Source organism: Rattus norvegicus, chromosome 16, assembly GCF_036323735.1.
Source record: "Rattus norvegicus strain BN/NHsdMcwi chromosome 16, GRCr8, whole genome shotgun sequence".
NCBI lineage: Eukaryota > Metazoa > Chordata > Mammalia > Rodentia > Muridae > Rattus > Rattus norvegicus.
Genome location: NC_086034.1, coordinates 20,977,781 through 21,554,496, shown reverse-complemented (window position 1 = coordinate 21,554,496; position 576,716 = coordinate 20,977,781). Strand labels below are relative to the sequence as shown.

The 576,716-nt window shown below is 40.7% G+C and overlaps 7 protein-coding genes and 1 long non-coding RNA gene across 10 annotated transcripts; 2 read left to right on the top strand and 6 right to left on the bottom strand.

Moving 5' to 3' along the window:
• Positions 1-123,466: 123,466 nt before the first annotated feature.
• LOC134482475 (mucin-16-like) lies at positions 123,467-360,335 on the bottom strand. Of its 2 annotated transcripts, none has more exons than XM_063275942.1 (6): positions 360,066-360,335; positions 146,684-160,033; positions 143,362-143,895; positions 141,499-141,627; positions 124,154-130,595; positions 123,467-123,594 (listed from the first exon to the last, which is right to left on the bottom strand). In XM_063275942.1, exons 4-6 carry the CDS (start codon positions 141,499-141,501, stop codon positions 123,572-123,574), a joined length of 6,468 nt encoding a protein of 2,155 aa, XP_063132012.1. In that variant the 5' UTR covers positions 141,502-141,627; positions 143,362-143,895; positions 146,684-160,033; positions 360,066-360,335; the 3' UTR covers positions 123,467-123,571. The 2 variants fall into 2 exon arrangements, with proteins under 2 accessions (XP_063132012.1, XP_063132013.1); XM_063275943.1 differs by lacking the exon at positions 360,066-360,335 and having other exon boundaries at positions 124,154-126,082; positions 127,148-130,595; positions 146,684-146,821.
• LOC134482478 (ankyrin repeat domain-containing protein 7-like) lies at positions 168,471-177,896 on the bottom strand. Its single transcript, XM_063275948.1, has 4 exons — positions 176,584-177,896; positions 171,979-172,093; positions 171,077-171,250; positions 168,471-170,066 (listed from the first exon to the last, which is right to left on the bottom strand). Exons 1-4 carry the CDS (start codon positions 176,838-176,840, stop codon positions 169,902-169,904), a joined length of 711 nt encoding a protein of 236 aa, XP_063132018.1. The 5' UTR covers positions 176,841-177,896; the 3' UTR covers positions 168,471-169,901.
• Positions 189,145-189,577, top strand: LOC134482480 (elongin-C-like). The gene has a single exon (XM_063275950.1). The coding sequence runs from the start codon at positions 189,212-189,214 to the stop codon at positions 189,548-189,550; it is 339 nt and encodes a 112-aa protein (XP_063132020.1). The 5' UTR covers positions 189,145-189,211; the 3' UTR covers positions 189,551-189,577.
• Positions 341,692-348,064, bottom strand: LOC134482476 (mucin-16-like). 2 transcript variants are annotated; one of them, XM_063275944.1, is made up of 3 exons: positions 342,819-348,064; positions 342,394-342,716; positions 341,692-341,834 (listed from the first exon to the last, which is right to left on the bottom strand). In XM_063275944.1, the coding sequence occupies exons 1-3, from the start codon at positions 347,429-347,431 to the stop codon at positions 341,812-341,814; spliced, it is 4,959 nt and encodes a 1,652-aa protein (XP_063132014.1). In that variant the 5' UTR covers positions 347,432-348,064; the 3' UTR covers positions 341,692-341,811. The 2 variants fall into 2 exon arrangements, with proteins under 2 accessions (XP_063132014.1, XP_063132015.1); XM_063275945.1 differs by having other exon boundaries at positions 342,394-344,322; positions 345,388-347,430.
• A 1,593-nt stretch (positions 360,336-361,928) lies between the features above and the next one.
• Positions 361,929-375,676, bottom strand: LOC134482482 (uncharacterized). Its single transcript, XR_010058652.1, has 3 exons — positions 365,245-375,676; positions 362,430-362,463; positions 361,929-361,972 (listed from the first exon to the last, which is right to left on the bottom strand). It is a non-coding gene; the product is annotated as an uncharacterized LOC134482482 (long non-coding RNA).
• Positions 375,677-381,263: 5,587 nt separating this feature from the next.
• LOC134482479 (elongin-C-like) lies at positions 381,264-381,697 on the top strand. The gene has a single exon (XM_063275949.1). It carries the CDS (start codon positions 381,332-381,334, stop codon positions 381,668-381,670), a length of 339 nt encoding a protein of 112 aa, XP_063132019.1. The 5' UTR covers positions 381,264-381,331; the 3' UTR covers positions 381,671-381,697.
• Positions 381,698-526,435: 144,738 nt separating this feature from the next.
• Positions 526,436-534,017, bottom strand: LOC134482474 (uncharacterized). Its single transcript, XM_063275940.1, has 3 exons — positions 527,562-534,017; positions 527,137-527,459; positions 526,436-526,577 (listed from the first exon to the last, which is right to left on the bottom strand). Exons 1-3 carry the CDS (start codon positions 533,330-533,332, stop codon positions 526,555-526,557), a joined length of 6,117 nt encoding a protein of 2,038 aa, XP_063132010.1. The 5' UTR covers positions 533,333-534,017; the 3' UTR covers positions 526,436-526,554.
• A 10,371-nt stretch (positions 534,018-544,388) lies between these two features.
• Potem (POTE ankyrin domain family member M) lies at positions 544,389-568,655 on the bottom strand. The gene is made up of 8 exons (XM_063275939.1): positions 567,176-568,655; positions 562,581-562,695; positions 561,681-561,854; positions 560,624-560,730; positions 558,549-558,601; positions 546,886-546,919; positions 546,386-546,428; positions 544,389-544,649 (listed from the first exon to the last, which is right to left on the bottom strand). The coding sequence occupies exons 1-8, from the start codon at positions 567,430-567,432 to the stop codon at positions 544,404-544,406; spliced, it is 1,029 nt and encodes a 342-aa protein (XP_063132009.1). The 5' UTR covers positions 567,433-568,655; the 3' UTR covers positions 544,389-544,403.
• Positions 568,656-576,716: the final 8,061 nt, after the last annotated feature.

Here is a 576,716-nt window from a genome sequence, read left to right as displayed (position 1 = left end):
GGGAAATGACACCCTTCATAATAGTCCGAATTGATATAAAATAACTCGGTGTGACTTTAACCAAGCAAGAGAAAGATCTGTATGATAAGAACTTCAAGCTTCTGAAGAAAGAAATTAAAGATGAGCGATGCTCTACTCAATGATATCCTAGAAAAGGCAGAAATAAAGAATTAAAGACTTCTTAGAATTTAATGAAAATGAGGGTACAACATACCCAAACTTATGGGACAAAACGAAAGTTGTGCTAAGAGGAAAACTCATAGCTCTGAGTGCCTGCAGAAAGACACAGGAGAGAGCATAGGTCAACAGCTTGACAACACACCTAAAAGCTCTAGAACAAATAGGAGCAAATACACCCAGGAGGAGTAGAACGCAGGAAATAATGAAACTCAGAGCTGAAATCAGCCAAGTAGAAACAAAAAGGACTATACAAAGAATCAACAGAGCCAAAAGCTGGTTCTTTGAGAAAATGAACAAGATAGATAAACCCTTAGCCACACTAACAAGAGGACACAGAGAGTGTGTCCAAATTAACAAAATCAGGAATGAAAAGGGAAACATAACAACAGAATCAGAGGAAATTCAAAAAATCGTCAGATCTTACTACAAAATCCTATATTCAACAAAACTTGAAAATCTGCACGTAATGGACAATTTCCTAGACAGATACCAGTTACCAAAGTTAAATCAGGAACAAATAAACCATTGAAACAACCCCATAACTCCTAAAGTAGTAGAAACAGTCATTAAAAGTCTCCCAACCAAAAAGAGCCCAGGTCCAGACGGGTTTAGTGCAGAATTCTATCAGACCTTCATAGAAGACCTCATACCAATACTATCCAAATATTCCAGAAATTTGAAACAGACATAGCGCTACCGAATTCCTTCTGTGAAGACAGAATTACTATTATACCTAAACCACACAAAGACCCAACAAAGAAAGAGAACTTCAGATCAATTTCCCTTACGAATATCGACGCAAAGATACTTAATAAAATTCTTGAAAACCAAATCCAAGAGCACATCAAAACAATCATCCATCATGATCAAATCAGCTTCATCACAGAAATGCAGGGATGGTTTAATATACGAAAAACCATCACCGTAATCCACTATATAAACAAATTGAAAGATAAAAACCACATGATCATTTCATTAGATGTTGAGAAAGAATTTGACAAAATTCAACACCCCTTCATGATAAGAGACCTGGAAAGAACAGAAATTCAAGGCCCATATCTAAACATAGTAAAATTCATATACACCAAACCAGTAGCTAATATTAAACTAAACGGAAATAAACATGAAGCAATCCCACTAAAATCAGGGACTAGACAAGGCTCGCCACTCTTTCCCTACTTCTTCAATATAGTTCTTGAAGTTCTACCCAGAGCAATCAGACAAGAAAATAATATAAACGGGATACGGATTGGAAAGGAAGAAGTCAAAATATCACTATTTGCACACGATAAGATTGTATATTTAAGTGATCCCAAAAGTTCAACCAGACAACTACTAAACCTAATAAACACCTTCAGAAAAGTGACTGGGTATAAATTTAACTCGAATAAATCAATAGCCTTCCTCTAACACAAAAGAGATACAAGCCAAGAAAGAAATTAGGGAAATGACACCCTTCAAAATCGTCCCAAATGATATAAAATAACTTGGTGTGACTTTATCCAAGCAAGTGAAAAACCTGTATGATAAAAACTTCTAGCCTCTGAAGAAAGGAATAGAAGAAGATCTCAGAAGATGGAAAGATCTCCCAGGCTCATAGATTGGCAGGATTAATATAGTAAAAATGGCCATTTTACTAAAAGCAATCTACAGATTCAATGCAATCCCCATTAAAATACCAATCCAATTCTTCAGAGAGTTAGACAGAACAATTTGCAAATTCATCTGGAATTACAAAAAACCCAGGATAGCTAAAACTATCCTCAACAATAAAAGGACTTCCAGGGGAATCACTTTCGTGAACTCAAGCAGTATTACAGAGCAATAATGATAAAAACTGTATGGTATTGGTACAGAGACAGACAGATAGACCAGAGGAATAGAATTGAAGACCCAGAAATGAACCCACACACATATGGTCACTTGATTTTTGACAAAGGAGCCAAAACCATCCAATGGAAAAAAGCATTTTTCAGCTAATGGTACAGGTTCAACTGGACGTCAGCATGTAGAAGAATGCAGATCAATCCATGCTAATCACCCTGTACAAAGCTTAAGTCCAAGTGGATCAAGGACCTCCACATCAAACCAGATACACTCAAACTAATAGAAGAAAAAGTGGGGAAGCATCTTGAACACATGGGCACTGGAGAAGATTTCCTGAACAAAACACCAATGGCTTATGCTCTAAGATCAAGAATGGATAAATGGGACCTCATAAAACTGCAAAAACTCAATAAAACTCTTACAAACTTAATCTAAGAAAACATCCATCATCATCAAGTAGGCTTCATCCCAGGCATGCAGGGATGGTTTAATATACGGAAAACCATCAATGTAACCCACTATATAAACAAATTCAAAGATAAGAAGCACATGGTCATTTCATTAAATACTGAGAAAGCATTTGACAAAATTCCACACTCCTTCATTATAAAATTCCTGGAAAGATCAGGAATTCAAGGCCCATATCTAAACATAGTAAAAGCAACATACAGCAAACCAGTAGCTAACATCAAACTAAATGGAGAGAAACTTGAAGCCATCCCACTAAAATCAGGGACTACACAAGGCTGCCCACGCTCTCCCTACTTATTCAATATAGTACCGGAAATCCTAGTCAGAGCAATCAGACAGCAAAAGCAGGTCAAAGGGATACAAATTGGAAGGGAAGAAATCAAAATATCACTATTTGCAGATGATATGATAGTGTACTTAAGCGAACACAAAAGATCCACCAGAGAACTCCTTAACCTGATAAACAACTTCAGCAAAGTGCCGGGGTGTAAAATTAACTCAAACAAATCAGTAGCCTTACTCTACCCAAAGGATAAACAGGCTGAGAGAGAAATTAGGGAATGGCTCCCTTAACAATAGTCCCAAATAACATAAAATGCCTTGGTGTGACGTTAACCAAGCAAGTGAGAGATCTGTATGACAAGAATTTCAAATCTCTGAAGAAATTGGAGAAGATCTCAGAAGATGACAAGATCTTCCATGCTCAAGGATTAGCAGGATTAATATGCTAAAGTTGGCCATTTTGCCAAAATCAATCTTCAGGTCAATGCAATCCCCATCAAATTTCCTACTCAATTCTTTACAGAGATAGAGAGAGCAATTTGCAAATTCATTTGGAATAACAAAACCCCAGGATGGCGAAAACTATACTCAACAATAAAAGAAATTCTGGGGGAATCACCATCCCTGACTTCAAGCAGTATTACAGAGCAATAATCTTCAAAACTTTATGGTATTGGTACAGAGACAGGCAGGTAGATCAGTGCAACAGAATTGACGATCCAGCAATGAACCACACACCTGTAGCCTCTTGATCTTTGACAAAGGAGCTAAAACTGTCCAATGGAAGAAAGATAGCATTTTCAACAGATGGTGCTGGTTCAACTGGAGGTCAGCATATAGAAGAATGGAAATGGATCCATTCTTATCACCCTGTACAAAGCTTAAATCCAAGTGGATCAAGAACCTCCACATCAAACCAGATACACTCAAATTGATAGAAGAAAAATTGGAGAAGAGTCTCAAACACATGGGCACTGGGGAAAATTTCCTGAACAAAACAAAAATGGCTTATGCTCTAAGATCAAGAATCAACAAATGGGACCTCACAAAACTACAAAGCTTTTGTAAAGCAAAAGACAATGTCATTAGGACAAAACAGCAACCAGCAGATTGGGAAAAGATCTTTACCAATCCTACATCTGATAGAGAGCTATTATTAATCCAAAATATACAAAGAACTCAGGAAGTAGACTCCAGAGAGCCAAATCACTCTATCAAAAAATAGGGTACAGAGCTAAAGAAAACATTCTCAGCTGAGGATTTTCAAATGGCCAAAAAGCATCTAAAGAAATGTTCAACATTCTTAGTCATCACGTGAATGCAAATCAAACAGCCCTGAGATAAAAAAAAAACTCAGGTGACAGCAGAAGCTGGTGAGGATGTGGAGAAAGAGGAACACTCCTCCATTGTTGGTGGGATTGCAAACTTCTACAACCTCTCTGGAAATCAGGCTGGAGGTTTCTCAGAAAATTGGACATTACACTACCTCAGGACCCAGCTCTACCACCCTTGGGCACATACCCAAAAGATGCTCAAACATACAACAAAGACACATGCTCCACTATGTTCATAGCAGCCTTATTTATAATAGCCAGGAGCTGGAAAGAACCCAGATGCCCTTCAACAGAAGAAAGGATTCAAAAAAATGTGGTAAATCTACACAATGAAGTATTACTCAGCTATCAAAAACAATGACTTCATGAAATTCATAGGCAAATGGAATGAACTAGAAAATATCATGCTGAGTGAGGTTACTCAATGACAAAAAACACACTTGGTATGCACTCATTGATAAGTGGATATTAGTCAAAAACCCAATTTCCCAAGACACAATCTACAGACCACAGGAAGCTCAAGAAGAAGGATGACCAAAATGCAGATGCTCCTACATTTTCTTAAAATTGGGGAAAATATTCATGTGATGGGATATGGAAACGAAGTTTAGAGCAGCGACTCAGGAAATGGCTGTTCAGAGCCTGACACACATATGGCCCATGTATATACAACCACCAAAACTAGATAAGATTGATGAAGCTAAAAAGGGACCGGATATAGATCTCTCCTGAGAGACAATCCAGAGCATGTCTAATACAGAGGTCAATGCTAGCAGCAAAGCACCAAACTGAGAAGAGGACCCTGTTGGGCAGAATTAGAGGAAGTATTGAAAGATTTGAAGGAGCTTGCAACCCCATAAAAACAAGAATGCCAACCAACCAGAGCCTCCAGGGACTAAACCATCACCTAAAGACTATACATGGACTGACCCAGGTCTCCAGCTGCATATGTAGCAGAGAATAGCCTTGTTGGGGCATTAGTGGAAGGGAAAGCCCTTGGTCTTGCCACGGTTGGACCGCCAGTTCAGGGGAATATGGGGGAGGGCAATGAGGGGGATGTATAGGAGGAATACTTGTATAGGGGAGAAGGAGGGGAAGGAATGTGGGCTTATGGACAGGAAACCAGGAAGGGGAATAACCTTTGAAATGTAAGTAAAGAAACATATAATAAAAAATTAAAAATAAATAAATTTAAAAATAAGTAAATAAATAAATAAATAAATAAATAAATAAATAAATAAATAAGGCTGCTATGGAACATAGTGGATCATGTGTCCTTGTTAAATGTTGGGGAATCTTTGTAGGTATATGCCCAGGGTTATATATCTGGTTCTGAGGCACGGTGTCCAGTTTTCTGAAGAACCTCCAGCCTGATTTCCGGAGTGATTGAACAAGCCTGCAATGCTACCAGCAATGTTCCTCTTTTTCCAAATGTTGGCCAGCATATGCTGTCACATGAGTTTTTACTCTTTGCCATTCAGACTGATATGAGGTAGAATCTCATGGTCATTTTGAGTTTCATTTCACTCATGACTAAGGATTTTGAACACTTCTTTAGATGCTTCTTGGACATTTGAAATTCATCAGTTGAGAATTCTTTACCTCTGTACCCCATTTTTAATAGGGTTATTTTTCTCTCAGGAGTTTAACTTCTGGGAATTCCATGAAGCCACAGTTATGTTGATAACTAAACCACACAAAGACTCAAAAAAGAAAGAGAACTTCAGACCAATTTTTCCTATGAATATCGAGGCAAAAATACTCAATAAATTTCTAACAAACCTATTTCAAGAACGCTTTAAAATAACCATTCATCATGATAAAGCAGAGTTCTGCCCAGAGACGCAGGGATGGTTCAATATATGAATATCAATCAACATAATCTAGTATATAAACAAACTAAAAAATACATTATCATTAAAAGCCTTGGGCAAAATACACCACCCCTTAATGTTAAAAGTCTTCAATAATCAGGAATTCACGGTCCAAATCCAAACATAATAAAAGCAAGGAACAGCAAACCAATGGGCAATATCAAACTGACAGAACGTTCACATATTCATGGAAGTTGAACAACTCTATCCTCAATGACAACTTGGTCAAGGAAGAATTAAAGAAATAAAGACTTCTTAGAATTTAATGAATATGAAGATACAACATATCGAAATATAAGGGACACAATGAAAGCAGTGCTAAGAGTAAAACTCATAGCTCTGAGTGCCTGCAAAAGAAACAGGAGAGAGCATACTCAGCTACTTGACAGCACACCTAAAAGCTCTAGAACAAAAGAAACAGATACAACCAAGTGGTGTATTTGTAGAAGGCAGCAAATAATCAAACTCCCGGCTAAAATTAAGCAAGTAGAAACAAAAAAGGATTACATAAAGATTCAACAAAACCTGGAGCTGTTTCTTTGAGAAATCAACAAGATAGATAAACACTTAGACAGACTAACCAGAGATCACAGAGAAGTGTAGCCAAATCAAAAAAAAATCATAAATGAAAAGAGAGACATAGCAAAATCTGAGTAAATTAAAAAAATCATTAGATCATCCAACAAAAGCCTATATTCAGCATAACTGGAAAATCTGGAGGAAATGGACAATTTTCTAGACAAATACCATTTACCAATGTTAAATGAGGAACACATAAACCATCTAAACAATCCTGTAACTCCTAAAGAAATAGAAGCAGTGATTAAGAGTCGCCTAACCAAAAAGAGCCCAGGACGAGATGGATTTAGTGCAGAATTCTATCAGAATAGAAGATATCACAGCAATACTATCCCGATTATTCCCCCAAAAAGAAACAGATGGAGCACTCCCAAATTCCTTCTATGAAGCTACAATTACTCTTATACAGAAACCACACAAAGACCCCATGAAGAAAGAGAAGTTCAGACCAATTTCTTTTATGAATATTGACACAAAAATACTCAATAAAATTCTTGTAAATGGCAAACAGAATCAAAGAACACATCAAAACCATCATCCATCATGATCAAGTAGGCTTCATCCCAGGCATGCAGGGATGGTTTAATATACAGAAAACCATCAACATAATCCACTATATAAACAAACCGAAAGAACAAAACCACATGATCATTTCATTAGATGCTGAGAAAGCATTTGACAAAATTTCAACACCCCTTCATAATCAAAGTTCTGGAAAGAATAGGAATTGAAGTCCCATACCTAAACATAGTAAAAGCCATATACAGCAAACCAGTTGCTAACATTAAACTAAATAGACAGTAACTTGAAGCAATCCCACGAAAATCCCAGGGACTACACACTCTCCCTACTTATTCAATATAGTTCTTGAAGTTCTGACCAGAGCAATCAGACAACAAAAGGAGATCGAAGGGATAAAGATTGGAAAAGAGGAAGTCAAAATATCACTATTTGCAGATGATATGATAGTATATCTAAGTGAACCCAAAAGTCCCACCAGAGAACTACTAAAACTGATAAACACCTTATGCAAAGTGGCTGGGTCTAAAATTACTCAAATAAATCAGTAGCCTTCCTCTACACAAAAGAGAAACAAGCCAAGAAAGAAATAGGGAAATGACACCCGTCCTAATAGTCCCAAATAATAAAAAATACCTCGGTGTGACTCTAGCCAAGCAAGTGAAAGATCTGTATGATAATAACTTTAAGCCTCTGAAGAAAGAAATTGAAGAAGACCTCAGAAGATGGAAAGATCTCCCATGCTCATGGATTGGCAGGATTAATATAGTAAAAATGGCCATTTTACCAAAAGCGATCTACAGATTCAATGCAATCCCCATCAAAATACCAATCCAATTCTCCAGAGAGTTAGACAGAACAATTTGCAAATTCATCTGGAATAACAAAAAACCCAGGATAGCTAAAACTATCCTCAAAAATGAAATCACTTCCAGGGGAATCACTATCCCTGAACTCAAGCAGTAATACAGAGCAATAGTGATAAAAAAAAAAAAAAAAACTGCATGGTATTGGTACACAGACAGACAGATAGACAAGTGGAATAGAAGTGAAGACGCAGAAATGAACCCATACACCTATGGTCACTTGATTTTTGACAAAGGAGCCAAAACCATCCAATGGAAAAAAGAGCATTTTCAGCAAATGGTGCTGGTTCAACTGGTGGTCAGCCTGTAGAAGAATGCAGATCGATCCATTTTTTTTTTATTAACTTGAGTATTTCTTATATACATTTCAAGTGTAATTCCCTTTCCCGGTATCCGGGCAAACATCCCCCTCCCCCCTCCCCTTCCTTATGGTTGTTCCCCTCCCAACCCTCCCCGCATTGCCGCCCTCCCCCCACCAGTCTAGTTCACTGGGGGTTCAGTCTTAGCAGGACCCAGGGCTTCCCTTCCACTGGTGCTCTTACTAGGATATTCATTGCTACCTATGAGGTCAGAGTCCAGGGTCAGTCCATGTATAGTCTTTAGGTAGTGGCTTAGTCCCTGGAAGCTCTGGTTGCTTGGCATTGTTGTACATATGGGGTCTGGAGCCCCTTCAAGCTCTTCCAGTTCTTTCTCTGATTCCTTCAATGGGGGTCCTATTCTCAGTTCAGTGGTTTGCTGCTGGCATTCGCCTCTGTATTTGCTGTATTCTGGCTGTGTCTCTCAGGAGCGATCTACATCCGGCTCCTGTCGGTCTGCACTTCTTTGCTTCATCCATCTTGTCTAATTCGGTGGCTGTATATGTATGGGCCACATGTGGGGCAGGATCTGAATGGGTGTTCCTTCAGTCTCTGTTTTAATCTTTGCCTCTCTCTTCCCTGCCAAGGGTATTCTTGGTCCCCTTTTAAAGAAGGAGTGAAGCATTCACATTTTGATCATCCGTCTTGAGTTTCATTTGTTCTAGGCATCTAGGGTAATTCAAGCATTTGGGCTAATAGCCACTTATCAATGAGTACATACCATGTATGTCTTTCTGTGATTAGGTTAGCTCACTCAGGATGATATTTTCCAGTTCCAACCATTTGCCTACGAATTTCATAAAATCGTTGTTTTTGATAGCTGAGTAATATTCCATTGTGTAGATGTACCACATTTTCTGTATCCATTCCTCTGTTGAAGGGCATCCGGGTTCTTTCCAGCTTCTGGCTATTATAAATAAGGCTGCAATGAACATAGTGGAGCACATGTCTTTTTTATATGTTGGGGCATCTTTTGGGTATATGCCCAAGAGAGGTATAGCTGGATCCTCAGGCAGTTCAATGTCCAATTTTCTGAGGAACCTCCAGACTGATTTCCAGAATGGTTGTACCAGTCTGCAATCCCACCAACAATGGAGGAGTGTTCCTCTTTCTCCACATCCTCGCCAGCATCTGCTGTCACCTGAGTTTTTGATCTTAGCCATTCTCACTGGTGTGAGGTGAAATCTCAGGGTTGTTTTGATTTGCATTTCCCTTATGGCTAAAGATGTTGAACATTTCTTTAGGTGTTTCTCAGCCATTCGGCATTCCTCAGCTGTGAATTCTTTGTTTAGCTCTGAACCCCATTTTTAATAGGCTTATTTGTTTCCCTGTGGTCTAACTTCTTGAGTTCTTTGTATATTTTGGATATAAGGCCTCTATCTGTTGTAGGATTGGTTAAGATCTTTTCCCAATCTGTTGGTTGCCGTTTTGTCCTAACCACAGTGTCCTTTGCCTTACAGAAGCTTGGCAGTTTTATGAGATCCCATTTGTCGATTCTTGATCTTAGATCGATCCATTCTTATCACCCTGTACAAAGCTTAAGTCCACATGGATCAAGGACCACCACATCAAACCACATACACTGGAAGTTATAGAATAAATAGTGGGGAACTGTGTCAAACATGTAGGGACTGAGAAAAATTTCCTGAAAAAATGCCAATTGCTTATGCTCTAAGATCAAGAATCAAGACATGGGAGCTTATAAAACTGCAAAGCTTCTGTAAGGCAATGTACACTGTCATTAGGACAAAACAGCAACCTATAAATTGGGAAAAAATCTTTACCAATACTACATCCGATACAAAGCTAGTATCAAAAATAGATGAACTCAAGAACTTAGGCTCCAGAGAGCCAAATAACACTATTTAAAAATGTGGGGCAGGCTCTGAACGGCCATTCCTTGAGTGTCTGTTGTAAAGATTGCCTCCATATCCCCTCCTATGAGTACTTTTTCCCCCCATTTTAAGAAGGATTGCAAGCGTCTGCATTTTGGTCATCCTTCTTCTTGAGCTTCATGGGGTCTGGGGATTGCATCTTGGGTAATTTGAGCTTTTGGGCTAACATACAATAATTACTGAGTGTAGAACATGTGTGTTTTCCTGTGAATGGGTTAACTCACTCAGGTTGATATTTTCTAGTTCTTTCCATTTGCCTCCGAGTTTCATGAAGTCATTGTTTTTGATAGTTGAGTAGTACTCCATTGTGTCGATGTACCACATTTTCTGAATCAATTTCTCTGTTGAAGGCATCTGAATCCTTTCCAGTTTCTGGCTATTATAAATAAGGTTGCTATGAAAATAATGGAGCATGTTTTCTTGTTGCATGTTGGAGCATCATTTGGGTCTACGCCCAGGAGAGGTATAGCTGGGTCTTTAGGTAATGCAATGTCCAATTTTCTGAGGAACCTCCAGAATGATTTCCAAAGTGGTTATACCAGTTTGCAATTCCACCAACAATGGAGGAGTGTTCCTCTTTCTCCACATCCTCACCAGCATCTGCTGTCACCTGAGATTTTTATCCTAGCCTTTCTGACTCGTGTGAGGTGGAATCTCAGGGATTTTTTGATTTGCATTTCCCTGATGTCTAAGAATATTGAACTAAGAATATTTCCTAAGGTGCTTCTCGCCCATTCGATATTCCTCACCTTTTAATTTGTTTGTGTGTGTGTGTGTGTGTGTGTGTGTGTGTATCCACCAAAACTAGGTAAGATTGATGAAGCTAAGAAGAGCATGCTGACAGGAACCAGATATAGGTCTCTACTACAGACACAACCAGAGCATGTCAAATACATAGGTAAACACTAGCACCAACCCACTCAACTGAGAACGGGACTCCCTTGGGGAAATTCCAGAAGGAATTGAAAGATCTGAAGGTTCTTGCCACCCCATAAGAATACCAAGGCCTACCATCCAGAGCTTCCAGGGACTAAACCACTACCCAAAGACCATACATGGACTGACCCAGGACTCCAAATGCATATGTTGCAGAGTTGGAATATCATTTCTTAGGCACCAGTGGAAGGGGAAGTCCTTGGTCCTGCCAAGGTTGGACCCCAGAGCGGGGGAATGTCTGGGGGTGTAGAACGGGAGAATGAATGGGAGGGCCTCAGTTATGGTGAAGGAGGAGGGGATAGGAGGCTTATGGATAGGAAAATAGAAAAGGAATGTACATCTGAAATGTGAATGAAGAAATATATCCCATCAAAAAAAAGAGAAGAAGAAGAAGAAGAAGAAGAAGAAGAAGAAGAAGAAGAAGAAGAAGAAGAAGAAGAAGAAGAACAAGAACAAGAAGAACAAGAAGAACAAGAAGAACAAGAACAAGAACAAGAACAAGAAGAAGAAGAAGAAGAACAAGAACAAGAACAAGAAGAAGAAGAAGAAGAAGAACAAGAAGAACAAGAAGAACAAGAAGAAGAAGAAGAAGAAGAACAAGAAGAAGAACAAGAAGAACAAGAACAAGAAGAACAAGAAGAAGAACAAGAAGAAGAACAAGAACAAGAAGAAGAAGAACAAGAAGAACAAGAAGAAGAAGAAGAAAAAGAAGAAGAAGAAGAACAAGAAGAACAAGAAGAAGAAGAAAAGAAGAAGAAGAACAAGAAGAAGAAGAAGTAGAAGAAGAAGAAGAAGAAAAAGAAGAAGAAGAAAAGAAGAAGAAGAAGAAGAAGAAGAAAAAGAAGAAGAAGAAGAAAAAGAAGAAGAAGAAGAACAAGAACAAGAAGAACAAGAAGAAGAAGAAGAAGAAGAAGAAGAAGAACAAGAAGAAGAAGAAGAAGAAGAACAAGAAGAAGAAGAAGAAGAACAAGAACAAGAACAAGAACAAGAAGAAGAACAAGAACAAGAAGAAGAAGAAGAAGAAGAAGAAGAAGAAGAAGAAGAAGAAAAGAAGAAGAACAAGAAGAAGAAGAAGAACAAGAAGAAGAAGAAGAAGAAGAAGAAGAAGAAGAAGAAGAAGAAGAAGAAGAAGAAGAAGAAGAAGAAGAAGAAGAAGAAGAAGAAGAAAAAGAAAACGGACTGGAGGAGCTGAAGGGGTTTCAACCCCATAAGATTAATTACGACATCAACCATTCAGACCCTCCAGAGCTCCCAAAGACTAAACCAGCAACCAAAGAGAAGCTTGACACCCGTGTGTTGCTTTTCTAGGTATCACACTATTTATTTACTGACTAACTCATTTATGAGATTTTGCTTTCTTTGTTTGTTTTGAATACGGGCACTGTAGGATAGGCTGGAAGCCTCCAACAGGGCTTCTAGCTGACCCTCTTGACACACTAAACCTGTCTAGCTCCACATGGCTCCTGGCACTTAGAGAACTTTAATTAGTCCAGTAATGCCACTGTGTGCTCACAGTTAGTGAATGATTCGAAATTGACAACAATGTCTGTGGAGCCTGTTAAATTACAACAGTCAACACAAATCTAAGTAATCTTCCATCCAATAAAATCTATAATATATGTAAAGTAAAAAGTGAGCGCTAGCCTTCATTTTAAAATTCTTGGATTGATCAGGAATTCAGGGCCCATACCTAAACATAGTAAAAACAATATACAGCAATCTAGTGGCCAATATCAAACTAAATGGAGAAAACCTTGAAGAATTAGCACTAAAGTCCACGGCCTTCCTCTATTCAAAGGATAAACAGGCTCAGAAAGGAATTAGGGAAATGACACCCTTCACAACAGTAACAAATGATATAAAATACCTCGCTGTGACTCTAATCAAACAAGTGAATGATCTCTTTGACAAGAACTTTAAATTTCTAAAGAAAGAACTTGAACAAGATCTCATAAGATGGAAAGATTTCCCATGCTCACATATTGGCAGGATTAAAATTGTAAAAATGGAAATCTGACCAAAAGCAATCTAAGATTCAATGTAATTCCCATGAAAGTTCCAACTCTATTCCTCATTTAGGTAGAAAGAGGAATGTGCAGATTCATTTGGAATAATAAAAAATCCAGGGTAGTGAGAACTGTCCTCAAAAATGAAAGAACTTCTGGGAGACTCATCATCCCAGGCGTCAGGCTGTATTACATATCAATAGTGATAAAAACTGCATGGTTTGGTACACAGACAGGCAGGTTGATCAAGGGAGTAGAATTGGAGACAGAGAAATGAACCCACACAACTTTGGTCACTTGATGTTTGACAAAGACACTGAAATCATCCAGTGGAAAAAAGACAGCATTTCCAGCAAATGCTGTTGAATCAACTGGCAGTCAGCATGTAGAATGCAAATCAAACTTTTCTTGTCACCCTGTACACAGCTAAAGTCCACGTGAATTGAGGATCTCCACATAGAAGCAGATACACTCAAAATAATAAAAGGAAAATTGGGGAAGAGCCTGGACCACATGGGCACTGGGGAAATTTTCCTGAATAGAACACCAATAGCTTAGGCTCCAATTTCAAGTATCAAAAAATGAGACCTCAAAAAATTGCAAAGATTATGCAAGGAAAAGGACACTGTCATTAGGACAAAATGGAAACTAACAAATTAGAAAAAGATCTTTACGACTCCTACATCTGATAGAAGGCTAATATGCAACGTATACAAAGAAATCTATGTTTAGACTCCAGAGAATCAAATAGCTCTATTACAAAATGAGGAGGTGCAAACTTAAACAAAGAATTCTAAACTGAGGAATATCAAATGTCCCAGAAACTCCTAAGGAACTATTGAACATCCTTAATCATCAGGGAAATGTAAATCAAGAAAATGAAGAGATTCCACCTCACACCAGTAGAATGACTAAGAACAAAATCTCAGGTGACAACAGATGTTGGTGAGGATGTGGAGAAAGAGGAACACTCCTCCTTGTAGGTGGGAGAGCAAGCTGGTACAACTCTAGAAATTACTTAGCATGTTCCTCAGAAAATTGGGCATAGTACTACCTGAGGACCCAGCTATACCCCATCCTGGGCATACATCTAAAAGGGGCACCAACATATAACAAAGACACATGCTCAAATTATGATCATAGCACCCTTTTTGTAATTGCCTGGAACTGGAAAGAACCCAGATGTCCCTCCATGTACAAAGTACACATTGACACACTCATGTCTTCAGGTCATATGTAGCAGAGGATGACCTTTTTGGGAACCAATGAGAGGAGAAGCCCTTGGTCTTGCCAAGGCTCCACCTCCCAGTGTAAGGGAATGCTAAGACAGGGAGGTGGGAAGGGGTGAGTGGATGGGTGGGAAAACACCCTAATAGAAGAGGGGGAGGGGCAAGGTGATAGGCGGTTCATGGATGGGAAACTAGGAAAGGGGATAACATTTGAAATGGGAACCAAAAATATCAAATAAAAATCCCCCCACCCCCAGAATAGGGAGGCTAAGTTTAGAATAGACGCAGAAGGAACATCCATTCAGAGCCTGCCCCACATGTGGCCCATACATATACAGCCACCAAACTAGATAAGATGGATGAAGCAAAGAAGTGCAGGCTGACAGGAACCAGATGTAGATCTCTCCTGAGAAACACAGCCAGAATACAGCAAATACATAAGTGGATGCCAGCAGCGAACCACTGAACTGAGAACGGGACCCCCGTTGAAGGAATCAGAGAAAGGATTGAAAGAGCTTGAAGGGGCTCAAGACCCCATATGTACAACAATGCCAAGCAACCTGAGCTTCCAGGGACTAAGCCACTACCCAAAGACTATACATGGACTGACCCTGGGCTCCAACATCATAGGTAGCAATGAATAGCCTAGTAAGGTCATCAGTGGAAGGGGAAGCCATTGGTCCTGCCAAGGCTGGACCCTTAAATAATGGGATTCTTGGGGTGAGTTAATGGGCGGAGAATGGGGAGGGGAACGCCCATATAGAAGAGGAGGAGGACGGGTTCGGGGGATGTTGGCCTGGAAACCGGGAAAGGGAATAACAATTGAAATGTAAATAAGATACATCCCATTTAATATTGACCGAGAAAATAAAAGAAAAGGAAAAAATCGCCCCCCCCCCGAAAAATAATGAAGCGCTTTTGCGGTTGGTAAACCTCACTTGGTAAAACATTTGCCCTGAAAACCCGACTGTAGATGTGGGGATAAGGGGAGCCCCAAGGCTTACTTGCCTGCAAGTGTGAATATCAATGTGCTCCAAGATAGTAAATCAATCACACGAGGGACGTGGCTGGGTGAGGTTTGTCTCTAGAACAGAGGGACCAGGGGTGGAACCCACAGGGAGGCCTGATGGCCTGAGTTCAGTCCTCAGAAGCCAGAACAGAACCGTCAGTTGGCTCTGTCCTCTGACCACTACACACTTAGCTCCACATGTGTGGGGCACTGGAAAGTGAGAGAAAGACAATGGCAATCTCTAACCTTCACATGTATATCAGTGCAAAATCAACAGAACAGAAGGTCCTCACTCCACTTCTGTGAGGGGGACATGGTCACAGTTCCTGTTCAAAATGTCTTTTATCCATTAGCAAACAGGTAATGTTGATCTAATATTCATTATTGATATTGCCCTAAAGTTGACAATTTGTCTTATGATAACTTTTTGAGTGCTGTCTATTATAATTAATGCTCTATATTTTAAGAAAGTCTTCATAGAATCAGGGGTTATGGAGGGGGAATGGGGATAACATTTGAAATGTAAATACATAAAATATCTAAGAAAAAAGAAAAAAGAACACAAAGAACAAAAATAGGAAAAACAAAAAGAAAATCTACATGGGGGCTTGGCAGTGACCAGCTCTAGTTTTGGTTTGAATAACACTCAGTTCTGATTGCTAGAACACACAGGGCAGCTCACAACTGTTTATGGCTGCAGCCCCAGGGGAACCAGCACCATATTCTACCACACATGGTACACAGAAAATACACAGAGGTAAAACGATTGTGTGTGTGTGTGTGTGTGTGTGTGTGTGTGTGTGTTTGCCCGCGTGCATGTGTGTCTGTATCTGTGTGCCTTTTTGTATGTTTACACAACTTAAGTTATACATAAAAACCAAATTAGGTAGTTTCATTAAGGCCTAGGACCTGCTGTCACACAGGGTGGAGGTCTCATATGACTAAGAGCATTCAGCAGGTATAGACTCAGGAGTCCCCAGGCTTGGGCTCTGTCTTCAAATCATGGGTCGCCTGGTACCCATCATGAAAAGGATGCTTAGGGATCCTGAAGAGAGACAAGCAGCTAGGGAGAGCAGCAGAACGCCTTGACTTGCTGTTTGGCAAATGGTGCTGCAGAGACTTGTGAGATTGCCTGGGCTCTGTTAATGTTTTGGGGGTTTTACTTTGGTTTGGTGTTTTGAGCCAGGGTTTCTCTGTAGACCAGGCTGCCCACAAAGTGAGATTCTATCTCAGAAGTAGTAAGTTACCTTCCCAGAGACGGTGTCATCTGCTTCAGATGTCTTCTGGGAGCCCTTGTAGAAAGGTTGCTGACTGATTTATGTGATGCTCCAGAGCTGTTTGTAATGAGGCAGGAAAACAGGGGATGTATGTGAGGGCTGCCTTTGCTCCTTGTGTATCACAGGCCAAATCCTTCCTTCCTAAACTCCAGACTTGCGCGCTGCCCCTTTACCTCTTGAGCAGATGAAGTCCTTGTGGAGATGACCGCAGCTCCATCCTGCAGTTGTTGGTTCTGACAGACAGCCCCGAGAGACCACAAAGCCCTTAAGGATAGGGCGTGTTCTGGAAGTCCGCTGATGTGGGGTTCACCCACACTGGACAGCCCAGACGGAGCAAGTCTCACATACGCCATCTTGGTGAATGCCCACAACAGCTCCAGGAAGCAGAAGTACATGGATGGGGGGAGGAGTCCTCCAGCACTGGTTAGAATGGACAGTCTCAAAACGGCCAGGGAGGTAAACGCCCCAAGCCTGTCCAGGATCGAGGCCACTTCTCTTTTCATCACCGAGAAGTCTCTGTGACCTCTGTCTCAGTACTTTTCTCCCTGACAGGATTTATTAATACATGTATGTTATTTTGTGGTTATTTATTTTTCCACTACTGTCAATGCCAGTCACCTTAAAAGGCAATCATTCACCTATTCCAAAAACACTGTGGGTTTATTCTACATTTCTCTCAGCGAACAAAAGCAAAAAGTGCCAAGTATAACAGTTTAATATTTGTCACCAAGTTAAAAAAACAAATTAAAAAATTACATATATAAATACATATATATATATATATACACATATATATTTTTATATATATATGCATGCATGCGCCAAGGGAATACATACGGAGCCAAAAACTAACAGAGGACACAAGGCTCCACCTAGACATCTTGTGTCACACAATTTCACCTCCAGTAACAAGAATGGGTAACAAACTGCTGAGTCATTAACCATAGGGTCCTATAGGAAGCCTCAACTGTCACAGGCTTGTGTCAAGACTATTGGTTGGTCTACACAATCTGATATTCAGGACTGATTTCTGATGGTAACACTTCTGTCATCACAGTGGGAGAGGTTGACCCGGGGTCTAACTAGACTCTTCACCCTACTAACCAGAGTTCATAATACTGGAAGGTACCCTGTCTGCTACTGGAGGGCAAAGGTAATCCTCAATATCTGTCACCTACAAACCCTGCAACCTACAATGACACCTACGTGGAAGCCCAAAAGCATCTTCAAATCTAATTCCAGGTGATCTAGACCCCTCTTATGTCTTCACAGGCCCAGACATGCATGTAGTGCACCGACAGACACATAGGCAAAACTTTCACACATAGGAAATAAGCATAATGTTTCAATAATAATAGGTTCACAGGTATGTAGTAAACTTATGTGCTAAGTTCATTACTTACAAGCATACAATGTAGTAGTGCTTTCTTAGTATTTTATTAAAGTCATGCTCCCATCACCCTATTGTTTTAAAAACATTCTCATCTTTGACAGGAAACCCTGGGCCATTACAAGTTACTCTTTTTTACTCCACAGCCTACCCCCTATCAACTTTTTAGGCACCAGTTCCAACTATCCCTCTTTGATGATAGAAGTATGACCTTCAAATATAGAACCTTAAAACCAGGTTGTGTACAGCTCCAATGCCATTGCAATAGCCCATAATATGAATGGTTTTCTGAGGGGCCCTTTGATTAATGAGGAAACAAGCTGGTACCCAATCTAACTTCTGCTTTACGTTTCTCATTCTGTTAGTGTTTGTTGTTGCTGTTGTTGCTGCTGCTGCTGCTGCTGCAGTTGTTGTGTTTAATTGATTGATTTCTTTTTGTTGTCTTGTTTTTGAGGTGTTTGATTGATTTATTGATTGATTGATTGATTGAGTGAGTGAGTGCGTGTATGTCCGTGTGTGTGTGTGTGTGTGTGTGTGTGTGTGTGTGTGTGTGTGTGTGTAGCATCCCTGGCTGTCCGATACCTAACTCTGTAGACCAGGCTGGCTTTAAACTCATGGAGAACTACATGTCTCAGCCTCTTGAGTGCTGGGATTAAAGGCATATGTCACCACCAACCAGTTCATTCTAGGTATTTAATAGAAATTAATGATCTAATATAAAAATAAAGCTTTTTGGTCATTAAAAATGCTATTTTTACTGAGTTTACGGATTGTAATGTGTTTTCATGTTTTAGGATTATTATGAATACCTCTTGTCATTGCTAGATACTAGTCCATTGTATTGATATGCCACACTTTGTTTACCTATTCATCATGCTATACTTCTTGGGGTTCCTCCCTTTTGTCATTTATAAGTTCTGTGCACATTCAGCTGCTTGAGGCTGAACCATTTTATATTTATAGTTCCAACAGTAATATAGAAGGTTGCTATTTCTCAGTTCCTTTACAGTCTCACATGTGCCATACAAGTGCTCCACCACTGACCTACACACTCAGCATATGAATATATATATATATATCATTTTATTATACTATATGTTATATATAAATGAGAAACTTATAAGAGTATTTATAAAATGTATGTGTCAACTACACTCCAGTGCTCTGTGAACTGAGCTATCGAAGTCTCTTCAAAACAACTACAGAAAATACTTGCAAAGTAAGTTTTATACCAGGAAAGCAGGGATGGTTCAGTTACAAACACTCAACAAGTCATCTGCCATATAAACAAACTGAAAGAAAAAATCAGCAATTGATGACAGAGTGGAGACTGAGGGATACTAGCCAAACTTGCTACCCATCCGTGGGCAAGCACCAATCCTTGACATTTCATAATACTCTATAACAGAGTATTTTATAACAATTATAACAATTACAGACAAGTGTTTAGCATGGCTGTCCTCTGAGAGGCTCCACTGAACAGCTTACTCAGACAGATGCAGACATCCACAGCTAAACACTGGGTAGAACTTAAGGACTCATATACAAGATTCAGAAGAAGGATTGCAGCCCTCAAGGGGAATGAAACTCCATAGGCCGTCCAGCAGAGTTAACTAAACTTGACACTTTGGGCTCTCAGCATCTGAACCACCAGCAAAAGAACATACAGGGGTTGGAGACAGGCCTCCCAGTACATGTGTAGAAGATATGCAGCTCGATATTCATGTGTGGCCTGAGCAACTGGAGCAGGGGCTGGACCAAAAGTTGTTGCTTTTCTGGTTGGTATGTTCTTCTAGCTAGGTATCTAGCTGGAAATCTCTGGAGAAAGGTCTTGAAATCCATTGCCCATGCTGACCTTTTACTGTTGAGATTTTAGACATCTTTATATATTTTGGACAAAAAATTGCTATAAGCCTATACCTTTACATAAACTTCTGGAAATATTTCAAACAGCAGGAAAAACACACTGACTTCTTCTGGACACAAATGAATTAAAAAAATCAGGAACTTGAGTGTCAGGCCCTGGTGTCTTATACAATTATTTACTGTACTAAAAATTACTTACTTCCCTTAAAATGTTGTGCTTGTCTTCACAGTTCGAGAGCTGCCTTCCATGTGTGAAGCAAACTCGCACTGCCTCTAAAGTACTTGCACATCCTTACGTGTTCCTTAATATTGTCTAAGATTTGATGTACTTAGAAAGTGACAGAAATATTAGAAATGCTTCTGCTTTTTAAATGAAAAGAATGTCAATGGGAAGAAATTTGTAGGAAAGCAACCATTGAGATGACACAGCACCTAAGATCATTTTCCATTCAAGCCTGATGACCTGCAATCTTGGTAGGAGGATCAAACCAATTCTAAGACATTGCAGTCTCACCTCTACATATGGACTTTGTCACTTACACACACACACACACACACACACACACACACACACACACTCAGAGAGAGAGAGAGAGAGTGAGAGAGAGAGAGAGAGTGGGGAGGGGCAGAGATTACTGCCTTGTTCACATGATTTGCTCAACCTGTTTTCTTTTTTTTTTTTTTTTTCTTTTTTCCGGAGCTGGGGACCGAACCCAGGGCCTTGCGCTTCCTAGGCAAGCGCTCTACCACTGAGCTAAATCCCCAGCCCCTCAACCTGTTTTCTTATACAACGAGGCCCATCCACCCAGAAGTACCAACATCTAGTATCACCACCTACAATTACAGGGGACATTCTACATTAACCACAGAAAATGACCCACAGACTTCCTTCAAGACAATGTGATGGAGAAGATACCTCTACTCTGATTCAGTCTTCCCAGATTATATGTAGATTTATGGAAAGTTCATTAAAATCAAACAGCACAACATCCTCCAAGGCTCAGGTACTGTTGTGGAAGAGGGAGTCAGAAAAGATATAAGGACAAAATGTGGGGAGACGTGCTGTGAAACTAGGTCTTCTGGATGTGACAAAGTAATGACAGTCATGAATATAATAAGGGTGTTTTCCTCAAAACGCCCTACACGAGAATGGAGCATCACCATCATCTCAGGTATTTGGAATGGCTCATAAAGACACCATTAATGGCCACTTGTGGAGGGAGCAGAATAAACGTTTTACAAAAGAAAGAAAAAAAGGAAAGAAAGGAGGAAGGAAAGGAAAGAAAGAAAATTCAGAGAAGCCACATTTCAACTGTCTTCTCTTTGCCAACTAATAACAAATGACTTGATAATATGAGAAGTAAGAGTAGGGTTAAAGATTGTTTTCCCTTGAAAATACACTAAAAAAGCTACTGATGCAATAAAAATTTTAAAATGCAAGACTTTCACTTTGAACATTTTAATGGGAAACTCTTACAAGTAAGAGGCAAGCAGTTTAATTCAAAACTCATATGCTAAGTCCCTTGGACAAACAATACAGTCTGTGACACCAAGGTGTTCTATTTAGCAACTTTATGATATATCCTCACAAATCAGAGGGACAGGCAATGTACACTCCCTTCACATATTAAGTGCATGTAGTATATATCGGGAAGAGATTTAACTGAAAGACGGAGTTAGAGGTCAGTGTTTGGTCAAACTATAGGCTCTATGGTGGAGGGTTACAGTGAAGACAGCACAAACCAGAAACCTAGAAGCACTACATACAAACAGCTAAAGGCAAGAAGGCACATGTGTGATGGGAAGCTACAAAGGAGTGGACTGAGAGTCTCTGAGAGATTAAAATGAATACTGAACAGTGGCCTGATTGATAAGGTTGGCTTAGTGCAGGCTGTGGACACTGACAACTAACCCAAAGGAAGGGCTAAGTCCTGAGGAAGCAGTGCATGAGCCTAAGTGGCATCTGATTTTGTGCAAAGGGGGACAGAGCTGCCATCTCAACAATGCAACACATTGACCTCTGTTGAAACCCTGGGCAGATAGCTACAGGGTTACACATCTGGGTCCATTGATCTCCTTGGACTGTTTTTCTCACAATGCTCTGCTGCCTTTCCTTTACAACTTTATAACATGTGAAGACCTGACTCCATAAATTACCATTTCTCAAATTGTCATCTGCTGTTCATGATGTCACTTATCTCTGAAAAAATTTAATTCAATTGGATATATATATTCATTCTTGTTACTGGCCTGCTACCTGCCTAATCACGAAAAAGAAGAAGAAATGAGTCATTTTCAGGATAATGTGGTCTCACAGAGACATGGATTCTCCTTGATCGGGGGTCAAGTCTCCTGGATTGCGTCATCTGGTAAGTGCGTGAGAAGTATTTGTTCTTTTCACACATAAAATCCTGTTCACCAAAATCAGTGAGTGCACAGTGCACCCTTCAGGTGCAGACCTGACCTATTAGACTGAGAATAAATTTTAACAAACATCCATGCTCAGTGGAATCCAAACATCACATCTGTCTTCCCAAGTGGAGGATATTTATACTCATTAAATTGCAGATATTACTAAAATACCTAAATACTGAAGGGAAACCCAGGGTGGCTGGTGCCATTGTGCCGTCCTTAGGTGATGCTCCCACAGGTCCTCTGAATGCACGAAAGGGAAAGTAGTGACCTCTACCTTCATCCACTCAGCAATTCCTTGTTTGAATCCTATTGACTTCTTAGTATTACTTCTCAGATTCCATGTTGTTTTTTCTTCTCTTTTACTAGGGACTTGGTATTATGTCGGTAAGTCACTCACTACAGTAATCTATCACCCCAATCTCTTAGAATCTCTACGTTTATTTGCTATAGAGATAATGAAGTCTTGAGGGAGAGACGTAAAGGAGTCATCCCATTTAAAATGGAGTTACCACCTTCTCTGTACACTTTCCAGGTTGGGGTCTCTGTGTTAGTGTCTATAGCCTACAAGAAGATGATGCTTTTCTAATGAGGGTTCCAAACACAGATCTATAGCTATGACAGTCATTTCATTGATACGGATAAGATTACTGAGTTTTCCTCTTGGCTCAGGACATATCTACTCTTAGGATTTTGGCTGCTTTAGCAGTTTCAGGCCTGGCTTCCATCACATAGAGTGTGTCTGAAATAGAATCAGGAAAGAGAATTATTTCCATAATATGTGTTCCACTACTGTACCAGAACATCTTACGAGCCAGTAACTGGTTTACTTTGCAGTATTTGTAGCTTTGGGATAACCATGTTTGCATTTCTGTTCTGAAATCATGCAGACTACTTTACGTATCATGAATGCTACTTGGTAGGTGTGAAGCTTAATAGATAAGGTTTATCTTGGTTTGTATTGTAAATATACTTATTTTTATAAGAATCTATTAAGATTTTTACGAATGGCAGAGGCATCATATTCAGTCAAATGATGATGATCATTGATTTATGCCATGTTTTAAATTTCAGGAGGTATGATTTATGAATGGTTGCTTTTATTCTCTGTGCTATAGGACTAATGTTCAGGAAGTACCATTCTGTACAGTAAAGTCAAACATATTTCCTACTTTCTCCTCTGCCACATTTGTTGTGTGAAGTATTATGCAGATCCGTATGTATGTGATGTATGTGGCATTGACTTCTGTGCTTGGTGTAGAAATGGACTAAGTTTCTGTCTTCTGCATGCAGTTATCTCTATGGATCAGTGTAATTTGATAAAGTGCTGTCAATTCCCCATATACTGTGAATGTTTTCTTTATTTTTATTTTGATTTTTTAAATTTATTTATTTATTTATACTTTCCTTCAATCTCTTCTCCAAATTTTGGCTTCATATTTCCTACTATAAATATTTTTGTTCCCCCTTCTAAGAAATACTGACACATAAACATTTTGGTTGTCCTTCTTCTTGAGCTTTATGTGATCTGTGGATTGCACCTTGGCTCATCTGAGCTTCAGGGCTACTATTCACTTATCAGTGAGTGCACACCATCTGTGTTATTTTCTGGGGTCACCTCACTCAAGATGATATTTTCTAGTTCCATCCTTTTCCCTATGAATTTCATGAAGTCATTGTCTTTTTAATAGCTGAGTAGTACTGCGTTTCTGTAATTGAACCACATTTTCTGTATCCATTCTTTTGTTGATGGACTTCTGGGTTCTTTCCAGATTCTAGCTATTAAAAATAAGGCTTCTATGGACTTACTGGAGCATGTTTGTCTGTTATATGTTGGAGCATCTATTGATTCTATGCCCAGGAATGAGTATACCTGGGTCCTCAGGTAGTTCTATGTCCAATTTTCTGAGGAAACTCTCAACTGATTTCCAGAGCAGTTGTACTGGCTTGCTATCCAAGTAACAGTGGAGGAGTGTTCCTCTTTCTCCACATCCTTGCCAGCATCTGTCATCACCTGAGTTTTTGTTCTTAGCCATGCTGAGGGGTGTGAGGAGGAGTCTCAGCATTGTTTTGATTTGCATTCCCCTGATGACTAAGGTTGTTGAACATTTCTATAGGTACTTCACAGCCATTCAATATTCCTCAGCTTAGGACTTTAGTTGTGTGAACAGACACCATGGCCAAGGCAACTCTTAAAAGGACACCATTTCATTAGGGCTGGTTTACAACTTCAGAGGTTCAGACCTGTTATCATCACAGCAGGATCACTGCAGCCACCAATCAGACATGGTGAAGGAGGATCTGAGAGCTGTAGATCTTCATCTGGATGGTCCTACAGAATACTGCCTTCTAGGCAGCTAGGATGAGTGTGTTAAACCCCTTACACACAGTCGCCCACCTACTCCAACAGGGCCACACCTACTCCAACAGGACCATGCTTCTAATAGTGCCACCCCTGAGCCAAGGATATATAAACCATCACATCCAACTCCACCATATTAATCCTTCTGACCTAGGAGCGTGGGGCATTTCCATGTTACTGTATCTTCTTCTGTTAATTTACATTAAGTTTAGAGTTTTTAACTGTACAAGTCATTCAATTCCTTGGTTATATTTAATCTATAATATCTGTGAGAATCTGTTAGTTTGCTTATTTGCAGAGTGTGCTGGGTATTTGGATTTAGGAAACTAACTTGGTTTTATGCATTGCTTTTCCTCTAATACAATGCTGAACAATTGAATAGCTGCAGGGGAATTTTGGTGGAGGCTTTAGAGTCTTTTGTGTATATCAACCACCCAGGCCTAAATAAAGTGACATTGGCTTCATTCTTTCAAGGGTGTACATCTATCTCATTCACTTGTGCTCTTATTCTAGCTAAGACTTCAATGATTTTATTGAACAGGGGAAGATCAAATATACTTTTCACATTTCTGATTTCTGATTTAGTGTGAATGCTTGGGCATATATATTTTAGAATGATATTTGCTGAGTACCATTCTTATCTTGTCTTTATTATATTGATCTGTATCCTGGGTCTGATGGTTTATATGTGTGAAGCCGAGGGAATAGCAATATTCCAAGTTGTGACCATGTTGGAATAGGCATGTCACTGTGGGTGTGGGCTTTAAGACCCTGATCCTAGCTGCATGGGAGTCAGTCTTAAACTAACAGCCTTCACATAAAGATGTAGTCTCTCAGCTCCTCCTGCACCATGTCTCCCTGGATGCCACCATACCCCTACCTTGATGATAATCAAGTGAACCTCTGAACACATAAACCAGCCCCAATTAAACGTTGTCCTTCATAAGATTTGTCTTGGTCATGGTGTCTATTCACAGCAGTAATACCCTAACTGGGACACTGGGTATCCCTATTCTCTCAAGGATGTCTTTCAATACTAACGCTGAATAATTTCAAAACCATTTTACCTCTCCTCAGTTGGTCATATAGACTCTGGCTTTAATAATGCAATAAATAATATTTAATCCTCTAGATAGACAAGATCTTATCTGCATCTCTAGGATCATGAGAGCTTTATAATGGTGAATTATCATTTTGATGTAGATATGAATAATTTCTTAAAGGGTTATACTGACAATTTTACATCTACAAAGATCCAAAGAATTTTTAATTAGTAAATAAATTAATCAATTTTACACTCTAGATATTATTCCCCTCCTGGCCCATTCCCCAAGAATTCTGGATCCCATAACCCCCCGCCAATTCTACTGGGGATATCCACACCCACAAAACGTCTAAACTTCCTGGGGCCTCCAATCTCTTGAGGATTAGTGGCATCTTCTGTGACAGAAGCCTGACCAAGGGGTCCTCTGCTATATATTACATATACTTTTGTTTTATTTTTTATATTTTTATTCACTTTATATCTCAATCATTGCCCCCTCTGAGACCATCCTAACACCATTCTTCCTTCCATCCCACCTCTCCTCCTCCTCTAAGAGGTTGAACTCCCCAGCCCCGTGAGTATTCCTGCACCTTGCCACATCAAGAAACAGCAGGATTATGTTCATCCACTCCTACTGAGTCTAGGAAAAGTATCAGATTTCACAGACAAGAAACGGCTTTAAAAAGAGCTCCAACCCCACTTTTAGCACTCGAAATAAAGAGTGAGCTGCACATCTTCAACAAATGTGTGTCAGACAAGGTCTGCTTCATGTACTACATTGTTCAGTCTCTGAGAGGTCCCAAAGGTTCAGTTTAGATGACTCTGTTGGTATTCTGTGTAGTTGATGTTCTGTTCCAGGCCCTCACTCATTCCCCTAAATCTCCCATAAGAGTCTGTAGGCATGATACAATGTTTCACTATGGGTTTCTGAATCTGTTTCAGTCAGCTGCTAGGTAGAACCTGTCAGCGGAGGGTTAAGTGATTCCTTTGTCTTCTAGTATAACAAAGTATCATTAATATTGTCAGGAACTTGTACTTGCCTGTGGATGGGTCTAAACTTAGGACCTTTATAGGTTGTCCATTCCCATAGTCTCTGCTCCACATTTCTCTCTGCATTTCTTGTAGGAAGGATAAACTTGGGGTCAAAAGTTTTGTGTCTTCTTGTGGGTTGTTGTCCTTATATTCCCACTGGAGTTCCTGTGTGGCTACAGAAGTGGCATCTTCAGTTTCCATATCCCCACTGCCAGGAGTATCAGCTAATGTCACCACTATTTACTGTGGGAAATGTCCCACTCCAGGTGTCTGGTATATCCTCAAGATGTTCCCACCTTCCGCACCCCCCAACTCTGTCTCTCTCTGCCTCTGTCTGTCTCTCTCTCTGTCTCTCTGTCTCGGTCTCTGTCTCTCTCCTCTCTCTCTCTTATTCTCTCTCTCTCTCTCTCTCTCTCTCTCTCTCTCTCTCTCTCTCTCTCTCTCTCTCCTCTCTCCAGCTATAGGTTTTCATTTACACTTCTGGTTCTCCAGCCCTCTCTTCTGTCTCTCCTCAAACTTCATACTCAACTCATTCCCTATTCCTCTTCCTTTCCCTCTCTTACTCAGTCCTCTCCCTACATATTTCTCCTATGACTATTTTATTCCCCCTCCTAAGTGAGAATCAGGTATTTTATGTTGAGCTTTCCTTCATATTCAGTATCTTTCTGTATATATGGTATATTATGATTACACTGTAATTTTGACAAATAAGCACTTATAAGTCAGTACATTCAATGCATGTTTTTGGGTGTGGGTTACCTAACTCAGGATGATATTCTCAATTTCCACTTATTTGCTTGCAAAATTCAAGATGTCTTTGTTTTTCATAGCTGAATAGTATTCTACAGTGCAAATGTACCACATTATTTTTTATCCATCCTTGTTTTAGGGGCAATTGAATTGTTTCTAGTTTATGGGTATTATGAACAAAGCTACTATGATCATAGTTGAGCAAGTGTCCCTGTTGTATAGTAGGTAACCTTTTGTGTAAATACCTAGGAGTGGTATAGCTAGGTCTTGAGGTAAAATTATTTTGAGTATTCAGAGAAAAAACCAAATTAATTTTCCAAATTGATTGTACAAATTTCTACTCCAGCAACAATGAAAAAATCTTTTCTGTGCTCCACATCCTTACCAGCATGTACTATCACTTGAAATTATGGACTTAGCCTTTCTAACAGTGTATATGAAATCTCAGCATCATTTTGATTCTCATTTCAAAGATGGTTAAGGACTTTGAAGATTTCTTTAAGTGCTTCTTGGCCATTTGAAATTCCTTTGTTGAGAATTCTCTGCTTATCTTTGTACCCCAATTTTAATTGATAAACCCAGGGACCCGAAAGCCTGACCTGGGAGGGCTTAAGAAGCAGTGCTCTCTTGAAGCGCACCAACTGCCATGGACAAAAACAAAGCAAAATTACACCATAAAATAGGGAAAATCAATGTGGGGCTTAGAGGAATGACTCAATATTGATAAGGGTTGGTTGCATTTTCCAACAACCTATTTCTATTCTCAGAATCATCCAGTGCCTAAGAGCACTTACATCTCTGGGACCTGAACCTCTCTTCTGGACACTATAGGTGCAACATAGGTGGTAAAAACAGACACCCATGGGTAAGTATGTATTATTTTGATATTTGACCTGTATAGATACTTAGCATGTATTTCTGTGCACCAAATGAATGTAGTGTCTGTAGCATCAAGAATAGAATTCCACATCCCCTTCAAACTGTAGTTACACACAGTTGAAGGCCAAAATGTACAGCTGCATATTAGACTCAGGTCTCCTAGAAGTGCAGTTAGCCACTGCTCTTAACGACTGAGCCATATCTCTAGACCTAAAAATATTCCAAAGGATAAAATACTATAGAATCAATTTTTAAAGTGCACTGAAAATCTCAGAGTTGCAACAGAGTGTAGGGGGATGCAATTGTTGCAACCAAAGTAACAACAAAGAAGTTCTAGACTCATAAACAGTGAATTTAGAAGGAGAGAACTATTTTCTTGATCGGTAAGCATGAAAGAGTAGGAATTAGGTGGACCTCGCTCTCCTACAGGATTAAGAATGGAAAAAGAGTCAGTTTTAGAATTCAGAAGACAAAATTCTCTTCAACATAGAACATGGAATGTTTTGAGGTCACTTACCATCTTCTAAATTTCGAAAGACATTTTCTTCTTTAAACTGCCCTCAGAAAATATTTAGTTCCATTGATTTCCAGTTTTTATAGGAATAGCCCTCTACTCTTTTTCATTTCATTCGTAAGATTTTTTATTTACATATGAAATGATTCCCCTCCAGAAAACCTCAGCCCATCACATCACCCCACACCATGCCTCCATAAGGGCACTCCCCACACTCACACCCACTCCCACCTGCTTCCCTGCCCTGGCATTCTCCTTCACTGGGGCATTGTGTCTTCACAGGACCACAGGCCTCCCTTCCCATTGATTCCCAACAAGGTCCATCTTCTGCTCCATATTCTGCTGGAGCCAGGGGTTGCTCCATGTGTATGCTTTACTTGGAGCTTTAGTCCCTGGAAACTCTGCGGTATCTGGTTGGTTGACATTGTTTTTCTTCCTATGGGGTCCTTTCTCTAACTCCTCCATTGTGGTCCCACTTCTCAGTCCAATGGTTTGTTGAGAACATTGCCTCTAAATTTCTCAGGCTCTGGCAGAGCCTCTCAGATGACACCTATATCAGGCTCCTGTCAGCATGCACCTCTTGGCATCCCCAAGGGTGCCTGAGTTTGGTGACTGCATGTGGGATGGATCCCCTTATGTTGCACTCTCTGGATGGCCTTTCCTTCAGTCTCTGCTTCACACTTTGTATTCCCTCCTATGACTATTTTATACTCCCTTTGTGTAGGGGTGTGTGTGTGTAGGTGTCTGTGTGTGTGTGTGTGTGTGTCTTTCATTCAGGAATGTAAACAATTGAGGCACGCTGTAAACCTCTCACTGGGATTTATTAAATAAATATTAATTCTATGTTCATATTGTGTAAACATTTGTGTTTATATCCTTGGTAAACTGTGATCATATTCACAATGAGGCATTTCCTTTCATTTTTCTGACGTTTCTTGTTGCTATTGTCAATATAATTGAAATAAGGTGAGGTTGGACTCTTGAATGGACACACAAGGCAGGGCCTTGTTTTCACACTTTTCTGCTTTATCAGGAGCTCTGAAGAATTAGCTACCGTATGCAGAAAAACCGTGGACTAAACCCTTCTGAAAATGTGCTGTCAACAGAAACAAAATCCTGCGCTTCCTTCACTACATGATTTTTATAAAGCTATTAGAATACATTGATGAAGTTCATCATCACAAACATCTCCCCATTCATTTCAAGCAGGCATGGTAACAGGATCAGCTCTGCATGGCAAACCTGAGGTCTGAATGATGTAGGAGAGGAGCCGGAGGCAGAGATGGATCTTTGCTATCAGCATGATTTATTGTGTGCTGTCTCCCAGGTTTATCACGTCCCTATTTATGTTGTGAGTGTGTGGGGGTTGTGGGTTTTTGAACATTTCTATGTTTAATATTTAATTGAATACTGTTGATATTTACTTTGTATAATTGACAGACTGTGTGAATTTTCTCTTGATAACTGACAGACTGTTGGAAATTCCTATGCACAATTGGCTTGCTGTGGTCATTTCCTATGCATGCATGGCATGCACTTAGTTTTTCCTATGGATGACTCTCAAGCAATGTGTGTGTCCTCTAGATGACTAACAGACTGTGTGTGTTTCCAATAGATGACTGAAAGGCTGTTGACTTTCTCTGTGGATTTTCAGAGGATATGGGCATTTTTTAGAAATGGTTCTAAGGCTGTGGGCAATTCCTATGGGTGTTTGATAGGCTGCAGGTTTTTCCCACAGATGGTTGCCAGGTTGGGGGTCTGCCATGTAGGTGACAAACAGGCTGTAACTCCTTCCTACGGATGATTGACATGTTGTAGGTGTTTCCTATGAATGCCTGACAGGTTGTGGGTACTTTCTATGGATGATTTGCAGGTAGCAGTCAGCTAATATGGATGACTGACTGGAAGGCTGTGCATGTTTGCTATGCATATTGAACAATTGTAGATGTGTACTATGTATGGTTGACAGGCGTTGGGTGTTCCTTATGAATGATGGACAGGGTGTGGGTATTTCCTGTGAATGACTGACATAGTGTGGGCTTGTACTTTGGACAAGTGACAAAGTTGGTATGTGTTTCCTACGGTTGAGAGACAGGCTGTTGACTCTACCTATGAATAATTGACAGGCTCTAAGATATGTTATGAAAGACTGACAAGCTGTGGGTCTCTCCATTGAATGAGAGGCTATGGGAGTTTCTAATGAATGACTAACAGGCTCTGAGGGGTTTGTATATAACTTTGTGGGCATGTCCTGTGGGTGATTAATAGACTATGGCCATTTGTTAGGTCTGATTGACAGACTGTGATAATTTCTTCTGGGTGACTGACAGGTTTTGTGAGTTGCTGATAGATGATTGACAGGATGAGGGGGTTTCCAGTGGATGACTGACAGGACATGGGCAATTCTTATGGATGGTTGCCAGGCTGTGGGCATTTCCTTTGGATAATTAACAGGCTATGTAGGTTTTAGGGACAGATTTTTGATAACCTGTATCACTTGTGGGTTACTGACATGTTGTGGGTCTTATGCTAGATGACTGACACAACATAGGCATGACCTACAGATGCAGATCTACAGACTATTTGTATCTCCGTAAATTTTAGCAACAAATGAAAAATTGAAACCCCCAGTCACCAATACTTTGACTCTTTTCATTTCCAAATTTCATTTTTTTACACCCACGATTAAGGTTTCCATATTTGCTGCCATTAGGATCACCACATACTGCTTAGGTAATAGATAAAGTATCCATGGTAACACAGGGGCTAAAAGGTAGTAAAGCAGGACCTCAGGCTTTGTGGTAAAATGGTCGATGTGTCCCTGGACTTACAACAAATTGGGTAAATATAAATACAAGGAGATAACCTATGGCATCCAATCTCCTATACCTAAGAGTCCAAAAGGTTTCAGCAAAAAGAAACAAGGTTTCCAAATAGCAAAGTTCATTTCATGTTATATTTACATTCATATAATGTAAGGAAGCTTGACTGGGCAGAGGAATGTAAAGGTTGAGGAATGGGAAGATCTTGAGATATATTAGAATGTGTATTATACACAATAGATATTTAAGTTACATGTGGGGAATAAATGGACTGACAGAATGAAAAAGTAAAGTTGGACAAGTCAGAGTTTTAAAGAAAATATTCAATAAGCAAAAGAATATTTTCATTATATTATATCAAATATAATTCATCCTTGCATTATTTACATGAAGCTCTACCTTAACAACTAATTAACACCCTAAAATAACAAAATGATCAAGAAGCATGTGGACTTCAGAAAATATGCTGGTGTATCATCAATTCTCCTTCAAGCAAAAAAATAGGAAATGAGAATGAGAGTGTAGATCCCTAATCTCAAATCCCGTGGGGAAGAGAGCTGAAAACTGAGAAGTGCAGAACATCCTGAAACCGCAGGACACTTCTGCTCACCTCTGCCCAGATCCCTGGTCAGACAGGAAAATGCATAGTTCCTCTGGACACAGTAATATAGGAACTGTTAGCAGCAGGTACCTGCAGTTCTGGTCGGTGCCCAGAACTGAACTGAATGAGTCAAACAGCTCCCTGCTCCCAAATCCTGTGGGGGAGAGAGCTGGACCCTCAGAAGTGAGGACACTCCTGAGAAATCAAAGGAGACTACCCTCTGCCCGCATTCCCAGCCCAAGAGGGAATGGTCTAGTGTCATCTCTGCCTGCTGGGTGCAGGGACATAGGAGCAGTCGGGGGTGGGGGATCCTTCCAATTCCTACCTGTGCCAAGAGCTCAAAGACAGTCACCAGGAGCACCTCCATACCTGAGAGCAGAGCACCTCTTCCCAGAAATGGCTGAAAGAAAACAGGAAAACAATTCCACCTGAGTGCTGACACAGAGGCCCGTTGAAAGAACAAAAAAACAAGAATAGCAAAAACTATACTCAACAATGAAAGAACTTCCTGGGGAATCACCATCCCTCACCACAAACAGTATTACAGAGCAATAGTCATAAAAACTGTATGGTATTGGTACAGAGACCTGCAGATAGATCAGCGAAATAAAACTGAAAATCCAGAAATGTTTCCACACACCGTTGGTCACTTAATCTTTGAAAAAGGAGCTAAAATCATCCAATGGAAAAAAAAGCGTTTTCAACATATGGTTCTAGATCAATGGAGGACAGCATGTAGAAGAATGCAAATAGTTACGTTCTTTTTTATTAATCTTTTATTAGATATGTTTCTTTATTTACATTTTAAAAGTTATTCCCCTTCCCAGTTTCCGGTCCATCTGCCCCCATCCCCTCCAATATCCTCCCCCATATGGGTATTACCCCATACATTCCCCTTACTGCCCCCCCACATACCCCTGCACTGGGAGTCCAACCTTCGGAGGACCAAGGGCTTTGGGTCCATTCTTATCTCCCTATACAAACCTTAAGTCCACATGGATCAAGGACCTCCAAATCAAACCACATGCACTGAAAGTAACAGAAGAAAAAGTAGGGAACTGTCTCAAACACGTGAGAACTGGGAAAAATTTCCTGAACAAAACACCAATGGTTTATGCTCTAAGATCAAGAATCAACAAATGGGATCTCATAAAACTACAAAGCTTCTATGAGGCAAAGGACACTGTTGTTAGGACAAAATAGAAATTGACAAATTGGGAAAAGATCTTTACCAATACTACATCTGATACAGGGCTAATATCAAAAATATAGAAAGAACTCAAGAACTTTTGTTCCAGAGAGCCAAATAACACTATCAAAAACTGGGGTACAGAGCTAAACAAAAATTCAAAGGTGAGGAATATCGAATGGGTGAGAAGCACCTTAGGAAATGTTCAACATCCTTAATCATCAGGGCAATGCAAATCAAAACAACCCTACAATTTCACCTCACACTAGTCAGAATGGCTAGGATAAAATCTCAGGTGACAGTAGATGCTGGTGAGGATGTGGACAAAGAGGAACACTCCTCCATTGTTGGTAGGATTGCAAACTGGTACAACCAATTTGAAAATCAGTCTGGAGGTTCCTCAGAAAATTGAACATTCCACTACCTGAGGACCCAGCTACACCTCTCCTGGGCAAAGACCCAAATGGTGCTCCAACATATAACAAAGACACATGCTCCACTATTTTCATAGCAGACTTATTTATAATAGCCAGAAGCTGGAAAGAACCCAGATGCCCTTCAACAGAGGAATGGATACAGAAAATGTGGTACATCTACACAATGGAGTACTACTCAACTATATGATTTCATGAAATTCAGAGGCAAATGGATGGAACTGGAAAATATCAACCTGAGTGAGGGAACCCATTCACAGGAAAACACACATGGTCTACACTCACTGATAATTGTATGTTAGCCCAAAAGCTCAAATTACCCAAGATGCAATCCCCAGACTCCATGAAGTTCAAGAAGGATGACCAAAATTCAGATGCTTGCAATCCTTCTTAAAATGGGGAACAAAAATATTCATAGGAGGGTATATGGAGGCAAACTTTACAGCAGACACTCAAGAAACTGCCATTCAGAGCCTGCCCAGCATGTGCCCCATATATATATACAGAAATACACACATACACACACACACACAGAGAGAGAGAGAGAGAGAGAGAGAGAGAGAGAGAGAGAGAAAGAGAGAGAGAGACTGAGAGCGCCACCAAAACTAGGTGAGACTGATGAAGCTAAGAAGAGCATGATGACAGGAACCGGATATAGGTCTCCCCTGAGAGACACGAGCTGAGCATGTCAAATACATAGGTAAACACTAGCAGCAACCTACTCAACTGAGAATGGGGCACCCTTGGGGAAATTACAGAAGGGACTGAAAGATCTGAAGGTTCTTGAAACCTCATAACAATACCAAGGCCTACCATCCAGAGCTTCCAGGGACTAAATCACTACCCAAAGACTTTACATAGACTGTCCCAGGACTCCAACTGCATATGTTGCAGAGTTGGAATATCATTTTTGGGCACCAGTGGAAGGGGACGTCCTTGGTCCTGCCAAGGATGGACCCCAGAGCGGGGAAATGTTGGGGGCATAGAAAGGGGGAGTGAATGGGATGGCCACAGTTATGATGAAGGAGGAGGGGATAGGAGGCTTACGGACAGGAAAATGGGAAAGGAATGTACATTTGAACATAAATAAATATATCCAATTAAAAAGAAGAAAAATAAAACAGACTGAAGGAGCTGAAGGGGCTTTCAATCCCATAGGAATAACAACAACATCAACCATCCAGACCCTCCAGAGACTAAACCATCAACCACTAAGCCACTACCCAAAGACTATACATGGACTGACCCTGGTCTCCAACTGCATAGGTAGCAATGAATAGCCTAGTAGGGCACCGGTGGAAGGGGAAGCCCTTGGTGCTGCCAAGACCTAATGCCCAGTGAACAGGATTGTTGTGGGGAGGGTTGTAAGGTGAGGAGGATAGAAAGGGGAACACCCATATAGAAGGGGAGGGGAAGGGGTTAGGGGGATGTTTGCTTGGAAACCAGGAAAGGTAATAACAATTGAAATGTAAATAAGAAATACTCAAGTTGAAGAAACAGACCAGATAAACAGTTCTCTGCACCCAAATCCCGAGGGAGGGAGAGCTAAAACTACAGAGAGGCAGACACGCCTGGGAAACCAAACGCCAGAGGAAAACACCAAACGCCATCTGGAACCCTGGTGCACGGAGGCTCCCGGAAAGAGCGGCGCAGATCTCCTCGGATGCTGCCGCCGCAGAGAGGACTTAGGCAGTACCCCACGAGCACACTTGAGCCTCGGAACCTCAGGTAGGACCAACTTTTCCCCTGCAAGTGACCTGCCTGCTGAACTCAAGACACAGGCCCACAGGAACAGCTGAAGACCTATAGAGAGGAAAAACTACATGCCCGAAAGCAGAAAACTCTGTCCCCGTAACTGGCTGAAAGAAAACAGGAAAACCGGTCTACAGCACTCCTGAAAAACAGGCTTATAGGACAGTCTAGCCACTGTCAGAAATAGCAGAACAAAGTAACACTAGAGATAATCTGATGGCGAGAGGCAAGCGCAGGAACCCAAGCAACAGAAACCAAGACTACATGCCATCATCGGAGCCCAATTCTCCCACCAAAATAAACATGGAATATCCAAACACACCAGAAAAGCAAGATCTAGTTTCAAAATCATATTTGATCATGATGCTGGAGGACTTCAAGAAAGACGTGAAGAACTCCCTTAGAGAACAAGTAGAAGCCTACAGAGAGGAATCGCAAAAATGCCTGAAAGAATTCCAGGAAAAAACAATCAAACAGTTGAAGGAATTAAAAATGGAAATAGAAGCAATCAAGAAAGAACACATGGAAAAAGCCCTGGATATAGAAAATCAAAAAAAGAGACAAGGAGCTGTAGATACGAGCTTCACCAACAGAATACAAGAGATGGAAGAGAGAATCTTGGGAGCAGAAGATTCCCTAGAAATCATTGACTCAACTGTCAAAGATAATGTAAAGCGGAAAAAGCTACTGGTCCAAAACATATAGGAAATCCAGGACTCAATGAGAAGATCAAACCTAAGGAAAATAGGTATAGAAGAGAGTGAAGGCTCCCAGCTCAAAGGACCAGTTAATATCTTCAACAAAATCATAGAAGAAAACTTCCCTAACCTAAAAAAAGAGATACCCATAGGCATACAAGAAGCCTACAGAACTCCAAATTGATTGGACCAGAAAAGAAACACCTCCCGTCACATAATTGTCAAAACACCAAACGCACAAAATAAAGAAAGAATATTAAAAGCAGTAAGGGAAAAAGATCAAGTAACATATAAAGGGAGACCTATCAGAATCACACCAGACTTCTCGCCAGAAACTATGAAGGCCAGAAGATCCTGGACAGATGTCATACAGACCCTAAGAGAACACAAGTGCCAGCCCAGGTTACTGTATCCTGCAAAACTCTCAATTAACATAGATGGAGAAACCAAGATATTCCATGACAAAACCAAATTTACACAATATCTTTCTACAAATCCAGCACTACAAAGGATAATAAATGGTAAAGCCCAACATAAGGAGGCAAGAGATATCCTAGACGAAGCAAGAAACTAATCGTCTTGGCAACAAAACAAAGAGAAGAAAAGCACACAAACATAACCTCATATCCAAATATGAATATAACAGGAAGCAATAATCACTATTCCTTAATATCTCTCAACATCAATGGCCACATCTCCCCAATAAAAAGACATAGATTAACAAACTGGATACGCAACGAGGACCCTGCATTCTGCTGCCTACAGGAAACACACCTCAGAGACAAAGACAGACACTACCTCAGAGTGAAAGGCTGGAAAACAACTTTCCAAGCAAATGGTCAGAAGAAGCAAGCTGGAGTAGCCATTCTAATATCAAAAAAAATCAATTTTCAATTAAAAGTCATCAAAAAAGATAAGGAAGGACACTTCATATTCATCAAAGGAAAAATCCACCAAGATGAACTCTCAATCCTAAATAACTATGCCCCAAATACAAGGGCACCTACATACATAAAAGAAACCTTACTAAAGCTCAAAACACACATTGCACATCACACAATAATAGTGGGAGATTTCAACACCCCACTCTCATCAATGGACAGATCATGGAAACAGAAATTACACAGAGACGTAGACAGACTAAGAGAAGTCATGAGCCAAATGGACTTAACAGATATTTATAGAACATTCTATCCTAAAGCAAAAGGATATACCTTCTTCTCAGCTCCTCATGGTACTTTCTCCAAAATTGACCATATAGTTGGTCAAAAAACGGGCCTCAACAGGTACAGAAAGATAGAAATAATCCCATGCGTGCTATCAGACCACCACGGCCTAAAACTGGTCTTCAATAACAATAAGGGAAGAATTACCACATATACGTGGAAATTGAACAATGCTCTACTCAATGATAACCTAGTAAAGGAAGAAATAAAGAAAGAAATTAAAAACTTTTTAGAATTTAATGAAAATGAAGATACAACATACCCAAACTTATGGGACACAATGAAAGCTGTGCTAAGAGAAAAACTCATAGCGCTGAGTGCCTGCAGAAAGAAACAGGAAAGAGCATATGTCAGCAGCTTGACAGCACACCTAAAAGCTCTAGAGCAAAAAGAAGCAAATACACCCAGGAGGAGTAGAAGGCAGGAAATAATCAAACTCAGAGCTGAAATCAACCAAGTAGAAACAAAAAGGACCATAGAAAGTATCAACAGAACCAAAAGTTGGTTCTTTGAGAAAATCAACAAGATAGATAAACCCTTAGCCAGACCAACGAGAGGACCCAGAGAGTGTGTCTAAATTAACAAAATCAGAAACGAAAGGGGAGACATAACTACAGATTCAGAGGAAATTCAAAAAATCATCAGATCTTACTATAAAAGCCTATATTCAACAAAACTTGAAAATCTTCAGGAAATGGACAAGTTCCTAGGCAAATATCAGGTACCGAAGTTTAATCAGGAACAGATAAACCAGTTAAACAACCCCATAACTCCAAAGGAAATAGAAGCAGTCATTAAAGGTCTCCCAACCAAAAACAGCCCAGGTCCAGATGGGTTTAGTGCAGAATTCTATCAAACCTTCATAGAAGACCTCATACCAATATTATCCAAACTATTCCACAAAATTGAAACACATGGATCACTCCCGAATTCCTTCTATGAAGCCACAATTACTCTTATACCTAAACCACACAAAGACCCAACAAAGAAAGAGAACTTCAGACCAATTTCCCTTATGAATATCGACGCAAAAATACTCAATAAAATTCTGACAAACCGAATCCAAGAGCACATCAAAACAATCATCCACCATGATCAAGTAGGCTTCATCCCAGGCATGCAGGCATGGTTTAATATATGGAAAACCATCAACGTGATCCATTATATAAACAAACTGAAAGAACAAAAACCACATGATCATTTCATTAGATGCTGAGAAAGCATTTGACAAAATTCAACACCCCTTCATGATAAAAGTCATGGAAAGAATAGGAATTCAAGGCCCATACCTAAACATAGTAAAAGCCATATACAGCAAACCAGTTGCTAACATTAAACTAAATGGAGAGAAACTTGAAGCAATCCCACTAAAATCAGGGACTAGACAAGGCTCCCCACTCTCTCACTACTTATTAAATATAGTTCTTGAAGTTCTAGTCAGAGCAATCAGACAACAAAAGGAGGTCAAGGGGATACAGATAGGAAAAGAAGAAGTCAAAATATCACTATTTGCAGATGATATGATAGTTTATTTAAGTGATCCCAAAAGTTCCACCAGAGAACTACTAAAGCTGATAAACAACTTCAGTAAAGTGGCTGGGTATAAAATTAACTCAAAGAAATCAGTAGCCTTCCTCTACACAAAAGAGAAACAAGCCGAGAAAGAAATTAGGGAAACGACACCCTTCATAATAGACCCAAATACTATAAAGTACCTCGGTGTGACTTTAACAAAGCAAGTAAAAGATCTGTACAATAAGAACTTCAAGACACTGAAGAAAGAAACTGAAGAAGACCTCAGAAGATGGAAAGATCTCCCATGTTCATGGATTGCCAGGATTAATATAGTAAAAATGGCCATTTTACCAAAAGCGATCTACAGATTCAATGCAATCCCCATCAAAATACCAATCCAGTTCTTCAAAGAGTTAGACAGAACAATTTGCAAATTCATCTGGAATAACAAAAAACCCAGGATAGCTAAAACTATCCTCAACAATAAAAGGACTTCATGGGGAATCACTATCCCTGAACTCAAGCAGTATTACAGAGCAATAGTAATAAAAACTGCATGGTATTGGTACAGAGACAGACAGATAGACCAATGGAACGGAATTGAAGACCCAGAAATGAACCCACACACCTATGGGCACTTGATTTTTGACAAAGGAGCCAAAACCATCCAATGGAAAAAAGATAGCATTTTCAGCAAATGGTGCTGGTTCAACTGGAGGTCAACATGTAGAAGAATGCAGATTGATCCATGCTTATCACCCTGTACAAAGCTTAAGTCCAAGTGGACTTAAGGACCTCCACATCAAACCAGATACACTCAAGCTAATAGAAGAAAAACTAGGGAAGCATCTGGAACACATGGGCACTGGAAAAAATTTCCTGAACAAAACACCAATGGCTTATGCTCTAAGATCAAGAATCGACAAATGGGATCTCATAAAACTGCAAAGCTTCTGTAAGGCAAAGGACACTGTGGTTAGGACAAATCGGCAACCAACAAATTGGGAAAAGATCTTTACCAATCCTACAACAGATAGAGGCCTTATATACAAAATATACAAAGAACTCAAGAAGTTAGACCACAGGGAGACAAATAACCCTATTAAAAAATGGGGTTCAGAGCTAAACAAAGAATTCACAGCTGAGGAATGCCGAATGGCTGAGAAACACCTAAAGAAATGTTCAACATCTTTAGTCATGAGGGAAATGCAAATCAAAACAACCCTGAGATTTCACCTCACACCAGTGAGAATGGCTAAGATCAGATGCTGGAGAGGATGTGGAGAAAGAGGAACACTCCTCCATTGTTGGTGGGGTTGCAGACTGGTACAACCATTCTGGAAATCAGTTTGGAGGTTCCTCAGAAAATTGGACATTGAACTGCCTGAGGATCCAGCTATACCTCTCTTGGGCATATACCCAAAAGATGCCCCAACATATAAAAAAGACACGTGCTCCACTATGTTCATCGCAGCCTTATTTATAACAGCCAGAAGCTGGAAATAACTCAGATGCCCTTCAACAGAGGAATGGATACAGAAAATGTGGTACATCTACACAATGGAATATTACTCAGCTATCAAATACAGCGGCTTTATGAAATTCGTAGGCAAATGGTTGGAACTGGATAATATCATCGTGAGTGAGCTAACCCAAACACAGAAAGACATACATGGTATGCACTCACTGATAAGTGGCTATTAGCCCAAATGCTTGAATTACCCTAGATGCCTAGAACAAATGAAACTCAAGACGGATGATCAAAATGTGAATGCTTCACTCCTTCTCTAAAAGGGGAACAAGAATACCCTTGGCAGGGAAGAGAGAGGCAAAGATTAAAACAGAGACTGAAGGAACTCCCATTCAGAGCCTGCCCCACATGTGGCCCATACATATACAGCCACCCAATTAGACAAGATGGATGAAGCAAAGAAGTGCAGACCGACAGGAGCCGGATGTAGATCTCTCCTGAAAGACACAGCCAGAATACAGCAAATACAGAGGCGAATGCCAGCAGCAAACCACTGAACTGAGTATAGGACCCCCGTTGAAGGAATCAGAGAAAGAACTGGAAGAGCTTGAAGGGGCTCGAGACCCCATATATACAACAATGCCAAGCAACCAGAGCTTCCAGGGACTAAGCCACTACCTAAAGACTATACATGGACTGACCCTGGACTCTGACCTCATAGGTAGCAATGAATATCCTAGTAAGAGCACCAGTGGAAGGGGAAGCCCTGGGTCCTGCTAAGACTGAACCCCCAGTGAACTAGACTGTTGGGGGGAGGGCGGAAATGGGGGGGTTGGGAGGGGAACACCCATAAGGAAGGGGAGGGGGGAGGGGGATGTTTGCCCGGAAACCAAAGAATTATTATTAAGTATTAAATAAATTTAAAAAATAATAATTTGACAGATAAAAAAAGCCAGAATCCTATGAATTAAAACGTTGACTAATCGAAAAAAAAAGAAATACTCAAGTTAATAAAGATGAAAAAATTATAAAAACAATTCCAAAAAAAAGTAAATAAGAAATAACCAATTTAATAAAGATGGAGAAAAGGAACAAAAACACACACGATCATTTCCTTATATGCTGAGAAATTATTTGAAATAATTAATCAACCTTGATGATAAATGTCCTGGAAATGTCAGCAATCAAGGTCCATATCTAAACATAGTAAAACCATGTACAGCAAACCAGTAACTAACACCAAACTAAATGGAAAGGAACTTGAAGCAATCCCACCAAAATCAGGGACTAGATAAGGCTGTCTACTCTCTAACTACTTATTCAATATAGTACTGGAAGTCCTAGCCAGAGCAATCAGACAACAAAAGGAGGTCAAAGGGATACAAATTGGAAGGGAAGAAGTCAAAATATCACTATTTGCAGATGATATGATAGTATATTTAAGTGACTCCAAAAGTTCCACCAGAGAACTACTAAACCTGACAACAACTTTAGCAAAGTGTTGGGTATAAATATAATTCGAACGAATCAGTAGCCTTCCTCCACTCAAAGGATAAACAGGCTGAGAAAAAAAATTAGGGAAATGACACCCTTCAAAATTGTTCCAAATAATATAAACTAACTTGGTGTGACTTTAATGAAATAAATGAAAGATCTGTATGACAAGAACTTCAAGTCTCTGAAAAGACATTGAAGAAGATACCAGAAGATGGAACGGCCTCCCATTCTCATGGATTGGCCAGATTAATAGAGTAAAAATGGCCATTTTGCCAAAAGCAATCTACAGATTCACTGCAATCCCCATCAAAAATCCAACTTGATTCTTCAGAGATAGAAAGAGCAATTTACTAATTCATTTGGAATAAAAAAAAAAAAAACCAGGATAGCAAAACCTATACTCAACGATAAAAGAACTTCTGGGGGAATCATCATCCCTGACCTCAAGCAGTATTACAGAGCAATAGTGAATAAAAGCTGTATGGTATAGTTACAGAGACAGTCAGACAGATCAGTGAAATATAATTGAAGACCCAGATCTGGACCCACACACCTTTGGTCACTTGATCTTTGACAAAGAGCAAAAACCATCCAATGGAAAAAAGATAGCATTTTCAACAAATGGTGCTGGTTCAATAAGTTAGCATGTAGAAGATACAAAAAAAAATTCTTATCTCCCTGTACAAAGCTTAAGTCCAAGTGGATCACGAACATCAACTTCAAACCACATACACTGTAACTAATAGAAGAAAATGTGGGGAAGAGGCTCAAACACATGGACATTGGGGAAAATTTCCTGACAAAACAACAATGGTGTATGCTCTAAGATCAAGAATTGACAAATGGAACCTCATAAAACTGCAAAGCTTCTGCAATACAAACGACACTTTCAATAGGACAGAACAGCAACCAACAGATTTGCAAAAGATCTTTATCAATACTACATCTGATACAGGGCTAATATCCAAAATATACAAAAAAAACCCTAATAACTTAGACTCCAGAGAGACAAATAAATCTATTAAACAATAGGGTGCAGATGTAAACAAAGAATTCCCAGCTGAAGAATACTGAATGGCTGAGAATTACCTAAAGAAATGTTCAGCATACTTAGTCATCAGGGAAATGCAAATCAAAAAACACCCTGAGATTTCCACCTCACACTAGTCAGAATGGCTAAGATAAAAAACTCAGATGCTGGCCAGGATTTGGAAGGATTGCAGAATGGTACAACCACTCTGGAAATCAGTCTGGAGGTTCCTGAGAAAATTGGCATTGCATTACCTGAGAACCCAGCTATACCTCTCTTGGGCATATACTCAAAAGATGCCCTAAATATAACAAAGACACGTGCTCCACTATGTTCATAGCAGCCTTATTTATAATAGCTAGAAGCTGGAAAGAACCCAGATGCCCTTCAACAGAGGAATAGATACAGAAAATGTGGTACATTTACACAATGGAATATTACTCAGCAATCAAAAACAATGACTTCATGAAATTTATAGGCAAATGGTTGGAACTGGAAAATATCATCCTGAGTGAGGTAACCCAATCACAGAAAAACACACATGGCATGCACTCATTGATAAGTGGCTATTAGAACAAAACCTTGAATTACTCTAGATGCAATCCACAGACCACATGAAGCTAAAAAAAAGAAACGATGAATAAAATACAGATGCTTCCATTCCTTCTTAAAATGGGATAACAAAAATATCCACAGGAGGAGGCAAAGTTTAGAGCAGAGACTGAAGGAACAGCCATTCAGAGCCTGGCCCACATGTGGCCCATACATATACAGCCACCAAAACTAGATTAGACTGATGAAGCTAAGAAGTGTGTGATGACAGGAACCGGATATAGATGTCCCCTGAGAGACACAACCAGAGCATGTGAAATGCAGAGGTGAACACTAGCAGCAAACTACTGAATTGAGAACAGGACCCCCTTTCACGAATTAGAGAAAGGACTGAAAGAGCTGAACGTGCTTGCAACCCCATAAGAACAACAATGCCAGAGATTCCAGGGACTAAACCACTACCCAAAGACTATATATGGACCCAGGGCTCCAACTGTATATGTATCAGAGAATACACTTGTTGGTCACCAGTGGAAGGGGAAGCCCTTGGTCCTAACCTGGTTGGACCCCCAGCTCAGGGGAATGTAGGGGTGGGTTGTAAGGGGGTGGATTCGTGGAGGGAGACCCTTACAGGGAAGGGGGAGGGCATTGGGTGTTTATGGACAGGAAACTGGGAAAGGGAATAACATTTGAAATGTTAAATAAAGAAATATATCCAATATAAAAGAAGAAGAAAAATAAGAAAAAGTTAAAGGACGGGGAGGAGGAGCAGGAGGAGGAGCAGCAGGAGCAGCAGCAGCAGGAGCAACTTAAGCAGAAGCAGAAGATGCAGCCAAAGCAGCACCTGATGCAGCAGGCCAAGCCACAGCCGAAGAAATCGACACCGAAGCTGTCGATGCAGCTGAAGCCGCCGAAGCCAAGGAAGTCAATGCTGAAACCACCGAAGCCGAAGCTGACCAAGAAGCCAACGCCGAAGCCAAAGCCTAAGCCGAAGCCGAAGCTGAAGACAAAGCCGAGGCAGAGGCCGAGGCCGAGGCCGAAGCCGAAGACAAAGCCTAAGCTGAAGGCGAGGCCGAGGCTGCCAAAGAAGCTGTGGAAGCTGATGCGGCCTAAGCTGATGTGCCGGAAGTCGATGCCGACCAAGCCAGTGCCCACGAAGCCGATGCCGCTGAAGCCGATGGGGCCGAAGCTGCCTAAGTCGAAGCCGAAACTGAAGCTGAAGCCGAAGAAGAAGGGAAAGAAGAAGTGAAAGAAGAAGGCGAAGACAAAGCCAAGAAGAAGGGAAAGAAGCAAAAGAAGCCGAATCCAAGGAGCCAACAAAGCCTAAGAAGCCGACGAAGCCGACAACTTCTAGGAAGAAGACGAAGACAAAGAAGACTGAGGAGGAGTAGGAGGAGGAGTAGGAGGAGGAGGAGGAGGAGGAGGAGGAGGAGGAGGAGGATTAGGAGGAGGAGGATTAGGAGGAGGACGAGGATCACAGGAAGCGGGGGGAGGGGGGAGAGGGGAGGGTGAAGAGGAGAAGGAGGGGTAGGAAGAGACGACAACGATGAAGACAACGAAGACAACGACTAAGAAGAAGGTGAAGGAGAAGACAGAGTATAGAAGGCTAATATGCAATGTGTACAAAGAAACTCAGAAGTTTTGACTGCAGAGAATCAAATAACTCTAGTACAAAATGAGGTGCAGAGCTAAACAAAGAATTCTAAACTGAGGAATATCAAATGGCCCTGAAGTACCTAAGGAACTATTAAACATCCTTAATCATCAGCAAAAATCAAACTAAGAAAATGCTGAGATTTGACCCCACACCAGTCAGAATGGCTAAGAACAAAATCTAAGGTGACAACAAATGTTGACGAGGATGAGGAGAAAGAGGAACACTCCTCCACTGTAGGTGGGATTGCAACTCTGGAAATTAGTTTGTAAGTTCCTCAGAATTCGGACATAGTACTACCTGAGGACCTAGCTATACAGCCTCCTGGGCATATACCCAAAAGGGGCGCCAACATATAACAAGGACACATACTCAGTTACATTCATAGCACCCTTACTTGTAATTGCCAGGGCTGGAAAGAACCCAGATGTCCCGCCATCTACAGAGTACACTGACAGACCCATGTCTTCAGGTGCATATGTAGCAGAGGACGGCCTTGTTGAGCACCAATGGGAGGAGAAGCCCTTGGTCTTGCCAAGGCTCTATCCTCTCCACAATGTAAGGGAATGCTAAGACAGGGAGGTAGGAAGGGGTGAGTATATGGGTGGGGGAAAACCCTCAGGGGGAGGGGCGATGAAATAGGGGTTCATGGATGGCAAACTAGGAAAGGGGATAACATTTGAAATGGAAATGAAAAATATCAAATAAAAATCCCCCCCAAGAAAATAATGAAGGGCTCTGGTGGTTGGTAAAGCTCAATTGGTAAAACTTTTGCCTTGAAAACCCGACTGTAGATGTGGTGATAAGGGGATCCCCAAAGCTACTTGCCTGCAAGTGTGAATATCAGTGCACTCCAAAGTAGTAAATCAATCACACCAGGGATGTGGGTGAGTGAGGTTTGTCTCCAGAACAGAGGGACCAGGGGTGGAACCCACAGGGAGGCCTGATGACCTGACTTCAGTCCTCAGAAGCCACAATGTGGCAGAACAGAACTGTCAGTTGGCTCTGTCCTCTGACCAGTACACACTTAGCTCCACATATGTGGGGGACAAGAAACTGAGAGGAAGACAATGGGAATCTCTGACCTTCACATGTATATCAGTGCAAAATCAACAGAACAGAAGGTCCTCACTCCCCTTCTGTGAGGGGAACATGGTCACAGTTCCTGTTCAATATGTCTTTTATCCATTAGCAAACAGGTAATGTTAATCTAATATTCATTGTTGATATTGCCCTAAAGTTGACAATTTGTCTTATGATTAATTTTCCAGTGCTGTCTATTAACATTAATGCTCTATATATTAAGAAAGTCTTCATAGAATCAGGGGTTGTGGAGGGGGGATGGGAGAGGCAAGAAAGGGGATAACATTTGAAATGTAAATACATAAAATATCCAATAAAGAAGAAAAAAGAACAAAAATAACAAAAACAGGAAAAACAAAAAAAAATCTAGATAGGGGGCTTGGCAGTGACCAGCTCTAGTTTTGGTTTGAATAACACTCAGTTCTGATTGGTAAGACACACAGGGCAGCTCACAACTGTCTATAGCTGCAGTCCCAGGGGAACCAGCACCAGGTTCTACCACACATGGTACACAGAAAATACACAGAGGCAAAACAATTGTGTGTGTGTGTGTGTGTGTGTGTGTGTGTGTGTGTGTGTTTGCCCACCTGCATGTGTGTGTCTGTATCTGTGTACCTTTTTGTATGTTTACACAACTTAAGTTATACATAAAAACAAAATTAGGTAGTTTCATTAAGGCGTAGGAGCTGCTGTCCGACAGGGTGGAGGTCTCATATGACTAAGAGCATTCAGCAGGTATAGACTCAGGAGTCCCCAGGCTTGGGCTCTGTCTTCAAATCATGGGTCACCTGGTACCCATCATGAAAAGGATGCTTAGGGATCCTGAAGAGAGACAAGCAGCTAGGGAGAGCAGCAGAACGCCTTGACTTGCTGTTTGGCAAATGGTGCTGCAGAGACTTGTGAGATTGTCTGGGCTCTGTTAATGTTTTGGGGTTTTGCTTTGGTTTGGTGTTTTGAGCCAGGGTTTCTCTGTAGACCAGGCTGCCCACAAAGTGAGATTCTATCTCAGAAGTAGTAAGTTACCTTGCCAGAGACGTTGTCATCTGCTTCAGATGTCTTCTGTGAGCCCTTGTAGAAAGGTTGATGACTGATTTATGTGATGCTCCAGAGCTGTTTGTAATGAGGCAGGAAAACAGGGGATGTATGTGAGGGCTGCCTTTGCTCCTTGTGTATCACAGGCCAAATCCTTCCTTCCTAAACTCCAGACTTGCGCGCTGCCCCTTTACCTCTTGAGAAGATGAAGTCCTTGTGGAGATGACCGCAGCTCCATCCTGCAGTTGTTGGTTCTGACAGACAGCCCTGTGAGACCACAAAGCCCTTAAGGATCGGGCTTGTTCTGGAAGTCCGCTAATGTGGGGTCCACCCACACTGGACAGACTAGACGGAGCAAGTCTCACAACCGCCATCTTGGTGAATGCCCGCATCAGCTCCAGGAAGCGGAAGTACATGGATGGGGGGGAGGAGTCCTCCAGCACTTGTTAGAATGGACAGTCTCAAAACGCCCCAAGCATGTCCAGGCCACTTCTCTTTACATTTCCATGTGGACTTTGTGACCTCTGTCTCAATACTTTTCTCCTAGGCATGATTTTTTAATACATGTATGTTATTTTATACTTATCTATTTTCCCACTACTGTCACTACCAGTCACCTTAAAAGGCAATAATACACATATTCCAAAAACCCTGTAGGTTTCTTCTACACTTCTCTCAGCCAACAAAAGCATGAATGCCAAGTTTAACAGTTTAACATATGTGGCCAAATTTTAAAAAATGAAAATAATTAAATATATGAATATATAAATATATATATGAATATATGAATATATAAATATATATATAAATCTGTGTGTGTGTGTGTGCACGCGCGCACATGCGCGCGCACAGAGGGAATACATATGGAGCCAAACTAACAGAGGACACAAGGCTCCACCTAGACATCTTGTGTCATACAATTTCACCTCCAGTAACAGGAATGGGTAACAAACTGCTGAGTCCTTAACCATAGGGTCCTATAGGAAGCCTCAACTGTCACAGGCTTGTGTCAAGACTATTGGTTGGTCTACACAATCTGATGTTCAGGACTGATTTCTGATGGTAACACTTCTGTCATCACAGTGGGAGAGGTTGAGCCGGGGTCTAACTAGACTCTTCACCCTACTAACCAGAGTTCAAAATACTGGAAGGTACCCTGTCTGCTACTGGAGGGCAAAGGTAATCCTCAATATCTGTCACCTACAAACCCTGCAACTACAATGACACCTACGTGGAAGCCCAAAACCATCTTCAAATCTAATTCCAGGTGATCTAGACCCCTCTTATGTCTTCACAGGCCTGGACATGCACACAGTGCACACACATATACATAGGCAAATCATTCACACATAGGAAATAACCATAATGTTTCAATAATAATAGGTTCACATGTATGTAGTAAACTTATGTGCTAAGTTCATTACTTACAAGCATACAATCTATTAGTGCTTTCTTAGTATTTTATTAAAATTATGCCCCTATCACCCTATTGGTTTTAAAAAAAAATTTATCTTTCACCAAAAAACCTGTGGCCATTACAAGCTACTCTTTATTCCTCCACAGCCTACCCCCTATTAAATTTTTAGGTACCACTTCCAACTATTGATGATAGAAGTATGACCTTCAAATATAGAACCTTAAAACCAGGTTGTGTACAGCACCAGTGCCTTTGCAATAGCCCATAATATAAATGGTTTTCTGAGGGGCCCTTTGATTAATGAGGAAACAGGCTGGAACCCAATCACTTCTACTTCAGGTTTCTCATTCTGCTAGCGTTTGTTGTTGCTGCTACTGTCTTATTGATTGATTGATTTTTTTTGTGTCTGGTTTTTGAAGTATTTGTTGGATTTGATTGAATGAGTGAGTGAGAGAGAGAGGGTGAGTGAGTTATTTCCAGAATGAATGTGCGTGTGTGCATGTGCGTGCTTGTGTGTGTGTGTGTGTGTGTGTGTGTGTGTGTGTGTGTGTATGTGTGTAGCAGCATTGGCTGTCCTGAATCTAGCTCTGTAGACCAGACTGGCCTTAAACTCATGGAGAACTGCATGCCTCGGCTGCCTGAGTGATGCGATTAAAGGCATATGTCACCACCAACCACTTCATTCTAGGTATTTAATAGAAATGAAATCATCTAATATAACATTAACCCCTTTTTGGTCATTAGAATTTCTTCTTTCACAGAGTTTAATGTTTGTCATTTTTATTAATGTTTTAGGATTAGTATCAATAAGTCTTGTCATTGCTAGATACTACTCCATTGTATTGATATGCCACACTTTGTTTACCTATTCATCACACTGTACTTCTTCGGGTTCCTCCCTTTTGTCATTTATAAGTTCTGTGCACATTCAGGTGCTTAAGACTGAACCATTTTATATTTATACTTCAAACAGTAATATAGAAGGTTGCTATTTCTCAGGTCCTTTACAGTCTCACATGTGCTCTTGCACTTTTAGACACTACACAAGTGCTCTACCACTGACCTACACACTCAGCATATAAATATATATGAATATATATTGTTATATTATACTATATGTTACATAAATGATAAACATATAAAATATATTTCTCAACTGCACTCCCCTGCTCTATGAACTGAGCTACCAAACTCTCTACAAAACAACTAGATAGAATACTTGGAAAATAGGCTTTATACCAGGGAAGCAGCAATGTTCAGTTTACAAACACTCATCAAATTTATCTGCCATATAAAGAAACTGATAGAAAAAAATCAGGAATTGGTGACAGAGTAGAGACTGAGGGAATGGCCAGCTAATTACTAGCCAAACTTGATACCCATCCGTGGGCAAGCACCAATCCTTGACATTTCATAAGACTCTGTAACAGAGTATTTTATAACAATTGTAACAACTGCAGACAAGTGTTTAACATGGCTGTCCTCTGAGAGGCTCCACTGAACAGCTTACTCAGACTGATGCAGATATCCACAGCTAAACAGTGGGTAGAAGTTAAGGACTCATATACAAGATTCAGAAGAAGGATTGCAGCCCTCAAGGGGAATGAAACTCCATAGGCCATACAGCAGAGTTAACTAGACTTGACACTTTGGGCTCTCAGTGTCTGAACCATCAGCAAAAGAACACACAGGGGCTGGAGACAGGCCTCCCAGTACATGTGTGGCAGATGTGCAGCTCGATATTCATGTGTGTCCTGAACAACTGGAACAGGGGCTGGACCAAAAGCTGTTGCTTTTCTGGTTGCTATGTTCTTCTAGCTGGGCATCTTCGAATATATAAATGAAGTACTTGGAAATCTCTGGAGAAGTGTCTTGAAATCCATTGTCCACGCTGTCCTTTTACTGTTGAGTTATTAGACATCTTCGTATATTCTGGACAAAGATTGCTACATCTATACCTTTACATAAACTTCTGGAAATATTTCAAACAGCAGGAAAAACACACTGGCTTCTTCTGGACACAAATGAATAAAGACATCAGGCCCTGGTGTCTTATACAATTATTGATTGTACTAAAAATTATTTACTTGCCTTAAAATATTGTGCTTGTCTTCACTGTTAGAGAGCTGCCTTCCATGTGTGAAGCAAACTCACACTACCTCTAAAGTACATGCACAGCCTTATGTGTTCCTTAATACTTTCTAATGTTTGATGTATTTAGAAAGGGACAGAAATATTAAAAACACTTATGTTTTTGAATGAAAAGAATGTTAATGAGAAGAAATTCGTAAAAAAGCATCCATTTAGATGATGCAGCACATAAGATCATTTTCCATCCAAGCCTGATGAACCTCAATCTTGGTAGGAGGATCAAACCTACTCTAAGACATTGCAGTCTCACCTCTACATATATGCATCATCACTTACACACACACACACACGCACATACACACATGCACACACACACCCACACACACACACACACTCAGAGAGAGAGAGAGAGAGAGAGAGAGAGAGAGAGAGAGAGAGAGAAGTGGGAGGGGCAGTGCTTGCTCCCATGGTTTGCTGAACCTGTTTTCTTATACAATTGAGGCCCATCCACCCTGGAGTACCAACATCTAGGACCACCACCTACAATTACAGGGGACATTCTACATTAATCACAAGAAAATGACCCACAGACTTCCTTCAAGACAATGTGATGGAGAAGATACCTCTACTCTGATTCAGTCTTCCCAGATTATATGTAGATTTATGGAAAGTTCATTAAATTCAACCAGCACAACATCCTCCGAGGCTCAGGTACTGTTGTTGAAGAGGGAGTCAGAAATGATATAAGAACAAAATTTGGGGAGACGTGCTGTGAAACTAGGTCTTCTGGATGTGACAAAGTAATGACAGTCATGAATCCAATACAGGTGTTTTCCTGAAAACACCCTACACAAGAATGGGGCATCATGGGGCTGGGAATTTAGCTCAGTGGTAGAGCGCTTGCCTAGCAAGCACAAGGCCCTGGGTTTGGTCCCCTGCTCTGAAAAAAAAAAAAAAGAATAGGGCATCACCATCATCTCAGGTATTTGGAGTGGTTCATAAAGCCCCCATTAATGGCCACTTCTTGAGGGAGCAGGATAAAAGTTTTACAAAGGAAAGAAAGAAAGAAAGAAAGAAAGAAAGAAAGAAAGAAAGAAAGAAAGAAAGAAAGGGAGAGAGAGAGAGGGAGAGAGAGAGAGAGAGAGAGAGAGAGAGAGAGAGAGAGAGAGAGAGAGGAAGAAAGTTAGTTCAGAAAAGCCAGGTTTCAACTGTCTTTTCTCTTTGGCAACTAATAACACATGACTTGGTAATATGAGTAGTTTTTCAGAGTAGGGTTAAAGAGAGATTGTAGGGCGCCCTCCTGTGGTGAACAACGGTACTGCGCATGCGCAGGTTTTGCACCTGGAGTCAGTTGGCCGGGATGGTACCATGCTAGTGAGGTGATTCATTCTCCGCCAATCCCTGAAGGACAATTAGCCACAGCCTGTTGTGTATATAAGGCGAGTGCTTTGCCGCTCGAGGTCCCAGTATCAGCAAAGAGGTGGTCCTGCAATAAAGGTTGTTGAGAAGAATCCGACCGTGTTGCGTCTTCCTTGCTGGCCGAGGCAGGCAAGACAATTGGTGGCCTGTGCGATGACCCGAGGACAATCTCGTGGATTCAGAACTCTTCAAGTTCAGGACGGTGACGTTGGTAAATTCCCGGATAAGGGACCATAAGGTTCTCTGGAGGTAAGCAGAGAAGATGAAAGCCTTGCTATAGAAACCGAAAGGTTTGTAAACTATGGCAATGTTGTTTCCAATGGATCCTTTGTGGGTAGGGCTTGTACCTCTTTTTGTTTCCTTTTTTCTTTGTGTGGGATAGAGAAGCCACAGAGGGCAAGCTTAAGCCCTGACCAAAACCTCTTTGGCGAATGGTCCGTGCCTGCTTAGAGGATAAACGACGTGAGGAAGCCGTTAGAGCCATTAGGACAGGTCGGAGGGTCCTTGCAGAGCAACAAGAAAGTATGTCGGAGGGAGAAAAGTTCTCGAAAGAAACAAAGAAAAGAAAAGGAGATAAAAGGAACAGAGAGAAGGTAGAGATAAAAAAAAGAGGATAATCAGAACCAGGAAACAAATAAGATATATTCTTCTTTAAAAGCCTTGACCTTAGAAATGTCAGATGATTCAGAGCTTAGTGAGGATGATGAGGCTGATCTCGAGGAAGAGGCTGCTCAGTGTGAGAGGGAGAGCTATGATCCAGACTGGCCACACGCTAGTGCCACATGGCAACAAGGCGGACAATTAGACAAGAAAGCGGTTATACCAACAGCACCTCCGTATAACCCTCAATATAAAAGCATGGTGAAGCCTACAAAAGCTACTTCCTTTTGCCCAGAGGTGTGGAAAGAGATGGGATTAAGTTTTCCAGTGTTTCTGGATGCTAACGGGCATTGATATCATGAACGTGTTGAATTTAAGACTATAAAGAAATTGGCAGAATCGGTCAGAACCTATGGGGTGAGTGCAGCTTTTGTTGTGGCTCAAGTTGAGGCTATTGCTAGGTATTGCCTCACCTCTGGGGATTGGGGGAGTCTGGCTAAAGCCTGCCTCTCCTCAGGTCAATACTTAGATTGGAAATCTTATCTTTTTGAATATGCTAATACTCAGGCCACCATTAATCTAGCCTCAGGAGTAGACCCTCAGAGACATTGGGATGCTGACATTGCTATTGGGTCTAGGGAGATTCACTCTGCACCAGACTGGTTATCCAGAACAAGTCTATAGTCAAATTAATGAAATAGCCATCAAGGCATGGAAAGCACTGCCTAATAGGGGTGCAGTCTTCGGGAACCTTACCAAGGTTCTGCAAGGACCCACAGAGCTGTTTTCAGACTTTGTAGCCTGCATGGTAGAGGCTGCTACCAAGATCTTCGGAGACCCTGATACAGCCATGCCTCTCATTAAGCAGCTAGTGTATGAGCAATGTACAAAAGAATGTAGGACTGCTATAAACCCATACTAACACAAAGGTTTAGAAATTTGGATGAAAGTCTGCAGGGAACTGGGAGGACCATTGACTAATGCTGGCCTAGCGGCAGCTGTGATACAGTTAGGAAAAACTGCCACCACGGATACCTGTTTCAAATGTGGCCATAAAGGGCATTATCGAAGACAGTGTCCTGAAAGGAATAAGGGGAGAATTAGTGATAGACCTAAGCAGCCTGGACTATGTCCACAGTGTAAGAAGGGAAGTCATTGGGCAAATGAGTGTAGATCTGTGAAGGACTTGGATGGCCGACCCCTAGCGACAGGATATGGTGGTGCACGGCCAAAAAACAGACAACGGGGCCCACGTCCCCAGGGCCCTCAAATATATGGGGCTCTGCAAGGCGACAGACAGGGACAGGACAATCAGAGGCCTTGGCCTTTCCTTCGCCACCCAAAGGACCGAGGAGAGCCACTAAAGGCTCCGCAGGACTGGACCTTCACTCCACCACCAGACTCGTACTAACCCCCCAAATGGGAGTGCAGCCTGTAGACACAGATTTTAGAGGACCCCTCCCTAAAGATACAGTTGGGCTATTGTTGGGATGCTCTTCCTCTGCCCTGAAGGGTTTACAGATTGTGCCCGGAGTAATTGACCCTGATTATTTAGGCACAGTAAAAGTCCTGGTAGCCTCCCCCTAGGGAATTACTGCAATTTCCCCTGGAGACAGAATCGCTCAAATGCTGCTTCCGCCTAGCTTGCATAAGTGCTTTCCTGCTGAAAATAGAATCAGAGGGGACAGGGGCTTAGGATCTACAGGCTCCCGATTTGCCTTTATCTCATTGGAACTGGGTGATCATCCAATGTTAACATTGACTGTAGAGAGACAATCATTCCTTGGCCTGTTGGACACTGGAGCAGATCATAGTATTATCTCTGCTCATGACTGGCCACCTAGGTGGCCTACGCAAACATCATCTCAGGCCCTACGTGGTCTAGGGTATGAAATGGCTCCTTTTATAAGCTCCAAAGAATTGACATGGAAGGATACAGAAGGGAGATCAGGAAAGATTACTCCCTATGTTATAGACATTCCCGTGACACTGTGGGGCAGAGATGTTTTGATAAATCTAGACATGAGACTGACTAATGCTTACTCCCTGCAAGTTAAGGATATAATGGCGAAAATGGGCTACATGCCTAGAAAAGGTCTGGGAAAAAATTACAAGGACGAGTTGACCCAGTACTGTCAAAACAAAAACAAAACAGGACGGGTCTGGGTTTTTCCTAGGGGCCATTGAGGGGGGAATACCCATTACGTGGAAAACAGAGGAGCCTGTATGTGTTCCTCAATGGCCTCTATCCTCTGAAAAATTAATTGCTGCTGCCGAATTAGTATTTGAACAATTGCAATTAGGACATATTAAACCATCCAGATCACCTTGGAATACACCCATATTTGTTATTAAGAAAAAGTCAGGAAAATGGCGATTATTGCAGGATTTAAGAGCTATCAATTCTCAGATGCAAACAATGGGTCCCATACAGAGAGGTTTGCCATTACTCTCCAGCATCCCTGCCGATTGGCCTATTATTATTATTGATATTAAAGATTGTTTTTTTCCATCCCTCTTGCTCCACAAGATAGCCTGCTATTTGCCTACTGAGTCTAGAAAAGGGCTGCTGATTCCACAGATAGGCAACAGCTTTAAGAACAGCTCCCACTCCATGTTTGGGGCCCATAATGAAGACTGAGCTACATATCTGCAGCATATGTGTGGGGGCCTAGGACTACTTCATGTATGATCTTAGGTAGGTAGTTCAGTCCCTGAGAGGTTCAGTTTACTTGATTCCTGGTATTCCTGTGTAGTTGCTATCCTCTTCTGGCCCTCAGTCATTCTGCCAAGTGTCCCATAAGAGCCTCTGAACACAATATTTGGCTGTAGGTTTCTAAATCTGCTTCAGTCAGTGCTTGGTGGAACCTATCAGAGGAAAGTTAAGCTATTCTTCTGTCTCCAAGCATAACGAATTATCGTTAATGGTGTCAGAGACTTGTACTTGCCTGTGAGATGGGTCTAAAGTTGGGCCTCTTGTTGGATGCCCATTCTCTCAGTCTCTGTTCCATCTTGTCCCTGCCTTTCTTGCAGGAAGGATAAATTTGGGGTCACAAATTTGTGTCCTCTTGTGTGTTGGTGTCCTTATTCTTCTACTGGAGTTTCTACCTGACTATAGAAGGCAGCTTCTTCATCTTCCATATCCCCACTGCTATGAGTATCAGGTAATGTCACCACTGTTTGTCCTGAGAACTTTTCCACCCCAGGTGTCTGATACATCCTCAGGAGGACCTCATTCAGCAAACACACACACACACAGACACACACACACACACACACACACACACACAAACACACAGGTGCACACACAGAGACATACAAACAGATACACACAAGCGCACACACAGAGACATATAAACAGATACACACACAAACACACCATGTCTGCTGTAGATTTCCATTTATTCTCTGGGCTCTGTGACCCTGTTTTATGTTTCACCTCATATGTGATACTGAATCCCTTCCCCATTCCTTTTTCTATACTTCTCTTACACAGTGCCCTCCCACCATCTTTCTCCTATTACTCTTTTACTCCCCCTCCTTGTGAAAAGCATGCATTCTCTCTTGAGCCTTCCTTGTTGTTTAGCATCTCTGGGTCTATAGAATGCACTGAGAGTGTTTTGTATTTTATTGCTAATATCCACTTATAAATAAGTACATACACTGCATGTCTTTTTAGGTGTGGTTACCTAATTGAGGATGACATCAATTTCCATCCATTAGTTTTTCATACCTGAATAGTATTCTACTGTGTAGATATAACGCATTTTCTTTATCTATTGTTTGTTTGAGGAGCATCTGGGTTATCTCCAGTATCTGGCTATTATGAAGAAAGCTGCTATGAACATAGTTGAGCAAGTGTCTCTGTTCTGTACTAGGTTATCTTTTGGGAATGTACCCTAGGTATTTTTTTTACTAATTATTTATTTTTTATCATTCCATATTTATTCACCTCTTGGTCCTCGACCTCCCAGTGTTCCATATTGCATACCTCCCTCCCCTTGCAATCACCCTCCCTTAACTTCTCCACAAGAACATTCCCATTCCATGCACTCCACCCAACCCGTAAAGTTCCTGGGAATTCTAGTCTTTGAGGATTAGGTGCATCCTCTCTGACTGAACACAGACCTGGGAGTCCTCTGCTGTATGTGTGTTGGAGGCCTCATCTCAGCTGCTGTATACTACCTGGTTGGTGATCCAGTGTCTAAGCAATCTCAGGGGGGCTAGGTAATTGAGACTGCTGGTCCTCCTCCAGGGTTACCCACCTCCTTCACTTCCTCCAGCTTTTCTCCAATTCAACCAGAGGAGTCAGCAGCTTCTGTTCACTGGTTGGGTGCACATAACTGCATCTGACTCTTTCAGCTGCTTGTTGGGTCTTTTGAGGAGCAACCATGATACATCCCTTTTTGTGAAAGCTCCATAGCTTCAGTAATGGTTTCAGGTCTTGGCGCCTCCCCTTGAGCTGGATCTCACTTTGGGCCTTTTGCTTGACCTCCTTTTCCTCAGCTCCTCTCCATTTCCATTCCTGCATTTCCTTCAGACAGGAAGAAATATGGGTCAGAGCTTTGGCTGTGGGATAGCTACTCCATCCCTCACTTGATTCCCTGTCTTCCTGGGGAAAAGACAGGTGGACTCAAAAAGTTCAGTCTTTTCACAGTAGGGCCTTTCATCTAGGGTACCCCATTTGAGACCAGAGAGTCGTTCACTTCCCAGGTCTCTGGTATATTCTAGAGGGTCTTCTCAACCTCCGTCCTCCCAAGTTCATCTGTTTCAATGTTTTCTGCTGTACCTCAGGGCTTCAGATCATGATACCAGATCATGACACTCCCAACCTCATTCCCTCCCAGTACCTCCCTCCCTCCCCCTTGTGATTGCTTTCTGTTCCCTCCCAAGTGGAACTGAGGCTTCCTCACTTGAGCCCTTAGTTTGTTGACCTTTTTGAGTCCTGTGGACTCTATGGGTATTCTGTACTTTTTTATTTTGGCTAATATCCACTTATTAGTGAGGACATATTGTGCATGTCCTTTTGGGTCTGAGTTACTTCACTCAGGATGACATTTTCTAGTTCCATCCACGTGCCCGAAAAATGCAGAATGTCCTCATTTTTAATAGCTGGTTAGTATTCCATTGTGTAAATGAACCACATTTTCTTTATCTATTCTTCTGTCTTGGAACATCTGCGTTGTTTCCAGGTTTCAGCCATCACAAGTGAAGCAATTATGCACATAGTGGAATATGTGTCCCTGTGGCAGGCTGGAGAATCTTGGGTATATTCCCAAGAGTAGTATTTCTGCATCTTTAGGTATGTCTATTTCCAATTTACTGAGCAGCCTCCAAATTGATTTCCAGAGTGGTTGTACCAGTGTGCAATCCCACCAGGAATGGAGGAGAGTTCCTCTTTCACCACATCCTCACAAACATCTCTTGTTAATTGAGGTTTAGATCTTAGATATGCTGAGTGGTGTAAGGTGGAATCTCAGGGTCACTTTGATTTGCATTTCTCTGATCAATAATGAATTTGAACATTATTTAGGTGTTTCTCAGCCATTCGAGGTGGTACAAATTTTCCTTTTAGCACTGCTTTCATTGTGTGCCATAGGTTTGGGTATGATGTGTTCATATTTTCATTAAATTCCAGAAAGTGGTGGTTTTTTCATCCCAGACCAAATGATCATTAAGTAGAGAGTTGTTCAGTTTCCACATGTATGTGGGTTTTCTCTTGCCTTTGCTCTTATTAAAGACCAGCCTCAGGCTATTGTGGCCTGAAAGGGTGCATGGGATTATTTCAATCTTCTTGTATTGGTTAAGAACAGTTTTGTATCCAATTATATGTTCCATTTTGGAGAAGATACCATGAGGTACTGAAAAGAAGGTGTATTCTTTCTTTAGGGTGAAATGTTCTGGATATATCTGTTAAATACTTTTGGTTCATAACCTCTATTAGTTTCACTGTGTCTCTGCTTAGTTTCTCTACCAAAGACCTCTCCATTGATGAGACAGGGGTGTTGAAGTCTACCATGATTATTGTGTGGGTTTCAATGTGTCTTTTGAGCTTTACTAAAGATTTGTTTTTTGTTTTGTTTTGTTTTGTTTTTGTAAACCCAGCAGGTTAACATTTATTTGAAACTGCTATGAGTGTTTTACATTTTCTTAGTAGTTCAACATAGTAAAGACAATGTGGAAAACAGAATACATGGTTTTGTTTGTTTGTTTGTTTGTTTTCATCTTCATTAAAATGGGTATTTTTTTATTTATATTTCAAATGTTATTCCCTTTCCCGGTTTCCATGCCAACATCACCATAACCCCTCCCCTTCCCATTCTATATGGATGTTCCCCTCCCAACCCTCCCCCAACTATACCCTTCTTAGGCATATACCCAAAAGATGCTCCCACATATAACAATGACTCATGCTGCACTATGTTCATAGCAGCCTTATATATAATAGCCAGAAGCTGGAAAGAACCCAGATGCCCTTCAACAGAGGAATGGATACAGAAAATGTGGTACATCTACACAATGGAATATTATTACTCAGCTATCAAAAACAATGACTTTATGAAATTCGTAGGCAAATGGATGGAATTGGAAAATATCATCCTGAGTGAGGTAACCCAATCACAGAAAAACACACATGGTATGCACTCATTGAAAAGTGGCTATTAGCCCTACTGTTTGAATTGCCCTAGATGCACAGAACACATGAAACTCAAGAGGGGTGACCAAAATGCGAATGCTTCACTCCTTCTTTAAAAGGGGAACAAGAATACCCTTGGCAGGGAATAGAGAGGCAAAGTTTAAAACAGAGGCAAAAGGAACACCCATTCAGAGCCTGCCCCACATGTGGCCCATACATATACAGCCAACCATTTAGATAAGATGGATGAAGGAAAGAAGTGCAGGCCGACAGGAACAGGATGTAGATCTTTCCTGAGAGACACAGCCAGAATACAGCAAATACATAGGCGAATGCCAGCAGCAAACCACTGAACTGAGAACAGGACCTCCGTTGAAGGAATCAGAGAAAGGACTGGAAGAGCTTGAAGGGGCTCGAGACCCCATATGAGCAATAATGCCAACCAATCAGAGCTTCCAGGGAGTAAGCCACTACCCAAAGACTATACATGGACTGACCCTGGGCTCCAACCTCATAGGTAGCAATGAATATCCTAGTTAGATCACCAGTGGAAGGGGACTCCCTTGGTCCTGTCAAGACTGAACCCCCAGTGAACATGATTCTTGGGGGGAGGGTAGTAATGGGGGGAGGATGGGGAGGGGAACTCCCATATAGAAGAGGAGGGGGACAGGTTATGGGTCCAGAAACCGGAAAGGGAATAACAATCAAAATGTAAATAAGAAATACTCAAGTTAGTAAAGATAAAAAGTAAAAATCAAAATTGAACAGTGGGAAAAAAACAATAACTTTATGAAAATCATAGGCAAATGGATGGAACTGGAAAATATCATGCTGAGTAAGGTTTTTATTTTTAATGGGAATGCCCTTGCATTCAGGTCATAGATATTCAGAATTCTTAATTTTCTCTTGGGGGATTTTCCCTTTAATGAAATATGAGTGTCTTTGTTCATCATACTTATAACTTTCAGTTGAAAGTCTATTTTATTGTATTTTAGGATGGCAACTCCAGGTTGTTTTTTGAGCCCATTCCCTCGGTAGAACTGTTGCCATCCTTTTATTCTGAAATAGTGTCTGTCTACGTTAATGAGGTGTGCTTCTTATATGCAGCAAAATGCTTGATATTGTTTGTGTAGCCCATCACACAGCTTATGTCGTTTTATAGGTGAGTTGAGTTCATTAATATTGAGAGACATTAAAACCAGATGACTGTTGGTTCCTGTTATATTTGCTATTGTAAGTATTTTTTATGTGTTTGGGGTTTTCTCCTTTAGGCTTTGCTGTGAGATGTTTAATATGTTGTCTTTTCTTTGTTATAGGTATCTTCCTTATATTAAACTTTTCCTTACAGGATTCTCTGTTGTCCTGGATTAGTAGATAGATACTGTTTGAATTTAGTTTTCTCCTTGAATATTCTAGTTTCTCCACCTATATTGATTAAGAGTTTTGCTGGGTACAGTAGCCTGGGCTGGCATTTGTGTTCTCTTAGAGTCTGCATGACCTCTGACCAGGCTCTTCAGGCTTTCATAGTCTCTGTTGAGAAGTCTGGTGTAACTCTGACAGGTCTGCCTTTTTATGTTATGTGGCCCTTTTCCCTTGCAGCTTTTAATATTCTTTCTCTGTTCTTTGCATTTAGTGTGTTGAGGATTATGTGACAAGAAAATTTATGTGAAGAGAGGGAGGTAAGACCGGTCGAATAAGTGTCGTCCCATCGCCGTGGGGAAGGTACTGTCTAAGGAGGCTTGTTTCATAGGAGAGATCAAGCACTCACTCAGGGAGAGAGGATTAAGAGTGAAGAAAAAGGATTTAATCAAGTTCTTTTTTTTTAATTAACTTGAGTATTTCTTGTATACATTTCCAGTGTTATTCCCTTTCCCGGTTTCTGGGCAAACATCCCCCTTCCACTCCCCTTCTTTATGGGCAATCCCCTCCCCTTCCTCCCCCCCTTGTCGCCCTCCCCCCAACAATCTAGTTCACTGGGGGTTCAGTCTTAGCAGGACCTAGGGCTTCCCCTTCCACTGGTGCTCTTACTAGGATATTTATTGCTACCTATGAGGTCAGAGTCCAGGGTCAGTCCATGTATAGTCTTTAGGTAGTGGCTTAGTCCGTGGAAGCTCTGGTTGCTTGGCATTGTTGTACATATGGGGTCTCGAGCCCCTTCAAGCTCTTCCAGTTCTTTCTCTGATTCCTTCAACGGGGGTCCTATTCTCAATTCAGTGGTTTGCTGCTGGCATGCGCCTCTGTGTTTGCTGTATTCTGGCTGTGTCTCTCACGAGAGATCTACATCCGGCTCCTGTCGGCCTGCACTTCTTTACTTCATCCATCTTGTCTAACTAGATGGCTGTATATGTGTGGGCCACAATGGGGCAGGCTCTGAATGGGTGTTCCTTTTGCCTCTGTTTTAAACTTTGCCTCTCTATTCCCTGCCAAGGATATTCTTGTTCCCCTTTTAAAGTAGGAGTGAAGCATTCACATTTTGATCATCCGTCTTGAGTTTCATTTGTTCTAGGCATCTAGGGTAATTCAAGCATTTGGTCTAATAGCCACTTATCAATGAGTGCATGCCATGTGTGTTTTTCTGTGATTGTGTTACCTAACTCAGGATGATATTTTCCAATTCCATCCATTTGCCTACGAATTTCATAAAGTCATTGTTTTTGATAGGTGAGTAATATTCCATTGTGTAGATGTACCACAATTTCTGTATCCATTCCTCTGTTGAAGGGCATCTGGGTTCTTTCCAGCTTCTGGCTATTATACATAAGGCTACGAAGAACATAGTGGAGCACATGTCTTTTTTATATGTTGGGGCATCTTTTGGGTATATGCCCAAGAGAGGTATAGCTGGATCCTCAGGCAGTTCAATGTCCAATTTTCTGAGGAACTTCCAGACTGATTTCCAGAATGGTTGTACCAGTCTGCAATCCCACCAACAATGGAGGAGTGTTCCCCTTCCTCCACATCCTCGCCAGCATTTCCTGTCACCTGAGTTTTTGATATTAGCCATTCTGACTAGTGTGAGGTGAAATCTCAGGGTTGTTTTGATTTGCATTTCCCTTATGACTAAAGATGTTGAACATTTCTTTAGTTGTTTCTCAGCCATTCGGCATTCCTCAGCTGTGAATTCTTTGTTTAGCTCTGAACCACATTTTTTAATAGGGTTATTTGTCTTCCTGCGGTCTAACTTCTTGAGTTCTTTGTCTATTTTGGATATAAGGCCTCTATCTGTTGTAGGATTGGTAAAGATCTTTTCCCAATTTGTTGGTTGCCGATTTGTCCTAACCACAGTGTCCTTTGCCTTACAGAAGCTTTGCAGTTTTATGAGATCCCATTTGTCCATTCTTGATCTTAGAGCATAAGCCATTGGTGTTTTGTTCAGGAAATTTTTTCCAGTGCCCATGTGTTCCAGATGCTTCCCTAGTTTTTCTTCTATTAGTTTGAGTGTATCTGGCTTGATGTGGAGGTCCTTGATCCACTTGGACTTAAGCTTTGTACATGGTGATAAGCATGGATCGATTTGTATTCTTCTACATGTTGACCTCCAGTTGAACCAGCACCATTTGCTGAAAATGCTATCTTTTTTCCATTGGATGGTTTTGGCTCCTCTGTCAAAAATCAAGTGTCCATAGGTGTGTGGGTTCATTTCTGGGTCTTCAATTCTGTTCCATTGGTCTATCTGTCTGTCTCTATACCAATACCATGCAGTTTTTATCACTATTGCTCTGTAATACTGCTTGAGTTCAGGGATAGTGATTCCCCCTGATGTCCTTTTATTGTTGAGGATAGTTTTAGCTATCCTGGGTTTTTTGTTATTCCAGATGAATTTGTAAATTGTTCTGTCTAACTCTTTGAAGAATTGGATTGGTATTTTGATGGGGATTGCATTGAATCTGTAGATCGCTTTTGGTAAAATGGCCATTTTCACTATATTAATCCTGCCAATCCATGAGCATGGGAGATCTTCCCATCTTCTGAGGTCTTCTTCAATTTCTTTCTTCAGAGTCTTGAAGTTCTTATTGTACAAATCTTTTCCTTGCTTGGTTAAAGTCACACCGAGGTACTTTATATTATTTGGGTCTATTATGAAGGGTGTCATTTCCCTAATTTCTTTCTCGGCTTGTTTCTCTTTTGTGTAGAGGAAGGCTACTGATTTATTTGAGTTAATTTTATACCCAGCCACTTTGCTGAAGTTGTTTATCAGCTTTAGTAGTTCTCTGGTGGAACTTTTGGGATCACTTAAATATACTATCATATCATCTGCAAATAGTGATATTTTGACTTCTTCTTTTCCGATCTGTATCCCATTGACCTCCTTTTGTTGTCTGATTGCTCTGGCTAGAACTTCAAGAACTATATTGAATAAGTAGGGAGAGAGGGGGCATCCTTGTCTAGTCCCTGATTTTAGTGGGATTGCTTCAAATTTCTCTCCTTTTAATTTAATGTTAACAACTGGTTTGCTGTATATGGCTTTTACTATATTTAGGTATAGGCCTTGAATTCCTATTCTTTCCCGGACTTTTATCCTGAAGGGGTGTTGAATTTTGTCAAATGCTTTCTCAGCATCTAATGTAATGATCATGTTGTTTTGTTCTTTCAGTTTGTTTATATAATGGATCACATTGATGGTTTTCCGTATATTAAACCATCCCTGCATGCCTGGGATGAAGCCTACTTGATCATGGTGGATTATTGTTTTGATGTGCTCTTGGATTCGGTTTGCCAGAATTTTATTGAGTATTTTTGCGTAGATATTCATAAGGGAAATTGGTCTGAAGTTCTCTTTATTTGTTGTGTCTTTGTGTGGTTTAGGTATAAGAGTAATTGTGGCTTCAAAGAAGGAATTCGGTAGTGCTCCATCTGTTTCAATTTTGTGGAATAGTTTGGATAATATTGGTATGAGGTCTTCTATGAAGGTTTGATAGAATTCTGCACTAAACCCATCTGGACCTGGGCTGTTTTTGGTTGGGAGACCTTTAATGACTGCTTCTATTTCCTTTGGAGTTATGGGGTTGTTTAACTGGTTTATCTGTTCCTGATTTAACTTCGGTACCTGATATACTCTAGGAACTTGTCCATTTCCTGTAGATTTTCAAGTTTTGTTGAATATAGGCTTTTATAGTAAGATCTGATGATTTTTTGAATTTCCTCTGAATCTGTAGTTATGTCTCCCTTTTCATTTCTGATTTTGTTAATTTGGATACACTCTCTGTGTCCTCTCCTTAGTCTGGCTAAGGGTTTATCTATCTTGTTGGTTTTCTCAAAGAACCATCTTTTGGTTCTGTTGATTCTTTCTATGGTCCTTTTTGTTTCTACCTGGTTGATTTCAGCTCTGAGTTTGATTATTTCCTGCCTTCTACTCCTCCTGGGTGTGTTTGCTTCTTTTTGTTCTAGAGCTTTTAGGTGTGCTGTCAAGCTGCTGATATATACTCTTTCCTGTTTCTATCTGCAGGCACTCAGCGCTATGAGTTCTCCTCTTAGCACAGCTTTCATTGTGTCCCATAAGTTTGGGTATGTTGTACCTTCATTTTCAGTAAATTCTCAGAAGTCTTTAATTTCTTTCTTTATTTCTTCCTTTACCAGGTTATCATTGAGTAGAGCATTGTTCAATTTCCACGTACATGTGGGTATTCTTCCCTTATTGTTATTGAAGACCAGTTTTAGGCCGTGGTGGTCCGATAGCATGCATGGGATTATTTCTATCTTTCTGTACCTGTTGAGGCCCGTTTTTTGACCAATTGTATGGTCAATTTTGGAGAAAGTACCATGAGGAGCTGAGAAGAAGGTATATCCTTTTGCTTTAGGGTAGAATGTTCTATAAATATCTGTTAAGCCCATTTGGCTCATGACTTCTCTTAGTCTGTCTACGTCTCTGTTTAATTCCTGTTTCCATGATCTGTCCATTGATGACAGTGGGGTGGTGAAGTCTCCTACTATTATTGTGAGAGGTGCAATGTGTGTTTTGAGCTTTAGTAATGTTTCTTTTACGTATGTAGGTGCCCTTGTATTTGGCGCATAGATATTTAGGATTGAGAGTTCATCTTGGTGGATTTTTCCTTTGATGAATATGAAGTGTCCTTCCTTATCTTTTTTGATGAATTTTAGTTGAAAATTGATTTTATTTGATATTAGAATGGCTACTCCAGCTTGCTTCTTCTGACCATTTGCTTAGAAAGTTGTTTTCCAGCCTTTCACTCTGAGGTAGTGTCTGTCTTTGTCTCTGAGGTGTGTTTCCTGTAGGCAGCAGAATGCAGGGTCCTCATTGCATATCCAGTTCGTTAATCTTTGTCTTTTTATTGGGGAGTTGAGGCCATTGATGTTGAGAGATATTAAGGAATAGTGATTATTACTTCCTGTTATATTCATATTTGGATGTGAGATTATGTTTGTGTGCTTTTCTTCTCTTTGTTTTGTTGCCAAGACGATTAGTTTCTTGCTTCTTCTAGGGTATAGCTTGCCTCCTTATGTTGGGCTTTACCATTTATTATCCTTTGTAGTGCTGGATTTGTAGAAAGATATTGTGTAAATTTGGTTTTGTCATGGATTATCTTGGTTTCTCCATCTATGTTAATTGAGAGTTTTTCAGGATACAGTAACCTGAGCTGGCATTTGTGTTCTCTTAGGGTCTGTATGACATCTGTCCAGGATCTTCTGGCTTTCATAGTTTCTGGCGGAAAGTCTGGTGTAATTCTGATAGGTCTGCCTTTATATGTTACTTGAACTTTTTCCCTTACTGCTTTTAATATTCTTTCTTTATTTTGTGCATTTGGTGTTTTGACTATTATGTGACGGGAGGTGTTTCGTTTCTGGTCCAATCTATTTGGAGTTCTGTAGGCTTCTTGTATGCCTATGGGTATCGCTTTCTTTAGGTTAGGGAAGTTTTCGTCTATGATTTTGTTGAAGATATTTACTGGTCCTTTGAGCTGGGAGTCTTCACTCTCTGCTACACTTATTATCCTTAGGTGTGATCTTCTCATTGAGTCCTGGATTTCCTGTATGTTTTGGACCAGTAGTTTTTTCCACTTTACATTATCTTTGACAGTTGAGTCAATGATTTCTATGGAATCTTCTGCTCCTGAGATTCTCTCTTCCATCTCTTGTATTCTGTAGGTGAAGCTCGTATCTACAGCTCCTTGTCTCTTCTTTTGGTTTTCTATATCCAGGGTTGTTTCCATGTGTTCTTTCTTGATTGCTTCTATTTCCATTTTTAATTCCTTCAACTGTTTGTGTTTTCCTGGAATTCTTTCAGGGATTTTTGTGACTCCTCTCTATGGGCTTCTACTTGTTTATTTATGATTTCCTAGAATTCTTTCATGGATTTTTGTGACTCCTCTCTATGGGCTTCTACTTGTTTATTTATGATTTCCTGGAATTCTTTCAGGGATTTTTGCGATTCCTATCTGTAGGCTTCTACTTGTTCTCTAAGGGAGTTCTTCACGTCTTTCTTGAAGTCCTCCAGCATCCTGATCAAATATGATTTTGAAACTAGATCTTGCTTTTCTGGTGTGTTTGGATATTCCATGTTTATTTTGGTGGGAGAATTGGGCTCCGATGATGCCATGTAGTCTTGGTTTCTGTTGCTTGGGTTCCTGTGCTTGCCTCTTGCTATCAGATTATCTCTAGTGTTATTTTGTTCTGCTATTTCTGACAGTGGCTGGACTGTCCTATAAGCCTGTGTTTCAGGAGTGCTGTAGACCTCTTTTCCTGTTTTCTTTCAGCCAGTTATGGGGACAGAGTGTTCTGCTTTCAGGCGTGTAGTTTTTCCTATCTACAGGCCTTCAACTGTTCCTGTGGGCCTGTGTCTGGAGGACACAGGCAGGTCACTTGCAGCAGAAAAGTTGGTCTTACCTGTGGTCCCGAGGCTCAAGTTTGCTCGTGGGGTGCTGCCTACGAGCTCTCCGCGGTGGCAGCAACCAGGAAGATCTGCGCTGCGGTTTCCGGGAGCCTCAGTGCACCAGGCCTCCAGATGGCGTTTGGTGTTTTCCTCTGGCGTCAGAGATGTGTGCAGAGTGCAGTCTCTTCTGATTTCCCAGGCGTGTCTGCCTCTCTGAAGGTTTAGCTCTCCCGCCCACGGGATTTGGGTGCAGAGAACTGTTTATCCGGTCTGTCCTAAATTCTTTTGTTTTATTGATGAAAAATGTCCCTGGTTAATTTTAAGCAGTGTGGGGCTGAGGGTGACAAGTGTGCAGGCCTGCTAACAAGCAAGCTGCAGGCTGTGCGTGGGCAACAGCACAGCTCAGGCCAAGTCAGCATAAGAAGAGTTTCAAGGTGAGGAAGCCAGCGCAGAAACAGGGATGTATTGGGGTAAGATGGGCTAGAAAAGGCCTCGATGATTTGGGCTAGCTTGAGTAAAACTTGTAATAAAAAAGGGACAAGGTAATGGTAAATTGTTTTTATGTATGCGTTCTTTTAGAGTTATGTTTTAGTCTTTGGACCTGATTAGAGATAGTTTACACCCTAGACATGAGAGAGAATGGGTTTGGGAAAAAAAGTCCTCCCAGACTCTCCATGGATGCTTTGGAGAAAGAGAAAAACTTACAGAGCTCTCCTAGTAACAGAAGAAAGGCAGGAGATGTCCTGCCTCTCTGCTGGCTCCTATTGGAGAAATGCTTCTTTCTGGTTCTGGGTTCCATAGGTAGGATATCTGAGTCCCTTCGGTGGGACACCATCTAGTTTTTCCCCTCTATGTCTATTGTCTGGTGCACCAAGCTGTCCATGTCTGTCAGTTTATGTCTGTGGTTTTTGTTTCTCGTTGTTTAAATGTTTTATGTTTCATGTTCAAAAGAAAAAATGGTAAAAACTTTATCTGCCAGTCATTCACACCTTGATTTGGTTTTAACTCGTTTCAAAAAAAGGGAACAAATGAATAAAAAACAGTTTCAATGGGCCTTTGGAGCCCTGTACCTGTAGCTAGGAGCCTAGGTCAGCTGGAGAAGCTGCCTGGGGGCAGAGCGTCTACAGGAGCTGATCTTAAAGGCGCCAACAGCCCCTCAGCTTCTATGGAATGGGAGCTGATGGCTGTTTCTCTTAGAAAAATCCCTGACTTATTATTAGACTTAGCAGGTGACAAGGTGCTTCTCTGAAAATCACAGCTAGAAAAGTAAAAATGGTGCTTGGTCTAAATATTAAAGACATGTGTAGCCACTTCAATCTTGTTTCTGACTGGTTTTAAATGTATAAATATGCTCTACATGCCTTGGTCATAGATTATTGACTTTTAGGTTATTGGAGATGGTTATAAAATTATAACGTTGGTAACAGAAAGTTGACATAAAACTGGTCATTTGGATACAGTCATTCTAGACAACATGTGGCATGAGCCAACCTAGGGAAACAGGTCTAAATAGAGATAATATTTTTATGGAACTCTTATCCTAGAAACCAGGCTTCTAAAAGAATTTAGGGCAATGTCTCTTTGTTGAGGTATTGGAGACCACACCATCGTGCGTTCATATGTAGGAATTGGCAGTCAAACTTTGTAGCATGAAGGATAGACTCTGTGTCTTGGAGACTAGATCGTTTGTTGGAGGTTGAGTTTTGCTTTCCAAAGTTGTGGTTTGCCCTGAAGTTACCTGTATTTTGATGCTAATTCTACTGCCCCAAGGGAAGCTTCCTAGTCTTACTCAGAACTCAGATGACTTCCAAAGTTGTGGTTGTGCTCTGGTGTTACAAGGAGAACTTAAGGATTGTGATTTAGGATTGCCATTGTTACATTGACTAACTCAAACTTATTTATAATTTAAAAATATGGCTAATACCCTTATTATGTAATTTCGTCACTTCTTCAATGTAAGAAGTTAAAACTTTAAATCTTTCAGTGTATATGGAAATTTTTACTACAAACCTTTGCTCTCAAATTGAGCTTTAACATTTGGGGAATAGCTGTTACACTACTCAAGAACATTTAAGAACTCAAACTGGATTGCCTAGACTCCTTAACAAGGGAGGACAATGATACCAGGCAGATTATAGGCCTTACATAGGAACAATTATTCAAAAAATATTATTCTTTATTATCCAAAACAATAATGCTAGAGACAGTAATTTGATATACAAGTCTATTTATAAATACAAGTGCTCAGTGTCCTCAATTTAATTCTAGAGGACTTGTCTTAATAAATAATATATTAACAATGTCTTAATAAATAAACAGGGGGAATTATATCCCTGTATGCTATGCAATTATTTAAAAATACTCCTTTTATATTAATTATAAATTTGGATGCCAAGGAACACTCTGAGTTTATGGCACCCTACAACTAGGCATACTTCTGCCTAGGTGAAATAGAAAGATCCACATATTGGCATGAACATGTCCAGGTATTTTTATGTGGAAGAGGGAATCTTTGTGTTTTTTTCTACAGGATGCTACAGAAGTGTGCCAGCTGCCTGCGTGTCTGGTGAGACATGCTGATCCTGGGAGCATGAAGATTCAGCTCTCCTGGTTCGGGTCCCTGGAGTCATTCCTGTGCCCTTGAAAGAAGATGGAGACTTTTTAGGATTCACCCTCACCGAGGTATCTGGGGTGGAAAGTTATATTTTGGGAGAACATATGCTCCCTCCTCACCAGCTGTTAGAAATATACAACCATACCTTGGTTGTTAATAAACATCATGAGTACCTGCTCGCCCCAAACCATACTTATCTGGCATGTTCATCAGGGCTGACTACCTATGTAATAATATCTGAGTTCCTGCAGCAGCACGATTATTGTGTATGAGTACAATTACTCCCCAGAATCAGCATACATGAGCCAGAGACTTTTCTTAAATCCTAGGAAAAGGGCTTTCCCCACAAAGTAAAAAGAGAACCAGTAACTGCCATCACTCTCGCGGTTCTCCTAGGACTAGGGGCTGCGGGTGCAGGCACTGGCATCACTTCCCTAGTTACCTCCCATCAATACTATAACCAGCTTAGTGAAGCCATAGATAAGGATATTGCTGAATTAAGAGATGGATTAGCTAACTTAAAAGATTCAGTTGCCTCGTTGTCTGAAGTAGTCTTACAAAATAGAAGAGGCCTAGACTTAATCTTCCTACAACAAGGAGGACTTTGTGCAGCCTTAAAATAGGAATGCTGTGCTTATGTAGATAAGACTGGACTTGTAGAAGACAGTCTAAAAAAGGTGAGAGTTAGCCTAGAAAAACGAAGGAGAAAGAGAGCAACAAGTGTCTTGCTACAAAAACTGGTTTTCTACATCCCCATGGCTCTCTACCCTGTTGCCTTCAATTTTGGGACCCCTTGTGGGCCTACTTTTGTAGATTTCCTTTGGTCCTTGGGCCTTTCAGCGACTTATATGCTTTATTAAATCACAAATAGATTCTGCTTTGCCTAGAAATTCCGATTCAGTACCTTATCATTGCTTGGAGACCAGAATAGCTGAGGAGAACCAGAGAGACAATGAACAAGATGAGGTGCCTACAACATATCAGGAGAGGCTCGATTTCCACAATCTCTTATATTAATGCCATCTGGCCCCTACTCTTTCGCCCCTGGGCTCAAATAAGAGGAATGAGTAGATGACCCAATGTAGCCATCATCAACGACGGGCAACTTCCTCTGACCCTTGACCAATCTAAGACATGGAGCCTTGAGGGCAACAAGGTGATCCTATGACAGATAAGGCTGGGGTTCGAGAGGTAGATCCTAAGACAGAGGTGGCTACACCCTGTTTAAACGTATGGGTTGGTCAAATGCTCCTCGGCCCAGTTTCTCCCCCAATAAACACACACGTATAGCCCAGTACGGTGTGTTACAGCATAAGTTCATTCCTAGCCATTGGGGTGCAGTCCTAACTGCAAGAGTGGCTTGCCATGGCCGAGCTGGGCACTCTGTGAGGCATGTCTAATCTCTCTTAGGCCACTACTTCCAGCTAATGGTCTTTTATAAAGAAAAATGGGGGAAATGTAGGGAGCCGTATTGGATTTGGGCCTGGCCACTTTTTGACTCCATGGCGCAAAGTGGCTAGGTGACTCTGGGCTGTTTGGCCACAGATATTCACCCCTAAGATGACTGCCATGAAGTCTTGAGATTGTTGGACAAAAGCCTCTCCCATGAATTTACAGCACAGGAAGATAACATTCAAGGGATGCCTCAGCTTGAGTAGATACCAGTTATCTCCTGAGTCAACACCCGGTGTCTCCACCGCATGACCTCATCGTCTACCGCCTGACCTCTTTGCCTCCTGCTATCACTGACTATATCCTCATCCCTCCATCCTTTGTGTTTCACAAAGGACACTCCCCCTACCTGAAAGCCTTAAAAGCTGGAACGTTCACCCCAATAAATGAGACCTTGACAATAGAATCTTGCTTGGTCTCCTTCTCCTCTCGCCCCCCATAGGCCTATGAGTAAGCATACATATAAGACTACAACCAGCTGAGTCATTTGTTGATGTTGTTGCTGTTGTTATTGTTGTTATTGATTGTGTGTATATAATTTCAGGTGTGATCACAATGCATTAAATTGCCAATTAGGGGGTTTATTCTTCCAGTAGGCTGATTCTCTGACTTGCAAATGAATGAAAGGACAGTAGGGGAATAACCCTTCTAATGACCTAGCAGCTTTGGAGAGGAAATAAAAAAAAAAAAAACTTGGGATGGAAAACACATGAGCAGCTGAGAACACTGTAGATTTTTTGAGAGCATCCAGGTTTCATTTCCAGCAACATAAGAGTAGCTCACATCTACCTCTAATTCCAGTTTTAGAGGTTCAGAGAAAAGCTGTTCACCTCCCTAGTCAGGCAAAAATTTACCAGGCAGGAATGGGGAAAAGTCACATAAACAGGAAAAAAAAAAACCCATATACATGAAATACAAGTGAAATTCTATTTTGGTGCCCATAATCATTTTCAGTAACGAACATTGCCAAGAACGGTATCACAAATGTTAATGCAAGCACTTAGGAGGCTAAGACAGTCTGATTTCCATGAGTTACAGTGCATTTTAATCTACTTAGTCACTCACATTATAAGACTAACCTCACGAATACCCCCGATTTTTTTAAAGTCAATGTAATTTTCATTTGATTCATTGGTTGACAGTAGATGTCACAAGAACTTTGACTTTGATTTACTTCTTATACTATAATCATAATACATATTGAATCTTTAACAAATTCTCATATACATTTAATCTCAGTGCCTGTGAATTATCATTGCTAGCTTTCCAATCTTCTATAAAAGAGAGAGCTAATGAATAAATTAATATTGCTAACTCTGTTAAGGAGTAGATGAGAATGTTCCTTATGTGGTTGTTCATGGCAGTCTACACTCGTCATCTTCGGATCTCTTCTACCCTCAAGGTCATGGTATTCATGCTACCTGCTCTAGAGCTACAGTTAAAACACACCCCTTCCTGGTTTCCTGTACCTGGATGGAGAGACATCAGTATTCTGATCTTCCACAGAACACTTTCATACAGTTACCCTTCTACTGCTGTGATAAAACATAACATGGCCAAGGCAGGTTTTAAAAGAAAGCAGTAAATTGGGCTTACAAATCCACAGTTAGAGATGGTGCTGGCACAATAAACACAGGGCAGCAGGAAGCACTGAGAGCTTACATCTGGAACCTCAGGTTGAAAGTAGAAAATACACTGGGCATGGCTATAGGAATCCACATCCAAGACTATTAACATGATGCCCCTCCTTTAAAAGGCCACACCTCTCATCTCTCGCAAAGTGTTAAGGCAGCTGGTTAACAATTATTCAAACAGAAAAGAGTATGGGAGCCATTTTCATTTAACCAACACAGTTTTCTGAAATTCTTAGTTAGTGCCAACTTAAATGGCACTGATATGTTTTCAACATACAGTGCCATAAAATATTAACTGCATTCTCTATGACCGTTATATTTTTGTTCTATTGTATGCAATTACCTTCTATTTAACCTAAGGAAAATAGTTTAAGCATCCTATCTATAGCCACCCTGCACTTCTGAAACTACTTTAGAAGTTTTACAACAGGCTCAAGTTTTTCCTTGCTTCATTTCCATATATGCTTTTGAATCATAATCAATAATGTCTCCAGTCCCATTTATATAAAGTTGTTACCTGCTCCTAGTTCATTATCTTTACCTAAAACTGTATGTCATCAACTTAATATATCTTCTCATCTCTTTGTGGGTGACTGACTTTCTGTCTCCATGGCCTAACAAGTCCCTTCTAACAGTTGCCACATTCACAGGCAAAGCACAAGGAAAGGAAGGAAAAGCACAAGAAAGCAGTAAGGAAATATACTTTAGTCACTCAAAGACTTAGCCTTGTATGCCAGGATTCACTATGCAAACTATGTTTCAAAAGGGGATGTTGGAGATGTCCCATGAATTAATGTCCTGGTTATCTTTACTCTGTAAACCAAACACAGAAAAGAGTTTCATCCTCATTCCCATTGAGCTGATTAAGTAACCTGACCCAACGTGAAATACATGGGAAAACAGTCATTTGTATCAAAGTTCTAAATGACAGCTCATCATATACAAGGCTACAAATGCTGAAAAATAGAGTCTAATCACATCTCATTCATAGTCAAATCCAAAACATATTAAACACATACTTGCTTTCCTCTTTCCTGCTTTCTTCACTCATTGACAAGTCATGGCTCAGCCTATTGTCCAGACATATCCAGAGTGGGCTTGGTATTTCATATCAATGAACTGTCACACAGTTTAACACCCATATGCAAACAGGACAACCTGGTCAACTGTCAGACATTTTCCAAGTATATTTGCTTGTGTCAAGTTGACAGTTGAAATTCCACAACTTTTAACTTGAATAACACCCTTCACAAGCTTGCCTGTCCATCCCTATTAACCAAGGAGTCCTGTTTTTCCTAACAAAAAACACTTCTAAATTCTTAAATCCCATGGATTAAATAGGGTTCTAGAGTCCCAGAACTTATGAGTAATCTCTATATAGTAAGAGACTTTGTTGATGACTTATAGTCTGTACTCCAAGTCCCAACAATGGTCAGAAGCAGCTGTGAATAAAAGTCCAAAGATCTAGCTTTGGCTCAGTCCCACAAGGCAGTAGAGAGAAAAAGAGAGATTCTTCCTTCTTCCATTGTCCTTATGTAGGTCTCCAGCAGAAGGTGTGTCCCAGATTAAAGGTGTGTACCACCATGCCTAGATCTGGGACTTGCTTTGCTCCAGGTGACCTTGAACTCAGAGATCTCCTTGCCTTGGTCTCCTGGGATTCATAGCCACTGTGCCCTCAAGATCTCATATCCCAAGATCCATGTCAGAAAACTTGTATCTCCCATCTTCAAGATCAGGATCAGAAGTGAACCTTCCAATGCTGTATTGTAATTTACTCAAGATATATTCAAGTTGACAACCTGGAATAGCCATGATACCCATAGTCTTTAAAAATACCAACATTTAAAAAAAAACTGAAACCCTAAGTTCCCTGTGTAGATTCCTTGAAATTAACAACAACAAATGATTAGTATCCCAATATTTCAAAGTGGAAAAAAGAGAGTAGTGTAATCAATCCTACTTAAAGAGAGCAAAACCGAATAGCTTCTGTTACCACAATGTGCAAATTCGATGAAACATAATGATACTCTGGACTCAAAAAGACGTGGGAAACTCCGTGTTTCAAGCTTGGCCTGTAATACTCACAGCCTCCCTCACATGCCAAATCCATTCCATACCTGCTCTTCTCCTATGTTCTAGAGTATATCATATCTTCAGGTGTCCACTGCAAATAGTGTCCTCTCCAGGGCTCTCTAATGAGACTTCACATATGCCTGAAGGACATTGGCTCTCTTTCATATTCTCAAATATTAGTACCACACAGATGATAATTACTCTTCCTTACTTAACTCATGAAATGGCCTCGTTTCTTTAGATCACACAGTTGCATGAGCTTTTGAGGTAAAACAGAAGATGTCAATTGTGGACTGATACACCAAGTTATTTTTCAGTGACACTGTCCTGTGATAGAAGACCAAGAGACCAAAAGATCAGGCAGATAGTGTTGTTTGGTATTACAATGTCTTATACAAGCTATGTCTTATGCCAAGAGTGATGACTCATAAGTAGAATATTTATTTTTAATAAAGGAATGGGATGAGGTAAGCAGAAATTACCATACAATGCGATGCAGACACCAGGAAGCTAATAAAGCAAGATTGCACAAAGCAACAAAGGATACTTCTGGATCATTATAGACAGAGTACCCAGCAGCCTTGGGGCTGGTGACTATAACCTAGTATGAGAAGAAACAATAGGTTCTTCTGATCCTACGCAAATGATCCACAAAATTGTTGGCCTTGTTCTACAGGCACTGCCAAGCATGCTCCTTGTTATAGAGAAGGAACTTAGTATTTCGCATATAATATACATAAGAGCCTCAGAAAAGGGATGCAAAGACATGCACACACAAATGTTAATGGAACTAATATGTATGTTGATGAAACAACTTTTCTTCTCCATACATTGTAGCCTCAGGGAAAAGCCTGGGAGGACCCCAGACCTCAAGACAAATCTGTAGTGCTGCTCTCTTTCATACTTCCTCCACAGCACCAACAGATTTAGCACACATGAATTGAGTGAAAATACTACAGAAGCCCAGGACAGATAGATGTGTCTGCCCCTTTCCAAACTGTAGAGCCTACATGTTTCCCTGAATATCTGCCATCACCAGGGACACAGGGATGATCCCTATCCCAGTACACATGCCAGCTGGGATCACCACAGAGCCCAGCAGAGGAGACTACTCACCTCTCTGATCAAGTCCCGTCTTCTTTCTGATCTACACTTCCAACCAGAGCAGATTAGACTGCCTGACCTGCTACTACACCCTACATCCTGAGCACCTCCCAGGAGATCTGCCACAAGCTTTTCAGGAGGTCTCCCTTAACCAGGGACACAGGTGAATGGCTCCAATGAGAGACAAACAATCCAGTTAACATTACAGTTAATGAGATAATAAGAGAAAAGCACAAGAATATAAGCAAGAGAAGCCAAGGTAATATGGCACCATGAGAAAACAGTTCTGCTACAACAGCAGGCCCTGGATACCCTAACACACCTGGAAACTAGATTCTGACCTGACATTCCAACTCATAAAGATGAAAGAAGCCTTTAAAAAGGATATAAATAATTCCCTTAAAGAAATACAGGAAAACACAGGCAAACATGTAGAATCCATTAGAGAGAAAACAAGTCAATTCCTTAAAGATATACAGGAAAACATGACCAAGCAGGTAAAGGAATTGAACAAAAATGTTCAAGACACAAAAAATTGAAACAGAAAAAGGAAATCACAAATGGAGGCAACAACCTTGAAGATGGCAACCCTAGGAAACAGTTCAGGAACTACATCACCAGCAGAAGACAAGGGAGGGAAGAGAGAATCACAAGTATAGTATATGAAGATATTACCACATTGGTCAGAAAATACAATATACAAAACGTCCTCATCCAAAACATCCAGAAAATGTGGGATACAATGAGAAGAACAAACCTAAGAATAATAGGAATAGAAGAGGGCAAAGAGTCCCAGGTCAGAGAGCCAGAGAATGTCTTCAACAACATTTAAGAAGAAACTTTCCTAATCTGAAGGAGGAGATGGCCAAAAACATACAAGAAGCCTACAGAACACCAAAAACTTTGGACTAGGAAATAAAATTCTCTTGTCACACAAAAATCAGAACACAAAATGCACAGAACTAAGAAAGAATAATAGAAGCTGTAAGGAGAAAAGGTTAAGTAACATATGAAGGTAGAACTGTGAGAATTACACCACACTCCTCAAAAGAGACACTAAACCGTGAAAATCCAGGACACATGTCATGCAGTCCATAGGAGACCAGAAGTGCCAGCCCAGGCTCCAATACCCAGCACAAATCTCAATCATCATAGATGTAGAAACAAAGATATTTCATGATCAAACCAAATTTAAACAGTATTTTTCTAATATAAAGCACTACAAAGGACACTAGCCCCAATACTCCTACACAAGGTATGTAACTACACCCAAGAAAACAAGAAATTAATCAACTCACAATAAACCTAACATAAGACACACACACACACACACACACACACACACACACACACACTACCATGTCCAACCAAAAAACAATAACAATCTTTGATCTTTAATATTTATAAAAATCAGTGGACTCAAATTCAAAATAAAGACACAAGCTAACAGACTGGATTTGCAAACAGGATTCAGCTTTTGTCTGCATACAAGAATAATACCTCACTGACAAATACAGAAAGAATTCTGAGTAAAGGTCTAGAAAAAAGTTTTCCAAGCAAATGGTCCCAAGAAACAAGCTGTAGTAGCCATTCTAATACCCAATAAAATAGACTTTCAACCAAAAATAACCAACGGAGATGGGGAAGGACACTTCATATTCATCAAAGGAAAAGTCCACCAATATGAACTCTCAATTCTGAATATCTAAGTCCCAATGAAAGGACACCAGCATTCTTAAAAAAAAAAAAAAGCAAAAACATTATTAAAGCTCAAAAAACATATTGAAACTTACACAGTAATAGTGGGAGACTTCAATGGCCCACTCTCACCCATGAACAAGTTATTGAAACAGAAACTAAACAGACACACAGAAAAGCTAGCAGAAGTTATGAACTAAAAGGATTTAACAGATATCCACAAAACATGTCACCATAATACAAAAGAACAAAATTACTCAGGATCTCATGAAATCTCCAAAATTGACCAGTTAATTGGACACAAAACAAGCATCAACAGATACAAGAAGATTGAAATAATCTCATACATTCTATTGGATCACCAGGGTCTAATAATGAACATCCATACCGAAAAAGAAAAAGAAAAAGAAAGAAAGAAAGAAAGAAAGGAAGGAAGAAGGAAGGAAGGAAGGAAAGAAAGAAAGAAAGAAAGAAAGAGAGAGAGAAAGAGAGAGAGAAAGAGAGAAAGAAAGCAAGCAACAGAAAGCACACAGATACTTGAAAACCAAAGAAATGTCTAATCAATGACAACTTGATCAGGGAGGAAATAAAGAAAAAAATAAAAAATTCCCAGAATTCAATGAAAATAAAAGCACAGCATATTCAAAATCAGAGGACACAATGAAAGTAATGTTAAGAGGAAAGTTCATACCACTAAACGACTTTACAAAGAAATTGGAGAGATCTTATACTGAAAACTTAACAGAAAACCTGAAAGCTATAGAAGCAAAAGAAGCAAACATCCCTAAGAGGAATAGACAGCCAGAAATTGTCAAGCACATGACTAAAATCAACCATTTACAAAGAGAACAATACAAAGAATCAAAAAAACCAACAGCTGATTCTTAAAGAAAATTAAAAAGGCAGATAAACTGTTAACCAATCTAACTAAAAATTATGGATACAGTATCCAAATTAAACTATTATTTAGCACCATAATATGGAATAAATTAGGAAACATGAAAAAATAACCCACACAAACGTCGTTTTATATCGATATGAAAACCATTCTCTTTGTACAATAACTGAAACACCACTCTGTCAGTCAGAGCAATCTAACATAAAGGCCCAATTTTCCCACACCTCGCTACAGAACAGTTAAGAACAGGAAAAGTGTACCCTACAGTACAAGGACAGTCTGATCAGTGAAGAACAAAGTTACTACAGAGGAAATATTCATACGGCTTTCCTATTTCTATTAGGATACTGCATTCTGTATACCCACTTCATGATTCAAAAACCATAAATAGCTAAAACAGACAGTGAAATGCTAACTGACTCATATAACAACTGACCTGATAGAGATTATTTACATTATCAGTTTCAAAGTTGTAAAGTTTATAATATTTGATTGTGACAACATATTCAGTCCTTTAAAAACTTACTACTTTCCCTCTACTTTAACTACAACTATGATTTTATTTCTTCCAAGTATTACTCTGAACACCCCTAGTAGTCTGCTAATATGATGCCTGTTGTTTTAACATGACACCTAATTATGAAAAGATAATCCAACTGTTAATACATTGAATTAAAAAATATTTTGCTTTGAAATGCCGAAAGAAAATCATCACAATAAATGAAATCTCAGCATATCCATTAATATGAATATTTTTCTGGAAAAGAGTAAATGAATTATCTTAAGAATGTTAAAAATGTTTTATCTGTAACAGAGGAAACTATTCAGGAAATGTTAAAATAAAGGAAAGTGTCACTTCACAGCATGCCTGGCATGGGCTCAATTCTTAGTGGGTTGCATCCTTGACAAACACAGTGAATGGCCACACTCAGTAGACTCTACTCAAGGCAGTCTCCTCAAAGTTCTCCTCACACTTAACTTTCAATGAATCCGTATATAATCATTAAACTGAAGGAGCCTCCCTTCACAAACGAGTAAGCCAGTCTGTCAGGAGATGTTAAATGCTATTCCGAAGGAAGAGTGTCAACAGGGAGGGTATTATAGAACTGATGTAATTCCAATTATTAAGCCAAATGTAGGTAATTACTGCTTTTTCTTTCTCATTTTATGCTCTTCAACTTGAAGCTCCATTTATATCTTAAAACACTGGTATTTTTAAGAGAGCAAAGTGCATAGCGGAGGAAAAGAGGAAATAAGAAGGAGGCTGCAGAGAGCGGGAGGAATGGGCAGGCTTCTCAGGGCCATGGGACAGGTTTTTTCCCATCTTCATTAACTTGGGTATTCCTTATTTACATTTCAATTGTTATTCCCCTTTCCGGTTTCCAGGCCAACATCCCCCTAAACCCTCCCCTTCTATGTGGGTGTTCCCCTCCCCATCCTCCCCCCATTACTGCCCTCCCCTGCAACAATCCATTCACTGGGGGTTCAGTCTTGGCAGGACCAAGGGCTTCCCCTTCCACTGGTGCCCTTCCTAGGCTATTCATTGCTACCTATGAGGTCAGAGTCCAGGGTCAGTCCATGTATAGTCTTTAGGTAGTGGCTTAGTCCCTGGAAGCTCTGGTTGCTTGGCATTGTTGTTCATATGGGGTCTCAAGCCCCTTCAGCTCTTTCAGTCCTTTCTCTGATTCCTTTAACGGGGGTCCCGTTCTCAGTTCAGTGGTTTGCTGCTGACATTCGCCTATGTATTTGCTGTATTCTGGCTGTGTCTCTCAGCAGACATCTACATCTGGTTCCTGTCAGCCTGCACCTCTTTGCTTCATCCATCTTATCTAGTTTGGTGGCTGTATATGTATGGGCCACATGTGGGGCAGGCTCTGAATGGGCGTTCCTTCAGCCTCTGTTCTAAACTTAGCCTCCCTATTCCCTGCCAAGGGTATTCTTATTCCCCTTTTAAAGAAGGAGTGAAGCATTCGCATTTTCTTCATCCTTCTTGAGTTTCATGTGTACTGTGTATCTGGAATAATTCGAGCATTTGGGCTAATAGTCACTTATCAATGAGTGCATACCATGTGTGTTTTTCTGTGATTGGGTTACCTCACTCAGGATATTTTCATCCAGTTACCTATGAATTTCATGAAGTCATTGTTTTCGTAGCTGAGTAGTATTCCATTGTGTAGATTTACCACATTTTCTGTATCCATTCCTCTGTTGAAGGGCATCTAGGTTCTTTCCAGCTTCTGGCTATTATAAATAAGGCAAGGCAGCTTATCCTTATTAAAGAGAAGAAAGCTTTCTTCTTACATCTGGGTTTAATTCATTTAGCATTAAAAGGGTTGAACCTTTTCCTTTCTTTATGCAATAAAGATTGGAGCTCATTAAAAAAAAAAAAACACTGGTATTTTAAACCATGTTTAAAATATGCCATCTGATAGCATGAAAGGTAAATTAAGCTTTTGAAAAACCTTTGAACAACTTATTCTGACCTAAACTGAGTACTGTAACTTAAGGCCCAGTATGGTATTGACCAACTTAAAAAATGAATAAATGAAAAGAAAAAATTAATTTTAAATAGGAGCTAACAAAATCAGGAGCTAATAAAATGGCTGGCCACACTGATTAGGCACTCACTGTAAAACACAGCAGAATTGATATTTTCTGCTCATCACCACAGCACTGTAGTTTCACTAGCCTAATCAAATATTCATTTTTACATAGAAAACAACCCACTTCAGTGTCTAGTAATTCTTTTTAATGCAACTACCTTTCAAAATGTTGCTGGGACAGGTGTTCAGTCGGTGTGTGAGAGCTCTCAGTAAATCCTGTGGATTTACCTGCTTGAGTCTTTCATCAGTGAGTTTGTCCTGGTTGCCTACTTGGACTTTCTGCAGTAAAGAGCAGTGAGGCATGACCACTATGAGAGAGGTGTCAAGAAGCTGCTTACACCTATATGTTGTATACCTAAGAAGTCCAGGACACTTAAATGCTAGAACACACATCAGACATACTGAGACAACCAGAAATGCTGATCTCAAATATATTCTGAATTCTGGAAGCAATTTTTTTCCAATAATCATCAGTAATCTGCTGATGACTAGTAAGATCCAGCAGCTTCCAAACCTGGAAATCTAAACAAGTCAGCCCAGGACTTGCAAACCAATGATGCAGAAAGGTAACATTATTCAGGGACAAATTCAAAACTATCTTATGGACTGTGGCAGTTGGGTGATAGCTGGGATTTGGGGGAGGCTCTCTGTGACAGAAACAGGAGTTTTTAGGGATGGGCTCCTGAGAGTAAGTTTGGCTACTTTAAGGCTGCTCCTGGGCAGATGAGGGCAGGTGCACCTGGCTCTGACTGCATGCCCCCTCAGCCCCTCCCCCACAATTGCCTCAATCCTGGCACACTCTGTGGCTGGAGAGGCTGGTGCCAGGTAGAGAGGCAGTAAGGGCTGCACAGGGCCTCATAGCAGCTGGTGTTGGGCAGCCACGGAAGTGAGGCACCTCCCTTGCCCCTGCTGCCCTGGCACTTCAGAGGGTCTTTTCCAGCTCTCTGCTTCATACTACCTCAACTGCATTGAAGTTTTTCCTCTAAAGACTTGCGTCTCAGACATTTTCAGAGCAGTTGGTCACTTGGTCCACCATTTCAGACTGTTCAAATCATTTGTTCAAATCAAAGCTTCATTTATACCTGCACTTTCTCAGCACACAAACCCTGGACAATACATGCTACAGCTAACCAGTTTCCTTTTTTATTAATCATTTTATTCACTTGCATTCCAAATGATATCTCCCTTCCGGATAACCCCACACAAACCCCCCATCCCATCTCCTTCTCCCCCCTCCTATTTACCTCTATGAGGGGGCTCCTCCACACACTCAACCACTCACTCTTCACTTCCCTACTCTAGCATCTCCCTATTTTGGGGCATCAAGCCTCCAGAGGACCAAGGGCCTCCCCTTCAAATGAGGCCAGGTAAGGCCATCCTCTGATATATATGTATGTGGAGCCATGGATTCCCTTCATGTATACTCTTTGGTTGGTGGTCTAGTCCTTGGAATCCCCTGGTGTGTAATTACTTGGTATCTTTCTTCCTATGGTGTTGCAGTTCCCTTCAGCTCCTTCAGTCCTTCCCCTAATTCTTCCATGGGGCCCCCATGTCCAGTCTGATGGTTGGCTTTGGGCACCTGAATTTGAATTGGTCAGGTTCTGGCACAGCCTGTCAGGGGAGAGTTATGCAGGCTCCTATCAGCAAGTGTTTCTTGGCATCAGCAATAGTGTCTGTGTTTGGTGTCTGCAGATGGCATGGATCCCCAGGTGGAGTGGTCCCTGGATGGTGTTTCAGTCTTTGCTCCACTCTTTGTCTATATTTCCTTTAGACATGAACAATTCTGGGTTAATATTTTGAAATGGTGGGTGGCCACATCCCTCAGCTGGGGCCATGCTATCAACAGGATATAGTCTCTACTGGTTCTCTCTCCTCTTTGTTGAGTATTTTGCCTAATGTCATTCTGATTGGGTCCTGGGAAACTCTTGCTTCCCTGGCATCTGGGACTATCTAGTAGTTGTCACCAGTACCCATACCCCACTACTGCACACCTCTGTTCATTTTCCTGACCCTTAGTACATCTCCCCTTCTCCTCCCAGACCTCTTCCTGCCACCATTTTTCCCTGTGCCTGCTATCTCCCTCCCAGGTTCCTCCCTCTTCTACCTCCCATAATTATTTTGTTCCCCCCTCCAAGTAGGAATGAAACATCTACATTTTGCTCTTCATTCTTGGGCTTCATATGATCTGTGAATTATATTGTGAGTATTGTGAAATTTGGGCTAATATCCACTTATCAGTGAGATAAGTGATATGTGACCATATGATCAGTGACCATACCCTATGTGACCTTTTTGTGTCTGGGTTACCTTACACAGGAAGATCTTTTCTAGTTCCATCCATTTGTCTGCAAATTTCACATAGACATTTTTTTACAGCTGAAAATTACTTTATTATGCAAATATACCACATTTTCTGTATCCATCACTCTATTGAGGGAGATCTGGTTTGTCTGCAGCTTCTGGCTACTACAAATAAGGTGAACTAATACCATCCCACAGTTCCCTGCACCCAAATCCCGTGGGAAAGAGAGCAGACCACCCAGGCGCGCAGACATCCCGAGGCCCCAGGACAGACTGCCACCTCTGAACACCTCGGCCCACATTCCTGGTCCAAGGGGAAACTGCACAATGCCTCTGGACAGAGGGATATAAGAACAGACAACTGCCAGTACCTGCAGTTCTGGTCTGCGCCCAGGACGGAACTGATCCCCCAAACAGCTCCCTGAAGCCAAATCCCATGGGGGAGAGAGCTGGAATCTCAGAAGTGTGGATACACCTGAGAAGTCAGTGGAGAATACCCTCTGCCCACAGTCCAGACCCAAGAGGGAATTGAATAGTGCCAAGTGTGCCCGCTGGGTGCAAGGACCTACATGAGCAATCAGGGGCAGGACCCTTTGATACCTGCCCATGCCTACAGCTGGAATACAGTCTCCAGGAGTGCTGCCACAGCTGAGAGCAAGCACCTGTTCTCAGGAAAGGCTGAAAGAAAACAGGAAAACAGTTCTACAGGAGTGGGGCCACACAGGTCTCTCACAGGGACAAGACACTCCCAGATATGGCAAGACAAGCAAACACCAGAGACAACCCAATGGCTAGAGGCAAACGCAGGAACATAATAAACAGTAACCAAGACTACTTTGAATCAACAGAGCCCAGTTCTCCAACCAAAGAAAATATTGGATATCCAAACACACCAGAAAAGCAAGATTTGGATTTGAAATTACATTTTTTGATAATGATGGAGGATTTTAAGAAAGACATAAAGAACTCCCTTAGAGAAATGCAGGAATGCACAAGTAAACAAGTAGAAGCCCTTAGAGAGGAAACACAAAAATCACTGAAAGAATTACAGGAAAACACAATGAAACAAAACAGGTGAAAGAGTTGAAAATGAAAATAGAGACAATAAAGAAAGCACCAAGTGAGACAACTCTGGATAAAGAAAACCAAAGGAAAAGACAAGGAGTCGTAGACACAAGCATCACCAATAGAATGCAAGAGATAGAAGAGAGAATCTCAGGGGCAGAAGATACTGTAGAAAACATCGACACAACTGTCAAAGATAATGTAAAACGCAAAAATCTCCTAGCCCAAAACATACAGGAAATCCAGGACACAATGAGAAGATCAAACCTAAGGATAATAGGTATAGAAGAAAGTGAAGACTCACAACTTAAAGGGCCACTAAATTATTCAACAAACTTATAGAAGAAAACTTCCCTAACCTAAAGAAAGATGCCCATAAACATACAAGAAGCCTACAGACCTCCAAATAGATTGGACTAGAAGAGAAATTCCTCCCGTCACATAATAGTTAAAACAGCAAATGCACAAAACAAAGAGAGAATATTAAAAGCAGTAAGGGAAAAAGGTCAAGTGACATACAAAGGCAGACCTATAAGAATTACACCAGACTTCTCACCAGAGACTAGGAAAGATATAAGATCCAGGACAGATGTCATACAGACCCTAAGAGAACACAACTGCCAGCCCTAGTTACTGTATCCAGTAAAACTTTCAATTAACATAGATGGAGAAACCAAGCTATTCCATGACTAAACCAAATTTACACAATATCTTTCTACAAATCCAGGCCTACAAAGGATAAGAGATAGAAAACTCCAAGACAGGGAGAGGAACTACACCATACAGAAAGCAAGAATATAATTTCCTTGCATTGAAACCAAAAGAGAGACAAACAAACATAATTTCACCTCTAACAATGAAAATAACAGGAAGCTACAATCACTATCCCTTAATACCTCTCAACATCAACAGACTCGATTCCCCAATAAAAAGACATAGGCTAACAGACTGAAGACATAAAGAGGACCCAGCATTTTGCAACATGCAGGAAACACACGTCAGAGACAAAGACAGACACTACCTCAGAGTAAATGGCTGGAAAAAATTTTCCAAGCAAATGGCCAAAAAAACAAGCTGGAGTTGCCATTCTAATACCAAATAAAATTGAATTTCAACCAAGAGTCATTAAAAAAGATAAGGAAGGACACTTTATATTCATCAAAGGAAAAATCCACCAAGATGAACTCTCAATCCTAAATATCTATGCTCCTAATGCAAGGTCAACTACATTCATAAAAGAAACCTTACTAAAGCTCAAAGCACACATTGTAACTTACACAATAATACTAGGAGACTTCAACCCCTCACTCTCATCACTGGACAGATCATGGAAACAGAAATTAAACAGAGACATAGAAAAACTAACAGAAGTTATGAACCAATTTGATTTAACAGATATTTACAGAACATTCCATCCTAAAACAAAAGGATATACTTTCTTTTCAGCACCTCATGGAACCTTCTCCAAAACTGACCATATAATCAGTCACAAAACAGGCCTCAACAGATACAGGAAGATAGAAATGATCCCATGCGTCCTATCAGATCACCATGAGCTAAGACTGGTCTTCAGTAACAACAATAATGACAGAAAGCCCACATATACATGGAAGTTGAACAATGTTCTACTCAAGGACAATGTGGTCAAGGGAGAAATAAAGAAAGAAATTAAGACTTCTTAGAATTTAATGAAAATGAAGATGAAACATTCCCTAGCTTATGGGACACAATGAAAGCGGTACTAAGAGGAAAACTCATAGCTCTGAGTACCTACAAATAGAAACAGGAGAGAGCATATGTCAGCAGCTTGACATCACATCTTAAAGCTCTAGAACAAAAGGAAATAAATAAACCCAAGAGGAGTAGAAGGCAGGAAAAAAATCAAACTCAGAGCTGAAATCAACCAAGTAGAAATGGAATGGACTATACAAAGAATCAACAAAATCAGGAGCTGGTTCTTTGAGAAAATCAACAAGATAGATAAAACCTTAGCCAGACTAACCAGTAGTCACAGACAGTATATCCAAATTAACAAAATCAGAAATGAAAAGGGAGACATAACAAAATCTGAGTAAATTTTAAAAAATCATCATATCCTACTACAAAAGCCTATATTAAATAAAACTGGAAAATCTGGAGGAAATGGACAATTTTCTAGGCATATACCAGGTACCAAAGTTAAATCAAGAACAAATAAATCATCTAAACAACCCCGTAACTCTATAGAAATAAAAGCAGTTATTAGAAGTCTCCCAACCAAAAAGAGCCCAGGTCCAGATGGGTTCAGTGCAGAATTCTATCATACCTTCATAGAAGATCTCAACTCAATACTGTCCAAACTATTCCACAAAATTAAAACCGACGGAGCACTACCAAATTCCTTCTATGAAGCCACAATTACTCTTATACCTAAACCACACAAAGACCCAACAAAGAAAGAGAACTTTAGAACAATTTCCCTTAAGAATATCAACGTAAAAATACTCAATAAAATTCTTGCAAACTGAATCTAAGAACACATCAAAACGATCATCCATCATGATCAAGTAGGCTTCATCCCAGGGATGCAGGGATGGTTTAATGTATGAAAATCCATCAATGTAATCCACTACGTAAACAACTCAAAGATAAGAAGCACACGGTCATTTCATTAGATGCTGAGAAAGCATTTGACAAAATTCCACACCCCTTCATGATAAAAGTCCTGAAAAGATCAGGAATTCAAGGCCTATATCTAAACATTCTAAAAGCAATATACAGCAAACCAGTAGCTGACATCAAACTAAATGGAGAGAAACTTGAAGCAATCCCACTAAAATCAGGGACTAGACAAGGCTGCCCACGCTCTCCCTACTTATTCAATATAGTTCTTGAAGTTCTAGCCAGAGCAATCAGACAGCGAAAGGAGGTCAAAGGGATACAAATTGGAAGGGAAGAAATCAAAATATCACTATTTGCAGATGATATGATAGTGTACTTAAGCGAACACAAACGATCCACCAGAGAACTACTTAACCTGATAAACAACTTCAGCAAAGTGCCGGGGCATAAAATTAACTCAAACAAATCAGTAGCCTTACTCTACCCAAAGGATAAACCGGCTGAGAGAGAAATTAGGGAATGACACCCTTAAAAATAGTCCCAAATAACAGAAAATATCTTGATGTGAGAGATCTGTATGACAAGAACTTCAAATCTCTGAAGAAATTGAAGAAGATCTCAGAAGATGACAAGATCTTCCATGGTCATGGATTGGCAGGATTAATATAGTAAAGATGGCCATTTTGCCAAAATCAATCTATAGGTCAATGCAATTCCCATCAAATTTCCTACTCAATTCTTTATAGAGATAGAAAGAGCAATTTGCAAATTCATTTGGAATAACAAAAAACCCAGAATAGCGAAAACTATACTCAACAGTAAAAGAAATTCTGGGGGAATCACCATCCCTGACTTCAAGCAGTATTACAGAGCAATAGTCTTCAAAACTGTATGGTATTGCTACAGAGACAGGCAGGTAGATCAGTGCAACAGAATTGAAGACCCAGCAATGAAACACACACCTATAGCCTCTTGATCTTTGACAAAGGAGCTAAAACCTTCCAATGGAAAAAAGATAACATTTTCAACAAATGGTGCTGGATCAACTGGAGGTCAGCATATAGAAAAAGGCAAATCGATCCATGCTTATCACCCTGTACAAAGAAGTGGATCAAAGACCTCCACATCAAACCAGATACACTCAAATTAATAGAAGAAAAAGTGGGGAAGCATCTCAAACACATGGGCATTGGAGAAAATTTCCTGAACAAAACAATGTCTTATGCTCTAAGATCAAGAATCAACAAATGGGACCTCATAAGACTGCAAAGCTTTTGTAAAGCAAAAGACAATGTCATTAGGACAAAATGGCAACCAACAGATTGGGAAAAGATCTTTACCAATCCTACATCTGACAGAGAGCTAATATTAATCCAAAATATACAAAGAACTCAAGGAGATGGACTCCAGAGAGCCAAATCACCCTATCAAAAAATAGGGTACAGAGCTAAAGAAAACATTCTCAGCTGAGGATTATCAAATGGCCAAAAAGCATCTAAAGAAATGTTCAACATCCTTAGTCATCAGGTAAATGCAAATCAAAGCAGCCCTGAGATAAAAAAAAGCTCAGATGACAGCAGACGCTGGTGAGGATGTGGAGAAAGAGGAACACTCCTCCATTGTTGGTGGGATTGCAAACTTCTACAACCTCTCTGGAAATCAGTCTGGAGGTTCCTCAGAAAATTGGGCATTACACTACCTCAGAACCCAGCTCTACCACCCTTGGGCATACACCCAAAGATGCTCCAACATACAATAAAGACACATGCTCCACTATGTTCATAGCAGCCTTATTTATAATAGCCAGAAGCTGGAAAAAACCCAGGTGCCCTTCAACAGAGGAATGGATACAGAAAATGTGGTACATCTACACAATGGAGTACTACTCAGGTATCAAAAACAATGACTTCATGAGATTCATAGGCAAATGGAATGAACTAGAAAATATCATCCTGAGGGAGGTAACCCACCACAGAAAACACACATGGCACGCACTCATCGATAAGTGGATATTAGCCCAAAACCTCGAATTACCCAAGATGCAATCCACAGACCACTTGAAGCTCAAGAAAAAGATTGAATAAAATACAGATGCTTCCACTACTTATTATAATGGGATAACAGAAATATCCATAGGAAGGGATATAGAGGCAAAGTTTAGAGCAGAGACTGAAGGAACAGCCATTCAGAGCCTGGCCCACATGTGGCCCATACATATACAGCCACCAAAACTAGATTAGACTGATGAAGCTAAGAAGTGCGTCATGTCCGGAACTGGATATAGATATCTCCTGAGAGACACAACCAGAGCATGTGAAATGCAGAGGTTAACACTAGCAGCAAACTACTGAACTGAGAACAGGACGCCCTTTCAGGGATTAGAGAAAGGATTGAAAGAGCTGAAGGGGCTTGCAACCCCATAAGAATAACAATGCCAGAGATTCCAGGGACTAAACCACTACCCAAAGACTATATATGGACCCAGGGCTCCAGCTGTGTATGTAGCAGAGAATACACTTGTTGGTCACCAGTGGAAGGGGAAGCCCTTGATCCTACCCTGGTTGGACCCCCAGTGCAGGGGAATGTAGGGGTGGATTGTAAGGGGGTTGGATTCGGGGAGGGACACCCTTACAGGGAAGGGGGAGGGCATAGGGGTTTAAGGACAGGAAACAGGGAAAGGCAATAACATTTGAAATGTAAATAAAGAAACATATCCAATTAAAAAAAGAAGAAAAATCTCCCGTTGAAGGAATCAGAGAAAGAACTGGAAGAGCTTGAAGGGGCTCGAGACCCCAAAAGTACAACAATGCCAACCAACCAGAGCTTCCAGGGACTAAGCCACTACCTAAATACTATACATGGACTGACCCTGGACTCTGACCTCATAGGTAGCAATGAATATCCTAGTAAGAGCACCAGTGGAAGGGGAAGCCCTGGGTCCTGCTAAGACTGAACCCCCAGTGAACTAGACTGGTGGGGGGAGGGCGGCAATGGGGGGAGGGTTGGGAGGGGAACACCCATAAGGAAGGGGAGGGGGGAGGGGGATGTTTGCCCGGAAACCGGGAAAGGGAATAACACTTGAAATGTATATAAGAAATACTCAAGTTAATAAAAAAAAATAAAAAAAGAAGAAGAAAAATAAGTAGAGGAGGAGGAGGAGGACGAGGAGGAGGAGGAGGAGAAGGACGAGGACAAGGAGGTGGAGGAGAAGTATGAGGACCAGGACGACGAGGAGGAGGAGGAGGAGGACCAAGAGGATGACAAGGTGGAGGAGGAGAAGGACGAGGAGGGGGAGGAGGAGGATGAGGAGGACGAGGAGGAGGAGGAGGGGGAGGAGAAGGAGGATGAGGAGGAGGATGAGGAGGAGGACGAGGACGAGGAGGACGAGGACGAGGAGGATGAGGACGAGGAGGAGGAGGGCGAGGAGGAGGACGAGGACGAGGAGGAGGAGGAGGGGTGGAGGAGGACGAGGACGAGGACAAGGAGCAGCAGCAGCAACAGAAGCAGCAGCAGCAGCAGCAGCAGCAACAGAAGCAGCACCGGAAGCTGCAGCCCAAGCTCCAACAGAAGCAGCCAAAGCCAAAGCAGCTGAAGCCAAAACAGCGGAAGCCTAAGCCACCTAATCCGCTGAAATCCCCGGAGCCACCGAAGCCGCCAAAGCCGCCAAAGCCTCCATAGCCACGGAAGACGCCGAAGCAGCTAAAGCCGATGCCGAAACCGCCAAGCCGAAGCCTAAGCAGAAGCCAAAGAAGAAGCAGAAGGCGAAGCCGAAGCAGAAGAAGCTGGCGAAGCATAAGAAGCCAACAAAGCCAAAGAAGCCAATGAGGACAAGGAAGAAGACAGAGGAGGAGGGGGAGGGGGAGGGGAAGCAAAGGGGAGAAGGCGGGGAAGGAGGAGATGATGACAACCACAAAGATGACTAGGACGAGAAGAAGAAGAAGCCGAAGAAAAGGAAGAAGATGAAGGAGAAGAAGGTGAAGGAGAAGAAGAAGAAGGAGAAGAAGGAGAAGGAGAAGGAGAAGAAGGAGAAGGAGAAGAAGAAGGAGGAGAATTAGCCGGAGTAGAAGGAGAAGCAGGAATAGAAGGAGAAGCCAGAGAATCTGCATCTATATCTATATCTGATAGAGGGCTAATATGCAATATATACAATGAAATCCAGAAGTTTAGACTGCAGAGAAACAAATAACTCTAGCACAAAATGAGGTGCAGAGCTAGACAAAGAATTCTAAGCTGAGGAATATCAAATGGCCCTGAAGCACCTAAGGAACTATTAAACATCCTTAATCATCAGCAAAAATCAAACCAAGAAAATGTTGAGATTTGACCTCACACCACTCAGAATGACTAAGAAAAAAGTCTAAAGTGACAACAAATGTTGAGGAGGATGAGGAGAAAGAGAAACATTCCTCCACTGTAGGTGGGATTGCAAGCTCTTACAGTAACTCTGGAAATTAGTTTGTAAGTTCCTCAGAATTCGGACATAGTACTACCTGAGGACCTAGCTATACACCCTCCTGGGCATATACCCAAAACAGGCGCCAACATGTGGCAAGGAAACATGCTCCATTATGTTCATAGAACCCTTATTTGTAATTGCCAGGAGCTGGAAAGAACCCAGATGTCCAGCCATCTACAGAGTACACTGACAGACCCATGTCTTAGGTGCACATGTAGCAGAGGATGGCCTTGTGGGGAACCAATGGGAGGAGAAGCCCTTGGTCTTGCCAAGGCTCTACCTCCACAGTGTAAAGGAATGCTGAGACAGGGAGGGAGGTGGGAAGGGGTGAGTGGATAGGTGGGGGAACAGCCTCATAGAAGAGGGAAAGGGAAGATGAGATGGGCGTTCATGGGTGGGAAACCAGGAAAGGGGATAACATTTGAAATGGAAATAAAAAAAATCAAATACTCCTCCCCAAAAAAGGATGAGGGGAAGGGGTGGTTGGTAAACCTCACTTGGTAAAACTCTTGCCTTGAAAACCCAACTGCAGATGTGGGGACAAGGGGATCCCCAAAGCTACTTGCCTGCAAGTGTGAATATCAGTGCGCTCCAATACCATGCAGTTTTTATCACTATTACTCTGCAATACTGCTTGAGTTCAGAGATAGTGATTCCCCCTGAAGTCCTTTTATTGTTGAGGATAGTTTTAGCTATCCTGGGTTTTTTGTTATTCCAGAGGAATTTGCAAATTGTTCTAACTCTATGAAGAATTTGATTGGTATTTTGATGGGGATTGCATTGAATCTGTAGATCACTTTTGGTAAAATGGCCATTTTTACTATATTAATCCTGCCAATCCATGAGCATGGGAGATCTTTCCATCTTCTGAGGTCTTCTTCAATTTCTTTCTTCAGAGACTTGAAGTTCTTATTGTACAGATCTTTTACTTGCTTGGTTAAAGTCACACTGAGGTACTTTATATTCTTTGGGACTATTATGAAGGGTGTCGTTTCCCTAATTTCTTTCTCGGCTTGTTTCTCTTTTGTGTAGAGGAAGGCTACTGATTTATTTGAGTTAATTTTATACCCAGCCACTTTGCTGAAGTTTTTTATCAGGTGTAGTAGTTCTCTGGTGGAACTTTTGGGATGAACCATAGAATATGAAGGAGAGAGAATATTACAAAATCGTTATTTAGAGGAGAAGCAGAGCAAAACATCAGAGGCCAAGAAACACATTTTGTCACTTCTTTTTATATATTTCCATCTTAAAAGGTACCATGAGTTTAGATCCCAAAGAGCAGAATAGTGGTAAGTTTAAACCTAAGAATGTCCACATTAAAGATTTTTAAAGACTCTGGGCCGTTTACTCATCCTGAAAGGAAGCAGACGTTACTGAATATCATTGAATGTAGTGCTAAATATCGACGGAATACAGAAATAGTTTGGGGACTATAAATCAAGGTCCTGACTTTATCAGAAGGGTGATGAAATGAATAAAATCAGTGAATTTTAAATCAAAAATAAGAATGATAATTTTCCTTATAGGATGAAAAAACTAAATTGGAAAATTTCCATTCCGTGCCTTCTGAGGCTGCTGCTGATGTTGGACCTTCCACTTCTACTGCTGACAGCCTGGATGCTGCTGAGCCTGCGCAGAATAAGTCCACCAAGGAGGCTGCCAGTCTGACTGCAGTTGAGCCTGAGCCAACTAAGTCCACCATTGCCGCTGACAGTCTGACTGCAGTTGAGCCTGCGCCAACTAAGTCCACCATTGCCACTGACAGTCTGACTGCAGTTGAGCCTGCGCAGACTAAGTCCCCCAAGGAGGCTGCCAGTCTGACTGCAGCTGAGCCTGCACTGACTAAGTCCACCAAGGATGCTGCCAGTCTGACTGCAGCTGAGCCTGCGCCGACTAAGTCCACCACTGCCGCTGACAGTCTGACTGCAGTTGAGCCTGTGCCGACTAAGTCCACCAATGCCGCTGACAGTCTGACTGCCGTTGAGCCTGTGCCGACTAAGTCCACCACTGCCGCTGCCAGTCTGACTGCAGCTGAGCTTGCGCTGACTAAGTCCACCAATTCCGCTGACGGTCTGACTGCAGATGAGCCCTAGCTGTCCCATACAAATGCTGATGACAGTACTGTGTCAGGTGACTCAGGACCAGCTAGTCACATTGGATTGGATTATGTAGTTGATTTACCTCTTTACAAGGAGAGTACAAGGTACAAACCCCATGCTGACCCAGAGCCCACTCCTGGTTCCTGCACTTGTTATTCCCTTGATTCCATTCAAATGACTAACCTGACTCTTTTGATATCCTTTAGTGAAGAAGAAATATTTTATACTGCTTCTTCAGATGAGGAATCTTCTTTTATTCCTGACATAGAAGAAGGTCTGCCTGCTACTCAGGCACCTGTTGATAATTTTGATGCTTCTGCGTCAGCTGAACCAATAAACCACAGCATGAACCCTCTCAGGGTGGGTGGATATCTTTGGGCACCAGCGATAGCACACATCCCCTTTTTGCCTTTTTTATGGCTTGTATCCTCACTTTTCTCTGTCATAACATGGATGAAAATCCAAATTCAACATGCATGGCATGAAGAAAATGGCCAAGGAGCTCCCACTGACAAAAAAGTTGGATCAGATTAGTTAGACAAAAATAGTAGCTTAAAATAGATGAATTTTTTTCCCTTGAAACCTAGGTCTGTTTTGTTAATAAATTTCATGCTTCTATAGGGCTATTCATGAATAACCTAGAACCTGAAACTTTTTTTCAATTTATATATTTTTAGTAACATGATAAATCCAGTTTGGACAAATACAAGTGACATGTAAAACTGTTTTCTGATTGGTTGTTTTCTAGTCTAGAATGAGGAGATTATGGTCACTCCCAGTGAAGACCTTGTGTTTCCTGAATGACTAAGCAGGGGTAACTTCCTGTTAAATGTTATTGTCTATTTAATGCTGTCATTCTGAACTCTGACTTCTGAGGTTAGCATAGCCTTTGACCGCAACATTCCAAAAGAAGCAACTTCTGAGATTAAAAATAACAAGAGAAGCATCCACCTTCTCACTGTTTCTCACTACATTGATCCCGATGATAATGATACTGATGTTGTTGATGCTGGGCATGACAATATCACCAGTGATGTGCCTGATGATGCTGTTGATAATTCTTGTTTTTCTTCTAGTGGCTGCGGCTCCTGATCACTAGACCCTTGATGTTCCTCCAGGATCGATTGGAATGCCACAGCAGTCTGTGTGGGAGAATTGATCATATATATAAATTGTAGAGTTAAAGGTATAATGTGATAGTAGACTGAAGTAAAAATTTATTGTTTCACTGGAGACTAAGTTGTGCCATGTGATGCTTCCTAGAAAAAATGTTCAATTATTTTCAATTTTATTTTTTACTTGTTTACTTTACATCCTGCTCACTGCCCCCTCCCTGTCAGCCTCTCCCACAATCCTTCCCTTGCGCCCCGCCTCCTTCTCCTCTGAGAGGGTAGGGGCCACTTGGTTATCTTCCCACCCTGGAACATGAAGTCTCTGTGAGACTATGCCCTTCCTCTCCCACTGAGTCCAGACAAGGCCGTCTAGATAGAAGGACATATCCCGCATAGGGGCAACAGCTTTAAGGATAGTCCCTGCTGCAGTTTTTTTTGGGACTCACACGAAGATCGAGCTCCATATGTGCTACCTATGTGTGTGGAGGCTTAGGACCAGCCTCTGTATATTCTTTGGTTGGTGGATCAGTCTCTAAGAGCCCTAAGAGTCCAGGTCAATCGATTTTGTTAGTCTTCCTGTTGCGTTCTTATCCTCTGAGGGACTGCAATCCTTCTACTTTTTCTTCCATAAGAGTCTTCAAGATCCATCCAATTTTAGCTGAGGGTGTGTACATCTAAGTCAGCTGCTGGGTGCAACCTCTCCAGACAGCCTGTGCTAGACTCTGTCTGCTAGCATAACAGGGTATCATTCAGAGTCAGGGACTGTCGCTTGTTCAAGGGATCAGTTTCAAGTTGGGTGGGTTATTGGTTGGCTGTTCCCTCAGTCTCCCCTCCAGCCCTATTCCTTCATTTCCTGTAGACAGGAAAAAATTTGGATTTAAAGTTTTGTGGTTGGGTCAATGTTCCAGTTACTCCACTGGGCTTCCTGCATAGCGAGAAGAGCCAGGATCCCCATGCTCTGTATCCCCAGTGCAGTGAGTCACAAGCTCCAGTGATTCTTGTTGCCTCCCCTACCTCAGTCTCTGTCTCTCTCTGAGGTCGCCTCCTCACTCACCACCCCTATCTGTTGCAGATTTCCATTCATTATCATAGTTCCCTCCCCCTCCCCACACTGGACCCTCAGTGACCCTATTCCTTCCTTTCTCCTTTCCCAACTGCTTCCCTTCATCCATATGCCTTCCATGACCCTTCCATATTCTCAATTATCCTTTCTTGTGCCCTTCTTTTGTTCAGTCTTCTTGGCTCTGTGGAGTGTAGCACTGGGCATCCTTTATTTTATAGGCTCCTTACTGAGAGGGGAGAGGTCATGCTTAGCTTCCTTTTCACTGAGCCCCACTGGATTGCATACCTACTTTAGGCTCCTAGGCATATGAGAGCTGCGTACCTGAAGACAGCAGCTCATAGGCCTTCTGTACAGAAAACAGAAACATTGAGTTAGTTTATCAATTCTTTTCCATGGTCTCCTTTAGAGCCCGTTATTGGGCACATGTTTTAGGTCAAGAAGTTAATACATTTTATTTTCTTTGTATATCATTAAATTGATTAGATTTATATGTAGGAGTTTTTACTGCTGTGCGTTTTCTATGCAGTATGTGTGATAGAACCCAGTGCTGGTTCCCCTGGAACTGGATTTACAGATGGTTGGTTTTTAGTGGCCAGCGATGTGCTAGCAATTAAAACTGAGTGCTCTACAAACAAAACTAGAACTCTTAACTGCGTCTCCATCTCTCTAGGCCATATGTGTGTATGTATGTGTGTGTGTGTGTGTGTGTATGTATATGTATGTTAATATTATACAACATGGTAAATTTCACCATAAGATAAATTTTTATCATGAAACTTCAATAAATTTTCTAGTATAGTGCAAAAATTTTCACCAAGAGATATTTACACCAATATGACTTGTGCTTGCAGATGGGTCAAACAAAGACATTTTGAATTGGATCTATAACCCTGAACCCCAGTATAAACCTTGTGTACATCTTGTGTGTGCATTGATCCACATGTGAAGGATAGAGACTGATATTGTCTTCCTCTCTATTTCCTGTACCCCACTCACATGTGTAATTGTGTGGGTCAAAGGACAATGCCACTCTACAGTACTGTTCCGCCACATTGTGGGTTCTAGGGACTGAACTCAGGCCATCATCCCTCTGTATGGGTTCCACCCCTGGTCCCTCAGTTTTGGGGACATGTTCATTCACTCAAATCCTAGTGTCTTGGAGCACACTGATCTTCATCCTTGCAGGAAAGCAAGTTTTGGGGATCCCCTTATTTCCACATCTGCAGTGAGGTTTTCAGGAAACGTGTTTTACCAAACACCTCAGGCTCTAATCCTTATTTCCTATTGTTAGGCTGTACTAGGTTATGAAGGAGAACCATAGCACAGTAGTAGATATTCCATAATCCACATGCTTCTTGATAATTTTGTAGATCTAAAGGCCTTTAGTCTTTAAGTTACAGTTTCATATAAATAATAAATTCTGAATTAGAATTCCAAGATCTTCCTGTTTATTGAATATTTTCTTTAAATACACTGACTTGTCCTACTGTAGTTTTTCATTCTGTCAGTCCATTTACTCCCCACATGTAACTTAGATGTGTACTGAGTACAATACACATTCTACTATCTCTCAAAATCGTCCCATTCTTAACCTTTTGTTTCTGTGCCCAGTCTCAGAGCCTGTAAATCATTCATAGGTAATGTCAACAGCCTGTGAATCAACACCAAGAAACACATACCAACTCTGTCACTTCTCTAAAGGACAAGCCTACAGTCTGTCAGTCATTCATAAGAAATGACTACACCCTGACCATCATTCATAAGAAACACCCAACGCGAATCACTATCCCTGAACTCAAGCAGTATTACAGAGCAATAGTGATAAAAACTGCATGGTATTGGTACAGAGACAGACAGATAGACCAATGGAACAGAATTGAAGACCCAGAAATGAACCCACAGACCTATGGGCAATTGATTTTTGACAAAGGAGCCAAAACTATCAAATGGAAAAAAGATAGCATTTTCAGCAAATGGTGCTGGTTCAACTGGAGGTCAACATGTAGAAGAATGCAGATCGATCCATGCTTATCACCCTGTACAAAGCTTAAGTCCAAGTGGATCAAGGACCTCCACATCAAACCAGATACACTCAAGCTAATAGAAGAAAAACTAGGGCAGCATCTGGAACACATGGGCACTGGAAAAAATTTCCTGAACAAAACACCAATGGCTTATGCTCTAAGATCAAGAATCGACAAATGGGATCTCATAAAACTGCAAAGCTTCTGTAAGGCAAAGGACACTGTTATTAGGACAAAACGGCAACCAACAGATTGGGAAAAGATCTTTACCAATCCTACAACAGATAGAGGGCTTATATCCAAAATAGACAAAGAACTCAAGAAGTTAGACCGCAGGGAGACAAATAACCCTACTAAAAAATGGGGTTCAGAGCGAAACAAAGAATTCACAGCTGGGGAATGCTGAATGGCTGGGAAAAAACCTAAAGAAATGTTCAACATTTTTAGTCATAAGGGAAATGCAAATCAAAACAACCCTTTGATTTCATCTCACACCGGTGAGAATGGCTAAGATCAGAAACTCAGGTGACAGCAAATGCTGGCGAGGATGTGGTGGGATTGCAGACTGGTACAACCATTCTGGAAATCAGTCTGGAGGCTCCTCAGAAAATTGGACATTGAACTACCCGAGGACCCAGCTATACCTCTCTTGGGCATATACCCAAAAGATGCCCCAACTTATAAAAAAGACACGTGCTCCACTATGTTCATAGCAGCCTTATTTATAATAGCCAGAAGCTGGAAAGAACCCAGATGCCCTTCAACAGAGGAATGGATACAGAAAATGTGGTACATCTACACAATGGAATATTACTCAGCTATCAAAAACAATGACTTTATGAAATTCATAGGCAAATGGTTGGAACTGGAAAATATCATCCTGAGTGAGGTAACCCAATCACAGAAAAACACACATGGCATGCACTCATTGATAAGTGGCTATTAGCCCAAATGCTTGAATTACCCTAGATGCCTAGAACAAATGAAACTCAAGATGGATGATCAAAATGTGAATGCTTCACTCCTTCTTTAAAAGGAGAACAAGAATATCCTTGGCAGGGAATAGAGAGGCAAAGTTTAAAACAGAGGCAGAAGGAACACCCATTCAGAGCCTGCCCCACATGTGGCCCACACATATACAGCAGTCCAGTTAGAGAAGATGAATGAAGTAAAGAAGTACAGGCCAACAGGGGCCGAATGTAGATCTCTCCTGAGAGACACAGCCAGAATACAGCAAATACATAGGCGAATGCCAGCATGAAACCACTGAACTGAGAACGGGACCCCCATTGAAGGAATCAGAGAAAGGACTGGAAGAGCATGAAGGGGCTTGAGACCCCATATGAACAACAAGGCCAAGCAACCAGAGCTTCCAGGGACTAAGCCACTACCCAAAGACTATACATGGACTGACCCTGGGCTCCGACCTCATAGGTAGCAATGAATATCCTAGTAAGAGCACCAGTGGAAGGGGAAGCCCTTAGTCCTACTAAGACTGAACTCCCAGTGAACAAGATTGTTAGGGGGAGGGAGGTAATAGGAGGAGGATGGGGAGGGGAACAGGGGGGAGGGGCTAGGGGGACGTTGGCCTGGAAATCGGGAAAGGGAAATACAATCGAAATGTAAATAAGAAATACTCAAGTTAATAAAGAAAAAAAATAAAAATAAAAATAAAAAGTCCCTGAGTTCCATGTCTTTGCTAAGTTCTTCCTAGAATAAAAATTACTCAGGTTCATCACCTGTAGTAGTTAATTGGAAACCAAATTGATCTAGGCATAAACGAAGGCATTTGAGTTTGGTTTCTATAAATTTACAGTTTCTAATGATTCCATTATGTGTAATAATTATATCGGAACTTCCTCTTTCCTAATGATGAAATTAGAGGTCGAGAGGAAGGTAGTTAGCTACGTGTTGACAGTATGCAGTGGAGTAAGGAGTAAGTAGTGTGTGTAAGATCAGCAGACACACCCTTCTGCTTGCTTTGTAACTTCTGAAAGGGGATTTAAACAGGAAAGATGGCTGTTACTTTTGAATTTGTTTCTGTACTTTCTGTGACAAAATATCTGATGGGGAAAACCAGTCACTTATTTCAAGGAAGGAACAGGGAGGCCTGACTTTTGGCAGTACATTATTGGTTCTCACAGGCTGGTAGACCGGGAAGCAGATAACACAGTACTGGTACCACAAGTAGTCACAGCCATTAAAATCTACCACTGAAAACCTTCTGCTAGTGAGGCCAGACCCCAAAAGTTAAACAATCTCCCAAACAGTGGCTAAGTGTTCAAACACATGAACTCCCATCTCTTTGTCTGATCCGCCCATGCACTGCTTAGCATTTCTGTTAATGTTAAATAACCCCGCCCCACACACATGCAGAGTTTATCTACTGTTTGTCTGTTAATGCTAACCAAAGTGTAAATCATGCTACAAATGTGATAAACCTACTTGGAAGCCTGACTGGTAACTTGAATTTGATACCTGAGACTGGAAACAGAGGAAGGGAAAGATTGATTCATACAAGTTATCTTTGGATACCCACAATTCAACTTACATTCTCCTACTCCCCAAATAAATTAAGAACAGGACGTTCTTGAACTGACAGAGACCACCCTGCCTGCTTTATGAGTTCGTGAATTAACTGTGTACTCCAACATACACAGCCACATGTTGTGGGCACCCTGCCTATAAGTACTTTGGACTTCAGTGGGTAAAACCAGAATGCTGAGGTCCTGTCCAGGAAGTTAAGAAATATCAGAAGACTGACTTCTTATTTCCCCTGATGATAATTTTAATCTTTTTGCCTATCAAACATATTAAATCTGTGTGCTGGAAAAGGGGCTGAGGAGTTTAAAACATTCATTGCTCCTCCAGGACACCTGGCTTTGCTTTGTAAAACACATAATATTGGCTGACAAGGTTCTGGAACAACAAGAACAAAGGATGAAATGACCTCTTCTGATTTTTGTGGGAAGCACACGCACATGGTATACAGACAGAATACACGCAAAACATTCACACACATAAAGTCAGTCAATCCAAAGTAAATGAAACACAACTATGGTGGTCGCTTTCATGTTGACTGTACCTATTTCCAGGAGCATGTACTATTTGGTTTCTGTATTTTTATGAGTTCTCCTCAGTGAGTTAAAAACATGATCATTTTCTGTTTTTTCTTCTGTTTCCATAGTCTAATTTACTATTATTACATTTTATGACAGTGATTCTCAACCTGTCTGTCATACCCTATTGGAGGAGGGCATAGAACAGTCTCACACAGGTTGGCAAAGACCTTCTGAAAATACCAATACGACATTACAGTTGATGATATTATCAATCTGACACTGATGCAGTAGCAACAAAACAGTTGTATGGTTGGGAATCACCACAGCATGAGGAACTGTATTAAAGGTCACAGCGTTAGGAAGGTTGAGAAGCACTGCCTAATGCAGTGACTGGCAAGGAGTGAGGATATGGAGAGTGTGAAGGGAATGCTCAAGGCTGATCATTCTCTACTCGTTCACTACTTGCACTAGGAAGGCATAGGCACAAACACCCATCACTCCCCTTCACAAAAGGAAATAGGTTACTTCTCACATCAGTGGGGATTACCGTTGCAGATGTATTTTCTTCCCATACTTCAAGAATTTGGTCTACCCGAGAAGACACATAAACTCCAGATTTTCTAAAACTCTTCTGGCTCTTCTTAGGTTTTATGTGGATCTTTCTCCCTGATTCTCCCTGCAATGCAGAGGGGACAGTTAACTTTTTATTTGGTCCCAAAATTAACTCTTTTCTTTTAGGATGCATGCTTTTAAATCAACTTTATTACTTAGGAATTACAGGATATTGACACATGAAAATTAAAATTCATTATTAAATATAAAATATCTTCTAATATGCCTACTTACAACTTAGCAGAGGAGGACGGTAATGGGGGGAGGATGGGGAGGGGAACACACATAGAGAAGGTGACAGGGAGGGGCTAGGGGTATGGGGAGGGTTTAGGGAGATGTTGGCCAGAAACCCGAAAACAGAATAAGAATCGAAATCTAAATAAGAAATACCCAAGTTAAAAAAGATGAAAAAAATTGCATGCATTTTCCTGAGGGTCAAGTCACTTAGGAGAATCCTGGATTATAGAAATGTCTGGACTTACTAAGAAGTACTTATTATATATAAGTACACTGTAGCTGTCTTCAGACACACCAGGAGAGATCATCAGATCTCATTATAGATGGTTGTGAGCCACCATGTGGTTGCTGGGAATTGGATTCATCAAGACCTCTGGAAGAGCAGTCAGTGCTCTTAACCACTGAGCCATCTCTCCACCCCAGGAAAACCCGTATGGGAGAGGGTGAGGGGGAAGGGATGGGGGCTCATGGACAGGAAACCGGGAAGGGGAAAAACATTGGAAAAGTAAAGAAATATATCTAATAAAGAATTTTTAAAAAAGAAATATTATGGTCTAGTAAGAGTCACATTTTAAAATCAGTCAAATGTGTACTCATCTCTGCAAACAATACTTGTCAAACATCAGACATCTTCTATTGTACAAGGACTGTGCTCAATCTTCCACTCACTATGTCTTTTGAGTCCATTCTCTTATTGGCCACCACTACCCACAAGGACTTACTGCTCACTTGCAGTTTGTAGAAATCTCCACATCTACAATGTAGACTCCCTTGAGCAATCTTTCCATATAAAACTGATCCCAGTTACACTATTGCTGAATTATAACAAAATTCATAAGAAAATTAATTTCACAAAGAAGCATTTTACCTTCACAGAGGAGGTAGAGCTGACATTATCCACATTCACACACCTAGGAACAACAAAGGAGGGCTTGTCAGGGAGCCTTTAGAATAACAGCATGCAACATTCTTCCAACCTCAGTTTTGTGGCTCAATCCCTTCTTCGTGAATAAGAAACCCAGGCAAACTAGCCAGTAAACTTCAGGGGATTCTCTGTCACCACCTCCTGCCTCATCGTACGTGCCCCAGGATTCAGATGCACGTGAGATCATCAGACTTCATGTGGATTCTGAGAATCCAAACTTCCATTCTCACAGACTCATGGCAAGCACTTTATCCACTGAATCATCTCCCTACCTAAGGATGTTTGTCCATATCTCATGCTGTGTGGGAGATAGGTCTAGTAGTTTGAACATGGTTTGCTCTACAAATAATTGTTTAGCTTGTGATTATAGAAGAAATAAAGAAGCTGAAATCGTTGTACACAAAGGCAAAGACAGTGTCATGTTCTGAACATTATACTTTTTACAGATTAATGTATTGTACAATGCACACATTCTTACCACGGTGATCTTCCTGTAAGTTGCATACCAGCTTCTAAATAGGGAAGCAAAATTTGTCACTAAACAACTATAGGAAACATGGCAAAAAGTGCAAAGGCTAATATTTGTGACCCTATATCTTTTGGCACCATTTATGAAAAGCCTTTAAAGTGAATAATTATTTGTAAATAATAAATATATGCAAAAACCTTCCTTCCCATTTCCTAGTATATTTTAAAGACAAAGAGAAAATTTCATCAAAAGTTACTACTTATAAAAATTGTTGTGCAAATTACCTATGATCCTGATCACTATCAGACACAGAAATTACCATCTTAGCCTGAATTGTTGTCCCATAGTGAAGGGTTAAAAGGACAGCGTCATGTTGCCACTGCTGCTTTTTGCCTCTGGACTAGGGATGTTTGCAGCGCTCTAAGTGAGCATGCTCATCTGGTACAGCAGTGAAAGGGGCTGCTACAAAGGTCGACTTGAACTTCCTTCACTGTGGAGGAACATTCATTGCTACCACCGGGAAGCACAGTCTCTGGTGACTGTCATTGCAGGACAGTCAAGTATAGGAGACACAAAGAACTTTACAAAACATTTCCAGCTGCAAGTGTGACAAAGCTCTTGAGAGATCAGTGTGTTACTGTAGTCGAGATCTTCTGAAGAAGATGTTAAGGGCCCTCAGATCTAGCATTGACCCCTAGCTCATTTCCAGCAAAAAGAAGTTCAACATCAACTTCCATTGCCGGCCATGGCAAGAGCAACTGGAAAGACTTCCTTAGTAGTTATGCAACATGAATTATTACTCCAGAGAGAGAAGCATGAAAGAAACTTGCAGATAGAGCAGCAATCTCACATAAAACATTTTTAAAATATATTTCCACATATAAACCATAGTGTGTCTCAAGTTTCACTCTCTGGATAAAGCCTGCCCTCGAAACATGCTTCAGAGAATGAACAACCCTAGTTCATTTCCTTTACAGTATGTAAAACTCCACTGCACACCCCTTGGCATTGCCCATGACCAGAGCAAGTTTTTGTCCTATCAACAAATGGGCTGAGAAAATGTCTCTATGGTGGACCGTATGCTCAGCATGTGTGGGGCCTCTTTCAGTCTTCGACAACACAAACAAAACTCCAGTGCTGAAATACATTTTTAAAAAAGACACCCACATTATGATAATTCTGTTTCCCTCAGGGTTATGTGAAGAGGGTCATTTAGGTTCCTCTACACTATTCTCTGGCTGGCTCTCTCCAAAGGCACAGTAGGTATGAGAGATGCTGTGGTGTAGGTTGCTGAAAGGATAAATTCTGTGGTGCTTCTCCCACTGTTGGAATCTAATCTTATTCAGACTCAATCAAGGGATCATTCAGTGCTGTGTACCGGAGAATGATGTGGTTTTTCAACCTTCCATCTACTGTGTCAATGTTGTTTTTACTGGAAATTTTGTCTTGCAGCATATAAATCAAGTAGCACTATATCTTTTGCTAATTAATAGGACTACAGGGAAAAGGTGCTGTCAGAGTAGCCCATATGGAGGCCGCTTTCATTGAATGCTAAGAATATCAGTTTTTATTCCCCAGCACTACCTACAAATCTCACACACTATTCACTTCTCCAAGGGTTCCTGAGTGAGCCAGATATTTATAATATCAAGATATTTACATTAAATGGAAGACATCTAAAAATAACTATAAGATAATCTATGAATTATCAAGTAAGTATGATTGAAATATTATGAAGGGAAAAATTCCAGATTATGCTAAAAACATTTAGTCTCCAAAACATAATGAAAGTAATTGAATATTGTTTTGGTTTGTTTTTTAACCTTATCATATTTTACAGACACTAACACCTATAATACGTAGCATTAATCATATATATATTATATATAAAAAACTGAAATAAAAATGTATTTTATTACAAAGTCAACTTACTGCTATGTGTCTAGAGAAGACACAAATCATGGAATAGTGTATTTTTTGTATCATAAGACACTACATGCATGAGTAGTTCAATTTGAAGAAGCTAACACATCAGACGGTATAATTTGAATTTGACATTTCTTAGAAACAATACCTTAATAAATCTATAGTCTAAAAATGGTTGCCAGGAAGTGAACAAAGAATATAAATATATTCGTATTTGATTTCCTTATTCTTTTTATAGTAAGGGTAGAATCAGTAGAGGACTTACACTTAATCTTACCTGAATTATGCTGGATAGATGTTTTCAGAATGGAGTTTAGCTGTCTTGGTGATCTTACTCGACTGTGGGGTATTTTAAGAATGTTATGTTAATATTCATATTAAACATTAATCCAATGCATTGAATTACTTCTTGTTTGATTTCCTAACTTATATTACATTACAAGTCTGGGAATACTTTCCTTTCAACTTTTCCCCATGTGGAAAAAAGGGAAGGAATTTAGCAACACAAATGAAACCATTACACAGTTACACACACACACACACACACACACACACACACACACACACACACACCTTTCCAGCTTTTGCTCTCATAGCTATACCAAGTGATATTTTTAATCTGTAGATGCAATGGAATTAGTCCCCTGACTACATTAATCATAACAGTCTCTGCCCCTGATGCAACAAAGCACCTTTTCCCATGATACTTTGTGAATATTTCACTATCTATGATGGTATCACCCAAGTGGTTTGCTTGTCGAACATCAAATAGATTTCTGTTGCTGCTAGAACTCTTCAAAACCCACCACTGCTTTTGTAATGTTCAAGCTGCTCCTTCTTAACTCATGCATGAATGAATCCTGAAGTCACAATATGCCTGTTTCTGTGCCATTTATGCGTTTTTATGAACATAAGAAGGTAATAACAGAAAAAAAGAACAATAAGACTAAGCGCATTGAGACTGTGAAACTGTTTGCACTTCCAAGTATAAGTTAAAATGCATATTTTGCAAGGAGTCTTTGAACAGTTTTAGTATGGAAAAGTTTGAATCTTGATTTTTGACATTAGCTTGTATGATTTAGGAAATTTTAAACATGGAGGAAATAAGTCATTTGATAGTATTTATAAAATGTTTTCCTGATGTAGAGCCCAAATAAAGAGAACAACATAATTGTCTTCTCTTGTGGAGGTAATTACTCTTAATGAGCACAGAATTAGCTTGAAATACACCTTTTAATTTTCTACCAAACCAGTGTCTAACCTAGCATCCTGGACAGGAATGGATGGGCCTTCACCTGTATGTTCATGTCCAACTGATGTGGAAGGCAAAAACCCCTTTTATACAGAGATAAATAATTGTCACACGGTCATTTAGTTCTATACATTCAGCTAACCTATTGAGATTCAAAGGATCTGTTACTGTGGAAAGCAGATCATATGAATGGATAATTGACGGGTGGAACTTTCAGGAAACATGGGACTTGTGGAATAATTAAAAGGTGAATGATTCCCTCGAGTTCCCATGCCAGGTGGAATCACATGCTCTAGATGTTTCTCTGTCCTCCATTTTCACACACTGTCTCCATAAAGGGTTGTTCCCAACCTGAAACCCACATCACGTTCCGTGGGCCATGCTAGTGTGGCCAAATGTCAAGCTAGCCCCAAGCATTCTATAGCCTAGCACGGCTTCCTGTCACAGACTCTTCTCACACTCACAACAACCCAGTGAAGTCATGACTCAACAAACTGTAACCCAGCAACCAGAGTCATATGTTAATTACTTAATGAACAATACATTCGCACAATTAACTCATAACTAACTTATAAGGACATAAACCGCCCACCAAGATAAGATATAGTTTGTTAATCTAGACACACAATATCCTGTACATATCCATCCCTTCAGAATAACAATAACACCCAATAAATGTACAGAGAGAATTCTTAACATCCACCTTCAAATTCTCTCAGCCTGTCATTGGATGGACTGCAACTCATGGTTGTCTTCCAACATCTATGATATATGCTACACCTTTGCATTCATAGCTGGTGCCAAAGGAGGAAAGAAATTGTTGCCATCCTCTAGTAATGACTGACTGAGAATCATTCCAAATTATGTAACATGTCAGACAAGATGAATGACTGAAATGATAACTATGAGTGTGGGTCTTAGTGCACAAGCATTTAGTAAGGCTTTGAAAAGCCAAAGAATCTTAAGTAGACACTAACTTGCACAGTTAATCCTAGCAGGCTCTTTTTAAAAACTGTATAGTTTGTTCTTGGAAATGGTGGGTGATTATAATTTTCATTTTCTTATGAAATACACTGAACAAGTTTTCAACCTAAAATTATATTCAGAATATTGTGGGACCTGTAAGTCACAAGTCTCAAAGTATACCCAAAATAATTTACTTATTATCTTTGCATTTCTCTAGTATTAATGTATTGTTAAACCTTACCGGGACAAAGGCCTTTCATCGTTAAAAACAAATACTTCTGAAAATAAAAACAAAGAATGTATTATTACAAGTATAGAAGAATATTACGAATAATCAGACTCATTATTAGTATCAGTGTCTATAAGAGCAATCTAGAGAGTATTCTAGAGTAAATATTCATTTGTAGCCAATTACTTCTCTTAGAACCAATCCATTCCCTATATATTTCAAATCAAGGATGACAGCAATTTATCAAACATTAATGTCTAGAAATAAATAGCCGTAAACAATTGCGATGATCCTAACTGAACTCTCTCAGAATGACAGAAAGCCCAATCCTTACCAGTATGAATATAATCAACTGTGATTCTTTTTACTCTGGGCTAATGATTCTGGAAAGAATAACAGATTGGGTCTGGTGGTGCATAACATGAATACCAACACTGAGGAAGCAAAAACACATTGATCACTGTGATTCCTTAGACAAACAGAACTACAATTTAGTGAGACAATGTCTCAACTTCACCCGTAAAAAGAGAAAAACCCAGAGCCCACCTCAGGACACTGCACCTGAAAAACACCCAGGGATAAACAGTTGGCTGAGGGCCAGCATGAGAATACATTCAACAAGAGCCAAACCAACATGACACATCCTGAGCCCAGATATCCTACTACAGCAAGACCTGGATATCCTAACACAATCAAAGCACAATGAAATTACTTTGAAACCAATCTTATTGATATGATAGAGGAATTTAAAGGAGAAATTAATAAATCCCTTAAAATGTACAGGAAAATATAATCAAACAGGTGAAAAATGAATAAAACATGTCAATACCTGCAAATGATAAAAAAAGAAATAAAGGAAACAAACTGATGGAACCTTGGAGATGGAAAATCTACAAAAGAGAACAAGAACAGAAGCACAGCCAACACAATAAAAGAATTGGAAGAGATGATCTCAGGCATAGAATATATACTTTAAGAAATTAATACATCATCCAAAGAAAAGGTTACCTAAAAAAATGACTGACCCAAAATGTTCAGGTAGTCTGAGACACTGTGAAATTTCCTACTAAGAATAATAGCCATGAGCAAAAGTGGAGAGTACGAGCTCCAAGGATGAGAACATATGTTCAGCAAAATCATAGAAGATAATTTATACAACGTAAAGAAAGAATGCTTATGAACATAAAAGAACCTCACAGAACACCAAATTGATTAGTGTTCCCAACACATAATAATCTCTTCACAAAACGAGAATGGTAGGAATTAACACTCATTGGCTATTAATATCTCTCAATATAAGTGAACTCATCTTCCCCACTAAAAAGACACAGCCTGACAAGCAGGATGTGAAATTAGGACCAAATCTATGAAAAATAGGAATGGAAGAAGTTTCCCAGAGTAAAGGCACAGAAAATATCCTCAACAACATCATAGAAGAAAACATCCCAAACTTCAAGAAAAAGATGCCTATCTACACACAAGAAGCTTAAAGTACAAATAATACTTTATTGTGCCAGAAAAGAAAATCCTCCAGATACATAATAACGAAAACAGTAAATCCACCAAAAAAGAGAGAAAATTGAAAAGCGGCAAGGAGAAAGAGGCAAGTAACATATTACATATAAAGGCAAACCAATCAGAAATATACCGAACTTCTCAACAGAGAATTAAAAGCCAGAAGTGCCAATGAGATGTCTTCTAGACCCTAAGAGACTACAACTGTCAGCCCAGACTACAACACTTAACAAAATTTTCAAACAACATACATGGAGTAAAAAGATATTTTGTGACAAAACCAAATACAAACTATATCTTTCTACTAATCCATACCTACCAGGGATGCTACAAGCAAAACTCCAAGACAAGTAGAGTAACTGAACTCAACAAAACAGAAGAAATTAATAATCACACAGCAAAACCAATAGAAGAGAAAGACATGCAAACCAACATCAAAATAATAAGTAAAAGCAATCGTTAGTCATTAATACCTCTGAACAGGAACAGATTCACTTGCCAAACAAAAAGACAGGGTCTAAGAGAGCAGATGTATAAACAGAATCTATCGTTCTGTTGCATATCGAAACGGAACTCAGCCACAAAGATAAAAACTACCACAAAATAAAGGGCTGAACAAAAGGACTGAAAAGCAAATGGACCCAAGACACAAGCTGAAGCAGTCAATCTAATAACTTGTAAAATAGACCTTCGATCAGAAATAATCAAAAGAGATGGGAAAGGACACTGCATACAAATCAAAGGAAAATACACCAACATGATGTCTCAATTCTGAACAATGCCTGAGATGCAAGGGCATCCTGCTTCATAAAAGAAACATTTACTAATTTGGCTAAAGCTTAAACCACACCTCAAACCTCACAAATTAAGAGTAGGGGGCATCAACCACATATTATCACTATTATGACCAAAGGACATGTCACCAAAAGAGAAACTAAACTGAAAAATTATGCAACTCATAGATAGCATGGACCAAATGGACCTAACAGATATCTACAGAACCTTTCACACAAATAAAAAATATGTACCGTCTCAGCATCTCATGGAATGTTCTCCAAAATTGAACATATATAGATACAGATCTACATCAACAGATAAAAGAAAAGGGAAAAAAAGAACCAACAACAATCCCCCCAAAAAACTCTTGCATCTAATAAGGTCACCATGGACTAAAGCTGGACTACATCAACAAGAAAACAACAGAAAGCATACAATCTGATAGAAACTGAACAATGCTATGCTTGGTGACCACTGGTGCAAGAAGAAATCGAAGACTTTCTAGAATTCAATGAAAATGAAGGCACAAAACATCCCAACTTAGGGAACACAATAAAAGCAGTGCAAAAGGAAAGTTCATAGCACTATGTCCCTTCATAAAATGGAGCAATTTCATAAAAGCAGCTAAACATCAAATCTGAAATATTGAAAAAAAGAAGCAAACAGGCTCAAGAGAAGATGGTATGAAAATTAAACATAGAAACATGGCAAACAATACAGAGAACAAAACCAAGGGCTGCTTACTCAAACCCACTGACATGTGATTTGACACCCATCACAAAACAAGGTGACAAACTCAAGTGAGAGTAAATGCTGGCAGGATGTGGAGCAAAGGGAAGTCTACTCCATCACTGGTGGGTGTCAACAACAACTGGATATCAATTGGGTGGTTTCTCAGAAAACTGAGAATAGTTCTACCTCCAGGGCCAGCTATAACTCTCCTGGGTGTAGTCAGAAAGATGTCACACGATACCAAAGAACCACATCTTAAACTATGTTCTAGTAGCTTTGCTCATACCAACCAGAAACTGGAAACAACCTAGATGTCCCTCTACTGAACAATGGATAAAGGAAAAGATGTGTACCTACACGATGGCATACTATGCAGCCATTAAGAACAAGGGCAGCATGAATTATACAGTCAAAGCAATGGAACGTGAGAACATCATCCTGAGTCCCAACAGGACATGTGTGGTATGTACTCACTTATAGATGGTTATTGGCCAAAAAGTGCAGGTACCATAGAACTATCCACAGACTCAGAAAAGCTACACAAGAAGGAATGCACAAGTGAGGATGCCTGAATCTCACTTAAATGAGTGTACAAAGCAGTCCTAAGAGGAAGTCGGAGGGAGTGAACTGGATAGAGAAGAGATACAGAGGGGTAGGGAGGGGTTCAGAATCAGGTGTGGGGAAGGAAGAGGAGTGATGGGTGGAAGGTTCTGAAAATGAATGGAAATCTGCAACTGACAAGGGTGAAGAGCAGGGGGCATCTCTGATGAGACAGAGACCTAGAATCATTGAGGCACCCAAGAAAAAACTGGGATGACCTTAGCTGTGACTGACCACGTTGGGGATATGGCACCCATAATTTATTTTGTCTACCAAAAATATTGCAAGTCCAAGGTTAGAGCAGAGACTGAGAGTATGGCCAACCAAGAGCAGCCCAAATTGAGACCAATCTCATGAGCAGGTACCAATCCCTGACATTATTAATGATATTCTTTAATGTTTGCAGGCATGAGCAAGCTGTCATCTGAGAGGCTCCATCCAGCATCTCACTTGGACACATAGATACAGATACCCACAGCCAAACAGTGGAGGGAACATGGGAATCTCTGTGGAAGAATACAGGAAAGTACTGAGTACCCAAAATGGGATAGCAATTCCACAGGAAAACCAACAGAGTAAACTAACCAGGACCCTTGAGGCTCTTAGGCTAGGGACCACCAACCAAAGTACATACGTGGGCTGGGCCTAGGCCTCCCCGACCTACATAGCAGACATGCATCTTGGTCATCATGTGGGTCCAAAGAACTGGAGCGAGGGCTATCCCAAAAGCTATTGCATATCCTTGGGATATGTTGTTCTAACTCGGCTGATTCGTCGGGACTCAATGGGAAAGGAAGCACCTAGCCTTGCAGACACGTCAAGTGCAAGTCTCCTACCCACTCAGGGGAGAAGGAGTGGGAGATGGAGGAAGGATTGTGTAAAAGGAGTGACCAGGAGACAATCGATGAGCTGAATTTAAAGTGAATAAGTAAAGAAAAATTATATTAAGTAAGAATAATAATTTATAGACCTGAGATATGGGTCAGCATTTAAGCACACGTGGTGCTCTTCCAGAGGACTACAGTTCAGTTCTCAGTCCCGTCTCTAAAACTCTTACTCCAACTCTATGAGAATGACTACTTCTGGCTTCATAGGTCACATGTACACATACTTTTTTTTTTTTTATTAACTTGAGTATTTCTTACTTACATTTCGAATGTTATTCCCTTTCCCGGTATCCGGGCCAACATCCCCCTAACCCCTCCTCCTCCCCTTCTTTATGGGTGTTCCCCTCACCATCCTCCCCCATTGCCGCCCTCCCCCCAACAATCACGTTTACTGGGGGTTCAGTCTTAGCAGAACCCAGGGCTTCCCCTTACACTGGTGATCTTACTAGGATATTCAATGCTACCCATGAGGTCAGAGTCCAGGGTCAGTCCATGTATAGTCTTTAGGTAGTGGCTTTGTCCCTGGAAGCTCTGGTTGCTTGGCATTGTTGTTCATATGGGGTCTCGAGCACCTTCAAGCTCTTCCAGTTCTTTCTCTGATTCCTTCAATGAGGGTCCTATTCTCAGTTCAGTGCTTTGCTGCTGGCATTCGCTTCTGTATTTGCTGTATTCTGGCTGTGTCTCTCAGGAGAGATCTACATCCAGCGCCTGTTGGCCTGCACTTCTTTGCTTCATCCCTCTTGTTTAATTGGGTGGCTGTATATGTATGGGCCACATGTGGGGCAGGCTCTGAATGGGTGTTCCTTCTCTCTCTCTTTTAATCTTTGCCTCTCTATTCCCTGCCAAGGGTATTCTTGTTCCCCTTTTAAAGAAGGAGTGAAGCATTCACATTTTGATCATCCGTCTTGAGTTTCATGTGTTCTAGGCATCTAGGGTAATTCAAGCATTTGGGTTAATAGCCACTTATCAATGAGTGCATACCATGTGTGTTTTTCTGTGATTGGGTTACCTCACTCAGGATGATATTTTCCAGGTCCAACCATTTGCCCCTTGAATTTCATAAAGGCATTGTTTTTGATAGGTAAGTAATATTCCATTGTGTAGATGTACCACATTTTCTGTATCCATTCCTCTATTGAAGGGCATCTGGGTTCTTTCCAGCTCCTGGCTATTATAAATAAGGCTGCTATGGGCTGGAGAGTTGGCTCAGCAGTTAAGAGCACTGTCTGCTCTTCCAGAGGTCCTGAGTTCGATTCCCAGCAACCACATTGTGGCTCATAACCATCTGAAATGGGATCCGATGCCCTCTTCTGTGTGTCTGAAGACAGCTACAGTGTACTCATATAAATAAAATAAATCTTAAAAAAATAAAGTTTTAAAATGAAAAAAGACAATGTGGGATACCATTCACCTACTAAGGACAAAGATAATGAATTTTGCTGGTGAATGAATAGAACTTGAGAGTATCTTCCTGAGTGACATAACCCAGACCCAAAAGACATGGATGGTGTATACTCACTTCTAAGTGGATATTAGCAATAAAGTACAGGATATCACTACTATACTCAGGACCAAAAGAAGATGAGCAAGAAAGAACCAAGAGAGGATTTTGAATCTACTCTAGAACATACTGTAAAATAGTCAGAGGAGGCAGAGGAAGGAAGGAACTAGGTGGGAGTGGGTAAATTTGGGACAATTGAGTGTTTCAGGATCGGGTCTGGGGAGATACAGAGGAGATGGCTTGACAGCCATGAAAATGAATGGATAGCTGCAGCTGGTAGGGGTGGGGTTATGGAAAAATTTTACTTGATCATCCCATTAGATGCTGATAAAGCCATATAAAAACAAACACCCCTTCATGTTAAAAGTCTTAGAGACCTCAGTGATCAAATTTGCATACCTAAACCAGCCAATAGACAATAACAACTTAAATGCAGAGAAACTTAAAACCAGAGAGTAAGCAAAGCTGCCCACATACAAAGGAGACCTCGCAAAATCTACCAAAGTACACCTACACCAAAGGTGATAAACCCTTACAGAAAAGTGTCTGGATACAAGATTAACTCCGAAAACCAGCAGCCCTCCCTCATACAATAGTTAAAAGAGATAAGAAAAAATTCAGCCAAGCAAAACCCTTCACAGTAACCACAGGGAACATTAAATAGCCCAGTACAACTCTAATCAAGCTACTTAAAGTCCTGTCTGTCAAAAACATTATGTCTCTGAAAAAGGAATTAACAGGACATCTGAAGATGGAAAGGTCTCCTATGCTACAGATGGATAGGATTAACAAGGTGAAAATGGCCATCTTATAAAAAGCATCATCACATTCACTGCACTTCCCATCAAAATTGCAAGACAGTTATTTACAGACCTTGAAAGAGCAATTCTTTCAAAAAAAAAAACCCAAGATCGCTAAGACATAGATAGATAGATAGATAGATAGATAGATAGATAGATAGATAGATAGAGTTAGATATCGATATAGATATAGATCTTGAATAATAAAATAATTCTTGGAGGTATCACCATCCCTGATCTCAAGACATATCACAAAGCAATCATAACAAAAGTTGTATAGAATTAGTACAGAAACAAAAAGTTGATAGGTGGAATCAAATCAAAGAAAAGACACACATATCTACCAACACATGATTATGACAAAGAAGGCAAAACCATACAATGGGGGAAATATGAAAGTATCTTCAACAAATGATGCAGGTGTAACTGGATGTCTGCATGAAGAAGAATGCAAATAGATGAGTATTTTTCACCCTGCACAAAACTCAAGTTCACATGGATGAAAGACCTCAGCATTGAAGCAGAAACATTAATATCCTTGGAACATTAGTACAGTAGACAATTTCCTAAACAGAACACCAATGTCCCAGCCTCTAAGACCAACAACTGATAAATGGGGACTCATGAAACTGAAAACCTTCTGTAAAGCAAAGGAAACCATTAAAGGACAAAACAGAAGCCTACGCATTGGGAAAAGATCTTCACCAGTCCTGCACTTGAAAGAGAAATTATGGTCAAATTATATATAAAAACCCAAGGAGTTAGACACCAATAAACCAATTGGAAAGTGAGGTAAAGTGGTAGATGGAGAATTCTCAACAGAGGAATCTCAGGAGGCAGAGAAATAGTAAATGTTCAGTCTTCAGTCATCACTGAATGCAAATAAAAAGAACTCTTAGATTCCATCCTACCCCAGTCAGAATGGCTAAAATAGAAAACACAAGTGACAGCACATGCTGGCAAGGATATTGAGCAAAGGAAACACTCCTCCATTGTTGGTGGGAGGACACATTTACAACCCCCTTTGAAAAGGAACTTGACAGTTTTTTTTCTAAAAATTAAGAATGGATGGGATTGGCAAACATCATAATGGATGAGGTAACTGAAACCGAGAAGGACAGGCATGGTATGTACTCACTTAAAGGTGAGGACCTTAGCAGCCATAAATTACAGAATAACCAGGCCACAGTGCACAGACCTAAAGAAGCTAAGTAATGAGGGCCCAAGGGAAGATGCGTGAATCTCACTCAGGAGAGAAAATGAAATAGATATCAGGATTCAATTGAGGGAGGGAAATTTGTGGGGGATGGGGAGGGGAACTAAGGTGCAGAGCAGGTGTTGTGTGGGAGCTGGGACAGAAGATACCAGTGGAGAGGCATCTCTGTGGTGAAACAAAGACCAGGAACCATGGGGGCTCTTAGCAGTCTATCTATGGAGCTGAGACTCGCGGAGCCTACTAGCAGCAGGTGATATGCAGCTTTCAGTGGTCATCTTCTGTACACAGGGGAGACTTCCAGGAGAAGGAGGAGAACACCAAAGCACTTAGAAAAACATCAACCCAAAATTTATCCTACCAGCAAGATAGGCAGGTTAAAATGGAACGGACATTAAGGAGATACCAAACCAATAACTGGACCAACTTGAGACCCACCCTGTGGAAGAGAGCCAATCTTTGACTCCATTAATGATATTTTGCTATGCTTGCAGACAGAAACCTTGGCTAATTGTTCTGAGAGTCTTCATCAAGCCCTGGATAGAAACAGATGTGCACACCCACAGCCAAATAAATATCAGGTGGAGGTTGGGGCGTCTTGTGAAAGAGTTGGGTGAAGGATATTGAATTCGAAGGAGGACAGTGTCATTGAAGGTTCAGAAACACAACAAGAAAACCTACAGATTAACCAACAGGGGACCATGAGGGCTCACAGTGACTGAACCACCAATCAAAGAGCACGAAAGGCTGCACATAGACCCCATATTCACAGGTAGCAGACGTGCAGCTTCATGTGCTCTTCATGTGGACTCCTGGTTTACTGAACTGAGGGCAGGTTCACATTCTGTTCACATTTGGATTCCTTTCTGCTAGCTGGGCTGCCTTGTGTGGTCACAGTAGGAGAGGAGCTAAAATGTCTGCACTATTTTATCTAGGGTGAATAAGACCAGCTACAATATAGTAAATTTATATATGATATAAAAATCTTACCTTTGTTAAATCTGACATGCTTCACTTTTTTTTTTATGTGCTGGTCTTCTTGCACTGTGGCATAGATTTTAAAGTTATGGTTATCGTACTATTCATAAGAAAAACATTTAGCGAGCATTTGAAGCCCTTTATATTTGAGTCCCCTGTGTCTTAGTTTAGATGTTTACAAACATTCTTTTTTGAAACCGGATCTCACTATGTAGCCATGCTGGTCTGAACCCCACCCCATAGACCATGTTGGACTTAACTCACAAAGGTCTATGTGTCTCCTACCTCCCACAGTCTGGGATGTAATTCATGGAACTACAGGTCTAGGCAAATAATCTTTAATTCATTTTTCAGCAAATGATTATGATTATTGACTGGTATCCTCCCGAATTTCACAAGAGAAAACATGAGGCATGGTTAAGTTTTAAATAGAGCACAAACTAAAAGGCTCGAGAAAGCATACACACAATCTTTCCCTCTTTCCCTCCCTTCCTCCCTCCCTCCCTCCCTCCCTCCCTCCCTCCCTTCCTCCCACTTAAAAACTCTAATGACAAGATTTGCCTTGCTCAGGGATGTATGGCAGTAGACTCTTAGGGAACACTAGGAGGAAAGATTCCAGGTCTGCAAGGAGATAAGAACTCCAGAGGACAAACAACAGAGTGAAATAACCTGGACACCTGGGGTTCTCAGAGACTGAACCACCAACCACAGAACATACACGGGCTGGACTCACACCTTCCCACTCATATGTAGCAGAAGAGTAGCTGGATTTTCATATAGGTCCCAGTCAACTGGGATGGGGCCTATCAAAAAGCTGTTCCTTATACATGGGATACCTCCTTCTAGCTGAGCTGCCTTGTCTGACCTTGGAGAGAGAGGAAGTGTCTACCCTTGCAGAGACTTGAAGTGCCTGGGTGTGGGGATATATAGGGGATCCATGACTGCTCAGAGGTGAAGGAGAAGGGGAACCGGAAAGGACTGTAGAATAGGGAGACTGAGACAGGGTCAGTGAGTTTGATGTAAAGTGAATAAGAAAAAATAAAATTAAATATTTCAAAGAGCATTAAAGTTTTGAAATGAGAGTGAGCTCTCTCTAGAAAGGCTCACCTTAAAGCACAGATCTGTTGTCTGGAAATAATGGCTCAACATAAACAATAGGTAAACATGTGTACTAAACAGGGAATTTCAGCATAAACAATTTTATTTCATATGGAAAGGAATATAGCTTTGTAAGATCATTTTGTAGAGCTAAACATTAACAAAGTCTAGGACAAGATTTATAATTCTACAATACCAGAATATGTGGAAGGAAATGAACTATTTATATATCCACATTGAAAGCTCCATCTGAAATATGACACAAAAATGTCTTGGACTGCAGTATCAAGAACATTGCTGGTTCATTACAGGATGAAAGTTTACAGAAAACCTCCTAGCAAAAGGTAGTTTTCTGCTGCATTGGACATTTCAAAACTCAAACAGATCATTAGGAAACACTATTTATTACCTGTGATTATGTATGTATAATTCTAAACATGTGGCTTATGCTGTCATTTTTAGAGTCAGAAATTATAAAATTTCAGACTCAGGGACTGAGGGTGTTTATTCATGGTAGAACATGTGCCAATGACACACATGACCTTTAATTCAGTGGCAAACTGTGTCAAAATAAAAAATACTGAAGTGGACCAACAGCTGATCTAGCTTATTCTTTGTCTTGGTTCATGACTCACGAACTGAACTACTGAACTATGTAGTAATCCTGGTACTGCTGTTCTTTTGTTGTGTTGGAACAGTCTCCGTATTTCCTGTGTCATAAGCTTTCTAAATATTTGTCTCTGAGTTTTTCAAATCATTTAATATCATTTTAATATTCATACTTAAGTAATTGTCACCATCAAGAACAACACTAAGATTGTAGGGTAGGGAGAGGTAGCAATGAATATCCTAGTAAGAGCACCAGTGGAAGGGGAAGCCCTGGGTCCTGCTAAGACTGAACCCCCAGTGAACTAGACTGGTAGGGGGAGGGCGGCAATGGGGGGAAGGTTGGGAGGGGAACACCCATAAGGAAGGGGAGGGGGGAGGGGGATGCTTGCCCGGATACCAGGAAAGGGAATAACACTCGAAATGTATATAAGAAATACTCAAGTTAAAAAAAAAAAAAAAAAAGAACCTATTCTGCATACAGGCAACATCCTTTAGGATAACCCATGCTGTAATTGTTTGGGACTCACACAAAGATCAAGCTGCACATCTCCTACCTATGTGTGTTGAGGCTTAGGACCAGCCTCTGTATGTTCTTTGGTTGGTGGTTCAGTCTCTAAGAGCCCTAAGAGTCCAGGTCAGTTGATTTTGTTAGTCTTCCTGTGGCGTTCTTATCGTCTGAGGGACTGCAATCCTTCCACTTATTTTTCCATGACAGTCTTCAATATCCATCCAATTTTAGCTGGGAGTGTTCATCTAAGTCAGCTTCTGGGTGAACCCTCTCATGGGACAGCCTATGCTAGACTCTGTCTGCAAGCATAACAGGATATCATTAATAGTGTCAGGGACTGTTGCTTGACAATGTGATGGGTTTCAAGTTGGGTAGGCTAGTGGTTGGCTTTTCCCTCAGTCTCTCCTCCAGTGTCCCGCGCGAGCTCGCCAGCAAGAATACATAGGAACACACGAATTCTTACTGCAGCTAAACATTTTTTGAATCTTAAGGAGAGGCCCGGGACGCCGGCAGGGCGCGGCTTATACACACCCTAGCGCGGCACATCCACACCTGATTGGTCGCTTACCCAAGATCTCATTAGGCACGCCCCGGAGTGGGCAAAGACCTGGCATGAAGGCACTCTTGCACATACACACACAGTTAACTTCCTGAAAGGAAGTTGGCTGGCGCGGCGGAGGCCAGCGCCATCTTGTGGTGGCGAATGTTATTGCGGCCCTCTACACTCCAGCCCTGTTCCTTCCTTGACTGTAGACAGGAAAATAATTGGATGTAAAGTTTTGTGGTTGGGTCGATGTTCGAATTGCTCCAGTGGGCTTGCTGTGTAGCTAGAAGAGCCAGTCACCCCAGGTTCTGTATCCCCAAGGCTATGATTCACAACCTCCAGTGATTCTTGTGTGCCTCCCCTATCCCATTCTCTGTCTCTCTCTCTGAGGTTGTACCCTCACTCAACACCCTTACAAGTTACAGATCTCCATGTAAGGTTTGTATGTAAGGTTGTGGACATGACCTGTGGATGATTAACAGACTATGGCAATTTTTTATGCGTGATTGACAGGCTGTGAAAATTTCTTCTGGATGACAGAGAGTTGAGAGTTGCTTGTAGATGACTGACAGGACAAGGAGGTTTCCAGTGGATGATTGACAGGACTTAGGCAATTCTTATTGATGATTGCCAGGCTGTGGGATTTCCCTATGGATAATTGACAGACTATGGAGGGTTTGCGGACAGATTTTTTGATAAGCTGTGTGTCTTGTGGATGAGTGACAGGCTGTGGGTCTTAGGCTGGATGATTGACACAATGTAGACATGACCTACGGATGCAGTTTTCAGACCACGTGTATCTATGTAAATTCTTACCAACAAATGAACAAGGAAACCCCCAGTCACTAGTACTTTGATTTTTTTTTCATTTCCAAATTTCATTTTATATGCCCAAGAGTAATGTTTCTGTATTTGCTTCCATCAGGATCACAACATGCTTCTTAGGTAATAGATAAAGTATCAATGGTAACACAGGGACTAAAAGGTAGCAAAGCAGGACTTCACGCTTTATGGTAAAATGGTCAGTGTGTGCCTGGACTTACACCAAAATTGGTAAATATCACTATGAGGTGAGAAACAATGGCACCCCAGCTCCTGGATTTTAGATTCAAAATGGTTTAAGCAAAATGAAATGAGGGTCCCAAAGACCAGGGTTCATTTCATAATATTTAAATTTATGAACTGTAAGGATCTTGACTGGCTAAAGAAACAAAAAGGTGTAAGAATGGGACAATCTTGAGAAATAGTAGAATGGGGATTCTACATAGTACATGTGGGAAGTTACATGTGGGGAGTAAATGGACTGACAGAATGAAAAACTCCAGTTCATCAAGTCGGAGTATTTAAAGAATATGTTCAATAAACAGAGGAATATTTTGGAATTAGAATGCATAATTTATTATTTATATGAAACTGCAGCTTAAAGACTAATTAATTAAGCCTTTAGAACTACAAGATGATCAAGAAGCATGTGGACAATGGAATGTCTACTACTGTGCTACTGGTAGCTTCCTAAGCTAGTACAGCCTAAAAATAGGAAATAAGGGATAGAGACTGGGGTGCTTGGTAAAACTCAATTGGCAAAACACTTGTCCTAAAAACCTCATTGCAGATGTGGGTATAATGGGGTCCCCAAAACTTACTTTCCTGCAAGTATGAAGATAATTTTGCTCCAAGACAGAAAATCAAACACACTAGGGATTTGAGTGAGTGAACAGTCTCCAAAATGGAGGGACCAGGGGTGGAACGAAAATGAGGGTTGATGGCCTGAATTCAGTCCCTAGAACCCACAGTCTAGCAGAACAGAACTGTCAAGTGGCATTGTCCTTTGGCCCAAACACAGTAATCCACGTGTGGGGGGTAAAGTGAGAGAAAGACAATATCAGTCTTTATCTTTCATATGTGGATCAATGCACAAACAAGATGTACACATGTACACAATGTGAGTACTGGGGTTCAGGGTCATAGATCCAATTCAAAATGTCTTTGACCCATCTGCAAACACAGGTCACATTGGAGTAAAATGTTCTTAGTGAATTTTTTTTTACGTAAACTAGACAGTGTATTGAAATTTCATAAGATTTTATGATAAAATTTACCATGTTGAGATATATATATATATATATATATATATATATATATACCTTTAGAGATGGATGGGCTGTTAAGAGTTCTAGTTTTGATTGTAGAGCTCTCAGTTTTAATTGCTAGCACATTGCTGGTCACTCACAACTATCTGTAACTCCAATTCCAGGGGAACCAGTACTGAATTCTATCACACATACTGCATAGAAAATGCAGTACAGCAAAAAATCTCCTACATATAAATCTAATCAATTTAACGATATAAAAAGAAAACAAAATGCAATTTCTTTAACTTAAACATGTTAAAGTGCTCAATAGATGAGCTCTAAAAGAAACATTGGAAAAGTATTTATGACTTAATTCAATGATTTTGTTTTCTTATAGAAGGCCTAGGATTGGCTTTCTTTAGTTATACAGGCCTCTTATGCCTAGGAGCCCTAAATAGGAATGCAATCCAGTGGGGCTCAGTGAAAAGGAAGGTAAGCATGACCCTTCCCTCTCAGGAGGCAGCCCATAAAATACAGGATGCCCATGATAGACTCTACAGACCCAAGAAGGTAGAAAAAGAAGGGCACAAGAAAGGATATTTGAGAATATAGAATGGTCATGGAAGGCATATGGATGGATGAAAGGAGCTGATTAAGAAAGGAGATAGAAAGGGATAGGGTCAGGCAGGGTTCAGTGTGGGAAGGAGGAGGGAACCATGATAATGAATGGAGATCTGTAACTTGTAAGGGTGTTGAGTGAGGGTACAACCTCAGAGAGAGAGACAGAGAATGGGATAGGGGAGGCACACATGAATCAGTGGAGGTTGTAAATCATAGCCTTGGGGATACAGAGCCTGGGGTGACTGGCTCTTCTAGCTACGCAGGAAGCCCACTGGAGCAATTCGAACATCAACCCAACCACAAAACTTTAAATCCAATTTTTTTTCCTGTCTACAGTCAATGAAGGAACAGGGCTGGAGGAGAGACTGAGGGAAAAGCCAACCACCAGCCTACCCAACTTGAAACCCATCACATTGTCAAGCAACAGTCCCTGACACTATTAATGATATCCTGTTATGCTTGCAGACAGAGTCTAGCATAGGCTGTCCCATGAGAGGGTTCACCCAGAAGCTGACTTAGATGAACACTCCCAGCTAAAATTGGATGGATATTGAAGACTGTCATGGAAAAATAAGTGGAAGGATTGCAGTCCCTCAGAGGATAAGAACGCCACAGGAAGACTAACAAAATCAACTGACCTGGACTCTTAGGGCTCTTAGAGACTGAACCACCAACCAAAGAACATACAGAGGCTGGTCCTAAGCCTCCACACACATAGGTATGAGATGTGCAGCTTGATCTTTGTGTGAGTCCCAAACAATTACAGCATGGGTTATCCTAAAGGATGTTGCCTGTATGCAGAATAGGTTCTTCTAGCTAGATTGTGTCCTCTGGACTCTGGGAGAGGAAGGGATTAGTCTCACAGAGACTTCATGTTCCGGGGTGGGAAGATAACCAAATGGCCCCTACCCACTGAGAGGAGAAGGAGAGTGGGGCACAAGGGAACAATTATGGGAGAGGCTGACAGGGAGGGGGCAGTTAGCAGGATGTAAAGTAAATAAGTAAATATTAAAATTGAAAATAATTGAAAAAAGTTTCCAGGAAGCATCACATGGCACAACTGAGACTCCAATGAAACAATCAATTTTTACTTCAGTCTACAATCAGATTGAACATTTTATTTTAAAATTTATATATATGATCAATTCTCCCACACAGACTGTGTTTTGATATTCCAATCGATTCTGGAGGAGCATCAAGGGTCTAGGGAGCAGGAGCCGCAGCCACTAGAAGAAAAAGAAGAATTATCAACAGTATCATCAGGCACATCACTGGTGATATTGTCATGCCCAGCATCAACAACATCAGTGTCATTATCATCTGGATCAATGTAGAGAGAAACAGTGAGAAGGTGGATGCTTCTCTTGTTATTTTTAATCTCAGAAGTTGCTTCTTTTGGAATGTTGCGGTCAAAGGCTATGCTAACTTCAGAAGTCAGAGTTCAGAATGACAGCGATAAATAGACAATAACATTTAACAGGAAGTTTTCCCGGCTTAGTCATTCAGGAAACACATGTTTTCACTGGAAGTGACAATAATCTCCTCATTCTAGAATAGGAAACATCCAAGTAGGAAAAAATATTACCTGGTCAGTTGTATTTCTCTAAACTGGATTTGTTACATTATAAAAATTATTTTCTATAAATTGAGAAAAAATAAATTTTTCAGGTTCTAGGTTATGCGTAAATAGCCCTATAGAAGTATGAAATTTATTAACAAAAGAGACCTAGGTTTCTACTAAATCAATCTTAATCTATTTTAAGCTACTATTTTAGTTTAACTTACCTGGTCCGACTCTCTTGTTAGTGGGAGCTCCTTGGCCATTTTCTTCATGCCATGCTTGTTGAATTTGGATTTTCATCCATGTTATGATGGATAAAAGTGAGGATATAAGCCATATGAAGAGCAAAAAAGGTATGCGTGGTATCTCTGTTGCCCGAAGATATCCACTCTCCCTGAGAAGGTTCAAGCTGTGGTTTATTGGTTCAGCTCGTGCGGAAGCATGAAAAATATCCTCAGCACCCTGAGTAGCAGGCAGACCTTCTTCTACGTCAGGGGTAAAAGAAGATTCCTCATCTGAAGTAGCAGAATCAAATATTTCTTCTTCACTAAGGGATATCAAAAGAGTCAGGTTAGTCATTTGAATGGAGTCAAGGGAATAACAAGTGCAGGAACCAGGAGTGGGCTCTGGGTCAGCATGGGGTTTGTACCTTGTACTCTCCTTGTAAAGAGGTAAATCAACAACATAATCCAATCCAATGTGACTAGCTGGTCCTGAGTCATGACTCTCAACTAACACACTACTGTCAGCAGCACATGTAACAGACAGCCGAGGTTCAAGAGCAGCCAGACAGTCAGCAACAATGGCAGGATCTGTAGGCTCAGCATCAATAGCAGCCATACTGTCAGCAGGGTGGGTGGACATACTGGACTCAGGCTGAACAGCAGGCAGACAGTCAGCAGTACTGGAGCAATTAGTATGTTCAGGCTCAACAGCAGTCAGAATGTCAGCATGGTGGGTGGCCATAGTTGGCTCTGGCTCAGCAGAGTCCAGACAGTCAGCAGCTTTGGTGGAATTAGTCGGCTCAGGCTCAACAGCTGCCAAACTGTCAGCAGGCTGGGTGGACATGGTTGTCTCAGACCCAACAGCAGCCTGACAGTCAGCGGCATTGGTAGAAATAGTCGTATCAGGCTCAAGGTCGTCCAGACAGTCAGCAGCAATGTTGGAATTAGGCAGCTCAGGCTCATCAACTGCCATACTGTCAGCAGGGTGGGTGGATTTGGTTGATTCGGGATCAACAGCACCCAGAAAGTCAGCAGCTTTGGTGGAATTAGTCAGTGAAGGCTCAATAGCTACCAAACTGTCAGCAGGGTGTGGGGACATAGATGACTCAGGCTGAACAGAATCCAGACAGTCAGCAGGGTGGTTTGACTTAGTTAGCTCAGGCTGAACAGTAGCCAGACAATCAGCAGCTTTGGTGGAAAAAGTAGGCTCAGGCTCAACAGATGCCAAAGTGTCAGCAGGCTGGGTGGACATGGTTGGCTCAGCCTTGAGAGAAGCCAGACAGTCAGCAGCTTTATTGGCATGAGACAGCTCATGCTCAAGAGCAGCCAGACTGTCAGAACGGTGGGTGGGCATAGCTGGCTCTTGTTCAATAGAGTCCAGACTGTCAGCAGCATTGGTGGAATTATTATGTTCAGGCTCAACAGCTGCCAAACTGTCAGCAGGCTGGGTGGACTTGGTTGTCTCAGTCCCAACAGAAGCCAGACAATCAGTAGCATTGGTGGAATTAATCAGCTCAGCCTTGAGAGAAGCCAGACAGCCAGCATATTTGTTGGCATGAGACAGCTCATGGTCAAGAGCAGCCAGACTGTCGGCACGGTGGGTGGACATAGCTGGCTCTGGCTCAACATAGGCCAGGCAGTCAGCAGCACTGGAGGATTTAGTCGACTCAGGCTCAAGAGCAGCCAGACAGTAAGCAGCATTGGTGGAATGTGTAGGCTCAAGCTCATCAGTAGCCATATTGTCAGCAGGGTGGGTGGACATAGTTGTCTCAGTCCCAACAGAAGCCAAACAATCAGTAGCATTGGTAGAATCAATTGACTCTGCCTTCTGAGAAGCCAGACAGTCAGCAGTGTTGTTGGAATTAGTCAGCTCATGCTCAAGAGAAGCCAGACTGTCGGCACGGTGGGTGGACATGCCTGGCTCTGGCTCTGGCTCAACATAGGCCAGACAGTCAGCAGCATTGGAGGATTTAGTCGACTCAGGCTCAAGAGCAGCCAGACAGTAAACAGCGTTGGTCGAATTTTTAGGCTCAAGCTCATCAGTAGCCATATTATCAGCCTGGTGTGTGGACATAGATGACTCAGGCTGAACAGAGTCCAGACAGTCAGCAGGGTGGATTGACCTAATTAGCTCCAGCAGAACAGTAGCCAGACAATCAGCAGCTCTGGTGGAAATTGTAGGCTCAGGCTCAACAGCTGCCGAACTGTCAGCAGGCTGGGTGGACATGGTTGGCTCAGCCTTGAGAGAAGCCAGACAGTCAGCAACTTTGTTGGCATGAGACAGTTCATGCTCAAGAGCAGCCAGACTGTCGGCACGGTGGGTGGACATAGCTGGCTCTGGCTCAACGGAGTCCAGACTGTCAGCAGCATTGGTAGAATCATTATAGTCAGGCTCATGAGCAATAGGAATATCAGCAAGGTGGGTAGACATGGTTGTCTCAGACCCAACAGAAGCCAGAATATCAGCAACATTGGAGGAATTAGTCGACTGGGGCTCAAGAGCGGCCAGAAAGTAAGCAGCATTGGTGGAATGTGTAGGCTCAAGCTCATCAGTAGCCATATTGTCAGCAGGGTGGGTGGACATAGTTGTCTCAGTCCCAACAGAAGCCAAACAATCAATAGCATTGGTAGAATCAATTGACTCAGCCTTCTGAGAAGCCAGACAGTCAGCAGTGTTGTTGGAATTAGTCAGCTCATGCTCAAGAGCAGCCAGACTGTCGGCACGGTAAGTGGGCATAGCTGGCTCTTGTTCAACAGAGTCCAGACCGTCAGCAGTATTGGTGGAATTATTATGTTCAGGCTCAACAGCTGCCAAATTGTCAGCAGGCTGGGTGGACATGGTTGTCTCAGTCCCAACAGAAGCCAGACAATCAGTAGCATTGGTGGAATTAATCAGCTCAGCCTTGAGAGAAGCCAGACAGTCAGCATCTTTGTTGGCATGAGACAGCTCATGCTCAAGAGCAGCTAGACTGTGGGCACGGTGGGTGGACATACCTGGCTCTGGCTCAACATAGGCCAGACAGTCAGCAGCATTGGAGGATTTAGTCGACTCAGGCTCAAGAGCAGCCAGACAGTAAGCAGCGTTGGTCGAATTTGTAGTCTCAAGCTCATCAGTAGCCATATTATCAGCTGGGTGTGTGGACATAGATGACTCAGGCTGAACAGAGTCCAGACAGTCAGCAGGGTGGGTTGACCTAGTTAGCTCTGGCAGAACAGTAGCCAGACAATCAGCAGCTCTGGTGGAAATTGTAGGCTCAGGCTCAACAGCTGCGGAACTGTCAGCAGGCTGGGTGGACATGGTTGGCTCAGCCTTGAGAGAAGCCAGACAGTCAGCAGCTTTGTTGGCATGAGACAGCTCATGCTCAAGAGCAGCCAGACTGTCGGCACGGTGGGTGGACATAGCTGGCTCTGGCTCAACGGAGTCCAGACTGTCAGCAGCATTGGTAGAATCATTATAGTCAGGCTCATGAGCAATAGGAATATCAGCAAGGTGGGTAGACATGGTTGTCTCAGACCCAACAGAAGCCAGAATATCAGCAGCATTGGAGGAATTAGTCGACTGGGGCTCAAGAGCGGCCAGAAAGTAAGCAGCATTGGTGGAATGTGTAGGCTCAAGCTCATCAGTAGCCATATTGTCAGCAGGGTGGGTGGACATAGTTGTCTCAGTCCCAACAGAAGCCAAACAATCAGTAGCATTGGTAGAATCAATTGACTCAGCCTTCTGAGAAGCCAGACAGTCAGCAGTGTTGTTGGAATTAGTCAGCTCATGCTCAAGAGCAGCCAGACTGTCGGCACGGTAAGTGGGCATAGCTGGCTCTTGTTCAACAGAGTCCAGACCGTCAGCAGTATTGGTGGAATTATTATGTTCAGGCTCAACAGCTGCCAAATTGTCAGCAGGCTGGGTGGACATGGTTGTCTCAGTCCCAACAGAAGCCAGACAATCAGTAGCATTGGTGGAATTAATCAGCTCAGCCTTGAGAGAAGCCAGACAGTCAGCATCTTTGTTGGCATGAGACAGCTCATGCTCAAGAGCAGCTAGACTGTGGGCACGGTGGGTGGACATACCTGGCTCTGGCTCAACATAGGCCAGACAGTCAGCAGCATTGGAGGATTTAGTCGACTCAGGCTCAAGAGCAGCCAGACAGTAAGCAGCGTTGGTCGAATTTGTAGTCTCAAGCTCATCAGTAGCCATATTATCAGCTGGGTGTGTGGACATAGATGACTCAGGCTGAACAGAGTCCAGACAGTCAGCAGGGTGGGTTGACCTAGTTAGCTCTGGCAGAACAGTAGCCAGACAATCAGCAGCTCTGGTGGAAATTGTAGGCTCAGGCTCAACAGCTGCGGAACTGTCAGCAGGCTGGGTGGACATGGTTGGCTCAGCCTTGAGAGAAGCCAGACAGTCAGCAGCTTTGTTGGCATGAGACAGCTCATGCTCAAGAGCAGCCAGACTGTCGGCACGGTGGGTGGACATAGCTGGCTCTGGCTCAACGGAGTCCAGACTGTCAGCAGCATTGGTAGAATCATTATAGTCAGGCTCATGAGCAATAGGAATATCAGCAAGGTGGGTAGACATGGTTGTCTCAGACCCAACAGAAGCCAGAATATCAGCAGCATTGGAGGAATTAGTCGACTGGGGCTCAAGAGCGGCCAGAAAGTAAGCAGCATTGGTGGAATGTGTAGGCTCAAGCTCATCAGTAGCCATATTGTCAGCAGGGTGGGTGGACATAGTTGTCTCAGTCCCAACAGAAGCCAAACAATCAGTAGCATTGGTAGAGTCAATTGACTCAGCCTTCTGAGAAGCCAGACAGTCAGCAGTGTTGTTGGAATTAGTCAGCTCATGCTCAAGAGCAGCCAGACTGTCGGCACGGTAAGTGGGCATAGCTGGCTCTTGTTCAACAGAGTCCAGACCGTCAGCAGTATTGGTGGAATTATTATGTTCAGGCTCAACAGCTGCCAAATTGTCAGCAGGCTGGGTGGACATGGTTGTCTCAGTCCCAACAGAAGCCAGACAATCAGTAGCATTGGTGGAATTAATCAGCTCAGCCTTGAGAGAAGCCAGACAGTCAGCATCTTTGTTGGCATGAGACAGCTCATGCTCAAGAGCAGCCAGACTGTCGGCACGGTGGGTGGACATAGCTGGCTCTGGCTCAACATAGGCCAGACAGTCAGCAGCATTGGAGGATTTAGTCGACTCAGGCTCAAGAGCAGCCAGTGTGTCAGCACGGTGATTGGACATATTTGGCTCTGGTTCCACATCAGGCAGACTGTCAGCAGGGTGGGTGGACATGTTTAGCTCAGGCTCAAGGTCAGCCAGACAGTCAGCAGCTTTGGTAGAAGTATTATGTTCAGGCTCGTCAGCAGTCAGAATGTCAGCAGGGTGGGTGGACATAGTCGGCTCAGGCTCAACAGCTGCCATACTGTCAGCAGGGTTGGTGGACATAGAGGGCTCTGGTGCAACAGCAGCCCGACAGTCAGCGGCATTGGTAGAAATAGTCGGATAAGGCTCAAGGTCAGCCAGACAGTCAGCAGTGTTGTTGGAATTAGTCAGTTCAGGCTCAAGAGCAGCCAGAGTGTCAGCAGGGTGGGTGGACATAGTTGGCTCTGGTTCCACATCAGGCAGACAGTCAGCAGGGTGGGTGGACATAGTTGGCTCTGGTGCAACAGCAGCCTGAAAGTCAGCAGCATTGGTAGAAATAGTCGGATCAGGCTCAAGGTCAGCCAGACAGTCAGCAGTGTTGTTGAAATTGGTCAGCTCAGGCTCAAGAGCAGCCAGAGTGTCAGCAGGGTGGGTGGACATAGTTGGCTCTGGTTCCACATCAGGAAGACTATCAGCAGGGTGGGTGGACATGTTTGGCTCAGGCTCAAGGTCAGCCAGACAGTCAGCAGTGTTGTTTGAATTAGTCAGTTCAGGCTCAAGAGCAGCCAGAGTGTCAGCAGGGTGATTGGACATAGTTGGCTCTGGTTCCACATCAGGCAGACTGTCAGCAGGGTGGGTGGACATGTTTGGCTCAGGCTCAAGGTCAGCCAGACAGTCAGCAGTGTTGTTGAAATTAGTCAGCTCAGGCTCAAGAGCAGCCAGAGTGTCAGCAGGGTGGGTGGACATAGTTGGCTCTGGTTCCACATCAGGCAGACAGTCAGCAGGGTGGGTGGACATAGTTGGCTCTGGTGCAACAGCAGCCTGAAAGTCAGCGGCATTGGTAGAAAAAGTCGGATCAGGCTCAAGGTCAGCCAGACAGTCAGCAGTGTTGTTGGAATTAGTCAGCTCACGCTCAAGAGCAGCCAGACAGTCAGTAGCATTTGTAGAATTTGTCGGGTCAGGCTCGGCAGCATCCAGGCTGTCAGCAGTAGAGGTGGAAGCTTCACAATCAACAGTAGCCTTAGGAATAGAATTTCTATGCTCAGAAGACACAGCATAGAAATTATCTGTTTTATATTTTTCATCCTAAAACGAAAATTAGCAGTGATACTTTTGATTGAAAATTTACTGATTTTATTCATTCTATCACCCTTCTGATAATGTCAGAACCTGGATTCATAGTCCCCAAACTATTTGTGTATTCTGTCGAAATTTAGCACTACATTCAGTGACATTCAGTGAAGTCTGCTTCCTGTCTGCTTGAGTAATTGGCCCAGAGTTTTTTAAAGTCTTTACTGTGGATCTCTTTAGGTTTATACTTAGATTTCTTCTGCTCTTTGCTACCTAAAGTCATTTTTCCTTGTAAGATGGAAATATATAAATAGAAAGGACAAAATGTGACTCTTGGCCTCTGATGTTTTGCTCTACTCTTCCTCTAAATAATGATTTTGTAATATTCTCTTTCCTTCATATTCTATGGTTCATTCTGCACTATTTCTCTCTAAAACTCTCCAAGTAAAAAGGCCACCTCCCTCCCTCCGCCCCTCCCTCCCTCCTCTCTCTCTCTCTCTCTCTCTCTCTCTCTCTCTCTCTCTCTCTGTCTGTCTTTTTGTACTTTCTGCTGCACTACCCCTCAAGTAGCCACTTTTCTTATTTCTTCGTGAGAGAGTTGGGAATATTCTTTATACCAAATCTTTCTCTGGATAATCACCTTCTCTTTCATGCAATTAAGCATCACTTTTAAACGAGGTGCTTCATTCTATAAACTAAGGTTACATTGATTACTTAGCATTAAGGGTGGGTACTAAGGAAATGTCTACATTCCAGTTTGAGAGATTAAAGGTCTGTGCAAAGGCTGAACCACAGCAATTAGTAGAAATTTGTTTATAAGTAAACAACGCAATCTGGGAGGAGGGCACAGTATCGTCAACTATTCTGTAACATCATGACTATTGCTACACTTACAGGATGTATATTAAGACCTCATCCAGCACCTCTGTGGTGGCTTGAATGTCAACAGCCCCATAGGCTCACATTATGCTTGCTGTGCAGAGCGCTGAATTATTTTCAAAAGGAGTAGGTGGTGGGGCTGTTTTGTAGTAAAACTGTTGCCAGGATGAGGTTTAATATTTCAATAGAGAGACAGAGCTGGAAACAGAGTAGAACAACAGTGCTTTCTTTTGGCATCTGAGACACCGCCGGAACCTGAAGGGACCGACCATATAAACAGTTCTCTGCACCCAAATCCCATGGGAGGGAGAGCTAAACCTTCAGAGAGGCAGACATGCCTGGGAAACCAGAAGAGACTGCACTCTGCACACATTACTGACTCCAGAGGAAAACCAAATGCCATCTGGAACCCTGGTGCACAGAAGCTCCCGGAAAGGGCGGCTCAGAACTTCCTGGTGGCTGCCGCCGCGGAGAGCTCATAAGCAACACCCCATGAGCAACCTTGAGCCTCCGGATCACAGGTAAGACCAACTTTTCTGCTCCAAGTGACCTGCCGGGTCAATTCAGGGCACAGGCCCACAGGAACAGCTGAAGACCTGTAGAAAGGAAAAACTACACGCCCCAAAGCAGAACACTCTGTTCCCATAACTGGCTGAAAGAAAACAGGAAAACAGGTCTACAGCACTCCTGAAAAACAGGCATATAGGACAGTCTAGCCACTGTCAGAAATAGCAGAACAAAGTAACACTAGAGATAATCTGATGGCGAGAGGCAAGCACAGGAACCCAAGCAACAGAAACCAAGACTACATGGCATCATCGGAACCCAATTCTCCCACCAAAGCAAACACGGAATATCCAAACACACCAGAAAAGCAAGATCTAGTTTCAAAATCATATTTGATCATGATGCTGGAGAACTTCCAGAAAGACGTGAATAACTACCTTAGAGAACAAGTAGAAGCCAACAGAGAGGAATCGCAAAAATCCCTAAAAGAATTCCAGGAAAACATAAATAAACAAGTAGAAGCCCATAGAGAGGAGTCACAAAAATCCCTGAAAGAATTCCAGGAAAACACAATCAAACAATTGAAGGAATTGAAAATGGAAATAGGAGCAATCAAGAAAGAACACATGGAAACAACCCTGGATATACAAAACCTAAAGAAGAGACAAGGAGCTGTAGATACGAGCTTCACCAACAGAATACAAGATATGGAAGAGAGAATCTCAGGAGCAGAAGATTCCATAGAAATCATCGACTCAACAGTCAAAGATAATGTAAAGCGGAAAAAGATACTGGTCCAAAACATACAGGAAATCCAGGACTCAATGAGAAGATCAAACCTAAGGATAATAGGTATAGAAGAGAGTGAAGACTCCAAGCTCAAAGGACCAGTAAATATCTTCAACAAAATCATAGAAGAAATCTTCCCTAACCTAAAGAAAGAGATACCCATAAGCATACAAAAAGCCTACAGAACTCCAAATAGATTGGACCAGAAAAGAAACACCTCCCGTCACATAATAGTCAAAACACCAAACGCACAAAATAAAGAAAGAATATTAAAAGCAGTAAGGGAAAAAGATCAAGTAACATAAAGGCAGACCTATCAGAATCACACAGACTTTTCGCCAGAAACTATAAAATCCAGAAGATCCTGGACAGATGTCATACAGAACCTAAGAGAACACAAATGCCAGCCCAGATTACTGTATCCTGCAAAACTCTCAATTAACATAGATGAAGAAACCAAGATATTCCAGGACAAAACCAAATTTACACAATATCTTTCTACAAATCCAGCACTACAAAGGATAATAAATGGTAAAGCCCAACATAAGGAGGCAAGAGATACCCTAGAAGAAGCAAGAAACTAATCGTCTTGGCAATAAACAAAGAGAAGAAAAGCACACAAACATAACCTCATATCCAAATATGAATATAACAGGAAGCAATAATCACTATTCCTTAATATCTCTCAACATCAATGGCCTCAACTCCCCAATGAAAAGACATAGATTAACAAACTGGATACGCAACGAGGACCCTGCATTCTGCGGCCTACAGGAAACACACCTCAGAGAAAAAGACAGACACTACCTCAGAGTGAAAGGCTGGAAAACAACTTTCTAAGCAAATGGTCAGAAGAAGCAAGCTGGAGTAGCCATTCTAATGTCAAATAAAATCAATTTTCAACCAAAAGTCATCAAAAAAGATAAGGAAGGACACTTTATATTCATCAAAGGAAAAATCCACCAAGATGAACTCTCAATCCTAAATATCTATGCCCCAAATACAAGGGCACCTTCATACATAAAAGAAACCTTACTAAAGCTCAAAACACACATTGCACCTCACACAATAATAGTAGGAGATTTCAACACCCCACTCTCATCAATGGACAGATCATGGAAAAAGAAATTAAACAGAGACCTAGACAGATTAAGAGAAGTAATGAGCCAAATGGACTAACGGATATTTATAGAACATTCTATCCTAAAGCAAAAGGATATACCTTCTTCTCAGCTCCTCATGGTACTTTCTCCAAAACTGACCATATAATTGGTCAAAAAACGGGCCTCAACAGGTACAGAAAGATAGAAATAATCCCATGCATCTTATCAGACCACCATGGCCTAAAGTTGGTCTTCAATAACAATAATGGAAAAATGTCCACATATACGTGGAAATTAAACAATGCTCTATTCAATGATAACCAGGTCAAGGAAGAAATAAAGAAAGAAATTAAAGACTGCTTAGAATTTAATGAAAACGAAGGTACAACATACCCAAACTTATGGGACACAATGAAAGCTGTGCTAAGAGGAAAACTCATAGCGCTGAGTGCCTGCAGAAAGAAACAGGAAAGAGCATATGTCAGCAGCTTGACAACACACCTAAACGCTCTAGAACAAAAAGAAGCAAACACACCCAGGAGGAGTAGAAGGCAGGAAATAATCAAACTCAGAGCTGAAATCAACCAAGTGGAAACAAAAAGGAACATAGAAAGAATCAACAGAACCAAAAGTTGGTTCTTTGAGAAAATCAACAAGATAGATAAACCCTTAGCCAGACTAACCAGAGGACACAGAGAGCGTGTCCAAATTAACAAAATCAGAAATGAAAAGGGAGACATAACTACAGATTCAGACGAAATTCAAAAAATCATCAGATCTTAGTATAAAAGCCTGTATTCAACAAAACTTGAAAATCTGCAGGAAATGGACAATTTCCTAGACAGATACCAGGTACCAAAGTTAAATCAGGAACAGATAAACCAGATAAACAACCCCATAACTCCTAAGGAAATAGAAGCAGTCATTAAAGGTCTCCCAACCAAAAAGGGCCCAGGTCCAGACGGATTCAGTGCAGAATTCTGTCAGACCTTCATAGAAGACCTCATACCAATATTCTCCAAACTATTCCACAAAAATGAAATAAATGGAGCACTACCGAATTCCTTCTATGAAGCCACAATTACTCTTATACCTAAACCACACAAAGACCCAACAAAGAAAGAGAACCTCAGAACAATTTCCCTTATGAATATCGACGCAAGAATACTCAATAAATATCTGGCAAACCAAATCCAAGAGCACATCAAAACAATCATCCACCATGATCAAGTAGGCTTCATCCCAGGCATGCAGGGATGGTTTAATATACGGAAAACCATCAACGTGATCCATTATATAAACAAACTGAAAGAACAAAACCACATGATCATTTCATTAGATGCTGAGAAAGCATTTGACAAAATTCAACACCCCTTCATGATAAAAGTCCTGGAAAGAATAGGAATTCAAGGCCCATACCTAAACCTAGTAAAAGCCATATACAGCAAACCAGTTGCTAACATTAAACTATATGGAGAGAAACTTGAAGCAATCCCACTAAAATCAGGGACTAGACAAGGCTGCCCACTCTCTCCCTACTTATTCAATATAGTTCTTGAAATTCTAGCCAGAGCAATCAGACAACAAATGGAGGTCAAGAGGATACAGATTGGAAAAGAAGAAGTCAAAATATCACTATTTGCAGATGATATGATAGTACATTTAAGTGATCACAAAAGTTCCACCAGGGAACTATTAAAGCTGATCAACAACTTCAGCAAAGTGGCTGGGTATAAAATTAACTCAAATAAATCAGTAGCCTTCCTCTACACAAAAGAGAAAAAGCTGTGAAAGAAATTAGGGAAATAACACCCTTCATAATAGATCCAAATAATATAAAGTACCTCGGTGTGACTTTATCCAAGCAAGTAAAAGATCTGTACAATAAGAACTTCAAGACTCTGAAGAAAGAAATTGAAGAAGACCTCAGAAGATGGAAAGATCTTCCATGCTCATGGATTGGCAGGATTAATATCGTAAAAATGGCCATCTTACCAAAAGCGATCTACAGATTCAATGCAATCCCCATCAAAATACCAATCCAGTTCTTCAAAGAGTTAGAAAGAACAATCTGCAAATTCATCAACAAAAAGCCCAAGATAGCTAAAACTATCCTCAACAATAAAAGGACTTCAGGAGGAATCACTATCCCTGAACTCAAGCAGTATTACAGAGCAATAATGATAAAAACTGCATGGTATTGGAACAGAGACAGACAGATAGTCCAATGAAACAGAATTGAAGACCCAGAAATGAACCCACACACCTATGGGCACTTGATTTTTGACAAAGGAGCCAAAACCATCCAATGGAAAAAAGATAGCATTTTCAGCAAATGGTGCTGGTTCAACTGGAGGTCAACATGTAGAAGAATGCAGATCGATCCATGCTTATCACCCTGTACAAAGCTTAAGTCCAAGTGCATAAAGGACCTCCACATCAAACCAGATACACTCAAACTAATAGAAGAAAAACTAGGGAAGCATCTGGAACACATGGGCACTGGAAAAAATTTCCTGAACAAAACACCAATGGCTTATGCTCTAAGATCAAGAATCGACAAATGGGATCTCATAAAATTGCAAAGCTTCTGTAAGGCAAAGGACACTGCGGGTAGGACAAAACGGCCACCAACCGATTGGGAAAAGATCTTTACCAATCCTACAACAGATAGAGGCCTTACATCCAAAATATACAAAGAACTCAAGAAGTTAGACCGAAGCGAGACAAATAACCCTATTAAAAAATTAGGTTCTGAGCTAAACAAAGAATTCACAGCTGAGGAAGGCGAAATGGCTGAGAAACACCTAAAGTAATGTTCAACATCTTTAGTCATAATGGAAATGCAAATCAAAACAACCCTGAGATTTCACCTCACACCAGTGAGAATGGGTAAGATCAAAAACTCAGGTGACCACAAATGCTGGCGAGGATGTGGAGAAAGAGGAACACTCCTCCATTGTTGGTGGGAAAGCAGACTGGTGCAACCATTCTGGAAATCAGTCTGGAGGTTCCTCAGAAAATTGGACATTGAACTGCCTGAGGATCCAGCTATACCTCTCTTGGGCACATACCCAAAAGTTGCCCCGACATATAAAAAAGACACGTGCTCCACTATGTTCATAGCAGCCTTATTTATAATAGCCAGAAGCTGGAAAGAACCCAGATGCCCTTCAACAGAGGAATGGATACAGAAAATGTGGTTCATCTACACAATGGAATATTACTCAGCTATCAAAAACAATGACTTTATGAAATTCATAGGCAAATGGTTGGAACTGGAAAATATCATCCTGAGTGAGGCAACCCAATCAGAGAAAAACACACATGGTATGCACTCATTGATAAGCGGCTATTAGCCCAAATGCTTGAATTACCCTAGATGCATAGAACAAATGAAACTCAAGATGGATGATCAAAATGTGAATGCTTCACTCCTTCTTTAAATGGGGAACAAGAATACCCTTGGCAGGGAATAGAGAGGCAAAGATTAAAACAGACACAGAAGGAACACCCATTCAGAGCCTGCCCCACATGTGGCCCATACATATACAGCCACCCAATTAGACAATATGGATAAAGTGATGAAGTGCATGCCGTCAGGATACGGATGTAGATCTCTCCTGAGAGACACAGCCAGAATACAGCAAATACATAGCCGAATGCCAGCAGCAAACCACTGAACTGAGAACGGGACCCCCGTTGAAGGAATCAGAGAAAGAACTCGAAGAGCTCGAAGGAGCTCGAGACCCCATATGAACAACAATGCCAAGCAACCAGAGCTTCCAGGGACTAAGCCACTACCTAAAGACTATACATGGACTGACCCTGGACTCTGGACTCTGACCTCATAGGTAGCAATAAATATTCTAGTAAGATCACCAGTGGAAGGGGAAGCCCTTGGTCCTGCTAAGACTGAACCCCCAGTGAACGTGATTGTTGGGGGGAGGGCAGCAATGGGGGGAGGATGGGGAGGGGAACACCCATAAAGAAGGGGAGGGGGAGGGATTAGGGGGATGTTGGCCTAGAAACCAGGAAAGGGAATAACACTCGAAATGTAAATAAGAAATACTCAAGGTAATAAAAAAAAGATTTCAATAGACTGGTGTCATTTCCACTAAGTTCTCTCTTTCCTGTGTAGGTCAAGATGTGATCTCTCAGCTGCTGCTTCATCGTCATGCTTGTCTGCCTGAATCATGATGGTGATTTCTGTATCCAATTTAACCAAGAGACCCACTTCACACCATCTCTTTCTTCTAAACATTTTCTTTCCCATGATATTTTTTACAACTATAGAAAGTGACTAACATAAGCATCAGCTAGTTACAATAAGAGTGTATTTAACAGAGTCTGAAGGATTCATTCAAAGCTGTGAAGTGGTGTTACCCAGGGGATTTGGTCACAAAATGTGTTATCAAATTCCATAAAGCTAGCTTAGATAGGATGCCCGGAACACTTGTTGATTTAAATAGATAAATTCAGGAAGTTGGGCTTGTGAATGGGTTTGATGCTGCATTGTAAATGGGAAGCCTCATTGACTCATACTGCATAAGAAATAAGATCTTCACATGTTTGTTCTTCCTTACACCTCAGGGAAACCCATAACATGGCAGTCTACTTTTGACTTTCAGTGCCAGGTTTGAGGATGATTTACGTTTCTTACTTGCAAAACTGACACGTCAAACATTCTCTGCATCAACAAGCAATATATCACAGAGAAGATTCAACAGAACAGGTGAAGGAGGACTGTTGATCAAAGAATAATGTTGAAGAAGCATGCATTTCCTCTTAGTGTTCACACTATTAAAATGGATCATGAGAGAATTTAAGTTCCTTGGATTTCCTGAGAAAGACAGACTTGAATATAGCAAACCATGGGGTATGTTACACACATAGTCATGTTTTCATATGCAATGTGTTACCAGACTGCTTATCACTACCCCATTGAACCATCTGGCTGGCAAATATGCATATACACATGTGTGTGCACTTATACGCATGTATGTATTTCTAACTACATATGTGTACGTGAGAAGATGTGTATACATGCATATATATGCAAGTATATGTATATATGTATATATATGTATATATATTTACTGCTTTTAAAATAAAAGGAGAGAGATTGGTGTATAGCCGTTTAGAATAAAAATGAAATGTAGTAAGTGTGAATTTCTCATTCATGTGATCTTTTTCTTTCAGCCAAACTAGGCATCACCTTTGAAATGTGCCTGTGTCATTGTAAATCCTGCTGGCTGTACTTGTTTATAATGACTTATACCTGGTATTCCGCTAGCATGGGGTAGAGAACTGGTATTAACTAGCTAAGGTCTTTCATTTTTTTATTTTATACTCATTACACCGCATTTGCCATGTAGTCTTGTGGGAAGTCTTGTGTTCATTTGGTTTTATTCAAATTTAACATCAGAAATGATGTATAGTTTTACTTCAGTGACATTTATTCCTTGGAAGAATGGAAACTACCTTTGTCTTAGTTGTCTCTGTAAGATCCCACTGCTGTAATGATATTGTGGATTGTATTCTAATCATGGGCATATAAAATTTAGTTACTATATTTATCACCATTATTTGTACATTCCATAGCATCATAAAATTCTAGTTAGGATAAAATGTGTTTGCATTAGAAATTTTACTTTAGAAAATTCTAATGACTTTTCACTGCAATAGAAGGTGATTGCCGAGTGAATTTCTGTTTATTAAAGTACCTGAGTTCTATGTCTTTGCTAAGGTCTTCCTAGAATAAAAATTACTCAGGTTCATCACCTGTAGTAGTTAATTGGAAACCAAATTGATCTAGGCATAAACGAAGAGCATTTGAGTTAGGTTTCTGTAAATTACAGTTTCTAATGATTCCATTATGTGTAATAATTATATCTGAACTTCCTCTTTCCTAATGATGAAATTAGAGGTCTAGAGGAAGGTAGTTAGCTACGTGTTGACAGTATGCAGTGGAGTAAGGAGTAAGTAGTGTGTGTAAGATCAGCAGACACACCCTTCTGCTTGCTTTGTAACTTCTGAAAGGGGATTTAAACAGGAAAGATGGCTGTTACTTTTGAATTTGTTTCTGTACTTTCTGTGACAAAATATCTGATGGGGAAAACCAGTCACTTATTTCAAGGAAGGAACAGGGAGGCCTGACTTTTGGCAGTACATTGTTGGTTCTCACATGCTGGTAGACCGGGAAGCAGATAACACAGTACTGGTACCACAAGTAGTCATACCACTGAAAACCTTCTGCTAGCAAGGCCAGACCCCAAAAGTTAAACAATCTCCCATCAGTGGCCAAGTGTTCAATCACATGAACTCCCATCTCTTTCTCTGATCCTCCCATGCACTGCTTAGCATTTGTGTTAATGTTAAATAACCCCCCCCCACACACACATGCAGAGTTTATCTACTGTTTGTCTGTTAATGCTAACCAAAGCGTAAATCATACTACCAATGTGATAAACCTACTTGGCAGCCTGACTGATAACTTGAATTTGATACCTGAGACTGGAAACAGAGGAAGGGAAAGATTGATTCATACAAGTTATCTTTTGATACCCACAATTCAACTTACATTCTCCTACTCCCCAAATCAATTAAGAACAGGACGTCCTTGAACTGACAGAGACCACCCTGCCTGCTTTATGAGTTCGTGAATTAACTGTGTACACCAACATACCCAGCCACCTGTTGTGGGCACCCTGCCTATAAGTACTTTGGACTTCAATGGGTAAAACTAGAATGCTGAGGTCCTGTCCAGGAAGTTAAGAAATATCAGAAGACTGACTTCTTATTTCCCCTGATGATAATTTTAATCTTTTTGCCTATCAAACATATTAAATCTGTGTGCTGGAAAAGGGGCTGAGGAGTTTAAAACATTCATTGCTCCTCCAGGACACCTGGCTTTGCTTTGTAAAACACATAATATTGGCTGACAAAGTTCTGGAACAACAAGAACAAAGGATGAAATGACCTCTTCTGATTTTTGTGGGAAGCACACGCACATGGTATACAGACAGAATACACGCAAAACATTCACACACATAAAGTCAGTCAATCCAAAGTAAATGAAGCACAACTATGGTGGTCGCTTTCAAGTTTACTGTACCTATTTCCAGGAGCATGTACTATTTGGTTTCTGTATTTTTATGAGTTCTCCTCAGTGAGTTAAAAACATGCTCATTTTCTGTTTTTTCTTCTGTTTCCATAGTCTAATTTACTATTATTACATTTTATGACAGTGATTCTCAACCTGTCTGTCATACCCTATTGGAGGAGGGCATAGAACAGTCTCACACAGGTTGGCAAAGACCTTCTGAAAATACCAATACGACATTACAGTTGATGATATTATCAATCTGACACTGATGCAGTAGCAACAAAACAGTTGTATGGTTGGGAATCACCACAGCATGAGGAACTGTATTAAAGGTCACAGCATTAGGAAGGTTGAGAAGCACTGCCTAATGCAGTGACTGGCAAGGAGTGAGGATATGGAGAGTGTGAAGGGAATGCTCAAGGCTGATCTTTCTCTACTCGTTCACTACTTGCACTAGAAAGGCATAGGCACAAACACCCATCACTCCCCTTCACAAAAGGAAATAGGTTACTTCTCAAATTAGGGGAATTACCATTATGGATTTTTTTGCTTTCCATACATCAGGTACTGGCTCTCCTCGAGAACACACATAAACTCCAGATTTTCTAAAAATGTTCTGGATCTTCTTAGGTATTATATGGAATTTTCTTCCCGATTCTCCCTGCAATGCAGAGAAGAGAGTTTACTTTTTATTTGGTCTCGAAATTAACTCTATTCTTTTAGGATGCATGCTTTCAAATCAACAATGTTCTTTAGGAATTACAGGATATTGACACATGAAAATCAAAATTATTAAATATACAATATCTTCTTATATGAATATTTACAACTTAATAGGATACCATCAAGAAGTTAAAATATTTATGCTAGCCTAGATTAAGAGAAAATCATTAACTGACAAACTTGACCTTGTTCTTGTTGAGACTAAGCTTAATTCATTATCAGTCAATTATTCTGCTTCTAGTTTAAGATGATTATTAATATTAATGAGGCCCCTTCTAACAGTCTTACTCTTCCATTGTGGGGAATCACAAAATGCACATTTTTCATTTACAAATAAATGGCAATTTAATTGCTAGCACTGTCCATACCATAGAACCGGTGAAACTGCTTTATAGAAACACATTGGTCCACTGAGTCACATTCAAAAATCATTAAATTGCCACTCTTCATTCACACAGCCCCTCACTATAGGGCTATAGGTTATATAGAAACAGGTTTCTTAACCTTGAGCAGCTCACAGTGATAAAGCAGCCTCAGACTGAATATGGAAATATCTAAGTAAAGCACTACAATATTTTAACTGTTTGAATGTGGCCCAAAGAATATAAGTTTATATTATTTTAAAATCCATAAAGAAGAACTTAAATGGAAATATACAGTAATTGACTCCCTGCATCTAAAAATGCTGGATAATTGGGAAAAACACTTGTTGTTTTTCTAGATGAAGAGCTTTCAACATACCCTCATAGAATCAAATAGAAAATGCTCTATTCTCATAAGACAAATTTGATGAACATATTACAAACTGCTACATAGCCACAATTTCTCCTTAGTGTAAATACACATGAAATAGAGAAACCAAGGAGATGCTCTCATACAGAATCCTAAAATAGCAGTGTCCAAAGGTAGATAAAAATTGCATGCATTTTCCTGAGGGTAAAGTCACTTAGGAGATTCATGGATTATAGAAATGTCTGGACTTACTAAGAAGTACTTATTATATATAAGTATACAGTAGCTATCTTCAGACACACCAGGAGAGATCATCAGATCTCATTATAGATGGTCGTCAGTCAACATGTGGTTGCTGGGAATTGGATTCATCAAGACCTCTGGAAGATCAGTCAGTGCTCTTTTTTTTTTGTTTTTTTTTTTGTTTTTTTGTTTTTTTTTTTGGTTCTTTCAGTCAGTGCTTTTAACCACTGAGCCATCTCTCCAGCCCAGGAAAACCGATATGGGAGAGGGTGAGGGGGAAGGGATGGGGGCTCATGGACCGGAAACCAGGAAGGGGAAAAACATTGGAAAAGTAAGTAAAGAAATATATCTAATAAAAATTTTTTAAAAAAGAAATATTATGGTCTAGTAACAGTCACATTTTAAAATCAGTCGAACATGTACTCATTTCTGCAAACAATACTTGTCAAACGTCAGACATCTTCTATTGTACGAGGACTGTGCTCAGTCTTCCACTCACTATGTCTTTTGAGTCCATTCTCTTATTGGCCACCACTACCCACAAGGACTTACTGCTCACTTGCAGTTTGTAGAAATCTCCACATCTACAATGTGGACTCCCTTGAGCAATCTTTCCATATAAAACTGGGATAGTTACACTATTGCTGAATTGTAACAAAATTCATAAGAAAATTAAACTCACAAAGAAGAATTTTACCTTCACAGAGGAGGTAGAGCTGACATTATCCACATTCACACACCTAGGAACAAGAAAGGAGGGCTTGTCAGGGAGCCTTTAGAATAACAGCATGCAACATTCTTCCAACCTTGGTTTTGTGGCTCAATCCCTTCTTCATGAATAAGAAACCCAGGCAAACTAGCCAGTAAACTTCAGGCGATTCTCTCTCACCACCTCCTGCCTCACCATAAGTGCCCCAGGATTCAGATGCACATGAGATCCTCAAGACCTCATGTGGATTCTGAGAATCCAAACTTCCATTCTCACAGACTCATGGCAAGCACTTTATCCACTGAATCATCTCCCTTCCTAAGGATGTTTGTCCATAACTCATGCTGTGTGGGAGATAATTGTTCAGCTTGTGATTATAGAAGAAATAAAGAAGCTGAAATCGTAGTACACAGAGGCAAAGAGAATGTCAGGTTCTGAACATTATACTTTTTACAGATTAATTTATTGTAAAATGCACAGATTCTTACCATGGTGATGTTCCTGTAAGTCTCTTACCAGCTTCTAAAGAGGGAAGCAAAATTTGTCACAAAACAACTATAGGAAACATGACAATAAGTACAAAGGCTAATATTTGTGACCCTATATCCTTTGGCACCATTTATGAAAAGCCTTTAAAGTGAATAATTATTGGTAAATAATAAATATATGCAAAAACCTTTCTTCCCATTTCCTAGTATATTTTAAAGACAAAGAGAAAATTTCATCAAAAGTTACTACTTATAAAAATTGTTGTGCAAATTACCTATGATCCTGATCACTATCAGACACAGAAATTATCATCTTAGCCTGAACTGTTGTCCCATAGTGAAGGGTTAAAAGGACAGCGTCATGTTGCCACTGCTGCTTTTTGCCTCTGGACTAGGGATGTTTGCAGCACTCTAGGTGAGCATGCTCATCTCCTACAGTAGTGAAAGGGGCTGCTACAAAGGTCGACTTGAACTTCCTTCACTGTAGGGGAACATTCATTGCTACCACCGGGAAGCACAGTCTCTGGTGACTGTCGTTGCAGCATAGTCAAATATAGGAGACCCAAAGACCTTTACAAAGTATTTCCAGCTGCAAGTGTGACAAAGCTCTTGAGAGATCAGTGTGTTACTGTAGTCGAGATCTTCTGAAGAAGATGTTAAGGGCCCTCAGATCTAGCATTGACCCCTAGCTCATTTCCAGCAAAAAGAAGTTCAACATCAACTTCCATTGCCGGCCATGGCAAGAGCAACTGGAAAGACTTCCTTAGTAGTTATGCAACATGAATTATTACTCCAGAGAGAAGCATGAAAGAAACTAGCAGATAGAGCAGCAATCTCACATAAAACATTTTAAAAATATATTTCCATATATAAACCGTAGAGTGTCTCAAGTTTCACTCTCTGGATAAAGCCTGTCCTTGAAACATGCTTCAGAGAATGAACAACCCTAGTTCATTTCCTTTACAGTATGTAAAACTCCACTGCACACCCCTTGGCATTGCCCATGACCAGAGCAAGTTTTTGTCCTATCAACAAATGGGCTGAGAAAATGTCTCTATGGTGGACCGTATGCTCAGCATGTGTGGGGCCTCTTTCAGTCCTCGACAACACAAACAAAACTCCAGTGCTGAAATACATTTTTAAAAAAGACACCCACATTATGATAATTCTGTTTCCCTCAGGGTTATGTGAAGAGGGTCATTTAGGTTCCTCTACACTATTCTCTGGCTGGCTCTCTCCAAAGTAGGTATGAGAGATGCTGTGGTGTAGGTTGCTGAAAGGATAAATTCTGTGGTGCTTCTCCCACTGTTGGAATCTAATCTTATTCAGACTCACTCAATGGATCATTCAGTGCTGTGTACTGGAGAATGATGTGGTTTTTCAACCTTCCATCTACTGTGCCAATGTTTTTTTTTTTTTTTACTGGAAATTATGTCTTGCAGCATATAAAACAAGTATCACTATATCTTTTGCTAATTAATAGAACTACAGGGAAAAGGTGCTGTCAGAGTAGCCCATATGGAGGCTGCTTTCATTGAATGCTAAGAATATCAGTTTTCATTCCCCAGCACTACCTACAAATCTCACACACCATTCACTTCTCCAAAGGTTCCTGAGTGAGCCAGATATTTATAATATCAAGATATTCACATTAAATGGAAGACAACTAAAAATAACTATAAGATAATCTGTGAATTATAAAATAAGTATGATTGAAATATTATGGAGAGAAAAATTCCAGATTATGCTAATGATATTTAGTCTCCAAAACATAATGAAATTAATTGAATACTGTTTTTGGTTTGCTTTTTAATATGATCATATTTTCACACACTGACTCCTATGACATGTAGCAATAATCATATATATAGTATATATGCTAAAACCTGAAATAAAAATGTATTTTATATCAAAGTCAACTTGCTGCTATGTGTCTAGAGAGGACACAAATCATGGAATAGTTTTTTTTTTTTTTATCAAAGGTCACTACATGCATCAGTAGTTCGATTTGAATATAGTAGCATTGCAGATGATATAATTTGAATTTGAAATTTCTTAGAAGCTCTGGTTGGTTGGCATTGTTGTTCATATGGGGTCTCAAGCCCCTTCAAGCTCCTTCAGTCCTTTCTCTGATTCCTTCAACGGGGATCCCATCCTCAGTTCAGTGGTTTAATGATGGCATTTGCCTATGTATTTTCTGTAGTCTGGCTTTGCCTCTCAGGAGAGATCTACATCCGGTTCCTGTCGGCCTGCACTTCTTTGCTTCATCCATCTTATCTAGTTTGGTGGTTGTATAAATTTTTAAAAATCCCATAAAAGAAAAAAGGAAAAAAAGAAAAAAAAGAAATACAGGGTAAAAAATGGAGCAGAGAGGAAAGGAAAGGCTGTCCAGTGACCGGCCCAACTTGGGATCTATCCCATGCATAGGCACCAAACCCTGACACTATTACTGATGCCATGTTGTGCTGGCAAACAGGAGCCTAGCATGGCTGTCCGCTAAGAGGCTCTACCAGAAGCTGACTAAGACAGACGCAGAGACAGCCAACCACTGGATTGATGTCTAGAATGCCTATGGAAAAGTTGTGTAAAGAAATAAACTGTAATTCAATAAAAAGAATGCAAATACATAAAACAACTTTAAAAGAAAAAAAGAAATTTCTTAGAAACAATATCTTAAGTAAATCTGAATTCTAAAAATGGTTGCCAGGAAGTGAAGAATGGATATAAATATATTCATATTTGATTTCCTTACTTTCCTAGCACAAACAAAGTTCTTTCTATAGTTAGGGTAGAATCAGTAGAGGACTTACACTTAATCTTACCTGAATTATGCCGGTTAGAGTTTTTCAAAATGGATTTTAGCTGTCCTGGTGGTCTTACTCCACTGTGGTGTATTTTAAGAATGTTATGTTAATATTCATACTAAACATTAATCCAATGCATTGGATTACTTCTTGCTTGATTTTCTAACTTATATTACATTATAAATTGTTTTAAAAAGCTATTCATTTGTTCTTTAACCAGTTGAATATGTCTGGGAATACTTTACTTCCAACTTTTCCCCATGTAGAAGAAAGGGAAGGAAATTAGGCCCAAAAATCAGCCCAATGAAACCATTATACAGATACATATATACACACAACCACCTCTCTAGCTTTTGCTCTCATAGCTATACCGAGTGATATTTTTAATCTATAGATGCAATGGAATTAATCCCCTGACTACATTAATCATAACAGTCTTTGCCCCTGATGCAGTAAGGCACCTATTCCCATGATACTTTGTGAATATTTCACTATCTATGATGGTACCACCCAAGTGGTTTGCTTGTCGAACATCAGATAGATTTCTGTTGCTGCTAGAGCTCTTCAAAACCCACCACTGCATTTGTAATGTTCAAGCTGCTCCTTCTTAACACACGCATGAATGAATCCCGAAGTCACAATCTGCCTGTTTCTGTGCCATTTATCCATTTTTATGAACATAATAAGGTAATAACAGAAACAAAGAACAATAAGACTAATTGCATTGAGACTGTGAAACTGTTTGCACTTCCAAGTATAAGTTAACATGCGTATTTTGCAAGGAGTCTTTGAACAGTTTTAGTATGGAAAAGTTTGAATCTTGATTTTGACATTAGCTTGTATGATTTAGGGAATCTTAAACATGGAGGGAATAAGTCATGTGATAGTATTTATAAAATGATTTCCTGATGCAGAGCCCAAATAAAGAGAACAACATAATTGTCCTCTCTTGTGGAGGTAATTAATCCTAATGAGCACAGAATGAGCTTGAAATACACCTTTTAATTTTCTACCAAACCAGTGTCTAACCTAGCATCCTGGACAGGAATGGATGGGCCTTCACCTGTATGTTCATGTCCAACTGATATGGAAGGCAAAAACCTCCTTTATAGAGAGATAAATAATAGTCACATGGTCACTTAGTTCTATACATTCAGCTAATCTATTGAGATTCAAAGGATCCATTACTGTGGAAAACTGATCATATGAATGGATATTTGATGGGTGGAACTTTCAGGAAGACATGGGTCTTGTGGAATAATTAAAAGGTGAATGACTGGTTCCCATGAGTTCCCATGCCAGGTGCAATCACATGCTCTAGATGTTTCTCTGTCATCCATTTTCACACACTGTCTCCATAGCGGGTTGTTCTGTGGGCCATGCTAGTGTGGCCACATGCCAAGCTAGCCCCAAGCATTCCATAGCCTAGCACCGCTTCCTGTCACAGACTCTTCTCACACTCCCAACAATCCAGTGAAGTCATGACTCAACAAACTGTAACCCAGCAACTGTAACCCAGCAACTGTAACCCAGAGTCATATGTTAATTACTTAATGAACAATACATTTGCACAATCAACTTACAACCAATTGATAAGGACATAAACCACCCACTTAGGTAAGATATAGTTAGTTCATCTAGACACACACAAACCAGTATATATCCATCCCTTAAGAATAGCCATAACAACCTATAAATGTAAAGTGAGAAATGTTAATATCCACCTTCATGGAATCTCAGCCTTTCATTGGATGGACTGCAACTCATGGGTTTCTTCTAAGATATATGATATATGCTACACCTGACAAAAAGTTCCTTTGCCTTCATAGCTGGTGTCAAAGGAGGAAAGAAATGGTTGCCATCTTGTAGTAATGACTGACAACTGAGAATCATCCCACATTATGTACCGTGTCAGAGAGATGAATGCCTGAAATGATAACTATGAGTGTGGGTCTTAGTCCACAAATACAATTTAGTAAGGCTTTGAAAAGCTGAAGAATCTTAAGTGGACATTAACTTGCAGAGTTAATCCTAGCAGGCTCTTTTTAAAAACTGCATAGTTTTTTCTTGGAAATGGCGTGTGAGCATACTTTTCACATTCATATAAAGTACACTGAACAAATTTTAGGCTAAAATTATATTCAGAATACTGTGGGACCTGTAAGACACAAGTCTCAAAGTATACCCAAAAAGAATTTGCTTTTTATCTTTGCACTCCTCTAGTACTAATGTACTGTTAAGCCTTACCAGGACAAAGGCCTTTCATCTTTAAAAAACAAGACTTCTGAAAATAAAAACAAAATGTGTATTATTACAAGTATAGAAGAATATTACAAATAAAATTATGAAACTCATTTTTAGTATCAATGTCTATGAGAACAATCTATTGAGTACTCTAGAGTAAATATTCATTTGTAGCCAATTACGTCACTTAGAACCAATCCATTCCCTGTATATTGCAAATCAAAGATGGCAGTAATTTATCAAACATCAATGTCTAGAAATAAATACCCGTGAACAATTGTGATGATCCTAACTGAACTCTCTCAGAATGACAGAAAACCCCATCCCTACCAGTATAAAAACAATCAACTGTGATTCTTTTTACTCTGGGCTAATGATTCTTGAAAGAATAACAGATTGGGTCTGGTGGCGCACAACATGAATCCCAACACTGAGGAAGCAAAAGCATATGGATCACTGTGATTCCTTAGACAAAGAGAGCTACAATTTAGTGAGACCATATCTTAACCTAACCCCTATAAAGAGAAAAACCCAGAGCCCACTTCATGACTCTTGCACCAGTAAACACCCATGGATAAAGAGTTGGCTAAAGGCCAGCATGAGAATACACTCAACAAGAACAAAACAATATAACACACCTAGAGCCCAGCTATCCTACTACATCAAGACCTGGATATGCTAACAAAATCAAAACACAATAAAATGACATTGAATCCAATCTTATGAATATGATAGAGGAATTTAAAGGAGAAATTATCAAATCCCTTAAAATATACAGGAAAATACAATCAAACAGGTGAGCAAAATGAATAAAATATGTCAACACCTGCAAATGATTAAAGAAGCAATAAAGGAAACCCAAAATGATGGAACCTTGGAGACAGAAATACTCCAAAAGAGAACAAGAACAGAAGCACAGCCAACACAATAAAAGAATTGGAAGAGATGATCTCAGGCATACATGATATACTCAAATAAATTAATACATCAACCAAAGAAAATATCACCTAAAAAGTTACTGACTCAAAATATTCAGGTAGTCTGAGACACTGTGAAATTTTGTACTAAGGATAATAGGAATTGTTCAAAAGTGAAGAGAGTACCAGCTCCAAAGATGAGAACATATGTTCAACAAAATCATAGAAGGAAATTTATACAACATAAAGGAAGAATGCCTATAAACTTAGAGGAACCTTACAGAACGCCAAATTGATTGGTGTTAACAAAAATAAATAATAATCACTCATTCACAAAATGAGAATGGCAGGAATTAACACTCATTTGTTGTTAATATCTCTCAATATCAGTGAACTCATCTTCCCCATTAAAAAGGCACAGCCTGATAGGCTGGATGTGGAATCAGGGCCAAACTTAAGAAAAATAGGAACAGGAGAAGAAGATTCCCAGATTAAAGGCCCAGAAAATATCTTCAACAACATCATAGAAGAAAACATCCCAAACCTCAAGAAAAAGATGCCTACATACACACAAGAAGCTTACACTACAAATAAGAGTTTACTGTGTCAGAAAATAAATCCTCCAGCAACATAATAACCAAAACATTAAATCCCCAAAGCAAAGAGAGAAAATTAAAAAGCCACAAGGAGAAAGAGGCAAGTAACATATTACATATAAAGACAGAACAATCAGAATTATACCAAACTTCTCAACAGAGAATTAAAAGCCAGAAGAGCCAGAGAGATGTCTTACAGACCCTAAGAGACTATAGCTGTCAGCCCAGACTACAATACTTAGCAAAATTTTCAATCAATTTTACTCAAGATGGAGTAAAAAGCTATTCTGTGACAAAACCAAACGCAAACTATATCTTTCTACTAACCCATCACTAATCAGGATGCTACAAGCAAAACTCCAAGACAAGGAGAGTAACTGAACTCAATGAAACACGAGAAACTAATAATCGCATAGTAAAACCAACCAAGAGAAACACATGCAAACCAAAATCAAAATACCAAGTAAAAGCAATCATTAATTATTAATATCTCTGAACAGGAACAGATTCACTTACCAAATAAAAAGACATAGTCTAAGAGAGTAGATGCATAAACAGAATCTATACTTCTGTTGCATATAGAAATGCAACTCAGCCACAAAGATAAACACTGCCACAGAATAAAGGACTGGACAAAAGGTCTGTAAAGCAAATGGACCCAAGAGTCAAGCTGCAGCAGCCAATCTAATATCTGGTAAAATAGACTTTCAATGAGAAATAATTAAAAGAGATGGGAAAGGACACTGCATATAAATCAATGGAAAATCCAACAAGATGATGCTTCAATTCTAAACATCAATGCTTGCGATACAAGTGCATCCTCCTTTACAAAAGAAACATTTACTAATTTTGTTAAAGCTTAAACCACACCTCCAATTCCACACATTAATAGTAGGGGACATCACCTACATATTATCACGTTAATGACCAACAGGCATGTCACCAAAAGAGAAACTAAACTGAAATGTAATGCAACTAGTAGATGGCATGAATCAAATGGACCTAACAGATATCTGTGGTGGTTTGCCCTGAAGTTTCTGTATTTTGATGCTAATTCCACTGCCCCAAGGACAGCTGCCTAGTCTCAGACTCAGAACTCAGATGACTTCACCAGAACCACCTCCCCATTGAATTTGTAAAATACAGGTGAGGGGCAGGTACAGGATAGTAGGAGACCTGACATTGGAGGAGAAGCAAGGATGGGCAGGAGAGAAGCTTGAAGGAAGAGAAGGGGATTAACACAGAGAAGAGGAGAGAGAGGGGGGAGGAGCCATGGCAGGTGATGTTAAGATTCTGCTCTGTGTATTTACAGGTTGTTATCAATCTTCCTAAGGGATGGATGGTACCAGGCCTTGTATGTTTAAGTGGCAACTATACCTTACCAATTGGATCAAAGATTATTGTGTTGTGTGTTCTTTTATGTGAGGGTTTGAGTGTAGGAAAATGTGCGGCTGGGCTGTGTTTCCGCCAAGATATCTAGCAGATATCTTGGGGCACCGAGGTGCGGACCTAGCGGGGTAAAAGACAACTTTTACTTTTTTATTTTAATATTTTTACAACAACAGATATCTATAGAAGCTGTCACTCAAATAAAAAAATATGTATCTTCTCAGCACCTCATGGAACCTTCTCCAAAATTGAACATGTACAGATACAGATCTACAACAGATACAAGAAAATACAAAAACAACAACAACAACAAAAGAACACCAAAATGCTTTTGTGTCTGATAAGGTCACCATGGACTAAAGTTGGACTATGTCAACAACAAAAACAATGGAAAGCCTACAATCTCATGGAAACTGAACAACTCTATGCTAAGTGACCACTGTTGAAAGAAGAAATCAAAGTCTTTCTAGAATTCAATGAAAGTGAAGGCACAAATCATACAAACTTAGGGAACACAATAAAAGCAGTGCAAAAGGAAAGTTCATAACACTATGTCCCTTCAAAAGAAATGGAGAGATTTCATAATAGCAGCTAATCAGCACATATGCAATATTAAAAATAAAAACAGAAGCTTACACGCTCAAGAGAAGATGGTATGAAAATTAAACATAGAAACATGGGAAACAATACAAAGAATGAACAAAACCAAGAGCTGCTTACTCAAAACCACTCTGACATGTCATTTGACACCCATCACAAAAGCAAAGATGAAAAACTCAAGTGAGAGTGAATGCTGGCAGGTTGTGGAGCAAAGGGAACACTAATCCATCACTGATGGACGTGAAACTTTGAACAACAACTTTGGAAATCAATTGGGTGGTTTCTCACAAAACTGAGAGAAAAAAACTGTTCTACCTCAAGGGCCAGCTATAACGCTCCTGGGTGTGTAGTCATAAAGATGTCACACTGTACCAAAGAAACACTTGTCAAACTATGTTCATAGTAGCTTTGTTCATACTAACCAGAATCTGGAAACAACCTGGATGTCCCTCTACTGAACAATGAATAAAGAAAGTGATGTATGGCTCCCAAACCCCGTGGAAGAACCGGACACTTCCGGTTTTTAGCGGGAGTCCGAATCTCGTGCTCCCTGCCTCCAGCTCACTGCTCCCAAACCCCGTGGGAGAGAGAGCTCACCGCCCGGACTGGTGGGCACTCCTGAGACTGCAGAGCAGAAGAGACCACCAACACTGTCCACCCCTGCCCATATACCTGGCCCAAGAGGAACGGTCTCTGGGTTCCCGTAGATAAGGGCACAGGAGCAGCAGGTCCGCTGCAAATGAGACACCGCAGGAACCTGAAGAGACCAGCCAGATAAACGGTTCTCTGCACCCAAATCCTGGGAGAGGGAGAGCTAAACCGTCAGAGAGGCAGACATGCCTGGAAGACCAGAAAAGACTACACTCTGCCCACATCTCTGACTCCAGAGGAAAACACCAAATGCCATCTGGGACTCTGGTGCACGGGGGGCTCCCAGAAAGGGCGGCGCAGGTCCTCCTGGTTGCTGCCCCTGAGGAGAGATCATGAGCAACACCCCACGAGCAATCTTGAGCCTCGGGACCACAGATAAGACCAACTTTTCTGCTCCAAGTGACCTGCCTGGTGAATTCAGGGCACAGGCCCACAGGAACAGCTGAAGACCTGTAGAGAGGAAAAACTACACGCCCCAAAGCAGAACACTCTGTTCCCATAACTGGCTGAAAGAAAACAGGAAAACAGGTCTACAGCACTCCTGACACACAGGCTTATAGGACAGTCTAGCCACTGTCAGAAATAGCAGAAGAAAGAAACACTAGAGATAATCTGATGGCAAGAGGCAAGCACAGTAACCCTAGCAACAGAAACCAAGACTACATGACATCATCGGATCCCAATTCTCCAACCAAAGCAAACACGGAATATCCAAACATACCAGAAAAGCAAGATCTATTTTCAAAATCATATTTGATCGATACTGGAGGACTTCAAGAAAGACATGAAGAACTCCCTTAGAGAAATGCAGGAAAACATAAATAAACAAGTAGAAGCCTACAGAGAGGAATCACAAAAATCCCTGAAAGGATTCCAGGAAAACACAAACACTTGAAGGAATTAAAAATGGAAATAGAAGCAATCAAGAAAGAACACATGGAAACAACCCTGAATATAGAAAACCAAAAGAAGAGACAAGGAGCTGTAGATACGAGCTTCACCAACAGAATACAAGAGATAGAAGAGAGAATCTCAGGAGCAGAAGATTCTATAGAAAACTATCGACTCAACTGTGAAAGATAATGTAAAGCAGAAAAAGCTACTGGTCCAAAACATACAGGAAATCGAGGACTCAATGAGAAGATCAAACCTAAGGATATAGCTATAGAAGAGAGTGAAGACTCCTAGATCAAAGGACCAGTAAATATTTTCAACAAAATCATAGAAGAAAACGTCCCTAACCTAAAGGAAGAGATACCCATAAGCATACACGAAGCCTACAGAACTCCAAATAGATTGGACCAGAAAAGAAACAGCTCCCGTCACATAATAGTCAAAACACCAAACGCACAAAATAAAGAATATTAAAAGCAGTAAGGGAAAAAGATCAAGTAACATAAAGGCAGACCTATCAGAATCACACCAGAAACTGTGAAAGCCAAAAGATCCTGGACAGATGTCATACAGACCCTAAGAGAACACAAATGCCAGCCCAGGTTACTTTATCCTGCAAAACTCTCAATTAACATAGATGGAGAAACCAAGATATTCCATGACAAAACCAAATTTACACAATATCTTTCTACAAATCCAGCAATACAAAGGATAATAAATGGTAAAGCCCAACATAAGGAGGCAAGCTACACCCTAGAAAAAGCAAGAAACAAATCGTCTTGGCAACAAAACAAAGAGAAGAAAAGCACACAAACATAACCTCACATCCAAATATGAACATAACAGGAAGCAATAATCACTATTCCTGAATATCTCTCAACATCAATGGCCTCAACTCCCCAATAAAAAGACATAGATTAACACACTGGATATGCAATGAGGACCCTGCATTCCCTACAGGAAACACACCTCAGAGACAAAGACAGACTCTACCTCAGAGTAAAAGGCTGGAAATCAACTTTCCAAGCAAATGGTCTGAAGAAGCAAGCTGGAGTAGCCATTCTAATATCAAATAAAATCAATTTCCAACTAAACGTCATCAAAAAAGATAAGGAAGGACACTTCATATTCATCAAAGGAAAAATCCACCAAGATGAACTCTCAATCCTAAATATCTATGCCCCAAATACAAGGGCATCTACATACATAAAAGAAACCTTACTAAAGCTCAAAACACACATTGCACCTCACACAATAATAGTAGGAGATTTCAACACCCCACTCTCATCAATGGACAGATCATGGAAACACTAATTAAACAGAGACGTAGACAGACTAAGAGAAATCATGAACCAAATAGACTTAACAGTTATTTATAGAACATTCTATCCTAAAGCAAAAGGATATACCTTCTTCTCAAGTCCTCATGGTACTTTCTCCAAAATTGACCATATAATTGGTCAAAAAACAGGCCTCAATAGGTACAGAAAGATAGAAATAATCCCATGGGTGCTATCAGACCACCACGGCCTAAATCTGGTCTTCAATAACAATAATGGAAGAATGCCTACTTATACGTGGAAGTTGAACAATGCTCTACTCAATGATAACCTGGTCAAGGAAGAAATAAAGAAAGAAATTAAAGACTTCTTAGATTTAATGAAATCGAAGGTACAACATACCCAAACTTATGGGACACAATGAAAGCTGTGCTAAGAAGAAAACCCATAGCTCTGAGTGCCTGCAGAAAGAAACAGGAAACAGCATATGTCACCAGCTTGACAGCACACCTAAAAGCTCTAGAACAAAAAGAAGTAAATACACCCAGGAGGAGTAGACGGCAGGAAATAATCAAACTCAGAGCTGAAATCAGCCAAGTAGAAACAAATGGACACTAGAAAGAATCAACAGAACCAAAAGATGGTTCTTTGAGACAATCAATAAGATAGATAAACCCTTAGCCAGACTAACTAGAGGACACAGAGAGTGTTTCCAAATTCCAAAATCGGAAATGAAAAGGGAGATATAACTACAGATTCGGACAAAATTAAAAAAATCATCAGATCTTACTATAAAAGCCTATGTTCAACAAAACTTGAAAATCTGCAGGAAATGGACAATTTCATAGACAGATACCAGGTACCGAAGTTAAATCAGGAACAGATAAACCAGTTAAACAACCCCATAACTCCTAAGGAAATAGTAGCAGTCATTAAAGGTCTCCCAACCAAAAAGAGCCCAGGTCCAGACGGGTTCAGTGCAGAATTCTATCAGACCTTCATAGAAGACCTCATACCAATACTATCCAAACTATTCCACAAAATTAAAACAGATGGATCACTACCAAATTCCTTCTATGAAGCCACAATTACTCAAACCACACACAGACCCAACACAGAAAGAGAACTTAGACCAATTTCCCTTATGAATATACACGCAAAAATACTCAATAAAATTCTGGCAAACCGAATCCAAGAGCACATCAAAACAATCATCCACTATGATCAAGTAGGCTTCATCCCAGGCATGCAGGGATGGTTTAATATACGGAAAACCATCAATGTGATCCATTATATAAACAAACTGAAAGAACAAAACCACAAGATCATTTCATTAGACGCTGAGAAAGCATTTGACAAAATTCAACACCCCTTCATGATAAAAGTCCGGGAAAGAATAGGAATTCAAGGCCCATATACCTAAACATAGTAAAAGCCATATACAGCAAACCAATTGCTAACATTAAACTAAGTGGAGAGAAACTTGAAGCAATCCCACTAAAATCAGGGACTAGACAAGGCTGCCCACTCTCTCCCTACTTATTCAATACAGTTCTTGAAGTTCTAGCCAGAGCAATCAGACAACAAAAGGAGGTCAAGGGGATACAGATTGGAATAGAAGAAGTCAAAATATCACTATTTGCAGATGATATGATAGTACGTTTAAGTGATCCCAAAAGTTCCACCAGAGAACTACTAAAGCTGATAAACAACTTCAGTAAAGTGCCTGGGTATAAAATTAACTCAAATAAATCAGCAGCCTTCCTCTACACAAAAGAGAAACAAGCCGAGAAAGAAATTAGGGAAACGACACCCTTCATAATAGACCCAAATAATATAAAGTACCTCGGCGTGACTTTAACCAAGCAAGTAAAAGATCTGTACAAGAAGAACTTCAAGACTCTGAAGAAAGAAATTGAAGAAGACCTCAGAAGATGGAAAGATCTCCCATGCTCATGGATTGGCAGGATTAATATAGTAAAAATGGTCATCTTACCAAAAGCGATCTACAGATTCAATGCAATCCCCATCAAAATACCAATCCAATTCTTCAAAGAGTTAGACAGAACAATTTGAAAATTCATCTGGAATAACCAAAAACCCAGGATAGCTAAAACTATCCTCAACAATAAAAGGACTTCAGGGGGAATCACTATCCCTGAACTCAAGCAGTATTACAGAGCAATAGTGATAAAAACTGCATGGTATTGGTACAGAGACAGACAGATAGACCAATGGAACAGAACTGAAGACCCAGAAATGAACCCACACACCTAAGGGCACTTGATTTTTGACAAAGGAGCCAAAACCATCCAATGTAAAAAAGATAGCATTTTCAGCAAATGGTGCTGGTTCAACTGGAGGTCAACATGTAGAGGAATGCAGATCAATCCATGCTTATCACCCTGTACAAAGCTTAAGTCCAAGTGGATCAAGGACCTACACATCAAACCAGATACACTCAAACTAATAGAAGAAAAACTAGGGCAGCATCTGGAACACGTGGGCACTGGAAAAAATTTCCTGAACAAAACACCAATGGCTTATTCTCTAAGATCAAGAATCGACAAATGGGATCTCATAAAACTGCAAACCTTCTGTAAGGCAAAGGACACTGTGGTTAGGGCAAAACGGCAACCAACAGAGTGGGAAAAGATCTTTACCAATCCTACAACAGATAGAGGTCTTATATTCAAAATATACAAAGAACGCAAGAAGTTAGACTGCAGGGAGACCAATAACCCTATTAAAAAATGGGGTTCAGAGCTAAACAAAGAATTCACAGCTGAGGAATGTCGAACGGCTGAGAAACACCTAAAGAAATGTTCAACATCTTTAATCATAAGGGAAATGCAAATCAAAACAACCCTCAGATTTCACCTCATACAAGTAAGAGCGGCTAAGATCAAAAACTCAGGTGACAGCAAATGCTGGCGAGGATGTGGAGAGAGAGGAACACTCCTCCATTGTTGGTGGGAAAGCAGACTGGTACAACCATTCTGGAAATCAGTCTGGAGGTTCCTCAGAAAATTGGACATTGACCTGCCTGAGGATCCAGCTATACCTCTCTTGCGCATATACCCAAACGATGCCCCAACATATAAAAAAGACATGTGCTCCACTATGTTCATAGCAGCCTTATTTATAATAGCCAGAAGCTGGAAAGAACCCAGATGCCCTTCAACAGAGGAATGGATACAGAAAATGTGGTACATCTACACAATGGAATATTACTCAGCTATCAAAAACAATACCTTTGTGAAATTCATAGGCAATGGTTGGAACTGGAAAATATCATCTTGAGTGAGCTAGCCCAATCACAGAAAAACACATATGGTATGCACTCATTGATAAGTGGATATTAGCCCAAATGCTTGAATTACCCTAGATGCATAGAACACATGAAACTCAAGATGGATGATCAAAATGTGAATATTTCACTCCTTCTTTAAAAGGGGAACAAGAATACCCTTGGCAGGGAATAGAGAGGCAAGGATTAAAACAGAGACTGAAGGAACACCTATTCAGAGCCTGCCCCACATGTGGCCTATACATATACAGCCACCCAATTAGACAAGATGGAGGAGCAAAGAAGTGTAGGCAGACTGGAGCCGGATGTAGATCTCTCCTGAGAGACACAGCCAGAATCCAGCAAATGCATAGGTGAATGCCAGCACTGAATTGAGAATAGGACCCCCATTGAAGGAATCAGAGAAAGGACTGGAAGAGCTTGAAGGGGCTCGAGACCCCATATGAACAACAATGCCAAGCAACCAGAGCTTCCAGGGACTAAGCCACTACCTAAAGACTATACATGGACTGACCCTGGACTCTGACCTCATAGGTAGCAATGAATAGGCTAGTAAGAGCACCAGTGGAAGGGCAAGTCCTGGGTCCTGCCAAGACTGAATCCCCAGTGAAAGTGATTGTTGGGGGGAGGGCGGCAATGGGGGAGGATGGGGAGGGGAACACCCATAAAGAAGGGGAGTGGGAGGGGTTAGGGGGATTTTGGCCTGGAAACTGGGAAATGGAATAACACTTGAAATGTAAATAAGAAATACATAAGTTAATAAAAAAAAGAAAGTGATGTATACTCTCTTTTTTTTTTCAATTCTATACATTGACCAATGTGTCATTATTTCAATAATATGCTTTTTTTTATTAATGTAAGCTTTTTAATAAAACTTGAAATCTGGGAAAAAAAGTTTAAATCCACTGTAATGACATGTATTCTGTGTTTTTCTACAGTTTACCATACAAAGTTATCCCTTCAACCATTTCCATGGACATAAATATCAATAATTTATCAATTAAATTCAAATTCATTCATTTAATCAATTTCAGGTTAGTTTACCAAATCAACTGCAAGACCTCAACTCAAATATGAGGGATGATTCTACTACAAAAATCATAACTTTTAACAACTTATGGCATCTATAATTTATTATTTGAGTATGTGCTTAGACAATATCCCCTGTAAACTTAGCTTGGCTTAAAACTCATGAACAATATAATGTAGCAGTTTGATCCAGTTCTTCCACACAGCGCCATGCTCCAAGAACTAAGACTCAGACTCAAGATATATTTACAAATACCTTGAGTATATAGTGAGGCTCTTCTCTAACTAGATCACAATTTAGAATAACTGACTATTTTAACCTACATTCTGTAACATGCCCACTTAACCATGTTCAGGTACTATGTGTCTCTCTCCTCACGTCTTCCAAGGTGAATCTCCTGCCGCATTCTATCTCAGAATTATGATTTCTCCCAGATTTTCCACTTCTTATTTACCACCTAAATAATAAGCCATCAGATTTATTATTAACAAGTGCCATAGTCATATCGATATTAGATAATCTCTCAATAATCCCCCTTTGAAGTACAATAAATGTCTCTTTTTCAAATATAAATTGAATAAAATTATAAAAATTATAATAGTTATAAGGTGTGATATATATTTACAATGTCAAGTCCATAGTATGTGGTAATTTAAAAAAATGTCCTATTATCTATCCTATCCTGGTGAGTTCAGAGTTCTGGATCTAAATCACATTTTATCCTAACTTGCATTAACAACCTAACACCATCTTTTTAGGTCTAATAAATCTTCTTAAAAATACCAACTTAAGCTTTTATTGAGACTATGATTATCTTGTATTCAACCCCAAAAGACAACTAAGTAGAAATATTTCCTGATTAAGTAGGAAGTGCAGACAAACACTTTCAAAGTTTTTTTTTTTTTTTTTTTTTTTGGAATTGCAAGCTACTTATATTCTAGGTTAAATAGAAAAAGTCATCATTCTTTGGGAAATTTAATAGTTTAACCTCTGGTGATGTTATAAAATGGCATCGATGGTCATTTTTTTTTTCATGGTGGCAGATGCCTTTTTTTTTGTTTAATTTAGAAAATACTTTATTAGTTTTTTTAATCAAACCCACATATATAAGACCTTACATATTTAATACAGTGTGTTACCCCTGTACAAATGGAAAAAACTTAAGTTCAACATTTCTAGACCAATATGGCTGTTAATTTCTGTACAGTGCCAACTCAACACAGTAAACGGGGATACTTTTTTCGAAAGTTGACAGCACAGGTAAAATTTCAAAAAATTCAAATTATATATCTGTATATATATATATATTTATATTTATATAAAAAGACCAATAATAGCAGTGTGTTATGCATCAACAGCAGCAACAGCTTTTCCAGGTTCTGCAGTCATCTGAACAAAACTGTAGAGACATCCAGCACACTCCATTAAAAAAAAAAGTAAAAAAACAAAACCCGAGAAAACAGCACAGTTCTGTTACTCTTGTGGTACCTGGCACCATTTTTTTTAAATTAGCTTCTCAATCATCATCTGGAAAGAAAACATTCTGAGCAACATCATTAAAAACAGCTCTGATAAAGCACGGTCACTACTACGTATCATAAAGCAGGTACAAGCTATTTTACATCCACAGAGGTATGATACAGTACTGTCCTACATCTATAATACTAGAGGATACAATTTAAAAGGCATTATTTGAGACTTGATTCTACTTTTTCAGCAGAGGGCCCAAAGGATGGTGTGACACAGCTTTGTAAAGAAACATACTCTAGACAGGATTTCCTTTCACTAGTGGCACACTTCTAAGGATTCATTCTCTCCATGAATGTCAGCTAAAACCGTTATTAAAAAAATGAAATATCCCTAGAACAAAACCGTATAACCACCGGATTCACATGAAGATGACCTAGTGGAGACAAGCTGGACCTCACCTTACCAACAAGCTATCAAATCTGTTATGTTTAAACAGTGAGACCTCCAAGGAAGGAGATGCCAAGTAGTGCTTCAAAGCTTTGGACCACAATCAATCACAGCATCCTTTTCAACAGAAGCAGAAGCTCATCTGAATATGCTCATGGATGCTGACATCCACATTTAATCATCTCCTCACTCATCCAGGAAGAGGGGGAGATCAGTTACTACTGTAATTTATTGTGTTCAACCAAATCACCATGTTACAAAAATAGCAAGCTGCCATAATAAAAAATAAGGCTCCTCTATCCAGCACCAGATAGCATCATTTTACTTTCAAGCCTAGAAATTGCACACTTGTATATAAACCAATCGAAGATGAGGATTGAGAGTTCATCTTGGTGGATTTTTCCTTTGATGAATATGAAGTGTCCTTCCTTATCTTTTTTGATGACTTTTAATTGAAAATTGATTTTATTTGATATTAGAATGGCTACTCCAGCTTGCTTCTCCTGACCATTTGCTTGGAAAGTTCTTTTCCAGCCTTTCACTCTGAGGTAGTGTCTGTCTTTGTCTCTGAGGTGTGTTTCCTGTAGGCAGCAGAATGCAGGGTCCTCATTGCGTATCCAGTTTGTTAATCTATGTCTTTTTATTGGGGAGTTGAGGCCATTGATGTTGAGAGATATTCAGGAATAGTGATTATTGCTTCCTGTTATGTTCATATTTGGATGTGAGGTTATGTTTGTGTGCTTTCATTCTCTTTGTTTTGTTGCCAAGACGATTAGTTTCTTGCTTCTTCTAGGGTATAGCTTGCCTCCTTATGTTGGGCTTTACCCTTTATTATCCTTTGTATTGCTGGATTTGTAGAAAGATATTGTGTAAATTTGGTTTTGTCATGGAATATCTTGGTTTCTCCATCTATGTTAATTGAGAGTTTTGGAGGATACAGTAACCTGGGCTGGCATTGGTGTTCTCTTAGGGTCTGTATGACATCTGTCCAGGATCTTCTGGCCTTCATAGTTTCTGGCGAAAAGTCTGGTGTGATTCTGATAGGTCTGCCTTTATATGTTACTTGACCTTTTTCCCTTACTGCTTTTAATATTCTTTCTTTATTTTGTGCGTTTGGTGTTTTGACAATTATGTGACGGGAGGTGTTTCTTTTCTGGTCCAATCTATTTGGAGTTCTGTAGGCTTCTTGTATGCCTATAGGTATCTCTTGTTTTAGGTTAGGGAAGTTTTCTTCTATGATTTTGTTGAAGATATTTACTCGTCCTTTGAGCTGGGAGTCTTCACTCTCTTCTATACCTATTATCCTTAGGTTTGATCTTCTCATTGAGTCCTGGATTTCCTGTATGTTTTGGACCAGTAGCTTTTTCCGCTTTACATTATCTTTGACAGTTGAGTCAATGATTTCTATGGAATCTTCTGCTCCCGAGATTCTCTCTTCCATCTCTTGTATTCTGTTGGTGAAGCTTGTATCTACAGCTCCTTGTCTTTTCTTTTCATTTTCTATGTCCAGGGTTGTTTCCATGTGTTCTTTCTTGATTGCTTCTATTTCCATTTTTAATTCCTTCAACGGTTTGATTTTGTTTTCCTGGAATGCTTTCAGGGATTTTTGCGATTCCTCTCTGTAGGCTTCTACTTGTTCTCTAAGGGAGTTCTTTATGTCTTTCTTGAAGTCCTCCAGCATCATGATCAAATATGATTTTGAAACTAGATCTTGCTTTTCTGGTGTGTTTGGATATTCCGTGTTTGCTTTGGTGGGAGAATTGGGCTCCGATGATGCCATGTAGTCTTGGTTTCTGTTGCTTGGGTTCCTGCGCTTGCCTCTCGCTATCAGATTATCTCTAGTGTTACTTTGTTCTGCTATTTCTGATCGTGGCTAGACTGTCCTATAAGCCTGTGTGTCAGGAGTGCTGTAGACCTGTTTTCCTGTTTTCTTTCAGCCAGTTATGGGGACAAAGTGTTCTGCTTTCGGGCGTGTAGTTTTTCCTCTCTACAGGTATTCAGCTGTTCCTGTGGGCCTGTGTCTTGAGTTCACCAGGCAGGTTTCTTGCAGGGGAAAAGTTGGTCCTACCTGCGGTTCCAAGGCTCAAGTTTGCTCGTGGGGTACTGCCTAAGTCCTCTCCGAGGCGGCAGCAACCGGGAACATCTGCGCCGCTCTTTCCGGGAGCCTCCGTGCACCAGGGTTCCAGATGGCGTTTGGTGTTTTCCTCTGGCATCTGGATGTGCACAGAGTGCAGTCTCTTCTGGTTTCCCAGGCGTGTACGCCTCTCTGAAGGTTTAGCTCTCCCTCCCACGGGATTTGGGTGCAGAGAACTGTTTATCCGGTCTGTTTCCTTCAGGTTCCGGCGGTGTCTCAGGCGCAGGGGTCCTGCCGCTCCTGGGCCCTCCCCTATGGGAACCCAGAGGCCTTATACAGTTGCCTCTTGGGCCAGGGATGTGGGCAGGGGTGGGCAGTGTTGGTGGTCTCCTCCGCTCTGCAGCCTCAGGAGTGCCCACCTGATCAGGCCTGATGTATACTTTCAAAATGGCATATTATCCCACTATTACAACAAAGGCAGAATGAATTTTGCAGGTAAATCAATGGAACTTGAGAATATCCTCCAGAGTCCAAACAGGACATGTGTGTTATGTACTCACTTATAGATGGTTATTGGCCAAAAATACAGACACCATGCTATTATCCACAGACTCAGAAAAGCTACACAAGAAGGAATGCACAAGTGAGGATGCCTGAATCTCACTTAAAGGAGTGCATAAAGCAGTCCTAAGAGGAAGACGGAGGGAGTGAACTGAATAGAGAAGAGATACAGAGGGCTATGGGATGGGTTCGGAATCAGGTGTGGGTAAGGAAGAGGAGAGATGGATGGATGGTCCTGAAAGTGAATGGAAATCTGCAACTGACAAGGGTGAAGTTTTTTTTTTAATGAAAAAAGACAATGTGGGATACTATTCACCTACTAAAGACAAAGACATAATGACCTTTGCAGGTGAATGAATAGAACTTGAGAATATCTTCCTGAGTGACATAACCCAGACCCAAAAGACATGGATGGCGTATACCCACTTCTAAGTGGATATTAGCAATAAAGTACAGGATATCAATACTATACTCAGGACCAAAAGAAGATGAAGAAGAAAGGACCAAGAGAGGATTTTGAATCTAACTTAGAACATACCGGAAAATACTCAGAGGAGGCAGAGGAAGGAAGGAACTAGGTGGGAGTGGGTAGTTTTGAGACAACTGAGTGTTTCAGGATCGGGTCTGGGGAGATACAGGGGAGATGGCTTGACAGCCATGAAAATGAATGGATAGCTGCAGCTGGCAGGGGTGGAGATGTCAAAAAAATTCACTTGGTCATCACATTAGATGCTGATAAAGCCGTTGATAAAATCAAGCACCCCTTCATGTTAAAAGTCTTAGAGACCTCAGTGATCAAATTTGCATACCTGAACCAGCCAATAAACACTAACAACTTATATGCAGAGAAACTTAAAACCAGAGAGTAAGCAAAGCTGCCCACATACAAAAGAGACCTCACAAAATCTACCAAAGTACAGCTACACCAAAGGTGATAAACCCTTACAGAAAAGTGTCTGAATACAAGATTAACTCAAAAAACCAGCAGCCCTTCCTCATGCAACAGTTAAAAGGGATAAGAAAAATTTAGTCAAGCAAAACCCTTTACAGTAACCACAGATAACATTAAATAGCCCAGTACAACTCTAATCAAGCTACTTAAAGACCTGCCTGTCAAAAACTTTATGTCTCTGAAAAAGGAATTAACAGGACATCTGAAGATGGAAAGGTCTCCTATACTACAGATGGATAGGATTAACAAGGTGAAAATGGCCATCTTACAAAAAGCATCTTCACAGTCAATGCATTTCTCTTCAAAATTGCAAGACCATTATTTACAGACCTTGAAAGAGCAATTCTTTAAAAAACAAAAAACCCATGATAGCTGATAGATACATAGATGATAGATAGATAGATGATAGATACATAGATAGATAGATAGATAGATGATAGATAGATAGATATCTTGAATAATTAAATAATTTTTGGAGGTATCATCATCCCTGATATCAAGACATATCACAGAGCAATCATAACAAAAGCTGTATAGAATTAGTATAGAAACAAAAAGTTGACCGATGGAATCAAATCAAAGAAAAAACACACATACCTACCAACACATGATTTTGACAAAGGCAAAACCACACAATGGGGAAAATAGGAAAGTTTCTTCAACAAATGGTGCAGGTGTAACTGTATGTCTGCATGAAGAAGAATGCAAATAGATCTGTATTTCTCAACCTGCACAAAACTCAAGTTCATGTGGATGAAAGACCTTGACATTGAAACAGAAACTTCAATATACTGAGGACATCGGTACAGTAGACAATTTCCTGAACAGCACACCACTGTCCCAGCCTCTGAGATCAATGATTGATAAATGGGGACTCACAAAACTTAAAAACCTCTGTAAAGCAAAGGACACCATCAAAAGGACAAAAGAGAAGCCTACATTTTGGGACAAGATCGTCATCAGTCTTACACTTCACAGAGAAATAATGGTTAAAATATATAAAAAGCCCAAAAAGTTAGACAGCAATAAACCAATCTGAATATGGTGTACAGTGGTAAACGAAGCATTCCCAGCCGAGGATGCTCAGGAGTCCGAGAGACATCAAATGCTCATCTTCAGTCATCACTGAATGCAGATCAGAAGGACCCTGAGTCCATCCTACACCAGTCAGAGCAGCCAGAATCAAAACCTCAAGTGACAGCCATGCTGACAAGGATATTGAGCAAAGGGAACATTCCTCCATTGTTGGTGGGAGAGACATTAAAATCCGTTTTCTTTTTTTTTTCTTTTTCTTTTTTTCAGAGCTGGGGACCGAACCCAGGGCCTTGCGCTTGCTAGGCAAGTGCTCTACCGCTGAGCTAAATCTCCAACCCCTAAAATCCCTTTTGAAAAGCAATTTGGCGGGTTTTTTTTCCAAAAATTTTGAAATAGTTTTTACCTTAAGACACAACTATGTCAATCATGGGCATATACCCCAAACTTGCTCCACCATACCACCCAAGCACACTTGCTTAACTATGTTCATAAAACCTCTCCTTGTAATAGCCATGGACAGGAGACAACTGAAAAACTGATTAAGGAAATGTGGTATATTTGCACAATGAAATAATACTCGGCTATGAAAAACATGGAATTTGAGAAAATTGCAGGCAAATGGATGGGATTGGCAAACATCATATTGGATGAGGTAACTGAAACCGAGAAGGACAGGCATGGTATGTACTCACTTAAAGGTGAGGACCTTAGCAGCCATAAATTACAGAATAACCAGGCCACAGTGCACAGACCTAAAGAAGCTAAGTAATGAGGGCCCAAGGGAAGATGCGTGAATCTCACTCAGGAGGGAAAATGAAATAGATATCAGGATTCGATTGAGGGAGGGAAATTTGTAGGATGGGGAGGGGAACTAAGGTGCAGAGCAGGTGTGGTGTGGGAGCTGGGACAGAAGATACCAGTGGAGAGGCATCTCTGTGGTGAAACAAAGACCAGGAACCATGGGGGCTCTTAGCAGTCTATCTGTGGAGCTGAGACTTGCAGATCCTACTAGCAGCAGGTGATATGCAGTTTTCTGTGGTCATCTTCTGTACCAGGGGAGACTTCCAGGAGAAGGAGGAGAACACCAAAGCACTCAGAAAAACATCAACCCAAAATTTATCCTACCACCAAGATATGCAGGTTAAAATGGAACGGACATTAAGGAGATACCAAACCAATAACTGGACCAACTTGAGACCCACCCTGTGGGAGAGAGCCAGTCTTTGACTCCATTAATGATATTTTGCTATGCTTGCAGACAGAAGCTTTGGATAATTCTTCTGAGAGTCTTCATCAAGCCCTGGATAGAAACAGATGTACACACCCACAGCCAAATAAATATCAGGTGGGGGTTGGGGCGTCTTGTGAAAGAGTTGGGGGAAGGATATTGAATTCAAAGGAGGACAGTGCCATTGAAGGTTCAGAAACACAACAAGAAAACCTACAGATTAACCAACAGGGGCCCATGAGGGCTCACAGGGACTGAACCACCTATCAAAGAGCATGTCAGTGCTGCACATAGACCCCATATTCAGAGGTAGCAGACGTGCAGCTTCACGTGCTCTTCATGTGGACTCCTGGTTTACTGAAGTGAGGGCAGGTTCTCATTCTGTTGCCTGCATTTGGATTCCTTTCTGCTAGCTGGGCTGCCTTGTGTGGTCACAGTAGGAGAGGAGCTAAAATGTCCGCACTATTTTATCTAGGGTGAATAAGACCAGCTACAATATAGTAAATTTATATATGATATAAAAAATCTTACCTTCCAAAAATCTTACATGCTTCACTTCTTTTTTATGTGCTGGTGTTCTTGCACTGTGGCATAGATTTATAAGTTATGGTTATTGTACTATTCATAAGAAAAACATTTAGCGAGCATTTGAAGACCTTTATATTTCAGTCCCCAGTATCTTAGTTTAGATGTACACAAACAATGTTTTTTGAAACCGGATCTCACTATGTAGCCATGCTGGTCTGAAACCCACGCCATAGACCATGTTGTACTTAACTCACAAAGGTCTTTGTGTCTCCTACCTCCCACAGTCTGGGATGTAATTCATGGAACTACAGGTCTAGTCAAACAATTTTGAATTTATTTTTCAGCAATTCACTATGACTGTTGACTGGTATCCTTGCGACTTTCTCAAGAGAAAACATGAGGCATGGTTAGCTTTTAAATAGAACACAAACTAAAAGGCTCAAGCATGCATACACACAATCAATCAATCAATCTCTCTCTCTCTGACTCTCTCTCTCTCTGTCTCTCTCTCTGTCTCTCTCTTTCTGTCTCTCTCTCTGTCTCTCTCTGTCTCTCTCTGTCTCTCTCTGTCTCTCTGTCTCTCTCTCTGTCTCTCTCTGTCTCTCTGTCTCTCTGTCTCTCTGTCTCTCTCTCTCTCTCTCTCTCTCTCTCTCTCTCTCTCTCTCTCTCCTCCCTCCCTCTTAAAAACTCTAAAGAGAATATTTGCCTTGCTCAGGGATGTATGGCAGTAGACTCTTAGGGAACACTAGGAGGAAAGATTCCAGGTCTGCAAGGAGATAAGAACTCCAGAGGACAAACAACAGAGTGAAATAACCTGGACGCCTGGGGCTCTCAGAGACTGAACCACCAACCACAGAACATACACGGGCTGGACTCACACCTTCCCACTCATATGTAGCAGAAGAGCAGCTGGATTTTCATATAGGTCCCAGTCAACTGGGATGGGGCCTATCAAAAAGCTGTTCCTTATACATGGGATACCTCCTTCTAGCTGAGCTGCCTTCTCTGACCTTGGAGAGAGAGGAAGTGTCTACCCTTGCAGAGACTTGAAGTGCCAGGGTGTGGGGATACATAGGGGATCCATGACTGCTCAGAGGTGAAGGGGAAGGGGAACCAGAAAGGACTGTGGAATAGGGAGACTGAGACAGGGTCAGTGAGTTTGATGTAAAATGAATAAGAAAAAATAAAATTAAATATTTCAAAGAGCATTAAGTTTTGAAAGGAGAGTGAGCTCTCTCTAGAAAGGCTCACCTTAAAGCACAGATCTGTTGTCTGGAAATAATGGCTCAACATAAACATTAGGTAAACATGTGTACTAAACAGGGAATTTCAGCATAATAATTTTATTTCATATGGAAGGGAATATAGCTTTGTAAGATCAATTTTTTTAGAGCTAAACATTCACAAAATCTAGGAGAAGATTTATAATTCTAAAATACCAGAATATGTGGAAGGAAATGAACTATTTATATATCCACATTAAAAGCTCCATCTGAAATGTGACACAAAAATGTCTTGGACTGCAATATCACCAACATTGCTAGTTAATTACAGGATGAAAGTTTACCGAACACCTCCTAGCAAAAGGTAGTTTTCTACTGCATTGGACATTTCAAACAGATCATTAGGAAACACTATTTATTACCTGTGATTATGTAACATATAATTCTAAAGATATGGCTTATACTGTCATTTTTAAGGTCAGAAATTATAAAATTTCAGACTCAGGGACTGGGGGTGTTTATTCATGGTAGAACATTTGCCAATGACACACATGACCTTTAATTCAGTGGCAAACTGTGTCAAAATAAAAAATACTGAAGTGGACCAACAGCTGATCTAGCTTATTCTTTGTCTTGGTTCATGACTCACGAACTGAACTACTGAGCTATGTAGTACTCCTGGTACTGCTGTTCTTTTGTTGTGTTGGAACAGTCTCTTTTCTAGCTCATATTTCGTGTGTAATAAGCTTTCTAAATATTTCTCTCAGAGTTTTTCAAATCATTTAATATCATATTAATATTCCTGACTTAAGCAATTCTCACCATCAAGAACAACACTAAGATTGTAGAAGAGAAGAAACTGTACCTGTTTGACACTTGCACGGCCTGTGCATCTGCACTCATTGATTCTAAGAAGTTTATCATTTCAGTCTGATTTTCATATGTTGCAAGTTGCAGTGGTGTCAAGCCATACTGTAAAGAAAACAATATTACATTTTATAAAACAACTTGTTTCTCAACTGAAAGTTCATCACAGATTTTGTGAACATAAACACACACTGTACTGAGTCACAAGGCACCATTTTTCCTACAACACCTGCTGTGCTTTCCCCACACAGCTCTCTTCTTCCCTTTGACACATCTTTTGTCTACACAACACTGCATATGAACACCAATCCCTTCCAGAATTTTCCCCAAACACTCAATGGTTCCAATCTTCTTAGCTCCAAAAACTAGGACCTCCATGGACACAACCCCAAAATATAAAGTTTGGTATGCCCCTGTTGAAGGAGTGTGCTCAAGAGGTATCTGGAGTAGAGTTTCTCAATCTGCACTCCAAATATATTTCTTTTCTAAACTAAGAATTATCTCCCAAGGGCAATAGCATCTTCTATGAATACCAAAACTTTTGAAAATCATAAAAATGTTTTGTATATTTTCTCAATGATCAGATTTTCTAATTTGCCTGACACCTCTCTCCTTTCCCAGTCTGCCCTCATCCCTGAGCCAAACACACATCAATACCTTCTTAGCAGCAACCCAGTTCTATATATTCTACAATCATTAAACTTGAAATGTATTTCTTTTCCTTGTTGGTGTAGATGTGATGTGATGTGTGTGTGTATGTGTGTATGTGTGTGTGTGTGTCTGTGTGTGTCTGTGTGTGTGTGTGTGTGTGTAATCCTAAAGCCTATAATCTTGAATTTCAAACTTAAAGTCAACGCTGAGACAAAATATGCTATTCTGTGGGTTTTTTGGCACTAATTATAAATACACACACACACAGACACACACACACACACAGACACACACACACACACACACACACACACACACACATATATATATATTTAAAGAGAAAAAGCGTTCCTCTGAACACATTCAGTGACAATGCTTGAGGTTCTGCATGTAGAAAATAGGTCTGAGTGTCCCAGCTAGAAGTAGCTAGAAGTGCATTGGGAATGAAGTTGAATGACCTTTACCTCTGTTTTGGCTTCAATATCTACGTTGTACTCCAGGAGCATCTTTACAATTGCTATGCTGCCCCTGGAAATGGCATGGTGAAAGGCTGTATTCCCACTGTAATCCATCAAATTTGGATTAGCATTGTGCCTGAGCAATACACAAACACAATGTGTGTTGTCCCGCTGCGCAGCCTGTGGAAATTGTACAAAGAAATACATCTTCACTTCAAGGAAGCCAAGGGAAACATTTCTACAATGGCACTGAATAGTTTCTCTGAAATCAGACAGAGTTTTAGTTATTCATATTTTCCCTCCATTTTGACACAAGGTCTTCTTAAATACTCCAGGCTTGACTCATTTAATGATCTCCCCACCACATCTTTTTCCAAGTGGTAGAATTAAGGGGTTCTACCAACCCACCTAGATGTCCTAAGCACTCAGGTCTGTGCTGGTTGGCTGTCACAATGCAGAGATTGCTTGTTTGCTTAGATTTTGTTCTTTTTGCCAATGTGATACATGCTTAATACACCTGGAAAGATCCTCACTTGAGGAATTGGACTGGCCTCTGGGGCACTGTGTGGAACTATTTTTTTTATTTAGACAGAAGTAGGAAAGCCCAAAGTCTTGTGGTAGGGGCATGCCTGAGTTCAAAGTTGTATAAAAAAAAAAGCTGAGCAAACCTGGGTAAAAGCCATGGAAAGCTGCATTCTCCCCTGATCTCTAGTTTAGTTCTTCCCCCCAGTTCCTGATTTGAGTTCCTGACCAGGTTTCCCATGAGGATCAACTGGGATGAATAAATGTAAGCTAAATAACTTTTTCCTCTCCTGAGTAAGTTTTGGTCTGTGTTTTCTCACAACAACAGAAACCAAACAAGGACACCTCTAATCCATTTCATACCAAAACAGATGGCCAATAGCTACCTTAATCAACGGTGTGCAGCCTTCATCATCCTGGATGTTAATGTTGGACTTATTTTCTAATAACAGTGTCACTACATCTGGATGGTTGTGGGCACTCGCATAATGCAGCGATGTCCTGCAAATTGAAAACACATTTAGCAACATCTCTGAATTCCCAGTAAGACTATCATCACCTGTAAGTACTACATAATATGAAGGTGATTTCTATCTGATGGAAGAAAGTAACTACAATGTTCTTATTTATTGAGGTCTACTCGAATGTTCATTTACTGTGCTAGGGATATGGTACATGACTCTTCCTATTTAAGGCAGGTGTTCTATCCTGACCTTCTTCGCTGCTCAAAGCAGCCTGTCTGAATCCTAGAAAAGTTCCCAAATTGATCTCAGCTTGATTTTAAGTCATACTCTAATATCTGGAACTTACTAGTTACTCCTCGGTATTTTCAGGAGCTCCATGACTCCATGTCCCCATCCAAGGGATGAACATTAAACATATCTTAATAGGGGCTACTCTGATGTTTCAGTTCGAATGGGGAAGAAATCTGCTACAACACTACAAGCATTTCCAGCTCCTGAGAGCTCAGCATTTCCTGATCATGGTAATGATTTCTCTTCCTAGTGATAACAAACAGAACTATTCTGTGAGAGAAAAACAGGATTTTATCAGCAGTACACATAAAAAAATTCATATAAAAGAAGTTTACATTTCTTAATCCTCCTATCTTATCCATTGTGGTTACCTTCATTTTCATTCACATTTTACCCTCTCTAAGAATGGAAGGTCATTTATCCTTTTTATTATTTTACAACTATAATTAGCAATACTTTTAGCACTTTACAAAATTAAAGGTAATTATCATGCAACCCATTGTGGCGTACATTAAACAAAATATGTCACAATCGACAGGTAAGTGGCAATTTTACCGGTCACTTGCATCTATGTACATTTTTAACAGTGAACAAAAATGTAAGCCCTCAGTCCTCAATACTTTCTTTTATTTTTATTTTCACATTTCATTTTTTATGCCCATATGTAACACTTCTATACTCGGTATAGAAACCAGGACCTCATGCTTTGCCGTATATTGATCAATGTGCCCATGGACTCACACCAAAATCAGGTAAATATTGCTACAAGGTAATAACCTATGGTGGCATAGCTGCCTTGCTTGAGATTCATAGAGTTTCAGTAAAATGAAAGGAGGGTTCCAAAGAGTAATGTTCATTTCATGTTATATTTAAATTTATACAATGTAAGGAAGCTTGACTGGGCAGAGAAATGAAGTTTTACAAATGGGAAGATCTTGAGAGATATTAGAATGTGTATTCTACACAGGGGATATCTAAGTTACATGTGGGGAATAAATGGACTGACAGAATGAAAAATTACCATTGGACAATTCAGTGTTTTTAAAGAAAATATTCAATGAACAGAAGAATATTTTAAAACTAAACTTCATTCTTGTATTCTTTATATGAAGCTCCACCTTAAAGACTAATTAACATCTTAGAATAACAAAATGATCAAGAAGCATGTGAACTAGGGAAAATATGCTGGTGTGTCATCGATTCCCCTTCAACCATAAAGACAGGATATAAGAATGAGGTGCTAACCTTTAAAAGTCTTGGAAAAATCAGGAATTCAAAGCTTACTATAAACATAGGAAAAGCAATATACAGCAAACCAATAGCCTACATCCAACTAAATTGAGAGAAAGTTGAAGGAATACCACTAAAATCAGGGAGTAGTCAAGGATGCCCCCTTAAACAAATTCAGCAAAGTGGCTGGATACAAAATTAACTCAAACAAATCAGTAGCCTTTCTCTATTCAAAGGATGAATAGGCTAAGAAAGGAATTAGGGAAACAACACCTTCAGAATAATCACAAATAAAATAAAATAACCCAGTGTGACTCTAACCAAGCAAGTGAAAATCCTGTTCGGTAAGAACTTCAAGTCTCTGAAGAAAGAATAGAAGATCTCATAAGATGGAAAGATCTCCCATTCTCACAGATTGGCAGGATTAACATTATAAAATTGGCCATCTGTCCAAAAGCAATCTACTGATTCGACGCAATCTCCATCAAAATTCTAACTCCATTCCCCATGGAGGTAGAAAGAGCGATTTGGAAATTCACTTGCATTAACAAAAAAACAGGATCCTGAGAACTATACTCAACAAGAAAAAAAAAATTCTGGGGGAATCACCCTCCCTAACCTTAAGCTGTATTACAGAGCAATAGTGATAAAAATGTTATGATACTGGTACAGCGATAGGCAAGTAGATCAATGGAATAGAATAGGAGACCCAGAAATGAACCCATACACCTACCTATGGTCACTTGATTTTTAACAAAAGAACTAAAACCATCTAGTGGGTAAAAGATAGCTTTTTCAACAACTGGTGCTGAATCAACTGGCACTCAGCATGTAGACTGCAAATCAAACCTTTCTTATCACCCTGTACACAGTTAAAATCCAAGCAAATCAAGGATCTCCACATAAAACCAGATATACTCAACTTAAAAGAAGAAAACATGGGGAAGAGACTAGAATACATGAGCCTGGAATACTTGGGAAAATTTCCTGAACAGAACAGCAATAGTTTATTCTCCAAGATCAAGAATCAACAAATGGGACCTCATCAAATTGCAAAGCTTCTGTAAGGCAAAGAGTACTGTCATTAGAAAACAATGGCTACTAACAGATTGGAAAAGATTTTTATGAATCCTACATCTGATAGAAGGCTTACATCCAATATACACATAGAATTCAAGTAGTTGGACTCCAGAGAATCAAATTACCTTATTACAAAAAGGGGAGCAGAGATAAACAAAGAATTCTCAATTGAGGAATATCAAATGGCCAAAAAGAACCTAAAGGACTGGTCAACATCTTTAGTCATCAGAGAAAATGCAAATCAGTACCACCCTGTGATTCAACGCCACACCAGTCACAGTGGCTAAGATCAAAACTCAGGCAACAGAGGTAGGCGAGGATTTGGAGAAGGAGGAACACTCCTCCTTTGTAGGTGGGAGAGCAAGCTGGGACGACTCTGGAAATCTGTTTGGAGGACCCAGCTTTACACACTCCTGTGCATATACACAAAAAGGGCTCCAACATAAAACAAAGAAACATATTCCATTACATTCACAACAGCCTTATTTACAATAGCCAGGAGCTGGAGAGAACCCAGATGTCCGTTCATCTAAAGAGTTCACATGGAAAGACCCCTGGCTTCAACTGCATATGTAGCAGAGGATGGCCTTGTTGGGCACCAATAAGAGGAGAAGCCCGTGGTCCTGCCAAGGCTCTAGCCCCAGTGGAACGGAATGCTAAGGCAGGGAATCCGGAAGGAGTGGGCAAACGGGTGGGGGTGAACCCTCATATAAGAGGAGGAGGGACGATGAGCAAGGAGGTTCATGGTAAGAACCCACACACACACAGAGAAAAAGGAATGAGGGGCTGGGGTAGTTGTTAAAACTCAATTGGTAAAGCATTTGTCCTGAAAACCTGACTGCTGATCTTGGGATAAGGGGATCCGCAAAGCTCACTTGCCTACAAGTGTGAGCATCAGTGTGCTCCAAGACAGTAAATAAAGCACACCATGGACTTGCTTGAGTGGAGTCTCCAGAACAGAGGGACGATGGGCTGGAACCCACAGGGAGGCCTGCTTGCCTGAGCTCAGGCCTTAGAACCCCATGGTGGTACAACATAACTAGCAGTCGACATTGTCTCTGACCACCACACCCTAAGCTCCACACGTGTGGGGCACAGGAAGTGAGATGAGGACAATCTCTGTCCTTCACATGTGTATCGATGTAAAAACAACAGTACAGAAGGTGATTACATGGGAGCATGGTCACAGTTCCAGTTCTAAATGTCTTTGATCCATTATTATTTTATACTATATTATTATATTGTATCATATACATTATATTATATTATACATTATTATATTACATCATATTATGTATTAAGAAAGTCGTCATAGAATCAGGGGGAGTGGGAAGTGGGATGGAAGAGGCAGGACAGGACATAACATTGAAATGTAAATGTATGAACTATCTAATAAAAATGAAAAAACAGAAAACAACAACAACAACAAAGAAGAAAGAAAATCTAGATAGGGGTCTTGGCAATAACAGCTCTAGTTTTGTTTAGTAGAGAACTCAGTTTGATTGCTAAGACACACAGGGCAGCTCACAACTGTCTATAGCTGCAGTTCCAGGGGATCCTGCACCAGGTTCTATCACAATGGTACACAGAAAATACACAGAGGCAAAACAACGGTATTTATGTGTGTGAGTGTGTGTGTCTTTTTGTATGTTTACAAAATGTAAGGGTTAACATAAGAATAAAATTATGTAGTTTCATTAAGGCCTAGGAGCTGCTGTTCCACAGTGTGGAGGTCTCATACGACTAAGAGCATTTAGCAGGTATAAAACCCAGGGGTCCCCAGTGAAAATGAGCCTATGTATGACCACTCTCTACCCTCAGATTGTAGCCCTGGAAGTTGATTTGTCTTCCTCCTTAGCCCTGAGTGTCCCTAACAGTTCCTACCCTCCTCCTTTTACTCCCCTCATCAATTTGAAGCCCCATTACCTGCCCCTCCAATCAGATTCATCCACATGATGATGACACTCATGGATCATACTTTCAATTTTCTCCATGTCCCCAACACAGGCCGCTCTTTGTAATCGACCCACGGGATCATACCCGATCAGATAGAGGGGAAATTTCGTCGTTTTCTTTTGACGCAGGCATCCAAAACCAGGACAGGAGCGCCACAGACGGGTGTACCAGCGTCCCCTTCTGGGGAACTTCAATGCCAGAGCATCATATTCAAAATCTTCCTCCATTATGGAGCGCTAGGGCCGCCCAGGACCTTCTTACCCTCTCTTCCCTCCCATTTAGCTAATCTCCACCTCCCAAATTATACGATAAGAGTTTGCTAAAATCACCAATTCTTGCCAAAGAAATGTAGGCAAGACCTGCTCGTTCAGGGTTAACTGAACTATACTTCATCACCTAGCAACACAGCTGCACTGGCACCACCATAGTGACATGCTCTGAGCTCACAATGGAGCTGGCTTACGGACTGTACCCTATGCTTATGCTCCATGTGTGCCCCCCTCAGACTCCACTGTTAGGAGCCCAGCCCCCTCAGTGCTTGTTCAAAGCTCTGTCAATGTTGACGCTGAAGTAGATCTATTTGCATGGCCTTCAAAGGGAGTACTGAGGGCAGTTAGGGCAGCCATTGCAATCTGTAACCCTAAGACTGGCCTGATGGACCTAAAAAAATCATCCTGATTTAGCAAACCCAGACCCAAAACAACAAACATTTCATGTGTCTGCTGTTAAGGATGTTAGGTTTTAAGTATCTGATATGAGAACTACAATCTGGATAACCACACAGGATTCCTGACTATCTACTAGGGAACTAGGGGGCAGAAGAATATCTGCCCAGGAAGAGGAAGGAGTGTATAGTGTTGGGAAGAGATAAAGAAAAGCTAGAATAGGAGGGGTTAATGAGAGGGAACCAGGAGAAATGGGTAGAGCCAAAGGGTACACACTTCTACCTCCCTCGCATTTTTCAAGCCCCATTACCCTCCTTTCATATTCATCAACATGATGTTGACTGGAGTTGATCACTCTCTCCAGTGTATCCAGGTCACCTGCAGGCTGCATGTTGGAATGGGCACACAGATTCATACTTGATAAGGAAGAGGGTCAGTTTCTTTTTCTTAACCAAGCACCCACTGCCCTGGCATGCAAGCCTAGGTAAAGTAGGAAATAAGGGGAGGGACAACAAACACTAAAGTCCCTTTGAAAAAATTAAATGGAAATCTGCTACTCTATTAGCTTCCTATATGTATGGAATACATATGGAGCCAAAAACTAACATGACACGAGGCTCCACCTAGACATGTTGTGCCACCAAGTTACAAATCCAGCAACAGGAATGGGTGGCAACCTGTTGAGTCATTACCCAAAGGGTCCTATAGAAAACCTTGACCATCACAAGCCAGTGCCAAGACTATTGGTTGCTCTATACAATCTGATGTTCAGGACTGACTTCTGAAGATAACATTTCTGTCATCACAGGGGGGGATAGGTTGAGCCAGGGTCTAACTAGACTCTTCACACTACTAACCAGAGTTCATAATACTGGAAGGTAACCTGTCTGCTACTGGAGGGCAAAGGTAATCCTCAATATCAGTCAGCTTCAAACCCTGAAACCTACAGTAACACCTACAAAGAAGCTCAAAGGCATCTTCAAATCTAATTATAGGCGATCTAGAACCCTCATATCTTCACAGGCCCAGACATACATATAGTGCACACACAGACACATAGGCAAAACATTCATACATGTGAAAGAAGCATAATCTTTCAATAATAACATGTTTACAGGTATGTAATACACTTATGCAGCAAATTCATCTTTTTCAAGTATATAATCTAGGAGTGCATTCTTACTATGTCATTAAAATTATGCATCCCTTATACTATTGGTTTTAAAAATATTTTAAGTTTGAGAAAACTCTGTGGCCATTAGAAGGTACTCTTTATTCCTCCAGATCCTACCCCCTATCAACTTGTTAGGCACCAGCTCAGCCTATCCCTCTTTAATGACAGAAGTGTTACTTTAAGTATAGGAACTTAAGATCAGGATGTGTAGAGCACACCATAGCCCATGGTGTGCCTGGGTTTCACGGATGCTTTGAGTTAATGAGTAAAGTGGCTGCAATCCAATCTAACATTTGGTCTCATTCGGTTGGTTTTTGGTGTAGATGTTGTCGTCGTTGTTGTTGTTGTCATTGTTGTTGTTGTTGTTGTTGTTGTTGCTGCTGCTGCTGTTGCTTCTGACATTGTTTGATAGATTGATTGGTTTTTTGGTGTCTGTTTTTTTGAGGTTTTTGTTTGTTTAATTGATTCCTTGTGTGAGTGATTGGTTGATTTTCAAGAAAGTTTGTCTCTGCCCACCCCCTTTCTCTCTCTCTCTCTCTCTCTCTCTCTCTCTCTCTCTCTCTCTCTCTCTCTCTCTCTCTGTGTGTGTGTGTGTGTGCTTGAGTGTGTGTAGCTCTGGCTTTCCTGAATCTACCTCTGTAGACCAGGCTGGCCCCAAACTCGTGAAAATCTACATGCCTCTGCCTCCTGAGTGCTGGGATAAAGTTCTATGCCCTCACCGACCAGGTCATTTTGCAAATTTAACATAAATGAAGTCATCTAATATAGAAATATCCCCTTTCTTGGTCATTAAATAATAGCTTCTTTTATCATAAGATAGTGTCAATGCCTCTGTCCATCTCTAGAGACATTGTATCAATATGATAAACTCTGTTTACCCGTTCATCATGCTGGACCATTTGGGGTTCTCTCTTTTGTCTTTTACACTTAGCAGAGCAATTATACATCAATCACAATAAAATGAGCTTCAGACTTGCCCTCAGGACAATGTGATGGAGAAAATACCTCTACTGTGATTCACTTTTCCCAGATTATATCCACATTTTGTAGAGTTGCTTAAACTCAACCAGCATCCTAGCCTCCAAGGCTCCAGTGCTGCTGTTGAGCAGAGTCAGAGAGGATGGAAGAGTGAATTTTGGGGGCATTCCTGTAAAACTAGGTCTTCTGGATGGAACAAATGCTAGCAGTCATGAGTCCAATACAGGGGCCTTTGCTGAAAACACCCCACACAGAATGGGGCATCCTAATTCCATCAGGTACTGGAAGGAGCTCCTGAAGTTTTAAAGGGTACCAGTTGAAGACTGGTTTTCACTTGAAAAATACACTAAAAAGCTACTGATGTAATAAAGAGTATAGAAACTTGTGGCTTTCACTTAAAACATTTTAATGGGAAACTCTTTTTTTTTTATTAACTTGAGTATTTCTTATATACATTTCAAGTGTTATTCCCTTTCCTGGTTTCTGGGTAAACATCCCCCTAATCCCTCCCCCTCCTCTTCTTTATGGGTGTTCCCCTCCCCATCCTCCCCCCCATTGCTGCCCTCCCCCCAACAATATTAGTTCACTGGGGGTTCAGTCTTAGCAGGACCCAGGGCTTCCCCTTCCACTGGTGCTCTTACTAGGATATTCTTAATGGGAAACTCTTAATTAAAAGGCAAACAGTTTAGGTCAACACTCATAGGATGAGTCACTAGGACTAGCAGCAGAGTCCTTGACAAGAGGGAGTCCTACTTAGCAATGTCATGATAAACCCTCACAAATCAGAGGCCCACTGCTCTCCTTGGACTGTTTTACTAACAGTGCTGTGCTGGCTTTCTTTTACAACTTTACAGCGTACGCAGACCAGACTCCATAAATTGTCATGTCTGCAAACGTCATCTTCTGTTCGTGACGTCACTTTATCTCTGAAAAAAACTGAGCTTCACTAAGGATCACCTTGGACATGGATACATCTACTGTCATGGTATTGGCCTGCTGCCTGCCCGATGGCAAAGAAGGACAAATGAGTCACCTCCAGGACACTGCACTCACAGAGACATGGATTCTCCTTGATCAAGGTTCCAATCTCCTGGATTGTGTCATCTGGTAAGTGCGTGAGAAGTATTTGTTCTTTTCACACATAAAATCCTGTTCACCAAAATCAGTGAGTGCACAGTGCACCCTTCAGGTGCAGACCTGACCTATTAGACTGAGAATAAATTTTAACAAACATCCATGCTCAGTGGAATCCAAACATCACATCTGTCTTCCCAAGTGGAGGATATTTATACTCATTAAATTGCAGAAATTACTAAAATAGCTAAATACTAAAGGGAAACACAGGGTGGCTGGTGCCATTGTGCCATCCTTAGGTGATGCTCCCACAGGTCCTCTGAATGCACGAAAGGGAAAGTACTGACCTCTACCTTCATCCACTCAGCAATTCCTTGTTTGAATCCTATTGACTTCTTAGTATTACTTCTCAGATTCCATGTTGTTTTTTCTTCTCTTTTACTAGGGACTTGGTATTATGTCGGTAAGTCACTCACTACAGTAATCTATCACCCCAATCTCTTAGAATCTCTACGTTTATTTGCTATAGAGATAATGAAGTCTTGAGGGAGAGACGTAAAGGAGTCATCCCATTTAAAATGGAGTTACGACCGTCTCTGTACACTTTCCAGGTTGGGGTCTCTGTGTTAGTGTCTATAGCCTACAAGAAGATGATGCTTTTCTAATGAGGGTTCCAAACACAGATCTATAGCTATGACAGTCATTTCATTGATACGGATAAGAGTACTGTGTTTTCCTCTTGGCTCAGGACATACCTACTCTTAGGATTTTGGCTGCTTTAGCAGTTTCAGGCCTGGCTTCCATCACATAGAGTGTGTCTGAAATAGAATCAGGAAATAGAATTATTTCCATAATATGTGTTCCACTACTGTACCAGAACATCTTACGAGCCAGTAACTGGTTTACTTTGCAGGATTTGTAGCTTTGGGATAACCATGTTTGCATTTCTGTTCTGAAATCATGCAGACTACTTTACGTATCATGAATGCTACTTGGTAGGTGTGAAGCTTAATAGATAAGGTTTTTCTTGTGTTTATAGAGTAAATATACTTATTTTTTATAGGAATCTATTAAGATTTTTACGAATGGTAGAGGCATCATTTTCAGCTAAATGATGATGATCATTGATTTATGCCATGTTTTAAATTTCAGGAGGTATGATTTATGAATGGATGTTTTTATTCTCTGTGCTATAGGAGTAATGTTCAGGAAGTACCATTCTGTACAGTAAAGTCAAACATATTTCCTATTTTCTCATCTCCCACATCTGTGGTATGAAGTCTTATGTTTTGTTCCATGATGCATGTGGCATTGACTTTTGTGCTTGTTCTGTGTAATGGACCAAGTTTCTGTCTTCTCCATGAAGCTGTCTCTATTCATCAGTATAATTTGTTAACGTGCTGTCAATTCCCCATATACCATGGATTTATTTTTAATTTTTATTTTTTAATTAATTAGTTAATTAATATGTACTTTCCTTCAATCTCTTCTCCAAATTTTGGCTTCATATTTCCTGCTATAAATATTTTTGTTTCCCCTTCTAAGAAATACTGACACATAAACATTTTGGTTGTCCTTCTTCTTGAGCTTTATGTGATCTGTGGATTGCACCTTGGCTCATCTGAGCTTCAGGGCTACTATTCACTTATCAGTGAGTGCACACCATCTGTGTTATTTTCTGGGGTCACCTCACTCAAGATGATATTTTCTAGTTCCATCCTTTTGCCTATGAATTTCATGAAGTCATTTCTTTTTAATAGCTGAGTAGTACTGCGTTTGTGTAATTGTACCACATTCTCTGTATCCATTCTTTTGTTGATGGACTTCTGGGGTCTTTCCAGCTTCTAGCTATTAAAAATAAGGCTGCCATGGACTTACTGGAGCATGTTTGTCTGTTATATGTTGGAGCATCTATTGGCTCTATGCCCAGAAATGGGTATACCTGGGTCCTCAGGTAGTACTATGTCCAATTTTCTGAGGAAACCCCCAGCTGAATACCAGAGCAGTTGTACCAGCTCGCTATCCAAGTAACAGTGGAGGAGTGTTCTGCTTTCTCCACATTCTTGTCAGAATCTGTGGTCACCTGAGTTTTGTTCCTAGCCACTCTGAGGGGTGTGATGTAGAATCTCAGCATTGTTTTGATTTGCATTCCCCTAATGACTAAGGTTCTTGAAGAACATTTCTACAGGTACTTTTCACTTATTCGATATTCCTCAGCTGAGATTTCTCTGTTTAGTTCTATATCCATTTCTCTAATAGGATTATTTGGCTCTCTGGAGTCTAAGTTCTTGAGTTCTTAGTACATATTGGATATTAGACCTCTATTGAATGTAGGAGAGGTGAAGACCTTTTCCCAATCTCTTGGTTGCCGTTTTGTCCTAAAGACAGTATCCTTTGCCTTGGAGAAGCTTTGCAATATTATGAGGTCCCATTTGAAAGTCCTTGAGCAGAAGCCATTGGTGTTTCTTTTCAGGAAAATTTCCGCAGAGTCCCTACGTTCGAGGCTTTTCTCCACAGTTTCCCCTATGGCTTTGAGTGTTTTCTTTTTATGTGGATGTCCTTGATCCACTTGCCCTTGAGCTTTGCACTAGGGAAGAAGATCAATTTGCATTCTTCTGGGTGCGAACTTCCAGTTGATCCAGCAACAATTATTGAAAAAGCTATCTTTTTTCTACTGTAAGGTTATATTTCATTTGTCAAACATCAAGGGACCATAGGAGTATTTGTTCATTTCTGTGTCCTCAATTCTATTACATTGATCTACCTGCTTGTCTCTGTTTTAATACCATACAGTTTTAAAACTATTGCTCTGTAATACAGCTTGAGGTCAAGGATGGTGATTCTATCTTTTATTGTTATTATTTCTTTATGTTGAGGATAGTTTTCTCTATCCTTGTTTTTTTTTTTTGTTGTTATTCCAAGTGAATTTCCAAATTCATCTTTCTGACTCTATGAAGGATTGAATTGGAATTTTGATAGATTGTATTGAATCAGTAGATTGCTATCAGCAAGATAGCCATTTTTTATTTATTTACTTTTATACTTCAGATTTCATTCCCCTCCCAATCCACCCCCTGACAGTCCCACATCTCAATATTGCATACCTCCTCCCCCTACCCCTTGTCTCCTCCACAAGGATATCCCCAGCCCAGCAACTCCACCATATATATAAGCTTCCTGGAGCCTCTAGTCTCTTGAAGGGTAGACATCTGCTTTACCTGAACCCAGACAGGGGTGTTCAATGACTCATGGCTGTCTGTGTACAAATTTATGGACAGATGTTTAATTATGTTTCCCAACCTATGAGCCTTTGAATATTGTTGCAGATTTCATTATTGCTTTACCGCTATGGTGTAATAACTCCAAATCTGTGCCGGTGAGGGCTCAAGCTGCGCTAATGTTGATAACTGTGCTGACCTACATGGCTCCTTTATATTGACCTGTTAAATTAATGATGGATTTCTAAATGTCTTTAAAGAATCGTGTTAGTATTCTTAGGGGGTTGCACAGATTATCTAGATAAATTTTTGTGTTATGGCCACTGTCTTACGTAGGACTTTAGTTGTGTGAACAGACACCATGGCCAAGGCAACTCTTAAAAGGACACCATTTCATTAGGGCTGGTTTACAGCCTCAGAGGTTCAGACCTGTTATCATCACAGCAGGATCACTGCAGCCACCAATCAGACATGGTGAAGGAGGATCTGAGAGCTGTAGATCTTCATCTGGATGACCCTGCAGAATACTGCCTTCTAGGCAGCTAGGGTGAGTGTGTTAAACCCCTTACACACAGTCACACACCTACTCCAACAGGGCCACACCTACTCCAACAGACCATGCTTCTAATAGTGCCACCTCTGAGCCAAGGAAATATAAACCATCACATCCAACTCCACCATATTAATCCTTCTGACCTAGGAGCATGGGGCCTTTCCATGTTACTGTATCTTCTTCTGTTAATTTACATTACGTTTAGAGTTTTTACTGTACAAGTCATTCAATTCCTTGGTTATATTTAATCTATAATATCTGTGAGAATCTGTTAGTTTGCTTATTTGCAGAGTGTGCTGGGTATTTGGATTTAAGAAACTAACTTGGTTTGATGCATTCCTTTTCCTCTAATACAATGCTGAACAATTGAATAGCTGCAGGGGAATTTTGGTGGAGGCTTTAGAGACTTTTGTGTATATCAACCACCCAGGCCTAAATAAAGTGACATTGGCTTCATTCTTTCAAGGGTGTACATCTATCTCATTCACTTGTGCTCTTATTCTAGCTAAGACTTCAATGATTTTATTGAACAGGGGAAGATCAAATATATTTTTCACATTTCTGATTTCGGATTTAGTGTGAATGCTTGGGCATATATATTTTAGAATGATATTTGCTGTGTACCATTCTTATCTTGTCTTTATTATATTGAACTGTATCCTGGGTCTGATGGTTTATATGTGTGAAGCCCAGGGAATAGCAATATTAGAAGTTGTGACCCTGTTGGAATAGGCATGTCACTGTGGGTGTGGGCTTTAAGACCCTGATCTTAGCTGCATGGCTGTCAGTCTTAAACTAACAGCCTTCACGTAAACATGTAGACTACTCAGCTATCAAAAAACAATGACTTTATGAAATTCAAAGGCAAGTGGATGGAACTGGAAAATATCCTGAGTGAGGTAACCCAATCACAGAAAAACACACATGGTATGTATGCACTCATTGATAAGTAGATATTAGCCCAAATGCTTGAATTACCCTAGATGCATAGAACACATGAAATTCAAGAGGGATGACCAAAATGTGAATGCTTCACTCCTTCTTTAAAAGGGGAACAAGAATACCCTTGGGAGGGAATAGGGATGCAAAGTTTAGAACAGAGGCTGAAGGAACTCCCATTCAGAGCCTGCCCCACATGTGGCCCATATGTATATAGCCACCAAACGAGATAAGATGGATGAAGCAAAGAGGTGCAGGCCGACAGGAACCGGACGTAGGTCTCTCCTGAGAGACACAGCCAGAATACGGCAAATACATAGGTGAATACCAGCAGCAAATCACTAAACTGAGAATGGAACCCCCGTTGAAGGAATCAGAGAAAGGACTGAAAGAGATTGAAGGGGATGAGACCCCATATGAACAGCAATGCCAACCAACCAGAGCTTCCAGGGACTAAGCCACTACCCAAAGACTATACATGGACTGATTCTGAGCTCCAACTGCATAGGTAGCAATGAATAGCCTAGTAAGAGCACCAGTGGAAGGGGAAGCCCTTGGTCCTGCCATGACTGAACCCCCAGTGAACATGACTATTGGGGGGAGGGCAGTAAAAGGGGAAGATGGGGAGGGTAACACCCATATAGTAGCGGAAGGGGAGTGGTTGGGGGATTTGGCCCAGAAACCAGCAAAGGGAATAACAGTTGAAATTTAAATAAGAAATACCCAAGTTAATAAAGATGGAGGAAAAATACTGAATAAAAAAAAAGAAATGTAAACCATTGAGGCACGTTGTAAACCTGTCACTAGAATTCATTAATTAAATATTAATTCTATGTGCATATTGTTTAAACATCGGTGTTTCTTTCAATGGTAAACTGTGATCATATTCAAAATAAGGCATTTTTATCATTTTTCTGACGTTTCTTTTTGCTATTGTCAATATAATTGAAATAAGGTGAGGTTAGACTCTTGAATGGACACACACTTCCTGCCTTGTTTTCCTATTATACAATCTTCTGCTTTATCAGGAGCTCTGAAGAATTAGCTACCGTATGCAGAAAAACCGTGGACTAAACCCTTCTGAAAATGTGCTGTCAACAGAAACAAAATCCTGCGCTTCCTTCACTACATGATTTTTATAAAGCTATTAGAATAAATTGATGAAGTTCATCATCACAAACATCTCCCCATTTCATTTCAAGCAGGCATGGTAACAGGATCGGCTCTGCATGGCAAACCTGAGGCCTGAATGATGTAGGAGGAGGAGCCTGAGGCAGAGATGAATCTTTGCTCTCGGCATGATTTATTGTGTGCTGTCTCCCAGGTTTATCATGTCCCTATTTATGATATCAGTGTGTGAGGGTGGCGGATTTTGGAAATTTTTCTGTTTAATCTTAATTGAATACTGTTGGATAATTGAAAGACTGTGTGAATTTTCTCTTGATAACTGACAGACTGTTGGAGATTCCTATGCATGATTTACTGGTTGTGTTCATTTCCTTTGTATGCATGACAGGCACTTAGCTTTTCCTATGGATGACTCTCACGCAATGTATGTGATCTGTGGATGACTGACAGACTGTGTGTATTTCTAATAGATGACTGAGAGGCTGTTGACTTTACTGTGGCTGTTTGATAGGATATGGAAATTTCTTATAAATGGTTCTAAGGCTATGGGCAATTCCTATGGGTTATTGATAGGATGTAAATTTTTCCCCCAGATGATTACCAAGTTGGGGGTGTGCCATGTAGCTGACAAACAGGCAACTCTTTCCTACAGATGATTGACAGGTTGTTGGTTTTTCCTATGAATGCCTTACAGGTTGTGGGTACTTTCTATGGATGATTTCATGTAGCAGTCATTTACCATGGAGGACTGACTGAAAGTCTGTGCATATTTGTTATGCATACTGAACAATGGTAGATACATACTATGTATGGTTGACAGGCTTTGGCTATTTCTTAACAATGATGGACAGGGTGTAGGTATTTCCTGTGAATGACAGATAGAGTGTGGGCTTGTCCTGTGGACAAGTGACAAAGTTGGTATATGTTTCCTGGGGTTGAGTGATAGGCTGTTGACACTACCTATGAATAATCCACAGGCTTTGAGATATGTTGTGAAAGACTGACAGGCTGTGGGTCTCTCCATTGAATGACTGGCTATGGGAGTTTCTAATGTATGACTGACCGGCTCTGAGAGGTTTGTATATAAGTTAGTCGCCATGTCCTGTGGGTGATTAACAGACTATGGCCATTTGTTATGTCTGACTGACAGACAGTGATAATTTCTTCTGGATGGCTGACAGGTTTTGTGAGTTGCTGGTAGATGATTGACAGGATGAGGGGGTTTCCAGTGGATGACTGACAGGACATGGGCAATTCTTATGGATGGTTGCCAGGCTGTGGGCTTTTCCTTTGGATGATTAACAGGCTGTGTAGGTGTTGGGGACAGATTTTTGATAAGCTGTATGACTTGTGGGTGACTGACATGTTGTGCTTCTTAAGCTAGATGATTGATACATCATAGGCATGACCTACAGATGCAGATCTACAGACCACTTGTTTCACTGTAAATTTTATAAACAAATGAAAATTGAAATCCCCAGTCACCAATACTTTGACTTTTTCAATCCAAATTTCATTTTTTATGCCCACGATTAAGCTTTCTATATTTGCTACCATTAGGATCACAACATATTGCTTAGGTAATAAATAAAGTATCCATGTTAACGTGGGAGCAAAAAGTTAGCAAAGCAGGACCTTGCATTTTGTTTTAAAATGGTCAATGTGTTCCTGGACTTACACTAAATTTGGTAAATATAAGTAGAAGGAGATAAACTATGGCATCCAATCTCCTATATATGAGATTCAAAAAGGTTTCAGCAAAATGAAATGAGAGTTCCAAAAAGCAAGGTTCATTTCATGCTTTATTTACATTTATATGATGTAAGGAAGCTTGACTGGGCAGAGAAACATAAAGGTTTAAGAATGGGAAGACCTTAAGATATATTTTTTTTCGGAGCTGGGGACCGAACCCAGGACCTTGTGCTTGCTAGGCAAGGGCTCTACCACTGAGCCAAATCCCCAACCCGACCTTGAGATATATTAAAATGTGTATTATACACAATAGACATTTAATTACATGTGAGGAATAAATGGACTGACAGAATGAAAAACTATAGTTGGACAAATCAGAGTTTGAAGAAAATATTCAATAAACATAAGAATATTTTCAAACTATAATTCATTCTTGTATTATTTATATGAAGCTCTACCTTAACAACTAATAAACACCTTAAAATAACAAAATGATTAAGAAGCATGTGGACTTCGGAAAATATGCTGGTGTGCTATCAATTCCCCTTCAAGCAAAAAAATATGAAATACGAATGAGGGCCTAGCCCATCACACTGCTCCCTGATCTCAAATCCCATGGAGAAGAGAGCTAAACACCAAGAAGTATGGAACATCCTGAGACCACAGGACAGACAGACACATCTGTCCACTTTCAACACCACATTCTCATCAATGGACAGATAAGAGAAACAGAAATTAAACAGCGACATAGAGAAACTAACAGAAGTTATATACTAAATGGATTTAACAAATATTTATAGAACATTAAATAATAAAACAAAAGGATTTACATTCTTCTCAGCACCTCATAGTACCTCCTCGAAAATTGACCATATAATTGTCAAAAAAATTAGGCATCAATAGATACAGGAAGATAGAAATAATTCTATTTGTCCTATCAGATCACCATGGACAAAGGCTGGTCTTCAATAAAAACAATAATGACAGAATGCCCTCAGATACATTGAAGTTTAACAACACACTACTCAATGAAAACTTGGTCAAGGAAGAATTAATGATAGAAATTAAAGATTTCTTAGCACTTCCTTCGGATGCAAGTTACTAGATGACTGCTTCTCGGCCTCACCAGGAAACTAGTAAGTTCCTCTGGGATCAAATAGAATTTTATAAGAACATAATGGATGGAGAGGAGAAAACCTATGGTGGCTGTGAAGGCCCTGATGCCATGTATGTGAAATTAATATCTTCTGATGGTCATGAATTTATTGTAAAAAGAGAACATGCATTAACATCAGGAACAATAAAGGCCATGTTGAGTGGTCCAGGTCAGTTTGCGGAGAATGAAACCAATGAGGTCAACTTTAGAGAGATCCCTTCACATGTGCTATCGAAAGTGTGCATGTATTTTACCTACAAGGTCTGCTATACTAACAGCTCCACTGAAATTCCTGAATTCCCAATTGCACCTAAAATTGCACTGGAACTGCTGATGGCCGTGAACTTCTTAGATTGTTAAATAAGATAAATTATAATAAACTGTTAATTGTTTTTCAGTATTTAATACCTGTAGTTCAGTTAGTAATTTTTTCACATATAGCATGTTGCCTTTATGAAATTGAACTCTAAAGTTAATTGCTGAGCAGATTTCTTCTGTCATTTGCATAGCAGAGTTGAAATTTGTTTGCTACATCAACAAATAAAGGAAGTTTCACAAGCCAAAAAATAAATAAATAATGCCAGTTTAAAAAAAGATTTCTTAGAATTTAATGAAAATGAAGATACAACACACCCAAACATTTAGGACACAGTGAGAGCAGTACTAAAAGGAAAAATCATAGCTCTGAGTGCCGCCAAAAGAAACAGGAGAGCGCATACTCAGCAGCTTGACAACACATCTACAAAGTCTAGAGCCAAAAGAAGTAAATACACACAAGAGGAATAGAAGGGAAGAAATAATAAAACTAAGAGCTAAAATCATCCAAGTTTTAAAAAAAGGAGTACACAAAGAATCAACAAAAGCAGGAGCTGGTTCTTCGACAAAATCAACAAGATAGATAAACCCTTAGCAAGAATACCCAGAGTGTATCCAAATTAACAAAATCAGAAGGGAAAAGGGAGACATAACAAAAAAATCTGAGGAAATTAAAAATATCAAAAGATCCCACTACAAAAGCATATATTCAACAAAACTGGAAAATCTGGAGGAAATAGACAATTTTCTAGACAAATACAAGGTACTAAAGTTAAATCAGAAACAGATAAACATCTAAACAACACCATAATTCCTAAAGAAGTAGAAGCAGTTATTAAGAGTCTCCCAACCAAAGAGAACCCAGGAATCCATGAATTTACTGCAGAATTCTATCAGGCCTTCATAGAAGACCTCATATCAATACTGTCCAGATTAGTTCCCAAACAGAAATAGGCAGAGCACTACCAAATTCCTTCTTTGAAACCACAGTTACTGTTATAACTAAACCACACAAAAATCCAACAAAGAAAGAGAACTTGAGACCATTTACCCTTATGATTATTGATGTAAAAATACTCAATAAAAATCTTGCAAAGTGAATGCAAGAACACATCAAAATAATCACCCATCATGATCAGTTAGGCTTCAGCCCAGGGATGAAAGGATGGTCCAATATACTAAACGATAACCTGGGCAAGGAAGAAATAAAGAAAGAAATTAAAGACTTCTTAGAATTTAATGAAAATGAAGGTACGACATACCCACACATACGGGACCCAATTAAAGTTGTGCTAAGAGGAAAACTCATAGTTCTTAGTGCCTGCAGAAAGAAACAGGAGAGAGCATATATCAGCAGCTTGACAGCACACCTGAAAGCTCTAGAACAAAAAGAAGCAAATACACCCAGGAGGAGTAGAAGGCAGGAAATAATCAAACTCAGAGCTGAAATCAACCAAGTAGAAAAAAAGAGGACCATAGAAAGAATCAACAGAACCAAAAGTTGGTTCTTTGAGAAAATCAACGGGACAGATAAACCCTTAGCCAGACTAAGGAGAGGACACAGAGAGTGTGTCCAAATTAACAAAGTCAGAAATGAAAAGGGAGACATAACTATAGATTCAGAGGAAATTAAAAAAATCATCAGATCTTATTATAAAAGCCTATATTCAACAAAACTTGAAAATCTGCAGGTAATGGAAAATTTCCTAGACAGATACCAGGTACCGAAGTTAAATCAGGAACAGATAAACCAGTTAAACAACCCCATAACTCCTAAGGAAATAGAAGCAGTCATTAAAGGTCTCCCAACCAAAAAGAGCCCAGGTCCAGAAAGGTTTAGTGCAGAATTCTATCAGACCTTCATAGAAGACCTCATACCAATATTATCCAAACTATTCCACAAAATTGAAACAGATGGAGCACTACCAAATTCCTTCTATGAAGCCACAATTACTCTTGTAACAACCACACAAAGACCCAACAAAGAAAGAGAAATTCAGACCAATTTCCCTTATGAATATAGACGCAAAAATACTCAATAAAATTCTGGCAAACCGAATCTAAGAGCACATCAAAACAATCATCCACCATGATCAGGTAGGCTTCATCCCAGGCATGCAGGGATGGCTTAATATATGGAAAACCATCAACGTGATCCATTATATAAACAAACTGAAAGAACAAAACCACATGATCATTTCATTAGAGGCTGAGAAAGCATTTGACCAAATTCAACACCCCTTCATGATAAAAGTCCTGGAAAGAATAGGAATTCAAGGCCCATACCTAAACATAGTAAAAGCCATATACAGCAAACCAGTTACTAACATTAAACTAAATGGAGAGAAACTTGAAGCAATCCCACTAAAATCAGGGACGAGACAAGGCTGCCCACTCTCTCCCTACTTATTCAATACAGTTCTTGAAGTTCTAGACAGAGCAATCAGACAACAAAAGGAGGCAAAAGGGATACAGATTGGAAAAGAAGAAGTCAAAATATCACTATTTGCAGATGATATGGTAGTACATTTAAGTGATCCCAAAAGTTCCACCAGAGAACTACTAAAGCTGATAAACAACTTAAGCAAAGTGGCTGGGTATAAAATTAACTCAAATAAATCAGTAGCCTTCCTCTACACAAAAGAGAAACAAGCCGAGAAAGAAATTAGGGAAATGACACCCTTCATAATAGACCCAAATAATATAAAGTACCTCGGTGTGACTTTAACCAAGCAAGTAAAAGATCTGTACAATAAGAACTTCAAGACTCTGAAGAAAGAAATTGAAGAAGACCTCAGAAGATGGAAAGATCTCCCATGCTCATGGATTGGCAGGATTAATATAGTAAAAAAGGACATTTTACCAAAAGCGATCTACAGATTCAATGCAATCCCCATCAAAATACCAATTCAATTCTTCAAAGAGTTAGAACAATTTGCAAATTCATCTGGAATAACAAAAAACCCAGGATAGCTAAATCTATCCTCAACAATAAAAGGTCTTCAGGGGGAATCACTATCCCTGAACTCAAGCAGTATTACAGAGCAATAGTGATAAAAACTGCATGGTATTGGTACAGAGACAGACAGATAGACCAGTGGAAGACAATTGAAAACCCGGAAATGAACCAACACACCTATGGGCACTTGATTTTTGACAAAGGAGCCAAAATCATCCAATGAAAAAAAGATAGCATTTTCAGCAAATGGTGCTGGTTCAACTGGAGGTAATCATGTAGAAGAATGCAGGGGAAGCTCTGGGTCCTGCTAAGACTGAACCCCCAGTGAACGTGATTGTTGGGAGGAGGGCGGCAATGGGGGGAGGATGGGGAGGGGAACACCCATAACGAAGGGGAGGGGGAGGGATTAGGGCGATGTTTGCCCGGAAACCGGGAAAGGAAATAACACTCGAAATGTAAATAAGAAATACTCAAATTAATAAAAAAAATTTGACTTCAACAAGTTTCTAACCCCAGGACCATTTCTAAAATTCAAAGATTGTTTTCTCTACTATAAAGTATATGTGTATTTAATGGTTTTATCTTATAATTAGTATATAACTTCTATCCATCATATGATAATGAACTCATCTTTTTCAGTAGCACATACATTTTATACTTTATTATGTAAAAGGTATGGCTCAGGTACAATATTTCATTGAATAAATGTTATATTTTGTAATAAAGAGAAAACAACAACAAAAAAAAGTCCTGGAAAGATCAGGAAATCAAAACCCATAACTAGACATAGTAAAAACAATATACAGTGAACCAGTAACTAACATCAAACTAAATGGAGAGGAACTTGATGAAATCCCACTAAAATCAGGGACTAGATAAGGCTGCCTGCACTGTAACTACTTATTCAATACAGCCCTGGAATTCCGAGCCAGAGCAGTCAGACAACAAAAGGAGGTCAAGGGATACAAAGTGGGAGGGAAGATGTCAAAATATGGCTATTTGCCAACGATAGGATATTATATTTAAGTGACGCCAAAAGGTCCACCAGAAATTACACAACCTGATATTAACTTCAGCAAATTTTTGGGTACAAAATAACTCAAAAAAATTAGTAGCCTTCCTCCACTCAAAGGAAAAACAGGCTGAGTAAAATTAGGGAAATGACACCCTTCACAATAGTCGCAATAATATAAAATACCTCAGTGTGACTTTAACGAAATAAGTGAAAGATCTGTATAACAAGAACTTCAAGTCTCTGAAAAGACATTGAAGAAGATACCAGAAGATGGAACGGCCTCACATTCTCATGGATTAACAGGATTAATATAGTAAAAGTGGCCATTTTGCCAAAAGCAATCTACAGATTCACTGCAATCCCCATCAAAAATCCAACTTGATTCTTCAGAGATAGGAAGAGCAATTTACTAATTCATTTGGAATAAAAAAAAAAGACCAGGATAGCAAAACCTATACTCAACGATAAAAGAACTTCTGGGGAAATCATCATTCCTGACCTCAAGCAGTATTACAGAGCAATAGTGGAAAAAAAGCTGTATGGCTTAGTAACATAGACAGCTAGACAGATCAGTGAAATATAATTGAAGACCCAGACCTGAACCCACCCACCTTTGGTCAATTGATCTTTGACAAAGAGCAAAAACCATCCATTTGTAAAAAGATAGCATTTTCAATAAATGGTGCTCATTCAATCCTTTAGCATGTAAAAGATACAAATCAAACAATTCTTATCTCCCTGTACAAAGCTTAAGTCCAAGTGGATCAAGAACATCAACATTAAAACATATACACTGGAACTAATAGAAGAAAAACTGGAGAATAGACTCACACACATGGGCACTGGGGAAATTTTCCTAAACAAAACAACAATGGCTTATGTGCTAAGGTCAAAAATTGACAAATGGAACCTCATAAAACTGCAAAGCTTCTGTAATGCAATGGATACTTTTCATTAGAACAGAACAGCAACCAACAGATTTGGAAAAGATCTTTACCAATATTACATCTGATGCAGGGCTAATATCGAAAATATACAAAAAAAAAACAAACAAAAAAAAAAACAAAACCAAGAACTTAGAGTCCAGAGAGCCAAATAACCCTATTAAAATTTGGGTTCAGAGCTAAACAAAGAATTCTAAGCTGAGGAATATCAAATGGCTGAGAAGCACCTATAGAAATGTTTAGCATACTTAGTCATCAGGGGTGTACAAATCAAAAAACCCTGAGATTCCACTCACACCAGTAAGAATGGCTACGATAAAAAAACTCAGGTGACAGCAGATGCTGGCCAGGATGTGGATAAAGAGGAAAACTCTTCCATTGTTGGTAGGATTGCAGACTGGTACAACCACTCTGGAAATCAGCCAGGAGGTTCCTGAGAAAATTCCACTACCTGAGGACCCAGCCACACCTCTCCTGGGCATATACCCAATAGATGCCCCAACAAACAACCAGGAAACACGCTCCACTATGTTCATAGCAGCCTTATTTATAATAGCCAGAAGCTGGAAAGAACCCAGATGCCCTTCAACAGGGGAGTGGATTCAGAAAATAAGGTACATCTACACAATGGAGTACTACTCAGCAATCAAAAACAATGACTTCATGAAATTCATAGGCAAATGGAATGAACTAGAAAATATCATCCTGAGTGAAGTAACCCAATCACAGAAAAACACACATGGTATGCACTCATTCATAAGTGGATATTAGCCGAAAACCTCGAATTACTCTAGATGCAATCCACAGACCACATGAAGCTCATGACAAAGGATGAATAAAATACAGATGCTTCCACTCCTTCTGAAATGGGATAACAAAAATATCCATAGGAGGGAAATAGAGGCAAAGTTTAGAGCAGAGCCTGAAGGAACAGCCATTCAGAGCCTGCCCCACATGTGGCCCATACATATACAGCCACCAAAACTACATTTGACTGATGAAGCTAAGAAATGTGTGATGACACGGACCGGATATAGACGTCTCCTGAGAGACACAACCAGAGCATGTCAAATGCAGAGGTGAACACTAACAGCAAACTACTGAACTTAGAACAGGACTCCCTTTTGGGGAATTAGAGAAAGGATTGAAAGAGCTGAAGGTGCTTGCAACCCGATAAGAACAACAATGTCAGAGATGCCCAGGGACTAAACCACTACCCAAAGAGTATACATGGACCCAGGGCTCCAACTGCATATGTATCAGAGAATAGACTTGTTGAACACTAGTGGAAGGGGAAACCCTTGTTCCTACCCTGGGTGGACCCACAGTGCAGGGGAATATAGGGGTAGGTTGTAAAGGGTGTGGGTTTGGGGGGAGAATACCCTTATAGGGAAGGGGGAGGGGATGGGGGCATATGGAGAGGAAAGTAGGAAAGGGAATAAAGCAGCAGCAGCAGCAGCCTGAGGAGGAGGAGGAGGAGGAGGAGGAAGAGGAGGAGGAGGAGGAGGAGGAGGAAGAGGAGGAGGAGGAAACAGACTGGAGGAGCTGAAGGGGTTTCAACACCACAGGAAGAACAACACTATCAACCAACCAGAATCGCAGAGTCCCCAGAGACTAAAACACCAACCAAAGAGTAGCTTGATACTTATGTATTGCTTTTCTAGGTATCACATTATCTATTTACTGACTAACTGATTTATGGGATTTTGCTGTTCGTGGTTTGTTTTAGATACGGGCACTGTAGAATAGGATAGAAGCCTCCAAAAGGGCTTTTATCTGTCCCTCTTGAGACACTAATCCTGTCTAGCTCCAGATGGCTCCAGGCATTTAGAGAACATTAATTAGCTCAGTAATGCCACTGTGTGCTCACAGAAAGGGATTGATTCAAAATTGCCAACATTATCTCTGGAGCTAGTTAAGTTTGCCACAGTCAAAACAAATCTAAATAAACTTGTATCTAATAAAAGCTATAATATATTTAAAGTAAAAAAAAAGAATGAAGGCTAGCCTTCATTTTAAAAGTCTTGGAAAGATCAGGAATTCAAGTCCCAAATCTAAACATAGTAAAAACAATATACAGCAAACCAGTAGCCAACATCAAACTAAATGGAGATAAACTTGAAGAAATACCACTAAAATCAGTAGCCTTCCTCTATTCAAAGGATAAACAGGCTCAAAAGGAAATTAGGGAAATAATGCACTTCACAATAGTAACAGATGTTAAAAAAAATACCTCGGTGTTACTCTAACCAAGCAAGTGAATGATCTCTTTGACAAGACCTTCAAGTTTCTGAAGAAAGAATTTGAAAAAGATCTCATAAGATGGGAAGATCTCCCATGCTCCTGGATTGACGGGAATAAAAATGTAAAATGGCCATCTGACCAAAGGGAATTTACAAATTCAATGTAATCCCCATGAAAATTTCAACTCTATTCTTCATGGAGGTAGAAAGAGCAATTTGCAAATTCGTTTGGAATGACAAGAAATCCAGGATAGTGAAAACTATCTTCAACTATAAAAGAATTTCTGGGAGAATCACCATCCCAGGCCTCAAGCTGTATTATATAGCAATAGTGATAAAACCTTTATGGTTTTGGTACAGATTCAGACAGGCAGATCAATGGAATAGAAGTGGAGACCCAGAAATGAGCCCACACACCTTTGGTCCCTTGATGTTTGACAAAGGACCTAAAACCATCCACTGGAAAAAATATAGCATTTTGAACAAATGTTGCTGGATCAACCAGCAGTCAGCATGGACAATGCAAATCAAATGTTTCTTATCACCCCGTACACAGCTAAAATCCAAGCGAATTGAGGATCTCCACATAGAAGAAGATACACTCCAAATAATAAAAGGAAAATTGGGGAAGACCCTGGAACACGTGGGCACTAGGGAAAATTTCCTGAATAGAACACCAATAGCTTATGCTTTAAGATCAAGATTCAACAAATGGGACCTCAAAAAATTGCAAAGATTATGCAAGGAAAAAGACACTGTCATTAGGACAAAATGGAAAACAACAGATTGGGAAAAGATCTTTACCAATCCTATATCTGATAGAAGGGCAATATGTAATATATATATATATATATATATATATATATATATATATATATATATATATATATGAAGAAATCTAGAAGTTTAGACTGCAGAAAATCAAATAACTCTACTACAAAATGAGGTAAAGAGCTAAACAAAGAATTCTAAGCTGAGGAATATCAAATGGCCCTGAAGCTCCTAAGGAACTATTAAACATCCTTAATCATCAGCAAAAATCAAACCAAGAAAATGCTGAGATTTGACCTCACACCACTCAGAATGACTAAGGACAAAATCTAAGGTGACAACAAATGTTGATGGGGATGTGGAGAAAGAGGAACACTCCTCCACTGTATGTGGGAGAGCAAGCTGGCAAAATAATTCTGGAAATTAGTTTGTAAGTTCCTCAGAAAATTGGACATAGTACTACCTGAGGACCCAGCTATACCCTCTAGTGGGCATATACCCAAAAGGGGCTCCAAAATATAGCAAGGAAACATGCTCCATTATGTTCATAGAACCCTTATTTGTAAATGCCAGGCGCTGGAAAGAATTCAGATGTCCCTCCATCTACAGAGTACACATTGGCTGACCCATGGCCTCAGGTACATATGTAGCAGAGGATGGCCTTATTGGGAACTAATTGGAGGAGAAGCCCTTGGTCTTGCCAAGGCTCTATCCCCCAGTGTAAGAAAATGCTAAAGCAGTGAGGTGGGAAGAGGTGATTAGATGGGTGGGGGAAAACCCACATAGAAATTGGGAAGGGGCGATGTGATAGGCTGTACATGGATGGGAAACCAGGAAAGGAGATAACATTTGAAATGGAAATAAAAAAATATCAAACAACCCCCTCCCAAAAAAATGAAGGGCTGTGGTGGCAGGTAAAACTCACTTGGTAAAACATTTGCCCTGAGAAACTGACTGTAGATGTGGGGATAAGGGGAACCCCAAAGCTTACTTGCCTGCAAGTGTGAGTATCAATGTGCTCCAAGATAGTAAATCAATAACACCAGGAACGTGGGAGAGTAAAGTTTGTCTCCAGAACAGAGGGACTAGAGGTGGAACCCACAGGGCGGCCTGATGGCCTGAGTTCAGTCCTCAGAAGCCACAATGTGGTAGAACAGAACCGTCAGTTGGCTCTGCCCTCTGACCACTACACACTTAGCTCCACGTGTGTGGAAAGTGAGAGGAAGTCAATGGCAATCTCTGACCGTCACATGTATATCAGTGCAAAATCAACAGTACACAAGGTCCTCACTCACCTTCTGTGAGGGGGCATGGTCACAGTTCCTGTTCAAAATGTCTTTTATCCATTAGCAAACAGGTAATATTGATCTAATATTCATTATTGATATTTTGTCCCAAAGTTGACAATTTGTCTTATGATTAATTTTCCAGTATTGTCTATTAACATTAATGCTCTATATATTAAGAAAGTCTTCATAGAATCAGGGGTTGTGGAGAGGAATGGGAGAGGCAAAGAAGGGGATAACATTTGAAATGTAAATACATAAAATACACAAACACCTCCAGCAAAGTGGCTGGGTATGAAATTAACTCAAATAAATCAGTAGCCTTCCTCTATACAAAAAAGAAACAAGCCGAGAAAGAAATTAGGGAAATGACACCCTTCATAATAGTCCCAATTGATATAAAATAACTCGGTGTGACTTTAACCAAGCAAGAGAAAGATCTGTATGATAAGAACTTCAAGCTTCTGAAGAAAGAATTTAAAGATGAGCAATGCTCTACTCAATGATATCCTAGAAAAGGAAGAAATAAAGAAATTAAAGACTTCTTAGAATTTAATGAAAATGAGGGTACAACATACCCAAACTTATGGGACAAAACGAAAGTTGTGCTAAGAGGAAAACTCATAGCTCTGAGTGCCTGCAGAAAGACACAGGAGAGAGCATAGGTCAACAGCTTGACAGCACACCTAAAAGCTCTAGAACAAAAAGGAGCAAATACACCCAGGAGGAGTAGAACGCAGGAAATAATGAAACTCAGAGCTGAAATCAGCCAAGTAGAAACAAAAAGGACTATACAAAGAATCAACAGAGCCAAAAGCTGGTTCTTTGAGAAAATGAACAAGATAGATAAACCCTTAGCCACACTAACAAGAGGACACAGAGAGTGTGTCCAAATTAACAAAATCAGAAATGAAAATGGAAACAACAACAGAATCAGAGGAAATTCAAAAAATCGTCAGATTTTACTACAAAATCCTATATTCAACAAAACTTGAAAATCTGCACGTAATGGACAATTTCCTAGACAGATACCAGTTACCAAAGTTAAATCAGGAACAAATAAACCATTGAAACAACCCCATAACTCCTAAAGTAGTAGAAGCAGTCATTAAAAGTCTCCCAACCAAAAAGAGCCCAGGTCCAGACAGGTTTAGTGCAGAATTCTATCAGACCTTCATAGAAGACCTCATACCAATACTATCCAAATATTCCAGAAATTTGAAACAGACGTAGCGCTACCGAATTCCTTCTGTGAAGACAGAATTACTATTATACCTAAACCACACAAAGACCCAACATAGAAAGAGAACTTCAGATCAATTTCCCTTACGAATATCGACGCAAAGATACTTAATAAAATTCTTGAAAATCAAATCCAAGAGCACATCAAAACAATCATCCATTATGATCAAATCAGCTTCATCACAGAAATGCAGGGATAGGTTTAATATACGAAAAACCATCACCGTAATCCACTATATAAACAAATTGAAAGATAAAAACCACATGATCATTTCATTAGATGTTGAGAAAGAATTTGACAAAATTCAACACCCCTTCATGATAAGAGACCTGGAAAGAACAGAAATTCAAGGCCCATATCTAAACATAGTAAAATTCATATACACCAAACCAGTAGCTAATATTAAACTAAACGGAAATAAACATGAAGCAATCCCACTAAAATCAGGGACTAGACAAGGCTGGCCACTCTTTCCCTACTTCTTCAATATAGTTCTTGAAGTTCTACCCAGAGCAATCAGACAAGAAAATAATATAAACGGGATACGGATTGGAAAGGAAGAAGTCAAAATATCACTATTTGCACACGATAAGATTGTATATTTAAGTGATCCCAAAAGTTCAACGAGACAACTACTAAACCTAATAAACACCTTCAGAAAAGTGACTGGGTATAAATTTAACTCGAATAAATCAATAGCCTTGCTCTAACACAAAAGAGATACAAGCCAAGAAAGAAATTAGGGAAATGACACCCTTCAAAATAGTCCCAAATGATATAAAATAACTTGGTGTGACTTTAACCAAGCAAGTGAAAAACCTGTATGATAAAAACTTCTAGCCTCTGAAGAAAGGAATTGAAGAAGATCTCAGAAGATGGAAAGATCTCCCAGGCTCATGGATTGGCAGGATTAATATAGTAAAAATGGCCATTTTACTAAAAGCAATCTACAGATTCAATGCAATCCCCATTAAAATACCAATCCAATTCTTCAGAGAGTTAGACAGAACAATTTGCAAATTCATCTGGAATTACAAAAAACCCAGGATAGCTAAAACTATCCTCAACAATAAAAGAACTTCCAGGGGAATCACTTTCGTGAACTCAAGCAGTATTACAGAGCAATAATGATAAAAACTGTATAGTATTGGTACAGAGACAGACAGATAGACCAGAGGAATAGAATTGAAGACCCAGAAATGAAGCCACACACATATGGTCACTTGATTTTTGACAAAGGAGCCAAAACCATCCAATGGAAAAAAGCATTTTTCAGCTAATGGTACAGGTTCAACTGGACGTCAGCATGTAGAAGAATGCAGATCAATCCATGCTAATCACCCTGTACAAAGCTTAAGTCCAAGTGGATCAAGGACCTCCACATCAAACCAAATACACTCAAACTAATAGAAGAAAAAGTGGGGAAGCGTCTTGAACACATGGGCACTGGAGAAGATTTCCTGAACAAAACACCAATGGCTTATACTCTAAGATCAAGAATGGACAAATGGGATCTCATAAAACTACAAAAACTCAATAAAACTCTTGCAAACTAAATCTAAGAAAACATCCATCATCATCAAGTAGGCTTCATCCCAGGCATGCAGGGATGGTTTAATATACGGAAAACCATCAATGTAACCCACTATATAAACAAATTCAAAGATAAGAAGCACATGGTCATTTCATTAAATACTGAGAAAGCATTTGACAAAATTCCACACTCCTTCATTATAAAAGTCCTGGAAAGATCAGGAATTCAAGGCCCATATCTAAACATACTAAAAGCAACATACAGCAAACCAGTAGCTAACATCAAACTAAATGGAGAGAAACTTGAAGCCATCCCACTAAAATCAGGGACTACACAAGGCTGCCCATGCTCTCACTACTTATTCTATATAGTACCGGAAATCCTAGTCAGAGCAATCAGACAGCAAAAGCAGGTCAAAGGGATACAAATTGGAAAAGAAGAAATCAAAATATCACTATTTGCAGATGATATGATAGTGTACTTAAGCGAACACAAAAGATCCACCAGAGAACTCCTTAACCTGATAAACAACTTCAGCAAAGTGCCGGGGTGTAAAATTAACTCAAACAAATCAGTAGCCTTACTCTACCCAAAGGATAAACAGGCTGAGAGAGAAATTAGGGAATGGCTCCCTTAACAATAGTCCCAAATAACATAAAATGCCTTGGTGTGATGTTAACCAAGCAAGTGAGAGATCTGTATGACAAGAATTTCAAATCTCTGAAGAAATTGAAGAAGATCTCAGAAGATGACAAGATCTTCCATGCTCAAGGATTAGCAGGATTAATATGCTAAAGATGGCCATTTTGCCAAAATCAATCTACAGGTCAATGCAATCCCCATCAAATTTCCTGCTCAATTCTTTATAGAGATAGAGAGAGCAATTTGCAAATTCATTTGGAATAACAAAACCCCAGGATGGCGAAAACTATACTCAACAATAAAAGAAATTCTGGGGGAATCACCATCCCTGACTTCAAGCAGTATTACAGAGCAATAATCTTCAAAACTTTATGGTATTGGTACAGAGACAGGCAGGTAGATCAGTGCAACAGAATTGACGATCCAGCAATGAACCACACACCTGTAGCCTCTTGATCTTTGACAAAGGAGCTAAAACTGTCCAATGGAAGAAAGATAGCATTTTCAACAGATAGTGCTGGTTCAACTGGAGGTCAGCATATAGAAGAATGGAAATGGATCCATTCTTATCACCCTGTACAAAGCTTAAATCCAAGTGGATCAAGAACCTCCACATCAAACCAGATACACTCGAATTGATAGAAGAAAAATTGGAGAAGAGTCTCAAACACATGGGCACTGGGGAAAATTTCCTGAACAAAACAAAAATGGCTTCTGCTCTAAGATCAAGAATCAACAAATGGGACCTCATAAAACTACAAAGCTTTTGTAAAGCAAAAGACAATGTCATTAGGACAAAACAGCAACCAGCAGATTGGGAAAAGATCTTTACCAATCCTACATCTGATAGAGAGCTATTATTAATCCAAAATATACAAAGAACTCAGGAGGTAGACTCCAGAGAGCCAAATCACTCTATCAAAAAATAGGGTACAGAGCTAAAGAAAACATTCTCAGCTGAGGATTATCAAATGGCCAAAAAGCATCTAAAGAAATGTTCAACATCCTTAGTCATCACGTGAATGCAAATCAAACAGCCCTGAGATAAAAAAAAAAAAAACCTCAGGTGACAGCAAACACTGGTGAGGATGTGGAGAAAGAGGAACACTCCTCCATTGTTGGGGGATTACAAACTTCTACAACCTCTCTGGAAATCAGGCTGGAGGTTCCTCAGAAAATTGGACATTACACTACCTCAGGACCCAGCTCTACCACCCTTGGGCACATACCCAAAAGATGCTCAAACATACAACAAAGACACATGCTCCACTATGTTCATAGCAGCCTTATTTATAATAGCCAGGAGCTGGAAAGAACCCAGAGGCCCTTCAACAGAAGAAACGATTCAAAAAATGTGGTAAATCTACACAATGAAGTATTACTCAGCTATCAAAAACAATGACTTCATGAAATTCATAGGCAAATGGAATGAACTAGAAAATATCATGCTGAGTGAGGTTACTCAATGACAAAAAACACACTTGGTATGCACTCATTGATAAGTGGATATTAGTCAAAAACCCAATTTCCCAAGACACAATCTACAGACCACAGGAAGCTCAAGAAGAAGGATGACCAAATTGCAGATGCTCCTACATTTTCTTAAAATTGGGGAAAATATTCATGTGATGGGATGTGGAAGCGAAGTTTAGAGCAGCGACTCAAGAAATGGCTGTTCAGAGCCTGACACACATATGGCCCATGTATATACAACCACCAAAACTAGATAAGATTGATGAAGCTAAAAAGGGACCGGATATAGATCTCTCCTGAGAGACAATCCAGAGCATGTCTAATACAGAGGTCAATGCTAGCAGCAAACCACCAAACTGAGAAGAGGACCCTGTTGGGCAGAATTAGAGGAAGTATTGAAAGATTTGAAGGAGCTTGCAACCCCATAAAAACAAGAATGCCAACCAACCAGAGCCTCCAGGGACTAAACCATCACCTAAAGACTATACATGGACTGACCCAGGTCTCCAGCTGCATATGTAGCAGAGAATAGCCTTGTTGGGGCACCAGTGGAAGGGAAAGCCCTTGGTCTTTCCACGGTTGGACCGCCAGTTCAGGGGAATATGGGGGAGGACAATGAGGGGGATGTATAGGAGGAATACCTGTATAGGGGAGAAGGAGGGGAAGGAATGTGGGCTTATGGACAGGAAACCAGGAAGGGGAATAACCTTTGAAATGTAAGTAAAGAAACATATAATAAAAAATTAAAAATAAATAAATTTAAAAATAAGTAAATAAATAAATAAATAAATAAATAAATAAATAAATAAATAAATAAGGCTGCTATGGAACATAGTGGATCATGTGTCCTTGTTAAATGTTGGGGAATCTTTGTAGGTATATGCCCAGGGTTATATATCTGGTTCTGAGGCACGGTGTCCAGTTTTCTGAAGAACCTCCAGCCTGATTTCCAGAGTGATTGAACAAGCCTGCAATGCTACCAGCAATGGAGGGCTGTTCCTCTTTTTCCACATGTTGGCCAGCATATGCTGTCACATGAGTTTTTACTCTTTGCCATTCAGACTGATATGAGGTAGAATCTCATGGTCATTTTGAGTTTCATTTCCCTCATGACTAAGGATTTTGAACACTTCTTTAGATGCTTCTTGGACATTTGAAATTCATCAGTTGAGAATTCTTTACCTCTGTACCCCATTTTTAATAGGGTTATTTTTCTCTCAGGAGTTTAACTTCTGGGAATTCCATGAAGTCACAGTTATGTTGACAACTAAACCACACAAAGACTCAAAAAAGAAAGAGAATTTCAGACCAATTTTTCCTATGAATATTGAGGCAAAAATACTCAATAAATTTCTAACAAACCTATTTCAAGAACGCTTTAAAATAACCATTCATCATGATAAAGCAGAGTTCTGCCCAGAGATGCAGGGATGGTTCAATATATGAATATCAATCAACATAATCTACTATATAAACAAACTAAAAAATACATTATCATTAAAAGCCTTGGGCAAAATACACCACCCCTTAATGTTAAAAGTCTTGAATAATCAGGAATTCACGGCCCAAATCCAAACATAATAAAAGCAAGGAACAGCAAACCAATGTGCAATATCAAACTGACAGAACGTTCACATATTCATGGAAGTTGAACAACTCTATCCTCAATGACAACTTGGTCAAGGAAGAATTAAAGAAATAAAGACTTCTTAGAATTTAATGAATATGAAGATACAACATATCGAAATATAAGGGACACAATGAAAGCAGTGCTAAGAGTAAAACTCATAGCTCTGAGTGCTTGCAAAAGAAACAGGAGAGAGCATACTCAGCTACTTGACAGCACACCTAAAAGCTCTAGAACAAAAGAAACAAATACACCCAAGTGGTGTATTTGTAGAAGGCAGCAAATAATCAAACTCCAGGCTAAAATTAAGCAAGTAGAAACAAAAAGGATTACATAAAGATTCAACAAAACCTGGAGCTGTTTCTTTGAGAAATCAACAAGATAGATAAACACTTAGACAGACTAATCAGAGACCACAGAGAAGTGTAGCCAAATCAAAAAAATCATAAATGAAAAGAGAGACATAGCAAAATCTGAGTAAATTAAAAAAAATCATTAGATCATCCAACAAAAGCCTATATTCAGCATAACTGGAAAATCTGGAGGAAATGGACAATTTTCTAGACAAATACCATTTACCAATGTTAAATGAGGAACACATAAACCATCTAAACAATCCTGTAACTCCTAAAGAAATAGAAGAAGTGATTAAGAGTCGCCTAACCAAAAAGAGCCCAGGACGAGATGGATTTAGTGCAGAATTCTATCAGAATAGAAGATATCACAGCAATACTATCCCGATTATTCCCCCAAAAAGAAACAGATGGAGCACTCCCAAATTCCTTCTATGAAGCTACAATTACTCTTATACAGAAACCACACAAAGACCCCATGAAGAAAGAGAAGTTCAGACCAATTTCTTTTATGAATATTGACACAAAAATACTCAATAAAATTCTTGTAAATGGCAAACAGAATCAAAGAACACATCAAAACCATCATCCATCATGATCAAGTAGGCTTCATCCCCGGCATGAAGGGATGGTTTAATATACAGAAAACCATCAACATAATCCACTATATAAACAAACCGAAAGAACAAAACAACATGATCATTTCATTAGATACTGAGAAAGCATTTGACAAAATTTCAACACCCCTTCATAATCAAAGTTCTGGAAAGAATAGGAATTGAAGGCCCATACCTAAACATAGTAAACGCCATATACAGCAAACCAGTTGCTAACATTAAACTAAATAGACAGTAACTTGAAGCAATCCCACGAAAATCAGGGACTACACAAGGTTACCCACTCTCTCCCTACTTATTCAATATAGTTCTTGAAGTTCTGGCCAGAGCAATCAGACAACAAAAGGAGATCGAAGGGATAAAGATTGGAAAAGAGGAAGTCAAAATATCACTATTTGCAGATGATATGATAGTATATCTAAGTGAACCCAAAAGTCCCACCAGAGAACTACTAAAACTGATAAACACCTTATGCAAAGTGGCTGGGTCTAAAATTACTCAAATAAATCAGTAGCCTTCCTCTACACAAAAGAGAAACAAGCCAAGAAAGAAATAGGGAAATGACACCCTTCCTAATAGTCCCAAATAATAAAAAATACCTCGGTGTGACTCTAGCCAAGCAAGTGAAAGATCTGTATGATAATAACTTTAAGCCTCTGAAGAAAGAAATTGAAGAAGACCTCAGAAGATGGAAAGATCTCCCATGCTCATGGATTGGCAGGATTAATATAGTAAAAATGGCCATTTTACCAAAAGCGATCTACAGATTCAATGCAATCCCCATCAAAATACCAATCCAATTCTCCAGAGAGTTAGACAGAACAATTTGCAAATTCATCTGGAATAACAAAAAACCCAGGATAGCTAAAACTATCCTCAAAAATGAAATCACTTCCAGGGGAATCACTATCCCTGAACTCAAGCAGTAATACAGAGCAATAGTGATAAAAAAAAAAAAAACTGCATGGTATTGGTACACAGACAGACAGATAGACAAGTGGAATAGAAGTGAAGACGCAGAAATGAACCCATACACCTATGGTCACTTGATTTTTGACAAAGGAGCCAAAACCATCCAATGGAAAAAAGAGCATTTTCAGCAAATGGTGCTGGTTCAACTGGTGGTCAGCCTGTAGAAGAATGCAGATCGATCCATTTTTTTTTTATTAACTTGAGTATTTCTTATATACATTTCAAGTGTAATTCCCTTTCCCGGTATCCGGGCAAACATCCCCCTCCCCCCTCCCCTTCCTTATGGTTGTTCCCCTCCCAACCCTCCCCGCATTGCCGCCCTCCCCCCACCAGTCTAGTTCACTGGGGGTTCAGTCTTAGCAGGACCCAGGGCTTCCCTTCCACTGGTGCTCTTACTAGGATATTCATTGCTACCTATGAGGTCAGAGTCCAGGGTCAGTCCATGTATAGTCTTTAGGTAGTGGCTTAGTCCCTGGAAGCTCTGGTTGCTTGGCATTGTTGTACATATGGGGTCTGGAGCCCCTTCACGCTCTTCCAGTTCTTTCTCTGATTCCTTCAATGGGGGTCCTATTCTCAGTTCAGTGGTTTGCTGCTGGCATTCGCCTCTGTATTTGCTGTATTCTGGCTGTGTCTCTCAGGAGCGATCTACATCCGGCTCCTGTCGGTCTGCACTTCTTTGCTTCATCCATCTTGTCTAATTCGGTGGCTGTATATGTATGGGCCACATGTGGGGCAGGATCTGAATGGGTGTTCCTTCAGTCTCTGTTTTAATCTTTGCCTCTCTCTTCCCTGCCAAGGGTATTCTTGGTCCCCTTTTAAAGAAGGAGTGAAGCATTCACATTTTGATCATCCGTCTTGAGTTTCATTTGTTCTAGGCATCTAGGGTAATTCAAGCATTTGGGCTAATAGCCACTTATCAATGAGTACATACCATGTATGTCTTTCTGTGATTAGGTTAGCTCACTCAGGATGATATTTTCCAGTTCCAACCATTTGCCTACGAATTTCATAAAATCGTTGTTTTTGATAGCTGAGTAATATTCCATTGTGTAGATGTACCACATTTTCTGTATCCATTCCTCTGTTGAAGGGCATCCGGGTTCTTTCCAGCTTCTGGCTATTATAAATAAGGCTGCAATGAACATAGTGGAGCACATGTCTTTTTTATATGTTGGGGCATCTTTTGGGTATATGCCCAAGAGAGGTATAGCTGGATCCTCAGGCAGTTCAATGTCCAATTTTCTGAGGAACCTCCAGACTGATTTCCAGAATGGTTGTACCAGTCTGCAATCCCACCAACAATGGAGGAGTGTTCCTCTTTCTCCACATCCTCGCCAGCATCTGCTGTCACCTGAGTTTTTGATCTTAGCCATTCTCACTGGTGTGAGGTGAAATCTCAGGGTTGTTTTGATTTGCATTTCCCTTATGGCTAAAGATGTTGAACATTTCTTTAGGTGTTTCTCAGCCATTCGGCATTCCTCAGCTGTGAATTCTTTGTTTAGCTCTGAACCCCATTTTTAATAGGCTTATTTGTTTCCCTGTGGTCTAACTTCTTGAGTTCTTTGTATATTTTGGATATAAGGCCTCTATCTGTTGTAGGATTGGTTAAGATCTTTTCCCAATCTGTTGGTTGCCGTTTTGTCCTAACCACAGTGTCCTTTGCCTTACAGAAGCTTGGCAGTTTTATGAGATCCCATTTGTCGATTCTTGATCTTAGATCGATCAATTCTTATCACCCTGTACAAAGCTTAAGTCCACATGGATCAAGGACCACCACATCAAACCACATACACTGGAAGTTATAGAATAAATAGTGGGGAACTGTGTCAAACATGTAGGGACTGAGAAAAATTTCCTGAAAAAAATGCCAATTGCTTATGCTCTAAGATCAAGAATCAAGACATGGGACCTTATAAAACTGCAAAGCTTCTGTAAGGCAATGTACACTGTCATTAGGACAAAACAGCAACCTATAAATTGGGAAAAAATCTTTACCAATACTACATCCGATACAAAGCTAGTATCAAAAATAGATGAACTCAAGAACTTAGGCTCCAGAGAGCCAAATAACACTATTTAAAAATGTGGGGCAGGCTCTGAACGGCCATTCCTTGAGTGTCTGTTGTAAAGATTGCCTCCATATCCCCTCCTATGAATACTTTTTTCCCCCCATTTTAAGAAGGATTGCAAGCGTCTGCATTTTGGTCATCCTTCTTCTTGAGCTTCATGGGGTCTGGGGATTGCATCTTGGGTAATTTGAGCTTTTGGGCTAACATACAATAATCACTGAGTGTAGAACATGTGTGTTTTCCTGTGAATGGGTTAACTCACTCAGGTTGATATTTTCTAGTTCTTTCCATTTGCCTCCGAGTTTCATGAAGTCATTGTTTTTGATAGTTGAGTAGTACTCCATTGTGTCGATGTACCACATTTTCTGAATCAATTTCTCTGTTGAAGGCATCTGAATCCTTTCCAGTTTCTGGCTATTATAAATAAGGTTGCTATGAAAATAATGGAGCATGTTTTCTTGTTGCATGTTGGAGCATCATTTGGGTCTACGCCCAGGAGAGGTATAGCTGGGTCTTTAGGTAATGCAATGTCCAATTTTCTGAGGAACCTCCAGAATGATTTCCAAAGTGGTTATACCAGTTTGCAATTCCACCAACAATGGAGGAGTGTTCCTCTTTCTCCACATCCTCACCAGCATCTGCTGTCACCTGAGATTTTTATCCTAGCCTTTCTGACTCGTGTGAGGTGGAATCTCAGGGATTTTTTGATTTGCATTTCCCTGATGTCTAAGAATATTGAACTAAGAATATTTCCTAAGGTGCTTCTCGCCCATTCGATATTCCTCACCTTTTAATTTGTGTGTGTGTGTGTGTGTGTGTGTGTGTGTGTGTGTATCCACCAAAACTAGGTAAGATTGATGAAGCTAAGAAGAGCATGCTGACAGGAACCAGATATAGGTCTCTCCTACAGACACAACCAGAACATGTCAAATACATAGGTAAACACTAGCACCAACCCACTCAACTGAGAACGGGACTCCCTTGGGGAAATTCCAGAAGGAATTGAAAGATCTGAAGGTTCTTGCCACCCCATAAGAATACCAAGGCCTACCATCCAGAGCTTCCAGGGACTAAACCACTACCCAAAGACCATACATGGACTGACCCAGGACTCCAAATGCATATGTTGCAGAGTTGGAATATCATTTCTTAGGCACCAGTGGAAGGGGAAGTCCTTGGTCCTGCCAAGGTTGGACCCCAGAGCGGGGGAATGACTGGGGGTGTAGAAAGGGAGAATGAATGGGAGGGCCTCAGTTATGGTGAAGGAGGAGGGGATAGGAGGCTTATGGATAGAAAATGGGAAAGGAATGTACATCTGAAATTTAAATGAAGAAATATATCCCATCAAAAAAAGAGAAGAAGAAGAAGAAGAAGAAGAAGAAGAAGAAGAAGAAGATAAAGAAGAAGAAGAAGAAGAAGAAGAAGAAGAAGAAGAAGAAGAAGAAGAAGAAGAGGAGGAGGAGGAGGAGGAGGAGGAGGAGGAGGAAGAGGAGGAGGAAGAGGAGGAGGAGGAGGAGGAGGAGGAGGAGAACGGACTGGAGGAGCTGAAGGGGTTTCAACCCCATAAGATTAATTACAACATCAACAATTCAGACCCTCCACAGCTCCCAGAGACTAAACCAGCAACCAAAGAGAAGCTTGACACCCGTGTGTTGCTTTTCTAGGTATCACACTATTTATTTACTGACTAACTCATTTATGAGATTTTGCTTTCTTTGTTTGTTTTGAATACGGGCACTGTAGGATAGGCTGGAAGCCTCCAACAGGGCTTCTAGCTAACCCTCTTGACACACTAAACCTGTCTAGCTCCACATGGCTCCTGGCACTTAGAGAACTTTAATTAGTCCAGTAATGCCACTGTGTGCTCACAGTTAGTGAATGATTCGAAATTGACAACAATGACTGTGGAGCCTGTTAAATTACAACAATCAACACAAATCTAAGTAATCTTCCATCCAATAAAAACTATAATATATGTAAAGTAAAAAGTGAGGGCTAGCCTTCATTTTAAAATTCTTGGATTGATCAGGAATTCAAGGCCCATACCTAAACATAGTAAAAACAATATACAGCAAACCAGTGGCCAATATCAAATTAAATGGAGAAAACCTTGAAGAATTAGCACTAAAGTCCACGGCCTTCCTCTATTCAAAGGATAAACAGGCTCAGAAAGGAATTAGGGAAATGACACCCTTCACAACAGTAACAAATGATATAAAATACCTCGCTGTGACTCTAATCAAACAAGTGAATGATCTCTTTGACAAGAACTTTAAATTTCTAAAGAAAGAACTTGAACAAGATCTCATAAGATGGAAAGATTTCCCATGCTCACATATTGGCAGGATTAAAATTGTAAAAATGGAAATCTGACCAAAAGCAATCTAAGATTCAATGTAATTCCCATGAAAGTTCCAACTCTATTCCTCATTTAGGTAGAAAGAGGAATGTGCAAATTTATTTGGAATAATAAAAAATCCAGGGTAGTGAGAACTGTCCTCAAAAATGAAAGAACTTCTGGGAGACTCACCATCCCAGGCGTCAGGCTGTATTACATATCAATAGTGATAAAAACTGCATGGTTTGGTACACAGACAGGCAGGTTGATCAAGGGAGTGGAATTGGAGACAGAGAAATGAACCCACACAACTTTGGTCACTTGATGTTTGACAAAGACACTGAAGTCATTCAGTGGAAAAAAGACAGCATTTCCAGCAAATGCTGTTGAATCAACTGGCAGTCAGCATGTAGAATGCAAATCAAACGTTTCTTGTCACCCTGTACACAGCTAAAGTCCACATGAATTGAGGATCTCCACATAGAAGCAGATACACTCAAAATAATAAAAGGAAAATTGGGGAAGAGCCTGGACCACATGGGCACTGGGGAAATTTTCCTGAATAGAACACCAATAGCTTAGGCTCCAATTTCAAGTATCGAAAAATGAGACCTCAAAAAATTGCAAAGATTATGCAAGGAAAAGGACACTGTCATTAGGACAAAATGGAAACTAACAGATTAGAAAAAGATCTTTACGACTCCTACATCTGATAGAAGGCTAATATGCAACGTATACAAAGAAATCTATGTTTAGACTCCAGAGAATCAAATAGCTCTATTACAAAATGAGGAGGTGCAAACTTAAATAAAGAATTCTAAACTGAGGAATATCAAATGTCCCAGAAACTCCTAAGGAACTATTGAACATCCTTAATCATCAGGGAAATGTAAATCAAGAAAATGAAGAGATTCCACCTCACACCAGTAGAATGACTAAGAACAAAATCTCAGGTGACAACAGATGTTGGTGAGGATGTGGAGAAAGAGGAACACTCCTCCTTGTAGGTGGGAGAGCAAGCTGGTACAACTCTAGAAATTACTTAGCATGTTCCTCAGAAAATTGGGCATAGTACTACCTGAGGACCCAGCTATACCCCATCCTGGGCATATACCTAAAAGGGGCTCCAACATATAACAAAGACACATGCTCAAATTATGATCATAGCACCCTTTTTGTAATTGCCTGGAGCTGGAAAGAACCCAGATGTCCCTCCATGTACAAAGTACACATTGACACACTCATGTCTTCAGGTCATATGTAGCAGAGGATGACCTTTTTTGGGAACCAATGAGAGGAGAAGCCCTTGGTCTTGCCAAGGCTCCACCTCCCAGTGTAAGGGAATGCTAAGACAGGGAGGTGGGAAGGGGTGAGTGAATGGGTGGGAAAACACCCTAATAGAAGAGGGGGAGGGGCAATGTGATAGGCGGTTCATGGATGGGAAACTAGGAAAGGGGATAACATTTGAAATGGGAACAAAAAATATCAAATAAAAATCCCCCCACCCCCAGAATAGGGAGGCTAAGTTTAGAATAGACGTAGAAGGAACACCCATTCAGAGCCTGCCCCACATGTGGCCCATACATATACAGCCACCAAACTAGATAAGATGGATGAAGCAAAGAAGTGCAGGCTGACAGGAACCAGATGTAGATCTCTCCTGAGAAACACAGCCAGAATACAGCAAATACATAAGTGGATGCCAGCAGCGAACCACTGAACTGAGAACGGGACCCCCGTTGAAGGAATCAGAGAAAGGATTGAAAGAGCTTGAAGGGACTTGAGACCCCATATGAACAACAATGCCAAGCAACCAGAGCTTCCAGGGACTAAGCCACTACCTAAAGACTATACATGGACTGACCCTGGACTCCAACTGCATAGGTAGCAATGAATAGCCTAGTAAGGTCATTAGTGGAAGGGGAAGCCATTGGTCCTGCCAAGGCTGGACCCTTAAATAATGGGATTCTTGGGGTGAGGTAATGGGGGGAGAATGGGGAGGGGAACACCCATATAGAAGAGGAGGAGGAGGGGTTCGGGGGATGTTGGCCTGGAAACCGGGAAAGGGAATAACAATTGAAATGTAAATAAGATACATCCAATTTAATATTGACCGGGAAAATAAAAGGAAAAAATCGCCCCCCCGCAGAAAAATAATGAAGCGCTTTTGCGGTTGGTAAACCTCACTTGGTAAAACATTTGCCCTGAAAACCTGACTGTAGATGTGGGGATAAGGGGAGCCCCAAGGCTTACTTGCCTGCAAGTGTGAATATCAATGTGCTCCAAGATAGTAAATCAATCACACGAGGGATGTGGCTGGGTGAGGTTTGTCTCTAGAACAGAGGGACCAGGGGTGGAACCCACAGGGAGGCCTGATGGCCTGAGTTCAGTCCTCAGAAGCCAGAACAGAACCGTCAGTTGGCTCTGTCCTCTGACCACTACACACTTAGCTCCACATGTGTGGGGCACTGGAAAGTGAGAGAAAGACAATGGCAATCTCTAACCTTCACATGTATATCAGTGCAAAATCAACAGAACAGAAGGTCCTCACTCACCTTCTGTGAGGGGGACATGGTCACAGTTCCTGTTCAAAATGTCTTTTATCCATTAGCAAACAGGTAATGTTGATCTAATATTCATTATTGATATTGCCCTAAAGTTGACAATTTGTCTTATGATAAATTTTCGAGTGCTGTCTATTATAATTAATGCTCTATATATTAATAAAGTCTTCATAGAATCAGGGGTTATGGAGGGGGGATGGGGATAACATTTGTAATGTAAATACATAAAATATCTAAGAAAAAAGAAAAAAGAACAAAAAGAACAAAAACAGGAAAAACAAAAAGAAAATCTACATGGGGGCATGGCAGTGACCAGCTCTAGTTTTGGTTTGAATAACACTCAGTTCTGATTGCTAGGACACACAGGGCAGCTCACAACTGTTTATAGCTGCAGCCCCAGGGGAACCAGCACCAGGTTCTACCACATATGGTACACAGAAAATACACAGAGGTAAAACGATTGTGTGTGTGTGTGTGTGTGTGTGTGTGTGTGTGTGTTTGCCCGCGTGCATGTGTGTCTGTATCTGTGTGCCTTTTTGTATGTTTACACAACTTAAGTTATACATAAAAATAAAATGAGGTAGTTTCATTAAGGCCTAGGACCTGCTGTCACACAGGGTGGAGGTCTCATATGACTAAGAGCTTTCAGCAGGTATAGACTCAGGAGTCCCCAGGCTTGGGCTCTGTCTTCAAATCATGGGTCACCTGGTACCCATCATGAAAAGGATGCTTAGGGATCCTGAAGAAAGACAAGCAGCTAGGGAGAGCAGCAGAACGCCTTGACTTGCTGTTTGGCAAATGGTGCTGCAGAGACTTGTGAGATTGCCTGGGCTCTGTTAATGTTTTTGGGGTTTTGCTTTGGTTTGGTGTTTTGAGCCAGGGTTTCTCTGTAGACCAGGCTGCCCACAAAGTGAGATTCTATCTCAGAAGTAGTAAGTTACTTGCCAGAGACGGTGTCATCTGCTTCAGATGTCTTCTGGGAGCCCTTGTAGAAAGGTTGCTGACTGATTTATGTGATGCCACAGAGCTGTTTGTAATGAGGCAGGAAAACAGGGACGTATGTGAGGGCTGCCTTTGCTCCTTGTGTATCACAGCCCAAATCCTTCCTTCCTAAACTCCAGACTTGCGCGCTGCCCCTTTACCTCTTGAGCAGATGAACTCCTTGTGGAGATGACCGCAGCTCCATCCTGCAGTTGTTGGTTCTGACAGACAGCCCCGAGAGACCACAAAGCCTTTAAGGATAGGGCATGTTCTGGAAGTCCGCTGATGTGGGGTTCACCCACACTGGACAGCCTAGACGGAGCAAGTCTCACATCCGCCATCTTGGTGAAGGCCCACAACAGCTCCAGGAAGCGGAAGTACATGGATGGGGGGAGGAGTCCTCCAGCACTGGTTAGAATGGACAGTCTCAAAACGGCCAGGGAGGTAAATGCCCCAAGCATGTCCAGGATCGAGGCCACTTCTCTTTTCATCACCGAGAGGTCTCTGTGACCTCTGTCTCAGTACTTTTCTCCCTGACATGATTTATTAATACATGTATGTTATTTTGGGGTTATTTATTTTTCCACTACTGTCAATGCCAGTCACCTTAAAAGGCAATCATTCACCTTTTCCAAAAACATTGTGGGTTTATTCTACATTTCTCTCAGCGAACAAAAGCAAAAGTGCCAAGTATAACAGTTTAATATTTGTCACCAAGTTAAAAAAACAAATGAAAAAAATACATATATAAATACATATATATACACATATATATTTTTATATATATATGCATGCATGCGCCAAGGGAATAGATACGGAGCCAAAAACTAACAGAGGACACAAGGCTCCACCTAGACATCTTGTGTCACACAATTTCACCTCCAGTAACAGGAATGGGTAACAAACTGCTGAGTCATTAACCATAGGGTCCTATAGGAAGCCTCAACTGTCACAGGCTTGTGTCAAGACTATTGGTTGGTCTACACAATCTGATGTTCAGGACTGATTTCTGATGGTAACACTTCTGTCATCACAGTGGGAGAGGTTGAGCCGGGGTCTAGCTAGACTCTTCACCCTACTAACCAGAATTCATAATACTGGAAGGTACCCTGTCTGCTACTGGAGGGCAAAGGTAATCCTCAATATCTGTCACCTACAAACCCTGCAACCTACAATGACACCTACGTGGAAGCCCAAAAGCATCTTCAAATCTAATTCCAGGTGATCTAGACCCCTCTTATATCTTCACAGGCCCAGACATGCATGTAGTGCACCGACAGACACATAGGCAAAACTTTCACACATAAGAAATAAGCATAATGTTTCAATAATAATAGGTTCACAGGTATGTAGTAAACTTATGTGCTAAGTTCATTACTTACAAGCATACAATGTAGTAGTGGTTTCTTAGTACTTTATTAAAGTCATGCTCCCATCACCCTATTGTTTTAAAAACATTCTCATCTTTGACAGGAAACCCTGGGCCATTACAAGTTACTCTTTTTTACTCCACAGCCTACCCCCTATCAACTTTTTAGGCACCAGTTCCAACTATCCCTCTTTGATGATAGAAGTATGACCTTCAAATATAGAACCTTAAAACCAGGTTGTGTACAGCTCCAATGCCATTGCAATAGCCCATAATATGAATGGTTTTCTGAGGGGCCCTTTGATTAATGAGGAAACAAGCTGGTACCCAATCTAACTTCTGCTTTACGTTTCTCATTGTGTTAGTGTTTGTTGTTGCTGTTGCTGCTGCTGCTGCTGCTGCAGTTGTTGTGTTTAATTGATTGATTTCTTTTTGTTGTCTTGTTTTTGAGGTTTTTGTTTGATTGATTGATTGATTGATTGTGTGAGTGCGTGTATGTCCGTGTGTGTGTGTGTGTGTGTGTGTGTGTGTGTGTGCGTAGCATCCCTGGCTGTCCGATACCTAACTCTGTAGACCAGGCTGGCTTTAAACTCATGGAGAACTACATGTCTCAGCCTCTTGAGTGCTGGGATTAAAGGCATATGTCACCACCAACCAGTTCATTCTAGGTATTTAATAGAAATTAATGATCTAATATAAAAATAAAGCTTTTTGGTCATTAAAAATGCTATTTTCACTGAGTTTACGGATTGTAATGTGTTTTCATGTTTTAGGATTATTATGAATACCTCTTGTCATTGCTAGATACTAGTCCATTGTATTGATATGCCACACTTTGTTTACCTATTCATCATGCTATACTTCTTGGGGTTCCTCCCTTTTGTCATTTGTAAGTTCTGTGCACATTCAGCTGCTTGAGGCTGAACCATTTTATATTTATAGTTCCAACAGTAATATAGAAGGTTGCTATTTCTCAGTTCCTTTACAGTCTCACATGTGCCATACAAGTGCTCCACCACTGACCTACACACTCAGCATATGAATATATATATATATATATCATTTTATTATACTATATGTTATATATAAATGAGAAACTTATAAGAGTATTTATGAAATGTATGTGTCAACTACACTCCAGTGCTCTGTGAACTGAGCTATCGAAGTCTCTTCAAAACAACTACAGAAAATACTTGCAAAGTAGGTTTTATACCAGGAAAGCAGGGATGGTTCAGTTACAAACACTCAACAAGTCATCTGCCATATAAACAAACTGAAAGAAAAAATCAGCAATTGATGACAGAGTGGAGACTGAGGGATACTAGCCAAACTTGATACCCATCCGTGGGCAAGCACCAATCCTTGACATTTCATAATACTCTATAACAGAGTATTTTATAACAATTATAACAATTACAGACAAGTGTTTAGCATGGCTGTCCTCTGAGAGGCTCCACTGAACAGCTTACTCAGACAGATGCAGACATCCACAGCTAAATACTGGGTAGAACTTAAGGACTCATATACAAGATTCAGAAGAAGGATTGCAGCCCTCAAGGGGAATGAAACTCCATAGGCCATCCAGCAGAGTTAAGTAAACTTGACACTTTGGACTCTCAGCATCTGAACCACCAGCAAAAGAACATACAGGGGTTGGAGACAGGCCTCCCAGTACATGTGTGGCAGATATGCAGCTCGATATTCATGTGTGGCCTGAGCAACTGGAGCAGGGGCTGGACCAAAAGTTGTTGCTTTTCTGGTTGGTATGTTCTTCTAGCTAGGTATCTAGCTGGAAATCTCTGGAGAAAGGTCTTGAAATCCATTGCCCATGCTGACCTTTTACTGTTGAGATTTTAGACATCTTTATATATTTTGGACAAAAAATTGCTATAAGCCTATACCTTTACATAAACTTCTGGAAATATTTCAAATAGCAGGAAAAACACACTGACTTCTTCTGGACACAAATGAATTAAAAAAATCAGGAACTTGAGTGTCAGGCCCTGGTGTCTTATACAATTATTTATTGTACTAAAAATTATTTACTTCCCTTAAAATGTTGTGCTTGTCTTCACAGTTCGAGAGCTGCCTTCCATGTGTGAAGCAAACTCGCACTGCCTCTAAAGTACTTGCACATCCTTACGTGTTCCTTAATATTGTCTAAGATTTGATGTACTTAGAAAGTGACAGAAATATTAGAAATGCTTCTGCTTTTTAAATGAAAAGAATGTCAATGGGAAGAAATTTGTAGAAAAGCAACCATTGAGATGACACAGCACCTAAGATCATTTTCCATTCAAGCCTGATGACCTGCAATCTTGGTAGGAGGATCAAACCAATTCTAAGACATTGCACTCTCACCTCTACATATGGACTTTGTCACTTACAAACACACACACACACACACATACACACACAGAGAGAGAGAGAGAGAGAGAGAGAGAGAGAGAGAGAGAGAGAGAGTGGGGAGGGGCAGAGATTACTGCCTTGTTCACATGATTTGCTCAACCTGTTTTCTTTTTTTTTTTTTTTTTTTTTTCCGGAGCTGGGGACCGAACCCAGGGCCTTGCGCTTCCTAGGCAAGCGCTCTACCACTGAGCTAAATCCCCAGCCCCTCAACCTGTTTTCTTATACAACTGAGGCCAATCCACCCAGAAGTACCAACATCTAGTATCACCACCTACAATTACAGGGGACACTCTACATTAACCACAGAAAATTACCCACAGACTTCCTTCAAGACAATGTGATGGAGAAGATTCCTCTACTCTGATTGAGTCTTCCCAGATTATATGTAGATTTATGGAAAGTTCATTAAAATCAAACAGCACAACATCCTCCAAGGCTCAGGTACTGTTGTGGAAGAGGGAGTCAGAAAAGATATAAGGACAAAATGTGGGGAGACGTGCTGTGAAACTAGGTCTTCTGGATGTGACAAAGTAATGACAGTCATGAATATAATAAGGGTGTTTTCCTCAAAACGCCCTACACGAGAATGGAGCATCACCATCATCTCAGGTATTTGGAATGGCTCATAAAGTCACCATTAATGGCCACTTGTGGAGGGAGCAGAATAAACGTTTTACAAAAATAAAGAAAGAAAAAAAGGAAAGAAAGGAGGAAGGAAAGGAAAGAAAGAAAATTCAGAGAAGCCACATTTCAACTGTCTTCTCTTTGCCAACTAATAACACATGACTTGATAATATGAGAAGTAAGAGTAGGGTTAAAGATTGTTTTCCCTTGAAAATACACTAAAAAAGCTACTGATGCAATAAAAATTTTAAAATGCAAGACTTTCACTTTGAACATTTTAATGGGAAACTCTTACAATTAAGAGGCAAGCAGTTTAATTCAAAACTCATACGCTAAGTCCCTTGGACAAACAATACAGTCTGTGACACCAAGGTGTTCTATTTAGCAACTTTATGATATATCCTCACAAATCAGAGGGACAGGCAATGTACACTCCCTTCACATATTAAGTGCATGTAGTATATATCGGGAAGGGATTTAACTGAAAGACGGAGTTAGAGGTCAGTGTTTGGTCAAACTATAGGCTCTATGGTGGAGGGTTACAGTGAAGACAGCACAAACCAGAAACCTAGAAGCACTACATACAAACAGCTAAAGGCAAGAAGGCACATGTGTGATGGGAAGCTACAAAGGAGTGGACTGAGAGTCTCTGAGAGATTAAAATGAATACTGAACAGTGGCCTGATTGATAAGGTTGGCTTAGTGCAGGCTGTGGACACTGACAACTAACCTAAAGGAAGGGCTAAGTCCTGAGGAAGCAGTGCATGAGCCTAAGTGGCATCTGATTTTTGTGCAAAGGGGGACAGAGCTGCCATCTCAACAATGCAACACATTGACCTCTGTTGAAACCCTGGGCAGATAGCTACAGGGTTACACATCTGGGTCCATTGATCTCCTTGGACTGTTTTTCTCACAATGCTCTGCTGCCTTTCCTTTACAACTTTATAACATGTGAAGACCTGACTCCATAACTTACCATTTCTCCAATTGTCATCTGCTGTTCATGATGTCACTTATTTCTGAAAAAATTTAATTCAATTGGATATATATATTCATTCTTGTTACTGGCCTGCTACCTGCCTAATCACGAAAAAGAAGAAGAAATGAGTCATTTTCAGGACACTGCAGTCACAGAGACATGGATTCTCCTTGATCAAGGTTCCAATCTCCTGGATTGCATCATCTGGTAAGTGCGTGAGAAGTATTTGTTCTTTTCACACATAAAATCCTGTTCACCAAAATCAGTGAGTGCACAGTGCACCCTTCAGGTGCAGACCTGACCTATTAGACTGAGAATAAATTTTAACAAACATCCATGCTCAGTGGAATCCAAACATCACATCTGTCTTCCCAAGTGGAGGATATTTATACTCATTAAATTGCAGATATTACTAAAATACCTAAATACTGAAGGGAAACACAGGGTGGCTGGTGCCATTGTGCCGTCCTTAGGTGATGCTCCCACAGGTCCTCTGAATGCACGAAAGGGAAAGTACTGACCTCTACCTTCATCCACTCAGCAATTCCTTGTTTGAATCCTATTGACTTCTTAGTATTACTTCTCAGATTCCATGTTGTTTTTTCTTCTCTTTACTAGGGACTTGGTATTATGTCGGTAAGTCACTCACTACAGTAATCTATCACCCCAATCTCTTAGAATCTCTATGTTTATTTGCTATAGAGATAATGAAGTCTTGAGGGAGAGACGTAAAGGAGTCATCCCATTTAAAATGGACTTACCACCTTCTCTGTACACTTTCCAGGTTGGGGTCTCTGTGTTAGTGTTTGTAGCCTACAAGAAGATGATGCTTTTCTAATGAGGGTTCCAAACACAGATCTATAGCTATGACAGTCATTTCATTGATACGGATAAGAGTACTGTGTTTTCCTCTTGGCTCAGGACATATCTACTCTTAGGATTTTGGCTGCTTTAGCAGTTTCAGGCCTGGCTTCCATCACATAGAGTGTGTCTGAAATAGAATCAGGAAATAGAATTATTTCCATAATATGTGTTCCACTACTGTACCAGAACATCTTACGAGCCAGTAACTGGTTTACTTTGCAGGATTTGTAGCTTTGGGATAACCATGTTTGCATTTCTGTTCTGAAATCATGCAGACTACTTTACGTATCATGAATGCTACTTGGTAGGTGTGAAGCTTAATAGATAAGGTTTTTCTTGTGTTTATAGAGTAAATACACTTATTTTTTATAGGAATCTATTAAGATTTTTACGAATGGTAGAGGCATCATTTTCAGCTAAATGATGATGATCATTGATTTATGCCATGTTTTAAATTTCAGGAGGTATGATTTATGAATGGATGTTTTTATTCTCTGTGCTATAGGAGTAATGTTCAGGAAGTACCATTCTGCACAGCGAAGTCAAACATATTTCCTATTTTCTCATCTGCCACATCTGTGGTATGAAGTCTTATGTTTTGTTCCATGATGCATGTGGCATTGACTTTTGTGCTTGTTCTGTGTAATGGACCAAGTTTCTGTCTTCTCCATGAAGCTGTCTCTATTCATCAGTATAATTTGTTAACGTGCTGTCAATTCCCCATATACCATGGATTTATTTTTAATTTTTATTTTTTAATTAATTAGTTAATTAATATATACTTTCCTTCAATCTCTTCTCTAAATTTTGGCTTCATATTTCCTGCTATAAATATTTTTGTTTCCCCTTCTAAGAAATACTGACACATACACATTTTGGTTGTCCTTCTTCTTGAGCTTTATGTGATCTGTGGATTGCACCTTGGCTCATCTGAGCTTTGGGGCTACTATTCACTTATCAGTGAGTGCACACCATCTGTGTTATTTTCTGATAGGGTCACCTCACTCAAGATATTTTCTAGTTCCATCCTTTTGCCTATGAATTTCATGAAGTCATTGTCTTTTTAATAGCTGAGTAGTACTGCGTTTGTGTAATTGAACCACATTTTCTGTATCCATTCTTTTGTTGATGGACTTCTGGGTTCTTTCCAGATTCTAGCTATTAAAAATAAGGCTTCTATGGACTTACTGGAGCATGTTTGTCTGTTATATGTTGGAGCATCTATTGATTCTATGCCCAGGAATGAGTATACCTGGGTCCTCAGGTAGTACTATGTCCAATTTTCTGAGGAAACTCTCAACTGATTTCCAGAGCAGTTGTACTGGCTTGCTATCCAAGTAACAGTGGAGGAGTGTTCCTCTTTCTCCACATCCTTGCCAGCATCTGTCATCACCGGAGTTTTTGTTCTTAGCCATGCTGAGGGGTGTGAGGAGGAATCTCAGCATTGTTTTGATTTCCATTCCCCTGATGACTAAGGTTGTTGAACATTTCTATAGGTACTTCACAGCCATTCAATATTCCTCAGCTTAGGACTTTAGTTGTGTGAACAGACACCAGGGCCAAGGCAACTCTTAAAAGGACACCATTTCATTAGGGCTGGTTTACAGCTTCAGAGGTTCAGACCTGTTATCATCACAGCAGGATCACTGCAGCCACCAATCAGACATGGTGAAGGCGGATCTGAGAGCTGTAGATCTTCATCTGGATGGTCCTACAGAATACTGCCTTCTAGGCAGCTAGGATGAGTGTGTTAAACCCCTTACACACAGTCGCACACCTACTCCAACAGGGCCACACCTACTCCAACAGGACCATGCTTCTAATAGTGCCACCCCTGAGCCAAGGAAATATAAACCATCACATCCAACTCCACCATATTAATCCTTCTGACCTAGGAGCGTGGGGCCTTTCCATGTTACTGTATCTTCTTCTGTTAATTTACATTAAGTTTAGAGTCTTTAACTGTACAAGTCATTCAATTCCTTGGTTATATTTAATCTATAATATCTGTGAGAATCTGTTAGTTTGCTTATTTGCAGAGTGTGCTGGGTATTTGGATTTAAGAAACTAACTTGGTTTGATGCATTGCTTTTCCTCTAATACAATGCTGAACAATTGAATAGCTGCAGGGGAATTTTGGTGGAGGCTTTAGAGTCTTTTGTGTATATCAACCACCCAGGCCTAAATAAAGTGACATTGGCTTCATTCTTTCAAGGGTGTACATCTATCTCATTCACTTGTGCTCTTATTCTAGCTAAGACTTCAATGATTTTATTGAACAGGGGAAGATCAAATATACTTTTCACATTTCTGATTTCTGATTTAGTGTGAATGCTTGGGCATATATATTTTAGAATGATATTTGCTGTGTACCATTCTTATCTTGTCTTTATTATATTGAACTGTATCCTGGGTCTGATGGTTTATATGTGTGAAGCCCAGGGAATAGCAATATTCCAAGTTGTGACCATGTTGGAATGTGTGTCACTGAGGTGTGGGCTTTAGGACCCTGATCCTAGCTGCATGGGAGTCAGTCTTAAACTAACAGCCTTCACATAAAGATGTAGTCTCTCAGCTCCTCCTGCACCATGTCTCCCTGGATGCCACCATACCCCTACCTTGATGATAATCAAGTGAACCTCTGAACACATAAACCAGCCCCAATTAAACGTTGTCCTTCATAAGATTTGTCTTGGTCATGGTGTCTATTCACAGCAGTAATACCCTAACTAGGACACTGGGTATCCCTATTCTCTCAAGGATGTCTTTCAATACTAACGTTGAATAATTTCAAAACCATTTTACCTCTCCTCAGTTGGTCATGTAGACTCTGACTTTAATAATGCAATAAATAATATTTAATCCTCTAGATAGACAAGATCTTATCTGCATCTCTAGGATCATGAGAGCTTTATAATGGTGAATTATCATTTTGATGTAGATATGAATAATTTCTTAAAGGGTTATACTGACAATTTTACATCTACAAAGATCCAAAGAATTTTTAATTAGTAAATAAATTAATCAATTTTACACTCTAGATATTATTCCCCTCCTGGCCCATTCCCCAAGAATTCTGGATCCCATAACCCCCCGCCAATTCTACTGGGGATATCCACACCCACAAAACGTCTAAACTTCCTGGGGCCTCCAATCTCTTGAGGATTAGTGGCATCTTCTGTGACAGAAGCCTGACCAAGGGGTCCTCTGCTATATATTACATATACTTTTGTTTTATTTTTTATATTTTTATTCACTTTATATCTCAATCATTGCCCCCTCTGAGACCATCCTAACACCATTCTTCCTTCCATCCCACCTCTCCTCCTCCTCTAAGAGGTTGAACTCCCCAGCCCCGTGAGTATTCCCGCACCTTGCCACATCAAGAAACAGCAGGATTACGTTCATCCACTCCTACTGAGTCTAGAAAAAGTATCAGATTTCACAGACAAGAAAAGGCTTTAAAAAGAGCTCCCACCCCACTTTTAGCACTGGAAATAAAGAGTGAGCTGCACATCTTCAACAAATGTGTGTCAGACAAGGTCTGCTTCATGTACTACATTGTTCAGTCTCTGAGAGGTCCCAAAGGTTCAGTTTAGATGACTCTGTTGGTATTCTGTGTAGTTGATGTTCTGTTCCAGGCCCTCACTCATTCCCCTAACTCTCCCATAAGAGTCTGTAGGCATGATACAATGTTTCACTATGGGTTTCTGAATCTGTTTCAGTCAGCTGCTAGGTAGAATCTGTCAGCGGAGGGTTAAGTGATTCCTTTGTCTTCTAGTATAACAAAGTATCATTAATATTGTCAGGAACTTTTACTTGCCTGTGGATGGGTCTAAATTTAGGACCTTTATAGGTTGTCCATTCCCATAGTCTCTGCTCCACATTTCTCTCTGCATTTCTTGTAGGAAGGATAAACTTGGGGTCAAAAGTTTTGTGTCTTCTTGTGGGTTGTTGTCCTTATATTCCCACTGGAGTTCCTGTGTGGCTACAGAAGTGGCATCTTCAGTTTCCATATCCCCACTGCCAGGAGTATCAGCTAATGTCACCACTATTTACCGTGGGAAATGTCCCACTCCAGGTGTCTGGTACATCCTCAAGATGTTCCCACCTTCCGCACCCCCCAACTCTGTCTCTCTCTGCCTCTGTCTGTCTCTCTCTGTCTCTCTGTCTCTGTCTCTGTCTCTGTCTCTCTCTCTCTCTCTCTCTCTCTCTCTCTCTCTCTCTTTCTCTTATTCTCTCTCTCTCTCTCCCTCTCTCCAGCTATAGGTTTTCATTTACACTTCTGGTTCTCCAGCCCTCTCTTCTGTCTCTCCTCAAACTTCATACTCAACTCATTCCCTATTCCTCTTCCTATCCCTCTCTCACTCAGTTCTCTCCCTACATATTTCTCCTATGACTATTTTATTCCTCCTCCTAAGTGAGAATCAGGTATTTTATATTGAGCTTTCCTTCATATTCAGTATCTTTCTGTATATACGGTATATTATGATTACACTATAATTTTGACTAATAAGCACTTATAAGTCAGTACATTCAATGCATGTTTTTGGGTGTGGGTTACCTAACTCAGGATGATATTCTCAATTTCCACCTATTTGCTTGCAAAATTCAAGATGTCTTTGTTTTTCATAGGTGAATAGTATTCTACAGTGCAAATGTACCACATTATTTTTTATCCATCCTTGTTTTAGGGGCAATTGAATTGTTTCTAGTTTATGGGTATTATGAACAAAGCTACTATGATCATAGTTGAGCAAGTGTCCCTGTCGTATAGTAGGTAACTGTTTGTGAAAATGCCTAGGAGTGGTATAGCTAGGTCTTGAGGTAAAATTATTTTGAGTATTCAGAGAAAACGCCAAACTAATTTTCCAAATTGATTGTACAAATTTCTACTCCAGCAACAATGAAAAAATCTTTTCTGTGCTCCACATCCTTACCAGCATGTACTATCACTTGAAATTATGGACTTAGCCTTTCTAACAGTGTATATGAAATCTCAGCATCATTTTGATTCTCATTTCAAAGATGGATAAGGACTTTGAAGATTTCTTTAAGTGCTTCTTGGCCATTTGAAATTCCTTTGTTGAGAATTCTCTGCTTATCTTTGTACCCCAATTTTAATTGATAAACCCAGGGACCCGAAAGCCTGACCTGGGAGGGCTTAAGAAGTAGTGCTCTCTTGAAGAGCTCCAACTGCCATGGACAAAAACAAAGCAAAATTACACCATAAAATAGGGAAAATCAATGTGGGGCTTAGAGGAATGACTCAATGTTGATAAGGGTTGGTTGCATTTTCCAACAACCTATTTCTATTCTCAGAATCATCCAGTGCCTAAGAGCACTTACATCTCTGGGACCTGAACCTCTCTTCTGGACACTATAGGTGCAACATAGGTGGTAAAAACAGACACCCATGGGTATGTATGTATTATTTTGATATTTGACCTGTATAGATACTTAGCATGTATTTCTGTGCACCAAATGAATGTAGTGTCTGTAGCATCCAGAATAGAATTCCACATCCCCTTCAAACTGTAGTTACACACAGTTGAAGGCCAAAATTTACAGCTGCATATTAGACTCAGGTCTCCTGGAAGTGCAGTTAGCCACTGCTCTTAACGACTGAGCCATATCTCTAGACCTAAAAATATTCCAAACGATAAAATACTATAGAATCAATTTTTAAAGTGCACTGAAAATCTCAGAGTTGCAACAGAGTGTAGGGGGATGCAATTGTTGCAACCAAAGTAACAATAAAGAAGTTCTAGACTCATAAACAGTGAATTTAGAAGGAGAGAACTATTTTCTTGATCAGTAAGCATGAAAGAGTAGGAATTAGGTGGACCTTGCTCTCCTACAGGATTAAGAATGGAAAAAGAGTCAGTTTTAGAATTCAGAAGACAAAATTCTCTTCAACATAGAACATGGAATGTTTTGAGGTCACTTACCATCTTCTAAATTTCCACAGACATCTTCTTCTTTAAACTGCCCTCAGAAAATATTTAGCTCCATTGATTTCCAGTTTTTATAGGAATAGCCCTCTACTCTTTTTCATTTCATTCGTAAGATTTTTTATTTACATATGAAATGATTCCCCTCCAGAAAACCTCAGCCCATCACATCACCCCACACCATGCCTCCATAAGGGCACTCCCCACACTCCCACCCACTCCCACCTGCTTCCCTGTCCTGGCATTCTCCTTCACTGGGGCACTGTGTCTTCACAGGACCACAGGCCTCCCTTCCCATTGATGCCCAACAAGGTCCATCTTCTGCTCCATATTCTGCTGGAGCCAGGGGTTGCTCCATGTGTATGCTTTACTTGGAGCTTTAGTCCCTGGAAGCTCTGCGGTATCTGGTTGGTTGACATTGTTTTTCTTCCTATGGGGTCCTTTCTCTAACTCCTCCATTGTGGTCCCACTTCTCAGTCCAATGGTTTGTTGAGAACATTGCCTCTAAATTTCTCAGGCTCTGGCAGAGCCTGTCAGATGACACCTATATCAGGCTCCTGTCAGCATGCACCTCTTGGCATCCCCAAGAGTGCCTGAGTTTGGTGACTGCATGTGGGATGGATCCCCTTATGTTGCACTCTCTGGATGGCCTTTCCTTCAGTCTCTGCTTCACACTTTGTATTCCCTCCTATGACTATTTTATACTCCCTTTGTGTAGGTGTGTGTGTGTGTGTGTGTGTGTGTGTGTGTGTGTGTGTGTCTTTCATTCAGGAATGTAAACAATTGAGGCACGCTGTAAACCTCTCACTGGGATTTATTAAATAAATATTAATTCTATGTTCATATTGTGTAAACAGTTGTGTTTATATCCTTGGTAAACTGTGATCATATTCACAATGAGGCATTTCCTTTCATTTTTCTGACGTTTCTTGTTGCTATTGTCAATATAATTGAAATAAGGTGAGGTTGGACTCTTGAATGGACACACAAGGCAAGGCCTTGTTTTCACACTCTTCTGCTTTATCAGGAGCTCTGAAGAATTAGCTACCGTATGCAGAAAAACCGTGGACTAAACCCTTCTGAAAATGTGCTGTCAACAGAAACAAAATCCTGCGCTTCCTTCACTACATGATTTTTATAAAGCTATTAGAATAAATTGATGAAGTTCATCATCACAAACATCTCCCCATTTGATTTCAAGCAGGCATGGTAACAGGATCGGCTCTGCATGGCAAACCTGAGGTCTGAATGATGTAGGAGAGGAGCCGGAGGCAGAGATGGATCTTTGGTATCAGCATGATTTATTGTGTGCTGTCTCCCAGGTTTATCATGTCCCTGTTTATGTTGTGAGTGTGTGGGGGTTGTGGGTTTTTGAACATTTCTATGTTTAATATTTAATTGAATACTGTTGATATTTACTTTGTATAATTGACAGACTGTGTGAATCTTCTCTTGATAACTGACAGACTATTGGAAATTCCTATGCACAATTGGCTTGCTGTGGTCATTTCCTATGCATGCATGGCATGCACTTAGTTTTTCCTATGGATGACTCTCAAGCAATGTGTGTGTCCTCTAGATGACTAACAGACTGTGTGTGTTTCCAATAGATAACTGAAAGGCTGTTGACTTTCTCTGTGGATTTTCAGAGGATATGGGCATTTTTTAGAAATGGTTCTAAGGCTGTGGGCAATTCCTATGGGTGTTTGATAGGCTGCAGGTTTTTCCCGCAGATGGTTGCCAGGTTGGGGGTCTGCCATGTAGGTGACAATCAGGCTGTATCTCCTTCCTACGGATGATTGACATGTTGTAGGTGTTTCCTATGAATGCCTGACAGGTTGTGGGTACTTTCTATGGATGATTTGCAGGTAGCAGTCAGCTAATATGGATGACTGACTGGAAGGCTGTGCATGTTTGCTATGCATATTGAACAATTGTAGATGTGTACTATGTATGGTTGACAGGCGTTGGGTGTTCCTTATGAATGATGGACAGGGTGTGGGTATTTCCTGTGAATGACTGACATAGTGTGGGCTTGTACTTTGGACAAGTGACAAAGTTGGTATGTGTTTCCTACGGTTGAGAGACAGGCTGTTGACTCTACCTATGAATATTTGACATGCTCTAAGATATGGTATGAAAGACTGACAAGCTGTGGGTCTCTCCATTGAATGAGAGGCTATGGGAGTTTCTAATGAATGACTAACAGGCTCTGAGGGGTTTGTATATAACTTTGTGGGCATGTCCTGTGGGTGATTAATAGACTATGGCCATTTGTTAGGTCTGATTGACAGACTGTGATAATTTCTTCTGGGTGACTGACAGGTTTTGTGAGTTGCTGATAGATGATTGACAGGATGAGGGGGTTTCCAGTGGATGACTGACAGGACATGGGCAATTCTTATGGATGGTTGCCAGGCTGTGGGTTTTTCCTTTGGATAATTAACAGGCTATGTAGGTTTTAGGGACAGATTTTTGATAACCTGTATGACTTGTGGGTGACTGACATGTTGTGGGTCTTATGCTAGAAGACTGACACAACATAGGCATGACCTACAGATGCAGATCTACAGACTATTTGTATCTCCATAAATTTTAGCAACAAATGAAAAATTGAAACCCCCAGTCACCAATACTTTGACTCTTTTCATTTCCAAATTTCATTTTTTTACACCCACGATTAAGGTTTCCATATTTGCTGCCATTAGGATCACCACATACTGCTTAGGTAATAGATAAAGTATCCATGGTAACACAGGGGCAAAAAGGTAGTAAAGCAGGACCTCAGGCTTTGTGGTAAAATGGTCGATGTGTCCCTGAACTTACAACAAATTGGGTAAATATAAATACAAGGAGATAACCTATGGCATCCAATCTCCTATACATGAGAGTCCAAAAGGTTTCAGCAAAAAGAAACGAGGTTTCCAAATAGCAAAGTTCATTTCATGTTATATTTACATTCATATAATGTTAGGAAGCTTGACTGGGCAGAGGAATGTAAAGGTTGAGGAATGGGAAGATCTTGAGATATATTAGAATGTGTATTATACACAATAGATATTTAAGTTACATGTGGGGAATAAATGGACTGACAGAATGAAAAAGTAAAGTTGGACAAGTCAGAGTTTTAAAGAAAATATTCAATAAGCAAAAGAATATTTTCAAAATATAATTCATTCTTGCATTATTTACATGAAGCTCTACCTTAACAACTAATTAACACCCTAAAATAACAAAATGATCAAGAAGCATGTGGACTTCAGAAAATATGCTGGTGTATCATCAATTCTCCTTCAAGCAAAAAAATAGGAAATGAGAATGAGAGTGTAGATCCCTAATCTCAAATCCCGTGGGGAAGAGAGCTGAAAACTGAGAAGTGCAGAACATCCTGAAACCGCAGGACACTTCTGCTCACCTCTGCCCACATCCCTGGTCAGACAGGAAACTGCATAGTTCCTCTGGACACAGTAATATAGAAACTGTTAGCAGCAGGTACCTGCAGTTCTAGTCGGTGCCCAGAACTGAACTGAATGAGTCAAACAGCTCCCTGCTCCCAAATCCTGTGGGGGAGAGAGCTGGACCCTCAGAAGTGAGGACACTCCTGAGAAATCAAAGGAGACTACCCTCTGCCCACATTCCCAGCCCAAGAGGGAATGGTCTAGTGTCATCTCTGCCTGCTGGGTGCAGGGACATAGGAGCAATCGGGGGTGGGGGATCCTTCCAATTCCTACCTGTGCCAAGAGCTCAAAGACAGTCACCAGGAGCACCTCCATACCTGAGAGCAGAGCACCTCTTCCCAGAAATGGCTGAAAGAAAACAGGAAAACAATTCCACCTGAGTGCTGACACTGAGGCCCGTTGAAAGAACAAAAAAACAAGAATAGCAAAAACTATACTCAACAATGAAAGAACTTCCTGGGGAATCACCATCCCTCACCACAAACAGTATTACAGAGCAATAGTCATAAAAACTGTATGGTATTGGTACAGAGACCTGCAGATAGATCAGCGAAATAAAACTGAAAATCCAGAAATGTTTCCACACACCGTTGGTCACTTAATCTTTGAAAAAGGAGCTAAAATTATCCAATGGAAAAAAAGCGTTTTCAACATATGGTTCTAGATCAATGGAGGACAGCATGTAGAAGAATGCAAATAGTTACGTTCTTTTTTATTAATCTTTTATTAGATATGTTTCTTTATTTACATTTTAAAAGTTATTCCCCTTCCCAGTTTCCGGTCCATCTGCCCCCATCCCCTCCAATATCCTCCCCCATATGGGTATTACCCCATACATTCCCCTTACTGCCCCCCCACATACCCCTGCACTGGGAGTCCAACCTTCGGAGGACCAAGGGCTTTGGGTCCATTCTTATCTCCCTATACAAACCTTAAGTCCACATGGATCAAGGACCTCCAAATCAAACCACATGCACTGAAAGTAACAGAAGAAAAAGTAGGGAACTGTCTCAAACACGTGAGAACTGGGAAAAATTTCCTGAACAAAACACCAATGGTTTATGCTCTAAGATCAAGAATCAACAAATGGGATTTCATAAAACTACAAAGCTTCTATGAGGCAAAGGACACTGTTGTTAGGACAAAATAGAAATCGACAAATTGGGAAAAGATCTTTACCAATACTACATCTGATACAGGGCTAATATCAAAAATATAGAAAGAACTCAAGAACTTATGTTCCAGAGAGCCAAATAACACTATCAAAAACTGGGGTACAGAGCTAAACAAAAATTCAAAGGTGAGGAATATCGAATGGGTGAGAAGCACCTTAGGAAATGTTCAACATCCTTAGTCATCAGGGCAATGCAAATCAAAACAACCCTACAATTTCACCTCACACTAGTCAGAATGGCTAGGATAAAATCTCAGGTGACAGTAGATGCTGGTGAGGATGTGGACAAAGAGGAACACTCCTCCATTGTTGGTAGGATTGCAAACTGGTACAACCAATTTGGAAATCAGTCTGGAGGTTCCTCAGAAAATTGAACATTCCACTACCTGAGGACCCAGCTACCCCTCTCCTGGGCAAAGACCCAAATGGTGCTCCACATATAACAAAGACACATGCTCCACTATGTTCATAGCAGACTTATTTATAATAGCCAGAAGCTGGAAAGAACCCAGATGCCCTTCAACAGAGGAATGGATACAGAAAATGTGGTACATCTACACAACGGAGTACTACTCAACTATATGATTTCATGAAATTCAGAGGCAAATGGATGGAACTGGAAAATATCAACCTGAGTGAGGGAACCCATTCACAGGAAAACACACATGGTCTACACTCAGTGATAATTGTATGTTAGCCCAAAAGATCAAATTACCCAAGATGCAATCCCCACACTCCATGAAGTTCAAGAAGGATGACCAAAATTCAGATGCTTGCAATCCTTCTTAAAATGGGGAACAAAAATATTCATAGGAAGGTATATGGAGGCAAACTTTACAGCAGACACTCAAGAAACGGCCATTCCGAGCCTGCCCAACATGTGCCCCATATATATATATATATATATATATAGAAATACACACACACAGAGAGAGACAGAGAGAGAGAGAGAGAGAGAGAGAGAGAGAGAGAGAGCCACCAAAACTAGGTGAGACTGATGAAGCTAAGAAGAGCATGATGACAGGAACCGGATATAGGTCTCTCCTGAGAGACACGAGCTGAGCATGTCAAATACATAGGTAAACACTAGCAGCAACCTACTCAACTGAGAATGGGGCACCCTTGGGAAAATTACAGAAGGGACTGAAAGATCTGAAGGTTCTTGAAACCTCATAACAATACCAAGGCCTACCATCCAGAGCTTCCAGGGACTAAATCACTACCCAAAGACTTTACATAGACAGTCCCAGGACTCCAACTGCATATGTTGCAGAGTTGGAATATCATTTTTGGGCACCAGTGGAAGGGGAAGTCCTTGGTCCTGCCAAGGATGGACCCCAGAGCGGGGAAATGTCGAAGGCATAGAAAGGGGGAGTGAATGGGATGGCCACAGTTATGATGAAGGAGGAGGGGATAGGAGGCTTACAAACAGGAAAATGGGAAAGGAATGTACATTTGAACATAAATAAATATATCCAATTAAAAAGAAGAAAAAGAAAACGGACTGAAGGAGCTGAAGGGGCTTTCAATCCCATAGGAATAACAACAACATCAACCATCCAGACCCTCCAGAGTTCCCAGAGACTAAACCATCAACCACTAAGCCACTACCCAAAGACTATATACATGGACTGACCCTGGTCTCCAACTGCATAGGTAGCAATGAATAGCCTAGTAGGGCACCGGTGGAAGGGGAAGCCCTTGGTGCTGCCAAGACCTAATGCCCAGGGAACAGGATTGTTGTGGGGAGGGTTGTAAGGAGAGGAGGATGGAAAGGGAAACACCCATATAGAAGGGGAGGGGAAGGGGTTAGGGGGATGTTTGCTTGGAAACCAGGAAAGGTAATAACAATTGAAATGTAAATAAGAAATACTCAAGTTGAGGAAACAGACCAGATAAACAGTTCTCTGCACCCAAATCCTGAGGGAGGGAAAGCTAAAACTACAGAGAGGCAGACACGCCCGGGAAACCAGAAGAGACTGCACTCTGCACACATCCAGACGCCAGAGGAAAACACCAAACGCCATCTGGAACCCTGGTGCACAGGGGCTCCCGGAAAGAGCGGCGCAGATCTCCTCGGTTGCTGCCGCCGCGGAGAGGACTTAGGCAGTACCCCACGAGCACACTTGAGCCTCGGAACCTCAGGTAGGACCAACTTTTCCCCTGCAAGTGACCTGCCTGCTGAACTCAAGACACAGGCCCACAGGAACAGCTGAAGACCTATAGAGAGGAAAAACTACACGCCGGAAAGCAGAACACTCTGTCCCCATAACTGGCTGAAAGAAAATAGGAAAACCGGTCTACAGCACTCCTGACACACAGGCTTATAGGACAGTCTAGCCACTGTCAGAAATAGCAGAACAAAGTAACACTAGAGATAATCTGATGGCGGGAGGCAAGCACAGGAACCCAAGCAACAGAAACCAAGACTACATGGCATCATCGGAGCCCAATTCTCCCACCAAAATAAACATGGAATATCCAAACACACCAGAAAAGCAAGATCTAGTTTCAAAATCATATTTGATCATGATGCTGGAGGACTTCAAGAAAGACGTGAAGAACTCCCTTAGAGAACAAGTAGAAGCCTACAGAGAGGAATCGCAAAAATGCCTGAAAGAATTCCAGGAAAACACAATCAAACAGTTGAAGGAATTAAAAATGGAAATAGAAGCAATCAAGAAAGAACACATGGAAACAACCCTGGATATAGAAAATCAAAAAAAGAGACAAGGAGCTGTAGATAGAAGCCTCGCCAACAGAATACAAGAGATGGAAGAGAGAATCTTGGGAGCAGAAGATTCCCTAGAAATCATTGACCCAACTGTCAAAGATAATGTAAAGAGGAAAAAGCTACTGGTCCAAAACATACAGGAAATCCAGGACTCGATGAGAAGATCAAACCTAAGGATAATAGGTATAGAAGAGAGTGAAGGCTCCCAGCTCAAAGGACCAGTAGATATCTTCAACAAAATCATAGAAGAAAACTTCCCTAACCTAAAAAAAGAGATACCCATAGGCATACAACAAGCCTACAGAACTCCAAATAGATTGGACCAAAAAGAAACACCTCCTATCACATAATAGTCAAAACACCAAACGCACAAAATAAAGAAAGAATATTAAAAGCAGTAAGGGGAGAAGGTCAAGTAACATATAAAGTCAGACCTATCAGAATCACACCAGACTTTTCGCCAGAAACTATGAAGGCCAGAAGATCCTGGACAGATGTCATACAGACCCTAAGAGAACACAAGTGCCAGCCCAGGTTACTGTATCCTGCAAAACTCTCAATTAACATAGATGGAGAAACCAAGATAATCCATGACAAAACCAAATTTACACAATATCTTTCTACAAATCCAGCACTACAAAGGATAATCAAGGGTAAAGCCCAACATAAGGAGGCAAGCTATACTCTGGAAGAAGCAAGAAACTAATCGTCTTGGCAACAAAACAAAGAGAAGAAAAGCACACAAACATAACCTCACATCCAAATATGAATATAACAGGAAGCAATAATCACTATTCCTTAGTATCTCTCAACATCAATGGCCTCAACTCCCCAATAAAAAGATATAGATTAACAAACTGGATAAGCAACGAGGACCCTGTATTCTGCTGCCTACAGGAAACACACCTCAGAGAAAAAGACAGACACTACCTCAGAGTGAAAGGCTGGAAAACAACTTTCTAAGCAAATGGTCAGAAGAAGCAAGCTGGAGTAGCCATTCTAATATCAAATAAAATCAATTTTCAACTAAAATTCATCAAAAAAGATAAGGAAGGACACTTCATATTCATCAAAGGAAAAATCCACCAAGATGAACTCTCAATCCTAAATATCTATGCCCCAAATACAAGGGCACCTACATACGTAAAAGAAACCTTACTAAAGCTCAAAACACACATTGCACCTCACACAAAAATAGTAGGAGATTTCAACACCCCACTCTCATCAATGGACAGATCATGGAAACAGAAATTACACAGAGACGTAGACAGACTAAGAGAAGTGATGAGCCAAATGGACTTAACAGATATTTATAGAACATTCTATCCTAAAGCAAAAGGATATACCTTCTTCTCAGCTCCTCATGGTACTTTCTCCAAATTGAACATATAGTTGGTCAAAAAACGGGCCTCAACAGGTACAGAAAGATAGAAATAATCCCATCCGTGCTATCGGACCCCCACGGCCTAAAACTGGTCTTCAATAACAATAAGGGAAGAATGCCCAAATATACGTGGAAATTGAACAATGCTCTACTCAATGATAACCTAGTCAAGGAAGAAATAAAGAAAGAAATTAAAAACTTTTTAGAATTTAATGAAAATGAAGGTACAACATACCCAAACTTATGGGACACAATGAGGGTTGTGCTAATAGGAAAACTCATAGCGCTGAGTGCCTGCAGAAAGAAACAGGAAAGAGCATATGTCAGCAGCTTGACAGCACACCTAAAAGCTCTAGAGCAAAAAGAAGCAAATACACCCAGGAGGAGTAGAAGGCAAGAAATAATCAAACTCAGAGCTGAAATCAACCAAGTAGAAACAAAAAGGACCATAGAAAGTATCAACAGAACCGAAAGTTGGTTCTTTGAGAAAATCAACAAAATAGATAAACCCTTAGCCAGACTAATGAGAGGACCCATAGAGTGTGTCCAAATTAACAAAATCCGAAATGAAAAGGGAGACATAACTACAGATTCAGAGGAAATTCAAAAAATCATCAGATCTTACTATAAAAGCCAATATTCAACAAAACTTGAAAATCTACAGGAAATGGACAAGTTCCTAGACAAATATCAGGTACCGAAGTTAAATCAGGAACAGATAAACCAGTTAAACAACCCCATAACTCCAAAGGAAATAGAAGCAGTCATTAAAGGTCTCCCAACCAAAAACAGCCCAGGTCCAGATGGGTTTAGTGCAGAATTCTATCAAACCTTCATAGAAGACCTCATACCAATATTATCCAAACTATTCCACAAAATTGAAACAGATGGATCACTCCCGAATTCCTTCTATGAAGCCACAATTACTCTTATACCTAAACCACACAAAGACCCAACAAAGAAAGAGAACTTCAGACCAATTTCCCTTATGAATATCAACGCAAAAATACTCAATAAAATTCTGAAAAACGGAATCCAAGAGCACATCAAAACAATCATCCACCATGATCATGTAGGCTTCATCCCAGGCATGCAGGGATGGTTTAATATACGGAAAACCATCAATGTGATCCATTATATAAACAAACTGAAAGAACAAAACCACATGATCATTTCATTAGACGCTGAGAAAGCATTTGACAAAATTCAACACCCCTTCATATTAAAAGTCATGGAAAGAATACGAATTCAAGGCCCATACCTGAACATAGTAAAAGCCATATGCAGCAAACCAGTTGCTAACATTAAACTAAATGGAGAGAAACTTGAAGCAATCCCACTAGAATCAGGGACTAGACAAGGCTGCCCACTCTCTCCCTACTTATTCAATATAGTTCTTGAAGTTCTAGCCAGAGCAATCAGACAACAAAAGGAGGTCAAGGGGATAGAGATGGGAAAAGAAGAAGTCAAAATATCACTATTTGCAGATGATATGATAGTATATTTAAGTGATCCCAAAAGTTATACCAGAGAACTACTAAAGCTGATAAACAACTTCAGCAAAGTGGCTGGGTATAAAATTAACTCAAATAAATCAGTTGCCTTCCTCTATACAAAAGAGAAACAAGCCGAAAAAGAAATTAGGGAAACGACACCCTTCATAATAGACCCAAATAATATAAAGTACCTCGGAGTGACTTTAACAAAGCAAGTAAAAGATCTGTACAATAAGAACTACAAGACACTGAAGAAGGAAATTGAAGAAGACCTCTGAAGATGGAAAGATCTCCCATGCTCATGGATTGGCAGGATTAATATAGTACAAATGGCCATTTTACCAAAAGCGATCTACAGATTCAATGCAATCCCCATCAAAATACCAATCCAATTCTTCAAAGAGTTAGACAGAACAATTTGCAAATTCATCTGGAATAACAAAAAAACCAGGATAGCTAAAGTTATCCTCAACAATAAAAGGACTTCAGGGGGAATCACTATCCCTGAACTCAAGCAGTATTACAGAGCAATAGTGATAAAAAACTGCATGGTATTGGTACAGAGACAGACAGATAGACCAATGGAATAGAATTGAAAACCCAGAAATGAACCCACACACCTATGGTCACTTGATTTTCGACAAAGGAGCCAAAACCATCCAATGGAAAAAAGATAGCATTTTCAGCAAATGGTGCTGGTTCAACTGGAGGTCAACATATAGAAGAATGCAGATCAATCCATGCTTATCACCCTGTACAAAGCTTAAGTCCAAGTGGATCAAGGACCTCCACATCAAAGCAGACACACTCAAACTAATAGAAGAAAAACTAGAGAAGCATCTGGAACACATGGGCATTGGAAAAAATTTCCTGAACAAAATACCAATGGCTTACGCTCTAAGATCAAGAATCGACAAATGGGATCTCATAAAACTGCAAAGCTTCTATATGGCAAAGGACACTGTGGTTAGGACAAAACGGCAACCAACAGATTGGGAAAAGATCTTTACCAATCCTACAACAGATAGAGGCCCTATATCCAAAATATACAAAGAACTCAAGAAGTTAGACCGCAGGGAAACAAATAACCCTTTTAAAAAATGGGGCTCAGAGCTAAACAAAGAATTCACAGCTGAGGAATGCCGAATGGTGGAGAAACACCTAAAGAAATGTTCCACATCTTTAGTCATAAGGGAAATGCAAATCAAAACAACCCTGAGATTTCACCTCACACCAGTGAGAATAGCTAAGATCAAAAACTCAGGGGACAACAGATGCTGGCGAGGATGTGGAGAAAGAGGAACACTCCTCCATTGTTGGTGGGATTGCCAACTGGTACAACCATTCTGGAAATCAGTCTGGAGGATCCTCAGAAAATTGGACATTGAACTGCCTGAGGATCCAGCTATACCTCTCTTGGGCATATACCCAAAAGATGCCCCAACATATAACAAAGACACTTGCTCCACTATGTTCATTGCAGCCTTATTTATAATAGCCAGAAGCTGGGAAGAACCCAGATGCCCTTCAACAGAGGAATGGATACAGAAAATGTGGTACATCTACACAATGGAATATTACTCAGCTATAAAAAACAACGACTTTACGAAATTCGTAGGCAAATGGTTGGAACTGGAAAATATCATCCTGAATGAGCTTACCCAAACACAGAAAGACATACATGGTATGCACTCACTGTTAAGTGGCTATTAGCCCAAATGCTTGAATTACCCTAGATGCCTAAAACAAATGAAACTCAAGACAGATGATCAAAATGTGAATGCTTCACTCCTTCTTTAAAAGGGGAACAAGAATACACTTGGCAGGGAATAGAGAGGCAAAGATTAAAACAGACACAGAAGGAACACCATTCAGAGCCTGCCCCACATGTGGCCCATACATATACAGCCATCCAATTAGACAAGACGAATGCAGCAAAGAAGTGCAGGCCGACAGGAGCCGGATGTATATCGCTCCTGAGAGACACAGCCAGAATACAGCAAATACAGGGGCGAATGCCAGCAGCAAACCACTGAGAACGGGACCCCTGTTGAAGGAATCAGAGAAAGAACTCGAAGAGCTTGAAGGAGCTCGATACCCCTTATGAACAACAATGCCAATCAACCAGAGCTTCCAGGGACTAAGCCACTACCTAAAGACTATACATGGACTGACCCTGGACTCTGACCTCATAGGTAGCAATGAATATTCTAGTAAGATCACCAGTGGAAGGGGAAGCCCTTGGTCCTGCTAAGACTGAACCCCCAGTGAACGTGATTGTTGGGGGGAGGGCAGTAATGGGGGGAGGGTGGGGAGGGGAACACCCATAAAGAAGGGGAGGGGGAGGGATTAGGGGGATGTTTGCCTGGAAACCGGGAAAGGGAATAACACTCGAAATGTAAATAAGAAACACTCAAGTTAATGAAAAAAAAAATTACAACAGAAAAAAAAAAACAAAAAAACAAAAAAACGTTGACTAATCGAAAAAAAAAGAAATACTCAAGTTAATAAAGATGAAAAAATTATTAAAAAAATTCCAAAAAAAGGAAATAAGAAATAACCAATTTAATAAAGATGGAGAAAAGGAACAAAAACACACACGATCATTTCCTTATATGCTGAGAAAATATTTGAAATAATTAATCAACCTTGATTATAAATGTCCTGGAAATGTCAGCAATCAAGGTCCATAACTAAACATAGTAAAACCATGTACAGCAAACCAGTAACTAACACCAAACTAAATGGAAAGGAACTTGAAGCAATCCCACCAAAATCAGGGACTAGATAAGGCTGTCTACTCTCTAACTACTTATTCAATATAGTACTGGAAGTCCTAGCCAAAGCAATCAGACAACAAAAGGAGGTCAAAGGGATACAAATTGGAAGGGAAGAAGTCAAAATATCACTATTTGCAGATGATATGATAGTATATTTAAGTGACCCCAAAAGTTCCACCAGAGAACTACTAAACCTGACAACAACTTTAGCAAAGTGTTGGGTATAAAAATAATTCGAACGAATCAGTAGCCTTCCTCCACTCAAAGGATAAACAGGCTGAGAAAAAAAATTAGGGAAATGACACCCTTCAAAATAGTCCCAAATAATATAAACTAACTTGGTGTGACTTTAATGAAATAAATGAAAGATCTGTATGACAAGAACTTCAAGTCTCTGAAAAGACATTGAAGAAGATACCAGAAGATGGAACGGCCTCCCATTCTCATGGATTGGCCAGATTAATAGAGTAAAAATGGCCATTTTGCCAAAAGCAATCTACAGATTCACTGCAATCCCCATCAAAAATCCAACTTGATTCTTCAGAGATAGAAAGAGCAATTTACTAATTCATTTGGAATAAAAAAAAAAAAAACCAGGATAGCAAAACCTATACTCAACGATAAAAGAACTTCTGGGGGAATCATAATTCCTGACCTCAAGCAGTATTACAGAGCAATAGTGAAAAAAAGCTGTATTGTATAGTTACAGAGACAGTCAGACAGATCAGTGAAATATAATTGAAGACCCAGATCTGGACCCACACACCTTTGGTCACTTGATCTTTGACAAAGAGCAAAAACCATCCAATGGAAAAAAGATAGCATTTTCAACAAATGGTGCTGGTTCAATAGGTTAGCATGTAGAAGATACAAAAAAAATTCTTATCTCCCTGTACAAAGCTTAAGTCCAAGTGGATCACGAACATCAACTTCAAACCACATACACTGTAACTAATAGAAGAAAATGTGGGGAAGAGGCTCAAACACATGGCCATTGGGGAAAATTTCCTGACAAAACAACAATGGTGTATGCTCTAAGATCAAGAATTGACAAATGGAACCTCATAAAACTGCAAAGCTTCTGCAATACAAACGACACTTTCAATAGGACAGAACAGCAACCAACAGATTTGCAAAAGATCTTTATCAATACTACATCTGATACAGGGCTAATATCCAAAATATACAAAAAAACCCCTAATAACTTAGACTCCAGAGAGACAAATAAATTTATTAAACAATAGGGTGCAGATGTAAACAAAGAATTCCCAGCTGAAGAATACTGAATGGCTGAGAATCACCTAAAGAAATGTTCAGCATACTTAGTCATCAGGGAAATGCAAATCAAAAAACACCCTGAGATTTCCACCTCACACTAGTCAGAATGGCTAAGATAAAAAACTCAGATGCTGGCCAGGATTTGGAAGGATTGCAGAATGGTACAACCACTCTGGAAATCAGTCTGGAGGTTCCTGAGAAAATTGGCATTGCATTACCTGAGAACCCAGCTATACCTCTCTTGGGCATATACCCAAAAGATGCCCTAAATATAACAAAGACACGTGCTCCACTATGTTCATAGCAGCCTTCTTTATAATAGCTAGAAGCTGGAAAGAACCCAGATGCCCTTCAACAGAGGAATAGATACAGAAAATGTGGTACATCTACACAATGGAATATTACTCAGCAATCAAAAACAATGACTTCATGAAATTTATAGGCAAATGGTTGGAACTGGAAAATATCATCCTGAGTGAGGTAACCCAATCACAGAAAAACACACATGGCATGCACTCATTGATAAGTGGCTATTAGAACAAAACCTTGAATTACTCTAGATGCAATCCACAGACCACATGAAGCTAAAAAAAAGAAACGATGAATAAAATACAGATGCTTCCATTCCTTCTTAAAATGGGATAACAAAAATATCCATAGGAGGAGGCAAAGTTTAGAGCAGAGACTGAAGGAACAGCCATTCAGAGCCTGGCCCACATGTGGCCCATACATATACAGCCACCAAAACTAGATTAGACTGATGAAGCTAAGAAGTGTGTGATGACAGGATATAGATGTCCCCTGAGAGACACAACCAGAGCATGTGAAATGCAGAGGTGAACACTAGCAGCAAACTACTGAATTGAGAACAGGACCCCCTTTCACGAATTAGAGAAAGGACTGAAAGAGCTGAACGTGCTTGCAACCCCATAAGAACAACAATGCCAGAGATTGCCAGGGACTAAACCACTACCCAAAGACTATATATGGACCCAGGGCTCCAACTGTATATGTATCAGAGAATACACTTGTTGGTCACCAGTGGAAGGGGAAGCCCTTGGTCCTAACCTGGTTGGACCCCCAGCTCAGGGGAATGTAGGGGTGGGTTGTAAGGGGGTGGATTCGTGGAGGGAGACCCTTACAGGGAAGGGGGAGGGCATTGGGTGTTTATGGACAGGAAACTGGGAAAGGGAATAACATTTGAAATGTTAAATAAAGAAATATATCCAATATAAAAGAAGAAGAAAAATAAGAAAAAGTTAAAGGAGGGGGAGGAGGAGCAGGAGGAGGAGCAGCAGTAGCAGCAGCAGCAGGAGCAACCTAAGCAGAAGCAGAAGATGCAGCCAAAGCAGCACCTGATGCAGCAGGCCAAGCCACAGCCGAAGAAATCGACACCGAAGCTGTCGATGCGGCTGAAGCCGCCGAAGCCAACGAAGTCGATGCTGAAACCACCGAAGCCGAAGCTGACCAAGAAGCCAACGCCGAAGCCAAAGCCGAAGCCGAAGCCGAAGCCGAAGCCAAAGCCGAGGCTGAGGCCGAGGCCGAAGCCGAAGACAAAGCCGAGGCAGAGGCCGAGGCCGAGGCCGAAGCCGAAGACAAAGCCGACGCCGAAGCCGAAGACAAAGCCGAGGCAGAGGCCGAAGACAAAGCCGAGGCAGAGGCCGAGGCCGAGGCCGAAGCCGAAGACAAAGCCGATGCCGAAGCCGAAGACAAAGCCTAAGCTGAAGGCGAGGCCGAGGCTGCCAAAGAAGCTGTCGAAGCTGATGGGGCCTACGCTGATGTGCCGGAAGTCGATGCCAACCAAGCCAGTGCCCACGAAGCCGATGCCGCTGAAGCCGATGGGGCCGAAGCTGCCTAAGTCGAAGCCGAAACTGAAGCTGAAGCCGAAGAAGAAGGGAAAGAAGAAGTGAAAGAAGAAGGCGAAGACAAAGCCAAGAAGAAGGGAAAGAAGCAAAAGAAGCCGAAGCCAAGGAGCCAACAAAGCCTAAGAAGCCGACGAAGCCGACAACTTCTAGGAAGAAGACGAAGACAAAGAAGACTGAGGAGGAGTAGGAGGAGGAGGAAGATTAGGAGGACGAGGATCACAGGAAGCGGGGGGAGGGGGGAGAGGGGAGGGTGAAGAGGAGAAGGAGGGGTAGGAAGAGACGACAACGATGAAGACAACGAAGACAACGACTAAGAAGAAGGTGAAGGAGAAGACAGAGTATAGAAGGCTAATATGCAATGTGTACAAAGAAACTCAGAAGTTTTGACTGCAGAGAATCAAATAACTCTAGTACAAAATGAGGTGCAGAGCTAAACAAAGAATTCTAAACTGAGGAATATCAAATGGCCCTGAAGTACCTAAGGAACTATTAAACATCCTTAATCATCAGCAAAAATCAAACTAAGAAAATGCTGAGATTTGACCCCACACCAGTCAGAATGGCTAAGAACAAAATCTAAGGTGACAACAAATGTTGACGAGGATGAGGAGAAAGAGGAACACTCCTCCACTGTAGGTGGGATTGCAACTCTGGAAATTACTTTGTAAGTTCCTCAGAATTCGGACATAGTACTACCTGAGGACCTAGCTATACAGCCTCCTGGGCATATACCCAAAAGGGGCGCCAACATATAACAAGGACACATACTCAGTTACATTCATAGCACCCTTACTTGTAATTGCCAGGGCTGGAAAGAACCCAGATGTCCCGCCATCTACAGAGTACACTGACAGACCCATGTCTTCAGGTGCATATGTAGCAGAGGACGGCCTTGTTGAGCACCAATGGGAGAAGAAGCCCTTGGTCTTGCCAAGGCTCTATCCTCTCCACAATGTAAGGGAATGCTAAGACAGGGAGGTAGGAAGGGGTGAGTATATGGGTGGGGGAAAACCGTCAGGGGGAGGGGCGATGAAATAGGGGTTCATGGATGGCAAACTAGGAAAGGGGATAACATTTGAAATGGAAATGAAAAATATCAAATAAAAATCCCCCCCAAGAAAATAATGAAGGGCTGTGGTGGTTGGTAAAGCTCAATTGGTAAAACTTTTGCCTTGAAAACCCGACTGTAGATGTGGGGATAAGGGGATCCCCAAAGCTACTTGCCTGCAAGTGTGAATATCAGTGCACTCCAAAGTAGTAAATCAATCACACCAGGGATGTGGGTGAGTGAGGTTTGTCTCCAGAACAGAGGGACCAGGGGTGGAACCCACAGGGAGGCCTGATGACCTGAGTTCAGGCCTCAGAAGCCACAATGTGGCAGAACAGAACTGTAAGTTGGCTCTGTCCTCTGACCAGTACACACTTAGCTCCACATGTGTGGGGGACAAGAAACTGAGAGGAAGACAATGGGAATCTCTGACCTTCACATGTATATCAGTGCAAAATCAACAGAACAGAAGGTCCTCACTCCCCTTCTGTGAGGGGAACATGGTCACAGTTCCTGTTCAATATGTCTTTTATCCATTAGCAAACAGGTAATGTTAATCTAATATTCATTATTGATATTGCCCTAAAGTTGACAATTTGTCTTATGATTAATTTTCCAGTGCTGTCTATTAACATTAATGCTCTATATATTAAGAAAGTCTTCATAGAATCAGGGGTTGTGGAGGGGGGATGGGAGAGGCAAGAAAGGGGATAACATTTGAAATGTAAATACATAAAATATCCAATAAAAAAGAAAAAAGAACAAAAATAACAAAAACAGGAAAAACAAAAAAAAATCTAGATAGGGGGCTTGGCAGTGACCAGCTCTAGTTTTGGTTTGAATAACACTCAGTTCTGATTGCTAAGACACACAGGGCAGCTCACAACTGTATATAGCTGCAGTCCCAGGGGAACCAGCACCAGGTTCTACCACACATGGTACACAGAAAATACACAGAGGCAAAACAATTGTGTGTGTGTGTGTGTGTGTGTGTGTGTGTGTGTGTTTGCCCACGTGCATGTGTGTGTCTGTATCTGTGTACCTTTTTGTATGTTTACACAACTTAAGTTATACATAAAAATAAAATTAGGTAGTTTCATTAAGGCGTAGGAGCTGCTGTCCCACAGGGTGGAGGTCTCATATGACTAAGAGCATTCAGCAGGTATAGACTCAGGAGTCCCCAGGCTTGGGCTCTGTCTTCAAATCATGGGTCACCTGGTATCCATCATGAAAAGGATGCTTAGGGATCCTGAAGAGAGACAAGCAGCTAGGGAGAGCAGCAGAACGCCTTGACTTGCTGTTTGGCAAATGGTGCTGCAGAGACTTGTGAGATTGCCTGGGCTCTGTTAATGTTTTGGGGTTTTGCTTTGGTTTGGTGTTTTGAGCCAGGGTTTCTCTGTAGACCAGGCTGCCCACAAAGTGAGATTCTATCTCAGAAGTAGTAAGTTACCTTCCCAGAGACGGTGTCATCTGCTTCAGATGTCTTCTGTGAGCCCTTGTAGAAAGGTTGCTGACTGATTTATGTGATGCTCCAGAGCTGTTTGTAATGAGGCAGGAAAACAGGGGACGTATGTGAGGGCTGCCTTTGCTCCTTGTGTATCACAGGCCAAATCCTTCCTTCCTAAACTCCAGACTTGCGCGCTGCCCCTTTACCTCTTGAGCAGATGAAGTCCTTGTGGAGATGACCGCAGCTCCATCCTGCAGTTGCTGGTTCTGACAGACAGCCCCGTGAGACCACAAAGCCCTTAAGGATCGGGCTTGTTCTGGAAGTCCGCTAATGTGGGGTCCACCCACACTGGACAGACTAGACGGAGCAAGTCTCACAACCGCCATCTTGGTGAATGCCCGCATCAGCTCCAGGAAGCGGAAGTACATGGATGGGGGGAGGAGTCCTCCAGCACTGGTTAGAATGGACAGTCTCAAAACGCCCAAGCATGTCCAGGCCACTTCTCTTTACATTTCCATGTGGACTTTGTGACCTCTGTCTCAATAGTTTTCTCCTAGGCATGATTTTTAATACATGTATGTTATTTTATACTTATCTATTTTCCCACTACTGTCACTACCAGTCACCTTAAAAGGCAATAATACACATATTCCAAAAACCCTGTAGGTTTCTTCTACACTTCTCTCAGCCAACAAAAGCATGAATGCCCAGTTTAACAGTTTAACATTGTGGCCAAATTATAAAAAATGAAAATAATAATATATATGAATATATAAATATATATATGAATATATGAATATATAAATATATATATAAATCTGTGTCTGTGTGTGTGTGTGTGTGCGCGCGCGCGCAGAGGGAATACATATGGAGCCAAACTAACAGAGGACACAAGGCTCCACCTAGATATCTTGTGCCACACAATTTCACCTCCAGTAACAGGAATGGGTAACAAACTGCTGAGTCCTTAACCATAGGGTCCTATAGGAAGCCTCAACTGTCACAGGCTTGTGTCAAGACTATTGGTTGGTCTACACAATCTGATGTTCAGGACTGATTTCTGATGGTAACACTTCTGTCATCACAGTGGGAGAGGTTGAGCCTGGGTCTAACTAGACTCTTCACCCTACTAACCAGAGTTCATAATACTGGAAGGTGCCCTGTCTGCTACTGGAGGGCAAAGGTAATCCTCAATATCTGTCACCTACAAACCCTGCAACTACAATGACACCTACGTGGAAGCCCAAAAGCATCTTCAAATCTAATTCCAGGTGATCTAGACCCCTCTTATGTCTTCACAGGCCTGGACATGCACACAGTGCACACACATATACATAGGCAAATCATTCACACATAGGAAATAACCATAATGTTTCAATAATAATAGTTTCACATGTATGTAGTAAACTTATGTGCTAAGTTCATTACTTACAAGCATACAATCTATTAGTGCTTTCTTAGTATTTTATTAAAATTATGCCTCTATCACCCTATTGGTTTTAAAAAAAAATTTATCTTTCACCAAAAAAACCTGTGGCCATTACAAGCTACTCTTTATTCCTCCACAGCCTACCCCCTATTAAATTTTTAGGTACCACTTCCAACTATTGATGATAGAAGTATGACCTTCAAATATATAACCTTAAAACCAGGTTGTGTACAGCACCAGTGCCTTTGCAATAGCCCATAATATAAATGGTTTTCTGAGGGGCCCTTTGATTAATGAGGAAACAGACTGGAACCCAATCTAACTTCTACTTCAGGTTTCTCATTCTGCTAGCGTTTGTTGTTGCTGCTAATGTCTTATTGATTGATTGATTTTTTTTGTGTCTGGTTTTTGAGGTATTTGTTGGATTTGATTGAATGAGTGAGTGAGAGAGAGAGGGTGAGTGAGTTATTTCCAGAATGAATGTGCGTGTGTGCATGTGCGTGTGCGTGCTTGTGTGTGTGTGTGTGTGTGTGTGTGTGTGTGTGTGTGTGTGTGTGTGTAGCAGCATTGGCTGTCCTGAATCTAGCTCTGTAGACCAGACTGGCCTTAAACTCATGGAGAACTGCATGCCTCTGCTGCCTGAGTGATGCGATTAAAGGCATATGTCACCACTAACCACTTCATTCTAGGTATTTAATAGAAATGAAATCATCTAATATAACATTAACCCCTTTTTGGTCATTAGAATTTCTTCTTTCACAGAGTTTAATGTTTGTCATTTTTATTAATGTTTTAGGATTAGTATCAATAAGTCTTGTCATTGCTAGATACTAGTCCATTGTATTGATATGCCACACTTTGTTTACTTATTCATCACACTGTACTTCTTCGGGTTCCTCCCTTTTGTCATTTATAAGTTCTGTGCACATTCAGGTGCTTAAGACTGAACCATTTTATATTTATACTTCAAACAGTAATATAGAAGGTTGCTATTTCTCAGTTCCTTTACAGTCTCACATGTGCTCTTGCACTTTTAGACACTACACAAGTGCTCTACCACTGACCTACACACTCAGCATATAAATATATATGAATATATATTGTTATATTATACTATATGTTACATAAATGATAAACAAATAAATATATTTCTCAACTGCACTCCCCTGCTCTATGAACTGAGCTACCAAACTCTCTACAAAACAACTAGATAGAATACTTGGAAAATAGGCTTTATACCAGGGAAGCAGCAATGTTCAGTTTACAAACACTCATCAAATTTATCTGCCATATAAAGAAACTGATAGAAAAAAATCAGGAATTGATGACAGAGTAGAGACTGAGGGAATGGCCAGCTAATTACTAGCCAAACTTGATACCCATCCGTGGGCAAGCACCAATCCTTGACATTTCATAATACTCTGTAACAGAGTATTTTATAACAATTGTAACAACTGCAGACAAGTGTTTAACATGGCTGTCCTCTGAGAGGCTCCACTGAACAGCTTACTCAGACTGATGCAGATATCCACAGCTAAACAGTGGGTAGAAGTTAAGGACTCATATACAAGATTCAGAAGAAGGATTGCAGCCCTCAAGGGGAATGAAACTTCATAGGCCATACAGCAGAGTTAACTAGACTTGACACTTTGGGCTCTCAGTGTCTGAACCATCAGCAAAAGAACACACAGGGGCTGGAGACAGGCCTCCCAGTACATGTGTGGCAGATGTGCAGCTCGATATTCATGTGTGTCCTGAACAACTGGAACAGGGGCTGGACCAAAAGCTGTTGCTTTTCTGGTTGCTATGTTCTTCTAGCTGGGCATCTTCGAATATATAAATGAAGTACTTGGAAATCTCTGGAGAAGTGTCTTGAAATCCATTGTCCACGCTGTCCTTTTACTGTTGAGTTATTAGACATCTTCATATATTCTGGACAAAGATTGCTACATCTATACCTTTACATAAACTTCTGGAAATATTTCAAACAGCAGGAAAAACACACTGGCTTCTTCTGGACACAAATGAATAAAGACATCAGGCCCTGGTGTCTTATACAATTATTGATTGTACTAAAAATTATTTACTTGCCTTAAAATATTGTGCTTGTCTTCACTGTTAGAGAGCTGCCTTCCATGTGTGAAGCAAACTCACACTACCTCTAAAGTACATGCACAGCCTTATGTGTTCCTTAATACTTTCTAATGTTTGATGTATTTAGAAAGGGACAGAAATATTAAAAACACTTATGTTTTTGAATGAAAAGAATGTTAATGAGAAGAAATTCGTAAAAAAGCATCCATTTAGATGATGCAGCACATAAGATCATTTTCCATCCAAGCCTGATGACCCTCAATCTTGGTAGGAGGATCAAACCTACTCTAAGACATTGCAGTCTCACCTCTACATATATGCATCATCACTTACACACACACACACGCACATTCACACATGCACACACACACACACACACACTCAGAGAGAGAGAGAGAGAGAGAGAGAGAGAGAGAGAGAAGTGGGAGGGGCAGTGCTTGCTCCCATGGTTTGCTGAACCTGTTTTCTTATACAACTGAGGCCCATCCACCCTGGAGTACCAACATCTAGGACCACCACCTACAATTACAGGGGACATTCTACATTAATCACAAGAAGATGACCCACAGACTTCCTTCAAGACAATGTGATGGAGAAGATACCTCTACTCTGATTCAGTCTTCCCAGATTATATGTAGATTTATGGAAAGTTCATTAAATTCAACCAGCACAACATCCTCCAAGGCTCAGGTACTGTTGTTGAAGAGGGAGTCAGAAATGATATAAGAACAAAATTTGGGGAGACGTGCTGTGAAACTAGGTCTTCTGGATGTGACAAAGTAATGACAGTCATGAATCCAATACAGGTGTTTTCCTGAAAACACCCTACACAAGAATGGGGCATCATGGGGCTGGGGATTTAGCTCAGTGGTAGAGCGCTTGCCTAGCAAGCACAAGGCCCTGGGTTTGGTCCCCTGCTCTGAAAAAAAAAAAAGAATGGGGCATCACCATCATCTCAGGTATTTGGAGTGGTTCATAAAGCCCCCATTAATGGCCACTTCTTGAGGGAGCAGGATAAAAGTATTACAAAGGAAAGAAAGAAAAAAAGAAAGAAAGAAAGAAAGGGAGAGAGAGAGGGAGGGAGAGAGAGAGAGAGAGAGAGAGAGAGAGAGAGAGAGAGAGAGAGAGGAAGAAAGTTAGTTCAGAAAAGCCAGGTTTCAACTGTCTTTTCTCTTTGGCAACTAATAACACATGACTTGGTAATATGAGTAGTTTTTCAGAGTAGGGTTAAAGAGAGATTGTAGGGCGCCCTCCTGTGGTGAACAACGGTACTGCGCATGCGCAGGTTTTGCACCTGGAGTCAGTTGGCCGGGACGGTACCATGCTAGTGAGGTGATTCATTCTCCGCCAATCCCTGAAGGACAATTAGCCACAGCCTGTTGTGTATATAAGGCGAGTGCTTTGCCGCTCGAGGTCCCCGTATCAGCAAAGAGGTGGTCCTGCAATAAAGGTTGTTGAGAAGAATCCGACCGTGTTGCGTCTTCCTTGCTGGCCGAGGCAGGCAAGACAATTGGTGGCCTGTGCGGTGACCCGAGGACAATCTCGTGGATTCAGAACTCTTCAAATTCAGGACTGTGACATCGGTAAATTCCCGGATAAGGGACCATAAGGTTCTCTGGAGGTAAGCAGAGAAGATGAAAGCCTTGCTATAGAAACCGAAAGGTTTGTAAACTATGGCAATGTTGTTTCCAATGGATCCTTTGTGGGTAGGGCTTGTACCTCTTTTTGTTTCCTTTTTTCTTTGTGTGGGATAGAGAAGCCACAGAGGGCAAGCTTAAGCCCTGACCAAAACCTCTTTGGCGAATGGTCCGTGCCTGCTTAGAGGATAAACGACGTGAGGAAGCCGTTAGAGCCATTAGGACAGGTCAGAGGGTCCTTGCAGAGCAACAAGAAAGTATGTCGGAGGGAGAAAAGTTCTCGAAAGAAAAAAAGAAAAGAAAAGGAGATAAAAGGAACAGAGAGAAGGTAGAGATAAAAAAAAAGAGGATAATCAGAACCAGGAAACAAATAAGATATATTCTTCTTTAAAAGCCTTGACCTTAGAAATGTCAGATGATTCAGAGCTTAGTGAGGATGATGAGGCTGATCTCGAGGAAGAGTCTGCTCAGTGTGAGAGGGAGAGATATGATCCAGACTGACCACACGCTAGTGCCACATGGCAACAAGGCAGACAATTAGACAAGAAAGCGGTTATACCAACAGCACCTCCGTATAACCCTCAATATAAAAGCATGGTGAAGCCTACAAAAGCTACTTCCTTTTGCCCAGAGGTGTGGAAAGAGATGGGATTAAGTTTTCCAGTGTTTCTGGATGCTAACGGGCATTGATATCATGAACGTGTTGACTTTAATACTATAAAGAAATTGGCAGAATCGGTCAGAACCTATGGGGTGAGTGCAGCTTTTGTTGTGGCTCAAGTTGAGGCTATTGCTAGGTATTGCCTCACCTCTTGGGATTGGAGGAGTCTGGCTAAAGCCTGCCTCTCCTCAGGTCAATACTTAGATTGGAAATCTTATCTTTTTGAATATGCTAATACTCAGGCCACCATTAATCTAGCCTCAGGAGTAGACCCTCAGAGACATTGGGATGCTGACATTGCTATTGGGTCTAGGGAGATTCACTCTGCACCAGACTGGTTATCCAGAACAAGTCTATAGTCAAATTAATGAAATAGCCATCAAGGCATGGAAAGCACTGCCTAATAGGGGTGCAGTCTTCGGGAACCTTACCAAGGTTCTGCAAGGACCCACAGAGCTGTTTTCAGACTTTGTAGCCTGCATGGTAGAGGCTGCTACCAAGATCTTCGGAGACACTGATACAGCCATGCCTCTCATTAAGCAGCTAGTGTATGAGCAATGTACAAAAGAATGTAGGACTGCTATAAACCCATACTAACACAAAGGTTTAGAAATTTGGATGAAAGTCTGCAGGGAACTGGGAGGACCATTGACTAATGCTGGCCTAGCGGCAGCTGTGATACAGTTAGGAAAAACTGCCACCACGGATACCTGTTTCAAATGTGGCCATAAAGGGCATTATCGAAGACAGTGTCCTGAAAGGAATAAGGGGAGAATTAGTGATAGACCTAAGCAGCCTGGACTATGTCCACAGTGTAAGAAGGGAAGTCATTGGGCAAATGAGTGTAGATCTGTGAAGGACTTGGATGGCCGACCCCTAGCGACAGGATATGGTGGTGCACGGCCAAAAAACAGACAACGGGGCCCACGTCCCCAGGGCCCTCAAATATATGGGGCTCTGCAGGGCGACAGACAGGGACAGGACAATCAGAGGCCTTGGCCTTTCCTTCGCCACCCAAAGGACCGAGGAGAGCCACTAAAGGCTCCGCAGGACTGGACCTTCACTCCACCACCAGACTCGTACTAACCCCCCAAATGGGAGTGCAGCCTGTAGACACAGATTTTAGAGGACCCCTCCCTAAAGATACAGTTGGGCTATTGTTGGGATGCTCCTCCTCTGCCCTGAAGGGTTTACAGATTGTGCCCGGAGTAATTGACCCTGATTATTTAGGCACAGTAAAAGTCCTGGTAGCCTCCCCCTAGGGAATTACTGCAATTTCCCCTGGAGACAGAATCGCTCAAATGCTGCTTCTGCCTAGCTTGCATAAGTGCTTTCCTGCTGAAAATAGAATCAGAGGGGACAGGGGCTTAGGATCTACAGGCTCCCGATTTGCCTTTATCTCATTGGAACTTGGTGATCATCCAATGTTAACATTGACTGTAGAGAGACAATCATTCCTTGGCCTGTTGGACACTGGAGCAGATCATAGTATTATCTCTGCTCATGACTGGCCACCTAGGTGGCCTACACAAACATCATCTCAGGCCCTACGTGGTCTAGGGTATGAAATGGCTCCTTTTATAAGCTCCAAAGAATTGACATGGAAGGATACAGAAGGGAGATCAGGAAAGATTACTCCCTATGTTATAGACATTCCCGTGACACTGTGGGGCAGAGATGTTTTGATAAATCTAGACATGAGACTGACTAATGCTTACTCCCTGCAAGTTAAGGATATAATGGCGAAAATAGGCTACATGCCTAGAAAAGGTCTGGGAAAAAATTACAAGGACGAGTTGACCCAGTACTGTCAAAACAAAAACAAAACAGGACGGGTCTGGGTTTTTCCTAGGGGCCATTGAGGGAGGAATACCCATTACGTGGAAAACAGAGGAGCCTGTATGTGTTCCTCAATGGCCTCTATCCTCTGAAAAATTAATTGCTGCTGCCGAATTAGTATTTGAACAATTGCAATTAGGACATATTAAACCATCCAGATCACCTTGGAATACACCCATATTTGTTATTAAGAAAAAGTCAGGAAAATGGCGATTATTGCAGGATTTAAGAGGTATCAATTCTCAGATGCAAACAATGGGTCCCATACAGAGAGGTTTGCCATTACTCTCCAGCATCCCTGCCGATTGGCCTATTATTATTATTGATATTAAAGATTGTTTTTTTCCATCCCTCTTGCTCCACAAGATAGCCTGCTATTTGCCTACTGAGTCTAGAAAAGGGCTGCTGATTCCACAGATAGGCAACAGCTTTAAGAACAGCTCCCACTCCATGTTTGGGGCCCATAATGAAGACTGAGCTACATATCTGCAGCATATGTGTGGGGGCCTAGGACTACTTCATGTATGATCTTAGGTAGGTAGTTCAGTCTCTGAGAGGTTCAGTTTACTTGATTCCTGGTATTCCTGTGTAGTTGCTATCCTCTTCTGGCCCTCAGTCATTCTGCCAAGTGTCCCATAAGAGCCTCTGAACACAATATTTGGCTGTAGGTTTCTAAATCTGCTTCAGTCAGTGCTTGGTGGAACCTATCAGAGGAAAGTTAAGCTATTCTTCTGTCTCCAAGCATAACGAATTATCGTTAATGGTGTCAGAGACTTGTACTTGCCTGTGAGATGGGTCTAAAGTTGGGCCTCTTGTTGGATGCCCATTCTCTCAGTCTCTTTTCCATCTTGTCCCTGCCTTTCTTGCAGGAAGGATAAATTTGGGGTCACAAATTTGTGTCCTCTTGTGTGTTGGTGTCCTTATTCTTCTACTGGAGTTTCTACCTGACTATAGAAGGCAGCTTCTTCATCTTCCATATCCCCACTGCTATGAGTATCAGGTAATGTCACCACCGTTTGTCCTGAGAACTTTTCCACCCCAGGTGTCTGATACATCCTCAGGAGGACCTCATTCAGCAAACACACACACACACAGAGACACACACACACACACACACACACACAGGCTCACACACACACACACACACAGGTGCACACACAGAGACATACAAACAGATACACACAAGCACACACACAGACATATAAACAGATACACACACAAACACACCATGTCTGCTGTAGATTTCCATTTATTCTCTGGGCTCTGTGACCCTGTTTTATGTTTCACCTCATATGTGATACTGAATCCCTTCCCCATTCCTTTTTCTATACTTCTCTTACACAGTGCCCTCCCTCCATCTTTCTCCTATTACTCTTTTACTCCCCCTCCTTGTGAAAAGCATGCATTCTCTCTTGAGCCTTCCTTGTTGTTTAGCATCTCTGGGTCTATAGAATGCACTGAGAGTGTTTTGTATTTTATTGCTAATATCCACTTATAAATAAGTACATACACTGCATGTCTTTTTAGGTGTGGTTACCTAATTGAGGATGACATCAATTTCCATCCATTAGTTTTTCATACCTGAATAGTATTCTACTGTGTAGATATATAACGCATTTTCTTTATCTATTGTTTGTTTGAGGAGCATCTGGGTTATCTCCAGTATCTGGCTATTATGAAGAAAGCTGCTATGAACATAGTTGAGCAAGTGTCTCTGTTCTGTACTAGGTTATCTTTTGGGAATGTACCCTAGGTATTTTTTTTACTAATTATTTATTTTTTTATCATTCCATATTTATTCACCTCTTGGTCCTCGACCTCCCAGTGTTCCATATTGCATACCTCCCTCCCCTTGCAATCACCCTCCCTTAACTTCTCCACAAGAACATTCCCATTCCATGCACTCCACCCAACCCGTAAAGTTCCTGGGAATTCTAGTCTTTGAGGATTAGGTGCATCCTCTCTGACTGAACACAGACCTGGGAGTCCTCTGCTGTATGTGTGTTGGAGGCCTCATCTCAGCTGCTGTATACTACCTGGTTGGTGATCCAGTGTCTAAGCAATCTCAGGGGGGCTAGGTAATTGAGACTGCTGGTCTTCCTCCAGGGTTACCCACCTCCTTCGCTTCCTCCAGCTTTTCTCCAACTCAACCAGAGGAGTCAGCAGCTTCTGTTCACTGGTTGGGTGCACATAACTGCATCTGACTCTTTCAGCTGCTTGTTGGGTCTTTTGAGGAGCAACCATGATACATCCCTTTTTGTGAAAGCTCCATAGCTTCAGTAATGGTTTCAGGTCTTGGCGCCTCCCCTTGAGCTGGATCTCACTTTGGGCCTTTTGCTTGACCTCCTTTTCCTCAGCTCCTCTCCATTTCCATTCCTGCATTTCCTTCAGACAGGAAGAAATATGGGTCAGAGCTTTGGCTGTGGGATAGCTACTCCATCCCTCACTTGATTCCCTGTCTTCCTGGGGAAAAGACAGGTGGACTCAAAAAGTTCAGTCTTTTCACAGTAGGGCCTTTCATCTAGGGTACCCCATTTGAGACCAGAGAGTCGTTCACTTCCCAGGTCTCTGGTATATTCTAGAGGGTCTTCTCAACCTCCGTCCTCGCAAGTTCATCTGTTTCAATGTTTTCTGCTGTACCTCCGGGCTTCAGATCATGATACCAGATCATGACCCTCCCAACCTCATTCCCTCCCAGTACCTCCCTCCCTCCCCCTTGTGATTGCTTTCTGTTCCCTCCCAAGTGGAACTGAGGCTTCCTCACTTGAGCCCTTAGTTTGTTGACCTTTTTGAGTCTTGTGGACTCTATGGGTATTCTGTATTTTTTTATTTTGGCTAATATCCACTTATTAGTGAGGACATATTGTGCATGTCCTTTTGGGTCTGAGTTACTTCACTCAGGATGACATTTTCTAGTTCCATCCACGTGCCCGAAAAATGCAGAATGTCCTCATTTTTAATAGCTGGTTAGTATTCCATTGTGTAAATGAACCACATTTTCTTTATCTATTCTTCTGTCTTGGAACATCTGCATTGTTTCCAGGTTTCAGCCATCACAAGTGAAGCAATTATGCACATAGTGGAATATGTGTCCCTGTGGCAGGCTGGAGAATCTTGGGTATATTCCCAAGAGTAGTATTTCTGCATCTTTAGGTATGTCTATTTCCAATTTACTGAGCAACCTCCAAATTGATTTCCAGAGTGGTTGTACCAGTGTGCAATCCCACCAGGAATGGAGGAGAGTTCCTCTTTCACCACATCCTCACAAACATCTCTTGTTAATTGAGGTTTAGATCTTAGATATACTGAGTGGTGTAAGGTGGAATCTCAGAGTCACTTTGATTTGCATTTCTCTGATCAATAATGAATTTGAACATTATTTAGGTGTTTCTCAGCCATTCGAGGTGGTACAAATTTTCCTTTTAGCACTGCTTTCATTGTGTGCCATAGGTTTGGGTATGATGTGTTCATATTTTCATTAAACTCCAGAAAGTGGTGGTTTTTTCATCCCAGACCAAATGATCATTAAGTAGAGAGTTGTTCAGTTTCCACATGTATGTGGGTTTTCTCTTGCCTTTGCTCTTATTAAAGACCAGCCTCAGGCTATTGTGGCCTGAAAGGGTGCATGGGATTATTTCAATCTTCTTGTATTGGTTAAGAACAGTTTTGTATCCAATTATATGTTCCATTTTGGAGAAGATACCATGAGGTACTGAAAAGAAGGTGTATTCTTTCTTTAGGGTGAAATGTTTTGGATATATCTGTTAAATACTTTTGGTTCATAACCTCTATTAGTTTCACTGTGTCTCTGCTTAGTTTCTCTACCAAAGACCTCTCCATTGATGAGACAGGGGTGTTGAAGTCTACCATGATTATTGTGTGGGTTTCAATGTGTCTTTTGAGCTTTACTAAAGGTTTGTTTTTTGTTTTGTTTTGTTTTGTTTTGTTTTGCTTTCTTTTTGTAAACCCAGCAGGTTAACATTTATTTGAAACTGCTATGAGTGTTTTACATTTTCTTAGTAGTTCAACATAGTAAAGACAATGTGGAAAACAGAATACATGGTTTTGTTTGTTTGTTTGTTTGTTTTCATCTTTATTAAAATGGGTATTTGTTTATTTATATTTCAAATGTTATTCCCTTTCCCGGTTTCCATGCCAACATCACCATAACCCCTCCCCTTCCCATTCTATATGGATGTTCCCCTCCCAACCCTCCCCCAACTATACCCTTCTTAGGCATCAAAAGATGCTCCCACATATAACAATGACACATGCTGCACTATGTTCATAGCAGCCTTATATATAATAGCCAGAAGCTAGAAAGAACCCAGATGCCCTTCAACAGAGGAATGGATACAGAAAATGTGGTACATCTACACAATGGAATATTACTCAGCTATCAAAAACAATGACTTTATGAAATTCGTAGGCAAATGGATGGAATTGGAAAATATCATCCTGAGTGAGGTAACCCAATCACAGAAAAACACACATGGTATGCACTCATTGAAAAGTGGCTATTAGCCCTAATGTTTGAATTGCCCTAGATGCACAGAACACATGAAACTCAAGAGGGGTGACCAAAATGCGAATGCTTCACTCCTTCTTTAAAAGGGGAACAAGAATACCCTTGGCAGGGAATAGGGAGGCAAAGTTTAAAACAGAGGCAGAAGGAACACCCATTCAGAGCCTGCCCCACATGTGGCCCATACACATACAGCCAACCATTTAGATAAGATGGATGAAGGAAAGAAGTGCAGGCCGACAGGAACAGGATGTAGATCTTTCCTGAGAGACACAGCCAGAATACAGCAAATACATAGGCGAATGCCAGCAGCAAACCACTGAACTGAGAACAGGACCTCCGTTGAAGGAATCAGAGAAAGGACTGGAAGAGCTTGAAGGGGCTCGAGACCCCATATGAGCAATAATGCCAACCAATCAGAGCTTCCAGGGAGTAAGCCACTACCCAAAGACTATACATTGACTGACCCTGGGCTCCAACCTCATAGGTAGCAATGAATATCCTAGTTAGATCACCAGTGGAAGGGGACTCCCTTGGTCCTGTCAAGACTGAACCCCCAGTGAACGTGATTCTTGGGGAGAGGGTAGTAATGGGGGGAGGATGGGGAGGGGAACTCCCATATAGAAGAGGAGGGGGACAGGTTATGGGTCCAGAAACCGGAAAGGGAATAACAATCAAAATGTAAATAAGAAATACTCAAGTTAGTAAAGATAAAAAGTAAAAATCAAAATTGAACAGTGGGAAAAAAACAATAACTTTATGAAAATCATAGGCAAATGGATGGAACTGGAAAATGTCATCCTGAGTAAGGTTTTTATTTTTAATGGGAATGCCCTTGCATTCAGGTCATAGATATTCAGAATTCTTAATTTTCTCTTGGGGGATTTTCCCTTTAATGAAATATGAGTGTCTTTGTTCATCATACTTATAACTTTCAGTTGAAAGTCTATTTTATTGTATTTTAGGATGGCAACTCCAGGATGTTTTTTGAGCCCATTCCCTCGGTAGAACTGTTGCCATCCTTTTATTCTGAAATAGTGTCTGTCTACGTTAATGAGGTGTGCTTCTTATATGCAGCAAAATGCTTGATATTGTTTGTGTAGCCCATCACACAGCTTATGTCGTTTTATAGGTGAGTTGAGTTCATTAATATTGAGAGACATTAAAACCAGATGACTGTTGGTTCCTGTTATATTTGCTATTGTAAGTATTTTTTATGTGTTTGTGGTTTTCTCCTTTAGGCTTTGCTGTGAGATGTTTAATATGTTGTCTTTTCTTTGTTATAGGTATCTTCCTTATACTAAACTTTTCCTTACAGGATTCTCTGTTGTCCTGGATTAGTAGATAGATACTGTTTGAATTTAGTTTTCTCCTGGAATATTCTAGTTTCTCCACCTATATTGATTAAGAGTTTTGCTGGGTACAGTAGCCTGGGCTGGCATTTGTGTTCTCTTAGAGTCTGCATGACCTCTGACCAGGCTCTTCAGGCTTTCATAGTCTCTGTTGAGAAGTCTGGTGTAATTCTGACAGGTCTGCCTTTTTATGTTATGTGGCCCTTTTCCCTTGCAGCTTTTAATATTCTTTCTCTGTTCTTTGCATTTAGTGTGTTGAGGAATATGTGACAAGAAGAATTTATGTGAAGAGAGGGAGGTAAGACCGGTCGAATAAGTGTCGTCCCATCGCCTTGGGGAAGGTACTGTCTAAGGAGGCTTTTTTCATAGGAGAGATCAAGCACTCACTCAGGGAGAGAGGATTAAGAGTGAAGAAAAAGGATTTAATCAAGTTCTTTTTTTTTTTTAATTAACTTGAGTATTTCTTGTATACATTTCCAGTGTTATTCCCTTTCCCGGTTTCCGGGCAAACATCCCCCTCCCACTCCCCTTCTTTATGGGCAATCCCCTCCCCATCCTCCCCCCCTTGTCGCCCTCCCCCCAACAATCTAGTTCACTGGGGGTTCAGTCTTAGCAGGACCAAGGGCTTACCCTTCCACTGGTGCTCTTACTAGGATATTTATTGCTACCTATGAGGTCAGAGTCCAGGGTCACTCCATGTATAGTATTTAGGTAGTGGCTTAGTCCATGGAAGCTCTGGTTGCTTGGCATTGTTGTACATATGGGGTCTCGAGCCCCTTCAAGCTCTTCCAGTTCTTTCTCTGATTCCTTCAACGGGGGTCCTATTCTCAATTCAGTGGTTTGCTGCTGGCATGCGCCTCTGTGTTTGCTGTATTCTGGCTGTATCTCTCACGAGAGATCTACATCCGACTCCTGTCGGCCTGCACATCTTTACTTCATCCATCTTGTCTAACTAGATGGCTGTATATGTGTGGGCCACATGTGGGGCAGGCTCTGAATGGGTGTTCCTTTTGCCTCTGTTTTAAACTTTGCCTCTCTATTCCCTGCCAAGGATATTCTTGTTCCCCTTTTAAAAAAGGAGTGAAGCATTCACATTTTGATCATCCGTCTTGAGTTTCATTAGTTCTAGGCATCTAGGGTAATTCAAGCATTTGGTCTAATAGCCACTTATCAATGAGTGCATGCCATGTGTGTTTTTCTGTGATTGTGTTACCTCACTCAGGATGATATTTTCCAATTCCATCCATTTGCCTACGAATTTCATAAAGTCATTGTTTTTGATAGGTGAGTAATATTCCATTGTGTAGATGTACCACATTTTCTGTATCCATTCCTCTGTTGAAGGGCATCTGGGTTCTTTCCAGCTTCTGGCTATTATACATAAGGCTACGATGAACATAGTGGAGCACATGTCTTTTTTATAGGTTGGGGCATCTTTTGGGTATATGCCCAAGAGAGGTATAGCTGGATCCTCAGGCAGTTCAATGTCCAATTTTCTGAGGAACCTCCAAACTGATTTCCAGAATGGTTGTACCAGTCTGCAATCCCACCAACAATGGAGGAGTGTTCCCCCTCCACATCCTCGCCAGCATTTCCTGTCACCTGAGTTTTTGATATTAGCCATTCTGACAACTGTGAAGTGAAATCTCAGGGTTGTTTTGATTTGCATTTCCCTTATGACTAAAGATGTTGAACATTTCTTTAGTTGTTTCTCAGCCATTCGGCATTCCTCAGCTATGAATTCTTTCTTTAGCTCTGAACCCCATTTTTTAATAGGGTTATTTGTCTCCCTGCGGTCTAACTTCTTGAGTTCTTTGTCTATATTGGATATAAGGCCTCTATCTGTTGTAGGATTGGTAAAGATCTTTTCCCAATCTCTTGGTTGCCATTTTGCCCTAACCACAGTGTCCTTTGCCTTACAGAAGATTTGCAGTTTTATGAGATCCCATTTGTCCATTCTTGATCTTAGAGCGTAAGCCATTGGTGTTTTGTTCAGGAAATTTTTTCCAGTGCCCATGTGTTCCAGATGCTTCCCTAGTTTTTCTTCTATTAGTTTGAGTGTGTCTGGTTTGATGTGGAGGTCCTTGATCCACTTGGACTTAAACTTTGTACATGGTGATAAGCATGGATCGATCTGCATTCTTCTACATGTTGACCTCCAGTTGAACCAGCACCATTTGCTGAAAATGCTATCTTTTTTCCATTGGATGGTTTTGGCTCCTTTGTCAAAAATCAAGTGCCCATATGTGTGTGGGTTCATTTCTGGGTCTTCAATTCTGTTTCATTGGTCTATCTGTCTGTCTCTGTACCAATACCATGCAGTTTTTATCACTATTGCTCTGTAATACTGCTTGAGTTCAGGGATAGTGATTCCCCCTGATGTCCTTTTATTGTTGAGGATAGTTTTAGCTATTCTGGGTTTTTGGTTATTCCAGATGAATTTGAAAATTGTTCTGTCTAACTCTTTGAAGAATTGGATTGGTATTTTGATGGGGATTGCATTGAATCTGTAGATCGCTTTTGGTAAAATGGCCATTTTCACTATATTAATCCTGCCAATCCATGAGCATGGGAGATCTTTCCATCTTCTGAGGTCTTCTTCAATTTCTTTCTTCACAGTCTTGAAGTTCTTATTGTACAAATCTTTTCCTTGCTTGGTTAAAGTCACACCGAGGTACTTTATATTATTTGGGTCTATTATGAAGGGTGTCATTTCCCTAATTTCTTTCTCGTCTTGTTTCTCTTTTGTGTAGAGGAAGGCTACTGATTCATTTGAGTTAATTTTATACCCAGCCACTTTGCTGAAGTTGTTTATCAGCTTTAGTAGTTCTCTGGTGGAATTTTGGGATCACTTAAATATACTATCATATCATCTGCAAATAGTGATATTTTGACTTCTTCTTTTCCCATCTGTATCCACTTGACCTCCTTTTGTTGTCTGATTGCTCTGGCTAGAACTTCAAGAACTATATTGAATAAGTAGGGAGAGAGTGGCAGCCTTGTCTAGTCCCTGATTTTAGTGGGATTGCTTTAAATTTCTCTCCATTTAATTTAATGTTAACAACTGGTTTGCTGTATATGGCTTTTACTATTTTTAGGTATAGGCCTTGAATTCCTATTCTTTCCCGGACTTTTATCCTGAAGGGGTGTTGAATTTTGTCAAATGCTTTCTCAGCATCTAATGAAATGATCATGTTGTTTTGTTCTTTCAGTTTGTTTATATAATGGATCACATTGATGGTTTTCCGTATATTAAACCATCCCTGCATGCCTGGGATGAAGCCTACTTGATCATGGTGGATTATTGTTTTGATGTGCTCTTGGATTCCGTTTGCCAGAATTTTATTGAGTATATTTGTGTCTATATTCATAAGGGAAATTGGTCTGAAGTTCTCTTTATTTGTTGGGTCTTTGTGTGGTTTAGGTGTAAGAGTAATTGTGGCTTAAAAGAAGGAATTTGGTAGTGCTCCATCTCTTTCAATTTTGTGGAATAGTTTGGATAATATTGGTACGAGGTCTTCTATGAAGGTCTGATAGAATTCTGCACTAAACCCATCTGGACCTGGTCTCTTTTTGGTTGGGAGACCTTTAATGACTGCTTCTAGTTTCTTAGGAGTTATGGGGTTGTTTAACTGTTTTATCTGTTCCTGATTTAACTTTGGTACCTGGTATATGTCTAGGAAATAGTCCATTTCCTGCAGATTTTCAAGTTTTGTTGAATATAGGCTTTTGTAGTAAGATCTGATGATTTTTTGAATTTCCTCTGAATCTGTAGTTATGTCTCCCTTTTCATTTCTGATTTTGTTAATTTGGATATACTCTCTGTGTCCTCTCATTATTCTGGCTAAGGGTTTATCTATCTTGTTGGTTTTCTCAAAGAACCAACTTCTGGTTCTGTTGATTCTTTCTATGGTCCTTTTTGTTTCTACCTGGTTGATTTCAGCTCTCAGTTTGATTATTTCTTGGCTTCTACTCCTCCTGGGTGTATTTGCTTCTTTTTGTTCTAGAGCTTTTAGGTGTGCTGTCAAGCTGCTGACATATACTCTTTCCTGTTTCTTTCTGCAGGCACTCAGCGTTATGAGTTTTCCTCTTAGCACAGCTTTCATTGTGTCCCATAAATTTGGGTATGTTGTACCTTCATTTTCAGTAAATTCTCAGAAGTCTTTAATTTCTTTCTTTATTTCTTCCTTTACCAGGTTATCATTGAGTAGAGAATTGTTCACTTTCCACGTATATGTGGGCATTCTTCCCTTATTGTTATTGAAGACCAGTTTTAGGCCGTGGTGGTCCGATAGCACGCATGGGATTATATCTATCTTTCTGTACCTGTTGAGGCCCGTTTTTTGACCAATTGTATGGTCAATTTTGGAGAAAGTACCATGAGGAGCTGAGAAGAAGGTATATCCTTTTGCTTTAGGGTAGAATGTTCTATAAATATCTGTTAAGTCCATTTGGCTCATGACTTCTCTTAGTCTGTCTACGTCTCTGTTTAATTTCTGTTTCCATGATCTGTCCATTGATGACAGTGGGGTGTCCTACTATTATTGTTTGAGGTGCAATGTGTGTTTTGAGCTTTAGTAATGTTTCTTTTACGTATGTAGGTGCCCTTGTATTTGGGGCATAGATATTTAGGATTTAGAGTTCATCTTGGTGGATTTTTCCTTTGATGAATATGAAGTGTCTTCCTTATCTTTTTTGGTGAATTTTAGTTGAAAATTGATTTTATTTGATATTAGAATGGCTACTCCAGCTTGCTTATTCTGACCATTTGCTTAGAAAGTTGTTTTCCAGCCTTTCACTCTGAGGTAGTGTCTATCTTTGTCTCTGAGGTGTGTTTACTGTAGGCAGCAGAATGCAGGGTCTTCATTGCATATCCAGTTTATTAATCTATGTCTTTTTATTGGGGAGTTGAGGCCATTGATGTTGAGAGATATTAAGGAATAGTGATTATTGCTTCCTATTATATTCATATTTGGATGTGAGGTTATGTTTGTGTGCTTTTCTTCTCTTTGTTTTGTTGCCAAGACGATTAGTTTCTTGCTTCTTCTAGGGTATAGCTTGCCTCCTTATGTTGGGCTTTACCATTTATTATCCTTTGTAGTGCTGGATTTGTAGAAAGATATTGTGTAAATTTGGTTTTGTCATGGATTATCTTGGTTTCTCCATCTATGTTAATTGAGAGTTTTGCAGGATACAGTAACCTGGGCTGGCATTTGTGTTCTCTTAGGGTCTGTATGACATCTGTCCAGGATCTTCTGGCTTTCATAGTTTCTGGCGGAAAGCCTGGTGTAATTCTGATAGGTCTGCCTTTATATGTTACTTGACCTTTTTCCCTTACTGCTTTTAATATTCTTTCTTTATTTTGTGCGTTTAGTGTTTTGACTATTATGTGACAGGAGGTGTTTCGTTTCTGGTCCAATCTATTTGGAGTTCTGTAGGCTTCTTGTGTGCCTATAGGTATCGCTTTCTTTAGGTTAGGGAAGTTTTCCTCTATGATTTTGTTGAAGATATTTACTGGTCCTTTGAGCTGGCTGTCTTCACTCTCTGCTACACCTATTATCCTTAGGTGTGATCTTCTCATTGAGTCCTGGATTTCCTGTATGTTTTGTGACCAGTAGCTTTTTCCACTTTACATTATCTTTGACAGTTGAGTCAATGATTTCTATGGAATCTTCTGCTCCTGAGATTCTCTCTTCCATCTCTTGTATTCTGTTGGTGAAGCTCGTATCTACAGCTCCTTGTCTCTTCTTTTGGTTTTCTATATCCAGGGTTGTTTCCATGTGTTCTTTCTTGATTGCTTCTATTTCCATTTTTAATTCCTTCAACTGTTTGTGTTTTCCTGGAATTCTTTCAGGGATTTTTGTGACTCCTCTCTATGGGCTTCTACTTGTTTATTTATGATTTCCTAGAATTCTTTCATGGATTTTTGTGACTCCTCTCTATGGGCTTCTACTTGTTTATTTATGATTTCCTGGAATTCTTTCAGGGATTTTTGCGATTCCTATCTGTAGGCTTCTACTTGTTCTCTAAGGGAGTTCTTCACGTCTTTCTTGAAGTCCTCCAGCATCCTGATCAAATATGATTTTGAAACTAGATCTTGCTTTTCTGGTGTGTTTGGATATTCCATGTTTGTTTTGGTGGGAGAATTGGGCTCCGATGATGCCATGTAGTCTTGGTTTCTGTTGCTTGGGTTCCTGCGCTTGCCTCTCGCCATCAGATTATCTCTAGTGTTACTTTGTTCTGCTTTTCTGACAGTGGCTGGACTGTCCTATAAGCCTGTGTGTCAGGAGTGCTGTAGACCTGTTTTCCTGTTTTCTTTCAGCCAGTTATGGGGACAGAGTGTGCTGCTTTCAGGCGTGTAGTTTTTCCTATCTACAGGCCTTCAACTGTTCCTGTGGGCCTGTGCCTGGAGTTCACCAGGCAGGTCACTTGCAGCAGAAAAGTTGGTCTTACCTGTGGTCCCGAGGCTCAAGTTTGCTCGTGGGGTGCTGCCTACGAGCTCTCCGTGGTGGCAGCAACCAGGAAGATCTGCGCCACCATTTCCGGGACCCTCAGTGCACCAGGGCTCCAGATGGCGTTTGGTGTTTTCCTCTGGGGTCAGAGATGTGTGCAGAGTGCAGTCTCTTCTGATTTCCCAGGCGTGTCTTCCTCTCTGAAGGTTTAGCTCTCCCTCCCACGGGATTTGGGTGCAGAGAACTGTTTATCCGGTCTGTCCTAAATTCTTTTGTTTTATTGATGAAAAATGTCCCTGGTTAATTTTAAGCAGTGTGGGGCTGAGGGTGACAAGTGTGCAGGCCTGCTAACAAGCAAGCTGCAGGCTGTGCTTGCCAACAGCACAGCTCAGGCCAAGTCAGCATAAGAAGAGTTTCAAGGTGAGGAAGCCAGCGCAGAAACAGGGATGTATTGGGGTAAGTTGGGCTAGAAAAGGCCTCGATGATTTGGACTAGCTTGAGTAAAACTTGTAATAAAAAAGGGACAAGGTAATGGTAAATTGTTTTTACGTATGCGTTCTTTTAGAGTTATGTTTTAGTCTTTGGACCTGATTAGAGATAGTTTACACCCTAGACATGAGAGAGAATGGGTTTGGGAAAAAGAGTCCTCCCAGACTCTCCATGGATGCTTTGGAGAAAGAGAAAAACTTACAGAGCTCTCCTAGTAACAGAAGAAAGGCAGGAGATGTCCTGGCTCTCTGCTGGCTCCTATTGGAGAAATGCTTCTTTCTGGTTCTGGGTTCCATAGGTAGGATATCTGAGTCCCTTCGGTGGGACACCATCTAGTTTTTCCCCTGTATGTCTATTGTCTGGTGCACCAAGCTGTCCATGTCTGTCAGTTTATGTCTGTGGTTTTTGTTTCTTGTTGTTTAAATGTTTTATGTTTCATGTTCAAAAGAAAAAATGGTAAAAACTTTATCTGCCAGTCATTCACACCTTGATTTGGTTTTAACTCGTTTCAAAAAAAGGGAACAAATGAATAAAAAACAGTTTCAATGGGCCTTTGGAGCCCTGTACCTGTAGCTAGGAGCCTAGGTCAGCTGGAGAAGCTGCCTGGGGGCAGAGCGTCTACAGGAGCTGATCTTAAAGGCGCCAACAGCCCCTCAGCTTCTATGGTATGGGAGCTGATGGCTGTTTCTCTTAGAAAAATCCCTGACTTATTATTAGACTTAGCAGGTGACAAGGTGCTTCTCTTAAAATCACAGCTAGAAAAGTAAAAATGGTGCTTGGTCTAAATATTAAAGACATGTGTAGCCACTTCAATCTTGTTTCTGACTGGTTTTAAATGTATAAATATGCTCTACATGCCTTGGTCATATATTATTGACTTTTAGGTTATTGGAGATGGTTATAAAATTATAACGTTGGTAACAGAAAGTTGACATAAAACTGGTAATTTGGATAAAGTCATTCTAGACAACATGTGGCATGAGCCAACCTAGGGAAACAGGTCTAAATTGAGATAATATTTTTATGGAACTCTTATCCTAGAAACCAGGCTTCTAAAAGAATTTAGGGCAATGTCTCTTTGTTGAGGTATTGGAGACCACACCATCGTGCGTTCATATGTAGGAATTGGCAATCAAACTTTGTAGCATGAAGGATAGACTCTGTGTCTTGGAGACTAGATCGTTTGTTGGAGGTTGAGTTTTGCTTTCCAAAGTTGTGGTTTGCCCTGAAGTTACCTGTATTTTGATGCTAATTCTACTGCCCCAAGGGAAGCTTCCTAGTCTTACTCAGAACTCAGATGACTTCCAAAGTTGTGGTTGTGCTCTGGTGTTACAAGGAGAACTTAAGGATTGTGATTTAGGATTGCCAGTGTTACATTGACTAACTCAAACTTATTTAATATAAAAAAATGGCTAATACCCTTATTATGTAATTTCATCACTTCTTCAATGTAAGAAGTTAAAACTTTAAATCTTTCAGTGTATCTGGAAATTTTTACTACAAACCTTTGCTCTCAAAATGAGCTTTAACATTTGGGGAATAGCTGTTACACTACTCAAGAACATTTAAGAACTCAAACTGGATTGCCTAGACTCCTTAACAAGGGAGGACAATGATACCAGGCAGATTATAGGCCTTACATAGGAACAATTATTCAAAAAATATTATTCTTTATTATCCAAAACAATAATGCTAGAGACAGTATTTTGATATACAAGTCTATTTATAAATACAAGTGCTCAGTGTCCTCAATTTAATCCTAGAGGACTTGTCTTAATAAACAATATATTAACAATGTCTTAATAAATAAACAGGGGGAATTATATCCCTGTATGCTATGCAATTATTTAAAAATACTCCTTTTATATTAATTATAAATTTGGATGCCAAGGACCACTCTGAGTTTATGGCACCCTACAACTAGGCATACTTCTGCCTAGGTGAAATAGAAAGATCCACATATTGGCATGAACATGTCCAGGTATTTTTATGTGGAAGAGGCAATCTTTGTGTTTTTTTCTACAGGATGCTACAGAAGTGTGCCAGCTGCCTGCGTGTCTGGTGAGACATGCTGATCCTGGGAGCATGAAGATTCAGCTCTCCTGGTTCGGGACCGTGGAGTCATTCCTGTGCCCTTGAAAGAAGATGGAGACTTTTTAGGATTTACCCTCACCGAGGTATCTGGGGTGGAAAGTTATATTTTGGGAGAACATATGCTCCATCCTCACCAGCTGTTAGAAATATACAACCATACCTTGGTTGTTAATAAACATCATGAGTACCTGCTTGCCCCAAACCATACTTATCTGGCATGTTCATCAGGGCTGACTACCTATGTAATAATATCTGAGTTCCTGCAGCAGCACGATTATTGTGTATGAGTACAATTACTCCCCAGAATCAGCATACATGAGCCAGAGACTTTTCTTAAATCCTAGGAAAAGAGCTTTCCCCACAAAGTAAAAAGAGAACCAGTAACTGCCATCACTCTCGCGGTTCTCCTAGGACTAGGGGCTGCGGGTGCAGGCACTGGCATCACTTCCCTAGTTACCTCCCATCAATACTATAACCAGCTTAGTGAAGCCATAGATAAGGATATTGCTGAATTAAGAGATGGATTAGCTAACTTAAAAGATTCAGTTGCCTCGTTGTCTGAAGTAGTCTTACAAAATAGAAGAGGCCTAGACTTAATCTTCCTACAACAAGGAGGACTTTGTGCAGCCTTAAAATAGGAATGCTGTGCTTATGTAGATAAGACTGGACTTGTAGAAGACAGTCTAAAAAAGGTGAGAGTTAGCCTAGAAAAACGAAGGAGAGAGAGAGCAACAAGAGTCTTGCTACAAAAACTGGTTTTCTACATCCCCATGGCTCTCTACCCTGTTGCCCTCAATTTTGGGACCCTTTGTGGGCCTACTTTTGTAGATTTCCTTTGGTCCTTGGGCCTTTCAGCGACTTATATGCTTTATTAAATCACAAATAGATTCTGCTTTGCCTAGAAATTCCGATTCAGTACCTTATCATTGCTTGGAGACCAGAATAGCTGAGGAGAACCAGAGAGACAATGAACAAGATGAGGTGCCTACAACATATCAGGAGAGGCTCGATTTCCACAATCTCTTATATTAATGCCATCTGGCCCCTACTCTTTCGCCCCTGGGCTCAAATAAGAGGAATGAGTAGATGACCCAATGTAGCCATCATCAACAACGGGCAACTTCCTCTGACCCTTGACCAATCTAAGACCTGGAGCCTTGAGGGCAACAAGGTGATCCTATGACAGATAAGGCTGGGGTTCGAGAGGTAGATCCTAAGACAGAGGTGGCTACACCCTGTTTAAACGTATGGGTTGGTCAAATGCTCCTCGGCCCAGTTTCTCCCCCAATAAACACACACGTATAGCCCAGTACGGTGTGTTACAGCATAAGTTCATTCCTAGCCATTGGGGTGCAGTCCTAACTGCAAGAGTGGCTCGCCATGGCCGAGCTGGGCACTCTGTGAGGCATGTCTAATCTCTCTTAGGCCACTACTTCCAGCTAATGGGCTTTTATAAAGAAAAATGGGGGAAATGTAGGGAGCCATATTGGATTTGGGCCTGGCCACTTTTTGACTCCATGGCGCAATGTGGCTAGGTGACTCTGGGCTGTTTGGCCACAGATATTCACCCCTAAGATGACTGCCATGAAGTCTTGAGATTGTTGGACAAAAGCCTCTCCCATGAATTTACAGCACAGGAAGATAACATTCAAGGGATGCCTCAGCTTGAGCAGATACCAGTTATCTCCTGAGTCAACACCCGGTGTCTCCACCGCATGACCTCATCGTCTACCGCCTGACCTCTTTGCCTCCTGCTATCACTGACTATATCCTCATCCCTCCATCCTTTGTGTTTCACAAAGGACACTCCCCCTACCTGAAAGCCTTAAAAGCTGGAACGTTCACCCCAATAAATGAGACCTTGACAATAGAATCTTGCTTGGTCTCCTTCTCCTCTCGCCACCCATAGGCCTATGAGTAAGCATATATATAAGACTACAACCAGCTGAGTCATTTGTTGATGTTGTTGCTGTTGTTATTGTTGTTATTGATTGTGTGTATATAATTTCAGGTGTGATCACAATGCATTAAATTGCCAATTAGGGGGTTTATTCTTCCAGTAGGCTGATTCTCTGACTTGCAAATGAATGAAAGGACAGTAGGGGAATAACCCTTCTAATGACCTAGCAGCTTTGGAGAGGAAATATATATATATATATATAAATATATATATATATAAATATATATATAATATATATATATAATATATATATATATAATATATATATATATATATATATATATATAAAAACCTTGGAATGGAAAACATATGAGCAGCTGAGAACACTGTAGATTTTTTGAGAGCATCCAGGTTTCATTTCCAGCAACATAAGAGTAGCTCACATCTACCTCTAATTCCAGTTTTAGAGGTTCAGAGAAAAGCTGTTCACCTCCCTAGTCAGGCAAAAATTTACCAGGCAGGAATGGGGAAAAGTCACATAAACAGGAAAAAAACCCATATACATGAAATACAAGTGAAATTCTATTTTGGTGCCCATAATCATTTTCAGTAATGAACATTGCCAAGAACAGTAGCACAAATGTTAATGCAAGCACTTGGAGGCTAAGACAGTCTGATTTCCATGAGTTACAGTGCATTTTAATCTACTTAGTCACTCACATTATCAGACTAACCTCACGAATACCCCCGATTTTTTTAAAGTAAATGTAATTTTCATTTGATTCATTGGTTGACAGTAGATGTCACAAGAACTTTGACTTTGATTTACTTCTTATACTATAATCATAATACATATTGAATCTTTAACAAATTCTCATATACATTTAATCTCAGTGCCTGTGAATTATCATTGCTAGCTTTCCAATCTTCTATAAAAGAGAAAGCTAATGAATAAATTAATATTGCTAACTCTGTTAAGGAGTAGATGAGAATGTTCCTTATGTGGTTGTTCATGGCAGTCTACACTCGTCATCTTCGGATCTCTTCTACCCTCAAGGTCATGGTATTCATGCTACCTGCTCTAGAGCTACAGTTAAAACACACCCCTTCCTGGTTTCCTGTACCTGGATGGAGAGACATCAGTATTCTGATCTTCCACAGAACACTTTCATACAGTTACTCTTCTACTGCTGTGATAAAACATAACATGGCCAAGGCAGGTTTTAAAAGAAAGCAGTAAATTGGGCTTACAAATCCACAGTTAGAGATGGTGCTGGCACAATAAACACAGGGCAGCAGGAAGCACTGAGAGCTTACATCTGGAACCTCAGGTTGAAAGTAGAAAATACACTGGGCATGGCTATAGGAATCCACATCCAAGACTATTAACATGATGCCCCTCCTTTAAAAGGCCACACCTCTCATCTCTCGCAAAGTGTTAAGGCAGCTGGTTAACAATTATTCAAACAGAAAAGAGTATGGGAGCCATTTTCATTTAACCAACACAGTTTTCTGAAATTCTTAGTTAGTGCCAACTTAAATGGCACTGATATGTTTTCAACATACAGTGCCATAAAATATTAACTGCATTCTCTATGACCGTTATATTTTTGTTCTATTGTATGCAATTACCTTCTATTTAACCTAAGGAAAATAGTTTAAGCATCCTATCTATAGCCACCCTGCACTTCTGAAACTACTTTAGAAGTTTTACAACAGGCTCAAGTTTTTTATTGCTTCATTTCCATATATGCTTTTGAATCATAATCAATAATGTCTCCAGTCCCATTTATATAAAGTTGTTACCTGCTCCTAGTTCATTATCTTTACCTAAAACTGTATGTCATCAACTTAATATATCTTCTCATCTCTTTGTGGGTGACTGACTTTCTGTCTCCATGGCCTAACAAGTCCCTTCTAACAGTTGCCACATTCACAGGCAAAGCACAAGGAAAGGAAGGAAAAGCACAAGAAAGCAGTAAGGAAATATACTTTAGTCACTCAAAGACTTAGCCTTGTATGCCAGGATTCACTATGCAAACTATGTTTCAAAAGGGGATGTTGGAGATGTCCCATGAATTAATGTCCTGGTTATCTTTACTCTGTAAACCAAACACAGAAAAGAGTTTCATCCTCATTCCCATTGAGCTGATTAAGTAACCTGACCCAACGTGAAATACATGGGAAAACAGTCATTTGTATCAAAGTTCTAAATGACAGCTCATCATATACAAGGCTACAAATGCTGAAAAATAGAGTCTAATCACATCTCATTCATAGTCAAATCCAAAACATATTAAACACATACTTGCTTTCCTCTTTCCTGCTTTCTTCACTCATTGACAAGTCATGGCTCAGCCTATTGTCCAGACATATCCAGAGTGGGCTTGGTATTTCATATCAATGAACTGTCACACAGTTTAACACCCATATGCAAACAGGACAACCTGGTCAACTGTCAGACATTTTCCAAGTATATTTGCTTGTGTCAAGTTGACAGTTGAAATTCCACAACTTTTAACTTGAATAACACCCTTCACAAGCTTGCCTGTCCATCCCTATTAACCAAGGAGTCCTGTTTTTCCTAACAAAAAACACTTCTAAATTCTTAAATCCCATGGATTAAATAGGGTTCTAGAGTCCCAGAACTTATGAGTAATCTCTATATAGTAAGAGACTTTGTTGATGACTTATAGTCTGTACTCCAAGTCCCAACAATGGTCAGAAGCAGCTGTGAATAAAAGTCCAAAGATCTAGCTTTGGCTCAGTCCCACAAGGCAGTAGAGAGAAAAAGAGAGATTCTTCCTTCTTCCATTGTCCTTATGTAGGTCTCCAGCAGAAGGTGTGTCCCAGATTAAAGGTGTGTACCACCATGCCTAGATCTGGGACTTGCTTTGCTCCAGGTGACCTTGAACTCAGAGATCTCCTTGCCTTGGTCTCCTGGGATTCATAGCCACTGTGCCCTCAAGATCTCATATCCCAAGATCCATGTCAGAAAACTTGTATCTCCCATCTTCAAGATCAGGATCAGAAGTGAACCCTCCAATGCTGTATTGTAATTTACTCAAGATATATTCAAGTTGACAACCTGGAATAGCCATGATACCCATAGTCTTTAAAAATACCAACATTTAAAAAAAAACTGAAACCCTAAGTTCCCTGTGTAGATTCCTTGAAATTAACAACAACAAATGATTAGTATCCCAATATTTCAAAGTGGAAAAAAGAGAGTAGTGTAATCAATCCTACTTAAAGAGAGCAAAACCGAATAGCTTCTGTTACCACAATGTGCAAATTCGATGAAACATAATGATACTCTGGACTCAAAAAGACGTGGGAAACTCCGTGTTTCAAGCTTGGCCTGTAATACTCACAGCCTCCCTCACATGCCAAATCCATTCCATACCTGCTCTTCTCCTATGTTCTAGAGTATATCATATCTTCAGGTGTCCACTGCAAATAGTGTCCTCTCCAGGGCTCTCTAATGAGACTTCACATATGCCTGAAGGACATTGGCTCTCTTTCATATTCTCAAATATTAGTACCACACAGATGATAATTACTCTTCCTTACTTAACTCATGAAATGGCCTCGTTTCTTTAGATCATACAGTTGCATGAGCTTTTGAGGTAAAACAGAAGATGTCAATTGTGGACTGATACACCAATTTATTTTTCAGTGACACTGTCCTGTGATAGAAGACCAAGAGACCAAAAGATCAGGCAGATAGTGTTGTTTGGTATTACAATGTCTTATACAAGCTATGTCTTATGCCAAGAGTGATGACTCATAAGTAGAATATTTATTTTTAATAAAGGAATGGGATGAGGTAAGCAGAAATTACCATACAATGCGATGCAGACACCAGGAAGCTAATAAAGCAAGATTGCACAAAGCAACAAAGGATACTTCTGGATCATTATAGACAGAGTACCCAGCAGCCTTGGGGCTGGTGACTATAACCTAGTATGAGAAGAAACAATAGGTTCTTCTGATCCTAAGCCAATGATCCACAAAATTGTTGGCCTTGTTCTACAGGCACTGCCAAGCATGCTCCTTGTTATAGAGAAGGAACTTAGTATTTCGCATATAATATATATAAGAGCCTCAGAAAAGGGATGCAAAGACATGCACACACAAATGTTAATGGAACTAACATGTATGTTGATGAAACAACTTTTCTTCTCCATACATTGTGGCCTCAGGGAAAAGGCTGGGAGGACCCCAGACCTCAAGACAAATCTGTAGTGCTGCTCTCTTTCATACTTCCTCCACAGCACCAACAGATTTAGCACACATGAATTGAGTGAAAATACTACAGAAGCCCAGGACAGATAGATGTGTCTGCCCCTTTCCAAACTGTAGAGCCTACATGTTTCCCTGAATATCTGCCATCACCAGGGACACAGGGATGATCCCTATCCCAGTACACATGCCAGCTGGGATCACCACAGAGCCCAGCACAGGAGACTACTCACCTCTCTGATCAAGTCCCGTCTTCTTTCTGATCTACACTTCCAACCAGAGCAGATTAGACTGCCTGACCTGCTACCACACCCTACATCCTGAGCACCTCCCAGGAGATCTGCCACAAGCTTTTCAGGAGGTCTCCCTTAACCAGGGACACAGGTGAATGGCTCCAATGAGAGACAAACAATCCAGTTAACATTACAGTTAATGAGATAATAAGAGAAAAGCACAATAATATAAGCAAGAGAAGCCAAGGTAATATGGCACCATGAGAAAACAGTTCTGCTACAACAGCAGGCCCTGGATACCCTAACACACCTGGAAACTAGATTCTGACCTGACATTCCAACTCATAAAGATGAAAGAAGCCTTTAAAAAGGATATAAATAATTCCCTTAAAGAAATACAGGAAAACACTGGCAAACATGTAGAATCCATTAGAGAGAAAACAAGTCAATTCCTTAAAGATATACAGGAAAACATGACCAAGCAGGTAAAGGAATTGAACAAAAATGTTCAAGACACAAAAAATTGAAACAGAAAAAGGAAATCACAAATGGAGGCAACAACCTTGAAGATGGCAACCCTAGGAAACAGTTCAGGAACTATATCACCAGCAGAAGACAAGGGAGGGAAGAGAGAATCACAAGTATAGTATATGAAGATATTACCACATTGGTCAGAAAATACAATATACAAAACGTCCTCATCCAAAACATCCAGAAAATGTGGGATACAATGAGAAGAACAAACCTAAGAATAATAGGAATAGAAGAGGGCAAAGAGTCCCAGGTCAGAGAGCCAGAGAATGTCTTCAACAACATTTAAGAAGAAACTTTCCTAATCTGAAGGAGGAGATGGCCAAAAACATACAAGAAGCCTACAGAACACCAAAAACTTTGGACTAGGAAATAAAATCCTCTTGTCACACAAAAATCAGAACACAAAATGCACAGAACTAAGAAAGAATATTAGAAGGTGTAAGGAGAAAAGGTCAAGTAACATATGAAGGTAGAACTGTGAGAATTACACCACACTCCTCAAAAGAGACACTAAACCGTGAAAATCCAGGACACATGTCATGCAGTCCATAGGAGACCAGAAGTGCCAGCCCAGGCTCCAATACCCAGCACAAATCTCAATCATCATAGATGTAGAAACAAAGATATTTCATGATCAAACCAAATTTAAACAGTATTTTTCTAATATAAAGCACTACAAAGGACACTAGACCCAATACTCCTACACAAGGTATGTAACTACACCCAAGAAAACAAGAAATTAATCAACTCACAATAAACCTAACATAAGACACACACACACACACACACACACACACACACTACCATGTCCAACCAAAAAACAATAACAATCTTTGATCTTTAATATTTATAAAAATCAGTGGACTCAAATTCAAAATAAAGACACAAGCTAACAGACTGGATTTGCAAACAGGATTCAGCTTTTGTCTGCATACAAGAATAATACCTCACTGACAAATACAGAAAGAATTCTGAGGAAAGGTCTAGAAAAAAGTTTTCCAAGCAAATGGTCCCAAGAAACAAGCTGTAGTAGCCATTCTAATACCCAATAAAATAGACTTTCAACCAAAAATAACCAACGGAGATGGGGAAGGACACTTCATATTCATCAAAGGAAAAGTCCACCAATATGAACTCTCAATTCTGAATATCTAAGTCCCAATGAAAGGACACCAGCATTCTTAAAAAAAAAAAGCAAAAACATTATTAAAGCTCAAAAAACATATTGAAACTTACACAGTAATAGTGGGAGACTTCAATGGCCTACTCTCACCCATGAACAAGTTATTGAAACAGAAACTAAACAGACACACAGAAAAGCTAGCAGAAGTTATGAACTAAAAGGATTTAACAGATATCCACAAAACATGTCACCATAATACAAAAGAACAAAATTTCTCAGGATCTCATGAAATCTTCTCCAAAATTGACCAGTTAATTGGACACAAAACAAGCATCAACAGATACAAGAAGATTGAAATAATCTCATACTTTCTATTGGATCACCAGGGTCTAATAATGAACATCCATACCGAAAAAGAAAAAGAAAAAGAAAGAAAGAAAGAAAGAAAGAAAGGAAGGAAGGAAGGAAGGAAGGAAGAAAGAAAGAAAGAAAGAAAGAAAGAAAGAAAGAAAGAGAGAGAAAGAGAGAAAGAAAGCAAGCAACAGAAAGCACACAGATACTTGAAAACCAAAGAAATGTCTAATCAATGACAACTTGATCAGGGAGGAAATAAAGAAAGAAATAAAAAATTCCCAGAATTCAATGAAAATAAAAGCACAGCATATTCAAAATCAGAGGACACAATGAAAGTAATGTTAAGAGGAAAGTTCATACCACTAAACGACTTTACAAAGAAATTGGAGAGATCTTATACTGAAAACTTAACAGAAAACCTGAAAGCTATAGAAGCAAAAGAAGCAAACATCCCTAAGAGGAATAGACAGCCAGAAATTGTCAAGCACATGACTAAAATCAACCATTTACAAAGAGAACAATACAAAGAATCAAAAAAACCAACAGCTGATTCTTAAAGAAAATTAACAAAGCAGATAAACTGTTAACCAATCTAACTAAAAATTATGGATACAGTATCCAAATTAAACTATTATTTAGCACCATAATATGGAATAAATGAGGAAACATGAATAAATAACCCACACAAACGTCGTTTTATATCGATATGAAAACCATTCTCTTTGTACAATACCCAAAACACCACTCTGTCAGTCAGAGCAATCTAACATAAAGGCCCAATTTTCCCACACCTCGCTACAGAACAGTTAAGAACAGGAAAAGTGTACCCTACAGTACAAGGACAGTCTGATCAGTGAAGAACAAAGTTACTACAGAGGAAATATTCATACGGCTTTCCTATTTCTATTAGGATACTGCATTCTGTATACCCACTTCATGATTCAAAAACCATAAATAGCTAAAACAGACAGTGAAATGCTAACTGACTCATATAACAACTGACCTGATAGAGATTATTTACATTATCAGTTTCAAGGTTGTAAAGTTTATAATATTTGATTGTGACAACATATTCAGTCCTTTAAAAACTTACTACTTTCCCTCTACTTTAACTACAACTATGATTTTATTTCTTCCAAGTATTACTCTGAACACCCCTAGTAGTCTGCTAATATGATGCCTGTTGTTTTAACATGACACCTAATTATGAAAAGATAATCCAACTGTTAATACATTGAATTAAAAAATATTTTGCTTTGAAATGCCGAAAGAAAATCATCACAATAAATGAAATCTCAGCATATCCATTAATATGAATATTTTTCTGGAAAAGAGTAAATGAATTATCTTAAGAATGTTAAAAATGTTTTATCTGTAACAGAGGAAACTATTCAGGAAATGTTAAAATAAAGGAAAGTGTCACTTCACAGCATGCCTGGCATGGGCTCAATTCTTAGTGGGTTGCATCCTTGACAAACACAGTGAATGGCCACACTCAGTAGACTCTACTCAAGGCAGTCTCCTCAAAGTTCTCCTCACACTTAACTTTCAATGAATCCGTATATAATCATTAAACTGAAGGAGCCTCCCTTCACAAACGAGTAAGCCAGTCTGTCAGGAGATGTTAAATGCTATTCCGAAGGAAGAGTGTCAACAGGGAGGGTATTATAGAACTGATGTAATTCCAATTATTAAGCCAAATGTAGGTAATTACTGCTTTTTCTTTCTCATTTTATGCTCTTCAACTTGAAGCTCCATTTATATCTTAAAACACTGGTATTTTTAAGAGAGCAAAGTGCATAGCGGAGGAAAAGAGGAAATAAGAAGGAGGCTGCAGAGAGCGGGAGGAATGGGCAGGCTTCTCAGGGCCATGGGACAGGTTTTTTCCCATCTTCATTAACTTGGGTATTCCTTATTTACATTTCAATTGTTATTCCCCTTTCCGGTTTCCAGGCCAACATCCCCCTAAACCCTCCCCTTCTATGTGGGTGTTCCCCTCCCCATCCTCCCCCCATTACTGCCCTCCCCTGCAACAATCCATTCACTGGGGGTTCAGTCTTGGCAGGACCAAGGGCTTCCCCTTCCACTGGTGCCCTTCCTAGGCTATTCATTGCTACCTATGAGGTCAGAGTCCAGGGTCAGTCCATGTATAGTCTTTAGGTAGTGGCTTAGTCCCTGGAAGCTCTGGTTGCTTGGCATTGTTGTTCATATGGGGTCTCGAGCCCCTTCAGCTCTTTCAGTCCTTTCTCTGATTCCTTTAACGGGGGTCCCGTTCTCAGTTCAGTGGTTTGCTGCTGACATTCGCCTATGTATTTGCTGTATTCTGGCTGTGTCTCTCAGCAGACATCTACATCTGGTTCCTGTCAGCCTGCACCTCTTTGCTTCATCCATCTTATCTAGTTTGGTGGCTGTATATGTATGGGCCACATGTGGGGCAGGCTCTGAATGGGCGTTCCTTCAGCCTCTGTTCTAAACTTAGCCTCCCTATTCCCTGCCAAGGGTATTCTTATTCCCCTTTTAAAGAAGGAGTGAAGCATTCGCATTTTCTTCATCCTTCTTGAGTTTCATGTGTACTGTGTATCTGGAATAATTCGAGCATTTGGGCTAATAGTCACTTATCAATGAGTGCATACCATGTGTGTTTTTCTGTGATTTGGTTACCTCACTCAGGATATTTTCATCCAGTTACCTATGAATTTCATGAAGTCATTGTTTTCGTAGCTGAGTAGTATTCCATTGTGTAGATGTACCTCATTTTCTGTATCCATTCCTCTGTTGAAGGGCATCTAGGTTCTTTCCAGCTTCTGGGTATTATAAATAAGGCAAGGCAGCTTATCCTTATTAAAGAGAAGAAAGCTTTCTTCTTACATCTGGGTTTAATTCATTTAGCATTAAAAGGGTTGAACCTTCTCCTTTCTTTATGCAATAAAGATTGGAGCTCATTAAAAAAAAAACACTGGTATTTTAAACCATGTTTAAAATATGCCATCTGATAGCATGAAAGGTAAATTAAGCTTTTGAAAAACCTTTGAACAACTTATTCTGACCTAAACTGAGTACTGTAACTTAAGGCCCAGTATGGTATTGACCAACTTAAAAAATGAATAAATGAAAAGAAAAATTTAATTTTAAATAGGAGCTAACAAAATCAGGAGCTAATAAAATGGCTTGCCACACTGATTAGGCACTCACTGTAAAACACAGCAGAATTGATATTTTCTACTCATCACCACAGCACTGTAGTTTCACTAGCCTAATCAAATATTCATTTTTACATAGAAAACAGCCCACTTTAGTGTCTAGTAATTCCTTTTAATGCAACTACCTTTCAAAATGTTGCTGGGACAGGTGTTCAGTCGGTGTGTGAGAGCTCTCAGTAAATCCTGTGGATTTACCTGCTTGAGTCTTTCATCAGTGAGTTTGTCCTGGTTGCCTACTTGGACTTTCTGCAGTAAAGAGCAGTGAGGCATGACCACTATGAGAGAGGTGTCAGGAAGCTGCTTACACCTATATGTTGTATACCTAAGAAGTCCAGGACACTTAAATGCTAGAACACACATCAGACATACTGAGACAACCAGAAATGCTGATCTCAAATATATTCTGAATTCTGGAAGCAATTTTTTCCAATAATCATCAGTAATCTGCTGATGACTAGTAAGATCCAGCAGCTTCCAAACCTGGAAATCTAAACAAGTCAGCCCAGGACTTGCAAACCAATGATGCAGAAAGGTAACATTATTCAGGGACAAATTCAAAACTATCTTATGGACTGTGGCAGTTGGGTGATAGCTGGGATTTGGGGGAGGCTCTCTGTGACAGAAACAGGAGTTTTTAGGGATGGGCTCCTGAGAGTAAGTTTGGCTACTTTAAGGCTGCTCCTGGGCAGATGAGGGCAGGTGCACCTGGCTCTGACTGCATGCCCCCTCAGCCCCTCCCCCACAATTGCCTCAATCCTGGCACACTCTGTGGCTGGAGAGGCTGGTGCCAGGTAGAGAGGCAAAAGGGCTGCACAGGGCCTCACAGCAGCTGGTGTTGGGCAGTCACGGAAGTGAGGCACCTCCCTTGCCCCTGCTGCCCTGGCACTTCAGAGTGTCTTTTCCAGCTCTCTGCTTCATACTACCTCAACTGCATTGAAGTTTTTCCTCTAAAGACTTGCGTCTCAGACATTTTCAGAGCAGTTGGTCACTTGGTCCACCATTTCAGACTGTTCAAATCATTTGTTCAAATCAAAGCTTCATTTATACCTGCACTTTCTCAGCACACAAACCCTGGACAATACATGCTACAGCTAACCAGTTTCCTTTTTTATTAATCATTTTATTCACTTGCATTCCAAATGATATCTCCCTTCCGGATAACCCCACACAAACCCCCCATCCCATCCCCTTCTCTCCCCTCCTATTTACCTCTATGAGGGGGCTCCTCCACACACTCAACCACTCACTCTTCACTTCCCTACTCTAGCATCTCCCTATTTTGGGGCATCAAGCCTCCAGAGAACCAAGGGCCTCCCCTTCAAATGAGGCCAGGTAAGGCCATCCTCTGATATATATGTATGTGGAGCCATAGATTCCCTTCATGTATACTCTTTGGTTGGTGGTCTAGTCCTTGGAATCTCCTGGTGTGTAATTACTTGGTATCTTTCTTCCTGTGGTGTTGCAGTTCCCTTCAGCTCCTTCAGTCCTTCCCCTAATTCTTCCATGGGGCCCCCATGTCCAGTCTGATGGTTGGCTTTGGGCACCTGAATTTGAATTGGTCAGGTTCTGGCACAGCCTGTCAGGGGAGAGTTATGCAGGCTCCTATCAGCAAGTGTTTCTTGGCATCAGCAATAGTGTCTGTGTTTGGTGTCTGCAGATGGCATGGATCCCCAGGTGGAGTGGTCCCTGGATGGTGTTTCAGTCTTTGCTCCACTCTTTGTCTATATTTCCTTTAGACATGAACAATTCTGGGTTAATATTTTGAAATGGTGGGTGGCCACATCCCTCAGCTGGGGCCATGCTATCAACAGGATATAGTCTCTACTGGTTCTCTCTCCTCTTTGTTGAGTATTTTGCCATTCCGATTCGAATGTCATTCCGATTGGGTCCTAGGAAACTCTTGCTTCCCTGGCATCTGGGACTATCTAGTAGTTGTCACCAGTACCCATACCCCACTACTGCACACCTCTGTTCATTTTCCTGACCCTTAGTACATCTCCCCTTCTCCTCCCAGACCTCTTCCTGCCACTATTTTTCCCTGTGCCTGCTATCTCCCTCCCAGGTTCCTCCCTCTTCTACCTCCCATAATTATTTTGTTCCCCCCTCCAAGTAGGAATGAAACATCTACATTTTGCTCTTCATTCTTGGGCTTCATATGATCTGTGAATTATATTGTGAGTATTGTGAAATTTGGGCTAATATCCACTTATCAGTGAGATAAGTGATATGTGACCATATGATCAGTGACCCTATGTGACCTTTTTGTGTCTGGGTTACCTTACACAGGAAGATCTTTTCTAGTTCCATCCATTTGTCTGCAAATTTCACATAGACATTTTTTTTACAGCTGAAAATTACTTTATTATGCAAATATACCACATTTTCTGTATCCATCCCTCTATTGAGGGAGATCTGGTTTGTCTGCAGCTTCTGGCTACTACAAATAAGGCTGCTGGTGAACTAATACCATCCCACAGTTCCCTGCACCCAAATCCCGTGGGAAAGAGAGCAGACCACCCAGGCGCGCAGACATCCCAAGGCCCCAGGACAGACTGCCACCTCTGAACACCTCGGCCCACATTCCTGGTCCAAGGGGAAACTGCACAATGCCTCTGGACAGAGGGATATAAGAACAGACAACTGCCAGTACCTGCAGTTCTGGTCTGCGCCCAGGACGGAACTGATCCCCCAAACAGCTCCCTGAAGCCAAATCCCATGGGGGAGAGAGCTGGAATCTCAGAAGTGTGGATACTCCTGAGAAGTCAGTGGAGAATACCCTCTGCCCACAGTGCAGACCCAAGAGGGAATTGAATAGTGCCAAGTGTGCCCGCTGGGTGCAAGGACCTACATGAGCAATCAGGGGCAGGACCCTTTGATACCTGCCCATGCCTAGAGCTGGAATACAGTCTCCAGGAGTGCTGCCACAGCTGAGAGCAAGCACCTGTTCTCAGGAAAGGCTGAAAGAAAACAGGAAAACAGTTCTACAGGAGTGGGGCCACACAGGCCTCTCACAGGGACAAGACACTCCCAGATATGGCAAGACAAGCAAACACCAGAGACAACCCAATGGCTAGAGGCAAACGCAGGAACATAATAAACAGTAACCAAGACTACTTTGAATCAACAGAGCCCAGTTCTCCAACCAAAGAAAATATTGGATATCCAAACACACCAGAAAAGCAAGATTTGGATTTGAAATTACATTTTTTGATAATGATGGAGGATTTTAAGAAAGACATAAAGAACTCCCTTAGAGAAATGCAGGAATGCACAAGTAAACAAGTAGAAGCCCTTAGAGAGGAAACACAAAAATCACTGAAAGAATTACAGGAAAACACAATGAAACAAAACAGGTGAAAGAGTTGAAAATGAAAATAGAGACAATAAAGAAAGCACAAAGGGAGACAACTCTGGATAAAGAAAACCAAAGGAAGAGACAAGGAGTCGTAGACACAAGCATCACCAATAGAATGCAAGAGATAGATGAGAGAATCTCAGGGGCAGAAGATACTGTAGAAAACATCGACACAACTGTCAAAGATAATGTAAAACGCAAAAATCTCTGAGCCCAAAACATACAGGAAATCCAGGACACAATGAGAAGATCAAACCTAAGGATAATAGGTATAGAAGAAAGTGAAGACTCACAACTTAAAGGGCCACTAAATTATTCAACAAACTTATAGAAGAAAACTTCCCTAACCTAAAGAAAGAGATGCCCATAAACATACAAGAAGCCTACAGACCTCCAAATAGATTGGACTAGAAGAGAAATTCCTCCCGTCACATAATAGTTAAAACAGCAAATGCACAAAACAAAGAGAGAATATTAAAAGCAGTAAGGGAAAAAGGTCAAGTGACATACAAAGGCAGACCTATAAGAATTACACCAGACTTCTCACCAGAGACTAGGAAAGATATAAGATCCAGGACAGATGTCATACAGACCCTAAGAGAACACAACTGCCAGCCCTAGTTACTGTATCCAGTAAAACTTTCAATTAACATAGATGGAGAAACCAAGCTATTCCATGACTAAACCAAATTTACACAATATCTTTCTACAAATCCAGGCCTACAAAGGATAAGAGATAGAAAACTCCAAGACAGGGAGAGGAACTACACCATACAGAAAGCAAGAATATAATTTCCTTGCATTGAAACCAAAAGAGAGACAAACAAACATAATTTCACCTCTAACAATGAAAATAACAGGAAGCTACAATCACTATCCCTTAACACCTCTCAACATCAACAGACTCGATTCCCCAATAAAAAGACATAGGCTAACAGACTGAATAAAGAGGACCCAGCATTTTGCAACATGCAGGAAACACACGTCAGAGACAAAGACAGACACTACCTCAGAGTAAATGGCTGGAAAAAATTTTCCAAGCAAATGGCCAAAGAAACAAGCTGGAGTTGCCATTCTAATACCAAATAAAATTGAATTTCAACCAAGAGTCATTAAAAAAGATAAGGAAGGACACTTTATATTCATCAAAGGAAAAATACACCAAGATGAACTCTCAATCCTAAATATCTATGCTCCTAATGCAAGGTCAACTACATTCATAAAAGAAACCTTACTAAAGCTCAAAGCACACATTGTAACTTACACAATAATACCAGGAGACTTCAACCCCTCACTCTCATCACTGGACAGATCATGGAAACAGAAATTAAACAGAGACATACAAAAACTAACAGAAGTTATGAACCAATTTGATTTAACAGATATTTACAGAACATTCCATCCTAAAACAAAACGATATACTTTCTTTTCAGCACCTCATGGAACCTTCTCCAAAACTGACCATATAATCAGTCACAAAACAGGCCTCAACAGATACAGGAAGATAGAAATGATCCCATGCGTCCTATCAGATCACCATGAGCTAAGACTGGTCTTCAGTAACAACAATAATGACAGAAAGCCCACATATACATGGAAGTTGAACAATGCTCTACTCAAGGACAATGTGGTCAAGGAAGAAATAAAGAAAGAAATTAAGACTTCTTAGAATTTAATGAAAATGAAGATGAAACATTCCCTAGCTTATGGGACACAATGAAAGCGGTACTAAGAGGAAAACTCATAGCTCTGAGTGCCTACAAATAGAAACAGGAGAGAGCATATGTCAGCAGCTTGACATCACATCTTAAAGCTCTAGAACAAAAGGAAATAAATAAACCCAAGAGGAGTAGAAGGCAGGAAAAAAATCAAACTCAGAGCTGAAATCAACCAAGTAGAAATGGAATGGACTATACAAAGAATCAACAAAATCAGGAGCTGGTTCTTTGAGAAAATCAACAAGATAGATAAACCCTTAGCCAGACTAACCAGTAGTCACAGACAGTGTATCTAAATTAACAAAATCAGAAATGAAAAGGGAGACATAACAAAATCTGAGTAAATTTTAAAAAATCATCATATCCTACTACAAAAGCCTGTATTAAATAAAACTGGAAAATCTGGAGGAAATGGACAATTTTCTAGGCATATACCAGGTACCAAAGTTAAATCAAGAACAAATAAATCATCTAAACAACCCCGTAACTCTATAGAAATAAAAGCAGTTATTAGAAGTCTCCCAACCAAACAGAGCCCAGGTCCAGATGGGTTCAGTGCAGAATTCTATCATACCTTCATAGAAGATCTCAAACCAATACTGTCCAAACTATTCCACAAAATTAAAACAGACGGAGCACTACCAAATTCCTTCTATGAAGCCACAATTACTCTTATACCTAAACCACACAAAGACCCAACAAAGAAAGAGAACTTTAGAACAATTTCCCTTAAGAATATCAATGCAAAAATACTCAATAAAATTCTTGCAAACTGAATCTAAGAACACATCAAAACGATCATCCATCATGATCAAGTAGGCTTCATCCCAGGGATGCAGGGATGGTTTAATGTATGAAAATCCATCAATGTAATCCACTATGTAAACAACTCAAAGATAAGAAGCACATGGTCATTTCATTAGATGCTGAGAAAGCATTTGACAAAATTCAACACCCCTTCATGATAAAAGTCCTGAAAAGATCAGGAATTCAAGGCCTATATCTAAACATTCTAAAAGCAATATACAGCAAACCAGTAGCTGACATCAAACTAAATGGAGAGAAACTTGAAGCAATCCCACTAAAATCAGGGACTAGACAAGGCTGCCCACGCTCTCCCTACTTATTCAATATAGTTCTTGAAGTTCTAGCCAGAGCAATCAGACAGCGAAAGGAGGTAAAAGGGATACAAATTGGGAGGGAAGAAATCAAAATATCACTATTTGCAGATGATATGATAGTGTACATAAGCGAACACAAACGATCCACCAGAGAACTACTTAACCTGATAAACAACTTCAGCAAAGTGCCGGGGCATAAAATTAACTCAAACAAATCAGTAGCCTTACTCTACCCAAAGGATAAACCGGCTGAGAGAGAAATTAGGGAATGACACCCTTAAAAATAGTCCCAAATAACAGAAAATATCTTGATGTGACTTTAACCAAGCAAGTGAGAGATCTGTATGACAAGAACTTCAAATCTCTGAAGAAATTGAAGAAGATCTCAGAAGATGACAAGATCTTCCATGGTCATGGATTGGCAGGATTAATATAGTAAAGATGGCCATTTTGCCAAAATCAATCTATAGGTCAATGCAATTCCCATCAAATTTCCTACTCAATTCTTTATAGAGATAGAAAGAGCAATTTGCAAATTCATTTGGAATAACAAAAAACCCAGAATAGCGAAAACTATACTCAACAGTAAAAGAAATTCTGGGGGAATCACCATCCCTGACTTCAAGCAGTATTACAGAGCAATAGTCTTCAAAACTGTATGGTATTGCTACAGAGACAGGCAGGTAGATCAGTGCAACAGAATTGAAGACCCAGCAATGAAACACACACCTATAGCCTCTTGATCTTTGACAAAGGAGCTAAAACCTTCCAATGGAAAAAAGATAACATTTTCAACAAATGGTGCTGGTTCAACTGGAGGTCAGCATATAGAAAAAGGCAAATCGATCCATGCTTATCACCCTGTACAAAGAAGTGGATCAAGGACCTCCACATCAAACCAGATACACTCAAATTAATAGAAGAAAAAGTGGGGAAGCATCTCAAACACATGGGCACTGGAGAAAATTTCCTGAACAAAACAATGTCTTATGCTCTAAGATCAAGAATCAACAAATGGGACCTCATAAGACTGCAAAGCTTTTGTAAAGCAAAAGACAAAGTCATTAGGACAAAATGGCAACCAACAGATTGGGAAAAGATCTTTACCAATCCTACATCTGACAGAGAGCTAATATTAATCCAAAATATACAAAGAACTCAAGGAGATGGACTCCAGAGAGCCAAATCACCCTATCAAAAAATAGGGTACAGAGCTAAAGAAAACATTCTCAGCTGAGGATTATCAAATGGCCAAAAAGCATCTAAAGAAATGTTCAACATCCTTAGTCATCAGGTAAATGCAAATCAAAGCAGCCCTGAGATAAAAAAAGGTCAGATGACAGCAGACGCTGGTGAGGATGTGGAGAAAGAGGAACACTCCTCCATTGTTGGTGGGATTGCAAACTTCTACAACCTCTCTGGAAATCAGTCTGGAGGTTCCTCAGAAAATTGGGCATTACACTACCTCAGAACCCAGCTCTACCACCCTTGGGCATACACCCAAAGATGCTCCAACATACAATAAAGACACGTGCTCCACTATGTTCATAGCAGCCTTATTTATAATAGCCAGAAGCTGGAAAAAACCCAGGTGCCCTTCAACAGAGGAATGGATACAGAAAATGTGGTACATTTACACAATGGAGTACTACTCAGGTATCAAAAACAATGACTTCATGAGATTCATAGGCAAATGGAATGAACTAGAAAATATCATCCTGAGGGAGGTAACCCACCACAGAAAACACACATGGCACGCACTCATTGATAAGTGGATATTAGCCCAAAACCTCGAATTACCCAAGATGCAATCCACAGACCACTTGAAGCTCAAGAAAAAGATTGAATAAAATACAGATGCTTCCACTACTTATTATAATGGGATAACAGAAATATCCATAGGAAGGGATATAGAGGCAAAGTTTAGAGCAGAGACTGAAGGAACAGCCATTCAGAGCCTAGCCCACATGTGGCCCATACATATACAGCCACCAAAACTAGATTAGACTGATGAAGCTAAGAAGTGCGTCATGTCCGGAACTGGATATAGATATCTCCTTAGAGACACAACCAGAGCATGTCAAATACAGAGGTTAACACTAGCAGCAAACTACTGAACTGAGAACAGGACGCCCTTTCAGGGATTAGAGAAAGGATTGAAAGAGCTGAAGGGGCTTGCAACCCCATAAGAATAACAATGCCAGAGATTCCAGGGACTAAACCACTACCCAAAGACTATATATGGACCCAGGGCTCCAGCTGTGTATGTAGCAGAGAATACACTTGTTGGTCACCAGTGGAAGGGGAAGCCCTTGATCCTACCCTGGTTGGACCCCCAGTGCAGGGGAATGTAGGGGTGGATTGTAAGGGGGTTGGATTCGGAGAGGGACACCCTTACAGGGAAGGGGGAGGGCATAGGGGTTTAAGGACAGGAAACTGGGAAAGGCAATAACATTTGAAATGTAAATAAAGAAACATATCTAATTAAAAAAAGAAGAAAAATCCCCCGCTGAAGGAATCAGAGAAAGAACTGGAAGAGCTTGAAGGGGCTCGAGACCCCAAAAGTACAAGAATGCCAAGCAACCAGAGCTTCCAGGGACTAAGCCACTACCTAAATACTATACATGGACTGACCCTGGACTCTGACCTCATAGGTAGCAATGAATATCCTAGTAAGAGCACCAGTGGAAGGGGAAGCCCTGGGTCCTGCTAAGACTGAACCCCCAGTGAACTAGACTATGGGGGGAGGGCGGCAATGGGGGGAGGGTTGGGAGGGAAACACCCATAAGGAAGGGGAGGGGGGAGGGGGATGTTTGCCCGGAAACCAGGAAAGGGAATAACACTTGAAATGTATATAAAAAATACTCAAGTTAATAAAAAAAATAAAAAAAAGAAGAAAAATAAGTAGAGGAGGAGGAGGAGGACGAGGAGGAGGAGGAGGAGAAGGACGAGGACAAGGAGGTGGAGGAGAAGTATGAGGACCAGGACGACGAGGAGGAGGAGGAGGAGGACCAAGAGGATGACAAGGTGGAGGAGGAGAAGGACGAGGAGGGGGAGGAGGAGGACGAGGAGGAGGAGGAGGGAGAGGAGAAGGAGGATGAGGAGGAGGACGAGGACCAGGAGGACGAGGACGAGGAGGAGGAGGAGGGGGAGGAGAAGTAGGATGAGGAGGAGGAGGAGGACGAGGACGAGGACGAGGAGGACGAGGATGAGGAGGACGAGGACGAGGAGGACGAGGATGAGGAGGAGGAGGGCGAGGAGGAGGAGGAGGACGAGGACGAGGAGGAGGAGGAGGGGTGGAGGAGGACCAGGACGAGGACAAGGAGCAGCAGCAGCAACAGAAGCAGCAGCAGCAGCAGCAGCAACAGAAGCAGCACCGGAAGCCGCAGCCCAAGCTCCAACAGAAGCAGCCAAAGCCAAAGCAGCTGAAGCCAAAACAGCGGAAGCCTAAGCCACCTAATCCGCTGAAACCCCCGAAGCCACCAAAGCCGCCAAAGCCGCCAAAGCCTCCATAGCCACGGAAGCCACCGAAGCAGCTAAAGCCGATGCCGAAACCGCCAAGCCGAAGCCTAAGCAGAAGCCAAAGAAGAAGCAGAAGGCGAAGCCGAAGCAGAAGAAGCTGGCGAAGCATAAGAAGCCAACAAAGCCAAAGAAGCCAATTAGGACAAGGAAGAAGACAGAGGAGGAGGGGGAGGGGGAGGGGAAGCAAAGGGGAGAAGGCGAGGAAGGAGGAGATGATGACAACCACAAAGATGACTAGGACGAGAAGAAGAAGAAGCCGAAGAAAAGGAAGAAGATGAAGGAGAAGAAGGTGAAGGAGAAGAAGAAGAAGGAGAAGGAGAAGAAGGAGAAGGAGAAGGAGAAGGAGAAGAAGGAGAAGGAGAAGGAGAAGAAGAAGGAGGAGAATTTGCCGGAGTAGAAGGAGAAGCAGGAATAGAAGGAGAAGCCAGAGAATCTGTATCTATATCTATATCTGATAGAGGGCTAATATGCAATATATACAAAGAAATCCAGAAGTTTAGACTGCAGAGAATCAAATAACTCTAGCACAAAATGAGGTGCAGAGCTAGACAAAGAATTCTAAGCTGAGGAATATCAAATGGCCCTGAAGCACCTAAGGAACTATTAAACATCCTTAATCATCAGCAAAAATCAAACCAAGAAAATGTTGAGATTTGACCTCACACCACTCAGAATGACTAAGAAAAAAGTCTAAAGTGACAACAAATGTTGAGGAGGATGAGGAGAAAGAGAAACATTCCTCCACTGTAGGTGGGATTGCAAGCTCTTACAGTAACTCTGGAAATTAGTTTGTAAGTTCCTCAGAATTCGGACATAGTACTACCTGAGGACCTAGCTATACACCCTCCTGGGCATATACCTAAAAGGGGCGCCAACATGTGGCAAGGAAACATGCTCCATTATGTTCATAGAACCCTTATTTGTAATTGCCAGGAGCTGGAAAGAACCCAGATGTCCCGCCATCTACAGAGTACACTGACAGACCCATGTCTTAGGTGCACATGTAGCAGAGGACGGCCTTGTGGGGAACCAATGGGAGGAGAAGCCCTTGGTCTTGCCAAGGCTCTACCTCCACAGTGTAAAGGAATGCTGAGACAGGGAGGCAAGTGGGAAGGGGTGAGTGGATAGGTGGGGGAACAGCCTCATAGAAGAGGGAAAGGGAAGATGGGATGGGCGTTCATGGGTGGAAAACCAGGAAAGGGGATAACATTTGAAATGGAAATAAAAAAAATCAAATACTCCTCCCCAAAAAAGGATGAGGGGAAGGGGTGGTTGGTAAACCTCACTTGGTAAAACTCTTGCCTTGAAAACCCAACTGCAGATGTGGGGACAAGGGGATCCCCAAAGCTACTTGCCTGCAAGTGTGAATATCAGTGCGCTCCAAGATAGTAAATCAATCACACCAGGGACGTGGGTGAGTGAGGTTTGTCTCCAGATCAGAGGGACCAGGGGTGGAACCCACAGGGCGGCCTGATGGCCAGAGTTCAGTCCTCAGAAGCCACAATGTGGCAGAACAGAACGGCCAGTTGACCCTGCCTTCTGGCCACTACACACTTAGCTCCACATGTGTGGGGCACTGGAAAGTGAGAGTTGAGCAGGTGTCCCTGTCGTATGGTTGGTTATCTTTTTGGTATATGCCTAGGAGTGGTATACCTGGGTCTTGAGGTAAAACAATTTTTAGTTTTCTGAGAAACCTCCAAATTAATTTTCCAAATTCATTGTACAAGTTTCCACTCCAGCAACACTGGGAAACTCTTTCCTGTGCTCTACATCCTTACCAGCATGTGCTATCACTTGAATTTTTGGACTTAGCCATTCTAACAGTGGATATGGAATCTCAGGGTCATTTTGATACTCATTTCCAAGATGGCTAAGTACTTTGAAGATTTCTTGGCCATTTGAGGTTCCTTTGTTGAGGATTCCCTGCTTATCTTTGTATGCCATTTTAAATTGATAAACCCAGGGACCAGAAATCCTGACCTGGCAGGGCTTAAGAAGTAGTTCTAGCGTAATGAGCTCCAATTGCCAAAATGAAAGCCAAAGATGATTGCACTGTGACATAGGAAGAACCTATATGGGGGTTGCAGGGATGGCTCAGTATTGATAAGGGCCTGGTGCATTTGCCAAAAATCTATGTTCTATTCTCAGAACTTATCCAGAGGCTCAAGAGTACCTGACCTTATCTTCTGGATGCTCTAGATATGACATAGGTGGCAAACACAGACGCACATGACAAGCGTTTATTATTTTGATGTTTGACCTGTATAGATATTTTGTCTGCATGTATTTCTGTGCACCAAATGAATGTAGTGCCTGAAGCATTCAGAAGTGGGTGCCACTGCCAGATCTCCTTCAAACTGTAGTTACAGACAGCTGATGGCCACCATGTACAGCTAGATATTAGGCTCATGTCTCTTAGAAGAGCAGTTAGCCAGTGCGTTTAACCACTGGGCCACATCTCCTAAAAATATTCTAAATGATAAAATACTATAGAATCAATTTTAAAAGTGCTCAGAAAATCTCAGAGTTGCATAAGAGTGTAGGGGGTTGCGATTATTGCAACCAAAGAAACAACAAACTAGTTCTAGACTCATAAACAGGGAATTTAATGAGAGAACCACTTTCTTGATCACTAAGCATGGAAGTGTAGGAATCAAGTGGACCTCACTCTCCTACAGGATTGAGAAAGGTGACAGTCAGGGAAAGAGATTAACCTTAAGAATGCAGAAGACAGCGGAAGGGGTGGCACAGGTCTTCCTGGTTGCTGCCGCTGCAGAGAGCCCGTGGGCAGCACCCCACGAGCGAACTTGAGCCTCCGGACTACAGGTAAGACCAACTATTCTGCTGCAAGAAAGCTGCCTGGTGAGCTTGGGACACAAGGAAGAGAATTCCTCTAGGACCGGGCACGTTCTGTGTTTACCGGAAGTCCCACACCCGAGGATCCCGGCCCGCAGCAGCTCTCTGCTCCCAGACCCTGTGAGAGAGAGACCCAACCGCCTGGTCAGGTGGGCACTCCTGAGGCTGCAGAGCGGAAGAGAACACCAACACTGCTCACCCCTGCCCACATCCCTGGCCAAAGAGGAAACCTTATAAGGCCTCTGGGCTCCCGTGGGGGAGGGCCCAGGAGCGGCAGGACCCCTGCCAGAGACACCGCCGGACCCTGAAGGAAACAGACCATATAAAGAGTTCTCTGCACCCAAATCCCGTGGGAGGGAGAGCTAAACCTTCAGAGAGGCAGACAAGCCTGGGAAACCAGAAGAGACTGATCTCTGAACATACATCTCGGACGCCAGAGAAAAACACCAAAGGCCATCTGGAACCCTGGTGGACTGAAGCTCCCGGAAGAGGCGGCACAGGTATTCCTGGTTGCTGCCGCCGCAGAGCGCCCGTGGGCAGCACCCCACGAGCGAACTTGAACCTCGGGACCACAGGTAAGACCAACTTTTCTGCTGCAAGAAAGCTGCCTGGTGAACTCAAGACACAGGCCCACAGGAACAGCTGAAGACCTGTAGAGAGGAAAAACTACACGCTCGAAAGCAGAACACTCTGTTCCCATAACTGGCTGAAAGAAAACAGGAAAAGAGGTCTACAGCACTCCTGACACACAGGCTTATAGGACAGTCCAGCCACTGTCAGAAATAGCAGAACAAAGTAACACTAGAGATAATCTGATGGCGAGAGGCAAGCGCAGGAACCCAAGCAACAGAAACCAAGACTACTTGGCATCATCGGAGCCCAATTCTCCCACCAAAACAAACATGGAATATCCAAACACACCAGAAAAGCAAGATCTAGTTTCAAAATCATATTTGATCATGATGCTGGAGGACTTCAGGAAAGATGTGAAGAACTCCCTTAGGGAAACACAGGAAAACATTAATAAACAAGTAGAAGCCTACAGAGAGGAATCGCAAAAATCCCTGAAAGAATTCCAGGAAAACACAATCAAACAGTTGAAGGAATTAAAAATGGAAATAGAAGCAATCAAGAAAGAACACATGGAAACAACCCTGGATATAGAAAACCAAAAGAAGAGACAAGGAGCTGTAGATACAAGCTTCACCAACAGAATACAAGAGATGGAAGAGAGAATCTCAGGAGCAGAAGATTCCATAGAAATCATTGACTCAACTGTCAAAGATAATGTAAAGCGGAAAAAGCTACTGGTCCAAAACATACAGGAAATCCAGGACTCAATGAGAAGATCAAACCTAAGGATAATAGGTATAGAAGAGAGTGAAGACTCCCAGCTCAAAGGACCAGAAAATATCTTCAACAAAATCATAGAAGAAAACTTCCCTAACCTAAAAAAAGAGATACCCATAGACATACAAGAAGCCTACAGAACTCCAAATAGATTGGACCAGAAAAGAAACAGCTCCCGTCACATAATTGTCAAAACACCAAACGCACAAAACAAAGAAAGAATATTAAAAGCAGTAAAGGAAAAAGGTCAAGTAACATATAAAGGGAGACCTATCAGAATCACACCAGACTTCTCGCCAGAAACTATGAAGGCCAGAAGATCCTGGACTGATGTCATACAGACCCTAAGAGAACACAAATGCCAGCCCAGGTTACTGTATCCTGCAAAACTCTCAATTAACATTGATGGAGAAACCAAGATATTCCATGACAAAACCAAATTTACACAATATCTTTCTACAAATCCAGCACTACAAAGGATAATAAATGGTAAAGCCCAACATAAGGAGGCAAGCTATACCCTAGAAGAAGCAAGAAACTAATCGTCTTGGCAACAAAACAAAGAAAATGAAAGCACACAAACATAACCTCACATCCAAATATGAATATAACAGGAAGGAATAATCACTATTCCTTAATATCTCTCAATATCAATGCCCTCAACTCCCCAATAAAAAGACATAGATTAACAAACTGGATACGCAACGAGGACCCTGCATTCTGCTGCCTAAAGGAAACACACCTCAGAGACAAAGACAGACACTACCTCAGAGTGAAAGGCTGGAAAACAACTTTCCAAGCAAATGGTCAGAAGAAGCAAGCTGGAGTAGCCATTCTAATATCAAATAAAATCAATTTTCAACTAAAAGTCATCAGAAAAGATAAGGAAGGACACTCCATATTCATCAAAGGAAAAATCCACCAAGATGAACTCTCAATCCTAAATATCTATGCCCCAAATACAAGGGCACCTACATACGTAAAAGAAACCTTACTAAAGCTCAAAACACACATTGCACCTCACACAATAATAGTGGGAGATTTCAACACCCCACTCTCATCAATGGACAGATCATGGAAACAGAAATTACACAGAGACATAGACAGACTAAGAGAAGTCATGAGCCAAATGGACTTAACGGATATTTATAGAACATTCTATCCTAAAGCAAAAGGATATACCTTCTTCTCAGCTCCTCATGGTACTTTCTCCAAAATTGACCATATAATTGGTCAAAAAACGGGCCTCAAAGGGTACAGAAAGATAGAAATAATCCCATGCGTGCTATCGGACCACCACGGCCTAAAACTGGTCTTCAATAACAATCAAGGAAGAATGTCTACATATACTTGGAAATTGAACAATGCTCTACTCAATGATAACCTGGTCAAGGAAGAAATAAAGAAAGAAATTAAAAACTTTTTAGAATTTAATGAAAATGAAGGTACAACATACCCAAACTTATGGGACACAATGAAAGCTGTGCTAAGAGGAAAACTCATAGCGCTGAGTGCCTGCAGAAAGAAACAGGAAAGAGCATATGTCAGCAGCTTGACAGCACACCTAAAAGCTCTAGAACAAAAAGAAGCAAATACACCCAGGAGGAGTAGAAGGCAGGAAATAATCAAACTCAGAGCGGAAATCAACCAAGTAGAAACAAAAAGGACCATAGAAAGAATCAACAGAACCAAAAGTTGGTTCTTTGAGAAAATCAACAAGATAGATAAACCCTTAGCCAGACTAACGAGAGGACACAGAGAGTGTGTCCAAATTAACAAAATCAGAAATGAAAAGGGAGACATAACAACAGATTCAGAGGAAATTCAAAAAATCATGAGATCTTACTATAAAAACCTATATTCAAAATTTGAAAATCTTCAGGAAATGGACAATTTCCTAGACAGATACCAGGTACCGAAGTTAAATCAGGAACAGATAAAACAGTTAAACAACCCCATAAATCCTAAGGAAATAGAAGCAGTCATTAAACGTCTCCCAACCAAAAAGAGCCCAGGTCCGGACGGGTTTAGTGCAGAATTCTACCAAACCTTCATAGAAGACCTCATACCAATATTATCCAAACTATTCCACAAAATTGAAACAGATGGATCACTACCGAATACCTTCTACGAAGCCACAATTACTCTTATACCTAAACCACACAAAGACACAACAAAGAAAGAGAACTTCAGACCAATTTCCCTTATGAATATCGATGCAAAAATACTCAACAAAATTCTGGCAAACCGAATCCAAGAACACATCAAAACAATCATCCACCATGACCAAGTAGGCTTCATCCCAGGCATGCAGGGATGGTTTAATATACGGAAAACCATCAACGTGATCCATTATATAAACAAACTGAAAGAACAAAACCACATGATCATTTCATTAGACGCTGAGAAAGCATTTGACAAAATTCAACACCCCTTCATATTAAAAGTCCTGGAGAGAATAGGAATTCAAGGCCCATACCTGAACATAGTAAAAGCCATATACAGCAAACCAGTTGCTAACATTAAACTAAATGGAGAGAAACTTGAAGCAATCCCACTAAAATCAGGGACTAGACAAGGCTGCCCACTCTCTCCCTACTTGTTCAATATAGTTCTTGAAGTTCTAGCCAGAGCAATCAGACAACAAAAGGAGATCAAGGGGATACAGATCGGAAAAGAAGAAGTCAAAATATCACTGTTTGAAGATGATATGATAGTGTATTTAAGTGATCCCAAAAGTTCCAGCAGAGAACTAGTAAAGCTGATAAACAACTTCAGCAAAGTGGCTGGGTATAAAATTAACTCAAATAAATCAGTAGCCTTCCTCTACACAAAAGAGAAACAAGCCGAGAAAGAAATTAGGGAAACGACACCCTTCATAATAGACCCAAATAATATAAAGTACCTCGGTGTGACTTTAACCAAGCAAGTAAAAGATCTGTACAATAAGAACTACAAGACACTGAAGAAGGAAATTGAAGAAGACCTCAGGAGATGGAAAGATCTCCCATGCTCATGGATTGGCAGGATTAATATAGTAAAAATGGCAATTTTACCAAAAGCAATCTACAGATTCAATGCAATCCCCATCAAAATACCAATCCAATTCTTCAAAGAGTTAGACAGAACAATTTGCAAATTCATCTGGAATAACAAAAAACCCAGGATAGCTAAAGCTATCCTCAACAATAAAAGGACTTCAGGGGAAATCACCATCCCTGAACTCAAGCAGTATTACAGAGCAATAGTGATAAAAACTGCATGGTATTGGTACAGAGACAGACAGATAGACCAATGAAACAGAATTGAAGACCCAGAAATGAACCCACACACATATGGTCACTTGATTTTTGACAAAGGAGCCAAAACCATCCAATGGAAAAAAGATAGCATTTTCAGCAAATGGTGCTGGTTCAACTGGAGGTCAATATGTAGAAGAATGCAGATCGATCCATGCTTATCACCCTGTACAAAGCTTAAGTCCAAGTGGATCAAGGACCTCCACATCAAACCAGACACACTCAAACTAATAGAAGAAAAACTAGGGAAGCATCTGGAACACATGGGCACTGGAAAAAATTTCCTGAACAAAACACCAATGGCTTATGCTCTAAGATCAAGAATCGACAAATGGGATCTCATAAAACTACAAAGCTTCTGTAAGGCAAAGGACACGGTGGTTAGGACAAAACGGCAACCAACAGATTGGGAAAAGATCTTTACCAATCCTACAACAGATAGAGGCCTTATATCCAAAATAGACAAAGAACTAAAGAAGTTAGACCGCAGGGAAACAAATAACCCTATTAAAAAATGGGGTTCAGAGCTAAACAAAGAATTCACAGCTGAGGAATGCCGAATGGCTGAGAAACACCTAAAGAAATGTTCAACATCTTTAGTCATAAGGGAAATGCAAATCAAAACAACCCTGAGATTTCACCTCACACCAGTGAGAATGGCTAAGATCAAAAACTCAGCGGACAACAGATGCTGGCGAGGATGTGGAGGAAGAGGAACACTCCTCCATTGTTGGTGGGATTGCAAACTGGTACAACCATTCTGGAAATCAGTCTGGAGAATCCTCAGAAAATTGGACATTGAACTGCCTGAGGATCCAGCTATACCTCTCTTGGGCATATACCCAAAAGATGCCCCAACTTATAAAAAAGACACGTGCTCTACTATGTTCATAGCAGTCTTATTTATAATAGCCAGAAGCTGGAAAGAACCCAGATGCCCTTCAACAGAGGAATGGATACAGAAAATGTGGTACATCTACACAATGGAATATTACTCAGCTATCAAAAACAACGACTTTATGAAATTCGTAGGCAAATGGTTGGAACTGGAAAACATCATCCTGAGTGAGCTAACCCAATCACAGAAAGACATACATGGTATGCACTCATTGATAAGTGGCTATTAGCACAAATGCTTGAATTACCCTTGATGCCTAGAACAAATGAAACTCAAGACGGATGATCAAAATGTGAATGCTTCACTCCTTCTTTAAAAGGGGAACAAGAATACCCTTGGCAGGGAAGAGAGAGGCAAAGATTAAAACAGAGACTGAAGGATCACCCATTCAGAGTCTGCCCCACATGTGGCCCATACATATATAGCCACCCAATTAGACAAGATGGATGAAGCAAAGAAGTGCAGACCGACAGGAGCCGGATGTAGATCGCTCCTAAGAGACACAGCCAGAATACAGCAAATACAGAGGCGAATGCCAGCAGCAACCACTGAACTGAGAATAGGACCCCCGTTGAAGGAATCAGAGAAAGAACTGGAAGAGCTTGAAGGGGCTCGAGACTCCATATGTACAACAATGCCAAGCAACCAGAGCTTCCAGGGACTAAGCCCCTACCCAAAGACTATACATGGGCTGACCCTGCACTCTGACCTCATAGGTAGCAATGCATATCCTAGTAAGAGCACCAGTGGAAGGGGAAGCCCTGGGTCCTGCTAAGACTGAACCCCCAGTGAACTAGACTGGTGGGGGGAGGGCGGCAATGGGGGGAGGGTTGGGATGGGAACACCCATAAGGAAGGGGAGGGGGGAGGGCGATGTTTGCCCGGATACCGGGAAAGGGAATAACACTTGAAATGTATATAAGAAATACTCAAGTTAATAAAAAATAAATAAATAAATAAATAAATAAATAAATAAATAATAAATAAATAAATAAAAGAATGCAGAAGACAAATTTGTGTTCAACATACAAAATGAAATGTTTTGAAGTCTCTTGACATCGTCTAAAATTGCAACAGCCATGTACTTCTTTAAACTACTCTTAGCGAATAATTTAGCTCCCTTGAATTTAAGTTTTTATAGGAATAGCCCTCCACTGTTTTTTATTGCTTTTATTAGATAATTGCTTTATTTACATTTCAAATGTTATCCTGCTTCTCTGCTTCCAGTCCAGAAAACCGCTACTCCATCCCATCTCCTCAACCCCTGCCTCCATGAGGGTGAACTCCCACACACCCACACACTCCCTCCTGCCTCCCTGCCCTGGCATTCCCCTATACTTGTCATTGAGCCTTCACAGGACCACGGGTCTCTCCTCCCATTGATGCCCAACAAGGCCCATCTTCTGCTACACATGCTGCTGGAGCCAGGGCTCGTTCCAAGTGTACTCTTTACTTGGTGCTTTAGTCCCTGGAAGCTCTGCGGTATCTGGTTGGTTGATACTGTAGTTCTTCCTATGGGGTTGCACATCCCCTCAATTACCTCAGTCCTTTCACTAACTCCCCCATTGAGGTCCCAGTTCTCAATCCAATGGCTTGCTGAGAGCATCTGCCTCTGATTTGTCAGGCTCTGGCATATTCTCTCAGGAGGCAGCTGTATCAGGCTCCTGTCAGCATGTACCTCTTGTCACCCCAATAGTGAATGGGTTTGTTGACTGCATGTGGGATGGATCCACATATGTGTTACTCTCTGGATGGCCTTTCCTTCAGTCTCTGCTCCATACTTTGTCTTCGTATTTCCTCCTGTGACTATTTTGTACCCCCTTCTAAGAAGTACTGAAGCATCAGATTTTTGTCGTTCTTCTTCTTGAGCTACAAATAGTCTCTAAATTATATGGTCAGTATGCTGAAATTTTGGGATAATATCCACCACTCCACTGTATGTTTAGATTCACCAAGCATGCTGCGGTTTAGGCAAATTAGGGAATTTTAGGATGTGGACATCAGTGGGACTGCTCCGTTATCCACCAGAAAACTCAGGTTTCCTTAGCTATTAACTAAAGATTTAGTGAGTATTATCAAGGAATAAAAACATTAAGATTATGAAGAATCAAGTTAAAAAATCTATTATAATTACAGCCACGATAAATATCCCAGAAAGTTTTATAAAGAAAAGCTTACCAGACAGCCTGAAGTCCGTGGCTTTCATATGAGAGGAATAGAGTAGATCCACAAATTAATATTTGAAGAAGTAACATTTCTAAGAAGAACTTAAAGGAAATTGTGTGAATGAGGAAATAGAGACAGAGTAGCAGGATCCAGCCCAAGAACATCAAAACCTAGGGTAGGAAAATGAGTGCTGCCCGTTCAAACGAACTGCAATAAGAAAGGTGTGCCTGGCAAAGAGCCAGGGAAAAACTGCAGAAAGAACACTGTCTCCTAATGTGATCCTGATTTTCCCCCTGAAAATACTTCAGGAAGCACATTCAACTTACATCCATTGTTATAAAGAATTATTTTGCACCTAGTCTCTGTGATTCTCTCTGAAATATCTACACACAAAACCTTGAATGTTTCAGTCTCTGACTGTCTTAAATGGCATCTTGTTTCAGCATTTAGTAAGTAAAAACTCAGAATTATTGGCAGAAGGTGAATTAACCATGTGGAGATTAGGCAATGGCCTATCTACGGTACTGATCAAGATATATCAAAACATAAAACCTTTGTGTGTGTGTGTGTCTGTATGTGTGTGTCTGTGTGTGTGTGTGCGTGTGTGTGTCTGTGTGTGTGTCTGTGTGTCAGTGTGTGTGTGTGTGCCTTTCATACAGGAACGTAAACCATTAAAGCAGGTTACAAACCTGTCAATGTGATTTACTCATAAAATATTAATTCTACGCTCACATTGTTAAAAACATTGGTGTTTGTGTGTCCATGGTAACCTGTGATCATTCAGAATGAGGAGTTTCCTTTATTTTTTCTGAACTTTTCGCTATTGTCAATATAATCAAAATAATATGAGGATGGACTCCTGAATGGACACAAACTTGCTGCCTTGTTTTCCTATTATACAATCTTCTGCTTTATCAGGAGCTCTGAAGAATTAGCTACCATATGCAGAAAAAGTGTTCTAAATCCTTCTGAAAATGTGCTGTCAACAGAAACAAAATCCTGCGCTTCCTTCACTACAGGATTTTTATAAAGAATAAATACATGATGTTGATCATCACAAACATCTCCCCATTTGATTTCAAGCAGGCATGGTAACAGGATCGGCTGTGCATGGCAAACCTGAGGCCTGAATGATGTAGGAGGAGGAGCCTGAGGCAGAGATGAATCTTTGCTCTCGGCATGATTTATTGTGTGCTGTCTCCCAGGTTTATCACGTCCCTATTTATGATATCAGTGTGTGAGGGTTGTGGGTTTTTGAAATTTTTCTGTTTAATCTTAATTGAATACTGTTGCTGTTTACTTTGGATAATTGAAAGACTGTGTGAATTTTCTCTTGATAACAGACAGACTGTTGGAGATTCCTATGCATGATTTACTGGTTGTGTTCATTTCCTTTGTATGCATGACAGGCACTTAGCTTTTCCTATGGATGACTCTCACGCAATGTATGTGATGTGTGGATGACTGACAGACTGTGCATGTTTCTAATAGATGACAGGATATGGTCATTTCTTATAAATGATTCTAAGGCTGTAGGGAATTCTTATGGATGATTGATAGGACGTAGGTTCTTCCTCCAGATGATTTCCACCTTGGGGGTGTGCCATGTGTATTGATGACTAACAAGCTGTAGCTATTTCCTATAAATGATTGACAGGCTGTGGGCATTCCCTATGAAGGCCTGACAGGATGTGGGTAATTCCTATGGATGATTTGCAGGTAGCACTCAGTTAATATGGATGACTGACTAGAAGGCTGTACATGTTTACTGTGCATATTGAACAATTGTAGATATGTACTATGTATGGTTGACAGGCATTGGGAGGTTTTTTTTGTTTTTTTTTTTTAATTAACTTGAGTATTTCTTATATACATTTCGAGTGTTATTCCCTTTCCCGGTTTCCAGGCAAACATCCCCCTTCCCTCTCCCCCTCCCTTTTCTTATCGGTGTTCCCCTCCCCATCCTCCCCCCATTGCCGCCCTCCTCCCACCAGTCTAGTTCACTGGGGGTTCAGTCTTAGCAGGACCCAGGGCTTCCCCTTCCACTGCTGCTCTTACTAGGATATTCAATGCTACCTATGAGGTCAGAGTCCAGGGTCAGTCCATGTATAGTCTTTAGGTAGTGGCTTAGTCCCTGGAAGCTCTGGTTGCTTGGCATTGTTGTTTATAAGGGGTCTCGAGCCCCTTCAAGCTCTTCCACTTCTTTCTCTGATTCCTTCAATGGGAGTCCTATTCTCAGTTCAGTGCTTTGCTGCTGGCATTCGCCTCTGTGTTTGCTGTATTCTGGCTGTGTCTCTCAGGAGCAATCTACATCCGGCTCCTGTTGGTCTGCACTTCTTTGCTTCATCCATCTTGTCTAATTGGGTGACTGTATATGTATAGGCCACATGTGGGGCAGGCTCTGAATGGGTTTACTTCAGCCTCTGTTTTAATCTTTGCCTCTCTATTCCCTGCCAAGGATATTCTTGTTCCCCTTTTAAAGAAGGAGTGAAGCATTCACATTTTGATCATCCATCTTGAGTTTCATTTGTTCTAGGCATCAAGGGTAATTCAAGCATTTGGGCTAATAGCCACTTATCAATGAGTGCATACCATGTGTGTTTTTCTGTGATTGGGTTACCTCACTCAGGATGATATTTTCCAGTTCCAACCATTTGCCTACGAATTTCATAAAGTCATTGTTTTTGATAGCTGATTAATATTCCATTGTGTAGATGTACCACATTTTTTGTATCCATTCCTCTGTTGAAGGGCATCTGGGTTCTTTCCAGCTTCTGGCTATTATAAATAAGACTGCTATGAACATAGTGGAGCACGTGTCTTTTTTATAAGTTGGGGCATCTTTTGGGTATATGCCCAAGAGAGGTATAGCTGGATCCTCAGGCAGTTCAATGTCCAATTTTCTGAGGAACCTCCAGACTGAATTCCAGAATGGCTGTACCAGTCTGCAATCCCACCAACAATGGAGGAGTGTCCTTTTTCTCCACATCCTCGCCAGCATCTGCTGTCACCTGAGTTTTTGATCTTAGCCATTTTCACTGGTGTGAGGTGAAATCTCAGGGTTGTTTTGATTTGCATTTCCCTTATGACCAAAGATGTTGAACATTTCTTTAGGTGTTTCTCAGCCATTCGGCATTCCTCAGCTGTGAATTCTTTGTTTAGCTCTGAACCCCATTTTTTAATAGGGTTATTTGTCTCCCTGCGGTCTAACTTCTTGAGTTCTTTGTCTATTTTGGATATAAGCCCTCTATCTGTTGTAGGATTGGTAAAGATCTTTTCCCAATCTGTTGGTTGCCATTTTGTCCTAACCACAGTGTCCTTTGCCTTACAGAAGCTTTGCAGTTTTATGAGATCCCATTTGTCGATTCTTGATCTTAGAGCATAAGCCATTGGTGTTTTGTTCAGGAAATTTTTTCCAGTGCCCATGTGTTCCAGATGCTTCCCTAGTTTTTCTTCTATTAGCTTGAGTGTATCTGGTTTGATGTGGAGGTCCTTGATCCACTTGGACTTAAGCTTTGTACAGGGTGATAAGCATGGATGGATCTGCATTCTTCTACATGTTGACCTCCAGTTGAACCAGCACCATTTGCTGAAAATGCTATCTTTTTTCCATTGGATGGTTTTGGCTCCTTTGTCAAAAATCAAGTGCCCATAGGTGTGTGGGTTCATTTCTGGGTCTTCAATTCTGTTCCATTGGTCTATCTGTCTGTCTCTGTACCAATACCATGCCATTTTTATCACTATTGCTTTGTAATACTGCTTGATTTCAGGGATAGTGATTCGCGTTGGGTGTTTCTTATGAATGATGGTCAGGGTGTAGTCATTTCTTATGAATGACTGACAGACTGTAGGCTTGTCCTTTAGAGAAGTGACAGAGTTGGTATGTGTTTCTTGGGGTTGATTCACAGGCTGTTGACATTACCTATGAATGATTTACAGGCTCTGAGACTGGGCACAGAAACAAAAAGGTTAAGAATGGGACGATTTTGAGAGATAGTAGAATGTGTATTGTACTCAGTACACATCTAAGTTACATGTGGGGAGTAAATGGACTGACAGAATGAAAAAACTACAGTAGGACAAGTCAGTGTATTTAAAGAAAATATTCAATAAACAGGAAGTCTTTGGAATTCTAATTCAGAATTTATTATTTATATGAAACTGTAACTTAAAGACTAAAGGCCTTTAGATCTACAAAATTATCAAGAAGCATGTGGATTATGGAATATCTACTACTGTGCTATGGTTCTCCTTCATAATCTAGTACAGCCTAACAATAGGAAATAAGGATTAGAGCCTGAGGTGTTTGGTAAAACAGGTTTCCTGAAAACCACACTGCAGATGTGGAAATAAGGGGATCCCCAAAACTTGCTTTCCTGCAAGGAGGAAGATCAGTGTGCTCCAAGACACTAGGATTTGAGTGAATGAACATGTCCCCAAAACTGAGGGACCAGGGGTGGAACCCATACAGAGGGATGATGGCCTGTGTTCAGTCCCTAGAACCCACAATGTGGCGGAACAGAACTGTAGAGTGGCATTGTCCTTTGACCCACACAATTACACATGTGAGTGGGGTACAGGAAATCGAGAGGAAGACAATATCAGTCTCTATCCTTCACATGTGGATCAATGCACACACAAGATGTACACAAGGTTTATACTGGGGTTCAGGGTTATAGATCCAATTCAAAATGTCTTTGTTTGACCCATCTGCAAGCACAAGTCATATTGGTGTAAATATCTCTTGGTGAAAATTTTTGCACTATACTAGAAAATTTATTGAAGTTTCATGATAAAAATTTATCTTATGGTGAAATTTACCATGTTGTATAATATTAACATACATATACATATACATATACATATACATATACATACACACACACACACACACATACATACATACATATGGCCTAGAGAGATGGAGACGCAGTTAAGAGTTCTAGTTTTGTTTGTAGAGCACTCAGTTTTAATTGCTAGCACATCGCTGGCCACTCAAAACCAACCATCTGTAAATCCAGTTCCAGGGGAACCAGCACTGGGTTCTATCACACATACTGCATAGAAAATGCACAGCAGTAAAAACTCTTACATATAAATCTAATCAATTTAATGATAGACAAAGAAAATAAAATGTATTAACTTCTTGACCTAAAACATGTGCCCAATAAAGGGCTCTAAAAGAGACCATGGAAAAGAATTGATAAACTAACTCAATGTTTCTGTTTTCTGTACAGAAGGCCTATGAGTTGCTGTCTTCAGGTACGCAGCTCTCATATGCCTAGGAGCCTAAAGTAGGTATGCAATCCAGTGGGGCTCAGTGAAAAGGAAGCTAAGCATGACCTCTCCCCTCTCAGTAAGGAGCCTATAAAATAAAGGATGCCCAGTGCTACACTCCACAGATCCAAGAAGACTGAACAAAAGAAGGGCACAAGAAAGGATAATTGAGAATATGGAAGGGTCATGGAAGGCATATGGATGAAGGGAACCAGTTGGGAAAGGAGAAAGGAAGGAATAGGGTCACTGAGGGTCCAGTGTGGGGAGGGGGAGGGAACCATGATAATGAATGGAAATCTGCAACAGATAGGGGTGGTGAGTGAGGAGGCGACCTCAGAGAGAGACAGAGACTGAGGTAGGGGAGGCAACAAGAATCACTGGAGCTTGTGACTCACTGCACTGGGGATACAGAGCATGGGGATCCTGGCTCTTCTCGCTATGCAGGAAGCCCAGTGGAGCAACTGGAACATCGACCCAACCACAAAACTTTAAATCCAAATTTTTTCCTGACTACAGGAAATGAAGGAATAGGGCTGGAGGAGAGACTGAGGGAACAGCCAACCAATAACCCACCCAACTTGAAACTGATCCCTTGAACAAGCGACAGTCCCTGACTCTGAATGATACCCTGTTATGCTAGCAGACAGAGTCTAGCACAGGCTGTCTGGAGAGGTTGCACCCAGCAGCTGACTTAGATGTACACACCCACAGATAAAATTGGATGGATCTTGAAGACTCTTATGGAAGAAAAAGTAGAAGGATTGCAGTCCCTCAGAGGATAAGAACGCAACAGGAAGACTAACAAAATCGATTGACCTGGACTCTTAGGGCTCTTAGAGACTGATCCACCAACCAAAGAATATACAGAGGCTGGTCCTAAGCCTCCACACACATAGGTAGCACATATGCACCTCGATCTTCATGTGAGTCCCAAAAAAAACTGCAGCAGGGACTATCCTTAAAGCTGTTGCCCGTATGCGGGATATGTCCTTCTATCTAGACGGCCTTGTCTGGACTCAGTGGGAGAGGAAGGGCATAGTCTCACAGAGACTTCATGTTCCAGGGTGGGAAGATAACCAAGTGGCCCCTACCCTCTCAGAGGAGAAGGAGGCGGGGCGCAAGGGAAGGATTGTGGGAGAGGCTGACAGGGAGGGGGCAGTGAGCAGGATGTAAAGCAAACAAGTAAAAAATAAAATTGAAAATAATTGAACATTTTTTCTAGGAAGCATCACATGGCACAACTGAGTCTCCAGTGAAACAATAAATTTTTACTTCAGTCTACTATCACATTATACCTTTAACTCTACAATTTATATATATGATCAATTCTCCCACACAGACTGCTGTGGCATTCCAATCGATCCTGGAGGAACATCAAGGGTCTAGGGATCAGGAGCCGCAGCCACTAGAAGAAAAACAAGAATTATCAACAGCATCATCAGGCACATCACTGGTGATATTGTCATGCCCAGCATCAACAACATCAGTATCATTATCATTGGGATCAATGTAGTGAGAAACAGTGAGAAGGTGGATGCTTCTCTTGTTATTTTTAATCTCAGAAGTTGCTTCTTTTGGAATGTTGCGGTCAAAGGCTATGCTAACCTCAGAAGTCAGAGTTCAGAATGACAGCATTAAATAGACAATAACATTTAACAGGAAGTTACCCCTGCTTAGTCATTCAGGAAACACAAGGTCTTCACTGGGAGTGACCATAATCTCCTCATTCTAGACTAGAAAACAACCAATCAGAAAACAGTTTTACATGTCACTTGTATTTGTCCAAACTGGATTTATCATGTTACTGAAAATATATAAATTGAAAAAAAATTTCAGGTTCTAGGTTATTCATGAATAGCCCTATAGAAGCATGAAATTTATTAACAATACAGACCTAGGTTTCAAGGGAAAAAAATTAATCTATTTTAAGCTACTATTTTTGTCTAACTAACCTGATCCAACTTTTTTTGTTAGTGGGAGCTCCTTGGCCATTTTCTTCATGCCATGCATGTTGAATTTGGATTTTCATCCATGTTATGACAGAGAAAAGTGAGGATACAAGCCATATAAAAGGCAAAAAGGGGATGTGTGCTATCGCTGGTGCCCGAAGATATCCACCCACCCTGAGAGGGTTCATGCTGTGGTTTATTGGTTCAGCTGACGCAGAAGCATCAAAATTATCAACAGGTGCCTGAGTAGCAGGCAGACCTTCTTCTATGTCAGGAATAAAAGAAGATTCCTCATCTGAAGAAGCAGTATAAAATATTTCTTCTTCACTAAAGAATATCAAAAGAGTCAGGTTAGTCATTTGAATGGAATCAAGGGAATAACAAGTGCAGGAACCAGAAGTGGGCTCTGGGTCAGCATGGGGTTTGTACCTTGTACTCTCCTTGTAAAGAGGTAAATCAACTACATAATCCAATCCAATGTGACTAGCTGGTCCTGAGTCACCTGACACAGTACTGTCAGCAGCATATGTAAGGGACAGCTCGGGCTCATCTGCAGTCAGACCGTCAGCGGCATTGGTGGACTTAGTCAGCGCAAGCTCAGCTGCAGTCAGACCCTCAGCGGCAGTGGTGGACTTAGTCGGCGCAGGCTCAACTGCAGTCAGACTGTCAGCGGCAGTGGTGGACTTAGTCGGCACAGGCTCAACTGCAGTCAGACTGGCAGCGGCAGTGGTGGACTTAGTCGGCGCAGGCTCAGCTGCAATCAGACTGTCAGTGGCAATGGTAGACTTAGTCGGCACAGCCTCAACTGCAGTCAGACTGTCAGCGGCATTGGTGGACTTAGTCGGCACAGGCTCAACTGCAGTCAGACTGTCAGCAGCATTGGTGGACTTAGTCGGCGCAGGCTCAGCTGCAGTCAGACTGGCAGCATCCTTGGTGGACTTAGTCAGTGCAGGCTCAACTGCAGTCAGACTGTCAGTGGCAATGGTGGACTTAGTTGGCGCAGGCTCAACTGCAGTCAGACTGTCAGCGGCAATGGTGGACTTAGTTGGCTCAGGCTCAACTTCAGTCAGACTGGCAGCCTCCTTGGTGGACTTATTCTGCGCAGGCTCAGCAGCATCCAGGCTGTCAGCAGTAGAAGTGGAAGGTCCAACATCAGCAGCAGCCTCAGAAGGCACGGAATGGAAATTTTCCATTTTAGTTTTTTCATCCTGTAAGGAAAATTATCATTGTTATTTTTGATTTAAAATTCACTGATTTTATTCATTTCATCACCCTTCTGATAAAGTCAGGACCTTGATTGATAGTCCCCAAACTATTTCTGTATTCCGTCGATATTTAGCACTACATTCAATGATATTCAGTAACGTCTGCTTCCTTTCAGGATGAGTAAACGGCCCAGAGTCTTTAAAAATCTTTAATGTGGACATGCTTAGGTTTAAACTTACCACTATTCTGCTCTTTGGGATCTAAAGTCATGGTACCTTTTAAGATGAAAATATATAAAAAGAAGTGACAAAATGTGTTTCTTGGCCTCTGATGTTTTGCTTTGCTTCTCCTCTAAATAACGATTTTGTAATATTCTCTCTCCTTCATATTCTATGGTTCATCCCAAAAGTTCCACCAGAGAACTACTACACCTGATAAAAAACTTCAGCAAAGTGGCTGGGTATAAAATTAACTCAAATAAATCAGTAGCCTTCCTCTACACAAAAGAGAAACAAGCCGAGAAAGAAATTAGGGAAACGACACCCTTCATAATAGTCCCAAAGAATATAAAGTACCTCAGTGTGACTTTAACCAAGCAAGTAAAAGATCTGTACAATAAGAACTTCAAGTCTCTGAAGAAAGAAATTGAAGAAGACCTCAGAAGATGGAAAGATCTCCCATGCTCATGGATTGGCAGGATTAATATAGTAAAAATGGCCATTTTACCAAAAGTGATCTACAGATTCAATGCAATCCCCATCAAAATATCAATCCAATTCTTCACAGAGTTAGAACAATTTGCAAATTCCTCTGGAATAACAAAAAACCCAGGATAGCTAAAACTATCCTCAACAATAAAAGGACTTCAGGGGGAATCACTATCTCTGAACTCAAGCAGTATTGCAGAGTAATAGTGATAAAAACTGCATGGTATTGGTACAGAGACAGACAGATAGACCAATGAAACAGAATTGAAGACCCAGAAATGAACCCACACACCTATGGGCACTTGATTTTTGACAAAGGAGCCAAAACCATCCAATAGAAAAAAACATAGCATTTTCAGCAAATGGTGCAGTTCAACAGAAGGTCAACATGTAGAAGAATGCAGATCGATCCATGCTTATCACCCTGTACAAAGCTTAAGTCCAAGTGGATCAAGGACCTCCACATCAAACCAGATACACTCAAACAAAAGAAGAAAAAGTGGGAAAGCATCTGGAACACATGGGCACTGGAGAAAATTTACTGAACAAAACACCAATGGCTTATGCTCTAAGATCAAGAACGGACAAACAGGATCTCATAAAACTGGAAAGCTTCTGTAAGGCAAAGGACACTGTTGTTAGGACAAAACGGCAACCAACAGATTGGGAAAAGATCTTTACCAATCCTACAACAGATAGAGGGCTTATATCCAAAATAGACAAAGAACTCAAGAAGTTAGACCACAGGGAGACAAATAACCCTACTAAAAAATGGGGTTCAGAGCGAAACAAAGAATTCACAGCTGGGGAATGCTGAATGGCTGGGAAAAACCTAAAGAAATGTTCAACATCTTTAGTCATAAGAGAAATGCAAATCAAAACAACCATGTGATTTCATCTCACACCAGTGAGAATGGCTAAGATCAGAAACTCAGGTGACAGCAAATGCTGGCAAGGATGTGGTGGGATTGCAGACTGGTACAACCATTCTGGAAATCAGTCTGGAGGCTCCTCAGAAAATTGGACATTGAACTACCCGAGGACCCAGCTATACCTCTCTTGGGCATATACCCAAAAGATGCCCCAACTTATAAAAAAGACACGTGCTCCACTATGTTCATAGCAGCATTATTTATAATAGCCAGAAGCTGGAAAGAACCCAAATGCCCTTCAACAGAGGAATGGATACAGAAAATGTGGTACATCTACACAATGGAATATTACTCAGCTATCAAAAACAATGACTTTATGAAATTCATAGGCAAATGGTCGGAACTGGAAAATATCATCCTGAGTGAGGTAACCCAATCACAGAAAAACACACATGGCATGCACTCATTGATAAGTGGCTATTAGCCCAAATGCTTGAATTACCCTAGATGCCTAGAACAAATGAAACTCAAGATTGATGATCAAAATGTGAATGCTTCACTCCTTCTTTAAAAGGGGAACAAGAATACCCTTGGCAGGGAATAGAGAGGCAAAGTTTAAAACAGAGGCAGAAGGAACACCCATTCAGAGCCTGCCCCACATGTGGCCCACACATATACAGCCATCCAGTTAGACAAGATGGATGAAGTAAAGAAGTACAGGCCGACAGGAGCAGAATGTAGATCTCTCCTGAGAGACACAGCCAGAATACAGCAAATACATAGGCGAATGCCAGCATGAAACCACTGAACTGAGAACGGGACCCCCGTTGAAGGAATCAGAGAAAGGACTGGAAGAGCATGAAGGGGCTTGAGACCCCATATGAACAACAATGCCAAGCAACCAGAGCTTCCAGGGACTAAGCCACTACCCAAAGACTATACATGGACTGACCCTGGGCTCTGACCTCATAGGTAGCAATGAATATCCTAGTAAGAGCACCAGTGGAAGGGGAAGCCCCTAGTCCTACTAAGACTGAACTCCCAGTGAACAAGATTGTTAGGGGGAGGGAGGTAATGGGAGGAGGATGGGGAGGGGAGCAGGGGGGAGGGGCTAGGGGGACGTTGGCCTGGAAATCGGGAAAGGGAAATACAATCAAAATGTAAATAAGAAATACTCAAGTTAATAAAGAAAAAAATAAAAATAAAAATAAAAAGTACCTGAGTTCCATGTCTTTGCTAAGTTCTTCCTAGAATAAAAATTACTCAGGTTCATCACCTCTAGTAGTTAATTGGAAACCAAATTGATCTAGGCATAAAGGAAGAGCATTTGAGTTTGATTTCTATAAATTTACAGTTTCTAATGATTCCATTATGTGTAATAATTATATCTGAACTTCCTCTTTCCTAATGATGAAATTAGAGGTCTAGAGGAAGGTAATTAGCTACGTGTTGACAGTATGCAGTGGAGTAAGGAGTAAGTAGTGTGTGTAAGATCAGCAGACACACCCTTCTGCTTGCTTTGTAACTTCCGAAAGGGGATTTAAACAGGAAAGATGACTGTTACTTTTGAATTTGTTTCTGTACTTTCTGTGACAAAATATCTGATGGGGAAAACCAGTCACTTATTTCAAGGAAGGAACAGGGAGGCCTGACTTTTGGCAGTACATTATTGGTTCTCACAGGCTGGTAGACCGGGAAGCAGATAACACAGTACTGGTACCACAAGTAGTCACAGCCATTAAAATCTACCACTGAAAACCTTCTGCTAGCGAGGCCAGACCCCAAAAGTTAAACAATCTCCCAAACAGTGGCCAAGTGTTCAAACACATGAACTCCCATCTCTTTGTCTGATCCTTCCATGCACTGCTTAGCATTTGTGTTAATGTTAAATAACCCTCCCCCCCACACACACACATGCAGAGTTGATCTACTGTTTGTCTGTTAATGCTAACCAAAGTGTAAATCATGCTACAAATGTGATAAACCTACTTGGCAGCCTGACTGATAACTTGAATTTGATACCTGAGACTGGAAACAGAGGAAGGGAAAGATTGATTCATACAAGTTATCTTTTGATACCCACAATTCAACTTACATTCTCCTGCTCCCCAAATAAATTAAGAACAGGACGTCCTTGAACTGACAGACACCACCCTGCCTGCTTTATGAGTTCGTGAATTAACTGTGTACACCAACATACCCAGCCACCTGTTGTGGGCATCCTGCCTATAAGTACTTTGGACTTCAATGGGTAAAACCAGAATGCTGAGGTCCTGTCCAGGAAGTTAAGAAATATCAGAAGACTGACTTCTTATTTCCCCTGATGATAATTTTAATCTTTTTCCCTATCAAACATATTAAATCTGTGTGCTGGAAAAGGGGCTGAGGAGTTTAAAACATTCATTGCTCCTCCAGGACACCTGGCTTTGCTTTGTAAAACACATAATATTGGCTGACAAAGTTCTGGAACAACAAGAACAAAGGATGAAATGACCTCTTCTGATTTTTGTGGGAAGCACACGCACATGGTATACAGACAGAATACACGCAAAACATTCACACACATAAAGTCAGTCAATCCAAAGTAAATGAAACACAACTATGGTGGTCGCTTTCATATTGACTGTACCTATTTCCAGGAGCATGTACTATTTGGTTTCTGTATTTTTGAGTTCTCTTCAGTGAGTTAAAAACATGCTCATTTTCTGTTTTTTCTTCTGTTTCCATAGTCTAATTTACTATTATTACATTTTATGACAGTGATTCTCAACCTGTCTGTCATACACTATTGGAGGAGGGCATAGAACAGTCTCACACAGGTTGGCAAAGACCTTCTGAAAATACCAATACGACATTACAGTTGATGATTTTATCAATCTGACACTGATGCAGTAGCAACAAAACAGTTGTATGGTTGGGAATCACCACAGCATGAGGAACTGTATTAAAGGTCACAGCGTTAGGAAGGTTGAGAAGCACTGCCTAATGCAGTGACTGGCAAGGAGTGAGGATATGGAGAGTGTGAAGGGAATGCTCAAGGCTGATCTTTCTCTACTCGTTCACTACTTGCACTAGGAAGGCATAGGCACAAACACCCATCACTCCCCTTCACAAAAGGAAATAGGTTACTTCTCAGATCAGTGGGGATTACCGTTGGAGATGTATTTTCTTCCCATACTTCAGGAATTGGGTCTACCCGAGAAGACACATAAACTCCAGATTTTCTAAAACTCTTCTGGCTCTTCTTAGGTTTTATGTGGATCTTTCTCCCTGATTCTCCCTGCAATGCAGAGGGGACAGTTAACTTTTTATTTGGTCCCGAAATTAACTCTTTTCTTTTAGGATGCATGCTTTTAAATCAACTTTATTACTTAGGAATTACAGGATATTGACACATGAAAATTAAAATTCATTATTAAATATAAAATATCTTCTAATATGCCTACTTACAACTTAGCAGAGGAGGACGGTAATGGGGGGAGGATGGGGAGGGGAACACACATAGAGAAGGCGACAGGGAGGGGCTAGGGGGATGGGGAGGGTTTAGGGAGATGTTGGCCAGAAACCCGAAAACAGATTAAGAATCGAAATCTAAATAAGAAATACCCAAGTTAATAAAGATGAAAAAAACTGCATGCATTTTCCTGAGGGTCAAGTCACTTAGGAGATTCCTGGATTATAGAAATGTCTGGACTTACTAAGAAGTACTTATTATATATAAGTACACTGTAGCTGTCTTCAGACACACCAGGAGAGATCATCAGATCTCATTATAGATGGTTGTGAGCCACCATGTGGTTGCTGGGAATTGGATTCATCAAGACCTCTGGAAGAGCAGTCAGTGCTCTTAACCACTGAGCCATCTCTCCAGCCCAGGAAAACCCGTATGGGAGAAGTGAGGGGGAAGGGATGGGGGCTCATGGACAGGAAACCGGGAAGGGGAAAAACATTGGAAAAGTAAAGAAATATATCTAATAAAGAATTTTTAAAAAAGAAATATTATGGTCTAGTAACAGTCACATTTTAAAATCAGTCAAATGTGTACTCATCTCTGCAAACAATACTTGTCAAACATCAGACATCTTCTATTGTACAAGGACTGTGCTCAATCTTCCACTCACTATGTCTTTTGAGTCCATTCTCTTATTGGCCACCACTACCCACAAGGACTTACTGCTCACTTGCAGTTTGTAGAAATCTCCACATCTACAATGTAGACTCCGTTGAGCAATTTTCCATATAAAACTGATCCCAGTTACACTATTGCTGAATTATAACAAAATTCATAAGAAAATTAATTTCACAAAGAAGCATTTTACCTTCACAGAGGAGGTAGAGCTGACATTATCCACATTCACACACCTAGGAACAACAAAGGAGGGCTTGTCAGGGAGCCTTTAGAATAGCAGCATGCAACATTCTTCCAACCTCAGTTTTGTGGCTCAATCCCTTCTTCGTGAATAAGAAACCCAGGCAAACTATCCAGTAAACTTCAGGGGATTCTCTGTCACCACCTCCTGCCTCATCATAAGTGCCCCAGGATTCAGATGCACTTGAGATCATCAGACTTCATGTGGATTCTGAGAATCCAACCTTCATTCTCACAGACTCATGGCAAGCACTTTATCCACTGAATCATCTCCCTACCTAAGGATGTTTGTCCATATCTCATGCTGTGTGGGAGATAGGTCTAGTAGTTTGAACATGGTTTGCTCTACAAATAATTGTTTAGCTTGTGATTATAGAAGAAATAAAGAAGCTGAAATCGTTGTACACAGAGGCAAAGACAGTGTCATGTTCTGAACATTATACTTTTTACAGATTAATGTATTGTACAATGCACACATTCTTACCACGGTGATCTTCCTGTAAGTTGCATACCAGCTTCTAAATAGGGAAGCAAAATTTGTCACTAAACAACTATAGGAAACATGACAATAAGTGCAAAGGCTAATATTTGTGACCCTATATCTTTTGGCACCATTTATGAAAAGCCTTTAAAGTGAGTAATTATTTGCAAATAATAAATATATGCAAAAACCTTCCTTTCCATTTCTTGTATATTTTAAAGACAAAGAGAAAATTTCATCAAAAGTTACTACTTATAAAAATTGTTGTGCAAATTACCTATGATCCTGATCACTATCAGACACAGAAATTACCATCTTAGCCTGAACTGTTGTCCCATAGTGAAGGGTTAAAAGGACAGCGTCATGTTGCCACTGCTGCTTTTTGCCTCTGGACTAGGGATGTTTGCAGCGCTATAAGTGAGCATTCTCATCTTGTACAGCAGTGAAAGGGGCTGCTACAAAGGTTGACTTGAACTTCCTTCACTGTGGAGGAACATTCATTGCTACCACCGGGAAGCACAGTCTCTGGTGACTGTCATTGCAGGACAGTCAAATATAGGAGACCCAAAGACCTTTACAAAACATTTCCAGCTGCAAGTGTGACAAAGCTCTTGAGAGATCAGTGTGTTACTGTAGTCGAGATCTTCTGAAGAAGATGTTAAGGGCCCTCAGATCTAGCATTGACCCCTAGCTCATTTCCATCAAAAAGAAGTTCAACATCAACTTCCATTGCCGGCCATGGCAAGAGCAACTGGAAAGACTTCCTTAGTAGTTATGCAACATGAATTATTACTCCAGAGAGAGAAGCATGAAAGAAACTTGCAGATAGAGCAGCAATCTCACATAAAACATTTTTAAAATATATTTCCACATATAAACCATAGTGTGTCTCAAGTTTCACTCTCTGGATAAAGCCTGCCCTTGAAACATGCTTCAGAGAATGAACAACCCTAGTTCATTTCCTTTACAGTATGTAAAACTCCACTGCACACCCCTTGGCATTGCCCATGACCAGAGCAAGTTTTTGTCCTATCAACAAATGGGCTGAGACAATGTTTCTATGGTGGACCGTATGCTCAGCATGTGTGGGGCCTCTTACAGTCCTCGACAACACAAACAAAACTCCAGTGCTGAAATACATTTTAAAAAAAGACACCCACATTACGATAATTCTGTTTCCCTCAGGGTTATGTGAAGAGGGTCATTTAGGTTCCTCTACACTATTCTCTGGCTGGCTCTCTCCAAAGGCACAGTAGGTATGAGAGATGCTGTGGTGTAGGTTGCTGAAAGGATAAATTCTGTGGTGCTTCTCCCCCTGTTGGAATCTAATCTTATTCAGACTCAATCAAGGGATCATTCAGTGCTGTGTACTGGAGAATGATGTGGTTTTTCAACCTTCCATCTACTGTGTCAATGTTGTTTTTACTGGAAATTTTGTCTTGCAGCATATAAATCAAGTATCACTATATCTTTTGCAAATTAATAGGACTACAGGGAAAAGGTGCTGTCAGAGTAGCCCATATGGAGGCTGCTTTCATTGAATGCTAAGAATATCAGTTTTCATTCCCCAGCACAACCTACAAATCTCACACACCATTCACTTCTCCAAAGGTTCCTGAGTGAACCAGATATTTATAATATCAAGATATTCACATTAAATGGAAGACAACTAAAAATAACTATAAGATAATCTATGAATTATCAAATAAGTATGATTGAAATATTATGAAGGGAAAAATTCCAGATTATGCTAAAACATTTAGTCTCCAAAACATAATGAAAGTAATTGAATACTGTTTTTGGTTTGTTTTTTTTTATTAACTTGAGTATTTCTTATATACATTTCAAGTGTTATTCCCTTTTCCCGGTTTCCGGGCAAACATCGCCCTCCCCCCTCCCCTTCCTTATGGTTGTTCCCCTCCCAACCCTCCCCCCATTGCTGCCCTCCCCCCATAGTCTAGTTCACTGTGGGTTCAGTCTTAGCAGGACCCAGGGCTTCCCCTTCCACTGGTGCTCTTACTAGGATATTCATTGCTACCTATGGGGTCAGAGTCCAGGGTCAGTCCATGTATAGTCTTTAGGTAGTGGCTTAGTCCCTGGAAGCTCTGGTTGCTTGGCATTCTTGTACTTTTGGGGTCTCGAGCCCCTTCAAGCTCTTCCAGTTCTTTCTCTGATTCCTTCAACGGGGGACCTATTCTCAGTTCAGTGGTTTGCTGCTGGCATTCGCCTCTGTATTTGCTGTATTCTGGCTGTGTCTCTCAGGAGCGATCTACATCCGGCTCCTGTCGGTCTGCACTTCTTTGCTTCATCCATCTTGTCTAATTGGGTGGCTGTATATGTATGGGCCACATGTGGGGCAGGCTCTGAATGGGTGTTCCTTCAGTCTCTGTTTTAATCTTTGCCTCTCCCTTCCCTGCCAAGGGTATTCTTTTTCCTCATTTAAAGAAGGAGTGAAGCATTCACATTTTGATCATACGTCTTGAGTTTCATTTGTTCTAGAAATCTAGGGTAATTCAAGCATTTGGGCTAATAGCCACTTATCAATGAGTGCATACCATGTATGTCTTTCTGTGATTGGGTTAGCTCACTCAGGATGATATTTTCCAGTTCCAACCATTTGCCTATGAATTTCATAAACTCGTTGTTTTTGATAGCTGAGTAATATTTCATTGTGTAGATGTACCACATTTTCTGTATCCATTCCTCTGTTGAAGGGCATCTGGGTTCTTTCCATTTTCTGGCTATTATAAATAAGGCTGCGATGAACATAGTGGAGCACATGTCTCTTTTATATGTTGAGGCATCTTTTGGGTATATGCCCAAGAGAGGTATAGCTGGATCCTCAGGCAGTTCAATGTCCAATTTTCTGAGGAACCTCCAGACTGATTTCCAGAATGGTTGTACCAGTCTGCAATCCCACCAACAATGGAGGAGTGTTCCTCTTTCTCCACATCCTCGCCAGCATCTGCTGTCACCTGAGTTTTTGATCTTAGCCATTCTCACTGGTGTGAGGTGAAATCTCAGGGTTGTTTTGATTTGCATTTCCCTTATGACTAAAGATGTTGAACATTTCTTTAGGTGTTTCTCAGCCATTCGGCATTCCTCAGCTGTGAATTCTTTGTTTAGCTCGGAACCCCATTTTTTAATAGGGTTATTTGTCTCCCTGCGGTCTAACTTCTTGAGTTCTTTGTATATTTTGGATATAAGGCCTCTATCTGTTGTAGGATTGGTAAAGATCTTTTCCCAATCTGTTGGTTGCCGTTTTGTCCTAACCACAGTGTCCTTTGCCTTACAGAAGCTTTGTAGTTTTATGAGATCCCATTTGTCGATTCTTGATCTTAGAGCATAAGCCATTGGTGTTTTGTTCAGGAAATTTTTTCCAGTGCCCATGTGTTCCAGATGCTTCCCTAGTTTTTCTTCTATTAGTTTGAGTGTGTCTGGTTTGATGTGGAGGTCCTTGATCCACTTGGACTTAAGCTTTGTACAGGGTGATAAGCATGGATCGATCTGCATTCTTCTACATGTTGACCTCCAGTTGAACCAGCACCATTTGCTGAAAATGCTATCTTTTTTCAATTGGATGGTTTTGGCTCCTTTGTCAAAAATCAAGTGACCATAGGTGTGTGGGTTCATTTCTGGGTCTTCAATTCTAGTCCATTGGTCTATCTGTCTGTCTGTGTACCAATACCATGCAGTTTTTATCAGTATTGCTCTGTAATACTGCTTGAGTTCAGGGATAGTGATTCCCCCTGAAGTCCTTTTATTGTTGAGGATAGCTTTAGCTATCCTGGGTTTTTTGTTATTCCAGATGAATTTGCAAATTGTTCTGTCTAACTCTTTGAAGAAATGGATTGGTATTTTGATGGGGATTGCATTGAATCTGTAGATTGCTTTTGGTAAAATGGCCATTTTTACTATATTAATCCTGCCAATCCATGAGCATGGGAGATCTTTCCATCTTCTGAGGTCTTCTTCAATTTCCTTCTTCAGTGTCTTGTAGTTCTTATTGTACAGATCTTTTACTTGCTTGGTTAAAGTCACACCGAGGTACTTTATATTATTTGGGTCTATTATGAAGGGTGTCGTTTCCCTAATTTCTTTCTCGGCTTGTTTCTCTTTTGTATAGAGGAAGGCAACTGATTTATTTGAGTTAATTTTATACCCAGCCACTTTGCTGAAGTTGTTTATTTAGTGATATTTTGACCTCTTCTTTTCCGATCTGTATCCCCTTGATCTCAATTTTTGTCTGATTGCTCTGGCTAGAACTTCAAGAACTATATTGAATAAGTAGGGAGAGAGTGGGCAGCCTTGTCTAGTCCCTGATTTTAGTGGGATTGCTTCAAGTTTCTCTCCATTTACTTTAATGTTAGCAACTGGTTTGCTGCATATGGCTTTTACTATGTTTAGGTATGGGCCTTGAATTCCTATTCTTTCCAGGACTTTTATCATGAAGGGGTGTTGAATTTTGTCAAATGCTTTCTCAGCATCTAATGAAATAATCATGTGGTTCTGTTCTTTCAGTTTGTTTATATAATGGATCACGTTGATGGTTTTCCGTATATTAAACCATCCCTGCATGCCTGGGATGAAGCCTACTTGATCATGGTGGATGATTGTTTTGATGTGCTCTTGAATTCGGTTTGCCAGAATTTTATTGAGTATTTTTGCGTCGATATTCATAAGGGAAATTGGTCTCAAATTATCTTTCTTTGTTGTGTCTTTGTGTGGTTTAGGTATAAAAGTAATTGTGGCTTCGTAGAAGGAATTCGGTAGTGCTCCATATGTTTCAATTTGGTGGAATAGTTTGGATAATATTGGTCCGAGGTCTTCTATGAAGGTCTGATAGAATTCTGCACTAAACCCGTCTGGACCTGGTCTCTTTTTGGTGGAAGACCTTTAATGACTGCTTCTAGTTCCTTAGGAGTTATGGGGTTGTTTAACTGCTTTATCTGTTCCTGATTTAACTTCGGTACCTGGTATCTGTCTAGGAAATTTTCCTTTTCCTGAAGATTTTCAAGTTTTGTTGAATATAGGTTTTTATAGTAAGATCTGATGATTTTTTGAATTTTCTCTGAATCTGTAGTTATGTCTCCCTTTTCATTTCTGATTTTGTTAATTTGGACGCACTCTCTGTGTCCTCTCGTTAATCTGGCTAAGGGTTTATCTATCTTGTTGATTTTCTCAAAGAACCAACTTTTGGTTCTGTTGATTCTTTCTATGGTCCTTTTTGTTTCTACTTGGTTGATTTCAGCTCTGAGTTTGATTATTTCCTGCCTTCTACTCCTCCTGGGTGTATGTGCTTCTTTCTGTTCTAGAGCTTTTAGGTGTGCTGTCAAGCTGCTGACATATGCTCTGTCCTGTTTCTTTCTGCAGAGCACTCAGCGCTATGAGTTTTCCTCTTAGCACAGCTTTCATTGTGTCCCATAAGTTTGGGTATGTTGTATCTTCATTTTCATTAAATTCTAAAAAGTTTTTAATTTCTTTCTTTATTTCTTCCTTGACCAGGTTATCATTGAGTAGAGCATTGTTCAATTTCCACGTATATGTGGGCATTCTTCCCTTATTGTTATTGAAGACCAGTTTTGGGCCGTGGTGGTCCGATAGCACGCATGGGATTATTTCTATCTTTCTGTACTTGTTGAGGCCCGTTTTTTGACCAATTATATGGTCAATTTTGGAGAAAGTACCATGAGGAGCTGAGAAGAAGGTATATCCTTTTGCTTTAGGATAGAATGTTCTATAAATATCCGTTAAGTCCATTTGGCTCATGACTTCTCTTAGTCTGTCTACGTCTCTGTGTAATTTCTGTTTCCATGATCTGTCCATTGATGAGAGTGGGGTGTTGAAATCTCCCACTATTATTGTGTGAGGTGCAATGTGTGTTTTGAGCTTTAGTAAAGTTTCTTTTACGTATGTAGGTGCCCTTGTTTTTGGGGCATAGATATTTAGGATTGAGAGTTCATCTTGGTGGATTTTTCCTTTGATGAATATGGAGTGTCCTTCCTTATCTTTTCTGATGACTTTTAGTTGAAAATTGATTTTATTTGATATTAGAATGGCTACTCCAGCTTGCTTCTTCTGACCATTTGCTTGGAAAGTTGTTTTCCAGCCTTTCACTCTGAGGTAGTGTCTGTCTTTGTCTCTGAGGTGTGTTTCCTGTAGGCAGCAGAATGCAGGGTCCTCGTTGCGTATCCAGTTTGTTAATCTATGTCTTTTTATTGGGGAGTTGAGGCCATTGATATAGAGAGATATTAAGGAATAGTGGTTATTGCTTCCCGTTATCTTCATATTTGGATGTGAGGTTATGTTTGTGTGCTTTCATTCTCTTTGTTTTGTTGCCAAGACGATTAGTTTCTTGCTTCTTCTAGGGTATAGCTTGCCTCCTTATGTTGGGCTTTACCATTTATTATCCTTTGTAGTGCTGGATTTGTAGAAAGATATTGTGTAAATTTGGTTTTGTCATGGAATATCTTGGTTTCTCCATCAATGTTAATTGAGAGTTTTGCAGGATACAGTAACCTGGGCTGGCATTTGTGTTCTCTTAGGGTCTGTATGACATCAGTCCAGGATCTTCTGGCCTTCATAGTTTCTGGCGAGAAGTCTGGTGTGATTCTGATAGGTCTCCCTTTATATGTTACTTGACCTTTTTCCTTTACTGCTTTTAATATTCTTTCTTTGTTTTGTGCGTTTGGTGTTTTGACAATTATGTGACGGGAGCTGTTTCTTTTCTGGTCCAATCTATTTGGAGTTCTGTAGGCTTCTTGTATGTCTATGGGTATCTCTTTTTTTAGGTTAGGGAAGTTTTCTTCTATGATTTTGTTGAAGATATTTTCTGGTCCTTTGAGCTGGGAGTCTTCACTCTCTTCTATACCTATTATCCTTAGGTTTGATCTTCTCATTGAGTCCTGGATTTCCTGTATGTTTTGGACCAGTAGCTTTTTCCGCTTTACATTATCTTTGACAGTTGAGTCAATGATTTCTATGGAATCTTCTGCTCCTGAGATTCTCTCTTCCATCTCTTGTATTCTGTTGGTGAAGCTTGTATCTACAGCTCCTTGTCTCTTCTTTTGGTTTTCTATATCCAGGGTTGTTTCCATGTGTTCTTTCTTGATTGCTTCTATTTCCATTTTTAATTCCTTCAACTGTTTGATTGTGTTTTCCTGGAATTCTTTCAGGGATTTTTGTGTCTCCTCTCTACGGGCTTCTACTTGTTTATTTATGTTTTCCTGGAATTCTTTCAGGGATTTTTGTGTCTCCTGTCTATGGGCTTCTACTTGTTTATTTATGTTTTCCTGGAATTCTTTTTGGGATTTTTGCGATTCTTTCAGGCATTTTTGGGATTCCTCTCTGTAGGCTTCTACTTGTTCTCTAAGGGAGTTCTTCACGTCTTTCTTGAAGTCCTCCAGCATCATGATCAAAAATGATTTTGAAACTAGATCTTGCTTTTCTGGTGTGTTTGGATATTCCATGTTTGTTTTGATGGGAGAATTGGGCTCCGATGGTGCCATGTAGTCTTGGTTTCTGTTGCTTGGGTTGCTGCGCTTGCCTCTCGCCATCAGATTATCTCTAGTGTTACTTTGTTCTGCTATTTCTGACAGTGGCTAGACTGTCCTATAAGCCTGTGTGTCAGGAGTGCTGTAGACCTGTTTTCCTCTCTTTCAGCCAGTTATGGGGACAGAGTGTTCTGCTTTCCGGCGTGTAGTTTTTCCTCTCTACAGGTCTTCAGCTGTTCCTGTGGGCCTGTGTCTTGAGTTCACCAGGCAGCTTTCTTGCAGCAGAAAAGTTGGTCTTACCTGTGGTCCCGAGGCTCAAGTTCGCTCGTGGGGTGCTGCCCACGGGCTCTCTGCAGCGGCAGCAACCAGGAAGACCTGTGCCGCCGTTTCCGGGAGCTTCAGTGCACCAGGGTTCCAGATGGTCTTTGGCTTTTTCCTCTGGCGTCCAAGATGTGTGTGCAGAGAGCAGTCTCTTCTGGTTTCCCAGGCTTGTCTGCCTCTCTGAAGGTTCAGCTCTCCCTCCCACGGGATTTGGGTGCAGAGAACTGTTTATCCGGTCTGTTTCCTTCAGGGTCCGGCGGTGTCTCAGGCACGGGTCCTGCCGCTCCTGGGCCCTCCCCCACGGGAGCCCAGAGGCCTTATACAGTTTCCTCTTGGGCCAGGGATGTGGGCAGGGGTGAGCAGTGTTGGTGTTCTCTTCCGCTCTGCAGCCTCAGGAGTGCACACCTGACCAGGCGGTTGGGTCTCTCTCTCACAGGGTCTCTTTGGTTTGTTTTTTAACCTTATCATATTTTACAGACACTAACACCTATAATACGTAGCATTAATCATATATATATTATATATAAAAAACTGAAATAAAAATGTATTTTATTACAAAGTCAACGTACTGCTATGTGTCTAGAGAAGACACAAATCATGGAATAGTGTATATTTTGTATCAAAAGACACTACACGCATCAGTAGTTCAATTTGAAGAAGCTAACACATCAGACGGTATAATTTGAATTTGACATTTCTTAGAAACAATACCTTAATAAATCTATAGTCTAAAAATGGTTGCCACCAAGTGAACAAAGAATATAAATATATTCGTATTTGATTTCCTTATTCTTTTTATAGTAAGGGTAGAATCAGTAGAGGACTTACACTTAATCTTACCTGAATTATGCTGGATAGATGTTTTCAGAATGGATTTTAGCTGTCTTGGTGATCTTACTCGACTGTGGGGTATTTTAAGAATGTTATGTTAATATTCATATTAAACATTAATCCAATGCATTGAATTACTTCTTGTTTGATTTCCTAACTTATATTACATTACAAGTCTGGGAATACTTTCCTTTCAACTTTTCCCCATGTGGAAAAAAAGGAAGGAATTTAGCAACACAAAATTAGCCTAATGAAACCATTACACAGTTGCACACACACACACACACACACACACACACACACACACACACACACACCTTTCCAGCTTTTGCTCTCATAGCTATACCAAGTGATATTTTTAATCTGTAGATGCAATGGAATTAGTCCCCTGACTACATTAATCATAACAGTCTCTGCCCCTGATGCAACAAAGCACCTTTTCCCATGATACTTTGTGAATATTTCACTATCTATGATGGTATCACCCAAGTGGTTTGCTTGTCGAACATCAAGTAGATTTCTGTTGCTGCTAGAACTCTTCAAAACCCACCACTGCTTTTGTAATGTTCAAGCTGCTCCTTCTTAACTCATGCATGAATGAATCCTGAAGTCACAATATGCCTGTTTCTGTGCCATTTATGCATTTTTATGAACATAATAAGGTAATAACAGAAAAAAAAGAACAATAAGACTAAGCGCATTGAGACTGTGAAACTGTTTGCACTTCCAAGTATAAGTTAAAATGCATATTTTGCAAGGAGTCTTTGAACAGTTTTAGTATGGAAAAGTTTGAATCTTGATTTTTGACATTAGCTTGTATGATTTAGGAAATTTTAAACATGGAGGAAATAAGTCATTTGATAGTATTTATAAAATGTTTTCCTGATGTATAGCCCAAATAAAGAGAACAACATAATTGTCTTCTCTTATGGAGGTAATTACTCTTAATGAAAACAGAATTAGCTTGAAATACACCTTTTAATTTTCTACCAAACCAGTGTCTAACATAGCATCCTGGACAGGAATGGATGGGCCTTCACCTGTATGTTCATGTCCAACTGATGTGGAAGGCAAAAACCCCTTTTATACAGAGATAAATAATTGTCACATGGTCATTTAGTTCTATACATTCAGCTAACCTATTGAGATTCAAAGGATCTGTTACTGTGGAAAGCAGATCATATGAATGGATAATTGACGGGTGGAACTTTCAGGAAGACATGGGACTTGTGGAATAATTAAAAGGTGAATGATTCCCTCGAGTTCCCATGCCAGGTGGAATCACATGCTCTAGATGTTTCTCTGTCCTCCATTTTCACACACTGTCTCCATAAAGGGTTGTTCCCAACCTGAAACCCACATCACGTTCCGTGGGCCATGCTAGTGTGGCCAAATGTCAAGCTAGCCCCAAGCATTCTATAGCCTAGCACGGATTCCTGTCACAGACTCTTCTCACACTCCCAACAACCCAGTGAAGTCATGACTCAACAAACTGTAACCCAGCAACCAGAGTCATATGTTAATTACTGAATGAACAATACATTCGCACAATTAACTTATAACTAACTTATAAGGACATAAACCGCCCACCAAGATAAGATATAGTTTGTTCATCTAGACACACAAAATCCTGTACATATCCATCCCTTCAGAATAACCATAACACCCAATAAATGTACAGAGAGAATTCTTAACATCCATCTTCAAATTCTCTCAGCCTGTCATTGGATGGACTGCAACTCATGGGTGTCTTCCAACATCTATGATATATGCTACATCTTTGCATTCATAGCTGGTGCCAAAGGAGAAAAGAAATTGTTGCCATCCTCTAGTAATGACTCACTGAGAATCATTCCAAATTATGTAACATGTCAGACAAGATGAATGACTGAAATGATAACTATGAGTGTGGGTCTTAGTGCACAAGTATTTAGTAAGGCTTTGAAAAGCCAAAGAATCTTAAGTAGACACTAACTTGCACAGTTAATCCTAGCAGGCTCTTTTTAAAAACTGTATAGTTTGTTCTTGGAAATGGTGGGTGAGTATAATTTTCATTTTCTTATGAAATACACCGAACAAGTTTTCAACCTAAAATTATATTCAGAATATTGTGGGACCTGTAAGACACAAGTCTCAAAGTATACCCAAAATAATTTACTTATTATCTTTGCATTTCTCTAGTATTAATGTATTGTTAAACCTTACCGGGACAAAGGCCTTTCATCGTTAAAAACAAATACTTCTGAAAATAAAAACAAAGAATGTATTATTACAAGTATAGAAGAATATTACGAATAATCAGACTCATTATTAGTATCAATGTCTATAAGAGCAATCTAGAGAGTATTCTAGAGTAAATATTCATTTGTAGCCAATTACTTCACTTAGAACCAATCCATTCCCTATATATTTCAAATCAAGGATGACAGCAATTTATCAAACATTAATGTCTAGAAATAAATAGCCATAAACAATTGCGATGATCCTAACTGAACTCTCTCAGAATGACAGAAAGCCCAATCCTTACCAGTATGAATATAATCAACTGTGATTCTTTTTACTCTGGGCTAATGATTCTGGAAAGAATAACAGATTGGGTCTGGTGGTGCATAACATGAATACCAACACTGAGGAAGCAAAAACACATTGATCACTGTGATTCCTTAGACAAACAGAACTACAATTTAGTGAGACAATGTCTCAACTTCACCCGTAAAAAGAGAAAAACCCAGAGCCCACCTCAGGACACTGCACCTGAAAAACACCCAAGGATAAACAGTTGGCTGAGGGCCAGCATGAGAATACATTCAACAAGAGCCAAATCAACATGACACATCCTGAGCCCAGATATCCTACTACAGCAAGACCTGGATATCCTAACACAATCAAAGCACAATGAAATTACTTTGAAACCAATCTTATTGATATGATAGAGGAATTTAAAGGAGAAATTAATAAATCCCTTAAAATGTACAGGAAAATATAATCAAACAGGTGAAAAATGAATAAAACATGTCAATACCTGCAAATGATAAAAAAAGAAATAAAGGAAACAAACTGATGGAACCTTGGAGATGGAAAATCTACAAAAGAGAACAAGAACAGAAGCACAGCCAACACAATAAAAGAATTGGAAGAGATGATCTCAGGCATAGAATATATACTTTAAGAAATTAATACATCATCCAAAGAAAAGGTTACCTAAAAAAATGACTGACCCAAAATGTTCAGGTAGTCTGAGACACTGTGAAATTTCCTACTAAGAATAATAGCCATGAGCAAAAGTGGAGAGTACGAGCTCCAAGGATGAGAACATATGTTCAGCAAAATCATAGAAGATAATTTATACAACGTAAAGAAAGAATGCTTATGAACATAAAAGAACCTCACAGAACACCAAATTGATTAGTGTTCCCAACACATAATAATCTCTTCACAAAATGAGAATGGTAGGAATTAACACTCATTGGCTATTAATATCTCTCAATATAAGTGAACTCATCTTCCCCACTAAAAAGACACAGCCTGACAAGCAGGATGTGAAATTAGGACCAAATCTATGAAAAATAGGAATGGAAGAAGTTTCCCAGAGTAAAGGCACAGAAAATATCCTCAACAACATCATATAAGAAAACATCCCAAACTTCAAGAAAAAGATGCCTATCTACACACAAGAAGCTTAAAGTACAAATAATACTTTATTGTGCCAGAAAAGAAAATCCTCCAGCTACATAATAACCAAAACAGTAAATCCACCAAAAAAGAGAGAAAATTAAAAAGCGGCAAGGAGAAAGAGGCAAGTAACATATTACATATAAAGGCAAACCAATCAGAAATATACCGAACTTCTCAACAGAGAATTAAAAGCCAGAAGTGCCAATGAGATGTCTTCTAGACCCTAAGAGACTACAACTGTCAGCCCAGACTACAACACTTAACAAAATTTTCAAACAACATACATGGAGTAAAAAGATATTTTGTGACAAAACCAAATACAAACTATATCTTTCTACTAATCCATACCTACCAGGGATGCTACAAGCAAAACTCCAAGACAAGTAGAGTAACTGAACTCAACAAAACAGAAGAAATTAATAATCACACAGCAAAACCAATAGAAGAGAAAGACATGCAAACCAACATCAAAATAATAAGTAAAAGCAATCGTTAGTCATTAATACCTCTGAACAGGAACAGATTCACTTGCCAAACAAAAAGACAGGGTCTAAGAGAGCAGATGTATAAACAGAATCTATCGTTCTGTTGCATATCGAAACGGAACTCAGCCACAAAGATAAAAACTACCACAAAATAAAGGGCTGAACCAAAGGACTGAAAAGCAAATGGACCCAAGACACAAGCTGAAGCAGTCAATCTAATAACTGGTAAAATAGACCTTCGATCAGAAATAATCAAAAGAGATGGGAAAGGACACTGCATACAAATCAAAGGAAAATACACCAACATGATGTCTCAATTCTGAACAATGCCTGAGATGCAAGGGCATCCTGCTTCATAAAAGAAACATTTACTAATTTGGCTAAAGCTTAAACCACACCTCAAACCTCACAAATTAAGAGTAGGGGGCATCAACTACATATTATCACTATTATGACCAAAGGACATGTCACCAAAAGAGAAACTAAACTGAAAAATTATGCAACTCATAGATGGCATGTACCAAATGGACCTAACAGATATCTACAGAACCTTTCACACAAATAAAAAATATGTACCGTCTCAGCATCTCATGGAATGTTCTCCAAAATTGAACATATATAGATACAGATCTACATCAACAGATAAAAGAAAAGGGAAAAAAAGAACCAACAACAATCCCCCCAAAAAACTCTTGCATCTAATAAGGTCACCATGGACTAAAGCTGGACTACATCAACAAGAAAACAACAGAAAGCATACAATCTGATAGAAACTGAACAATGCTATGCTCAGTGACCACTGGTGCAAGAAGAAATCGAAGACTTTCTAGAATTCAATGAAAATGAAGGCACAAAACATCCCAACTTAGGGAACACAATAAAAGCAGTGCAAAAGGAAAGTTCAGAGCACTATGTCCCTTCATAAAATGGAGCAATTTCATAAAAGCAGCTAAACATCAAATCTGAAATATTGAAAAAAAGAAGCAAACAGGCTCAAGAGAAGATGGTATGAAAATTAAACATAGAAACATGGCAAACAATACAGAGAACAAAACCAAGGGCTGCTTACTCAAACCCACTGACATGTGATTTGACACCCATCACAAAACAAGGTGACAAACTCAAGTGAGAGTAAATGCTGGCAGGATGTGGAGCAAAGGGAAGTCTACTCCATCACTGGTGGGTGTCAACAACAACTGGATATCAATTGGGTGGTTTCTCAGAAAACTGAGAATAGTTCTACCTCCAGGGCCAGCTATAACTCTCCTGGGTGTAGTCAGAAAGATGTCACACGATACCAAAGAACCACATCTTAAACTATGTTCTAGTAGCTTTGCTCATACCAACCAGAAACTGGAAACAACCTAGATGTCCCTCTACTGAACAATGGATAAAGGAAAAGATGTGTACCTACACGATGGCATACTATGCAGCCATTAAGAACAAGGGCAGCATGAATTATACAGTCAAAGCAATGGAACGTGAGAACATCATCCTGAGTCCCAACAGGACATGTGTGGTATGTACTAACTTATAGATGGTTATTGGCCAAAAAGTGCAGGTACCATAGAACTATCCACAGACTCAGAAAAGCTACACAAGAAGGAATGCACAAGTGAGGATGCCTGAATCTCACTTAAATGAGTGTACAAAGCAGTCCTAAGAGGAAGTCGGAGGGAGTGAACTGAATAGAGAAGAGATACAGAGGGGTAGGGAGGGGTTCAGAATCAGGTGTGGGGAAGGAAGAGGAGTGATGGGTGGAAGGTTCTGAAAATGAATGGAAATCTGCAACTGACAAGGGTGAAGAGCAGGGGGCATCTCTGATGAGACAGAGACCTAGAATCATTGAGGCACCCAAGAAAAAACTGGGATGACCTTAGCTGTGACTGACCACGTTGGGGATATGGCACCCATAATTTATTTTGTCTACCAAAAATATTGCAAGTCCAAGGTTAGAGCAGAGACTGAGAGTATGGCCAACCAAGAGCAGCCCAAATTGAGACCAATCTCATGAGCAGGTACCAATCCCTGACATTATTAGTGATATTCTTTAATGTTTGCAGGCATGAGCAAGCTGTCATCTGAGAGGCTCCATCCAGCATCTCACTTGGACACATAGATACAGATACCCACAGCCAAACAGTGGAGGGAACATGGGAATCTATGTGGAAGAATACAGGAAAGTACTGAGTACCCAAAATGGGATAGCAATTCCACAGGAAAACCAACAGAGTAAACTAACCAGAACCCTTGAGGCTCTTAGGCTAGGGACCACCAACCAAAGTACATACATGGGCTGGGCCTAGGCCTCCCCGACCTACATAGCAGACATGCAGCTTGGTCATCATGTGGGTCCAAAGAACTGGAGCGAGGGCTATCCCAAAAGCTATTGCATATCCTTGGGATATGTTGTTCTAACTCGGCTGATTTGTCGGGACTCAATGGGAAAGGAAGCACCTAGCCTTGCAGACACGTCAAGTGCAAGTCTCCTACCCACTCAGGGGAGAAGGAGTGGGAGATGGAGGAAGGAATGTGTAAAAGGAGTGACCAGGAGACAATCGATGAGCTGAATTTAAAGTGAATAAGTAAAGAAAAATTATATTAAGTAAGAATAATAATTTATAGACCTGAGATATGGGTCAGCATTTAAGCACACGTGGTGCTCTTCCAGAGGACTACAGTTCAGTTCTCAGTCCCGTCTCTAAAACTCTTACTCCAACTCTATGAGAATGACTACTTCTGGCTTCATAGGTCACATGTACACATACTTTTTTTTTTTTATTAACTTGAGTATTTCTTACTTACATTTCGAATGTTATTCCCTTTCCCGGTATCCGGGCCAACATCCCCCTAACCCCTCCTCCTCCCCTTCTTTATGGGTGTTCCCCTCACCATCCTCCCCCCATTGCCGCCCTCCCCCCAACAATCACGTTTACTGGGGGTTCAGTCTTAGCAGAACCCAGGGCTTCCCCTTACACTGGTGATCTTACTAGGATATTCAATGCTACCCATGAGGTCAGAGTCCAGGGTCAGTCCATGTATAGTCTTTAGGTAGTGGCTTAGTCCCTGGAAGCTCTGGTTGCTTGGCATTGTTGTTCATATGGGGTCTCGAGCACCTTCAAGCTCTTCCAGTTCTTTCTCTGATTCCTTCAATGACGGTCCTATTCTCAGTTCAGTGCTTTGCTGCTGGCATTCGCCTCTGTATTTGCTGTATTCTGGCTGTGTCTCTCAGGAGAGATCTACATCCAGCGCCTGTCGGCCTGCACTTCTTTGCTTCATCCCTCTTGTTTAATTGGGTGGCTGTATATGTATGGGCCACATGTGGGGCAGGCTCTGAATGGGTGTTCCTTCTGTCTCTTTTAATCTTTGCCTCTCTATTCCCTGCCAAGGGTATTCTTGTTCCCCTTTTAAAGAAGGAGTGAAGCATTCACATTTTGATCATCCGTCTTGAGTTTCATGTGTTCTAGGCATCTAGGGTAATTCAAGCATTTGGGTTAATAGCCACTTATCAATGAGTGCATACCATGTGTGTTTTTCTGTGATTGGGTTACCTCACTCAGGATGATATTTTCCAGGTCCAACCATTTGCCCCTTGAATTTCATAAAGGCATTGTTTTTGATAGGTAAGTAATATTCCATTGTGTAGATGTAACACATTTTCTGTATCCATTCCTCTGTTGAAGGGCATCTGGGTTCTTTCCAGCTTCTGGCTATTATAAATAAGGCTGCTATGGGCTGGAGAGATGGCTCAGCAGTTAAGAGCACTGTCTGCTCTTCCAGAGGTCCTGAGTTCGATTCCCAGCAACCACATTGTGGCTCATAACCATCTGAAATGGGATCCGATGCCCTCTTCTGTGTGTCTGAAGACAGCTACAGTGTACTCATATAAATAAAATAAATCTTAAAAAAATAAATTTTTAAAATGAAAAAAGACAATGTGGGATACCATTCACCTACTAAGGACAAAGATAATGAATTTTGCTGGTGAATGAATAGATCTTGAGAGTATCTTCCTGAGAGACATAACCCAGACCCAAAAGACATGGATGGTATATACTCACTTCTAAGTGGATATTAGCAATAAAGTACAGGATATCACTACTATACTCAGGAACAAAAGAAGATGAGCAAGAAAGAACCAAGAGAGGATTTTGAATCTAACTTAGAACATACTGTAAAATAGTCAGAGGAGGCAGAGGAAGGAAGGAACTAGGTGGGAGTGGGTAAATTTGGGACAATTGAGTGTTTCAGGATCGGGTCTGGGGAGATACAGAGGAGATGGCTTGACAGCCATGAAAATGAATGGATAGCTGCAGCTGGTAGGGGTGGGGTTATGGAAAAATTTTACTTGATCATCACATTAGATGCTGATAAAGCCATATAAAAACAAACACCCCTTCATGTTAAAAGTCTTAGAGACCTCAGTGATCAAATTTGCATACCTAAACCAGCCAATAGACAATAACAACTTAAATGCAGAGAAACTTAAAACCAGAGAGTAAGCAAAGCTGCCCACATACAAAGGAGACCTCGCAAAATCTACCAAAGTACACCTACACCAAAGGTGATAAACCCTTACAGAAAAGTGTCTGGATACAAGATTAACTCCGAAAACCAGCAGCCCTCCCTCATACAATAGTTAAAAGAGATAAGAAAAAATTCAGCCAAGCAAAACCCTTCACAGTAACCACAGGGAACATTAAATAGCCCAGTACAACTCTAATCAAGCTACTTAAAGTCCTGTCTGTCAAAAACATTATGTCTCTGAAAAAGGAATTAACAGGACATCTGAAGATGGAAAGGTCTCCTATGCTACAGATGGATAGGATTAACAAGGTGAAAATGGCCATCTTATAAAAAGCATCATCACATTCACTGCACTTCCCATCAAAATTGCAAGACAGTTATTTACAGACCTTGAAAGAGCAATTCTTTCAAAAAAAAAAAAAACCCAAGATCGCTAAGACATAGATAGATAGATAGATAAATAGATAGATAGATAGATAGATAGAGTTAGATATCGATATAGATATAGATCTTGAATAATAAAATAATTCTTGGAGGTATCACCATCCCTGATCTCAAGACATATCACAAAGCAATCATAACAAAAGTTGTATAGAATTAGTACAGAAACAAAAAGTTGATAGGTGGAATCAAATCAAAGAAAAGACACACATATCTACCAACACATGATTATGACAAAGAAGGCAAAACCATACAATGGGGGAAAAATGAAAGTATCTTCAACAAATGATGCAGGTGTAACTGGATGTCTGCATGAAGAAGAATGCAAATAGATGAGTATTTTTCACCCTGCACAAAACTCAAGTTCACATGGATGAAAGACCTCAGCATTGAAGGAGAAACATTAATATCCTTGGAACATTAGTACAGTAGACAATTTCCTAAACAGAACACCAATGTCCCAGCCTCTAAGACCAACAACTGATAAATGGGGACTCATGAAACTGAAAACCTTCTGTAAAGCAAAGGAAACCATTAAAGGACAAAACAGAAGCCTACGCATTGGGAAAAGATCTTCACCAGTCCTGCACTTGAAAGAGAAATAATGGTCAAATTATATATAAAAACCCAAGGAGTTAGACACCAATAAACCAATTGGAAAGTGAGGTAAAGTGGTAGATGGAGAATTCTCAACAGAGGAATCTCAGGAGGCAGAGAAATAGTAAATGTTCAGTCTTCAGTCATCACTGAATGCAAATAAAAAGAACTCTTAGATTCCATCCTACCCCAGTCAGAATGGCTAAAATAGAAAACACAAGTGACAGCACATGCTGGCAAGGATATTGAGCAAAGGAAACACTCCTCCATTGTTGGTGGGAGGACACATTTACAACCCCCTTTGAAAAGGAACTTGACAGTTTTTTTTCTAAAAATTAAGAATGGATGGGATTGGCAAACATCATAATGGATGAGGTAACTGAAACCGAGAAGGACAGGCATGGTATGTACTCACTTAAAGGTGAGGACCTTAGCAGCCATAAATTACAGAATAACCAGGCCACAGTGCACAGACCTAAAGAAGCTAAGTAATGAGGGCCCAAGGGAAGATGCGTGAATCTCAAACAGGAGAGAAAATGAAATAGATATCAGGATTCAATTGAGGGAGGGAAATTTGTGGGAGATGGGGAGGGGAACTAAGGTGCAGAGCAGGTGTTGTGTAGGAGCTGGGACAGAAGATACCAGTGGAGAGGCATCTCTGTCGTGAAACAAAGACCAGGAACCATGGGGGCTCTTAGCAGTCTATCTATGGAGCTGAGACTCGCGGAGCCTACTAGCAGCAGGTGATATGCAGCTTTCAGTGGTCATCTTCTGTACACAGGGGAGACTTCCAGGAGAAGGAGGAGAACACCAAAGCACTCAGAAAAACATCAACCCAAAATTTATCCTACCAGCAAGATAGGCAGGTTAAAATGGAACGGACATTAAGGACATACCAAACCAATAACTGGACCAACTTGAGACCCACCCTGTGGAAGAGAGCCAATCTTTGACTCCATTAATGATATTTTGCTATGCTTGCAGACAGAAACCTTGGATAATTCTTCTGAGAGTCTTCATCAAGCCCTGGATAGAAACAGATGTGCACACCCACAGCCAAATAAATATCAGGTGGAGGTTGGGGCGTCTTGTGAAAGAGTTGGGTGAAGGATATTGAATTCAAAGGAGGACAGTGCCATTGAAGGTTCAGAAACACAACAAGAAAACCTACAGATTAACCAACGGGGGCCCATGAGGGCTCACAGGGACTGAACCACCGATGAAAGAGCACGCAAGGCTGCACATAGACCCCATATTCACAGGTAGCAGACGTGCAGCTTCACGTGCTCTTCATGTGGACTCCTGGTTTACTGAACTGAGGGCAGGTTCACATTCTGTTCACATTTGGATTCCTTTCTGCTAGCTGGGCTGCCTTGTGTGGTCACAGTAGGAGAGGAGCTAAAATGTCTGCACTATTTTATCTAGGGTGAATAAGACCAGCTACAATATAGTAAATTTATATATGATATAAAAATCTTACCTTTGTTAAATCTGACATGCTTCACTTTTTTTTTTATGTGCTGGTCTTCTTGCACTGTGGCATAGATTTTAAAGTTATGGTTATCGTACTATTCATAAGAAAAACATTTAGCGAGCATTTGAAGCCCTTTATATTTGAGTCCCCTGTGTCTTAGTTTAGATGTTTACAAACATTCTTTTTTGAAACCGGATCTCACTATGTAGCCATGCTGGTCTGAACCCCACCCCATAGACCATGTTGGACTTAACTCACAAAGGTCTATGTGTCTCCTACCTCCCACAGTCTGGGATGTAATTCATGGAACTACAGGTCTAGGCAAATAATCTTTAATTCATTTTTCAGCAAATGATTATGATTATTGACTGGTATCCTCCCGAATTTCACAAGAGAAAACATGAGGCATGGTTAAGTTTTAAATAGAGCACAAACTAAAAGGCTCGAGAAAGCATACACACAATCATTCCCTCTTTCCCTCCCTTCCTCCCTCCCTCCCTCCCTCCCTCCCTTCCTCCCACTTAAAAACTCTAATGACAAGATTTGCCTTGCTCAGGGATGTATGGCAGTAGACTCTTAGGGAACACTAGGAGGAAAGATTCCAGGTCTGCAAGGAGATAAGAACTCCAGAGGACAAACAACAGAGTGAAATAACCTGGACACCTGGGGTTCTCAGAGACTGAACCACCAACCACAGAACATACACGGGCTGGACTCACACCTTCCCACTCATATGTAGCAGAAGAGTAGCTGGATTTTCATATAGGTCCCAGTCAACTGGGATGGGGCCTCTCAAAAAGCTGTTCCTTATATATGGGATACCTCCTTCTAGCTGAGCTGCCTTGTCTGACCTTGGAGAGAGAGGAAGTGTCTACCCTTGCAGAGACTTGAAGTGCCTGGGTGTGGGGATATATAGGGGATCCATGACTGCTCAGAGGTGAAGGGGAAGGGGAACCGGAAAGGACTGTAGAATAGGGAGACTGAGACAGGGTCAGTGAGTTTGATGTAAAGTGAATAAGAAAAAATAAAATATTTCAAAGAGCATTAAAGTTTTGAAATGAGAGTGAGCTCTCTCTAGAAAGGCTCACCTTAAAGCACAGATCTGTTGTCTGGAAATAATGGCTCAACATAAACAATAGGTAAACATGTGTACTAAACAGGGAATTTCAGCATAAACAATTTTATTTCATATGGAAAGGAATATAGCTTTGTAAGATCATTTTGTAGAGCTAAACATTAACAAAGTCTAGGACAAGATTTATAATTCTACAATCCAGAATATGTGGAAGGAAATGAACTATTTATATATCCACATTGAAAGCTCCATCTGAAATATGACAAAAAAATGTCTTGGACTGCAGTATCAAGAACATTGCTGGTTCATTACAGGATGAAAGTTTACAGAAAACCTCCTAGCAAAAGGTAGTTTTCTGCTGCATTGGACATTTCAAAACTCAAACAGATCATTAGGAAACACTATTTATTACCTGTGATTATGTATGTATAATTCTAAACATGTGGCTTATGCTGTCATTTTTAGAGTCAGAAATTATAAAATTTCAGACTCAGGGACTGGGGGTGTTTATTCATGGTAGAACATTTGCCAATGACACACATGACCTTTAATTCAGTGGCAAACTGTGTCAAAATAAAAAATACTGAAAGTGGACCAACAGCTGATCTAGCTTATTCTTTGTCTTGGTTCATGACTCACGAACTGAACTACTGAACTATGTAGTAATCCTGGTACTGTGTTCTTTTGTTGTGTTGGAACAGTCTCCGTATTTCCTGTGTCATAAGCTTTCTAAATATTTGTCTCTGAGTTTTTCAAATCATTTAATATCATTTTAATATTCATACTTAAGTAATTGTCACCATCAAGAACAACACTAAGATTGTAGGGAAGGGAGAGGTAGAAATGAATATCCTAGTAAGAGCACCAGTGGAAGGGGAAGCCCTGGGTCCTGCTAAGACTGAACCCCCAGTGAACTAGACTGGTGGGAGGAGGGCGGCAATGGGGGGAAGGTTGGGAGGAGAACACCCATAAGGAAGGGGAGGGGGAGGGGGATGCTTGCCCGGATACCAGGAAAGGGAATAACACTCGAAATGTATATAAGAAATACTCAAGTTAATAAAAAAAAAAAAAAAAGAACCTATTCTGCATACAGGCAACATCCTTTAGGATAACCCATGCTGTAATTGTTTGGGACTCACACAAAGATCAAGCTGCACATCTCCTACCTATGTGTGTTGAGGCTTAGGACCAGCCTCTGTATGTTCTTTGGTTGGTGGTTCAGTCTCTAAGAGCCCTAAGAGTCCAGGTCAGTTGATTTTGTTAGTCTTCCTGTGGCGTTCTTATCGTCTGAGGGACTGCAATCCTTCCACTTATTTTTCCATGACAGTCTTCAATATCCATCCAATTTTAGCTGGGAGTGTTCATCTAAGTCAGCTTCTGGGTGAACCCTCTCATGGGACAGCCTATGCTAGACTCTGTCTGCAAGCATAACAGGATATCATTAATAGTGTCAGGGACTGTTGCTTGACAATGTGATGGGTTTCAAGTTGGGTAGGCTAGTGGTTGGCTTTTCCCTCAGTCTCTCCTCCAGTGTCCTGCGTGAGCTCTCCAGCAAGAATACATGGGAACACACGAATTCTTACTGCAGCTAAACATTTTTTGAATCTTAAGGAGAGGCCCGGGACGCCGGCAGGGCGCGGCTTATATACACCCTAGTGGGGCACATCCACACCTGATTGGTCGCTTACCCAAGGTCTCATTAGGCACACCCCGGAGTGGGCAAAGACCTGGCACGAAGGCACTCTTGCACATGCACACACAGTTAACTTCCTGAAAGGAAGTCGGCTGGCGCGGCGGAGGCCAGCGCCATCTGGTGGTGGCGAATGTTATTGCGGCCCTCTACACTCCAGCCCTGTTCCTTCATTGACTGTAGACAGGAAAAAAATTGGATGTAAAGTTTTGCGGTTGGGTCGATGTTCGAATTGCTCCAGTGGGCTTCCTGCGTAGCTAGAAGAGCCAGTCACCCCAGGTTCTGTATCCCCAAGGCTATGATTCACAACCTCCAGTGATTCTTGTGTGCCTCCCCTATCCCATTCTCTGTCTCTCTCTCTGAGGTTGTACCCTCACTCAACACCCTTACAAGTTACAGATCTCCATGTAAGGTTTGTATGTAAGCTTGTGGACATGACCTGTGGATGATTAACAGACTATGGCCATTTTTTATGCGTGATTGACAGGCTGTGAAAATTTCTTCTGGATGACAGAGAGTTGAGAGTTGCTTGTAGATGACTGACAGGACAAGGAGGTTTCCAGTGGATGATTGACAGGACTTAGGCAATTCTTATGGATGATTGCCAGGCTGTGGGATTTCCCTATGGATAATTGACAGACTATGGAGGGTTTGCGGACAGATTTTTTGATAAGCTGTGTGTCTTGTGGATGAGTGACAGGCTGTGGGTCTTAGGCTGGATGATTGACACAATGTAGACATGACCCACTGATGCAGTTTTCAGACCACGTGTATCTATGTAAATTCTTACCAACAAATGAACAAGGAAACCCCCAGTCACTAGTACTTTGATTTTTTTTTCATTTCCAAATTTCATTTTTTATGCCCAGGAGTAATGTTTCTGTATTTGCTTCCATCAGGATCACAACATGCTTCTTAGGTAATAGATAAAGTATCAATGGTAACACAGGGACTAAAAGGTAGCAAAGCAGGACTTCACGCTTTATGGTAAAATGGTCAATGTGTGCCTGGACTTACACCAAAATTGGTAAATATCACTATGAGGTGAGAAACAATGGCACCCCAGCTCCTGGATTTTAGATTCAAAATGGTTTAAGCAAAATGAAATGAGGGTCCCAAAGACCAGGGTTCATTTCATAATATATAAATTTATGAACTGTAAGGATCTTGACTGGCTAAAGAAACAAAAAGGTGTAAGAATGGGACAATCTTGAGAAATAGTAGAATGGGGATTCTACACAGTACATGTGGGAAGTTACATGTGGGGAGTAAATGGACTGACAGAATGAAAAACTACAGTTCATCAAGTCGGAGTATTTAAAGAATATGTTCAATAAACAGAGGAATATTTTGGAATTAGAATGCATAATTTATTATTTATATGAAACTGCAGCTTAAAGACTAATTAATTAAGCCTTTAGAACTACAAGATGATCAAGAAGCATGTGGACAATGGAATGTCTACTACTGTGCTACTGGTTCTCCTTCCTAAGCTAGTACAGCCTAAAAATAGGAAATAAGGGATAGAGACTGGGGTGCTTGGTAAAACTCAATTGGCAAAACACTTGTCCTAAAAACCTCATTGCAGATGTGGGTATAATGGGGTCCCCAAAACTTACTTTCCTGCAAGTATGAAGATAATTTTGCTCCAAGACAGAAAATCAAACACACTAGGGATTTGAGTGAGTGAACAGTCTCCAAAATGGAGGGACCAGGGGTGGAACGAAAATGAGGGTTGATGGCCTGAATTCAGTCCCTAGAACCCACAGTCTAGCAGAACAGAACTGTCAAGTGGCATTGTCCTTTGGCCCAAACACAGTAATCCACGTGTGGGGGGTAAAGTGAGAGAAAGACAATATCAGTCTCTATCTTTCATATGTGGATCAATGCACAAACAAGATGTACACATGTACACAATGTGAGTACTGGGGTTCAGGGTCATAGATCCAATTCAAAATGTCTTTGACCCATCTGCAAACACAGGTCACATTGGAGTAAAATGTTCTTAGTGAATTTTTTTTTACGTAAACTAGACAGTGTATTGAAATTTCATAAGATTTTATGATAAAATTTACCATGTTGAGATATATATATATATATATATATATATATATATATATATATATATATATATATATATATACCTTTAGAGATGGATGGGCTGTTAAGAGTTCTAGTTTTGATTGTAGAGCTCTCAGTTTTAATTGCTAGCACATTGCTGGTCACTCACAACTATCTGTAACTCCAATTCCAGGGGAACCAGTACTGAATTCTATCACACATACTGCATAGAAAATGCAGTACAGCAAAAAATCTCCTACATATAAATCTAATCAATTTAACGATATAAAAAGAAAACAAAATGCAATTTCTTTAACTTAAACATGTTAAAGTGCTCAATAGATGAGCTCTAAAAGAAACATTGGAAAAGTATTTATGACTTAATTCAATGATTTTGTTTTCTTATAGAAGGCCTAGGATTGGCTTTCTTTAGTTATACAGGCCTCTTATGCCTAGGAGCCCTAAATAGGAATGCAATCCAGTGGGGCTCAGTGAAAAGGAAGGTAAGCATGACCCTTCCCTCTCAGGAGGCAGCCCATAAAATACAGGATGCCCATGATAGACTCTACAGACCCAAGAAGGTAGAAAAAGAAGGGCACAAGAAAGGATATTTGAGAATATAGAATGGTCATGGAAGGCATATGGATGGATGAAAGGAGCTGATTAAGAAAGGAGATAGAAAGGGATAGGGTCAGGCAGGGTTCAGTGTGGGAAGGAGGAGGGAACCATGATAATGAATGGAGATCTGTAACTTGTAAGGGTGTTGAGTGAGGGTACAACCTCAGAGAGAGAGACAGAGAATGGGATAGGGGAGGCACACATGAATCAGTGGAGGTTGTAAATCATAGCCTTGGGGATACAGAGCCTGGGGTGACTGGCTCTTCTAGCTACGCAGGAAGCCCACTGGAGCAATTCGAACATCAACCCAACCACAAAACTTTAAATCCAATTTTTTTCCTGTCTACAGTCAATGAAGGAACAGGGCTGGAGGAGAGACTGAGGGAAAAGCCAACCACCAGCCTACCCAACTTGAAACCCATCACATTGTCAAGCAACAGTCCCTGACACTATTAATGATATCCTGTTATGCTTGCAGACAGAGTCTAGCATAGGCTGTCCCATGAGAGGGTTCACCCAGAAGCTGACTTAGATGAACACTCCCAGCTAAAATTGGATGGATATTGAAGACTGTCATGGAAAAATAAGTGGAAGGATTGCAGTCCCTCAGAGGATAAGAACGCCACAGGAAGACTAACAAAATCAACTGACCTGGACTCTTAGGGCTCTTAGAGACTGAACCACCAACCAAAGAACATACAGAGGCTGGTCCTAAGCCTCCACACACATAGGTATGAGATGTGCAGCTTGATCTTTGTGTGAGTCCCAAACATTTACAGCATGGGTTATCCTAAAGGATGTTGCCTGTATGCAGAATAGGTTCTTCTAGCTAGATTGTGTCCTCTGGACTCAGTGGGAGAGGAAGGGATTAGTCTCACAGAGACTTCATGTTCCGGGGTGGGAAGATAACCAAATGGCCCCTACCCACTGAGAGGAGAAGGAGAGTGGGGCACAAGGGAACAATTATGGGAGAGGCTGACAGGGAGGGGGCAGTGAGCAGGATGTAAAGTAAATAAGTAAATATTAAAATTGAAAATAATTGAAAAAAGTTTCCAGGAAGCATCACATGGCACAACTGAGACTCCAATGAAACAATCAATTTTTACTTCAGTCTACAATCAGATTGAACATTTTATTTTAAAATTTATATATATGATCAATTCTCCCACACAGACTGTGTTTTGATATTCCAATCGATTCTGGAGGAGCATCAAGGGTCTAGGGATCAGGAGCCGCAGCCACTAGAAGAAAAAGAAGAATTATCAACAGTATCATCAGGCACATCACTGGTGATATTGTCATGCCCAGCATCAACAACATCAGTGTCATTATCATCTGGATCAATGTAGAGAGAAACAGTGAGAAGGTGGATGCTTCTCTTGTTATTTTTAATCTCAGAAGTTGCTTCTATTGGAATGTTGCGGTCAAAGGCTATGCTAACTTCAGAAGTCAGAGTTCAGAATGACAGCAATAAATAGACAATAACATTTAACAGGAAGTTTTCCCGGCTTAGTCATTCAGGAAACACATGTTTTCACTGGAAGTGACAATAATCTCCTCATTCTAGAATAGGAAACATCCAAGTAGGAAAAAATATTACCTGGTCAGTTGTATTTCTCTAAACTGGATTTGTTACATTATAAAAATTATTTTCTATAAATTGAGAAAAAATAAATTTTTCAGGTTCTAGGTTATGCGTAAATAGCCCTATAGAAGTATGAAATTTATTAACAAAAGAGACCTAGGTTTCTACTAAATCAATCTTAATCTATTTTAAGCTACTATTTTAGTTTAACTTACCTGGTCCGACTCTCTTGTTAGTGGGAGCTCCTTGGCCATTTTCTTCATGCCATGCTTGTTGAATTTGGATTTTCATCCATGTTATGATGGATAAAAGTGAGGATATAAGCCATATGAAGAGCAAAAAAGGTATGCGTGGTATCTCTGTTGCCCGAAGATATCCACTCTCCCTGAGAAGGTTCAAGCTGTGGTTTATTGGTTCAGCTCGTGCGGAAGCATGAAAAATATCCTCAGCACCCTGAGTAGCAGGCAGACCTTCTTCTACGTCAGGGGTAAAAGAAGATTCCTCATCTGAAGTAGCAGAATCAAATATTTCTTCTTCACTAAGGGATATCAAAAGAGTCAGGTTAGTCATTTGAATGGAGTCAAGGGAATAACAAGTGCAGGAACCAGGAGTGGGCTCTGGGTCAGCATGGGGTTTGTACCTTGTACTCTCCTTGTAAAGAGGTAAATCAACAACATAATCCAATCCAATGTGACTAGCTGGTCCTGAGTCATGACTCTCAACTAACACACTACTGTCAGCAGCACATGTAACAGACAGCCGAGGTTCAAGAGCAGCCAGACAGTCAGCAACAATGGCAGGATCTGTAGGCTCAGCATCAATAGCAGCCATACTGTCAGCAGGGTGGGTGGACATACTGGACTCAGGCTGAACAGCAGGCAGACAGTCAGCAGTACTGGAGCAATTAGTATGTTCAGGCTCAACAGCAGTCAGAATGTCAGCATGGTGGGTGGCCATAGTTGGCTCTGGCTCAGCAGAGTCCAGACAGTCAGCAGCTTTGGTGGAATTAGTCGGCTCAGGCTCAACAGCTGCCAAACTGTCAGCAGGCTGGGTGGACATGGTTGTCTCAGACCCAACAGCAGCCTGACAGTCAGCGGCATTGGTAGAAATAGTCTTATCAGGCTCAAGGTCGTCCAGACAGTCAGCAGCAATGTTGGAATTAGGCAGCTCAGGCTCATCAACTGCCATACTGTCAGCAGGGTGGGTGGATTTGGTTGACTCGGGATCAACAGCACCCAGAAAGTCAGCAGCTTTGGTGGAATTAGTCAGTGAAGGCTCAATAGCTACCAAACTGTCAGCAGGGTGTGGGGACATAGATGACTCAGGCTGAACAGAATCCAGACAGTCAGCAGGGTGGTTTGACTTAGTTAGCTCAGGCTGAACAGTAGCCAGACAATCAGCAGCTTTGGTGGAAAAAGTAGGCTCAGGCTCAACAGATGCCAAAGTGTCAGCAGGCTGGGTGGACATGGTTGGCTCAGCCTTGAGAGAAGCCAGACAGTCAGCAGCTTTATTGGCATGAGACAGCTCATGCTCAAGAGCAGCCAGACTGTCAGAACGGTGGGTGGGCATAGCTGGCTCTTGTTCAATAGAGTCCAGACCGTCAGCAGCATTGGTGGAATTATTATGTTCAGGCTCAACAGCTGCCAAACTGTCAGCAGGCTGGGTGGACTTGGTTGTCTCAGTCCCAACAGAAGCCAGACAACCAGTAGCATTGGTGGAATTAATCAGCTCAGCCTTGAGAGAAGCCAGACAGCCAGCATCTTTGTTGGCATGAGACAGCTCATGGTCAAGAGCAGCCAGACTGTCGGCACGGTGGGTGGACATAGCTGGCTCTGGCTCAACATAGGCCAGGCAGTCAGCAGCACTGGAGGATTTAGTCGACTCAGGCTCAAGAGCAGCCAGACAGTAAGCAGCATTGGTGGAATGTGTAGGCTCAAGCTCATCAGTAGCCATATTGTCAGCAGGGTGGGTGGACATAGTTGTCTCAGTCCCAACAGAAGCCAAACAATCAGTAGCATTGGTAGAATCAATTGACTCTGCCTTCTGAGAAGCCAGACAGTCAGCAGTGTTGTTGGAATTAGTCAGCTCATGCTCAAGAGAAGCCAGACTGTCGGCACGGTGGGTGGACATGCCTGGCTCTGGCTCTGGCTCAACATAGGCCAGACAGTCAGCAGCATTGGAGGATTTAGTCGACTCAGGCTCAAGAGCAGCCAGACAGTAAACAGCGTTGGTCGAATTTTTAGGCTCAAGCTCATCAGTAGCCATATTATCAGCTGGGTGTGTGGACATAGATGACTCAGGCTGAACAGAGTCCAGACAGTCAGCAGGGTGGATGGACCTAATTAGCTCCAGCAGAACAGTAGCCAGACAATCAGCAGCTCTGGTGGAAATTGTAGGCTCAGGCTCAACAGCTGCCGAACTGTCAGCAGGCTGGGTGGACATGGTTGGCTCAGCCTTGAGAGAAGCCAGACAGTCAGCAACTTTGTTGGCATGAGACAGTTCATGCTCAAGAGCAGCCAGACTGTCGGCATGGTGGGTGGACATAGCTGGCTCTGGCTCAACGGAGTCCAGACTGTCAGCAGCATTGGTAGAATCATTATAGTCAGGCTCATGAGCAATAGGAATATCATCAAGGTGGGTAGACATGGTTGTCTCAGACCCAACAGAAGCCAGAATATCAGCAACATTGGAGGAATTAGTCGACTGGGGCTCAAGAGCGGCCAGAAAGTAAGCAGCATTGGTGGAATGTGTAGGCTCAAGCTCATCAGTAGCCATATTGTCAGCAGGGTGGGTGGACATAGTTGTCTCAGTCCCAACAGAAGCCAAACAATCAGTAGCATTGGTAGAATCAATTGACTCAGCCTTCTGAGAAGCCAGACAGTCAGCAGTGTTGTTGGAATTAGTCAGCTCATGCTCAAGAGCAGCCAGACTGTCCGCACGGTAAGTGGGCATAGCTGGCTCTTGTTCAACAGAGTCCAGACCGTCAGCAGTATTGGTGGAATTATTATGTTCAGGCTCAACAGCTGCCAAATTGTCAGCAGGCTGGGTGGACATGGTTGTCTCAGTCCCAACAGAAGCCAGACAATCAGTAGCATTGGTGGAATTAATCAGCTCAGCCTTGAGAGAAGCCAGACAGTCAGCATCTTTGTTGGCATGAGACAGCTCATGCTCAAGAGCAGCCAGACTGTGGGCACGGTGGGTGGACATACCTGGCTCTGGCTCAACATAGGCCAGACAGTCAGCAGCATTGGAGGATTTAGTCGACTCAGGCTCAAGAGCAGCCAGACAGTAAGCAGCATTGGTGGAATGTGTAGGCTCAAGCTCATCAGTAGCCATATTGTCAGCAGGGTGGGTGGACATAGTTGTCTCAGTCCCAACAGAAGCCAAACAATCAGTAGCATTGGTAGAATCAATTGACTCAGCCTTCTGAGAAGCCAGACAGTCAGCAGTGTTGTTGGAATTAGTCAGCTCATGCTCAAGAGCAGCCAGACTGTCGGCACGGTGGGTGGACATGCCTGGCTCTGGCTCTGGCTCAACATAGGCCAGACAGTCAGCAGCATTGGAGGATTTAGTCGACTCAGGCTCAAGAGCAGCCAGACAGTAAACAGCGTTGGTCGAATTTGTAGTCTCAAGCTCATCAGTAGCCATATTATCAGCTGGGTGTGTGGACATAGATGACTCAGGCTGAACAGAGTCCAGACAGTCAGCAGGGTGGGTTGACCTAGTTAGCTCTGGCAGAACAGTAGCCAGACAATCAGCAGCTCTGGTGGAAATTGTAGGCTCAGGCTCAACAGCTGCCGAACTGTCAGCAGGCTGGGTGGACATGGTTGGCTCAGCCTTGAGACAAGCCAGACAGTCAGCAGCTTTGTTGGCATGAGACAGCTCATGCTCAAGAGTAGCCAGACTGTCGGCACGGTGGGTGGACATAGCTGGCTCTGGCTCAACGGAGTCCAGACTGTCAGCAGCATTGGTAGAATCATTATAGTCAGGCTCATGAGCAATAGGAATATCAGCAAGGTGGGTAGACATGGTTGTCTCAGACCCAACAGAAGCCAGAATATCAGCAGCATTGGAGGAATTAGTCGACTGGGGCTCAAGAGCGGCCAGAAAGTAAGCAGCATTGGTGGAATGTGTAGGCTCAAGCTCATCAGTAGCCATATTGTCAGCAGGGTGGGTGGACATAGTTGTCTCAGTCCCAACAGAAGCCAAACAATCAGTAGCATTGGTAGAATCAATTGACTCAGCCTTCTGAGAAGCCAGACAGTCAGCAGTGTTGTTGGAATTAGTCAGCTCATGCTCAAGAGCAGCCAGACTGTCGGCACGGTAAGTGGGCATAGCTGGCTCTTGTTCAACAGAGTCCAGACCGTCAGCAGTATTGGTGGAATTATTATGTTCAGGCTCAACAGCTGCCAAATTGTCAGCAGGCTGGGTGGACATGGTTGTCTCAGTCCCAACAGAAGCCAGACAATCAGTAGCATTGGTGGAATTAATCAGCTCAGCCTTGAGAGAAGCCAGACAGTCAGCATCTTTGTTGGCATGAGACAGCTCATGCTCAAGAGCAGCCAGACTGTCGGCACGGTGGGTGGACATAGCTGGCTCTGGCTCAACATAGGCCAGACAGTCAGCAGCATTGGAGGATTTAGTGGACTCAGGCTCAAGAGCAGCCAGACAGTAAGCAGCGTTGGTCGAATTTGTAGTCTCAAGCTCATCAGTAGCCATATTATCAGCTGGGTGTGTGGACATAGATGACTCAGGCTGAACAGAGTCCAGACAGTCAGCAGGGTGGGTTGACCTAGTTAGCTCTGGCAGAACAGTAGCCAGACAATCAGCAGCTCTGGTGGAAATTGTAGGCTCAGGCTCAACAGCTGCCGAACTGTCAGCAGGCTGGGTGGACATGGTTGGCTCAGCCTTGAGAGAAGCCAGACAGTCAGCAGCTTTGTTGGCATGAGACAGCTCATGCTCAAGAGCAGCCAGACTGTCGGCACGGTGGGTGGACATAGCTGGCTCTGGCTCAACGGAGTCCAGACTGTCAGCAGCATTGGTAGAATCATTATAGTCAGGCTCATGAGCAATAGGAATATCAGCAAGGTGGGCAGACATGGTTGTCTCAGACCCAACAGAAGCCAGAATATCAGCAGCACTGGAGGAATTAGTGGACTGGGGCTCAAGAGCGGCCAGAAAGTAAGCAGCATTGGTGGAATGTGTAGGCTCAAGCTCATCAGTAGCCATATTGTCAGCAGGGTGGGTGGACATAATTGTCTCAGTCCCAACAGAAGCCAAACAATCAGTAGCATTGGTAGAGTCAATTGACTCAGCCTATGAGAAGCCAGACAGTCAGCAGTGTTGTTGGAATTAGTCAGCTCATGCTCAAGAGCAGCCAGACTGTCGGCACGGTGGGTGGGCATAGCTGGCTCTTGTTCAACAGAGTCCAGACTGTCAGCAGTATTTGTGGAATTATTATGTTCAGGTTCAACAGCTGCCAAACTGTCAGCAGGCTTGGTGGACATGGTTGTCTCAGTCCCAACAGAAGCCAGACAATCAGTAGCATTGGTGGAATTAATCAGCTCAGCCTTGAGAGAAGCCAGACAGTCAGCATCTTTGTTGGCATGAGACAGCTCATGCTCAAGAGCAGCCAGACTGTCGGCACGGTGGGTGGACATAGCTGGCTCTGGCTCAACATAGGCCAGACAGTCAGCAGCATTGGAGGATTTAGTCGACTCAGGCTCAAGAGCAGCCAGTGTGTCAGCACGGTGATTGGACATATTTGGCTCTGGTTCCACATCAGGCAGACTGTCAGCAGGGTGGGTGGACATGTTTAGCTCAGGCTCAAGGTCAGCCAGACAGTCAGCAGCTTTGGTAGAAGTATTATGTTCAGGCTCGTCAGCAGTCAGAATGTCAGCAGGGTGGGTGGACATAGTCGGCTCAGGCTCAACAGCTGCCATACTGTCAGCAGGGTTGGTGGACATAGCGGGCTCTGGTGCAACAGCAGCCCGACAGTCAGCGGCATTGGTAGAAATAGTCGGATAAGGCTCAAGGTCAGCCAGACAGTCAGCAGTGTTGTTGGAATTAGTCAGTTCAGGCTCAAGAGCAGCCAGAGTGTCAGCAGGGTGGGTGGACATAGTTGGCTCTGGTTCCACATCAGGCAGACAGTCAGCAGGGTGGGTGGACATAGTTGGCTCTGGTGCAACAGCAGCCTGAAAGTCAGCAGCATTGGTAGAAATAGTCGGATCAGGCTCAAGGTCAGCCAGACAGTCAGCAGTGTTGTTGAAATTGGTCAGCTCAGGCTGAAGAGCAGCCAGAGTGTCAGCAGGGTGGGTGGACATAGTTGGCTCTGGTTCCACATCAGGAAGACTATCAGCAGGGTGGGTGGACATGTTTGGCTCAGGCTCAAGGTCAGCCAGACAGTCAGCAGTGTTGTTTGAATTAGTCAGTTCAGGCTCAAGAGCAGCCAGAGTGTCAGCAGGGTGATTGGACATAGTTGGCTCTGGTTCCACATCAGGCAGACTGTCAGCAGGGTGGGTGGACATGTTTGGCTCAGGCTCAAGGTCAGCCAGACAGTCAGCAGTGTTGTTGAAATTAGTCAGCTCAGGCTCAAGAGCAGCCAGAGTGTCAGCAGGGTGGGTGGACATAGTTGGCTCTGGTTCCACATCAGGCAGACAGTCAGCAGGGTGGGTGGACATAGTTGGCTCTGGTGCAACAGCAGCCTGAAAGTCAGCGGCATTGGTAGAAAAAGTCGGATCAGGCTCAAGGTCAGCCAGACAGTCAGCAGTGTTGTTGGAATTAGTCAGCTCACGCTCAAGAGCAGCCAGACAGTCAGTAGCATTTGTAGAATTTGTCGGGTCAGGCTCGGCAGCATCCAGGCTGTCAGCAGTAGAGGTGGAAGCTTCACGATCAACAGTAGCCTTAGGAATAGAATTTCTATGCTCAGAAGACACAGCATAGAAATTATCTGTTTTATATTTTTCATCCTAAAACGAAAATTAGCAGTGATACTTTTGATTGAAAATTTACTGATTTTATTCATTCTATCACCCTTCTGATAATGTCAGAACCTGGATTCATAGTCCCCAAACTATTTGTGTATTCTGTCGAAATTTAGCACTACATTCAGTGACATTCAGTGAAGTCTGCTTCCTGTCTGCTTGAGTAATTGGCCCAGAGTTTTTTAAAGTCTTTACTGTGGATCTCTTTAGGTTTATACTTAGATTTCTTCTGCTCTTTGCTACCTAAAGTCATTTTTCCTTGTAAGATGGAAATATATAAATAGAAAGGACAAAATGTGACTCTTGGCCTCTAATGTTTTGCTCTACTCTTCCTCTAAATAATGATTTTGTAATATTCTCTTTCCTTCATATTCTATGGTTCATTCTGCACTATTTCTCTCTAAAACTCTCCAAGTAAAAAGGCCACCTCCCTCCCTCCGCCCCTCCCTCCCTCCTCTCTCTCTCTCTCTCTCTCTCTCTCTCTCTCTCTCTCTCTCTCTCTCTGTCTTTTTGTACTTTCTGCTGCACTACCCCTCAAGTAGCCACTTTTCTTATTTCTTCGTGAGAGAGTTGGGAATATTCTTTATACCAAATCTTTCTCTGGATAATCACCTTCTCTTTCATGCAATTAAGCATCACTTTTAAACGAGGTGCTTCATTCTATAAACTAAGGTTACATTGATTACTTAGCATTAAGGGTGGGTACTAAGGAAATGTCTACATTCCAGTTTGAGAGATTAAAGGTCTGTGCAAAGGCTGAACCACAGCAATTAGTAGAAATTTGTTTATAAGTAAACAACGCAATCTGGGAGGAGGGCACAGTATCGTCAACTATTCTGTAACATCATGACTATTGCTACACTTACAGGATGTATATTAAGACCTCATCCAGCACCTCTGTGGTGGCTTGAATGTCAACAGCCCCATAGGCTCACATTATGCTTGCTGTGCAGAGCTCTGAATTATTTTCAAAAGGAGTAGGTGGTGGGGCTGTTTTGTAGTAAAACTGTTGCCAGGATGAGGTTTAATATTTCAATAGAGAGACAGAGCTGGAAACAGAGTAGAACAACAGTGCTTTCTTTTGGCATCTGAGACACCGCCGGAACCTGAAGGGACCGACCATATAAACAGTTCTCTGCACCCAAATCCCATGGGAGGGAGAGCTAAACCTTCAGAGAGGCAGACATGCCTGGGAAACCAGAAGAGACTGCACTCTGCACACATTACTGACTCCAGAGGAAAACCAAATGCCATCTGGAACCCTGGTGCACAGAAGCTCCCGGAAAGGGCGGCTCAGAACTTCCTGGTGGCTGCCGCCGCGGAGAGCTCATAAGCAACACCCCATGAGCAACCTTGAGCCTCCGGATCACAGGTAAGACCAACTTTTCTGCTCCAAGTGACCTGCCGGGTCAATTCAGGGCACAGGCCCACAGGAACAGCTGAAGACCTGTAGAAAGGAAAAACTACACGCCCCAAAGCAGAACACTCTGTTCCCATAACTGGCTGAAAGAAAACAGGAAAACAGGTCTACAGCACTCCTGAAAAACAGGCATATAGGACAGTCTAGCCACTGTCAGAAATAGCAGAACAAAGTAACACTAGAGATAATCTGATGGCGAGAGGCAAGCACAGGAACCCAAGCAACAGAAACCAAGACTACATGGCATCATCGGAACCCAATTCTCCCACCAAAGCAAACACGGAATATCCAAACACACCAGAAAAGCAAGATCTAGTTTCAAAATCATATTTGATCATGATGCTGGAGAACTTCCAGAAAGACGTGAATAACTACCTTAGAGAACAAGTAGAAGCCAACAGAGAGGAATCGCAAAAATCCCTAAAAGAATTCCAGGAAAACATAAATAAACAAGTAGAAGCCCATAGAGAGGAGTCACAAAAATCCCTGAAAGAATTCCAGGAAAACACAATCAAACAATTGAAGGAATTGAAAATGGAAATAGAAGCAATCAAGAAAGAACACATGGAAACAACCCTGGATATACAAAACCTAAAGAAGAGACAAGGAGCTGTAGATATGAGCTTCACCAACAGAATACAAGATATGGAAGAGAGAATCTCAGGAGCAGAAGATTCCATAGAAATCATCGACTCAACAGTCAAAGATAATGTAAAGCGGAAAAAGATACTGGTCCAAAACATACAGGAAATCCAGGACTCAATGAGAAGATCAAACCTAAGGATAATAGGTATAGAAGAGAGTGAAGACTCCAAGCTCAAAGGACCAGTAAATATCTTCAACAAAATCATAGAAGAAATCTTCCCTAACCTAAAGAAAGAGATACCCATAAGCATACAAAAAGCCTACAGAACTCCAAATAGATTGGACCAGAAAAGAAACACCTCCCGTCACATAATAGTCAAAACACCAAACGCACAAAATAAAGAAAGAATATTAAAAGCAGTAAGGGAAAAAGATCAAGTAACATAAAGGCAGACCTATCAGAATCACACAGACTTTTCGCCAGAAACTATAAAATCCAGAAGATCCTGGACAGATGTCATACAGAACCTAAGAGAACACAAATGCCAGCCCAGATTACTGTATCCTGCAAAACTCTCAATTAACATAGATGAAGAAACCAAGATATTCCAGGACAAAACCAAATTTACACAATATCTTTCTACAAATCCAGCACTACAAAGGATAATAAATGGTAAAGCCCAACATAAGGAGGCAAGAGATACCCTAGAAGAAGCAAGAAACTAATCGTCTTGGCAATAAACAAAGAGAAGAAAAGCACACAAACATAACCTCATATCCAAATATGAATATAACAGGAAGCAATAATCACTATTCCTTAATATCTCTCAACATCAATGGCCTCAACTCCCCAATGAAAAGACATAGATTAACAAACTGGATACGCAACGAGGACCCTGCATTCTGCTGCCTACAGGAAACACACCTCAGAGACAAAGACAGACACTACCTCAGAGTGAAAGGCTGGAAAACAACTTTCTAAGCAAATGGTCAGAAGAAGCAAGCTGGAGTAGCCATTCTAATGTCAAATAAAATCAATTTTCAACCAAAAGTCATCAAAAAAGATAAGGAAGGACACTTTATATTCATCAAAGGAAAAATCCACCAAGATGAACTCTCAATCCTAAATATCTATGCCCCAAATACAAGGGCACCTTCATACATAAAAGAAACCTTACTAAAGCTCAAAACACACATTGCACCTCACACAATAATAGTAGGAGATTTCAACACCCCACTCTCATCAATGGACAGATCATGGAAAAAGAAATTAAACAGAGACCTAGACAGATTAAGAGAAGTCATGAGCCAAATGGACTAACGGATATTTATAGAACATTCTATCCTAAAGCAAAAGGATATACCTTCTTCTCAGCTCCTCATGGTACTTTCTCCAAAACTGACCATATAATTGGTCAAAAAACGGGCCTCAACAGGTACAGAAAGATAGAAATAATCCCATGCATCTTATCAGACCACCATGGCCTAAAGTTGGTCTTCAATAACAATAATGGAAAAATGTCCACATATACGTGGAAATTAAACAATGCTCTATTCAATGATAACCAGGTCAAGGAAGAAATAAAGAAAGAAATTAAAGACTGCTTAGAATTTAATGAAAACGAAGGTACAACATACCCAAACTTATGGGACACAATGAAAGCTGTGCTAAGAGGAAAACTCATAGCGCTGAGTGCCTGCAGAAAGAAACAGGAAAGAGCATATGTCAGCAGCTTGACAACACACCTAAACGCTCTAGAACAAAAAGAAGCAAACACACCCAGGAGGAGTAGAAGGCAGGAAATAATCAAACTCAGAGCTGAAATCAACCAAGTGGAAACAAAAAGGAACATAGAAAGAATCAACAGAACCAAAAGTTGGTTCTTTGAGAAAATCAACAAGATAGATAAACCCTTAGCCAGACTAACCAGAGGACACAGAGAGCGTGTCCAAATTAACAAAATCAGAAATGAAAAGGGAGACATAACTACAGATTCAGACGAAATTCAAAAAATCATCAGATCTTAGTATAAAAGCCTGTATTCAACAAAACTTGAAAATCTGCAGGAAATGGACAATTTCCTAGACAGATACCAGGTACCAAAGTTAAATCAGGAACAGATAAACCAGATAAACAACCCCATAACTCCTAAGGAAATAGAAGCAGTCATTAAAGGTCTCCCAACCAAAAAGGGCCCAGGTCCAGACGGATTCAGTGCAGAATTCTGTCAGACCTTCATAGAAGACCTCATACCAATATTCTCCAAACTATTCCACAAAAATGAAATAAATGGAGCACTACCGAATTCCTTCTATGAAGCCACAATTACTCTTATACCTAAACCACACAAAGACCCAACAAAGAAAGAGAACCTCAGAACAATTTCCCTTATGAATATCGACGCAAGAATACTCAATAAATATCTGGCAAACCAAATCCAAGAGCACATCAAAACAATCATCCACCATGATCAAGTAGGCTTCATCCCAGGCATGCAGGGATGGTTTAATATACGGAAAACCATCAACGTGATCCATTATATAAACAAACTGAAAGAACAAAACCACATGATCATTTCATTAGATGCTGAGAAAGCATTTGACAAAATTCAACACCCCTTCATGATAAAAGTCCTGGAAAGAATAGGAATTCAAGGCCCATACCTAAACCTAGTAAAAGCCATATACAGCAAACCAGTTGCTAACATTAAACTATATGGAGAGAAACTTGAAGCAATCCCACTAAAATCAGGGACTAGACAAGGCTGCCCACTCTCTCCCTACTTATTCAATATAGTTCTTGAAATTCTAGCCAGAGCAATCAGACAACAAATGGAGGTCAAGAGGATACAGATTGGAAAAGAAGAAGTCAAAATATCACTATTTGCAGATGATATGATAGTACATTTAAGTGATCCCAAAAGTTCCACCAGAGAACTACTAAAGCTGATCAACAACTTCAGCAAAGTGGCTGGGTATAAAATTAACTCAAATAAATCAGTAGCCTTCCTCTACACAAAAGAGAAAAAGCTGTGAAAGAAATTAGGGAAATAACACCCTTCATAATAGATCCAAATAATATAAAGTACCTCGGTGTGACTTTATCCAAGCAAGTAAAAGATCTGTACAATAAGAACTTCAAGACTCTGAAGAAAGAAATTGAAGAAGACCTCAGAAGATGGAAAGATCTTCCATGCTCATGGATTGGCAGGATTAATATCGTAAAAATGGCCATCTTACCAAAAGCGATCTACAGATTCAATGCAATCCCCATCAAAATACCAATCCAGTTCTTCAAAGAGTTAGAAAGAACAATCTGCAAATTCATCAACAAAAAGCCCAAGATAGCTAAAACTATCCTCAACAATAAAAGGACTTCAGGAGGAATCACTATCCCTGAACTCAAGCAGTATTACAGAGCAATAATGATAAAAACTGCATGGTATTGGAACAGAGACAGACAGATAGTCCAATGAAACAGAATTGAAGACCCAGAAATGAACCCACACACCTATGGGCACTTGATTTTTGACAAAGGAGCCAAAACCATCCAATGGAAAAAAGATAGCATTTTCAGCAAATGGTGCTGGTTCAACTGGAGGTCAACATGTAGAAGAATGCAGATCGATCCATGCTTATCACCCTGTACAAAGCTTAAGTCCAAGTGCATAAAGGACCTCCACATCAAACCAGATACACTCAAACTAATAGAAGAAAAACTAGGGAAGCATCTGGAACACATGGGCACTGGAAAAAATTTCCTGAACAAAACACCAATGGCTTATGCTCTAAGATCAAGAATCGACAAATGGGATCTCATAAAATTGCAAAGCTTCTGTAAGGCAAAGGACACTGCGGGTAGGACAAAACGGCCACCAACCGATTGGGGAAAGATCTTTACCAATCCTACAACAGATAGAGGCCTTACATCCAAAATATACAAAGAACTCAAGAAGTTAGACCGAAGCGAGACAAATAACCCTATTAAAAAATTAGGTTCTGAGCTAAACAAAGAATTCACAGCTGAGGAAGGCGAAATGGCTGAGAAACACCTAAAGTAATGTTCAACATCTTTAGTCATAATGGAAATGCAAATCAAAACAACCCTGAGATTTCACCTCACACCAGTGAGAATGGGTAAGATCAAAAACTCAGGTGACCACAAATGCTGGCGAGGATGTGGAGAAAGAGGAACACTCCTCCATTGTTGGTGGGAAAGCAGACTGGTGCAACCATTCTGGAAATCAGTCTGGAGGTTCCTCAGAAAATTGGACATTGAACTGCCTGAGGATCCAGCTATACCTCTCTTGGGCACATACCCAAAAGTTGCCCCGACATATAAAAAAGACACGTGCTCCACTATGTTCATAGCAGCCTTATTTATAATAGCCAGAAGCTGGAAAGAACCCAGATGCCCTTCAACAGAGGAATGGATACAGAAAATGTGGTTCATCTACACAATGGAATATTACTCAGCTATCAAAAACAATGACTTTATGAAATTCATAGGCAAATGGTTGGAACTGGAAAATATCATCCTGAGTGAGGCAACCCAATCAGAGAAAAACACACATGGTATGCACTCATTGATAAGCGGCTATTAGCCCAAATGCTTGAATTACCCTAGATGCATAGAACAAATGAAACTCAAGATGGATGATCAAAATGTGAATGCTTCACTCCTTCTTTAAATGGGGAACAAGAATACCCTTGGCAGGGAATAGAGAGGCAAAGATTAAAACAGACACAGAAGGAACACCCATTCAGAGCCTGCCCCACATGTGGCCCATACATATACAGCCACCCAATTAGACAATATGGATAAAGCGATGAAGTGCATGCCGTCAGGATACGGATGTAGATCTCTCCTGAGAGACACAGCCAGAATACAGCAAATACATAGCCGAATGCCAGTAGCAAACCACTGAACTGAGAACGGGACCCCCGTTGAAGGAATCAGAGAAAGAACTCGAAGAGCTCGAAGGAGCTCGAGACCCCATATGAACAACAATGCCAAGCAACCAGAGCTTCCAGGGACTAAGCCACTACCTAAAGACTATACATGGACTGACCCTGGACTCTGGACTCTGACCTCATAGGTAGCAATAAATATTCTAGTAAGATCACCAGTGGAAGGGAAAGCCCTTGGTCCTGCTAAGACTGAACCCCCAGTGAACGTGATTGTTGGGGGGAGGGCAGCAATGGGGGGAAGATGGGGAGGGGAACACCCATAAAGAAGGGGAGGGGGAGGGATTAGGGGGATGTTGGCCTAGAAACCAGGAAAGGGAATAACACTCGAAATGTAAATAAGAAATACTCAAGGTAATAAAAAAAAAGATTTCAATAGACTGGTGTCATTTCCACTAAGTTCTCTCTCTCCTGTGTAGGTCAAGATGTGATCTCTCAGCTGCTGCTTCATCGTCATGCTTGTCTGCCTGAATCATGATGGTGATTTCTGTATCCAATTTAACCAAGAGACCCACTTCACACCATCTCTTTCTTCTAAACATTTTCTTTCCCATGATATTTTTTTACAACTATAGAAAGTGACTAACATAAGCATCAGCTAGTTACAATAAGAGTGTATTTAACAGAGTCTGAAGGATTCATTCAAAGCTGTGAAGTGGTGTTACCCAGGGGATTTGGTCACAAAATGTGTTATCAAATTCCATAAAGCTAGCTTAGATGGGATGCCCGGAACACTCGTTGATTTAAATAGATAAATTTAGGAAGTTGGGCTTGTGAATGGGTTTGATGCTGCATTGTAAATGGGAAGCCTCATTGACTCATACTGCATAAGAAATAAGATCTTCACATGTTTGTTCTTCCTTACACCTCAGGGAAACCCATAACATGGCAGTCTACTTTTGACTTTCAGTGCCAGGTTTGAGGATGATTTACGTTTCTTACTTGCAAAACTGACACGTCAAACATTCTCTGCATCAACAAGCAATATATCACAGAGAAGATTCAACAGAACAGGTGAAGGAGGACTGTTGATCAAAGAATAATGTTGAAGAAGCATGCATTTCCTCTTAGTGTTCACACTATTAAAATGGATCATGAGAGAATTTAAGTTCCTTGGATTTCCTGAGAAAGACAGACTTGAATATAGCAAACCATGGGGTATGTTACACACATAGTCATGTTTTCATATGCAATGTGTTACCAGACTACTTATCACTACCCCATTGAACCATCTGGCTGGCAAATATGCATATACACATGTGTGTGCACTTATACGCATGTATGTATTTGTAACTACATATGTGTACGTGAGAAGATGTGTATACATGCATATATATGCAAGTATATGTATATATGTATATATATGTATATATATTTACTGCTTTTAAAATAAAAGGAGAGAGATTGGTGTATAGCCGTTTAGAATAAAAATGAAATGTAGTAAGTGTGAATTTCTCATTCATGTGATCTTTTTCTTTCAGCCAAACTAGGCATCACCTTTGAAATGTGCCTGTGTCATTGTAAATCCTGCTGGCTGTACTTGTTTATAATGACTTATACCTGGTATTCTGCTAGCATGGGGTAGAGAACTGGTATTAACTAGCTAAGGTCTTTCATTTTTTTATTTTATACTCATTACACCGCATTTGCCATGTAGTCTTGTGGGAAGTCTTGTGTTCATTTGGTTTTATTCAAATTTAACATCAGAAATGATGTATAGTTTTACTTCAGTGACATTTATTCCTTGGAAGAATGGAAACTACCTTTGTCTTAGTTGTCTCTGTAAGATCCCACTGCTGTAATGATATTGTGCATTGTATTCTAATCATGGGCATATAAAATTTAGTTACTATATTTATCACCATTATTTGTACATTCCATAGCATCATAAAATTCTAGTTAGGATAAAATGTGTTTGCATTAGAAATTTTACTTTAGAAAATTCTAATGACTTTTCACTGCAATAGAAGGTGATTGCCGAGTGAATTTCTGTTTATTAAAGTACCTGAGTTCTATGTCTTTGCTAAGGTCTTCCTAGAATAAAAATTACTCAGGTTCATCACCTGTAGTAGTTAATTGGAAACCAAATTGATCTAGGCATAAACGAAGAGCATTTGAGTTTGGTTTCTGTAAATTACAGTTTCTAATGATTCCATTATGTGTAATAATTATATCTGAACTTCCTCTTTCCTAATGATGAAATTAGAGGTCTAGAGGAAGGTAGTTAGCTACATGTTGACAGTATGCAGTGGAGTAAGGAGTAAGTAGTGTGTGTAAGATCAGCAGACACACCCTTCTGCTTGCTTTGTAACTTCTGAAAGGGGATTTAAACAGGAAAGATGGCTGTTACTTTTGAATTTGTTTCTGTACTTTCTGTGACAAAATATCTGATGGGGAAAACCAGTCACTTATTTCAAGGAAGGAACAGGGAGGCCTGACTTTTGGCAGTACATTGTTGGTTCTCACATGCTGGTAGACCGGGAAGCAGATAACACAGTACTGGTACCACAAGTAGTCATAGCCATTAAAATCTACCACTGAAAACCTTCTGCTAGCAAGGCCAGACCCCGAAAGTTCAACAATCTCCCATCAGTGGCCAAGTGTTCAATCACATGAACTCCCATCTCTTTGTCTGATCCTCCCATGCACTGCTTAGCATTTGTGTTAATGTTAAATAACCCCCCCCACACACACATGCAGAGTTTATCTACTGTTTGTCTGTTAATGCTAACCAAAGCGTAAATCATACTACCAATGTGATAAACCTACTTGGCAGCCTGACTGATAACTTGAATTTGATACCTGAGACTGGAAACAGAGGAAGGGAAAGATTGATTCATACAAGTTATCTTTTGATACCCACAATTCAACTTACATTCTCCTACTCCCCAAATAAATTAAGAACAGGACGTCCTTGAACTGACAGAGACCACCCTGCCTGCTTTATGAGTTCGTGAATTAACTGTGTACACCAACATACCCAGCCACTGTTGTGGCCACCCTGCCTATAAGTACTTTGGACTTCAATGGGTAAAACTAGAATGCTGAGGTCCTGTCCAGGAAGTTAAGAAATATCAGAAGACTGACTTCTTATTTTCCCTGATGATAATTTTAATCTTTTTGCCTATCAAACATATTAAATCTGTGTGCTGGAAAAGGGGCTGAGGAGTTTAAAACATTCATTGCTCCTCCAGGACACCTGGCTTTGCTTTGTAAAATACATAATATTGGCTGACAAAGTTCTGGAACAACAAGAACAAAGGATGAAATGACCTCTTCTGATTTTTGTGGGAAGCACACGCACATGGTATACAGACAGAATACACGCAAAACATTCACACACATAAAGTCAGTCAATCCAAAGTAAATGAAGCACAACTATGGTGGTCGCTTTCAAGTTTACTGTACCTATTTCCAGAAGCATGTACTATTTGGTTTCTGTATTTTTATGAGTTCTCCTCAGTGAGTTAAAAACATGCTCATTTTCTGTTTTTTCTTCTGTTTCCATAGTCTAATTTACTATTATTACATTTTATGACAGTGATTCTCAACCTGTCTGTCATACCCTATTGGAGGAGGGCATAGAACAGTCTCACACAGGTTGGCAAAGACCTTCTGAAAATACCAATACGACATTACAGTTGATGATATTATCAATCTGACACTGATGCAGTAGCAACAAAACAGTTGTATGGTTGGGAATCACCACAGCATGAGGAACTGTATTAAAGGTCACAGCATTAGGAAGGTTGAGAAGCACTGCCTAATGCAGTGACTGGCAAGGAGTGAGGATATGGAGAGTGTGAAGGGAATGCTCAAGGCTGATCTTTCTCTACTCGTTCACTACTTGCACTAGGAAGGCATAGGCACAAACACCCATCACTCCCCTTCACAAAAGGAAATAGGTTACTTCTCAAATTAGGGGAATTACCATTATGGATTTTTTTGCTTTCCATACATCAGGTACTGGCTCTCCTCAAGAACACACATAAACTCAAGATTTTCTAAAAATGTTCTGGATCTTCTTAGGTATTATATGGAATTTTCTTCCCGATTCTCCCTGCAATGCAGAGAAGAGAGTTTACTTTTTATTTGGTCTCGAAATTAACTCTATTCTTTTAGGATGCATGCTTTCAAATCAACAATGTTCTTTAGGAATTACAGGATATTGACACATGAAAATCAAAATTATTAAATACAAAATATCTTCTTATATGCCTATTTACAACTTAATAGTATACCATCAAGAAGTTAAAATATTTATGCTAGCCTAGATTAAGAGAAAATCATTAACTGACAAACTTGACCTTGTTCTTGTTGAGACTAAGCTTAATTCATTATCAGTCAATTATTCTGCTTCTAGTTTAAGATGATTATTAATATTAATGAGGCCCCTTCTAACAGTCTTACTCTTCCATTGTGGGGAATCACAAAATGCACAGTTTTCATTTACAAATAAATGGCAATTTAATTGCTAGCACTGTCCATACCATAGAACCGGTGAAACTGCTTTATAGAAACACATTGGTCCACTGAGTCACATTCAAAAATCATTAAATTGCCACTCTTCATTCACACAGCCCCTCACTATAGGGCTATAGGTTATATAGAAACAGGTTTCTTAACCTTGAGCAGCTCACAGTGATAAAGCAGCCTCAGACTGAATATGGAAATATCTAAGTAAAGCACTACAATATTTTAACTGTTTGAATGTGGCCCAAAGAATATAAGTTTATATTATTTTAAAATCCATAAAGAAGAACTTAAATGGAAATATACAGTAATTGACTCCCTGCATCTAAAAATGCTTGATAATTGGGAAAAACACTTGTTGTTTTTCTAGATGAAGAGCTTTCAACATACCCTCATAGAATCAAATAGAAAATGCTCTATTCTCATAAGACAAATTTGATGAACATATTACAAACTGCTACATAGCCACAATTTCTCCTTAGTGTAAATACACATGAAATAGAGAAACCAAGGAGATGCTCTCATACAGAATCCTAAAATAGCAGTGTCCAAAGGTAGATAAAAATTGCATGCATTTTCCTGAGGGTAAAGTCACTTAGGAGATTCATGGATTATAGAAATGTCTGGACTTACTAAGAAGTACTTATTATATATAAGTATACAGTAGCTATCTTCAGACACACCAGGAGAGATCATCAGATCTCATTATAGATGGTCGTCAGTCAACATGTGGTTGCTGGGAATTGGATTCATCAAGACCTCTGGAAGATCAGTCAGTGCTCTTTTTTTTTGTTTTTTTTTTTGTTTTGTTTTTTTTTTTTTTTTTGGTTCTTTCAGTCAGTGCTTTTAACCACTGAGCCATCTCTCCAGCCCAGGAAAACCGATATGGGAGAGGGTGAGGGGGAAGGGATGGGGGCTCATGGACCGGAAACCAGGAAGGGAAAAACATTGGAAAAGTAAGTAAAGAAATATATCTAATAAAAATTTTTTAAAAAAGAAATATTATGGTCTAGTAACAGTCACATTTTAAAATCAGTCGAACATGTACTCATTTCTGCAAACAATACTTGTCAAACGTCAGACATCTTCTATTGTACGAGGACTGTGCTCAGTCTTCCACTCACTATGTCTTTTGAGTCCATTCTCTTATTGGCCACCACTACCCACAAGGACTTACTGCTCACTTGCAGTTTGTAGAAATCTCCACATCTACAATGTGGACTCCCTTGAGCAATCTTTCCATATAAAACTGGGATAGTTACACTATTGCTGAATTGTAACAAAATTCATAAGAAAATTAAACTCACAAAGAAGAATTTTACCTTCACAGAGGAGGTAGAGCTGACATTATCCACATTCACACACCTAGGAACAAGAAAGGAGGGCTTGTCAGGGAGCCTTTAGAATAACAGCATGCAACATTCTTCCAACCTTGGTTTTGTGGCTCAATCCCTTCTTCATGAATAAGAAACCCAGGCAAACTAGCCAGTAAACTTCAGGGGATTCTCTCTCACCACCTCCTGCCTCACCATAAGTGCCCCAGGATTCAGATGCACATGAGATCCTCAAGACCTCATGTGGATTCTGAGAATCCAAACTTCCATTCTCACAGACTCATGGCAAGCACTTTATCCACTGAATCATCTCCCTTCCTAAGGATGTTTGTCCATAACTCATGCTGTGTGGGAGATAATTGTTCAGCTTGTGATTATAGAAGAAATAAAGAAGCTGAAATCGGAGTACACAGAGGCAAAGAGAATGTCAGGTTCTGAACATTATACTTTTTACAGATTAATTTATTGTAAAATGCACAGATTCTTACCATGGTGATGTTCCTGTAAGTCTCTTACCAGCTTCTAAAGAGGGAAGCAAAATTTGTCACAAAACAACTATAGGAAACATGACAATAAGTACAAAGGCTAATATTTGTGACCCTATATCCTTTGGCACCATTTATGAAAAGCCTTTAAAGTGAATAATTATTGGTAAATAATAAATATATGCAAAAACCTTTCTTCCCATTTCCTAGTATATTTTAAAGACAAAGAGAAAATTTCATCAAAAGTTACTACTTATAAAAATTGTTGTGCAAATTACCTATGATCCTGATCACTATCAGACACAGAAATTATCATCTTAGCCTGAACTGTTGTCCCATAGTGAAGGGTTAAAAGGACAGCGTCATGTTGCCACTGCTGCTTTTTGCCTCTGGACTAGGGATGTTTGCAGCACTCTAGGTGAGCATGCTCATCTCATACAGTAGTGAAAGGGGCTGCTACAAAAGTCGACATGAACTTCCTTCACTGTAGGGGAAATTCATTGCTACCACCGGGAAGCACAGTCTCTGGTGACTGTCGTTGCAGCATAGTCAAATATAGGAGACCCAAAGACCTTTACAAAGTATTTCCAGCTGCAAGTGTGACAAAGCTCTTGAGAGATCAGTGTGTTACTGTAGTCGAGATCTTCTGAAGAAGATGTTAAGGGCCCTCAGATCTAGCATTGACCCCTAGCTCATTTCCAGCAAAAAGAAGTTCAACATCAACTTCCATTGCCGGCCATGGCAAGAGCAACTGGAAAGACTTCCTTAGTAGTTATGCAACATGAATTATTACTCCAGAGAGAAGCATGAAAGAAACTTGCAGATAGAGCAGCAATCTCACATAAAACATTTTAAAAATATATTTCCATATATAAACCGTAGAGTGTCTCAAGTTTCACTCTCTGGATAAAGCCTGTCCTTGAAACATGCTTCAGAGAATGAACAACCCTAGTTCATTTCCTTTACAGTATGTAAAACTCCACTGCACACCCCTTGGCATTGCCCATGACCAGAGCAAGTTTTTGTCCTATCAACAAATGGGCTGAGAAAATGTCTCTATGGTGGACCGTATGCTCAGCATGTGTGGGGCCTCTTTCAGTCCTCGACAACACAAACAAAACTCCAGTGCTGAAATACATTTTTAAAAAAGACACCCACATTATGATAATTCTGTTTCCCTCAGGGTTATGTGAAGAGGGTCATTTAGGTTCCTCTACACTATTCTCTGGCTGGCTCTCTCCAAAGTAGGTATGAGAGATGCTGTGGTGTAGGTTGCTGAAAGGATAAATTCTGTGGTGTTTCTCCCACTGTTGGAATCTAATCTTATTCAGACTCACTCAATGGATCATTCAGTGCTGTGTACTGGAGAATGATGTGGTTTTTCAACCTTCCATCTACTGTGCCAATGTTTTTTTTTTACTGGAAATTATGTCTTGCAGCATATAAAACAAGTATCACTATATCTTTTGCTAATTAATAGAACTACAGGGAAAAGGTGCTGTCAGAGTAGCCCATATGGAGGCTGCTTTCATTGAATGCTAAGAATATCAGTTTTCATTCCCCAGCACGACCTACAAATCTCACACACCATTCACTTCTCCAAAGGTTCCTGAGTGAGCCAGATATTTATAATATCAAGATATTCACATTAAATGGAAGACAACTAAAAATAACTATAAGATAATCTGTGAATTATAAAATAAGTATGATTGAAATATTATGGAGAGAAAAATTCCAGATTATGCTAATGATATTTAGTCTCCAAAACATAATGAAATTAATTGAATACTGTTTTTGTTTTGCTTTTTAATATGATCATATTTTCACACACTGACTCCTATGACATGTAGCAATAATCATATATATAGTATATATGCTAAAACCTGAAATAAAAATGTATTTTATATCAAAGTCAACTTGCTGCTATGTGTCTAGAGAGGACACAAATCATGGAATAGTTTTTTTTTTTTTATCAAAGGTCACTACATGCATCAGTAGTTCGATTTGAATATAGTAGCATTGCAGATGATATAATTTGAATTTGAAATTTCTTAGAAGCTCTGGTTGGTTGGCATTGTTGTTCATATGGGGTCTCAAGCCCCTTCAAGCTCCTTCAGTCCTTTCTCTGATTCCTTCAATGGGGATCCCATCCTCAGTTCAGTGGTTTAATGATGGCATTTGCCTATGTATTTGCTGTAGTCTGGCTTTGCCTCTCAGGAGAGATCTACATCCGGTTCCTGTCGGCCTGCACTTCTTTGCTTCATCCATCTTATCTAGTTTGGTGGTTGTATAAATTTTTAAAAATCCCATAAAAGAAAAAAGGAAAAAAAGAAAAAAAAGAAATACAGGGTAAAAAATGGAGCAGAGAGGAAAGGAAAGGCTGTCCAGTGACCGGCCCAACTTGGGATCTATCCCATGCATAGGCACCAAACCCTGACACTATTACTGATGCCATGTTGTGCTGGCAAACAGGAGCCTAGCATGGCTGTCCGCTAAGAGGCTCTACCAGAAGCTGACTAAGACAGACGCAGAGACAGCCAACCACTGGATTGATGTCTAGAATGCCTATGGAAAAGTTGTGTAAAGAAATAAACTGTAATTCAATAAAAAGAATGCAAATACATAAAACAACTTTAAAAGAAAAAAAGAAATTTCTTAGAAACAATATCTTAAGTAAATCTGAATTCTAAAAATGGTTGCCAGGAAGTGAAGAATGGATATAAATATATTCATATTTGATTTCCTTACTTTCCTAGCACAAACAAAGTTCTTTCTATAGTTAGGGTAGAATCAGTAGAGGACTTACACTTAATCTTACCTGAATTATGCCGGTTAGAGTTTTTCAAAATGGATTTTAGCTGTCCTGGTGGTCTTACTCCACTGTGGTGTATTTTAAGAATGTTATGTTAATATTCATACTAAACATTAATCCAATGCATTGGATTACTTCTTGCTTGATTTTCTAACTTATATTACATTATAAATTGTTTTAAAAAGCTATTCATTTGTTCTTTAACCAGTTGAGTATGTCTTGGAATACTTTACTTCCAACTTTTCCCCATGTAGAAGAAAGGGAAGGAAATTAGGCCCAAAAATCAGCCCAATGAAACCATTATACAGATACATATATACACACAACCACCTCTCTAGCTTTTGCTCTCATAGCTATACCGAGTGATATTTTTAATCTATAGATGCAATGGAATTAATCCCCTGACTACATTAATCATAACAGTCTTTGCCCCTGATGCAGTAAGGCACCTATTCCCATGATACTTTGTGAATATTTCACTATCTATGATGGTACCACCCAAGTGGTTTGCTTGTCGAACATCAAATAGATTTCTGTTGCTGCTAGAGCTCTTCAAAACCCACCACTGCATTTGTAATGTTCAAGCTGCTCCTTCTTAACACACGCATGAATGAATCCCGAAGTCACAATCTGCCTGTTTCTGTGCCATTTATCCATTTTTATGAACATAATAAGGTAATAACAGAAACAAAGAACAATAAGACTAATTGCATTGAGACTGTGAAACTGTTTGCACTTCCAAGTATAAGTTAACATGCGTATTTTGCAAGGAGTCTTTGAACAGTTTTAGTATGGAAAAGTTTGAATCTTGATTTTGACATTAGCTTGTATGATTTAGGGAATCTTAAACATGGAGGGAATAAGTCATGTGATAGTATTTATAAAATGATTTCCTGATGCAGAGCCCAAATAAAGAGAACAACATAATTGTCCTCTCTTGTGGAGGTAATTAATCCTAATGAGCACAGAATGAGCTTGAAATACACCTTTTAATTTTCTACCAAACCAGTGTCTAACCTAGCATCCTGGACAGGAATGGATGGGCCTTCACCTGTATGTTCATGTCCAACTGATATGGAAGGCAAAAACCTCCTTTATAGAGAGATAAATAATAGTCACATGGTCACTTAGTTCTATACATTCAGCTAATCTATTGAGATTCAAAGGATCCATTACTGTGGAAAACTGATCATATGAATGGATATTTGATGGGTGGAGCTTTCAGGAAGACATGGGTCTTGTGGAATAATTAAAAGGTGAATGACTGGTTCCCATGAGTTCCCATGCTAGGTGCAATCACATGCTCTAGATGTTTCTCTGTCATCCATTTTCACAAACTGTCTCCATAGCGGGTTGTTCTGTGGGCCATGCTAGTGTGGCCACATGCCAAGCTAGCCCCAAGCATTCCATAGCCTAGCACCGCTTCCTGTCACAGACTCTTCTCACACTCCCAACAATCCAGTGAAGTCATGACTCAACAAACTGTAACCCAGCAACTGTAACCCAGAGTCATATGTTAATTACTTAATGAACAATACATTTGCACAATCAACTTACAACCAATTGATAAGGACATAAACCACCCACTTAGGTAAGATATAGTTAGTTCATCTAGACACACACAAACCAGTATATATCCATCCCTTAAGAATAGCCATAACAACCTATAAATGTAAAGTGAGAAATGTTAATATCCACCTTCATGGAATCTCAGCCTTTCATTGGATGGACTGCAACTCATGGGTTTCTTCTAAGATATATGATATATGCTACACCTGACAAAAAGTTCCTTTGCCTTCATAGCTGGTGTCAAAGGAGGAAAGAAATGGTTGCCATCTTGTAGTAATGACTGACAACTGAGAATCATCCCACATTATGTACCGTGTCAGAGAGATGAATGCCTGAAATGATAACTATGAGTGTGGGTCTTAGTCCACAAATACAATTTAGTAAGGCTTTGAAAAGCTGAAGAATCTTAAGTGGACATTAACTTGCAGAGTTAATCCTAGCAGGCTCTTTTTAAAAACTGCATAGTTTTTTCTTGGAAATGGCGTGTGAGCATACTTTTCACATTCATATAAAGTACACTGAACAAATTTTAGGCTAAAATTATATTCAGAATACTGTGGGACCTGTAAGACACAAGTCTCAAAGTATACCCAAAAAGAATTTGCTTTTTATCTTTGCACTCCTCTAGTACTAATGTACTGTTAAGCCTTACCAGGACAAAGGCCTTTCATCTTTAAAAAACAAGACTTCTGAAAATAAAAACAAAATGTGTATTATTACAAGTATAGAAGAATATTACAAATAAAATTATGAAACTCATTTTTAGTATCAATGTCTATGAGAACAATCTATTGAGTACTCTAGAGTAAATATTCATTTGTAGCCAATTACGTCACTTAGAACCAATCCATTCCCTGTATATTGCAAATCAAAGATGGCAGTAATTTATCAAACATCAATGTCTAGAAATAAATACCCGTGAACAATTGTGATGATCCTAACTGAACTCTCTCAGAATGACAGAAAACCCCATCCCTACCAGTATAAAAACAATCAACTGTGATTCCTTTTACTCTGGGCTAATGATTCTTGAAAGAATAACAGATTGGGTCTGGTGGCGCACAACATGAATCCCAACACTGAGGAAGCAAAAGCATATGGATCACTGTGATTCCTTAGACAAAGAGAGCTACAATTTAGTGAGACCATATCTTAACCTAACCCCTAAAAAGAGAAAAACCCAGAGCCCACTTCATGACTCTTGCACCAGTAAACACCCATGGATAAAAAGTTGGCTAAAGGCCAGCATGAGAATACACTCAACAAGAACAAAACAATATAACACACCGAGAGCCCAGCTATCCTACTACATCAAGACCTGGATATGCTAACAAAATCAAAACACAATAAAATGACATTGAATCCAATCTTATGAATATGATAGAGGAATTTAAAGGAGAAATTATCAAATCCCTTAAAATATACAGGAAAATACAATCAAACAGGTGAGCAAAATGAATAAAATATGTCAACACCTGCAAATGATTAAAGAAGCAATAAAGGAAACCCAAAATGATGGAACCTTGGAGACAGAAATACTCCAAAAGAGAACAAGAACAGAAGCACAGCCAACACAATAAAAGAATTGGAAGAGATGATCTCAGGCATACATGATATACTCAAAGAAATTAATACATCAACCAAAGAAAATATCACCTAAAAAGTTACTGACTCAAAATATTCAGGTAGTCTGAGACACTGTGAAATTTTGTACTAAGGATAATAGGAATTGTTCAAAAGTGAAGAGAGTACCAGCTCCAAAGATGAGAACATATGTTCAACAAAATCATAGAAGGAAATTTATACAACATAAAGGAAGAATGCCTATAAACTTAGAGGAACCTTACAGAACACCAAATTGATTGGTGTTAACAAAAATAAATAATAATCACTCATTCACAAAATGAGAATGGCAGGAATTAACACTCATTTGTTGTTAATATCTCTCAATATCAGTGAACTCATCTTCCCCACTAAAAAGGCACAGCCTGACAGGCTGGATGTGGAATCAGGGCCAAACTTAAGAAAAATAGGAACAGGAGAAGAAGATTCCCAGATTAAAGGCCCAGAAAATATCTTCAACAACATCATAGAAGAAAACATCCCAAACCTCAAGAAAAAGATGCCTACATACACACAAGAAGCTTACAGTACAAATAAGAGTTTACTGTGTCAGAAAATAAATCCTCCAGCTACATAATAACCAAAACATTAAATCCCCAAAGCAAAGAGAGAAAATTAAAAAGCCACAAGGAGAAAGAGGCAAGTAACATATTACATATAAAGACAGAACAATCAGAATTATACCAAACTTCTCAACAGAGAATTAAAAGCCAGAAGAGCCAGAGAGATGTCTTACAGACCCTAAGAGACTATAGCTGTCAGCCCAGACTACAATACTTAGCAAAATTTTCAATCAATTTTACTCAAGATGGAGTAAAAAGCTATTCTGTGACAAAACCAAACGCAAACTATATCTTTCTACTAACCCATCACTAATCAGGATGCTACAAGCAAAACTCCAAGACAAGGAGAGTAACTGAACTCAATGAAACACGAGAAACTAATAATCGCATAGTAAAACCAACCAAGAGAAACACATGCAAACCAAAATCAAAATACCAAGTAAAAGCAATCATTAATTATTAATATCTCTGAACAGGAACAGATTCACTTACCAAATAAAAAGACATAGTCTAAGAGAGTAGATGCATAAACCGAATCTATACTTCTGTTGCATATAGAAATGCAACTCAGCCACAAAGATAAACACTGCCACAGAATAAAGGACTGGACAAAAGGTCTGTAAAGCAAATGGACCCAAGAGTCAAGCTGCAGCAGCCAATCTAATATCTGGTAAAATAGACTTTCAATGAGAAATAATTAAAAGAGATGGGAAAGGACACTGCATATAAATCAAAGGAAAATCCAACAAGATGATGCTTCAATTCTAAACATCAATGCTTGCGATATAAGTGCATCCTCCTTTACAAAAGAAACATTTACTAATTTTGTTAAAGCTTAAACCACACCTCCAATTCCACACATTATAGTAGGGGACATCACCTACATATTATCACGTTAATGACCAACAGGCATGTCACCAAAAGAGAAACTAAACTGAAATGTAATGCAACTAGTAGATGGCATGAATCAAATGGACCTAACAGATATCTGTGGTGGTTTGCCCTGAAGTTTCTGTATTTTGATGCTAATTCCACTGCCCCAAGGACAGCTGCCTAGTCACAGACTCAGAACTCAGATGACTTCACCAGAACCACCTCCCCATTGAATTTGTAAAATACAGGTGAGGGGCAGGTACAGGATAGTAGGAGACCTGACATTGGAGGAGAAGCAAGGATGGGCAGGAGAGAAGCTTGAAGGAAGAGAAGGGGATTAACACAGAGAAGAGGAGAGAGAGGGGGGAGGAGCCATGGCAGGTGATGTTAAGATTCTGCTCTGTGTATTTACAGGTTGTTATCAATCTTCCTAAGGGATGGATGGTACCAGGCCTTGTATGTTTAAGTGGCAACTATACCTTACCAATTGGATCAAAGATTATTGTGTTGTGTGTTCTTTTATGTGAGGGTTTGAGTGTAGGAAAATGTGCGGCTGGGCTGTGTTTCCGCCAAGATATCTAGCAGATATCTTGGGGCAACGAGGTGCGGACCTAGCGGGGTAAAAGACAACTTTTACTTTTTTATTTTAATATTTTTACAACAACAGATATCTATAGAAGCTGTCACTCAAATAAAAAAATATGTATCTTCTCAGCACCTCATGGAACCTTCTCCAAAATTGAACATGTACAGATACAGATCTACAACAGATACAAGAAAATACAAAAACAACAACAACAACAAAAGAACACCAAAATGCTTTTGTGTCTGATAAGGTCACCATGGACTAAAGTTGGACTATGTCAACAACAAAAACAATGGAAAGCCTACAATCTCATGGAAACTGAACAACTCTATGCTAAGTGACCACTGTTGAAAGAAGAAATCAAAGTCTTTCTAGAATTCAATGAAAGTGAAGGCACAAATCATACAAACTTAGGGAACACAATAAAAGCAGTGCAAAAGGAAAGTTCATAACACTATGTCCCTTCAAAAGAAATGGAGAGATTTCATAATAGCAGCTAATCAGCACATATGCAATATTAAAAATAAAAACAGAAGCTTACACGCTCAAGAGAAGATGGTATGAAAATTAAACATAGAAACATGGGAAACAATACAAAGAATGAACAAAACCAAGAGCTGGTTACTCAAAACCACTCTGACATGTCATTTGACACCCATCACAAAAGCAAAGATGAAAAACTCAAGTGAGAGTGAATGCTGGCAGGTTGTGGAGCAAAGGGAACACTAATCCATCACTGATGGACGTGAAACTTTGAACAACAACTTTGGAAATCAATTGGGTGGTTTCTCACAAAACTGAGAGAAAAAAACTGTATTACCTCAAGGGCCAGCTATAACGCTCCTGGGTGTGTAGTCATAAAGATGTCACACTGTACCAAAGAAACACTTGTCAAACTATGTTCATAGTAGCTTTGTTCATACTAACCAGAATCTGGAAACAACCTGGATGTCCCTCTACTGAACAATGAATAAAGAAAGTGATGTATGGCTCCCAAACCCCGTGGAAGAACCGGACACTTCCGGTTTTTAGCGGGAGTCCGAATCTCATGCTCCCTGCCTCCAGCTCACTGCTCCCAAACCCCGTGGGAGAGAGAGCTCACCGCCCGGACAGGTGGGCACTCCTGAGACTGCAGAGCAGAAGAGACCACCAACACTGTCCACCCCTGCCCATATACCTGGCCCAAGAGGAACGGTCTCTGGGTTCCCGTAGATAAGGGCACAGGAGCAGCAGGTCCGCTGCATCTGAGACACCGCAGGAACCTGAAGAGACCAGCCAGATAAACGGTTCTCTGCACCCAAATCCTGGGAGAGGGAGAGCTAAACCGTCAGAGAGGCAGACATGCCTGGAAGACCAGAAAAGACTACACTCTGCCCACATCTCTGACTCCAGAGGAAAACACCAAATGCCATCTGGGACTCTGGTGCACGGGGGGCTCCCAGAAAGGGCGGCGCAGGTCCTCCTGGTTGCTGCCCCTGAGGAGAGATCATGAGCAACACCCCACGAGCAATCTTGAGCCTCGGGACCACAGATAAGACCAACTTTTCTGCTCCAAGTGACCTGCCTGGTGAATTCAGGGCACAGGCCCACAGGAACAGCTGAAGACCTGTAGAGAGGAAAAACTACACGCCCCAAAGCAGAACACTCTGTTCCCATAACTGGCTGAAAGAAAACAGGAAAACAGGTCTACAGCACTCCTGACACACAGGCTTATAGGACAGTCTAGCCACTGTCAGAAATAGCAGAAGAAAGAAACACTAGAGATAATCTGATGGCAAGAGGCAAGCACAGTAACCCTAGCAACAGAAACCAAGACTACATGACATCATCGGATCCCAATTCTCCAACCAAAGCAAACACGGAATATCCAAACATACCAGAAAAGCAAGATATATTTTCAAAATCATATTTGATCGATACTGGAGGACTTCAAGAAAGACATGAAGAACTCCCTTAGAGAAATGCAGGAAAACATAAATAAACAAGTAGAAGCCTACAGAGAGGAATCACAAAAATCCCTGAAAGGATTCCAGGAAAACACAAACACTAGAAGGAATTAAAAATGGAAATAGAAGCAATCAAGAAAGAACACATGGAAACAACCCTGAATATAGAAAACCAAAAGAAGAGACAAGGAGCTGTAGATACGAGCTTCACCAACAGAATACAAGAGATAGAAGAGAGAATCTCAGGAGCAGAAGATTCTATAGAAAACTATCGACTCAACTGTGAAAGATAATGTAAAGCAGAAAAAGCTACTGGTCCAAAACATACAGGAAATCCAGGACTCAATGAGAAGATCAAAACTAAGGATATAGCTATAGAAGAGAGTGAAGACTCCTAGATCAAAGGACCAGTAAATATTTTCAACAAAATCATAGAAGAAAACGTCCCTAACCTAAAGGAAGAGATACCCATAAGCATACACGAAGCCTACAGAACTCCAAATAGATTGGACCAGAAAAGAAACAGCTCCCGTCACATAATAGTCAAAACACCAAACGCACAAAATAAAGAATATTAAAAGCAGTAAGGGAAAAAGATCAAGTAACATAAAGGCAGACCTATCAGAATCACACCAGAAACTGTGAAAGCCAAAAGATCCTGGACAGATGTCATACAGACCCTAAGAGAACACAAATGCCAGCCCAGGTTACTTTATCCTGCAAAACTCTTAATTAACATAGATGGAGAAACCAAGATATTCCATGACAAAACCAAATTTACACAATATCTTTCTACAAATCCAGCACTACAAAGGATAATAAATAAATATTCCTGAATATCTCTCAACATCAATGGCCTCAACTCCCCAATAAAAAGACATAGATTAACACACTGGATATGCAATGAGGACCCTGCATTCCCTACAGGAAACACACCTCAGAGACAAAGACAGACTCTACCTCAGAGTAAAAGGCTGGAAATCAACTTTCCAAGCAAATGGTCTGAAGAAGCAAGCTGGAGTAGCCATTCTAATATCAAATAAAATCAATTTCCAACTAAACGTCATCAAAAAAGATAAGGAAGGACACTTCATATTCATCAAAGGAAAAATCCACCAAGATGAACTCTCAATCCTAAATATCTATGCCCCAAATACAAGGGCATCTACATACATAAAAGAAACCTTACTAAAGCTCAAAACACACATTGCACCTCACACAATAATAGTAGGAGATTTCAACACCCCACTCTCATCAATGGACAGATCATGGAAACACTAATTAAACAGAGACGTAGACAGACTAAGAGAAATCATGAACCAAATAGACTTAACAGATACTTATAGAACATTCTATCCTAAAGCAAAAGGATATACCTTCTTCTCAGGTCCTCATGGTACTTTCTCCAAAATTGACCATATAATTGGTCAAAAAACAGGCCTCAATAGGTACAGAAAGATAGAAATAATCCCATGGGTGCTATCAGACCACCACGGCCTAAATCTGGTCTTCAATAACAATAATGGAAGAATGCCTACTTATACGTGGAAGTTGAACAATGCTCTACTCAATGATAACCTGGTCAAGGAAGAAATAAAGAAAGAAATTAAAGACTTCTTAGATTTAATGAAATCGAAGGTACAACATACCCAAACTTATGGGACACAATGAAAGCTGTGCTAAGAAGAAAACCCATAGCTCTGAGTGCCTGCAGAAAGAAACAGGAAACAGCATATGTCACCACCTTGACAGCACACCTAAAAGCTCTAGAACAAAAAGAAGTAAATACACCCAGGAGGAGTAGACGGCAGGAAATAATCAAACTCAGAGCTGAAATCAGCCAAGTAGAAACAAATGGACACTATTCACTTATCAGTGAGTGCACACCATCTGTGTTATTTTCTGGGGTCACCTCACTCAAGATGATATTTTCTAGTTCCATCCTTTTGCCTATGAATTTCATGAAGTCATTGCTTTTTAATAGCTGAGTAGTACTGCGTTTGTGTAATTGTACCACATTCTCTGTATCCATTCTTTTGTTGATGGACTTCTGGGGTCTTTCCAGCTTCTAGCTATTAAAAATAAGGCTGCCATGGACTTACTGGAGCATGTTTGTCTGTTATATGTTGGAGCATCTATTGGCTCTATGCCCAGAAATGGGTATACCTGGGTCCTCAGGTAGTACTATGTCCAATTTTCTGAGGAAACCCCCAGCTGAATACCAGAGCAGTTGTACCAGCTCGCTATCCAAGTAACAGTGGAGGAGTGTTCTGCTTTCTACACATTCTTGTCAGAATCTGTGGTCACCTGAGTTTTGTTCCTAGCCACTCTGAGGGGTGTGAAGTAGAATCTCAGCATTGTTTTGATTTGCATTCCCCTAATGACTAAGGTTGTTGAAGAACATTTCTACAGGTACTTTTCAGTTATTCGATATTCCTCAGCTGAGATTTCTCTGTTTAGTTCTATATCCATTTCTCTAATAGGATTATTTGGCTCTCTGGAGTCTAAGTTCTTGAGTTCTTAGTACATATTGGATATTAGACCTCTATTGAATGTAGGAGAGGTGAAGACCTTTTCCCAATCTCTTGGTTGCCATTTTGTCCTAAAGACAGTATCCTTTGCCTTGGAGAAGCTTTGCAATATTATGAGGTCCCATTTGAAAGTCCTTGAGCAGAAGCCATTGGTGTTTCTTTTCAGGAAAATTTCCGCAGAGTCCCTACGTTCGAGGCTTTTCTCCACAGTTTCCCCTATGGCTTTGAGTGTTTTCTTTTTATGTGGATGTCCTTGATCCACTTGCCCTTGAGCTTTGCACTAGGGAAGAAGATCAATTTGCATTCTTCTGGGTGCGAACTTCCAGTTGATCCAGCAACAATTATTGAAAAAGCTATCTTTTTTCTACTGTAAGGTTATATTTCATTTGTCAAACATCAAGGGACCATAGGAGTATTTGTTCATTTCTGTGTCCTCAATTCTATTACATTGATCTACCTGCTTGTCTCTGTTTTAATACCATACAGTTTTAAAACTATTGCTCTGTAATACAGCTTGAGGTCAAGGATGGTGATTCTATCTTTTATTGTTATTATTTCTTTATGTTGAGGATAGTTTTCTCTATCCTTGTTTTTTTTTTTGTTGTTGTTATTCCAAGTGAATTTCCAAATTCATCTTTCTGACTCTATGAAGGATTGAATTGGAATTTTGATAGATTGTATTGAATCAGTAGATTGCTATCAGCAAGATAGCCATTTTTTATTTATTTACTTTTATACTTCAGATTTCATTCCCCTCCCAATCCACCCCCTGACAGTCCCACATCTCAATATTGCATACCTCCTCCCCCTACCCCTTGTCTCCTCCACAAGGATATCCCCAGCCCAGCAACTCCACCATATGTATAAGCTTCCTGGAGCCTCTAGTCTCTTGAAGGGTAGACATCTGCTTTACCTGAACCCAGACAGGGGTGTTCAATGACTCATGGCTGTCTGTGTACAGATTTATGGACAGATGTTTAATTATGTTTCCCAACCTATGAGCCTTTGAATATTGTTGCAGATTTCATTATTGCTTTACCGCTATGGTGTAATAACTCCAAATCTGTGCCGGTGAGGGCTCAAGCTGCGCTAATGTTGATAACTGTGCTGACCTACATGGCTCCTTTATATTGACCTGTTAAATTAATGATGGATTTCTAAATGTCTTTAAAGAATCGTGTTAGTATTCTTAGGGGGTTGCACAGATTATCTAGATAAATTTTTGTGTTATGGCCACTGTCTTACGTAGGACTTTAGTTGTGTGAACAGACACCATGGCCAAGGCAACTCTTAAAAGGACACCATTTCATTAGGGCTGGTTTACAGCCTCAGAGGTTCAGACCTGTTATCATCACAGCAGGATCACTGCAGCCACCAATCAGACATGGTGAAGGAGGATCTGAGAGCTGTAGATCTTCATCTGGATGATCCTGCAGAATACTGCCTTCTAGGCAGCTAGGGTGAGTGTGTTAAACCCCTTACACACAGTCACACACCTACTCCAACAGGGCCACACCTACTCCAACAGACCATGCTTCTAATAGTGCCACCTCTGAGCCAAGGAAATATAAACCATCACATCCAACTCCACCATATTAATCCTTCTGACCTAGGAGCATGGGGCCTTTCCATGTTCCTGTATCTTCTTCTGTTAATTTACATTAAGTTTAGAGTTTTTACTGTACAAGTCATTCAATTCCTTGGTTATATTTAATCTATAATATCTGTGAGAATCTGTTAGTTTGCTTATTTGCAGAGTGTGCTGGGTATTTGGATTTAAGAAACTAACTTGGTTTGATGCATTCCTTTTCCTCTAATACAATGCTGAACAATTGAATAGCTGCAGGGGAATTTTGGTGGAGGCTTTAGAGACTTTTGTGTATATCAACCACCAAGGCCTAAATAAAGTGACATTGGCTTCATTCTTTCAAGGGTGTACATCTATCTCATTCACTTGTGCTCTTATTCTAGCTAAGACTTCAATGATTTTATTGAACAGGGGAAGATCAAATATATTTTTCACATTTCTGATTTCTGATTTAGTGTGAATGCTTGGGCATATATATTTTAGAATGATATTTGCTGTGTACCATTCTTATCTTGTCTTTATTATATTGAACTGTATCCTGGGTCTGATGGTTTATATGTGTGAAGCCCAGGGAATAGCAATATTAGAAGTTGTGACCCTGTTGGAATAGGCATGTCACTGTGGGTGTGGGCTTTAAGACCCTGATCTTAGCTGCATGGCTGTCAGTCTTAAACTAACAGCCTTCACGTAAACATGTAGACTACTCAGCTATCAAAAAACAATGACTTTATGAAATTCAAAGGCAAGTGGATGGAACTGGAAAATATCCTGAGTGAGGTAACCCAATCACAGAAAAACACACATGGTATGTATGCACTCATTGATAAGTAGATATTAGCCCAAATGCTTGAATTACCCTAGATGCATAGAACACATGAAATTCAAGAGGGATGACCAAAATGTGAATGCTTCACTCCTTCTTTAAAAGGGGAACAAGAATACCCTTGGGAGGGAATAGGGATGCAAAGTTTAGAACAGAGGCTGAAGGAACACCCATTCAGAGCCTGCCCCACATGTGGCCCATAAATATACAGCCACCAAACTAGATAAGATGGATGAAGCAAAGAAGTGCAGGCTGACAGGAACCAGATATAGATCTTTCCTGAGTGACACAGCCAGAATAAGGCAAATACATTGGTGAACGCGAACAGCAAACCACTGAACTGAGAACAGGACCCCCGTTGAAGGAATCAGAGAAAGGACTGAAAGAGATTGAAGGGGATGAGACCCCATATGAACAGCAATGCCAACCAACCAGAGCTTCCAGGGACTAAGCCACTACCCAAAGAATATACATGGACTGATTCTGAGCTCCAACTGCATAGGTAGCAATGAATAGCCTAGTAAGAGCACCAGTGGAAGGGGAAGCCCTTGGTCCTGCCATGACTGAACCCCCAGTGAACATGACTATTGGGGGGAGGGCAGTAAAAGGGGAAGATGGGGAGGGTAACACCCATATAGTAGCGGAAGGGGAGTGGTTGGGGGATTTGGCCCAGAAACCAGCAAAGGGAATAACAGTTGAAATTTAAATAAGAAATACCCAAGTTAATAAAGATGGAGGAAAAATAATGAATAAAAAAAAGAAATGTAAACCATTGAGGCACGTTGTAAACCTGTCACTAGAATTCATTAATTAAATATTAATTCTATGTGCATATTGTTTAAACATCGGTGTTTCTTTCAATGGTAAACTGTGATCATATTCAAAATAAGGCATTTTTATCATTTTTTCTGACGTTTCTTTTTGCTATTGTCAATATAATTGAAATAAGGTGAGGTTAGACTCTTGAATGGACACACACTTCCTGCCTTGTTTTCCTATTATACAATCTTCTGCTTCATCAGGAGCTCTGAAGAATTAGCTACCGTATGCAGAAAAACCGTGGACTAAACCCTTCTGAAAATGTGCTGTCAACAGAAACAAAATCCTGCGCTTCCTTCACTACATGATTTTTATAAAGCTATTAGAATAAATTGATGAAGTTCATCATCACAAACATCTCCCCATTTGATTTCAAGCAGGCATGGTAACAGGATCGGCTCTGCATGGCAAACCTGAGGCCTGAATGATGTAGGAGGAGGAGCCTGAGGCAGAGATGAATCTTTGCTCTCGGCATGATTTATTGTGTGCTGTCTCCCAGGTTTATCATGTCCCTATTTATGATATCAGTGTGTGAGGGTGGCGGATTTTGGAAATTTTTCTGTTTAATCTTAATTGAATACTGTTGGATAATTGAAAGACTGTGTGAATTTTCTCTTGATAACTGACAGACTGTTGGAGATTCCTATGCATGATTTACTGGTTGTGTTCATTTCCTTTGTATGCATGACAGGCACTTAGCTTTTCCTATGGATGACTCTCACGCAATGTATGTGATCTGTGGATGACTGACAGACTGTGTGTATTTCTAATAGATGACTGAGAGGCTTTTGACTTTACTGTGGCTGTTTGATAGGATATGGAAATTTCTTATAAATGGTTCTAAGGCTATGGGCAATTCCTATGGGTTATTGATAGGATGTAAATTTTTCCCCCAGATGATTACCAAGTTGGGGGTGTGCCATGTAGCTGACAAACAGGCAACTCTTTCCTACAGATGATTGACAGGTTGTTGGTTTTTCCTATGAATGCCTTACAGGTTGTGGGTACTTTCTATGGATGATTTCATGTAGCACTCATTTACCATGGAGGACTGACTGAAAGTCTGTGCATATTTGTTATGCATACTGAACAATGGTAGATACATACTATGTATGGTTGACAGGCTTTGGCTATTTCTTAACAATGATGGACAGGGTGTAGGTATTTCCTGTGAATGACAGATAGAGTGTGGGCTTGTCCTTTGGACAAGTGACAAAGTTGGTATATGTTTCCTGGGGTTGAATGATAGGCTGTTGACACTACCTATGAATAATCCACAGGCTTTGAGATATGTTGTGAAAGACTGACAGGCTGTGGGTCTCTCCATTGAATGACTGGCTATGGGAGTTTCTAATGTATGACTGATCGGCTCTGAGAGGTTTGTATATAAGTTAGTCGCCATGTCCTGTGGGTGATTAACAGACTATGGCCATTTGTTATGTCTGACTGACAGACAGTGATAATTTCTTCTGGATGGCTGACAGGTTTTGTGAGTTGCTGTTAGATGATTGACAGGATGAGGGGGTTTCCAGTGGATGACTGACAGGACATGGGCAATTCTTATGGATGGTTGCCAGGCTGTGGGCTTTTCCTTTGGATGATTAACAGGCTGTGTAGGTGTTGGGGACAGATTTTTGATAAGCTGTATGACTTGTGGGTGACTGACATGTTGTGCTTCTTAAGTTAGATGATTGATACATCATAGGCATGACCTACAGATGCAGATCTACAGACCACTTGTTTCACTGTAAATTTTATAAACAAATGAAAATTGAAATCCCCAGTCACCAATACTTTGACTTTTTCAATCCAAATTTCATTTTTTATGCCCACGATTAAGCTTTCTATATTTGCTACCATTAGGATCACAACATATTGCTTAGGTAATAAATAAAGTATCCATGTTAACGTGGGAGCAAAAAGTTAGCAAAGCAGGACCTTGCATTTTGTTTTAAAATGGTCAATGTGTTCCTGGACTTACACTAAATTTGGTAAATATAAGTAGAAGGAGATAAACTATGGCATCCAATCTCCTATATATGAGATTCAAAAAGGTTTCAGCAAAATGAAATGAGAGTTCCAAAAAGCAAGGTTCATTTCATGCTTTATTTACATTTATATGATGTAAGGAAGCTTGACTGGGCAGAGAAACATAAAGGTTTAAGAATGGGAAGACCTTAAGATATATTTTTTTTTCGGAGCTGGGGACTGAACCCAGGACCTTGTGCTTGCTAGGCAAGGGCTCTACCACTGAGCCAAATCCCCAACCCGACCTTGAGATATATTAAAATGTGTATTATACACAATAGACATTTAATTACATGTGAGGAATAAATGGACTGACAGAATGAAAAACTATAGTTGGACAAATCAGAGTTTGAAGAAAATATTCAATAAACATAAGAATATTTTCAAACTATAATTCATTCTTGTATTATTTATATGAAGCTCTACCTTAACAACTAATAAACACCTTAAAATAACAAAATGATTAAGAAGCATGTGGACTTCGGAAAATATGCTGGTGTGCCATCAATTCCCCTTCAAGCAAAAAAATATGAAATACGAATGAGGGCCTAGCCCATCACACTGCTCCCTGATCTCAAATCCCATGGAGAAGAGAGCTAAACACCAAGAAGTATGGAACATCCTGAGACCACAGGACAGACAGACACATCTGTCCACTTTCAACACCACATTCTCATCAATGGACAGATAAGAGAAACAGAAATTAAACAGCGACATAGAGAAACTAACAGAAGTTATATACTAAATGGATTTAACAAATATTTATAGAACATTAAATAATAAAACAAAAGGATTTACATTCTTCTCAGCACCTCATAGTACCTCCTCAAAAATTGACCATATAATTGTCAAAAAATTAGGCATCAATAGATACAGGAAGATAGAAATAATTCTATTTGTCCTATCAGATCACCATGGACAAAGGCTGGTCTTCAATAAAAACAATAATGACAGAATGCCCTCAGATACATTGAAGTTTAACAACACACTACTCAATGAAAACTTGGTCAAGGAAGAATTAATGATAGAAATTAAAGATTTCTTAGCACTTCCTTCGGATGCAAGTTACTAGATGACTGCTTCTCGGCCTCACCAGGAAACTAGTAAGTTCCTCTGGGATCAAATAGAATTTTATAAGAACATAATGGATGGAGAGGAGAAAACCTATGGTGGCTGTGAAGGCCCTGATGCCATGTATGTGAAATTAATATCTTCTGATGGTCATGAATTTATTGTAAAAAGAGAACATGCATTAACATCAGGAACAATAAAGGCCATGTTGAGTGGTCCAGGTCAGTTTGCGGAGAATGAAACCAATGAGGTCAACTTTAGAGAGATCCCTTCACATGTGCTATCGAAAGTGTGCATGTATTTTACCTACAAGGTCTGCTATACTAACAGCTCCACTGAAATTCCTGAATTCCCAATTGCACCTAAAATTGCACTGGAACTGCTGATGGCCGTGAACTTCTTAGATTGTTAAATAAGATAAATTATAATAAACTGTTAATTTTTTTTCAGTATTTAATACCTGTAGTTCAGTTAGTAATTTTTTCACATATAGCATGTTGCCTTTATGAAATTGAACTCTAAAGTTAATTGCTGAGCAGATTTCTTCTGTCATTTGCATAGCAGAGTTGAAATTTGTTTGCTACATCAACAAATAAAGGAAGTTTCACAAGCCAAAAAATAAATAAATAATGCCAGTTTAAAAAAAGATTTCTTAGAATTTAATAAAAATGAAGATACAACACACCCAAACATTTAGGACACAGTGAGAGCAGTACTAAAAGGAAAAATCATAGCTCTGAGTGCCGCCAAAAGAAACAGGAGAGCGCATACTCAGCAGCTTGACAACACATCTACAAAGTCTAGAGCCAAAAGAAGTAAATACACACAAGAGGAATAGAAGGGAAGAAATAATAAAACTAAGAGCTAAAATCATCCAAGTTTTAAAAAAAGGAGTACACAAAGAATCAACAAAAGCAGGAGCTGGTTCTTCGACAAAATCAACAAGATAGATAAACCCTTAGCAAGAATACCCAGAGTGTATCCAAATTAACAAAATCAGAAGGGAAAAGGGAGACATAACAAAAAAATCTGAGGAAATTAAAAATATCAAAAGATCCCACTACAAAAGCATATATTCAACAAAACTGGAAAATCTGGAGGAAATAGACAATTTTCTAGACAAATACAAGGTACTAAAGTTAAATCAGAAACAGATAAACATCTAAACAACACCATAATTCCTAAAGAAGTAGAAGCAGTTATTAAGAGTCTCCCAACCAAAGAGAACCCAGGAATCCATGAATTTACTGCAGAATTCTATCAGGCCTTCATAGAAGACCTCATATCAATACTGTCCAGATTAGTTCCCAAAACAGAAATAGGCAGAGCACTACCAAATTCCTTCTTTGAAACCACAGTTACTGTTATAACTAAACCACACAAAAATCCAACAAAGAAAGAGAACTTGAGACCATTTACCCTTATGATTATTGATGTAAAAATACTCAATAAAAATCTTGCAAAGTGAATGCAAGAACACATCAAAATAATCACCCATCATGATCAGTTAGGCTTCAGCCCAGGGATGAAAGGATGGTCCAATATACTAAACGATAACCTGGGCAAGGAAGAAATAAAGAAAGAAATTAAAGACTTCTTAGAATTTAATGAAAATGAAGGTACGACATACCCACACATACGGGACCCAATTAAAGCTGTGCTAAGAGGAAAACTCATAGTTCTTAGTGCCTGCAGAAAGAAACAGGAGAGAGCATATATCAGCAGCTTGACAGCACACCTGAAAGCTCTAGAACAAAAAGAAGCAAATACACCCAGGAGGAGTAGAAGGCAGGAAATAATCAAACTCAGAGCTGAAATCAACCAAGTAGAAAAAAAGAGGACCATAGAAAGAATCAACAGAACCAAAAGTTGGTTCTTTGAGAAAATCAACGGGACAGATAAACCCTTAGCCAGACTAAGGAGAGGACACAGAGAGTGTGTCCAAATTAACAAAGTCAGAAATGAAAAGGGAGACATAACTATAGATTCAGAGGAAATTAAAAAAATCATCAGATCTTATTATAAAAGCCTATATTCAACAAAACTTGAAAATCTGCAGGTAATGGAAAATTTCCTAGACAGATACCAGGTACCGAAGTTAAATCAGGAACAGATAAACCAGTTAAACAACCCCATAACTCCTAAGGAAATAGAAGCAGTCATTAAAGGTCTCCCAACCAAAAAGAGCCCAGGTCCAGACAGGTTTAGTGCAGAATTCTATCAGACCTTCATAGAAGACCTCATACCAATATTATCCAAACTATTCCACAAAATTGAAACAGATGGAGCACTACCAAATTCCTTCTATGAAGCCACAATTACTCTTGTAACAACCACACAAAGACCCAACAAAGAAAGAGAAATTCAGACCAATTTCCCTTATGAATATAGACGCAAAAATACTCAATAAAATTCTGGCAAACCGAATCTAAGAGCACATCAAAACAATCATCCACCATGATCAGGTAGGCTTCATCCCAGGCATGCAGGGATGGCTTAATATATGGAAAACCATCAACGTGATCCATTATATAAACAAACTGAAAGAACAAAACCACATGATCATTTCATTAGAGGCTGAGAAAGCATTTGACCAAATTCAACACCCCTTCATGATAAAAGTCCTGGAAAGAATAGGAATTCAAGGCCCATACCTAAACATAGTAAAAGCCATATACAGCAAACCAGTTACTAACATTAAACTAAATGGAGAGAAACTTGAAGCAATCCCACTAAAATCAGGGACGAGACAAGGCTGCCCACTCTCTCCCTACTTATTCAATACAGTTCTTGAAGTTCTAGACAGAGCAATCAGACAACAAAAGGAGGCAAAAGGGATACAGATTGGAAAAGAAGAAGTAAAAATATCACTATTTACAGATGATATGGTAGTACATTTAAGTGATCCCAAAAGTGCCACCAGAGAACTACTAAAGCTGATAAACAACTTAAGCAAAGTGGCTGGGTATAAAATTAACTCAAATAAATCAGTAGCCTTCCTCTACACAAAAGAGAAACAAGCCGAGAAAGAAATTCGGGAAATGACCCCCTTCATAATAGACCCAAATAATATAAAGTACCTCGGTGTGACTTTAACCAAGCAAGTAAAAGATCTGTACAATAAGAACTTCAAGACTCTGAAGAAAGAAATTGAAGAAGACCTCAGAAGATGGAAAGATCTCCCATGCTCATGGATTGACAGGATTAATATAGTAAAAATGGACATTTTACCAAAAGCGATCTACAGATTCAATGCAATCCCCATCAAAATACCAATTCAATTCTTCAAAGAGTTAGAACAATTTGCAAATTCATCTGGAATAACAAAAAACCCAGGATAGCTAAATCTATCCTCAACAATAAAAGGTCTTCAGGGGGAATCACTATCCCTGAACTCAAGCAGTATTACAGAGCAATAGTGATAAAAACTGCATGGTATTGGTACAGAGACAGACAGATAGACCAGTGGAAGACAATTGAAGACCCGGAAATGAACCAACACACCTATGGGCACTTGATTTTTGACAAAGGAGCCAAAATCATCCAATGAAAAAAAGATAGCATTTTCAGCAAATGGTGCTGGTTCAACTGGAGGTAATCATGTAGAAGAATGCAGGGGAAGCTCTGGGTCCTGCTAAGACTGAACCCCCAGTGAACGTGATTGTTGGGAGGAGGGCGGCAATGGGGGGAGGATGGGGAGGGGAACACCCATAACGAAGGGGAGGGGGAGGGATTAGGGCGATGTTTGCCCGGAAACCGGGAAAGGAAATAACACTCGAAATGTAAATAAGAAATACTCAAATTAATAAAAAAAATTTGACTTCAACAAGTTTCTAACCCCAGGACCATTTCTAAAATTCAAAGATTGTTTTCTCTACTATAAAGTATATGTGTATTTAATGGTTTTATCTTATAATTAGTATATAACTTCTATCCATTATATGATAATGAACTCATCTTTTTCAGTAGCACATACATTTTATACTTTATTATGTAAAAGGTATGGCTCAGGTACAATATTTCATTGCATAAATGTTATATTTTGTAATAAAGAGAAAACAACAACAAAAAAAAGTCCTGGAAAGATCAGGAAATGAAAACCCATAACTAGACATAGTAAAAACAATATACAGTGAACCAGTAACTAACATCAAACTAAATGGAGAGGAACTTGATGAAATCCCACTAAAATCAGGGACTAGATAAGGCTGCCTGCACTGTAACTACTTATTCAATACAGCCCTGGAATTCTGAGCCAGAGCAGTCAGACAACAAAAGGAGGTCAAGGGATACAAAGTGGGAGGGAAGATGTCACAATATGGCTATTTGCCAACGATAGGATATTATATTTAAGTGACGCCAAAAGGTCCACCAGAAATTACAAAACCTGATATTAACTTCAGCAAATTTTTGGGTACAAAATAACTCAAAAAAATTAGTAGCCTTCCTCCACTCAAAGGAAAAACAGGCTGAGTAAAATTAGGGAAATGACACCCTTCACAATAGTCGCAATAATATAAAATACCTCAGTGTGACTTTAACGAAATAAGTGAAAGATCTGTATAACAAGAACTTCAAGTCTCTGAAAAGACATTGAAGAAGATACCAGAAGATGGAACGGCCTCACATTCTCATGGATTAGCAGGATTAATATAGTAAAAGTGGCCATTTTGCCAAAAGCAATCTACAGATTCACTGCAATCCCCATCAAAAATCCAACTTGATTCTTCAGAGATAGGAAGAACAATTTACTAATTCATTTGGAATAAAAAAAAAAACCAGGATAGCAAAACCTATACTCAACGATAAAAGAACTTCTGGGGAAATCATCATTCCTGACCTCAAGCAGTATTACAGAGCAATAGTGGAAAAAAAGCTGTATGGCTTAGTAACATAGACAGCTAGACAGATCAGTGAAATATAATTGAAGACCCAGACCTGAACCCACCCACCTTTGGTCAATTGATCTTTGACAAAGAGCAAAAACCATCCATTTGTAAAAAGATAGCATTTTCAATAAATGGTGCTCATTCAATACTTTAGCATGTAAAAGATACAAATCAAACAATTCTTATCTCCCTGTACAAAGCTTAAGTCCAAGTGGATCAAGAACATCAACATTAAAACATTTACACTGGAACTAATAGAAGAAAAACTGGAGAATAGACTCACACACATGGGCACTGGGGAAATTTTCCTAAACAAAACAACAATGGCTTATGTGCTAAGGTCAAAAATTGACAAATGGAACCTCATAAAACTGCAAAGCTTCTGTAATGCAATGGATACTTTTCAATAGAACAGAACAGCAACCAAAAGATTTGGAAAAGATCTTTACCAATATTACATCTGATGCAGGGCTAATATCGAAAATATACAAAAAAAAAACAAAAAACAAAAAACAAAAAAAACAAAACCAAGAACTTAGAGTCCAGAGAGCCAAATAACCCTATTAAAATTTGGGTTCAGAGCTAAACAAAGAATTCTAAGCTGAGGAATATCAAATGGCTGAGAAGCACCTATAGAAATGTTTAGCATACTTAGTCATCAGGGGTGTACAAATCAAAAAACCCTGAGATTCCACTCACACCAGTAAGAATGGCTACGATAAAAAAACTCAGGTGACAGCAGATGCTGGCCAGGATGTGGATAAAGAGGAAAACTCTTCCATTGTTGGTAGGATTGCAGACTGGTACAACCACTCTGGAAATCAGCCAGGAGGTTCCTGAGAAAATTCCACTACCTGAGGACCCAGCCACACCTCTCCTGGGCATATACCCAATAGATGCCCCAACAAACAACCAGGAAACACGCTCCACTATGTTCATAGCAGCCTTATTTATAATAGCCAGAAGCTGGAAAGAACCCAGATGCCCTTCAACAGGGGAGTGGATTCAGAAAATAAGGTACATCTACACAATGGAGTACTACTCAGCAATCAAAAACAATGACTTCATGAAATTCATAGGCAAATGGAATGAACTAGAAAATATCATCCTGAGTGAAGTAACCCAATCACAGAAAAACACACATGGTATGCACTCATTCATAAGTGGATATTAGCCGAAAACCTCGAATTACTCTAGATGCAATCCACAGACCACATGAAGCTCATGACAAAGGATGAATAAAATACAGATGCTTCCACTCCTTCTGAAATGGGATAACAAAAATATCCATAGGAGGGAAATAGAGGCAAAGTTTAGAGCAGAGCCTGAAGGAACAGCCATTCAGAGCCTGCCCCACATGTGGCCCATACATATACAGCCACCAAAACTACATTTGACTGATGAAGCTAAGAAATGTGTGATGACACGGACCGGATATAGATGTCTCCTGAGAGACACAACCAGAGCATGTCAAATGCAGAGGTGAACACTAACAGCAAACTACTGAACTTAGAACAGGACTCCCTTTTGGGGAATTAGAGAAAGGATTGAAAGAGCTGAAGGTGCTTGCAACCCGATAAGAACAACAATGTCAGAGATGCCCAGGGACTAAACCACTACCCAAAAAGTATACATGGACCCAGGGCTCCAACTGCATATGTATCAGAGAATAGACTTGTTGAACACTAGTGGAAGGGGAAACCCTTGTTCCTACCCTGGGTGGACCCACAGTGCAGGGGAATATAGGGGTAGGTTGTAAAGGGTGTGGGTTTGGGGGGAGAATACCCTTATAGGGAAGGGGGAGGGGATGGGGGCATATGGAGAGGAAAGTAGGAAAGGGAATAAAGCAGCAGCAGCAGCAGCCTGAGGAGGAGGAGGAGGAGGAGGAGGAGGAGGAGGAGGAGGAGGAGGAAGAGGAGGAGGAGGAAACAGACTGGAGGAGCTGAAGGGGTTTCAACACCACAGGAAGAACAACACTATCAACCAACCAGAATCGCAGAGTCCCCAGAGACTAAAACACCAACCAAAGAGTAGCTTGATACTTATGTATTGCTTTTCTAGGTATCACATTATCTATTTACTGACTAACTGATTTATGGGATTTTGCTGTTCGTGGTTTGTTTTAGATACGGGCACTGTAGAATAGGATAGAAGCCCCCAAAAGGGCTTTTATCTCTCCCTCTTGAGACACTAATCCTGTCTAGCTCCAGATGGCTCCAGGCATTTAGAGAACATTAATTAGCTCAGTAATGCCACTGTGTGCTCACAGAAAGGGATTGATTCAAAATTGCCAACATTATCTCTGGAGCTAGTTAAGTTTGCCACAGTCAAAACAAATCTAAATAAACTTGTATCTAATAAAAGCTATAATATATTTAAAGTAAAAAAAAAAGAATGAAGGCTAGCCTTCATTTTAAAAGTCTTGGAAAGATCAGGAATTCAAGTCCCAAATCTAAACATAGTAAAAACAATATACAGCAAACCAGTAGCCAACATCAAACTAAATGGAGATAAACTTGAAGAAATACCACTAAAATCAGTAGCCTTCCTCTATTCAAAGGATAAACAGGCTCAAAAGGAAATTAGGGAAATAATGCACTTCACAATAGTAACAGATGTTAAAAAAATACCTCGGTGTTACTCTAACCAAGCAAGTGAATGATCTCTTTGACAAGACCTTCAAGTTTCTGAAGAAAGAATTTGAAAAAGATCTCATAAGATGGGAAGATCTCCCATGCTCCTGGATTGACGGGAATAAAAATGTAAAATGGCCATCTGACCAAAGGGAATTTACAAATTCAATGTAATTCCCATGAAAATTTCAACTCTATTCTTCATGGAGGTAGAAAGAGCAATTTGCAAATTCGTTTGGAATGACAAGAAATCCAGGATAGTGAAAACTATCTTCAACTATAAAAGAATTTCTGGGAGAATCACCATCCCAGGCCTCAAGCTGTATTATATAGCAATAGTGATAAAACCTTTATGGTTTTGGTACAGATTCAGACAGGCAGATCAATGGAATAGAAGTGGAGACCCAGAAATGAGCCCACACACCTTTGGTCCCTTGATGTTTGACAAAGGACCTAAAACCATCCACTGGAAAAAATATAGCATTTTGAACAAATGTTGCTGGATCAACCAGCAGTCAGCATGGACAATGCAAATCAAATGTTTCTTATCACCCCGTACACAGCTAAAATCCAAGCGAATTGAGGATCTCCACATAGAAGAAGATACACTCCAAATAATAAAAGGAAAATTGGGGAAGACCCTGGAACACGTGGGCACTAGGGAAAATTTCCTGAATAGAACACCAATAGCTTATGCTTTAAGATCAAGATTCAACAAATGGGACCTCAAAAAATTGCAAAGATTATGCAAGGAAAAGGACACTGTCATTAGGACAAAATGGAAAACAACAGATTGGGAAAAGATCTTTACCAATCCTATATCTGATAGAAGGGCAATATGTAATATATATATATATATATATATATATATATATATATATATATATATATGAAGAAATCTAGAAGTTTAGACTGCAGAAAATCAAATAACTCTACTACAAAATGAGGTAAAGAGCTAAACAAAGAATTCTAAGCTGAGGAATATCAAATGGCCCTGAAGCTCCTAAGGAACTATTAAACATCCTTAATCATCAGCAAAAATCAAACCAAGAAAATGCTGAGATTTGACCTCACACCACTCAGAATGACTAAGGACAAAATCTAAGGTGACAACAAATGTTGATGGGGATGTGGAGAAAGAGGAACACTCCTCCACTGTATGTGGGAGAGCAAGCTGGCAAAATAATTCTGGAAATTAGTTTGTAAGTTCCTCAGAAAATTGGACATAGTACTACCTGAGGACCCAGCTATACCCTCTAGTGGGCATATACCCAAAAGGGGCTCCAAAATATAGCAAGGAAACATGCTCCATTATGTTCATAGAACCCTTATTTGTAAATGCCAGGCGCTGGAAAGAATTCAGATGTCCCTCCATCTACAGAGTACACATTGGCTGACCCATGGCCTCAGGTACATATGTAGCAGAGGATGGCCTTATTGGGAACTAATTGGAGGAGAAGCCCTTGGTCTTGCCAAGGCTCTATCCCCCAGTGTAAGAAAATGCTAAAGCAGTGAGGTGGGAAGAGGTGAGTAGATGGGTGGGGGAAAACCCACATAGAAATTGGGAAGGGGCGATGTGATAGGCTGTACATGGATGGGAAACCAGGAAAGGAGATAACATTTGAAATGGAAATAAAAAAATATCAAACAACCCCCTCCCAAAAAAATGAAGGGCTGTGGTGGCAGGTAAAACTCACTTGGTAAAACATTTGCCCTGAGAAACTGACTGTAGATGTGGGGATAAGGGGAACCCCAAAGCTTACTTGCCTGCAAGTGTGAGTATCAACGTGCTCCAAGATAGTAAATCAATAACACCAGGAACGTGGGAGAGTAAAGTTTGTCTCCAGAACAGAGGGACTAGAGGTGGAACCCACAGGGCGGCCTGATGGCCTGAGTTCAGTCCTCAGAAGCCACAATGTGGTAGAACAGAACCGTCAGTTGGCTCTGCCCTCTGACCACTACACACTTAGCTCCACGTGTGTGGAAAGTGAGAGGAAGTCAATGGCAATCTCTGACCGTCACATGTATATCAGTGTAAAATCAACAGTACACAAGGTCCTCACTCACCTTCTGTGAGGGGGCATGGTCACAGTTCCTGTTCAAAATGTCTTTTATCCATTAGCAAACAGGTAATATTGATCTAATATTCATTATTGATATTTTGTCCCAAAGTTGACAATTTGTCTTATGATTAATTTTCCAGTATTGTCTATTAACATTAATGCTCTATATATTAAGAAAGTCTTCATAGAATCAGGGGTTGTGGAGAGGAATGGGAGAGGCAAAGAAGGGGATAACATTTGAAATGTAAATACATAAAATACACAAACACCTCCAGCAAAGTGGCTGGGTATGAAATTAACTCAAATAAATCAGTAGCCTTCCTCTATACAAAAAAGAAACAAGCCGAGAAAGAAATTAGGGAAATGACACCCTTCATAATAGTCCGAATTGATATAAAATAACTCGGTGTGACTTTAACCAAGCAAGAGAAAGATCTGTATGATAAGAACTTCAAGCTTCTGAAGAAAGAATTTAAAGATGAGCAATGCTCTACTCAATGATATCCTAGAAAAGGAAGAAATAAAGAAATTAAAGACTTCTTAGAATTTAATGAAAATGAGGGTACAACATACCCAAACTTATGGGACAAAACGAAAGTTGTGCTAAGAGGAAAACTCATAGCTCTGAGTGCCTGCAGAAAGACACAGGAGAGAGCATAGGTCAACAGCTTGACAGCACACCTAAAAGCTCTAGAACAAAAAGGAGCAAATACACCCAGGAGGAGTAGAACGCAGGAAATAATGAAACTCAGAGCTGAAATCAGCCAAGTAGAAACAAAAAGGACTATACAAAGAATCAACAGAGCCAAAAGCTGGTTCTTTGAGAAAATGAACAAGATAGATAAACCCTTAGCCACACTAACAAGAGGACACAGAGAGTGTGTCCAAATTAACAAAATCAGAAATGAAAAGGGAAACAACAACAGAATCAGAGGAAATTCAAAAAATCGTCAGATTTTACTACAAAATCCTATATTCAACAAAACTTGAAAATCTGCACGTAATGGACAATTTCCTAGACAGATACCAGTTACCAAAGTTAAATCAGGAACAAATAAACCATTGAAACAACCCCATAACTCCTAAAGTAGTAGAAGCAGTCATTAAAAGTCTCCCAACCAAAAAGAGCCCAGGTCCAGACAGGTTTAGTGCAGAATTCTATCAGACCTTCATAGAAGACCTCATACCAATACTATCCAAATATTCCAGAAATTTGAAACAGACGTAGCGCTACCGAATTCCTTCTGTGAAGACAGAATTACTATTATACCTAAACCACACAAAGACCCAACATAGAAAGAGAACTTCAGATCAATTTCCCTTACGAATATCGACGCAAAGATACTTAATAAAATTCTTGAAAATCAAATCCAAGAGCACATCAAAACAATCATCCATTATGATCAAATCAGCTTCATCACAGAAATGCAGGGATAGGTTTAATATACGAAAAACCATCACCGTAATCCACTATATAAACAAATTGAAAGATAAAAACCACATGATCATTTCATTAGATGTTGAGAAAGAATTTGACAAAATTCAACACCCCTTCATGATAAGAGACCTGGAAAGAACAGAAATTCAAGGCCCATATCTAAACATAGTAAAATTCATATACACCAAACCAGTAGCTAATATTAAACTAAACGGAAATAAACATGAAGCAATCCCACTAAAATCAGGGACTAGACAAGGCTGGCCACTCTTTCCCTACTTCTTCAATATAGTTCTTGAAGTTCTACCCATAGCAATCAGACAAGAAAATAATATAAACGGGATACGGATTGGAAAGGAAGAAGTCAAAATATCACTATTTGCACACGATAAGATTGTATATTTAAGTGATCCCAAAAGTTCAACGAGACAACTACTAAACCTAATAAACACCTTCAGAAAAGTGACTGGGTATAAATGTAACTAGAATAAATCAATAGCCTTCCTCTAACACAAAAGAGATACAAGCCAAGAAAGAAATTAGGGAAATGACACCCTTCAAAATAGTCCCAAATGATATAAAATAACTTGGTGTGACTTTAACCAAGCAAGTGAAAAACCTGTATGATAAAAACTTCTAGCCTCTGAAGAAAGGAATTGAAGAAGATCTCAGAAGATGGAAAGATCTCCCAGGCTCATGGATTGGCAGGATTAATATAGTAAAAATGGCCATTTTACTAAAAGCAATCTACAGATTCAATGCAATCCCCATTAAAATACCAATCCAATTCTTCAGAGAGTTAGACAGAACAATTTGCAAATTCATCTGGAATTACAAAAAACCCAGGATAGCTAAAACTATCCTCAACAATAAAAGAACTTCCAGGGGAATCACTTTCGTGAACTCAAGCAGTATTACAGAGCAATAATGATAAAAACTGTATAGTATTGGTACAGAGACAGACAGATAGACCAGAGGAATAGAATTGAAGACCCAGAAATGAAGCCACACACATATGGTCACTTGATTTTTGACAAAGGAGCCAAAACCATCCAATGGAAAAAAGCATTTTTCAGCTAATGGTACAGGTTCAACTGGACGTCAGCATGTAGAAGAATGCAGATCAATCCATGCTAATCACCCTGTACAAAGCTTAAGTCCAAGTGGATCAAGGACCTCCACATCAAACCAAATACACTCAAACTAATAGAAGAAAAAGTGGGGAAGCGTCTTGAACACATGGGCACTGGAGAAGATTTCCTGAACAAAACACCAATGGCTTATACTCTAAGATCAAGAATGGACAAATGGGATCTCATAAAACTACAAAAACTCAATAAAACTCTTGCAAACTAAATCTAAGAAAACATCCATCATCATCAAGTAGGCTTCATCCCAGGCATGCAGGGATGGTTTAATATACGGAAAACCATCAATGTAACCCACTGTATAAACAAATTCAAAGATAAGAAGCACATGGTCATTTCATTAAATACTGAGAAAGCATTTGACAAAATTCCACACTCCTTCATTATAAAAGTCCTGGAAAGATCAGGAATTCAAGGCCCATATCTAAACATAGTAAAAGCAACATACAGCAAACCAGTAGCTAACATCAAACTAAATGGAGAGAAACTTGAAGCCATCCCACTAAAATCAGGGACTACACAAGGCTGCCCACGCTCTCACTACTTATTCTATATAGTACCGGAAATCCTAGTCAGAGCAATCAGACAGCAAAAGCAGGTCAAAGGGATACAAATTGGAAAAGAAGAAATCAAAATATCACTATTTGCATTGATATGATAGTGTACTTAAGCGAACACAAAAGATCCACCAGAGAACTCCTTAACCTGATAAACAACTTCAGCAAAGTGCCGGGGTGTAAAATTAACTCAAACAAATCAGTAGCCTTACTCTACCCAAAGGATAAACAGGCTGAGAGAGAAATTAGGGAATGGCTCCCTTAACAATAGTCCCAAATAACATAAAATGCCTTGGTGTGATGTTAACCAAGCAAGTGAGAGATCTGTATGACAAGAATTTCAAATCTCTGAAGAAATTGAAGAAGATCTCAGAAGATGACAAGATCTTCCATGCTCAAGGATTAGCAGGATTAATATGCTAAAGATGGCCATTTTGCCAAAATCAATCTACAGGTCAATGCAATCCCCATCAAATTTCCTGCTCAATTCTTTATAGAGATAGAGAGAGCAATTTGCAAATTCATTTGGAATAACAAAACCCCAGGATGGCGAAAACTATACTCAACAATAAAAGAAATTCTGGGGGAATCACCATCCCTGACTTCAAGCAGTATTACAGAGCAATAATCTTCAAACCTTTATGGTATTGGTACAGAGACAGGCAGGTAGATCAGTGCAACAGAATTGACGATCCAGCAATGAACCACACACCTGTAGCCTCTTGATCTTTGACAAAGGAGCTAAAACTGTCCAATGGAAGAAAGATAGCATTTTCAACAGATGGTGCTGGTTCAACTGGAGGTCAGCATATAGAAGAATGGAAATGGATCCATTCTTATCACCCTGTACAAAGCTTAAATCCAAGTGGATCAAGAACCTCCACATCAAACCAGATACACTCGAATTGATAGAAGAAAAATTGGAGAAGAGTCTCAAACACATGGGCACTGGGGAAAATTTCCTGAACAAAACAAAAATGGCTTCTGCTCTAAGATCAAGAATCAACAAATGGGACCTCATAAAACTGCAAAGCTTTTGTAAAGCAAAAGACAATGTCATTAGGACAAAACAGCAACCAGCAGATTGGGAAAAGATCTTTACCAATCCTACATCTGATAGAGAGCTATTATTAATCCAAAATATACAAAGAACTCAGGAGGTAGACTCCAGAGAGCCAAATCACTCTATCAAAAAATAGGGTACAGAGCTAAAGAAAACATTCTCAGCTGAGGATTATCAAATGGCCAAAAAGCATCTAAAGAAATGTTCAACATCCTTAGTCATCACGTGAATGCAAATCAAACAGCCCTGAGATAAAAAAAAAAACCTCAGGTGACAGCAAACACTGGTGAGGATGTGGAGAAAGAGGAACACTCCTCCATTGTTGGGGGGATTACAAACTTCTACAACCTCTCTGGAAATCAGGCTGGAGGTTCCTCAGAAAATTGGACATTACACTACCTCAGGACCCAGCTCTACCACCCTTGGGCACATACTCAAAAGATGCTCAAACATACAACAAAGACACATGCTCCACTATGTTCATAGCAGCCTTATTTATAATAGCCAGGAGCTGGAAAGAACCCAGATGCCCTTCAACAGAAGAAAGGATTCAAAAAATGTGGTAAATCTACACAATGAAGTATTACTCAGCTATCAAAAACAATGACTTCGTGAAATTCATAGGCAAATGGAATGAACTAGAAAATATCATGCTGAGTGAGGTTACTCAATGACAAAAAACACACTTGGTATGCACTCATTGATAAGTGGATATTAGTCAAAAACCCAATTTCCCAAGACACAATCTACAGACCACAGGAAGCTCAAGAAGAAGGATGACCAAATTGCAGATGCTCCTACATTTTCTTAAAATTGGGGAAAATATTCATGTGATGGGATGTGGAAGCGAAGTTTAGAGCAGCGACTCAAGAAATGGCTGTTCAGAGCCTGACACACATATGGCCCATGTATATACAACCACCAAAACTAGATAAGATTGATGAAGCTAAAAAGGGACAGGATATAGATCTCTCCTGAGAGACAATCCAGAGCATGTCTAATACAGAGGTCAATGCTAGCAGCAAACCACCAAACTGAGAAGAGGACCCTGTTGGGCAGAATTAGAGGAAGTATTGAAAGATTTGAAGGAGCTTGCAACCCCATAAAAACAAGAATGCCAACCAACCAGAGCCTCCAGGGACTAAACCATCACCTAAAGACTATACATGGACTGACCCAGGTCTCCAGCCTCATATGTAGCAGAGAATAGCCTTGTTGGGGCACCAGTGGAAGGGAAAGCCCTTGGTCTTTCCACGGTTGGACCGCCAGTTCAGGGGAATATGGGGGAGGACAATGAGGGGGATGTATAGGAGGAATACCTGTATAGGGGAGAAGGAGGGGAAGGAATGTGGGCTTATGGACAGGAAACCAGGAAGGGGAATAACCTTTGAAATGTAAGTAAAGAAACATATAATAAATAATTAAAAATAAATAAATTTAAAAATAAGTAAATAAATAAATAAATAAATAAATAAATAAATAAATAAATAAATAAGGCTGCTATGGAACATAGTGGATCATGTGTACTTGTTAAATGTTGGGGAATCTTTGTAGGTATATGCCCAGGGTTATATATCTGGTTCTGAGGCACGGTGTCCAGTTTTCTGAAGAACCTCCAGCCTGATTTCCAGAGTGATTGAACAAGCCTGCAATGCTACCAGCAATGGAGGGCTGTTCCTCTTTTTCCACATGTTGGCCAGCATATGCTGTCACATGAGTTTTTACTCTTTGCCATTCAGACTGATATGAGGTAGAATCTCATGGTCATTTTGAGTTTCATTTCCCTCATGACTAAGGATTTTGAACACTTCTTTAGATGCTTCTTGGACATTTGAAATTCATCAGTTGAGAATTCGTTACCTCTGTACCCCATTTTTAATAGGGTTATTTTTCTCTCAGGAGTTTAACTTCTGGGAATTCCATGAAGTCACAGTTATGTTGATAACTAAACCACACAAAGACTCAAAAAAGAAAGAGAATTTCAGACCAATTTTTCCTATGAATATTGAGGCAAAAATACTCAATAAATTTCTAACAAACCTATTTCAAGAACGCTTTAAAATAACCATTCATCATGATAAAGCAGAGTTCTGCCCAGAGATGCAGGGATGGTTCAATATATGAATATCAATCAACATAATCTACTATATAAACAAACTAAAAAATACATTATCATTAAAAGCCTTGGGCAAAATACACCACCCCTTAATGTTAAAAGTCTTGAATAATCAGGAATTCACGGCCCAAATCCAAACATAATAAAAGCAAGGAACAGCAAACCAATGTGCAATATCAAACTGACAGAACGTTCACATATTCATGGAAGTTGAACAACTCTATCCTCAATGACAACTTGGTCAAGGAAGAATTAAAGAAATAAAGACTTCTTAGAATTTAATGAATATGAAGATACAACATATCGAAATATAAGGGATACAATGAAAGCAGTGCTAAGAGTAAAACTCATAGCTCTGAGTGCTTGCAAAAGAAACAGGAGAGAGCATACTCAGCTACTTGACAGCACACCTAAAAGCTCTAGAACAAAAGAAACAGATACACCCAAGTGGTGTATTTGTAGAAGGCAGCAAATAATCAAACTCCAGGCTAAAATTAAGCAAGTAGAAACAAAAAGGATTACATAAAGATTCAACAAAACCTGGAGCTGTTTCTTTGAGAAATCAACAAGATAGATAAACACTTAGACAGACTAATCAGAGACCACAGAGAAGTGTAGCCAAATCAAAAAAATCATAAATGAAAAGAGAGACATAGCAAAATCTGAGTAAATTAAAAAAAATCATTAGATCATCCAACAAAAGCCTATATTCAGCATAACTGGAAAATCTGGAGGAAATGGACAATTTTCTAGACAAATACCATTTACCAATGTTAAATGAGGAACACATAAACCATCTAAACAATCCTGTAACTCCTAAAGAAATAGAAGAAGTGATTAAGAGTCGCCTAACCAAAAAGAGCCCAGGACGAGAGGGATTTAGTGCAGAATTCTATCAGAATAGAAGATATCACAGCAATACTATCCCGATTATTCCCCCAAAAAGAAACAGATGGAGCACTCCCAAATTCCTTCTATGAAGCTACAATTACTCTTATACAGAAACCACACAAAGACCCCATGAAGAAAGAGAAGTTCAGACCAATTTCTTTTATGAATATTGACACAAAAATACTCAATAAAATTCTTGTAAATGGCAAACAGAATCAAAGAACACATCAAAACCATCATCCATCATGATCAAGTAGGCTTCATCCCCGGCATGAAGGGATGGTTTAATATACAGAAAACCATCAACATAATCCACTATATAAACAAACCGAAAGAACAAAACCACATGATCATTTCATTAGATACTGAGAAAGCATTTGACAAAATTTCAACACCCCTTCATAATCAAAGTTCTGGAAAGAATAGGAATTGAAGGCCCATACCTAAACATAGTAAAAGCCATATACAGCAAACCAGTTGCTAACATTAAACTAAATAGACAGTAACTTGAAGCAATCCCACGAAAATCAGGGACTACACAAGGTTACCCACTCTCTCCCTACTTATTCAATATAGTTCTTGAAGTTCTGGCCAGAGCAATCAGACAACAAAAGGAGATCAAAGGGATAAAGATTGGAAAAGAGGAAGTCAAAATATCACTATTTGCAGATGATATGATAGTATATCTAAGTGAACCCAAAAGTCCCACCAGAGAACTACTAAAACTGATAAACACCTTATGCAAAGTGGCTGGGTCTAAAATTACTCAAATAAATCAGGAGCCTTCCTCTACACAAAAGAGAAACAAGCCAAGAAAGAAATAGGGAAATGACACCCTTCCTAATAGTCCCAAATAATAAAAAATACCTCAGTGTGACTCTAGCCAAGCAAGTGAAAGATCTGTATGATAATAACTTTAAGCCTCTGAAGAAAGAAATTGAAGAAGACCTCAGAAGATGGAAAGATCTCCCATGCTCATGGATTGGCAGGATTAATATAGTAAAAATGGCCATTTTACCAAAAGCGATCTACAGATTCAATGCAATCCCCATCAAAATACCAATCCAATTCTCCAGAGAGTTAGACAGAACAATTTGCAAATTCATCTGGAATAACAAAAAACCCAGGATAGCTAAAACTATCCTCAAAAATGAAATCACTTCCAGGGGAATCACTATCCCTGAACTCAAGCAGTAATACAGAGCAATAGTGATAAAAAAAAAAAACTGCATGGTATTGGTACACAGACAGACAGATAGACAAGTGGAATAGAAGTGAAGACGCAGAAATGAACCCATACACCTATGGTCACTTGATTTTTGACAAAGGAGCCAAAACCATCCAATGGAAAAAAGAGCATTTTCAGCAAATGGTGCTGGTTCAACTGGTGGTCAGCCTGTAGAAGAATGCAGATCGATCCATTTTTTTTTTATTAACTTGAGTATTTCTTATATACATTTCAAGTGTAATTCCCTTTCCCGGTATCCGGGCAAACATCCCCCTCCCCCCTCCCCTTCCTTATGGTTGTTCCCCTCCCAACCCTCCCCGCATTGCCGCCCTCCCCCCACCAGTCTAGTTCACTGGGGGTTCAGTCTTAGCAGGACCCAGGGCTTCGCTTCCACTGGTGCTCCTACTAGGATATTCATTGCTACCTATGAGGTCAGAGTCCAGGGTCAGTCCATGTACAGTCTTTAGGTAGTGGCTTAGTCCCTGGAAGCTCTGGTTGATTGGCATTGTTGTACATATGGGGTCTGGAGCCCCTTCAAGCTCTTCCAGTTCTTTCTCTGATTCCTTCAATGGGGGTCCTATTCTCAGTTCAGTGGTTTGCTGCTGGCATTCGCCTCTGTATTTGCTGTATTCTGGCTGTGTCTCTCAGGAGCGATCTACATCCGGCTCCTGTCGGTCTGCACTTCTTTGCTTCATCCATCTTGTCTAATTCGGTGGCTGTATATGTATGGGCCACATGTGGGGCAGGATCTGAATGGGTGTTCCTTCAGTCTCTGTTTTAATCTTTGCCTCTCTCTTCCCTGCCAAGGGTATTCTTGGTCCCCTTTTAAAGAAGGAGTGAAGCATTCACATTTTGATCATCCGTCTTGAGTTTCATTTGTTCTAGGCATCTAGGGTAATTCAAGCATTTGGGCTAATAGCCACTTATCAATGAGTACATACCATGTATGTCTTTCTGTGATTAGGTTAGCTCACTCAGGATGATATTTTCCAGTTCCAACCATTTGCCTACGAATTTCATAAAATCGTTGTTTTTGATAGCTGAGTAATATTTCATTGTGTAGATGTACCACATTTTCTGTATCCATTCCTCTGTTGAAGGGCATCTGGGTTCTTTCCAGCTTCTGGCTATTATAAATAAGGCTGCAATGAACATAGTGGAGCACATGTCTTTTTTATATGTTGGGGCATCTTTTGGGTATATGCCCAAGAGAGGTATAGCTGGATCCTCAGGCAGTTCAATGTCCAATTTTCTGAGGATCCTCCAGACTGATTTCCAGAATGGTTGTACCAGTCTGCAATCCCACCAACAATGGAGGAGTGTTCCTCTTTCTCCACATCCTCGCCAGCATCTGCTGTCACCTGAGTTTTTGATCTTAGCCATTCTCACTGGTGTGAGGTGAAATCTCAGGGTTGTTTTGATTTGCATTTCCCTTATGGCTAAAGATGTTGAACATTTCTTTAGGTGTTTCTCAGCCATTCGGCATTCCTCAGCTGTGAATTCTTTGTTTAGCTCTGAACCCCATTTTTAATAGGCTTATTTGTTTCCCTGTGGTCTAACTTCTTGAGTTCTTTGTATATTTTGGATATAAGGCCTCTATCTGTTGTAGGATTGGTTAAGATCTTTTCCCAATCTGTTGGTTGCCGTTTTGTCCTAACCACAGTGTCCTTTGCCTTACAGAAGCTTGGCAGTTTTATGAGATCCCATTTGTCGATTCTTGATCTTAGATCGATCCATTCTTATCACCCTGTACAAAGCTTAAGTCCACATGGATCAAGGACCACCACATCAAACCACATACACTGGAAGTTATAGAATAAATAGTGGGGAACTGTGTCAAACATGTAGGGACTGAGAAAAATTTCCTGAAAAAATGCCAATTGCTTATGCTCTAAGATCAAGAATCAAGACATGGGACCTTATAAAACTGCAAAGCTTCTGTAAGGCAATGTACACTGTCATTAGGACAAAACAGCAACCTATAAATTGGGAAAAAATCTTTACCAATACTACATCCGATACAAAGCTAGTATCAAAAATAGATGAACTCAAGAACTTAGGCTCCAGAGAGCCAAATAACACTATTTAAAAATGTGGGGCAGGCTCTGAATGGCCATTCCTTGAGTGTCTGTTGTAAAGATTGCCTCCATATCCCCTCCTATGAATACTTTTTCCCCCCATTTTAAGAAGGATTGCAAGCGTCTGCATTTTGGTCATCCTTCTTCTTGAGCTTCATGGGGTCTGGGGATTGCATCTTGGGTAATTTGAGCTTTTGGGCTAACATACAATAATCACTGAGTGTAGAACATGTGTGTTTTCCTGTGAATGGGTTAACTCACTCAGGTTGATATTTTCTAGTTCTTTCCATTTGCCTCCGAGTTTCATGAAGTCATTGTTTTTGATAGTTGAGTAGTACTCCATTGTGTCGATGTACCACATTTTCTGAATCAATTTCTCTGTTGAAGGCATCTGAATCCTTTCCAGTTTCTGGCTATTATAAATAAGGTTGCTATGAAAATAATGGAGCATGTTTTCTTGTTGCATGTTGGAGCATCATTTGGGTCTACGCCCAGGAGAGGTATAGCTGGGTCTTTAGGTAATGCAATGTCCAATTTTCTGAGGAACCTCCAGAATGATTTCCAAAGTGGTTATACCAGTTTGCAATTCCACCAACAATGGAGGAGTGTTCCTCTTTCTCCACATCCTCACCAGCATCTGCTGTCACCTGAGATTTTTATCCTAGCCTTTCTGACTCGTGTGAGGTGGAATCTCAGGGATTTTTTGATTTGCATTTCCCTGATGTCTAAGAATATTGAACTAAGAATATTTCCTAAGGTGCTTCTCGCCCATTCGATATTCCTCACCTTTTAATTTGTGTGTGTGTGTGTGTGTGTGTGTGTGTGTGTGTGTGTGTGTGTGTATCCACCAAAACTAGGTAAGATTGATGAAGCTAAGAAGAGCATGCTGACAGGAACCAGATATAGGTCTCTCCTACAGACACAACCAGAGCATGTCAAATACATAGGTAAACACTAGCACCAACCCACTTAACTGAGAACGGGACTCCCTTGGGGAAATTCCAGAAGGAATTGAAAGATCTGAAGGTTCTTGCCACCCCATAAGAATACCAAGGCCTACCATCCAGAGCTTCCAGGGACTAAACCACTACCCAAAGACCATACATGGACTGACCCAGGACTCCAAATGCATATGTTGCAGAGTTGGAATATCATTTCTTAGGCACCAGTGGAAGGGGAAGTCCTTGGTCCTGCCAAGGTTGGACCCCAGAGCAGGGGAATGTCTGGGGGTGTAGAACGGGAGAATGAATGGGAGGGCCTCAGTTATGGTGAAGGAGGAGGGGATAGGAGGCTTATGGATAGAAAATGGGAAAGGAATGTACATCTGAAATTTAAATGAAGAAATATATCCCATCAAAAAAAGAGAAGAAGAAGAAGAAGAAGAAGAAGAAGAAGAAGAAGAAGAAGAAGAAGAAGAAGAAGAAAAAGAAAAAGAAGAAGAAGAAGAAGAAGAAGAGGAGGAGGAGGAGGAGGAGGAGGAGGAGGAGGAGGAGGAGGAGGAGGAGGAGGAGGAGAACGGACTGGAGGAGCTGAAGGGGTTTCAACCCCATAAGATTAATTACAACATCAACCATTCAGACCCTCCACAGCTCCCAGAGACTAAACCAGCAACCAAAGAGAAGCTTGACACCCGTGTGTTGCTTTTCTAGGTATCACAATATTTATTTACTGACTAACTCATTTATGAGATTTTGCTTTCTTTGTTTGTTTTGAATACGGGCACTGTAGGATAGGCTGGAAGCCTCCAACAGGGCTTCTAGCTAACCCTCTTGACACACTAAACCTGTCTAGCTCCACATGGCTCCTGGCACTTAGAGAACTTTAATTAGTCCAGTAATGCCACTGTGTGCTCACAGTTAGTGAATGATTCGAAATTGACAACAATGACTGTGGAGCCTGTTAAATTACAACAATCAACACAAATCTAAGTAATCTTCCATCCAATAAAAACTATAATATATGTAAAGTAAAAAGTGAGGGTTAGCCTTCATTTTAAAATTCTTGGATTGATCAGGAATTCAAGGCCCATACCTAAACATAGTAAAAACAATATACAGCAAACCAGTGGCCAATATCAAATTAAATGGAGAAAACCTTGAAGAATTAGCACTAAAGTCCACGGCCTTCCTCTATTCAAAGGATAAACAGGCTCAGAAAGGAATTAGGGAAATGACACCCTTCACAACAGTAACAAATGATATAAAATACCTCGCTGTGACTCTAATCAAACAAGTGAATGATCTCTTTGACAAGAACTTTAAATTTCTAAAGAAAGAACTTGAACAAGATCTCATAAGATGGAAAGATTTCCCATGCTCACATATTGGCAGGATTAAAATTGTAAAAATGGAAATCTGACCAAAAGCAATCTAAGATTCAATGTAATTCCCATGAAAGTTCCAACTCTATTCCTCATTTAGGTAGAAAGAGGAATGTGCAAATTCATTTGGAATAATAAAAAATCCAGGGTAGTGAGAACTGTCCTCAAAAATGAAAGAACTTCTGGGAGACTCACCATCCCAGGCGTCAGGCTGTATTACATATCAATAGTGATAAAAACTGCATGGTTTGGTACACAGACAGGCAGGTTGATCAAGGGAGTGGAATTGGAGACAGAGAAATGAACCCACACAACTTTGGTCACTTGATGTTTGACAAAGACACTGAAGTCATTCAGTGGAAAAAAGACAGCATTTCCAGCAAATGCTGTTGAATCAACTGGCAGTCAGCATGTAGAATGCAAATCAAACTTTTCTTGTCACCCTGTACACAGCTAAAGTCCACATGAATTGAGGATCTCCACATAGAAGCAGATACACTCAAAATAATAAAAGGAAAATTGGGGAAGAGCCTGGACCACATGGGCACTGGGGAAATTTTCCTGAATAGAACACCAATAGCTTAGGCTCCAATTTCAAGTATCGAAAAATGAGACCTCAAAAAATTGCAAAGATTATGCAAGGAAAAGGACACTGTCATTAGGACAAAATGGAAACTAACAGATTAGAAAAAGATCTTTACGACTCCTACATCTGATAGAAGGCTAATATGCAACGTATACAAAGAAATCTATGTTTAGACTCCAGAGAATCAAATAGCTCTATTACAAAATGAGGAGGTGCAAACTTAAATAAAGAATTCTAAACTGAGGAATATCAAATGTCCCAGAAACTCCTAAGGAACTATTGAACATCCTTAATCATCAGGGAAATGTAAATCAAGAAAATGAAGAGATTCCACCTCACACCAGTAGAATGACTAAGAACAAAATCTCAGGTGACAACAGATGTTGGTGAGGATGTGGAGAAAGAGGAACACTCCTCCTTGTAGGTGGGAGAGCAAGCTGGTACAACTCTAGAAATTACTTAGGATGTTCCTCAGAAAATTGGGCATAGTACTACCTGAGGACCCAGCTATACCCCATCCTGGGCATATACCTAAAAGGGGCTCCAACATATAACAAAGACACATGCTCAAATTATGATCATAGCACCCTTTTTGTAATTGCCTGGAGCTGGAAAGAACCCAGATGTCCCTCCATGTACAAAGTACACATTGACACACTCATGTCTTCAGGTCATATGTAGCAGAGGATGACCTTTTTTGGGAACCAATGAGAGGAGAAGCCCTTGGTCTTGCCAAGGCTCCACCTCCCAGTGTAAGGGAATGCTAAGACAGGGAGGTGGGAAGGGGTGAGTGAATGGGTGGGAAAACACCCTAATAGAAGAGGGGGAGGGGCAATGTGATAGGCGGTTCATGGATGGGAAACTAGGAAAGGGGATAACATTTGAAATGGGAACAAAAAATATCAAATAAAAATCCCCCCACCCCCAGAATAGGGAGGCTAAGTTTAGAATAGACGTAGAAGGAACACCCATTCAGAGCCTGCCCCTCATGTGGCCCATACATATACAGCCACCAAACTAGATAAGATGGATGAAGCAAAGAAGTGCAGGCTGACAGGAACCAGATGTAGATCTCTCCTGAGAAACACAGCCAGAATACAGCAAATACATAAGTGGATGCCAGCAGCGAACCACTGAACTGAGAACGGGACCCCCGTTGAAGGAATCAGAGAAAGGATTGAAAGAGCTTGAAGGGACTTGAGACCCCATATGAACAACAATGCCAAGCAACCAGAGCTTCCAGGGACTAAGCCACTACCTAAAGACTATACATGGACTGACCCTGGACTCCAACTGCATAGGTAGCAATGAATAGCCTAGTAAGGTCATTAGTGGAAGGGGAAGCCATTGGTCCTGCCAAGGCTGGACCCTTAAATAATGGGATTCTTGGGGTGAGGTAATGGGGGGAGAATGGGGAGGGGAACACCCATATAGAAGAGGAGGAGGAGGGGTTCGGGGGATGTTGGCCTGGAAACCGGGAAAGGGAATAACAATTGAAATGTAAATAAGATACATCCAATTTAATATTGACCGGGAAAATAAAAGGAAAAAATCGCCCCCCCGCAGAAAAATAATGAAGCGCTTTTGCGGTTGGTAAACCTCACTTGGTAAAACATTTGCCCTGAAAACCTGACTGTAGATGTGGGGATAAGGGGAGCCCCAAGGCTTACTTGCCTGCAAGTGTGAATATCAATGTGCTCCAAGATAGTAAATCAATCACACGAGGGATGTGGCTGGGTGAGGTTTGTCTCTAGAACAGAGGGACCAGGGGTGGAACCCACAGGGAGGCCTGATGGCCTGAGTTCAGTCCTCAGAAGCCAGAACAGAACCGTCAGTTGGCTCTGTCCTCTGACCACTACACACTTAGCTCCACATGTGTGGGGCACTGGAAAGTGAGAGAAAGACAATGGCAATCTCTAACCTTCACATGTATATCAGTGCAAAATCAACAGAACAGAAGGTCCTCACTCACCTTCTGTGAAGGGGACATGGTCACAGTTCCTGTTCAAAATGTCTTTTATCCATTAGCAAACAGGTAATGTTGATCTAATATTCATTATTGATATTGCCCTAAAGTTGACAATTTGTCTTATGATAAATTTTCGAGTGCTGTCTATTATAATTAATGCTCTATATATTAATAAAGTCTTCATAGAATCAGGGGTTATGGAGGGGGGATGGGGATAACATTTGTAATGTAAATACATAAAATATCTAAGAAAAAAGAAAAAAGAACAAAAAGAACAAAAACAGGAAAAACAAAAAGAAAATCTACATGGGGGCATGGCAGTGACCAGCTCTAGTTTTGGTTTGAATAACACTCAGTTCTGATTGCTAGGACACACAGGGCAGCTCACAACTGTTTATAGCTGCAGCCCCAGGAGAACCAGCACCAGGTTCTACCACATATCGTACACAGAAAATACACAGAGGTAAAACGATTGTGTGTGTGTGTGTGTGTGTGTGTGTGTGTGTGTGTGCGTGTGTTTGCCCGCGTGCATGTGTGTCTGTATCTGTGTGCCTTTTTGTATGTTTACACAACTTAAGTTATACATAAAAATAAAATGAGGTAGTTTCATTAAGGCCTAGGACCTGCTGTCACACAGGGTGGAGGTCTCATATGACTAAGAGCTTTCACCAGGTATAGACTCAGGAGTCCCCAGGCTTGGGCTCTGTCTTCAAATCATGGGTCACCTGGTACCCATCATGAAAAGGATGCTTAGGGATCCTGAAGAAAGACAAGCAGCTAGGGAGAGCAGCAGAACGCCTTGACTTGCTGTTTGGCAAATGGTGCTGCAGAGACTTGTGAGATTGCCTGGGCTCTGTTAATGTTTTTGGGGTTGTGCTTTGGTTTGGTGTTTTGAGCCAGGGTTTCTCTGTAGACCAGGCTGCCCACAAAGTGAGATTCTATCTCAGAAGTAGTAAGTTACCTTGCCAGAGACGGTGTCATCTGCTTCAGATGTCTTCTGTGAGCCCTTGTAGAAAGGTTGCTGACTGATTTATGTGATGCCACAGAGCTGTTTGTAATGAGGCAGGAAAACAGGGACGTATGTGAGGGCTGCCTTTGCTCCTTGTGTATCACAGCCCAAATCCTTCCTTCCTAAACTCCAGACTTGCGCGCTGCCCCTTTACCTCTTGAGCAGATGAACTCCTTGTGGAGATGACCGCAGCTCCATCCTGCAGTTGTTGGTTCTGACAGACAGCCCCGAGAGACCACAAAGCCTTTAAGGATAGGGCATGTTCTGGAAGTCCGCTGATGTGGGGTTCACCCACACTGGACAGCCTAGACGGAGCAAGTCTCACATCCGCCATCTTGGTGAAGGCCCACAACAGCTCCAGGAAGCGGAAGTACATGGATGGGGGGAGGAGTCCTCCAGCACTGGTTAGAATGGACAGTCTCAAAACGGCCAGGGAGGTAAACGCCCCAAGCATGTCCAGGATCGAGGCCACTTCTCTTTTCATCACCGAGAGGTCTCTGTGACCTCTGTCTCAGTACTTTTCTCCCTGACATGATTTATTAATACATGTATGTTATTTTGGGGTTATTTATTTTTCCACTACTGTCAATGCCAGTCACCTTAAAAGGCAATCATTCACCTTTTCCACAAACACTGTGGGTTTATTCTACATTTCTCTCAGCGAACAAAAGCAAAAGTGCCAAGTATAACAGTTTAATATTTGTCACCAAGTTAAAAAAACAAATGAAAAAAATACATATATAAATACATATATATACACATATATATTTTTATATATATATGCATGCATGCGCCAAGGGAATAGATACGGAGCCAAAAACTAACAGAGGACACAAGGCTCCACCTAGACATCTTGTGTCACACAATTTCACCTCCAGTAACAGGAATGGGTAACAAACTGCTGAGTCCTTAACCATAGGGTCCTATAGGAAGCCTCAACTGTCACAGGCTTGTGTCAAGACTATTGGTTGGTCTACACAATCTGATGTTCAGGACTGATTTCTGATGGTAACACTTCTGTCATCACAGTGGGAGAGGTTGAGCCGGGGTCTAGCTAGACTCTTCACCCTACTAACCAGAATTCATAATACTGGAAGGTACCCTGTCTGCTACTGGAGGGCAAAGGTAATCCTCAATATCTGTCACCTACAAACCCTGCAACCTACAATGACACCTACGTGGAAGCCCAAAAGCATCTTCAAATCTAATTCCAGGTGATCTAGACCCCTCTTATATCTTCACAGGCCCAGACATGCATGTAGTGCACCGACAGACACATAGGCAAAACTTTCACACATAAGAAATAAGCATAATGTTTCAATAATAATAGGTTCACAGGTATGTAGTAAACTTATGTGCTAAGTTCATTACTTACAAGCATACAATGTAGTAGTGGTTTCTTAGTACTTTATTAAAGTCATGCTCCCATCACCCTATTGTTTTAAAAACATTCTCATCTTTGACAGGAAACCCTGGGCCATTACAAGTTACTCTTTTTTACTCCACAGCCTACCCCCTATCAACTTTTTAGGCACCAGTTCCAACTATCCCTCTTTGATGATAGAAGTATGACCTTCAAATATAGAACCTTAAAACCAGGTTGTGTACAGCTCCAATGCCATTGCAATAGCCCATAATATGAATGGTTTTCTTAGGGGCCCTTTGATTAATGAGGAAACAAGCTGGTACCCAATCTAACTTCTGCTTTACGTTTCTCATTCTGTTAGTGTTTGTTGTTGCTGTTGCTGCTGCTGCTGCTGCTGCTGCAGTTGTTGTGTTTAATTGATTGATTTCTTTTTGTTGTCTTGTTTTTGAGGTTTTTGTTTGATTGATTGATTGATTGATTGTGTGAGTGCGTGTATGTCCGTGTGTGTGTGTGTGTGTGTGTGTGTGTGTGTGTGTGTGTGTGTGTGTGTGTGTGTAGCATCCCTGGCTGTCCGATACCTAACTCTGTAGACCAGGCTGGCTTTAAACTCATGGAGAACTACATGTCTCAGCCTCTTGAGTGCTGGGATTAAAGGCATATGTCACCACCAACCAGTTCATTCTAGGTATTTAATAGAAATTAATGATCTAATATAAAAATAAAGCTTTTTGGTCATTAAAAATGCTATTTTCACTGAGTTTACGGATTGTAATGTGTTTTCATGTTTTAGGATTATTATGAATACCTCTTGTCATTGCTAGATACTAGTCCATTGTATTGATATGCCACACTTTGTTTACCTATTCATCATGCTATACTTCTTGGGGTTCCTCCCTTTTGTCATTTGTAAGTTCTGTGCACATTCAGCTGCTTGAGGCTGAACCATTTTATATTTATAGTTCCAACAGTAATATAGAAGGTTGCTATTTCTCAGTTCCTTTACAGTCTCACATGTGCCATACAAGTGCTCCACCACTGACCTACACACTCAGCATATGAATATATATATATATATCATTTTATTATACTATATGTTATATATAAATGAGAAACTTATAAGAGTATTTATGAAATGTATGTGTCAACTACACTCCAGTGCTCTGTGAACTGAGCTATCGAAGTCTCTTCAAAACAACTACAGAAAATACTTGCAAAGTAGGTTTTATACCAGGAAAGCAGGGATGGTTCAGTTACAAACACTCAACAAGTCATCTGCCATATAAACAAACTGAAAGAAAAAATCAGCAATTGATGACAGAGTGGAGACTGAGGGATACTAGCCAAACTTGATACCCATCCGTGGGCAAGCACCAATCCTTGACATTTCATAATACTCTATAACAGAGTATTTTATAACAATTATAACAATTACAGACAAGTGTTTAGCATGGCTGTCCTCTGAGAGGCTCCACTGAACAGCTTACTCAGACAGATGCAGACATCCACAGCTAAACACTGGGTAGAACTTAAGGACTCATATACAAGATTCAGAAAAAGGATTGCAGCCCTCAAGGGGAATGAAACTCCATAGGCCATCCAGCAGAGTTAACTAAACTTGACACTTTGGACTCTCAGCATCTGAACCACCAGCAAAAGAACATACAGGGGTTGGAGACAGGCCTCCCAGTACATGTGTAGAAGATATGCAGCTCGATATTCATGTGTGGCCTGAGCAACTGGAGCAGGGGCTGGACCAAAAGTTGTTGCTTTTCTGGTTGGTATGTTCTTCTAGCTAGGTATCTAGCTGGAAATCTCTGGAGAAAGGTCTTGAAATCCATTGCCCATGCTGACCTTTTACTGTTGAGATTTTAGACATCTTTATATATTTTGGACAAAAAATTGCTATAAGCCTATACCTTTACATAAACTTCTGGAAATATTTCAAACAGCAGGAAAAACACACTGACTTCTTCTGGACACAAATGAATTAAAAAAATCAGGAACTTGAGTGTCAGGCCCTGGTGTCTTATACAATTATTTATTGTACTAAAAATTATTTACTTCCCTTAAAATGTTGTGCTTGTCTTCACAGTTCGAGAGCTGCCTTCCATGTGTGAAGCAAACTCGCACTGCCTCTAAAGTACTTGCACATCCTTACGTGTTCCTTAATATTGTCTAAGATTTGATGTACTTAGAAAGTGACAGAAATATTAGAAATGCTTCTGCTTTTTAAATGAAAAGAATGTCAATGGGAAGAAATTTGTAGAAAAGCAACCATTGAGATGACACAGCACCTAAGATCATTTTCCATTCAAGCCTGATGACCTGCAATCTTGGTAGGAGGATCAAACCAATTCTAAGACATTGCACTCTCACCTCTACATATGGACTTTGTCACTTACAAACACACACACACACACACATACACACACACACAGAGAGAGAGAGAGAGAGAGAGAGAGAGAGAGAGAGAGAGGAGGGGCAGAGATTACTGCCTTGTTCACATGATTTGCTCAACCTGTTTTCTTTTTTTTTTTTTTTTTTTCCGGAGCTGGGGACCGAACCCAGGGCCTTGCGCTTCCTAGGCAAGCGCTCTACCACTGAGCTAAATCCCCAGCCCCTCAACCTGTTTTCTTATACAACTGAGGCCCATCCACCCAGAAGTACCAACGTCTAGTATCACCACCTACAATTACAGGGGACACTCTACATTAACCACAGAAAATTACCCACAGACTTCCTTCAAGACAATGTGATGGAGAAGATTCCTCTACTCTGATTCAGTCTTCCCAGATTATATGTAGATTTATGGAAAGTTCATTAAAATCAAACAGCACAACATCCTCCAAGGCTCAGGTACTGTTGTGGAAGAGGGAGTCAGAAAAGATATAAGGACAAAATGTGGGGAGACGTGCTGTGAAACTAGGTCTTCTGGATGTGACAAAGTAATGACAGTCATGAATATAATAAGGGTGTTTTCCTCAAAACGCCCTACACGAGAATGGAGCATCACCATCATCTCAGGTATTTGGAATGGCTCATAAAGTCACCATTAATGGCCACTTGTGGAGGGAGCAGAATAAACGTTTTACAAAAATAAAGAAAGAAAAAAGGAAAGAAAGGAGGAAGGAAAGGAAAGAAAGAAAATTCAGAGAAGCCACATTTCAACTGTCTTCTCTTTGCCAACTAATAACACATGACTTGATAATATGAGAAGTAAGAGTAGGGTTAAAGATTGTTTTCCCTTGAAAATACACTAAAAAAGCTACTGATGCAATAAAAATTTTAAAATGCAAGACTTTCACTTTGAACATTTTAATGGGAAACTCTTACAATTAAGAGGCAAGCAGTTTAATTCAAAACTCATACGCTAAGTCCCTTGGACAAACAATACAGTCTGTGACACCAAGGTGTTCTATTTAGCAACTTTATGATATATCCTCACAAATCAGAGGGACAGGCAATGTACACTCCCTTCACATATTAAGTGCATGTAGTATATATCGGGAAGGGATTTAACTGAAAGACGGAGTTAGAGGTCAGTGTTTGGTCAAACTATAGGCTCTATGGTGGAGGGTTACAGTGAAGACAGCACAAACCAGAAACCTAGAAGCACTACATACAAACAGCTAAAGGCAAGAAGGCACATGTGTGATGGGAAGCTACAAAGGAGTGGACTGAGAGTCTCTGAGAGATTAAAATGAATACTGAACAGTGGCCTGATTGATAAGGTTGGCTTAGTGCAGGCTGTGGACACTGACAACTAACCTAAAGGAAGGGCTAAGTCCTGAGGAAGCAGTGCATGAGCCTAAGTGGCATCTGATTTTTGTGCAAAGGGGGACAGAGCTGCCATCTCAACAATGCAACACATTGACCTCTGTTGAAACCCTGGGCAGATAGCTACAGGGTTACACATCTGGGTCCATTGATCTCCTTGGACTGTTTTTCTCACAATGCTCTGCTGCCTTTCCTTTACAACTTTATAACATGTGAAGACCTGACTCCATAACTTACCATTTCTCCAATTGTCATCTGCTGTTCATGATGTCACTTATTTCTGAAAAAATTTAATTCAATTGGATATATATATTCATTCTTGTTACTGGCCTGCTACCTGCCTAATCACGAAAAGGAAGAAGAAATGAGTCATTTTCAGGACACTGCAGTCACAGAGACATGGATTCTCCTTGATCAAGGTTCCAATCTCCTGGATTGCATCATCTGGTAAGTGCGTGAGAAGTATTTGTTCTTTTCACACATAAAATCCTGTTCACCAAAATCAGTGAGTGCACAGTGCACCCTTCAGGTGCAGACCTGACCTATTAGACTGAGTATAAATTTTAACAAACATCCATGCTCAGTGGAATCCAAACATCACATCTGTCTTCCCAAGTGGAGGATATTTATACTCATTAAATTGCAGATATTACTAAAATACCTAAATACTGAAGGGAAACCCAGGGTGGCTGGTGCCATTGTGCCGTCCTTAGGTGATGCTCCCACAGGTCCTCTGAATGCACGAAAGGGAAAGTACTGACCTCTACCTTCATCCACTCAGTAATTCCTTGTTTGAATCCTATTGACTTCTTAGTATTACTTCTCAGATTCCATGTTGTTTTTTCTTCTCTTTTACTAGGGACTTGGTAGTATGTCGGTAAGTCACTCACTACAGTAATCTATCACCCCAATCTCTTAGAATCTCTACGTTTATTTGCTATAGAGATAATGAAGTCTTGAGGGAGAGACGTAAAGGAGTCATCCCATTTAAAATGGAGTTACCACCTTCTCTGTACACTTTCCAGGTTGGGGTCTCTGTGTTAGTGTCTGTAGCCTACAAGAAGATGATGCTTTTCTAATGAGGGTTCCAAACACAGATCTATAGCTATGACAGTCATTTCATTGATACGGATAAGAGTACTGAGTTTTCCTCTTGGCTCAGGACATATCTACTCTTAGGGTTTTGGCTGCATTAGCAGTTTCAGGCCTGGCTTCCATCACATAGAGTGTGTCTGAAATAGAATCAGGAAATAGAATTATTTCCATAATATGTGTTCCACTACTGTACCAGAACATCTTACGAGCCAGTAACTGGTTTACTTTGCAGGATTTGTAGCTTTGGGATAACCATGTTTGCATTTCTGTTCTGAAATCATGCAGACTACTTTACGTATCATGAATGCTACTTGGTAGGTGTGAAGCTTAATAGATAAGGTTTTTCTTGTGTTTATAGAGTAAATATACTTATTTTTTATAGGAATCTATTAAGATTTTTACGAATGGTAGAGGCATCATTTTCAGCTAAATGATGATGATCATTGATTTATGCTATGTTTTAAATTTCAGGAGGTATGATTTATGAATGGATGTTTTTATTCTCTGTGCTATAGGACTAATGTTCAGGAAGTACCATTCTGCACAGCGAAGTCAAACATATTTCCTATTTTCTCATCTCCCACATCTGTGGTATGAAGTCTTATGTTTTGTTCCATGATGCATGTGGCATTGACTTTTGTGCTTGTTCTGTGTAATGGACCAAGTTTCTGTCTTCTCCATGAAGCTGTCTCTATTCATCAGTATAATTTGTTAACGTGCTGTCAATTCCGCATATACCATGGATTTATTTTTAATTTTTATTTTTTAATTAATTAGTTAATTAATATATACTTTCCTTCAATCTCTTCTCTAAATTTTGGCTTCATATTTCCTGCTATAAATATTTTTGTTTCCCCTTCTAAGAAATACTGACACATACACATTTTGGTTGTGCTTCTTCTTGAGCTTTATGTGATCTGTGGATTGCACCTTGGCTCATCTGAGCTTTGGGGCTACTATTCACTTATCAGTGAGTGCACACCATCTGTGTTATTTTCTGATAGGGTCACCTCACTCAAGATGATATTTTCTAGTTCCATCCTTTTGCCTATGAATTTCATGAAGTCATTGTCTTTTTAATAGCTGAGTAGTACTGCGTTTGTGTAATTGAACCACATTTTCTGTATCCATTCTTTTGTTGATGGACTTCTGGGTTCTTTCCAGATTCTATCTATTAAAAATAAGGCTTCTATGGACTTACTGGAGCATGTTTGTCTGTTATATGTTGGAGCATCTATTGATTCTATGCCCAGGAATGAGTATACCTGGGTCCTCAGGTAGTACTATGTCCAATTTTCTGAGGAAACTCTCAACTGATTTCCAGAGCAGTTGTACTGGCTTGCTATCCAAGTAACAGTGGAGGAGTGTTCCTCTTTCTCCACATCCTTGCCAGCATCTGTCATCACCGGAGTTTTTGTTCTTAGCCATGCTGAGGGGTGTGAGGAGGAATCTCAGCATTGTTTTGATTTCCATTCCCCTGATGACTAAGGTTGTTGAACATTTCTATAGGTACTTCACAGCCATTCAATATTCCTCAGCTTAGGACTTTAGTTGTGTGAACAGACACCATGGCCAAGGCAACTCTTAAAAGGACACCATTTCATTAGGGCTGGTTTACAGCTTCAGAGGTTCAGACCTGTTATCATCACAGCAGGATCACTGCAGCCACCAATCAGACATGGTGAAGGCGGGTCTGAGAGCTGTAGATCTTCATCTGGATGGTCCTACAGAATACTGCCTTCTAGGCAGCTAGGATGAGTGTGTTAAACCCCTTACACACAGTCGCACACCTACTCCAACAGGGCCACACCTACTCCAACAGGACCATGCTTCTAATAGTGCCACCACTGAGCCAAGGAAATATAAACCATCACATCCAACTCCACCATATTAATCCTTCTGACCTAGGAGCGTGGGGCCTTTCCATGTTACTGTATCTTCTTCTGTTAATTTACATTAAGTTTAGAGTTTTTAACTGTACAAGTCATTCAATTCCTTGGTTATATTTAATCTATAATATCTGTGAGAATCTGTTAGTTTGCTTATTTGCAGAGTGTGCTGGGTATCTGGATTTAAGAAACTAACTTGGTTTGATGCATTCCTTTTCCTCTAATACAATGCTGAACAATTGAATAGCTGCAGGGGAATTTTGGTGGAGGCTTTAGAGTCTTTTGTGTATATCAACCACCCAGGCCTAAATAAAGTGACATTGGCTTCATTCTTTCAAGGGTGTACATCTATCTCATTCACTTGTGCTGTTATTCTAGCTAAGACTTCAATGATTTTATTGAACAGGGGAAGATCAAATATACTTTTCACATTTCTGATTTCTGATTTAGTGTGAATGCTTGGGCATATATATTTTAGAATGATATTTGCTGTGTACCATTCTTATCTTGTCTTTATTATATTGAACTGTATCCTGGGTCTGATGGTTTATATGTGTGAAGCCCAGGGAATAGCAATATTCCAAGTTGTGACCATGTTGGAATGTGTGTCACTGAGGTGTGGGCTTTAGGTCCCTGATCCTAGCTGCATGGGAGTCAGTCTTAAACTAACAGCCTTCACATAAAGATGTAGTCTCTCAGCTCCTCCTGCACCATGTCTCCCTGGATGCCACCATACCCCTACCTTGATGATAATCAAGTGAACCTCTGAACACATAAACCAGCCCCAATTAAACGTTGTCCTTCATAAGATTTGTCTTGGTCATGGTGTCTATTCACAGCAGTAATACCCTAACTAGGACACTGGGTATCCCTATTCTCTCAAGGATGTCTTTCAATACTAACGTTGAATAATTTCAAAACCATTTTACCTCTCCTCAGTTGGTCATGTAGACTCTGACTTTAATAATGCAATAAATAATATTTAATCCTCTAGATAGACAAGATCTTATCTGCATCTCTAGGATCATGAGAGCTTTATAATGGTGAATTATCATTTTGATGTAGATATGAATAATTTCTTAAAGGGTTATACTGACAATTTTACATCTACAAAGATCCAAAGAATTTTTAATTAGTAAATAAATTAATCAATTTTACACTCTAGATATTATTCCCCTCCTGGCCCATTCCCCAAGAATTCTGGATCCCATAACCCCCCGCCAATTCTACTGGGGATATCCACACCCACAAAACGTCTAAACTTCCTGGGGCCTCCAATCTCTTGAGGATTAGTGGCATCTTCTGTGACAGAAGCCTGACCAAGGGGTCCTCTGCTATATATTACATATGCTTTTGTTTTATTTTTTATATTTTTATTCACTTTATATCTCAATCATTGCCCCCTCTGAGACCATCCTAACACCATTCTTCCTTCCATCCCACCTCTCCTCCTCTAAGAGGTTGAACTCCCCAGCCCCGTGAGTATTCCCGCACCTTGCCACATCAAGAAACAGCAGGATTACGTTCATCCACTCCTACTGAGTCTAGAAAAAGTATCAGATTTCACAGACAAGAAAAGGCTTTAAAAAGAGCTCCCACCCCACTTTTAGCACTGGAAATAAAGAGTGAGCTGCACATCTTCAACAAATGTGTGTCAGACAAGGTCTGCTTCATGTACTACATTGTTCAGTCTCTGAGAGGTCCCAAAGGTTCAGTTTAGATGACTCTGTTGGTATTCTGTGTAGTTGATGTTCTGTTCCAGGCCCTCACTCATTCCCCTAACTCTCCCATAAGAGTCTGTAGGCATGATACAATGTTTCACTATGGGTTTCTGAATCTGTTTCAGTCAGCTGCTAGGTAGAACCTGTCAGCGGAGGGTTAAGTGATTCCTTTGTCTTCTAGTATAACAAAGTATCATTAATATTGTCAGGAACTTTTACTTGCCTGTGGATGGGTCTAAATTTAGGACCTTTATAGGTTGTCCATTCCCATAGTCTCTGCTCCACATTTCTCTCTGCATTTCTTGTAGGAAGGATAAACTTGGGGTCAAAAGTTTTGTGTCTTCTTGTGGGTTGTTGTCCTTATATTCCCACTGGAGTTCCTGTGTAGCTACAGAAGTGGCATCTTCAGTTTCCATATCCCCACTGCCAGGAGTATCAGCTAATGTCACCACTATTTACCGTGGGAAATGTCCCACTCCAGGTGTCTGGTACATCCTCAAGATGTTCCCACCTTCCGCACCCCCCAACTCTGTCTCTCTCTGCCTCTGTCTGTCTCTCTCTGTCTCTCTGTCTCTGACTCTGTCTCTGTCTCTCTCTCTCTCTCTCTTATTCTCTCTCTCTCTCTCCCTCTCTCCAGCTATAGGTTTTCATTTACACTTCTGGTTCTCCAGCCCTCTCTTCTGTCTCTCCTCAAACTTCATACTCAACTCATTCCCTATTCCTCTTCCTATCCCTCTCTCACTCAGTTCTCTCCCTACATATTTCTCCTATGACTATTTTATTCCTCCTCCTAAGTGAGAATCAGGTATTTTATATTGAGCTTTCCTTCATATTCAGTATCTTTCTGTATATACGGTATATTATGATTACACTATAATTTTGACTAATAAGCACTTATAAGTCAGTACATTCAATGCATGTTTTTGGGTGTGGGTTACCTAACTCAGGATGATATTCTCAATTTCCACCTATTTGCTTGCAAAATTCAAGATGTCTTTGTTTTTCATAGGTGAATAGTATTCTACAGTGCAAATGTACCACATTATTTTTTATCCATCCTTGTTTTAGGGGCAATTGAATTGTTTCTAGTTTATGGGTATTATGAACAAAGCTACTATGATCATAGTTGAGCAAGTGTCCCTGTTGTATAGTAGGTAACTGTTTGTGTAAATGCCTAGGAGTGGTATAGCTAGGTCTTGAGGTAAAATTATTTTGAGTATTCAGAGAAAACGCCAAACTAATTTTCCAAATTGATTGTACAAATTTCTACTCCAGCAACAATGAAAAAATCTTTTCTGTGCTCCACATCCTTACCAGCATGTACTATCACTTGAAATTATGGACTTAGCCTTTCTAACAGTGTATATGAAATCTCAGCATCATTTTGATTCTCATTTCAAAGATGGTTAAGGACTTTGAAGATTTCTTTAAGTGCTTCTTGGCCATTTGAAATTCCTTTGTTGAGAATTCTCTGCTTATCTTTGTACCCCAATTTTAATTGATAAACCCAGGGACCCGAAAGCCTGACCTGGGAGGGCTTAAGAAGTAGTGCTCTCTTGAAGAGCTCCAACTGCCATGGACAAAAACGAAGCAAAATTACACCATAAAATAGGGAAAATCAATGTGGGGCTTAGAGGAATGACTCAATATTGATAAGGGTTGGTTGCATTTTCCAACAACCTATTTCTATTCTCAGAATCATCCAGTGCCTAAGAGCACTTACATCTCTGGGACCTGAACCTCTCTTCTGGACACTATAGGTGCAACATAGGTGGTAAAAACAGACACCCATGGGTATGTATGTATTATTTTGATATTTGACCTGTATAGCTACTTAGCATGTATTTCTGTGCACCAAATGAATGTAGTGTCTGTAGCATAAAGAATAGAATTCCACATCCCCTTCAAACTGTAGTTACACACAGTTGAAGGCCAAAATGTACAGCTGCATATTAGACTCAGGTCTCCTGGAAGTGCAGTTAGCCACTGCTCTTAATGACTGAGCCATATCTCTAGACCTAAAAATATTCCAAACGATAAAATACTATAGAATCAATTTTTAAAGTGCACTGAAAATCTCAGAGTTGCAACAGAGTGTAGGGGGATGCAATTGTTGCAACCAAAGTAACAACAAAGAAGTTCTAGACTCATAAACAGTGAATTTAGAAGGAGAGAACTATTTTCTTGATCAGTAAGCATGAAAGAGTAGGAATTAGGTGGACCTCGCTCTCCTACAGGATTAAGAATGGAAAAAGAGTCAGTTTTAGAATTCAGAAGACAAAATTCTCTTCAACATAGAACATGGAATGTTTTGAGGTCACTTACCATCTTCTAAATTTCCACAGACATTTTCTTCTTTAAACTGCCCTCAGAAAATATTTAGCTCCATTGATTTCCAGTTTTTATAGGAATAGCCCTCTACTCTTTTTCATTTCATTCGTAAGATTTTTTATTTACATATGAAATGATTCCCCTCCAGAAAACCTCAGCCCATCACATCACCCCACACCATGCCTCCATAAGGGCACTCCCCACACTCCCACCCACTCCCACCTGCTTCCCTGTCCTGGCATTCTCCTTCACTGGGGCACTGTGTCTTCACAGGACCACAGGCCTCCCTTCCCATTGATGCCCAACAAGGTCCATCTTCTGCTCCATATTCTGCTGGAGCCAGGGGTTGCTCCATGTGTATGCTTTACTTGGAGCTTTAGTCCCTGGAAGCTCTGCGGTATCTGGTTGGTTGACATTGTTTTTCTTCCTATGGGGTCCTTTCTCTAACTCCTCCATTGTGGTCCCACTTCTCAGTCCAATGGTTTGTTGAGAACATTGCCTCTAAATTTCTCAGGCTCTGGCAGAGCCTGTCAGATGACAGCTATATCAGGCTCCTGTCAGCATGCACCTCTTGGCATCCCCAAGAGTGCCTGAGTTTGGTGACTGCATGTGGGATGGATCCCCTTATGTTGCACTCTCTGGATGGCCTTTCCTTCAGTCTCTGCTTCACACTTTGTATTCCCTCCTATGACTATTTTATACTCCCTTTGTGTAGGTGTGTGTGTGTGTGTGTGTGTGTGTGTGTGTGTGTGTCTTTCATTCAGGAATGTAAACAATTGAGGCACGCTGTAAACCTCTCACTGGGATTTATTAAATAAATATTAATTCTATGTTCATATTGTGTAAACAGTTGTGTTTATATCCTTGGTAAACTGTGATCATATTCACAATGAGGCATTTCCTTTCATTTTTCTGACGTTTCTTGTTGCTATTGTCAATATAATTGAAATAAGGTGAGGTTGGACTCTTGAATGGACACACAAGGCAAGGCCTTGTTTTCACACTCTTCTGCTTTATCAGGAGCTCTGAAGAATTAGCTACCGTATGCAGAAAAACCGTGGACTAAACCCTTCTGAAAATGTACTGTCAACAGAAACAAAATCCTGCGCTTCCTTCACTACATGATTTTTATAAAGCTATTAGAATAAATTGATGAAGTTCATCATCACAAACATCTCCCCATTTGATTTCAAGCAGGCATGGTAACAGGATCGGCTCTGCATGGCAAACCTGAGGTCTGAATGATGTAGGAGAGGAGCCGGAGGCAGAGATGGATCTTTGCTATCAGCATGATTTATTGTGTGCTGTCTCCCAGGTTTATCATGTCCCTGTTTATGTTGTGAGTGTGTGGGGGTTGTGGGTTTTTGAACATTTCTATGTTTAATATTTAATTGAATACTGTTGATATTTACTTTGTATAATTGACAGACTGTGTGAATCTTCTCTTGATAACTGACAGACTATTGGATATTCCTATGCACAATTGGCTTGCTGTGGTCATTTCCTATGCATGCATGGCATGCACTTAGTTTTTCCTATGGATGACTCTCAAGCAATGTGTGTGTCCTCTAGATGACTAACAGACTGTGTGTGTTTCCAATAGATAACTGAAAGGCTGTTGACTTTCTCTGTGGATTTTCAGAGGATATGGGCATTTTTTAGAAATGGCTCTAAGGCTGTGGGCAATTCCTATGGGTGTTTGATAGGCTGTAGGTTTTTCCCGCAGATGGTTGCCAGGTTGGGGGTCTGCCATGTAGGTGACAATCAGGCTGTATCTCCTTCCTACGGATGATTGACATGTTGTAGGTGTTTCCTATGAATGCCTGACAGGTTGTGGGTACTTTCTATGGATGATTTGCAGGTAGCAGTCAGCTAATATGGATGACTGACTGGAAGGCTGTGCATGTTTGCTATGCATATTGAACAATTGTAGATGTGTACTATGTATGGTTGACAGGCGTTGGGTGTTTCTTATGAATGATGGACAGGGTGTGGGTATTTCCTGTGAATGACTGACATAGTGTGGGCTTGTACTTTGGACAAGTGACAAAGTTGGTATGTGTTTCCTACGGTTGAGAGACAGGCTGTTGACTCTACCTATGAATAATTGACATGCTCTAAGATATGGTATGAAAGACTGACAAGCTGTGGGTCTCTCCATTGAATGAGAGGCTATGGGAGTTTCTAATGAATGACTAACAGGCTCTGAGGGGTTTGTATATAACTTTGTGGGCATGTCCTGTGGGTGATTAATAGACTATGGCCATTTGTTAGGTCTGATTGACAGACTCTGATAATTTCTTCTGGGTGACTGACAGGTTTTGTGAGTTGCTGATAGATGATTGAAAGGATGAGGGGGTTTCCAGTGGATGACTGACAGGACATGGGCAATTCTTATGGATGGTTGCCAGGCTGTGGGCTTTTCCTTTGGATAATTAACAGGCTATGTAGGTTTTAGGGACAGATTTTTGATAACCTGTATGACTTGTGGGTGACTGACATGTTGTGGGTCTTATGCTAGATGACTGACACAACATAGGCATGACCTACAGATGCAGATCTACAGACTATTTGTATCTCCATAAATTTTAGCAACAAATGAAAAATTGAAACCCCCAGTCACCAATACTTTGACTCTTTTCATTTCCAAATTTCATTTTTTTACACCCACGATTAAGGTTTCCATATTTGCTGCCATTAGGATCACCACATACTGCTTAGGTAATAGATAAAGTATCCATGGTAACACAGGGGCTAAAAGGTAGTAAAGCAGGACCTCAGGCTTTGTGGTAAAATGGTCGATGTGTCCCTGAACTTACAACAAATTGGGTAAATATAAATACAAGGAGATAACCTATGGCATCCAATCTCCTATACATGAGAGTCCAAAAGGTTTCAGCAAAAAGAAACGAGGTTTCCAAATAGCAAAGTTCATTTCATGTTATATTTACATTCATATAATGTTAGGAAGCTTGACTGGGCAGAGGAATGTAAAGGTTGAGGAATGGGAAGATCTTGAGATATATTAGAATGTGTATTATACACAATAGATATTTAAGTTACATGTGGGGAATAAATGGACTGACAGAATGAAAAAGTAAAGTTGGACAAGTCAGAGTTTTAAAGAAAATATTCAATAAGCAAAAGAATATTTTCAAAATATAATTCATTCTTGCATTATTTACATGAAGCTCTACCTTAACAACTAATTAACACCCTAAAATAACAAAATGATCAAGAAGCATGTGGACTTCAGAAAATATGCTGGTGTATCATCAATTCTCCTTCAAGCAAAAAAATAGGAAATGAGAATGAGAGTGTAGATCCCTAATCTCAAATCCCGTGGGGAAGAGAGCTGAAAACTGAGAAGTGCAGAACATCCTGAAACCGCAGGACACTTCTGCTCACCTCTGCCCACATCCCTGGTCAGACAGGAAACTGCATAGTTCCTCTGGACACAGTAATATAGAAACTGTTAGCAGCAGGTACCTGCAGTTCTGGTCGGTGCCCAGAACTGAACTGAATGAGTCAAACAGCTCCCTGCTCCCAAATCCTGTGGGGGAGAGAGCTGGACCCTCAAAAGTGAGGACACTCCTGAGAAATCAAAGGAGACTACCCTCTGCCCACATTCCCAGCCCAAGAGGGAATGGTCTAGTGTCATCTCTGCCTGCTGGGTGCAGGGACATAGGAGCAATCGGGGGTGGGGGATCCTTCCAATTCCTACCTGTGCCAAGAGCTCAAAGACAGTCACCAGGAGCACCTCCATACCTGAGAGCAGAGCACCTCTTCCCAGAAATGGCTGAAAGAAAACAGGAAAACAATTCCACCTGAGTGCTGACACTGAGGCCCGTTGAAAGAACAAAAAAACAAGAATAGCAAAAACTATACTCAACAATGAAAGAACTTCCTGGGGAATCACCATCCCTCACCACAAACAGTATTACAGAGCAATAGTCATAAAAACTGTATGGTATTGGTACAGAGACCTGCAGATAGATCAGCGAAATAAAACTGAAAATCCAGAAATGTTTCCACACACCGTTGGTCACTTAATCTTTGAAAAAGGAGCTAAAATTATCCAATGGAAAAAAAGCGTTTTCTACATATGGTTCTAGATCAATGGAGGACAGCATGTAGAAGAATGCAAATAGTTACGTTCTTTTTTATTAATCTTTTATTAGATATGTTTCTTTATTTACATTTTAAAAGTTATTCCCCTTCCCAGTTTCCGGTCCATCTGCCCCCATCCCCTCCAATATCCTCCCCCATATGGGTATTACCCCATACATTCCCCTTACTGCCCCCCCACATACCCCTGCACTGGGAGTCCAACCTTCGGAGGACCAAGGGCTTTGGGTCCATTCTTATCTCCCTATACAAACCTTAAGTCCACATGGATCAAGGACCTCCAAATCAAACCACATGCACTGAAAGTAACAGAAGAAAAAGTAGGGAACTGTCTCAAACACGTGAGAACTGGGAAAAATTTCCTGAACAAAACACCAATGGTTTATGCTCTAAGATCAAGAATCAACAAATGGGATTTCATAAAACTACAAAGCTTCTATGAGGCAAAGGACACTGTTGTTAGGACAAAATAGAAATCGACAAATTGGGAAAAGATCTTTACCAATACTACATCTGATACAGGGCTAATATCAAAAATATAGAAAGAACTCAAGAACTTATGTTCCAGAGAGCCAAATAACACTATCAAAAACTGGGGTACAGAGCTAAACAAAAATTCAAAGGTGAGGAATATCGAATGGGTGAGAAGCACCTTAGGAAATGTTCAACATCCTTAGTCATCAGGGCAATGCAAATCAAAACAACCCTACAATTTCACCTCACACTAGTCAGAATGGCTAGGATAAAATCTCAGGTGACAGTAGATGCTGGTGAGGATGTGGACAAAGAGGAACACTCCTCCATTGTTGGTAGGATTGCAAATTGGTACAACCAATTTGGAAATCAGTCTGGAGGTTCCTCAGAAAATTGAACATTCCACTACCTGAGGACCCAGCTACACCTCTCCTGGGCAAAGACCCAAATGGTGCTCCACATATAACAAAGACACATGCTCCACTATGTTCATAGCAGACTTATTTATAATAGCCAGAAGCTGGAAAGAACCCAGATGCCCTTCAACAGAGGAATGGATACAGAAAATGTGGTACATCTACACAACGGAGTACTACTCAACTATATGATTTCATGAAATTCAGAGGCAAATGGATGGAACTGGAAAATATCAACCTGAGTGAGGGAACCCATTCACAGGAAAACACACATGGTCTACACTCAGTGATAATTGTATGTTAGCCCAAAAGATCAAATTACCCAAGATGCAATCCCCAGACTCCATGAAGTTCAAGAAGGATGACCAAAATTCAGATGCTTGCAATCCTTCTTAAAATGGGGAACAAAAATATTCATAGGAAGGTATATGGAGGCAAACTTTACAGCAGACACTCAAGAAATGGCCATTCCGAGCCTGCCCAACATGTGCCCCATATATATATATATATATATATATATATATATATATATATATATATATATACAGAAATACACACACACAGAGAGAGAGAGAGAGAGAGAGAGAGAGAGAGCCACCAAAACTAGGTGAGACTGATGAAGCTAAGAAGAGCATGATGACAGGAACCGGATATAGGTCTCTCCTGAGAGACACGAGCTGAGCATGTCAAATACATAGGTAAACACTAGCAGCAACCTACTCAACTGAGAATGGGGCACCCTTGGGAAAATTACAGAAGGGACTGAAAGATCTGAAGGTTCTTGAAACCTCATAACAATACCAAGGCCTACCATCCAGAGCTTCCAGGGACTAAATCACTACCCAAAGACTTTACATAGACAGTCCCAGGACTCCAACTGCATATGTTGCAGAGTTGGAATATCATTTTTGGGCACCAGTGGAAGGGGAAGTCCTTGGTCCTGCCAAGGATGGACCCCAGAGCGGGGAAATGTCGGGGGCATAGAAAGGGGGAGTGAATGGGATGGCCACAGTTATGATGAAGGAGGAGGGGATAGGAGGCTTACAAACAGGAAAATGGGAAAGGAATGTACATTTGAACATAAATAAATATATCCAATTAAAAAGAAGAAAAAGAAAACGGACTGAAGGAGCTGAAGGGGCTTTCAATCCCATAGGAATAACAACAACATCAACCATCCAGACCCTCCAGAGTTCCCAGAGACTAAACCATCAACCACTAAGCCACTACCCAAAGACTATATACATGGACTGACCCTGGTCTCCAACTGCATAGGTAGCAATGAATAGCCTAGTAGGGCACCGGTGGAAGGGGAAGCCCTTGGTGCTGCCAAGACCTAATGCCCAGTGAACAGGATTGTTGTGGGGAGGGTTGTAAGGAGAGGAGGATGGAAAGGGAAACACCCATATAGAAGGGGAGGGGAAGGGGTTAGGGGGATGTTTGCTTGGAAACCAGGAAAGGTAATAACAATTGAAATGTAAATAAGAAATACTCAAGTTGAGGAAACAGACCAGATAAACAGTTCTCTGCACCCAAATCCTGAGGGAGGGAAAGCTAAAACTACAGAGAGGCAGACACGCCTGGGAAACCAGAAGAGACTGCACTCTGCACACATCCAGACGCCAGAGGAAAACACCAAACGCCATCTGGAACCCTGGTGCACAGGGGCTCCCGGAAAGAGCGGCGCAGATCTCCTCGGTTGCTGCCGCCGCGGAGAGGACTTAGGCAGTACCCCACGAGCACACTTGAGCCTCGGAACCTCAGGTAGGACCAACTTTTCCCCTGCAAGTGACCTGCCTGCTGAACTCAAGACACAGGCCCACAGGAACAGCTGAAGACCTATAGAGAGGAAAAACTACACGCCGGAAAGCAGAACACTCTGTCCCCATAACTGGCTGAAAGAAAATAGGAAAACAGGTCTACAGCACTCCTGACACACAGGCTTATAGGACAGTCTAGCCACTGTCAGAAATAGCAGAACAAAGTAACACTAGAGATAATCTGATGGCGGGAGGCAAGCACAGGAACCCAAGCAACAGAAACCAAGACTACATGTCATCATCGGAGCCCAATTCTCCCACCAAAATAAACATGGAATATCCAAAAACACCAGAAAAGCAAGATCTAGTTTCAAAATCATATTTGATCATGATGCTGGAGGACTTCAAGAAAGACGTGAAGAACTCCCTTAGAGAACAAGTAGAAGCCTACAGAGAGGAATCGCAAAAATGCCTGAAAGAATTCCAGGAAAACACAATCAAACAGTTGAAGGAATTAAAAATGGAAATAGAAGCAATCAAGAAAGAACACATGGAAACAACCCTGGATATAGAAAATCAAAAAAAGAGACAAGGAGCTGTAGATAGAAGCCTCACCAACAGAATACAAGAGATGGAAGAGAGAATCTTGGGAGCAGAAGATAACCTAGAAATCATTGACTCAACTGTCAAAGATAATGTAAAGAGGAAAAAGCTACTGGTCCAAAACATACAGGAAATCCAGGACTCAATGAGAAGATCAAACCTAAGGATAATAGGTATAGAAGAGAGTGAAGGCTCCCAGCTCAAAGGACCAGTAAATATCTTCAACAAAATCATAGAAGAAAACTTCCCTAACCTAAAAAAAGAGATACCCATAGGCATACAACAAGCCTACAGAACTCCAAATAGATTGGACCAGAAAAGAAACACCTCCTATCACATAATAGTCAAAACACCAAACGCACAAAATAAAGAAAGAATATTAAAAGCAGTAAGGGGAGAAGGTCAAGTAACATATAAAGTCAGACCTATCAGAATCACACCAGACTTTTCGCCAGAAACTATGAAGGCCAGAAGATCCTGGACAGATGTCATACAGACCCTAAGAGAACACAAATGCCAGCCCAGGTTACTGTATCCTGCAAAACTCTCAATTAACATAGATGGAGAAACCAAGATAATCCATGACAAAACCAAATTTACACAATATCTTTCTACAAATCCAGCACTACAAAGGATAATAAAGGGTAAAGCCCAACATAAGGAGGCAAGCTATACTCTGGAAGAAGCAAGAAACTAATCGTCTTGGCAACAAAACAAAGAGAAGAAAAGCACACAAACATAACCTCACATCCAAATATGAATATAACAGGAAGCAATAATCACTATTCCTTAATATCTCTCAACATCAATGGCCTCAACTCCCCAATAAAAAGATATAGATTAACAAACTGGATACGCAACGAGGACCCTGCATTCTGCTGCCTACAGGAAACACACCTCAGAGACAAAGACAGAGACTACCTCAGAGTGAAAGCCTGGAAAACAACTTTCTAAGCAAATGGTCAGAAGAAGCAAGCTGGAGTAGCCATTCTAATATCAAATAAAATCAATTTTCAACTAAAAGTCATCAAAAAAGATAAGGAAGGACACTTCATATTCATCAAAGGAAAAATCCACAAAGATGAACTCTCAATCCTAAATATCTATGCCCCAAACACAAGGGCACCTACATACGTAAAAGAAACCTTACTAAAGCTCAAAACACACATTGCACCTCACACAATAATAGTAGGAGATTTCAACACCCCACTCTCATCAATGGACAGATCATGGAAACAGAAATTACACAGAGACGTAGACAGACTAAGAGAAGTCATGAGCAAAATGGACTTAACAGATATTTATAGAACATTCTATCCTAAAGCAAAAGGATATACCTTCTTCTCAGCTCCTCATGGTACTTTCTCCAAATTGACCATATAGTTGGTCAAAAAACGGGCCTCAACAGGTACAGAAAGATAGAAATAATCCCATCCGTGCTATCGGACCCCCACGGCCTAAAACTGGTCTTCAATAACAATAAGGGAAGAATGCCCACATATACGTGGAAATTGAACAATGCTCTACTCAATGATAACCTAGTCAAGGAAGAAATAAAGAAAGAAATTAAAAACTTTTTAGAATTTAATGAAAATGAAGGTACAACATACCCAAACTTATGGGACAGAATGAAAGTTGTGCTAATAGGAAAACTCATAGCGCTGAGTGCCTGCAGAAAGAAACAGGAAAGAGCATATGTCAGCAGCTTGACAGCACACCTAAAAGCTCTAGAGCAAAAAGAAGCAAATACACCCAGGAGGAGTAGAAGGCAAGAAATAATCAAACTCAGAGCTGAAATCAACCAAGTAGAAACAAAAAGGACCATAGAAAGTATCAACAGAACCGAAAGTTGGTTCTTTGAGAAAATCAACAAAATAGATAAACCCTTAGCCAGACTAATGAGAGGACCCAGAGAGTGTGTCCAAATTAACAAAATCAGAAATGAAAAGGGAGACATAACTACAGATTCAGAGGAAATTCAAAAAATCATCAGATCTTACTATAAAAGCCAATATTCAACAAAACTTGAAAATCTACAGGAAATGGACAAGTTCCTAGACAAATATCAGGTACCGAAGTTAAATCAGGAACAGATAAACCAGTTAAACAACCCCATAACTCCAAAGGAAATAGAAGCAGTCATTAAAGGTCTCCCAACCAAAAACAGCCCAGGTCCAGATGGGTTTAGTGCAGAATTCTATCAAACCATCATAGAAGACCTCATACCAATATTATCCAAACTATTCCACAAAATTGAAACAGATGGATCACTCCCGAATTCCTTCTATGAAGCCACAATTACTCTTATACCTAAACCACACAAAGACCCAACAAAGAAAGAGAACTTCAGACCAATTTCCCTTATGAATATCAACACAAAAATACTCAATAAAATTCTGAAAAACCGAATCCAAGAGCACATCAAAACAATCATCCACCATGATCATGTAGGCTTCATCCCAGGCATGCAGGGATGGTTTAATATACGGAAAACCATCAATGTGATCCATTATATAAACAAACTGAAAGAACAAAACCACATGATCATTTCATTAGACGCTGAGAAAGCATTTGACAAAATTCAACACCCCTTCATATTAAAAGTCATGGAAAGAATACGAATTCAAGGCCCATACCTGAACATAGTAAAAGCCATATGCAGCAAACCAGTTGCTAACATTAAACTAAATGGAGAGAAACTTGAAGGAATCCCACTAAAATCAGGGACTAGACAAGGCTGCCCACTCTCTCCCTACTTATTCAATATAGTTCTTGAAGTTCTAGCCAGAGCAATCAGACAACAAAAGGAGGTCAAGGGGATAGAGATGGGAAAAGAAGAAGTCAAAATATCACTATTTGCAGATGATATGATAGTATATTTAAGTGATCCCAAAAGTTATACCAGAGAACTACTAAAGCTGATAAACAACTTCAGCAAAGTGGCTGGGGATAAAATTAACTCAAATAAATCAGTTGCCTTCCTCTATACAAAAGAGAAACAAGCCGAAAAAGAAATTAGGGAAACGACACCCTTCATAATAGACCCAAATAATATAAAGTACCTCGGAGTGACTTTAACAAAGCAAGTAAAAGATCTGTACAATAAGAACTTCAAGACACTGAAGAAGGAAATTGAAGAAGACCTCTGAAGATGGAAAGATATCCCATGCTCATGGATTGGCAGGATTAATATAGTAAAAATGGCCATTTTACCAAAAGCGATCTACAGATTCAATGCAATCCCCATCAAAATACCAATCCAATTCTTCAAAGAGTTAGACAGAATAATTTGCAAATTCATCTGGAATAACAAAAAAACCAGGATAGCTAAAGTTATCCTCAACAATAAAAGGACTTCAGGGGGAATCACTATCCCTGAACTCAAGCAGTATTACAGAGCAATAGTGATAAAAAACTGCATGGTATTGGTACAGAGACAGACAGATAGACCAATGGAATAGAATTGAAAACCCAGAAATGAACCCACACACCTATGGTCACTTGATTTTCGACAAAGGAGCCAAAACCATCCAATGGAAAAAAGATAGCATTTTCAGCAAATGGTGCTGGTTCAACTGGAGGTCAACATATAGAAGAATGCAGATCAATCCATGCTTATCACCCTGTACAAAGCTTAAGTCCAAGTGGATCAAGGACCTCCACATCACAGCAGACACACTCAAACTAATAGAAGAAAAACTAGGGAAGCATCTGGAACACATGGGCATTGGAAAAAATTTCCTGAACAAAATACCAATGGCTTACGCTCTAAGATCAAGAATCGACAAATGGGATCTCATAAAACTGCAAAGCTTCTATAAGGCAAAGGACACTGTGGTTAGGACAAAACGGCAACCAACAGATTGGGAAAAGATCTTTACCAATCCTACAACAGATAGAGGCCCTATATCCAAAATATACAAAGAACTCAAGAAGTTAGACCGCAGGGAAACAAATAACCCTATTAAAAAATGGGGCTCAGAGCTAAACAAAGAATTCACAGCTGAGGAATGCCGAATGGTGGAGAAACACCTAAAGAAATGTTCCACATCTTTAGTCATAAGGGAAATGCAAATCAAAACAACCCTGAGATTTCACCTCACACCAGTGAGAATAGCTAAGATCAAAAACTCAGGGGACAACAGATGCTGGCGAGGATGCGGAGAAAGAGGAACACTCCTCCATTGTTGGTGGGATTGCAAACTGGTACAACCATTCTGGAAATCAGTCTGGAGGATCCTCAGAAAATTGGACATTGAACTGCCTGAGGATCCAGCTATACCTCTCTTGGGCATATACCCAAAAGATGCCCCAACATATAACAAAGACACTTGCTCCACTATGTTCATTGCAGCCTTATTTATAATAGCCAGAAGCTGGAAAGAACCCAGATGCCCTTCAACAGAGGAATGGATACAGAAAATGTGGTACATCTACACAATGGAATATTACTCAGCTATAAAAAACAACGACTTTACGAAATTCGTAGGCAAATGGTTGGAACTGGAAAATATCATCCTGAGTGAGCTAACCCAAACACAGAAAGACATACATGGTATGCACTCACTGTTAAGTGGCTATTAGCCCAAATGCTTGAATTACCCTAGATGCCTAAAACAAATGAAACTCAAGACAGATGATCAAAATGTGAATGCTTCACTCCTTCTTTAAAAGGGGAACAAGAATACACTTGGCAGGGAATAGAGAGGCAAAGATTAAAACAGACACAGAAGGAACACCATTCAGAGCCTGCCCCACATGTGGCCCATACATATACAGCCATCCAATTAGACAAGACGAATGCAGCAAAGAAGTGCAGGCCGACAGGAGCCGGATGTATATCGCTCCTGAGAGACACAGCCAGAATACAGCAAATACAGGGGCGAATGCCAGCAGCAAACCACTGAACTGAGAACGGGACCCCTGTTGAAGGAATCAGAGAAAGAACTCGAAGAGCTTGAAGGAGCTCGATACCCCTTATGAACAACAATGCCAATCAACCAGAGCTTCCAGGGACTAAGCCACTACCTAAAGACTATACATGGACTGACCCTGGACTCTGACCTCATAGGTAGCAATGAATATTCTAGTAAGATCACCAGTGGAAGGGGAAGCCCTTGGTCCTGCTAAGACTGAACCCCCAGTGAACGTGATTGTTGGGGGGAGGGCAGTAATGGGGGGACAGTGGGGAGGGGAACACCCATAAAGAAGGGGAGGGGGAGGGATTAGGGGGATGTTTGCCTGGAAACCGGGAAAGGGAATAACACTCGAAATGTAAATAAGAAACACTCAAGTTAATAAAAAAAAAAGAAAAAAAAATTACAACAGAAAAAAAAAACAAAAAAACAAAAAAAACGTTGACTAATCGAAAAAAAAAAGAAATACTCAAGTTAATAAAGATGAAAAAATTATAAAAAAAAATTCCAAAAAAAGGAAATAAGAAATAACCAATTTAATAAAGATGGAGAAAAGGAACAAAAACACACACGATCATTTCCTTATATGCTGAGAAAATATTTGAAATAATTAATCAACCTTGATTATAAATGTCCTGGAAATGTCAGCAATCAAGGTCCATAACTAAACATAGTAAAACCATGTACAGCAAACCAGTAACTAACACCAAACTAAATGGAAAGGAACTTGAAGCAATCCCACCAAAATCAGGGACTAGATAAGGCTGTCTACTCTCTAACTACTTATTCAATATAGTACTGGAAGTCCTAGCCAGAGCAATCAGACAACAAAAGGAGGTCAAAGGGATACAAATTGGAAGGGAAGAAGTCAAAATATCACTATTTGCAGATGATATGATAGTATATTTAAGTGACCCCAAAAGTTCCACCAGAGAACTACTAAACCTGACAACAACTTTAGCAAAGTGTTGGGTATAAAAATAATTTGAACGAATCAGTAGCCTTCCTCCACTCAAAGGATAAACAGGCTGAGAAAAAAAATTAGGGAAATGACACCCTTCAAAATAGTCCCAAATAATATAAACTAACTTGGTGTGACTTTAATGAAATAAATGAAAGATCTGTATGACAAGAACTTCAAGTCTCTGAAAAGACATTGAAGAAGATACCAGAAGATGGAACGGCCTCCCATTCTCATGGATTGGCCAGATTAATAGAGTAAAAATGGCCATTTTGCCAAAAGCAATCTACAGATTCACTGCAATCCCCATCAAAAATCCAACTTGATTCTTCAGAGATAGAAAGAGCAATTTACTAATTCATTTGGAATAAAAAAAAAAAAACCAGGATAGCAAAACCTATACTCAACGATAAAAGAACTTCTGGGGGAATCATAATTCCTGACCTCAAGCAGTATTACAGAGCAATAGTGAAAAAAAGCTGTATTGTATAGTTACAGAGACAGTCAGACAGATCAGTGAAATATAATTGAAGACCCAGATCTGGACCCACACACCTATGGTCACTTGATCTTTGACAAAGAGCAAAAACCATCCAATGGAAAAAAGATAGCATTTTCAACAAATGGTGCTGGTTCAATAGGTTAGCATGTAGAAGATACAAAAAAAATTCTTATCTCCCTGTACAAAGCTTAAGTCCAAGTGGATCACGAACATCAACTTCAAACCACATACACTGTAACTAATAGAAGAAAATGTGGGGAAGAGGCTCAAACACATGGACATTGGGGAAAATTTCCTGACAAAACAACAATGGTGTATGCTCTAAGATCAAGAATTGACAAATGGAACCTCATAAAACTGCAAAGCTTCTGCAATACAAACGACACTTTCAATAGGACAGAACAGCAACCAACAGATTTGCAAAAGATCTTTATCAATACTACATCTGATACAGGGCTAATATCCAAAATATACAAAAAAAACCCTAATAACTTAGACTCCAGAGAGACAAATAAATTTATTAAACAATAGGGTGCAGATGTAAACAAAGAATTCCCAGCTGAAGAATACTGAATGGCTGAGAATCACCTAAAGAAATGTTCAGCATACTTAGTCATCAGGGAAATGCAAATCAAAAAACACCCTGAGATTTCCACCTCACACTAGTCAGAATGGCTAAGATAAAAAACTCAGATGCTGGCCAGGATTTGGAAGGATTGCAGAATGGTACAACCACTCTGGAAATCAGTCTGGAGGTTCCTGAGAAAATTGGCATTGCATTACCTGAGAACCCAGCTATACCTCTCTTGGGCATATACTCAAAAGATGCCCTAAATATAACAAAGACACGTGCTCCACTATGTTCATAGCAGCCTTATTTATAATAGCTAGAAGCTGGAAAGAATCCAGATGCCCTTCAACAGAGGAATAGATACAGAAAATGTGGTACATCTACACAATGGAGTACTACTCAGCAATCAAAAACAATGACTTCATGAAATTTATAGGCAAATGGTTGGAACTGGAAAATATCATCCTGAGTGAGGTAACCCAATCACAGAAAAACACACATGGCATGCACTCATTGATAAGTGGCTATTAGAACAAAACCTTGAATTACTCTAGATGCAATCCACAGACCACATGAAGCTAAAAAAAAGAAACGATGAATAAAATACAGATGCTTCCATTCCTTCTTAAAATGGGATAACAAAAATATCCATAGGAGGAGGCAAAGTTTAGAGCAGAGACTGAAGGAACAGCCATTCAGAGCCTGGCCCACATGTGGCCCATACATATACAGCCACCAAAACTAGATTAGACTGATGAAGCTAAGAAGTGTGTGATGACAGGAACCGGATATAGATGTCCCCTGAGAGACACAACCAGAGCATGTGAAATGCAGAGGTGAACACTAGCAGCAAACTACTGAATTGAGAACAGGACCCCCTTTCACGAATTAGAGAAAGGACTGAAAGAGCTGAACGTGCTTGCAACCCCATAAGAACAACAATGCCAGAGATTGCCAGGGACTAAACCACTACCCAAAGACTATATATGGACCCAGGGCTCCAACTGTATATGTATCAGAGAATACACTTGTTGGTCACCAGTGGAAGGGGAAGCCCTTGGTCCTAACCTGGTTGGACCCCCAGCTCAGGGGAATGTAGGGGTGGGTTGTAAGGGGGTGGATTCGTGGAGGGAGACCCTTACAGGGAAGGGGGAGGGCATTGGGTGTTTATGGACAGGAAACTGGGAAAGGGAATAACATTTGAAATGTTAAATAAAGAAATATATCCAATATAAAAGAAGAAGAAAAATAAGAAAAAGTTAAAGGAGGGGGAGGAGGAGCAGGAGGAGGAGCAGCAGTAGCAGCAGCAGCAGGAGCAACCTAAGCAGAAGCAGAAGATGCAGCCAAAGCAGCACCTGATGCAGCAGGCCAAGCCACAGCCGAAGAAATCGACACCGAAGCTGTCGATGCGGCTGAAGCCGCCGAAGCCAACGAAGTCGATGCTGAAACCACCGAAGCCGAAGCTGACCAAGAAGCCAACGCCGAAGCCAAAGCCGAAGCCGAAGCCGAAGCCGAAGCCAAAGCCGAGGCTGAGGCCGAGGCCGAAGCCGAAGACAAAGCCGAGGCAGAGGCCGAGGCCGAGGCCGAAGCCGAAGACAAAGCCGACGCCGAAGCCGAAGACAAAGCCGAGGCAGAGGCCGAAGACAAAGCCGAGGCAGAGGCCGAGGCCGAGGCCGAAGCCGAAGACAAAGCCGATGCCGAAGCCGAAGACAAAGCCTAAGCTGAAGGCGAGGCCGAGGCTGCCAAAGAAGCTGTCGAAGCTGATGCGGCCTACGCTGATGTGCCGGAAGTCGATGCCGACCAAGCCAGTGCCCACGAAGCCGATGCCGCTGAAGCCGATGGGGCCGAAGCTGCCTAAGTCGAAGCCGAAACTGAAGCTGAAGCCGAAGAAGAAGGGAAAGAAGAAGTGAAAGAAGAAGGCGAAGACAAAGCCAAGAAGAAGGGAAAGAAGCAAAAGAAGCCGAAGCCAAGGAGCCAACAAAGCCTAAGAAGCCGACGAAGCCGACAACTTCTAGGAAGAAGACGAAGACAAAGAAGACTGAGGAGGAGGAGGAGGAGGAGGAGGATTAGGAGGAGGACGAGGATCACAGGAAGCGGGGGGAGGGGGGAGAGGGGAGGGTGAAGAGGAGAAGGAGGGGTAGGAAGAGACGACAACGATGAAGACAACGAAGACAACGACTAAGAAGAAGGTGAAGGAGAAGACAGAGTATAGAAGGCTAATATGCAATGTGTACAAAGAAACTCAGAAGTTTTGACTGCAGAGAATCAAATAACTCTAGTACAAAATGAGGTGCAGAGCTAAACAAAGAATTCTAAACTGAGGAATATCAAATGGCCCTGAAGTACCTAAGGAACTATTAAACATCCTTAATCATCAGCAAAAATCAAACTAAGAAAATGCTGAGATTTGACCCCACACCAGTCAGAATGGCTAAGAACAAAATCTAAGGTGACAACAAATGTTGACGAGGATGAGGAGAAAGAGGAACCCTCCTCCACTGTAGGTGGGATTGCAACTCTGGAAATTACTTTGTAAGTTCCTCAGAATTCAGACATAGTACTACCTGAGGACCTAGCTATACAGCCTCCTGGGCATATACCCAAAAGGGGCACCAACATATAACAAGGACACATACTCAGTTACATTCATAGCACCCTTACTTGTAATTGCCAGGGCTGGAAAGAACCCAGATGTCCCGCCATCTACAGAGTACACTGACAGACCCATGTCTTCAGGTGCATATGTAGCAGAGGACGGCCTTGTTGAGCACCAATGGGAGGAGAAGCCCTTGGTCTTGCCAAGGCTCTATCCTCTCCACAATGTAAGGGAATGCTAAGACAGAGAGGTAGGAAGGGGTGAGTATATGGGTGGGGGAAAACCCTCAGGGGGAGGGGCAATGAAATAGGGGTTCATGGATGGCAAACTAGGAAAGGGGATAACATTTGAAATGGAAATGAAAAATATCAAATAAAAATCCCCCCCAAGAAAATAATGAAGGGCTCTGGTGGTTGGTAAAGCTCAATTGGTAAAACTTTTGCCTTGAAAACCCGACTGTAGATGTGGGGATAAGGGGATCCCAAAGCTACTTGCCTGCAAGTGTGAATATCAGTGCACTCCAAAGTAGTAAATCAATCACACCAGGGATGTGGGTGAGTGAGGTTTGTCTCCAGAACAGAGGGACCAGGGGTGGAACCCACAGGGAGGCCTGATGACCTGAGTTCAGTCCTCAGAAGCCACAATGTGGCAGAACAGAACTGTCAGTTGGCTCTGTCCTCCGACCAGTACATACTTAGCTCCACATGTGTGGGGGACAAGAAACCTAGAGGAAGACAATGGGAATCTCTGACCTTCACATGTATATCAGTGCAAAATCAACAGAACAGAAGGTCCTCACTCCCCTTCTGTGAGGGGAACATGGTCACAGTTCCTGTTCAATATGTTTTTTATCCATTAGCAAACAGGTAATGTTAATCTAATATTCATTATTGATATTGCCCTAAAGTTGACAATTTGTCTTATGATTAATTTTCCAGTGCTGTCTATTAACATTAATGCTCTATATATTAAGAAAGTCTTCATAGAATCAGGGGTTGTGGAGGGGGGATGGGAGAGGCAAGAAAGGGGATAACATTTGAAATGTAAATACATAAAATATCCAATAAAAAAGAAAAAAGAACAAAAATAACAAAAACAGGAAAAACAAAAAAAAATCTAGATAGGGGGCTTGGCAGTGACCAGCTCTAGTTTTGGTTTGAATAACACTCAGTTCTGATTGGAAGACACACAGGGAAGCTCACAACTGTCTATAGCTGCAGTCCCAGGGGAACCAGCACCAGGTTCTACCACACATGGTACACAGAAAATACACAGAGGCAAAACAATTGTGTGTGTGTCTGTGTGTGTGTGTGTGTGTGTGTGTGTGTTTGCCCACGTGCATGTGTGTGTCTGTATCTGTGTACCTTTTTGTATGTTTACAAAACTTAAGTTATACATAAAAATAAAATTAGGTAGTTTCATTAAGGCATAGGAGCTGCTGTCCCACAGGGTGGAGGTCTCATATGACTAAGAGCATTCAGCAGGTATAGACTCAGGAGTCCCCAGGCTTGGGCCCTGTCTTCAAATCATGGGTCACCTGGTACCCATCATGAAAAGGATGCTTAGGGATCCTGAAGAGAGACAAGCAGCTAGGGAGACCAGCAGAACGCCTTGACTTGCTGTTTGGCAAATGGTGCTTCAGGGACTTGTGAGATTGCCTGGGCTCTGTTAATGTTTTGGGGTTTTGCTTTGGTTTGGTGTTTTGAGCCAGGGTTTCTCTGTAGACCAGGCTGCCCACAAAGTGAGATTCTATCTCAGAAGTAGTAAGTTACCTTCCCAGAGACGGTGTCATCTGCTTCAGATGTCTTCTGTGAGCCCTTGTAGAAAGGTTGCTGACTGATTTATGTGATGCTCCAGAGCTGTTTGTAATGAGGCAGGAAAACAGGGGATGTATGTGAGGGCTGCCTTTGCTCCTTGTGTATCACAGGCCAAATCCTTCCTTCCTAAACTCCAGACTTGCGCGCTGCCCCTTTACCTCTTGAGCAGATGAAGTCCTTGTGGAGATGACCGCAGCTCCATCCTGCAGTTGCTGGTTCTGACAGACAGCCCCGTGAGACCACAAAGCCCTTAAGGATCGGGCTTGTTCTGGAAGTCCGCTAATGTGGGGTCCACCCACACTGGACAGACTAGACGGAGCAAGTCTCACAACCACCATCTTGGTGAATGCCCGCATCAGCTCCAGGAAGCAGAAGTACATGGATGGGGGGAGGAGTCCTCCAGCACTTGTTAGAATGGACAGTCTCAAAACGCCCCAAGCATGTCCAGGCCACTTCTCTTTACATTTCCATGTGGACTTTGTGACCTCTGTCTCAATACTTTTCTCCTAGGCATGATTTTTTAATACATGTATGTTATTTTATACTTATCTATTTTCCCACTACTGTCACTACCAGTCACCTTAAAAGGCAATAATACACATATTCCAAAAACCCTGTAGGTTTCTTCTACACTTCTCTCAGCCAACAAAAGCATGAATGCCAAGTTTAACAGTTTAACATATGTGGCCAAATTTAAAAAATGAAAATAATTATATATATAAATATATAAATATATATATGAATATATGAATATATAAATATATATATAAATCTGTGTGTGTGTGTGCGCAAACGCGCGCGCGCACAGAGGGAATACATATGGAGCCAAACTAACAGAGGACACAAGGCTCCACCTAGATATCTTGTGCCACACAATTTCACCTCCAGTAACAGGAATGGGTAACAAACTGCTGAGTCCTTAACCATAGGGTCCTATAGGAAGCCTCAACTGTCACAGGCTTGTGTCAAGACTATTGGTTGGTCTACACAATCTGATGTTCAGGACTGATTTCTGATGGTAACACTTCTGTCATCACAGTGGGAGAGGTTGAGCTGGGGTCTAACTAGACTCTTCACCCTACTAACCAGAGTTCATAATACTGGAAGGTACCCTGTCTGCTACTGGAGGGCAAAGGTAATCCTCAATATCTGTCACCTACAAACCCTGCAACCTACAACGACACCTACATGGAAGCCCAAAACCATCTTCAAATCTAATTCCAGGTGATCTAGACCCCTTTTATATCTTCACAGGCCCGGACATGCATATAGTGCACACACATATATGTAGGCAAATCATTCACACATAGGAAATAACCATAATGTTTCAATAATAATAGGTTCATAGGTATGTAGTAAACTTATGTGCTAAGTTCATTACTTACAAGCATACAATCTATTAGTGCTTTCTTAGTATTTTATTAAAATTATGCCCCTATCACCACCCTATTGGTTTTAAAAAAAATTTATCTTTCACCAAAAAACCTGTGGCCATTACAAGCTACTCTTTATTCCTCCACAGCCTACCCCCTATTAAATTTTTAGGTACCACTTCCAACTATTGATGATAGAAGTATGACCTTCAAATATAGAACCTTAAAACCAGGTTGTGTACAGCACCAGTGCCTTTGCAATAGCCCATAATATAAATGATTTTCTGAGGGGCCCTTTGATTAATGAGGAAACAGGCTGGAACCCAATCTAACTTCTACTTCAGGTTTCTCATTCTGCTAGCGTTTGTTGTTGCTGCTACTGTCTTATTGATTGACTGATTTTTTTTGTGTCTGGTTTTTGAGGTATTTGTTGGATTTAATTGAATGAGTGAGTGAGAGAGAGAGGGTGAGTGAGTTATTTCCAGAATGAATGTGAGTGTGTGCATGTGCGTGTGCGTGCTTGTGTGTGTGTGTGTGTGTGTGTGTGTGTGTGTGTGTGTGTGTGTGTGTGTGTGTGTGTGTGTAGCAGCATTGGCTGTCCTGAATCTAGCTCTGTAGACCAGACTGGCCTTAAACTCATGGAGAACTGCATGCCTCTGCTGCCTGAGTGATGCAATTAAAGGCATATGTCACCACCAACCACTTCATTCTAGGTATTTAATAGAAATGAAATCATCTAATATAACATTAACCCCTTTTGGTCACTAGAATTTCTTCTTTCACAGAGTTTAATGTTTGTCATTTTTATTAATGTTTTAGGATTAGTATCAATAAGTCTTGTCATTGCTAGATACTAGTCCATTGTATTGATATGCCACACTTTGTTTACCTATTCATCACACTGTACTTCTTCGGGTTCCTCCCTTTTGTCATTTATAAGTTCTGTGCACATTCAGGTGCTTAAGACTGAACCATTTTATATTTATACTTCAAACAGTAATATAGAAGGTTGCTATTTCTCAGTTCCTTTACAGTCTCACATGTGCTCTTGCATTTTTAGACACTACACAAGTGCTCTACCACTGACCTACACACTCAGCATATAAATATATATGAATATATATTGTTATATTATACTATATGTTACATAAATGATAAACATATAAAATATATTTCTCAACTGCACTCCCCTGCTCTATGAACTGAGCTACCAAACTCTCTACAAAACAACTAGATAGAATACTTGGAAAATAGGCTTTATACCAGGGAAGCAGCAATGTTCAGTTTACAAACACTCATCAAATTTATCTGCCATATAAAGAAACTGATAGAAAAAAATCAGGAATTGATGACAGAGTAGAGACTGAGGGAATGGCCAGCTAATTACTAGCCAAACTTGATACCCATCCGTGGGCAAGCACCAATCCTTGACATTTCATAATACTCTGTAACAGAGTATTTTATAACAATTGTAACAACTGCAGACAACTGTTTAACATGGCTGTCCTCTGAGAGGCTCCACTGAACAGCTTACTCAGACTGATGCAGATATCCACAGCTAAACAGTGGGCAGAACTTAAGGACTCATATACAAGATTCAGAAGAAGGATTGCAGCCCTCAAGGGGAATGAAACTCCATAGGCCATACAGCAGAGTTAACTAGACTTGACACTTTGGGATCTCAGTGTCTGAACCATCAGCAGAAGAACACACAGGGGTTGGAGACAGGCCTCCCAGTACATGTGTGGCAGATGTGCAGCTCGATATTCATGTGTGTCCTGAACAACTGGAACAGGGGCTGGACCAAAAGCTGTTGCTTTTCTGGTTGCTATGTTCTTCTAGCTGGGCATCTTCGAATATATAAATGAAGTACTTGGAAATCTCTGGAAAAGTGTCTTGAAATCCATTGTCCACGCTGTCCTTTTACTGTTGAGTTATTAGACATCTTCATATATTCTGGACAAAGATTGCTACGTCTATACCTTTACATAAACTTCTGGAAATATTTCAAACAGCAGGAAAACACACTGGCTTCTTCTGGACACAAATGAATAAAGACATCAGGCCCTGGTGTCTTATACAATTATTGATTGTACTAAAAATTATTTACTTGCCTTAAAATATTGTGCTTGTCTTCACTGTTAGAGAGCTGCCTTCCATGTGTGAAGCAAACTCACACTCCCTCTAACGTACATGCACAGCCTTATGTGTTCCTTAATACTTTCTAATGTTTGATGTATTTAGAAAGGGACAGAAATATTAAAAACACTTATGTTTTTGAATGAAAAGAATGTTAATTAGAAGAAATTCATAAAAAAGCATCCATTTAGATGATGCAGCACATAAGATCATTTTCCATCCAAGCCTGATGACCCTCAATCTTGGTAGGAGGATCAAACCTACTCTAAGACATTGCAGTCTCACCTCTACATATATGCATCATCACTTACACACACACACGCACATATACACACGCACACACACACACAAACACACACACTCAGAGAGAGAGAGAGAGAGAGAGAGAGAGAGAGAGTGAGAGAAGTTGGAGGGGCAGTGCTTGCTCCCATGGTTTGCTGAACCTGTTTTCTTATACAATTGAGGCCCATCCACCCTGGAGTACCAACATCTAGGACCACCACCTACAATTACAGGGGACATTCTACATTAATCACAAGAAAATGACCCACAGACTTCCTTCAAGACAATGTGATGGAGAAGATACCTCTACTCTGATTCAGTCTTCCCAGATTATATGTAGATTTATGGAAAGTTCATTAAATTCAACCAGCACAACATCCTCCAAGGCTCAGGTACTGTTGTTGAAGAGGGAGTCAGAAATGATATAAGAACAAAATTTGGGGAGACGTGCTGTGAAACTAGGTCTTCTGGATGTGACAAAGTATTGACACTCATGAATCCAATACAGGTGTTTTCCTGAAAACACCCTATACAAGAATGGGGCATCATGGGGCTGGGGATTTAGCTCAGTGGTAGAGCGCTTGCCTAGCAAGCACAAGGCCCTGGGTTTGGTCCCCTGCTCTGAAAAAAAAAAAAAAAGAATGGGGCATCACCATCATCTCAGGTATTTGGAGTGGTTCATAAAGCCCCCATTAATAGCCACTTCTGGAGGGAGCAGGATAAAAGTTTTACAAAGGAAAGGAAAGGAAAGGAAAGAAAGAAAGAAAGAAAGAAAGAAAGAAAGAAAGAAAGGGAGAGAGAGAGAGAGAGAGAGAGAGAGAGAGAGAGAGAGAGAGAAGAAGAAGAAGAAGAAAGTTAGTTCAGAGAAGCCAGGTTTCAACTGTCTTTTCTCTTTGGCAACTAATAACACATGACTTGGTAATATGAGTAGTTTTTCAGAGTAGGGTTAAAGAGAGATTGTAGGGCGCCCTCCTGTGGTGAACAACGGTACTGCGCATGCGCAGGTTTTGTGACTGGAGTCAGTTGGCCGGGACGGTACCATGCTTGTGAGGTGATTCATTCTCCGCCATTCCCTGAAGGACAATTAGCCACAGCCTGTTGTGTATATAAGGCGAGTGCTTTGCCGTTCGAGGTCCCCGTATCAGCAAAGAGGTGGTCCTGCAATAAAGGTTGTTGAGAAGAATCCGACCGTGTTGTGTCTTCCTTGCTGGCCGAGGCAGGCAAGACAATTGGTGGCCTGTGCGGTGACCCGAGGACAATCTCGTGGATTCAGAACTCTTTGAGTTCAGGACGGTGACGTCGGTAAATTCCCGGATAAGGGACCATAAGGTTCTCTGGAGGTAAGCAGAGAAGATGAAAGCCTTGCTATAGAAACCGAAAGGTTTGTAAACTATGGCAATGTTGTTTCCAATGGATCCTTTGTGGGTAGGGCTTGTACCTTTTTTTGTTTCCTTTTTTCTTTGTGTGGGATAGAGAAGCCACAGAGGGCAAGCTTAAGCCCTGACCAAAACCTCTTTGGCGAATGGTCCGTGCCTGCTTAGAGGATAAACGACGTGAGGAAGCCATTAGAGCCATTAGGACAGGTCAGAGGGTCCTTGCAGAGCAACAAGAAAGTATGTCGGAGGGAGAAAAGTTCTCGAAAGAAACAAAGAAAAGAAAAGGAGATAAAAGGAACAGAGAGAAGGGAGAGATAAAAAAAAGAGGATAATCAGAACCAGGAAACAAATAAGATATATTCTTCTTTAAAAGCCTTGACCTTAGAAATGTCAGATGATTCAGAGCTTAGTGAGGATGATGAGGCTGATCTCGAGGAAGAGTCTGCTCAGTGTGAGAGGGAGAGATATGATCCAGACTGGCCACACGCTAGTGCCACATGGCAACAAGGCGGACAATTAGACAAGAAAGCGGTTATACCAACAGCACCTCCGTATAACCCTCAATATAAAAGCATGGTGAAGCCTACAAAAGCTACTTCCTTTTGCCCAGAGGTGTGGAAAGAGATGGGATTAAGTTTTCCAGTGTTTCTGGATGCTAACGGGCATTGATATCATGAACGCGTTGACTTTAAGACTATAAAGAAATTGGCAGAATCGGTCAGAACCTATGGGGTGAGTGCAGCTTTTGTTGTGGCTCAAGTTGAGGCTATTGCTAGGTATTGCCTCACCTCTGGGGATTGGGGGAGTCTGGCTATAGCCTGCCTCTCCTCAGGTCAATACTTAGATTGGAAATCTTATCTTTTTGAATATGCTAATACTCAGGCCACCATTAATCTAGCCTCAGGAGTAGACCCTCAAAGACATTGGGATGCTGACATTGCTATTGGGTCTAGGGAGATTCACTCTGCACCAGACTGGTTATCCAGAACAAGTCTATAGTCAAATTATTGAAATAGCCATCAAGGCATGGAAAGCACTGCCTAATAGGGGTGCAGTCTTCGGGAACCTTACCAAGGTTCTGCAAGGACCCACAGAGCTGTTTTCAGACTTTGTAGCCCGCATGGTAAAGGCTGCTACCAAGATCTTCGGAGACCCTGATACAGCCATGCATCTCATTAAGCAGCTAGTGTATGAGCAATGTACAAAAGAATGTAGGACTGCTATAAACCCATACTAACACAAAGGTTTAGAAATTTGGATGAAAGTCTGCAGGGAACTGGGAGGACCATTGACTAATGCTGGCCTAGCGGCAGCTGTGATACAGTTAGGAAAAACTGCCACCACGGATACCTGTTTCAAATGTGGCCATAAAGGGCATTATCGAAGACAGTGTCCTGAAAGGAATAAGGGGAGAATTAGTGATAGACCTAAGCAGCCTGGACTATGTCCACAGTGTAAGAAGGGAAGTCATTGGGCAAATGAGTGTAGATCTGTGAAGGACTTGGATGGCCGACCCCTAGCGACAGGATATGGTGGTGCACGGCCAAAAAACAGACAACGGGGCCCACGTCCCCAGGGCCCTCAAATATATGGGGCTCTGCAGGGCGACAGACAGGGACAGGACAATCAGAGGCCTTGGCCTTTCCTTCGCCACCCAAAGGACCGAGGAGAGCCACTAAAGGCTCCGCAGGACTGGACCTTCACTCCACCACCAGACTCGTACTAACCTCCCAAATGGGAGTGCAGCCTGTAGACACAGATTTTAGAGGACCCCTCCCTAAAGATACAGTTGGGCTATTGTTGGGATGCTCCTCCTCTGCCCTGAAGGGTTTACAGATTGTGCCCGGAGTAATTGACCCTGATTATTTAGGCACAGTAAAAGTCCTGGTAGCCTCCCCCTACCAATTTCCCCTGGAGACAGAATCGCTCAAATGCTGCTTCTGCCTAGCTTGCATAAGTGCTTTCCTGCTGAAAATAGAATCAGAGGGGACAGGGGCTTAGGATCTACAGGCTCCTAATTTGCCTTTATCTCATTGGAACTGGGTGATTATCCAATGTTAACATTGACTGTAGAGAGACAATCATTCCTTGGTGTATTGACCACTGGAGCAGATCATAGTATTATCTCTGCTCATGACTGGCCACCTAGGTGGCCTACGCAAACATCATCTCAGGCCCTATGTGGTCTAGGGTATGAAATGGCTCTTTTAATAAGCTCCAAAAATTGACATGGAAGGATACAGAAGGGATATCAGGAAAGATCACTCCCTATGTTATAGACATTCCCGTGACACTGTGGGGCAGAGATGTTTTGATAAATCTAGACATGAGACTGACTAATGCTTACTCCCTGCAAGTTAAGGATATAATGGCGAAAATGGGCTACGTGCCTAGAAAAGGTCTGGGAAAAAATTACAAGGACGAGTTGACCCAGTACTGTCAAAACAAAAACAAAACAGGACGGGTCTGGGTTTTTCCTAGGGGCCATTGAGGGAGGAATACCCATTACGTGGAAAACAGAGGAGCCTGTATGTGTTCCTCAATGGCCTCTATCCTCTGAAAAATTAATTGCTGCTGCCGAATTAGTATTTGAACAATTGCAATTAGGACATATTAAACCATCCAGATCACCTTGGAATACACCCATATTTGTTATTAAGAAAAAGTCAGGAAAATGGCGATTATTGCAGGATTTAAGAGCTATCAATTCTCAGATGCAAACAATGGGTCCCATACAGAGAGGTCTGCCATTACTCTCCAGCATCCCTGCCGATTGGCCTATTATTATTATTGATATTAAAGATTGTTTTTTTCCATCCCTCTTGCTCCACAAGATAGCCTGCTATTTGCCTACTGAGTCTAGAAAAGGGCTGCTGATTCCACAGATAGGCAACAGCTTTAAGAACAGCTCCCACTCCATGTTTGGGGCCCATAATGAAGACTGAGCTACATATCTGCAGCATATGTGTGGGGGCCTAGGACTACTTCATGTATGATCTTAGGTAGGTAGTTCAGTCTCTGAGAGGTTCAGTTTACTTGATTCCTGGTATTCCTGTGTAGTTGCTATCCTCTTCTGGCCCTCAGTCATTCTGCCAAGTGTCCCATATGAGCCTCTGAACACAATATTTGGCTGTAGGTTTCTAAATCTGCTTCAGTCAGTGCTTGGTGGAACCTATCAGAGGAAAGTTAAGCTATTCTCCTGTCTCCAAGCATAACGAATTATCGTTAATGGTGTCAGAGACTTGTACTTGCCTGTGAGATGGGTCTAAAGTTGGGCCTCTTGTTGGATGCCCATTCTCTCAGTCTCTGTTCCATCTTTCCCTGCCTTTCTTGCAGGAAGGATAAATTTGGGGGTCACAAATTTGTGTCCTCTTGTGTGTTGGTGTCCTTATTCTTCTACTGGAGTTTCTACCTGACTATAGAAGGCAGCTTCTTCATCTTCCATATCCCCACTGCTATGAGTATCAGGTAATGTCACCACTGTTTGTCCTGAGAACTTTTCCACCCCAGGTGTCTGATACATCCTCAGGAGGACCTCATTCAGCAAACACACACACACACAGAGACACACACACACACACAGGCGCGCACACACACACACACACACACACACACACACAGGCGCACACACAGAGACATACAAACAGATACACACAAGCACACACACAGAGACATATAAACAGATACAAACACAAATACACCATGTCTGCTGTAGATTTCCATTTATTCTCTGGGCTCTGTGACCCTGTTTTATGTTTCACCTCATATGTGATACTGAATCACTTCCCCATTCCTTTTTCTATACTTCTCTTACACAGTGCCCTCCCTCCATCTTTCTCCTATTACTCTTTTACTCCCCCTCCTTGTGAAAAGCATGCATTCTCTCTTGAGCCTTCCTTGTTGTTTAGCATTTCTGGGTCTATAGAATGCACTGAGAGTGTTTTGTATTTTATTGCTAATATCCACTTATAAATAAGTACATACACTGCATGTCTTTTTAGGTGTGGTTACCTAATTGAGGATGACATCAATTTCCATCCATTAGTTTTTCATACCTGAATAGTATTCTACTGTGTAGATATATAACGCATTTTCTTTATCTATTGTTTGTTTGAGGAGCATCTGGGTTATCTCCAGTATCTGGCTATTATGAAGAAAGCTGCTATGAACATAGTTGAGCAAGTGTCTCTGTTCTGTACTAGGTTATCTTTTGGGAATGTACCCTAGGTATTTTTTTTACTAATTATTTTTTATCATTCCATATTTATTCACCTCTTGGTCCTCGACCTCCCAGTGTTCCATATTGCATACCTCCCTCCCCTTGCAATCACCCTCCCTTAACTTCTCCACAAGAACATTCCCATTCCATGCACTCCACCCAACCCGTAAAGTTCCTGGGAATTCTAGTCTTTGAGGATTAGGTGCAACCTCTCTGACTGAACACAGACCTGGGAGTCCTCTGCTGTATGTGTGTTGGAGGCCTCATCTCAGCTGCTGTATACTACCTGGTTGGTGATCCAGTGTCTAAGCAATCTCAGGGGGGCTAGGTAATTGAGACTGCTGGTCCTCCTCCAGGCTTACCCACCTCCTTCGCTTCCTCCAGCTTTTCTCCAATTCAACCAGAGGAGTCAGCAGCTTCTGTTCACTGGTTGGGTGCACATAACTGCATCTGACTCTTTCAGCTGCTTGTTGGGTCTTTTGAGGAGCAACCATGATACATCCCTTTTTGTGAAAGCTCCATAGCTTCAGTAATGGTTTCAGGTCTTGGCGCCTCCCCTTGAGCTGGATCTCACTTTGGGCCTTTTGCTTGACCTCCTTTTCCTCAGCTCCTCTCCATTTCCATTCCTGCATTTCCTTCAGACTGGAAGAAATATGGGTCAGAGCTTTGGCTGTGGGATAGCTACTCCATCCCTCACTTGATTCCCTGTCTTCCTGGGGAAAAGACAGGTGGACTCAAAAAGTTCAGTCTTTTCACAGTAGGGCCTTTCATCTAGGGTACCCCATTTGAGACCAGAGAGTCGTTCACTTCCCAGGTCTCTGGTATATTCTAGAGTGTCTTCTCAACCTCCGTCCTCCCAAGTTCATCTGTTTCAATGTTTTCTGCTGTACCTCAGGGCTTCAGATCATGATACCAGATCATGACACTCCCAACCTCATTCCCTCCCAGTACCTCCCTCCCTCCCCCTTGTGATTGCTTTCTGTTCCCTCCCAAGTGGAACTGAGGCTTCCTCACTTGAGCCCTTAGTTTGTTGACCTTTTTGAGTCCTGTGGACTCTATGGGTATTCTGTACTTTTTTACTTTGGCGAATATCCACTTATTAGTGAGGACATATTGTGCATGTCCTTTTGGGTCTGAGTTACTTCACTCAGGATGACATTTTCTAGTTCCATCCACGTGCCCGAAAAATGCAGAATGTCCTCATTTTTAATAGCTGGTTAGTATTCCATTGTGTAAATGAACCACATTTTCTTTATCTATTCTTCTGTCTTGGAAAATCTGCGTTGTTTCCAGGTTTCAGCCATCACAAGTGAAGCAATTATGCACATAGTGGAATATGTGTCCCTGTGGCAGGCTGGAGAATCTTGGGTATATTCCCAAGAGTAGTATTTCTGGATCTTTAGGTATGTCTATTTCCAATTTACTGAGCAACCTCCAAATTGATTTCCAGAGTGGTTGTACCAGTGTGCAATCCCACCAGGAATGGAGGAGAGTTCCTCTTTCACCACATCCTCACAAACATCTGTTGTTAATTGAGGTTTAGATCTTAGATATACTGAGTGGTGTAAGGTGGAATCTCAGGGTCACTTTGATTTGCATTTCTCTGATCAATAATGAATTTGAACATTATTTAGGTGTTTCTCAGCCATTCGAGGTGGTACAAATTTTCCTTTTAGCACTGCTTTCATTGTGTGCCATAGGTTTGGGTATGATGTGTTCATATTTTCATTAAATTCCAGAAAGTGGTGGTTTTTTCATCCCAGACCAAATGATCATTAAGTAGAGAGTTGTTCAGTTTCCACATGTATGTGGGTTTTCTCTTGCCTTTGCTCTTATTAAAGACCAGCCTCAGGCTATTGTGGCCTGAAAGGGTGCATGGGATTATTTCAATCTTCTTGTATTGGTTAAGAACAGTTTTGTATCCAATTATATGTTCCATTTTGGAGAAGATACCATGAGGTACTGAAAAGAAGGTGTATTCTTTCTTTAGGGTGAAATGTTCTGGATATATCTGTTAAATACTTTTGGTTCATAACCTCTATTAGTTTCACTGTGTCTCTGCTTAGTTTCTCTACCAAAGACCTCTCCATTGATGAGACAGGGGTGTTGAAGTCTACCATGATTATTATGTGGGTTTCAATGTGTCTTTTGAGCTTTACTAAAGATTTGTTTTTTGATTTGTTTTGTTTTGTTTTTGTAAACCCAGCAGGTTAACATTTATTTGAAACTGCTATGAGTGTTTTACATTTTCTTAGTAGTTAAACATAATAAAGACAATGTGGGAAACAGAATACATGGTTTTGTTTGTTTGTTTGTTTGTTTTCATCTTTATTAAAATGGGTATTTTTTTATTTATATTTCAAATGTTATTCCCTTTCCCGGTTTCCATGCCAACATCACCATAACCCCTCCCCTTCCCATTCTATATGGATGTTCCCCTCCCAACCCTCCCCCAACTATACCCTTCTTAGGCATATACCCAAAAGATGCTCCCACATATAACAATGACTCATGCTGCACTATGTTCATAGCAGCCTTATATATAATAGCCAGAAGCTGGAAAGAACCCAGATGCCCTTCAACAGAGGAATGGATACAGAAAATGTGGTACATCTACACAATGGAATATTACTCAGCTATCAAAAACAATGACTTTATGAAATTCGTAGGCAAATGGATGGAATTGGAAAATATCATCCTGAGTGAGGTAACCCAATCACAGAAAAACACACATGGTATGCACTCATTGAAAAGTGGCTATTATCCCTAATGTTTGAATTGCCCTAGATGCACAGAACACATGAAACTCAAGAGGGGTGACCAAAATGCGAATGCTTCACTCCTTCTTTAAAAGGGGAACAAGAATACCCTTGGCAGGGAATAGAGAGGCAAAGTTTAAAACAGAGGCAAAAGGAACACCCATTCAGAGCCTGCCCCACATGTGGCCCATACATATACAGCCAACCATTTAGATAAGATGGATGAAGGAAAGAAGTGCAGGCCGACAGGAACAGGATGTAGATCTTTCCTGAGAGACACAGCCAGAATACAGCAAATACATAGGCGAATGCCAGCAGCAAACCACTGAACTGAGAACAGGACCTCCGTTGAAGGAATCAGAGAAAGGACTGGAAGAGCTTGAAGGGGCTCGAGACCCCATATGAGCAATAATGCCAACCAATCAGAGCTTCCAGGGAGTAAGCCACTACCCAAAGACTATACATGGACTGACCCTGGGTTCCAACCTCATAGGTAGCAATGAATATCCTAGTTAGATCACCAGTGGAAGGGGACTGTCAAGACTGAACCCCCAGTGAACATGATTCTTGGGGGGAGGGTAGTAATGGGGGGAGGATGGGGAGGGGAACTCCCATATAGAAGAGGAGGGGGACAGGTTATGGGTCCAGAAACCGGAAAGGGAATAACAATCAAAATGTAAATAAGAAATACTCAAGTTAGTAAAGATAAAAAGTAAAAATCAAAATTGAACAGTGGGAAAAAAACAACAACTTTATGAAAATCATAGGCAAATGGATGGAACTGGAAAATATCATCCTGAGTAAGGTTTTTATTTTTAATGGGAATGCCCTTGCATTCAGGTCATAGATATTCAGAATTCTTAATTTTCTCTTGGGGGATTTTCCCTTTAATGAAATATGAGTGTCTTTGTTCATCATACTTATAACTTTCAGTTGAAAGTCTATTTTATTGTATTTTAGGATGGCAACTCCAGGTTGTTTTTTGAGCCCATTCCCTCGGTAGAACTGTTGCCATCCTTTTATTCTGAAATAGTGTCTGTCTACGTTAATGAGGTGTGCTTCTTATATGCAGCAAAATGCTTGATATTGTTTGTGTAGCCCATCACACAGCTTATGTCGTTTTATAGGTGAGTTGAGTTCATTAATATTGAGAGACATTAAAACCAGATGACTGTTGGTTCCTGTTATATTTGCTATTGTAAGTATTTTTTATGTGTTTGGGGTTTTCTCCTTTAGGCTTTGCTGTGAGATGTTTAATATGTTGTCTTTTCTTTGTTATAGGTATCTTCCTTATATTAAACTTTTCCTTACAGGATTCTCTGTTGTCCTGGATTAGTAGATAGATACTGTTTGAATTTAGTTTTCTCCTGGAATATTCTAGTTTCTCCACCTATATTGATTAAGAGTTTTGCTGGGTACAGTAGCCTGGGCTGGCATTTGTGTTCTCTTAGAGTCTGCATGACCTCTGACCAGGCTCTTCAGGCTTTCATAGTCTCTGTTGAGAAGTCTGGTGTAATTCTGACAGGTCTGCCTTTTTATGTTATGTGGCCCTTTTCCCTTGCAGCTTTTAATATTCTTTCTCTGTTCTTTGCATTTAGTGTGTTGAGGATTATGTGACAAGAAGAATTTATGTGAAGAGAGGGAGGTAAGACCGGTCGAATAAGTGTCGTCCCATCGCCGTGGGGAAGGTACTGTCTAAGGAGGCTTGTTTCATAGGAGAGATCAAGCACTCACTCAGGGAGAGAGGATTAAGAGTGAAGAAAAAGGATTTAATCAAGTTCTTTTTTTTTAATTAACTTGAGTATTTCTTGTATACATTTCCAGTGTTATTCCCTTTCCCGGTTTCCGGGCAAACATCCCCCTCCCACTCCCCTTCTTTATGGGCAATCCCCTCCCCTTCCTCCCCCCCTTGTCGCCCTCCCCCCAACAATCTAGTTCACTGGGGGTTCAGTCTTAGCAGGACCTAGGGCTTCCCCTTCCACTGGTGATCTTACTAGGATATTTATTGCTAACTATGAGGTCAGAGTCCAGGGTCAGTCCATCTATAGTCTTTAGGTAGTGGCTTAGTCCCTGGAAGCTCTGGTTGCTTGGCATTGTTGTACATATGGGGTCTTTAGCCCCTTCAAGCTCTTCCAGTTCTTTCTCTGATTCCTTCAACGGGGGTCCTATTCTCAATTCAGTGGTTTGCTGCTGGCATGCGCCTCTGTGTTTGCTGTATTCTGGCTGTGTCTCTCACGAGAGATCTACATCCGGCTCCTGTCGGCCTGCACTTCTTTACTTCATCCATCTTGTCTAACTAGATGGCTGTATATGTGTGGGCCACATGTGGGGCAGGCTCTGAATGGGTGTTCCTTTTGCCTCTGTTTTAAACTTTGCCTCTCTATTCCCTGCCAAGGATATTCTTGTTCCCCTTTTAAAGAAGGAGTGAAGCATTCACATTTTGATCATCCGTCTTGAGTTTCATTTGTTCTAGGCATCTAGGGTAATTCAAGCATTTGGTCTAATAGCCACTTATCAATGAGTGCATGCCATGTGTGTTTTTCTGTGATTGTGTTACCTAACTCAGGATGATATTTTCCAATTCCATCCATTTGCCTACGAATTTCATAAAGTCATTGTTTTTGATAGGTGAGTAATATTCTATTGTGTAGATGTACCACAATTTCTGTATCCATTCCTCTGTTGAAGGGCATCTGGGTTCTTTCCAGCTTCTGGCTATTATACATAAGGCTACGAAGAACATAGTGGAGCACATGTCTTTTTTATATGTTGGGGCATCTTTTGGGTATATGCCCAAGAGAGGTATAGCTGGATCCTCAGGCAGTTCAATGTCCAATTTTCTGAGGAACTTCCAGACTGATTTCCAGAATGGTTGTACCAGTCTGCAATCCCACCAACAATGGAGGAGTGTTCCCCTTCCTCCACATCCTCGCCAGCATTTCCTGTCACCTGAGTTTTTGATATTAGCCATTCTGACTAGTGTGAGGTGAAATCTCAGGGTTGTTTTGATTTGCATTTCCCTTATGACTAAAGATGTTGAACATTTCTTTAGTTGTTTCTCAGCCATTCGGCATTCCTCAGCTGTGAATTCTTTGTTTAGCTCTGAACCACATTTTTTAATAGGGTTATTTGTCTCCCTGCGGTCTAACTTCTTGAGTTCTTTGTCTATTTTGGATATAGGGCCTCTATCTGTTGTAGGATTGGTAAAGATCTTTTCCCAATCACTTGGTTGCCATTTTGTCCTAACCACAGTGTCCTTCGCCTTACAGAAGCTTTGCAGTTTTATGAGATCCCATTTGTCCATACTTGATCTTAGAGCATAAGCCATTGGTGTTTTGTTAAGGAAATTTTTTCCAGTGCCCATGTGTTCCAGATGCTTCCCTAGTTTTTCTTCTATTAGTTTGAGTGTATCTGGCTTGATGTGGAGGTCCTTGATCCACTTGGACTTAAGCTTTGTACATGGTGATAAGCATGGATCGATTTGTATTCTTCTACATGTTGACCTCCAGTTGAACCAGCACCATTTGCTGAAAATGCTATCTTTTTTCCATTGGATGGTTTTGGCTCCTTTGTCAAAAATCAAGTGTCCATAGGTGTGTGGGTTCATTTCTGGGTCTTCAATTCTGTTCCATTGGTCTATCTGTCTGTCTCTGTACCAATACCATGCAGTTTTTATCACTATTGCTCTGTAATACTGCTTGAGTTCAGGGATAGTGATTTCCCCTGATGTCCTTTTATTGTTGAGGACAGTTTTAGCTATCCTGGGTTTTTTGTTATTCCAGATGAATTTGTAAATTGTTCTGTCTAACTCTTTGAAGAATTGGATTGGTATTTTGATGGGGATTGCATTGAATCTGTAGATCGCTTTTGGTAAAATGGCCATTTTCACTATATTAATCCTGCCAATCCATGAGCATGGGAGATCTTCCCATCTTCTGAGGTCTTCTTCAATTTCTTTCTTCAGAGTCTTGAAGTTCTTATTGTACAAATCTTTTCCTTGCTTGGTTAAAGTCACACCGAGGTACTTTATATTATTTGGGTCTATTATGAAGGGTGTCATTTCCCTAATTTCTTTCTCGGCTTGTTTCTCTTTTGTGTAGAGGAAGGCTACTGATTTATTTGAGTTAATTTTATACCCAGCCACTTTGCTGAAGTTGTTTATCAGCTTTAGTAGTTCTCTGGTGGAACTTTTGGGATCACTTAAATATACTATCATATCATCTGCAAATAGTGATATTTTGACTTCTTCTTTTCCCATCTGTATCCCCTTGACCTCCTTTTGTTGTCTGATTGCTCTGGCTAGAACTTCAAGAACTATATTGAATAAGTAGGGAGAGAGTGGGCATCCTTGTCTAGTCCCTGATTTTAGTGGGATTGCTTCAAATTTCTCTCCATTTAATTTAATGTTAACAACTGGTTTGCTGTATATGGCTTTTACTATATTTAGGTATAGGCCTTGAATTCCTATTCTTTCCCGGACTTTTATCCTGAAGGGGTGTTGAATTTTGTCAAATGCTTTCTCAGCATCTAATGAAATGATCATGTTGTTTTGTTCTTTCAGTTTGTTTATATAATGGATCACATTGATGGTTTTCCATATATTAAACCATCCCTGCATGCCTGGGATGAAACCTACTTGATCATGGTGGATTATTGTTTTGATGTGCTCTTGGATTCGGTTTGCCGGAATTTTATTGAGTATTTTCGCGTTTATATTCATAAGGGAAATTGGTCTGAAGTTCTCTTTATTTGTTGGGTCTTTGTGTGGTTTAGGTGTAAGAGTAATTGTGGCTTCAAAGAAGGAATTCGGTAGTGCTCCATCTGTTTCAATTTTGTGGAATAGTTTGGATAATATTGGTATGAGGTCTTCTATGAAGGTTTGATAGAATTCTGCACTAAACCCATCTGGACCTGGGCTGTTTTTGGTTGGGAGACCTTTAATGACTGCTTCTATTTCCTTTGGAGTTATGGGGTTGTTTAACTGGTTTATCTGTTCCTGATTTAACTTCGGTACCTGATATACTCTAGGATCTTGTCCATTTCCTGTAGATTTTCAAGTTTTGTTGAATATAGGCTTTTATAGTAAGATCTGATGATTTTTTGAATTTCCTCTGAATCTGTAGTTATGTCTCCCTTTTCATTTCTGATTTTGTTAATTTGGATACACTCTCTGTGTCCTCTCCTTAGTCTGGCTAAGGGTTTATCTATCTTGTTGGTTTTCTCAAAGAACCAACTTTTGGTTCTGTTGATTCTTTCTATGGTCCTTTTTGTTTCTACCTGGTTGATTTCAGCTCTGAGTTTGATTATTTCCTGCCTTCTACTCCTCCTGGGTGTGTTTGCTTCTTTTTGTTCTAGAGCTTTTAGGTGTGCTGTCAAGCTGCTGATATATACTCTTTCCTGTTTCTTTCTGAAGGCACTCAGCGCTATGAGTTCTCCTCTTAGCACAGCTTTCATTGTGTCCCATAAGTTTGGGTATGTTGTACCTTCATTTTCAGTAAATTCTCAGAAGTCTTTAATTTCTTTCTTTATTTCTTCCTTTACCAGGTTATCATTGAGTAGAGCATTGTTCAATTTCCACGTATATGTGGGCATTCTTCCCTTATTGTTATTGAAGACCAGTTTTAGGCCCTGGTGGTCCGATAGCATGCATGGGATTATTTCTATCTTTCTGTACCTGTTGAGGCCCGTTTTTTGACCAATTGTATGGTCAATTTTGGAGAAAGTACCATGAGGAGCTGAGAAGAAGGTATATCCTTTTGCTTTAGGGTAGAATTTCTATAAATATCTGTTAAGCCCATTTGGCTCATGACTTCTCTTAGTCTGTCTACGTCTCTGTTTAATTCCTGTTTCCATGATCTGTCCATTGATGACAGTGGGGTGGTGAAGACTCCTACTATTATTGTGAGAGGTGCAATGTGTGTTTTGAGCTTTAGTAATGTTTCTTTTACGTATGTAGGTGCCCTTGTATTTGGCGCATAGATATTTAGGATTGAGAGTTCATCTTGGTGGATTTTTCCTTTGATGAATATGAAGTGTCCTTCCTTATCTTTTTTGATGAATTTTAGTTGAAAATTGATTTTATTTGATATTAGAATGGCTACTCCAGCTTGCTTCTTCTGACCATTTGCTTAGAAAGTTGTTTTCCAGCCTTTCACTCTGAGGTAGTGTCTGTCTTTGTCTCTGAGGTGTGTTTCCTGTAGGCAGCAGAATGCAGGGTCCTCATTGCATATCCAGTTCGTTAATCTTTGTCTTTTTATTGGGGAGTTGAGGCCATTGATGTTGAGAGATATTAAGGAATAGTGATTATTACTTCCTGTTATATTCATATTTGGATGTGAGGTTATGTTTGTGTGCTTTTCTTCTCTTTGTTTTGTTGCCAAGACGATTAGTTTCTTGCTTCTTCTAGGGTATAGCTTGCCTCCTTATGTTGGGCTTTACCCTTTATTATCCTTTGTAGTGCTGGATTTGTAGAAAGATATTGTGTAAATTTGGTTTTGTCGTGGATTATCTTGGTTTCTCCATCTATGTTAATTGAGAGTTTTTCAGGATACAGTAACCTGAGCTGGCATTTGTGTTCTCTTATGGTCTGTATGACATCTGTCCAGGATCTTCTGGCTTTCATAGTTTCTGGCGGAAAGTCTGGTGTAATTCTGATAGGTCTGCCTTTATATGTTACTTGACCTTTTTCCCTTACTGCTTTTAATATTCTTTCTTTATTTTGTGCATTTGTTGTTTTGACTATTATGTGACGGGAGGTGTTTCGTTTCTTGTCCAATCTATTTGGAGTTCTGTAGGCTTCTTGTATGCCTATGGGTATCGCTTTCTTTAGGTTAGGGAAGTTTTCGTCTATGATTTTGTTGAAGATATTTACTGGTCCTTTGAGCTGGGAGTCTTCACTCTCTGCTACACTTATTATCCTTAGGTGTGATCTTCTCATTGAGTCCTGGATTTCCTGTATGTTTTGGACCAGTAGTTTTTTCCACTTTACATTATCTTTGACAGTTGAGTCAATGATTTCTATGGAATCTTCTGCTCCTGAGATTCTCTCTTCCATCTCTTGTATTCTGTAGGTGAAGCTCGTATCTACAGCTCCTTGTCTCTTCTTTTGGTTTTCTATATCCAGGGTTGTTTCCATGTGTTCTTTCTTGATTGCTTCTATTTCCATTTTTAATTCCTTCAACTGTTTGTGTTTTCCTGGAATTCTTTCAGGGATTTTTGTGACTCCTCTCTATGGGCTTCTACTTGTTTATTTATGATTTCCTAGAATTCTTTCATGGATTTTTGTGACTCCTCTCTATGGGCTTCTACTTGTTTATTTATGATTTCCTGGAATTCTTTAAGGGATTTTTGCGATTCCTATCAGTAGGCTTCTACTTGTTCTCTAAGGGAGTTCTTCACGTCTTTCTTGAAGTCCTCCAGCATCCTGATCAAATATGATTTTGAAACTATATCTTGCTTTTCTGGTGTGTTTGGATATTCCATGTTTATTTTGGTGGGAGAATTGGGCTCCGATGATGCCATGTAGTCTTGGTTTCTGTTGCTTGGGTTCCTGTGCTTGCCTCTTGCTATCAGATTATCTCTAGTGTTATTTTGTTCTGCTATTTCTGACAGTGGCTGGACTGTCCTATAAGCCTGTGTTTCAGGAGTGCTGTAGACCTCTTTTCCTGTTTTCTTTCAGCCAGTTATGGGGACAGAGTGTTCTGCTTTCAGGCGTGTAGTTTTTCCTATCTACAGGCCTTCAACTGTTCCTGTGGGCCTGTGTCTGGAGGACACAGGCAGGTCACTTGCAGCAGAAAAGTTGGTCTTACCTGTGGTCCCGAGGCTCAAGTTTGCTCGTGGGGTGCTGCCTATGAGCTCTCCGCGGTGGCAGCAACCAGGAAGATCTGCGCTGCCGTTTCCGGGAGCCTCAGTGCACCAGGCCTCCAGATGGCGTTTGGTGTTTTCCTCTGGCGTCAGAGATGTGTGCAGAGTGCAGTCTCTTCTGATTTCCCAGGCGTGTCTGCCTCTCTGAAGGTTTAGCTCTCCCTCCCACGGGATTTGGGTGCAGAGAACTGTTTATCCGGTCTGTCCTAAATTCTTTTGTTTTATTGATGAAAAGTGTCCCTGGTTAATTTTAAGCAGTGTGGGGCTGAGGGTGACAAGTGTGCAGGCCTGCTAACAAGCAAGCTGCAGGCTGTGAGTGGGCAACAGCACAGCTCAGGCCAAGTCAGCATAAGAAGAGTTTCAAGGTGAGGAAGCCAGCACAGAAACAGGGATGTATTGGGGTAAGATGGGCTAGAAAAGGCCTCGATGATTTGGGCTAGCTTGAGTAAAACTTGTAATAAAAAAGGGACAAGGTAATGGTAAATTGTTTTTATGTATGCGTTCTTTTAGAGTAATGTTTTAGTCTTTGGACCTGATTAGAGATAGTTTACACCCTAGACATGAGAGAGAATGGGTTTGGGAAAAAAAGTCCTCCCAGACTCTCCATGGATGCTTTGGAGAAAGAGAAAAACTTACAGAGCTCTCCTAGTAACAGAAGAAAGGCAGGAGATGTCCTGCCTCTCTGCTGGCTCCTATTGGAGAAATGCTTCTTTCTGGTTCTGGGTTCCATAGGTAGGATATCTGAGTCCCTTCGGTGGGACACCATCTAGTTTTTCCCCTCTATGTCTATTGTCTGGTGCACCAAGCTGTCCATGTCTGTCAGTTTATGTCTGTGGTTTTTGTTTCTCGTTGTTTAAATGTTTTATGTTTCATGTTCAAAAGAAAAAATGGTAAAAACTTTATCTGCCAGTCATTCACACCTTGATTTGGTTTTAACTCGTTTCAAAAAAAGGGAACAAATGAATAAAAAACAGTTTCAATGGGCCTTTGGAGCCCTGTACCTGTAGCTAGGAGCCTAGGTCAGCTGAAGAAGCTGCCTGGGGGCAGAGCGTCTACAGGAGCTGATCTTAAAGGCGCCAACAGCCCCTCAGCTTCTATGGTATGGGAGCTGATGGCTGTTTCTCTTAGAAAAATCCCTGACTTATTATTAGACTTAGCAGGTGACAAGGTGCTTCTCTGAAAATCACAGCTAGAAAAGTAAAAATGGTGCTTGGTCTAAATATTAAAGACATGTGTAGCCACTTCAATCTTGTTTCTGACTGGTTTTAAATGTATAAATATGCTCTACATGCCTTGGTCATAGATTATTGACTTTTAGGTTATTGGAGATGGTTATAAAATTATAACGTTGGTAACAGAAAGTTGACATAAAACTGGTCATTTGGATACAGTCATTCTAGACAACATGTGGCATGAGCCAACCTAGGGAAACAGGTCTAAATAGAGATAATATTTTTATGGAACTCTTATCCTAGAAACCAGGCTTCTAAAAGAATTTAGGGCAATGTCTCTTTGTTGAGGTATTGGAGACCACACCATCGTGCGTTCATATGTAGGAATTGGCAGTCAAACTTTGTAGCATGAAGGATAGACTCTGTGTCTTGGAGACTAGATCGTTTGTTGGAGGTTGAGTTTTGCTTTCCAAAGTTGTGGTTTGCCCTGAAGTTACCTGTATTTTGATGCTAATTCTACTGCCCCAAGGGAAGCTTCCTAGTCTTACTCAGAATTCAGATGACTTCCAAAGTTGTGGTTGTGCTCTGGTGTTACAAGGAGAACTTAAGGATTGTGATTTAGGATTGCCATTGTTACATTGACTAACTCAAACTTATTTATAATTTAAAAATATGGCTAATACCCTTATTATGTAATTTCGTCACTTCTTCAATGTAAGAAGTTAAAACTTTAAATCTTTCAGTGTATATGGAAATTTTTACTATAAACCTTTGCTCTCAAAATGAGCTTTAACATTTGGGGAATAGCTGTTACACTACTCAAGAACATTTAAGAACTCAAACTGGATTGCCTAGACTCCTTAACAAGGGAGGACAATGATACCAGGCAGATTATAGGCCTTACATAGGAACAATTATTCAAAAAATATTATTCTGTATTATCCAAAACAATAATGCTAGAGACAGTAATTTGATATACAAGTCTATTTATAAATACAAGTGCTCAGTGTCCTCAATTTAATCCTAGAGGACTTGTCTTAATAAATAATATATTAACAATGTCTTAATAAATAAACAGGGGGAATTATATCCCTGTATGCTATGCAATTATTTAAAAATACTCCTTTTATATTAATTATAAATTTGGATGCCAAGGAACACTCTGAGTTTATGGCACCCTACAACTAGGCATACTTCTGCCTAGGTGAAATAGAAAGATCCACATATTGGCATGAACATGTCCAGGTATTTTTATGTGGAAGAGGGAATCTTTGTGTTTTTTTCTACAGGATGCTACAGAAGTGTGCCAGCTGCCTGCGTGTCTGGTGAGACATGCTGATCCTGGGAGCATGAAGATTCAGCTCTCCTGGTTCGGGTCCCTGGAGTCATTCCTGTGCCCTTGAAAGAAGATGGAGACTTTTTAGGATTTACCCTCACCGAGGTATCTGGGGTGGAAAGTTATATTTTGGGAGAACATATGCTCCCTCCTCACCAGCTGTTAGAAATATACAACCATACCTTGGTTGTTAATAAACATCATGAGTACCTGCTCGCCCCAAACCATACTTATCTGGCATGTTCATCAGGGCTGACTACCTATGTAATAATATCTGAGTTCCTGCAGCAGCACGATTATTGTGTATGAGTACAATTACTCCCCAGAATCAGCATACATGAGCCAGAGACTTTTCTTAAATCCTAGGAAAAGGGCTTTCCCCACAAAGTAAAAAGAGAACCAGTAACTGCCATCACTCTCGCGGTTCTCCTAGGACTAGGGGCTGCGGGTGCAGGCACTGGCATCACTTCCCTAGTTACCTCCCATCAATACTATAACCAGCTTAGTGAAGCCATAGATAAGGATATTGCTGAATTAAGAGATGGATTAGCTAACTTAAAAGATTCAGTTGCCTCGTTGTCTGAAGTAGTCTTACAAAATAGAAGAGGCCTAGACTTAATCTTCCTACAACAAGGAGGACTTTGTGCAGCCTTAAAATAGGAATGCTGTGCTTATGTAGATAAGACTGGACTTGTAGAAGACAGTCTAAAAAAGGTGAGAGTTAGCCTAGAAAAACGAAGGAGAAAGAGAGCAACAAGTGTCTTGCTACAAAAACTGGTTTTCTACATCCCCATGGCTCTCTACCCTGTTGCCTTCAATTTTGGGACCCCTTGTGGGCCTACTTTTGTAGATTTCCTTTGGTCCTTGGGCCTTTCAGCGACTTATATGCTTTATTAAATCACAAATAGATTCTGCTTTGCCTAGAAATTCCGATTCAGTACCTTATCATTGCTTGGAGACCAGAATAGCTGAGGAGAACCAGAGAGACAATGAACAAGATGAGGTGCCTACAACATATCAGGAGAGGCTCGATTTCCACAATCTCTTATATTAATGCCATCTGGCCCCTACTCTTTCGCCCCTGGGCTCAAATAAGAGGAATGAGTAGATGACCCAATGTAGCCATCATCAACGACGGGCAACTTCCTCTGACCCTTGACCAATCTAAGACATGGAGCCTTGAGGGCAACAAGGTGATCCTATGACAGATAAGGCTGGGGTTCGAGAGGTAGATCCTAAGACAGAGGTGGCTACACCCTGTTTAAACGTATGGGTTGGTCAAATGCTCCTCGGCCCAGTTTCTCCCCCAATAAACACACACGTATAGCCCAGTACGGTGTGTTACAGCATAAGTTCATTCCTAGCCATTGGGGTGCAGTCCTAACTGCAAGAGTGGCTTGCCATGGCCGAGCTGGGCACTCTGTGAGGCATGTCTAATCTCTCTTAGGCCACTACTTCCAGCTAATGGTCTTTTATAAAGAAAAATGGGGGAAATGTAGGGAGCCGTATTGGATTTGGGCCTGGCCACTTTTTGACTCCATGGCGCAAAGTGGCTAGGTGACTCTGGGCTGTTTGGCCACAGATATTCACCCCTAAGATGACTGCCATGAAGTCTTGAGATTGTTGGACAAAAGCCTCTCCCATGAATTTACAGCACAGGAAGATAACATTCAAGGGATGCCTCAGCTTGAGTAGATACCAGTTATCTCCTGAGTCAACACCCGGTGTCTCCACCGCATGACCTCATCGTCTACCGCCTGACCTCTTTGCCTCCTGCTATCACTGACTATATCCTCATCCCTCCATCCTTTGTGTTTCACAAAGGACACTCCCCCTACCTGAAAGCCTTAAAAGCTGGAACGTTCACCCCAATAAATGAGACCTTGACAATAGAATCTTGCTTGGTCTCCTTCTCCTCTCGCCCCCCATAGGCCTATGAGTAAGCATACATATAAGACTACAACCAGCTGAGTCATTTGTTGATGTTGTTGCTGTTGTTATTGTTGTTATTGATTGTGTGTATATAATTTCAGGTGTGATCACAATGCATTAAATTGCCAATTAGGGGGTTTATTCTTCCAGTAGGCTGATTCACTGACTTGCAAATGAATGAAAGGACAGTAGGGGAATAACCCTTCTAATGACCTAGCAGCTTTGGAGAGGAAATAAAAAAAAAAAAAAAAAAAAAAAAAAAAAAACCTTGGGATGGAAAACACATGAGCAGCTGAGAACACTGTAGATTTTTTGAGAGCATCCAGGTTTCATTTCCAGCAACATAAGAGTAGCTCACATCTACCTCTAATTCCAGTTTTAGAGGTTCAGAGAAAAGCTATTCACCTCCCTAGTCAGGCAAAAATTTACCAGGCAGGAATGGGGAAAAGTCACATAAACAGGAAAAAAAAAACCCATATACATGAAATACAAGTGAAATTCTATTTTGGTGCCCATAATCATTTTCAGTAACGAACATTGCCAAGAACGGTATCACAAATGTTAATGCAAGCACTTAGGAGGCTAAGACAGTCTGATTTCCATGAGTTACAGTGCATTTTAATCTACTTAGTCACTCACATTATAAGACTAACCTCACGAATACCCCCGATTTTTTTAAAGTCAATGTAATTTTCATTTGATTCATTGGTTGACAGTAGATGTCACAAGAACTTTGACTTTGATTTACTTCTTATACTATAATCATAATACATATTGAATCTTTAACAAATTCTCATATACATTTAATCTCAGTGCCTGTGAATTATCATTGCTAGCTTTCCAATCTTCTATAAAAGAGAGAGCTAATGAATAAATTAATATTGCTAACTCTGTTAAGGAGTAGATGAGAATGTTCCTTATGTGGTTGTTCATGGCAGTCTACACTCGTCATCTTCGGATCTCTTCTACCCTCAAGGTCATGGTATTCATGCTACCTGCTCTAGAGCTACAGTTAAAACACACCCCTTCCTGGTTTCCTGTACCTGGATGGAGAGACATCACTATTCTGATCTTCCACAGAACACTTTCATACAGTTACCCTTCTACTGCTGTGATAAAACATAACATGGCCAAGGCAGGTTTTAAAAGAAAGCAGTAAATTGGGCTTACAAACCCACAGTTAGAGATGGTGCTGGCACAATAAACACAGGGCAGCAGGAAGCACTGAGAGCTTACATCTGGAACCTCAGGTTGAAAGTAGAAAATACACTGGGCATGGCTATAGGAATCCACATCCAAGACTATTAACATGATGCCCCTCCTTTAAAAGGCCACACCTCTCATCTCTCGCAAAGTGTTAAGGCAGCTGGTTAACAATTATTCAAACAGAAAAGAGTATGGGAGCCATTTTCATTTAACCAACACAGTTTTCTGAAATTCTTAGTTAGTGCCAACTTAAATGGCACTGATATGTTTTCAACATACAGTGCCATAAAATATTAACTGCATTCTCTATGACCGTTATATTTTTGTTCTATTGTATGCAATTACCTTCTATTTAACCTAAGGAAAATAGTTTAAGCATCCTATCTATAGCCACCCTGCACTTCTGAAACTACTTTAGAAGTTTTACAACAGGCTCAAGTTTTTCCTTGCTTCATTTCCATATATGCTTTTGAATCATAATCAATAATGTCTCCAGTCCCCTTTATATAAAGTTGTTACCTGCTCCTAGTTCATTATCTTTACCTAAAACTGTATGTCATCAACTTAATATATCTTCTCATCTCTTTGTGGGTGACTGACTTTCTGTCTCCATGGCCTAACAAGTCCCTTCTAACAGTTGCCACATTCACAGGCAAAGCACAAGGAAAGGAAGGAAAAGCACAAGAAAGCAGTAAGGAAATATACTTTAGTCACTCAAAGACTTAGCCTTGTATGCCAGGATTCACTATGCAAACTATGTTTCAAAAGGGGATGTTGGAGATGTCCCATGAATTAATGTCCTGGTTATCTTTACTCTGTAAACCAAACACAGAAAAGAGTTTCATCCTCATTCCCATTGAGCTGATTAAGTAACCTGACCCAACGTGAAATACATGGGAAAACAGTCATTTGTATCAAAGTTCTAAATGACAGCTCATCATATACAAGGCTACAAATGCTGAAAAATAGAGTCTAATCACATCTCATTCATAGTCAAATCCAAAAAATATTAAACACATACTTGCTTTCCTCTTTCCTGCTTTCTTCACTCATTGACAAGTCATGGCTCAGCCTATTGTCCAGACATATCCAGAGTGGGCTTGGTATTTCATATCAATGAACTGTCACACAGTTTAACACCCATATGCAAACAGGACAACCTGGTCAACTGTCAGACATTTTCCAAGTATATTTGCTTGTGTCAAGTTGACAGTTGAAATTGCACAACTTTTAACTTGAATAACACCCTTCACAAGCTTGCCTGTCCATCCCTATTAACCAAGGAGTCCTGTTTTTCCTAACAAAAAACACTTCTAAATTCTTAAATCCCATGGATTAAATAGGGTTCTAGAGTCCCAGAACTTATGAGTAATCTCTATATAGTAAGAGACTTTGTTGATGACTTATAGTCTGTACTCCAAGTCCCAACAATGGTCAGAAGCAGCTGTGAATAAAAGTCCAAAGATCTAGCTTTGGCTCAGTCCCACAAGCAGTAGAGAGAAAAAGAGAGATTCTTCCTTCTTCCATTGTCCTTATGTAGGTCTCCAGCAGAAGGTGTGTCCCAGATTAAAGGTGTGTACCACCATGCCTAGATCTGGGACTTGCTTTGCTCCAGGTGACCTTGAACTCAGAGATCTCCTTGCCTTGGTCTCCTGGGATTCATAGCCACTGTGCCTCAAGATCTCATATCCCAAGATCCATGTCAGAAAACTTGTATCTCCCATCTTCAAGATCAGGATCAGAGGTGAACCCTCCAATGCTGCATTGTAATTTACTCAAGATATATTCAAGTTGACAACCTGGAATAGCCATGATACCCATAGTCTTTAAAAATACCAACATTTAAAAAAAAACTGAAACCCTAAGTTCCCTGTGTAGATTCCTTGAAATTAACAACAACAAATGATTAGTATCCCAATATTTCAAAGTGGAAAAAAGAGAGTAGTGTAATCAATCCTACTTAAAGAGAGCAAAACCGAATAGCTTCTGTTACCACAATGTGCAAATTCGATGAAACATAATGATACTCTGGACTCAAAAAGACGTGGGAAACTCCGTGTTTCAAGCTTGGCCTGTAATACTCACAGCCTCCCTCACATGCCAAATCCATTCCATACCTGCTCTTCTCCTATGTATATCATATCTTCAGGTGTCCACTGCAAATAGTGTCCTCTCCAGGGCTCTCTAATGAGACTTCACATATGCCTGAAGGACATTGGCTCTCTTTCATATTCTCAAATATTAGTACCACACAGATGATAATTACTCTTCCTTACTTAACTCATGAAATGGCCTCGTTTCTTTAGATCACACAGTTGCATGAGCTTTTGAGGTAAAACAGAAGATGTCAATTGTGGACTGATACACCAAGTTATTTTTCAGTGACACTGTCCTGTGATAGAAGACCAAGAGACCAAAAGATCAGGCAGATAGTGTTGTTTGGTATTACAATGTCTTATACAAGCTATGTCTTATGCCAAGAGTGATGACTCATAAGTAGAATATTTATTTTTAATAAAGGAATGGGATGAGGTAAGCAGAAATTACCATACAATGCGATGCAGACACCAGGAAGCTAATAAAGCAAGATTGCACAAAGCAACAAAGGATACTTCTGGATCATTATAGACAGAGTACCCAGCAGCCTTGGGGCTTGTGACTATAACCTAGTATGAGAAGAAACAATAGGTTCTTCTGATCCTAAGCCAATGATCCACAAAATTGTTGGCCTTGTTCTACAGGCACTGCCAAGCATGCTCCTTGTTATAGAGAAGGAACTTAGTATTTCGCATATAATATACATAAGAGCCTCAGAAAAGGAATGTAAAGACATGCACACACAAATGTTAATGGAACCAACATGTATGTTGATGAAACAACTTTTCTTCTCCATACATTGTAGCCTCAGGGAAAAGCCTGGGAGGACCCCAGACCTCAAGACAAGTCTGTAGTGCTGCTCTCTTTCATACTTCCTCCACAGCACCAACAGATTTAGCACACATGAATTGAGTGAAAATACTACAGAAGCCCAGGACAGATAGATGTGTCTGCCCCTTTCCAAACTGTAGAGCCTACATGTTTCCCTGAATATCTACCATCACCAGGGACACAGGGATGATCCCTATCCCAGTACACATGCCAGCTGGGATCACCACAGAGCCCAGCACAGGAGACTACTCACCTCTCTGATCAAGTCCCGTCTTCTTTCTGATCTACACTTCCAACCAGAGCAGATTAGACTGCCTGACCTGCTACCACACCCTACATCCTGAGCACCTCCCAGGAGATCTGCCACAAGCTTTTCAGGAGGTCTCCCTTAACCAGGGACACAGGTGAATGGCTCCAATGAGAGACAAACAATCCAGTTAACATTACAGTTAATGAGATAATAAGAGAAAAGCACAAGAATATAAGCAAGAGAAGCCAAGGTAATATGGCACCATGAGAAAACAGTTCTGCTACAACAGCAGGCCCTGGATACCCTAACACACCTGGAAACTAGATTCTGACCTGACATTCCAACTCATAAAGATGAAAGAAGCCTTTAAAAAGGATATAAATAATTCCCTTAAAGAAATACAGGAAAACACAGGCAAACATGTAGAATCCATTAGAGAGAAAACAAGTCAATTCCTTAAAGATATACAGGAAAACATGACCAAGCAGGTAAAGGAATTGAACAAAAATGTTCAAGACACAAAAAATTGAAACAGAAAAAGGAAATCACAAATGGAGGCAACAACCTTGAAGATGGCAACCCTAGGAAACAGTTCAGGAACTACATCACCAGCAGAAGACAAGGGAGGGAAGAGAGAATCACAAGTATAGTATATGAAGATATTACCACATTGGTCAGAAAATACAATATACAAAACATCCTCATCCAAAACATCCAGAAAATGTGGGATACAATGAGAAGAACAAACCTAAGAATAATAGGAATAGAAGAGGGCAAAGAGTCCCAGGTCAGAGAACCAGAGAATGTCTTCAACAACATTTAAGAAGAAACTTTCCTAATCTGAAGGAGGAGATGGCCAAAAAATTACAAGAAGCCTACAGAACACCAAAAACTTTGGACTAGGAAATAAAATCCTCTTGTCACACAAAAATCAGAACACAAAATGCACAGAACTAAGAAAGAATATTAGAAGCTATAAGGAGAAAAGGTCAAGTAACATATGAAGGTAGAACCGTGAGAATTACACCACACTCCTCAAAAGAGACACTAAACCGTGAAAATCCAGGACACATGTCATGCAGTCCATAGGAGACCAGAAGTGCCAGCCCAGGCTCCAATACCCAGCACAAATCTCAATCATCATAGATGTAGAAACAAAGATATTTCATGATCAAACCAAATTTAAACAGTATTTTTCTAATATAAAGCACTACAAAGGACACTAGACCCAATACTCCTACACAAGGCATGTAACTACACCCAAGAAAACAAGAAATTAATCAACTCACAATAAACCTAACATAAGACACACACACACACACACACACACACACACACACACACACTACCATGTCCAACCAAAAAACAATAACAATCTTTGATCTTTAATATTTATGAAAATCAGTGGACTCAAATTCAAAATAAAGACACAAGCTAACAGACTGGATTTGCAAACAGGATTCAGCTTTTGTCTGCATACAAGAATAATACCTCACTGATAAATACAGAAAGAATTCTGAGTAAAGGTCTAGAAAAAAGTTTTCCAAGCAAATGGTCCCAAGAAACAAGCTGTAGTAGCCATTCTAATACCCAATAAAATAGACTTTCAACCAAAAATAACCAACGGAGATGGGGAAGGACACTTCATATTCATCAAAGGAAAAGTCCACCAATATGAACTCTCAATTCTGAATATCTAAGTCCCAATGAAAGGACACCAGCATTCTTTAAAAAAAAGCAAAAACATTATTAAAGCTCAAAAAACATATTGAAACTTACACAGTAATAGTGGGAGACTTCAATGGCCCACTCTCACCCATGAACAAGTTATTGAAACAGAAACTAAACGGACACACAGAAAAGCTAGCAGAAGTTATGAACTAAAAGGATTTAACAGATATCCACAAAACATGTCACCATAATACAAAAGAACAAAATTTCTCAGGATCTCATGGAATCTTCTCCAAAATTGACCAGTTAATTGGACACAAAACAAGCATCAACAGATACAAGAAGATTGAAATAATCTCATACATTCTATTGGATCACCAGGGTCTAAGAATGAACATCCATACCGAAAATGAAAAAGAAAAAGAAAGAAAGAAAGAAATGAAGAAAGAAATGAAGAAAGAAAGAAAGAAATGAAGAAAGAAAGAAAGAAGAAAAGAAAGAAAGAAAGAAGAAAAGAAAGAAAGAAAGAGAGAAAGAAAGAGAGAAAGAGAGAAAGAAAGCAAGCAACAGAAAGCACACAGATACTTGAAAACCAAAGAAATGTCTAATCAATGACAACTTGATCAGGGAGGAAATAAAGAAAAAAATAAAAAATTCCCAGAATTCAATGAAAATAAAAGCACAGCATATTCAAAATCAGAGGACACAATGAAAGTAATGTTAAGAGGAAAGTTCATACCACTAAACGACTTTACAAAGAAATTGGAGAGATCTTATACTGAAAACTTAACAGAAAACCTGAAAGCTATAGAAGCAAAAGAAGCAAACATCCCTAAGAGGAATAGACAGCCAGAAATTGTCAAGCACATGACTAAAATCAACCATTTACAAAGAGAACAATACAAAGAATCAAAAAAACCAACAGCTGATTCTTAAAGAAAATTAACAAGGCAGATAAACTGTTAACCAATCTACCTAAAAATTATGGATACAGTATCCAAATTAAACTACTATTTAGCACCATAATATGGAATAAATGAGGAAACATGAATAAATAACCCACACAAACGTCGTTTTATATCGATATGAAAACCATTCTCTTTGTACAATACCCAAAACACCACTCTGTCAGTCAGAACAATCTAACATAAAGGCCCAATTTTCCCACACCTCGCTACAGAACAGTTAAGAACAGGAAAAGTGTACCCTACAGTACAAGGACAGTCTGATCAGTGAAGAACAAAGTTACTACAGAGGAAATATTCATACGGCTTTCCTATTTCTATTAGGATACTGCATTCTGTATACCCACTTCATGATTCAAAAACCATAAATAGCTAAAACAGACAGTGAAATGCTAACTGACTCATATAACAACTGACCTAATACAGATTATTTACATTATCAGTTTCAAAGTTGTAAAGTTTATAATATTTGATTGTGACAACATATTCAGTCCTTTAAAAACTTACTACTTTCCCTCTACTTTAACTACAACTATGATTTTATTTCTTCCAAGTATTACTCTGAACACCCCTAGTAGTCTGCTAATATGATGCCTGTTGTTTTAACATGACACCTAATTATGAAAAGATAATCCAACTGTTAATACATTGAATTAAAAAATATTTTGCTTTGAAATGCCGAAAGAAAATCATCACAATAAATGAAATCTCAGCATATCCATTAATATGAATATTTTTCTGGAAAAGAGTAAATGAATTATCTTAAGAATGTTAAAAATGTTTTATCTGTAACAGAGGAAACTATTCAGGAAATGTTAAAATAAAGAAAAGTGTCACTTCACAGCATGCCTGGCATGGGCTCAATTCTTAGTGGGTTGCATCCTTGACAAACACAGTGAATGGCCACACTCAGTAGACTCTACTCAAGGCAGTCTCCTCAAAGTTCTCCTCACACTTAACTTTCAATGAATCCGTATATAATCATTAAACTGAAGGAGCCTCCCTTCACAAACGAGTAAGCCAGTCTGTCAGGAGATGTTAAATGCTATTCCGAAGGAAGAGTGTCAACAGGGAGGGTATTATAGAACTGATGTAATTCCAATTATTAAGCCAAATGTAGGTAATTACTGCTTTTTCTTTCTCATTTTATGCTCTTCAACTTGAAGCTCCATTTATATCTTAAAACACTGGTATTTTTAAGAGAGCAAAGTGCATAGCGGAGGAAAAGAGGAAATAAGAAGGAGGCTGCAGAGAGCGGGAGGAATGGGCAGGCTTCTCAGGGCCATGGGACAGGTTTTTTCCCATCTTCATTAACTTGGGTATTCCTTATTTACATTTCAATTGTTATTCCCCTTTCCGGTTTCCAGGCCAACATCCCCCTAAACCCTCCCCTTCTATGTGGGTGTTCCCCTCCCCACCCTCCCCCCATTACTGCCCTCCCCTGCAACAATCCATTCACTGGGGGTTCAGTCTTGGCAGGACCAAGGGCTTCCCCTTCCACTGGTGCCCTTCCTAGGCTATTCATTGCTACCTATGAGGTCAGAGTCCAGGGTCAGTCCATGTATAGTCTTTAGGTAGTGGCTTAGTCCCTGGAAGCTCTGGTTGCTTGGCATTGTTGTTCATATGGGGTCTCGAGCCCCTTCAGCTCTTTCAGTCCTTTCTCTGATTCCTTTAACGGGGGTCCCGTTCTCAGTTCAGTGGTTTGCTGCTGACATTCGCCTATGTATTTGCTGTATTCTGGCTGTGTCTCTCAGCAGACATCTACATCTGGTTCCTGTCAGCCTGCACCTCTTTGCTTCATCCATCTTATCTAGTTTGGTGGCTGTATATGTATGGGCCACATGTGGGGCAGGCTCTGAATGGGCGTTCCTTCAGCCTCTGTTCTAAACTTAGCCTCCCTATTCCCTGCCAAGGGTATTCTTATTCCCCTTTTAAAGAAGGAGTGAAGCATTCGCATTTTCTTCATCCTTCTTGAGTTTCATGTGTACTGTGTATCTGGAATAATTCGAGCATTTGGGCTAATAGTCACTTATCAATGAGTGCATACCATGTGTGTTTTTCTGTGATTGGGTTACCTCACTCAGGATATTTTCATCCAGTTACCTATGAATTTCATGAAGTCACTGTTTTCGTAGCTGAGTAGTATTCCATTGTGTAGATTTACCACATTTTCTGTATCCATTCCTCTGTTGAAGGGCATCTAGGTTCTTTCCAGCTTCTGGCTATTATAAATAAGGCAAGGCAGCTTATCCTTATTAAAGAGAAGAAAGCTTTCTTCTTACATCTGGGTTTAATTCATTTAGCATTAAAAGGGTTGAACCTTTTCCTTTCTTTATGCAATAAAGATTGGAGCTCATTAAAAAAAAACACTGGTATTTTAAACCATGTTTAAAATATGCCATCTGATAGCATGAAAGGTAAATTAAGCTTTTGAAAAACCTTTGAACAACTTATTCTGACCTAAACTGAGTACTGTAACTTAAGGCCCAGTATGGTATTGACCAACTTAAAAAATGAATAAATGAAAAGAAAAATTTAATTTTAAATAGGAGCTAACAAAATCAGGAGCTAATAAAATGGCTGGCCACACTGATTAGGCACTCACTGTAAAACACAGCAGAATTGATATTTTCTGCTCATCACCACAGCACTGTAGTTTCACTAGCCTAATCAAATATTCATTTTTACATAGAAAACAACCCACTTTAGTGTCTAGTAATTCCTTTTAATGCAACTACCTTTCAAAATGTTGCTGGGACAGGTGTTCAGTCGGTGTGTGAAAGCTCTCAGTAAATCCTGTGGATTTACCTGCTTGAGTCTTTCATCAGTGAGTTTGTCCTGGTTGCCTACTTGGACTTTCTGCAGTAAAGAGCAGTGAGGCATGACCACTATGAGAGAGGTGTCAGGAAGCTGCTTACACCTATATGTTGTATACCTAAGAAGTCCAGGACACTTAAATGCTAGAACACACATCAGACATACTGAGACAACCAGAAATGCTGATCTCAAATATATTCTGAATTCTGGAAGCAATTTTTTTCCAATAATCATCAGTAATCTGCTGATGACTAGTAAGATCCAGCAGCTTCCAAACCTGGAAATCTAAACAAGTCAGCCCAGGACTTGCAAACCAATGATGCAGAAAGGTAACATTATTCAGGGACAAATTCAAAACTATCTTATGGACTGTGGCAGTTGGGTGATAGCTGGGATTTGGGGGAGGCTCTCTGTGACAGAAACAGGAGTTTTTAGGGATGGGCTCCTGAGAGTAAGTTTGGCTACTTTAAGGCTGCTCCTGGGCAGATGAGGGCAGGTGCACCTGGCTCTGACTGCATGCCCCCTCAGCCCCTCCCCCACAATTGCCTCACTCCTGGCACACTCTGTGGCTGGAGAGGCTGGTGCCAGGTAGAGAGGCAGTAAGGGCTGCACAGGGCCTCATAGCAGCTGGTGTTGGGCAGCCACGGAAGTGAGGCACCTCCCTTGCCCCTGCTGCCCTGGCACTTCAGAGGGTCTTTTCCAGCTCTCTGCTTCATACTACCTCAACTGCATTGAAGTTTTTCCTCTAAAGACTTGCGTCTCAGACATTTTCAGAGCAGTTGGTCACTTGGTCCACCATTTCAGACTGTTCAAATCATTTGTTCAAATCAAAGCTTCATTTATACCTGCACTTTCTCAGCACACAAACCCTGGACAATACATGCTACAGCTAACCAGTATCCTTTTTTATTAATCATTTTATTCACTTGCATTCCAAATGATATCTCCCTTCCGGATTACCCCACACAAACCCCCCATCCCATCTCCTTCTCCCCCCTCCTATTTACCTCTATGAGGGGGCTCCTCCACACACTCAACCACTCACTCTTCACTTCCCTACTCTAGCATCTCCCTATTTTGGGGCATCAAGCCTCCAGAGGACCAAGGGCCTCCCCTTCAAATGAGGCCAGGTAAGGCCATCCTCTGATATATATGTATGTGGAGCCATGGATTCCCTTCATGTATACTCTTTGGTTGGTGGTCTAGTCCTTGGAATCTCCTGGTGTGTAATTACTTGGTATCTTTCTTCCTATGGTGTTGCAGTTCCCTTCAGCTCCTTCAGTCCTTCCCCTAATTCTTCCATGGGGCCCCCATGTCCAGTCTGATGGTTGGCTTTGGGCACCTGAATTTGAATTGGTCGGGTTCTGGCACAGCCTGTCAGGGGAGAGTTATGCCAGGCTCCTATCAGCAAGTGTTTCTTGGCATCAGCAATAGTGTCTGTGTTTGGTGTCTGCAGATGGCATGGATCCCCAGGTGGAGTGGTCCCTGGATGGTGTTTCAGTCTTTGCTCCACTCTTTGTCTATATTTCCTTTAGACATGAACAATTCTGGGTTAATATTTTGAAATGGTGGGTGGCCACATCCCTCAGCTGGGGCCATGCTATCAACAGGATATAGTCTCTACTGGTTCTCTCTCCTCTTTGTTGAGTATTTTGCCTAATGTCATTCTGATTGGGTCCTGGGAAACTCTTGCTTCCCTGGCATCTGGGACTATCTAGTAGTTGTCACCAGTACCCATACCCCACTACTGCACACCTCTGTTCATTTTCCTGACCCTTAGTACATCTCCCCTTCTCCTCCCAGACCTCTTCCTGCCACCATTTTTCCCTGTGCCTGCTATCTCCCTCCCAGGTTCCTCCCTCTTCTACCTCCCATAATTATTTTGTTCCCCCCTCCAAGTAGGAATGAAACATCTACATTTTGCTCTTCATTCTTGGGCTTCATATGATCTGTGAATTATATTGTGAGTATTGTGAAATTTGGGCTAATATCCACTTATCAGTGAGATAAGTGATATGTGACCATATGATCAGTGACCATACCCTATGTGACCTTTTTGTGTCTGGGTTACCTTACACAGGAAGATCTTTTCTAGTTCCATCCATTTGTCTGCAAATTTCACATAGACATTTTTTTTACAGCTGAAAATTACTTTATTATGCAAATATACCACATTTTCTGTATCCATCCCTCTATTGAGGGAGATCAAGTTTGTCTGCAGCTTCTGGCTACTACAAATAAGGCTGCTGGTGAACTAATACCATCCCACAGTTCCCTGCACCCAAATCCCTTGGGAAAGAGAGCAGACCACCCAGGCGCGCAGACATCCCAAGGCTCCAGGACAGACTGCCACCTCTGAACACCTCGGCCCACATTCCTGGTCCAAGGGGAAACTGCACAATGCCTCTGGACAGAGGGATATAAGAACAGACAACTGCCAGTACCTGCAGTTCTGGTCTGCGCCCAGGACGGAACTGATCCCCCAAACAGCTCCCTGAAGCCAAATCCCATGGGGGAGAGAGCTGGAATCTCAGAAGTGTGGATACTCCTGAGAAGTCAGTGGAGAATACCCTCTGCCCACAGTCCAGACCCAAGAGGGAATTGAATAGTGCCAAGTGTGCCCGCTGGGTGCAAGGACCTACATGAGCAATCAGGGGCAGGACCCTTTGATTCCTTCCCATGCCTAGAGCTGGAATACAGTCTCCAGGAGTGCTGCCACAGCTGAGAGCAAGCACCTGTTCTCAGGAAAGGCTGAAAGAAAACAGGAAAACAGTTCTACAGGAGTGGGGCCACACAGGCCTCTCACAGGGACAAGACACTCCCAGATATGGCAAGACAAGCAAACACCAGAGACAACCCAATGGCTAGAGGCAAACGCAGGAACATAATAAACAGTAACCAAGACTACTTTGAATCAACAGAGCCCAGTTCTCCAACCAAAGAAAATACTGGATATCCAAACACACCAGAAAAGCAAGATTTGGATTTGAAATTACATTTTTTGATAATGATGGAGGATTTTAAGAACGACATAAAGAACTCCCTTAGAGAAATGCAGGAATGCACAAGTAAACAAGTAGAAGCCCTTAGAGAGGAAACACAAAAATCACTGAAAGAATTACAGGAAAACACAATGAAATAAAACAGGTGAAAGAGTTGAAAATGAAAATAGAGACAATAAAGAAAGCACAAAGGGAGACAACTCTGGATAAAGAAAACCAAAGGAAGAGACAAGGAGCCGTAGACACAAGCATCAACAATAGAATGCAAGAGATAGAAGAGAGAATCTCAGGGGCAGAAGATACTGTAGAAAACATCGACACAACTGTCAAAGATAATGTAAAACGCAAAAATCTCCTAGCCCAAAACATACAGGAAATCCAGGACACAATGAGAAGATCAAACCTAAGGATAATAGGTATAGAAGAAAGTGAAGACTCACAACTTAAAGGGCCAGTAAATTATTCAACAAACTTATAGAAGAAAACTTCCCTAACCTAAAGAAAGAGATGCCCATAAACATACAAGAAGCCTACAGACCTCCAAATAGATTGGACTAGAAGAGAAATTCCTCCCGTCACATAATAGTTAAAACAGCAAATGCACAAAACAAAGAGAGAATATTAAAAGCAGTAAGGGAAAAAGGTCAAGTGACATACAAAGGCAGACCTATAAGAATTACACCAGACTTCTCACCAGAGACTATGAAAGATATAAGATGCAGGACAAATGTCATACAGACCCTAAGAGAACACAACTGCCAGCCCTAGTTACTGTATCCAGTAAAACTTTCAATTAACATAAATGGAGAAACCAAGCTATTCCATGACTAAACCAAATTTACACAATATCTTTCTACAAATCCAGGCCTACAAAGGATAAGAGATAGAAAACTCCAAGACAGGGAGAGGAACTACACCATACAGAAAGCAAGAATATAATTTCCTTGCATTGAAACCAAAAGAGAGACAAACAAACATAATTTCACCTCTAACAATGAAAATAACAGGAAGCTACAATCACTATCCCTTAACACCTCTCAACATCAACAGACTCGATTCCCCAATAAAAAGACATAGGCTAACAGACTGAATAAAGAGGACCCAGCATTTTGCAACATGTAGGAAACACACGTCAGAGACAAAGACAGACACTACCTCAGAGTAAATGGCTGGAAAAAAATTTCCAAGCAAATGGCCAAAAAAACAAGCTGGAGTTGCCATTCTAATACCAAATAAAATTGAATTTCAACCAAGAGTCATTAAAAAAGATAAGGAAGGACACTTTATATTCATCAAAGGAAAAATCCACCAAGATGAACTCTCAATCCTAAATATCTATGCTCCTAATGCAAGGTCAACTACATTCATAAAAGAAACCTTACTAAAGCTCAAAGCACACATTGTAACTTACACAATAATACTAGGAGACTTCAACCCCTCACTCTCATCACTGGACAGATCATGGAAACAGAAATTAAACAGAGACATAGAAAAACTAACAGAAGTTATGAACCAATTTGATTTAACAGATATTTACAGAACATTCCATCCTAAAACAAAACGATATACTTTCTTTTCAGCACCTCATGGAACCTTCTCCAAAACTGACCATATAATCAGTCACAAAACAGGCCTCAACAGATACAGGAATATAGAAATGATCCCATGCGTCCTATCAGATCACCATGAGCTAAGACTGGTCTTCAGTAACAACAATAATGACAGAAAGCCCACATATACATGGAAGTTGAACAATGCTCTACTCAAGGACAATGTGGTCAAGGAAGAAATAAAGAAAGAAATTAAGACTTCTTAGAATTTAATGAAAATGAAGATGAAACATTCCCTAGCTTATGGGACACAATGAAAGCGGTACTAAGAGGAAAACTCATATCTCTGAGTACCTACAAATAGAAACAGGAGAGAGCATATGTCAGCAGCTTGACATCACATCTTAAAGCTCTAGAACAAAAGGAAATAAATAAACCCAAGAGGAGTAGAAGGCAGGAAAAAAATCAAACTCAGAGCTGAAATCAACCAAGTAGAAATGGAATGGACTATACAAAGAATCAACAAAATCAGGAGCTGGTTCTTTGAGAAAATCAACAAGATAGATAAACCCTTAGCCAGACTAACCAGTAGTCACAGATAGTGTATCCAAATTAACAAAATCAGAAATGAAAAGGGAGACATAACAAAATCTGAATAAATTTTAAAAAATCATCATATCCTACTACAAAAGCCTATATTAAATAAAACTGGAAAATCTGGAGGAAATGGACAATTTTCTAGGCATATACCAGGTACCAAAGTTAAATCAAGAACAAATAAATCATCTAAACAACCCCGTAACTCTATAGAAATACAAGCAGTTATTAGAAGTCTCCCAACCAAACAGAGCCCAGGTCCAGATGGATTCAGTGCAGAATTCTATCATACCTTCATAGAAGATCTCAACTCATTACTGTCCAAACTATTCCACAAAATTAAAACAGACGGAGCACTACCAAATTCCTTCTATGAAGCCACAATTACTCTTATACCTAAACCACACAAAGACCCAACAAAGAAAGAGAACTTTAGAACAATTTCCCTTAAGAATATCAACGCAAAAATACTCAATAAAATTCTTGCAAACTGAATCTAAGAACACATCAAAACAATCATCCATCATGATCAAGTAGGCTTCATCCCAGGGATGCAGGGATGGTTTAGTGTATGAAAATCCATCAATGTAATCCACTACGTAAACAACTCAAAGATAAGAAGCACATGGTCATTTCATTAGATGCTGAGAAAGCACTTGACAAAATTCCACACCCCTTCATGATAAAAGTCCTGAAAAGATCAGGAATTCAAGGCCTATATCTAAACATTCTAAAAGCAATATACAGCAAACCAGTAGCTGACATCAAACTAAATGGAGAGAAACTTGAAGCAATCCCACTAAAATCAGGGACTAGACAAGGCTGCCCACGCTCTCCCTACTTATTCAATATAGTTCTTGAAGTTCTAGCCAGAGCAATCAGACAGCGAAAGGAGGTCAAATGGATACAAATTGGAAGGGAAGAAATCAAAATATCACTATTTGCAGATGATATGATAGTGTACTTAAGCGAACACAAACGATCCACCAGAGAACTACTTAACCTGATAAACAACTTCAGCAAAGTGCCGGGGTGTAAAATTAACTCAAACAAATCAGTAGCCTTACTCTACCCAAAGGATAAACCGGCTGAGAGAGAAATTAGGGAATGACACCCTTAAAAATAGTCCCAAATAACAGAAAATATCTTGATGTGACTTTAACCAAGCAAGTGAGAGATCTGCATGACAAGAACTTCAAATCTCTGAAGAAATTGAAGAAGATCTCAGAAGATGACAAGATCTTCCATGGTCATGGATTGGCAGGGTTAATATAGTAAAGATGGCCATTTTGCCAAAATCAATCTATAGGTCAATGCAATTCCCATCAAATTTCCTACTCAATTCTTTATAGAGATAGAAAGAGTAATTTGCAAATTCATTTGGAATAACAAAAAACCCAGAATAGCGAAAACTATACTCAACAGTAAAAGAAATTCTGGGGGAATCACCATCCCTGACTTCAAGCAGTATTACAGAGCAATAGTCTTCAAAACTGTATGGTATTGCTACAGAGACAGGCAGGTAGATCAGTGCAACAGAATTGAAGACCCAGCAATGAAACACACACCTATAGCCTCTTGATCTTTGACAAAGGAGCTAAAACCTTCCAATGGAAAAAAGATAACATTTTCAACAAATGGTGCTGGTTCAACTGGAGGTCAGCATATAGAAAAAGGCAAATCGATCCATGCTTATCACCCTGTACAAAGAAGTGGATCAAGGACCTCCACATCAAACCAGATACACTCAAATTAATAGAAGAAAAAGTGGGGAAGCATCTCAAACACATGGGCACTGGAGAAAATTTCCTGAACAAAACAATGTCTTATGCTCTAAGATTAAGAATCAACAAATGGGACCTCATAAGACTGCAAAGCTTTTGTAAAGCAAAAGACAATGTCATTAGGACAAAATGGCAACCAACAGATTGGGAAAAGATCTTTACCAATCCTACATCTGACAGAGAGCTAATATTAATCCAAAATATACAAAGAACTCAACGAGATGGACTCCAGACAGCTAAATCAACCTATCAAAAAATAGGGTACAGAGCTAAAGAAAACATTCTCAGCTGAGGATTATCAAATGGCCAAAAAGCATCTAAAGAAATGTTCAACATCCTTAGTCATCAGGTAAATGCAAATCAAAGCAGCCCTGAGATAAAAAAAGCTCAGATGACAGCAGACGCTGGTGAGGATGTGGAGAAAGAGGAACACTCCTCCATTGTTGGTGGGATTGCAAACTTCTACAACCTCTCTGGAAATCAGTCTGGAGGTTCCTCAGAAAATTGGGCATTACACTACCTCAGAACCCAGCTCTACCACCCTTGGGCATACACCCAAATATGCTCCAACATACAATAAAGACACATGCTCCACTATGTTCATAGCAGCCTTATTTATAATAGCCAGAAGCTGGAAAAAACCCAGGTGCCCTTCAACAGAGGAATGGATACAGAAAATGTGGTACATTTACACAATGGAGTACTACTCAGGTATCAAAAACAATGACTTCATGAGATTCATAGGCAAATGGAATGAACTAGAAAATATCATCCTGAGGGAGGTAACCCACCACAGAAAACACACATGGCACGCACTCATCGATAAGTGGATATTAGCCCAAAACCTCGAATTACCCAAGATGCAATCCACAGACCACTTGAAGCTCAAGAAAAAGATTGAATAAAATACAGATGCTTCCACTACTTATTATAATGGGATAACAGAAATATCCATAGGAAGGGATATAGAGGCAAAGTTTAGAGCAGAGACTGAAGGAACAGCCATTCAGAGCCTGGCCCACATGTGGCCCATACATATACAGCCACCAAAACTAGATTAGACTGATGAAGCTAAGAAGTGCGTCATGTCCGGAACTGGATATAGATATCTCCTGAGAGACACAACCAGAGCATGTGAAATGCAGAGGTTAACACTAGCAGCAAACTACTGAACTGAGAACAGGACGCCCTTTCAGGGATTAGAGAAAGGATTGAAAGAGCTGAAGGGGCTTGCAACCCCATAAGAATAACAATGCCAGAGATTCCAGGGACTAAACCACTACCCAAAGACTATATATGGACCCAGGGCTCCAGCTGTGTATGTAGCAGAGAATACACTTGTTGGTCACCAGTGGAAGGGGAAGCCCTTGATCCTACCCTGGTTGGATCCCCAGTGCAGGGGAATGTAGGGGTGGATTGTAAGGGGGTTGGATTCGGGGAGGGACACCCTTACAGGGAAGGGGGAGGGCATAGGGGTTTAAGGACAGGAAACTGGGAAAGGCAATAACATTTGAAATGTAAATAAAGAAACGTATCCAATTAAAAAAAGAAGAAAAATAAGTAGAGGAGGAGGAGGACGACGAGGAGGAGGAGGACCAAGAGGACGACAAGGTGGAGGAGGAGAAGGACGAGGAGGGGGAGGAGGAGGACGAGGAGGAGGAGGACGAGGACGAGGACGAGGAGGACGAGGACGAGGAGGAGGAGGGCGAGGAGGAGGACAAGGACGAGGAGGAGGAGGAGGGGTGGAGGAGGACGAGGACGAGGACAAGGAGCAGCAGCAGCAACAGAAGCAGCAGCAGCAGCAGCAGCAGCAGCAGCAGCAGCAGCAGCAGCAGCAGCAGCAGCACCTGAAGCCGCAGCCCAAGCTCCAACAGAAGCAGCCAAAGCCAAAGCAGCTGAAGCCAAAACAGCGGAAGCCTAAGCCACCTAATCCGCCGAAACCCCGGAAGCCACCGAAGCCGCCAAAGGCGCCAAAGCCTCCATAGCCACGGAAGCCGCCGAAGCAGCTAAAGCCGATGCGGAAACCGCCAAGCCGAAGCCTAAGCAGAAGCCGAAGAAGAAGCAGAAGGCGAAGCCGAAGCAGAAGAAGCTGGCGAAGCATCAGAAGCCAACAAAGCCAAAGAAGCCAATGAGGACAAGGAAGAAGACAGAGGAGGAGGGGGAGGGGGAGGGGAAGCAAAGGGGAGAACGCGGGGAAGGAGGAGATGATGACAACCACAAAGATGACTAGGACGAGAAGAAGAAGAAGCCGAAGAAAAGGAAGAAGATGAAGGAGAAGAAGGTGAAGGAGAAGAAGAAGGAGAAGGAGAAGAAGGAGAAGGAGAAGAAGGAGGAGGAGAAGCCGGAATAGAAGTAGAAGCAGGAATAGAAGGAGAAGCCAGAGAATCTGTATCTATATCTATATCTGATAGAGGGCTAATATGCATACAAAGAAATTCATAAGTTTAGACTGCAGAGAATTAAATAACTCTAGCACAAAATGAGGTGCAGAGCTAAACAAAGAATTCTAAGCTGAGGAATATCAAATGGCCCTGAAGCTCCTAAGGAACTATTAAACATCCTTAATCATCAGCAAAAATCAAACCAAGAAAATGTTGAGATTTGACCTCATACCACTCAGAATGACTAAGAAAAAAGTCTAAAGTGACAACAAATGTTGACGAGGATGAGGAGAAAGAGAAACATTCCTCCACTGTAGGTGGGATTGCAAGCTCTTATACTAACTCTGGAAATTAGTTTGTAAGTTCCTCAGAATTCGGACATAGTACTACCTGAGGACCTAGCTATACACCCTCCTGGGCATATACCCAAAAGGGGCGCCAACATGTGGCAAGGAAACATGCTCCATTATGTTCATAGAACCCTTATTTGTAATTGCCAGGAGCTGGAAAGAACCCAGATGTCCCGCCATCTACAGAGTACACTGACAGACCCATGTCTTAGGTGCACATGTAGCAGAGGATGGCCTTGTGGGGAACCAATGGGAGGAGAAGCCCTTGGTCTTGCCAAGGCTCTACCTCCACAGTGTAAAGGAATGCTGAGACAGGGAGGGAGGTGGGAAGGGGTGAGTGGATAGGTGGGGGAACAGCCTCATAGAAGAGGGAAAGGGAAGATGGGATGGGCGTTCATGGGTGGGAAACCAGGAAAGGGGATAACATTTGAAATGGAAATAAAAAAAATCAAATACTCCTCCCCAAAAAAGGATGAGGGGAAGGGGTGGTTGGTAAACCTCACTTGGTAAAACTCTTGCCTTGAAAACCCAACTGCAGATGTGGGGACAAGGGGATCCCCAAAGCTACTTGCCTGCAAGTGTGATATCAGTGCGCTCCAAGATAGTAAATCAATCACACCAGGGACGTGGGTGAGTGAGGTTTGTCTCCAGATCAGAGGGACCAGGGGTGGAACCCACAGGGCGGCCTGATGGCCAGAGTTCAGTCCTCAGAAGCCACAATGTGGCAGAACAGAACGGTCAGTTGACCCTGCCTTCTGGCCACTACACACTTAGCTCCACATGTGTGGGGCATTGGAAAGTGAGAGTTGAGCAGGTGTCCCTGTCGTATGGTTGGTTATCTTTTTGGTATATGCCTAGGAGTGGTATACCTGGGTCTTGAGGTAAAACAATTTTTAGTTTTCTGAGAAATCTCCAAATTAATTTTCCAAATTCATTGTACAAGTTTCCACTCCAGCAACACTGAGAAACTCTTTCCTGTGCTCTACATCCTTACCAGCATGTGCTATCACTTGAATTTTTGGACTTAGCCATTCTAACAGTGGATATGGAATCTCAGGGTCATTTTGATACTCATTTCCAAGATGGCTAAGTACTTTGAAGATTTCTTGGCCATTTGAGGTTCCTTTGTTGAGGATTCCCTGCTTATCTTTGTATGCCATTTTAAATTGATAAACCCAGGGACCAGAAATCCTGACCTGGCAGGGCTTAAGAAGTAGTTCTAGCGTAATGAGCTCCAATTGCCAAAATGAAAGCCAAAGATGATTGCACTGTGACATAGGAAGAACCTATATGGGGGTTGCAGGGATGGCTCAGTATTGATAAGGGCCTGGTGCATTTGCCAAAAATCTATGTTCTATTCTCAGAACTTATCCAGTGGCTCAAGAGTACCTGACCTTATCTTCTGGATGCTCTAGATATGACATAGGTGGCAAACACAGACGCACATGACAAGCGTTTATTATTTTGATGTTTGACCTGTATAGATATTTTGTCTGCATGTATTTCTGTGCACCAAATGAATGTAGTGCCTGAAGCATTCAGAAGTGGGTGCCACTGCCAGATCTCCTTCAAACTGTAGTTACAGACAGCTGATGGCCACCATGTACAGCTAGATATTAGGCTCGTGTCTCCTAGAAGAGCAGTTAGCCAGTGCGTTTAACCACTGGGCCACATCTCCTAAAAATATTCTAAAAGATAAAATACTATAGAATCAATTTTAAAAGTGCTCAGAAAATCTCAGAGTTGCATAAGAGTGTAGGGGGTTGCGATTATTGCAACCAAAGAAACAACAAACTAGTTGTAGACTCATAAACAGGGAATTTAATGAGAGAACCACTTTCTTGATCACTAAGCATGGAAGTGTAGGAATCAAGTGGACCTCACTCTCCTACAGGATTGAGAAAGGTGACATTCAGTGAGAGAGATTAACCTTAAGAATGCAGAAGACAAATTTGTGTTCAACATACAAAATGAAATGTTTTGAAGTCTCTTGACATCGTCTAAAATTGCCACAGCCATGTACTTCTTTAAACTACTCTTAGCGAATGATTTAGCTCCCTTGAATTTAAGTTTTTATAGGAATAGCCCTCCACTGATTTTTATTGCTTTTATTAGATAATTGCTTTATTTACATTTCAAATGTTATCCTGCTTCTCTGCTTCCAGTCCAGAAAACCGCTACTCCATTCCATCTCCTCAACCCCTGCCTCCATGAGGGTGAACTCCCACACACCCACACACTCCCTCCTGCCTCCCTGCCCTGGCATTCCCCTATACTTGTCATTGAGCCTTCACAGGACCACGGGTCTCTCCTCCCATTGATGCCCAACAAGGCCCATCTTCTGCTACACATGCTGCTGGAGCCAGGGTTCGTTCCAAGTGTACTCTTTACTTGGTGCTTTAGTCCCTGGAAGCTCTGCGGTATCTGGTTGGTTGATACTGTAGTTCTTCCTATGGGGTTGCACATCCCCTCAATTACCTCAGTCCTTTCACTAACTCCCCCATTGAGGTCCCAGTTCTCAATCCAATGGCTTGCTGAGAGCATCTGCCTCTGATTTGTCAGGCTCTGGCATATTCTCTCAGGAGGCAGCTGTATCAGGCTCCTGTCAGCATGTACCTCTTGTCACCCCAATAGTGAATGGGTTTGGTGACTGCATGTGGGATGGATCCACATATGTGTTACTCTCTGGATGGCCTTTCCTTCAGTCTCTGCTCCATACTTTGTCTTCATATTTCCTCCTGGACTATTTTGTACCCCCTTCTAAGAAGTACTGAAGCATCAGATTTTTGTCATTCGTCTTCTTGAGCTACAAATAGTCTCTAAATTATATGGTCAGTATGCTGAAATTTTGGGATAATATCCACCACTCCACTGTATGTTTAGATTCACCAAGCATGCTGCGGTTTAGGCAAATTAGGGAATTTTAGGATGTGGACATCAGTGGGACTGCTCCGTTATCCATCAGAAAACTCAGGTTTCCTTAGCTATTAACTAAAGATTTAGTGAGTATTATCAAGGAATAAAAACATTAAGATTATGAAGAATCAAGTTAAAAAATCTATTATAATTACAGCCACGATAAATATCCCAGAAAGTTTTATAAAGCAAAGCTTACCAGACAGCCTGAAGTCCGTGGCTTTCATATGAGAGGAATAGAGTAGATCCACAAATTAATATTTGAAGAAGTAACATTTCTAAGAAGAACTTAAAGGAAATTGTGTGAATGAGGAAATAGAGACAGAGTAGCAGGATCCAGCCCAAGAACATCAAAACCTAGGGTAGGAAAATGAGTGCTGCCCGTTCAAACGAACTGCAGTAAGAAAGGTGTGCCTGGCAAAGAGCCAGGGAAAAACTGCAGAAAGAACACTGTCTCCTAATGTGATCCCGATTTTCCCCCTGAAAATACTTCAGGAAGCACATTCAACTTACCTCCATTGTTATAAAGATTTATATTGCACCTAGTCTCTGTGATCCTCTCTGAAATATCTACACACAAAACCTTGAATGTTTCACTCTCTGACTGTCTTAAATGGCATCTTGTTTCAGCATTTAGTAAGTAAAAACTCAGAATTATTGGCAGAAGGTGAATTAACCATGTGGAGATTAGGCAATGGCCTATCTACGGTACTGATCAAGATATATCAAAACATAAAACCTTTGTGTGTGTGTGTGTGTGTGTGTGTGTGCGTGTGTGTGTCTGTGTGTCGGTGTGTGTGTGTGCATGTCTGTGTGTGTGTCTGTGTGTCGGTGTGTGTGTGTGCCTTTCATACAGGAACGTAAACCATTAAAGCAGGTTACAAACCTGTCAATGTGATTTACTCATAAAATATTAATTCTACGCTCACACTGTTAAAAACATTGGTGTTTGTGTGTCCATGGTAACCTGTGATCATTCAGAATGAGGAGTTTCCTTTATTTTTTCTGAACTTTTCGCTATTGTCAATATAATCAAAATAATATGAGGATGAACTCTTGAATGGACACAAACTTGCTGCCTTGTTTTCCTATTATACAATCTTCTGCTTTATCAGGAGCTCTGAAGAATTAGCTACCGTATGCAGAAAAAGTGTTCTAAATCCTTCTGAAAATGTGCTGTCAACAGAAACAAAATCCTGCGCTTCCTTCACTACAGGATTTTTTATAAAGAATAAATACATGATGTTGATCATCACAAACATCTCCCCATTTGATTTCAAGCAGGCATGGTAACAGGATCGGCTCTGCATGGCAAACCTGAGGCCTGAATGATGTAGGAGGAGGAGCCTGAGGCAGAGATGAATCTTTGCTCTCGGCATGATTTATTGTGTGCTGTCTCCCAGGTTTATCACGTCCCTATTTATGATATCAGTGTGTGAGGGTTGTGGGTTTTTGAAATTTTTCTGTTTAATCTTAATTGAATACTGTTGCTGTTTACTTTGGATAATTGAAAGACTGTGTGAATTTTCTCTTGATAACTGACAGACTGTTGGAGATTCCTATGCATGATTTACTGGTTGTGTTCATTTCCTTTGTATGCATGACAGGCACTTAGCTTTTCCTATGGATGACTCTCACGCAATGTATGTGATGTGTGGATGACTGACAGACTGTGCGTGTTTCTAATAGATGACAGGATATGGTCATTCCTTATAAATGATTCTAAGGCTGTAGGGAATTCTTATGGATGACTGATAGAACGTAGGTTCTTCCTTCAGATGATTGCCAGCTTGGGGGTGTGCCATGTGTATTGATGACTAACAAGCTGTAGCTATTTCCTATAAATGATTGACAGGCTGTGGGCATTCCCTATGAATGCCTGACATGATGTGGGTACTTCCTATGGATGATTTGCAGGTAGCACTCAGTTAATATGGATGACTGACTAGAAGGCTGTACATGTTTACTGTGCATATTGAACAATTGTAGATATGTACTATGTATGGTTGACAGGCATTGGGTGTTTTTTTTTAATTAACTTGAGTATTACTTATATACATTTTGAGTGTTATTCCCTTTCCCGGTTTCCAGGCAAACATCCCCCTCCCCTCTCCCCCTCCCCTTCCTTATGGGTGTTCCCCTCCCCATCCTCCCCCCATTGCCGCCCTCCTCCCAACAATCTAGTTCACTGGGGGTTCAGTCTTAGCAGGACCCAGGGCTTCCCCTTCCACTGGTGCTCTTACTAGGATATTCATTGCTACCTATGAGGTCAGAGTCCAGGGTCAGTCCATGTATAGTCTTTAGGTAGTGGCTTAGTCCCTGGAAGCTCTGGTTGCTTGGCATTGTTGTACATATGGGGTCTCGAGCCCCTTCAAGCTCTTCCAGTTCTTTCTCTGATTCCTTCAACGGGGGTCCTATTCTCAGTTCAGTGCTTTGCTGCTGGCATTCGCCTCTGTGTTTGCTGTATTCTGGCTGTGTCTCTCAGGAGCGATCTACATCCGGCTCCTGTCGGCCTGCACTTTGCTTCATCCATCTTGTCTAATTGGATGGCTGTATATGCATGGGCCACATGTGGGGCAGGCTCTGAATAGGTGTTCCTTCTGTGTCTGTTTTAATCTTTGCCTCTCTATTCCCTGCCAAGGGTATTCTTGCTCCCCTTTTAAAGAAGGAGTGAAGCATTCACATTTTGATCATCCGTCTTGAGTTTCATTTGTTCTAGGCATCTAGGGTAATTCAAGCATTTGGGCTAATAGCCACTTATCAATGAGTGCATACCATGTGTGTTTTTCTGTGATTGGGTTACCTCACTCAGGATGATATTTTCCAGTTCCAACCATTCACCTATGAATTTCATAAAGTCATTGTTTTTGATAGCTGAGTAATATTCCATTGTGTAGATGTACCACATTTTCTGTATCCATTCCTCTGTTGAAGGGCATCTGGGTTCTTTCCAGCTTCTGGCTGTTATAAATAAGGCTGCTATGAACATAGTGGAGCACGTGTCTTTTTTATAAGTTGGGGCATCTTTTGGGTATATGCCCAAGAGAGGTATAGCTTGGTCCTCAGGCAGTTCAATGTCCAATTTTCTGAGGAACCTCCAGACTGATTTCCAGAATGGTTGTACCAGTCTGCAATCCCACCAACAATGGAGGAGTGTCCTTTTTTCCACATCCTCGCCAGCATCTGCTGTCACCTGAGTTTTTGATCTTAGCCATTCTCACTGGTGTGAGGTGAAATCTCAGGGTTGTTTTGATTTGCATTTCCCTTATGACTAAAGATGTTGAACATTTCTTTAGGTGTTTCTCAGCCATTCGGCATTCCTCAGCTGTGAATTCTTTGTTTAGCTCTGAACCCCATTTTTTAATAGGGTTATTTGTCTCCCTGAGGTCTAACTTCTTGAGTTCTTTGTCTATTTTGGATATAAGCCCTCTATCTGTTGTAGGATTGGTAAAGATCTTTTCCCAATCTGTTGGTTGCCATTTTGTCCTAACCACAGTGTCCTTTGCCTTACAGAAGCTTTGCAGTTTTATGAGATCCCATTTGTCCATTCTTGATCTTAGAGCATAAGCCATTGGTGTTTTGTTCAGGAAATTTTTTCCAGTGCCCATGTGTTCCAGATGCTGACCTAGTTTTTCTTCTATTAGCTTGAGTGTATCTGGTTTGATGTGGAGGTCCTTGAACCACTTGGACTTAAGCTTTGTACAGGGTGATAAGCATGGATCGATCTGCATTCTTCTACATGTTGACCTCCAGTTGAACCAGCACCATTTGCTGAAAATGCTATCTTTTTTCCATTTGATGGTTTTGGCTCCTTTGTCAAAAATCAAGTGCCCATAGGTGTGTGGGTTCATTTCTGGGTCTTCAGTTCTGTTCCATTGGTCTATCTGTCTGTCTCTGTACCAACACCATGCAGTTTTTATCACTATTGCTCTGTAATACTGCTTGAGTTCAGGGATAGTTATTCGCGTTGGGTGTTTCTTATGAATGATGGTCAGGGTGTAGTCATTTCTTATGAATGACTGACAGACTGTAGGCTTGTCCTTTAGAGAAGTGACAGAGTTGGTATGTGTTTCTTGGGGTTGATTCACAGGCTGTTGACATTACCTATGAATGGTTTACAGGCTCTGAGACTGGGCACAGAAACAAAAAGGTTAAGAATGGGACGATTTTGAGAGATAGTAGAATGTGTATTGTACTCAGTACACATCTAAGTTACATGTGGGGAGTAAATGGACTGACAGAATGAAAAAACTACAGTAGGACAAGTCAGTGTATTTAAAGAAAATATTCAATAAACAGGAAGTTCTTGGAATTCTAATTCAGAATTTATTATTTATGTGAAACTGTAACTTAAAGACTAAAGGCCTTTAGATCTACAAAATTATCAAGAAGCATGTGGATTATGGAATATCTACTACTGTGCTATGGTTCTCCTTCATAACCTAGTACAGCCTAACAATAGGAAATAAGGATTAGAGCCTGAGGTGTTTGGTAAAACACGTTTCCTGAAAACCTCACTGCAGATGTGGAAATAAGGGGATCCCCAAAACTTGCTTTCCTGCAAGGATGAAGATCAGTGTGCTCCAAGACACTAGGATTTGAGTGAATGAACATGTCCCCAAAACTGAGGGACCAGGGGTGGAACCCATACAGAGGGATGATGGCCTGAGTTCAGTCCCTAGAACCCACAATGTGGCGGAACAGAACTGTAGAGTGGCATTGTCCTTTGACCCACACAATTACACATGTGAGTGGGGTACAGGAAATCGAGAGGAAGACAATATCAGTCTCTATCCTTCACATGTGGATCAATGCACACACAAGATGTACACAAGGTTTATACTGGGGTTCAGGGTTATAGATCCAATTCAAAATGTCTTTGTTTGACCCATCTGCAAGCACAAGTCATATTGGTGTAAATATCTCTTGGTGAAAATTTTTGCACTATACTAGAAAATTTATTGAAGTTTCATGATAAAAATTTATCTTATGGTGAAATTTACCATGTTGTATAATATTAACATACATATACATATACATATACATACACACACACACACACACACACACACACACACACACACACACACACACATACATCCATACATACATATGGCCTAGAGAGATGGAGACGCAGTTAAGAGTTCTAGTTTTGTTTGTAGAGCACTCAGTTTTAATTGCTAGCACATCGCTGGCCACTCAAAACCAACCATCTGTAAATCCAGTTCCAGGGGAACCAGCACTGGGTTCTATCACACATACTGCATAGAAAATGCACAGCAGTAAAAACTCTTACATATAAATCTAATCAATTTAATGATAGACAAAGAAAATAAAATGTATTAACTTCTTGACCTAAAACATGTGCCCAATAACGGGCTCTTAAAGAGACCATGGAAAAGAATTGATAAACTAACTCAATGTTTCTGTTTTCTGTACAGAAGGCCTATGAGCTGCTGTCTTCAGGTACGCAGCTCTCATATGCCTAGGAGCCTAAAGTAGGTATGCAATCCAGTGGGGCTCAGTGAAAAGGAAGCTAAGCATGACCTCTCCCCTCTCAGTAAGGAGCCTATAAAATAAAGGATGCCCAGTGCTACACTCCACAGATCCAAGAAGACTGAACAAAAGAAGGGCACAAGAAAGGATAATTGAGAATATGGAAGGGTCATGGAAGGCATATGGATGAAGGGAACCAGTTGGGAAAGGAGAAAAGAAGGAATAGGGTCACTGAGGGTCCAGTGTGGGGAGGGGGAGGGAACCATGATAATGAATGGAAATCTGCAACAGATAGGGGTGGTGAGTGAGGAGGCGACCTCAGAGAGAGACAGAGACTGAGGTAGGGGAGGCAACAAGAATCACTGGAGCTTGTGACTCACTGCACTGGGGATACAGAGCATGGGGATCCTGGCTCTTCTCGCTATGCAGGAAGCCCAGTGGAGCAACTGGAACATCGACCCAACCACAAAACTTTAAATCCAAATTTTTTCCTGTCTACAGGAAATGAAGGAATAGGGCTGGAGGAGAGACTGAGGGAACAGCCAACCAATAACCCACCCAACTTGAAACTGATCCCTTGAACAAGCGACAGTCCCTGACTCTGAATGATACCCTGTTATGCTAGCAGACAGAGTCTAGCACAGGCTGTCTGGAGAGGTTGCACCCAGCAGCTGACTTAGATGTACACACCCACAGATAAAATTGGATGGATCTTGAAGACTCTTATGGAAGAAAAAGTAGAAGGATTGCAGTCCCTCAGAGGATAAGAACGCAACAGGAAGACTAACAAAATCGATTGACCTGGACTCTTAGGGCTCTTAGAGACTGATCCACCAACCAAAGAATATACAGAGGCTGGTCCTAAGCCTCCACACACATAGGTAGCACATATGCACCTCGATCTTCATGTGAGTCCCAAAAAAAACTGCAGCAGGGACTATCCTTAAAGCTGTTGCCCGTATGCGGGATATGTCCTTCTATCTAGACGGCCTTGTCTAGACTCAGTGGGAGAGGAAGGGCATAGTCTCACAGAGACTTCATGTTCCAGGGTGGGAAGATAACCAAGTGGCCCCTACCCTCTCAGAGGAGAAGGAGGCGGGGCGCAAGGGAAGGATTGTGGGAGAGGCTGACAGGGAGGGGGCAGTGAGCAGGATGTAAAGTAAACAAGTAAAAAATAAAATTGAAAATAATTGAACATTTTTTCTAGGAAGCATCACATGGCACAACTGAGTCTCCAGTGAAACAATAAATTTTTACTTCAGTCTACTATCACATTATACCTTTAACTCTACAATTTATATATATGATCAATTCTCCCACACAGACTGCTGTGGCATTCCAATCGATCCTGGAGGAACATCAAGGGTCTAGGGATCAGGAGCCGCAGCCACTAGAAGAAAAACAAGAATTATCAACAGCATCATCAGGCACATCACTGGTGATATTGTCATGCCCAGCATCAACAACATCAGTATCATTATCATCGGGATCAATGTAGTGAGAAACAGTGAGAAGGTGGATGCTTCTCTTGTTATTTTTAATCTCAGAAGTTGCTTCTTTTGGAATGTTGCGGTCAAAGGCTATGCTAACCTCAGAAGTCAGAGTTCAGAATGACAGCATTAAATAGACAATAACATTTAACAGGAAGTTACCCCTGCTTAGTCATTCAGGAAACACAAGGTCTTCACTGGGAGTGACCATAATCTCCTCATTCTAGACTAGAAAACAACCAATCAGAAAACAGTTTTACATGTCACTTGTATTTGTCCAAACTGGATTTATCATGTTACTAAAAATATATAAATTGAAAAAAAATTTCAGGTTCTAGGTTATTCATGAATAGCCCTATAGAAGCATGAAATTTATTAACAATACAGACCTAGGTTTCAAGGGAAAAAAATTCATCTATTTTAAACTACTATTTTTGTCTAACTAACCTGATCCAACTTTTTTGTTAGTGGGAGCTCCTTGGCCATTTTCTTCATGCCATGCATGTTGAATTTGGATTTTCATCCATGTTATGACAGAGAAAAGTGAGGATACAAGCCATATAAAAGGCAAAAAGGGGATGTGTGCTATCGCTGGTGCCCGAAGATATCCACCCACCCTGAGAGGGTTCATGCTGTGGTTTATTGGTTCAGCTGACGCAGAAGCATCAAAATTATCAACAGGTGCCTGAGTAGCAGGCAGACCTTCTTCTATGTCAGGAATAAAAGAAGATTCCTCATCTGAAGAAGCAGTATAAAATATTTCTTCTTCACTAAAGGATATCAAAAGAGTCAGGTTAGTCATTTGAATGGAATCAAGGGAATAACAAGTGCAGGAACCAGGAGTGGGCTCTGGGTCAGCATGGGGTTTGTACCTTGTACTCTCCTTGTAAAGAGGTAAATCAACTACATAATCCAATCCAATGTGACTAGCTGGTCCTGAGTCACCTGACACAGTACTGTCAGCAGCATATGTAAGGGACAGCTCGGGCTCATTTGCAGTCAGACCGTCAGCGGCAGTGGTGGACTTAGTCGGCGCAGGCTCAACTGCAGTCAGACTGTCAGCGGCAGTGGTGGACTTAGTCGGCACAGGCTCAATTGCAGTCAGACTGGCAGCGGCAGTGGTGGACTTAGTCGGCGCAGGCTCAGCTGCAATCAGACTGTCAGCGGCAATGGTAGACTTAGTCAGCACAGGCTCAACTGCAGTCAGACTGTCAGCGGCATTGGTGGACTTAGTCGGCGCAGGCTCAGCTGCAGTCAGACTGGCAGCATCCTTGGTGGACTTAGTCAGTGCAGGCTCAACTGCAGTCAGACTGTCAGTGGCAATGGTGGACTTAGTTGGCGCAGGCTCAACTGCAGTCAGACTGGCAGCCTCCTTGGTGGACTTATTCTGCGCAGGCTCAGCAGCATCCAGGCTGTCAGCAGTAGAAGTGGAAGGTCCAACATCAGCAGCAGCCTCAGAAGGCACGGAATGGAAATTTTCCATTTTAGTTTTTTCATCCTATAAGGAAAATTATCATTGTTATTTTTGATTTAAAATTCACTGATTTTATTCATTTCATCACCCTTCTGATAAAGTCAGGACCTTGATTTATAGTCCCCAAACTATTTCTGTATTCCGTCGATATTTAGCACTACATTCAATGATATTCAGTAACGTCTGCTTCCTTTCAGGATGAGTAAACGGCCCAGAGTCTTTAAAAATCTTTAATGTGGACATGCTTAGGTTTAAACTTACCACTATTCTGCTCTTTTGGATCTAAAGTCATGGTACCTTTTAAGATGAAAATATATAAAAAAGAAGTGACAAAATGTGTTTCTTGGCCTCTGATGTTTTGCTCTGCTTCTCCTCTAAATAACGATTTTGTAATATTCTCTCTCCTTCATATTCTATGGTTCATCCCAAAAGTTCCACCAGAGAACTACTACACCTGATAAAAAACTTCAGCAAAGTGGCTGGGTATAAAATTAACTCAAATAAATCAGTAGCCTTCCTCTACACAAAAGAGAAACAAGCCGAGAAAGAAATTAGGGAAACGACACCCTTCATAATAGTCCCAAAGAATATAAAGTACCTCAGTGTGACTTTAACCAAGCAAGTAAAAGATCTGTACAATAAGAACTTCAAGTCTCTGAAGAAAGAAATTGAAGAAGACCTCAGAAGATGGAAAGATCTCCCATGCTCATGGATTGGCAGGATTAATATAGTAAAAATGGCCATTTTACCAAAAGTGATCTACAGATTCAATGCAATCCCCATCAAAATATCAATCCAATTCTTCACAGAGTTAGAACAATTTGCAAATTCCTCTGGAATAACAAAAAACCCAGGATAGCTAAAACTATCCTCAACAATAAAAGGACTTCAGGGGGAATCACTATCTCTGAACTCAAGCAGTATTGCAGAGTAATAGTGATAAAAACTGCATGGTATTGGTACAGAGACAGACAGATAGACCAATGGACTAGAATTGAAGACCCAGAAATGAACCCACACACCTATGGGCACTTGATTTTTGACAAAGGAGCCAAAACCATCCAATAGAAAAAAACATAGCATTTTCAGCAAATGGTGCAGTTCAACAGAAGGTCAACATGTAGAAGAATGCAGATCGATCCATGCTTATCACCCTGTACAAAGCTTAAGTCCACGTGGATCAAGGACCTCCACATCAAACCAGATACACTCAAACAATAGAAGAAAAAGTGGGGAAGCATCTGGAACACATGGGCACTGGAGAAAATTTCCTGAACAAAACAACAATGGCTTATGCTCTAAGATCAAGAATGGACAAACAGGATCTCATAAAACTGGAAAGCTTCTGTAAGGCAAAGGACACTGTTGTTAGGGCAAAACGGCAGCCAACAGATTGGGAAAAGATCTTTACCAATCCTACAACAGATAGAGGGCTTATATCCAAAATAGACAAAGAACTCAAGAAGTTAGACCTCAGGGAGACAAATAACCCTACTAAAAAATTGGGTTCAGAGCGAAACAAAGAATTCACAGCTGGGGAATGCTGAATGGCTGGGAAAAACCTAAAGAAATGTTCGACATCTTTAGTCATAAGGGAAATGTAAATCAAAACAACCCTGTGATTTCATCTCACACCAGTGAGAATGGCTAAGATCAGAAACTCAGGTGACAGCAAATGCTGGCGAGGATGTGGTGGGATTGCAGACTGGTACAACCATTCTGGAAATCAGTCTGGAGGCTCCTCAGAAAATTGGACATTGAACTGCCTGAGGACCCAGCTATACCTCTCTTGGGCATATACCCAAAAGATGCCCCAACTTATAAAAAAGACACGTGCTCCACTATGTTCATAGCAGCCTTATTTATAATAGCCAGAAGCTGGAAAGAACCCAGATGCCCTTCAACAGAGGAATGGATACAGAAAATGTGGTACATCTACACAATGGAATATTACTCAGCTATCAAAACAATGACTTTATGAAATTCATAGGCAAATGGTTGGAACTGGAAAATATCATCCTGAGTGAGGTAACCCAATCACAGAAAAACACACATGGCATGCACTCATTGATAAGTGGCTATTAGCCCAAATGCTTGAATTACCCTAGATGCCTAGAACAAATGAAACTCAAGATGGATGATCAAAATGTGAATGCTTCACTCCTTCTTTAAAAGGGGAACAAGAATACCCTTGGCAGGGAATAGAGAGGCAAAGTTTAAAACAGAGGCAGAAGGAACACCCATTCAGAGCCTGCCCCACATGTGGCCCACACATATACAGCCATCCAGTTAGACAAGATGGATGAAGTAAAGAAGTACAGGCCGACAGGAGCAGAATGTAGATCTCTCCTGAGAGACACAGCCAGAATACAGCAAATACATAGGCGAATGCCAGCATGAAACCACTGAACTGAGAACGGGACCCCCGTTGAAGGAATCAGAGAAAGGACTGGAAGAGCATGAAGGGGCTTGAGACCCCATATGAACAACAATGCCAAGCAACCAGAGCTTCCAGGGACTAAGCCACTACCCAAAGACTATACATGGACTGACCCTGGGCTCTGACCTCATAGGTAGCAATGAATATCCTAGTAAGAGCACCAGTGGAAGGGGAAGCCCCTAGTCCTACTAAGACTGAACTCCCAGTGAACAAGATTGTTAGGGGGAGGGAGGTAATGGGAGGAGGATCGGGAGGGGAGCAGGGGGGAGGGGCTAGGGGGACGTTGGCCTGGAAATCTGGAAAGGGAAATACAATCGAAATGTAAATAAGAAATACTCAAGTTAATAAAGAAAAAAATAAAAATAAAAATAAAAAGTACCTGAGTTCCATGTCTTTGCTAAGTTCTTCCTAGAATAAAAATTACTCAGGTTCATCACCTCTAGTAGTTAATTGGAAACCAAATTGATCTAGGCATAAAGGAAGAGCATTTGAGTTTGGTTTCTATAAATTTACAGTTTCTAATGATTCCATTATGTGTAATAATTATATCTGAACTTCCTCTTTCCTAATGATGAAATTAGAGGTCTAGAGGAAGGTAATTAGCTACGTGTTGACAGTATGCAGTGGAGTAAGGAGTAAGTAGTATGTGTAAGATCAGCAGACACATACTTCTGCTTGCTTTGTAACTTCTGAAAGGGGATTTAAACAGGAAAGATGGCTGTTACTTTTGAATTTGTTTCTTTACTTTCTGTGACAAAATATCTGATGGGGAAAACCAGTCACTTATTTCAAGGAAGGAACAGGGAGGCCTGACTTTTGGCAGTACATTATTGGTTCTCACAGGCTGGTAGACCGGGAAGCAGATAACACAGTACTGGTACCACAAGTAGTCACAGCCATTAAAATCTACCACTGAAAACCTTCTGCTAGCAAGGCCAGACCCCAAAAGTTAACCAATCTCCCAAACAGTGGCCAAGTGTTCAAACACATGAACTCCCATCTCTTTGTCTGATCCTTCCATGCACTGCTTAGCATTTGTGTTAATGTTAAATAACCCTCCCCCCCACACACACACATGCAGAGTTTATCTACTGTTTGTCTGTTAATGCTAACCAAAGTGTAAATCATGCTACAAATGTGATAAACCTACTTGGCAGCCTGACTGATAACTTGAATTTGATACCTGAGACTGGAAACAGAGGAAGGGAAAGATTGATTCATACAAGTTATCTTTTGATACCCACAATTCAACTTACATTCTCCTACTCCCCAAATAAATTAAGAACAGGACGTCCTTGAACTGACAGAGACCACCCTGCCTGCTTTATGAGTTCGTGAATTAACTGTGTACACCAACATACCCAGCCACCTGTTGTGGGCACCCTGCCTATAAGTACTTTGGACTTCAATGGGTAAAACCAGAATGCTGAGGTCCTGTCCAGGAAGTTAAGAAATATCAGAAGACTGACTTCTTATTTCCCCTGATGATAATTTTAATCTTTTTGCCTATCAAACATATTAAATCTGTGTGCTGGAAAAGGGGCTGAGGAGTTTAAAACATTCATTGCTCCTCCAGGACACCTGGCTTTGCTTTGTAAAACACATAATATTGGCTGACAAAGTTCTGGAACAACAAGAACAAAGGATGAAATGACCTCTTCTGATTTTTGTGGGAAGCACACGCACATGGTATACAGACAGAATACACGCAAAACATTCACACACATAAAGTCAGTCAATCCAAAGTAAATGAAACACAACTATGGTGGTCGCTTTCATATTGACTGTACCTATTTCCAGGAGCATGTACTATTTGGTTTCTGTATTTTTGAGTTCTCCTCAGTGAGTTAAAAACATGCTCATTTTCTGTTTTTTCTTCTGTTTCCATAGTCTAATTTACTATTATTACATTTTATGACAGTGATTCTCAACCCGTCTGTCATACCCTATTGGAGGAGGGCATAGAACAGTCTCACACAGGTTGGCAAAGACCTTCTGAAAATACCAATACGACATTACAGTTGATGATATTATCAATCTGACACTGATGCAGTAGCAACAAAACAGTTGTATGGTTGGGAATCACCACAGCATGAGGAACTGTATTAAAGGTCACAGCATTAGGAAGGTTGAGAAGCACTGCCTAATGCAGTGACTGGCAAGGAGTGAGGATATGGAGAGTGTGAAGGGAATGCTCAAGGCTGATCTTTCTCTACTCGTTCACTACTTGCTCTAGGAAGGCATAGGCACAAACACCCATCACTCCCCTTCACAAAAGGAAATAGGTTACTTCTCACATCAGTGGGGATTACCGTTGCAGATGTATTTTCTTCCCATACTTCAAGAATTGGGTCTACCCGAGAAGACACATAAACTCCAGATTTTCTAAAACTGTTCTGGCTCTTCTTAGGTTTTATGTGGATCTTTCTCCCTGATTCTCCCTGCAATGCAGAGGGGACAGTTAACTTTTTATTTGGTCCCGAAATTAACTCTTTTCTTTTAGGATGCATGCTTTTAAATCAACTTTATTACTTAGGAATTACAGGATATTGACACATGAAAATTAAAATTCATTATTAAATATAAAATATCTTCTAATATGCCTACTTACAACTTAGCAGAGGAGGACGGTAATGGGGGGAGGATGGGGAGGGGAACACACATAGAGAAGGCGACAGGGAGGGGCTAGGGGGATGGGGAGGGTTTAGGGAGATGTTGGCCAGAAACCCGAAAACAGAATAAGAATCGAAATCTAAATAAGAAATACCCAAATTAATAAAGATGAAAAAAATTGCATGCATTTTCCTGAGGGTCAAGTCACTTAGGAGATTCCTGGATTATAGAAATGTCTGGACTTACTAAGAAGTACTTATTATATATAAGTACACTGTAGCTGTCTTCAGACACACCAGGAGAGATCATCAGATCTCATTATAGATGGTTGTGAGCCACCATGTGGTTGCTGGGAATTGGATTCATCAAGACCTCTGGAAGAGCAGTCAGTGTTCTTAACCACTGAGCCATCTCTCCAGCCCAGGAAAACCCGTATGGGAGAGGTGAGGGGGAAGGGATGGGGGCTCATGGACAAGAAACCGGGAAGGGGAAAAACATTGGAAAAGTAAAGAAATATATCTAATAAAGAATTTTTAAAAAAGAAATATTATGGTCTAGTAAGAGTCACATTTTAAAATCAGTCAAATGTGTACTCATCTCTGCAAACAATACTTGTCAAACATCAGACATCTTCTATTGTACAAGGACTGTGCTCAATCTTCCACTCACTATGTATTTTGAGTCCATTCTCTTATTGGCCACCACTACCCACAAGGACTTACTGCTCACTTGCAGTTTGTAGAAATCTCCACATCTACAATGTAGACTCCGTTGAGCAATCTTTCCATATAAAACTGATCCCAGTTACACTATTGCTGAATTATAACAAAATTCATAAGAAAATTAATTTCACAAAGAAGCATTTTACCTTCACAGAGGAGGTAGAGCTGACATTATCCACATTCACACACCTAGGAACAACAAAGGAGGGCTTGTCAGGTAGCCTTTAGAATAACAGCATGCAACATTCTTCCAACCTCAGTTTTGTGGCTCAATCCCTTCTTGGTGAATAAGAAACCCAGGCAAACTAGCCAGTAAACTTCAGGGGATTCCCTGTCACCACCTCCTGCCTCATCATCAGTGCCCCAGGATTCAGATGCACTTGAGATCATCAGACTTCATGTGGATTCTGAGAATCCAACCTTCATTCTCACAGACTCATGGCAAGCACTTTATCCACTGAATCATCTCCCTACCTAAGGATGTTTGTCCATATCTCATGCTGTGTGGGAGATAGGTCTAGTAGTTTGAACATGGTTTGCTCTACAAATAATTGTTTAGCTTGTGATTATAGAAGAAATAAAGAAGCTGAAATCGTTGTACACAGAGGCAAAGACAGTGTCATGTTCTGAACATTATACTTTTTACAGATTAATGGATTGTACAATGCACACATTCTTACCACGGTGATCTTCCTGTAAGTTGCATCCAGCTTCTAAATAGGGAAGCAAAATTTGTCACGAAACAACTATAGGAAACATGACAATAAGTGCAAAGGCTAATATTTGTGACCCTATATCTTTTGGCACCATTTATGAAAAGCCTTTAAAGTGAGTAATTATTTGTAAATAATAAATATATGCAAAAACCTTCCTTTCCATTTCCTAGTATATTTTAAAGACAAAGAGAAAATTTCATCAAAAGTTACTACTTATAAAAATTGTTGTGCAAATTACCTATGATCCTGATCACTATCAGACACAGAAATTACCATCTTAGCCTGAATTGTTGTCCCATAGTGAAGGGTTAAAAGGACAGCGTCATGTTGCCACTGCTGCTTTTTGCCTCTGGACTAGGGATGTTTGCAGCGCTCTAAGTGAGCATGCTCATCTGGTACAGCAGTGAAAGGGGCTGCTACAAAGGTCGACTTGAACTTCCTTCACTGTGGAGGAACATTCATTGCTACCACCGGGAAGCACAGTCTCTGGTGACTGTCATTGCAGGACAGTCAAATATAGGAGACCCAAAGACCTTTACAAAACATTTCCAGCTGCAAGTGTGACAAAGCTCTTGGAGATCAGTGTGTTACTGTAGTCGAGATCTTCTGAAGAAGATGTTAAGGGCCCTCAGATCTAGCATTGACCCCTAGCTCATTTCCAGCAAAAAGAAGTTCAACATCAACTTCCATTGCCGGCCATGGCAAGAGCTACTGGAAAGACTTCCTTAGTAGTTATGCAACATGAATTATTACTCCAGAGAGAGAAGCATGAAAGAAACTTGCAGATAGAGCAGCAATCTCACATAAAACATTTTTAAAATATATTTCCACATATAAACCATAGTGTGTCTCAAGTTTCACTCTCTGGATAAAGCCTGCCCTCGAAACATGCTTCAGAGAATGAACAACCCTAGTTCATTTCCTATACAGTATGTAAAACTCCACTGCACACCCCTTGGCATTGCCCATGACCAGAGCAAGTTTTTGTCCTATCAACAAATGGGCTGAGAAAATGTCTCTATGGTGGACCGTATGCTCAGCATGTGTGGGGCCTCTTACAGTCCTCGACAACACAAACATAACTCCAGTGCTGAAATACATTTTAAAAAAAGACACCCACATTATGATAATTCTGTTTCCCTCAGGGTTATGTGAAGAGGGTCATTTAGGTTCCTCTACACTATTCTCTGGCTGGCTCTCTCCAAAGGCACAGTAGGTATGAGAGATGCTGTGGTGTAGGTTGCTGAAAGGATAAATTCTGTGGTGCTTCTCCCCCTGTTGGAATCTGATCTTATTCAGACTCAATGAAGGGATCATTCAGTGCTGTGTACTGGAGAATGATGTGGTTTTTCAACCTTCCATCTACTGTGTCAATGTTGTTTTTACTGGAAATTTTGTCTTGCAGCATATAAATCAAGTATCACTATATCTTTTGCTAATTAATAGGACTACAGGGAAAAGGTGCTGTCAGAGTAGCCCATATGGAGGCTGCTTTCATTGAATGCTAAGAATATCAGTTTTCATTCCCCAGCACTACCTACAAATCTCACACACCATTCACTTCTCCAAAGGTTCCTGAGTGAGCCAGATATTTATAATATCAAGATATTCACATTAAATGGAAGACAACTAAAAATAACTATAAGATAATCTATGAATTATCAAATAAGTATGATTGAAATATTATGAAGGGAAAAATTCCAGATTATGCTAAAAACATTTAGTCTCCAAAACATAATGAAAGTAATTGAATACTGTTTTTGGTTTTTTTTTTTTTTTTATTAACTTGAGTATTTCTTATATACATTTCAAGTGTTATTCCCTTTCCCGGTTTCTGGGCAAACATCGCCCTCCCCCCTCCCCTTCCTTATGGGTGTTCCCCTCCGAACCCTCCCCCCATTGCCGCCCTCCCCCCATAGTCTAGTTCACTGGGGGTTCAGTCTTACCAGGACCCAGGGCTTCCCCTTCCACTGGTGCTCTTACTAGGATATTCATTGCTACCTATGGGGTCAGAGTCCAGGGTCAGTCCATGTATAGTATTTAGGTAGTGGCTTAGTCCCTGGAAGCTCTGGTTGCTTGGCATTGTTGTACTTTTGGGGTCTCGAGCCCCTTCAAGCTCTTCCAGTTCTTTCTCTGATTCCTTCGACGGGAGCCTATTCTCAGTTCAGTGGTTTGCTGCTGGCATTCGCCTCTGTATTTGCTGTATTCTGGCTGTGTCTCTCAGGAGCGATCTACATCCGGCTCCTGTCGGTCTGCACTTCTTTGCTTCATCCATCTTGTCTAATTGGGTGGCTGTATATGTATGGGCCACATGTGGGGCAGGCTCTGAATGGGTGTTCCTTCAGTCTCTGTTTTAATCTTTGCCTCTCCCTTCCCTGCCAAGGGTATTCTTTTTCCTCATTTAAAGAAGGAGTGAAGCATTCACATTTTGATCATACGTCTTGAGTTTCATTTGTTCTAGGCATCTAGGGCAATTCAAGCATTTGGGCTAATAGCCACTTATCAATGAGTGCATACCATGTATGTCTTTCTGTGATTGGGTTAGCTCACTCAGGATGATATTTTCCAGTTCCAACCATTTGCCTATGAATTTCATAAACTCGTTGTTTTTGATAGCTGAGTAATATTTCATTGTGTAGATGTACCACATTTTCTGTATCCATTCCTCTGTTGAAGGGCATCTGGTTTCTTTCCGTTTTCTGGCTATTATAAATAAGGCTGCGATGAACATAGTGGAGCACGTGTTTCTTTTATATGTTGAGGCATCTTTTGGGTATATGCCCAAGAGAGGTATAGCTGGATCCTCAGGCAGTTCAATGTCCAATTTTCTGAGGAACCTCCAGACTGATTTCCAGAATGGTTGTACCAGTCTGCAATCCCACCAACAATGGAGGAGTGTTCCTCTTTCTCCACATCCTCGCCAGCATCTGCTGTCACCTGAGTTTTTGATCTTAGCCATTCTCACTGGTATGAGGTGAAATCTCAGGGTTGTTTTGATTTGCATTTCCCTTATGACTAAAGATGTTGAACATTTCTTTAGGTGTTTCTCAGCCATTCGGCACTCCTCAGCTGTGAATTCTTTGTTTAGCTCTGAACCCCATTTTTTAATAGGGTTATTTGTCTCCCTGCGGTCTAACTTCTTGAGTTCTTTGTATATTTTGGATATAAGGCCTCTATCTGTTGTAGGATTGGTAAAGATCTTTTCCCAATCGGTTGGTTGCCATTTTGTCCTAACCACAGTGTCCTTTGCCTTACAGAAGCTTTGCAGTTTTATGAGATCCCATTTGTCGATTCTTGATCTTAGAGCATAAGCCATTGGTGTTTTGTTCAGGAAATTTTTTCCAGTGCCCATGTGTTCCAGATGCTTCCCTAGTTTTTCTTCTATTAGTTTGAGTGTGTCTGGTTTGATGTGGAGGTCCTTGATCCACTTGGACTTAAGCTTTGTACAGGGTGATAAGCATGGTCAATCTGCATTATTCTACATATTGACCTCCAGTTGAACCAGCACCATTTGCTGAAAATGCTATCTTTTTTCCATTGGATGGTTTTGGCTCCTTTGTCAAAAATCAAGTGACCATAGGTGTGTGGGTTCATTTCTGTGTCTTCAATTCTAGTCCATTGGTCTATCTGTCTGTCTCTGTACCAATACCATGCAGTTTTTATCACTATTGCTCTGTAATACTGCTTGAGTTCAGGGATAGTGATTCCCCCTGAAGTCCTTTTATTGTTGAGGATAGCTTTAGCTATCCTGGGTTTTTTGTTATTCCAGATGAATTTGCAAATTGTTCTGTCTAACTCTTTGAAGAAATGGATTGGTATTTTGATGGGGATTGCATTGAATCTGTAGATTTCTTTTGGTAAAATGGCCATTTTTACTATATTAATCCTGCCAATCCATGAGCATGGGAGATCTTTCCATCTTCTGAGGTCGTCTTCAATTTCTTTCCTCAGTGTCTTGAAGTTCTTATTGTACAGATCTTTTACTTGCTTGGTTAAAGTCACACCGAGGTACTTTATATTATTTGGGTCTATTATGAAGGGTGTCGTTTCCCTAGTTTCTCTCTCGGCTTGTTTCTCTTTTGTATAGAGGAAGGCAACTGATTTATTTGAGTTAATTTTATACCCAGCCACTTTGCTGAAGTTGTTTATCAGCTTTAGTAGTTCTCTGGTGGAACTTTTGGGATCACTTAAATATACTATCATGTCATCTGCAAATAGTGATATTTTGACCTCTTCTTTTCCCATCTGTATCCCCTTGATCTCCTTTTTTGTATGATTGCTCTGGCTAGAACTTCAAGAACTATATTGAATAAGTAGGGAGAGAGTGGGCACCCTTGTCTAGTCCCTGATTTTAGTGGGATTGCTTCAAGTTTCTCTCCATTTAGTTTAATGTTAGCAACTGGTTTGCTGTATATGGCTTTTACTATGTTTAGGTATGGGCCTTGAATTCCTATTCTCTCCAAGACTTTTATCATGAAGGGGTGTTGAATTTTGTCAAATGCTTTCTCAGCATCTAATGAAATAATCATGTGGTTCTGTTCTTTCAGTTTGTTTATATAATGGATCACGTTGATGGTTTTCCGTATATTAAACCATCCCTGCATGCCTGGGATGAAGCCTACCTGATCATGGTGGATGATTGTTTTGATGTGCTCTTGAATTCGGTTTGCCAGAATTTTATTGAGTATTTTTGCGTCGATATTCATAAGGGAAATTGGTCTGAAGTTCTCTTTCTTTGTTGTGTCTTTGTGTGGTTTAGGTATAAGAGTAATTGTGGCTTCGTAGAAGGAATTCGGTAGTGCTCCATCTGTTTCAATTTGGTGGAATAGTTTGGATAATATTGGTACGAGGTCTTCTATGAAGGTCTGATAGAATTCTGCACTAAACCCGTCTGGACCTGGTCTCTTTTTGGTTGGAAGACCTTTAATGACTGCTTCTAGTTCCTTAGGAGTTATGGGGTTGTTTAACTGGTTTATCTGTTCCTGATTTAACTTCGGTACCTGGTATCTGTCTAGGAAATTGTCCATTTCCTGAAGATTTTCAAGTTTTGTTGAATATAGGCTTTTTTAGTAAGATCTGATGATTTTTTGAATTTCCTCTGAATCTGTAGTTATGTCTCCCTTTTCATTTCTGATTTTGTTAATTTGGACACACTCTCTGTGTCCTCTCGTTAGTCTGGCTAAGGGTTTATCTGTCCCGTTGATTTTCTCAAAGAACCAACTTTTGGTTCTGTTGATTCTTTCTATGGTCCTCTTTTTTTCGACTTGGTTGATTTCAGCTCTGAGTTTGATTATTTCCTGCCTTCTACTCCTCCCGGGTGTATTTGCTTCTTTCTGTTCTAGAGCTTTTAGGTGTGCTGTCAAGCTGCTGACATATGCTGTTTCCTGTTTCTTTCTGCAGGCACTCAGCGCTATGAGTTTTCCTTTTAGCACAGCTTTCATTGTGTCCCATAAGTTTGGGTATGTTGTATCTTCATTTTCATTAAATTCTAAAAAGTTTTTAATTTCTTTCTTTATTTCTTCCTTGACCAGGTTATCATTGAGTAGAGCATTGTTCAATTTCCACGTATATGTGGGCATTCTTCCCTTATTGTTATTGAAGACCAGTTTTAGGCCGTGGTGGTCCGATAGCACGCATGGGATTATTTCTATATTTCTGTACTTGTTGAGGCCCGTTTTTTGACCAATTATATGGTCAATTTTGGAGAAAGTACCATGAGGAGCTGAGAAGAAGGTATATCCTTTTGCTTTAGGATAGAATGTTCTATAAATATCCATTAAGTCCATTTGGCTCATGACTTCTCTTAGTCTGTCGACATCACTGTTTAATTTCTGTTTCCATGATCTGTCCATTGATGAGAGTGGGGTGTTGAAATCTCCCACTATTATTGTGTGAGGTGCAATGTGTGTTTTGAGCTTTAGTAAGGTTTCTTTTACGTATGTAGGTGCCCTTGTATTTGGGGCATAGATATTTAGGATTGAGAGTTCATCTTGGTGGATTTTTCCTTTGATGAATATGGAGTGTCCTTCCTTATCTTTTCTGATGACTTTTAGTTGAAAATTGATTTTATTTGATATTAGAATGGCTACTCCAGCTTGCTTCTTCTGACCATTTGCTTGGAAAGTTCTTTTCAAGCCTTTCACTCTGAGGTAGTGTCTGTCTTTGTCTCTGAGGTGTGTTTCCTGTAGGCAGCAGAATGCAGGGTCCTCGTTGCGTATCCAGTTTGTTAATCTATATCTTTTTATTGGGGAGTTGAGGCCATTGATATTGAGAGATATTAAGGAATAGTGATTATTGCTTCCTGTTATATTCATATTTGGATGTGAGGTTATGTTTGTGTGCTTTCATTCTCTTTGTTTTGTTGCCAAGACGATTAGTTTCTTGCTTCTTCTAGGGTATAGCTTGCCTCCTTATGTTGGGCTTTGCCATTTATTATCCTTTGTAGTGCTGGATTTGTAGAAAGATATTGTGTAAATTTGGTTTTGTCATGGAATATCTTGGTTTCTCCATCAATGTTAATTGAGAGTTTGCTGGATACAGTAACCTGGGCTGGCATTTGTGTTCTCTTAGGGTCTGTATGACATCAGTCCAGGATCTTCTGGCCTTCATAGTTTCTGGCGAGAACTCTGGTGTGATTCTGATAGGTCTCCCTTTATATGTTACTTGACCTTTTTCCCTTACTGCTTTTAATATTCTTTCTTTGTTTTGTGGGTTTGGTGTTTTGACAATTATGTGACGGGAGCTGTTTCTTTTCTGGTCCAATCTATTTGGAGTTCTGTAGGCTTCTTGTATGTCTATGGGTATCTCTTTTTTTAGGTTAGGGAAGTTTTCTTCTATGATTTTGTTGAAGATATTTACTGGTCCTTTGAGCTGGGAGTCTTCACTCTCTTCTATACCTATTATCCTTAGGTTTGATCTTCTCATTGAGTCCTGGATTTCCTGTATGTTTTGGACCAGTAGCTTTTTCGCTTTACATTATCTTTGACAGTTGAGTCAATGATTTCTATGGAATCTTCTGCTCCTGAGATTCTCTCTTCCATCTCTTGTATTCTTTTGGTGAAGCTTGTATCTACAGCTCCTTGTCTCTTCTTTTGGTTTTCTATATCCAGGGTTGTTTCCATGAGTTCTTTCTTGATTGCTTCTATTTCCATTTTTAATTCCTTCAACTGTTTGATTGTGTTTTCCTGGAATTCTTTCAGGGATTTTTGTGTCTCCTGTCTATGGGCTTCTACTTGTTTATTTATGTTTTCCTGGAATTCTTTCAGGGATTTTTGTGTCTCCTGTCTATGGGCTTCTACTTGTTTATTTATGTTTTCCTGGAATTCTTTCAGGGATTTTTGCGATTCTTTCAGGCATTTTTGCGATTCCTCTCTGTAGGCTTCTACTTGTTCTGTAAGGGAGTTCTTCACGTCGTTCTTGAAGTCCTCCAGCATCATGATCAAAAATGATTTTTAAACTAGATCTTGCTTTTCTGGTGTGTTTGGATATTCCATGTTTGTTTTGATGGGAGAATTGGGCTCCGATGGTGCCATGTAGTCTTGGTTTCTGTTGCTTGGGTCCCTGCGCTTGCCTCTCGCCATCAGATTATCTCTAGTGTTACTTTGTTCTGCTATTTCTGACAGTGGCTAGACTGTCCTATAAGCCTGTGTGTCAGGAGTGCTGTAGACCTGTTTTCCTCTCTTTCAGCCAGTTATGGGGACAGAGTGTTCTGCTTTCCGGCGTGTAGTTTTTCCTCTCTACAGGTCTTCAGCTGTTCCTATGGGCCTGTGTCTTGAGTTCACCAGGCAGCTTTCTTGCAGCAGAAAAGTTGGTCTTACCTGTGTTCCCGAGGCTCAAGTTCGCTCGTGGGGTGCTGCCCACGGGCTCTCTGCAGCGGCAGCAACCAGGAAAACCTGTGCCGCCGTTTCCGGGAGCTTCAGTGCACCAGGGTTCCAGATGGTCTTTGGCTTTTCCTCTGGCGTCCAAGATGTGTGTGCAGAGAGCAGTCTCTTCTGGTTTCCCAGGCTTGTCTGCCTCTCTGAAGGTTCAGCTCTCCCTCCCATGGGATTTGGGTGCAGAGAACTGTTTATCCGGTCTGTTTCCTTCAGGGTCCGGCGGTGTCTCAGGCAGGGGTCCTGCCGCTCCTGGTCCCTCCCCCACGGGAGCCCAGAGGCCTTATACAGTTTCCTCTTGGGCCAGGGATGTGGGCAGGGGTGAGCAGTGTTGGTTGTCTCTTCCGCTCTGCAGCCTCAGGAGTGCACACCTGACCAGGCGGTTGGGTCTCTCTCTCACAGGGTCTCTTTGGTTTGTTTTTTAACCTTATCATATTTTACAGACACTAACACCTATAATACGTAGCATTAATCATATATATATTATATATAAAAAACTGAAATAAAAATGTATTTTATTACAAAGTCAACGTACTGCTATGTGTCTAGAGAAGACACAAATCATGGAATAGTGTATCTTTTGTATCAAAAGACACTACACGCATCAGTAGTTCAATTTGAAGAAGCTAACACATCAGACGGTATAATTTGAATTTGACATTTCTTAGAAACAATACCTTAATAAATCTATAGTCTAAAAATGGTTGCCAGCAAGTGAACAAAGAATATAAATATATTCGTATTTGATTTCCTTATTCTTTTTATAGTAAGGGTAGAATCAGTAGAGGACTTACACTTAATCTTACCTGAATTATGCTGGATAGATGTTTTCAGAATGGAGTTTAGCTGTCTTGGTGATCTTACTCGACTGTGGGGTATTTTAAGAATGTTATGTTAATATTCATATTAAACATTAATCCAATGCATTGAATTACTTCTTGTTTGATTTCCTAAATTATATTACATTACAAGTCTGGGAATACTTTCCTTTCAACTTTTCCCCATGTGGAAAAAAGGGAAGGAATTTAGCAACACAAAATTAGCCTAATGAAACCATTACACAGTTACACACACACACACACACACACACACACACACACACACACACACCTTTCCAGCTTTTGCTCTCATAGCTATACCAAGTGATATTTTTAATCTGTAGATGCAATGGAATTAGTCCCCTGACTACATTAATCATAACAGTCTCTGCCCCTGATGCAACAAAGCACCTTTTCCCATGATACTTTGTGAATATTTCACTATCTATGATGGTATCACCCAAGTGGTTTGCTTGTCGAATATCAAATAGATTTCTGTTGCTGCTAGAACTCTTCAAAACCCACCACTGCTTTTGTAATGTTCAAGCTGCTCCTTCTTAACTCATGCATGAATGAATCCTGAAGTCACAATATGCCTGTTTCTGTGCCATTTATGCATTTTTATGAACATAATAAGGTAATAACAGAAAAAAAGAACAATAAGACTAAGCGCATTGAGACTGTGAAACTGTTTGCACTTCCAAGTATAAGTTAAAATGCATATTTTGCAAGGAGTCTTTGAACAGTTTTAGTATGGAAAAGTTTGAATCTTGATTTTTGACATTAGCTTGTATGATTTAGGAAATTTTAAACATGGAGGAAATAAGTCATTTGATAGTATTTATAAAATGTTTTCCTGATGTAGAGCCCAAATAAAGAGAACAACATAATTGTCTTCTCTTGTGGAGGTAATTACTCTTAATGAGCACAGAATTAGCTTGAAATACACCTTTTAATTTTCTACCAAACCAGTGTCTAACCTAGCATCCTGGACAGGAATGGATGGGCCTTCACCTGTATGTTCATGTCCAACTGATGTGGAAGGCAAAAACCCCTTTTATACAGAGATAAATAATTGTCACATGGTCATTTAGTTCTATACATTCAGCTAACCTATTGAGATTCAAAGGATCTGTTACTGTGGAAAGCAGATCATATGAATGGATAATTGACGGGTGGAACTTTCAGGAAGACATGGGACTTGTGGAATAATTAAAAGGTGAATGATTCCCTCGAGTTCCCATGCCAGGTGGAATCACATGCTCTAGATGTTTCTCTGTCCTCCATTTTCACACACTGTCTCCATAAAGGGTTGTTCCCAACCTGAAACCCACATCACGTTCCGTGGGCCATGCTAGTGTGGCCAAATGTCAAGCTAGCCCCAAGCATTCTATAGCCTAGCACGGATTCCTGTCACAGACTCTTCTCACACTCCCAACAACCCAGTGAAGTCATGACTCAACAAACTGTAACCCAGCAACCAGAGTCATATGTTAATTACTTAATGAACAATACATTCGCACAATTAACTTATAACTAACTTATAAGGACATAAACCGCCCACCAAGATAAGATATAGTTTGTTCATCTAGACACACAAAATCCTGTACATATCCATCCCTTCAGAATAACCATAACACCCAATAAATGTACAGAGAGAATTCTTAACATCCATCTTCAAATTCTCTCAGCCTGTCATTGGATGGACTGCAACTCATGGGTGTCTTCCAACATCTATGATATATGCTACACCTTTGCATTCATAGCTGGTGCCAAAGGAGGAAAGAAATTGTTGCCATCCTCTAGTAATGACTGACTGAGAATCATTCCAAATTATGTAACATGTCAGACAAGATGAATGACTGAAATGATAACTATGAGTGTGGGTCTTAGTGCACAAGTACTTAGTAAGGCTTTGAAAAGCCAAAGAATCTTAAGTAGACACTAACTTGCACAGTTAATCCTAGCAGGCTCTTTTTAAAAACTGTATAGTTTGTTCTTGGAAATGGTGGGTGAGTATAATTTTCATTTTCTTATGAAATACACCGAACAAGTTTTCAACCTAAAATTATATTCAGAATATTGTGGGACCTGTAAGACACAAGTCTCAAAGTATACCCAAAATAATTTACTTATTATCTTTGCATTTCTCTAGTATTAATGTATTGTTAAACCTTACCGGGACAAAGGCCTTTCATCGTTAAAAACAAATACTTCTGAAAATAAAAACAAAGAATGTATTATTACAAGTATAGAAGAATATTACGAATAATCAGACTCATTATTAGTATCAATGTCTATAAGAGCAATCTAGAGAGTATTCTAGAGTAAATATTCATTTGTAGCCAATTACTTCACTTAGAACCAATCCATTCCCTATATATTTCAAATCAAGGATGACAGCAATTTATCAAACATTAATGTCTAGAAATAAATAGCCGTAAACAATTGCGATGATCCTAACAGAACTCTCTCAGAATGACAGGAAGCCCAATCCTTACCAGTATGAATATAATCAACTGTGATTCTTTTTACTCTGGGCTAATGATTCTGGAAAGAATAACAGATTGGGTCTGGTGGTGCATAACATGAATACCAACACTGAGGAAGCAAAAACACATTGATCACTGTGATTCCTTAGACAAACAGAACTACAATTTAGTGAGACAATGTCTCAACTTCACCCGTAAAAAGAGAAAAACCCAGAGCCCACCTCAGGACACTGCACCTGAAAAACACCCAGGGATAAACAGTTGGCTGAGGGCCAGCATGAGAATACATTCAACAAGAGCCAAATCAACATGACACATCCTGAGCCCAGATATCCTACTACAGCAAGACCTGGATATCCTAACACAATCAAAGCACAATGAAATTACTTTGAAACCAATCTTATTGATATGATAGAGGAATTTAAAGGAGAAATTAATAAATCCCTTAAAATGTACAGGAAAATATAATCAAACAGGTGAAAAATGAATAAAACATGTCAATACCTGCAAATGATAAAAAAAGAAATAAAGGAAACAAACTGATGGAACCTTGGAGATGGAAAATCTACAAAAGAGAACAAGAACAGAAGCACAGCCAACACAATAAAAGAATTGGAAGAGATGATCTCAGGCATAGAATATATACTTTAAGAAATTAATACATCATCCAAAGAAAAGGTTACCTAAAAAAATGACTGACCCAAAATGTTCAGGTAGTCTGAGACACTGTGAAATTTCCTACTAAGAATAATAGCCATGAACAAAAGTGGAGAGTACGAGCTCCAAGGATGAGAACATATGTTCAGCAAAATCATAGAAGATAATTTATACAACGTAAAGAAAGAATGCTTATGAACATAAAAGAACCTCACAGAACACCAAATTGATTAGTGTTCCCAACACATAATAATCTCTTCACAAAACGAGAATGGTAGGAATTAACACTCATTGGCTATTAATATCTCTCAATATAAGTGAACTCATCTTCCCCACTAAAAAGACACAGCCTGACAAGCAGGATGTGAAATTAGGACCAAATCTATGAAAAATAGGAATGGAAGAAGTTTCCCAGATTAAAGGCACAGAAAATATCCTCAACAACGTCATAGAAGAAAACATCCCAAACTTCAAGAAAAAGATGCCTATCTACACACAAGAAGCTTAAAGTACAAATAATACTTTATTGTGCCAGAAAAGAAAATCCTCCAGCTACATAATAACCAAAACAGTAAATCCACCAAAAAAGAGAGAAAATTGAAAAGCGGCAAGGAGAAAGAGGCAAGTAACATATTACATATAAAGGCAAACCAATCAGAAATATACCGAACTTCTCAACAGAGAATTAAAAGCCAGAAGAGCCAATGAGATGTCTTCTAGACCCTAAGAGACTACAACTGTCAGCCCAGACTACAACACTTAGCAAAATTTTCAAACAACATACATGGAGTAAAAAGATATTTTGTGACAAAAGCAAATACAAACTATATCTTTCTACTAATCCATACCTACCAGGGATGCTACAAGCAAAACTCCAAGACAAGTAGAGTAACTGAACTCAACAAAACAGAAGAAATTAATAATCACACAGCAAAACCAATAGAAGAGAAAGACATGCAAACCAACATCAAAACAATAAGTAAAAGCAATCGTTAGTCATTAATACCTCTGAACAGGAACAGATTCACTTGCCAAACAAAAAGACAGGGTCTAAGAGAGCAGATGTATAAACAGAATCTATCGTTCTGTTGCATATCGAAACGGAACTCAGCCACAAAGATAAAAACTACCACAAAATAAAGGGCTGAACAAAAGGACTGAAAAGCAAATGGACCCAAGACACAAGCTGAAGCAGTCAATCTAATAACTGGTAAAATAGACCTTCGATCAGAAATAATCAAAAGAGATGGGAAAGGACACTGCATACAAATCAAAGGAAAATACACCAACATGATGTCTCAATTCTGAACAATGCCTGAGATGCAAGGGCATCCTGCTTCATAAAAGAAACATTTACTTATTTGGCTAAAGCTTAAACCACACCTCAAACCTCACAAATTAAGAGTAGGGGGCATCAACCACATATTATCACTATTATGACCAAAGGACATGTCACCAAAAGAGAAACTAAACTGAAAAATTATGCAACTCATAGATGGCATGTACCAAATGGACCTAACAGATATCTACAGAACCTTTCACATAAATAAAAATATGTACCGTCTCAGCATCTCATGGAATGTTCTCCAAAATTGAACATATATAGATACAGATCTACATCAACAGATAAAAGAAAAGGGAAAAAAAAGAACCAACAACAATCCCCCCAAAAAACTCTTGCATCTAATAAGGTCACCATGGACTAAAGCTGGACTACATCAACAAGAAAACAACAGAAAGCATACAATCTGATAGAAACTGAACAATGCTATGCTCGGTGACCACTGGTGCAAAAAGAAATCGAAGACTTTCTAGAATTCAATGAAAATGAAGGCACAAAACATCCCAACTTAGGGAACACAATAAAAGCAGTGCAAAAGGAAAGTTCATAGCACTATGTCCCTTCATAAAATGGAGCGATTTCATAAAAGCAGCTAAACATCAAATCTGAAATATTGAAAAAAAAGAAGCAAACAGGCTCAAGAGAAGATGGTATGAAAATTAAACATAGAAACATGGCAAACAATACAGAGAACAAAACCAAGGGCTGCTTACTCAAACCCACTGACATGTGATTTGACACCCATCACAAATCAAGGTGACAAACTCAAGTGAGAGTAAATGCTGGCAGGATGTGGAGCAAAGGGAAGTCTACTCCATCACTGGTGGGTGTCAACAACAACTGGATATCAATTGGGTGGTTTCTCAGAAAACTGAGAATAGTTCTACCTCCAGGGCCAGCTATAACTCTCCTGGGTGTAGTCAGAAAGATGTCACACGATACCAAAGAACCACATCTTAAACTATGTTCTAGTAGCTTTGCTCATACCAACCAGAAACTGGAAACAACCTAGATGTCCCTCTACTGAACAATGGATAAAGGAAAAGATGTGTGCCTACACGATGGCATACTATGCAGCCATTAAGAACAAGGGCAGCATGAATTATACAGTCAAAGCAATGGAACGTGAGAACATCATCCTGAGTCCCAACAGGACATGTGTGGTATGTACTCACTTATAGATGGTTATTGGCCAAAAAGTGCAGGTACCATAGAACTATCCATAGACTCAGAAAAGCTACACAAGAAGGAATGCACAAGTGAGGATGCCTGAATCTCACTTAAATGAGTGTACAAAGCAGTCCTAAGAGGAAGTCGGAGGGAGTGAACTGGATAGAGAAGAGATACAGAGGGGTAGGGAGGGGTTCAGAATCAGGTGTGGGGAAGGAAGAGGAGTGATGGGTGGAAGGTTCTGAAAATGAATGGAAATCTGCAACTGACAAGGGTGAAGAGCAGGGGGCACCTCTGATGAGACAGAGACCTAGAATCATTGAGGCACCCAAGAAAAAACTGGGATGACCTTAGCTGTGACTGACCACGTTGGGGATATGGCACCCATAATTTATTTTGTCTACCAAAAATATTGCAAGTCCAAGGTTAGAGCAGAGACTGAGAGTATGGCCAACCAAGAGCAGCCCAAATTGAGACCAATCTCATGAGCAGGTACCAATCCCTGACATTATTAATGATATTCTTTAATGTTTGCAGGCATGAGCAAGCTGTCATCTGAGAGGCTCCATCCAGCATCTCACTTGGACACATAGATACAGATACCCACAGCCAAACAGTGGAGGGAACATGGGAATCTATGTGGAAGAATACAGGAAAGTACTGAGTACCCAAAATGGGATAGCAATTCCACAGGAAAACCAACAGAGTAAACTAACCAGGACCCTTGAGGCTCTTAGGCTAGGGACCACCAACCAAAGTACATACATGGGCTGGGCCTAGGCCTCCCCGACCTACATAGCAGACATGCAGCTTGGTCATCATGTGGGTCCAAAGAACTGGAGCGAGGGCTATCCCAAAAGCTATTGCATATCCTTGGGATATGTTGTTCTAACTCGGCTGATTCGTCGGGACTCAATGGGAAAGGAAGCACCTAGCCTTGCAGACACGTCAAGTGCAAGTCTCCTACCCACTCAGGGGAGAAGGAGTGGGAGATGGAGGAAGGATTGTGTAAAAGGAGTGACCAGGAGACAATCGATGAGCTGAATTTAAAGTGAATAAGTAAAGAAAAATTATATTAAGTTAAGAATAATAATTTATAGACCTGAGATATGGGTCAGCATTTAAGCACACGTGGTGCTCTTCCAGAGGACTACAGTTCAGTTCTCAGTCCCGTCTCTAAAACTCTTACTCCAACTCTATGAGAATGACTACTTCTGGCTTCATAGGTCACATGTACACATACTTTTTTTTTTTTAACTTGAGTATTTCTTACTTACATTTCGAATGTTATTCCCTTTCCCGGTATCCGGGCTGACATCCCCCTAACCCCTCCTCCTCCCCTTCTTTATGGGTGTTCCCCTCACCATCCTCCCCCCATTGCCGCCCTCCCCCCAACAATCACGTTTGCTGGGGGTTCAGTCTTAGCAGAACCAAGGGCTTCCCCTTACACTGGTGATCTTACTAGGATATTCAATGCTACCCATGAGGTCAGAGTCCAGGGTCACTCCATGTATAGTCTTTAGGTAGTGGCTTAGTCCCTGGAAGCTCTGGTTGCTTGGCATTGTTGTTCATATGGGGTCTCGAGCACCTTCAAGCTCTTCCAGTTCTTTCTCTGATTCCTTCAATGGGGGTCCTATTCTCAGTTCAGTGCTTTGCTGCTGGCATTCGCCTCTGTATTTGCTGTATTCTGGCTGTGTCTCTCAGGAGAGATCTACATCCAGCGCCTGTCAGCCTGCACTTCTTTGCTTCATCCCTCTTGTTTAATTGGGTGGCTGTATATGTATGGGCCACATGTGGGGCAGGCTCTGAATGGGTGTTCCTTCTGTCTCTCTTTTAATCTTTGCCTCTCTATTCCCTGCCAAGGGTATTCTTGTTCCCCTTTTAAAGAAGGAGTGAAGCATTCACATTTTGATCATCCGTCTTGAGTTTCATGTGTTCTAGGCATCTAGGGTAATTCAAGCATTTGGGTTAATAGCCACTTATCAATGAGTGCATACCATGTGTGTTTTTCTGTGATTGGGTTACCTCACTCAGGATGATATTTTCCAGGTCCAACCATTTGCCCCTTGAATTTCATAAAGGCATTGTTTTTGATAGGTAAGTAATATTCCATTGTGTAGATGTACCACATTTTCTGTATCCATTCCTCTGTTGAAGGGCATCTGGGTTCTTTCCAGCTTCTGGCTATTATAAATAAGGCTGCTATGGGCTGGAGAGTTGGCTCAGCAGGTAAGAGCACTGTCTGCTCTTCCAGAGGTCCTGAGTTCGATTCCCAGCAACCACATTGTGGCTCATAACCATCTGAAATGGGATCCGATGCCCTCTTCTGTGTGTCTGAAGACAGCTACAGTGTACTCATATAAATAAAATAAATCTTAAAAAAATAAATTTTTAAAATGAAAAAAGACAATGTGGGATACCATTCACCTACTAAGGACAAAGATAATGAATTTTGCTGGTGAATGAATAGAACTTGAGAGTATCTTCCTGAGTGACATAACCCAGACCCAAAAGACATGGATGGTGTATACTCACTTATAAGTGGATATTAGCAATAAAGTACAGGATATCAATACTATACTCAGGACCAAAAGAAGATGAAGAAGAAAGGACCAAGAGAGGATTTTGAATCTAACTTAGAACATACTGTAAAATAGTCAGAGGAGGCAGAGGAAGGAAGAAACTAGGTGGGAGTGGGTAAATTTGGGACAATTGAGTGTTTCAGGATCGGGTCTGGGGAGATACAGAGGAGATGGCTTGACAGCCATGAAAATGAATGGATAGCTGCAGCTGGTAGGGGTGGGGTTATGGAAAAATTTTACTTGATCATCACATTAGATGCTGATAAAGCCATATAAAAACAAACACCCCTTCATGTTAAAAGTCTTAGAGACCTCAGTGATCAAATTTGCATACCTAAACCAGCCAATAGACAATAACAACTTAAATGCAGAGAAACTTAAAACCAGAGAGTAAGCAAAGCTGCCCACATACAAAGGAGACCTCGCAAAATCTACCAAAGTACACCTACACCAAAGGTGATAAACCCTTACAGCAAAGTGTCTGGATACAAGATTAACTCCAAAAACCAGCAGCCCTCCCTCATACAATAGTTAAAAGGGATAAGAAAAAATTTAGCCAAGCAAAACCCTTCACAGTAACCACAGGGAATATTAAATAGCTCAATACAACTCTAATCAAGCTACTTAAAGTCCTGTCTGTTAAAAACATTATGTCTCTGAAAAAGGAATTAACAGGACATCTGAAGATGGAAAGGTCTCCTATGCTACAGATGGATAGGATTAACAAGGTGAAAATGGCCATCTTATAAAAAGCATCATCACATTCACTGCACTTCCCATCAAAATTGCAAGACAGTTATTTACAGACCTTGAAAGAGCAATTCTTTCAAAAAAAACCCCAAGATTGCTAAGACATAGATAGATAGATAGATATATAGATAGATAGATAGATAGATAGATAGATAGATAGATAGATAGATAGAGTTAGATATCGATATAGATATAGATCTTGAATAATAAAATAATTCTTGGAGGTATCACCATCCCTGATCTCAAGACATATCACAAAGCAATCATAACAAAAGTTGTATAGAATTAGTACAGAAACAAAAAGTTGATCGGCGGAATCAAATCAAAGAAAAGACACACATATCTACCAACACATGATTATGACAAAGAAGGCAAAACCATACAATGGGGGAAAAAATGAAAGTATCTTCAACAAATGATGCAGGTGTAACTGGATGTCTGCATGAAGAAGAATGCAAATAGATGAGTATTTATCACCCTGCACAAAACTCAAGTTCACATGGATGAAAGACCTCAGCATTGAAGCAGAAACATTAATATCCTTGGAACATTAGTACAGTAGACAATTTCCTAAACAGAACACCAATGTCCCAGCCTCTAATACCAACAACTGATTAATGGGGACTCATGAAACTGAAAACCTTCTGTAAAGCAAAGGAAACCATTAAAGGACAAAACAGAAGCCTACGCATTGGGAAAAGATCTTCACCAGTCCTGCACTTGAAAGAGAAATAATGGTCAAATTATATATAAAAACCCAAGGAGTTAGACACCAATAAACCAATTGGAAAATGAGGTAAAGTGGTAGATGGAGAATTCTCAGCAGAGGAATCTCAGGAGGCAGAGAAATAGTAAATGTTCAGTCTTCAGTCATCACTGAATGCAAATAAAAAGAACTCTTAGATTCCATCCTACCCCAGTCAGAATGGCTAAAATAGAAAACACAAGTGACAGCACATGCTGGCAAGGATATTGAGCAAAGGAAACACTCCTCCATTGTTGGTGGGAGGACACATTTACAACCCCCTTTGAAAAGGAACTTGACAGTTTTTTTTCTAAAAATTAAGAATGGATGGGATTGACAAACATCATAATGGATGAGGTAACTGAAACTGAGAAGGACAGGCATGGTATATACTCACTTAAAGGTGAGGACCTTAGCAGCCATAAATTACAGAATAACCAGGCCACAGTGCACAGACCTAAAGAAGCTAAGTAATGAGGGCCCAAGGGAAGATGCGTGAATCTCACTCAGGAGAGAAAATGAAATAGATATCAGGATTCAATTGAGGGAGGGAAATTTGTGGGGGATGGGGAGGGGAACTAAGGTGCAGAGCAGGTGTGGTTTGGGAGCTGGGACAGAAGATACCAGTGGAGAGGCATCTCTGTCGTGAAACAAAGACCAGGAACCATGGGGGCTCTTAGCAGTCTATCTATGGAGCTGAGACTCGCTGAGCCTACTAGCAGCAGGTGATATGCAGCTTTCAGTGGTCATCTTCTGTACACAGGGGAGACTTCCAGGAGAAGGAGGAGAACACCAAAGCACTCAGAAAAACATCAACCCAAAATTTATCCTACCAGCAAGATAGGCAGGTTAAAATGGAATGGACATTAAGGACATACCAAACCAATAACTGGACCAACTTGAGACCCACCCTGTGGAAGAGAGCCAATCTTTGACTCCATTAATGATATTTTGCTATGCTTGCAGACAGAAACCTTGGATAATTCTTCTGAGAGTCTTCATCTAGCCCTGGATAGAAACAGATGTGAACACCCACAGCCAAATAAATATCAGGTGGAGGTTGGGGCGTCTTGTGAAAGAGTTGGGTGAAGGATATTGAATTCAAAGGAGGACAGTGCCATTGAAGGTTCAGAAACACAAGAAGAAAACCTACAGATTAACCAACGGGGGCCCATCAGGGCTTACAGGGACTGAACCACCGATCAAAGAGCACGCAAGGCTGCACATAGACCCCATATTCACAGGTAGCAGACGTGCAGCTTCAAGTGCTCTTCATGTGGACTCCTGGTTTACTGAACTGAGGGCAGGTTCACATTCTGTTCACATTTGGATTCCTTTCTGCTAGCTGGGCTGCCTTGTGTGGTCACAGTAGGAGAGGAGCTAAAATGTCTGCACTATTTTATCTAGGGTGAATAAGACCAGCTACAATATAGTAAATTTATATATGATATAAAAATCTTACCTTTGTTAAATCTGACATGCTTCACTTTTTTTTTATGTGCTGGTCTTCTTGCACTGTGGCATAGATTTTAAAGTTATGGTTATCGTACTATTCATAAGAAAAACATTTAGCGAGCATTTGAAGCCCTTTATATTTGAGTCCCCGTGTCTTAGTTTAGATGTTTACAAACATTCTTTTTTGAAACTGGATCTCACTATGTAGCCATGCTGGTCTGAAACCCACCCCATAGACCATGTTGGACTTAACTCACAAAGGTCTATGTGTCTCCTACCTCCCACAGTCTGGGATGTAATTCATGGAACTACAGGTCTAGGCAAATAATCTTTAATTCATTTTTCAGCAAATGATTATGATTATTGACTGGTATCCTCCCAAATTTCACAAGAGAAAACATGAGGCATGGTTAAGTTTTAAATAGAGCACAAACTAAAAGGCTCGAGAAAGCATACACACAATCTTTCCCTCTTTCCCTCCCTTCCTCCCTCCCTCCCTCCCTCCCTCCTTCCCTTCCTCCCTCCCTCCCTCCCTCCCTCCTTCCCTCCCTCCCTCCCTCCCTCCCTCCCTCCCTCCTTTCCTCCCACTTAAAAACTCTAATGACAAGATTTGCCTTGCTCAGGGATGTATGGCAGTAGACTCTTAGGGAACACTAGGAGGAAAGATTCCAGGTCTGCAAGGAGATAAGAACTCCAGAGGACAAACAACAGAGTGAAATAACCTGGACGCCTGGGGCTCTCAGAGACTGAACCACCAACCAGAGAACATACACGGGCTGGACTCACACCTTCCCACTCATATGTAGCAGAAGAGCAGCTAGGTTTTCATATAGGTCCCAGTCAACTGGGATGGGGCCTATCAAAAAGCTGTTCCTTATACATGGGATACCTCCTTTTAGCTGAGCTGCCTTGTCTGACCTTGGAGAGAGAGGAGTGTCTACCCTTGCAGAGACTTGAAGTGCCTGGGTGTGGGGATATATAGGGGATCCATGACTGCTCAGAGGTGAAGGGGAAAGGGAACCGGAAAGGACTGTAGAATAGGGAGACTGAGACAGGGTCAGTGAGTTTGATGTAAAGTGAATAAGAAAAAATAAATTTAAATATTTCAAAGAGCATTAAAGTTTTGAAATGAGAGTGAGCTCTCTCTAGAAAGGCTCACCTTAAAGCACAGATCTGTTGTCTGGAAATAATGGCTCAACATAAACAATAGGTAAACATGTGTACTAAACAGGGAATTTCAGCATAAAAATTTTTATTTCATATGGAAAGGAATATAGCTTTGTAAGATCATTTTGTAGAGCTAAACATTAACAAAGTCTAGGACAAGATTTATAATTCTACAATACCAGAATATGTGGAAGGAAATGAACTATTTATATATCCACATTGAAAGCTCCATCTGAAATATGACACAAAAACGTCTTGGACTGCAGTATCAAGAACATTGCTGGTTCATTACAGGATGAAAGTTGACAGAAAACCTCCTAGCAAAAGGTAGTTTTCTGCTGCATTGGACATTTCAAAACTCAAACAGATCATTAGGAAACACAATTTATTACCTGTGATTATGTATGTATAATTCTAAACATGTGGCTTATGCTGTCATTTTTAGAGTTAGAAATTATAAAATTTCAGACTCAGGGACTGGGGGTGTTTATTCATGGTAGAACATTTGCCAATGACACACATGACCTTTAATTCAGTGGCAACTGTGTCAAAATAAAAAATACTGAAGTGGACCAACAGCTGATCTAGCTTATTCTTTGTCTTGGTTCATGACTCACAAACTGAACTACTGAACTATGTAGTAATCCTGGTACTGCTGTTCTTTTGTTGTGTTGGAACAGTCTCCGTATTTCCTGTGTCATAAGCTTTCTAAATATTTGTCTCTGAGTTTTTCAAATCATTTAATATCATTTTAATATTCATACTTAAGTAATTGTCACCATCAAGAACAACACTAAGATTGTAGGGAAGGGAGAGGTAGCAATGAATATCCTAGTAAGAGCACCAGTGTAAGGGGAAGCCCAGGGTCCTGCTAAGACTGAACCCCCAGTGAACTAGACTGGTGGGGGGAGGGCGGCAATGGGGGGAAGGTTGGGAGGGGAACACCCATAAGGAAGGGGAGGGGGGAGGGGGATGTTTGCCCGGATACTAGGAAAGGGAATAACACTCGAAATGTATATAAGAAATACTCAAGTTAAAAAAAAAAAAAAAAAAAGAACCTATTCTGCATACAGGCAACATCCTTTAGGATAACCCATGCTGTAATTGTTTGGGACTCACACAAAGATCAAGCTGCACATCTCCTACCTATGTGTGTGGAGGCTTAGGACCAGCCTCTGTATGTTCTTTGGTTGGTGGTTCAGTCTCTAAGAGCCCTAAGAGTCCAGGTCAGTTGATTTGGTTAGTCTTCCTGTGGCGTTCTTATCGTCTGAGGGACTGCAATCCTTCCACTTATTTTTCCATGACAGTCTTCAAGATCCATCCAATTTTAGCTGGGAGTGTTCATCTAAGTCAGCTTCTGGGTGAACCCTCTCATGGGACAGCCTATGCTAGACTCTGTCTGCAAGCATAACAGGATATCATTAATAGTGTCAGGGACTGTTGCTTGACAATGTGATGGGTTTCAAGTTGGGTAGGCTAGTGGTTGGCTTTTCCCTCAGTCTCTCCTCCAGTGTCCCGCGTGACCTCGCCAGCAAGAATACATGGGAACACACGAATCCTTACTGCAGCTAAACATTTTTTGAATCTTAAGGAGAGGCCCGGGACGCCGGCAGGGCGCGGCTTATATACACCCTAGCGCGGCACATCCACACCTGATTGGTCGCTTACCCAAGATCTCATTAGGCACGCCCCGGAGTGGGCAAAGACCTGGCACGAAGGCACTCTTGCACATGCACACACAGTTAACTTCCTGAAAGGAAGTCGGCTGGCGCGGCGGAGGCCAGCGCCATCTTGTGGTGGCGAATGTTATTGCGGCCCTCTACACTCCAGCCCTGTTCCTTCATTGACTGTAGACAGGAAAAAAATTGGATGTAAAGTTTTGTGGTTGGGTCGATGTTCGAATTGCTCCAGTGGGCTTGCTGTGTAGCTAGAAGAGCCAGTCACCCCAGGTTCTGTATCCCCAAGGCTATGATTCACAACCTCCACTGATTCTTGTGTGCCTCCCCTATCCCATTCTCTGTCTCTCTCTCTGAGGTTGTACCCTCACTCAACACCCTTACAAGTTACAGATCTCCATGTAAGGTTTGTATGTAAGCTTGTGGACATGACCTGTGAATGATTAACAGACTATGGCCATTTTTTATGCGTGATTGACAGGCTGTGAAAATTTCTTCTGGATGACAGAGAGTTGAGAGTTGCTTGTAGATGACTGACAGGACAAGGAGGTTTCCAATGGATGATTGACAGGACTTAGGCAATTCTTATTGATGATTGCCAGGCTGTGGGATTTCCCTATAGATAATTGACAGACTATGGAGGGTTTGCGGACAGATTTTTTGATAAGCTGTGTGTCTTGTGGATGAGTGACAGGCTGTGGGTCTTAGGCTGGATGATTGACACAATGTAGACATGACCTACGGATGCAGTTTTCAGACCACGTGTATCTATGTAAATTCTTACCAACAAATGAACAAGGAAACCCCCAGTCACTAGTACTTTGATTTTTTTTTCATTTCCAAATTTCATTTTTTATGCCCAGGAGTAATGTTTCTGTATTTGCTTCCATCAGGATCACAACATGCTTCTTAGGTAATAGATAAAGTATCAATGGTAACACAGGGACTAAAAGGTAGCAAAGCAGGACTTCACGCTTTATGGTAAAATGGTCAATGTGTGCCTGGACTTACACCAAAATTGGTAAATATCACTATGAGGTGAGAAACAATGGCACCCCAGCTCCTGGATTTTAGATTCAAAATGGTTTAAGCAAAATGAAATGAGGGTCCCAAAGACCAGGGTTCATTTCATAATATTTAAATTTATGAACTGTAAGGATCTTGACTGGCTAAAGAAACAAAAAGGTGTAAGAATGGGACAATCTTGAGAAATAGTAGAATGGGGATTCTACACAGTACATGTGGGAAGTTACATGTGGGGAGTAAATGGACTGACAATGAAAAACTACAGTTCATCAAGTCGGAGTATTTAAAGAATATGTTCAATAAACAGAGGAATATTTTGGAATTAGAATGCATAATTTATTATTTATATGAAACTGCAGCTTAAAGACTAATTAATTAAGCCTTTAGAACTACAAGATGATCAAGAAGCATGTGGACAATGGAATGTCTACTACTGTGCTACTGGTTCTCCTTCCTAAGCTAGTACAGCCTAAAAATAGGAAATAAGGGATAGAGACTGGGGTGCTTGGTAAAACTCAATTGGCAAAACACTTGTCCTGAAAACCTCATTGCAGATGTGGGTATAATGGGATCCCCAAAGCTTACTTTCCTGCAAGTATGAAGATAATTTTGCTCCAAGTCAGAAAATCAAACACACTAGGGATTTGAGTGAGTGAACAGTCTCCAAAATGGAGGGACCAGGGGTGGAACGAAAATGAGGGTTGATGGTCTGTATTCAGTCCATAGAACCCACAGTATAGCAGAACAGAACTGTAAAGTGGCATTGTCCTTTGGCCCAAACACAGTAATCTACGTGGGGGGTAAAGTGAGAGAAAGACAATATCAGTCTCTATCTTTCATATGTGGATCAATGCACAAACAAGATGTACACATGTACACAATGTGAGTACTGGGGTTCAGGGTCATAGATCCAATTCAAAATGTCTTTGACCCATCTGCAAACACAGGTCATATTAGAGTAAAATGTTCTTAGTGAATTTTTTTTTACATAAACTAGACAATGTATTGAAATTTCATAAGATTTTATGATAAATTTTACCATGTTGAGATATATATATATATACCTTTAGAGATGGATGGGCTGTTAAGAGTTCTAGTTTTGATTGTAGAGCTCTCAGTTTTAATTGCTAGCACATTGCTGGTCACTCACAACTATCTGTAACTCCAATTCCAGGGGAACCAGTACTGAATTCTATCACACATACTGCATAGAAAATGCACAGTAGCAAAATCTCCTACATATAAATCTAATCAATTTAATGATATAAAAAGAAAACAAAATGTAATTTCTTTAACTTAAACATGTTAAAGTGCTGAATAGATGGGCTCTAAAAGAAACATTGGAAAAGTATTTATGACTTAATTCAATGATTATGTTTTCTTATAGAAGGCCTAGGATTGGCTCTCTTTAGTTATACAGGCCTCTTATGCCTAGGAGCCCTAAATAGGAATGCAATCCAGTGGGGCTCAGTGAAAAGGAAGGTAAGCATGACCCCTCCCTCTCAGGAGGCAGCCCATAAAATACAGGATGCCCATGATAGACTCTACAGACCCAAGAAGGTAGAAAAAGAAGGGCACAAGAAAGGATATTTGAGAATATAGAATGGTCATGGAAGGCATATGGATGGATGAAAGGAGCTGATTAAGAAAGGAGATAGAAAGGGATAGGGTCAGGCAGGGTTCAGTGTGGGAAGGAGGAGGGAACCATGATAATGAATGGAGATCTGTAACTTGTAAGGGTGTTGAGTGAGGGTACAACCTCAGAGAGAGAGACAGAGAATGGGATAGGGGAGGCACACAAGAATCAGTGGAGGTTGTGAATCATAGCCTTGGGGATACAGAGCCTGGGGTGACTGGCTCTTCTAGCTACGCAGGAAGCCCACTGGAGCAATTCGAACATCAACCCAACCACAAAACTTTAAATCCAATTTTTTTTCCTGTCTACAGTCAATGAAGGAACAGGGCTGGAGGAGAGACTGAGGGAAAAGCCAACCACCAGCCTACCCAACTTGAAACCCATCGCATTGTCAAGCAACAGTCCCTGACACTATTAATGATATCCTGTTATGCTTGCAGACAGAGTCTAGCATAGGCTGTCCCATGAGAGGGTTCACCCAGAAGCTGACTTAGATGAACACTCCCAGCTAAAATTGGATGGATCTTGAAGACTGTCATGGAAAAATAAGTGGAAGGATTGCAGTCCCTCAGACGATAAGAACGCCACAGGAAGACTAACCAAATCAACTGACCTGGACTCTTAGGGCTCTTAGAGACTGAACCACCAACCAAAGAACATACAGAGGCTGGTCCTAAGCCTCCACACACATAGGTAGGAGATGTGCAGCTTGATCTTTGTGTGAGTCCCAAACAATTACAGCATGGGTTATCCTAAAGGATGTTGCCTGTATGCAGAATAGGTTCTTCTAGCTAGATTGTGTCCTCTGACTCAGTGGGAGAGGAAGGGATTAGTCTCACAGAGACTTCATGTTCCAGGGTGGGAAGATAACCAAATGGCCCCTACCCACTGAGAGGAGAAGGAGAGTGGGGCACAAGGGAACAATTATGGGAGAGGCTGACAGGGAGGGGGCAGTGAGCAGGATGTAAAGTAAATAAGTAAATATTAAAATTGAAAATAATTGAAAAAAGTTTCCAGGAAGCATCACATGGCACAACTGAGACTCCAATGAAACAATCAATTTTTACTTCAGTCTACAATTAGACTGAACATTTTATTTTAAAATTTATATATATGATCAATTCTCCCACACAGACTGTGTTTTGATATTCCAATCGATCCTGGAGGAGCATCAAGGGTCTAGGGATCAGGAGCCGCAGCCACTAGAAGAAAAAGAAGAATTATTAACAGTATCATCAGGCACATCACTGGTGATATTGTCATGCCCAGCATCAACAACATCAGTGTCATTATCATCTGGATCAATGTAGAGAGAAACAGTGAGAAGGTGGATGCTTCTCTTGTTATTTTTAATCTCAGAAGTTGCTTCTTTTGGAATGTTGCGGTCAAAGGCTATGCTAACTTCAGAAGTCAGAGTTCAGAATGACAGCATTAAATAGACAATAACATTTAACAGGAAGTTTTCCCGGCTTAGTCATTCAGGAAACACATGTTTTCACTGGAAGTGACAATAATCTCCTCATTCTAGAATAGGAAACATCCAAGTAGGAAAAAATATTACCTGGTCAGTTGTATTTCTCTAAACTGGATTTGTTACATTATGAAAATTATTTTCTATAAATTGAGAAAAAATAAATTTTTCAGGTTCTAGGTTATATGTAAATAGCCCTATAGAAGTATGAAATTTATTAACAAAAGAGACCTAGGTTTCTAGTAAAACAATCTTAATCTATTTTAAGCTACTATTTTAGTTTAACTTACCTGGTCCGACTCTCTTCTTAGTGGGAGCTCCTTGGCCATTTTCTTCATGCCATGCTTGTTGAATTTGGATTTTCATCCATGTTATGATGGATAAAAGTGAGGATATAAGCCATATGAAGAGCAAAAAAGGTATGCGTGGTATCTCTGTTGCCCGAAGATATCCACTCTCCCTGAGAAGGTTCAAGCTATGGTTTATTGGTTCAGCTCGTGCGGAAGCATGAAAAATATCCTCAGCACCCTGAGTAGCAGGCAGACCTTCTTCTACGTCAGGAGTAAAAGAAGATTCCTCATCTGAAGTAGCAGAATCAAATATTTCTTCTTCACTAAGGGATATCAAAAGAGTCAGGCTAGTCATTTGAATGGAGTCAAGGGAATAACAAGTGCAGGAACCAGGAGTGGGCTCTGGGTCAGCATGGGGTTTGTACCTTGTACTCTCCTTGTAAAGAGGTAAATCAACTACATAATCCAATCCAATGTGACTAGCTGGTCCTGAGTCATGACTCTCAACTAACACACTACTGTCAGCAGCACATGTAAGAGACAGCCGAGGTTCAAGAGCAGCCAGACAGTCAGCAACAATGGCAGGATCTGTAGGCTCAGCATCAATAGCAGCCATACTGTCAGCAGGGTGGGTGGACATACTGGACTCAGGCTGAACAGCAGGCAGACAGTCAGCAGTACTGGAGCAATTAGTATGTTCAGGCTCAACAGCAGTCAGAATGTCAGCATGGTGGGTGGCCATAGTTGGCTCTGGCTCAGCAGAGTCCAGACAGTCAGCAGCTTTGGTGGAATTAGTCGGCTTAGGCTCAACAGCTGCCAAACTGTCAGCAGGCTGGGTGGACAGGGTTGTCTCAGACCCAACAGCAGCCTGACAGTCAGCGGCATTGGTAGAAATAGTCGTATCAGGCTCAAGGTCGTCCAGACAGTCAGCAGCAATGTTGGAATTAGGCAGCTCAGGCTCATCAACTGCCATACTGTCAGCAGGGTGGATAGATTTGGTTGACTCGGGATCAACAGCACCCAGAAAGTCAGAAGCTTTGGTGGAATTAGTCAGTTCAGGCTCAATAGCTACCAAACTGTAAGCAGGGTGTGGGGACATAGATGACTCAGGCTGAACAGAATCCAGACAGTCAGCAGGGTGGTTTGACCTAGTTAGCTCAGGCTGAACAGTAGCCAGACAATCAGCAGCTTTGGTGGAAAAAGTAGGCTCAGGCTCAACAGATGCCAAAGTGTCAGCAGGCTGGGTGGACATGGTTGGCTCAGCCTTGAGAGAAGCCAGACAGTCAGCAGCTTTATTGGCATGAGACAGCTCATGCTCAAGAGCAGCCAGACTGTCGGAACGGTGGGTGGGCATAGCTGGCTCTTGTTCAATAGAGTCCAGACCGTCAGCAGCATTGGTAGAATTATTATGTTCAGGCTCAACAGCTGCCAAACTGTCAGCAGGCTGGGTGGACATGGTTGTCTCAGTCCCAACAGAAGCCAGACAATCAGTAGCATTGGTGGAATTAATCAGCTCAGCCTTGAGAGAAGCCAGACAGCCAGCATCTTTGTTGTCATGAGACAGCTCATGCTCAAGAGCAGCCAGAGTGTCGGCACGGTGGGTGGACATAGCTGGCTCTGGCTCAACATAGGCCAGGCAGTCAGCAGCACTGGAGGATTTAGTAGACTCAGGCTCAAGAGCAGCCAGACAGTAAGCAGCATTGGTGGAATGTGTAGGCTCAAGCTCATCAGTAGCCATATTGTCAGCAGGGTGGGTGGACATAGTTGTCTCAGTCCCAACAGAAGCCAAACAATCAGTAGCATTGGTAGAATCAATTGACTCAGCCTTCTGAGAAGCCAGACAGTCAGCAGTGTTGTTGGAATTAGTCAGCTCATGCTCAAGAGCAGCCAGACTGTCGGCACGGTGGGTGGGCTTAGCTGGCTCTTGTTCAACAGAGTCCAGACCATCAGCAGCATTGGTGGAATTATGTTCAGTCTCAACAGCTGCCAAATTGTCAGTAGGCTGGGTGGACATGGTTGTCTCAGGCCCAACAGAAGCCAGACAATCAGTAGCATTGGTGGAATTAATCAGCTCAGCCTTGAGAGAAGCCAGACAGTCAGCATCTTTGTTGGCATGAGACAGCTCATGCTCAAGAGCAGCCAGACTGTCGGCATGGTGGGTGGACATAGCTGGCTCTGGCTCAACATAGGCCAGACAGTCAGCAGAATTGGAGGATTTAGTCGACTTAGGCTCAAGAGCAGCCAGAGAGTAAGCAGCGTTGGTTGAAATTGTAGGCTCAAGCTCATCAGTAGCCATATTATCAGCAGGGTGTGTGGACATAGATGTCTCAGGCTGAACAGAGTCCAGACAGTCAGCAGGGTGGTTTGACCTAGTTAGCTCTGGCAGAACAGTAGCCAGACAATCAGCAGCTCTGGTGGAAATTGTAGGCTCAGGCTCAACAGCTGCCGAACTGTCAGCAGGCTGGGTGGACATGGTTGGCTCAGCCTTGAGAGAAGCCAGACAGTCAGCAGCTTTGTTGGCATGAGACAGCTCATGCTCAAGAGCAGCCAGACTGTCGGCACGGTGGGTGGACATAGCTGGCTCTGGCTCAACGGAGTCCAGACTGTCAGCAGCATTGGTAGAATCATTATAGTCAGGCTCATGAGCAATAGGAATATCAGCAAGGTGGGTAGACATGGTTGTCTCAGACCCAACAGAAGCCAGAATATCAGCAGCATTGGAGGAATTAGTCGACTGGGGCTCAAGAGCGGCCAGAAAGTAAGCAGCATTGGTGGAATGTGTAGGCTCAAGCTCATCAGTAGCCATATTGTCAGCAGGGTGGGTGGACATAGTTGTCTCAGTCCCAACAGAAGCCAAACAATCAGTAGCATTGGTAGAATCAATTGACTCAGCCTTCTGAGAAGCCAGACAGTCAGCAGTGTTGTTGGAATTAGTCAGCTCATGCTCAAGAGCAGCCAGACTGTCGGCACGGTAGGTGGGCTTAGCTGGCTCTTGTTCAACAGAGTCCTTACCGTCAGCAGTATTGGTGGAATTATTATGTTCAGGCTCAACAGCTGCCAAATTGTCAGTAGGCTGGGTGGACATGGTTGTCTCAGTCCCAACCGAAGCCAGACAATCAGTAGCATTGGTGGAATTAATCAGCTCAGCCTTGAGAGAAGCCAGACAGTCAGCATCTTTGTTGGCATGAGACAGCTCATGCTCAAGAGCAGCCAGACTGTCGGCATGGTGGGTGGACATAGCTGGCTCTGGCTCAACGGAGTCCAGACTGTCAGCAGCATTGGTAGAATCATTATAGTCAGGCTCATGAGCAATAGGAATATCAGCAAGGTGGGTAGACATGGTTGTCTCAGACCCAACAGAAGCCAGAATATCAGCAGCATTGGAGGAATTAGTCGACTGGGGCTCAAGAGCGGCCAGAAAGTAAGCAGCATTGGTGGAATGTGTAGGCTCAAGCTCATCCGTAGCCATATTGTCAGCAGGGTGGGTGGACATAGTTGTCTCAGTCCCAACAGAAGCCAAACAATCAGTAGCATTGGTAGAATCAATTGACTCAGCCTTCTGAGAAGCCAGACAGTCAGCAGTGTTGTTGGAATTAGTCAGCTCATGCTCAAGAGCAGCCAGACTGTCGGCACGGTGGGTGGGCTTAGCTGGCTCTTGTTCATCAGAGTCCAGACCGTCAGCAGCATTGTTGGAACTATTATGTTCAGGCTCAACAGCTGCCACACTGTCAGCAGGCTGGGTGGACCTGGTTGTCTCAGGCCCAACAGAAGCCAGACAATCAGTAGCATTGATGGAATTAATCAGCTCAGTCTTGAGAGAAGGCAGACAGTCAGCATCTTTGTTGGCATGAGACAGCTCATGCTCAAGTGCAGCCAGACTGTCGGCACGGTGGGTGGACATACCTGGCTCTGGCTCAACATAGGCCAGACAGTCAGCAGCATTGGAGGATTTAGTCGACTCAGGCTCAAGAGCAGCCAGACAGTAAGTAGCGTTCGTCGAATTTGTAGGCTCAAGCTCATCAGTAGCCATATTATCAGCAGGGTGTGTGGACATAGATGACTCAGGCTGAACAGAGTCCAGACAGGCAGCACGGTGGGTTGACCTAGTTAGCTCCGGCGGAACAGTAGCCAGACAATCAGCAGCTCTGGTGGAAATTGTAGGCTCAGGCTCAACAGCTGCCGAACTGTCAGCAGGCTGGGTGGACATGGTTGGCTCAGCCTTGAGAGAAGCCAGACAGTCAGCAGCTTTGTTGGCATGAGACAGCTCATGCTCAAGAGCAGCCAGACAGTCGGCACGGTGGGTGGACATAGCTGGCTCTGGCTCAACGGAGTCCAGACTGTCAGCAGCATTGGTAGAATCATTATAGTCAGGCTCATGAGCAATAGGAATATCAGCAAGGTGGGTAGACATGGTTGTCTCAGACCCAACAGAAGCCAGAATATCAGCAGCATTGGAGGAATTAGTCGACTGGGGCTCAAGAGCGGCCAGAAAGTAAGCAGCATTGGTGGAATGTGTAGGCTCAAGCTCATCAGTAGCCATATTGTCAGCAGGGTGGGTGGACATAGTTGTCTCAGTCCCAACAGAAGCCAAACAATCAGTAGCATTGGTAGAATCAATTGACTCAGCCTTCTGAGAAGCCAGACAGTCAGCAGTGTTGTTGGAATTAGTCGGCTCATGCTCAAGAGCAGCCAGACTGTCGGCACGGTAGGTGGGCTTAGCTGGCTCTTGTTCAACAGAGTCCTTACCGTCAGCAGTATTGGTGGAATTATTATGTTCAGGCTCAACAGCTGCCAAATTGTCAGTAGGCTGGGTGGACATGGTTGTCTCAGTCCCAACAGAAGCCAGACAATCAGTAGCATTGGTGGAATTAATCAGCTCAGCCTTGAGAGAAGCCAGACAGTCAGCATCTTTGTTGGCATGAGACAGCTCATGCTCAAGAGCAGCCAGACTGTCGGCATGGTGGGTGGACATAGCTGGCTCTGGCTCAACATAGGCCAGACAGTCAGCAGCATTGGAGGATTTAGTCGACTCAGGCTCAAGAGCAGCCAGTGTGTCAGCAGGGTGATTGGACATAGTTGGCTCTGGTTCCACATCAGGCAGACTGTCAGCAGGGTGGGTGGACATGTTTGGCTCAGGCTCAAGGTCAGCCAGATAGTCAGCAGCTTTGGTAGAAGTATTATGTGCAGGATCGTCAGCAGTCATAATGTCAGCAGGGTGGGTGGACATAGTCGGCTCAGGCTCAACAGCTGCCATACTGTCAGCAGGGTTGGTGGACATAGCGGGCTCTGGTGCAACAGCAGCCCGACAGTCTGCGGCATTGGTAGAAATTGTTGGATCAGGCTCAGGGTCAGCCAGACAGTCAGCAGTGTTGTTGAAATTAGTCAGCTCAGGCTCAAGAGCAGCCAGAGTGTCAGCAGGGTGGGTGGACATAGTTGGCTCTGGTTCCACATCAGGCAGACAGTCAGCAGGGTGGGTGGACATAGTTGGCTCTGGTGCAACAGCAGCCTGAACGTCAGTGGCATTGGTAGAAATAGTCGGATCAGGCTCAAGGTCAGCCAGACAGTCAGCAGTGTTGTTGAAATTGGTCAGCTCAGGCTCTAGAGCAGCCAAAGTGTCAGCAGGGTGGGTGGACATAGTTGGCTCTGGTTCCACATCAGGCAGACTGTCAGCAGGGTGGGTGGACATTTTTGGCTCAGGCTCAAGGTCAGCCAGACAGTCAGCAGCTTTGGTAGAATTATTATGTTCAGGCTCATCAGCAGTCAGAATGTCAGCAGGGTGGGTGGACATAGTCGGCTCAGGCTCAACAGCTGCCATACTGTCAGCAGGGTTGGTGGACATAGCAGGCTCTGGTGCAACAGCAGCCTGAAAGTCAGCGGCATTGGTAGAAATCGTCGTATCAGGCTCAAGGTCAGCCAGACAGTCAGCAGTGTTGTTGGAATTAGTCAGTTCAGGCTCAAGAGCAGCCAGAGTGTCAGCAGGGTGATTGGACATAGTTGGCTCTGGTGCCACATCAGGCAGACTGTCAGCAGGGTGGGTGGACATGTTTGGCTCAGGCTCATGGTCAGCCAGACAGTCAGCAGTGTTGTTGAAATTAGTCAGCTCAGGATCAAGAGCAGCCAGAGTGTCAGCAGGGTGGGTGGACATAGTTGGCTCTGGTTCCACATCAGGCAGACAGTCAGCAGGGTGGGTGGACATAGTTGGCTCTGGTGCAACAGCAGCCTGAAAGTCAGCGGCATTGGTAGAAATAGTCTGATCAGGCTCAAGGTCAGCCAGACAGTCAGCAGTGTTGTTGGAATTAGTCAGCTCATGCTCAAGAGCAGCCAGACAGTCAGTAGCATTTGTAGAATTTGTCGGGTCAGGCTCGGCAGCATCCAGGCTGTCAGCAGTAGAGGTGGAAGCTTCACGATCAGCAGTAGCCTTAGGAATAGAATTTCTATGCTCAGAAGACACAGCATAGAAATTATCTGTTTTATATTTTTCATCCTAAAACGAAAATTAGCAGTGATACTTTTGATTGAAAATTTACTGATTTTATTCATTCTATCACCCTTCTGATAATGTCAGAACCTGGATTCATAGTCCCCAAACTATTTGTGTATTCTGTCGAAAGTTAGCACTACATTCAGTGACATTCAGTGAAGTCTGCTTCCTGTCTGCTTGAGTAATTGGCCCAGAGTTTTTCAAAGTCTTTACTGTGGATCTCTTTAGGTTTATACTTAGATTTCTTCTGCTCTTTGCTACCTAAAGTCATTTTTCCTTGTAAGATGGAAATATATAAATAGAAAGGACAAAATGTGACTCTTGGCCTTTGATGTTTTGCTCTGCTCTTCCTCTAAATAGTGATTTTGTAATATTCACTTTCCTTCATATTCTATGGTTCATTCTGCAATATTTCTCTCTAAAACTCTACAAGTAAAAAGGCCACCTCCCTCCCTCCGCCCCTCCCTCCCTCCTCCCTCTCTCTCTCTCTCTCTCCCCCGTCTTTTTGTACTTTCTGCTGCACTACCCCTCAAGTAGCCACTTTTCTTATTCCTTCGTGAGAGAGATGGGAATATTCTTTATACCAAATCTTTCTCTGGATAATCACCTTCTCTTTCATGCAATTAAGCATCACTTTTAAACGAGGTGCTTCATTCTATAAACTAAGGTTACATTGATTACTTAGCATTAAGGGTGGGTACTAAGGAAATGTCTACATTCCAGTTTGAGAGATTAAAGGTCTGTGCAAAGGCTGAACCACAGCAATTAGTAGAAATTTGTTTATAAGTAAACAACGCAATCTGGGAGGAGGGCACAGTATCGTCAACTATTCTGTAACATCATGACTATTGCTACACTTACAGGATGTATATTAAGACCTCATCCAGCACCTCTGTGGTGGCTTGAATGTCAACAGCCCCATAGGCTCACATTATGCTTGCTGTGCAGAGTGCTGAATTATTTTCAAAAGGAGTAGGTGGTGGGGCTGTTTTGTAGTAAAACTGTTGCCAGGATGAGGTTTAAGATTTCAATAGAGAGACAGAGCTGGAAACAGAGTAGAACAACAGTGCTTTCTTTTGGCATCTGAGACACCGCCGGAACCTGAAGGGACCGACCATATAAACAGTTCTCTGCACCCAAATCCCGTGGGAGGGAGAGCTAAACCTTCAGAGAGGCAGACATGCCTGGGAAACCAGAAGAGACTGCACTCTGCACACATTACTGACTCCAGAGGAAAACACCAAACGCCATCTGGAACCCTGGTGCACAGAAGCTCTGGGAAAGTGCAGCTCAGAACTTCCTGGTGGCTGCCGCCGCGGAGAGCTCATAAGCAACACCCCATGAGCAACCTTGAGCCTCCGGATCACAGGTAAGACCAACTTTTCTGCTCCAAGTGACCTACCTGGTGAATTCAGGGCACAGACCCACAGGAACAGCTGAAGACCTGTAGATAGGAAAAACTACACGCCCCAAAGCAGAACACTCTGTTCCCATAACTGGCTGAAAGAAAACAGGAAAACAGGTCTACAGCACTCCTGAAACACAGGCATATAGGAGAGTCTAGCCACTGTCAGAAATAGCAGAACAAAGTAACACTAGAGATAATCTGATGGCGAGAGGCAAGCACAGAAACCCAAGCAACAGAAACCAAGACTACATGGGATCATCGGAGCCCAATTCTCCCACCAAAGCAAACACGGAATATCCAAACACACCAGAAAAGCAAGATCTAGTTTCAAAATCATATTTGATCATGATGCTGGAGAACTTCCAGAAAGACGTGAATAACTCCCTTAGAGAACAAGTAGAAGCCGATAGAGAGGAATCGCAAAAATCCCTGAAAGAATTCCAGGAAAACATAAATAAACAAGTAGAAGCCCATAGAGAGGAGTCACAAAAATCCCTGAAAGAATTCCAGGAAAACACAATCAAACAGTTGAAGGAATTGAAAATGGAAATAGAAGCAATCAAGAAAGAACACATGGAAACAACCCTGGATATACAAAACCTAAAGAAGAGACAAGGAGCTGTAGATACAAGCTTCACCAACAGAATACAAGATATGGAAGAGAGAATCTCAGGAGCAGAAGATTCCATAGAAATCATCGACTCTACAGTCAAAGATAATGTAAAGCGGAAAAAGCTACTGGTCCAAAACATATAGGAAATCCAGGACTCAATGAGAAGATCAAACCTAAGGATAATAGGTATAGAAGAGAGTGAAGACTCCCAGCTCAAAGGACCAGTAAATATCTTCAACAAAATCATAGAAGAAATCTTCCCTAACCTAAAGAAAGAGATACCCATAAGCATACAAGAAGCCTACAGAACTCCAAATAGATTGGACCAGAAAAGAAACAGCTCCCGTCACATAATAGTCAAAACACCAAACGCACAAAATAAAGAAAGAATATTAAAAGCAGTAAGGGAAAAAGATCAAGTAACATAAAGGCAGACCTATCAGAATCACACAGACTTTTCGCCAGAAACTATAAAATCCAGAAGATCCTGGAGAGATGTCATACAGAACCTAAGAGAACACAAGTGCCAGCCCAGGTTACTGTATCCTGCAAAACTCTCAATTAACATAGATGAAGAAACCAAGATATTCCAGGACAAAACCAAATTTACACAATATCTTTCTACAAATCCTGCACTACAAAGGATAATAAATGGTAAAGCCCAACATAAGGAGGCAGGAGATACCCTAGACGAAGCAAGAAACTAATCGTCTTGGCAACAAAACAAAGAGAAGAAAAGCACACAAACATAACCTCATATCCAAATATGAATATATCAGGAAGCAATAATCACTATTCCTTAATATCTTTCAACATCAATGGCCTCAACTCCCCAATGAAAAGACATAGATTAACAAACTGGATACGCAACGAGACCCTGCATTCTGCTGCCTACTGAGGAAACACACCTCAGAGACAAAGACAGACACTAACTCAGAGTGAAAGGCTGGAAAAGAACTTTCCAAGCAAATGGTCAGAAGAAGCAAGCTGAAGTAGCCATTCTAATGTCAAATAAAATCAATTTTCAACCAAAAGTCATCAAAAAAGATAAGGAAGGACACTTTATATTCATCAAAGGAAAAATCCACCAAGATGAACTCTCAATCCTAAATATCTATGCCCCAAATACAAGGGCACCTACATACATAAAAGAAACCTTACTAAAGCTCAAAACACACATTGCACCTCACACAATAATAGTAGGAGATTTCAACACCCCACTCTCATCAATGGACAGATCATGGAAAAAGAAATTAAACAGAGACCTAGACAGATTAAGAGAAGTCATGAGCCAAATGGATTTAACGTATATTTATAGAACATTCTATCCTAAAGCAAAAGGATATACCTTCTTCTCAGCTCCTCATGGTACTTTCTCCAAAATTGACCATACAATTGGTCAAAAAACGGGCCTCAACAGGTACAGAAAGATAGAAATAATCCCATGCATCTTATCAGACCACCATGGCCTAAAGTTGGTCTTCAATAACAATAATGGAAAAATGTCTACATATACGTGGAAATTAAACAATGCTCTATTCAATGATAACCAGGTCAAGGAAGAAATAAAGAAAGAAATTAAAGACTGCTTAGAATTTAATGAAAACGAAGGTACAACATACCCAAACTTATGGGAGACAATGAAAGCTGTGCTATGAGGAAACTCATAACGCTGAGTGCCTGCAGAAAGAAACAGGAAAGAGCATATGTCAGCAGCTTGACAACACCCCTAAACGCTCTAGAACAAAAAGAAGCAAACACACCCAGGAGGAGTAGAATGCAGGAAATAATCAAACTCAGAGCTGAAATCAACCAAGTAGAAACAAAAAGGAACATAGAAAGAATCAACAGAACCAAAAGTTGGTTCTTTGAGAAAATGAACAAGATAGATAAACCGTTAGCCAGACTAACTAGAGGACGCAGAGAGTGTGTCCAAATTAACAAAATCAGAAATGAAAGGGAGACATAACTACAGATTCAGACGAAATTCAAAAAATCATCAGATCTTAGTATAAAAGCCTGTATTCAACAAAACTTGAAAATCTGCAGGAAATGGACAATTTCCTAGACAGATACCAGGTACCAAAGTTAAATCAGGAACAGATAAACCAGATAAACAACCCCATAACTCCTAAGGAAATAGAAGCAGTCATTAAAGGTCTCCCAACCAAAAAGGGCCCAGGTCCAGACGGATTCAGTGCAGAATTCTATCAGACCTTCATAGAAGACCTCATACCAATATTCTCCAAACTATTCCACAAAAATGAAACAAATGGAGCAGTACCGAATTCCTTCTATGAAGCCACAATTACTCTTATACCTAAACCACACAAAGACCCAACAAAGAAACAGAACCTCAGAACAATTTCCCTTATGAATATCGACGCAAGAATACTCAATAAATATCTGGCAAACCAAATCCAAGAGCACATCAAAACAATCATCCACCATGATCAAGTAGGCTCATCCCAGGCATGCAGGGATGGTTTAATATACGGAAAACCATCAACGTGATCCATTATATAAAAAAACTGAAAGAACAGAACCACATGATCATTTCATTAGATGCTGAGAAAGCATTTGACAAAATTCAACACCCCTTCATGATAAAAGTCCTGGAAAGAATAGGAATTCAAGGCCCATACCTAAACATAGTAAAAGCCATATACAGCAAACCAGTTGCTAACATTAAACTAAATGGAGAGAAACTTGAAGCAATCCCACTAAAATCAGGGACTGGACAAGGCTGCCCACTCTCTCCCTACTTATTCAATATAGTTCTTGAAGTTCTAGCCAGAGCAATCAGACAACAAATGGAAGTCAAGGGGATACAGATGGGAAAAGAAGAAGTCAAAATATCACTATTTGCAGATGATATGATAGTACATTTAAGTGATCCCAAAAGTTCCACCAGAGAACTACAAAAGCTGATAAACAACTTCAGCAAAGTGGCTGGGTATAAAATTAACTCAAATAAATCAGTAGCCTTCCTCTACACAAAAGAGAAAAAGCTGAGAAAGAAATTAGGGAAATAACACCCTTCATAATAGATCCAAATAATATAAAGTACCTCGGTGTGACTTTATCCAAGCAAGTAAAAGATCTGTACAATAAGAACTTCAAGACTCTGAAGAAAGAAATGGAAGAAGACCTCAGAAGATGGAAAGATCTTCCATGCTCATGGATTGGCAGGATTAATATAGTAAAAATGGCCATCTTACCAAAAGCGATCTACAGATTCAATGCAATCCCCATCAAAAGACCAATCCAGTTCTTCAAAGAGTTAGAAAGAACAATTTGCAAATTCATCAACAAAAAGCCCAAGACAGCTAAAACTATCCTCAACAATAAAAGGACTTCAGGAGGAATCACTATCCCTGAACTCAAGCACTATTACAGAGCAATAATGATAAAAACTGCATGGTATTGGAACAGAGACAGACAGATAGACCAATGAAACAGAATTGAAGACCCAGAAATGAACCCACACACCTATGGGCACTTGATTTTTGACAAAGGAGCCAAAACCATCCAATGGAAAAAAGATAGCATTTTCAGCAAATGGTGCTGGTTCAACTGGAGGTCAACATGTAGAAGAATGCAGATTGATCCATGCTTATCACCCTGTACAGAGCTTAAGTCCAAGTGTATAAAGGACCTCCACATCAAACCAGATACACTCAAACTAATAGAAGAAAAACTAGGGAAGCATCTGGAACACATAGGCACTGGAAAAAATTTCCTGAACAAAACACCAATGGCTTATGCTCTAAGATCAAGAATCGACAAATGGGATCTCATAAAACTGCAAAGCTTCTGTAAGGCAAAGGACACTGTGGGTAGGACAAAACGGCCACCAACAGATTGGGAAAAGATCTTTACCAATCCTACAACAGATAGAGGCCTTACATCCAAAATATACAAAGAACTCAAGAAGTTAGACCGCAGTGATACAAATAACCCTATTAAAAATGGGGTTCAGAGCTAAACAAAGAATTCACAGCTGAGGAAGGCGAAATGGCTGAGAAACACCTAAAGTAATGTTCAACATCTTTAGTCATAATGGAAATGCAAATCAAAACAACCCTGAGATTTCACCTCACACCAGTGAGAATGGGTAAGATCAAAAACTCAGGTGACAGCAAATGCTGGCGAGGATGTGGAGAAAGAGGAACACACCTCCATTGTTGGTGGGAAAGCAGACTGGTGCAACCATTCTGGAAATCAGTCTGGAGGTTCCTCAGAAAATTGGACATTGAACTGCCTGAGGATCCAGCTATACCTCTCTTGGGCACATACCCAAAAGTTGCCCCGACATATAAAAAAGACACGTGCTCCACTATGTTCATAGCAGCCTTATTTATAATAGCCAGAAGCTGGAAAGAACTCAGATGCCCTTCAACAGAGGAATGGATACAGAAAATGTGGTACATCTACACAATGGAATATTACTCAGCTATCAAAAACAATGACTTTATGAAATTCGTAGGCAAATGGTTGGAACTTGAAAATATCATCCTGAGTGAGGCAACCCAATCACAGAAAAACACACATGGTATGCACTCATTGATAAGTGGCTATTAGCCCAAATGCTTGAATTACCCTTGATGCATAGAACAAATGAAACTCAAGACGGATGATCAAAATGTGAATGCTTCACTCCTTCTTTAAAAGGGGAACAAGAATACCCTTGGCAGGGAATAGAGAGGCAAAGATTAAAACAGACACAGAAGGAACACCCATTCAGAGCCTGATCCACATGTGGCCCATACATATACAGCCACCCAATTAGACAATATGGATAAAGCGATGAAGTGCATGCCGTCAGGATACGGATGTAGATCTCTCCTGAGAGACACAGCCAGAATACAGCAAATACATAGCCGAATGCCAGCAGCAAACCACTGAACTGAGAACGGGACCCCCGTTGAAGGAATCAGAGAAAGAACTCGAAGAGCTCGAAGGAGCTCGAGACCCCTTATGAACAACAATGCCAAGCAACCAGAGCTTCCAGGGACTAAGCCACTACCTAAAGACTATACATGGACTGACCCTGGACTCTGGACTCTGACCTCATAGGTAGCAATAAATATTCTAGTAAGATTACCTGTGGAAGGGGAAGCCCTTGGTCCTGCTAAGACTGAACCCCCAGTGAACGTGATTGTTGGGGGGAGGGCAGCAATGGGGGGAGGATGGGGAGGGGAACACCCATAAAGAAGGGGAGGGGGAGGGATTAGGGGGATGTTGGCCTAGAAACCAGGAAAGGGAATAACATTCGAAATGTAAATAAGAAATACTCAAGTTAATAAAAAAAAAGATTTCAATAGACTGGTGTCATTTCCACTAAGTTCTCTCTTTCCTGTGTAGGTCAAGATGTGATCTCTCAGCTGCTGCTTCATCGTCATGCTTGTCTGCCTGAATCATGATGGTGATTTCTGTATCCAAATTAACCAAGAGACCCACTTCACACCATCTCTTTCTTCTAAACATTTTCTTTCCCATGATATTTTTTACAACTATAGAAAGTGACTAACATAAGCATCAGCTAGTTACAATAAGAGTGTATTTAACAGAGTCTGAAGGATTCATTCAAAGCTGTGAAGTGGTGTTACCCAGGGGATTTGGTCACAAAATGTGTTATCAAATTCCATAAAGCTAGCTTAGATGGGATGCCCGGAACACTCGTTGATTTAAATAGATAAATTCAGGAAGTTGGGTTTGTGAATGGGTTTGATGCTGCATTGTAAATGGGAAGCCTCATTGACTCATACTGCATAAGAAATAAGATCTTCACATGTTTGTTCTTCCTTACACCTCAGGGAAACCCATAACATGGCAGTCTACTTTTGACTTTCAGTGCCAGGTTTGAGGATGATTTACGTTTCTTACTTGCAAAACTGACACGTCAAACATTCTCTGCATCAACAAGCAATATATCACAGAGAAGATTCAACAGAACAGGTGAAGGAGGACTGTTGATCAAAGAATAATGTTGAAGAAGCATGCATTTCCTCTTAGTGTTCACACTATTCAAATGGATCATGAGAGAATTTAAGTTCCTTGGATTTCCTGAGAAAGACAGACTTGAATATAGCAAACCATGGGGTATGTTACACACATAGTCATGTTTTCATATGCAATGTGTTACCAGACTACTTATCACTACCCCATTGAACCATCTGGCTGGCAAATATGCATATACACATGTGTGTGCACTTATACACATGTATGTATTTGTAACTACATATGTGTACGTGAGAAGATGTGTATACATGCATATATATGCAAGTATATGTATATATGTATATATATGTATATATATTTACTGCTTTTAAAATAAAAGGAGAGAGATTGGTGTATAGCCGTTTAGAATAAAAATGAAATGTAGTAAGTGTGAATTTCTCATTCATGTGATCTTTTTCTTTCAGCCAAACTAGGCATCACCTTTGAAATGTGCCTGTGTTATTGTAAATCCTGCTGGCTGTACTTGTTTATAATGACTTATACCTGGTATTCCGCTAGCATGGGGTAGAGAACTGATATTAACTAGCTAAGGTCTTTCATTTTTTTATTTTATACTCATTACACTGCATTTGCCATGTAGTCTTGTGGGAAGTCTTGTGTTCGTTTGGTTTTATTCAAATTTAACATCAGAAATGATGTTTAGTTTTACTTCAGTGACATTTATTCCTTGGAAGAATGGAAACTACCTTTGTCTTAGTTGTCTCTGTAAGATCCCACTGCTGTAATGATATTGTGGATTGTATTCTAATCATGGGCATATAAAATTTAGTTACTATATTCATCACCATTATTTGTACATTCCATAACATCATAAAATTCTAGTTAGGATAAAATGTGTTTGCATTAGAAATTTTAGTTTAGAAAATTCTAATGACTTTTCACTGCAATAGAAGGTGATTGCCGAGTGAATTTCTCTTTATTAAAGTACCTGAGTTCTATGTCTTTGCTAAGTTCTTCCTAGAATAAAAATTACGCAGGTTCATCACCTTTAGTAGTTAATTGGAAACCAAATTGATCTAGGCATAAACGAAGAGCATTTGAGTTTGGTTTCTGTAAATTACAGTTTCTAATGATTCCATTATGTGTAATAATTATATCTGAACTTCCTCTTTCCTAATGATGAAATTAGAGGTCTAGAGGAAGGTAGTTAGCTACGTGTTGACAGTATGCAGTGGAGTAAGGAGTAAGTAGTGTGTGTAAGATCAGCAGACACACCCTTCTGCTTGCTTTGTAACTTCTGAAAGGGGATTTAAACAGGAAAGATGGCTGTTACTTTTGAATTTGTTTCTGTACTTTCTGTGACAAAATATCTGATGGGGAAAACCAGTCACTTATTTCAAGGAAGGAACAGGGAGGCCTGACTTTTGGCAGTACATTATTGGTTCTCACAGGCTGGTAGACCGGGAAGCAGATAACACAGTACTGGTACCACAAGTAGTCATAGCCATTAAAATCTACCACTGAAAACCTTCTGCTAGCAAGGCCAGACCCCGAAAGTTAAACAATCTCCCATCAGTGGCCAAGTGTTCAATCACATGAACTCCCATTTCTTTGTCTGATCCTCCCATGCACTGCTTAGCATTTGTGTTAATGTTAAATAACCCCCCACACACACACACATGCAGAGTTTATCTACTGTTTGTCTGTTAATGCTAACCAAAGTGTAAATCATACTACCAATGTGATAAACCTACTTGGTAGCCTGACTGACAACTTGAATTTGATACCTGCGACTGGAAACAGAGGAAGGGAAAGATTGATTCATACAAGTTATCTTTTGATACCTACAATTCAACTTACATTCTCCTACTCCCCAAATAAATTAAGTACAGAATGTCCTTGAACTGACAGAGACCATCCTGCCTGATTTATGAGTTCATGAATTAACTGTGTACACAAACATACCCAGCCTCCTGTTGTGGGCACCCCGCCTATAAGTACTTTGGACTTCAATGGGTAAAACCAGAATGCTGAGGTCCTGTCCAGGAAGTTAAGAAATATCAGAAGACTGACTTCTTATTTCCCCTGATGATAATTTTAATCTTTTTGCCTATCAAACATATTAAATCTGTGTTCTGGAAAAGGGGCTGAGGAGTTTAAAACATTCATTGCTCCTCCAGGACACCTGGCTTTGCTTTGTAAAACACATAATATTGGTTGACAAAATTCTGGAACAACAAGAACAAAGGATGAAATGACCTCTTCTGATTTTTGTGGGAAGCACACGCACATGGTATACAGACAGAATACACGCAAAACATTCACACACATAAAGTCAGTCAATCCAAAGTAAATGAAACACAACTATGGTGGTCGCTTTCATGTTGACTGTACCTATTTCCAGGAGCATGTACTATTTGGTTTCTGTATTTTTATGAGTTCTCCTCAGTGAGTTAAAAACATGCTCATTTTCTGTTTTTTCTTCTGTTTCCATAGTCTAATTTACTATTATTACATTTTATGACAGTGATTCTCAACCCGTCTGTCATACCCTATTGGAGGAGGACATAGAACAGTCTCACACAGGTTGGCAAAGACCTTTTGAAAATACCAATACGACATTACAGTTGATGATATTATCAATCTGACACTGATGCAGTAGCAACAAAACAGTTGTATGGTTGGGAATCACCACAGCATGAGGAACTGTATTAAAGGTCACAGCATTAGGAAGGTTGAGAAGCACTGCCTAATGCAGTGACTGGCAAGGAGTGAGGATATGGAGAGTGTGAAGGGAATGCTCAAGGCTGATCTTTCTCTACTCGTTCACTACTTGCACTAGGAAGGCATAGGCACAAACACCCATCACTCCCCTTGACAAAAGGAAATAGGTTACTTCTCAGATCAGTGGGGATTACCGTTGCAGATGTATTTTCTTCCCATACTTCAAGAATTGGGTCTACCCGAGAAGACACATAAACTCCAGATTTTCTAAAAATGTTTTGGATCTTCTTAGGTATTATATGGAATTTTCTTCCCGATTCTCCCTGCAATGCAGAGAAGAGAGTTTACTTTTTATTTGGTCTTGAAATTAACTCTATTCTTTTAGGATGCATGCTTTCAAATCAACAATGTTCTTTAGGAATTACAGGATATTGACACATGAAAATCAAAATTATTAAATATAAAATATCTTCTTATATGCCTATTTACAACTTAATAGGATACCATCAAGAAGTTAAAATATTTATGCTAGCCTAGATTAAGAGAAAATCATTAACTGACAAACTTGACCTTGTTCTTGTTGAGACTAAGCTTAGTTCATTATCAGTCAATTATTCTGCTTCTAGTTTAAGATGATTATTAATATTAATGAGGCCCCTTCTAACAGTCTTACTCTTCCATTGTGGGGAATCACAAAATGCACAGTTTTCATTTACAAATAAATGGCAATTTAATTGCTAGCACTGTCCATACCATAGAACCGGTGAAACTGCTTTATAGAAACACAATTGTCCACTGAGTCACATTCAAAAATCATTAAATTGCCACTCTTCATTCACACAGCCCCTCACTATAGGGCTATAGGTTATATAGAAACAGGTTTCTTAACCTTGAGCAGCTCACAGTGATAAAGCAGCCTCGGACTGGATATGGAAATATCTAAGTAAAGCACTACAATATTTTAACTGTTTGAATGTGGCACAAAGAATATAAGTTTATATTATTTTAAAATCCATAAAGAAGAACTTAAATGGAAATATACAGTAATTGACTCCCTGCATCTAAAAATGCTGGATAATTGGGAAAAACACTTGTTGTTTTTCTAGATGAAGAGCTTTCAACATACCCTCATAGAATCAAATAGAAAATGCTCTATTCTCATAAGACAAACTTGATGAACATATTACAAACTGCTACATAGCCACAATTTCTCCTTAGTGTAAATACACATGAAATAGAGAAACCAAGGAGATGCTCTCATACAGGATCCTAAAATAGCAGTGTCCAAAGGTAGATAAAAATTGCATGCATTTTCCTGAGGGTAAAGTCACTTAGGAGATTCATGGATTATAGAAATGTCTGGACTTACTAAGAAGTACTTATTATATATAAGTATACAGTAGCTATCATCAGACACACCAGGAGAGATCATCATATCTCATTATAGATAGTCGTCAGTCAACATGTGGTTGCTGGGAATTGGATTCATCAAGACCTCTGGAAGAGCAATCAGTGCTCTTTTTTTTTGTTTTGTTTTGTTTTGTTTTTTTTTTTTTTTTTTTGGTTCTTTCAGTCAGTGCTCTTAACCACTGAGCCATCTCTCCAGCCCAGGAAAACCGATATGGGAGAGGGTGAGGGAAAAGGGATGGGGGCTCATGGACCGGAAACCAGGAAGGGGAAAAACATTGGAAAAGTAAGTAAAGAAATATATCTAATAAAAATTTTTTAAAAAAGAAATATTATGGTCTAGTAACAGTCACATTTTAAAATCAGTCGAACATGTAATCATTTCTGCAAACAATACTTGTCAAACATCAGACATCTTCTATTGTACGAGGACTGCGCTCAGTCTTCCACTCACTATGTCTTTTGAGTCCATTCTCTTATTGGCCACCACTACCCACAAGGACTTACTGCTCACTTGCAGTTTGTAGAAATCTCCACATCTACAATGTGGACTCCCTTGAACAATCTTTCCATACAAAACTGGGATAGTTACACTATTGCTGAATTGTAACAAAATTCATAAGAAAATTAAATTCACAAAGAAGAATTTTACCTTCACAGAGGAGGTAGAGCTGACATTATCCACATTCACACACCTAGGAACAAGAAAGGAGGGCTTGTCAGGGAGCCTTTAGAATAACAGCATGCAACATTCTTCCAACCTTGGTTTTGTGGCTCAATCCCTTCTTCATGAATAAGAAACCCAGGCAAACTATCCAGTAAACTTCAGGGGATTCTCTCTCACAACCTCCTGCCTCACCATAAGTGCCCCAGGATTCAGATGCACAAAAGATCCTCAAGACCTCATGTGGATTCTGAGAATCCAAACTTCCATTCTCAGAGACTCATGGCAAGCACTTTATCCACTGAATCATCTCCCTACCTAAGGATGTTTGTCCATAACTCATGCTGTGTGGGAGATAATTGTTCAGCTTGTGATTATAGAAGAAATAAAGAAGCTGAAATCGTAGTACACAGAGGCAAAGAGAATGTCAGGTTCTGAACATTATACTTTTTACAGATTAATTTATTGTAAAATGCACACATTCTTACCATGGTGATGTTCCTGTAAGTCTCTTACCAGCTTCTAAAGAGGGAAGCAAAATTTGTCACTAAACAACTATAGGAAACATGACAATAAGTACAAAGGCTAATATTTGTGACCCTATATCCTTTGGCACCATTTATGAAAAGCCTTTAAAGTGAATAATTATTGGTAAATAATAAATATATGCAAAAACCTTTCTTCCCATTTCCTAGTATATTTTAAAGACAAAGAGAAAATTTGATCAAAAGTTACTACTTATAAAAATTGTTGTGCAAATTACCTATGATCCTGATCACTATCAGACACAGAAATTATCATCTTAGCCTGAACTGTTGTCCCATAGTGAAGGGTTAAAAGGACAGCGTCATGTTGCCACTGCTGCTTTTTGCCTCTGGACTAGGGATGTTTGCAGCACTCTAGGTGAGCATGCTCATCTCGTACAGCAGTGAAAGGGGCTGCTACAAAGGTCGACTTGAACTTCCTTCACTGTAGGGGAACATTCATTGCTACCACCGGGAAGCACAGTCTCTGGTGACTGTCGTTGCAGCATAGTCAAATATAGGAGACCCAAAGACCTTTACAAAGTATTTCCAGCTGCAAGTGTGACAAAGCTCTTGAGAGATCAGTGTGTTACTGTAGTCGAGATCTTCTGAAGAAGATGTTAAGGGCCCTCAGATCTAGCATTGACCCCTAGCTCATTTCCATCAAAAAGAAGTTCAACATCAACTTCCATTGCCGGCCATGGCAAGAGCAACTGGAAAGACTTCCTTAGTAGTTATGCAACATGAATTATTACTCCAGAGAGAAGCATGAAAGAAACTTGCAGATAGAGCAGCAATCACACATAAAACATTTTAAAAATATATTTCCATATATAAACCGTAGAGTGTCTCAAGTTTCACTCTCTGGATAAAGCCTGCCCTCGAAAGATGCTTCAGAGAATGAACAACCCTAGTTCATTTCCTTTACAGTATGTAAAACTCCACTGCACACCCCTTGGCATTGCCCATGACCAGAGCAAGTTTTTGTCCTATCAACAAATGGGCTGAGAAAATGTCTCTATGGTGGACTGTATGCTCAGCATGTGTGGGGCCTCTTTCAGTCCTCGACAACACAAACAAAACTCCAGTGCTGAAATACATTTTAAAAAAAGACACCCACATTATGATAATTCTGTTTCCCTCAGGGTTATGTGAAGAGGGTCATTTAGGTTCCTCTACACTATTCTCTGGCTGGCTCTCTCCAAAGTAGGTATGAGAGATGCTGTGGTGTAGGTTGCTGAAAGGAGAAATTCTGTGGTGCTTCTCCCACTGTTGGAATCTAATCTTATTCAGACTCAATCAAGGGAGCATTCAGTGCTGTGTACTGGAGAATGATGTGGTTTTTCAACCTTCCATCTACTGTGCCAATGTTTTTTTTTTTTTACTGGAAATTATGTCTTGCAGCATATAAATCAAGTATCACTATATCTTTTGCTAATTAATAGAACTACAGGGAAAAGGTGCGGTCAGAGTAGCCCATATGGAGGCTGCTTTCATTGAATGCTAAGAATATCAGTTTTCCCAGGAGCGGCAGGACACCTGCCTGAGACAACGCCGGAACCTGAAAGAAACAGACCGGAAAAACAGTTCTCTGCACCCAAATCCCGTGGGAGGGAGACCTAAACCTTCAGAGAGGCAGACAAGCCTGGGAAACCAGAAGAGACTGCTGCCTGCACGCACATCTCGGACGCCAGAGGAAAAAGCCAAAGACCATCTGGAACCCTGGTGCACTGAAGCTCCCGGAAGGGGCGGCCCAGGTCTTCCTGGTTGCTGCCGCTGCAGAGAGCCCCTGGGCAGCACCCCACGAGCGAACTTGAGCCTCAGGACCACAGGTAAGACCAAATATTCTGCTGCAAGAAAGCTGCCTGGTGAACTCAAGACACAGGCCCAAAGGAACAGCTGAAGACCTGTAGAGAGGAAAAACTACACGCCTGAAAGCAGAACACTCTGTCCCCATAACTGACTGAAAGAGAGGAAAACAGGTCTACAGCACTCCTGACACACAGGCTTATAGGACAGTCTAGCCACTGTCAGAAATAGCAGAACAAAGTAACACTAGAGATAATCTGATGGCGAGAGTCAAGCGCAGGAACCCAAGCAACAGAAACCAAGACTACATGCCATCATCGGAGCCCAATTCTCCCACCAAAACAAACATGGAATATCCAAACACACCACAAAAGCAAGATCTAGTTTCAAAATCATATTTGATCATGATGCTGGAGGACTTCAAGAAAGACATGAACACACTTAGGGAAACACAGGAAAACATTAATAAACAAGTAGAAGCCTACAGAGAGGAATCGCAAAAATCCCTGAAAGAATTCCAGGAAAACACAATCAAACAGTTGAAGGAATTAAAAATGGAAATAGAAGCAATCAAGAAAGAACACATGGAAACAACCCTGGATATAGAAAACCATAAGAAGAGACAAGGAGCTGTAGATACAAGCTTTACCAACAGAATACAAGAGATGGAAGAGAGAATCTCAGGAGCAGAAGATTCCATAGAAATCATTGACTCAACTGTCAAAGATAATGTAAAGCGGAAAAAGCTACTGGTCCAAAACATATAGGAAATCCAGGACTCAATGAGAAGATCAAACCTAAGGATAATAGGTATAGAAGAGAGTGAAGACTCCCAGCTGAAAGGACCAGTAAATATCTTCAACAAAATCATAGAAGAAAACTTCCCTAACCTAAAAAAAGAGATACCCATAGACATACAAGAAGCCTACAGAACTCCAAATACATTGGACCAGAAAAGAAACACCTCCCGTCACATAATTGTCAAAACACCAAACGCACAAAATAAAGAAAGAATATTAAAAGCAGTAAGGGAAAAAGATCAAGTAACATATAAAGGGAGACCTATCAGAATCACACCAGACTTCTCGCCAGAAACTATGAAGGCCAGAAGATCCTGGACTGATGTCATACAGACCCTAAGAGAACACAAATGCCAGCCCAGGTTACTGAATCCAGCAAAACTCTCAATTAACATTGATGGAGAAACAAGATATTCCATGACAAAACCAAATTTACACAATATCTTTCTACAAATCCTGCACTACAAAGGATAATAAATGGTAAAGCCCAACATAAGGAGGCAAGCTATACCCTAGAAGAAGCAAGAAACTAATCGTCTTGGCAACAAAACAAAGAGAATGAAAGCACACAAACATAACCTCACATCCAAATATGAATATAAAGGGAAACAATAATCACTATTCCTTAATAATTCTCAATATCAATGGCCTCAACTCCCCAATAAAAAGACATAGATTAACAAACTGGATACGCAACGAGGACCCTGCATTCTGCTGCCTACAGGAAACACACCTCAGAGACAAAGACAGACACTACCTCAGAGTGAAAGGCTGGAAAACCACTTTCCAAGCAAATGGTCAGAAGAAGCAAGCTGGAGTAGCCATTCTAATATCAAATAAAATCAATTTCCAACTAAAAGTCATCAAAAAAGATAAGGAAGGACACTTCATATTCATCAAAGGAAAAATCCACCAAGATGAACTCTCAATCCTAAATATCTATGCCCCAAATACAAGGGCACCTACATATGTAAAAGAAACCTTACTAAAGCTCAAAACACACATTGCACCTCACACAATAATAGTGGGAGATTTCAACACCCCACTCTCATCAATGGACAGATCATGGAAACAGAAATTAAACAGTGATGTCGACAGACTAAGAGAAGTCATGAGCCAAATGACTTAACGGATATTTATAGAACATTCTATCCTAAAGCAAAAGGATATACCTTCTTCTCAGCTCCTCATGGTACTTTCTCCAAAATTGACCATATAATTGGTCAAAAAACGGGCCTCAACAGGTACAGAAAGATAGAAATAATCCCATGCGTGCTATCGGACCACCACGGCCTAAAACTGGTCTTCAATAACAATAAGGGAAGAATGCCCACATATACGTGGAAATTGAACAATGCTCTACTCAATGATAACCTGGTCAAGGAAGAAATAAAGAAAGAAATTAAAAACTTTTTAGAATTTAATGAAAATGAAGATACAATATACTCAAACTTATGGGACACAATGAAAGCTGTGCTAAGAGGAAAACTCATAGCGCTGAGTGCCTGCAGAAAGAAACAGGAAAGAGGATATGTCAGCAGCTTGACAGCACACCTAAAATCTCTAGAACAAAAAGAAGCAAATACACCCAGGAGGAGCAGAAGGCAGGAAATAATCAAACTCAGAGATGAAATCAACCAAGTAGAAACAAAAAGGACCATAGAAAGAATCAACAGAACCAAAAGTTGGTTCTTTGAGAAAATCAACAAGATAGATAAACCCTTAGCCAGACTAACGAGAGGACACAGAGAGTGCGTCCAAATAACAAAATCAGAAATGAAAAGGGAGACATAACTACAGATTCAGAGGAAATTCAAAAAATCATCAGATCTTACTATAAAAACCTATATTCAACAAAATTTGAAAATCTTCAGGAAATGGACAATTTCCTAGACAGATACCAGGTACCGAAGTTAAATCAGGAACAGATAAACCAGTTAAACAACCCCATAACTCCTAAGGAAATAGAAGCAGTCATTAAAGGTCTCCCAACCAAAAAGAGTCCAGGTCCAGACGGGTTTAGTGCAGAATTCTATCAAACCTTCATAGAAGACCTCATACCAATATTATCCAAACTATTCCACAAAATTGAAACAGATGGAGCCCTACCGAATTCCTTCTACGAAGCCACAATTACTCTTATACCTAAACCACACAAAGACACAACAAAGAAAGAGAACTTCAGACCAATTTCCCTTATGAATATCGACGCAAAAATACTCAATAAAATTCTGGCAAACCGAATTCAAGAGCACATCAAAACAATCATCCACCATGATCAGGTAGGCTTCATCCCAGGCATGCAGGGATGGTTTAATATACGGAAAACCATCAACGTGATCCATTCTATAAACAAACTGAAAGAACAGAACCACATGATCATTTCATTAGATGCTGAGAAAGCATTTGACAAAATTCAACACCCCTTCATGATAAAAGTCTGGGAAAGAATAGGAATTCAAGGCCCATACCTAAACATAGTAAAAGCCATATACAGCAAACCAGTTGCTAACATTAAACTAAATGGAGAGAACCTTGAAGCAATCCCACTAAAATCAGGGACTAGACAAGGCTGCCCACTCTCTCCCTACTTATTCAATATAGTTCTTGAATTTCTAGACAGAGCAATCAGACAACAAAAGGAGATCAAAGGGATACAGATTGGAATAGAAGAAGTCAAAATATCACTATTTGCAGATGATATGATAGTACATTTAAGTGATCCCAAAAGTTCCACCAGAGAACTACTAAAGCTAATAAACAACTTCAGTAAAGTGGCTGGGTATAAAATTAACTCAAATAAAGCAGTAGCCTTCCTCTACACAAAAGAGAAACAACCGAGAAAGAAATTAGGGAAACAACACCCTTCATAATAGACCCAAATAATATAAGGTACCTCAGTGTGACTTTAACCAAGCAAGTAAAAGATCTGTACAATAAGAACTTCAAGACTCTGAAGAAAGAAATTGAAGAAGACCTCAGAAGATGGAAAGATCTCCCATGCTCATGGATTGGCAGGATTAATATAGTAAAAATGGTCATCTTACCAAAAGCGATCTACAGATTCAATGCAATCCCCATCAAAATAACAATCCAATTCTTCAAAGAGTTAGACAGAACAATTTGCAAATTCATCTGGAATAACCAAAAACCCAGGATAGCTAAAACTATCCTCAACAATAAAAGGACTTCAGGGGGAATCACTATCCCTGAACTCAAGCAGTATTACAGAGCAATAGTGATAAAAACTGCATGGTATTGGTACAGAGACAGACAGATAGAACAATGGAACAGAACTGAAGACCCAGAAATGAACCCACACACCTATGGGCACTTGATTTTTGACAAAGGAGCCAAAACCATCCAATGGAAAAAAGATAGCATTTTCAGCAAATGGTGCTGGTTCAACTGGAGGTCAACATGTAGAAGAATGCAGATTGATCCATGCTTATCACCCTGTACAAAGTTTAAGTCCAAGTGGATCAAGGACCTCCACATCAAACCTGATACACTCAAACTAATAGAAGAAAAACTAGGGAAGCATCTGGAACACATAGGCACTGGAAAAAGTTTCCTGAACAAAACACCAAAGGCTTATGCTCTAAGATCAAGAATCGACAAATGGGATCTCATAAAACTGCAAAGCTTCTGTAAGGCAAAGGACACTGTGGTTCGACAAATCGGCAACCAACAGATTGGGAAAAGATCTTTACCAATCCTACAACAGATAGAGACCTTATATCCAAAATAAACAAAGAACTCAAGAAGTTAGACCGCAGGGAGACAAATAACCCTATTAAAAAATGGGGTTCAGAGCTAAACAAAGAACTCACAGCTGAGGAATGCCGAATGGCTGAGAAACACCTAAAGAAATGCTCAACATCTTTATTCATAAGGGAAATGCAAATCAAAACAACCCTGAGATTTCACCTCACACCAGTGAGAATGGCTAAGATCAAAAAGTCAGGTGACAGCAGATGCTGGCAAGGATGCAGAGAAAGAGGAACACTCCTCCATTGTTGGTGGGATTGCAGACTGGTACAACCAATCTGGAAATCAGTCTGGAGGATCCTCAGAAAATTGGACATTGAACTGCCTGAGGATCCAGCTATACCTCTCTTGGGCATATACCCAAAAGATGCCGCAACATATAAAAAAGACACGTGCTCCACTACATTCATAGCAGCCTTATTTATAATACCCAGAAGCTGGAAAGAACCCAGATGCCCTTCAACAGAGGAATGGATACAGAAAATGTGGTACATCTACACAATGGAATATTACTCAGCTATCAAAAACAATGCCTTTGTGAAATTCATAGGCAAATGGTTGGAACTGGAAAATATCATCCTGAGTGAGCTAACCCAATCACAGAAAAACACATATGGTGTGCACTCATTGATAAGTGGATATTAGCCCAAATGCTTGAATTACCCTAGATGCATAGAACACATGAAACTCAAGATGGATGATCAAAATGTGAATAATTCACTCCTTCTTTGAAAGGGGAACAAGAATGCCCTTGGCAGGGAATAGAGAGGCAAAGATTAAAACAGAGACTGAAGTAACACCCATTAAGAGCCTGCCCCACATGTGGCCCATACATATACAGCCACCGAATTAGACAAGATGGATGAAGCAAAGAAGTGCAGACCGTCAGGATACGGATGTAGATCTCTCCTGAGAGACACAGCCAGAATACAGCAAATACAGAGGTGAATGCCAGCAGCAAACCACTGAACTGAGAACAGGACCCCCGTTGAAGGAATCAGAGAAAGGACGGAAAGAGATTGAAGGGGATGAGATGCCATATGAACAACAATGCCAAGCAACCAGAGCTTCCAGGGACTAAGCCACTACCTAAAGACTATACATGGACTGACCATGGACTCCGACCTCATAGGTAGCAATGAATGGCCTAGTAAGAGCACCAGTGGAAGGGGAAGCCCTGGGTCCTGCGAAGACTGAACCCCCAGTGAACGTGATTGTTGGGGGGAGGGCGGCAATAGGGGAGGAATGGGAGGGGAACATCCATAAAGAAGGGGAGTGGGAGGGGCCACGGAGATTTTGGCCCGGAAACTGGGAAAGGGAATAACACTTGAAGTGTAAATAAGAAATACATAAGTTAATAAAAAAAAGAAAGTGATGTATACTTTCAAAATGGCATATTATCCCACTATTACAAACAAAGGCAGAATGAATTTTGCAGGTAAATCAATGGAACTTGAGAATATCCTCCGGAGTCCAAACAGGACATGTATGTTATGTACTCACTTATAGATGGTTATTGGCCAAAAATACAGACACCATGTTTTTATCCACAGACGCAGAAAAGCTACACAAGAAGGAATGCACAAGTGAGGATGCCTGAATCTCACTTAAAGGAGTGCATAAAGCAGTCCTAAGAGGAAGACGGAGGGAGTGAACTGAATAGAGAAGAGATACGGAGGGCTATGGGATGGGTTTGGAATCAGGTGTGGGTAAGGAAGAGGAGAGATGGATGGATGGTCCTGAAAGTGAATGGAAATCTGCAACTGACAAGGGTGAAGTTTTTTTTTTTAATGAAAAAAGACAATGTGGGATACTATTCACCTACTAAAGACAAAGACATAATGACCTTTGCAGGTGAATGAATAGAACTTGAGAATATCTTCCTGAGTGACATAACCCAGACCCAAAAGACATGGATGGCGTATACTCACTTCTAAGTGGATATTAGCAATAAAGTACAGGATATCACTACTATACTCAGGACCAAAAGAAGATGAAGAAGAAAGGACCAAGAGAGGATTTTGAATCTAACTTAGAACATACCGGAAAATAATCAGAGGAGGCAGAGGAAGGAAAGAACTAGGTGGGAGTGGGTAAATTTGAGACAACTGAGTGTTTCAGGATCCGGTCTGGGGAGATACAGGGGAGATGGCTTGACAGCCATGAAAATGAATGGATAGCTGCAGCTGGCAGGGGTGGAGATGTCAAAAAAATTCACTTGGTCATCACATTAGATGCTGATAAAGCCGTTGATAAAATCAAGCACCCCTTCATGTTAAAAGTCTTAGAGACCTCAGTGATCAAATTTGCATACCTGAACCAGCCAATAAACACTAACAACTTATATGCAGAGAAACTTAAAACCAGAGAGTAAGCAAAGCTGCCCACATACAAAAGAGACCTCACAAAATCTACCAAAGAACTCCAACACCAAAGGTGATAAACCCTTACAGAAAAGTGTCTGAACAAGATTAACTCAAAAAACCAGCAGCCCTTCCTCATGCAACAGTTAAAAGGGATAAGAAAAATTTAGTCAAGCAAAACCCTTTACAGTAACCACAGATAACATTAAATACCCCAGTACAACTCTAATCAAGCTACTTAAAGACCTGCCTGTCAAAAACTTTATGTCTCTGAAAAAGGAATTAACAGGACATCTGAAGATGGAAAGATCTCCTATACTACAGATGGATAGGATTAACAAGGTGAAAATGGCCATCTTACAAAAAGCATCTTCACAGTCAATGCATTTTTCTTCAAAATTGCAAGACCATTATTTACAGACCTTGAAAGAGCAATTTTTTAAAAAACAAAAAACCCATGATAGCTGACAGATAGATAGATGATAGATAGATGATAGATACATAGATAGATAGATAGATAGATAGATAGATAGATAGATAGATATCTTGAATAATTAAATAATTTTTGGAGGTATCATCATCCCTGATATCAAGACATATCACAGAGCAATCATAACAAAAGCTGTATAGAATTAGTATAGAAACAAAAAGTTGAACGATGGAATCAAATCAAAGAAAAAACACACATACCTACCAACACATGATTTTGACAAAGGCAAAACCACACAATGGGGAAAATAGGAAAGTTTCTTCAACAAATGGTGCAGGTGTAACTGTATGTCTGCATGAAGAAGAATGCAAATAGATCTGTATTTCTCAACCTGCACAAAACTCAAGTTCATGTGGATGAAAGACCTTGACATTGAAGCAGAAACTTCAATATACTGAGGACATCGGTACAGTAGACAATTTCCTGAACAGCACACCACTGTCCCAGCCTCTGAGATCAACGATTGATAAATGGGGACTCACAAAACTTAAAAACCTTTGTAAAGCAAAGGACACCATCAAAAGGACAAAAGAGAAGCCTACATTTTGGGAAAAGATCGTCATCAGTCTTACACTTCCAGAGAAATAATGGTTAAAATATATAAAATGCCCAAAAAGTTAGACAGCAATAAACCAATCTGAATATGGGGTACAGTGGTAAACGGAGCATTCCCAGCCGAGGATGCTCAGGAGGCCGAGAGACATCAAATGCTCATCTTCAGTCATCACTGAATGCAGATCAGAAGGACCCTGAGTCCATCCTACACCAGTCAGAGCAGCCAGAATCAAAACCTCAAGTGACAGCCATGCTGACAAGGATATTGAGCAAAGGGAACATTCCTCCATTGTTGGTGGGAGAGACATTAAAATCCCTTTTCTTTTTTCTTTTTCTTTTTTTCAGAGCTGGGGACCGAACCCAGGGCCTTGCGCTTGCTAGGCAAGTGCTCTACCACTGAGCTAAATCCCCAACCCCTAAAATCCCTTTTGAAAAGCAATTTGGCGGGTTTTTTTTCCAAAAATTTTGAAATAGTTTTTACCTTAAGACACAACTATGTCAATCATGGGCATATACCCCAAACTTGCTCCACCATACCACCCAAGCACACTTGCTTAACTATGTTCATAAAACCTCTCCTTGTAATAGCCATGGACAGGAGACAACTGAAAAACTGATTAAGGAAATGTGGTATATTTGCACAATGAAATAATCCTCGGCTATGAAAAACATGGAATTTGAGAAAATTGCAGGCAAATGGATGGGATTGGCAAACATCATATTGGATGAGGTAACTGAAACCGAGAAGGACAGGCATGGTATGTACTCACTTAAAGTTGAGGACCTTAGCAGCCATAAATTACAGAATAACCAGGCCACAGTGCACAGACCTAAAGAAGCTAAGTAATGAGGGCCCAAGGGAAGATGCGTGAATCTCACTCAGGAGGGAAAATGAAATAGATATCAGGATTCGATTGAGGGAGGGAAATTTGTGGGAGATGGGGAAGGGAACTAAGGTGCAGAGCAGGTGTGGTGTGGGAGCTGGGACAGAAGATACCAGTGGAGATGCATCTCTGTGGTGAAACAAAGACCAGGAACCATGGGGGCTCTTAGCAGTCTATCTATGGAGCTGAGACTTGCAGAGCCTACTAGCAGCAGGTGATATGCAGCTTTCAGTGGTCACCTTCTGTACATAGGGGAGACTTCCAGGAGAAGGAGGAGAACACCAAAGCACTCAGAAAAACATCAACCCAAAATTTATCCTACCACCAAGATATGCAGGTTAAAATGGAACGGACATTAAGGAGATACCAAACCAATAACTGGACCAACTTGAGACCCACCCTGTGGGAGAGAGCCAGTCTTTGACTCCATTAATGATATTTTGCTATGCTTGCAGACAGAAGCCTTGGATAATTCTTCTGAGAGTCTTCATCAAGCCCTGGATAGAAACAGATGTACACACCCACAGCCAAATAAATATCAGGTGGAGGTTGGGGCGTCTTGTGAAAGAGTTGGGGGAAGGATATTGAATTCAAAGGAGGACAGTGCCATTGAAGGTTCAGAAACACAACAAGAAAACCTACAGATTAACCAACAGGGGCCCATGAGGGCTCACAGGGACTGAACCACCTATCAAAGAGCACGTCAGGGCTGCACATAGACCCCATATTCAGAGGTAGCAGACGTGCAGCTTCACGTGCTCTTCATGTGGACTCCTGGTTTACTGAAGTGAGGGCAGGTTCTCATTCTGTTGCCTGCATTTGGATTCCTTTCTGCTAGCTGGGCTGCCTTGTGTGGTCACAGTAGGAGAGGAGCTAAAATGTCCGCACTATTTTATCTAGGGTGAATAAGACCAGCTACAATATAGTAAATTTATATATGATATAAAAATCTTACCTTCCAAAAATCTTACATGCTTCACTTCTTTTTTATGTGCTGGTGTTCTTGCACTGTGGCATAGATTTATAAGTTATGGTTATTTTACTATTCATAAGAAAAACATTTAGTGAGCATTTGAAGCCCTTTATATTTCAGTCCCCTGTATCTTAGTTTAGATGTTCACAAACAATGTTTTTTGAAACCGGATCTCACTATGTAGCCATGCTGGTCTGAAACCCACCCCATAGACCATGTTGTACTTAACTCACAAAGGTCTGTGTGTCTCCTACCTCCCACAGTCTGGGATGTAATTCATGGGACTACAGGTCTAGCCAAACAATTTTGAATTTATTTTTCAGCAATTCACTATGACTGTTGACTGGTATCCTTGCGACTTTCTCAAGAGAAAACATGAGGCATGGTTAGCTTTTAAATAGAACACAAACTAAAAGGCTTAAGCATGCATACACACAATCAGTCAATCAATCTCTCTCTCTCTCTCTCTCTCTCTCTCTCTCTCTCTCTCTCTCTCTCTCTGACTCTCTGTCTCTCTCTGTCTCTCTCTCTGTCTCTCTCTGTCTCTCTCTCTGTCTCTCTCTCTGTCTCTCTCTCTGTCTCTCTCTCTGTCTCTCTCTCTCTCTCTCTCTCTCTCTCTCTCTCTCTCTCTCTCTCTCTCCTCCCTCCCTCTTAAAAACTCTAAAGAGAATATTTGCCTTGCTCAGGGATGTATGGCAGTAGACTCTTAGGGAACACTAGGAGGAAAGATTCCAGGTCTGCAAGGAGATAAGTACTCCAGAGGACAAACAACAAAGTGAAATAACCTGGACGCCTGGGGCTCTCAGAGACTGAACCACCAACCACAGAACATACACGGGCTGGACTCACACCTTCCCACTCATATGTAGCAGAAGAGCATCTAGGTTTTCATATGGGTCCCAGTCAACTGGGATGGGGCCTATCAAAAAGCTGTTGCTTATACATGGGATACCTCCTTCTAGCTGAGTTGCATTGTCTGACCTTGGAGAGAGAGGAAGTGTCTACCCTTGCAGAGACTTGAAGTGCCAGGGTGTGGGGATACATAGTGGATCCATGACTGCTCGGAGGTGAAGGGGAAGGGGAACCGGAAAGGACTGTGGAATAGGGAGACTGAGACAGGGTCAGTGAGTTTGATGTAAAATGAATAAGAAAAAATAAAATTAAATATTTCAAAGAGCATTAAGTTTTGAAAGGAGAGTGAGCTCTCTCTAGAAAGGCTCACCTTAAAGCACAGATCTGTTGTCTGGAAATAATGGCTCAACATAAACATTAGGTAAACATGTGTACTAAACAGGGAATTTCAGCATAATAATTTTATTTCATATGGAAGGGAATATAGCTTTGTAAGATCAATTTTTTTAGAGCTAAACATTCACAAAATCTAGGAGAAGATTTATAATTCTAAAATACCAGAATATGTGGAAGGAAATGAACTATTTATATATCCACATTAAAAGCTCCATCTGAAATGTGACACAAAAATGTCTTGGACTGCAATATCACCAACATTGCTAGTTAATTACGGGATGAAAGTTTACCGAACACCTCCTAGCAAAAGGTAGTTTTCTACTGCATTGGACATTTCAAACAGATCATTAGGAAACACTATTTATTACCTGTGATTATGTAACATATAATTCTAAAGATATGGCTTATACTGTCATTTTGAAGATCAGAAATTATAAAATTTCAGACTCAGGGACTGGGGGTGTTTATTCATGGTAGAACATTTGCCAATGACACACATGACCTTTAATTCAGTGGCAAACTGTGTCAAAATAAAAAATACTGAAGTGGACCAACAGCTGATCTAGCTTATTCTTTGTCTTGGTTCATGACTCACGAACTGAACTACTGAGCTATGTAGCACTCCTGGTACTGCTGTTCTTTTGTTGTGTTGGAACAGTCTCTTTTCTAGCTCATATTTCGTGTGTAATAAGCTTTCTAAATATTTCTCTGAGTTTTTCAAATCATTTAATATCATATTAATATTCCTGACTTAAGCAATTCTCACCATCAAGAACAACACTAAGATTGTAGAAGAGAAGAAACTGTACCTGTTTGACACTTGCACGGCCTGTGCATCTGCACTCATTGATTCTAAGAAGTTTATCATTTCAGTCTGATTTTCATATGTTGCAAGTTGCAGTGGTGTCAAGCCATACTGTAAAGAAAACAATATTACATTTTATAAAACAACTTGTTTCTCAACTGAAAGTTCATCACAGATTTTGTGAACATAAACACACACTGTACTGAGTCACAAGGCATCATTTTTCCTACAACACCTGCTGTGCTTTCCACACACAGCTCTCTTCTTCCCTTTGACACATCTTTTGTCTACACAACACTGCATATGAACACCAATCCCTTCCAGAATTTTCCCCAAACACTCAATGGTTCCAATCTTCTTAGCTCCAAAGACTAGGACCTCCATGGACACAACCCCAAAATATAAAGTTTGGTATGCCCCTGTTGAAGGAGTGTGCTCAAGAGGTATCTGGAGCAGAGTTTCTCAATCTGCACTCCAAATATATTTCTTTTCTAAACTAAAAATTATCTCCCAAGGGCAATAGCATCTTCTATGAATACCAAAACTTTTGAAAATCATAAAAATGTTTTGTATATTTTCTCAATGATCAGATTTTCTAATTTGCCTGACACCTCTCTCCTTTCCCAGTCTGCCCTCATCCCTGAGCCAAACATACATCAATACCTTCTTAGCAGCAACCCAGTTCTATATATTCTATAATCATTAAACTTGAAATGTATTTCTTTTTCTTGTTGGTGTAGATGTGATGTGATGTGTGTGTGTCTGTGTGTGTGTGTTTCTGTGTGTGTCTGTGTGTGTCTGTGTGTGTCTGTGTGTAATCCTAAAGCCTATAATCTTGAATTTCAAACTTAAAGTCAACGCTGAGACAAAATATGCTATTCTGTGGGTTTTTTGGCACTAATTATAAATACACACACACACACACATATTTAAAGAGAAAAAGCGTTCCTCTGAACACATTCAGTGAGAATGCTTGAGGTTCTGCATGTAGAAAATAGGTCTGAGCGTCCCAGCTAGAAGTAGCTAGAAGTGCATTGGGAATGAAGTTGAATGACCTTTACCTCTGTTTTGGCTTCAATATCTACGTTGTACTCCAGGAGCATCTTTACAATTGCTATGCTGCCCCTGGAAATGGCATGGTGAAAGGCTGTATTCCCACTGTAATCCATCAAATTTGGATTAGCATTGTGCCTGAGCAATACACAAACACAATGTGTGTTGTCCCGCTGCGCAGCCTGTGGAAATTGTACAAAGAAATACATCTTCACTTCAAGGAAGCCAAGGGAGACATTTCTACAATGGCACTGAATAGTTTCTCTGAAATCAGACAGAGTTTTAGTTATTCATATTTTCCCTCCATTTTGACACAAGGTCTTCTTAAATACTCCAGGCTTGACTCATTTAATGATCTCCCCACCACATCTTTTTCCAAGTGGTAGAATTAAGGGGTTCTACCAACCCACCTAGATGTCCTAAGCACTCAGGTCTGTGCTGGTTGGCTGTCACAATGCAGAGATTGCTTGTTTGCTTAGATTTTGTTCTTTTTGCCAATGTGATACATGCTTAATACACCTGGAAAGATCCTCACTTGAGGAATTGGACGGGCCTCTGGGGCACTGTGTGGACTATTTTTTTTTTATTAAGACAGAAGTAGGAAAGCCCAAGGTCTTGTGGTAGGGGCATGCCTGAGTTCAAAGTTGTATAAAAAAAAGCTGAGCAAACCTGGGTAAAAGCCATGGAAAGCTGCATTCTCCCCTGATCTCTAGTTTAGTTCTTCCCCCCAGTTCCTGATTTGAGTTCTTGACCAGGTTTCCCATGAGGATCAACTGGGATGAATAAATGTAAGCTAAATAACCTTTTCCTTCCTGAGTAAGTTTTGGTCTGTGTTTTCTCACAACAACAGAAACCAAACAAGGACACCTCTAATCCATTTCATACCAAAACAGATGGCCAATAGCTACCTTAATCAACGGTGTGCAGCCTTCATCATCCTGGATGTTAATGTTGGACTTATTTTCTAATAACAGTGTCACTACATCTGGATGGTTGTGGGCACTCGCATAATGCAGCGATGTCCTGCAAATTGAAAACACATTTAGCAACATCTCTGAATTCCCAGTAAGACTATCATCACCTGTAAGTACTACATAATATGAAGGTGATTTCTATCTGATGGAAGAAAGTAACTACAATGTTCTTATTTATTGAGGTCTACTCGAATGTTCATTTATTGTGCTAGGGATATGGTACATGACTCTTCCTATTTAAGGCAGGTGTTCTATCCTGACCTTCTTCGCTGCTCAAAGCAGCCTGTCTGAATCCTAGAAAAGTTCCCAAATTGATCTCAGCTTGAATTTAAATCATACTCTAATATCTGGAACTTACTAGTTACTCCTCGGTATTTTCAGGAGCTCCATGACTCCATGTCCCCATCCAAGGGATGAACATTAAACATATCTGAATAGGGGCTACTCTGATGTTTCAGTTCGAATGGGGAAGAAATCTGCTACAACACTACAAGCATTTCCAGCTCCTGAGAGCTCAGCATTTCCTGATCATGGTAATGATTTCTCTTCCTAGTGATAACAAACAGAACTATTCTGTGAGAGAAAAACAGGATTTTATCAGCAGTACACATAAAAAAATTCATATAAAAGAAGTTTACATTTCTTAATCCTCCTATCTTATCCATTGTGGTTACCTTCATTTTCATTCACATTTTACCCTCTCTAAGAATGGAAGGTCATTTATCCTTTTTATTATTTTACAACTATAATTAGCAATACTTTTAGCACTTTACAAAATTAAAGGTAATTATCATGCAACCCATTGTGGCCTACATTAAACAAAATATGTCACAATCAACAGGTAAGTGGCAATTTTACCGGTCACTTGCATCTATGTACATTTTTAACAGTGAACAAAATATAAGCTCTCAGTCCTCAATACTTTCTTTTATTTTTATTTTCACATTTCATTTTTTATGCCCATATGTAACACTTCTATACTCGGTATAGAAACCAGGACCTCATGCTTTGCCGTATATTGATCAATGTGCCCATGGACTCACACCAAAATCAGGTAAATATTGCTACAAGGTAATAACCTATGGTGGCATAGCTGCCTTGCTTGAGATTCATAGAGTTTCAGTAAAATGAAAGGAGGGTTCCAAAGAGTAATGTTCATTTCATGTTATATTTAAATTTATAGAATGTAAGGAAGCTTGACTGGGCAGAGAAATGAAGTTTTACAAATGGGAAGATCTTGAGAGATATTAGAATGTGTATTCTACACAGGGGATATCTAAGTTACATGTGGGGAATAAATGGACTGACAGAATGAAAAATTACCATTGGACAATTCAGTGTTTTTAAAGAAAATATTCAATGAACAGAAGAATATTTTAAAACTAAACTTCATTCTTGTATTCTTTATATGAAGCTCCACCTTAAAGACTAATTAACATCTTAGAATAACAAAATGATCAAGAAGCATGTGAACTAGGGAAAATATGCTGGTGTGTCATCGATTCCCCTTCAACCATAAAGACAGGATATAAGAATGAGGTGCTAACCTTTAAAAGTCTTGGAAAAATCAGGAATTCAAAGCTTACTATAAACATAGGAAAAGCAATATACAGCAAACCAATAGCCTACATCAAACTAAATTGAGAGAAAGTTGAAGGAATACCACTAAAATCAGGGAGTAGTCAAGGATGCCCCCTTAAACAAATTCAGCAAAGTGGCTGGATACAAAATTAACTCAAACAAATCAGTAGCCTTTCTCTATTCAAAGGATGAATAGGCTAAGAAAGGAATTAGGGAAACAACACCTTCAGAATAATCACAAATAAAATAAAATAACCCAGTGTGACTCTAACCAAGCAAGTGAAAATCCTGTTCGGTAAGAACTTCAAGTCTCTGAAGAAAGAATAGAAGATCTCATAAGATGGAAAGATCTCCCATTCTCACAGATTGGCAGGATTAACATTATAAAATTGGCCATCTGTCCAAAAGCAATCTACTGATTCGACGCAATCTCCATCAAAATTCTAACTCCATTCCCCATGGAGGTAGAAAGAGCGATTTGGAAATTCACTTGCATTAACAAAAAAACAGGATCCTGAGAACTATACTCAACAAGAAAAAAAATTCTGGGGGAATCACCCTCCCTAACCTTAAGCTGTATTACAGAGCAATAGTGATAAAAATGTTATGATACTGGTACAGCGATAGGCAAGTAGATCAATGGAATAGAATAGGAGACCCAGAAATGAACCCATACACCTACCTATGGTCACTTGATTTTTAACAAAAGAACTAAAACCATCTAGTGTGTAAAAGATAGCTTTTTCAACAACTGGTGCTGAATCAACTGGCACTCAGCATGTAGACTGCAAATCAAACCTTTCTTATCACCCTGTACACAGTTAAAATCCAAGCAAATCAAGGATCTCCATATAAAACCAGATATACTCAACTTAGAAGAAAACATGGGGAAGAGCCTAGAATACATGAGCCTGGAATACTTGGGAAAATTTCCTGAACAGAACAGCAATAGTTTATTCTCCAAGATCAAGAATCAACAAATGGGACCTCATCAAATTGCAAAGCTTCTGTAAGGCAAAGAGTACTGTCATTAGAAAACAATGGCTACTAACAGATTGGAAAAGATTTTTATGAATCCTACATCTGATAGAAGGCTTACATCCAATATACACATAGAATTCAAATAGTTGGACTCCAGAGAATCAAATTACTCTATTACAAAATGGGGAACAGAGCTAAACAAAGAATTCTCAATTGAGGAATATCAAATGGCCAAAAAGAACCTAAAGGACTGGTCAACATCTTTAGTCATCAGAGAAAATGCAAATCAGTACCACCCTGTGATTCAACGCCACACCAGTCAGAATGGCTAAGATCAAAACTCAGGCAACAGAGGTAGGCGAGGATTTGGAGAAGGAGGAACACTCCTCCTTTGTAGGTGGGAGAGCAAGCTGGGACAACTCTGGAAATCTGTTTGGAGGACCCAGCTTTACACACTCCTGTGCATATACACAAAAAGGGCTCCAACATAAAACAAAGAAACATATTCCATTACATTCACAACAGCCTTATTTACAATAGCCAGGAGCTGGAGAGAACCCAGATATCCGTTCATCTAAAGAGTTCACATGGATGACCCCTGGCTTCAACTGCATATGTAGCAGAGGATGGCCTTGTTGGGCACCAATAAGAGGAGAAGCTCGTGGTACTGCCAAGGCTCTAGCCCCAGTGGAACGGAATGCTAAGGCAGGGAATCCGGAAGGGGTGGGCAAACGAGTGGGGGTGAACCCTCATATAAGAGGAGGAGGGACGATGAGCAAGGGGGTTCATGGTAAGAACCCACACACACACAGAGAAAAAGGAATGAGGGGCTGGGGTAGTTGTTAAAACTCAATTGGTAAAGCATTTGTCCTGAAAACCTGACTGCTGATCTTGGGATAAGGGGATCCACAAAGCTCACTTGCCTACAAGTGTGAGGATCAGTGTGCTCCAAGACAGTAAATAAAGCACACCATGGACTTGCTTGAGTGGAGTCTCCAGAACAGAGGGACGATGGGTTGGAACCCACAGGGAGGCCTGCTTGCCTGAGCTCAGGCCTTAGAACCCCATGGTGGTACAACATAACTAGCAGTCGACATTGTCTCTGACCACCACACCCTAAGCTCCACACGTGTGGGGCACAGGAAGTGAGATGAGGACAATCTCTGTCCTTCACATGTGTATCGATGTAAAAACAACAGTACAGAAGGTGATTACATGGGAGCATGGTCACAGTTCCAGTTCTAAATGTCTTTGATCCATTATTATTTTATACTATATTATTATATTGTATCATATACATTATATTATATTATACATTATTATATTGCATCATATTATGTATTAAGAAAGTCGTCATAGAATCAGGGGGAGTGGGAAGTGGGATGGAAGAGGCAGGACAGGACATAACATTGAAATGTAAATGTATGAACTATCTAATAAAAATGAAAAAACAGAAAACAACAACAACAAAGAAGAAAGAAAATCTAGATAGGGGTCTTGGCAATAACAGCTCTAGTTTTGTTTAGTAGAGAACTCAGTTTGATTGCTAAGACACACAGGGCAGCTCACAACTGTCTATAGCTGCAGTTCCAGGGGATCCTGCACCAGGTTCTATCACAATGGTACACAGAAAATACACAGAGGCAAAACAACGGTATTTATGTGTGTGAGTGTGTGTGTCTTTTTGTATGTTTACAAAATGTAAGGGTTAACATAAGAATAAAATTATGTAGTTTCATTAAGGCCTAGGAGCTGCTGTTCCACAGTGTGGAGGTCTCATACGACTAAGAGCATTTAGCAGGTATAAAACCCAGGGGTCCCCAGTGAAAATGAGCCTATGTATGACCACTCTCTACCCTCAGATTGTAGCCCTGGAAGTTGATTTGTCTTCCTCCTTAGCCCTGAGTGTCCCTAACAGTTCCTACCCTCCTCCTTTTACTCCCCTCATCAATTTGAAGCCCCATTACCTGCCCCTCCAATCAGATTCATCCACATGATGATGACACTCATGGATCATACTTTCAATTTTCTCCACGTCCCCAACACAGGCCGCTGTTTGTAATCGACCCACGGGATCATACCCGATCAGATAGAGGGGAAATTTCGTCGTTTTCTTTTGACGCAGGCATCCAAAACCAGGACAGGAGCGCCACAGACGGGTGTACCAGCGTCCCCTTCTGGGGAACTTCAATGCCAGAGCATCATATTCAAAATCTTCCTCCATTATGGAGCGCTAGGGCCGCCCAGGACCTTCTTACTCTCTCTTCCCTCCCATTTAGCTAATCTCCACCTCCCAAATTATACGATAAGAGTTTGCTAAAATCACCAATTCTTGCCAAAGAAGTGTAGGCAAGACCTGCTCGTTCAGGGTTAACTGAACTATACTTCATCACCTAGTAACACAGCTGCACTGGCACCACCATAGTGACATGCTCTGAGCTCACAATGGAGCTGGCTTACGGACTGTACCCTATGCTTATGCTCCATGTGTGCCCCCCTCAGACTCCACTGTTAGGAGCCCAGCCCCCTCAGTGCTTGTTCAAAGCTCTGTCAATGTTGACGCTGAAGTAGATCTATTTGCATGGCCTTCAAAGGGAGTACTGAGGGCAGTTAGGGCAGCCATTGCAATCTGTAACCCTAAGACTGGCCTGATGGACCTAAAAAAATCATCCTGATTTGGCAAACCCAGACCCAAAACAACAAACATTTCATGTGTCTGCTGTTAAGGATGTTAGGTTTTAAGTATCTGATATGAGAACTACAATCTGGATAACCACACAGGATTCCTGACTATCTACTAGGGAACTAGGGAGCAGAAGAATATCGCCCCAGGAAGAGGAAGGAGTGTATAGTGTTGGGAAGAGATAAAAGCTAGAATAGGAGGGGTTAATGAGAGGGAACCGGGAGAAATGGGTAGAGGCAAAGGGTACACACTTCTACCTCCCTCGCATTTTTCAAGCCCCATTACCCTCCTTTCATATTCATCAACATGATGTTGACTGGAGTTGATCACTCTCTCCAGTGTATCCTGGTCACCTGCTGGCTGCATGTTGGAATGGGCATACAGATTCATACTTGATAAGGAAGAGGGTCAGTTTCTTTTTCTTAACCAGGCACCCACAGCCCTGGCATGCAAGCCTAGGTAAAGTAGGAAATAAGGGGAGGGACAACAAACACTAAAGTCCCTTTGAAAAAATTAAATGGAAATCTGCTACTCTATTAGCTTCCTATATGTATGGAATACATATGGAGCCAAAAACTAACATGACACGAGGCTCCACTTAGACATCTTGTGCCACCAAGTTACAAATCCAGCAACAGGAATGGGTGACAACCTGTTGAGTCATTATCCAAAGGGTCCTATAGAAAACCTTGACCATCACAAGCCAGTGCCAAGACTATTGGTTGCTCTACACAATCTGATGTTCAGGACTGACTTCTGAAGATAACATTTCTGTCATCACGGGGGGGGGGGGGATAGGTTGAGCCGGGGTCTAACTAGACTCTTCACACTACTAACCAGAGTTCATAATACTGGAAGGTAACCTGTCTGCTACTGGAGGGCAAAGGTAATCCTCAACATCAGTCAGCTTCAAACCCTGAAACCTACAGTAACACCTACAAAGAAGCTCAAAGGCATCTTCAAATCTAATTATAGGCGATCTAGAACTCTCATATCTTCACAGGCCCAGACATACATATAGTGCACACACAGACACGTAGGCAAAACATTCATACATGTGAAAGAAGCATTATCTTTCAATAATAACATGTTTACAGGTATGTAATACACTTATGCAGCAAATTCATCTTTTTCAAGTATATAATCTAGGAGTGCATTCTTACTATGTCATTAAATTATGCATCCCTTATACTATTGGTTTTAAAAATATTTTAAGTTTGAGAAAACTCTGTGGCCATTAGAAGGTACTCTTTATTCCTCCAGATCCTACCCCCTATCAACTTGTTAGGCACCAGCTCAGCCTATCCCTCTTTAATGACAGAAGTGTTACTTTAAGTATAGGAACTTAAGATCAGGATGTGTAGAGCACACCATAGCCCATGATGTGCCTGGGTTTCATGGATGCTTTGAGTTAAGGAGTAAACTGGCTGCAATCCAATCTAACATTTGGTCTCATTCGGTTGGTTTTTGGTGTAGATGTTGTCGTCGTTGTTGTTGTCGTTGTTGTTGTTGCTGCTGCTGCTGCTGCTGCTGTTGCTTCTGACATTGTTTGATAGATTGATTGGTTTTTTGGTGTCTGGTTTTTTGAGGTTTTTGTTTGTTTAAGTGATTCCTTGTGTGAGTGATTGGTTGATTTTCAAGAAAGTTTGTCTCTGCCCACCCCCTTTCTCTCTCTCTCTCTCTTTCCCTCTCTCTCTCCCTCTCTCTCTCTCTCTCTCTGTCTGTGTGTGTGTGTGTGTGTGTGTGTGTGTGTGTGTGTGTGTGTGTGTGTGTGTGTTTGAGTGTGTGTAGCTCTGGCTCTCCTGAATCTACCTCTGTAGACTAGGCTGGCCCCAAACTCGTGAAAATCTACATGCCTCTGCTTCCTGAGTGCTGGGATAAATTTCTATGCCCCCACGAACCAGGTCATTTTGCGTATTTAACAAAAATGAAGTCATCTAATATAGAAATATCCCCTTTCTTGGTCATTAAATAATAGCTTCTTTTATCATAAGATACTGTCAATGCCTCTGTCCATCTCTAGAGACTAGTCCATTGTATCAATATGATAAACTCTGTTTACCCATTCATCATGCTGGACCATTTGGGGTTCTCTCTTTTGTCTTTTACACTTAGCAGGGCAATTATACATCAATCACAAAAAAATGAGCTTCAGACTTGCCCTCAGGACAATGTGATGGAGAAGATACCTCTACTGTGATTCACTTTTCCCAGATTATATCCACATTTTGTAGAGTTGCTTAAAATCAACCAGCATCCTAGCCTCCAAGGCTCCAGTGCTGCTGTTGAGCAGAGTCAGAGAGGATGGAAGAGTGAATTTTGGGGGCATTCCTGTAAAACTAGGTCTTCCGGATGGAACAAATGCTAGCAGTCATGAGTCCAATACAGGGGCCTTTGCTGAAAACACCCCACACAGAATGGGGCATCCTAATTCCATCAGGTACTGGAAGGAGCTCCTGAAGTTTTAAAGGGTACCAGTTGAAGACTGGTTTTCACTTGAAAAATACACTAAAAAGCTACTGATGTAATAAAGAGTATAGAAACTTGTGGCTTTCACTTAGAACATTTTAATGGGAAACTTTTTTTTAATTAACTTGAGTATTTCTTATATACATTTCGAATGTTATTCCCTTTCCTGGTTTCCAGGAAAACATCCCCCTAATCCCTGCCCCTCCCCTTCTTTATGGGTGTTCCCCTCCCCATCCTCCCCCCATTGCCGCCCTCCCCCCAACAATCTAGTTCACTGGGGGTTCAGTCTTAGCAGGATCCAGGGCTTCCCCTTCCACTGGTGCTCTTACAAGGATATTCTTAATGGGAAACTCTTAATTAAAAGGCAAACAGTTTAGGTCAACACTCATAGGATGAGTCACTAGGACTAGCAGCAGAGTCCTTGACAAGAGGGAGTCCTACTTAGCAATCTCATGATAAACCCTCACAAATCAGAGGCCCACTGCTCTCCTTGGACTGTTTTACTAACAGTGCTGTGCTGGCTTTCTTTTACAACTTTACAGCGTACGCAGACCAGACTCCATAAATTGTCATGTCTGCAAACGTCATCTGCTGTTCGTGACGTCACTTTATCTCTGAAAAAAACTGAGCTTCACTAAGGATCACCTTGGACATGGATACATCTACTGTCATGGTATTGGCCTGCTGCCTGCCCGATGGCAAAGAAGGACAAATGAGTCACCTCCAGGACACTGCAGTCACAGAGACATGGATTCTCCTTGATCAAGGTTCCAATCTCCTGGATTGCATCATCTGGTAAATGCGTGAGAAGTATTTGTTCTTTTCACACATAAAATCCTGTTCACCAAAATCAGTGAGTGCACAGTGCACCCTTCAGGTGCAGACCTGACCTATTAGACTGAGAATAAATTTTAACAAACATCCATGCTCAGTGGAATCCAAACATCACATCTGTCTTCCCAAGTGGAGGATATTTATACTCATTAAATTGCAGAAATTACTAAAATACCTAAATACTGAAGGGAAACACAGGGTGGCTGGTGCCATTGTGCTGTCTTTAGGTGATGCTCCCACAGGTCCTCTGAATGCACGAAAGGGAAAGTACTGACCTCTACCTTCATCCACTCAGCAATTCCTTGTTTGAATCCTATTGACTTCTTAGTATTACTTCTCAGATTCCATGTTGTTTTTTCTTCTCTTTTACTAGTTACTTGGTATTATGTCGGTAAGTCACTCACTACAGTAATCTATCACCCCAATCTCTTAGAATCTCTACGTTTATTTGCTATAGAGATAATGAAGTCTTGAGGGAGAGATGTAAAGGAGTCATACCATTTAAAATGGAGTTACCACCTTCTCTGTACACTTTCCAGGTTGGGGTCTCTGTGTTAGTGTCTATAGCCTACAAGAAGATGATGCTTTTCTAACGAGGGTTCCAAACACAGATCTATAGCTATGACAGTCATTTCATTGATACGGATAAGAGTACTGAGTTTTCCTCTTGGCTCAGGACATATCTACTCTTAGGGTTTTGGCTGCTTTAGCAGTTTCAGGCCTGGCTTCCATCACATAGAGTGTGTCTGAAATAGAATCAGGAAAGAGAATTATTTCCATAATATGTGTTCCACTACTGTACCAGAACATCTTACGAGCCAGTAACTGGTTTACTTTGCAGGATTTGTAGCTTTGGAATAACCACGCTTGCATTTCTGTTCTGAAATCATGCAGACTACTTTACGTATCATGAATGCTACTTGGTAGGTGTGAAGCTTAATAGATAAGGTTTATCTTGTGTTTATAGAGTAAATATACTTATTTTTTATAGGAATCTATTAAGATTTTTACGAATGGTAGAGGCATCATTTTCAGCTAAATGATGATGATCATTGATTTATGCCATGTTTTAAATTTCAGGAGGTATGATTTATGAATGGATGTTTTTATTCTCTATGCTATAGGAGTAATGTTCAGGAAGTACCATTCTGCACAGCGAAGTCAAACATATTTCCTATTTTCTCATCTGCCACATCTGTGGTATGAAGTCTTATGTTTTGTTCCATGATGCATGTGGCATTGACTTTTGTGCTTGTTCTGTGTAATGGACCAAGTTTCTGTCTTCTCCATGAAGCTGTCTCTATTCATCAGTATAATTTGTTAACGTGCTGTCAATTCCCCATATACCATGGATTTATTTTTAATTTTTATTTTTTAATTAATTAGTTAATTAATATATACTTACCTTCAATCTCTTCTCCAAATTTTGGCTTCATATTTCCTGCTATAAATATTTTTGTTCCCCCTTCTAAGAAATACTGACACAAACACATTTTGGTTGTCCTTCTTCTTGAGCTTTATGTGGTCTGTGGATTGCACCTTGGCTCATCTGAGCTTCAGGGCTACTATTCACTTATCAGTGAGTGCACACCATCTGTGTTATTTTCTGGGGTCACCTCACTCAAGATGATATTTTCTAGTTCCATCCTTTTGCCTATGAATTTCATGAAGTCATTGCTTTTTAATAGCTGAGTAGTACTGCGTTTGTGTAATTGTACCACATTCTCTGTATCCATTCTTTTGTTGATGGACTTCTGGGTTCTTTCCAGCTTCTAGCTATTAAAAATAAGGCTGCCATGGACTTACTGGAGCATGTTTGTCTGTTATATGTTGGAGCATCTATTGGCTCTATGCCCAGAAATGGGTATACCTGGGTCCTCAGGTAGTACTATGTCCAATTTTCTGAGGAAACCCCCAGCTGATTACCAGAGCAGTTGTACCAGCTCGCTATCCAAGTAACAGTGGAGGAGTGTTCTGCTTTCTCCACATTCTTGTCAGAATCTGTGGTCACCTGAGGTTTGTTCCTAGCCACTCTGAGGGGTGTGAAGTAGAATCTCAGCATTGTTTTGATTTGCATTCCCCTAATGACTAAGATTGTTGAAGAACATTTCTACAGGTACTTTTCAGTTGTTCGATATTCCTCAGCTGAGATTTCTCTGTTTAGTTCTATATCCATTTCTCTAATAGGATTATTTGGCTCTCTGGAGTCTAAGTTCTTGAGTTCTTAGTACATATTGGATATTAGACCTCTATTGAATGTAGGATTGGTAAAGACCTTTTCCCAATCTCTTGGTTGCCGTGTTGTCCTAAAGACAGTATCCTTTGCCTTAGAGAAGCTTTGCAATATTATGAGGTCCCATTTGAAAGTCCTTGAGCAGAAGCCATTGGTGTTTCTTTTCAGGAAAATTTCCGCAGAGTCCCTACGTTCGAGGCTTTTCTCCACAGTTTCCCCTCTGGCTTTGAGTGTTTTCTTTTTATGTGGATGTCCTTGATCCACTTGCCCTTGAGCTTTGCACTAGGGAAGAAGATCAATATGCATTCTTCTGGGTGCGAACTTCCAGTTGATCCAGCAACAATTATTGAAAAAGCTATCTTTTTTCTACTGTATGGTTATATTTCCTTTGTCAAACATCAAGGGACCATAGGAGTATTTGTTCATTTCGGTGTCTTCAATTCTATTACATTGATCTACCTGCTTGTCTCTGTTTTTAATACCATACAGTTTTTAAAACTATTGCTCTGTAATACAGCTTGAGGTCAAGGACGGTGATTCTATCTTTTATTGTTATTATTTCTTTATGTTGAGGATAGTTTTCTCTATCCTTGTTTTTTTTTTGTTGTTATTCCAAGTGAATTTCCAAATTCATCTTTCTGACTCTATGAAGGATTGAATTGGAATTTTGATAGATTGTATTGAATCAGTAGATTGCTATCAGCAAGATAGCCATTTTTTATTTATTTACTTTTACACTTCAGATTTCATTCCCCTCCCAATCCACCCCCTGACAGTTCCACATCTAAATATTGCATACCTCCTCCCCCTACCCCTTGTCTCCTCCACAAGGATATCCCCAGCCCAGCAACTCCACCATATGTATAAGCTTCCTGGAGCCTCTAGTCTCTTGAAGGGTAGACATCTGCTTTACCTGAACCCAGACAGGGGTGTTCAATGACTCATGGCTGTCTGTGTACAAAATTATGGACAGATGCTTAATTACGTTTCCCAACCTATGAGCCTTTGAATACTGTTGCAGATTTCATTATTGCTTTACCTCTATGGTGTATTAACTCCAAATCTGTGTCGGTGAGGGCTCAAGCTGCGCTAATGTTGATGACTGTGCTGACCTACATGGCTCCTTTATATTGACCTATTAAATTAATGATGGATTTCTAAATGTCATTAAAGAATCGTGTTGGTATTCTTAGGGGATTGCACAGACTATCTAGATGAATTTTTGTGTTATGGCCACTGTCTTACGTAGGACTTTAGTTGTGTGAACAGACACCATGGCCAATGCAACTCTTAAAAGGAAACCATTTCATTAGGGCTGGTTTACAGCCTCAGAGGTTCAGACCTGTTATCATCACAGCAGGATCACTGCAGCCACCAATCAGACATGGTGAAGGAGGATCTGAGAGCTGTAGATCTTCATCTGGATGGTCCTGCAGAATACGGCCTTCTAGGCAGCTAGGATGAGTGTGTTAAACCCCTTACACACAGTCGCACACCTACTCCAACAGGGCCACTCCTACTCCAACAGGACCACGCTTCTAATAGTGCCACCCCTGAGCCAAGGAAATATAAACCATCACATCCAACTCCACCATATTAATCCTTCTGACCTAGGAGCATGGGGCTTTTCCATATTACTGTATCTTCTTCTGTTAATTTACATTAAGTTTAGAGTTTTTACTGTACAAGTCATTCAATTCCTTGGTTATATTTAATCTATAATGTCTGTGAGAATCTGTTAGTTTGCTTATTTGCAGAGTGTGCTGGGTATTTGGATTTAGGAAACTAACTTGGTTTTATGCATTGCTTTTCCTCTAATACAATGCTGAACAATTGAATAGCTGCAGGGGAATTTTGGTGGAGGCTTTAGAGTCTTTTGTGTATATCAACCACCCAGGCCTAAATAAAGTGACATTGGCTTCATTCTTTCAAGGGTGTACATCTATCTCATTCACTTGTGCTGTTATTCTAGCTAAGACTTCAATGATTTTATTGAACAGGGGAAGATCAAATATACTTTTCACATTTCTGATTTCTGATTTAGTGTGAATGCTTGGCATAAATATTTTAGAATGATATTTGCTGTGTACCATTCTTATCTTGTCTTTATTATATTGAACTGTATCCTGGGTCTGATGGTTTGTATGTGTGAAGCCGAGGAAGTAGCAGTATTAGAAGTTGTGACCCTGTTGGAATAGGCATGTCACTGTGGGTGTGGGCTTTAAGACCCTGATCTTAGCTGCATGGCTGTCAGTCTTAAACTAACAGCCTTCACGTAAACATGTAGACTACTCAGCTATCAAAAAACAATGACTTTATGAAATTCAAAGGCAAGTGGATGGAACTGGAAAATATCCTGAGTGAGGTAACCCAATCACAGAAAAACACACATGGTATGTATGCACTCATTGATAAGTAGATATTAGCCCAAATGCTCGAATTACCCTAGATGCATAGAACACATGAAATTCAAGAGGGATGACCAAAATGTGATTGCTTCACTCCTTCGTTAAAAGGGGAACAAGAGTACCCTTGGGAGGGAATAGGGATGCAAAGTTTAGAACAGAGGCTGAAGGAACACCCATTCAGAGCCTGCCTCACATGTGGCCCGTAAATATACAGCCACCAAACTAGATAAGATGGATGAAGCAAAGAAGTGCAGGCTGACAGGAACCAGATATAGATCTTTCCTGAGAGACACAGCCAGAATAAGGCAAAAACATTGGCGAACGCGAACAGCAAACCACTGAACTGAGAACAGGACCCCCGTTGAAGGAATCAGAGAAAGGACTGAAAGAGATTGAAGGGGATGAGACGCCATATGAACAACAATGCCAACCAACCAGAGCTTCCAGGGACTAAGCCACTACCCAAAGACTATACATGGACTGATTCTGGGCTCCAACTGCATAGGTAGCAATGAATAGCCTAGTAAGAGCACCAGTGGAAGGGGAAGCCCTAGGTCCTGCCATGACTGAACCCTCAGTGAACGTGATTATTGGGGGGAGGGCAGTAACAGGGGAAGATGGGGATGGTAACACTCATATAGTAGGGGAAGGGGAGTGGTTGGGGGATTTGGCCTAGAAACTGGCAAAGGAAATAACAGTTGAAATTTAAATAAGAAATACCCAAGTTAATAAAGATGGAGGAAAAAATACTGAATAAAAGAAAGGAATGTAAACCTTTGAGGCAAGTTGTAAACCTGTCACTAGAATTCATTAATTAAATATTAATTCTATGTGCATATTGTTTAAACATCTGTGTTTCTTTCAATGGCAAACTGTGATCA

What these genes read in the sequence shown, in the direction of transcription:
- LOC134482475 (XM_063275942.1), bottom strand. An exon ending in TAACAAGAGAGTCGGACCAG is followed by an intron (nt 123,595 to 124,153) that starts GTAAGTTAAACT and finishes TTTTTCTTCTAG; the next exon opens with TGGCTGCGGCTCCTGCTCCC.
- LOC134482478 (XM_063275948.1), bottom strand. Translation starts at nt 176,840, where the DNA reads ATGGAGGAAGATTTTGAATATGATGCTCTGGCATTGAAGTTCCCCAGA. An exon ending in GAATCTGATTGGAGGGGCAG is followed by an intron (nt 172,094 to 176,583) that starts GTAATGGGGCTT and finishes TTCAATTTGCAG; the next exon opens with GACATCGCTGCATTATGCGA. An exon ending in ATATTGAAGCCAAAACAGAG is followed by an intron (nt 170,067 to 171,076) that starts GTAAAGGTCATT and finishes TTTTCTTTACAG; the next exon opens with TATGGCTTGACACCACTGCA.
- LOC134482480 (XM_063275950.1), top strand. Translation starts at nt 189,212, where the DNA reads ATGGATGGAGAGGAGAAAACCTATGGTGGCTGTGAAGGCCCTGATGCC.
- LOC134482476 (XM_063275944.1), bottom strand. Translation starts at nt 347,431, where the DNA reads ATGTCCACCCACCCTGCTGACAATATGGCTACTGATGAGCTTGAGCCT. An exon ending in CTTTACAAGGAGAGTACAAG is followed by an intron (nt 342,717 to 342,818) that starts GTACAAACCCCA and finishes GATATCCCTTAG; the next exon opens with TGAAGAAGAAATATTTGATT. An exon ending in TAACAAGAGAGTCGGACCAG is followed by an intron (nt 341,835 to 342,393) that starts GTAAGTTAAACT and finishes TTTTTCTTCTAG; the next exon opens with TGGCTGCGGCTCCTGATCCC.
- LOC134482479 (XM_063275949.1), top strand. Translation starts at nt 381,332, where the DNA reads ATGGATGGAGAGGAGAAAACCTATGGTGGCTGTGAAGGCCCTGATGCC.
- LOC134482474 (XM_063275940.1), bottom strand. Translation starts at nt 533,332, where the DNA reads ATGTCCACCCACCCTGCTGACTGTCTGCCTGATGTGGAACCAGAGCCA. An exon ending in CTTTACAAGGAGAGTACAAG is followed by an intron (nt 527,460 to 527,561) that starts GTACAAACCCCA and finishes GATATCCCTTAG; the next exon opens with TGAAGAAGAAATATTTGATT. An exon ending in TAAGAAGAGAGTCGGACCAG is followed by an intron (nt 526,578 to 527,136) that starts GTAAGTTAAACT and finishes TTTTTCTTCTAG; the next exon opens with TGGCTGCGGCTCCTGATCCC.
- Potem (XM_063275939.1), bottom strand. Translation starts at nt 567,432, where the DNA reads ATGGAGGAAGATTTTGAATATGATGCTCTGGCATTGAAGTTCCCCAGA. An exon ending in GAATCTGATTGGAGGGGCAG is followed by an intron (nt 562,696 to 567,175) that starts GTAATGGGGCTT and finishes TTCAATTTGCAG; the next exon opens with GACATCGCTGCATTATGCGA. An exon ending in CTTACAGGAACATCACCATG is followed by an intron (nt 546,429 to 546,885) that starts GTAAGAATGTGT and finishes TCTTGTTCCTAG; the next exon opens with GTGTGTGAATGTGGATAATG.